The 576,716-nt window shown below is 37.0% G+C and overlaps 1 protein-coding gene across 3 annotated transcripts; it reads left to right on the forward strand.

Moving 5' to 3' along the window:
- The first annotated feature begins 281,712 nt into the window (after positions 1 to 281,712).
- Positions 281,713 to 292,956, forward strand: LOC113734923 (probable transcription factor PosF21). 3 transcript variants are annotated; one of them, XM_027261695.2, is made up of 5 exons: positions 281,713 to 281,963; positions 282,120 to 283,338; positions 289,474 to 289,606; positions 291,117 to 291,201; positions 292,334 to 292,956. In XM_027261695.2, the coding sequence occupies exons 2-5, from the start codon at positions 282,632 to 282,634 to the stop codon at positions 292,708 to 292,710; spliced, it is 1,302 nt and encodes a 433-aa protein (XP_027117496.1). In that variant the 5' UTR covers positions 281,713 to 281,963; positions 282,120 to 282,631; the 3' UTR covers positions 292,711 to 292,956. The 3 variants fall into 3 exon arrangements, with proteins under 3 accessions (XP_027117496.1, XP_027117495.1, XP_027117497.1); XM_027261694.2 differs by having other exon boundaries at positions 282,259 to 283,338; XM_027261696.2 differs by having other exon boundaries at positions 282,367 to 283,338.
- The last annotated feature ends 283,760 nt before the right edge of the window (positions 292,957 to 576,716 follow it).

Here is a 576,716-nt window from a genome sequence, read left to right on the forward strand (position 1 = left end):
CTCGAACAAAATTCCAAAGTTGATACTTTAAACCTGGAAATTGCCTAATTGTCTCAAATTTTTAGGAACTTTGAGCTACTATATCTTGGTGCTCAAAACTCCAATTCTTGTTCCACTTATTGTTTTTTAAACTTTGATTGTAACTCTAATTGAGTTTCAAATTTGAGAGACTATTTCACATTGAGTGAATTTTGCCGAATTTCCAAACTTTGCCGAAAAACAACCCAAATCTGTCTTAATATTCTAGAACATCAACTTTGAGCCAATTTTTGAATACCTTCCGTTAAAAATCATGGAAAAGTGTATTCTAGGAACTTTTAGTACTTTGGAAGTAATTTCCAACGGTACCAAGTTTTTCAATTTTGGACCTATAGAGAGTGAGTTATGATTTTTCAAAAAATGTCTCAAATTCGATAAATCTTGACCGTTTTGAAAAGAATTCGCACGGGAACATTTTCAAAGAATCCGGCCGCGTATCTGGCCAGTTCTTGGTAGGATAGTTGGCCAGATTGGTGGTGAAAATTGAAAAAAAAAATTTGGTTTGCTCTCTGCCTCATATCCGGCTGACAATCCGGCCAGATATCCGGCCTATTTCCAGCCGGATAGTGATGTGGCCAGTTTCATTTCGTCTTCGATCGATCGTTTGAAAATTTAATTGCATGATTTCATACCTATCGTTTCCGTCCAATGATTTTAAAGTTAAAAATCTGATTTTTACTTGAGTTTTGAACCCCACTTTTAAACTTCGATTTACAAGGAAAATCTAGACTCATCTTCACGCTATCTTTTAGGTTGTACAAGTGTATGATCTTCAATGATAATTGGGGGTTTATAAATAATAATTTATTATTAATTATTCAGGCACACAAGAGGACCTTCAAGAGGATCCTACAGTGGACGCTTAAACCCTCAAGAGGGCATTTTTTCTTGTTTACTTGGCGAGTGTCAAGTGTATGACTAGTTGAAATCCTGTGAACGTGATATATGCTTACCTGTTATCCATGACTTGAGATTTTGAAAATGGAGTCGAATGTGTACTTTATCGCACTCGTTCTCATTTGAAACGAATAACTCATACTTGAAATGCTGGAATGTATCAAATGGTTGAAAATGTGTTAAATGCCTGGATATATCAAATTCTTGAATATCATGAAATAGTATGCTATGACTGCATACGTCGCTGGAGTGAATCTCCTCGACACCCAAACATACATAGGGGACGCCCAAAATCATAAGCCGACCTTGGGACTCTAGCCGGCATGGACTTGGTCGGGGATCTCGGTGAGCCATGAGAATTACCTAATAAGTTTGATCTATTTGAGCGATCTCGCTTGGCATACTCGTAGAGTATAACCTTTTAAATGTCGTGCGGGCTCGGGTGTGGTGTACGGTGGACGGACATGAGAAGTAAGTGGAGATCTACGAATTGAAAATACCGATCCGGTTGACGGAGAGTCATCGCGGGAAGGTATACGAATAACATTAACAAAGCATGTGGAACTTAGCTCCTGAGAGCTACCATATTCTTGAATTGTTTCTGGTTACATTTCATTGAAATTGTTAACTACTCGCACTTTATCATTTGACCTGTTATTTGGACTCGCTATTTGGACTATGTGCTGCATGTGTGTTCTTGGCCTCACGAGTGTTCTGCTCACCCCGTAGATTTGTTTTCCTTAACAGGGATGGAGGATGTGGAACTTGATGGAACCCCCTTTTTATGTACTTTTGTATTAGGTTCCAAATGTATTTGACTAGACTTCTTGACTATTTTGTACTTTGGAGATTAAGGTATCTTTCGGGGACAAATGTAAGAATTGGATGATTGTTATATTGTGGAACTCGTGGTGTAAATTTTGATATTACTTATGGAAGCGACTTATCTTTCTTACTTTGCCTTGTTGCGATAGATAATATTGTATTAAGGTTGAACGGGAATTGTCTTGAGTCCTGGCGAGAATTGGGTAGGCGTCCCGCGGATACCCTTTGGTTCGCCTTAGGGAGAAGTGGGGGCGTCACAAATTCAAATATTGAAACTAATGTTCCATAAACATCCAATAAGTAATTTAGAAGTTATTGACATCAAGGTTTTCAAAATATAACTTCCCAAATCAGATTTGACCATTTGGCCAAGAGAAAAGGAAAATTTTCCAGATTCGAAGAGCAACTTTGGGACATCGTTTGTATATCAAAATGGTCTTAGATCGATACCAAAATTGGAACAATTCAACTTCCATATGAGGACTACTCCTCTATCAAATTTTATTTGAAAATTCACATGGGAAGGTAGCGAACTAAACTACCAAAGTTCAAGAAAATCCCAAGACCAATCTGTCTTTTGCTTCCTTCTTCATTTTCAAACATTTTGCCCAGTGAAAATGATTCAAATCTGGCCCATTTATGAAACAAAGGCCTAAGAAATGTTCACGATACATTTGGTAGGTGATTGACGCCAAGAATTTCAAGATCACAAGTCCCAATTCAAAAAGAGTCATTCAACTTGCCAAAAAGAGGGTTTTTCATCACTGAGTCAGTTTTGAAGTTCAGCAACAACTCGCTCAATTCGACTTGGAATTAAGCGTGGTTGGTGGCATTAAAAACTAGATTCATAAAGCTACAATTTCTTAGAAGAAATGATTTTCAAAATCTGTCCATAGCTAGCTCATATTTGAGTATCAATTTGCTGCTCAAAACAGAGCTCCCAGTGTAGACTCTAAACAAGATAGTCATGTTCAAATGATTGGTATGGACTATTCAGGTGGAATCAGAATATGCATTTTATACCGTTGGAAAGCTGAGAATGTTTAGTTTCCATTGCCACAAACATCACACAATTTTGACATCGGAGCAAATCGTTATAGCCGTTTGAAAAACACTGCCAGAGCAATTACGGGAAAATTTCCAGTTTTGCTAGACTTCCGAAATCACCACATTTGGCCAAGCAAATCAAGAAATTTTTTGATGAAACTTTGTACACAACCTATATTACACATATATATCAGAAACAAGTCATTAGAACCACACAAAATTGCTCTAAGGGCCACAGCATGTACAGGGGCAGAAATGGAAAGATTCCCCCTTCACTTCCTTTGAGCTTTCCTTCAACAATACAGCCTATTTCCACTAGATTAAACACTAATCCATTATTATTAACTCAAAACACAACAAATCAGTCCATCAAGCCATAGTGGGAGTTCATAGAGCCCACACACCAATTTTTCAATATAAATAAAGCTACCCATGAGAATCCAAGAGCTCGTGGGTGTAATATAACTTCTATAAACTAAGATTTTGGCAGTTGATCGTTGTTTACCTCTCTTGATGAACAAAGCAGAAATTTTTGGCCTCTTTAAACTCAACAAAACCATGGAAAGCAAGCTCTCTTCCTAGCTTGAGATGGTCTCCAAGTGATTTACAAGTTGTAGCTAAAATTTGGGGTGATTTGGGTGAGGATTTTGTGAAGAAATGGTGAAGAATTTTGGAGAGCTTTGAGTTGTTTTCCTTCCCTTGGTGGCCAGCTGGAATGAGAGCAAGAGAGAGAGTGTCTTGATCAAAATGAAGCTTCCAAGAGAAGCTTTAATGTGTGGCTCTAAGTTGGTTCAAAAATCAACTCTCTCTCCCGCGCGTACGCACGCGTTTCGTGCTCGATTCCTCTCGAATTTGTTTTATTAGTACACTAAACCTCTAATGTACTTCCAATCATATTATTATTGTTCACTCTTAATAGTCCAAAAATAAAAGTCTAAAGTCCCTCAATTAAATCGCGCGCGCAAAAACGCGTATTTCCGATTTGTGCGCGATAAAGTGGAATTTCTAAGAAATTCTTATAACGATAGTATAACTATCTAATACTTGAGCACTTAAACATAGAATACCTATTTCAAGACTAATGTACAAGTCTCCAATTTTCCAAACTTATTGTCCCCTCGAATCGATTATTGTCTCGAACGCACATTCACTATTCTCACTAAATGAGCTTCCAAAAATTAATTTTCATAACAAGTCATTTTAAAAATACATGTAAGGCATAGTTCCATTTAATTGGGTCTAAAAAGGTTGAAATAAAATATTTAGAGAAAACGAGTGAGTAAATAATTAATTAAGTCAGTAAAATAAAATAAAATAAGAAAAATTCGAGTCCTCACATTTCTTCCATTTACCCCCTGTTTGTGGGATGATAACATCTCTGACTTCATTAAAACTACTTCTATCTTTCTGCCTACTAATTTTGGCATCTAGTGAATTGATAAAATCTACACTTGGACACACATTAGAGCTAGATTAAAAGCATTTTCGTCCTCTTCCACTCTTGCAATTCATTTCCTCAACACAAGAATCTAATTATCTATTAGCCATAGGCCACCCTATTGAATTCTTTCCCTTTCTGCTCGTCGGGTATAACAAACTGAAAGAGGTTTTGGCTCCAATTTATCACCTTGAGCTCTTTTAGATAACCACCCCATGCTATAGTTACAAAACTCTTCACTCCACTGTATTTAGCATTTTTCTCTCCCCAGATTTTTTCTATAAGGCTAGATCTACATTCTAGAACTCCTGCATCCATATCCTTAAGATCTAATTGGGCATCCCCTCTTTCTTTGTCAGATAGTGCAAACTTCTGCATCACCTCTATTAGCTCCTTAGCCAAACTTCCTTAAATGATACACTTAAGGTATTCACAGGTTTTTATAACTTAAATGAATCACAATCTTACTAAACCTTAGAATATAATAAAATAAAATTTTAATTTTTCCAGGTAAATACTTGGTCGCAGAAAGCAATTGCTACATGTATATGCAATGTCCTAAAAATCTACTAGACAAAAGGGACACTTAAGGCTTTGCAAGGAATTTAGGTTTTTAGGCTATGAATTCACCTGTCTCTAGCTGCTGGTTACTTTATCTTGCTGGATCTATGGTTGTTCTGGTCTATCTGTTACTACCATGATCTGTCATTCTCCGTACACCATTCCATCTATCCCATTTGAGCCTCTTTGCAGATTTCTTTTGTGCAATTTGTTTTTTTTTAATTTAAAGTTTACTCATTTCATTGATGAAGTCTCAACAGCATTAAATAGGGCTATTCATTCCTATATCATGGATTCTAGTATATGAATCTTTATGGACTAATTGCCTGCTGAATTGCAGGTCGAGTGAAGGTTTTAAATTTTGAAAATGTTTGAACCCCCATCAAAGGGAAAATGGCTCTCTTCCCAAAAGAAAGAGAGAAAGGGCCTCTATAGGAGAGAGGAGGACATTACTATCCTTTGGATCCTCTTCACACAACAACTTTAACAGTAGACGGTAAGAAAATTTTTTGTTTAAGTATAATTCATCCAAGTCCACGTACTTAAGATTGTTGAGGGTAACTCTCTTTGTAGCAATATTAACTAAAAATTGAGAATAAAGTGGCAAATAATGTTGGTGGTGACTTTTCTTTTTATTGAGGCATGTTTCTTATAAGTGGGGAACCACTATTGATTCTCTTTAAAAACGGAAGAAAAATATGCATTTTTCTTGTAACTGTGATAAATTTTGCATTAATTGATTCCTATTATTCTAATTGCTAGTCTTGTTTGCTTTATTAAATTTTTGTGATAATTCATAGTCTAAATAATAAAAAAAAGTCAATAAATGTCGGTATTTGATCAATTTTCTTAGTAGAATCGACACTCGAATCCTTTCCATATTTGTGTATGACCTATGTACTTGTAGAAATAGAAGTAGAGGTTAATAAATTTCATACCAAATTCTTGGTGTCATTATCGAGGAACATTCTAATCAATATCAAATATTAAGAGCGTACTTTATTTGTTTAGGCAATTTTATTTTTATTTAAAGTGTTTAGTTTGGTGTGTTAATCGTGTCATTTGTTTTTCAATTTTGTTCTATCTGCATTAGTATGCGTTACTTTCTATTCTTTTGGACTAATTGAAATTTTAAAATCTATCCAAATGAACTTTTTGGGTTTCGAGAAGGATATAACTAAAATAAGAAGGAAGTTGGGCAATCATTCCATATCATTTTCAATGCACAATTAATAATGGAGATAATCAAACAAGGCCGCAGGTTTTTCTGAATTAGATGACATGCATATGTCAAATGCTAAATTTGACAAGTTGATGTGTGTGATTGAACAAAATAAGAATATTAGTATTTTTTATTCAATTTATGTAATTTGTGTTGTGTGAGATGAAATATGCAATTTGTGCTTTGTAGGATGGATATCATCTTACTCATGAATGTATGCATGTAGAATATGTGGATAGTTTTAATGTATCTCAACCATATAAATTCTATTTTGATTAATATAATTCTAGTTGGTCAAATTATTCTAATTTTAAGTGGGGGAATCAATCTAATCACTTGAATTTAACCCTTGCCTAGTTTCCTAACCAGAATTTGTCCAAAATGACCCTATGTTATCTTGTGAGTTAGCTATTGAAAGGCTAAATAATGCGATTTTTGACCCTTTTGAACAACATGATGCTAGATTTGATAGTGTGACGCCCCGAAAAGTGTGAGTGTGAGAACCCGAAAATTTTCTAATTTTCTAGGGTTTATTTTATTTAATCGCCCGCCTTTTCTGCATTTTCTTTATTAGAAAAATTCCCCAAATAAAGTTTATGTGTAAATATAGTTTTAAGATGATTTTTCTAGTATTGGGTAGTTTTTGAGAAATAAAGAGCGTATATCGGACGTGGGACCCGCTAGTGCGAAAAGTTCGGAAAAATTCGACCAATTAGGTTAAATTCCGGATACTGTGTGAAATTTACCGGGTGTTAAGAGATAATTAGAGGAAGCTATTTGGATTGATGTGAGAGGGAACAAAGTGATAGACTTGCATTAAATAAGTGACAAGTGTCACTTTGTGATTGGGTTGGACTTTGACATTTGGACTAACTTTACCAATAAATCAAAAATTGACCAAAATCATCTTCATTCTTCATGCTTCTTGGCTGAACACATTGAGAGAGAAAAGAGAGAAAACCTTTCATTTGGTCACTTCAATTCTTGTCCAAATCTTGAGTTCCAACCGATTAAATTGCAAACCACTCCATAAAACTTGCTAGCTAAGGAAGATTGAAGCTCTTGGTGGAGTTGTTTTGGAAGAAAAACCCCTAAGTCATCACCTTTCTTGATATTTGAAGGTATCATGTCTAGCCTTCCTTTCTTTGTTCTTGATTATGTTAAATTAATGACTTGTGATGGCTAAAGAGATGTTTTGTGGAAGATTGGCACATGAATGCATGAATTTCCAGATTAGGGTTCCATTTTTCCTCAATTCTGTCCGTTTCTGTTTGACCAGGTTAGAGGCCGAATTGGCCTTAGAACAAAACATGAAAGTTGTAGAGAATGATGTTTTATAGTTGCCTGTAAATTTTCAGCCTAATCTGAGCTCGGTAGCCTGTGAAAAGACCGAAATACCCCTGCTACCCTGTTTCTATCCGAGAATAGTAATCAGCTTTGGTAATTGGGTAGTTTGACTGGGAATACTACTGATTTAGTTGTTGATGTCTTCTTAATAATTCTAGCCCTGTATCTTAGCTTTCAAATGGCTTTGGAATTACCTGATTTGGAGTTGTGTGTGCTGAGATATGAGTGAATAAAGCAGGACTGCTAGTTGATTTCTGCAGTGAATTTCGAACTGGAAAACCTGGAGTTGTTTTGGAAACTTTGACCTAGTTAGGGTGAGAACTGGACGGAGTGGTCTTCATTAAAGTTATAGGTAATGATATTTTAGAGGTGCCTGCAAAATTTCAGGTCAATCGGAGTAGCGTAGCTTGAGAAAAGACGGAATTACCCTTGCTGCCCTGGTTTTACCCGAATTTGGGAATTGCTTCTGTAATTGGTTTTTTTGGTCAGGATTGCTTTCCAATTGGTTGTTGAGGCCTTCTGATGAAATTTATCCCTATTTCTTAGGTTTCATCTGGTTTTGGAATTTCTGGATTTGGACTTGTAGAGCCTGAGTTATGATGTTTCCGCTAGAATGCGTTCTGTGAAGCTGTTTTTGTGATTCTGGTATAGTATCTTGCATTTTTGACCTGGTTACACTCGAAACTGGGTTGAGTGACCTTCTGTAATATTGTAGCCCTATTTCTTAGCTTCGAAACGGTGGGTCTTGTACCTTCATCCGACAATCGTAGCGCCTTTGGTACCATTACCGCAAAATGACGTCAAAACTGTTTTTCTGGTTTTGAGTTTAACTTTCATTTCTGGACTTTTTCCTAGCTTGACTTGTCTTTGTACTACTTGGAGCTTGCTGAATGGCTATTGGATGAACTTGTTGTTGTGTGTGTACCTTTGGGACTGGCTGAGGAAATAATGAAGCCATGATGGCTGGAAAAGTTAGCAAATTCAGGGGAAATGCTGTCCGAACTTTTAAAGGACTTGTTTGCATTGAGTTTGTGATCTAAGACTTGGATTTGAGCAAGGCAATGATACATGATGGATGGTTTCTGAGCCGTGGAGGTGAGTGACCTCAAACTACTTCTAAAGTTATTTATGAACCGTTTCTTACATTATTTATTTTTGAACTGTTTCCAAAGTTACTTTTGAAATGTTTTCTTGCATATCATGCGTGCTAGCATGTGAGTGTGCCTTGTTTGCTATATTTCTTGACTTCATGACTTGTATTTTGGTTGATAACGTGTTAAGCGCTTATAATGATTTCCAAAACGAGTTTTCGAGGCGAGTGTGTACTTTATCGCACTCGACCTCGATAAATGTGAAATTTTCGATTGAAATGTTACTTGCGCATGAATGTAAGCCTTTTGGGCTGAACTGGCCATTGCCCCTTGTTACCGGTCGTCTTGAGCCAGAAGCGGACTCGGTCAGGCGATTAGGAACTTGGGTGAACGTTTGGTATACTCGAGTATTACCTATGTAGGTTGGTGGAGCCTGGCCAAAAGCCAGGGACGGGGTGAATGAAATAAAATGAATGACCAAATGAGCGAGGAAATGTCAGGAGAATGAATGTATCCTTTCATGAATGTTATTATCGCTTTCCATTGTAAATGTTTCTTGAATTATTGATAATCCATATTTACTGTTTTGCAAATGTTGTAGTTGTTTCCGGATTTATCATTGCTATATGACATCATTGAAATGAACTATTGTGAAACCGATTTGATTACTGATTTTAATGGTTACTCGCTGAGCTTCTAGCTCACCCCAAAAATGTTTTATTTCCCCCCCCAGGGCTCAAGGCGAAGGCAGGACTTGTTATGCTTATTCAACTTGTTGTGCTTATTCACGTGAATGGATGGCCTATATCTTGTACAGTTTTGGATTTGGAATCATTTGATGTATAGTTGGGAATTAGTTTTCGCTGCATTTGTGACATGTAATTATTGGAGACTTCGATGTATATTTGTGGACCATGTGATGTATATTTGAGGTTTATTCTTGTAATTCATTTGAGGACTTTAGTGAACGACTGAGTCCTGGCGAGAGCCGGGCAGGCGGCCCGCCGAACCCTCTGGTTCGCCTTAGGGGGAGGTGGGGTTGTCACAGTTGGTATCAGAGCTTAGGCTTCAGATCTTTGTAGTGTATCCTAGGCTTGAAGTTTGGGATACCGGACTGTGGGTTTGGTTTGAAATATCAGTGATTCTTGCGGGATGTTTTGACTTGATTAGTACAAGAGCGAATGTCGAGGACGACATTCTTTTAAGGAGGGGTGATTGTGACGCCCCGAAAAGTGTGAGTGTGAGAACCCGAAAATTTTCTAATTTTCTAGGGTTTATTTTATTTAATCGCCCGCCTTTTCTGCATTTTCTTTATTAGAAAAATTCCCCAAATAAAGTTTATGTGTAAATATAGTTTTAAGATGATTTTTCTAGTATTGGGTAGTTTTTGAGAAATAAAGAGCGTATATCGGACGTGGGACCCGCTAGTGCGAAAAGTTCGGAAAAATTCGACCAATTAGGTTAAATTCCGGATACTGTGTGAAATTTACCGGGTGTTAAGAGATAATTAGAGGAAGCTATTTGGATTGATGTGAGAGGGAACAAAGTGATAGACTTGCATTAAATAAGTGACAAGTGTCACTTTGTGATTGGGTTGGACTTTGACATTTGGACTAACTTTACCAATAAATCAAAAATTGACCAAAATCATCTTCATTCTTCATGCTTCTTGGCTGAACACATTGAGAGAGAAAAGAGAGAAAACCTTTCATTTGGTCACTTCAATTCTTGTCCAAATCTTGAGTTCCAACCGATTAAATTGCAAACCACTCCATAAAACTTGCTAGCTAAGGAAGATTGAAGCTCTTGGTGGAGTTGTTTTGGAAGAAAAACCCCTAAGTCATCACCTTTCTTGATATTTGAAGGTATCATGTCTAGCCTTCCTTTCTTTGTTCTTGATTATGTTAAATTAATGACTTGTGATGGCTAAAGAGATGTTTTGTGGAAGATTGGCACATGAATGCATGAATTTCCAGATTAGGGTTCCATTTTTCCTCAATTCTGTCCGTTTCTGTTTGACCAGGTTAGAGGCCGAATTGGCCTTAGCACAAAACATGAAAGTTGTAGAGAATGATGTTTTATAGTTGCCTGTAAATTTTCAGCCCAATCTGAGCTCGGTAGCCTGTGAAAAGACCGAAATACCCCTGCTACCCTGTTTCTATCCGAGAATAGTAATCAGCTTTGGTAATTGGGTAGTTTGACTGGGAATACTACTGATTTAGTTGTTGATGTCTTCTTAATAATTCTAGCCCTGTATCTTAGCTTTCAAATGGCTTTGGAATTACCTGATTTGGAGTTGTGTGTGCTGAGATATGAGTGAATAAAGCAGGACTGCTAGTTGATTTCTGCAGTGAATTTCGAACTGGAAAACCTGGAGTTGTTTTGGAAACTTTGACCTAGTTAGGGTGAGAACTGGACGGCGTGGTCTTCATTAAAGTTATAGGTAATGATATTTTAGAGGTGCCTGCAAAATTGCAGGTCAATCGGAGTAGCGTAGCTTGAGAAAAGACGGAATTACCCTTGCTGCCCTGGTTTTACCCGAATTTGGGAATTGCTTCTGTAATTGGTTTTTTTGGTCAGGATTGCTTTCCAATTGGTTGTTGAGGCCTTCTGATGAAATTTAGCCCTATTTCTTAGGTTTCATCTGGTTTTGGAATTTCTGGATTTGGACTTGTAGAGCCTGAGTTATGATGTTTCCGCTAGAATGCGTTCTGTGAAGCTGTTTTTGTGATTCTGGTATAGTATCTTGCATTTTTGACCTGGTTACACTCGAAACTGGGTTGAGTGACCTTCTGTAATATTGTAGCCCTATTTCTTAGCTTCGAAACGGTGGGTCTTGTACCTTCATCCGACAATCGTAGCGCCTTTGGTACCATTACCGCAAAATGACGTCAAAACTGTTTTTCTGGTTTTGAGTTTAACTTTCATTTCTGGACTTTTTCCTAGCTTGACTTGTCTTTGTACTACTTGGAGCTTGCTGAATGGCTATTGGATGAACTTGTTGTTGTGTGTGTACCTTTGGGACTGGCTGAGGAAATAATGAAGCCATGATGGCTGGAAAAGTTAGCAAATTCAGGGGAAATGCTGTCCGAACTTTTAAAGGACTTGTTTGCATTGAGTTTGTGATCTAAGACTTGGATTTGAGCAAGGCAATGATACATGATGGATGGTTTCTGAGCCGTGGAGGTGAGTGACCTCAAACTACTTCTAAAGTTATTTATGAACCGTTTCTTACATTATTTATTTTTGAACTGTTTCCAAAGTTACTTTTGAAATGTTTTCTTGCATATCATGCGTGCTAGCATGTGAGTGTGCCTTGTTTGCTATATTTCTTGACTTCATGACTTGTATTTTGGTTGATAACGTGTTAAGCGCTTATAATGATTTCCAAAACGAGTTTTCGAGGCGAGTGTGTACTTTATCGCACTCGACCTCGATAAATGTGAAATTTTCGATTGAAATGTTACTTGCGCATGAATGTAAGCCTTTTGGGCTGAACTGGCCATTGCCCCTTGTTACCGGTCGTCTTGAGCCAGAAGCGGACTCGGTCAGGCGATTAGGAACTTGGGTGAACGTTTGGTATACTCGAGTATTACCTATGTAGGTTGGTGGAGCCTGGCCAAAAGCCAGGGACGGGGTGAATGAAATAAAATGAATGACCAAATGAGCGAGGAAATGTCAGGAGAATGAATGTATCCTTTCATGAATGTTATTATCGCTTTCCATTGTAAATGTTTCTTGAATTATTGATAATCCATATTTACTGTTTTGCAAATGTTGTAGTTGTTTCCGGATTTATCATTGCTATATGACATCATTGAAATGAACTATTGTGAAACCGATTTGATTACTGATTTTAATGGTTACTCGCTGAGCTTCTAGCTCACCCCAAAAATGTTTTATTTCCCCCCCCAGGGCTCAAGGCGAAGGCAGGACTTGTTATGCTTATTCAACTTGTTGTGCTTATTCACGTGAATGGATGGCCTATATCTTGTACAGTTTTGGATTTGGAATCATTTGATGTATAGTTGGGAATTAGTTTTCGCTGCATTTGTGACATGTAATTATTGGAGACTTCGATGTATATTTGTGGACCATGTGATGTATATTTGAGGTTTATTCTTGTAATTCATTTGAGGACTTTAGTGAACGACTGAGTCCTGGCGAGAGCCGGGCAGGCGGCCCGCCGAACCCTCTGGTTCGCCTTAGGGGGAGGTGGGGTTGTCACAGTTGGTATCAGAGCTTAGGCTTCAGATCTTTGTAGTGTATCCTAGGCTTGAAGTTTGGGATACCGGACTGTGGGTTTGGTTTGAAATATCAGTGATTCTTGCGGGATGTTTTGACTTGATTAGTACAAGAGCGAATGTCGAGGACGACATTCTTTTAAGGAGGGGTGATTGTGACGCCCCGAAAAGTGTGAGTGTGAGAACCCGAAAATTTTCTAATTTTCTAGGGTTTATTTTATTTAATCGCCCGCCTTTTCTGCATTTTCTTTATTAGAAAAATTCCCCAAATAAAGTTTATGTGTAAATATAGTTTTAAGATGATTTTTCTAGTATTGGGTAGTTTTTGAGAAATAAAGAGCGTATATCGGACGTGGGACCCGCTAGTGCGAAAAGTTCGGAAAAATTCGACCAATTAGGTTAAATTCCGGATACTGTGTGAAATTTACCGGGTGTTAAGAGATAATTAGAGGAAGCTATTTGGATTGATGTGAGAGGGAACAAAGTGATAGACTTGCATTAAATAAGTGACAAGTGTCACTTTGTGATTGGGTTGGACTTTGACATTTGGACTAACTTTACCAATAAATCAAAAATTGACCAAAATCATCTTCATTCTTCATGCTTCTTGGCTGAACACATTGAGAGAGAAAAGAGAGAAAACCTTTCATTTGGTCACTTCAATTCTTGTCCAAATCTTGAGTTCCAACCGATTAAATTGCAAACCACTCCATAAAACTTGCTAGCTAAGGAAGATTGAAGCTCTTGGTGGAGTTGTTTTGGAAGAAAAACCCCTAAGTCATCACCTTTCTTGATATTTGAAGGTATCATGTCTAGCCTTCCTTTCTTTGTTCTTGATTATGTTAAATTAATGACTTGTGATGGCTAAAGAGATGTTTTGTGGAAGATTGGCACATGAATGCATGAATTTCCAGATTAGGGTTCCATTTTTCCTCAATTCTGTCCGTTTCTGTTTGACCAGGTTAGAGGCCGAATTGGCCTTAGCACAAAACATGAAAGTTGTAGAGAATGATGTTTTATAGTTGCCTGTAAATTTTCAGCCCAATCTGAGCTCGGTAGCCTGTGAAAAGACCGAAATACCCCTGCTACCCTGTTTCTATCCGAGAATAGTAATCAGCTTTGGTAATTGGGTAGTTTGACTGGGAATACTACTGATTTAGTTGTTGATGTCTTCTTAATAATTCTAGCCCTGTATCTTAGCTTTCAAATGGCTTTGGAATTACCTGATTTGGAGTTGTGTGTGCTGAGATATGAGTGAATAAAGCAGGACTGCTAGTTGATTTCTGCAGTGAATTTCGAACTGGAAAACCTGGAGTTGTTTTGGAAACTTTGACCTAGTTAGGGTGAGAACTGGACGGAGTGGTCTTCATTAAAGTTATAGGTAATGATATTTTAGAGGTGCCTGCAAAATTGCAGGTCAATCGGAGTAGCGTAGCTTGAGAAAAGACGGAATTACCCTTGCTGCCCTGGTTTTACCCGAATTTGGGAATTGCTTCTGTAATTGGTTTTTTTGGTCAGGATTGCTTTCCAATTGGTTGTTGAGGCCTTCTGATGAAATTTAGCCCTATTTCTTAGGTTTCATCTGGTTTTGGAATTTCTGGATTTGGACTTGTAGAGCCTGAGTTATGATGTTTCCGCTAGAATGCGTTCTGTGAAGCTGTTTTTGTGATTCTGGTATAGTATCTTGCATTTTTGACCTGGTTACACTCGAAACTGGGTTGAGTGACCTTCTGTAATATTGTAGCCCTATTTCTTAGCTTCGAAACGGTGGGTCTTGTACCTTCATCCGACAATCGTAGCGCCTTTGGTACCATTACCGCAAAATGACGTCAAAACTGTTTTTCTGGTTTTGAGTTTAACTTTCATTTCTGGACTTTTTCCTAGCTTGACTTGTCTTTGTACTACTTGGAGCTTGCTGAATGGCTATTGGATGAACTTGTTGTTGTGTGTGTACCTTTGGGACTGGCTGAGGAAATAATGAAGCCATGATGGCTGGAAAAGTTAGCAAATTCAGGGGAAATGCTGTCCGAACTTTTAAAGGACTTGTTTGCATTGAGTTTGTGATCTAAGACTTGGATTTGAGCAAGGCAATGATACATGATGGATGGTTTCTGAGCCGTGGAGGTGAGTGACCTCAAACTACTTCTAAAGTTATTTATGAACCGTTTCTTACATTATTTATTTTTGAACTGTTTCCAAAGTTACTTTTGAAATGTTTTCTTGCATATCATGCGTGCTAGCATGTGAGTGTGCCTTGTTTGCTATATTTCTTGACTTCATGACTTGTATTTTGGTTGATAACGTGTTAAGCGCTTATAATGATTTCCAAAACGAGTTTTCGAGGCGAGTGTGTACTTTATCGCACTCGACCTCGATAAATGTGAAATTTTCGATTGAAATGTTACTTGCGCATGAATGTAAGCCTTTTGGGCTGAACTGGCCATTGCCCCTTGTTACCGGTCGTCTTGAGCCAGAAGCGGACTCGGTCAGGCGATTAGGAACTTGGGTGAACGTTTGGTATACTCGAGTATTACCTATGTAGGTTGGTGGAGCCTGGCCAAAAGCCAGGGACGGGGTGAATGAAATAAAATGAATGACCAAATGAGCGAGGAAATGTCAGGAGAATGAATGTATCCTTTCATGAATGTTATTATCGCTTTCCATTGTAAATGTTTCTTGAATTATTGATAATCCATATTTACTGTTTTGCAAATGTTGTAGTTGTTTCCGGATTTATCATTGCTATATGACATCATTGAAATGAACTATTGTGAAACCGATTTGATTACTGATTTTAATGGTTACTCGCTGAGCTTCTAGCTCACCCCAAAAATGTTTTATTTCCCCCCCCAGGGCTCAAGGCGAAGGCAGGACTTGTTATGCTTATTCAACTTGTTGTGCTTATTCACGTGAATGGATGGCCTATATCTTGTACAGTTTTGGATTTGGAATCATTTGATGTATAGTTGGGAATTAGTTTTCGCTGCATTTGTGACATGTAATTATTGGAGACTTCGATGTATATTTGTGGACCATGTGATGTATATTTGAGGTTTATTCTTGTAATTCATTTGAGGACTTTAGTGAACGACTGAGTCCTGGCGAGAGCCGGGCAGGCGGCCCGCCGAACCCTCTGGTTCGCCTTAGGGGGAGGTGGGGTTGTCACAGATAGGGTTAGAGATTAGGATAGATTAATTGGCCTTGCATCTCAGCCAATTAGAATACTAATTGGTTAATATGTATGAAGTTACTTTATCTAGAAAATCGACCATACATAAAATGGAAGGGTTGTCATATATGGAAGTAACTTGTACTTTGTAGAAGATTATGAAACTATTTCCACTCTTTTCGATAATTTCTTGGGAACTAACCTTGAAATCCAAGAGGTAACCATGAATAATACATTTGTAAACATTTTTTAGGCATGGTCAGTACATACTGGTTCTAAAGATATTGTTGATAACGACATTAACGGGTCTATCTTTGGCAAATCAATCACTTCCAACTCTCATATCATGTGATTATATGGATCTTGCACCTAAACCATCTCCCAAGGTATTTGATTTTTTGGATGTTCTTTCTTGCAATATGTTGGCTAAATCATATAGAAGGAGATTTGAACCATTATTTGTTGATCCACCTCAAGTTAAAATAGTGGACTATTCTTTGACAAAACTCCTTCAATGAATGAGTATAGTCAAGTTAATGACTATAAAGAAGCACTTATTGAGAGGCAACCCAATGTTTTTTTAAAGTTTTCTTTTTTTTTTTGTTTTAGTGTTTTTACTTCACTTTCAAGTTTGTTTAAGTACTTGTTTTGTGACTTTTTTTTGCAGGTGAATGACAAGAAAATACCATTCTAGGATCTGATATATTGAAATTCTTAAGGGAATATGCTAGAATGAGGGAATAGAGCCATTTTCTTGTAGTTCACATAACCGGTTCAGAAGGGCTTAAAATGGTCAAAACTGGCTGAATAGGGGCCTTATGAACCAATTGCAGGTCTAGAGAATATTTGACTTTGTGCAACTAGCTAAACTACTCAGATAGGCCTCAATTGGTTCTAGAAACTGGCTGGACTCCGAGACGGGGCTTTAAGTCCAATTTTCTCCTTTTTTTTATTCATTTTTCTTCATTCTTTCTTTTCAAACTTTTAGTAACCCTCTCATCTACTCTATTTACATTCTAATCTTGAAAATTCATCATTAAATCAGTAAGATAAGCATGATTCTAGGGTTTTACTTTCTAGAACTCCATGTTACATTAGAACAATATTCCACAAGCTTTCTTGGGTGTAATTTGAGGTAAGTGAGGGTTCCTTGTTATTTGAAACTAAGTTTTTTGACTTAGCTTGATTGAGCATTTCATTTTTACTTAATTTAATGTAACGGTTTGCTTATATTTCAAATTTTTATTAAACCCTAATTTTTATGCTCTAGAATTTTCTTGTATTGTCTTCGAATTTGGCTTTACAAGATATATTTGTCCAGTAATGGTTGGTGAATTTCTGTATTTTTCACATTAGGGATAGAATAAAGGGTTTATGATTTATAACTTCCCTTTTCTTGTTGTTCTTCCTGCTTTATGTCTTAATTGTTTATTTGGTGATCTTACATTTTCTAGTTTATCTTATGCTAATGGGGGAATTAAGTTTTGTTCTCATTGTTACTATCTTTTAGAGCAAGCTAGTTGCAGCCAAAGCACTAACTTCAAACCAAACTATGCTGTGATTGTGTCCTATCTCAAGCACAAGAGCATTAATTTCTTTCTTCTTATCTCTTTTATATTGCGGACAATATTTATTTTAAGTGTGGAGGAGAAGACTTAATTTTGCTTTGATGTTGATGCTCTCTTTGTTGTGGTCTTTCTATTTAGGAGTTTACTATAAAGTTTTGATGTACATGTGTTGTGCTACTAAAAACTTGGTATGGTTGTTATACTTCATTTTTTAAGGTATTCTTTTTCTTTTTGCAGGGGAAAGTGGTACCTTATAAAGTAAGGGTAATATGCTCAAAATTTTTGCTAAATTTAGTGAAATTCATAATTTTGATGAGATTATGCAAGGTGATGTGATTAATATAGGTGAAATGTGTGATACTTATATGGTAATGTCTTATTAGTTCATGTTTTGAAAAGGGTAAATAGGATGAGATTACTTTATTGAAAAAGAAAAGAAGAAATAATAAAAATTTAAAAAATGAAAACAACAAGAAAAAATGAATAAGAGCTTTCAAATACTATTATTATTTTATACTAAAGAAATTGGGAATTTTGATTTGAAAATATCAACTTTTGTGCAAAAGCTATTTAAATTAGAAGAAGTAGAGCAATCAAAATTGAAGTTTATTGAACAACTAGGGAGATTTATTTTAAAATATTTGTCTTCGTACAAAAAAAAAAAGTGTCTTAAAGTTGAAAAAAATAATGAAAACGCAAGTGGTATGGAATTTCAACTCTTACATTCTCATTTTGATGAATATGGCTTTGAAAGAGTTAATTTTTATATAATTGTTCAGATTTGTCGGTTATATTGACTATATTACCAAGTATGATTGAATTGAGAAACATGTGTGGACTTAGAATTTCATAAGTTTAATTAGTCCTCTTTTATGTAGTACCATGATTACTTGTTTGGACTTAGTGAGGAAGTAAGGTTTGAGATGATTAATAGATCCTTTAGTGATGTTACTAGTGATAATTAGTTGATTAAATTAAGTTTTGACGAAAATTTTTTGAGTCAAATAAGCAACCATGACAAAGAGAAGGTAGTGAAAAGAACATTGGATAGGGGGCTAGGCACTAACTCTTGGTTCAAAATGTTTGAAAAAACTAAGTGCAAGAATATCGAAAATAAAGTTCATGATCATTCAATGCTATTGATGGACAGTATACTAGATAAGATTAAGAAGAAAAGTAGGTTCTACTTTGATAAAGGATGGTTAAAACATAAAAATGTAGGAAATGTATAAAGGAAGCCTGGTACACTGAAATTGAAGGCTCTAAACTCTATAAATTACAAGAAAAATAGGTGTTGCAGAGTTGCGTTACTTAACTTAAACAAACATCTCAGTATGAATGATAAGAGAAGGATTATAAAGATGAAAAAATTCAATCAAAGATTTAGAGCAATGTACATTGAATCCAAGTTGAACCAGTTGAATATTTTTAAAAAGCAACTTAATGAGACTTATAAAGATGAAAAGATACTTTGGAGTCAAAAGGCAAAGGAACAACTTGCTAAATTTGCCGTATGGCAAGGTGGGCTTTTTTGTTCAGGGTAGAGGCATGAAAGAACCTAGTGTTGGAGTCACCCTCCTTCAACCATCTCACTCAAGATTTTTGTTTCCAAAACATCTCTTCGTCAGCTAGCTTTTTTAATAGCCGCGCTTGTGCTTGACTCCACTGTACTCTAGCTTCATCACTGCTTTCCTTCTCAAGCTTGACCTCGCAAATTCTGAATTCCTCTTCAGCTACCGCTATGTTACCAAAGATGTTTCCAAAAGTGGTTTGATTCCAGTCTCGGAGTGCCAATTTTAGTCTTTTGAGCTTAGAGAAGAAAGCGTAATGCCATATCCGTGAACTTCCTACTCCCAGCTCGAGCGAACCACCTCATGAAAGGATGGATGGTTGACCCACATGTGCTGGAATTTAAACATCTTCGAAGCTGGACCAACATTTTGCTGCACATGGAGCAGCAAGGGTGAGTGGCTTGAGATGCCTCGGCTTAGATGCTCTAAGGAAGAGTTTGGGAAAGGCCGCTGCCATTCCTAGTTGACCAGTATTCTATCTAGTTTTTTCCAAATTTGTCTACCCTGGCAAACTCCGATCCAGGTGGAACGACTGCCAAAAGCTGGGATCTGATTTAACCCATAGGTCGAGAGGGTATCCGTAAAATCCGCCATAGTGCCTATATCTTGTTGGACTGGACCCAGACACTCATCCATCGAGGCGATGATATTAAAATCACTCCTACAAGCCATGGTCATGGTTCGCCGTCGCGGATCTCGGTCGCGTCGCGGTCTCGATTGTTTCACATCCATCGCAGCATATCGGATAAATATCGGGTGATACAAATATTATAGTATATAAAAATTTTCAAAAAATCTGAAAAAATTACTAAAAATAGTAAATACCATAAAAAGCACAATTATCAACTTAAATTTACTAAATACCTACATTATCTAAATATATTAAATTTTTTCTAATCAAGTTTAATTATGCAAGGTAATTTGCATTATTTCGATAATAATAAAATTTTTTTATTATCTAAATATATTAAATTTTTTCTAATCAAGTTTAATTATGCATGGTAATTTATACTTTGACAATTTGCCCAATTCAATTTTTTGTTTAATTAACTGCAAGAAACTCTTTTTTTTTTTACTTTTTCCAATTAATTTACCTAAAATCATTTTAACCAACATAATTGAGATACATGAAAATAAATAAATTACATTTATGATCATTAAAATGTATCCAAATAATCACTACATGTTTTTTAACTAAAATTTAGATAAGAGACTACTAATACAAATTAATCATATACTTAATAATATGTAAAAAATGTCAAAATGCATTACTTAAATTTACAAATATCTAAATATCATATCTGAATGCTAAATTAAAAAAATTAAAATTGATAAGTTATTTTGAAAGAAGATGCGGACCTTTTGACTGATGCTTGGGTTTAAGATTAGGAGCCTAATCTCTTAATTACTTCGGCCAAAGCTGGACTTTACGTGCTTCTAATTTTTCCTTCAATTTTTTTCCCTATGGCTGGCTTCGGTGCAAAAGCCCATCTTCTATTTAGTGCAGCCGCACCTCACTGGAGTCTTCCCTTCAATTTTAGCCGTATCTTCCTCTGACTCTTCCCTTCATTTTTTTCCCAATTTCTGTTTCTCAGTTTTTCACCTCCTTCACGGCCAGATAATGTGGAAATTGAAGAGCCGGCCATCACCTTTACTCTTTCTTTGCTTTCTCTTTCCCGCTATTGTTGTCTTCCTCTAACAACCTCCCGTCACCTCTGTTTTGAGCCGCAGCCGGACGATGAAGAAATTGAAGAACCAATCGACTTGTTTCTCCAGTCGGCCGTCACCTTTATTCTGGAGTGAAGCTCAAAAACTAGTGATGGATTACAGAGGAATTGCTGGTATGGTTCTCTTTATCCCCACTTTTCCCTAAAGCTTGCCTTTGTGGCTGAAAAATGAAACAATAAAGCATGGGAAAAGACTGCAACAACCGTGTGGACCACCTTTTGTAATTGTAGTTTTGTTTGGTTTTGTAAAAGGCTCTGCAACAGCCATAGCTAGTTGTGGTGTGATGCCTTTTGTGTCCTTTCGGTGCCGATTCCTTTTTTGTTTGGTTTTGGCTTCCCAGTTGCTGTTTAAACTTGTTTACCGGTACATATCTGAGTCAAATCCGAGAATTTGGCCGTTATCTTGCTACACGGTGCTAATTTGGAGGACATCGGCTGATTCGGAGTGACTTAAATCAGATATGGTGTAATCGGCGTTTCGGGTATCGGTATCGGAACGGCACCTGCCGTTCCAGTTATGACTCGGCCGAGTTGGCGAACCTTGGCCATGGTTTGGTATCCAACTCGTGTGATATTATACTCATCTCTGCCCAGAGAGAGAGCCGTTCAACCTGGGTACACTTTGCATAGACAAAAGTACAATAAAAAACTAGGTTCCAACATTCTTGTGTTACTACTAAGTGGAGACATTGGGTAGTGTCGCGCCCCATTTTTTGATAAATAAATAGAATGGTTTGAAAAATGCTTTTATTGGTTTAATTTGTGATTGGAAAATGAATTGTGATTTAAAAGAAAAATGGGTCTAAATGGGGGTTTGAAAATGCGACGATTTGACCCAAAATTATAGTTTAAAAAGGGTTTTTGAGAAAATGGGAGTCGCCACTTGGTAATGAGTTAAGGTGTACCAAGTCACCTAAAGAATTTTTAGGAAAAAGTTGTAAGAAACCCTTTTTAAACGACTCTTAGTCCACGTAAACCAATGAAAAAGGTTCGGGAGTCACATTTGACGAAGGGGAAGGCAAGGATAAAATCCAAGGCACCCCTTCGACCTAGCCAAGGCTAGTTGCGTGACTTAACCTTACCTTTCCTAATTTTTCTACCCAATGTATGTATCGCACGTTGGATATGACTATATGAATGCAAAACGGAAAAGAAAATGCAATCCTAAATTCTACGATGTCTCTTGTGAGGCTTTTGGTCCCAAACCACATGAATTGTGGTGGCCAACAAAGGAAAACCTCATAGAGGTCGATTAATGCAAATGAGAGTTCAAATTCAAGTGTGCAAGTGTGAAAGTGTATGAAAGATGCAAGAAATATAAGTGCAAGTGTGCGAATGTATAAAAAGGTGCATGTGTGAAATTGTATAAAATTCAAGTGCTTTTTGTGTGCAAGTGTATGAAAATAGAATAATAGATATATAAGGTAAAGTGGAATTTCATTTGTGAAGTGAGAATAAGCAAGTGATAGGTGAAATGTAGTAAAAAAGTATGGTTTGAGAAATGTGCAAAATTGTGGTTAAAAGTGTATGGATGTGATAAAATGAAAGTATGACCCTAGAGGAATGCAACAAATCGGGTACGGGAAGGACTCCTAACTTTTCGACTTCGATTTTCCCTTTGATTAGAAGGCGAAACTAGCGTGTTAAGGCTATCGAGTAGCCACACTCGCTCGTTTCCCTTATCGGAAGGGGACGCTCAAGCAAAATGAACCCTATAGCTAGTATGAAATGCAAAAATCCTAAAATGGAGGGAAAAAGGGTTCGAGGGGCATGATAAAACTAAAAAGAATGCATGACATGTAATGAACATGCAAACATGTACTAACGAGGGGAAATCCCTAAGGGTCTAGCGTTGGACTAGCCCATTCTATGAATTCCGACTAGCGTTGGACTAGTGGAAACGTACATTCATCCATCACATTTATTCAGGCTATGGAAAGCGAGTAGATATGTCAATCACATAGCACATAACACTTAGCATGCATATCTAAATGCCAAAACCTAAGAAAACGATTAAACATATAACACATAGACATGCAAGACACATAAGGTGATTAATGCCCTAACTATTACATTTGCTAGCTAGGCACAAGTCTTCAACAGCTCTTCATCGAATGCTCCTCCAAACCCTATCTATTACAAGCCAAGAGGTGTACACTGTAAGGCCCAAAAACAACCAATGCAAAGATCATAAATGAAACAATAAGTAAATAAAAAGGAAAGGATTGCAAACCAATTAACTACCCAACTTCTCTTGAGCTTGTAGATTAATTGAAACAAGCTACTTCAAGTTGATGAATTACAATCACTCTTGTGTACAAAGGAAGGTTCACCTCCTCCTTGCCCCAAGCAGCACTCGGTCAAGCCAGGACGTTTTACTATCCCTCAGGACAACCCTCACAGAGCTACACTCATGAAAGATTCACTCACAAATGAAAAGCTTACAATGAACCTCACACCACTAAGACTACAAATATTCTTTTTGGAGTATTTTCTCACTAAAATCTCTCTAGATCTTTTGTATCTTCAGTGTGCCAAAGTTGTTTGAAGTATCTGACCAACCACTATTTATATAGGACCAAGAAAGAGCCTCATTAAAGCTTCCAACGGATAGAAAGTAGCTGAACAGTCAACTAGCCGTTGGTAGTGTCGGACGTCCGATAGCACTGTTTTATGCGTCCGACAGCAGGCAGTGAGTTTGAGAAATTTTCTTCAATTCTTTCGGACGTCCGATAGGCTGGTTTTCTGCGTCCGAAGGTATGATGTAAAACTGAGAATTTTTCTTCAATTCCTTAGGACGTCCGATAGGCTGGTTTTCTGCGTCCGAAGATACTCAATGGTTGTCGGACGTCCGATGCAGTCTTTTTGAGCGTCCGACAGCTTCAGCATACTTTGTCTTCTTCCAATTGCACTTGTTCATGGAATCAAATAATTTCATAACTGAAAATATATCTTGAAGAAATATTAGTATCATCCATTTGTTTTGTAAACATCAAAAGATAGGGATCAAGATCAACAATCTCCCCCTTTTTGATGATGACAAAACAATGGATGGAAAGAAACAAAAATAAGTATAAGCTCCCCCTCAATCATTGCAACCAAAACTTTTAAGAGCCAAACTCATAATCTCAGAATAACTCCCCCTTACACATTACATCCATTTCTCCCCATTTTTGTCATCATAAGAGTAAAAATCAACTACTATAATCCAGCAACAATAACAGAGAATTCAATATTCCAAGAAAAAATAGAGAAATGACAGCAATCACAGCAAATCATCATGAGATCAGCATTATTCTTTTATCTCTCTTTTTGACATCATATAGATTCAGTAGTATTCAAAGATATCAGCGAAAACTCAGATCAAAGTATCAAAAGAAAAAATATTCTGAACAAGAATCACTGCAATGATTAGACAAAACCTCCTACTTGTTAAAATTAGCATCATGTCTAACTATCCACATGCATTTCATGCCTTTTTTTATATTCTTTCTCACATAGCAATCACTTTTCATGTGACCTTTTTGACAACAGAAATTACACATAATCAGGGAATTATTCATATGAACAGGTTTAATAAATCTTACTTGTCTTCTCCTATGGAAAGCAAACTCATTTGCAGCAGAATTTATCTTAAAATGAGGTTTTGATTTATTACTTTGAAAACAGTCCTGTTTTTTATGTTGAAGCAACTCATTTAAATCATCCATTCTTCTTTTCAAATCATCTTGTTCCCTTTTGAACATTTCACAAAAACTTGTTTTTCTATCAAGATCCAAGTGTAAAGCAGTCTCACTTTTTTTGAAGTAATCATTTTCAGCTTTCAACTTTTTGTTTTGTTGAAAAAGATTTGCATTATCTCGAAGCAAAAAACTAATTTTCTGTTTTAACTCCTTGTTTCTAACATGAGATTCTTTCAAACTATCATGCAATTTTATAATGAAAGATTCAAGATCATCATCATCTTCATCATCACTTTCAAATTGAGAGTTAGAAGATGTTACCTCATCATCTCCAATGGCCATGAAAGCCAATTGAGCAGATTGATCTTCCTCTTCAATTTCACCATCGGAATTGCATTCATTCCATGTGAATTGAAATTTGTTTATTCTTGGTTTTCTTCCTTCTTTCTTCTTCATCACTGGACAGTTACTTGCATAGTGTCCAGGTTGGCCACATTCAAAGCACTGATCAGTTTGCTTTTTGTTGAACTGATTTGGGAATGAATTGCTAGGTCCACCATTTCTGAATCTCCTCTTGTTGAGTATTCGTTTGAAACTTTTTGTGATGAGAGCGATATCATTGTCATCACCTTCCACATCTTCTTCATCTAGGGAGGCAGAATCATCTTCATCTTGTGAGGCTTTTAGAGCAATATTCTTTCGTACTTTTGCATCCTCTTCCTCTTGCACCTTAGTCTTAAGTTTCAGCTCATAAGAGGTAAGAGAATTAATAAGAGATTCAATAGGCATAGTATTCAAATCTCTAGCCTCCTCAATAGCAGTCACTTTATTTTCCCAATCATTGGACAAGGCATTCAGGATTTTTCTATTTTTCTCACCAAGAGAATATTCTTTTTCCAGCACCTCTAAATCTTTAATGAGATCATTGAATCTACAATACATTTGATCAACATTTTCATGAGGTTTCATCTTGAAAGATTCATACTTTGTAACTAGAATGGATTTCTTTTGTTCTCTAACATTCTCACTACCTTCATGAATTTCTTTCAGTTTGTCCCAAATTTCTTTAGCTGACTTGCAACCCTTGACTCTAATAGATTCATTTGAGTCTAATGCACAATATAACACATTCATGGCTTTTGCATTTAAGGTGAGATGAGCTCTATCCACAGCAGTCAGTTCACTTCTTGTTTTCGGTCTAGATGCATGAGTATTTTCATCTATAAGAGAGGCATCATATGGACCTTCACTAATAATAAACCACAATTCGATATCAATAGATTGCAAAAAGATAATCATTCTTTCTTTCCAACTCATATAATTTGACCCATTAAACACAGGTGGTCTAATAACAGAATGTCCTTCAAAAAACATAGCATTATTGGTTGTCATCTTTACTCCAAAGCCGATTGAGCTTAATCTCTAGGAGACCAAGCTCTGATACCAATTGTAAGGCCCAAAAACAACCAATGCAAAGATCATAAATGAAACAATAAGTAAATAAAAAGGAAAGGATTGCAAACCAATTAACTACCCAACTCCTCTTGAGCTTGTAGATTAATTGAAACAAGCTACTTCAAGTTGATGAATTACAATCACTCTTGTGTACAAAGGAAGATTCACCTCCTCCTTGCCCCAAGCAGCACTCGGTCAAGCCAGGACGTTTTACTATCCCTCAGGACAACCCTCACAGAGCTACACTCATGAAAGATTCACTCACAAATGAAAAGCTTACAATGAACCTCACACCACTAAGACTACAAATATTCTTTTTGGAGTATTTTCTCACTAAAATCTCTCTAGATCTTTTGTATCTTCAGTGTGCCAAAGTTGTTTGAAGTATCTGACCAACCACTATTTATATAGGACCAAGAAAGAGCCTCATTAAAGCTTCCAACGGATAGAAAGTAGCTGAACAGTCAACTAGCCGTTGGTAGTGTCGGACGTCCGATAGCACTGTTTTATGCGTCCGACAGCAGGCAGTGAGTTTGAGAAATTTTCTTCAATTCTTTCGGACGTCCGATAGGCTGGTTTTCTGCGTCCGAAGGTATGATGTAAAACTGAGAATTTTTCTTCAATTCCTTAGGACGTCCGATAGGCTGGTTTTCTGCATCCGAAGATACTCAATGGTTGTCGGACGTCCGATGCAGTCTTTTTGAGCGTCCGACAGCTTCAGCATACTTTGTCTTCTTCCAATTGCACTTGTTCATGGAATCAAATAATTTCATAACTGAAAATATATCTTGAAGAAATATTAGTATCATCCATTTGTTTTGTAAACATCAAAAGATAGGGATCAAGATCAACAATCTCCCCCTTTTTGATGATGACAAAACAATGGATGGAAAGAAACAAAAATAAGTATAAGCTCCCCCTCAATCATTGCAACCAAAACTTTTAAGAGCCAAACTCATAATCTCAGAATAACTCCCCCTTACACATTACATCCATTTCTCCCCATTTTTGTCATCATAAGAGTAAAAATCAACTACTATAATCCAGCAACAATAACAGAGAATTCAATATTCCAAGAAAAAATAGAGAAATGACAGCAATCACAGCAAATCATCATGAGATCAGCATTATTCTTTTATCTCTCTTTTTGACATCATATAGATTCAGTAGTATTCAAAGATATCAGCGAAAACTCAGATCAAAGTATCAAAAGAAAAAATATTCTGAACAAGAATCACTGCAATGATTAGACAAAACCTCCTACTTGTTAAAATTAGCATCATGTCTAACTATCCACATGCATTTCATGCCTTTTTTTATATTCTTTCTCACATAGCAATCACTTTTCATGTGACCTTTTTGACAACAGAAATTACACATAATCAGGGAATTATTCATATGAACAGGTTTAATAAATCTTACTTGTCTTCTCCTATGGAAAGCAAACTCATTTGCAGCAGAATTTATCTTAAAATGAGGTTTTGATTTATTACTTTGAAAACAGTCCTGTTTTTTATGTTGAAGCAACTCATTTAAATCATCCATTCTTCTTTTCAAATCATCTTGTTCCCTTTTGAACATTTCACAAAAACTTGTTTTTCTATCAAGATCCAAGTGTAAAGCAGTCTCACTTTTTTTGAAGTAATCATTTTCAGCTTTCAACTTTTTGTTTTGTTGAAAAAGATTTGCATTATCTCGAAGCAAAAAACTAATTTTCTGTTTTAACTCCTTGTTTCTAACATGAGATTCTTTCAAACTATCATGCAATTTTATAATGAAAGATTCAAGATCATCATCATCTTCATCATCACTTTCAAATTGAGAGTTAGAAGATGTTACCTCATCATCTCCAATGGCCATGAAAGCCAATTGAGCAGATTGATCTTCCTCTTCAATTTCACCATCGGAATTGCATTCATTCCATGTGAATTGAAATTTGTTTATTCTTGGTTTTCTTCCTTCTTTCTTCTTCATCACTGGACAGTTACTTGCATAGTGTCCAGGTTGGCCACATTCAAAGCACTGATCAGTTTGCTTTTTGTTGAACTGATTTGGGAATGAATTGCTAGGTCCACCATTTCTGAATCTCCTCTTGTTGAGTATTCGTTTGAAACTTTTTGTGATGAGAGCGATATCATTGTCATCACCTTCCACATCTTCTTCATCTAGGGAGGCAGAATCATCTTCATCTTGTGAGGCTTTTAGAGCAATATTCTTTCGTACTTTTGCATCCTCTTCCTCTTGCACCTTAGTCTTAAGTTTCAGCTCATAAGAGGTAAGAGAATTAATAAGAGATTCAATAGGCATAGTATTCAAATCTCTAGCCTCCTCAATAGCAGTCACTTTATTTTCCCAATCATTGGACAAGGCATTCAGGATTTTTCTATTTTTCTCACCAAGAGAATATTCTTTTTCCAGCACCTCTAAATCTTTAATGAGATCATTGAATCTACAATACATTTGATCAACATTTTCATGAGGTTTCATCTTGAAAGATTCATACTTTGTAACTAGAATGGATTTCTTTTGTTCTCTAACATTCTCACTACCTTCATGAATTTCTTTCAGTTTGTCCCAAATTTCTTTAGCTGACTTGCAACCCTTGACTCTAATAGATTCATTTGAGTCTAATGCACAATATAACACATTCATGGCTTTTGCATTTAAGGTGAGATGAGCTCTATCCACAGCAGTCAGTTCACTTCTTGTTTTCGGTCTAGATGCATGAGTATTTTCATCTATAAGAGAGGCATCATATGGACCTTCACTAATAATAAACCACAATTCGATATCAATAGATTGCAAAAAGATAATCATTCTTTCTTTCCAACTCATATAATTTGACCCATTAAACACAGGTGGTCTAATAACAGAATGTCCTTCAAAAAACATAGCATTATTGGTTGTCATCTTTACTCCAAAGCCGATTGAGCTTAATCTCTAGGAGACCAAGCTCTGATACCAATTGTAAGGCCCAAAAACAACCAATGCAAAGATCATAAATGAAACAATAAGTAAATAAAAAGGAAAGGATTGCAAACCAATTAACTACCCAACTCCTCTTGAGCTTGTAGATTAATTGAAACAAGCTACTTCAAGTTGATGAATTACAATCACTCTTGTGTACAAAGGAAGATTCACCTCCTCCTTGCCCCAAGCAGCACTCGGTCAAGCCAGGACGTTTTACTATCCCTCAGGACAACCCTCACAGAGCTACACTCATGAAAGATTCACTCACAAATGAAAAGCTTACAATGAACCTCACACCACTAAGACTACAAATATTCTTTTTGGAGTATTTTCTCACTAAAATCTCTCTAGATCTTTTGTATCTTCAGTGTGCCAAAGTTGTTTGAAGTATCTGACCAACCACTATTTATATAGGACCAAGAAAGAGCCTCATTAAAGCTTCCAACGGATAGAAAGTAGCTGAACAGTCAACTAGCCGTTGGTAGTGTCGGACGTCCGATAGCACTGTTTTATGCGTCCGACAGCAGGCAGTGAGTTTGAGAAATTTTCTTCAATTCTTTCGGACGTCCGATAGGCTGGTTTTCTGCGTCCGAAGGTATGATGTAAAACTGAGAATTTTTCTTCAATTCCTTAGGACGTCCGATAGGCTGGTTTTCTGCATCCGAAGATACTCAATGGTTGTCGGACGTCCGATGCAGTCTTTTTGAGCGTCCGACAGCTTCAGCATACTTTGTCTTCTTCCAATTGCACTTGTTCATGGAATCAAATAATTTCATAACTGAAAATATATCTTGAAGAAATATTAGTATCATCCATTTGTTTTGTAAACATCAAAAGATAGGGATCAAGATCAACATACACATACACATACCCCATAAAAAATAACTTAAATAAAAAGCAAAAGTAAATGACATAAATAAAAGAAATTAAAGAAAGGCTAGGAAAGCAAAGTAGACATGTATTTCTCACGTAGCACGTTGGTTCACATAGGAGAGACACAAAAGGGGATAAAAGAAAATATACCGCCCTTGAAATGAAGCTCTAATGGAGTGAAATCAACTTATTTATCCTCCAAAATAAAAGAAATGGTCAAGGTACCAATTTATTTGGCAAATAATCACAAAGGATAAAAAATAAACATGAATTTGAATCAATTAAATCATGTCAACAACCCACATTTAAGAAGTCAAAAGAAGAAAGGACTTGATTGCAAAAATTAATAAAGTCTTGGGGTCAAAATTAAAGAAAAATAAAGTTCAGGGACTCATTTGAAATTAAATTAAGGACCGAATTGAAAGAAGTTGAAAATATCCAGGGCCACAATGCAGTTAAGGAGAAATTCAGGGACTGATTTGCAAAAATGTTTTCTGGTTTCCTAATGGACCAAAACATTGGGCCATTGCCTTTATTTGTTTGGGCCAAAAGCTTCCCAGCCCAATGGAAATCCAGAACAAAAAAGAATGGGCCATTTTATTTGTTCGTTTGGGCCAAACCCTTCCTGGCCCAACCGATAACTCTAAGAGGTAAGCAGGCCAGCCTATTTTTAAACCCAGACAAAGTGCAACTAGAACAGATGGGCTTCACCTCTCAAGCCCAAACCAGAAACCCAAACAAAACAAATTAAATCCACTTTTACAAATCCAAACAAATATTATTGCCCACAACCTAAATCCAAACTAAACCCAACAAGATTAGCAAATCAACTAAAATTATTAAGCAACAATTATGATCTGAAATCAAGAATTAATCTATCCAAAAAGCCACATAAAATATGCAAACAGAGGATTAAACTTAAAAGGATAAAATTAGTTCAATTATTCCAAGTTTTGGGCCATAGCAGAGTAAGGGGAAGCTGAGGGGTTAAATTGCAATCAGAATCGGACTGAATTGAATGAATTATGAAAATTGGGGTGGTCGAAACATGAAGTTCTAAAAAACTTTGGGGCGAAATCAGAGAACAAAACAAAAATGGATGGGCTGAGAATGCAATTTTAGACAGGTAATTGTCTTCTCCAACGAGCTAACATCAGTTGGCATTTCGACCATTTTCCATTCATGTAACATCAGAAATTCAGTTTCAATTTCAACCATTCTCAATCAGACAAATGGAACCCGCAAAAAAATTCCCCCCTTTTCAAACTTCATTCGGATTCATACGGTGGAGGTAAAAGGAACGGCAAAATATAAGGCAGCAATGCATCCAAATTCTCAAACGTGAGAAAAGGAATTGGACGACTCAGTCGGTTTCCTCACACGGAAATGCAGGCAACCATCTTTGAACTAGAAAATTCAATCAGGCATCTTAACAAACAATGAATGGGCATGAAAAAACTTCAGCAAATTTCACTCAATTGACTCTAGAACCCTGCCCAGAATTTTATCAGCCACCCAAGAAATGTAGTTCAATTGATCCACAGAACATGTGTATATAAAAAAAAACATGCATCATTAACGTGAAATTGAAACAACATGCGCACGGCAGTCCACAGCATACAGGCTCTGAAAGGCTTTCAGAGCTTATGTTTAAAAGAAAACCGAATTGTAATGAAGAAAATTACCTTACTGTGGCCTTCCATAGTGAAAATCTGTGGATGATAGTGATGATTCCGGTGAAATGGTGGGGCTCGGGTCGCAACCTTTTCCTTCTTGCCTCTGGCCTGAAGCTCCTTTCTTCGACGCTAATTTCCTCTTCAATCTGGATTTGGCCGTGGGAACTTCGTTGACTGCTTGGCTAGCCAGACCCTGCCTCTGCTATTGCCGAAGACCCCCTCTGATTTCTTCCTTCTTTTTATTTCCTTTTTCCCTTCTGATTTTTCTACTGCCGAAGCCTCTTTCAATTTTCCAGCCTCTCGTTTCTTTTGCTCCGTTCTTTCCCTTTCCTTTTCTCTCAGACAAAACCTCCTCTGTTTTTCTTTCTCGCCCCCCAAGCTCCCGTAACCTTTTTTTGTTCTCCTTGAGCCGGAATCCTTCTCGGCCCTTTTCCTTTTTTTTCCGCCACCCAAAAACTCTCTCTCTCGGCTCTCCCTGTTTTTCCCCTTTTTTCCCAAGCTCTCAGACCCCTTGGTTTTTTAGTCGGCCCTCTGCCTCCCTTTCAATTTTCATTCGTCCCCTTTTGCTGTTTTTTGCTCCTAGCCCAGCCGAAGCCTCCCTCTGTTTTTCCCTTGCCCTTTTCTTTTTTGTTCTTGCTCTCTTGCGGCTTCCTTTTTTCCCGTCCAAAACCTAGCTACCTCCTCTAGATTCATCCCCCCTCCAGGTGTCCTAGACACCTGGCCATTCGTAGCTCAATTTTTCCCCCAGGACCTCCTGCAATCTTATTTGCAAGCTGCGTTTCCGCAGCTTGCTGTCGCGGGTTTGCTTCATCTTTTTTTTTTTTTTTATAACTTAACTAAACAAAATTAAAAATAATAAAAATAAATGACAAAAACAAATTAATTAACATTGGATAACATAAACAAGAAATAACAAAATGCCAATTCCACTTTTCCCTTTTTATTTTCCATTTTCATCATTTTTCATTTTCATTCATTTTTCCTTTTTTTCTTTTTTTTCAATATTGAATTTTGAGTCAAAAACAATTAAAGCATGTTCTTTTTGAATTTTCCTCCTTTTTCCCAAGAAATTTGATGCTAAAACTAAAAACTAAAAACTAAAAATTTAAAAATGAATAAAGCTAAAACAACAAATAAAAAACTAAAAATAAACAGTAAATGAAATTACATCAAAAATTTGGTGTCTACAGTTTGCCCCTCTTTGTCTGAGTTTTGGAAAAACTTGAGACAAAGAAGTAGACACCAAATACTTACCTGCGTTATTCGGCTGCGAATTACTCAAACGATGGGGACTGACCCCTGACAGGAAATTTTAAAAATCGGGACTGACCCGAACAGGAATTTAAACGGGACTGACCCGAACAGAATTTAAACGGGACTGACCCGAACAAAAATTTAAACGGGACTGACCCAACAAAAATTTAAACGGGACTGACCCGAACAGAATTTAAACGGGACTGACCCGAACAGAAATTTAAACGGGACTGACCCGAACAGAAATTTAAAACGGGACTGACCCGAACAGAATTTAAACGGGATTGACCCGAACACGAATTTAAACGGGACTGACCCGAACAGAATGTAAACGGGACTGACCCGAACACGAATTTAAACAGAATTTAAACGGGACTGACTCGAACAGAAATTTAAAACGGGACTGACCGAACAGAAATTTAAAACGGGACTGACCCGAACAGGATTTAAAAGGGACTGACCAGAACAGAATTTAAACGGGACTGACCCGAACAGAAATTTAAACGGGACTGACCCGAACAGAAATTTAAAACGGGACTGACCCGAACAGAATTTAAACGGGACTGACCCGAACACGAATTTAAACGGGACTGACCCGAACACGAATTTAAATGGGATAGACTCGAACAGAAATTTAAACGGGACTGTGCTTACTAGTGGGACTGACCCACGGCTAGTGGCTATGAAAATGAAATGCTTACTGGCGGGATAAACCCAGCTCCAGTAGCAATGAAAATGAAATGTCTTGACCATCGGACAGTGGGATCAAACCCGAGCCTGCCGTGATGAACTTGATTTGATTTTTGACTTTGATTTTTTGATGATTGATTTTGATTTTTCCTGACTGAGAGAGACTTTTCGAAATAATTTGCCCCAGTGTAATGAATTTGGTCAGTGGGATTAAACCCGAGCCTGCCCAATGAAATGTTGGCGGCACGAAATCCAGGCTCAACGGGATGTTGTGAAGTTGGCGGCACGAAATCCAGGCCCAACGTGATCTAAGCGGTCAGCGGGATAGAACCCGGTCCTGCCGAGGATAGAATAAAACACACGCGTTAGTGAGATAGACTCGATGCTAACGGTGGCAGGATGAAACACACACGTTAGTGAGATGGACTCGATGCTAACGGCGGTAGAATGAAAACACGCACGTTAGTGAGATAGACTCGATGCTAACGGCGGTAGGATGAAAACACGCACACGTTAGTGAGATAGACTCGATGCTAACGGTGGTAGAATGAAAACACGCACGTTAGTGAGATAGACTCGATGCTAACGGCGGTAGAATGAAAACACGCACGTTAGTGAGATAGACTCGATGCTAACGGCGGTAGGATGAAAACACGCACACGTTAGTGAGATAGACTCGATGCTAACGGTGGTAGAATGAAAACACGCACGTTAGTGAGATAGACTCGATGCTAACGGTGGTAGGAATGAAAACACGCACGTTAGTGAGATAGACTCGATGCTAACGGCGGTAGGAATGAAAACACGCACGTTAGTGAGATAGACTCGATGCTAACGGCGGTGGAATGTAAACACGCACGTTAGTGAGATAGACTCGATACTAACGGCGGTAGGAATGAAAACACGCACGTTAGTGAGATAGACTCGATGCTAACGGCAGTAGGATGAAAACACGCACGTTAGTGAGATAGACTCGATGCTAACGGCGGTGGAAGTAAAACACGCACATTAGTGAGATAGACTCGATGCTAACTGCGGTTGAAGTAAAACACGCACGTTAGTGAGATAGACTCGATGCTAACAGCGGTAGGATGAAAACACGCACGTTAGTGAGATAGACTCGATGCTAACGGCAGTAGGATGAAAACACGCACGTTAGTGAGATAGACTCGATGCTAACGGCGGTAGGATCAAATGTGGTTGTCAAGAGTGGGCAATGGAAGGGTGCGCGGCGGGCGCTGAAATTTCATTAACAAGAAATTGAAATTTGTCGAGGAATAAGAAATTAAATTCAAGTTTGATTTTTGAGAAAAAATAATTGGCCCCAATTTCCATCAATCAATTGATTTGCATTATGGCAGGGTTGATCCTCCTTAAAACTTTGATTCGCTTCTTCTTTGGTCCGATCCCCTCAGTCATATAAAAATTCTTGGGCGACATTTCTCGATTCAAAAAGTTGCTCCAGTTTCGTCCTTTGAAACGCGTATGAATCTGCAAAAGAAAGAACAAATAATGCCACCACCATTTGATCTATTCCTCCTTCAAGAAATGTGTAAACACGAGTACTTTGATGTTTTCCCCTTGATACTTTGAAAACTCAACTTTGCTCTGTGATCTGATCAAATTCCATTGATTTCCAATGCTAATAAGGCCCTTGGTATCCAGGGATTTTCGATAAATCAGGGGGATTGCCATTGGATAAATCCAAAAGATAGATGAGACCATGTAACAAATGAAAGAATTGTCTATTTATGGACAAAAATTTCTGTAACATGAAAACAATCATTTATTGAAAGAAAATTAATTTTGAAGAAATGAATCTATAAATTCGACAATGTACACTTGAAAAACCAAAAGTATTCCGACTTCAAACAAATGCCACGCTTGACCCTTTAGATATCATCTGCCCTGAGTTCAATGTCGGCAACAGAAAAACATAATGCGAGAAGGAATCCCAAATGAACCGAATCATCAGCTTTCTAATTCCAACCTCACTTTTCTCATGAAACTCTACCTTAGCGCCCTTCTAGGTTTTCACTAAGACCATTCCCACTTCTTTTTTCTTTTTTTTCTCTTTGCTTTTTTTTTTTTTTTTTTTTAACAAAAGGTCCCCTTTTCGGATTTTCGCCTGATGAACAAATCTTGCCAATAACCTTTATCAACTCAAAAAGATGTGTTTTAGGAGATAATGGCATCAGTGCGACAACCCCTTCCCTTACAACGTGAGTGAAGGCGTATTGACATCATTTGCCATGTGACTTAGAAAAATTTCCTTAAAAGAGCTAATACCAAGAACGGAAGCCAGGACTTTTTGGATTTTGTAATGGGGTCTGGTGGGGTGTTTAGAAAAGTTAAGGTTTGAAGGCAAATTTCAAGAGTGGTTTAAGTAATCTGAGATCGCATTGTTGTGCCAACCCATTTTAGGGCTAAATCAGAATTTGCCCCAATTTATGCTCAATTGAGGCCTTCTTTCATTTTCTTTCTCCTTTTGATTTTTCGTCCTTCTGCCATTTTTGAACTTTTCAAAAATTTGCCCCAGTTTATTTGTGAACTGAGGTTCTCTTTTCTTCTTTTGTCTTTTGATTTTGTGGCTTTTGATTTTTCCACTTTTTGAAATTTTCCTTTTCAACTCAAACTTGCCCCAGTGTGGGGTTTGCGATTCTCAGGGGTTGCCAAATGAAGTATTTTATTCTGAAAACTCAAAAGGGATAACTAGGGATATAATGTCTTAATGGGAAAAGAAGAGGACCTGACTTTCATTCCATTCTTTGCATTAATTCTAAAAGAAAACTTTCGTTTATCAGATGAAAATTTCTTACACATCTCCGAATTGATTGGCTGAGGGAACAAGTGCTCCACCCGGCGATACCTTTTTGATGATAAGAGCACCTTACCAATTTGCGGCAAACTCTCCTTTTGGCTTCATTCTGTACTGATAAAAATCACCTTAATGCTTTGCCTTCTTGTCTGAATGGTCATGATTTGACCCTTTAATGGTAATCACAGACCAATCCTCTTGATCATATTGACCACGATAGACTGTGTTTAACTGCTTCTTATTCCTAATCTTGATCACGATTTGGCTTGAACTTCTTTTATTCCATTCGGGCTTCTTTGAAACATTTTCGGATGCCTCTTCCCCACTCCTCTCATTTTTGAAATTCAAATTCACATTTATGAGATCGCTGCCATCAAATTTCTGAACAGTGATATCCAAAGGGTCAGGCGGTTTTATTCTGGGCCATCTGAAAAGAATGTGTAAGTCACAATATATATAAGACTGTACATTTTATTGACTTTCCAAACAAAAACCAAACTTAATATCATGAAACGTGTCTTTAGCAGTCACTTGATTGAAAACTATTTACAAAAAACATATTTAAACAAAAGACACATGTATGAACGATTTTCATTGGTTTCAAACCAAAACAACTCCCCAAATTTATCAAAACTTCCCTTCAAGAGGAACCTCACTAATTGAGCCATTTCCAGGATTTTCAAGTTTCCTTGCTGGAGGTAAATGCCTCAAAAGTGTCCTTGTGTTCAGAAAAAGGATTCGTACTTATGTTCGGTCCTCGTTCTTCCCTTTTCCTTAATCACTATATTTCTTGCTTCGATCATGTCCTGGATCTTATGTTTTAGTACCCAACAGTTACTGGTCGAATGACCGGGCGCTCCAGAATGGTAGGCACACGCGGCTTGAGGGTCGTACCCAGAAGAGAGACCTCGACGAGAGTAGTTTGGAGGAGGTATGTCATCTATTTTACCGGCAGCCTTGAGCTGTTCATACAGTTGGTCAATGGGTCGGCCTAAGTTGGCAAAAGTTCGAGATCGACCAGGTTTTTGTATTTTATTGGTTTGAGGAAAGTTGTAAGTCTGTTGGTTTGGTGGAGCAGGTCTGGGATTATAAGGTAGACGAGGTTGAATTTGAGGATTGTTTTGAGTCATTGGGAAGGATATTGTAGGTGGGCTTGCATGGTTTGGCTGAGGTCGAGGGTGATTAGTGGTAGTATGGTAAACAGGGCGTGAGTTTGGGTAGCGAAATGAATACGTCTGGTAACGTTGGGATCTGGGTCTTGAAAATGGTCCTTGGCCCCACACAAAAGTAGTTTCCTCTTCTTTCTTCTGGAGTTGAGGCTCCCTTCTGTTATTACTTTGACCTTGCAAGGCGTCCAACTGTGATTTTAAAGCTGATACATTGACAATTTTCCCTACTTTGACGTATTCGTCATATTCCTCCAACTTATTGATAATTGCTGCAAATGAACACCCGGTCATGCGAAAAATCTCCTCAAAGTAGGGCGGATCATGAGCTTTGATGAACGTACGAACAATCTCATCTTCAATCATAGGGGGTTCCACCTTGGCGGCCAATTTCCTCCATCTTTTCGCATATGTCTTGTGGTCCTCGGAGGGTTTCCTCTTTGTTCCTTCCAAAGTGGTTCGTGTTGGAGCCAGCTCGCAATTATACTCGTACTGCTTTACAAAAGCGCTGGACAAGTCAAGCCAGGTCTTCGCTTCTTCGGGTTTCAGCTTGGAATACCAGTCTAGTGCATCCCCCTCCAGACTTTCTGGGAATAGCCTCAAAGGCAGATTTGCATCATCTGTTGGCCTACCCAACTTGTTGGCGAACAATCGGAGGTGCGTCTTGGGATTACCCGTCCCATCATATTTGTTGAACTTCGGGGTCTTGAACCCTTCAGGCAATTGCACATTCGGGAAAAAGCAAAGTTCATCGTAATCCATGACTCCTTGCTTGTTCAACCCCTGACTCTTCCTTATAAACTCATCAAAACGGTCGAGGCGTTTGAGCAGTTTTATATCAACGGGAGCAGAGGATTCCCCCATTTCCGGCTTGTTTTGAATGGTATGGTCTGGCAAGAAAGGCTCAGCTGTATCGTGATAAAAGGTATGTGGCTTAGGAGGTATATCCGAAGTGATTTGGGGTTGTGGGCCCTGCATGTAAGCAGGGAAAAATGAAGGATCAGGAGGGTAAGTGTATGGCAAATGTATGGTGGGATATGTGAAAGTTCCTTCGGTTGGAATAGGGAAAGATGGAGCAACAGTGGCTTGAATCGAAGGTATGACAAATGGCTCTGGCCCAGGCTGCCTGCCGGGCACGGGCTCGGGTTGAACTCCACTGCTGATAAGCTCATCGATTAATTTCCTCTGGGCCGCCATCTCAGTGGTCATCTCACCGAACTTAGTGAGCATCTCAGTCAACTGAACCCCCAAGCTTGTGGTTTCTGGCTGGGTAGTTGCGGCGGTTTTATCAGACGATTCTGGCCGAGTACTCATGTCTACACGATTCCTTTGGGCTTTACTACGGGATCGCGTTATGATGGGGCTTCGACGAGAAGCTTTGTTTGAATATTACCTGAGAATTTTTGAAAGATTGCCTTTAGATTTAACCCTCACTTAGTTATTCCAAAGAAAAATAAAGAAAAGGAAAGGAAAAAGACAAGAGTTAGTAGATATCAAAAAAAATTCGGATGCATGTCTTATGGGGGGAACCCTTTTGTGCCAAGGGTAGGCCTAGCATGAAAATGCAATCCTCCAGAGCAGGCATTATACAATACCTGATGGACCCAATCAGCTTATGGAGTGAAAAATAATTTTGAAGAATTTGGTCAATTGGAGAGACGAAAGACATTTGTCAAAATGAGGTCAACATCCGAATGGATTGATCACTTTTGATCGATACAAAAATTTGCAAAAACGCACGAGTTTGACCTTAATGAACTTCCTATCGAAGAGATTGGAATTCGTTGATAAAATTTCTCAGTGAATCACGGGTCAAAACCCTAATTGATCAAATGATTGGATGCAATGGACGGTTTTTTTCAAAACTCGACTAGATTTCCCAATTTGGAATTCGATATCGAAACCCTAATTGGTCAAACGGGTTAAATGAAATTGACCATTTATTTAAAAACGATCGGATTACCCTAAAAGGGGAACGGGTCAAATGGATTGAGTGAAATTTAAAACTTACTCAAAATTGACCGGATCGTCCTAAAAAAGGAATTTGATCGAATAAAATTGAGAATTTTATGCAAAATGGACCGGATCACCCTAAAAAGGGTAAACTGGTCGAATGAATCGGACAAAATTGATGATTTATCGAAAATTGACGAAATAGCCCTAATTAATCAAATGAATTGAATGAAATTGGTGATTTATTCAAAAATCGGCCGAATGACCCTAAAAAGGGTAAATTGGTCAAATGACCCTAAAAAGGGAAAATTGGTCAAATGAATTGATGATTTATTCAAAATCGACTAGGTGACCCTGAAAAGGGTAAATTGGTTAAATGACCCTAAAAAGGGTAAATTGGTCAAATGACCCTAAAAAGGGTAAATTGGTCAAAGGAATGATTTATTCAAAATTGATTGACAAAAAGGATTGATTGAATCATCTGGCCATTGGTGGTTTCAAAAAATTAGTCTATGAGCCTTCTAAAATCACGATTTGTCCTTAATTTATTTATCGTCTCAATAGAAGGAATCATTTGTGAATTTCTTCAAATTAATGTCCTTCACGCAAGGGATTTTTACCAACTTTGATAAAATGGCCAAAAAGTGATTATTAGACGTTCATATTCCAAAAATCACTCTATGAAAATGATTGGATCCTACCTTACCTTGTGCACTACCCCTTTGGATGGTACAAAATGTAAACGTGCAAGTCTCGTTGGATTAAGTATCCGAAACACAAGGTGGCTTATCCCCTAACACGGGATCCCCTAAATGGCATTCCCTTCTAGGGTTTATGCATGATGCCAGTTATTAAAGCGATAAAACATGCAATTTGAAATGAAATCATGACCTAAAAGGACCTTTTATACGCCAAGGTAGGCTTAGAACGCTATGCAATTATTAATCTATGAATGCAATATACCAAAATCTTTAAACGTGCAATAACCTATCTACGAGGGTAGGTTCCTAAAAGAAGGTCATGCCAGACCTCTTATTTGCTAGGGTTTGTGAATGCAATGGGGACATAAAACCAAGAAAGGTTAGTTCAGCCAGATAAATACACATAACACATTGTAACAACGAAATCAATACAAAGAAATAAAGCAATAAAAGGGAGAAAAGGGTTGGACCCCTCCCCTCGTGAATAGTGTCCCTAGCTCAGGATAAGACCGATTCTACCCTAGGCAATTCTAATAAGGATGTATGAGGCTGGGGTTCGCTAATGCATCTAGACTCGATAAGCTCAGGTCCCCGAGCCTTCAGACTTAGAAACCAAGGGTCATCAATCCCAAGGTTCTTTGTCGGTGACTCGAGCGATTCCCCAAACACCGCTACGCACACATCGTGTCACGGCTACGTGTTTGAGTGAATCTATCAAAATCCTCAACCTTCGACTAAAAGCTAAAGGCTATCAACCCATAGCTTAAAGCGGAAGATTGAGTGACCCATTGGATCATGCTATACACACATCGTGTCGTGATCACATGTCCAATTGGGTCGCCTAATCCTAGTAGGGTGGAGTGGCGTGACAAGCCACTAAAAGAAAAATAAATGAAGGGATAAAAAATAAAGCGTATGCACGTATGCTAGTGCTCGTTTGGAGGGGAGGGATCGAGAACCAACGCGAGATTCTAAGGTGATGTCCCCCACCCAAATGCAATGCAAGCACGAGATAAGCAAGTAAACATACATCCAATTAACCAATCATACATTCGCGAGCGAGGGAGTAGTTGGACACGCGTGAAATGCAAAATCCTAAAAAAGGAAAAAATGCAACCCTAAAACACCCAAATGTGATATATGAAAAGATTAAAAGAAGAAAAAGATTGATTAAATCAAATTTGCTCGGACTCTAGAAAGTCCCCAGTGGAGTCGCCAACTGTCGCGCCCCATTTTTTGATAAATAAATAGAATGGTTTGAAAAATGCTTTTATTGGTTTAATTTGTGATTGGAAAATGAATTGTGATTTAAAAGAAAAATGGGTCTAAATGGGGGTTTGAAAATGCGACGATTTGACCCAAAATTATAGTTTAAAATGGGTTTTTGAGAAAATGGGAGTCGCCACTTGGTAATGAGTTAAGGTGTACCAAGTCACCTAAAGAATTTTTAGGAAAAAGTTGTAAGAAACCCTTTTTAAACGACTCCTAGTCCACGTAAACCAATGAAAAAGGTTCGGGAGTCACATTTGACGAAGGGGAAGGCAAGGATAAAATCCAAGGCACCCCTTCGACCTAGCCAAGGCTAGTTGCGTGACTTAACCTTACCTTTCCTAATTTTTCTACCCAATGTATGTATCGCACGTTGGATATGACTATATGAATGCAAAACGGAAAAGAAAATGCAATCCTAAATTCTACGATGTCTCTTGTGAGGCTTTTGGTCCCAAACCACATGAATTGTGGTGGCCAACAAAGGAAAACCTCATAGAGGTCGATTAATGCAAATGAGAGTTCAAATTCAAGTGTGCAAGTGTGAAAGTGTATGAAAGATGCAAGAAATATAAGTGCAAGTGTGCGAATGTATAAAAAGGTGCATGTGTGAAATTGTATAAAATTCAAGTGCTTTTTGTGTGCAAGTGTATGAAAATAGAATAATAGATATATAAGGTAAAGTGGAATTTCATTTGTGAAGTGAGAATAAGCAAGTGATAGGTGAAATGTAGTAAAAAAGTATGGTTTGAGAAATGTGCAAAATTGTGGTTAAAAGTGTATGGATGTGATAAAATGAAAGTATGACCCTAGAGGAATGCAACAAATCGGGTACGGGAAGGACTCCTAACTTTTCGACTTCGATTTTCCCTTTGATTAGAAGGCGAAACTAACGTGCTAAGGTTATCGAGTAGCCACACTCGCTCGTTTCCCTTATCGGAAGGGGACGCTCAAGCAAAATGAACCCTATAGCTAGTATGAAATGCAAAAATCCTAAAATGGAGGGAAAAAGGGTTCGAGGGGCATGATAAAACTAAAAAGAATGCATGACATGTAATGAACATGCAAACATGTACTAACGAGGGGAAATCCCTAAGGGTCTAGCGTTGGACTAGCCCATTCTATGAATTCCGACTAGCGTTGGACTAGTGGAAACGTACATTCATCCATCACATTTATTCAGGCTATGGAAAGCGAGTAGACATGTCAATCACATAGCACATAACACTTAGCATGCATATCTAAATGCCAAAACCTAAGAAAACGATTAAACATATAACACATAGACATGCAAGACACATAAGGTGATTAAGGCCCTAACTATTACATTTGCTAGCTAGGCACAAGTCTTCAACAGCTCTTCATCGAATGCTCCTCCAAACCCTATCTATTACAAGCCAAGAGGTGTACACATACCCCATAAAAAATAACTTAAATAAAAAGCAAAAGTAAATGACATAAATAAAAGAAATTAAAGAAAGGCTAGGAAAGCAAAGTAGACATGTATTTCTCACGTAGCACGTTGGTTCACATAGGAGAGACACAAAAGGGGATAAAAGAAAATATACCGCCCTTGAAATGAAGCTCTAATGGAGTGAAATCAACTTATTTATCCTCCAAAATAAAAGAAATGGTCAAGGTACCAATTTATTTGGCAAATAATCACAAAGGATAAAAAATAAACATGAATTTGAATCAATTAAATCATGTCAACAACCCACATTTAAGAAGTCAAAAGAAGAAAGGACTTGATTGCAAAAATTAATAAAGTCTTGGGGTCAAAATTAAAGAAAAATAAAGTTCAGGGACTCATTTGAAATTAAATTAAGGACCGAATTGAAAGAAGTTGAAAATATCCAGGGCCACAATGCAGTTAAGGAGAAATTCAGGGACTGATTTGCAAAAATGTTTTCTGGTTTCCTAATGGACCAAAACATTGGGCCATTGCCTTTATTTGTTTGGGCCAAAAGCTTCCCAGCCCAATGGAAATCCAGAACAAAAAAGAATGGGCCATTTTATTTGTTCGTTTGGGCCAAACCCTTCCTGGCCCAACCGATAACTCTAAGAGGTAAGCAGGCCAGCCTATTTTTAAACCCAGACAAAGTGCAACTAGAACAGATGGGCTTCACCTCTCAAGCCCAAACCAGAAACCCAAACAAAACAAATTAAATCCACTTTTACAAATCCAAACAAATATTATTGCCCACAACCTAAATCCAAACTAAACCCAACAAGATTAGCAAATCAACTAAAATTATTAAGCAACAATTATGATCTGAAATCAAGAATTAATCTATCCAAAAAGCCACATAAAATATGCAAACAAAGGATTAAACTTAAAAGGATAAAATTAGTTCAATTATTCCAAGTTTTGGGCCATAGCAGAGTAAGGGGAAGCTGAGGGGTTAAATTGCAATCAGAATCGGACTGAATTGAATGAATTATGAAAATTGGGGTGGTCGAAACATGAAGTTCTAAAAAACTTTGGGGCGAAATCAGAGAACAAAACAAAAATGGATGGGCTGAGAATGCAATTTTAGACAGGTAATTGTCTTCTCCAACGAGCTAACATCAGTTGGCATTTCGACCATTTTCCATTCATGTAACATCAGAAATTCAGTTTCAATTTCAACCATTCTCAATCAGACAAATGGAACCCGCAAAAAAATTCCCCCCTTTTCAAACTTCATTCGGATTCATACGGTGGAGGTAAAAGGAACGGCAAAATATAAGGCAGCAATGCATCCAAATTCTCAAACGTGAGAAAAGGAATTGGACGACTCAGTCGGTTTCCTCACACGGAAATGCAGGCAACCATCTTTGAACTAGAAAATTCAATCAGGCATCTTAACAAACAATGAATGGGCATGAAAAAACTTCAGCAAATTTCACTCAATTGACTCTAGAACCCTGCCCAGAATTTTATCAGCCACCCAAGAAATGTAGTTCAATTGATCCACAGAACATGTGTATATAAAAAAAAACATGCATCATTAACGTGAAATTGAAACAACATGCGCACGGCAGTCCACAGCATACAGGCTCTGAAAGGCTTTCAGAGCTTATGTTTAAAAGAAAACCGAATTGTAATGAAGAAAATTACCTTACTGTGGCCTTCCATAGTGAAAATCTGTGGATGATAGTGATGATTCCGGTGAAATGGTGGGGCTCGGGTCGCAACCTTTTCCTTCTTGCCTCTGGCCTGAAGCTCCTTTCTTCGACGCTAATTTCCTCTTCAATCTGGATTTGGCCGTGGGAACTTCGTTGACTGCTTGGCTAGCCAGACCCTGCCTCTGCTATTGCCGAAGACCCCCTCTTATTTCTTCCTTCTTTTTATTTCCTTTTTCCCTTCTGATTTTTCTACTGCCGAAGCCTCTTTCAATTTTCCAGCCTCTCGTTTCTTTTGCTCCGTTCTTTCCCTTTCCTTTTCTCTCAGACAAAACCTCCTCTGTTTTTCTTTCTCGCCCCCCAAGCTCCCGTAACCTTTTTTTGTTCTCCTTGAGCCGGAACCCCTCTCGGCCCTTTTCCTTTTTTTTCCGCCACCCAAAAACTCTCTCTCTCGGCTCTCCCTGTTTTTCCCCTTTTTTCCCAAGCTCTCAGACCCCTTGGTTTTTTAGTCGGCCCTCTGCCTCCCTTTCAATTTTCATTCGTCCCCTTTTGCTGTTTTTTGCTCCTAGCCCAGCCGAAGCCTCCCTCTGTTTTTCCCTTGCCCTTTTCTTTTTTGTTCTTGCTCTCTTGCGGCTTCCTTTTTTCCCGTCCAAAACCTAGCTACCTCCTCTAGATTCATCCCCCCTCCAGGTGTCCTAGACACCTGGCCATTCGTAGCTCAATTTTTCCCCCAGGACCTCCTGCAATCTTATTTGCAAGCTGCGTTTCCGCAGCTTGCTGTCGCGGGTTTGCTTCATCTTTTTTTTTTTTTTTATAACTTAACTAAACAAAATTAAAAATAATAAAAATAAATGACAAAAACAAATTAATTAACATTGGATAACATAAACAAGAAATAACAAAATGCCAATTCCACTTTTCCCTTTTTATTTTCCATTTTCATCATTTTTCATTTTCATTCATTTTTCCTTTTTTTCTTTTTTTTCAATATTGAATTTTGAGTCAAAAACAATTAAAGCATGTTCTTTTTGAATTTTCCTCCTTTTTCCCAAGAAATTTGATGCTAAAACTAAAAACTAAAAACTAAAAATTTAAAAATGAATAAAGCTAAAACAACAAATAAAAAACTAAAAATAAACAGTAAATGAAATTACATCAAAAATTTGGTGTCTACAGGTAGAGTTGGTTAGGACATTTAGTGCCAAACCGTCCTTCCATAGCACCCATATTTTTGGAGACACGTTAAAAAGCCCCATTTTAAATTGATATCAATTTGCAAATTCATCTATCCTCACAGCATCTACAATCGGTTCCAAGCTTACTAGTAGGGAAATATTGTAAATCTTAAGCCTACGAGAGGTAGTTGTCCCGCGATTCCGTGGATATTCCATACTAAAACATTAACCATCATAATTGTTCTCCATGGAGTGTAAGATAGCTTTCTTGGCCTATCGTGTAATGACCGTTTTGGGAGTGTAACATGCCTTTTCTTCCTTCTTCGCTTAGCTATAGACGGCCCTTCTAGCTTCGGGAGCAACGCGTCCATCTGTTGTTTAAATTGCTAGAAATCAGCTATCAATTGCTCCTTAGGCCCCTTTGTATTAGAGAGAGTATCTTGCTCGCGGTTCAATCTTTGGATGTCATTGAGTGTATGGTCGTCCATGACTATCAAGGCAAGTTGATTCTGTTCAGGGATGGCCACATTGTCTTGGTCAGCAGATTGGCGCTTTGGAGTCAACTGGTCAGGGTTGTGTAGTGGCAATCCCCTTTGGACAACAATGTTAATGGGGATCAGAATTTCATTTACCACAATTGGTGTCGATTCTTCCTGGGGCACCGTTCGAATAGCAGAAGGGTCTTCAACATTCTGTTGAGCAGTTTTGCTTGGTGAGGCTTGAAAAGTGTTCTGTTGGGGAGCTTTGGAAACCCAGATTGTTTGTTGTGCAACTATTTCTGGGTAAGCTGTCATGTTGGTTGTATGGCCTTACACTCAGACGATGGATGACCAAGCTTTCGGTAGCAAGTACAATAGTCTGACACATTCTCATATTCAACGTGCTGCCAAAAGCTAATTGATCCATTGTTGATCCAGATGCGGTTCGGAAGATCATGGAGCAAATCTACTTCGACACAAATGCAGGCAACATTTGGTCTGGCTAGCGTGGAGATAGAGGCATCTAATTTCAGGGGCTTGCCTATGAGTTTCACAATTGAGAACAATGGTCTTTTACCAAACAAGTGGATTGGCAGACTGGGTAGGCGAACCCAGATTGGCACTATAGAAGATTCTGGCTCAACGGAGAAAAAAGGAATCCACTTAAAAACTTGCATGCCCAAACCTTGGAAGGACCAGAATCCATGGAGCCAGCATCGGTGGTAGCCTTCTTCCAAATCAAATCGAATAAGGACATGGCGAGTGTCCAGCAAACCAAGTGAGAAAGGCCCTTTAAATCCTACCCCTACAAAATCTTTACTCAAGGCTTCCATCGATGGTTGGCCCTTCAAAAATTTTCCAGCCAGTGAGAACCTGAAAGGGGACGCCAGAAGCTGAACTTCCTCGTTTGTGAAGGAGACTGCTAGCTCTCCTTTATAGGACACGCGACGCTTCAGAATAGGTGCGACAGGCACGGTGGGCATAGAGGAGGCCAGGACATCTACAGAGGAGCGCTTGGAGGGGGTGGGGTGCCCTTCACCCAACGGATGAAGGTCAGCCATGGCGAGAAGTGGAAAATTCGAAGAAAGGAAACCCTAAGGAAAATATTAGTATTGAAAACATATCATCGAAAATTACCACCTCATGAACATCTATTTTTCAAGTAATTCAATATTACAAACATGTTATAAAATTAATAAAAAAACAACAATAAAGAGGTTCCTTGGGTTATGGAATCCTTAACTACTCCTGCAAGTAAAATTACTTGTTAAATTAGTGTATTTATCTTGATTTAAGTTATGGCATAATTTCTTAAGACTATGTGATACTCACTGTACATCAACGATATTTATAACTAATCTATACCTACATTAGTAATGATGAAACAAGTTATAAGTTATTATAATCTATTAAATAACTTGGTTTAAAAGCCACAAAGATGCTCTCTCTACATCTAGTGAGTGAAGTCCCTGGGTTTATCACTTCCATGAATTAGTACTGGATCCCAATTTTTATTGATGATTCAACATCTTTAAATAATCACAACTAATAGTTAATTAATCATTACAAACATGTTATAAAATTAATAAAAAAACAACAATAAAGAGGTTCCTTGGGTTATGGAATCCTTAACTACTCCTACAAGTAAAATTACTTGTTAAATTAGTGTATTTATCTTGATTTAAGTTATGGCATAATTTCTTAAGACTATGTGATACTCACTGTACATCAACAATATTTATAACTAATCTATACCTACATTAGTAATGATGAAACAAGTTATAAGTTATTATAATCTATTAAATAACTTGGTTTAAAAGCCACAAAAATGCTCTCTCTACATCTCGTGAGTGAAGTCCCTGGGTTTATCACTTCCATGAATTAGTACTGGATCCCAATTTTTATTGATGATTCAACATCTTTAAATAATCACAACTAATAGTTAATTAATCATTACAAACATGTTATAAAATTAATAAAAAAACAACAATAAAGAGGTTCCTTGGGTTATGGAATCCTTAACTACTCCTGCAAGTAAAATTACTTGTTAAATTAGTGTATTTATCTTGATTTAAGTTATGGCATAATTTCTTAAGACTATGTGATACTCACTGTACATCAACGATAATTATAACTAATCTATACCTACATTAGTAATGATGAAACAAGTTATAAGTTATTAGAATCTATTAAATAACTTGGTTTAAAAGCCACAAAGATGCTCTCTCTACATCTCGTGAGTGAAGTCCCTGGGTTTATCACTTCCATGAATTAGTACTGGATCCCAATTTTTATTGATGATTCAACATCTTTAAATAATCACAACTAATAGTTAATTAATCATGATTGTAATAGCAAAAATGCTAAATAACTTGCACAAGATTTTAGCTCAAATAACCAAAAAAAATCACATAAAATCATAGATAGTTCATCCACACCCTAGATGTAAAACTAGCAAATCATAAGAGCAATATAAATCAGAACTAATCATGCATTATCACTAAACAATAATATATATATATATATATATATATATATATATAAGAAATAAAAGGGTTAGGAGAAAAGTCACCTTTGTCACACGAGCATTTAACTTTCCATCTTCAATCCTTAATCTTCATTCTTACTTAGTTACATGCAAGATGGGATAAAACTACACTAATCTATATAAACTAATGAACTAGGAAGTTCTAGTTAAATACTATATTTTTGTGTTGTTTCTTGACTCTCAAAGTTACAAAACATGTTCATAAGCAATCCTATTTATAAGTGAAAAATGCTCCTAAAAACTCATTTCAAGTCGTGCAAATTGCTTCTCAAAATCTTCAAAAGTTGTTTCTTCAAATCTCTAAGATTTCGTGTGCAGATTCAACCAAAATGTGATAAAAACAAGGAGTCAAAAGCTAGGTGAGAATAAGCTACAAGTTGCACAATAAATTGCACAACCATCATGAAGATTTGTTAACCAAATCTGTGGACCTCGTTCGTGAGTCCTATCCACGAATTCGTTGATCTACTTCTTCTTTTCCTTGTTGCAAATGATCTTTGGACTATATCCAAGGACTCCTCTGTGGACCAAATCTTAGGACAGATCCATTGATCAACTTTTGAGTGTAAGAATTTGAATCCATGGGCTTGGTCATTTGACCAGTGGACTTGGCCCATGTATCCTCAATTTTCTCCATTTTTATCATATTCAAAATCATATCCTAATCCATTTCTAACATGTTGGTTTAACTTGATCCAAATCGATTATCCAAGTGCCAAAACTTAACAAAAATACACATTTTGCATATTAATCCATTCAAATGCAAGTTTTGGTTAAAAATATCAACTTGTAGAAATAGTTGCTAAATGGAGCAAATTTTCATCCTTAAACCCTAAAAACACATAACTTCGTTTGGAGTAATTGTTTTTGAAATATTTTACTATAGCAATGTATATGAAAAACTTTTATGATATATGTATTTTGAAATATTTGATATATTGTATGGATGATATATTTTTGAATTGTTTTTGTTTGTGTATTATTGTAGTATTGTACTTGACAAACTTGTTTTTGAAAAATAGGTCAATCCAAATGGAGGTAATTAAACATATTAAAAACATAAAAAATAAACAGTTGTCAACTTTTTTCATACCTGAATCATTACTTGTCCACAAACAATAGGAAATATCAACCAATAATGATCTAAAAGAGTAAAATAACATATGTGCACCCTTGAATTCAATCCCTCAAAACCTAGTAAATAACCATTATGTGAAAATTTCGCTGCTCTCTCATGGCCGCTAGGGTTTAACTTTTAGCCGCTACCCCCCATGGCTGCTACAGTGGCCTCACAACCACCATAAGGGCTAGCCAACCCCCCCCCCCAAAGAAAATCTTTGCTAATATAGTTGCACAGCACCCGCAGTGTGCTGCACCAGAAGTCTCTAAGGCCTTTATCTTCACGCCCCAACAGCCCTCAATTGTTCAGGAACCAGCCACATATAAAGGAAAACCTACAGTATTTTTCACCGAAGAAGATGTTCAAACCCTGTCCAGCCCATTACGTTACTCGTTGATTGGAAAATTCTCAATGGATGCTCTGCGGCAAGAATTTTAGGTAATTGGCTTCCATGGGAACTTCTCACTGGGATTAATTGACTACAGCCACATCCTCATCTGGTTTGAGCAGAAAGATGACTATTTGCATCTCTGGTTGAAAGGCATCCAGTCCTTGCATGGATTTGCGATGTGTGTCCTTAAATGGACACCTTCGTTCTCGATCGATGCTAAATCTCTATTAGCTCCTGTCTGGGTTTCTCTACTGAGACTCCCAATACATCTCTTCAATAAAGGGCCACTGTTCTCCATTGCAAAATTAATTGGGGAACCATTGAAGGTTGACACTTCTACGATTATGCTTAATCGCCCCAGCATCGCACGATTTTGCATGGAGGTGGACATGAGGCAGGCCCTTTCGAAAAAATTTTGAATTGGACAAGGAAGCTCAGGATTCTAGCAGAACGTGGAGTACAAAAATCTGCCAGCCTACTGCACATCGTGCCAAATACTTGGACACCAATTGGTTGTCATAGTTCAGGGAAACTTATGGGGAACCAGACCTATATTTCCTTCTTAAACCGACACCCCAGACCACGAGAAGAGAAGACATGGATTGCCAACCAAAAGTCACGGGTTGAACCTCTGACTTCTGACGCTGAGCATCCAAACCTTCTGACAGCAACAGGAAAGCAATGTTGTTACTATAGGCACTAATCAGCCTCTCAATCAGCTAAAACTAGATCGGGCTCTTCTAGGCTCTACGGGCTTAACCATGTAGCAAAAACAACAAGATAGTTACGCTCAAATTCTCGCAACCGTATCAGGTTCAACGCATCACCAAGAACTAACAAACGTCTCAATACAACATCGAGAGCACCTGGAAGTCCCTTCACATGTTGCACAACCCTCCCACGAGCTGCATAAGGAGTAGAATCTCACGAGTGTGGTGCATGCAATGGACAACGTGACCCAATACGATGACAATGATAACTAGAATGGGAATAATACAAACAGCCTGCTCCTCTCGAGCAAAAAATAACTTGGCTAAAGGATTTCTTGACGACTAGCTACTCATACCTAAACTTTGTGGTGAGCCTGATACGCACTCTGACACGAAGGCCCTATACCCTGATAGGTCACAGAGGATAGTCATGGAGGATTTTGCCAAATTCAAGAAGCAATTGGATCATCTCTTCCCTGGTCCAAGTACGGATGTCACTACTAAAAGAGGCAGGAAGAAAAGATTTTTGAATCTCCTTAAAACAATGGTAACTAGGCAGTCACTAAAGGCAGCCTCCTCTAGTTTCTCTCTCCAAAGGTTTGATGATTAATATGCTTGTATGGAACATTAAGGGAGTGGCTGGCAGAGCTTCTGTCCGATGTTTGAGGAAACTTTTACTTGTACACTCCATCTCATTTTTAGTAATCTTAAAACCAATGGTAAATCCAGATCAATTAGAAGCTACCCGAGCTAAGTTTGGTTTCCATCTGGCCATACGTAATGCAACCAATAAAATTTAGGTACTATAGAAGGCTGGTTTTGCAATTTACATTTTAGCTAATTCCGAGCAATTCATTCACTTAGCCATCACCTATGTGCCATGGAAAAGTGCGGTTTTTTGTACCTTTGTTTACGCTAAATACACTTCATTGGAAAGGCGAGGTCTCTGGTCTGATCTTGTCTCGCTGTCGGTGACTCTAGCTGCTAATCCGTGGATAATAGGAGGAGACTTTAATGTCATAGCAAATGCAAGCTGTGCACCGAAGAACTTCACTGCTATGGATAAGTTCGCCGGCTGTATTTCAAGCTGTGGAATGAAAGTTATGGAATCTATTGGGAGTCGGTTTACTTGGATAGGAGTTGGCCAAGGCCGACGCATATGGAAGTGGCTAGATAGAGTTCTCATGAATACTATGTGGCAGCAGCAATTTCCCAACTCGATAATTCAACCCCTAAATAGAATTGCCTTGGATCACAGCCCCTTGTTAATGCGGATTGAGGGTGAGAGAGCCGTAGGACCTAGAGCCTTTAAATTCCAACAAATGTGGGTAAAACACCCAAGTTTCTTGAAGATGGTGGAAGAAAGTTGGAGGCAGCCCCTCGAGGGCTATGGTATGTTCCTTTTCGCCCAGAAGATGAAACGGTGTCGCGCCCCATTTTTTTTATAAAAAGATAGAAATTTGTTTAGGAAAATGAATTTTTTGATTTAAAAAGAAAATGGAAAAACACGGGTCTAAATGGGACTTGAAAATGCGACGATTTGACCCAAAAATATGGTTTAAAAAGGGTTTTTTGAATGAAAATGGAGTCGCCACTTGGTATTGAGTTGAGGTGTACCAAGTCACCTAAAAATGAATTTTAAAGGAAAAATTAGAAAACCCTTTTTAAACGACTCCAAGTCTACGAAAATCAGAGAAAAAGGTTCGGGAGTCACATTTGAAGAAAGGGAAGGCAAGGATAAGAATCCAAGGCACCCTTTCAACCTAGCCAAGGCTAGTTGTGCGATTTAGTCAAAGATTTTCTTATTTTAACCTAAAGATTTATCACATTTGGATGTACTATATGAATGTAAACCCTAGACCTAAGAGGGTATCGGGGATCAAAAATTTCTCTTCAAAACTTACTTGGTACCAATCACATTAATTGTGACGCCCAATAAAGACTCTTCGAAGAAATCACGAATAATGCAAGTCATGAGACTCGAAAGAAAGAAAATAATAATAATATACAAATATGTATGACCTAAAGGAATGCATCATGTCGGGTGCGGGGGACTTATATTTGCGACTTTCAATGTTCCCTTTAACAGAGGGAATACGAGCGTGCTAAGGCTAGAAAGCCAAACTCGTCCATATCCCATATCCAAGGGGTTTTCCCTAATCTAGTCAAGCAAATGAACTAACCTAGTTCTAACGCCTATATGAAATGCAAGACTAATGTCATGTTTCATGCAAAAAGAAGAAGTAATATACAATTAAGGGAAAATATAGGAAAATGGGTGTACATATATAACGAAAATGCCACGCAATATGGTGAAAGAGGCCCTAAAAAGTAAAGATATGCATGAGATGAAATGATTTATCACACAATCATGATCTAACGCGCGAAGGGCTCCTAAGGGCTAGCGTTGGACTAGCCTACATCTACGCTCTCTCACAAGCGTTGGACTTGCAAGAGCTCGAGGGGACAACCATGACTAGCATTGGACTAGCCACGGTTACGTGCGTTGGCATCCATCGTACAAATATATAAGCAATGTGCATAATTAAAGCAAGTAGACATGTGAGCACGTAATTCACATATCACATAAACATGCATATCTAGATGCCAAAACCTAAGAAAGCGATTAAACACATAGCACCTAAGCATGCGAAATACATAAGGCAATTAAGGCCCTAACTATTACATTTTTAGGGGGGAGAGCCTACTACAATCTAAAAGGGGAAATAAGAAGAATAAATCCTAACTATTACATTGGTTAGCTAAGACATGTCTTCAAGAGAGGCGCCAAAACCTAGCTATTACAAATTGGGGTTCAAATGCCCTCAAATGATTTGCCAATTAAAAAAATGAAATAAAAAGAAAGCGAAACAGGCAATTAATCATAATATGAAAAGCGAATTAAAGCATGCATATCCACATATAACACGTAGGAGCACGTAGGAGAAATAAAATCAAGGAGATAGAGGTTACCTCCCTTGCAATGGTAATGAAATGAGGGAAATATTAGCTTCAAAACAGTAAAAGGGTCAAGGCACCAATTAAATAGTAAAGTATAAACAAAATCACCAAATTCCTCCCAATTGCAACTTAAATGAAATCACATAATGCATAATTTCCAAGAAAGTAAATTATTGATCAAATTTCTAAAATAGAAAAACTACTAAGGACCCAAGAGTAAACATTAGCCAATCAAGCCTAATTAACACATTTTTGGGAACTTCAAGAGTCCAAGAGCAAAGAAGGGGTCAAGTAATGATTCAAATTGCAAGAAAACTAAAATATAATTGGGCCTTTGTAGCATTGTTGCAAAAATCACAGGGACCAAATTGATTAGTTTTCCCAATTTTCTGGGTCATAGTGGCATAAGGGGAAACTTGAGGGGTAAAAATGTGATTTTGGGAACCTTTCCATGCATGCATACTAGGAAAAACTCCTCCGCAACTAAAGTTTTCAGGTCTCTGCAACCGAAAGCTTTTGCAATCTTATTCTGGATTTCATGATATAAATTTCTTTTCGCATAAAACCTCAACCAAACATCAAACTTTAATTCAAGCAACTAAACACAGAATTTTAACATCCGAACAAACAACAAAATTCAGTCACAGGGATGCAATCTTCTTAACAACTTATTGAACCAGTATAAAACAGCAGGTAAACAAAATGAAATCAAAACAGCAATGTTTTCTTCCTACACTTGGAGAGACGGAAGCTACTATGATGAAACAATCACAAATCAAATGATAAACATCAATGCCAACAAATGTAAATGAGTGTGGAGCTTATGATCTGCTATGTAACGGCTTTAGTAAATGCAAACTCCACAAACTTAAACGCACAACATTTTGATAGGAGAAAGGTTCCAACAAACATGGAAACAAGCGGGAAGACTTTTAAGGCACAAGGGACAGATTGGCTATCACGAGAAGATCACAAACAAAGAGGACAAAGACAGAAATGTGGATATGCAATTAACGAAGGAGCATCTGCAATTTCAGATGTTTCGAAATCCTAACAACTTCATGTGGCTAGTTTTAAACCCAATCCCAAACCAGAACCTCAGCCACCCCAGAACCCAGTTTTATCAATATCACAGCAATAAACCAAACTAAACATCTTGTTGCAGCAATTTTTTTTTTATGAATCTCAGTCAAACACCATCTTAGTCTAGGCAACCAAATCAAAGCAAAACATCAAGTTTTCATACCAAAACAACAAAATTATGGGATCCAAGCCTCAAGATTCAATCTTGGTACGTTTAATATCAGATTTGTGCCATAAAACTGAACTATCATTGCAATAAGATGAGCAGGAAAAGTACAGCGAAAGAAAAGAATAACGCAAGCTAGATTCGGACAAGTTTGGCCAAGATCTAAACTTAAATGGCAAGAGTAAAGTGAACTACATCACCTTAAACGCTTTAGGAAGTTGAGATGATGCTATAAGGGTGCCTTCTCGGTGAAGCTTTGCAGCAGATTCCGACGACGTGATGGCGGCTGCGATTCCTTTCCTCCTCTGTTTTTCGTTTCCGCCGAACCTTCCTACTCCTCTTGTTTAGCCTCCTTCTAGTTTTCTCCTTCAGCTTCGCAGTTCCCTCCTCCTCTCTTGCTCTATTTCTTCTTTTTTTTCCCTCAGAAATTGTCTAGATTCCCAGCTATCATAACTCTCCACCCCTTCTTAGCCGTCTTACCTCTCGCTGTTTTTTCTTTCTTTTCCTTTCCACCGTCCGTACCCTCCCCTTTTCCTTTTGTTGCTTTTCTAAAACCTAGCCGTCATCCCCCCAGATTCCTTCTTCGTTTCTTTCTTTTGCCGTCCAAAACCTCTCCTTCTCAAACCTTAGTTTTCTACCGCTTTTTATATCCAAACTTCCTCCTGAAACCTAGCATCTACGGCCCGAAAAAAAAACTCCCTCCCCTCTTGCATTTTTACAGCCTTAGATTTTCATGTTTTCTGATCACTTTTGGATCAAGCCAAGTGTCTTCTATTAAGATCATCAGACGGAGGAGAAAATTGAGCCAACAATGGAGCGGAAAAAACCATTTTTTGTATCTGCGTTCTTTTGTAGATGAAAATATATGGAAAGGAGTTTAGATCAAGTGCAGCATGGTGCATGAGCTCGGTTTTTTTTTTTTGAAAGTTAAATGAACAGTAAAGACTAAAAGTAAATAAACTAACATGACAAATAAAAATAAAAATAAATAGTAAATGAAATTACACTAAAAATTTGGTGTCTACAAACAGCTGAAGAAGGTCCTGCAAGAATGGAATAAGAAGGATTTTGGAAATCTTTTTGACAACATTGCAAAGGCGAAGAAATTGTATGACTAAAGGAAGCATAGCTGGAGGAGGAGGATAATGAGGAGACAAGACTGTAGATACCAAATTTTTGGTGTTTTATTATTTATTTACTATTCGTTTTTTATTTGTTCTATTTTTAGTTGTCATTTTAGTTTTATTCACCTTTTAGTTTTTAGTTTTTTAGTTAGTTTTTATTTTTCTTTTTATTTTTAAGTTTTAGCATAGAGTTTCTACAAAAAGGAAAAAAGGGAAAAACATTCAAAAAATAGGCTTTAGTTTTCTTTGAAAAAAAAAAAAAGGAATGATGCGCGACTTGCAAGCTGCATTTTTCGCAGCTTGCAAGGAAGGGCTTCGGGCAGCCCTTGGCTGCAAATATAGAAGAATTTGCTAAGGGTTTAGGGTGATGATGCCCCATATAAATAGAAAAGAAAGTAACCGCAGCCAAGGGGGGTGGAGTTTGGATGACGGCTGAAAAATCTGAAAAGCTACGGCAAGGAAGAGTCTTAGGATAGCTGGGGTTACGGGCTGAGGGTTTAGAAGAGAAAAATATTGAGAGCAAGGAAGAGACCATAGGGACTCTAGTGACGGCTGAGAAAGAATAGAGAGAAACTGAAGGAGAAAAGGAAGAGCTTTGGGAGGATGAAGATCTGAAAAAGGGGAGAGCTTGGGCAAGAAACAACGATAAAGGAGAGAGTTTTTGTGAGGGATAGGGAGAGATCGGCGGCTGTCTAGCAAAGGAAAACAAGGAAAACAAAACAGTAAAAAAAAAACAGAAAAGAGGAGGGTTGCGACTAAGCTCTGGAGTAAAGGCTAGGTCTTGAGAGGAAACTTGAAAAAGCTTCGAGCTTGGGGGGCACTGAAAAAGACGAGGAAAACACAGGAGAGAACTAGAAGGGTACGGCTGTAGAAAGAAACTAAGAGAGCGAGAGGGAGCTGGGGTGGCGACCAGAAACCAGAAAGAGTGAAGAGAGCCGAGAGAGGGCGGAACAAAAGAGGGCATCGAGTGACTGCGAAAAGAAAAAGGGAACGGCTGGGGTTTGAGAGAGGGCTTGGGGGTGAGTAAGGTGGAAGGAAGAAAGAAGTTCTCGGCTCACGGGCAACAGCAGAGAGATTGAAAGAGGGTGGTTGCGGAGAAGAAACCAGCAGCAAAAGGCTCGGAAAATCTGGAAAAAGGGAAGAGCCTGGAAAGGAGGAGCAGACCATTCCGAAGAGCTTCGGGTCAAACCAAAAGAAGGAGAGGAGCTGCTGGAATTTTCTTTCCATATTCACTGCCGACTTCCATCAAAACAACATTGTAAGATTGCTTTTAGCGTTTCCTATAGATAGTTTCTATGAGAATCATGGGTTGTTTGTTGTTTCTAATGGATATGTGTTTGAGTGGTTATGCTATTTTGTTGGTAATGAGTCTGCAAGTATCACAAAGAGATTTGCAATAGCCATTTTCCTTATCATTCTGGCTTAAAGCCGTGGCCTTTTTTTTACTGATTATTTTGTATGACAAGTTTGCTAGGGTTCCAAATCTGTTTTGGTGTTGTTAATTTCATTCTCAAGCTGTAGTCTAGTAGTAAAGATGTTAACTTTGAAAAGAGAATAACATTTCCATGGCTGGTTCATTCGAACCTGCGTCTGAAGCCACAGTAAAATTCTGTTGCAGCATAAGTTTCAACCGTGCTGAGTTTTTATTGTTGTCAGTTGTCTTGGCTGCATTTGTTTAAAACTAGAAAGCATCCAATTAAAGTCTCCTAGAAGAAGAAAGTTTCGTTGGAATCTGTCTTTGAATCTGTGGGCATGTTTGCCGTGAGCGTTCATACCTCTGCAGCAATCTTACATTCAGTTGCATTATGGCGCTAATGATGTTTGTAGTGTTTTCTTGATGCATGAAATCTCGGGTGCCTCCTGCTGCTCTGTGTTTTGGGTCATTTTTATTGTCTTAATCTAGCCCATGAAGTGTTTTATCATTGCATTCTGTTAAGATGAGCTTGGAGTTCTCGGTTGAATGAAAGAAAGCCGCATCTTTTTCTTATGTTTATGCTGCTTTTCCTTTGTCCCGTAACAGCCCATGAAGCTGGATTCCTCACTTTGTTTGCATGCACAATTTTATGTCAATAATGGTTATAGAGAAATTGATAAAGCTTGGGCTTTGTTCATAATGTTGGTCATTTTTCTGGGTTGTTATCAAGCTACGAGTGCGCAGCAGAAAATGGTAGAAAGAAAGCTGCGTTTGCTGTCCAGTTTTTTCTGTTTCCTTATGCTCATATGTTGCATGAAACTTGCATGAAATTCTTTTAAGAATTGCTTGGTTTAGTGATGTTTAGACATGCTGTATTAGAGTTAGTGCAAGTTTGTTTGCTAAAGGTTTCATGGATGAAGCTTTGTGGATAGATTACCTTAGCTGCCGAAGTCCATTTGGTTGTTGCAGAAAGCTTCATTAGCTGCTGGAATTTTCGGCAGAAAGTTTTGTTTGTTTTTCTGCATGGAGTTTTGCATGAAAATTTTCCTCATTCTGGTTTTGTCATTCCCCTGCATGCATGATAAGAACTTGAAACTGGTTTTCGATTTGAGAGCGAATCTGCCATGCGAAATGCTGAAGTTTAAAACCATTTTTGCATGAAAAGTTCCTTGGTGTTGGTTTAATTTCCTACTCCCTGCTTGTTTGAATGTTTAAATTATGTGTCTTAGTGCTTAGTTCAAGGTTTGGAGGTTTGGTTTAGAAGTTTTTGATCAAACTTGATGTCAAATCTGAAGTATCCGTTAGAAACAAGGTTGCAACAGATTTTCTTGTTGTAGAAAGCTTCTCGACTCCTTTTGCAGGAAGTTTTTGTTTCAATATGTGCATGATCTCTTTCTATGTTTTGCTTGTTTGGTTGTCAAGTTTGCAATGTGTTTGTTTAGTTTGAAGTTTAGATGATTAGATGTTGGATCTAAATTTGGTGTTTAAAGTTGGAACAATATTGCAGCAGAGATGATAGATGTTAGCTGCAGAAACAAATTTCCTTCGTGGGTTTGCATGGTTTGCATGCAACTCAACTTTCAAAAATTGCACTCGGCCCCCCAAGTTTTCCCTTATGCCACTATGACCCAACCAATTGAATAATCTCCTCAATTTGATCCTTGGTAGTTTTAATTTTTGCAATTTTTATTGCTTGTTTGCTTCAAATAATTACCATGCTTTGTTTAAATTGCACTTCATGCATGAATTTAAGAACTTTATGACCATGTGAGCCCATGTTTGCATGTTTTCTTTAATTTTCCCAAATAAATTGGTACCTTGACCATTTCTTTTATTTTGGAGGATAAATAAGTGACTTCACCCCATTAGAGCTCCATTTCAAGGGAGGTATAACTTCTTTTATCTTTTTTAGTCTCTCCCCTATGTGATCCAACGTGCTAAGTGAGAATTGCATGCTTACTTTACTTGCTTTCCTTGTTTTTCCTTAATTCATTTCATTTACTTTTGCTTTTATTAAGTCATTCTTTTATTTATAGAGTATGTGTACACCTCTTGGCTTGTAATAGATAGGGTTTGGAGAGCACTTGATGAAGACCTATTGAAGACGTGTGCCTAGCTAGCAAATGTAATAGGTTCATTAGCTTGATTGCTTATTTTTGTTGCTATGTGTTAATTTGCTTTATTAGGCTTTTGCATCTAGTCGAGCATGCTAAGTGTTATGTGCTATGTGTTTATGAGTGTTTGGCATGTCTACTTGCTTTCTATAGCCATGGATGAACGTGATGGATGAATGTACGTCACCACACTAGTCCAATGCTAGTTGTGGCTCATTCATAGAATAGGCTAGTCCAACGCTAGACCCAATAGGCCATCCCCCTTTCATTAGTGCATACTTGCATGTTCACTACATTTCATGCATTTTCCTTAGTTTTATCATTTGGCATGCTCCTCCAATCATTTTCCCCTCATTTTAGGCATTTTGCATCTCATGCTAGTTATAGGATACATTTGCTCGAAGATTCCCCTTTCGATAAGGGAAACGAGCGAGTTTGGCTACAAAATAGCCTTAGCACGCTAGTTCTTCCTTCTAATCCAAGGAAAAATTAAAGTCACAAACTTAGGAGTCCCCGTTCCCGTTTTGATGCATTTCTCTAGGGTTCATGCATTTTTTCACTATCACGTACACTTCTACTTTATATTCTATCCCTTTTTCCACATTCTCATTTCACACTACTTTTGGACGTTTTCACTTAACTACTCACACTTTATACCATATCACTCGCACACATGCACTTTATGTTATTTTCACATCATCATTCTTTACTCACCTTACCTTGTAAATACATTTGCACACCTCCACTTACATCCTATTATTTTTATTACTTTTCTCACTTCACACAAACTCACATTTTCACATGGCATGTGCGAGAACCCGTAAAACCCTAATATTTTTCCTAGGGTTTATTTCCCCTTAATTGCATGTTTTCTGCATTTTCTGGCTTAGAAATAATTTCCTGGTGAATTTTATGAGCAATTATAGTTTTAAGATGATTTTTCTAGCATTGGAGAAATTTTAGGAAGTTAAGAGTAAATAGTGGACGTGGGACCCACTAGTGCGAAAAGTTCGGAAAAATTCGGTCAATTAGGTTAAATTCCGGATACTGTGTAAAATTTATCGGGTGTTAAGAGATAAGTAGGGTGTGTGAAGTGATTGATGTGAGAGAGAAAAGAAAGATAAGAATGCATTTAATGAGGTGACAAGTGTCATCTTCTCATTGGTTGGACTTTAAGAAACACTATTCACTTTCTTGACTTTTTTGACCAAAGGATTAAATATCAAAAATTGCACAAAATTCATCATTTTTCTCTCCTTGTGGCCGGTTCTCCTTGAGCAAAGAAGAAAGGCATTCCACCAACTTTCAAGCTTCCATTTGCCTTAATCTCCTACAAACAAAAGCCTAGATTGGATTCTACTCCATAAAAACCTTTCTTCTAGTGCTAGTAAGGGTCTTAGTGAAGTTTGTTTGAAGCTCTAAGGTGGCCAACCTCTCTACATCTCTTGTTCTTAGGTAAGTGATGTTTTACTACTTCCTTACACCTAATGATGGTATTATTATGCTTGGAAGTGGCTTGAGTGTTGGAATAGGTGATTTATCTCTTGATTTGGCTTGTTTTGGTGAAGTTTTTATTTTATTGGGAATTTTTCTGGTTTAATATGAAATGAATGTTGTGGCCATCTTTGATGATTGGCAATGGACTATAATGACTCTAGTAGGTGTGAATTGTGGTTAAATGCAATCAATTTTGGATTTGGATGAAAAATGGAAAGTTAGGGTTCATAAAAATCCCAATTCTGTCCGGTTTTAGATCATAGGGTTAGAGGCTGAATTAGACTTTGCTCAAAACATGAAAGTTGTAGGTATTGATGTGTTTGAGGTGCCTGTAAAATTTCAGGTCATTTGGATTAGTGTAGAGTGAGATATGACGAAATTACTGTAGCTGTTCTGCTTTGATCAGAATGCGAAAACTGCGATAGTAATTGGCCATTTTGACTGGAATTGGTTTGGATTTTGGAGTTGGTGTCTTCTGATGAAATGTATCTGGATGTCTTAGCTAACTTATGCCTTTGGAATTTCGGCATTTGGACTTGTATGGACTGAGATATACCGATTACAGTTTTCTGTGTTTTGCAAACCTGTTTTGGTAATTCTGGTATAGTATTTGGCATTTTTTGACCTAGTTAAGCTAGGAACTGGACTGAGTGACCTTCTACATTGTTGTAGCCCTGATTCATAGCTTCGAAACGGTGGGTCTTACACCCCCATCCGATAACCGTAGTGAAATTGACACCATTGCCGCATAATGAGTGCAAAACAGTTTTTCAAGTCGGGGCCAAGACTAATGCTCTTTTAAATTTCTGATTTGCTATCATGTTCATTTATGCATATAAAACCCTATTGGGGTTGTGTTTAGCATTGTTTGGTGACTCGTTCTCGAGTCTTATTGTATGTGTTACATGTTTTAGGGCGTGACGGTAGCTCACGACGTTTTGGTGACCACGGTGTATGAAACACCACTTTCTTGCTTGGTGAGTATACTACTCACTTAATTGTTACAATGTGGCTTTGTTATATATGAATTTGAAGCCTTGAAGGCTTACTTGGCTATTGGAATTGATACAGGTGAGGGTGTACTTGATCGCCCTCACCCCCTTGTGATTTCATTCATGACTGTCTACTGTTATACTGAAATACTGCACTGGCTATATGAGTTATTGAATTGCAATCCTGGAAAACTGATTTGGTGTTGTTTGGACGATGTCCAACGACCTCACTGTATTACTGAGCTCAACCTCGTTTGGTGGTCATTTGGATCGAGCCGGCAAGGGCTTGGTCGTGATACGTGACATACCACGGGGACTGTACTGAGGAATCTTGTAGTAATGAGACTCTCGGTTCCGGTATACTCGAGTATTACCAAAATCTACTGAATTGGAGTGCGGGCCCGGTTGGGGTATGTTTGGTGGAAGGAATGGAGTGAAGTGAGGTCTACGGTCAGGTATTCTTAAACATTGACGGAGGGTCAATGAGATTGGATCAAGAATGTAAACGTGGAAATGGGCTCTTGAGAGCCGTCCGTATCCTTTCACTGGTTTGATTTACTTCTTATTTGCATACTTGAACTGAACAGGTTATGCTTATGTGATCTTAGCTGCTATGGTGGTTGTATTCTCACTGGGCATATAGCTCACCCCGTTTCTTTTGTTTTCCTTACAGGAATGTGCCCCTTTTGGAATGAATTTTGTTAAATGGTTGCCGAATGAACTAGATGAATGCTTCTTTTGTGTTTTATATAAAATGGGACCCTAAATGTATCATTAGGGCCGTTTTCACTTTTGTTTTGGCAACCCACATATGTAGTGAGTTTTGTATCACTTTTAAATGCCATTGTGGCTTGTAAATGGTTAATGTTATGTTGTATATGTATTTCAATGTTTGGTTGGGTTTCGGACGGGTCGATTACTATTCATGGCCGACTCTGGATTTCATTTCTTTTATTTTGGGTTATTTTGCCCTTTTGCCTTGTTTGCGCGCATTATAAGTTTCAAAACGTGATAGATCGCTTTATACTGCACCGTTAGTCCTGGCGAGAGCTGGGCAGGCAGTCCGCTAACCCCTTTGGTTCGCCTTAGGGGAAAGTGGGGCTGTCACAGCATGCATTCCACTCATTTTTACGTCATTTAGAATTATGTGTGACCTCTCCAAGGGATCATTATTGGGCATCACAATTAATGTGATTGGCACCACTCAACCTTTGAAGAGAAATTTCCCCCATGTCCCCCTAGGTCTAGGTTTTTGCATTCATATAGTCATATCTAACACGCGATACATACCTTGGGTAGAAAAATTAGGAATCGTGAGGCTAAGTCACGCAACTAGCTTTGGCTAGGGTAAGGGAGTGCCTTAGCCTTTGCCTTTGCCTTCTCTCTTATCAAATGTGACCCCCGATCCCTTTCTTTGGTTACGTAGACCTAAAAGTTTTAAAAGGGTTTGTTTACTTTTTCGTTCAAAAACAAAAACCATTTTTGGGTGACTTGGTACACCCTAACTCTATACCAAGTGGCGACTCCATTTTTCATACAAAAAACCCTTTTGAACTTTATTTGGCCAAACCATCGCATTTCACAATCCCACGGCCTTTATTTTCACTTTCACACGTTCACATACATATCTCACACACACTTCACACACTAATCAAAAAGTGGGGCGCGACAACTTGGCGACTCTACTGGGGACATCCTAAGTGGGTCCAAGCATTTGATTTAGCCATTCTTTTCCTTTTTCTACCCCTTTTATGCATTGCATTTTGGATATTAGGGTTGCGTTTTCCTTTTTAGCACCCTTTGCCTCCCTCGCTCACGAATGTATGATTGATTGATTGGATGTATGTTTACTTGTTTATCTCGCGCTTGCATTGCATTTAGGGGGGTGTGTCACCCTAGAGCCTCGCGTTGGTTCTTGATCCTTCCCCTCCAAACGAGCACTAGCATACGAGCATACGCTTTAATTTGTTCACCCCTCTTTTATTTTTCTTTAGTGGCTTGTCACGCCACTCCACCCTATTAGGATTAGGTGACCCACTTGGACATGTGATCACGACACGATGTGTGTGTAGCATGATCCAATGGGTCACTCAATCTTCCGCTTTAAGCTATGGGTTGATAGCCTTTAGCTTTTAGTCGAAGGTTGAGGATCTTGATAGATTCACTCAAACACGTAGCCGTGACACGATGTGTGTGTAGCGGTGTTTGGAGAATCGCTCGAGCCACTGACAAAGAACCTTGGGATTGATGACCCTTGGTTTCCAAGTCTGAAGGCTCGGGGACCTGAGCTTATCGAGTCTAGATGCATTAGCGAACCCCAGCCTCATGCATCCATATTAGAATTGCCTAGGGTAGAGTCGACCTTACCCTATTAGGGACACGATTCACGAGGGGAGGGATCCAACCCCTCTTTCCCTTTTATTGCTTTATTTCTTTGTATTGATTTCGTTGCTACAATGTGTTATGTGTATTTATCTGGCTGAACTAACTTTTCTTGGTTTTGTGTCCCTATTGCATTCACAAACCCTAGCAAATAAGAGGTTTGACATGACCTTCTTTTAGAACCTACCCTCATAGATAGGTTATTGCACATTTAAAGATTTTTGGTATATTGCATTCATAGATTAATAATTGCATAGCATTCTAAGCCTACCCTGGCGTATAAAGGGCTCCTTAGGGCACGTTTTCTTTAAATCGCATGTTTTATTGCTTTAATAAACTGACATCATGCATCCACCTTAGAAGGGAATGCCATTTAGGGGATCCCGTGTTAGGAATAAACCACCTTGTGTCTCGGATACTTAATCCAAAGAGACTTGCACGTTTATATTTTGTACCATCCAAAGGGGTAGTGCACAAGGTAAGGTAGGATCCGATCGTCTTCATAAGAGCGATTTTTGGAATATGAGCGTCTAATAATCACTTTTTGGCCATTTTATCAAAATTGGTAAAATTCCCTTGCGTAAAAGGACATTAATTTGAAGAAAATTCACAAATGATTCCTCCTATTGAGACGATAAATAAATTAGGGCCAAAATTTGATTTTTAGAAGGCTCATAGGCTAAATGCATTGTAATAAATTTTTGAAACCACCAGTGGATAGCTTGATTTTTTAATAAGCTCCCAATTCCATTCAAACCATTGAACCATTTCAGTCATTTAATTTTATCCAGTCCATTTTATCAATTTGTTCATTTTTTGGGCAATCTAGTCGATTTTTGAATAAATCACCAATTTCATTCAATTCATTTGATTAGTTAGGGCAATTTTGTCGATTTTCGATAAATCATCAATTTCGTCCAATTCATTTGACCAGTTTACCCTTTTAGGGCGATCCGGTCAATTTTGAATAAAATTCTCAGTTTCATTCAATTCATTTGATCAAGTTCCTTTTTTAGGAGGATCCGGTCAATTTTGAGTAAGTTTTTAAATTTCACTCAATTCATTTGGCCTGTTTCCCTTTTTAGGGTAATCCGGTCGATTTTAAATAAATGGTCAATTTCATTCAACCCATTTGACTAATTAGGATTTCAAGGTCGAATTTCAAATTTGGGAAACCTAGTCGATTTTGAGAAAACCATTCATTACATCCAGCCATTTGATCAAATGGGGTTTTGACCCGTGCTTCACTGAGAAAATTTTATCAACGAATTCTAATCTCTTCGATAGGAAGTTCGTTAAGGTCAAACCCGTGCGTTTTTGCAAATTCTTGTATCAATCAAAAGAGATCAATCCATTCGGACGTTGTCTTCTTTTTGACAAATGTCTCTCGTCACTCCAGTTGGCCAAATTTTTCAAATTATTTTTCACTCAATCAGTTGATCGGATTCATCAGGTATGGTATAGTGCCTACCTCAGAGGATTGCATTTTCATGCTAGGCCTACCCTTGGCACAAAAAGGGTTCCCCCATAGGACATGCATACCGATTTTATAGTATTGCTTACTAACTCATGGTTTTTTCTTTCTTTTGTTTTCCCCCTCCCCTGCATTCATAAAAATACTTCAATAAAGGGAAAATATTTTCCTATATCTGATGGCACCTCCGATCTAATAAAGTGTCAAAACTGCAAGTGTTATTTAATTCGTTGGCAGATCCTACAATGAAAACATAAATGATCTATCTGGAAGCTCTACGCTAAAGCCTCTGAGAGATTTTGTAATTGTTTTCCAAAGGGAAATTCTGTTTATTTGATTTGTTAATACATTTTGTTCCAAAAGAAAAGGAGACAAAAGTGTATATTTTGAGCTCTTTACGGGTTTCTCTCTTCTCATCTGTATCATAATTGAATGAAAAATTTTGTTTCAAACTTTTTCAGCAATAAAATTTTTGGACAATTATTGTTTTGTGTATATTTTTGTACATTTCATTCTTTATTCTTACTCATTGGAGAGTTCATAATGAATTTTGAGAAATAAAACTAAATTGAGTTTTTTTCAACCTCCAGCCTGAAAATTCACAAGTGTATGCTCGATTGGTGATCCGAGCTACACAATAAGAGTGCTCAAAATTAAAAGAGGTCACTCAGAAGACCCGTGAGATGCCTTTCTCCTTCACTTAACCCCAAAATAAAATCAGTCACATTGATTGATAAATTGCAAATTGGGGCAACTTTTGCTTGAAAATGTCCGCGGTGACTAATCCGATTCAATCACATCTAAGTGAAAGCAAAAATGGGCATTATTCTTGTTTGTTTTGAAAATTTGGAATGATACTTCGAGCATTCTTTTCTCTACCTATACACATTTTATCATTTGCTCTCCCATTTGAGCCTTTGAAAGAATAATTTCGTTTCAAATAAGAGCCCTAATGATCACTACCCTATATTGGAAAATTTTCAAATATCAAAAAGGGGAATGGATTTTCAATGACCATTTCGTTACTTTGGTTGTCATGAGGTGTAAGAATGATACTTTGGCCGTCATTTCTACAACCTAAACACTAATCATCCCTTGCATCCTCATTTGAGCTAAAAATTGGTGGTTCTTTTCGAGTGCACATATGATCGCACCCCACATTAGGGAAGGAGATTGGGGAATTCTGAAAAAGAAAAAGAAAAAGGGAAAAGCAAAAATGCTAGAATAAGGAGGGGACCGCAAATTGAGGAAATTTGATTTCACTTGGGGTCCAATTTTGAAAAAAAAAAGAGAAAGAAAAGGAAGAGTTTTGTCCGTATGGATCGCCTATGTTTCACAAATATGGATGAACAAGGGTCTTCCTCAGTCAATTAATTCAGATACATGCCAGAAATTTCGCATTAATGAAAGTTTCCTTTCAGAGTTATTGTAAGGAACGGAATACAAGTCAGGCCCTCTTCTTTTCCAATCAAATATTCTATCCCTAGTTATCCCTTTTAAGCCTTCAGAATAAATTATTTCGTTTGGTAACCCCTGAGAATCGCAAACCCCACATTGGAGGCAAGTTTGAGTTGAAAAGGAAAAATTTTAAGAAGTGAAAAAGTGATAATGCCGCAAAATCAAAAGAAAAAAGAAAAGAGAACCTCAATTCAAAAATAAACTGGGGCAAATTTTGTGAAAATTCAAAAATGGCAGAAAGCCGAAAAATCAAAAGAAGAAAGAAAATGAAAGAGAAAAAGCCTCAATTGAGAATAAACTGGGGCAAAATTCTGATTTAGCCCTAAAATAGGGTTGGCACAACAATGCGATCTCAGATTCTTCAAACCACTCTTGAAATCTGCCTTCAAGCCTTAACTTTTCTAAACACCCCACCAGACCCCATTACAAAAGCTAAAAGTCCTGACTTCTGTTCTTTGCAATGGCCCTGTCAAGAAAATTTCTGATGCCGGAAAATTTTAGCTGTATTTCTGAATTGTTTGGGTATAGGGTTGACGCTACTCACCATGTGAAAATCCACCAAGTTGAGGGAAAAGAAAAAGAGGCAAAAAGCAAAGTAAGAAAAGTAAATGCAAGGAAAATGCAAAAAAATTCGACGCTGAAGTCCTTGTGAATGATGAGAAAAATGCAAACAAAGTCTGGGATCTTTAAGTTCAAAATAGGGACAATTTTGGGAAAATGCGATCTTCGGTGCAATGTCCTTGAAAGTTTTATTTTTTAACTATCGTTTTCAAGCTACATTACAAGCTAACAAAGTCCACCGTTGACTTATTCTTTCATGACAATCCAAAGTGGGGATTATGCTCGTAAGAAATCCATCAATCATTTGTGATCATGGGAGTATAACCAGTTTTCACAGGTTTAGCTATCGCTTCTACCCATGTTGTTGCAAGCCTATAAAGCTTATACGTTGACTAAGTTTTCTTAAAAAATAAGGGTGACAAACTCTTTGCTTTCACTAAGATGTGATATTGAATAGAGTACATACAATTGGGGCACAAAATAAGACAAGTCTTGGCCTCCCATTTCCTTTAGTCACTTCCAAGTCAGAAATAACGCCCATTTGATTAGTCTTGAAAGATGGGCCAACCAGAAATGGTGACCTGTTATCCTAAGCACCGATGCTAAAAGTGAGGAAGAAATCTTCTTGCATTTGGTGTTATTCTAAGGGATTCACCATGAAATTTTTGCATGAGTTCAAATTCGACGTTAAGTGTCTTCACATTGTATATATGACTATTTTCTAAATTTTAGAAGTGCTGTTTCTCTTTGTTCAAATAAATGGGGAATCATCTGAACAAATTGTTGCAATCAAGGGAGCCCACACTGGGGCAAAATTTTATTTGTGAGATTTCATGAAATAAGCCAACACTGGGGCAAATTTTTTATAGTCCATTTGAGAATTTCGTCAAATCAATCACACTACTCTTTCTATGAATAGTAGTTGCAATATTTTGAAATTCAAGTGCATGTCATACTTTGGTAAGCCCCTGTGCAGGTATCCATGGTTGAAATCAACGAAGGAGCGTAAGTCAAAATCTCACGAATCAAGGCCTCAAGGAGGAGCAACCACGCCGTAAGGCAAATCAATTGATCAGTTTAATAATTGGTGGAAACTGGGGCAAATTATTTTGAAAAGATTCTCTCAAAAAATCAGAAAAATCAAAAATCAAATCCAATTTCTTATTTCTTGAAAATCCATTTTTCATTTCTTGTTGGCAAATCTTAGCGTCCGCCGCGCACCCTTCTACCTCTTTTCTTGACAACCACATTTAATTTACTGACTTCAACCACCGTTAGCATCGAGTCTATCTCACTAACGCGTGCGTTCTTCATTCAACCACCGTTAGCATCGAGTCTATCTCACTAACGTGTGCGTTTTCATTCTACCGCCGTTAGCATCGAGTCTATCTCACTAACGCGTGCGTTTTTTCATTCTATCACCGTTAGCATCGAGTCTATCTCACTAACGTGTGTGTTTTTCTTTCACCACCATTAGCATCGAGTCTATCTCACTAACGTGTGTGTTTTTCTTTCACCACCGTTAGCATCGAATCTATCTCACTAACGCGTGCGTTTTCATTCCACCACCGTTAGCATCGAGTCTATCTCACTAACGTGTGTGTTGTTTTTTTTTTAGTTTATCTCCGTTAGCATTGGGTTCATCCCACTAACATGCCTTTCTATTTCCGATTCTCAAGGCAGGTTCGGGTTTAATCCCACTGACCAATTCATCATACTGGGGAAAATTATTTCGACAAGTCTCTCTCAGTCAGGCAAAATAAAAAAATCAAAAAATCAAAAAAAAAAATCAATCAAAAATCAAATCAAGTTCATCACGGCAGGTTCGGGTTTGATCCCACTGTCCGATTGACAAGACATTTCATTTTTCACCGTTGCTGGAACGTGGGTCAGTCCCGCCAGTGAACATTTCATTTTTTATCGCTACTAGCCGTGGGTCAGTCCCACTAGTGAGCATTTCCTTTTTCACTGCCACTAGCCGTGGGTCAGTCCCACTGGTGAGCACTCCATGATTTTTATGTTATTCGGGCCAGTCCCATGATTAAAAGTTTATTCGGGTCAGTCCCATGATTTTATGTTATTCGGGCCAGTCCCATGATTAAAAGTTTATTCGGGTCAGTCCCATGATTTAAAGTTTATTCGGGTCAGTCCCATGATTTTCATTTTGTTCGGGTCAGTCCCATGATTTTCATTTTATTCGGGCCAGTCCCATGATTTTCGTTTTATTCGGGCCAGTCCCATGATTTAAAGATTATTCGGGTCAGTCCCATGATTAAAAGCTTGTTCGGGTCAGTCCCATGATTTTCGTTTTGTTCGGGTCAGTCCCATGATTTTCGTTTTATTCGGGTCAGTCCCATGATTTTCGTTTTATTCGGGTCAGTCCCACGATTTTCATTTTATTCGGGCCAGTCCCATGATTTTCATTTTGTTCGGGCCAGTCCCATGATTTAAAACTTATTCGGGTCAGTCCTATGATTAAAAGCTTGTTCGGGTTAGTCCCATGATTTTCGTTTTATTCGGGTCAGTCCCATGATTTTCATTTTATTCGGGCCAGTCCCATGATTTTCATTTTATTCGGGCCAGTCCCATGATTTTCATTTTGTTCGGGCCAATCCCATGATTTAAAGCTTATTCGGGTCAGTCCCATGATTAAAAGCTTGTTCGGGTCAGTCCCATGATTTTCGTTTTATTCGGGTCAGTCCCATGATTTTCATTTTATTCGGACCAGTCCCTTGATTTTCATTTTATTCGGGTCTATCCCGTTTTAAATTTCCTGTTCGGGTCAGTCCCGTTTAAATTCCTGTTCGGGTCAGTTCCGTTTTAAATTCCTGTTCGGGCCAGTCCCGTTTAAATTCCTGTCTCGGGTCAGTCCCGATTAAAATTTTCTGTTTAATTTTCTTGTCTGGGTTAGTCCCATTTCAAAAATTTTTGTCAAAAGGGGTAAATCCTCATTTCTAGAGTGTCAGTCGTTCAAGTTTAATGCAGCCAAATAACACAAGTAAGTATTTGGTCTACTTGTTTGTCTCAAGTTTTTTCAAAACTCAGACAAAGAGGGGCAAACTGTAGACACCAAATTTTTGGTGTTTTATTATTTATTTACTATTCGTTTTTTATTTGTTCTATTTTTAGTTGTCATTTTAGTTTTATTCACCTTTTAGTTTTTAGTTTTTTAGTTAGTTTTTATTTTTCTTTTTATTTTTAAGTTTTAGCATAGAGTTTCTACAAAAAGGAAAAAAGGGAAAAACATTCAAAAAATAGGCTTTAGTTTTCTTTGAAAAAAAAAAAAGGAATGATGCGCGACTTGCAAGCTGCGTTTTTCGCAGCTTGCAAGGAAGGGCTTCGGGCAGCCCTTGGCTGCAAATATAGAAGAATTTGCTAAGGGTTTAGGGTGATGATGCCCCATATAAATAGAAAAGAAAGTAACCGCAGCCAAGGGGGGTGGAGTTTGGATGACGGCTGAAAAATCTGAAAAGCTACGGCAAGGAAGAGTCTTAGGATAGCTGGGGTTACGGGCTGAGGGTTTAGAAGAGAAAAATATTGAGAGCAAGGAAGAGACCATAGGGACTCTAGTGACGGCTGAGAAAGAATAGAGAGAAACTGAAGGAGAAAAGGAAGAGCTTTGGGAGGATGAAGATCTGAAAAAGGGGAGAGCTTGGGCAAGAAACAACGATAAAGGAGAGAGTTTTTGTGAGGGATAGGGAGAGATCGGCGGCTGTCTAGCAAAGGAAAACAAGGAAAACAAAACAGTAAAAAAAAAAAAACAGAAAAGAGGAGGGTTGCGACTAAGCTCTGGAGTAAAGGCTAGGTCTTGAGAGGAAACTTGAAAAAGCTTCGAGCTTGGGGGGCACTGAAAAAGGCGAGGAAAACACAGGAGATAACTAGAAGGGTACGGCTGTAGAAAGAAATTAAGAGAGCGAGAGGGAGCTAGGGTGGCGACCAGAAACCAGAAAGAGTGAAGAGAGCCGAGAGAGGGCGGAATAAAAGAGGGCATCGAGTGACTGCGAAAAGAAAAAGGGAACGGCTGGGGTTTGAGAGAGGGCTTGGGGGTGAGTAAGGTGGAAGGAAGAAAGAAGTTCTCGGCTCACGGGCAACAGCAGAGAGATTGAAAGAGGGTGGTTGCGGAGAAGAAACCAGCAGCAAAAGGCTCGGAAAATCTGGAAAAAGGGAAGAGCCTGGAAAGGAGGAGCAGACCATTCCGAAGAGCTTCGGGTCAAACCAAAAGAAGGAGAGGAGCTGCTGGAATTTTCTTTCCATATTCACTGCCGACTTCCATCAAAACAGCATTGTAAGATTGCTTTTAGCGTTTCCTATAGATAGTTTCTATGAGAATCATGGGTTGTTTGTTGTTTCTAATGGATATGTGTTTGAGTGGTTATGCTATTTTGTTGGTAATGAGTCTGCAAGTATGACAAAGAGATTTGCAATAGCCATTTTCCTTATCATTCTAGCTTAAAGCCGTGGCCTTTTTTTTGCTGATTATTTTGTATGACAAGTTTGCTAGGGTTCCAAATCTGTTTTGGTGTTGTTAATTTCATTCTCAAGCTGTAGTCTAGTAGTAAAGATGTTAACTTTGAAAAGAGAATAACATTTCCATGGCTGGTTCATTCGAACCTGCGTCTGAAGCCACAGTAAAATTCTGTTGCAGCATAAGTTTCAACCGTGCTGAGTTTTTATTGTTGTCAGTTGTCTTGGCTGCATTTGTTTAAAACTAGAAAGCATCCAATTAAAGTCTCCTAGAAGAAGAAAGTTTCGTTGGAATCTGTCTTTGAATCTGTGGGCATGTTTGCCGTGAGCGTTCATACCTCTGCAGCAATCTTACATTCAGTTGCATTATGGCGCTAATGATGTTTGTAGTGTTTTCTTGATGCATGAAATCTCGGGTGCCTCCTGCTGCTCTGTGTTTTGGGTCATTTTTATTGTCTTAATCTAGCCCATGAAGTGTTTTATCATTGCATTCTGTTAAGATGAGCTTGGAGTTCTCGGTTGAATGAAAGAAAGCCGCATCTCTTTCTTATGTTTATGCTGCTTTTCCTTTGTCCCGTAACAGCCCATGAAGCTGGATTCCTCACTTTGTTTGCATGCACAATTTTATGTCAATAATGGTTATAGAGAAATTGATAAAGCTTGGGCTTTGTTCATAATGTTGGTCATTTTTCTGGGTTGTTATCAAGCTACGAGTGCGCAGCAGAAAATGGTAGAAAGAAAGCTGCGTTTGCTGTCCAGTTTTTTCTGTTTCCTTATGCTCATATGTTGCATGAAACTTGCATGAAATTCTTTTAAGAATTGCTTGGTTTAGTGATGTTTAGACATGCTGTATTAGAGTTAGTGCAAGTTTGTTTGCTAAAGGTTTCATGGATGAAGCTTTGTGGATAGATTACCTTAGCTGCCGAAGTCCATTTGGTTGTTGCAGAAAGCTTCATTAGCTGCTGGAATTTTCGGCAGAAAGTTTTGTTTGTTTTTCTGCATGGAGTTTTGCATGAAAATTTTCCTCATTCTGGTTTTGTCATTCCCCTGCATGCATGATAAGAACTTGAAACTGGTTTTCGATTTGAGAGCGAATCTGCCATGCGAAATGCTGAAGTTTAAAACCATTTTTGCATGAAAAGTTCCTTGGTGTTGGTTTAATTTCCTACTCCCTGCTTGTTTGAATGTTTAAATTATGTGTCTTAGTGCTTAGTTCAAGGTTTGGAGGTTTGGTTTAGAAGTTTTTGATCAAACTTGATGTCAAATCTGAAGTATCCGTTAGAAACAAGGTTGCAACAGATTTTCTTGTTGTAGAAAGCTTCTCGACTCCTTTTGCAGGAAGTTTTTGTTTCAATATGTGCATGATCTCTTTCTATGTTTTGCTTGTTTGGTTGTCAAGTTTGCATTGTGTTTGTTTAGTTTGAAGTTTAGATGATTAGATGTTGGATCTAAATTTGGTGTTTAAAGTTGGAACAATATTGCAGCAGAGATGATAGATGTTAGCTGCAGAAACAAATTTCCTTCGTGGGTTTGCATGGTTTGCATGCAACTCAACTTTCAAAAATTGCACTTCGGCCCCCCAAGTTTTCCCTTATGCCACTATGACCCAACCAATTGAATAATCTCCTCAATTTGATTCTTGGTAGTTTTAATTTTTGCAATTTTTATTGCTTGTTTGCTTCAAATAATTACCATGCTTTGTTTAAATTGCACTTCATGCATGAATTTAAGAGCTTTATGACCATGTGAGCCCATGTTTGCATGTTTTCTTTAATTTTCCCAAATAAATTGGTACATTGACCATTTCTTTTTTTTTTGGAGGATAAATAAGTGACTTCACCCCATTTCAAGGGAGGTATAACTTCTTTTATCTTTTTTAGTCTCTCCCCTATGTGATCCAACGTGCTAAGTGAGAATTGCATGCTTACTTTACTTGCTTTCCTTGTTTTTCCTTAATTCATTTCATTTACTTTTGCTTTTATTAAGTCATTCTTTTATTTATAGAGTATGTGTACACCTCTTGGCTTGTAATAGATAGGGTTTGGAGAGCACTTGATGAAGACCTATTGAAGACGTGTGCCTAGCTAGCAAATGTAATAGGTTCATTAGCTTGATTGCTTATTTTTGTTGCTATGTGTTAATTTGCTTTATTAGGCTTTTGCATCTAGTCGAGCATGCTAAGTGTTATGTGCTATGTGTTTATGAGTGTTTGGCATGTCTACTTGCTTTCTATAGCCATGGATGAACGTGATGGATGAATGTACGTCACCACACTAGTCCAATGCTAGTTGTGGCTCATTCATAGAATAGGCTAGTCCAACGCTAGATCCAATAGGCCATCCCCCTTTCATTAGTGCATACTTGCATGTTCACTACATTTCATGCATTTTCCTTAGTTTTTTCATTTGGCATGCTCCTCCAATCCTTTTCCCCTCATTTTAGGCTTTTTGCATCTCATGCTAGTTATAGGATACATTTGCTTGTAGATTCCCCTTTCGATAAGGGAAACGAGCGAGTTTGGCTACAAAATAGCCTCAGCACGCTAGTTCTTCCTTGTGAGAACCCTCATTTTTAAAATACAATTTCCCCAAACTACATGCCTTGCACCAAGATTTAAACCATCTCTTATATGCCCTAGCATTATATTTCACAATGTGTTACAACAAATCCCTTGTATTGACCCTCACTTTAAAACAAAATTTTCTTATATACATGCCTTATTATAAGATCTAGACCATTTAATATATGCCCTTACAAATTATTTTCTATGTGTTATAATAATTTCCATGCATTTCATTTCAATTCATTTTACTTGAAGTAAAATATTTCCTTGAGCTAGGTTGTAAATAATTCACCACTTGTAATTGTCCAAGTGTTCTTTTATTAGTGGTAGAGACTTTATGTGAGAGATTTGAGGTGTTGAATAATTATTGGTGCATTTGGAAAGGTAAGAATGGCATTAGTCAAAGATTAAGAAAGGTTAGGACAATAATGGAGCCATGTGGCAAAACCCTAGCCATGTATCTTGTTTGACCAAAGGATTAGAGGAATTTTAAACCAACTTTGCTTCATTTTCCTCCAAAATTTCGTCCACCTTAAGGGCTTCCAAGGGAAGGAAGAAAACTCCATCTTCTTGCTATGACAACCTTAATTTGATCTTGAACAAAAACCAAAAGAGAAAGATCTAGAGTTTGTGAGAAAATTTCCTTCAATCTTTGAGGTTGTTTCAAGCCTAAAGCTTCTATTGTGGTGGTTTGTTTGGTGACCAAAGCAACTTGTAAGTAAGGTATGTAATCTTTAAAATTTGGGTTTATGATGTTATATCATCTACTTGAGGTTGAAATGGTGAAAAACAACTTGTTATGGTTGAATTTGGAGTTAGTTTCTTGAGTTAATCAAGTAATGGTTAGGTTTACTAATATGCATACCAAGTGTTTGATGAAATGTCTAACCCTTATTCATGTGTGTTTATGAAGTATTGATATGTTTGAAACCCCTATTTAGTTGGATCTAATACTTGTTATGTGCAAGGAATGAAAATAACAAGAAGAGTAGAAGTTAGAAATTTTTAAAGTGTGCTGACCGAAACCTTTTAAGCTTGCTGCCTGATTTTTCCTTGATATTTTCATGCACATTTTGGCTACAAATGTGAGAGTTATATGTTGGGTTATGTGTGTGGAGGTTGTCTACAAAAAATTAGCCAATTTGGTTGAATAAAGTTTGAGTTATAAACAAAGGAGGAAAGCTGGACTAGGTCCAGAAATTTTCTGTCCAGCAATCTTGTTAAGGTCATAACGTGTTACTCACTGATTGGAATTGAGTGCTGTTTGTGGCAATTGAATGTAGACTCTTAGAGCTTTAAAACGGTACAAACCTCATTTTCTGGTTCATCCCGAGCGATCCGTGGCGAGTCTTGAAAGTTGGCTGTCCGGGCGGTACTGTTCATCCGAGACAGTCCAGAAAGTTCATTTGGTTTCTTAATTTTGAGCCACTTATGTTGGGATTTTGGAAATGGTTTCTTCTAGACAAATTTACCCTTATGAACTTAGTTTCCAATGCAACTGACGGAACCTAATTCTGACTTTCCCACAATGAGCAATGACCGTTTTCCCGAGGCTGGCCGGGCGAGACAGTTTAAACCGTAATGAAGCCTTTGAGTTTTAGTGAAACTTTTCTTTTGCCAAACTTTCATGTACATACTAGACTTGTTTTCGATGAACTTTCACCGTGGTTTAGACCCTATTTGCATGCCGGATTAAGTAGCTTAAGCTACTCACTTGGCCTCTTAATGAACCTATACTTTAGTAGGGAATGAATCCAATTATTAATGCTTGCACTCGTTGACCTAGGTTTGGGCAACGACGGTGATCGTAACTGAGACGTTTGACGTCGATTATTACTTTTGCTTGACAGGTGAGTGTTCCACTACCTGCTACTTGTTATGTGAAATATTTGTGTACTTGAAAGTATTGAATTGTTATTGGTTGAGCCAAACACTATTTTAATTAAAATTGAGGCGAGTGTGTACTTTATCGCACTCGACCTTCCTTGTTTTTTTTTTCTTTTCACTGAGGCTCTACTTACTGAATGAATTAACATGAAATGAGATATTGCTATACATGACTGTGCTTAAGTTGCGTGGATGACATTCCACCAACTACTGTTACTGTTTGGGTACCCAACCTCATAGGTGAGTCGGTTGTATCGAGCCAGCAAGGGCTTGGTCGAGAAGGCCGATAAACCTTGAGGACTTTTACTGTTCACTGGAAATTGAATCTTGCTTGGAGGTCCCTGGCGAAGCATAGCCATTGTGCTTGCTTGTTGTGTTGTCCAGCACCACCAGTGATAAAATCCTCGGCTTGATACTGTTTCATTGGAATCCTTGAGCATTGGAAACTCGGATTCCTGGTATACTCGAGTATTACCAAACTACTGTTTATGGAGTGCGGGCCCGGTGGGGGGGTTGTTTGGTGGACGGAGACGGGTGAAAGTGGTGTTCTATGGACCTATATACTGTTACAAGTGTCGACAGAGTGTCAACAGGAGGCAATTATGATCAAGCTCAAGTGGACCTTTAGCTTTTGAAAGCCACCCGTATCCTTGAATTGAACTGTGATTAAACTGTTATTTTACTGTACAGTGTTTAGTTGGCTATTTTGTGATTTTATGTGGCTATGTGTTTACTTGTTTACCTGGAACCTCACTGGGCTTTAGCTCACCCCATTCCCTTTATTTTCCTTAACAGATCGGGAAGGGATTTGATCGAGGGATTTCTTAGCTTTATTTTGCCGTTCTTGCGTTTTGAGGTTGTAACTTTCGTTTAAGCAAACTTGTAAGCTTAAATTCTTAAGGGTGATTTATATTATGTAATTTTGAGTGAAGCATGGTAAGTTGGCATGCAATGATATATGTACTAAGCTGAATTGTTGGATTAGTGATTATGTTTGAGTTAGTGTTTCAATCCCCTGCATTGTCAAATGTTATATTCGTTTCATTGATGATATTAGTACTTTGAACGACTGAGTCCTGGCGAGAGCTGGGCAGGCAGTCTGCTGATATCCTAGGGTTTGCCCTAGGGAGAGGTGGGGCTGTCACATTCCTACTAATCCAAGGGAAAATTAAAGTCACAAAGTTAGGAGTCCCCGTTCCCGTTTTGATGCATTCCTCTAGGGTTCATGCATTTTTTCACTATCACGTACACTTCTACTTTATATTCTATCCCTTTTTCCACATTCTCACTTCACACTACTTTTGGACGTTTTCACTTAACTACTCACACTTTATACCATATCACTCGCACACATGCACTTTATGTTATTTTCACATCATCATTCTTTACTCACCTTACCTTGTAAATACATTTGCACACCTCCACTTACATCCTATTATTTTTATTACTTTTCTCACTTCACACAAACTCACATTTTCACATGGCATGCATTCCACTCATTTTTACGTCATTTAGAATTATGTGTGACCTCTCCAAGGGATCATTATTGGGCTTCACAATTAATGTGATTGGCACCACTCAACCTTTGAAGAGAAATTTCCCCCATGTCCCCCTAGGTCTAGGTTTTTGCATTCATATAGTCATATCTAACACGCGATACATACCTTGGGTAAAAAAATTAGGAATCGTGAGGCTAAGTCACGCAACTAGCTTTGGCTAGGGTAAGGGAGTGCCTTAGGCTTTGCCTTTGCCTTCTCCCTTATCAAATGTGACCCCCGATCCCTTTCTTTAGTTACGTAGACCTAAAAGTTTTAAAAGGGTTTGTTTACTTTTTCGTTCAAAAACAAAAACCATTTTTTGGTAACTTGGTACACCCTAACTCTATACCAAGTGGCGACTCCATTTTTCATACAAAAAACCCTTTTGAACTTTATTTGGCCAAACCGTCGCATTTCACAATCGCACGGCCTTTATTTTCACTTTCACACGTTCACATACATATCTCACACACACTTCACACACTAATCAAAAAGTGGGGCGCGACAAAGACAGCAGTGGAGTCAAGCGCAAGCTACCCTGCTTAGGAGGCTTGCTGATGAGGAAATATTTTGGAAGCAGAAGGCTCGAGTTAGATGGCTAAAAGATGGGGACTCTTACACCAAGTTCTTCTATGCACAGCTTCTAGACAAGTGATCTAAGCTTTCAATTCAGCGAATAAGAAACTCCCAAGATGAATGGGTTGAACATGAGGCCGACATTGACGCTGAGGCTATAAATTATTTTTAGGAGCTGCTGGCCACTACCTTAACAGTACAAGAACACGTGATGGTGCGATTACTCAACAATATCCCATCTCTCATTTCCCAATAGCAAAAGGATAAGATTATGCAAGAGCTTACCCCAAAAGAGGTTAAAAATGCAGTTTTCAAACTAGATGAACAAAGTGCAATAGGTGCGGATGGATTTACAGGGTTCTTCTTCAAGCAATGCTGGGACATAATTAGGGAGAATGTTTTTCAAGCTGCTAGAGAATTTATGTGCAGAGTATCCATACCAAATAGCATTGCAAACACTCTAATTGTATTGATCCCGAAGAAAGATTCGCCATAGTTGTTCACGGACTTTTGGCCTAAAAGTCTATGAACCATTATCAATAAGGTTTTTACCAAGATACTTTGCAATAGGTTAAAGCCCCTACTGCCATTTGTCATTTGGTTGGAGCAATCTGCCCTTGTCCAAGGTAGAGAAATTGCAGACAATATTTTAATAGTGCAAGAATTGGTGAATGACATTGATAGGAAGGTGTGGGACCAAAACATAGTGTTCAAAATTGATATGATGAAAACCGTTGATAAGGTGTCATGGGAATTCTTATCCAGGCTGCTCCTCAAATTCAGGTTTCATCCTCAATTCGTGACTTTGGTCATGAACAATTTAACCTTGTCTTGGTTCTCAATGCTTGTCAATGGGAAGCCGAATGGTTTCTTCCAGGCTGCTTGCGGCTTAAAACAAGGAGATCTACTATCCCATTTCCTCTTTATCTTAGTGTTGGAGGCTCTTACCCGTGGCCTAAACAACCTATTCCCTTTAGGGGGAGTTCAACCTTACACTCAACTATGAGGTGCACTGCACGTATCTCATCTAGCCTTTGCCGATGACATTATCATTTTTACAAGGGGTGATCGAAGGTCATTGAGAAACCTAATGGATTTCTTGGATCGGTATCAAGACAGGTCGGGGCAAAAGGTCAATAGTGACAAAAGCTTTTCGTGGTCTCGTCTAGATGCTCCGGTGCTAAAGCCTATCTAATATCCAGATTAACTAGCTTTCGACATCAAAAGCTGCCTTTTACATACTTAGGAAGCCAGCTTTTTAAAGGGAGATATAAGCAAGAGCATTTCCAGCACCTAATCTTCAAAATGCAAAATAAACTTGCTGGTTGGAAGAGGAAGTTACTGTCGGTAGAAGGATGTTTAGTTTTGATCAAACATGTTTTGGCCACTATACCCCTATACATATTTGCTGCTTTAGAAACCCCCAAAAGTATATTGCGCCAAATCGAACGCATTATGTCCCATTTCTTCTGGGGGGAAGTAGAGGGCTATGAGAGATGGCATTGGAGGAGCTGGAATGGTTTGTGCTTCCCAATTGACCAAAACGGCTTAGGGCTCAATAAACTGGATGGTGTGTTAAGAACTTTTTGGTGTAAACTATGGTGGAAACTGTGGACCAGCAATGTATTTTGGGCACGCTATATGATAAGCAGATATGCAAAGGTAGCGGAGCATATGACAATAGTGCCAATACGAGCTTCGAGCTCAAGAACTTGGAAAAGAATGTTAAGCATCTGGGTGTTTATGGAAGAACATATGCAGGTGCTGGTGCGAGACGGTAGTTCATCCTTCTGGTTCGATAACTAGTTGGGGTCAGGGCCCGTAGCGAAAGACAAAGAGGTAATCCCATCGCCAAACATTACAATTGTAGACCTATTTGTCGAGGATGCTTGGCACCTAGATCGGATTGGGGGCTCGCTCACAAAGGAGAAAAAGCTACAAATCCTCAACTCCCTAATCCATATTTCTAATGACAAGGACATCTTAGTTTGGATGCCTTCTACAAATGGTCGATTTAAGCTCTCATCCACCCTAGAGTAGCAATAGGAAGCAGACCACCTCTCCATTTCTTAGATGATGATTTCGAATGGACGAATTCCTCTCAAGATTTCGATCTTCATGTGGCACTTGCTCAACGTCTTACTTCCTTTTCCAGATATACTCTAGCAATTTGGTTTCAATTTGCCGTCAAAGTGCTCGTTTTGAGCCAATTAAGAAACCCTAAACCATTGCTTTCGTGGAATGTCAGATGGCGCACCAAGTTTGGGGAAGATTCGAATAACTTTTTGACATTTACATGGCCCCTACAGATTTGCTCATGCAAAAGCTGCAAGGTTGGTGGATGCACTCAATAGGTAGGTCGCTAAAAGCCACTCTAGCGTGCTTGCTACCTTTATTAATTTGTTGGGATTTGTGGAAGGGGTGGAACATGGTAGTCTTTGAGAACCTAGTGGCATCATCCGACCAGGTCTACCGCCAAGTATTTTGGACTCTCAGTGCTATTGCAGCGGCCCACCCCTTTCAATCGACCTGTCCTAAAGACAAAAACCTGTTGCACTTAGGGTTTCTATCTACTCTCATGCCTCCAAAGCCAACAATGCTCTCTACTTTAGTTTGGTCATTACTGGTCTACCCATACGTTAAGCTGAACGTTGATGGCTCGTCTATTGGAAATTCGAGATATTCAGGAGGGTGAGGAATCATAAGGGATTATAATGGTCAGGTTAAGTGATACAATTCTCGATACGCCAAAATGAATCAAGAACATGAACCACAAGCCCAGATCTAGGTTAGGAATCAACGCTTGGGGATGGAGCTTGTAATCAATCTTGGACTGTACAAGAAAGATTAGAACGAGTAGAACAACGCCACAATCAAGGTGACTACTTGATTGATAAGTTGTCGAATCATGTTAGACCTACTCTAAGATGTTCAATGGTGGCTTTCACAAGTCAAGAAGGGCTCTTTCACTCATGAAAGAAATCTGGAATTTTCTCAAGTTATTATTCAGTGTCACTAAACGATCAAACTAAGGCTTTTTATGGCCTTTACAACACTCAATACTCCTAACTCTACTAAGACTCACTTAACTAAACCTATTAAGAATTAACTCAACCCAGGGCGAACTATGGTCAACATGACCTTAAGCCTTTTTATTAACTAATTGGCATAAACGACTAAACTCAAAGCTGTAATTAACCAAACGACATGAAACAATGAAAATAAATGACAAACAGCTAATAATCTAGGCTATTCGGTCAAGACATAACATGATGACTCTAGCTTGATGCAAACAAACTTGATAAGCTTCAAAACCAGCTAGATCCTATATCATTCCCCTCCTCTTAAAGGTTATTTGCCCACACATCAAAGCATGAAAGGTGACAAGCAGAGTAACATGTCGACGGGTTAGCCTTGTGATGATTACAAGCCAAGGTATCATCCAAAGAAAAAAACTGCACTTGCAAAGTTGGAAAAGACACCGTTTAGCTCCTTGAATCTCACGAACTAGCTTTAATGTTTGCTCATTTAATTCACTCATATTCATGAGGTAAGGGTCCTCGAAGTGGTGTGTGGCGTCTATCATGAAATCAAACTCCTCTAGCTCAACGAAGTTTGCAAAGTGCAAAATCTGATTTGGTGATGTTGAAGTTTCACTTGGACTATCTACAAGTTGAAGATAGGGATTGTATTGTTCATCATCAAACTCACTCCACAAACGAACTACTTGCACAAGATTAGCCCCTTTGTCTACATAAGAAAGTCAACAAAGATTAGGGGACAGCTCACAAAAATGAGTTAAAGACATATAAGAAACTTGAGCATGATATGAAGAGAAAAAAGATAGCAATAAGATAGAAAATTCTGGAATCGTTTCGTTTCCATCATCACGAAAAGGAACGGCAGCAAGGGAGATTGAATTCGGATAGCAATCCTACAATTCCATGTCCTCTCGCTTAACCTACAAAAAAAAAAAGGAAAGCTAGTAGTAAACAAGTTAGTACAGTTACAAGAAAGAATCCTATCACGCTCAACTCTTATTAACAAACTATGTTTCCTATCTTTATATATCCCTTTGGCCGAACTCACTAATGCTTTTCTCTCTTCACCACTCTCGGCCTCACTCTTTTCCTTTTTCTCAAATCACACTCCATCTCATATTCCTCATGTAGGGGTCACTTGATCCTTTTGAACTTGTTTAGGGGTAAGGGGAACAAGGATAACTCTTCTATTACAATGCATAAAGGAATGTTTATTTGAGTGTCCGTCAAAGTGGACAGTTTTGTCATATTGCCAAGGACAACCTAAGATCAAGTAACATGCTTGCATTGGTATCACATCACATACCACTTCATCTTCATACCTACTAATGCGAAATGATACCTTCATTTGCTGATAAACACGTTCACCACCATCGTTATTTAGCCATTGAAGTCGATATAGCTTAGGGTGCTTGGTGGTTGGAAGAGACCATTTTTCAACCATGAACAAACTTGCCATGTTTGTGCAACTACATCCATTAATTATTAGACTACATAACTTGTCCTTGATATAAACGAGTGTAGAACAAGTTATCCCTTTGCTTACCTTCATCCTTTAAAACTCGGGCAGCAAGCACTTTTCTTGCAACCAAGACTGTAGACACCAAAATTTTAATTTTAATTTTATTTGGTTTTATTTTTATTTTTATTTAATCAAAGTTTGCAAAGTGATAGTTAGTTATTTTTATTTGAATTAGGATCATTTTCTTTTAAAAATTGTTTTTTTGAAAAAAAAGAAAAGTCTCACAAAAATTTGTTTTTAATCTTTTCAAATTTAATTTCTTCAAAATAAATGAAGATTTGCAAGGCAATTTCAAATAGGAATTAACATTTTGTTTACCCTAAATTTGTTTTGAAAAACAAAAAAATAATAATAATAAAAAAGGAAAAATAAGATAGGTGGAAGGCATGTATAGTAGCTAAGTGGGATAGGTGAGCATTAGCCATGTGGTTTTGGCATTTTACACATAACACATTCAAAGGATAGGTGGCAAGACAAGTGGAAGATGGGAAAAAATCTGGAAACAACAGGAGAAAAATCTGAAAAAAGGGAAGGAAGGAAGCTGCCGGCAGGGGAGGAAGAAAGGAGGAAAAAAAGAAAAAAAAAAGGAGGAAGGCAAGGGAGAAAAGGGAGAAGGAGGAGCATTTGTGGAGATTAAGAAAGAGAGAGTCTGCAGATGGGTTTAAAAAATCTGGACTAGAAAGGGAAAAACTAGAGAGGCTTCGAGGAAAAAGAGGGTTTCAGGAACGAAGGAGAAAAGAAAAAGGAAGAGGAAAAAAGGAAAGGAGAAGAGAAAGAAAGGAGGAGGGGGAAATCTGGGGAAGATCAGAGGGGAAAACAGGAAGAAAAACAAGAGGAAAAAGAAAGAAAATAGAGAAACAAGGGAAGACAAAAAGAAGAAAAGGAAAAAGGGAGCTACGGAAAAAAAAAGGGGGGAAAAAGGAGAAACAAGAGCAGAGGAGGAGGAGAGAATCTGGGAGACTAAGAGAGGGAGTGAGGGGTGGTTACTGAAGAAAGAAAAAACAGCAAAAAGAGAGGAAAAGGAAAACCAATAAAGAGGAAAAATTTCTACAGAAGTTTTCATTAAAACAGGCTGGTTTCTGAGTCATATTTGGACCCAATTATCTCCTTCTCGGTTGCTTGATTCGAGCGCATTTTGGTTTCCACACAAATTAGGAAGTCAGGGGAGGAAGTCTTGTTTAGAAATTATTTGCAAAAAATACACGGAAAGCCTTTGAATCGAAGTCCCAAGTCACAGACTTGTCCCTGCTGCACCTCCACTGTGATGGAATTTGCTTGACTTCATCTCACGAACCAACCAGCATTCTAAGAATCTAAGGAGCATCTTGCGTTGTCAAACCTCACAAACATTTCGAGGTATTCATGGCCTTTATTTGTTCTGGTCTAACGCATTTTTTTTTAAAGATTAAAGCTCATCTTGTGTGCAAATTGGTGAAACTTTGGCTGGGGTTCAATTATTTTTGTTCCTTTGCTTTGCCATGTTTGATCTTTATGATTCTCTAGTTGTCATTCTCCTTTATGTTTGTGGATCTTGGGCGTTGAGTTTGAGAAATAAAAAGCATAAGTTGCATAATTTCGTTGGCTTGAAATTTATTTCATTGGTCTATACCTGAGGAACCCATGAAGTTGCCTAAGAAAGAAACCAGCGAGGAAGAAGAAAGCTTTTCCCCCAGCTCAGATTTTCCTTTCTTTTGTGTGCTCAATCTGCTATCTTGATGATAAGCTTATAGAATTTAACGAGAATTTGAAGCTGTTTTCTTGTTTAAGATTGCCATTAACGATTGCCGCATGAGGTTTGCTAAAATTTGAAAGCATCAAAAAGTTGCAGGAGCTCTTCTTTGAAGGAGATGCATGAAAAGTTTCATAAATTGCACTTTGACCTCTATATTGTTGTATAAATATACTGTGGCCCGCAAAACTCTACTTATTGTTCAATTAGGTCCTTATTTTAGTTGTCTTTTGAAGCTCTGCCTGAAATTTTCCAAAAATTGTGCAGTTTAATCCCCAACTTTTGTTAAGTAATGCTACTATGGCCCAAGAATATGGAAAATACAATCAAATTTACCCTTTTGAAATTCAATCAATTTTTTATGTTTTAACCATGTTTTAGACAAAGTTATTTTCTGTTTTTAGGAGATAATTAGAGCTTAATTAGTCTTGAGAGCTTTATTTTGCTTTAATTTCACCCCCTAATATTTGTAATAATAATTGGACCCCTAAAACTTTTATAATTGTTTCAATTAGGTCCTTGCTTGTTTTAAATTCTTGAATATAGGTTGTTTACTTTCATTTAAATACTTTAATTGTTCAATGTCATGATTATTTCCATTTCTCTACATATTATTACTTTTATTTATTAATTAAATTAGTACATTGACTATTTTGTTGATTTTTGGAGCTTTAAATAGGGTAAATCCAAACCCAATTAGCTACTACTTCAAAGGGAGGTTTTTCCTTTTATTATTTAAAAATCCTATGTGCTCCTATGTGATTTTATGTGTGTAATTGCATGTTTTTTGAATGTTTTTTATTTATTTATTTATTTATTCACTTTTATTTGTTTATCTATAGGTTGTTTTTAATTTTGTATATTTAATTTAATTTAATTTTTTATTATTTGAGAGGCAATTAAATGCCAAATTGTAATAGTTAGGTTATTATTTTATTTCATTTCATTATTTACCCCTTTAGATTGTAATTAGGGCCATTGAATGTAATAGTTAGGTCTCTATTCGCTTTTATTTGTTTATGTGTTTGCATGCTTGTGTGTTTACGTGTTTACTCGCTTTCTTAGGGTCTTTGCATCTAGATATCATGCTTATGTGCTATGTGTTTTATGTGTTTACTTGTTTTTATTATATTTTATATGATTTGTTTAGTTATAATAAATATATGACGTCACCACACTAGTCCAACGCTAGTTATGACCTTTTTTCTCGATTTTTCGCTAGTCCAACGTTAGTGAGAATGCATAGGTTAGTCCAATGCTAGACCCTTAGGGACCATCCACGCGCTAGATTATGTTTGTGTGACAAATCACTACATTTCATGCATATTTTCTACTTTTTAAGATATTTACCATTTTTGTATGATATTTCCTTCATATGTATATCTCTTATCCCTATATGCGAAACATGACATTTAGACTTGCATTTCATGCAAGAAAAATTAGGAGTAGGTTAGTGTATTTACTTGATTAGGTTTGGGAGTACCCTTTAAATATGGAATATGGACGAGTATGACTTCTTAGCTTTAGCGCGCTCGTATTTCCTCTATAAAAAGGAAAATTGAGTCACAAATTTTAGCTTCTGTACCTATTATGTTGCATCCCCCTCTTTTAGGTCACGTATATTTGTATATTTTAATTTTTCTATTTTTTTCAAGTCTCATTGTTGCATATTCGTGATCTTTTCAAAGAATCACTTTTGGGCGTCGCAATTAATGCGATTTGCACCAACTAAAATTCGAAGAGACATATTGACCCTTCCGATAGCCATTAGATTTAGGTTTACATTCATATAATAACGTCCAAATATGAAAAGTTCTATAAGTTAAACTAAAAAAAAATGTCGACTAAATCACGCAACTATCTCTGGCTAGGTTGAAGGGGTGCCTTGAATTTTATTCTTGCCTTCTCTTTCTTCAACCGTGACTCCCGAACTCTTTTCTCTTATTCTTCGAAAACTTAGGAGTCGTTTAAAAAGAGTTTTCTCTATTTTTTAAAATATTCAATTTTTAGGTGATTTGGTACATCTTAACTCAATATTAAGTGACAACTCATATATTTTCTTTAAAATCTTTTTAAACTATTATTTTGGGCCAAAATCGTGCAATTTTTAGGTCCCATTTTAGGCCCTTTTTCTTTATTTATTTTCTAAAAATCAAAAATTCATTTTCACTCAAAATTAATCAAAAATTCATTTTTATAAACCCATAATTTTATTTTTTTTTCAAAAAAATGGGTTGCGACAAAGACTCCAACATTCCCTTCACATGGCAATTCTTCCTCTGAGTTGTCGCTTTCCTCCGCTAAAGGTGGCATACCTTCACAATCATCCTCATTATCCGACACAACTTCTCCGTTAGGCAAGATAAGCATGGTTCTTTGGTTGGGACATTGAGATGCTATGTATCCAAAGCCTTGACACTTGAAGCATTTAGCATCCTTACTTCTCAATTTTGGAGTTCTTTGGCTAACTTCCATCTTGGTCTTAGGTGCTAGTTTAGCATCATTGGGTCTCGATTTTGGTGGTTGAGAATTTCCTACAGCCTTTTCCTCACCCCTTGAAGGCGAATTTCGCCAATTTCGAGTTTGATAGTTGGAATTTGAGGGAGTGTTACCCCTTCTCTTGAGGCACCTTTCCATCTTGACGGCCTTGTCCAGCAACTCATTTAAGTCAAGGTAATGATGTAGCTCCACAATATCAGCAATTTAATCCCTCAACCCCCTTAGAAATCGGGCCATGGTTGCTTCTAGATCTTCATGTACGTCGGCTCTCATCATGGCCATTTCCATTTCCTTAAAATAGTCTACAACCATCATACTATCTTGAGTAAGAGTTTGCAATTTGTTGTGCAAATATCTATGATAGTAAGCTGGAATGAAACATTTTCCCATCAATCTTTTGAGCTCATCCCATGATCTCACGGGATGTTCATCGTTTCTCCTTCGACTTGTGCGAAGTTGGTCCCACCAAATTGCTGTGTAGTCGGTGGATTCAATAGCTGCGAGCTTGACCTTTTGACTCTTCGAATAAGATTGGCATTCGAAGATCAGTTCCATCTTCCTCTCCCACTCTAGGTAAGCCTAGGGATCGGACTTGCCATGGAAACAAGGAATTTTGAGCATAATCCCTCAAATTTCATCATCTCCTCGCCTGGAATTTCGTTTTGCTCCTCTTATTTGGTCCTCATGGTCCTCAAAGTCATCCTCATAATTTGAATCACTTGATTCATCCAGATGAGGTTTCCTTTTTGTTGAACTTTTTGACAGACCAGATGGTTCCACCTTGCTTTCCAATGTGTGAAATCATTTTTTCAATTGGTGCAACGCTTTGAGGACAAGTCCTATGTCATAAGAGTTATTAACAGTTCCAATGCTTTAAGACATGTTTAATTTTAACCTGCAAAAGAACAAGGGTTAGTAGTAAAATTCCTCACTTCACTCCTTGAGTGTTTACTCTCATGCTTATGTTTGCACTCTAGTGTTTAATCCCTCTACTAAGCTCACACGAATAAGTTCTCAAGGTTGCTAATTGCCCTTATTGAATAACTTAGAGCTTTCCTCAAGATGAACTCCACTTATCAAGTAGTATTCACTTGCTTGCAGCACAGTCAGGATTTTCAAGAAAGACAAGAGTTGGAACACAGATAAAGGTATTGGAAATTTTGCAGATTTACTTGAGTAAGATGAACCTTTAACAAGACCAAGAACTCTAGAGGATTATAGTCTCAAATCTGGATAGATTTGACGTTGATTGTTTGCAGATTTTGGACCAGAAATTGAATATACCAGACATGAAATATATTTCTAGAAAAAGTACTCTACAAACATGTTTTAGATTTGGACAAGAGCTGGAAACTATTGGACTTGAACAAGGAAACTAGAATAAGGAAATTATGACTCTTTGTAATTCAAAACTAATTTGGACTTGTTTTAGACTATTAAAACTCGATTATAAACTGGAAAAACAACTCAAATACGAAACATATATGGGTGGTCAATCAAATTTGAAGCTGGAATAAGGACTCAACTCAGCAGAAATTTTGGATCCTAGATGATGACTCTACCTGAGATTATTTTGTGCTGGAAATTTGGAAACTAGTCCAAATGTCCTCTTTGGTTTCATTAGGAAGCAAGATGTTGTTTTGAGGACACTTTCCTAACTGTGTTTTTGGATGTGCTACTAGAAACAAATAACCAATCCCAACAATGAATCTATGTCCAGGTTTTGGAAATAAGAGTCCAAGTTGATTTTGGTTGTCAAATCCAATTTGGCTTCTTGTTTCTAAACTCAATGCTAATGATCCGATTGTGATTCTTCCTTTTTTACTCTTTTCTTTTGTGATCAAATTCTTTTTTTTTTCCTTTTCAATTCGGATAACTAACTTCAAGAAACACGATCAAACACAAACAGGCCCGAGTAATATTCAAGAAACAATTTAGGGTTTCCAAGAACTTCAAGATTTGGAAACTTTGGTTCAAGAATGTCAAGAAACTTGGTTATGCTACCCAAGGATTTCAAGATTTTCAAGATTTCATTCAACAAACTTCAAGAAATTCAAGAATTTTGGTCCAGAATTTCAAGAACTATGAATACTTCCAAGCAACAAGACAAATCAACCATGGATGCACCAAAAACACTAGAGAACTACCCACGGGTGTTTAACAAAAAACATGACCAGAAATTTTTTTTTTTTTGTTTTCTTGAGTCTAGTTGACACAAGACTTGAAGAAGCACAAAATCAAACACAAAACACGAGAAAGATCACAACTGCTCAAGACACAAGACTCACTACAGCTGCTCAACTCTATGACACAATCTTCATCTTCGCCTTGCAGACTGGACGTCATCTTTAGAAAGATCCAACATGTACTAACACAAGTGCAATTCATTTTGGAAAATTGCTATAGGGAGGTCAATTCAACAGCAGATGCACTTGCGAAACAAGCATCAACTACCCGATGCTCAAACCTTTATCATGCTAAAATGCTGCCCAGACGTGCGAAGGGCATCTCTTGCTTAGATATTTGTCAATTTCCTTATATTCGATCTAGGCCTAAGTAAAGGGGTCTGCTCTACCTCTGCTTTGTAACCTTATCAACCTCTACTTTGTAACCTTATCAACCTCTGTTATGTAACCTTATCCTTTCCAATCAATAAAGAAGGTTTTTATAAAAAAAAAAATAGCCATTATGCAATTATTCATTTTACCTTAAGTACTCATACTATCAAGCAAAGGAGAGACAATTATACATTAATTCCAACTAGTTCATTTTAATTTCTCCTCCTATCCCATTTTCACAAGCAACTTGTATAGTCAATATATAGTTTCCTAATCTTATGATCATCTTCTTTTCAAACTAGAAGAGGGATTTATTCTTAAAAATATCAAAGATCTACTAGAGTTGTGAAGGTGCCTTTTGATGCGAGAATCGGTATTTTTAGATAAGAACCTCAGGTTACTTAATACATAACATACTCGAGTTGCTTTGTATACTCTTACTTGAAGTCTTTTTACATGAAAGTCAACATTTTAGATGAAGAATCCTAATTATTAACTACAAGAATCATTGGAGTAGAACAACAATTCTCATTCTTTTGCTTTGTATTGTATTAAAAGAGGTAAACCTTCATTTTCAATACATTTATATCAAAATAATCATAGGAAAAAATCTAAAAATGTGGTTATCTTACTAAAAAAAATCATAGGAAAAATATTGCATTTATTGACCATATTCATCAGACAATTTTGTAAAATCAAGTAAAGAGAAGGAATTTCACTTAACATGCAAAATTACATGATTTCCTCCACTTTACAAGATATACTTTTCTAAAAATACAAAGATCCTAATTACATAATATCTATTTTGAAGTTAATTGAGGAATGAAACATTCAAGGTGCGTGTATTTATTTCAACAAGAGAATTTGAATGACTAGTAGTTCGAAATTTTTGCATTTTAAACCGAGTTTGAAAATTTTTATGGCAATTTTGAAATTTTGAATAAGTTTTTAAAAAATTTTGGCACAGTTTTCCTTTTGTAACTGGACAAAACTTCCCGCTGATGATAAGTGACTAATTTACGTAATAATTGTATGACATTTTATATTATTTTTAGTCACTTTGGTTATATTATTGGAAGAATATGAATCATTTTGGCTATAATTGGTGAAAAATGCTTTTAAGTGATTAAATGAGGTTTTTATCACTTTTTACTTGGATTTTGTGTATTTTGACAGTTTTGACACATTTTCGTATTTCGGCTATAACTTGAGCTACAATGATCGGATTGGGATGATTCTTGAACCCATTTGAAGATAAGAGATAGATATACAACTTTGGTGAAGACATCCGAATCCAGTTTGAAGGTTTTCAAAATCAAAAAGCCGAATTACATTAGCTAATTTCTGTTGGTCGAAACTGAAACAGGGCAATGAGCAGACAAGGGTATTTTAGTCATATCTCAGCCTACACAGATCCAAATGAGGTGATTCTTGATGCATTGGAAAGATAACTCAAAAGGCTACAACTTTCGTGTTTTACACATGAGCTGGTTCAGCCTCTAACATCAAGAAAAGATCGGTTGAAGTTGGGCCAAAAACAGAGCAAGTGATCCACACTCGGATCCACTATTCATCCGAACCCTCGGCTGTTTCTGGGTTAGTGGATCCGAGCCCGGATCCATACGGATCCAAGGCACTGTAGCAGCTCGGATCACTAGTCAGAAAAGGCTGCTTTATACGCGTAAAACTCAATTTCACCTCCACCAACTCACATGTGATGCTAGACATGTGAGAGACATTACCAGCTGTAAGGAGAAAGTGTAAAGCTTCATTTCTTGACCACCTTTCATCATTAAATAGCCAAATTCATTGCAAAATGAAAGAGGAAGGGGATGATAGAGTAAGAGATAGAGAGACATACGGGAGAAGCTTGGAGTCTGCAGAAATGTAGCTCTTTCATCTTCCTAGTATTAGTTTAGCTTAGTATAGAGTAGTATAGTTCAACCATTCTTGTTTATTATCTAGATTAGGATGAAGATGGAGGATGAAGAAGGCAAGGAAGAAAGCTCATGTGACAAGGGTTGTATTCCTTCCAAACTCTTTATCTTTTGTATTTGATTCCAAGTTTAGTTAATATACAAGTTCTGGATTTTGTGTGTAATATGTGTTTTTAAAGTTTATACCTTGGGTTTGGTTGAACTTTCTATAATTGTTAGTGTTTATTATTTGGTTATTTGATTGCTATGATTTGAGCAAGTTATTTAGCACTTTGGCTCTTTAAATCATGATTAATCTGGTACCATTAATTGTGATTATCTAAGGTGTTGTTTCTGCAATGAAAATTGAGATTTAACACTAGTTCAAGAAGTGCTAAACATAGGGAGTACACTCACGAAAGTAGAGGTGCACTTATGTGGTTTTTAGTGATTCATTTCATGTAATTTCATTGAAGAAATGAACTTGTAGCTAATTTCATAACCATGAAAATAGGTATGGATTAGTTATGAGTATAGTTGATTCACTACGAAAGTAGGTTTCACATGTTTAAGGAAATTACACCATAACTAGCCTAAATGTAGTATTCAATGATCCAAATGTAGCACTTGCATGAGTAGTTAGGAATACCACAACCTAAGGAGCTTTTATTTGTTATTTTGTATAATTTCAGTAGGTTAAATTTCTTATAATTCATTGATAGTCTAAATAATAGAGAAGCTTTAGTAATACCGGTAATTGTTCACTCTTCCCTGTGGGATCGACCCGATATATACCCTAAACTACTAGTTAACCTGTATACTTGCAGTGAACGGGTGTAATTCGGTTTTTTAACTTGTACGTATGTAAAATACCCGTCAAGTTTTTGGCGCCGTTGCCGGGGAAGATTTGGCAATATCGGTGTGAAGAGCAACTTTATTAATTTAGACAATTTTTCTTATTTTTGTTGTTTTTGCTGTATCTTATGTGTTTTATGTCATTTTTTTTTTGAGTCAACTTTTATTTTTTTTTATTTTTTTTTCTGTTTTAGTTTGTGTCTTGGAATCTATCCTTCTTAACTAATCTTACTTTTGAGATTGTTTAAAAGTAATTTTAGGTAATGAGGAAGGTAGGTCAATTTGGAGGACAATGCTTGAGAAGTGGAAGATTGGAAATAAATGGTTACCAAGTGCAAAACTCCTTCAACAGAGGTAACCAAGAATTTACTGAATGTATGTCTTTTGAAGATGGTTTAAGGTGCTTAAAGGCTAAATTTGATGTTATGATGTTACAAGTTCAAATGGACACAATTATGCATAAAATTGAGCAAGGGAGGAATGTTAATGCTTTTAATTCTTATCATGTGATTTGTGACTTGTGTGGAGGTTATCATGCTACTAATACATGTATGCAAGTACAAAATGTGGATTATTATGATGAATTAGAGCATTACAATCCCTGTTTTGATCGATATAGTGCTAATTGGAGCAATTCTCCTGCTTATGGTTGGAATAATCAATGTACTTATAGTGATAATTCATATTTTTATGATCACCAACCTGAAAGTGTCCAATATGAATCAAAACCATCTTGGGAGTTGGCAATAGAGAAGTTAACTAATGCACCTCTGCCTTGGGAGTTAGAAAGTGAACCATTAGCTAATGATTCTAATGCATCTTGGGAGCTAGCTGTAGAAAATTTTTCTAATCAATTTGATTTAGCATTAGAAAAGCTAGCAAATGCAACTTCCGATCGTTTTGATAGGATTGAGGAAAGAGTAGATGAATTAGCTTCTCACTTTGGTCGAATACATGAGCAATTGAGTGCATTGTGTGAAGTTATTTCCTCTAATAATGTGCAAAATGATCCTAGCATGAATGGTGGGAATGTTGTATGTGAAAATGGGTTGCATTTTGATGAAAATGATGAATCTCAAGAGTGTTTTAATGAGCAAATATCCATTTCACATGATAATATCTTTGGAACTAACTTTGAACCTCAAGAGGTGAGTTTTAATGGCTCAATTTTCACCCCTCTTGAGGAGTGTATAAAAAGTACAGGTTTTAAAGATATTCCTGCCCAAGATACTTTCATGGCATTTCCTTTGGTAAATTCTCAAGTGGTGCATATTCAAGGTGATATCTATGAAACACTTGGAATATGTAAGTCACTTCCATCTCTCAGATCATTAGATCATGTGGCTTTTTCTATTAAGTCACCTTACAATGATCCACCAAGACTTAAAATGGTGGATTATTCGTTAACTAAGCCTCCTTGAAAAATGAGGTGATATAGTCAAGCTATTGACTTTAAAGAAGCGCTTATTGGGAGGCAACCCAATGTTTGTTTAAGTTCGTGTTACTTTGGAGTGATTTTATGTTTAAAATATAAGTTTGAGTAATTTTGTTGTTTTTCATTTGTAGGTTTTGGAAAAAGATGCAAAAGTGACCAAATGAGGTGAAAAAGGCGAAGTTTGATCAAAGATCTCAATACCTCAAATTCAGTAATTATGGTTTTTGATGCATTAAAGAGGTTTAGAATGCATGTTTAGATCATTTTACATGTGCGTGAATGGTTTATTTTGACATAGAAATGATCTAGGGTGTATTTTGAAGAATTGAGGTCAAACTAAAAATTGCAAAAAAATTCTGCAATAAGTGCAGATTCAATGGATCCAAGGCCTCGGATCCACTTCTGCAATCAGAGAAAACTTCGAGCTTCTGGATCCAAGCTCGGATCCATATGGATCCAAGGCCTCGGATCCACTTCTGCAATCAGAAAAAATTCGAGCTTCTTGATCCGAGCTCACTTATCATGATCCGACCTCGGATCCTTTCAAAAACGACCTCGGATCCTTTCCAAACGAAGCCTTGGACCACTTTTCCTCATTCTTCCCTCTTTTTCCTCCTTCAACTCCACTTTTCTTCTTGTTGATTGCAAGCTTTTATTCTTAAGAATTGTATTTTTGTTTTTTTTCAAGGTGCATTAATTGAAGTCTCCATTCTTTCAAGTAAAGTTGGAAATTCATCACATTGCCATGGATTCGGATCGCGCAAGTTCATTAGGGGAGTATTACTTTCTCTTATTTTTGTTATTTTTCCTTTCTCACATTGAGGACAATGTGAAGTTTAAGTGTGGGGGAGGAAAATATTTGAACTTGCATTTACTTGCTATGCGATGATATTTTGTGAATTTAAATGCTTAGAAATGTTGGAATTGTGTTTGAATTATTTGCCATGTGGATAATTTGATTGAAATTGGGTTTGTTGGCAGGGAGTTTTCTTCCATTTATAAGGAGAAACTCTGTAAAAATTTTTCTAAAATCTTTTCCAATATTTCACTATGGCCCAAAAGTTCTTCAAATTTTTTGCATTTTCATTCAAAAGGGCTAATTGTTCCAACCTTATTCTTTCAATTGTTGAAATGTTATATGTATTTTGGAAGGTTTAGTCCTCATTTAACTTGGAAATAGTATTATGCAATTAGAATTTTTACATTTTAGAAAGTATATTTGGTAAAGTGAGGAAAATTATGCCTATAATTTTACATGTTTAATGAGATTTCTTCTCTTTACTTAATTTTGCAAGTAAGTGATTGATATAGTCAATAAAGGTTATATTCCTCCTTTGATTATTCTTATATATTTTCTAAGAGGGAACATCTATTTATTGTCCTTTATTTCTGAAAAAAAAAAGTAGAAAAAAAAGAAAGTAAATAAAAATTGTTCTACTCCAATGATTCATGTACTGAGTAACCAGGGGTTGGCATCTACAAATGTCGACATTCGCGTAAAAAGGTACTTGAATTAAGAGTTTGCATAGCAACTTGAATAAGTGAAATGTTGAGTAACCGGGGATCTTCACCTAAAAGTGTCGATTTTCGCGTAAAAAGGCATTCTCACTATTTAAGTAAAATTTGTGTGAATAAATCCCTCTTAGTTATAGAATTTTGAGAAAAAGATGATTATAGGAGGAAAGTATATTTGGTAAAGTGAGGAAAATTATGCCTATAATTTTACATGTTTAATGAGATTTCTTCTCTTTACTTAATTTTGCAAGTAAGTGATTGATATAGTCAATAAAGGTTATATTCCTCCTTTGATTATTCTTATATATTTTCTAAGAGGGAACATCTATTTATTGTCCTTTATTTCTGAAAAAAAAAAGTAGAAAAAAAAGAAAGTAAATAAAAATTGTTCTACTCCAATGATTCATGTACTGAGTAACCAGGGGTTGGCATCTACAAATGTCGACATTCGCGTAAAAAGGTACTTGAATTAAGAGTTTGCATAGCAACTTGAATAAGTGAAATGTTGAGTAACCGGGGATCTTCACCTAAAAGTGTCGATTTTCGCGTAAAAAGGCATTCTCACTATTTAAGTAAAATTTGTGTGAATAAATCCCTCTTAGTTATAGAATTTTGAGAAAAAGATGATTATAGGAGAAGGAAAGCTATAAATTGACTATGTGATTTGCTTATTTGTAAAATTAAGTTAGGGTAAGAGATTAAGTTTAACTTGTCTTAGTTATAGAATTTTGAGAAAAAGATGATTATAGGAGGAGGAAAGCTATAAATTGACTATGTGATTTGCTTATTTGTAAAATTAAGTTAGGGTAAGAGATTAAGTTTAACTTGTTGAATTTAGGGTATAATTATCTTTTCTTTACTTGATATTATGAGTATTTAGTGTAAATTGAATAATTGTATAATGATTATTTTCCAAGTCTTGAGGAATTAAATTGGACAAAGTGCATATATTATTTCACCTCTTGAATCATTGCATTTGATTATGTGTGAATTGCTTGAGGACAAGCAATGATTTAAGTGTGGGGGAGTTTGATAAGTGACTAATTTACGTAATAATTGTATGACATTTTATATTATTTTTAGTCACTTTGGTTATATTATTGGAAGAATATGAATCATTTTGGCTATAATTGGTGAAAAATGCTTTTAAGTGATTAAATGAGGTTTTTATCACTTTTTACTTGGATTTTGTGTATTTTGACAGTTTTGACACATTTTCGTATTTCGGCTATAACTTGAGCTACAATGATCGGATTGGGATGATTCTTGAACCCATTTGAAGATAAGAGATAGATATACAACTTTGGTGAAGACATCCGAATCCAGTTTGAAGGTTTTCAAAATCAAAAAGCCGAATTACATTAGCTAATTTCTGTTGGTCGAAGCTGAAACAGGGCAATGAGCAGACAAGGGTATTTTAGTCATATCTCAGCCTACACAGATCCAAATGAGGTGATTCTTGATGCATTGGAAAGATAACTCAAAAGGCTACAACTTTCATGTTTTACACATGAGCTGGTTCAGCCTCTAACATCAAGAAAAGATCAGTTGAAGTTGGGCCAAAAACAGAGAAAGTGATCCACACTCGGATCCACTATTCATCCGAACCCTCGGCTGTTTCTGGGTTAGTGGATCCGAGGCACTGTAGCAGCTCGGATCACTGGTCAGAAAAGGATGCTTTATACGCGTAAAACTCAATTTCACCTCCACCAACTCACATGTGATGCTAGACATGTGAGAGACATTACCAGCTGTAAGGAGAAAGTGTAAAGCTTCATTTCTTGACCACCTTTCATCATTAAATAGCCAAATTCATTGGAAAATGAAAGAGGAAGGGGATGATAGAGTAAGAGATAGAGAGACATACGGGAGAAGCTTGGAGTCTGCAGAAATGTAGCTCTTTCATCTTCCTAGTATTAGTTTAGCTTAGTATAGAGTAGTATAGTTCAACCATTCTTGTTTATTATCTAGATTAGGATGAAGATGGAGGATGAAGAAGGCAAGGAAGAAAGCTCATGTGACAAAGGTTGTATTCCTTCCAAACTCTTTATCTTTTGTATTTGATTCCAAGTTTAGTTAATATACAAGTTCTGGATTTTGTGTGTGATATGTGTTTTTAAAGTTTATACCTTGGGTTTGGTTGAACTTTCTATAATTGTTAGTGTTTATTATTTGGTTATTTGATTGCTATGATTTGAGCAAGTGATTTAGCACTTTGGCTCTTTAAATCATGATTAATCTGGTACCATTAATTGTGATTATCTAAGGTGTTGTTTCTGCAATGAAAATTGAGATTTAACACTAGTTCAAGAAGTGCTAAACATAGGGAGTACACTCACGAAAGTAGAGGTGCACTTATGTGGTTTTTAGTGATTCATTTCATGTAATTTCATTGAAGAAATGAACTTGTAGCTAATTTCATAACCATGAAAATAGGTATGGATTAGTTATGAGTATAGTTGATTCACTACGAAAGTAGGTTTCACATGTTTAAGGAAATTACACCATAACTAGCCTAAATGTAGTATTCAATGATCCAAATGTAGCACTTGCATGAGTAGTTAGGAATACCACAACCTAAGGAGCTTTTATTTGTTATTTTGTATAATTTCAGTAGGTTAAATTTCTTATAATTCATTGATAGTCTAAATAATAGAGAAGCTTTAGTAATACCGGTAATTGTTCACTCTTCCCTGTGGGATCGACCCGATATATACCCTAAACTACTAGTTGACCTGTATACTTGCAGTGAACGGGTGTAATTCGGTTTTTTAACTTGTACGTATGTAAAATACCCGTCAGCTAACAAACCCAATTTTTAAATATTTCAATGCACAATAAAATTTCCAAACTCAAGTCCAACATTTGCAACTAAAACTCAATTACTTACAATGCATATAATGTTAGTTATTCCCTCTCCCCCCCTTCCACCACACTAAAATACACATTACCATCAATGTGGACAAAGAGATATAGAAACAAATACTCCCCTATTATAGTAATTGAGTTCTATTGGCCATCACAATGTTCATGAACCATTCTTTACAAATCTACAAATGCTGTAGTTATATCAAGATAGTAAACTTTATGAGTTTCACAAGATAACCATTAGTAGTAAAAAAATTAAAAAAGGAAAAACGGAAAACAAACTACAAAGGTTTGAGAAAGTAAAGATTTCAAAGGCATCCATTGAGTAAAACAACTATATCAAGCTATGGCTCCATCTCTAATAGTAGCTTGTACCTATACATGATAGATAAGAAACATTATAAGATATATCTCATTACCATCAATTCCCAACTCTTATGCATTTAAACTTTTCACCCAAAATACCTTAGAGTATCAATGATAAGACATATATCCTCATCTATATATTTTAACAAGATCACCATATCTCAACAATACTAATTCAAAAGCAAAATCAAACCCTAAAACATACATGATTCAGCACGCTCAATTTTAATTTTAAAATTGCAACAAAATTGATCAATTCTCAAATATCTAATATTTATCATCTAATCATGCTCAACTTGAAGAATAAGCAACCATGTGATTCTTTACAATACCTAAATGTTAATAACAATTCCAATTCACCATTTTCCAAATTTAGTAAATAAAAGTCCTCTATATAATCAAATGTATATATCAAAACTACATAAACAAGTTATATTAAGGTCTCAATAAGTCCCACAAAGCACAATAACCATTTATTATACAATTGTTTCATTCGCCTAAATTTAGGAAATTGACAAATTTTCACAATTTTCAAGTTTAATCAATTAAACATGCTTTAGAGAGGCTAAATAAACTTAATAAAGCTTACAAACATCATCACATATTCACCATTTGAAATTTGTTGGAAACTCAAGAAGCATGCGAATGGCAAAATTAAAACTACCAAGCTATGTCGAAGAAACTTATCTCCAAGTGTAGATTGATGCTTTGTCATGCTAATGTAAAATACCCCAGATATTACACCTAAAAAGATCCCAAATTGATTAAATTTCAGATTTGAAGAACATAGGCTTATGAGCTAAATCCAAGATCTGTGATATTTTTGGATATTTTAGTTTGCTAGAAATGGCTCTAAATGATGTTTAGGGAGTTTGTATGTTGATATTTAGAGAGGCAAATAAACCAGCTGATAGGCTTGCAAATGTTGGGCCTCACTTACAAGTGGATTGTACTTTTGATGGTTTTGCGATGCTGCCTCTGATGGTTTGTGGTGATGTCATACTTGATAGATTAGGATTCCCTAGTTTTCGATCAAGAGCTAGTTGATTGCTAATGGTATTTAGGAACTATTATATTTTCATAAGATTCAATAAATTGGGGATGGCATCCCCCTCTCGTGTACGAGGTTTGCCTTACAAAAAAAATATTTAATAATATACGTGGATGAAAATGAAGATTTTGTGAAGTAAATGTATAAGGAGTGTGGGTTAGTGGATGACAGAAAAAGAAGAAATAAGGAAAGAAGGTTTGCATTTTGTGTTTTGAAGAAGTTGAGTAGGATCCGTGGACTAGATCCGTGAGGGCTATCTGTGGATTTGTTCGCGTTTCTCTTTCCCATGTTTTAGAAACTAATCCACAAACTCAAGGATCTATGGAACACATCCATGAATCCTTTTTTTTTTTTTGCAAAATTTCTGCAATTGCGCAATTTTCTTACAAAACTTCTCATTATCCCTAAAAAGCTTTAGATCACTTTTAAACATATAATACTTCATGCAAATTTTAAATGATCCAAACATGATTTCTAATCCTTCATCATAGATTAAATATAATTAAAAATCCCCCCCAAAAGGACGTTACAAACTTAACTTTGATGGTTCATTTACGAATCTCCGTAGGGCCGAGGGAGGGGGAGTACTGAGAGATTCCACTGGCCGGTTGATTTTTGCTTTCTCTGAATGCTACGCGACTGTGTCTTCTCTGCAAGCTGAGACTAGGGCATTGCGCATGGGAGTGGAGTTGTGCACGTGGTTTGGTATAACTTCAGTGCTGGTTGAAGGTGATTCTAAGATCGTGATTGAAGCCATATAGGGGAGGGGTGGTGTTCCGTCATCCGTTGCTCGGATATTCTGTCGCATTGATCAATACTCTACCGCAGGTTTCTCATACAAACACATTTATCGGGAAGGCAATGCTGTTGTGGATGCTTTGGCTGTGAGGACTTGTAAAATTCCTTATATATTTTTTTAAATTTCCTTTAATTTGGAATTTATTACTTTACAATAACTTTACTACTCATTCACTTCCCCAATAGTTACAATTAACCATAGAACCAAGGATTTCCCCTTTACTTTCATTGTTAAGGTAAACTAGGGTTATTACGTCTTTTCGTAGTGTGTACTAAATTTGGTGATTAAGAGTGAGTTTTAGATAAGAAAAAGTGTGTGATTAGAAGTAATTTATTACTTTACAATAGCTTTACTACTCATTCACTTCCCCTATAGTTACAATTAATCATAGAATCAAGGGTTTTCCCTTTATTTTCATTGTTAAAGTAAACTAGGATTTTTACGTCTTTTCGTAGTGTGAGTAATCGGTACGAAGTGTGTACTAAATTTGGAGATTAAGAGTGAGTTTTAGATAAGAAAAAGCATGTGATTAGAAGTAATTTATTACTTTACAATAGCTTTACTACTCATTCACTTCTCCAATAGTTACAATTAATCATAGAACCAAGTGTTTTCCCTTTACTTGCATTGTTAAGGTAAACTAGGGTTTTTACGTCTTTTCGTAGTGTGAGTAATCGGTATGGAGTGTGTACTAAATTTGGTGATTAAGAGTGAGTTTTAGATAAGAAAAAGTGTGTGATTAGAAGTAATAATAATAAGTTAGCGAATTATAAGTGAAAAACCCTAGTACGTGCGAGTTAAGGAAAATGGTGAGAACCTAGCATTTTTCTTATTTTCTAGCCCTTATTTTAATTTTGTGCATACATTTTCTATACTTTCCTTTATTATATATTAATTTTCTAGTTATTTTTATAAGAGAATTAAGTTTTCAAGACATTTTTCCAGTATAAGTTAGTTCATGTGACATGAGTATCGTATATTGGACGTAGGACCTGCTAGTGCAGTAAGTGCTATAATTTTTGACAACTAGTTGGAATTTGTGTTAAGGGATATTATTTTACAAGGTGCTAGGAGACAATTAGAGGTTAGCTAGATAGATTAACCATTGGAAAACTAGAGGATGAGAATAAACATTAAAGGCGCCAAGTGTCGCGAAACTAGTTGAAGATGGACTTTGACCAATTTCTCACCTTTGCTAAATATCCAATTTTGACTAGAATCATCTTCATTCTTCATCAAGGCTGGCCGAACCATAGAGGAAAGAAAGAAAAGAGAAACTTCATCTTCACCAATCAATTTTCTTGCTCAATCTTGAGTTCCAACCAATAAGCTTACAAATTTCTCCATAAAAGTTGTTTACTAAGAGGGTTTTGAGACTTAGGTGGAGTGACTTTGGAAGGAGAAACCCTAAGCTACCATCTTTCTTGAGGTTCCAAGGTATCTTGCCTAGAAATCCCTCTTTGCTCTTAATAATTGCAAATTAGTTGGTTATAGTTGTTAAATAGGTAGTTTTGTGAGAAATTTCATGGTTTGAGGTAGAGTTATGGTAAATTTCAGATTTATTGTTGATTTTTCTGCCCTCATATGATGATTAATGATGGCCATGGAATGATAGCCTTGTTATGTGTAAAATTGAAGCTTTTATATGTTGGTTTTGGTTGCTTACAAAAATTCCAGCTTGTGTGGTTGATTTCCAGCTTTAGAGAGCAAGCTGTCCTGTTTCTGACCTGTGTAATTCGTCCATGTTAGAGGCCGAATCTGTGAGGACTCATAAAAATTATTATTTTTTGACTCCTATTTTTGCTCATTTAATTATTTATCTGAATATTTGCTCCGATTATTATTTTCTAACCTTATTAGACTTAAATACATGGAATTATGACTTCATTATATTTTTAAAGTCACTCGTTTCAAAAATTAATTTTTGGAAACTCGATTAATGAAAATAGTGAAAACGTGTTTAAAAATCTTAGCCAATTGGGAGTACAATAAGCTCGGAAAAATTGGAGACATATACAAGGTCCTAAAATAGGTAATTTTAGGTTTAACTACTCAAGTGATAGTTAGGGGTACGATCGTTATAAGAATTTCTCGAAAGTTTCACTCTATCGCGCCTAAATTGGAAATAAGCGTTTTCACGCGCGCGATTAAGTTTAGACTATTATTTTGGGATAATTAAGAGTGAATAATATTTATATGAATATAAGTGCATTAGAGGTTTAGTGCACTAGTAAAACAAATGCAAGAGGAATTGAGCACGAAACGTGCGCGTACACACGCGAGAGAGAGTTGACTTTTGGGTGAATTGTGGCCACACATTGTATCTTCTCTTGGAAGCTTCAATTGAACTAAAACTCCCTCTCTTTTCTCTCTCATTTGGCCAGCTACAAGGAGGAGCAAAACCATCCAAAGTTCTTCAACTTTTTACTCCAAATTCTTGCACAAATCATCTCCAATTTCTTCCAAATTTCACACACACATAGCTTGATACTTGGAGATCATTTTAAGCTACAAAAAGGAGGAGCTTTGAACGGTTTTCTTGAGCTGAGAGACGGCCAAAAATTCTGTTTTGTTCAACAATACGAGTAAGTAATGATCAACTCTTAAATTCTTAGCCTATGGAAGTTGATTTACACTTATGACCTTAGTTATTCATGTGGATGGCTGTTATTATTGGAAAATTTTGAAGGTGGGCTCCATGAACTCTCACTCTTGGATTGATGGCTGATGTGATGCTTGATGATGGATTTAATGTTGGTTTAGTGCTCAAATTAGTAGATTAATGGTGCATAACTAGTATAAACCTCAAGGATTGCATGGCTGTAAAAGTTGTCAATTCTGCCCCTGTTTTGATCGAACCCCTTTTTGCGAAATTCTGAGGTTTTGGTGGTTTGTATATGATGTTTATATGTTGTATAGATGGTGTGTAAAGTTTCATAAAAAAATATTGAGGTTTGGTTGGTCAAATGGATTAATCTCGCAAAGCTAGTAAACCTGGAAAACTTTCCCGTAATGCTCAGATAGCCTTCTTGCTTCATCCATAACTCTGTACTCCAACATCAAAATCAAGTGCCGTTAGTGGCATTTGAAACTAGACATTCCCAGATTTCCAATGGTATAAAATGCAACCCCTAATTCCACCCGAGTATTCCGTACGAGCCGTTTAAAGATGACTGTCCTGTTTCTCCGTTTTCCTGGAACGAAGTTCAGAAGCTGCAAATTGAGGCTCGAATTTGAGCTAGTTGTGTGCTGAATTTCAGAAAGATTTCTTCTGTGAAATTATATTTTTATGAATTTATTTTCCAACGCCATCAACCATTCTTAATTCTGAGTTGAATTGAGTGATTTGTGATCAAAATACGAAACCTGCCCTGTTCTTGAAAACCCTAAATTTTGGGCAAAATTGATGCTAGACTTGGTGTGGACTTGCCAATTGAATTTCTTGGAGTTAAAACACTTACCAAATGTACCATGAATGTTCCTCAGGCTTTTCCTACACAAATGAACCATGTTTGAAGGATTTTCCTTGGCCAAATGTTTGGAATGGAAAATGAAAAGCTCAAGGCAGTTCTGCCTTAGGATTTTCCGAAACTTTGGTTGTTTGGTTGACTACCTTCCCGAAGGTATTTTTCCATGAAATTTGATATAGGAATACCCTTTATATAGGAGTATTATACTGCCAAATTTGGTATCAATCTGAGTCCATTTTACTGCTTGACTAAATTACCAAAGTTCAAGATTTGATTTTGGAAAAAACTTGTTTAACAAGGAAATTTGGGCAACTTTGAACTACCATATCTTGATACTCAAAACTCCGTTTCTCGTTCTGCTTATTTTGTTGTAAACTTAGATTACAACACTAATGGATTTGCAAATTTCAAAGGCTAGTTCCAATCAAGTGAATTTTGCCAAATTTTCAAAGTTGGCCAAAAACCAACTTAAATCTGCCTTATGAACCAAAACAGCAACTTTGAGCTCATTTTTGAATGTTTTCCATTTGGAATCTTAAAGAAGTGTATTCTAGGAACTTTTAGTACTTTGGAAGAGGTTTCCAACGGTACCAAATTTTCCAATTTTAGACTTGTAAACAATGAGAGCTCCAGTATCCTTGAATTGTTTATGGTTACTTTCCTTGTGAATTGTTAATAATGGATACATTATTGCTCGACTTGTCAATTTGGAATTGTTACTTGAACAATGTGTTTGCATGTGTGATCTTGGCCTCACGAGCGTTTTGCTCACCCTGTAGATTTGTTTTCCTTAACAGGTTTGAGCATGGAATGAGACTCGGAGGAAATTTTTATTTTCGAGTACTTTTGTGGACTTTTGTAATAGGGTTCCAATTCTATTGATTAGACATTTTGGTTATTGTATATTTTGGGATGTATTTGGAAACCCGTTATATGGATTTGGTAATTGTTAAATATTGTTAAGCTTGAACGCTTCGGCACTAATTGCATTTATATTATCTGGGTGTGATGTCTAGTACCGTTATAAGATTGAACGTAAATTGCTTGAGTCCTGACGAGAGTTGGGCAGGCGTTCCGCGGATACCCTTTGGTTCACCTTAGGGAGAAGTGGGGGCGTCACAGTTGGTATTAGAGCGCTAGGTTAGCGCTAGGTTAGAGATCTATATGGGAGACATATTAGATATTCTACCCTTAAGACTTGGGATTTGAAAGACTTAATTATATTTTGAGTGATATTGAGGATGAACTGGTGGCTGAATTAGGCATGTTTTAGGTGACACCTGAGCTAGCTAGTGTTTAAGTTCTAACCTGAAAAGTGTGATTGTTTTGCAGGGATGAAAAACTGAAATGGAGCCCCGGCAGCTAACGGGAATGGCCATGCGAATGGTCATATAGTGCCTCCTAGGCCTATCTTCTACCGAGCACTTAGTGGGGGAGCTCGAGTACGCTATTCCCCATCTGACAGATATCCCCGATGTTCGTGTAGGGTTACCTTTGCCTACCCGAACCATCTCGTGCTTGCTCTGGACGACGAGCGTCGTCAGCTAGTGGATCTTAACAAGGATCTTCAGGCAGAGGTGGACGAGGTTAGACAGATGGTTAGCGCTCAGGGTGAGAGGATCGCCAAGATCGAGGAGGTGATAGAGGGTGATGTAGCTACATCTGCTGTTATTAATGAGGAGCTCCTGAGTACTAGGACTCAACTTACTAGTTTGAGAGAGGAGATTCGTGATAGGGCTTCCGGGATCCTAACTGATGCCATTAGGCTAGTGGATGAGGCGATGGGTATAGCTCAGAGCTCTGAGGAGGAGGAGGAGAAGGAGGTTCCTCCTGATAGTCCTACTACGGACTAGATCTAGGCAGATTGACCTCTCTTTTGACCCTTTTGATTAGTATAGTTAGAATTAGCTGGGGTGACGCTAAGTGCTGAGGCCATTGTATTTTGCATGACTGTGTGGCCTATTTTTGAGACACTTGTTTTACTTTAGTTTTCTGTGACTAAAAGTACTTTGTGGCACCTGTGTGCTATATTTTTTGTGATTTCCCCCATGACTTGCTAATTGTATGAACTTGATACATTAATGAATGTAAATTATTGTTATTTTCAATGTTTTCTTAATTTGTTCCTGCTTTCTACTTTGCACCGCATAATTGACTTATTTCTTGCACTAGGCACACCTAGATTATGGAAGGACTAAGAAGGGGTCGAGGCCGTGGGTGAAGGACTAGACAGGTCCAACCTCAGGGGAATGACTAGGGATCGGCAACTGGACCGATCCAGGGATAGGAAAATATTGAGGGTAATCAAGTGGCTACTGCCATTAACAGGATGACTGATATCCTAGAACGCTTAGCTGATAGACAAGGTCCTAGACCGCTTAACCAAATTGGGGGACAGGATAGGGTTGAGGATAGAACCTTAGAGAGGTTCTTGAAATTTAATCCGCCTAAGTTCCTTGGCGAACCTGATCCTGAGGTAGCAGAGAATTTGTTAGAAAGGATGACCAACATATTCGCTGCTTTAGACTACACTGAGGATAGGCGAGTGAATTTTGCAGCCTTCCAGTTTGAAGGAGTAGCTCGTGCTTGGTGGGACATGGTGAAAGGAAAATGGGAAAGAGTTCAAACCCCTTGGACTGGGAGAATTTTACGAGGGAGTTTAATGAAAAGTTTCTTCCACCCTTAATCCAAGAGAAGAGGGAGGATGAATTTATCAAATTGAAACAAGGAACTCTTAGTGTAGCGGAGTACGAAGGGAAATTCACTAAACTTTCTAAGTATGCCCCTGAATTGGTAACTAATGAACGGAAGTGGATAAGGCGATTTGTACAAGGGTTCAATGTGAAAATTCAGGAGGGTTTGGCCGCAGCCCAAATCTCTACATTTACTAAAACTTTAGAGAAGGTACAAAGGGTTGAGAGTGCAAGATTGCAAGTGAGAGACTTTCACAATAGAAAGAGACATTTTTCTGGCTCTGCATCAGGGCAGGCTGGTAAGAGTGCACAACTTTCCAAAATGGGAAAAGGAGCGGGAGGAACAAGGATTGCTGAAACTTCTAGTGGAACTCTATCTAGAGGAGGTCGTGGTGGTCCAACTCAAGTTAGGGGAGCGCCTTCTACTGGTTCGGTAGTGATCCCTCAGGTTACTTGTGGATACTGTGGGAAACCCAATCACTCCGAGAATGACTGCTGGAGAAAGTCGGGGAGGTGCTTGTTTTGTGGTAGTGCCGAACATCAAGTTGTGAAATTGTCCGAAAGCACCAAAAATGGGAAGTAACACTCAGAAGTCAGAAAAGTCAATCTCTAAACAGACCAATGTCGGAGGACGTTGACCGAAAGTGCCGGCTAGAGTTTATGCACTGGACTATCAGCAGGTTCCTGAGGTGACTGAAGTGGTTGAAGGTACAATTCCAATTTTTCATAGTTTAGCTAGGGTTTTAATTGATCCGGGTACAGCACATTCTTTTGTAAACCTTAACTTTATGAGTGGGATAGACTTGAAACCAATTAAATTACCATATGACTTGGAAGTTAAAACACCTACTGAAGATCAAAATTTAATTGCTAACCTGGTATATAGAGATTGTGAAGTTTGTGTCGGGAAACAAAAACTATTGGCCGACCTAGTAGGTTGAGCAATTAAGGGATATGATGTGATTTTAGGAATGGATTGGCTAGCCCGTTATAATACCCAGTTGAATTGTAGGACGAATATTGTAGCATTGTGTATTCCAGGGGAGGCAACCCTGAAGCTGGATGTAAGGGGTAAATTGGTTTCATCTGCACTTATTTCAGGAATTCGGGTTAGAAAATTATTAAGTAAAGGAGCTTAAGGGTATTTAGCTTTTCTTATTAACACCCCTAGTGATAAGGTAAATTTGGAGGGCATGCCTGTAGTGAAAGACTTTCCAGATGTTTTTTCCGAAGAGTTAGAATTTCTACCTCCAGAACGGGAAATAACTTTTAAAATTGATGTAACTCCGGGAGTGACACCTATCTCTAAGACGCCATATCGGATGGCTCCAGTGGAATTGAAGGAGTTGAAATTGCAACTACAAGACTTGCTGGAAAGGGGTTTTATAAAAGAGAGTGATTCTCCGTGGGGAGCCCCAGTTTTGTTCGTTAAGAAAAAAAGACGAGAGTTTGAGGCTATGTATAGACTATAGAGGCTTGAATGAGGTCACTATTAAAAATAAGTACCCATTGCCCCCACATTGATGAATTATTTGACCAATTGCAAGGGGCTGTAGTATTCTCGAAGTTGGATTTGAGACAGGAATATTATCAGTTGAGGATTTTGGAGAAGGACATACCCAAGATTGCTTTTTGTGACTACGGATCCAGAACAGACGTAAACCCTACCAAACGCTTCAAAGAACTTCGAGAAATAAACATTGAGAACCCAATTGAGTCAAACTAAAAGATACAATAACTCTTTGGTACAACGTTCCCATGAAAATTCAAACCGAAATGGAAGTGCCGCTGCCACGTCACCATCCAACCAAGTACAAGTAAATTTTGTTTGCTATGAAAGAATGTACATTCCCGAATCCATATGTCACCTAAACAGGAGGAACACTTTAAAATATACATATTTGCAAATTTACAAATCCAAAAGGAAACATTGTATTAAGATACATTTAGGGTTTCCAAATTGTCGAGGAGCTATACCAAAAGAACAAGAGAATTTCTAACTAGCTCAACACATTCTTCAAAACATTGAAGTTCCAAAAGATGGTTCCCTGTAAGGAAAACAAGGATAACGGAACGGGGTGAGCTAAAAGTTCAATGAGGTACCTACAGTATAAACGGTAGGATCAGTAGAATTCATGATAAAACACTTTGGAGGTACATATTCACATCAAATACGAGAAATGAATAAACATCATAATGTAAAGGATACAGGTGGCTCTCAGGAGCCAAATCCCCGTTGCTATACTTGATCCAGTCTCGTTGACTTTCCGTCAACGTTCAAATACAGGAACCAGTCCAATAGAACACCACTTTAACGCCAAAATCCCGTTCACCAAACATACCCCTTACCGGGCCCAAACGCCAAACAGGAACAGGAATGGTAATACTCGAGTATACCGGAATCAAGGGTCTCAATACCTAAAGATTCCTAGAATAGACTACTGTGGTTCATTATCTAATCGACTTGGCCCTTGCCGGCTCGACTCGAGTAACTAGCCACAGGTATTGAGTTCAGAGGTCACAGACTTAAACAGAGAATAGGTACATATGATAGATTCAAAGAGCAAATACAAACTTATACAGTATGCAGGAAACAAAGTAAACAAACGAGAGAAACGAGAGTGATAAAGTACACCCTCATTTCATACAGAGCATATAGAAATCATGGATAGCCAGATAAGCAACAAGCTAGGGAAGTGATACACTCACCGGTTCAAGTACAGATACTTCAGAAGTTTTCATGCCAAAGTGGCTTTAATCGTCAAGAAACCCTAAAAGAACCAAAGTAAAACAATTGAAGGTTCCACATCCAAAATCGAGTAAACAGAATGCACGAGTGATGCTCGACTACTAGTTGTACGCCTCGCCAAATAATTACTAATGCAAGGGTGCAAAACATGATTTTTGGAAACAAAAAGTAACATGAAGACCTAGGGCTCAAACAACCCAAAAGCCCTTCATTCCTACCAAAAGGCAACTCAACTTAAAGGAACCAAACGACCTAGAAAATTGGACAGCATTCTCCCTAAATTTACTTACTTTTCCAGCCATCATGGCTTCATCTTTCCTCAATCAATCCCAAAGTCACACACAAAATAATTTCATTTCAATAACCGTTCAATAAGCTCAAAGTGGTACAAGTACGAATTCAAGCTAGGAAAATGTCCGGAAAGGAAGACAGATTTGACATTATTTTGCGTAACGGACACAACTGAGGCTATACTTATCGGATTGGGATACAATTTATACCGTTTCGAAGCTAAGACAAAGGTCTAAAACTTAGATGAAGACCACTCAGTCCAGTTCGTAGTGTAGCTAGGTCGAAATTGCAATATACAAAACCAGAATCTCACAAACAGGTTGGCTAACCGCAGTATGGTTAGATAACAATAACTCAGACTACCGAAGTCCGATTGAGGTGTATCTTATGGCGTTTCGAAACTAAGACATAATTCTACATTTCTTATGAAGATATCCAAAGCCAAATCATGCATTTTTAGGGTTAAAAATGGAAAACTCCACGAAAACAGAAATCTGGGCGTGAAATAGGACTCATGGGCAGTCAAGGGTATTTCGGTTATTTCACATGATACAGTGCTTAGATCGAGCTGAAATTTTGTAGGTGGCTAGTTAACACCATTTGCTACAACTTTCATGTTTTAACCTAAGCCTGATTCGATCCCTAACATGCTCAAATAAATCTAGTCAGAACAGGGCAGATTTGAAACCCTAACCTGAAATTTTTCACACAAGCTGAAATTTTCCGTAAATAACCACAATTGATACACAAGAGAGCTATTTAACACCATTTAGAACCATCAATTCAAGGCTAACCATATCCATCATAGGAAAACAGCAAATTTCTCAAAAAAATCAGAAATGTACCTAACTCCACTTTAATCCATGAAATCTTTCACAAAGTATCATCTATAACAACTATAAGCCACTACTTATCAATTAATTGAAGTAAAGAGGAAGTTTGTAAGCAAAGTACCTTGAAACCTCAAGAAAGATGGCAACTTAGGGTTTTTCCTTCACAAATCCCTCTACTAGAAGCTTTAATCCTCCTTAGTAAACAACTTTTATGGAGTAATTTACAATTCTATCGGTTAGAACTCAAGATTGGAGTAAGAAATTGGAGTGAAAGATGAAGGTTTTTCTCTCTCTCTTGCTCTCCAAGTTTCGGCCATAAGAAGGAGAAAATGGCTTGATTTTTAGTCAAATTTTGATTTTAGTAAAGTTGATGTAAGATGGTCAAAAGTCCAACTTGAATCACAAGGTGACACTTGTCACCTCTTTATGCATAGCTATCCTTTTGTCTCTCTAACACTAATCCATTTGAGTAACCTCTAATTATCTCTTAATACCTGATAAATTAAACCTGATATACAAAACTTAACCTAATTGGTCGAATTTATCGCACTTAACGCAACTAGCGGGCCCCACGTCCAACATACACTCTTTATTTCTCATGAACTAACTTATACTAGAAAAATAATTTAAAAACTATATTTGCTCATAAAAAAATATCTGAAAAATTTTTCTAATAAAGAAAATGTAGAAAAGGTGTGCAATTAAATAAAATAAAGCCTAAAAAATGAGAAAATTTCGGGTTCTCACACTTTTAACTCGAGATATGGGAATTTTGAATTTGCCGTGATTCCATTTGGGTTAACGAATGCACCTGCTGCTTTCATGGATTTAATGCATAGGGTCTTTAAACCTTATCTAGATCAATTTGTGGTGGTCTTTATTGATGACATATTGGTGTATTCTAAAAATGTGAAGAATCATGAGAAGCATTTGAGAATTGTTTTGCAAACTTTGAAGGAACATCAATTATATGCTAAGTTTAGCAAGTGTGAATTTTGGTTAAAAGAAGTGACTTTCTTGGGACACATAATTTCTAAGAATGGGATTAAAGTGGATCCAGCTAAAGTTGAAGCTGTTTCAAAATGGAAACGACCGAAAAACCCTACCGAGGTTCGGAGTTTTATTGGATTAATAAGATATTACCGGAGATTTATCAAAAATTTTTCTAGAATTGCTGGACCAATGACCGAGCTGACTAAGAAAAGTGGAAAGTTTATTTGGAATCCTAAGTGCGAAGAGAGTTTCCAGGAATTGAAAAGACGCTTAACCAAAGCCCCAATATTAGCTCTACCCAATGGAAAGGATAGTTTTGTGGTTTACACAGATGCATCTAAGGAAGGTTTGGGGTGTGTTTTGATGCAAAATGACAAAGTGATAGCATATGCCTCTAGGAAATTGAAACCGCATGAAGGGAATTACCCGACTCATGACTTGAAGTTAGCAACTGTGGTCTTTACTTTGAAGAAATGGAAACATTACTTGTATTGAGTAATGTTTGAAGTCTTTACTGATCACAAAAGTCTTAAGTACTTATTTTCACAGAAGGAACTGAATTTGAAGCAATGTAGATGGATGAAATTTTTGGAAGATTATGACTGTACGATTAAGTACCATCCAGGAAAAGCTAATGTAGTGGCTGAAGCTTTGATTCGTCAAGTACAGATGGCTGGATTGATGATCAAGGAATTCCAATTATTGGAAGAAGTTAGTTATTGGAATCCTGGACTGAAACCAAAGAAAGTAATTTTGAAAAATATTATATTGAATTTCACTTTGATGGAACGTATCAAGGAATCTCAAGGAAATGACACTAAAGTGCAGAAGTGGTTGGAAAAGGTTAAAAAGAGGGACAAGTCGGACTTTAACTTGGGATTGAATGGTGTATTGAGATTTTGGAATCGAATAGTTGTGCCAAAAGATGAAGGGCTTAAAAAGGAAATTTTAGAAGAAACACACTGATCAAAGTTTACGGTACATCCAGGAGGGAATAAAATGTACCAAAACTTAAAGAGTCTGTATTGGTGGGAGAACATGAAGAAGGAAATTGCTCAATTTGTCCAAACATGCTTAATTTGTCAACAAGTTAAATCCGAACATCAGAAACCATCGGGACTTTTGCAACCTCTAGAAATACCTGAGTGGAAATGGGAGAATATCACCATGAATTTTGTATCGGGATTACCAAGAACACAGAGAGACTATGATGCGATTTGAGTGATAGTGAATAGATTGACCAAATCGGCTCATTTTTTGCCGATTAACATGAAGTACCCATTGGAGAAGTTGGCCAAGTTGTATTTGAATGAGATCATTAGGTTACATGGAATCCCTGTCAGTATCGTATCAGATAGAGATCCAAGATTCGTTTCGAGGTTCTGGCAAAAGATACAAGAAGTGTTAGGGACTAAATTGAACTTTAGTACTACTTATTATCCCCAAACCAATGGACAGTCTGAAAGGACAATTCAGACCCTTGAAGATATGTTGAAAACTTATGTTTTGGATTTTGGGGAGAGTTGGAGTTTATCTCGAATCCATAATGTATTCCATGTGTCTATACTTAAAAAGTACCATCCAGACCCTTCACATGTCCTACAACCCGAGAGTATTGAAATTAATGAGACCTTAACCTATGAGGAGAAACCGGTTAAGTTTCTGGATAGAAAGGTGAAGGAATTGAAAAATAAACAAATCCATTAGTAAAAGCCCTCTAGAAGAACCATGGGTTGGAGGAAGCAACTTGGGAGGTCGAAGAAGCAATTTGAGAAAAGTATTCAAACCTTTTCACCAATCAAGGTAAATTGCGAGGACGAAATTTTTCTTAAGGGGGAGAGAATGTGAAGACTCGTAAAAATTATTATTTTTTGACTCCTATTTTTGCTCATTTAATTATTTATCTGAATATTTGCTCCGATTATTATTTCTAACCTTATTAGACTTAAATACAAGGAATTATGACTTCATTATATTTTTAAAGTGACTCGTTTCAAAAATTAATTTTTGGAAGCTCAATTAATGAAAATAGTGAAAACGTGTTTAAAAATCTTAGCCAATTGGGAGTACAATAAGCTCGAAAAAATTGGAGACATATACAAGGTCCTAAAATAGGTAATTTTAGGTTTAAGTACTCAAGTGATAGTTAGGGGTACGATCATTATAAGAATTTCTCGAACGTTTCACTCTATCGCGTCTAAATTAAAAATACGCGTTTTCACGCGCGTGATTAATTAAGGGACTTTAGACCATTATTTTGGGACAATTAAGAGTGAATAATATTTATATAAATATAAGTGCATTAGAGGTTTAGTGCACCAGTGAAACAAATACAAGAGGAATTGAGCACGAAACGCGCGCGTACATATGCGAGAGAGAGTTGATTTTTGGGTGAATTGTGGCCACACATTGTATCTTCTCTTGGAAGCTTCAATTGAACTAAAACTCCCTCTCTTTTCTCTCTCATTTAGCCGGCTACAAGGAGGAGCAAAACCATCCAAAGTTCTTCAACTTTCTACTCCAAATTCTTGCACAAATCATCTCCAATTTCTTCCAAATTTCACACACACATAGCCTGATACTTGGAGATCATTTTAAGCTACAAAAAGGAGGAGCTTTGCACGGTTTTCTTAAGCTGAGAGACGGCCAAAAATTCTGTTTTGTTCAACAATACGAGTAAGTAATGATCAACTCTTAAATTCTTAGCCTATGGAAGTCGATTTACACTTATGAGCTTAGTTATTCATGTGGGTGGCTGTTATTATTGGAAAATTTTGAAGGTGGGCTCTATGAACTCCCACTCTTGGATTGATGGCTGATGTAATGCTTGATGATGGATTTAATGTTGGTTTAGTGCTCAAATTGGTAGATTAATGGTGCATAGCTAGTATAAATCTCAAGGATTGCATGGCTATAAAAGTTGTCAATTCTGCCCCTGTTTTGATCGAGCCCCTTTTTGTGAAATTCTGAGATTTTGGTGGCTTGTATATGATGTTTATATGTTGTATATATGGTGTGTAAAGTTTCATCGAAAAATATTGAGGTTTGGTTGGTAAAATTGATTAATCTCGCAAACCTAGTAAATCTGGAAAATTTTCCCGTAATGCTCAGACAGCCTTCTTGTTTCATCCATAACTCTGTGGTCCAACTTCGAAATCAAGTACCGTAGGTGGCATTTTAAACTAGACATTCCCAGCTTTGCAATGGTATAAAATGCAACCCCTAATTCCACCCAAGTATTCCGTACCAACCATTTAAATATGACTGTCCTGTTTCTCCGTTTTCCTGGAACGAAGTTCAGAAGCTGTAACTTGAGGCTCAAATTTGAGCTAGTTGTGTGCTGAATTTCATAACAATTGCTTCTGTGAAATTATAGTTTTATGAATTTATTTTCCAACACCACCAACCATGCTTAATTCCGAGTTGAATTGAGTAATTTGTGATCAAAATACGAAACCTGCCCTGTTCTTGAAAACCCTAAATTTTGGGCAAAATTGATGCTAGACTTTGTGTGGACTTGCCAATTGAATTTCTTGGAGTTAAAACACTTACCAAATGTATCATGAATTCTCCTCAGGCTTTTCCTACACAAATGAACCATGTTTGAAGGATTTTCCTTGGCCAAATGTTTGGAATGGAAAATGAAAAGCTCAAGGCAGTTCTGCCTTAGGATTTTCCAAAACTTTGGTTGTTTGGTTGACTACCTTCCCGAATGTATTTTTTCATGAAATTTGATAGAGGGATACCCTTTATATAGGAGTATTATACTGCCAAATTTGGTACCAATCTGAGTCCATTTCACTGCTCGACTAAATTACCAAAGTTCAAGACTTGATTTTGGAAAACCCTTGTTTAACAATGAAATTTGGGTAATTTTGAGCTACCATATCTTGATACTCAAAACTCCGTTTCTCGTTCCACTTATTTTGTTGTAAACTTGGATTACAAAACTAATGGATTTACAAATTTTAAAGGCTAGTTCCAATCAAGTGAATTTTGCCAAATTTTCAAAGTTGGCCAAAAACCAACTTAAATCTGCCTTATGAACCAAAACAGCGACTTTGAGCTCATTTTTGAATGTTTTCCATTTGCAATCTTAGAGAAGTGTATTCTAGGAACTTTTAGTACTTTGGAAGAGGTTTCCAACGATACCAAGTTTTCCAATTTTGGACTTGTAAAGAATGAGATACGATTTTTCAAAAATCTCATACCAAAACTAAAATTTCCGAATCTTACGGAAATGGAGATTTTTGAATTCTCCTTATTCCTTTGATGTTACTTGAACGTATTAGACTTGATTTCCAAGATGAAATCTCAATTGCTTTTGTGCTTTAAAATCCTATCTTTGAACCCCGATTTATGAGTGATTGGGATTCATTTTCATGGGATTTTCTTGGATTGTGCACTAAGTACAATCTTTGTGATAATTGGGGGTTTTGAGTGATAAATCCTTATTAATTGCTCAGGCACACAAGAGAAACTTCAAAAGGATCCTACGATGGACGCTTGAACTTCGAGTGTCATTTCTTCTTATTTACGTGGTGAATGTCAAGTGTGTGTTAGTTGAACTACTGTGAACCAGATCCATGTTTACTTGTTGTTGATACTTGAGATTTTAAAATTCGAGACGGGGGTGTACTTTATCGCACCCGTTCTCGCTTGAAATAAATGACTCGCACTTGAAATACTCGAATGTCTCAATTGCTTGCACATGTTACTTGCTTGTTTGATTTGAAATAGTATGTTATGGTTGCATATGTCGTTGGAGTGAATCTCCTCGACACTCAAACATGCTTGGGGGACACCCACATCTCATTGGCGAACCTTGGATTCGAGCCGGCATGGGCTTGGTCGGGCTCCTTGGTAAACCATGGGAAAAATTGAAAAGCTTGATCTAGTGAGAGATCCTGCTTGGCATACTCAAGTAGTATTACCTTAAACAAATGACAGGCGGGCCCGAAACAGGGGTATGTAAGGTGAAAGGGGACATGTTAAGTGGAGTTCTACGGATTAAACCTACCCGATTGACAGAGTGTCAACTCGTGGAGGTTGTTGATCGTGCAAGTAGAATATAACTGTGAGAACCCTGAAAATGCATATATAAATAACATTTCATATGTCATTTGCACTTCTTTTATTCCTTAATAATTCCTAGCATTACTTTTACTTGTTTGCAATTAAGTACGTAAAAACAGGTTTATGTGAAAAATAATATAATTTTCCTAAGTTATGAAATTTATTGGTTTTGCTAGACTAAGTTAATATATCTAGAGCTAGATTAAATTTTTCGTATTAACATAAAATGTTAGATTTATATATTAAGGTCAAACTTGATTTTTATAGTTTAATTAATCAAGCAAGTATGTTAAGCGTTAATAGGAACCTTAATACTAACTTGCAATCGATAAATATTCGATAAAAAGGGTTTAAGTACACCAGTGTATAATTAGGCTTTCAAACCACACTTGGGGATAATTTTTGGAATTTAATTTAGAATTGAGAATTTAAATAGAGGTTATGAAGCAAAGTGAAAAGACCAAAATACCCTTCACAACTCCACAAAATCACTACACAACCATAACATTACCATGCACGGCCAAACACTCCCTCTTACAGCCTGTCCATTACCGCCCCAACTGACCAATCACAACCTCACCAATTCTATACGTAAACCAACTTCCACACTCAATCTCCTTTCAAAACCGCGGCACCCCTCTTCATTTCCTCTTCATCTCATATTCCAAACCATCACTGCAATTCTACTCTGCCTTGCTATTGTCGACAAACGGAGAGAGAGAGAGAGAGGCCGAGCTGCACTCTGCAGCCGAGAGGAAGAAAAGAAACCGCAGGTTGAATGTTTCTGGTTCTGTCCGTGAGCTGGAGTAAAGGCAGGGAGAAACTGTGAGCCAACTCCCTTCTGCATTCTCCAAAACAACCAGTTGCCATCCAGCTTCCACCTCCACCAGTTGAAACCACCGACAACCACAACCACAGCCACACCAATCGCAACCCGAACCAGGCCTGTGAGCAAGGCCGAGAGAGGGAAAAACTTCAGCTTCCTTGACGTACGAGTGAACCTTGAGTGAGGTAAATTTTCTGGAATGAAAATAGTTTATCAGAGGTAGATTAAGCTAGTCGTGGTCTTGCATGTGTTAATTTGTGCCATCGGATGTTGAAATCAAAGCTGTGGAAAATTCTGTTTCGGCTAGATGGTTCTGCCGAGGAGCTGACTGGGAAATGTAGTTTTATTTCTGACTTCCTGCGATAATCTGAGCTCAATTAAATGTTTAACCAACCAAAAACAAAAAGGTTATGTCATCTGGGAACATGCATGTGAGTTTAGGCGGCCAGATTTGTAATTAAGAAAAGAAGAAAATTTCTGTGTGCTAGTTATGTTTCTGCCGAGAAGCTGAGCTGATAGTGCAGCTTTATTTCTGTTTTCTGGGACAATCTGAGCACCTAAGTGTACTTAGCTGAATGAAAACTGGATGATTAAGACCATGCATGTTGATTGTGCTTTCGGATGATAATGGTAAAGCTTAAGAAAATTCTATTTTAAGAGGAAAATGTCTTAGCCGAGAAGATGATTGGAAGTGCAGCTTTAATGTGTTTTCCTGAAATGATTTGAGCATGCAATGGTGATTAATTAACTGAATCTTGGATGATTGTTATGATTAGGGCCATGCATGATAATTTTGTGTGATTGGATGATGAAATCAGGAACCTGGGAAAAAAATTCTGATGTAGTGAACTGGAATTGATGTGAACCAGAAATCTGAAATGCAGTTGTAATCTATTTAAATCTAATAATCTGAGCATAAATGCAATTAGCTACATGAAAATATGATGTTTAAGCTAATTACTGGTAGATGAAGATATACCAGTGCTTGCATGCACTGATTGTGTATTCGGATGATGAATTAAAGAGCTTAGGAAAATTCTGCTTTGCTGAAAAGTTGCTGCCGAGAGATTGTCTTGTTAATGTAGCTTCATTTGGTATAGTTTTCTGTTTTGGAGCCTCTAACTTTGATTAACTAGTGAGTAACGAGAAATTTTAGCTTGGCATGCACATAATTAGTTGAGTTAGAACTGAAAATAAAAATAAGATGCAACCAGATTTTGTGCAGCTCAAACCGAGGCTATCTGGAGACTTTCTTGGAAATTTGATGATTTGGGTTATGGTTCAAACCTAATTTTTGAAATGGAAATGTTAACCAGTAAATTGAGTATCTATATGCCGAATCTGAGCATTTAAATCCCTGAATAAGCCAAGGAAGAATTTTATACAAGATAAATGGTTGCTGGAAAATTTAGCTAACCAAACTGTTGAGCAGAAAATATTGAATTGTTTCCGGATTTCACTAGTTGATGTTTGAATATTTTCCTTGGCATAAAATGGTTTCGAAACACTGGAAATTTTGGGTGATAGCCGAAGGGGTATGAACCAGAATTTCAATATCGTTGGAAAATTTTAATTTGATTCTGGAAATTTATTTTATTTCCTTGGAGTATGGTGGCTCAGAATTTCATAAGAGATGCAAATTTTAAGGTATACAATTTGTTTAGCAATGAACCAAATGGTACATATAAAGTTGGAGTTAAGAACATACAATTGCTGGAAATTTCTTTGTAAACTGCCGTGAATCTGAACCGGGAAATTTTGAAGATTATAACAGTTGTTTAAATTCAACTCTTGAACTGGAAATGTTCATTGTTTAGCTAAGAAAGTGTATGATGAAGCTGAGAGCTTAATAGCATGTCTTAGCCACGAAAATTGTGAATTTATAAACAACGAAGTGCTGGAAATTTTAATGACCGAAAGGTTGAACTGAATTTTTTTAAGTGGTTCCTGGAATTTTTCCTTGGGGTATTATGAGCTCGAGACGCATGACAAAATGTACACGTTAATCTGTGAAAGCTGTTTAGCAATGAAACGTTTTGATATCTAGAAAGATTCAACCAAAAAAATGTGGGTGTACCAATGCTGGAAATTTTCCTTGTGGTTGCCAAAGTTTGAGTAAGAATTTCCAGCTCGATTGTGAAGTTATTCCTTGAACCTTAATGATTGGAAACACATGGAAAATGTTGATGTTAATGATTGTGGTTTGACCCTAGGGTGTTCCTGAAATTTTCAAAGAATTAGAGGGTAAGAAGGTACTTGCTAAACGTATGCTTAAGCCTGGCTAGTGAAACAATTTCTACTCGTATTCCAATGTCCGCAAAGCTAATGGTCGACATTATTTTTCATTGGAGCATAATGTGTCGAAATTGTTGACGGTGGGCTCTACGAATTCCCACTTTTGAATTGATGGTTGATTTATTGGAAATTGGTTGGTGGTGGGCTCTATGAATTCCCACCCTGCATGGATAACTGAATTGCTGAAATTGTTTAGAAATCTGTGCTACTATTTTGTGAAACTGTGAGTTGATATAAGTACTGATTACCAAGTGCTAAGTATTGACGAAGCCTTGGTAAATTTTCCTGCTTATGCTTAGATATAAATTTGTTGGAACACAGGGCTAAGAATTGACGAGCCCTAGTGTTATTACTGTTTAAATTCTAATTGTGCAATATTGAGGAAATGTGATTTTGGATTGGAATCGAAAATGTGAGAAGTTGTACCGACCTTGTGACTCCAAGTAAACGCTTGACTAAGTAAATGAAAAATATTTTGCTTTAAGTCTCGAACGGTACAGATTTAGCATCGTATTGCTAAACATAGTGTCTACTATTTTTGCCTTAGAAACTTGGGCAACATGACTTTTATCCCTTAAGTTAGACTAGCCTTATCAATTTGGGAAAATGATTCTCCCAGACTCAAAACCTTAGTTTTGTTCCAAATTCCTTCCTTCTTTATAAATCGTTTAAGGCTAGTCGGAACTAAGGAAAATTTAAAAGGTGAAACTCGATCACTTTAGTTTTAAACGTAGAAACCTGCTCGGCAAGAAAAACCTTATTTTAGCAACATTTTTCAATAGACCTTACCCCAAAGCCTTAGCAAAGATTTTGTAGGCACAACCACTCCAATGAACTTTTTCCAAGGTATACTTTTAGCCTTGATATTAAATATCTTGCCGACTTATTTTAAGAAAATAATAATAGTATTTTCTTCGAGGAAAAGTATTCCAGGAATATTATAAGAAATATTGAACGGTTCTCACAAGCTCGATTCCAAGTAAAATATTTTGAGAAAAAGTAAACTAGCAACATGCTAGAAAACTCTACATAAAAACTTTGAAAGAACTTGGCGTCCCTATTGATGAACTCTCCAATAGCCGACTAATGATTCAAGACTTTAATCAAGGAGGGCAAGGAGCTCTTGGATCACTAAATTTGAAGATAATCATTGATGATATATCATCCAAAGCGCTATTGTACATGATAGATGCTAAAACAATATGCAATGTACTATTGGAAAGGCCCTGGATTCATGAAAATGGAGTTGTATTTTCAACTCTTCATCAATGTTTCAAGTATTGCCGAAATAGGGTGACAAAGAGTGTGAAAACCGATGATAATCCTTTCACTTAAGCGGAAGCGTATATCGCTGATTCCAAATTTTACATCCAAAAGCACAATGTAAAGAATGACTCTGAACAACCTCTATTTGTAGTTAAAATTCAGAACCCCGAATCTTAAGGTGCAATAGGGGAGAAAGTGATGATTCCAAAATTAAAAGAGAAAGTTTATGAAGAAACTGATGATTTATTGTCAAAGAATGAATCAGTTGTCTTTCGTTACCCTCCCAAGTCAAGATTGGAACAAGGATAGTCATCTTCAATTCAACACGAAGTTCTGAAAGATATAACTCTTCCTGTGGCTAATCTGTCGCACCCCTTTTTTTGAAATAAAAATCATGAGTTATAAAAAATAAATGTTGATCAATTTTGAGCCAATGAAAAATAAAAGAAAAATGGCATAAAATAGGACTTAAACAGTGCAACGGTTGTGGCCTAAAATCATAGTTTAAAAAAGATTTTTAGGAAAAATAAGTTTCTTCACTTGGTATTTAGTTAAGGTGTACCAAGTCATCCAAAATATGTTTTTTTAATACAAATAAACAAAACTCTTTTGAGATGACTCCCGGTCTTTGAAAAACAAGAGAAAAGAGTCCGGAAGTCACGGTTGAAGAAAGGGAAGGTAAAAATTTGATCTAAGATACCCTTTCAATCTAACCAAGGCTAATTGCATGATTTAGTCGAAAATTTTCTTAATTTAACTTATAAAACTTATCAAATTTGGATGTTAATATATGGATGCAAATCTATACCTAATGAATATCGGGAGGATTGAAATATCTCTTCAAAATTTAATTGGTGCAATCACATTAATTGCGATTCCCAAAAATGATTCTAAGAAGAGGTCACAAATATGCAAAATGGAACTCAAAGAAAAGAAAAATTATAATATATAAATATGCATGACCTAAAGGAGAGGAATGCAACATAATAGGTATTAGGGGACTAAGGTTCGTGACTCAATTTTCTTTCTTATAGAGGGGGACGAGAGAGTGTTAAGTTTAAGAAGCCACACCTGTTCATTTTCCATATTTGAAGAGTGATTCGTCTAATCTAATCAAGTAAATGAACTAACTTACTTATAATTTTCTAAATGGAATGTAAGTTTAAATGTCATGTTTCGTACATAGGGGTAAAAGAGAAAAATGAAAAACATGTATGAAATGCGATGAATGTCACGCAAAGAATGTGAATCTAACGCGAAAACGGTCTAAATGATCTAGCATTGGACTAACCTATTTTTACAACTCTTTACTAGTGTTGAACTAGTGAGAAATCGGGAGAATGGCCACAACTAGCATTGAACTAGTGTGGTGACGTCATACATTTATTATAACTAAATAAATCATATAAAACATAATTAAAACAAGTAAACACATATATCACATAGTACGTAGGCATAATATTTAGATGCAAAGACCTTACAAAAAGCGAATAAACATGTAAGTATATAAACATGCAAGCACACAAACAAATCAACGCAAACAAAAGTCTAACTATTATATTCGGGACCCTAACTACAATCTAAGGGAAGAATTCTAAAAAAAATAACCTAACTATTAGATTTATCTAACTAAATACATTTTTAGCAAAAATTAAAACCTATTTATTACATAAACTAGGTAAATACATGCCTTTAACACCTATCTATTACAACTTGGCATTTTAATGCTTCTCAAATAATTATCAAAATTAAATAAAACAAATGAAACTTAAAATGAATAAGAATGACTAATTAAAAGAAAAAACATTCAAATCATGCAATTACACATAAAAATACATTTGAGCACAGAAAAGAGTTTAAAATAATAAAAGAGATTACCTCTCTTGAATTGGTGATTAAATGGGGTGAAATTTGCCCTACTTATGCTCCAAAATCAACAAAATGATCAAGGCACCAATTTAATTATAAATAAATGAAAATAATCTTGAAATCCACCAACTAAATCACTTAAATAAAGTACAATTAACAATTTAAAAAAAGTAACTTATATTTAGGAAATCAAAACTGTTAGGGACCTAATTGCAAAAATAAGAAAGTTTTAGGAACAAATTATAATTATCACAAAGTTTAGGGGTCAAAATTAAAAAAATTTAGGGACCAAATTATAATTAAATTAAGGACCTAATTGAAAGAAATTTATAGTTTTTAAAGCTATACTATAAATACTCAAAAGCATAGGGACTGATATGCAAAAATATTTTCTGGTTTCTTGACAAATCAGGCCACTGGGCCATTTTTCTTATTTCTTTGGGTCAGGATTCCCAAAACCCATTCAAAAGTCCAAGAAAACAAGCAGGCCAACCCATATTTTTCATCACTCAACCCTAACCGAAAATGCATGGGCTTTGGCTCCCCAAACCCAAGCCATAACTTAAAAACAAAACCCCAAAGCCTGCAACAAAACCCAACCAAACTAACATTTACCCAAATCAGAACTATTTTACCAAACCCAACAAATTAATAACCCAACTAAAAATTGTTAAGGTCTAATTTCATCCCAAAATCCATAATTAATTTGTCCAAAAATCTATTTAAAATATAAAAAAGAGAATTAGAATTTAAAAAGGGCAAAATTTAATTTATTGCAGAAATTTTTGGACCATAGTAAAATTAGGTAAAAGTTAGAGGGTCAAATGAAATTTTCCAGAACGTATCCATGCAAGCCACGAAGAAGGATTCTGCAACATCCTTCTCTTCTGCAACTTTGCAGCTTATTCAACGCAAATATTTGCAGACCAAACTCAAACGAAAGTCATCAATTTATCAACCAAATCAACACAAAGCTTCAATCCATTTTCTTAACAAATTCCAACAACGAAACACTCCATCTAAAAGATTCAAACAAAAGAGACAATGAAAGGCCAGCTACAAAAATGGGTTTCCATCAAATGCAGGGAAGATTACTCATCACTTGCTGAGATTTCAGACCCAAACACACACAACATCTAAACATCTAAGTGCATGAAGTCAACTCATGTAAAGGGTATCCGAACTACAGTCTTGTAAAAACAAGAGAAAGAAACGGAGGAAAGAGGAAGAGCAAGGAAATAGACACAGCAGCAAGATTTCAACATTTCTAATTCTAATCTGATAATACATGAATGAAAAGGATGAAAAGATTACCTTTGTCACATTTAAAGGTGAAACACAGCATGAGATGGCCAAAGAAATGGGTCCAGATGTGAGCAACCACAAGTGAAAGCGGATCTGACGAAACTCTAAGCAAAATTGCAGGTGGAGCTAGGTTTGTTGAAGCAGCGATTTTGGGGCCAAATTCGAGGGACTCCCAGTCGTTTTTTGCACAGGATTTCTGAACAAAAATTGTTCTATCGACATCAGGGAGTGCGCAGAAATTGAAAGCGTCTCAAAATAAGCTATATTGAGAGAGAAATTGTGGTCGCGAAATGGCTGAAAAGTCAGCCTTGGTCGAAAAAAAAATATTGCAGAAAAATTATTCTTTCCCTCGTTTGCTGTTTTTCTTTCGCTTTCTTTCTTGCTCCGCCACCCCTCTTTTTCCTCCTTGTTTTTTCTTTCTGCGTTTATGAGCCTTTTATAGGCACAAACACCTCTCCCCCAACCCTAGCAACAATGGTGCAGATTTACTGCACTTTTCTTGATGGTTTTTGAGCCATTAGATGGCTTTTGATTTGAATTTTTCTGGTAGAAATCAAGAGGGTGAGGTGGCAAAAGGATTAGGAAAAAAAAAAGAAAATAACAAAAAAGAGTGGAATGGGTTCAAATTGCCAGCTGCAAATTTGGTACCATGGCTCGTTGCGCCTGAAGAAGGTTTTTTTTTTTTTAAATGCAATTCATTTCTTTTTTTTTTCTTTTTAGCTTCTTCTTTTCTTCCTTTTTTTTTTCTAAAAAATGATTTTTCTCAAGAAATAGAAATGAAACCAAATAAATAAAAATTTAACTAAAATGAACAAAAATAGGAATAAGATGAAGAAAAATAAAATAGTAAAATTTTGGTGTCTACATAATCTTGATGCTAAGAGGGTGCTATCTCCTTTACTAAAAGATCTAACCTTTCAAGCAAAGAGTTTGAGATCAAACAAGACACCAAATCAAAGTTAAGAACCAAAGAAAATTTTGATCCTACTGCATATAAGCTTATCAATAAAGTTGGATATGATCTTAAAGAATATGTGGTGTTAAATATCCCACCCTCTCAAGCTACTAGTGATATAATTCATGGGTTAAATCCTACTCAAAAGATGCTGAAAGAAAAAGGATATGCTATTGAAAATCTCAAATCTGGTCTTGACTATTCTTCTCTTACACCAATTCGCATCAATATTAATAGAGTTAGTGGTCAATATATTGCTGTGGGGTACGAGTCTTCTTAAATAGTCAAAAATTCCAAATTTTTGATGAAAATGAAAATACAGTTCCTCGGGCATCAGTTTTTAAGAGGTTAGGACCACAAATAAAGCACAAGTTTCAAAACTCTCATAAAAGTAAAAGGAGAATGGTAAAGTCATTGAAAAATTTTGAAGAGCCTTCTGATTATTTTCACAAATTTGGTGGCATTATTCTCTCAAGAAAGTAAAGATGTACAAATCTTATAATAAAGTGTGGGACTAAACTAAAGATCAGAGAGCATACTGTGGTATACACAAGACCAAAAAAAATGATAAAAAGAGTGTTGTTTCATGCAATCATATAACTATATTTAATGGCGACTCTCCTGGAGAAGAATGAAGATGCTGTGGATGCTCCGCCTGAATTTGAAGGTGTTAAGACCATTATAGATATCTGAAAGAGATAAATCTTGGTAATTCAGAGGACCCACATCCGATATATGTAAGTGTCTTATTAAATCCTGATGAAGAGAAAACATATGTTGAGATCTTGCAAGAATATCGAGATATTTTTGTGACAGCCCCACCTTCCCCTAAGGCGAACCAAAGGGGTTAGCGGACTGCCTGCCCAACTCTCGCCAGAACTAACGGATCAGTTTACGTCGATCTAATACGTTCCGAAAAATACCAACGCGCGCAAACAAGCCAAAATCACAAAATAAAAAAAACGAAAATCGAAGCCGATGATGAACAGTACCGGCCACGTCAGAATCCGGCCGGATACTAGGCCGAGAGCAACCAAGTTTTTTTTTTTCCAATTCTCCACGCAATCCGGCCAGTTTCTGGCCGGATTCCTGGCCGGATTTGGCCCTGTTCATTCCCGCCAAAATTTTTCCTTTTCCGTTTGAAATTCGTATTGATCCGAAATCCAACCAAACATTAACCAAACATATATGTACATTGAAATTCAACATTTACAACCAAATGGCCATGCCAAAACTATTCATCATGAATATACATGTTCGGTTTGCCAATCAAAAGAAGATGAACCCAATACACATTAGGGTTTCATTCAAAGAGCTATTTAAAATATACATGTACATGAGCTCAATTTGGCAACCAACAAGTATGATCTTTCCAAAAGTGATCATTTTCCTGTAAGAAAAACAAATGGAACGGAGTGAGTTAAAGCTCAATGAGTTACTACCACATAAGCAACGAAGAGCATATAACATAACCTTTCATTTCAAGTACACAATTAAGGAATAAAACAAATTGGTAAAAGGATACGGACAGCTCTCAAGAGCCCATTTCCACGCTTGCGTTCTTGATCCAACCTCATTGACCCTCCGTCAATGTTTAAGAGTACCAACCGTAGACCTCACTTCACTTCCATTCCTTCCACCCAACATACCCCAACCGGGCCCGCACTCCAATCAGTAGCTTTTGATAATACTCGAGTTTACCGGAATCAAGAGTCTCATTACTACAAGATTCCCCAGTACAGTCCCCGTGGCATGTCAATTTTCACGACCAATCCCTCGCCGGCTCGATTCAATTGACTACCAACGGGGTTGAGCTCAGTAATACAGTAAGGCCGTTGGATATTCGTCCAAACGACACCAAATCAGGTTTCCATGAAATGGAATTCAATAACTCATATATCAAGTTCAGTATTACAGTGAAATGGTAAACAGTCATTAACAGTATCAAAAGGGGTGAGGGCGGTCAAGTACACCATCACCTTCACCAATTCCAATGGCCAAGTAAGCCTTCACGGCATCACAATCACATATATCAAAGCCACATTGTAAACATTCATGTGAGTAGTACACTCACCAATCAAGTAGGTGATGTTTCATGCACCGTCGTCAAAAGTACGTCGTGAACCACCGTCACGCCCTAAAACACGCAAACAAGTACAATGAGACTCGATAACGAGTCATAAAGCAATGCCAATCACAACCCCAATAGGGTTTCATAAGCATATACAAGCATTAAAGGAAACCAGAAATTTCGGAAATGTAACTACCTTTGGCCCTGAAAAAACAGTTTTTGTCCTCATTTTGCGGTAATGGTACCAATTTCACTACGATTATCGGATGAGGGTGCAAGACCCACCATCTCGAAGCTAAAGGACAGGGCTACAACATCACAGAAGGTCACTCAACCCAATTTTGAGTGCAAACAAGTAAAAAATGCAATATACTACATCAAAAACGTAAAACAGATTCACCAAAACGCATTCTAGCGGAAACATCATAACTCAGGCTCTACAAGTCCAAATCCAGAAATTCCAAAACCAGCTGAAAACTAAGAAACAGGGCTACAATAATGTAGAAGATCACTCAGTCCAATTCCTAGCACAACCAGGTCAAATATGCGAGATACTAAACTAGAACCACAATAACAGGTTCACAAACTACATTCTGCTGTAATCAGTACAACTCAGCCTATACAGGTCCAAATTCATAAATTCCAAAGGCATATGGTAGCTAGGAGATCAAGCTACATTTCATCAGAAAACCTGAACAACCAAATCCAAAGTAATTCCAGCCAAAACAACCAATTTCAGACGCAGTTCTTACATTTGGATGAATCCAGAATAGCAATAGTAATTTCGACTTATCTCATTCTACACTACTCCGATTGACCTGAAATTTTGTAGGTACCTCTAAAATGTCATTCCCTACAACTTTCATGTTTTAATCTAAGGCCAATTCAGCCTCTATCTAGGACCTAAAATTTCGGACAGAATGCCCCCCTCAAGAACCCTAGTTTTCTGAAATTTCTTCCAAACCAGAAATTGGTTGCAATTATCTATCATATACACCTACTAGAGTCATTAAACATCAGTTCCCATCATCAAGGATAGCCACAACATCACATTCATATTAAACCAGAAAATTCATCAATAAATTGAAAACTTCATCAATTCATCCAAAACCAAGAAGTAAACCACAAAATTCATCACTTTAACTACCACTAGGCACTAATTAAGCTTCATTAAGTGAAGGAGAAAGTTCAATCATCACTCACCTAGTAAACAAGAGAGGAAGGGTTGCTTGTCCTCTTAGCTTTCCAAAACACTTCACCAAACCACTTACTAACACCTAAAGAAGAGATTTTATGAAGTAGAAACAAGTCTAAGTGATTGCTTTGGATGATTTGCACTAGATGGATGCCAAACTTTGAAGAGTTTTTCTTTCTTCCTTGCTCAAGGTGGCCGGCCACAATGGAGGTAAGAAATGGTGATTTTTGTGGTAATTTTTGAGATATTTAATCAATTGGTCAAATAAGTCAAAAAAGTGAATAGTTGTCATAAGTTACAACCACTCTTAAGGTGACACTTGTCACTTCATTTAAAGCATCTCTATCCTTTAAGTCCCTCTCACATCAATCACATCTCAACCTCTACTTATCTCTTATCACCCGATAAATTTCAACCAGTATCCGAAACTTAACCTAATTGGCCGAATTTTTTCGAACTTTTCGCACTAGTGGGTCCCACGTCCGTTATATATCCGTAATTTTTCAAAAACTATCCAATACTAGAAAAATCATCTAAAAATTATATTTACTCCTAAAATTAACCAGGAAAATTTTCCTAAGCCAGAAAATGCAGAAAACATGCCATTAAAGGGAGAAAACCCTAGGAAAATTATTAGGGAATTTACGGGTTCTCACACTCTCTCTCCCTTAAAAGAATTTCGTTCTCGAAATTTCTCACCTTAACTCCCAAAAAGGTTTGGGTATTTCTTTCGCATTTCTTCTTCCACTTCCCAAGTAACTTCCTCTATCCCATGGTTTCTCCATAGCACTTTTACTAACGGAATTTGCTTATTTCTGAACTCTTTGACTTTCCGGTCAAGCACTTGAACAGGTTTCTCTTCGTAAGCAAACGATTCATCTACTTCAATCTCCTCCGGTTGTAATACATGGGATGGGTCGGCATGATACTTCTTTAGCATCGAGACGTGGAACACATCGTGAATTCGAGAGAGACTAGATGGCAGTTCTAATCGATACGTGACCGCTCCTACCCTCTGGAGGATCTTGTAGGGTCCGACGTACCGCGGTTGGAGCTTCTTTCCTTTGCCCGCTGTAACACTTCGTAAGGGTGTGATCTTGAGGAACACATGATCTCCAACTTCAAACTCCAAGTCCTTTCTTCGGTTATCCGCGTAGCTCTTTTGTCGGCTTTGAGCTGTTTGGAGTCGTTGCCGTATTAACTTGACCTTCTCTTGAGCCTCTTCCATCCATGGTATAGTTGCCGGGTCTAGTGCTTTCTTTTCGCCAATTCCGTCCCAGTAAATCGGTGACCGGCACTTGCGTCCGTAGAGGGCTTCGTATGGAGCCATCTGGATCGACGAATGGAAGCTGTTGTTGTACGCAAACTCCACTAAGGTCATGTGTTGACCCCAGTTGCCTCCAAAATCCAGAATGCAAGTTCGTAGCATGTCCTCGAGAGTTTGAATCGTCCGCTCTGACTGTCCATCCGTCTGAGGGTGATAGGTCGTGCTCAAATTGAGTTTAGTCCCCAGGGTTTCTTGAAACTTCTGCCAAAACCGAGATACGAACCGTGGATCCCGGTCGGAAACAATGCTCACAGGAACGCCATGTAGCCTTACTATCTCGTCCATGTACAGTCGGGCCAACTTGTCCATAGAATACCTCATGTTCACCGGCAAGAAATGGGCCGACTTGGTTAATCGATCAACGATCACCCAAACGGCATCGTGTCCACTTTGCGTCCTTGGTAAACCGGAAACAAAGTCCATTGTGATGTTTTCCCACTTCCACTCGGGTATCTCCAAGGGTTGTAACAGACCCGATGGTTTTTGATGCTCTGCTTTCACCTGTTGGCAAATGAGACATTTTTGCACGTACTGAGCGATTTCCCTCTTCATATTGTCCCACCAATAGGTTCTTTTCAGGTCCTGATACATCTTGCTGCTGCCCGGATGGATTGTATACTTGGACCGATGGGCTTCCTCCAGAATCTCTATTTTCAACGACTCCTCGTTCGGTACCACTATTCGGTTTCGATATTTCAAAATGCCCTCAGGACTAAAATTGAAGTCCGTTGTTTTTCCTTTCTCCACGTTCTCTCCCCACTTCCGTACCATCAAATCTTCGTTTTGCGCCTCCTTAATGCGTTCCAGTAGAGTGGAGGTCACCCTAACATTGCTAAATAGCATCTTATGGCTCCCAAGACAGGGTCTCCATTCACATACGGATTCTAATAAATCCCACTCTTTAATCATCAACCCTGCTACTTGCACCTTACGACTCAAGGCATCGGCTACCACATTTGCTTTTCCCGGATGGTAGTTGATTGTGCAGTCGTAATCTTCCAAAAATTCCATCCACCGTCGTTGCCTCATGTTTAATTCCTTCTGGGAGAAGAGGTACCTAAGACTTTTATGATCCGAGTACACTTCGAAGGTCACCCCATATAGATAATGTCTCCACTTTTTCAGTGCAAAAATCACTGCGGCTAGTTCCAGATCGTGGGTCGGGTAATTCTGCTCGTGATGCTTCAACTTCCTAGAGGCGAAAGAGATCACATTACGGTTCTGCATCAAAACGCACCCCAGGCCTTCTCGCGACGCATCTGCATACACCGCGAACCCGTCCACTCTATTTGGCAAGACCAGTACTGGAGCCGTGGTCAATCTTCTCTTTAATTCCTGAAAACTTGTTTCGCATCGGGCGTTCCAGATAAATCGACCATGCTTCTTTGTCAGGTCGGTTAAAGGTCCTGCTAGTTTGGAGAAATCTTTAATGAAACGTCGGTAGTACCCAGCTAGCCCTAGAAAGCTGCGAATTTCTGTGAGATTTTCTGGCCTCTTCCAATTTGTCACGGCCTGTACCTTTGCCGGGTCCATCGAAATACCTTCGTGGGAGATTACATGCCCTAGGAATGTTACTTTCTCCAACCAGAACTCGCATTTACTAAACTTGGCGTACAACTGATGTTCCCTTAACGTTTGCAACACCACTCTCAAATGCTCCTCATGCTCCTCGCGTGTCTTAGAGTAGACCAAAATGTCATCAATGAACATAACGACAAATTGGTCTAGATAGGGTTTGAAAACCCTATGCATTAGGTCCATAAAGGCGGCGGGAGCATTGGTCAGTCCAAAGGGCATAACGGCGAACTCGTAATGCCCATATCTCGAGTTGAAAGCAGTTTTCGGAATATCCTCCTTCCTAATTAACAACTGATAATATCCTTGTCGGAGGTCCAACTTTGAGAAGACCACTGCTCCTTGCAGCTGGTCGAACAACTCGTCGATGTGGGGCAGTGAATATTTATTCTTTATCGTAACATTGTTCAGACCCCGGTAGTCAATACACATCCTCAAGGTTCCGTCCTTTTTCTTCACAAATAGGACAGGAGCTCCCCAAGGAGACCCACTCTCATGAATGAATCCCCGCTCCAAAAGGTCTTGTAATTGCAACTTAAGCTCCTTAAGTTCTGCAGGCGCCTATCTGGAACCTCACCATTCGGCTAGTTCCAGATAGGTGAGGTTCCAGGTAACAGGTCTATTTGGAATTCTATCTCCCGTTCTGGAGGTAAAGCTACTAACTCATCAGGGAATACATCCGAAAATTCCCTCACTACGGCCACGTCTTCCACTTTTAACTTATCCGTAGGGGTGTTAATTAAAAAGGCCAAAAATCCTTGCGCCCCTCTACTTATCAGTTTCCTTGCTCGAATGCCCGAAATTAAAGCAGATGAGACTAACCTACCCCTTATATCCAACCTTAAGGTTGCCTCACCAGGAATGCGAAATTCCACCACTTTCATTTTACAATCCAGTTGGGCATTATATTTGGCTAGCCAGTCCATCCCCAAAATCACATCATACCCCTTAATGGACAAGCTTATCAGGTCTTCTAAAAATCTCTTTTCACCTACCCACACATCACAATCCCTATAAACCATACTAGTCACCAAACGTTGATTCCCCGTAGGTGTACTAACTTCTAGGTCATATGGTAAACTAGCAGGTTTTATGTCGATGCCACACATGAAATCAGGGTTAACAAACGAATGAGTGGCACCAGGATCAATTAAAACTTTGGCAAAGCGGTGGAAAATAGGGATCGTACCTTCTACAACCTCTGAAGACTCTGGGACCTGATGGGGCTCTAAGGAATACACCCTAGCCGGCACTTTAGGTTTGGACCCATCTCCCTTTGCTGGTCCAGTATTGGTCCTCGGCGGTGGTTGGCTTCCCTTTCCATCTTGTTTCAGGACCGGGCAAGTAGCCAATTGGTGGTCTGCGCTTCCACATCGCAGACATTTGCCCTGTTTCCTCTAGCAGTTATCTTCGGTGTGGTTTGGCTTCCCGCAATGCCTGCAGGGACCGCGAGGTGCTGAAGCCGAGCCACTCTGAGCATTTCCCCTTTGTCCTCGCCCAGCTTGGCCACCCCTGAATGGAGTCCCTCTACCTGAACCAGATTGTCGACCGCCTCCCGTTCCTCGTCCAAATTTAGAGGGAGTGCTCTTCTCACCCTGTCCAGAACTACTCCCAGGAAAGCCACGCTTCTTCGCCTGGAAGTTCCGGACCTGCAACCGCGCACTTTCAACTCGTTGGGCCTTTTCCACAACCTCGCTAAACGCATTGATTTGAGCCACTGCGAGGTCTTTCTGAATCTCAACATTCAAACCCTGAATAAAGCGCCTAATCCGTCGTTACTCAGTCATGATTAACTCAGGCGCAAACTTGGACAAGCGGGTGAATTGACTCTCATATTCCGCCACCGTCTGAGCCCCTTGACGGAGTCTAATGAACTCGTCCTCCTTCCTCTCCTGGACTAGAGGAGGGAAAAACTTCGCATTAAACTCTCGGATGAAGTTCACCCAAGTCTTGGGCGTCTGCTCCCTTTCCCATTTCTGTCGGATTACGTTCCACCAGGAGTCAAGCTGGAACACGACAAAAGTCACCTGCCGTTCGTCAGGGTAGTGTAGGGCTGCAAATATATCAACCATTTTTTCAAGCCATCTTTCGCCAACGTCCGGGTCGGGTCCCCCAACAAACTTTGGCGGGGCAAACTTTTGAAAGCGTTCGAGAGCTCTATCTTCGCTCTCGATATGGTTACCAGGGTTTCCGGGGTTAGGGTTTGGGTTTTGCCCTGTTGCTGCACCACTTGTGCTAGCAAGTTTGTCATTTGCTGCATAGCAGCAGCTATTTGCACATTAGGGTCTGCTTGTGGTTCAAGATTAGGTCCAGTAGAGGTTTCCCCCGTACCCCTAACCGGTGTGGGTTGTCTAGTTCCGCGCCCACGTCCCCGACCACTTCGTGTACCTTCCATAAGTTTTACTTGGTTTAGGCAAGAGTACTAAACCAAAGTAGTAACAAGGCATGTAAGTAACACTCAAAACTTTCACAATATCACATATTTATACATTCCAAACATGATTACAAACGTATATATACAAGCCAAACAAGATCAAGCCACACACATATATACAATCAGTCGAGTCAAGTACAGGCAAGTCAGAAAAAAACATAGACGATCCCCCTAGGATTGGCCTTATCAAAAGAAATTTACACGTAACTAATCCAACAACCAAAATGATTAGCTAAGGCTCTATCCCTATCCCTATGTACATACAACAACCACCAAACTATCCCAAAAGAAGCCTAAAAGTCAAGGCCTAGTCAGTTGCCGGGCCCTGGGACCTAGGCGACGGGGTAGATTCCTCCCCAGCCTCGGCCCCCGCACACGAAGCCTCATCACTATCCTCCTCAAGCCCGTCATCACAAAGATTAAGGATCGACTCAGCGTGACCCCTGACTTTGCGAGCTCGCTTAATCTCGCGCTCTCGTGCCTCCCTCAGTTGAGCGCAGAGGTCGTCAACCCTATCCTCGACCTCAAGCACGTCGTATTCTAGCTCTGTGATACGTGCAACTTGCTTCTCGTTGGTCGCCCTAACCTGGGTCACCTCAGCTTCCAACTTAGCATTATCCTCAGCTAGTTCCTTACGCTCCTCCGCCACCGCCAATACTAGAGCGTTCGGATAGGCATAAGTGTGACGGCACTCACACTGTCGGAGGCGATTGGCCGGGCTCCAACGAACTACGGCCCCCTTTTGCCTGATCTGGTACTTAATCGGCGGTAGCCTGCCACGAGGAAGATCTCCAGCCGGACGATCACTCGGGTCACCACTTTCGTCCATCCTATATCAAAGGAAGAAATAACATGAATACACTTAAAGGGGCATAAACAAAGGACCTTCAAGTCGAGCATGTCTATACACCCAGGCTAATTCAAACCTAGGCTCTGATACCACCTGTGACAGCCCCACCTTCCCCTAAGGCGAACCAAAGGGGTTAGCGGACTGCCTGCCCAGCTCTCGCCAGGACTAACGGATCAGTTTACGTCGATCTAATACGTTCCGGAACATACCAACGCGCGCAAACAAGTCAAAATCACAAAATAAAAAAAATGAAAATCGAAACCGATGATGAACAGTACCGGCCACGTTAGAATCCGGCCAGAATCTGCCCGGATACTAGGCCGAGAGCAACCAAGTTTTTTTTTTCCAATTCTCCACGCAATCCCGCCGGCAATCCGGCCAGTTTCTTACACAATTAAGGAATAAAACAAATCGGTAAAAGGATACGGACGGCGCTCAAGAGCCCATTTCCACGCTTGCGTTCTTGATCCAACCTCATTAACCCTCCGTCAATGTTTAAGAGTACCAACCGTAAACCTCACTTGACTTCCATTCCATCCACCCAACATACCCCAACCGGGCCCGCACTCCAATCAGTAGCTTTTGGTAATACTCGAGTTTACCGGAATCAAGAGTCTCATTACTACAAGATTCCCCAGTATAGTCCCCGTGGCATGTCAATTTTCACGACCAAACCCTCACCGGCTCGATTCAATTGACTACCAACAGGGTTGAGCTCAGTAATACAGTAAGGCCGTTGGATATTCGTCCAAACGACACCAAATCAGGTTTCCATGAAATGGAATTCAATAACTCATATATCAAATTCAGTATTACAGTAAAATGGTAAACAGTCATTAACAGTATCAAAAGGGGTGAGGGCGGTCAAGTACACCCTCACCTTAACCAATTCCAATGGCCAAGTAAGCCTTCACGGCATCACAATCACATATATCAAAACCACATTGTAAACATTCATGTGAGTAGTACACTCACCAATCAAGTAGGTGATGTTTCATGCACCGTCGTCAAAAGTACGTCGTGAACCACCGTCACGCCCTAGAACACGCAAACAAGTACAATGAGACTCGATAACGAGTCATAAAGCAATGCCAATCACAACCCCAATAGGGTTTCATAAGCATATACAAGCATTAAAGGAAACCAGAAATTTCGGAAATGTAACTAGCTTTGGCCCTGAAAAAACAGTTTTTGTCCTCATTTTGCGGTAATGGTACCAATTTCACTACGATTATCGGATGAGAGTGCATGACCCACCATCTCGAAGCTAAAAGACAGGGCTACAACATCACAGAAGGTCACTCAACCCAGTTTTGAGTGCAAACAGGTAAAAAATGCAATATACTACATCAAAAACATAAAACAGATTCACCAAAACGCATTCTAGCGGAAACATCATAACTCAGGATCTACAAGTCCAAATCCAGAAATTCCAAAACTAGCTGAAAGCTAAGAAACAGAGCTACAATAATGTAGAAGATCACTCAGTCCAATTCCTAGGACAACCAGGTCAAATATGTGAGATACTAAACCAGAACCACAATAACAGGTTCACAAACTACATTCTGCTGTAATCAGTACAACTCAGTCTATACAGGTCCAAATTCAGAAATTTCAAAGGCATATGGTAGCTAGGAGATCAAGCTACATTTCATCAGAAGACCTCAACAACCAAATCCAAAGTAATTCCAGCCAAAACAACCAATTTCAGACGCATTGCTTACATTCGGATGAATCCAAAACAACAATAGTAATTTCGACTTATCTCATTCTACACTACTTCGATTGACCTGAAAATTTGTAAGCCCCTCTAAAATATCATTCCCTACAATTTTCATGTTTTAAGTTAAGGCCAATTCGGCCTCTATATAGGACCTAAAATTTCGGACAGAATGCCCCCCTCAAGAACCTTAGTTTTCTGAAATTTCTTCCAAACCAGAAATTGGTTGCAATTATCTATCATATACACCTACTAGAGTCATTAAACATCAGTTCCCATCATCAAGGACAGCCACAACATCACATTCATATTAAACCAGAAAATTCATCAATAAATTGAAAACTTCATCAATTCATCCAAAACCAAGAAGTAAACCACAAAATTCATCACTTTAACTACCACTAGGCACTAATTAAGCTTCATTAAGTGAAGGAGAATGTTCAATCATCACTCACCTAGTAAACAAGAGAGGAAGAGTTGCTTGTCCTCTTAGCTTCCCAAAACACTTCACCAAACCACTTACTAACACCTAAAGAAGAGATTTTATGGAGTAGAAACAAGTCTAAGTGATTGCTTTGGATGATTTGCACTAGATGGATGCCAAACTTTGAAGAGTTTTTCTTTCTTCCTTGCTCAAGGTGGCCGGCCACAATGGAGGTAAGAAATGGTGATTTTTGTGGTAATTTTTGAGATATTTAATCAATTGGTCAAATAAGTCAAAAAGGTGAATAGTTGTCATAAGTTACAACCACTCTTAAGGTGACACTTGTCACTTCATTTAAAGCATCTCTATCCTTTAAGTCTCTCTCACATCAATCACATCTCAACCTCTACTTATCTCTTATCACCCGATAAATTTCAACCAGTATCCGAAACTTAACCTAATTGGCCGAATTTTTGCGAACTTTTCGGACTAGTGGGTCCCACGTCCGTTATATATCCGTAATTTTTCAAAAACTATCCAATACTAGAAAAATCATCTAAAAATTATATTTACTCCTAAAATTAACCAGGAAAATTTTCCTAAGCCAGAAAATGCAGAAAACATGCCATTAAAGGGAGAAAACCCTAGGAAAATTATTAGGGAATTTACGGGTTCTCACAATTTTTATTTGAATTTATAAAGAAATATCGGGTCTAGACCCAAAAGTGGCCATCCATCATTTGGCTGTTAAAAAGTGAGCTCGACCTATAAAGTAAGCAGAACGGCGATTTAGACCCGATTTGATTCTCTTGATCGAAATTGAAATCAATAAACTCATTAAAGTTGAGTTTGTTCATAAAGTTAAATATCCCACATATATTTCAAATATTGTGTCTGTACGAAAGAAAAATGGGTAAATTCGCATCTACATTGATTTCAAGAATCTTAACAATGCTTGTCCTAAAGATGATTTTCCTTTACCTATCACTGAATTCATAATTGATGCAACTGTTGGGTATGAAACTCTGTCATTTATGGATGGCTCTTCTAGATACAATCAAATTCGACTGGCACTTGAGGATGAAGAGTTCACTGCATTTCGTACTACTAAGGGTATTTATTGCTATAAAATAATGCTCTTTGGTTTTAAAAATATTGGAGCCACATATCAAAGAGCAATGCAAAATATCTTTGATGACATATTTCATAAAAATATCGAATGTTATGTGGATAATTTAGTTATTAAATTAAAGGAAAAAAATCACTTGGAAGATTTGAGACAAGTTTTTATCGATTGAGAATGTATCAACTCAAAATGAATCTCCTCAAATGTGTATTTGGAGTCACATCAAAAAATATTCTTGATTCTATGGTTCACCATTGAAGTATTGAAATTAACAGAGCCAAAATTGATGATATATTAAGGATGCTTGAATCTCGTGATATTTATGAATTAAAAAGCCTTCAAGGGCAGTTAGCCTATCTGTGGAGGTTTATCTCAAATTTGACGGGAAGGTGTCAACCATTTAGTCGCCTTATGAAAAAAGGTGTACCGTTTTAATGGGATAAGCCATGTAATAATGCATTTAATAGCATTAAATCTTATCTTACGAAAGCACCTGTCTTGACTGCCCCTATTCATGAAAAGCGATTACTCCTCCATATTACTACCCAACAACGCTCAGTGAGGGCGTTACTGGCACAAGAAAATAATGAAGGAAAAAAGGTTGCCCTTTATTATTTAAGCAGAATGATGACCCCTAATGAATTAAACTATTCATCGATTGAAAAGTTGTATTTAAGTCTTATTTTTACAATACAGAAGTTAAAACACTACTTTCAAATATATAGTGTGAGACTCATTTTCAGAGCGAATCATATAAAATATATGATGAGTAGACCAGTACTATCCGACCATCTAATTAGACGGTATCTTTAGTTACAATAATTTGAAATTATTTATATACCTCAAAAGGTTGTAAAAGATCAAGTACTGGCAGATTTTCTTGTTGATCACCCAACACATATTAAATGGGAGTTGAGTGATGATCTACCAAATGAGAATGTACTCCTTGTTGAAATTCGCCCACCATGAAAAATGTATTTTAATAGTGCTACTCAACGTCATGGTGTTGGAACTGGTATTATATTCATAACTCTTGATGCAGAGGTTTTACTATACTTTTTTACTTAAACCAATGTTGTTCAAACAATGTCGTTGAGTACCAAGCTCTAATACTCAGATTTGAAATACTTGTTGACATGAAACAATTGGAGTTTCAAATCTATGTGACTCGCAATTAGTAATTTACCAACTTTTGGAAAGTTATAAAATCAAAAAGTCTGAGTTAATTCCATATTACAAGTATGCAACGCGACTTATAAGATAGTTTAGAGGTGCCATTATTAAACATGTTCTTAGAAGAGAAAATAAGCAAATTGATGCATTGGATGTGCTTGTTTCTTCACTTACCTCGCAAAATCATGAGATACAAGTTCGTGTATGTTAAAAGTGGGTAGTTCCATCACTATTTGATGATGAAGGTATTGAAGAAAATGACACTCATGTGGTCTCAACTTACGAAATTGATAAATAAGATTGGAGACAACCCCTCGTTGATTATCTCAAGTATCAAAAGTTACTTGAGGAGCAACGTAGAAGAGCTGACATCCGCCGTCGTGCTCTTCGTTTTATCTTGTACAAGGATACACTATACCAAAAATCAATTGAAAGTGTATTCTTGCACTGCCTAAGTGAAGACGAGGCATATCAGACAATGTATGAGACACATTTTGGAATATGTGAAACTCATCAATTCGGTCCCAAGTTACATTTTTTGGATTAAAAGGATGGGCTATTATTGGCCTACTATGGTCAAAAATTGCATAAAATATACTCAAATGTATCAAACTTGCCAATTTTATGCAAATTGCATTCATTAACCACCCGAACCATTACACCTGACTATTGTTTTTTTGGCCTTTTGATACTTGAAGTCTTGATGTTGTGGGGCCGTTATCAAAGTCGTCCGATCAATATTTATATATATTAGTTGCGACCAACTACTTCTGTAAATGGGTTGAAACTGTACCATTCAAGCAAGTTAGAAAAGAAGATGTGATGACTTTCATTCGTGTAAATATTATTTACTGTTATGGAGTTCTCCGGTATATTATTAGTGATAATGAAAAATCCTTCTCCAATAACTTAATAGATAAGTTGTGTGAGAAATTCAAATTCAAGCAACGCAAGTCCTCGATATATAATACCTCCGCCAACGGTCTCGCGGAGGCATTAAACAAAATTTTGAATAACTTGTTGAAAAAAGTGGTGGTTAAATCAAAGAAAGATAGGCGAACCTCTTTAGACCTATCGCATCACATATCGAATTCCAATGCAAACCACGCCATATGTCTTAGTTTATGGCGTAGAAGCTGTCATGTCTCTTGAGCAACAAATTCCTTTTTATGAGAATTGCTATCCAAGAAGGGCTTACAGAGGAAGAAAATAGTCGCTTGCGCATTGAAGAATTACAAACTTTAAATGAAAAGAGTTTGGAAACCCAGCAAAATCTTGAATGCTATCAAACTCACATTTCTAAAGTTTTCAATAAGAAAGTTCAACATCGTTCCTTTCAAATTGGTGATATGGTGCTCGTAGTTCGAAAGCCAATAGTTATGACTCATCGTATCAAAAATAAATTTGTTTCCAAATGAGATAGACCATATATTGTTTGAGAAGTCTATACAAATGGTGCATATAAACTAGTGGACAAGATAACGTAAAAGTTGGCCTTATAAATGAAAATTTCATGAAGTTATACATGCCATAAAAAATAAAGTACCCCATGACGCATGAGTCTAAATTGCATGTTACTCCTAACCCGCAATAGTTTAAATTGTGAACTGTAGGAACTAGATGTGATTTGATTCCCTTTTGGAATATATAGGCAATTTAGAGGGTAACTTCTAAATTCAGTTACAACTCTATAAAATTAAATTCTTTGCCCTGATGACTCTTTTATTGCAAAAAAAAGTGCTTGCAAAAAAAAGTGCTCCTCTTTAGGATAATTTAAATTATTTTGCGGCATAAACTTGAAAGTGTGTTGTCCAAATTATCAAATTATTTGGACAATTATCTTCTCAAATGTGATCAAAATTATGCAAATATTGAATCGTTTATATTGCAGTTGATAGCCTAAAATGGTGGTTATTGAAAGAATAAGGGAAAATAAGGGACATTTAAAAGAATGTCATGAAAAAACAAATCAAATTTCATTATGGAATAATAAAAAAAAGAGATAGTTATGCCTGTGGTTACATGCCTTGAGCGATTAACAGTAGATGAAACTTGAAACAAAGTAAAAGATTGCTATTGATCTTATAATGACAACAGCTCTTTGCGATTGCTTTCAAGTAATGCTTGCATCTTATCCAAAATTTGGCTCTCCTCAGAAAATAGAGGTAGGGAATCCTCAATCTTTCAAATTTCATTTCATAAGTCGGCCATCCTATTTTGAATTCAGATAAACTCGTATTGCTCCTTTCATAACAGTGAAAGTGTCTCCTTCCTGTAGATATCCAAGAACTCAAGCCGTTTCTTTAACTCTACTTCCTTGCGGTCAATTTTCTTAAGTTTCAACATGTGCGTTGAGATCTTTTCTGCTTATTGTTTCTCCTTACTCTGAGCATCCCTAAGATGTTGAGTGGGTACAAAAGCAACTCATTATATGAATCAACTGAAATTTTCTTTAAGAGAGAAGACTTCACTGCGACATAACGAGTTACATTTGCAAAGAAAACCTTTAAAAGACCTTCTAAGTTTGAGATATCCATAACATTGAAACTTTGCATTTCCTCCATGATTCCATTTGCTTTCGTCTCAAGAGCAGACATGCGTTCCAAGACTATTTAGGATATCATAACCTTCAAATTATTCTACAGCATTTGAATGTAGTATCAACGATATATTGAGATCACAGTTTGGGGACAAAATTCAGACACTTGAGGTGCCCTTGACCAAGATGGTGGATCGAAATTTTGAGTTTCTTTTTCTCCAATAGGTTCATATGTTCTTCCCTCTGTGGCATGATTTGCTGAATCACGTTTTCATCATCTACCGCCTTTTTGGAATTCTCACTAGTATTCTTTTGTTTGGTAGAATTGACTACTTGTATTGCCAAAAGTTCAAATACAGTGAATCTTTCAATAGATGCTTGGCTTGATTCCTCATCATCAACAAAAATCAAGTCTTGATCATTCAACTGCAAGAAAGACGTTATGAAACAAGTCATTAATATAAAATTAGTAAGTAAACTTCAAATGCCAAACTAAAGAAGGCGAGAAGAGTTCTTACAATATTGGCATGACTTATACTAGATACACATAAGTTCGGGATGTTCTTAAAGAATTCTTTAGGGACTAATGCAATATCGTCCAAAGAGAGAGTCATTACCTTGGATTTCTTGCGCTTCCAATACTGGTCCGTGCTGATAGAATGCTCGTCCTCCACGACAATGGGATTGCTCCTCTTTTTTCATTGGAATTGCGAGACTCATGATCAGTGACTTATACCAGACACACATATGTTCGGGATGTTCTTAAAGAATTCTTTAGGGTCTAATGCAATATCGTCCGAAGAGAGAGTCATTACCTTGGATTTCTTGCGCTTCCAATACTGGTCCATGCTGATAGAATGCTCGTCCTCCACGACAATGGGATTGCTCCTCTTTTTTCATTGGAATTGCAAGACTCATGATCAGTGGCCTTTACAATTATTCAAGAAAGACGAAATGAAGTACTCTACGGAGATTCTTTATTAGAAGTTAGGATTTCAGGAGTAGCAACCTTGTTGCTTGAGTTTTTCAAAATTTTCTCCTCATTTCTCACATCCTTGGTGATTTTCTGCTTCGTCTCAAAATTATTACCAACCTTAGAAGGATTATTCAGGTTTGCAAGTTTCTTTCCCTTAGATTTCTTTTGCGCCAAATTTGATTGGACGCTCTTAATCAAAGTATTGTGACGCCCCACCTTCCCCTAGGACGTACCCAAGGGTTTGACGGACCGCTTGCCTAATTCTCATCAAGATTCACTCACTCACTTCAATCAACTCTCAGGATGAACCATTCAAACCTCTAAAATAACATTTAAGTTCTACAATTCAACCAAAATTCAAACTTATTTACAATCCAAAACCCAAATATATGATACAACATCAAATATCGAAATACATTCTATCTACCAAAAGAATAAGTACAAGAGAATTATACACTTTAGTTCACACTCAATTGCTCCGGGTCTCCACTCCTGTAAGGAAAACAAAAACTAAAGAAATGAGTTAAAAATCCAGTGAGATTCCAAAACAAGCAGTCAAGTAAGTAAAACACAGGAATATTACATTTAACACTTTTCACAGTAATAAACAATCATTCAAGAAACAATTACTCAATCATTGGAAGGATACGTGCTCATTTGGAGCCATTCATTTAGTCATTTAGTCGCCGACCATTTCCCTTATTTCTCCGACATTTGAAAACATTTAACAGTGAAAACTCCTTCAGTGTTCATTTCATTTATTCATTCATTTCAATGATTGCATTATATTCACTGGCAAGTTCTCCACTAGATTTTGTGGTTATAATCGAGTATACTAAACACTATCCCAAGGTCACCAGCTGCCTAATCGAATCCGCTTCTGGCTCAAGTCGACTGGCAAAGAAGAGCATGGGCCCAATTCAGTCAAAAGTTTACATTCATACACAAGTAACATTCAATCACTTGATCATTGAAAATTCACATTCACTTAGGTTGAATGCGATAAAGTACACACTTGCCCATTAAAAATCCATTTAACAATCATTGAAATGCATTTAACACTCAAACAAACATTTACAACATTTCACATAGTCATTGGAAGCACAACATGCAAGGAAAACTCACCAATAGTCAAGTAAGCAAGACAAGAGAAAATTTTCACAAGTTCTTCTCGGGGTTTCCGTCAAATTCCTCTTGAATACTTGAGACATGCACAATCAATAATTACCTATAATCGTTCAACCAAGGCCAAACAATTTCCCCTTAACCCTTCATTCAAGCGTGCTCAATTTCTTGTCAAATTAAGATAGAAACTCTCTTCACTTGACCACTAAGATAACACTCAAGGGAAGATTCAAAAGTGTTTCATTTGTTAGTCAAAACATGGCAAGAGTTTTCGATTCAAAAGTTAGCCAAACTGTTCAAGAGTTTAACAAAACATACATGGAGGGAAAACCACTTTCACTTCCTTAACCCTAATCTTTTGCCCAAGTTTTGATATATATAAATGAGCGTTCAAGTTTACTAAAAATTATGAAATCAAAACCTCACCAAACCACCATTTATTTCTTAGTAAAGACGCCAACAAATCCTCCAAATTTTAAACATCAAGCAAGTGAAATTTTTCCACAAAACTCTTGGCATAACGCTCCATTTTTCACCCCTTTTAATTCAAACTTGTTGCTCCTTTTAAAAGCACATTTGAGGGCAATTGATTAGCAAGCTATGTTGCGCAAAATTTTACTTTAAAACTAGAGGAAACGAGACATATTCCAATCCAAGATTCGGCCAAAACCTTCTAAAATTTTCAGCAAACAAGGTTCAAGAAAAACTCCTCATTTCACTTTTAAAATGAATTTTGAAATAAAATTTGGTACTTGAGTGAACCATGAGAGTTCACCACTAAAAACACATTTAAAAGAAAAAACTAATAACTTTCAAGATTGCAACCTCTATTTCTTGATCCAAAATGTCAAGTTTTCTTGTTCAAATCAAAAGAAAACTCATATACATAATAAATCCATGATCCAAGTATAAAATGAAGTGCAAGTAATTGAGAAAGTTATGTTTAAAAATCAGAAAATATTTCCAAGACCCTTCCAAGTTTTGTTTGTCATTTCATAAGAAAAATCCTAGTTTTTGAAATGCTTTTTGAAAAGTCATAACTTGGGTTTCGTAAGTCCAAAAATCATAAATCTTATACCATTAGAAAATGGATTCAAAAGTCTACAACTCTCTAGAAGACACTTTCATAAAATTCAACCCATAACTTATTCAAATCTCAGCTTCAATTCACTGTTCAACTGAGTGCAAAAACAAGAGAACAGTCTTGAATTTTCAGCCCACTTGGAAATTTTGCTGGCATTTATAGAAAATGAACCGAATCATGAATTTTCCATGGTTAAAAGAGTTATGAGTCTAGTTTCAAATACAACAAATGGGACTCAATTCGAATTTTTCTACACTAAAATATAATAGATTTCCCAAGACTGTTTAGAGTCTTCTGTGAGAAAAAGTTTCAGCAACACTTGACTCAATCTTCCCACTTAAGCTCATGATTTTTTTGGTTCAAATCCAACTCACAATCAAAATTTAATGTCTAACAAAGTTTGTGGAACAAGATTTCCTCCAAAAGTTTTGAAAAATAAGGGCTAACATCATTCAAAAGTTTCGGCCAACAAGAAGCTTTCAAAACAGAAATTTTTCTCAAGTCATCTACCGAAATCAAGGTTTTAAAGAAATCCATCAACAACCCATCAAAGGTCCAATCTTTCAAGTTACAAATGTATTAAAAACTTGAACAAAATAGAGGGTTTCAAGCCAATACCTCTCCTAGCAATTTCAACCAAGCAACAAGTCCAAATTTTCTCCAAGAGTTGCCTCCAAATAAGACTTCTTTCCAAGCTCAAGTAAGGTTCCAAGAATCAACCAAAATTTAGGGGAGATTTGAAGCAAGAAATGGAGGAAGAAAGTTGAGTTTTTTTCTTTCTTGTTTTTGGGAGTGAGAAGCTCGGTCAAATGGAGAAGAAGATGAAATAAGTTTTGTCCAAAATTTTCAAGATACAGACCAAGAAAGTCTTGGTAAAAGGATGAATAATGTCTGACAAGTGTCGGCTTAGGGTTTAAACCTATCTTCTTGTCTTTCCTCTGTCTCCCATGGCTAGTCTATATTGTTTTCCTCTAACCCACTTTTAACACTTCTAATCACATAACTCCTCTAGTAAAATACCTGTTTTTGTCCATTAAATTTATTAAGCAACTCACTAATGGGTCCCATTTTTATAATGCGCTATGAATTTAGCATACACTAACTTATAGGAGGAAAAAAATTAAAATATTAACTCACTTAAAAAAATGTATTCAATGAAATAAAATAAAGTGAAAATAATTTTTGGGTCCTTACAAGCATCACGTCCTTTGAGGAGATAGCCGTCATGCACCATGGACCACCATGTTTGAAAATCTGGAGATGTATGCTTGTTAGCATTCAAGAAATAACTAGAAAAAAACACCTTTGACTCTGTCTTATTGCAAATAGCAGTGCGCTAAAGTATTCGATTTAAATTATAATTTGTAGAATGGACATCTGCTCCGAGTTCCTATGGGGTGTCTTGATAAAATCCAAATTGTTGTGCAAACCTGTCTGGACTATATAGTTCAACAAGAAAATCCCCTTCAACATGCAAGACTAAGTAATTCGAACAGGTACTTGCGAAATAACTCAGTTCTGGGTTCGTTGACTTGTCGTTATCAACAAAAATTTCATTTTGATTCTTCACAAGAGAAGTTGATCCCCAAGTTACTTTGTCTCCCTGATGAATGAGGTCACAAACATTATTTTCATCAAAATATCGTGCGCCGCCCTCTGTAGAATAATTGATCATTATTAGTCCAGATATGTTATTCGGAGTCGAATAATGGGTGGAAAAATAACTCACTAGCCAAGCATACACGTAGTGCAATGGAAAAGATACACGAGCATATCTTGGGGTAGACGATGAGATCTTATTGAGTCCGCAGTAGATTCTCAACAAGACAAGAACCGCAAGGCAAATCTTACGTTCAGCGGCCATCATACTAGCCATTTTGAAAGTAGATGGCCTAATATAATGGAGGTCCTCATATGGTAAAGCAAAAGTGCAGAGTCAATAAGATATAAATACTGTGAGATAAGTCTTTTCTCGCAAGTGAGATTTGACTTCGATGGCATTAAATACGCCGTTGTCTTGACTTAAAAATTCGTGTGGTTGTCCAATCTCTCTATCCAGGTTTTGGGTCGTTTGAGTACGAGATGCCCTCTTTATTCGTCTCTACTTTGGTTTTGAATACCTTGTTTTGCCTTTAAACCAAAAGTTAATCTATTGGGTAGCTGAAATTCCATGTATGTTGGTTTCTTCATGTTGAAGATGATGGAAGCCGCGAACAAATACTTACAACTTTGTGGAATATGCCTTAATTTCTTTTCGATAGCTCCAGTTAGCTCTTCTAGACATGGAATCACCTCTTCATAAATGCCTCTGATAATTGGAAGTCCTCCTAATTTGCATAGATCGCAAAGGAAAAGAAAATTCTCCAACAGATATATACAAGATATTAGTGTTTAGACACCATGCCTCACAAAATGCCCTAAGTACATGAGGATTCCCGTCGTATGTAAAAAGTGAAACATATAAGGCATCAAACAAGTGATTTTCACGAAACACTTGTTTGCTCCTTCTAAGAATATCTTCCAACCACTTTCAATAATTTTTGATATAACCAAATTTACCACTAAGTCTCAAGGAAGCACCCCAGTGTGTGTCTCCATCTATAATTCACCTGCCAAAAGTTTGAAAGGGAGTTGTCATTGACTCCTTGTTATGAATAAGAGACTTCAAAGAGTGAACTCTCATGCCATTATCTTAAGAAAATTCCAGTGACCAATCCTTTAAGTTAGGATACTTGTGAGATGGCCACTCACTAAAGTAAGTTCCTTGTATAAGAGGATGCATCAATAATTTCGTTCCTTTGTCAGTAGGGTCATCATGACTGTTGGTGATAAGGAGGTACTTTTCGTTTGAAGTTGTAACTTCCTTGAATATTGCCATTTCGTTAGGACCAACCTGCAATAAAAGGAAGAAAAACCAAAGCAGATTTGGTTACAATGGCATGATCGAAAACAGTGAGAGGAGTATTAAATCGTCAACATAAGTTAAATAAAAGGATTTCTCGAGCTTTGGTAAGCTCTCATTGAAATGGGCAGTTGCGTCTCCTTCATGTACTCCTCAAACTATAATATGGCTCTCGTGGAAGTTTGCAGTTGCACCTTTTTCAATTTTTGGTGGCACCTCCTTTATGTACTCCTCAAGCCATAACATGGCTCTTGTGGGAGTTTGCGGTTGCACTTTCTTCAAATTTTGATCGCATCTCCTTCATGTTCTCCTCAAACCATAATATGACTCTCATGGGAGTTTACGGTTGCACCTTCTTCAAATTTTGGTCGCACCTTCTTCATTGTACTTCTCAAGCCATAATATGGCTCTCATGGAAATTGGCAGTTGCACCTTTTTCAAATTTTGGTCATATCTTTTTCATTGTACTCCTTAAGCCACGATATGACTTTCATAGGAGTTTGTAGTTGCACCTTCTTCAAATTAATGTCCATCATAAATGATGTGGCGATGGATCTTCCTTCCACATTACGCAAAAAAAAAAAAAAAAAAAAATAGAGGAGGGAGAAATCAGCATCAACAAGAAGTAAAAGCCATGCAGTAGGTAAATTACCTAAGTACTCCAAGTGATGAAATTCTCAATTGTAGAATCACGGCCACGATTGAAGCGAAGATGTAGTTTTGTTTGCAAACTAAAATATATATATAAGAGAGGAGAGGGTATCAATTTGCCTTGAATAATAGATGCCAACACAAGGTGTAACTTAAAAAAATCCATCAACAACAAAATTTTGCCTTGCTTCGCAAGAAAGGACATTCAAGAAAAAGACATCGCATGTGGCATGCAAATAACTTCAATTGCAATTAAATAAATAGTATGGAATTTGCGTGAATCGAGAATGCTATGGTATGCAACAATGGAAAGAAAACGTGTACACTTTGCATGCAAGAGAGCAATCAAAGCTTAAAGTGTCTTGGCACCGAATTCAATTATTAATCTATGCTCATTAAGTTTCAAAAGAGCATGCAGATTTCAACAATTTGGGGACACCAATAAAACCCAAATTTGAAAATTTCAATCCCACAAGCATAACAATCACTGTTTATTTCATGAAAGTTTGTTCGTTCAATTTGAGACAACAAATTTTTCAACTAGTTTCACTGGGAAGGCAAATTTTCAGCTTGGTTCATGGCTCAATTCGGTGAATTTTGATTCGGCAAAGTGAGTTATAAAGACTCAATGTTTAAGCTAGAATGAAGGTGGGTGATACCTAAGTAATGCGAGGCTTGCTCGTGGTGAAGGCTAACGCCTTGATGCTTGCAATTCAAGTTATTTGGAGCTATGTGGAAGTCAAGAATATTTATAGCTTGGTGATTTGATCTTGAAGGCTCCTATATTTTGTGATCACTGTGGGCTTGATTTAAAGCAAGTTGATAATTTTGAAAACCAAGGTTCTATGCAGATTTTTGATCGGGCAAGTTTTGGCTATTTTAGAAGTCAAACGACTTGGAAATATGGGTCCAGTAGCTAATTTAGAAGTTACATATTGACTTCAAAGGATTTATATTGGAGTTGGAAAGCTATTGAAACTTGTGAACTTATGTTGCCTAATTGGTTTTGGCAATTCCCATATTAATGAACATTGATTGTGTGGCAAAGGTAATTTCCTAGGCATTGATTTTAGCAATTACTTTTTTTTTCCTCGCAAGACTCGGTTTGGACAACTACTGGTTTGCCACATCATGGAAAATGGAAATGATTGAAAGTGGTGTTTTTCTGATTCTCTTAGAATCAATTGCCAATCAAGAGGAAAATGGTCTCACGACTTCTTAAAGAATTAATTGAACAAATGAAGCCATGGGCAACATGATTCTGTACATGAATCAATTTGGTTCGAGTGTTCAACTGCATTACAAGCCTAGACTACAAAGTTTGGTTTTTTTTTTTTCTAATGGACCAAGTATTCTACAAAATCATGATCAAGGTTAATACTTCAAGCCTTGTCTTTGGTAATTGTCAAGCAATGTCTCACCAAGTCTTCAAGTGGGGGCATTTTTAGACAAATAAATTTTATTTAGTCAAGATTTATTTAAATTGAATTTATTTAAATTAAATTAAATTAAATTATAGAAGTCCATTATGTTTTTGACTGACAAATTGGGCCAATATAATATGTGCTGTTAAATCAAATTAAATTTGTAATGTCCAGTTAAATTGAAGTGAATTAATTATTAATTCACAATGAACTATTTGGATTGCCCCAGTATTTAAACTCAAATTAAATGGGTTTCTTGAGTTACAAGTTACCTAAACTACAAGAAGGTTCTGAGGGTTTTTTTGAAAACATAGCTTATATATTTTGGCTATAAATAGAGGTCTTCCCTCAAGATAAAGGGAGATTTAAATAAAGAAATTTTGGAGAAACGCTATCAAATTCTCTCAAGAACTTTCTCTTTCAAATCCAAGTCCAAATCAAGCCAAACAAATCCTCCTGCTATCAGTGTTGAAGACTTAAAGTTTGAAGTATTTGACGCCATCATCAAATCATTCGTTTTCTACACCGAAATTGTAGAAAACACTCTTTGATCGAAGAATAAGACTTTTTGGCCCTTCGATTGAAGTCATTTAAAGAGAAGAATCAGGGGATTAATTTCTTTGGTTCAAGAATTTTCAGAGATTGTAACCCACTTATTATTTGATTTAATAAATTTGATATTTGTGCAAGTTTTCTTGTCTTTTATTTTAAGCAACGAAATTTGTACTTACAAGAGTATTTGAATTTCTCTCTCCTATCTTTAATTCGATTTTGCCTAGCTAAAAAGATACAATTTTTCATCTTTCACCAAAGAACAATTTGTCTGTAATAGTTTTAATTATAAGTTAACTCTTTTCTAGCTAGGCAATTTTTACCTTGGACATTGAAGTTAAGGAATTTTGTCTGAATCATTGTTAGAGGCTGTATGCTTTTGCAACTTCAAGTGGATTGCTAAGAACTTTACATGCAACCAATCTCCATCATTTAAGAAGATTTTCTCGACAAAATTTGAGTTAGTCTTCTTAAACTAGGTTGAGATTATATGGAAATTAATTAAAGATGATCTACATTAAGGAATAAAAAATTTTAAATTCTATTGTACTTAACTGTACGATTTCTTATACACAATTCATTTGACATCACCAACTAGACTTTGAAGGGATATCTCATCTCGATCTGATATCTCTTAGGTCCCTAGGTCTTGCATTCACATAGTAACGTTCAAAATTCAATTTGTAATAAGAGTAATTTTCGCAAAAATTTAAACTAAAACCTCATAATTAACTTCAGTTTGGTGTGAAAAGGTATCTACATTTTAAAATTCTAGCCTTTAAGAGCGGATATATGTGTAGGTTAGTAGAGGCGCGTGCCTCACTACAAAAGATAGGTATACAATTGTTAAAATAGAAAATTAATCTTAAATACATTATCAGTGTATACACTATCACCATTAGATATATGACATGTGTCATCCATCCAACCATAATAGTGTATATACTAACAGTATATATAAAATTTACTCTTAATTTTATCCTACTAATTTATTAAGAAGCCTCTAGTGACCAAAGTAAATTATTTCATTTAAGGCATCAAATTTACCTCACCAATTGGTAGAAATAGAAGATAATTATATACCAACAAAGAATTGATTAACAATTTTCAATAACAAACTAATGACTATAAATGCAAACCCAATACTTTAGGGAGTTTATTTTACTTAACATTTTTATATATCGAGAGCAAAAATAGTGCTTAAATGGGTTATAGAGCATTAACGATTTTTTTTTATCCACTTGTTTTATCTACTTATTATTTATGCAGATAAGTGCTTTATCACTTACTATGTGAATATTGCTATCCTTCAATATAACATCACTATAATAACTTTTATGTGTTTATGCCCTCAATGAAATGTTTTCTTGGCTCTGTCATTTCTTTTTCCACAAATGTGACTCCCAAACTTATTTTTCTCATTTTCAAAGACCTATAGTCATCTAAAAAGATTTTTTCTTTAAATTCAAAACTTGTTTTATTTTTAAATTGTTTTAATGACTTAGTACATTTAAAACCAAATATCAAATGACAACCTCTAAACTTTTTAAAACCTTTTTAAACTATTAATGCAACCAAATTGTCACATTTTTCAAAAGTCTCATTTTTTACTCTTTTTTGTTTCTCAAATCAAGACCATTTTTCAAAATCTTTCATTTATTTTTTACTTATTTTAGTTTATTAAAAGTACCAATGCAACAAACTAGATTAGTTTAAAATAAAATGTTGTACTTTGAATGACCTTTTTAATCACTTTTGGTAGGTATGTACTCCAAAAATTTAGGCAACAATTTGAACTTTTCTTTGTTATAAATTCTACAAACATTTGTATCCTAGAACATAAATGTCATCCGTTAGTTTTTTTCTCAAGGGAATATTTCAAATCTTACAAGAAGAGAAGGATAGAGAAGGGTTTGAGAGTGAATCCATGAATCTTAAAGATTATCTAACTATTGTCCTTACAAGCTATACGAGCTAACCTTGGTCTTTTTAGAAATTGTTTATGTGCACACCTAAATTGCTATTGTAAGTCTATCCATTAGTTTCATTGCATAGTCCTTTTAGAGGATTTCATCTTTTTCATCCCTAAACTTTTATACTAAAATCAATTTCGTCCTTTATGGTTTTTTAACCAATTTAGTCCTCCAACAGTTTTAGAGTCTCAAATGCAGGACTTTTGTGGTGGTAACACCACATTTTATATGTTCTACACGATTGATGAGGGGTATATTTGTCCATTTGGATCAAATTCTTCAATTTAGATAGAACTTTGGCTATAGTTTTTCTTCTCCTATAGAAATCGCATCCCCTTCATGGAAAATTCGAACCAACTCTCTCTCCCTCTCACACTCAAATCATGAAATAAAATTCACAAGAAAAAATAGAAAATCAAGAACCAAAAGGAAAGTGAAGCAAAATTTAGAGGATAAATGTCTCTCAAACATACTCTCAAGTCTACTCACAAACTCATTTTGTCTGGGCATTTTGTCAAATAGATTAAGATCACCACAAAATTTGAATATTTGACTTTGGCTAAGCCAAAGATATCTCATCAAGCCTCATTCAGGTAGAAAAAGGTGAAAAGAAACAACGAAATTGCAACAAGTGTTATTGCCCAATTTCATTCATCTACAAAACAAAGCATACGAGAAGAAGATAGCCATTTCAGTAGCCAAAAAAATGCATCTCAACCTAGAGATTAAAACAAAAAAGGATTATGGAAACCACACAGTGCTTTCTTCATAATGATTTGCAACCGGTGGTGGTTCCACCAAGAAGATAGCAACTCCGGCAATGATGATGGCGGGAACGAGCTCTCCCTGCTTCTCGAATTCCCCTTTTTTATGTTTTTTTTTATTTTTCTGCTCCTCGGATTCCCTTATTGTTTTTGTTGGTTTTCTATTTTTTGGTCTTTTCTTCTTTTCTTGGAAAGAAAGTGGAGTACAAACTCTACAATTAAGATTCTGCAAGGATATTAGAGAGGTTCTTATGAGTTCATATGAAACTGTAATGGAGTAAATGGTAGCAGGCATATAATCAAGGGATAGCAGAAGAAAAGGCGTGAAGGAGAATTAAAGGCGGGGAAGTTGCTGGACAAGGCAGAGAGAGGGCATGACCCGAAAAGCATGTCTTTGCTGAGTTCACATTATATCAGTTGCAGAAGCGGACCATTTCAGCTGAAGATTCCCAGGGGACACGTGTTAGAGGCTCATTAGTCTACTTGAAATTTAGTTAGGATGGCAGTGGTATAAGCCATGATGGTCATGTAATAGTTAGGATATCTTTTAGCATATTTGATCTTATACCAAAGAAGGAATATCCTCTCTGCAATTTCCCCTTCCCCAAGCTTCCTTCACATTTCTTTCCCTCTCTTTTCTAAATTCGTATTCTCTATTCTATGTTTGTTATTAAAGTTCATTAATGGAAATGAAGCTATTCCTCTAACTCTCTAGATTTTACTGTTCTATACATTCATCATTATAATCAAGTTTCATCGTTTCTGCAATACTTCTTCACTTTCTACTGCATCTCTGGTTTTGAACCACAACAGTGGTATCAGAGCTAGCCACAAGCCATAGGGATGACAAAATCTCAAGTTGAAATGTTGAAGCGAGATATAGTTGAGCTGGACAGTGTGGTGAGTACTTTTACTAACAAGAGTGAAAGAATGGAACAGGCTATTAGGACCATGGAGATAAGGCTCCTTCCACCGAGAAGTTGTCAAAGAGATTAGATCAAAAGTATGAAGGGATGATGATCATGATGACATAGCTAATGGAAGGGAGCAGTAACTCAGGACAAGAAGCATAGCAGAATGAATCTAAGTTGGAATTGTAGAAAGAAGTAACTAGAAAAAGAGAATTCATCTGGTAAATTACTAACTACATTTTAGAGATAGGGCAGACATCTAGTTTCATGGGGTTTTCAATGGAAGAGATGATTCCAAGGTCAAAGCTAGCAACTGCTCTGTGCATCAAATTTCGAGAGGGTACTCTTGAAGAGACCATTGAGGAATTCAATAAGTTGGTGCAAACAGGATCCATGGCAGACTATTTGGAGAAATTTGAGATACTCAAAGCACTGGTAATGCCATCTTTACCTCACTTATCTAATTCTTATTATAAGGCCAGTTTCATGAGTGGCTTAAAAAAAGAAATAGCCAATATGGTGAAAATGTCCAAACTTGAGACCTTAGCTGATGCCATTGAGGTAGCCAAGTTGTAGGAAAAGAACCTAAAAGCTATTTAGAAGATGCACAATACTCATTCTACTAATTTCAATAACCAGAAGAACAACAATAAAGCCCCATGAACCTAAAAGCTATTCAGAAGATAAACAAAACTCATTCAGAAGATGCTAATTTCAATAACTAGAAGAACAACAATAAAGCCCCATTCCACTCTAAATGGAATCATGGTAGTCCCAAGAACACAGATACACCCTCATTGTGATAGCCTCACCTTCCCCTAGGGCCTCAGGGTTAGCGAACTGCCTACCCAACTCTTGTTAGGACTACTAAGCCGAACCCACGATGATGGGAATCAAGTCATGCCAATATACAAGATTCAAGTCCCAAGTTTTGTCGTTTAATTGGTATTGATGGCTAGGCTATAAATTGTCAAGTTCCTTGCTGTTTGTTGGTTGTTTGTTAGTGTCTTTATTTTGGTCAGCTTACTTTCTAATTGGACTGAAAGTATAGTTGATTAATTTAGTGGTTTAAGTCATTTATTTCAGTCCAAAGGTCGGCTGAGAGTTGTCTTGTAATGGCCGAATTATTGCTACTTAATTAGGGAAGTTAGTTTAGTCCAAGTTAGATTAGGTTTTGGAGTCATTGTAAGGCTATAAATAAGCCTACACCTTATACGTTTGGGGGGGGGGGTCAGATTTTACACCAATAAACTTGAGCGTTTATTCACTTTCTCTTTCCAAGAGAGCTTTTCTTGAATACTTGAGAGTTTTCTTAAGTTATTCAATTGAACTTATCAATCAAGTACCCACCTTGATTGTGGCGTTTCTCTACCTTATAAATTTGGTTCATTAATTCGGTTGGTTATGGATTGAAATAGTATCAATATTGTTTGTGACTTCTAGAGTTAATTAGGGTCAAGTTTTCTGCTGCCAAACCGTTGGTATTAGTCGTCTAGATCTAGGGCATGTGACAACGGGTTTCATCTTCGACGGGGTTCGTATTATCTGGTAATCAGAGCTAGTTAACAAATACCAGGTTATATCCATTTTTCCTTTCGTGTTATCCATTTTTCCTTTCGTGTTTGAGTCAGATTTTTCTTGTTTTCAATTCAGATCCATGCGTCAACAAAAAAAAAAAAATTGAATCCTATGGTTTTTATTTGTTCCTTGCTGTCGAATCTTGTCTCTTGTTGGTGTCGTGTTTTTAGTTGTGTTTCATTGTCATGTCTTGTTTCCATTGCTATCCAATTATTGATCTTGTTTTGTGTCTATGAATTCGTGTCTTGGCATTGAGTCAAAAAAATCAGGTCATGTTTCCTTCTTGAAAATCCGAAGCTTGAAATTGTGTGTTCTTGAAGTTAGACTGTGGCAGAATATTCTTGTTCTTGGGAGTATTGAATTTCTTGAATTGTGGCTGTTTCTTGTGCAAAACTTTAAGCCGATTCTTGTTCCTTGAGTTTGATTTGAATTGCAAAAAAAAGAAAAAAAAGGAAAGAAAGAAAAGAACTGACTCGTGAAAAAAAAAGGAAGAAGAAACACAAGAAAAGAAAGAAGCAAGAGTTCGTATCAATCTTGAAGTGGAAACAAGAAAGTAATTTGATTTGGGAATCCAAGGTTGACTGGGATTAATAATAAATTCTAGTCACAAGAAAACTGTCCATATTAGATTTACCTCAAGTGCACACGTGACAAATCTCCAAATCAGCAGCCTTATTCTCCAAACTATACCCAACAACCAAATTCTATCAAGTTTCCAAAATTCCAGCCATAGTACAAGTTGGGTAGAAGGTTCTCAAGGTTCCAACAAATTCTGCCATTGAGTCTTGAGTTCCGGAAATTTTCTTAATTTGTTGTCCAGCCACAAGTCACGTATTTGGAGTCTTATTTGGGTCTTGTTCGCAGATTCTTGTCAGTTTTTATTAGCTCCAAGTAGTCCAAATCGGCTTTGGACTGTGAAGGCTAATAGATTTCTAAATTGCGTCTTGAGTCAAGTTGAAAACTTCCAAATTCTGGTGTAAAGTTTCGGCCATAAATCTGGAAATTTTTCAGTTACTTCATCGTGTCTTTTTAGTGTTTAAGACCGTCCACTCCGCTTAAATTTTCGAGCATTCATCCGCCACCTTCTTGTGTGAAAATTGGCGAAAAGTTTGATTGAATCTCATTGAGAAAATTCTGATTTCTTCAAGAGAGGTAATCAAATGACTTGAGAAGTGATTGGTGAGATCATTAGAGTGTTTAAACACTTGAGCGATACACGAGTGCGAGTGATACACGTGAGGAAGTGGTGAGATAAAATTTTCTATTTTATACTAACCCTTTCTTGCAGGTTTAAAATCAAAGGCCATGTCTAACGAAGGAGAAAGCACACCAGCTTTCGATTTTTCCTGTTTGGCAGAAAGTTTGAAGGAGGAGATAGGACGTCTTTTGGATCAAAAGCTTGAACTCATGAATATACGCCTTGATAGGTTGGAAGAGTCCCAAAATGGCTCCAAAGGTAGTCAACAAAGCGGAAGAATTCGCGAAAGGCCTATGCTCGAGTTCAGTGACTCTAACTCAGATGACAACTTTGACTGTGGACAAAGGCGATCGAGGAGGAACACCAAACAAGTTGGTGATGCAATCAAAGGAATTAATATGAAAATTCCACCATTCCAAGGTAAATCAGACCCAGATGCATACCTTGAATGGGAGAGACGAGTGGAGTTAGTTTTTGAATGCAATGATTACACGAATGTGCAAAAGTTGAAATTGGCTTTGGTTGAATTCACCGACTACGCTATCGTTTGGTGGGATCAAGTGGTTACAAGCCGGAGGAGGTGTGGTGAACCTTCTATAACCACTTGGACTGAGCTTAAACACCTCATGAAGAAGTGATTTGTACCAAGTCACTACCATAGAGACTTGTACCAAAAGCTTCAAATCTTATCCCAAGGAAATCGCTCGGTTGAGGACTACTACAAGGACATGGAAATTTCCATGCTTAGAGCCGATATATATGAAGATAGGGAGGCAACAATGGCGCATTTTCTCAGTGATTTGAGATCGGAAATTGCTGACCACCTAGAGCTGCAACACTATGTCGAGCTATAGGACATGGTGGAAAAGGCTATCAAGATTGAGCAAAGGCTCAAGAGGAGGGGTCAAGGAGGGTATTCACTGAGCCACACTTCACCTATGAACCGATCTACACCACCGGGAATGGAAGAAAAGCTCCCAGCAAATTCTACCTCTTCAAGGCCGAAACAAGAATTCACAAAAACAGATTTGAAGTTTGCCCCTAAATTCGGCCATGAAGTACCCACACCTTGCCTTCATGACAATAAATGTTTTAAATGCCAAGGACGTGGGCACATAACTAGTCAATGCCCTAACTTGCGAGCTATGATCGTCCTACCTAGTGGTGAGACTATCTCGGATAATGAAAAGGAGTATGAAGGAATACCACCATTGAGGGAGGATGAAGATGATGAATCAAGTGAAGAGGTTTCTATTGATCAACCCATCGGGTTAGGTTTGGTTACAAGGAAGGCATTGAATACACAACGCATTGATGAGGATGTGCAAAGAGAGAACATCTTCTATACGCGATGTCTTGTCAATGGCAAGGTGTGTAGCTTGATTGTTGATGATGGGAGTTGTACTAACATAATAAGTGCTCTAATGGTGAAGAAGTTGCAGCTGCCTACTCATAATCATCCTTGGCCCTACAAGCTGCAATAGTTTAGTGATTGTGGTGAACTCCGTGTCTCCAAACAAACACTTGTGCAATTTAGCATTAGTAGATACGAAGACGAGTTATTGTGCGATGTAGTGCCGATGCAAGCTGTAGACACCAAATTTTTAGTGCATTTTTGTTTACTATTATTGTTTTTCTTATGTTAGTTTTTATTTACTTTTAGTTTTTATTTTTATTTTTATTTTTGTTTAAATCATTTTAGCGTAGAATTTATCGGAAAAAAAGAAAATCATTCACAAAAATATGTCTTAGTTATTTTAGATTCAAGTGCATGGTTATTTAATTAAAAAAAAAAGAAGGAAAAGCCATGCAACGCAGCGGATGTATGAAAGATACCATTTTCCACGGATGATTTAGCTTTCCTCTCTTCCAAACATTCGGCCACGTCATCCCCTTGGATTTTTATCAAAAGCCTTCCGGACACAATAGCCATCGGATGGCTAGGGAGAGGCGTTGAGCTGGAATGGTTTAGAAACCATTGAGATGAAGGTTTAAGTTGGTCGTGGGGTATAAAAAGAAACTGGGGGTTAGGTGTAAGGGAGGGCACCGGAATGACGGCTAAAAATCTGAAAAAGAGAGGATCTAGGTTGGCGGCTGAGGGGGAGGAGCGACTAGGGTTTTGGGAAAAAAGAACGCAGCTTTGAGGGACGGCTGAGAGCAAGAGTTTTGGACGGCAAAAAGAAAAAACAAGGAGAGGACCGTAGGACGGCTAGGTTTTCAGAAAAGGCAACGAAAGGAAAAGGGCTGAGGAGATAAGGAGATTGGGACGGCAGGGGAGGACGGCTAGGTCTTGAAAGAGAGGTTGACAGCTAGAAATCTGGGGACCGAGAGAGGAGGAGACCGAGGGAGTTTCGTAGGAGAGCCAAAGATCACGGGAAGACAGCTAAATCAAGAGCCAATGTGACGGCTTCATCAGCGCGAAATTCTGCGGCGGCGACGTCCGCGATTTCATTTTTGGAATCAGCAGCACTTCCTGGCATTTTCCACTCTCAACTAACCGCGTAATCATCCTCAGGTAACTTTGGCCTTTTCTTTTGTTCATTTTACACGGCTTTCATGAAGATTCCAGCTAGCTAGACATGGGTTTTGGGTTGTTCTCGCCGTTTGATGTCATTCAATGACAACGTTCATCTTTCTGTCGCATTTGGTGGTTGTGATTGGTTATCTGCTTGATGTTTTCTCTTCGGTCATCCGATACAAGTCTCGGTGATCCTTTGATGTGGCCGAAATAAGTAATAAAAATCAGGAGAATTTGCTGACATGTTCCCATTCTGAATCGTTTTTGCTTGTTCGACGTTTTCTGCTTTCGATTGCTGAAGCATTTAAGTTTGATTGAGGTCTGTGATTCGTGGTTCAGTTGATATATCATACGCGCGTTTGTCCCGAGTTTGTTTTCATCTTTGCTGCATTTTGTTATTCTTGGGCCTGGATCATCTTGTTTGTGATAGTTAGGGGAAGGCATCCATGTTAATCTATGTCAGGATTTATGTTTACAGATGTGTGTGAATTTGATTGATAAATGATGAAGTCTAGCACAATGTTTTCGGCGTTTCATCCATGCTAGTATGAAGCTGCTATATTTGCAGCAGAGCAATACATCTGTTTTGCTGTGTTCCTTTTCTGTGACCATTCACCAGGATTTAGCCTCTTCTAGTTTGTTAGTTAGCCTGGTTGTGGAAAGGGGGCAGGGGAAGATTATTTTGAGTTTGCATGTCCAAGTCCTTAAAACACTTGAAGCATGTCCAAATGTTTGCTGGAAAATGTATTTCAGTTTGCCAGATAAAACATTTTATGGTCTTGCTCTTTTGATTGTCATTCCTTTTCGGTCCCAAGCTATGATGTTTTGTTTAGATAATAATTCCAGCATGTTTCTTCTTGGTTTGCTTGCATGAATGCATTTAAATTGAATAAGGAAATGGCATGAGCATGGTTGCAGGAAAAGAAATTTGCTGAAGTTACAGAAAGGTTGCAGCAGTTCATTTGTTTGTTTTTTATTGCAGAAGTTTTCTCACGTCACTTTGCATGAATTTGCATGAGAATGTTTCAAAAAAAAATTGGACTTTGGCCTTCCAAGTTTCCTTTCATTTCACTATGACCCAACCAATTGAATAATGTCTTCAATTTGGTCCTTGGCAGTTTTAATTTTACAACTTTATTGCTTGTTTGCTTCAATTAACTACCGTGCTTTGTTTCCATTGCACTTAATTCATGATTTTAGGGGCTTTATGATCAAGTGAGCTTTGTATTTGCACATTTCTTTTAATTTTTCTCAATTAAAGTGGTACCTTGATCATTTTATTGTTTTGAAGCTAATATTTCCTTCATTTCATTACCATTGCAAGGGAGGTAACCTCTATCTCTTTGAGTTTATTCTTCCTACGTGCTCCTACGTGTTATGTGTGAATATGCATGCTTTAATTCGCTTTTCATTTTATGTTTAATTGCCTATTTCGCTTTCTTTTCATCTTTTAATTAGCAAGTCATTTGAAGGCACTTGAATGCCAAATTTGTAATAGTTAGGTATTTATTTTATTTATTATATTCCGTTTCCCCTTTAGATTGTAGTAGGCATTCCCCTTTGTAATAGATAGGGCTTATGTGCTATGTGTTTGTGTGTGCCTATATGTTTATCGCTTTCCTAGGTCTTTGCATCTAGATATGCATGCTTATGTGTTATGTGAATTACGTGCTCACATGTCTACTTGCTTTAGTTATGCACATTGCTTATATATTTGTACGATGGATGCCAACGCACGTAACCGTGGCTAGTCCAATGCTAGTCATGGTTGTCCCCTCGAGCTCTTGCAAGTCCAACACTTGTGAGAGAGCGTTAGAAAAGAGCTAGTCCAATGCTAGACCCAATAGGTTGTCCCCTCTCGTTAGTACATACTTGCATGTCTCACTACATTTCATGCATTTTTCTTAGTTTTCTAGCATTTGGCATGCCCCTCCAATCCTTTCCCTTTCATTTTAAGCTTTTTGCATCTCCATGCTAGTTATAGGGTACATTTGCTTGAGAGTTACCCCTTAAATATGGGATATAGACGAGTGTGGCTTTTCTAAGCCTTAGCACGCTTGTATTCCCTCTATCAAAGGAAAAATTAAAATCACAAAGTTAGGAGTCATTCCCGTACTCGATTTGATGCATTCCTCTAGGTTCATACACTCTCATTTTTATCATATCACTTCCTCACCTTCTTTATCCACATTCTTTTACTACTTATATTTTTTCTCAATCCACATGCCATGTTTGCACATTTTTCCTTCTCTATCACTTATTTATTTTCTACCTCACAAATTGCACCCAATTGCACTTATATGCATTTATTACTATTATACCATATTTTCATCCACTTGCACACAAACACCTTTATTTGCCCAATTGGCACACATGCACTTTTCTTACATTTGCACACTTGCACTTACATTTGTATTTTTATTTTTATTTTATTTTGCATTCTTCTTACATTTTCACACTTGCACTCATATTTGGGTCTTCATTTGCATTACCCGTGACCTCTATGAGAGTTTTCCTTATTGGCCATCACAACTCATGTGGTTGGGACCACAAAGCCTCATAAGAGACATTTTAGATTTAGGATTGCATTTTTCTTTTTTTCGCATCCATTAGTCATATCCAACATGCAACACATACTTTGGGTAGAAGAATTTAGGAAAAGAATGGCTAAGTCACGCAACTAGCTTTGGCTAGGGTAAGGGAGTGCCTTAGGCTTTGCCTTTGCCTTCTCCCTTATCAAATGTGACCCCCGATCCCTTTCTTTGGTTACGTAGACCTAAAAAAATTATTTAAAAAGGGTTTGTTTACTTTTCTTTCCAAAAACAAAATCACTTTTTGGGTGACTTGGTACACCCTAACTCTATACCAAGTGGCGACTCCTTTTCTATCTAAAACCCTTTGTTTGGCCAAACCGTCGCATTTCACAATCCCACGGCCTTTTATTTTCACTTTCACACACGTTCACATACATATCCTACACACTACTTTCACACCTCAAAAAATGGGGCGCAACACAAGCCACTCACATTATTTTGGGACAGCCATGGCAATACGATAAGAAGGTCATTTATGATGGTCGTACTAACAAATATTCTTTTCTTCATAGGGATAGGAAGGTTACTCTTGCTCCGCTTACCCCTAAGCAAGTGCAAGAAGATCAAGCAATGCTTCAATGGGAGTGGGAGTTAGATAAAGCTGAAAGTAAACAAAGGAGCATGCGAAGTGAACAAAGTGTCGAGCAAGATGTAAAGGAAAGGGGCAAAAACTAGTTGGCCATAGTAGGAAGCAATGGGAGGAAATTAAGCATGTTTGCACAAACCATTGGTGAGGGAGATTGTTCCCTCCCTAGCACACTAACCTTTGTTTTGTTTAACACCATATCTTTTCTGCAGCTGGAGTATGGTGCAACTATGCTTACCTTACTTTGTTCAATTCCTAAATCCTTTGGAGAGCTCATGTGTTTCCAAGGATTTCGTAGTTTGCTTATCAAATCTGCTCTGCAATACACTATACCCACTTATTCTCCTAGAGCTGTCTTGCTTGCCAAAGAGCTTACTCACGACTCAAAGGGAGTGGTTCCACTTGAATCTTACTCTACATTTCCCTATCCACTCCTACATGAAATCCTTCCCATCCTTGAGCAAAATTCTGGTCCTTTAAGAACTGAATTTTGTCCTTTGCATGCAGGTAATGAAGCTATCCCGATTTTTCTAGATTTGCCTAGCAAGATCCAATCAGATTTCGTGCACTTTGTAGTGCTGGTTGCTGCCGGTTTTGAAGGCTACTTACTAGTAGTTGACCCTGAATTTTCACGTTTGTTTCAGCCTCTAGAATCTGGTTCCACATTGTTCCTTTTGTCTACTTCACATCTTCCTAGTTTGTATGCATCATATGAAGTGGATTTCAAGCATTTGCATTCTCATATGTTGAGCAACATCAATGCCTGTGTCACGCACAACCCAAGAGATGTTCCTTACATGCTAAATCATACCGCATTGTGTGTCAAGCTCACATGCATCTTACAGTTGCATAAACGACATGTAGGACGGCTAGTCATCATAAAGTGGCGTCCAATGTTGATGCTATCCAAGCAAGCCATTGATTTGGGGACAAATCGCTTCCAAGAGGAGGGGAATGATGTGAATCAAGGCATGCCAATATACAAGATTCAAGTCCCAAGTTTTTCGTTTAATTGGTATTGATGGCTAGGCTATGAATTGTCAAGTTCCTTGCTATTTGTTGGTCGTTTGTTAGTGTCTTTATTTTGGTTAGCTTATTTTCTAATTGGACTGAAAGTATAGTTGATTAATTTAGTGGTTTAAGTCATTTATTTCAGTCCAAAGGTCGGCCGAGAATTGTCTTGTAATGGCCGAATTATTGCTATTTAATTAGGGAAGTTAGTTTAGTCCAAGTTAGATTAGGTTTTGGAGTCATTGTAAGGCTATAAATAAGCCTACACCTTATACGTTTGGGGGGGGTCAGATTTTACACCAATAAACTTGAGCGTTTATTCACTTTCTCTTTCCAAGAGAGCCTTTCTTGAATACTTGAAAGTTTTCTTAAGTTATTCAATTGAACTTATCAATCAAGTACCCACCTTGATTGTGGCATTCCTCCATCTTACAAATTTGGTTCATTAATTCGATTGGTTACGGGTTGAGATAGTATCAATATTGTTCGTGACTTCTAGGGTTAATTAGGGTCAAGTTTTCCGCTGCCAAACCGTTGGTATTAGTCGTCTAGATCCAGGGCATGTGACTACGGGTTTCGCCTTCGATGGGGTTCGTATTACACAAAGTCCAAACCATTCCAAAGGATAGTACCGGGATCAAACACTTCAACGAAACAAAGAACGAAGAATGAAAGTGAAAATTAAAATGAAAAGTTGTGGCCACGTCACAATCCGGCCAAGACTTGACCGGATATCGGGCCGGATTGTCGGTAGGATTCAAGGCAGTGAGCACTTTCAAATTTTTTCAAATTCCCCTGCCAATCCGGCCAGATATCTAGCCAAGAACTAGCCAGATATACGGCCGGATTCTGTGAATAGTTTTCCCGCCAAAAATTTTCTTTTCTCGTTCAAACTTCACACTCGTTCGAATTCCCCAACTGATACCAGAAGTGTTCACCAAAGCAAAATGAAAGTACCATCTCAAACGAGTACACTTAATTTACATGGTTAAACATTTTGAGATATATATGCATTGAAAGGTTCAAAGGTTTAACTAGCAATGCAAGTCGGAATATTCACAAGTGATCAAAGTACAATTAGTGTTTTTCTTATACAGAGGAGCATAATCAAAAGGGATGTCTATCACTAGCTCTATTCTTTTTTTCAAAATCATGATTTCCAACATGGTGAACCCTGTAAGGAAAACAAAGGTAACGGGAAGGGGTGAGTTTACGCTCAATGAGGTACCAAAATCCAAGCAATCAAGAATCATAGAGATTTGCTTTTAATCAATTAAATATACACACAAAATAGGAAAATGAATAAACATCTCAAATAAAAAGGATACAGGTGGCTCTCAAGAGCCAAAATTCCTGTTGCAGTACTTGATCCAAACTCGTTGACCCTCCGTCAACATTTAATGAAACAAACATATCCGTAGACCCTTCTTACGCCAAATCCCGCTTACCAAACATACCTCTTGCCGGGCCTGAACGCTAAACAAGAACAAGAATGATAATACTCGAGTATACCGAGAATCCAGAGTCTCTAATACCCAAGGATTCTCCAAGAACAGTTCCTATGGTTTGTCAATCTTCCTCGACCAAGCCCTTGCTGGTTCGATTCCATTAACTCCCCATGGTGTTGAGCTTAGGTTTAACAAGAAGGTCGTCGGATACACCTCCAAATGACATCAGGTCATGCACATTAACAAATTCAGTTCATACAGTAAGCAGTCACATAGGCAAGAGAGACGAGTGCGATAAAGTGCACCCTAATCTCGTCCAAAATAAACAGATATTACAGTTATTCAAGTCATGAATTGCAGGTACAAGTAATCAAGTAAGCAACAAGTCATGCAAGTGATACACTCACCAATTCAAGCAAAGATAACTTCAAAAGTTTTAGCCCAAAGTATGGCTTTGATCACCAAGAAACCCTAAAATAACCAAGACAAAATAATTATGGTTCCCACATCCACAAATCCAGTAAATGGAATACATAAATGAGGCTCGATTACAAGTCGTATGCCTCTCCGAGTTAACTACTAGTACAAAGAGATAAAATGTAACTTTTGAGTAAAAAGGGTAACAGTTAGTCCTAGGGACACGAACAACCCCCAAAACTCTTCATTTCTACCAAAATGCAACTCAAACTTAAAGGAACCAAACGGCCTAAACAATTGGATGGCACCTCCCCTTAATTCTCTACTTTTCCACCATACAATTAATCACCAATTTCATCTCAATTCAACCACAATTTCACATATAAATCACAAGCTATTAAACACACCTAATTGGGGTCACAATACCCTTCACATATAGCCAATTGGTAGCTCCAAAGCTAACCCTAATCATGCTCTAATTAGAAACCCTAGAGCTGAAATTTACGCATCCAAGCTGGAAATTTCTTTAGGCAAAGTAAAATAACACATAAACACTAGATATTTCACAAGCTAAAGTTAGGAAATCATGGACAACCTTTAAGCTTCATCTATGGGCAGAAAATTCATGATAAAAATTGAAAATCTCCATAATATCACTTCAACTCATGAAATCTCTCACAAAACTACACACTTAACAACCTTAAACCACCATTATGCGATTATTATAAGTAAAGAGGGATTTTCTTGGCGAGTTACCTTATAACCACAAGAAAGATGATAGTTTAGGCTTCCTCCTCCCAAATTTACTCCACAACCACCTTGGAAACTACTTCGGCTAACACTTTTATGGAGTGATTTGCAAAAATTATGGTTGAAATTCAAGATTGAGCTTGGAAATTGAAGTGCAAGATGAAATTTCTCTCTCTTTTTCTCCCTCAAAGTTTTGGCCAAGCTAGCTAAGAAAGTGAAGAGATTTTGGTCAAATTTTGAGTTTTAGTAAAGGTGAAAAAAGTTGGGTCAAAGTCTAGCATCCATTGATTTCATGACACTTGTCTTTTCCTATGGTTATTCTCATCCTTTTGTCTACCAATGGTTAATCTATCTAGCTAACCTCTAATTATTTCCTAACACTTTGTATAATAATATCCCTTTATGGAAAACTTCACCTAATCGTCAAAATTTACTAAAATTTACGCACTAGCATGTCCCACATCCCATATGTACTACTAACATCACATAAACTAACTTATATTAAAAAATGATTTAAAACTATTTTCACTTGTAAAAATCCCTAGAAAAATTTATATAATAGAGTAAAGTAAAGAAAATGCATACGAAGAATTAAAATAAAATAATATAAAATGAGGAAATTTTTCAGGCCCTCGCACTCTCTCTCCCTTAAAAGAATTTTGTCCTCGAAATTTCTTATCATCGCCTTCCCCGGGTATATGAAACTTTACCACTTCCTTCTTAAGGTCAAGTTGAGCATCATACTTAGCTAACCAATTCGTATCCCTTTACTGGCCAGGCTTATTAGCTCTAGTATAGTTTCCTCGTCCTACCCAAATCGCAATTTCTTATACTCTATACTAGTGGTCAAACGGTGAAATACAAGAATCTTACCTTTCACATTCTCAGACGAGTTAGGGACTTGATGTTGCTCTAGGGAATACACCTGAGCCGACACTTTCGGTCCAGTCCCTTCCCCCTTCGATTGGTCAGGGTTGGTCTTGGTTGACTGTCGGTTCCCACTCCCTTCTCGAGATAAGCCTGGACAATTAGCGATTTGATGATCTGCATTCCCACAATGTAGACACTTTCATCCTTTCTTCTAGCAAACATTCTCTATGTGATTCGTTTGAGGACCCGAATTTTTTCTTACTTTTAATTCTATTTTATTGGATTATTTAATTATTTATTCACCCGTTTCTCCGAATAATTTATTTAAACTATTTTAAATCCATTTATATGGAATACTATCTCACTTATATTTTTAAAATGCCTTGTGAATAAATTTAATTTTCGGAATCTCATTTAATGAGATTTAGCGAATACGCGTTTGGAGACAATGTTTGATTTGACCTTGGAGATTTGAGGACTCATGCATTAGTTTTAAAATAGTTATTTTTATGATTAATTACCCAAGTATTAGTTACTTATATTATCATTACAAGAATTCATTTTAGGTTTCGCGTTATCGCGCGCGAACTGGAAGTTCGGGTATATCGAGTCGGAGCGATTAATGGGAGATTTAAGAAGTTTATTCTAGACTACTAAGAGTAAAGGATTATAATGTTGAAGGAAGTACATTAGAGATTTAGTGCACACGTGAAACAAACCCGAGAGAAACGGGCACGAAACGCGCGTGCGCGAAACTATCGGTAGTTGACTTTTGAGACAAACTTTGGCCCCAAGTATCCAAGCTTCCAAGAGAAGCTTTAGTTATCAGCTGCACACTCTCTCTCCTCTTATCTTGCTGGCTGAAATTCTCCAAGAAAGAAGAAGGAGAGCTCCACTTCATTTTACCTCACTTTGTGCTACCATTTCTCACTCAAATTCACTACACAACTTCCACTTCACTTGGAGATTCACTTGAACTAGGAAGGAAGCATCATCTCACAGTTTGTCTTGAGGTCTTAGAGGTGCAAAATTTCTGATTTCACTCAAGGAAAAGGAGGTAATCATCCAACCATCTAATCTTGGATTTAGTGGGTTGATCTTTGCTAGGTAGCTTGTAGCTTCATTGTTATTGTTGTTGTTGGGTTTAAATGGTTGGAGTGAGCTCTATGAAATCTAAACTTGATGATATAGAACTGATATGATGATGATAAGTGTTGTTTGGGTTAATTATGTGATAAACAAGACGAGATTTGTTGGAAAAATGAAAGGAAAACCAAAGGAATTGCATAGGAAGCTTAGCCGAAAATCTGCCCTGTTTTTCTTGAAGCTTTGGTTCAAATTTTTGATACTCAAATGACCTTGATTCTGATATAGATATGTTGTATAGGATGTGTGGAAAGTTTTCACCAAAAATCACTTGATTTGGCTGAATAAAAGTTAGAATTTCGAAATGGTAAAAATCTGGAAAAATGCTGTCCAGGTGTTCTGGACAAAGCAACTTTAAGCAATCATAACTCTCTGTTCAGATGTCGAAATCAAGTGCCGTTTGTGGCATTTGAAACTAGACATACGTAGTTATCTAACGGTGTATCATACACCTTCTAATTCGAACCGAGTCATCTGTAATGATTGAGCAAATTCTGCTGTCCTGTTTCACTATCAAACCGTGGGAAAGCTAGAAGCTGCAATTTGTGGCTCTGTTTTCTCTCACTTGCCAACTGAATTTCAAATTAAGTTGTTCTGATGAATTGTAACCTTTTGAATCTAGTTTTCAACACCACCAACCATTCCCAATTCTAACATGTATTGAGTGAGTTATGATCCAAGTCCCAAACTGTAGCAAATCTGGAAAACCCTCTTTTCATGCTGGCCGACTGGTTTGGTTGCTTATGAGAGGTTTTATTTTAAGATTTTGATGTCAACCAACTAACAATTGCTTATGAAATGTTTCTTGGACCTTGATTTCATAAATGACTCAAAATTGGACTGATTTCATGATACAGAATGTTTGAAAAAGAAAAAGAATGCGAGAAGGCAGATTTGCCTTGAAACTTTCTTGAACTTTGGTAGTTTTGTTAACTACCTTCCCGTAAGAGTTTTTAAGTGAAATTTGATAGAGGATTAGCCCTCATATGGAAGTGGAAATGTACCAATTTTGGTGTCATTCTAAGACTGTTTTGATATACAAATGATAGGCCAAATTTGTTCTTCAAAATCAGGAAAATTTACCAACAGTCTTTATTTTTGGGCCAACCTTGAGCTGCTATATTTTGGCACTCAAAACTCCAAATTTAGTTCTGTTTGTTGTGTTTGAAACCCTATTTAGAACTCTTATTGTAGTATGAATTTCAGAGGCTAGTTCATTTTCTGTGAATTTTTCCGAATTTCCAAAATTTGTTGAAAAACAAGACAAACTGTCTTGTAGTGCAAATCAGCCACTTTAAGCTGAGATTTGAGTGTCTTGTATTTAAAATCTTGGAAAAGTGTCTTCTACGAACTTTTAGTACTTTGAAACTATTTTCCAACGGTATCAAGTTTTCCAATTTTGGACCTACGAAGTGTAAGATATGATTTTTCAAAGATTATCCTCAAAACTGAAATTTTGAACTTGAAGGGAATTGAGTTTTTTAGAAATTTTTCACTACCTTTCAATATTGGATGACTGTTTTAGACTTGATTTCTTGAAGAAAAATAATTTTTCTTTTACATTATTAAACCCCACTTTTGAATCTCGATTTACGAGTAATTAAGGCTCTCTTGCATGAAATTTTCTTAGATTGTATAAGTGTACAATCTCCCTTGTTAACTAGGGATTCATAAGTGATAGTGTGTGATAGTTAATTATTATTTGCTCAGGAACTCAAGGAGACCTTCAAGAGGATCTCACAGTGGACACCTAAACCTTCATTGGGGCACTACTTCCTTGTTTTTGATTGGTGAGTGTCAAGTGCATGTTTTGTTGCAATTATGTAAATTGCTCCTTCTGGACTGAAAAATTGATAACTGTTGAGTCGGGTGTGTACTTTATCGCACTCGTTCTCATTTAAATGAATTGAAATTTAATTGCCTGAATTGAATTGAATTACCTGAAGTGAATTGAACTGAATTATATGCTATAGCTGTATATGTCATTGGAGTGAATCTCCTCGATACACAACTGAACTGGGAACGCCCAAACTCATCAGCCGACCTTGGAGTCGAACCCGTATTGGCTTGGTCGGAAACCTTGGTGAGTCATCAGATAACTGAAAAATTGATCTATTGAGAGATCTTACTTGGTCTACTCGTGTAGTAGTGCCTTTATAGCAGTTCGGGCTCGGTGGGGGTGCATGGTGGACGGAACTGTAAAGTAAGTGGAGTTCTACGAACATAAAATACCGACCCGGTTGACGGAGTGTCATCGCGGGAAGGTATTCGATCGAGATTTGGTGAAGCAAGTGGAACTTAGCTCCTAAGAGCTCCTATGTTCTTGAATTGTTTTTATTTACTTTTCTCACTCAAATTGTTATTTACTTGAATATTACTGTTATACTTGTTAAATGGGATTGTTACTTGGATTACATACTTGCATGTATGTTTCTTGGCCTCACGAGCAATCGCTCACCCCGTAAATTTGTTTTTCTTAACAGGTTGGATTGGAAGATTTTGGAAAAAGCCGACTAGGTTATACTTTTGATTGTTAATGTTTAGTCAACTTTTAATGGTTGTATTTTGGGACTTGATGTATCTTTTGAGAACATGATGTAAGATTTGGATATTCGGTTAAAGAAGCGACTTCTCTTCATTTTAGACTTGTATTATTTGGTATGTGTCATTAAATTTGAATCGAATTATCTTGAATCATGGCGAAAGTTGGGTAGACATCCTGCGGATATCCTTGGGTTCGCCCTTGGGAGAAGTGGGGGCGTCACAATTGGTATCAGAGTTTAGGTTTCAAATCTCTGTAGTGTATCCTAAACTTGAAGTTTAGGATGCCGGACTGTGGGAATGGTTCAAAATTTAAGTAACCGTTTATAGGGATGAAAATTTGAACCTAGATTTGAATTAGTGGATAATTAGGAGTCTCGATCTTGTAAGAGATATGTGGGATAGTACAAAATGATCGGATGTAGTTTATTTAGTATACTTGGATCCATCTAAACTGTTAACTTTAATTGTAATTTATGGAAGGTAACAATGGTATTGAACCGTCTCAGGGACGCCTTCCGGTGACCCGTTATCGAGAAAGGCCTAGGGGAAATTCATTGAAGATATTGTCCAACTCGCTGAATTAGGACCCCATGTGATTGCCAGAGGACTTACTGGTACCTAAATAATGGAGTGTTAACGGTGGTCGATGACTGAAAATGACTATCCAAGGAAACTAAGGTAGTTCAAAAGGATAATCCAGGATCGAGAGAATGATGACCAAGCGTGTTACCTTGGTCGAACAAATGATGATGACAAGATACTTAATGAGGGAAAATGAAGGAGAAAACTCCTAGTGTTGAAAATAAAAATGATCCTACGGAAGTAGCAGAGACTTTTGGCTCCGCCAATCACTAAATTAATGATTTAAACTATTTTAATAGTTTTTTATCAAGGATAGGCGGGGTGGAGCTTGTTCAAAGGCTATTGTACTTGTTTAACCGTACTATCTAACTTTTGAAGCAATTGAACATTACTTATGAGATACTTGACTTTATTGTTTTATGACTTTAAATTTATGATTGGGTTATACACATTTGCGATTATTTCGGTACCTTCCCTTATTATTATTTTCATTTTGCATGATCAAAGTGTTATTTTCAAACTTCGTTTATGTGCACTCATTTTACGTCATGCCTTTATAAATGTTAAATTTATGAGCAGCCAAAAAAGTGAAAAGGGACAGAGGGCGAGGGGTTAAGCAACCCAAAGCTCAAGGAGGTGATTAGGGAACGACTGCTGGACCAAACCAAAATCTTAGGAATGAAGGGGACAACCAAGTAGATCCTGCTATTAACTATAGATTGATATTTTAGCATGGTTGGTTGAGCACCAAAGCGCTAAACCAATCAACCAGCCTAAGAGCCAAGAGTGGTGTGACGTTAAAACAATTCTTGAAGTTCGCTCATCTAAGTTTCATTGAGAATCTAACTTCGAAATAATAGAATTGATTTGAGGGGATGAAATAAGACACTAGTGAAAGCAAGAGATTAGGGTTTCTTCTCAAGCAACTTTGTAAGTAAGTATTGAAAAGTGAATTAGGGTGTGGAACTTTTAAGAAATAGGATCTTCATATTTCGTTATGTTTACAAGTAATGATAGTAATTTTGTAGAGACTCAAGAGCCCGTCCATATCAAGCAGAGAACAGGTAAGGTTTATAAGCTGGAGTAACCTATAAGTCAAATAATGAAAGAGTGACATCGCTAGAGATTCCATTGTGAGTAGCTACATATTTTGATACCTTAATTTGCCTGGCAGGCTAGCAGTTGACTTAAGCCAACCAGTAGGATGACAAATGTGGAAGAGATGCGTAAGGAATGAACATTCTTCGGAAAAAGGTAGAATTTCAAAGGAAATTGGCTGACTACTGGGAAGGATGATGGAAACAAGAATATACAGAGAAAACTGAGTTGCTATGCCAGAACGTAGAACTGGAGAAGAAATACAAAGGAAATCCTCAAACTGGTCAAGCCTCTCACGTAACTTGTGGATACTGTGGCAAGATTAACCACACTGAGGCCAAGTGCTGGAGAAAGTAAGAAAAATGTTTGAAGTGCAGTAATGTCGAACATCAGATTGCAAGTTGCCCTAGTACCCCTAACAAAAAGAAAAAATACTCAACAGCCAACTAAATCCACTGTAAAGCAATCGAGTGCTAGATGGGAGTAATTAATACTAATGGCTGTAAAGGGGCCTAAGTAGTGGAAGTTTACAAGTAGGGATGATTTTGATTTCACTGGAGGGATAGAGGTTGTACTTTTACCCTAATTTAAACTGGCACTTTTGAAAATTTAATCTTTTGTATAAGGGAAAGTCTTTTGTTGCTTTGTATCTTGGCAACCTGGCACATTTTGTTATAATCTTGTTGATTCCCTTTTCCTCTTGAAATGATACGATAAACCTATTCCAACTTGATGTAACTATTATGATCTTTTATGAAATATAAAAATTTACTTTGCTTTTAATTAATTTCATGGCTTGTATGTATATTTACATTTTACCCCACACCTTTAGATTGGTAATAAGATATGGACGGTAGTAGATGTGACAGCCCCACCTCCCCCTAAAGCGAACCAGAGGGTTCGGCGGACCGCCTGCCCAGCTCTCGCCGGGACTCAGTCGTTCACTACAGTCCTCAAATAAATATAAGATAAATCTCAAATATAACTCAAATGTTCCAACATTTACATATCAAAAGCGAAGTGTCCACGCTTCCACTGCGCCACTCTGATCCATGATCCCAATTCTTATACAAGAGGAATTCCACAACAATAAAATCACAACAAGCCTTCCTTCGCCACGAGCCCTGTGGAGGGGAATACAATAGTTTTGGGGTGAGCTAGAAGCTCAGCGAGTAACCATTAAAATCAGTAATCAAATCGGTTTCACAATAGTTCATTTCAATGATGTCATAAATCAAATGATAAGTCCAGAAACAATTACAACATTTACAATACATTAAAATGGAGTATCAATAATTCAAGGAACATTTACAATGGAAAGCGATAGTAACATTCATTAAAAGGATACGGGCTCACATGGAGCTATTCGTTTGTTCGTTCGTTCCCCTGACATTTCCCCTTATTCCTCCAATCGTTTGAAAATACATTTTTTTGTAAGTAGAATCCCTCGTTCATCCTTTTGTTCGTTCATCCCCTTTTCCGGACGTTGACCGGACTCCACCCATCCGACCATTGGCCGGACTCCACCCATCCGGACGTAGCCGGACTACAAGGTAATACTCGAGTATACCAAATTCACCCAGGGTCACCATATCGCCCGACCGAGTCCGCTTCTGGCTCGAGTCGATCGGTAACAAAGGGCAGTGGCCAATTCAGCCAAACGGCTTACATTCATGCGCAACTAGCATTTCAATAATTAAATCCTTCAAAATTGCACATTTATTTAGGTCGAGTGCAATAAAGTACACACTCGCCTAGAAAACTCGTTTTGGAAATCATTTAAAGCACTTAACACGTTATCAATCAATAATACAAGTCATGAAGTCAAGAAAATATAGCAAATAAGGAACACTCACATGCAAGCACGCATGATATGCAAGAAAACAGTTCAAAAGTAACTTTGGAAACAGTTTAAAGGTAAATAATGCAAGAAAACGGTACAAAAGTAACTTTGGAAACAGCTCAAAAGTAAATAATGCAGGAAACGGTTCATAAATAACTTCAGAAATAGTTTGAGGTCACTCACCTCCATGGCTCAGAAACCATCCATCATATATCATTGCCTTGCTCAAATCCAAGTCTTAGATCACAAACTCAATGCAAACAAGTCCTTTAAAACTTCGGACAGCACTTCCCCTAAATTTGCTTACTTTTCCAGCCATCATGGCTTCATTATTTCTTCAGCCAGTCCCAAAGGTACACACACAGCAACAAGTTCATCCAATAGCCATTCAGCAAGCTCCAAGTAGTACAAAGACAAGTCAAGCTAGGAAAAAGTTCGGAAATGAAAGTTAAGCTCAAAACCAGAAAAACAGTTTTGACGTCATTTTGCGGTAATGGTACCAAAGGCGCTACGATTGTCGGATGAAGGTACAAGATACACCGTTTCGAAAATAAGAGATAGGGGTACAATATTACAGAAGGTCACTCAACCCAGTTTTGAGTGCAAACAGGTCAAAAATGCAAGATACCACATCAAAAACGTAAAACAGATTCACCAAAATGCATTCTAGCGGAAACATCATAACTCAGGCTCTACAAGCCCAAATTCAGAAATTCCAAAACCAGATGAAAGCTAAGAAACAGGGCTAAATTTCATCAGAAGGCCTCAACAACCAATTCGGAAGCAATTCCTACCAAAACAACCAATTACAGGCGCACTTCTCAATTTCGAGTAAAACCAGAACAGCAGTAGTAATTTCGACTTTTCTCATTCCACACTACTCCGATTGACCTGAAATTATGTAGACACCTTTAAAATGTCATTCCCTACAACTTTCATGTTTTAAGCCAAGGCCAATTCGGCCTCTATCTATGAGCTATAAATTCGGACAGAATGAAGAACATTGAAACCTAGTTTTCCACTTTTCCTTCCAAAACAGAAATTGATTGCAATTAATCACTTTTTCCACCTCCTAGAGTCATTAAACATCATTTCCAATCATCATACATGACCCCATAATCATATCCATATGAAAACAGAAAAATCCCCAAAAATAATAAAACTTCATCATTTTCAACCAAAATCAGGAAATCAACCATAAAATCACTTATTCAACCACCACCAATCACTAATTGAACATTATCAAGATCAAAGGAAAGGTTCCTTAGTCACTTACCTTACAAACCCAAGAAAAGACCCAACTTAGCACCTTTGCTTCTCAAACCACTTCACTACACACCTTAATACTACCAAGAGAAAGGTTTTTATGGAGCAAATTCAAGTTTAATCGGTTAAATTGTTTGATTGGAGCAAGAAATGAAGAAGTAAGATGAAAGCTTTCCTTTCTTTTCTCCTTGTGAAGCTCAGCCAAGATGATGAAGAATGAAGGTAATTTTGGATCAATTTGGTACTTATTTGGTAAAGGTAGTAAGATGGTCAAATGTCAAAGTCCAACCTTCAATAACAAGGTGACACTTGTCACCCTTTAAGCTTGAGATTATCTTCTTGTCTCTCCAAGACAAATATCTTAACACCTTGTACAATAATATCACTTAATACAAAATTCTAACAAGTTGTCAAAAATATAATGCATTTACCGCACTTGTGGGTCCCACGTTCAAAACGCACTTCAAAATTAACGTGGACTAACTTGGATCAAGAAAATGATTTGGAAACTATATTTTCTTATAGAAATGTATAAAAAATTAATATATTGAAGAAAACAGACTTAGAGACAAGAAAACAAAATAATGTCGAGAAAATATATAAAAATTTTCGGTTTCTCATACTCCTAGTTTTCGGGGCGTCACAGTAGACGTGGTCGGGATTGTATCTGAGAGCGTAGGCAACCCCAAGGTTTTGGAGGTGACCAGGGATCGGGATCAAGTCGAAAACTTAAAATTGAAACTGGGACTCAATGCTTGATTGCCAACTTACTATATTAATTGTGAGATTTGAGTTGGTGAAAGGGAATATTTGATAGATTTAATGAGCCTAACGATTAAGGAACCGGATATCATATTTGGAATGGAAGTTTAAGGTTATACATAGACTGTCAAGATTTGAACAACATGACCATTAAGAGCAAATACCCTTTTGCCTTACACGGATAAGGATTCGATCAACTATAAGGAGCCGTGGTACTATCCAAGTTCGATTTAAAGTAAAACTGTTATCAGTTGAGGATCCTAGAAACTGATATACTTAAGACCGTTTTCAGTTTAAGATATGGTACTTCGAATTCACAGTTACGCCCTTTGGGTTGACTAAGGTACTAGCAGCAATTATGGACTTAATGCATTGGAATTTTAATCCGTATTTGGATCAATTGGTGGTGATAATTAATTGATGGCATATCGGTATACTCTAAGGTTTAAGGAAGTCATGAAAGACACCTGATGATAGTTTTACAAATCCGAGAGAGTGCCTGCTTTCGTTAAATTCAATAAATGTGAGTTCGGTTGGAAGAAGTAGCCTTTCTAGGTTGTACAATATCTAAGAAAAGAATTGTTATAGACTCAGATAAAGTGGAAGTTGTTTAAGAGGAAACGACCAGAAAATCCTACCGAAATCCGGAGTTCTTAGAGTTAGCCGAATATTACCTTTGGTTTATCAAGAACTTTTCTAAAATTGCAAGATTTGATAAGTTATTTGGGATTCTAAATGTGAGGAACAATTTAAAAGTGAAAAAGAAGTTAACCGATGTGCCTGTGTTAGCCTTACCCAGCGGAGGAGGTAGTTTTATGATTTATATAGATACTTCAGAGGATGGTTTAGAGTGTATATTAATGCTACATGCTAAGGTAATTGTATATGCCTCTAGAAAGTTAAAACCTCACGAGAGAAATTAACCAACTCATGATTTGGATTTAGCGGCTGCGATATTTGCATTAAAAAAGTGGAGACATTACCCATTTGGGGTAGACATGAGGCCGATTAAGTCGCCCTATAACTTGAAAGTTAAAAACACCTATTTGGGAAAATGAAGATTTGATTGCTAGTTGGATGAATAGAAATTGCAAAGTATAAGTTGGAAAACATAAGTTAGTGATTGATCTGATAGGCTTAACCATTAAGGAAATGATGTTGTCCTAAGCGTGAATTTCAAGGATGAAATTCCTTTTAAGGAGGCAAGGATGTGAGGACCCGAATTTTTTCTTACTTTTAATTCTATTTTATTGGCTTATTTAATTATTTATTCACCTGTTTTCTCTGAATAATTTATTTCAACCATTTTAAATCCATTTACATGGAATACTATCTCACTTATATTTTAAAAACATCCCGTTAATAAATTTAATTTTCGAAAACTCGTTTAGTGAGATTTAGAGAATATGCGTTTGGAGGCAATGTTCGATCTGAAAGTACAGTGACCTTGGAGATATGAGAACTCATGCGTTAGTCTTAAAATAGTTATTTTTATGATTAATTACTCAAGCATTAGTTACTTATATTATCGTTACAAAAATTCATTTTAGATTTCGCTTTATCGTACGCGAATTGGAAGTTCGCGTATATCGAGTCGGAGCGGTTAATGGGAGATTTAAGAAGTTTATTCTAAACTACTAAGAGTAAATGATTATAATGTTAAAGGAAGTACATTAGAGGTTTAGTGCACACGTGAAACAAATCCGAGAGAAAATGGGTACGAAACGTGCGCGCGCGAAACTATTAGTAGTTGACTTTTGAGACAAACTTTGGCCCCAACTATCCAAGCTTCTAAAAGAAGCTTTAGTTATCAGCTGCACACTCTCTCTCCTCTTATCTTGCTGGCCGAAATTCTCCAAGCAAGAAGAAGGAGAGCTCCACTTCATTTTACCTCACTTTGTGCTACCATTTCTCACTCAAATTCACCACACAACTTCCACTTCACTTGGAGATTCACTTGGACTAGGAAGGAAGCATCATCTCACGGTTTGTCTTGAGATCTTAGAAGTGTAAAATTTCTGATTTCACTCAAAGGAAGAGGAAATAATCATCCAACCATCTAATCTTGGATTTAGTGGGTTGATCTTTGCTACAAAGCTTGTAACTTCATTGTTATTGTTGTTGTTGGGTATAAATGGTTGGAGTGGCTTCTATGAAATTCCACCTTGTGTTAATTATGTGATAAACAAGATGAGATTTGTTTAAAAAGTGAAAGGAAAATCAAAGGAATTGCATAGGAAGCTTAGCCAAAAATCTACCTTGTTTTTCTTGAAGCTTTGGTTCGAATTTTTGATGCTCAAATGACCTTGAATCTGACTTAGATATGTTGTATAGGATGTGTGAAAAGTTTCCACCAAAAATCACTTGATTTGGTTGAGTAAAAATTAGAATTTCGAAATGGTAAAAATCTGGAAAAACGCTGTCCAGGTGTTCTGGATAGAGCAACTTTGAGCGATCATAATTCTCTGCTCAAATGTCAAAATCAAGTGCTGTTTACGGCATTTGAAACTAAACATCCGTAGTTTTCTAATGGTGTATCATGCACCTTCCAATTCGAACCGAGTCATCTGTAGTGATTGAGCAAAATCTGCTGTCCTGTTTCACTATCGAACTGAGAGAAAGCTAGAAGCTGCAACTTGTGGCTCTGTTTTGTCTCACTTGCCAACTGAATTTCAAATTGAGTTGTTCTAATGAATTGTATCCTTTTGAATCTAGTTTTCAACGCCACCAACCATTCCCAATTCCAACCTGTATTGAGTGAGTTATGATCCAAGTCCCAAACTGCAGCAAATCTAGAAAACCCTCTTTTCATGCTGGCTGACTGGTTTGGTTGCTTATGAGAGGTTTTATTTTGAGATTTTGATGTCAACCAACTAACAATTGCTTATGAAATGTTTCTTGAATGTTGGTTTCAAGAATGACTTAAAATTGGACTGATTTCATGATACAAAATATTTGGAAAAGGAAAAGAAAGCGAGAAGGCCGATTTGCCTTGAAACTTTCTTGAACTTTGGTAGTTTTGTTAACTACATTCCCGTACGAGTTTTTAAGTGAAATTTGATAGAGGATTAGCCCTCATATGGAAGTGGAAATGTACCAATTTTGGTATCATTCTAAGACTATTTTGATATACAAATGATAGGCCAAATTTGTTTTTTAAAATCAAGAAAATTTACCAACAATCTTTATTTTTGGGCCAACCTTGAGCTGCTATATTTTGGCACTCAAAACTCCAAATTTAGTTCTACTTATTGTGTTTTAAACCTTGTCTAGAACTTTTATCATAGTAGGAATTTCAGAGGCCAGTTCACCTTTCTGTGAATTTTACCGAATTTCCAAAGTTTTCCGAAAAATAAGATTAAAACTGTCTTGTAGTGCGAAATAGCCACTTTAACCTGAATTTGAGTATTTTTCATTTAGAATCTTGGAAAAGTTCTTCTTGAAATTTTTATCACTTTAAAACTAGTTTTCAACGGTACCAAGTTTTTCAATTTTGGACCTACGGAGTGTAAGATATGATTTTTCAAAGATTACTCCTCAAAATTGAAATTTTGAACTTGAAGGGAATTGAGTTTTTTAGAAATTTTTCACTACCCTTCAATATTGGATGGCTGTTTTAAACTTGATTTCTTGAAGGAAAACAGTTTTTCCCTTGCATTATTAAATCTCACTTTTGAGTCTCGATTTACGAGTAATTAAGGCTCTCTTTCATGAAATTTTCTTAGATTGTACAAGTGTACAATCTCCCTTATTTACTAAGGATTCATAAGTGATAGTGTGTGATAGTTAATTATTATTTGCTCAAGTACTCAAGGAGACTTTCAAGAGGATCTCACAGTGGACACCTAAACCCTCATTGGGGCACTACTTCCTTGTTTTTGATTGGTGAGTGTCAAGTGCATGTTTTGTTGCAATTATGTGAATTGCTTCTTATGGACTGAAAAATTGATAACTGCTGAATCGAGTGTATACTTTATCGCACTCGTTTTCATTTAAATGAATTGAAATTTAATTGCCTGAATTGAATTGAATTACCTGAATTGAATTGAACTGGATTATATGCTGTGGCTGCATATATCGTTGGAGTGAATCTCCTCGATACACAACTAAACTGGGGTATTCCCAAACTCATCCGCCGACCTTGGATTTGAACCAGCATGGACTTGGTCGGGAACCTTGGTGAGCCATGAGATAACTGAAAGATTGATCTATTGAGAGATCTTGCTTGGCCTACTCATGTAGTAGTGCCTTTATAGCAGTTCGGGCTCGGTGGGGGTGCATGGTGGACGGAACTGTGAAGTAAGTGGAATTTTACGGACTTAAAATACCAACCTGGTTGACGGAGTGTTATCACGGGAAGGTATTCAATCGAGATTTGGTGAAGCAAGTGGAACTTAACTCCTGAGAGCTCTTATATTCTTGAATTGTTTTTGTTTACTTTTCTCACTCGAACTGTTATTTACTTGAATACTACCATTATACTTGTTAAATGGGATTGTTACTTGGATTACGTGCTTGCATGTGTGTTTCTTGGCGTCACGAGCAATCGCTCATCTCGTAGATTTGTTTTCCTTAACAGGTTGGATTGGAAGATTTTGGAAAAAGCGGACCAGGTCATACTTTTAATTGGAATCTTGGTTGTAAATGTTTAATCAACTTTTAATGGTTATATTTTGGGACTTGATGTATCTTTTTAGAACATGATGTAAGATTTGGATATTCAGTTAAAGAAGCGACTTCTCTTCATTTTAGACTTGTATTATTTGGTATATGTCATTAAATTTGAATTGAATTGCCTTGAATCCTGGCGAGAGTTGGGCAGGCGTCCTGCTGATACCTTTGGGTTCGCCCTTGGGAGAAGTGAGGGCGTCACAATTCGGCTTACCACAGTACCCGCAGGGACCAAGGGAAGCAGAGGCCAAGCCTCCCTATGAGACAATCCTCGGAAATCTTACTTCTCCAATTCGCTTTCCAAACTTGGGAGGTGTGCTCGTATCCTCTTGTCCTACGCCACTTTCAAGAATAGTCCTTTTCTTCGCCTAAAAGATTCCAACTTGTAACCTCGCGCTTTCAGCTCGTTGAGCTTTCTCTATCTCATCACGAAAGGCACTAAGTTGGCTACCGCCAGATCCTTCTGAATTTCAATATTTAGTCCCTGGACAAAACGTTTTATCCTTCTTTGCTCAGTCACAATTAGTTCGGAAGTAAATTTAGACAACCTAATGAACTGGCTCTCATATTCGGCGACAGTCTGAGCTCCCTGGCGAAGCCTAATGAACTTATCTTCTTTCTTTTCCTGAATGAGAGGTGGGAATTACTTCGCGTTGAACTCTTTCATGAAGTTTGCCCACATCCTCGGTGTTTGTGCTCTTTCCCTTTTCACTCTGATTACATTCCACCAAGAACGGGTTGTTCCTTCCAGTTGGAAGACAGCAAATGTCACCTGTCTCTCCTCAGTATAATGCAACGCGGCAAAAATATCGATCATCTTCTCCAACCACCTCTCGGCCATGTCAGGGTCCGGTCCTCCAAGGAATTTCGATGGGGAGAACTTCTAAAATTGTTCGAGGGCTCTATCCTCACCCTCCACATGATTACCAGGGTTTTCCAGCTGACTAACAGGATTTTGGCCCTGATGTTCTACTACATGAGTCAAAAGGTCAGTCATGCATTGGATAGCGGCAGCTACCTGTGTGACGACCCCACTTCCCCCTAAAGCGAACCAGAGGGTTGGCAGGCCGTCTGCCTAGCTCTCACCAGGACTCACGCAAGCAAGCTAGTAAAATCTTTCCGAAGTATAACCTAATCTATTACATCACGGTTTCCTTCTAAATAGGCTGATAACTAAAACCACATTAACTTCAGAGATAACAGCACTACACGTCAGCTAATCGTCGATTCTTAGGATACCTTTCCAACTACAACCCATGAAACAAAACATACAATTCAAATGCATTCGTACAAGCCAAGTAACAAATTCATACAAGCCACGTAACCAATCTAGGGTTTGCACTTTCCAGCTTCAAGTGGCAACCCTAAACAAAAGCGACATTGTTTAATACGAATTACAACCATACAAAGTAAAAGTAGAGTTCAAATCTTTCTCAAGTGCCAGGACCTGTCAAGGAAAACAAATAACGTGGGGTGAGCTAAAGCTCAGTGGTGCCCCAAAACATGCAATCAAATAAACAAATAGCAAGTATTGATTTCGACTAAAGTAAACAAATAGGAAAGCGAATAACAGCACAAGGTAGGATACAGGGGCTCTTAGGAGCCATTTTCCTCGCTTGATCAGAAATCACCGTAGTTGACCCTCCGTCAACTCTCACTACTTAAGGTCCATGTAGATACTCTTACTTTTACTCCTAACCCGTCACCATTCTTACCCCTGTCCCGGGCCCGAACGCCAACTAAGGAAGCAGTATACTCGAGATATACCCTTAGAGAATTGGGAGCAGTATACTTGAGTATACCCTCAGGAATTGGGAGTAGTTGGATTCATGAGTCGAGAGATTCACCTAACGACGCAACTGCAGTTGGATTCACGAGTCGAGGGATTCACCTAACGATGCAACTGCAGTTGGATTCAAGAGTCGAGGGATTCACCTAACGACGCAACTACATTTAGATTCGAGGATTCAAGAGTCGAGGAAAAATGTTTCACGCAAGTCACCACTCGAACGGCTAGTGCGATAAAGTACACACTGCTCACTTCGATGGATCAAAAACTAGTTTTGCAAGTATCACATTTCAAGTCAAGAAAGCACTTTAATCAAGTAGGAATAGAACAAGCAAGGACACTCACCAAGAATGAAGTCACAACTCACGCTGGGAATCGAAATCCTCGTCCTCGCTAAATCCTAGAAAACCAAGTTTTTAAAACTATAAGTTTTCTATTCAAGCTCTAAATATAAAAGGTTATCTAGTATATTACTAGTTTATTTTCTCGAAATAATTCGACCATCCACTTAGGATTAAAATTTAGTAAAAGTAGGAAATGTTTTATATGGCTTTCCTTAAAATACTTTTCTTTATAAGAGTGCAGCTAGCACTATTTTATTTAAAGTAAGTTTTCTTGCCGAGTAAGTTTTCTGCTATTTTTAGTTAAAGTCACTAAAATCTTGTATTTTGGAAATTTTCCTCTAGACAACTAGCCAGGGACAATTTTAAGGAAAGAAAAGGATATAGATCAAGACTTAGGGTATTAGAAACTAGTGAAATCATTTTCTAAAAATAATAAGGCTAGTTTAAGCTTAAAGGAAGAAATATCGAGTCGACAAGGTTTAGAAAATCCCTACACAAAATTTCTAACTTTAACATACCATACTAAGTTTTATCGTATCATGCTAAAGCGAAGATATATTTAAATAGCTTGCTTAAAACTTTCTCAAGTTCACAAGATCAAAACGGATTCCTTACGATTCCGACTCACTAGCACGTAATATTTCAGATTCGTCAATATAGCAACTCACATTTCAAATAGAAATCTCACTAGGGCTTCGTCAATCATTAGCTCTTGGTATCCAACATACACATATCAGATCACAATTGAATCAAAATAAATGCAAGGCCTCCAAACAATTCCATCAACTAAATCACAAGGGTTTTATCAAACAAGTAGAAATAATAACAAGTAACTCCAGCAGTTAAATTCCATCAAAACTGAAATGCTCATAAAAGTTATTCAAATAGCCAAGGGCTTCATCAATCATTAGCCCTTAGCATCCAACAATCATTTCTTATAGTAATATAGCCAATAATTCAACTGTTTAGAATCACTAACAGGTACATGAACACAGGGACAAAATTTGCAACACTATATTATCCACGATTTGAACCAAAATCTCATTGTTGTAACCAAATACAGATTAAACATTTTCCAGCAATTTTTATTCCAAAATATCCATTCCAATGCCAAGAATTTCCTCTCAACATTTTAGTCGTAATAAAAATCAAATTATCAATCGTATCAGAGGTTTCACATCTACGTAGCTTACTAGGCTTAAAACACACATTTTTCATGCATTTCAAAACCATTATACTCCAAGGAAAACTCCCGAAACCCATTAAAATTTCCAGCTCACCCTTCTCGGATTTCACCACATTTTCCAGCACCTTATTAATCTTAGATCAAAATTTTCATCGACTAAATCAGTGTTTTAAGTACTCAAATTAGTCATGCAAAAACTTATCTAGCTAATTAACATTTCCAATTCAAAATTAACTTTAAACAACAGCTGCAAACCCCAAAATTTTCCAGGTTCAAACTAGCATTTTCTAGTTCAAGCCTCACGGCTTTCACAAAATGTTTCCAGCAACTAAAGTGGTCCTAAATCCGAATTTCCCTGGTTAAATCAGTGTGTTATGAACTCAAAACCAACATGCAATCACTTAACTAGTTAATTAACATATCTAGTTCAAAATCAGATTCGGTTAACGACTACAATCATTCCAAAAATCCAGAAATTCATCCAGCTGGTCTCAGATGAAGTTGCATGCATAAATTTTCGGTTTCATTTTATTTTGCTTGTTTAGCCGAGCTAATAGCCTCATGCAGGACTTAATTATCTTGTTTTCAGTTAGCTAATCACATTTCTAAGCTCAGATTATCGCAATCGAACAAATTTCAGCTGCATTATCCAATTAAACCTCTCGGCCCACCCATTTTCTTCACATCAGATTTTTTTCTCATGATTCAGTTTCATCATCCAAACGCACAGCTCTACATGCATGTCCATAGATGGTTCAATCTATTACTAATCAACTTATTCTAGCTCAGGAATTACCTCACAGTAAAGCTTACCCACGCGACAGAGCTGAACTTTTCTCCCTCTCTCGGTTCTCACGCGACTGGAGGTGGTGTTCCTGGTTGCAGTGGTTGCGGCTGTGATGGTGTTGAGGTTTGAGGATGTTCACGGCTGGTGGAGGTTGAAGAAAAGGGTGAAGAATGAAACAGTCAGAGGGTGAAGCAGACTCGGCTCTCACAGACAGAACAGCAAAGCTACAACTCGCGGTTTCCTTTCTTGCTCCAGCTTCTGATCAGAAAGGAAATGGAAGCTCTCTCTCTCTCTCTCTCTCTCACTTGGTCGATGATCACGAGGGGTGGGAGGTTCTTGTAGTTGGGGTGAGATGGTGGAGAGCAAATGGTGCAGGTTGGGAGGAGGTTGAGTGTTTGTGAGGTTTGAGTGTTGGATTGGAGAAAATTTGCATTGGCCGAATGAAGAGGTTGGCTATGATGTTGTCCGAAAATGGTTTTGGGTTGCATGGTAGTTTTGTGAGGTAGTGGAGGGTAGCTTAGTCTTTTCACATCTACTCCTAATATCCACTTAAGTCCTTAGTTCTATTCTAATTGTAAAATTTTACCTCAAATGAAAATTAAACACTTAATGCTATACTAAGCTCACAAAACTTAATTATCAAAATTTTTACGTCCCAAGCTTCCCACTTAATCTATAGCCTATTGGTCGTATAATGTATTGGTTAATATGAAGGATTAGTTTAGCCTTTCGACATTAATACATCCGAGTTACCAATCTGAAATTCTCCTTAACCTCACAAATTCTTACACCTTCGAATTTTTAGGAAATTGATTGAACGATTAACGTAGCACTAAAATATGTTTAGTTAATCTATGAATTGGTATGTAATAATTTCCAATGGCGGGAATGGAGATAATACGAGCATGGTTAATTTTGAAATGGAGGAGGGCTGATTTAGTCTTTTAGCATCTTATTCGACCTTCCACTTAGGTCCTCATTCGTAAGCTAATTCCAAAATTTTTTTACTTCAAATGAAATTTGTTAGCCTACTAGTATTTTATTCTTGCAAAAGTTCAATTATCGAGATTTTGATGTTCTAAATGTAATTGTAAGGGATTTCCGCTGACATTTAATATTATTAACGCTTAGACTTGGCTATCGGAACTCAAAGAATTATCCTCAAGGCATTAAAATAATTTACGCCAAGAAGTATTAATTTATACTGGCAAGAATCAAATAATTTTAATATTTTGCACAATTAAGTTGTTTGTAACAGAAAAACTACTTTTACGTACTTATTTAAAAACAAGTAGGAATAGAGATAGGATTTATTTAAGAATCAATATGCGATTGGAATATACCTAGATGAATATATATATATATATATATGTAAGCATTTTTTTTTCGAGGTTCTCACAACCTGAACGTTAGGATCCACTCTAGGTTCAGAATTGGGTTCAGGCATTGGTTCCCGATTTTCCCCTTCATTCGAGAGTTGCCTACGTCCGCGCCCACGACCTTGTCCACTACGTCTACCCTCCATTTGGTTTAACCAGTTTAGGGTCGAAGCGCGAATACAATATTAAAACAAATGTATGAAGGTACAAGTAACAAAAGTAGACACAACTCAAAAGCAAATATACATAAAACATAATTTTATCAGGCAAATCACACAGTAGCAGTTAGTCAAATACAAGCAAAAGAAATCCCATGAAACTATCGGGGTCTTCCATAATACAATATACAAACTAGGTCCAAGAGTATGAAACAACCAACTAAGAGCTTTTCCCCCTAACTATCCTCACACGGAATCAAACATGGCTCACCTCCACCCTCTCCACGAGCTCCGCCCATAGCCTACAAGAATAACACAGTTTATATTTTAGACAGACTAACTGCACTTAATGAAACCCTAATATATCACACAAAGTTCCATAGAATCACATTTCTTGTTTGCCTAAGTCATTTCTAACCTAGGCTCTCATCTCTTTTGTATTCGGGTACAAGAATCTAAAATAAGATAATTCACAACTCGAAATTGGCCAATTCCAAGAGTAAATCATCTACATTTGTAATTCCTACCAGACATACATCTATTGTCTCCAAGTACCGCTATAAAGGTTTGAAACTTATAACATTTCATAAATCATAACTTATGTTCAAAAGCACTTAGTCCTTTACACTCATTCGCACGATCGAGATCATAACACCACTTGGTCCTAAGCTCATTTCCCGCAGAGATCACGTGAAGCGGTTCTGATACCAACTGTGACAGCCCCACCTTCCCCTAAGACGTACCCTAAGGGTTAGGGAATTGCCTGCCACGAAGTCCAAACCATTCCAAAGAATAGTACCGCGATCAAACACTTCAACAAAACAAGAACGAAGAATGAAAACGAAAATTAAAATGAAAAGTTGTGGCCACGTCACAATCCGGCCAAGACTTGGCTGAATATCCAGCCGGATTCAAGGTAGTGAGCACTTCAATTTTTTTTGAAATTGCCCTACTAATCCGGCCAGATATCCTACCAAGAACTGGCCAAATTCTGTGAACAGTTTTCCTGCCAATAATTTCTTTTCTCGTTCAAACTTCACACTCGTCCGAATTCCCCAACGAATACTAGAAGTATTCACCAAAGCTAAATGAAAGTACCATCTCAAACAAATACACTTAATTTACGTGGTTAAACACTTTGAGATTTATATAAATTGAAAGGTTCAAAAGTTTAACTAGCAATACAAGTCAGAATATTCACAAGTGATCAAAGTACAATTAGGGTTTTTCTTATACAGAGAAGCATAATCAAAAGGGATGTCTATCACTAGCTCTACTCTTTTCTTCAAAATCATGATTTTCAACATGTTGAACCCTATAAGGAAAACAAAGGTAACGGGAAGGGGTGAGCTTACGCTCAATGAAATACCAAAATCCAAGCGATCAAGAATCATAGAGATTTGCTTTTAATCAATTAAATATACACGCCAAATAGGGAAATGAATAAATATCTCAAATGGAAAGGATACAGGTGGCTCTCAAGAGCCAAAATTTCCGTTGCAGTACTTGATCCAAACTCGTTGACCCTCCGTCAACATTTAATAAAACAAACAAATCTGTAGACCCCTCTTACACCAAATCCCTTTCACCAAACATACCCCTTGCCGGGCCCTAACGCCAAACAAGAACAAGAATGGTAATACTCGAGTATACCAGGAATCCAGAGTCTCCAATACCCAAGTATTCCCCAGGAACAGTCCACATGGTTTGTCAATTTTCCTCGACCAAGCCCTTGCTGGCTCAATTCCATTAACTCTCCATGGGGTTGAGCTCAGATTTAACAAGAAGGTCGTCGGATACACCTCCAAACGATATTAGGTTATGCACTGTAACAGATTCTAGTTCATACAGTAAACAGTCACACAGGCCAGAGAGACGCGTGTGATAAAGTACACCCTCGTCTCATCTAGAATAAATAGATGTTACAGTCATTTAAGTCACGAATTGCAGGTACAAGTAATCAAGTAAGCAACAAATCATGCAAGTGGTACACTCACCAGTTTAAGCAAAGATAATTTCGAAAGTTTTCCCCCAAAGTATGGCTTTGATCACCGAGAAACCCTAAAATAATCAAGACAAAATAATTATGGTTCCCACATCCACAAATCCAGTAAACGGAATACATAAATGAGACTCGACTACAAGTCGTATGCCTCTCCGAGTTAACTACTAATACAAAGAGATAAAATGTAACTTTTGAGTAAAAAGGGGAACAGTTGGTCCTAGGGACACGAACAACCCCCAAAATCCTTTATTTCTACTAAAATGCAACTCAAACTTAAAGGAACCAAACGGCCTAAACAATTGGACAGCACCTCCTCTTAATTCTCTACTTTTCTACCCTACAATTAATCACCAATTTCATCTCAATTCAACCACAATTGCACATATAAATCACAAGGTATTAAACACACTTAATTGGGGTCACAATACCCTTCACATATAGGCAATTGGCAGCTCCAAAACTAACCCTAATCATGCTCAAATTAGAAACCCTAAAACTGAAATTTACGCATCCAAGCTGAAAATTTCTTTAGGAAAAGTAAAATAACACATAAACACTAGATATTTCACATGCTAAAGCTAGGAAATCATGGCCAACCTTTAAGCTTCATCTATGGGCAGAAAATTCATGATAAAAATTGAAAATCTCCATAATATCACTTCAACTCATGAAATCTCTCACAAAACTACGCACTTAACAACCTTAAACCACCATTATGCGATTATTAGAAGTAAAGAGGGATTTTCTTGGCAAGTTACCTTATAACCACAAGAAAGATGATAGCTTAGGCTTCTTCCTCCCAAATTTACTCCACAACCACCTTGGAAACTAATTTGGCTAGCACTTTGATGGAGTGATTTGCAAAAATTATGGTTGAAATTCAAGATTGAGCTTGGAAATTGAAGTGCAAGATGAAATTTCTCTCTCTTTTTCTCCCTCAAAGTTTTGGCCACGCTAGCTAAGAAAGTGAAAAGATTTTGGTCAAATTTTGAGTTTTAGTAAAGGTGAAAAAAGTTGGGTCAAAGTCTAACATCCATTGATTTCATGACACTTGTCCTTTCCTATGCTTATTCTCATCCTTTTGTCTACCAATGGTTAATCTATCTAACTAACCTCTAATTATCTCCTAGCACTTTGTATAATTATATTCCTTTATGCAAAACTTCACTTAATCGTCAAAATTTACCGCACTTTACGCACGAGCGGGTCCCACGTCCCATATGTACTACTAACATCACAGAAACTAAATTATACTAGAATATGATTTAAAACTATTTTCACTTGTAAAAATCCCTGGAAATTTTATATAATAGAGTAAAGTAAAGAAAATGCACGCGAAGAATTAAAATAAAATAATATAAAATGAGAAAAATTTTTCGGGTGCTCACACTCATCATAGAATAAAAAAAACCAGAATCAATTTAAGAAGATCACTCCTACTGAATTTAACCTAAGAAGAGAGAAAGGGTTGTGCTTTAAGTGTGCTGAGCCATATACTTTAGGACATGTTTGAAAGCAATTGCATGTTCATTTTTTACTAGAAGATGAGACCGAAATACAAGAAGGAAGGGAAGGTAGTGAAGAATAGGAAGGTAAGGTTTTCTATGACTACATTAATGGGGACCTGGTGAATGAACACATAGAGATATCTATACATGCATTGGCTGGGGGTGATAAACATAAAATGATCAAAATGAGAGAGGTAATCAAAGGGAAAAGAGTAACTACATTAATTGACAGTGGTAGTACCAACTACTTCATGGATGAGCAATTAGCCAAGGAATTAAAAATGAGCAACAAAAGGCCTATACTAACTGTGAATATAGGTAATAGGGAGAAACTGACATCTAAAAGGTTGGCTAATCCACTTAACTGGGAGATGCAAGGCTGTACTTTCCAGCAATCCTTCAATACTCTAGGACTGGAAGGCTGTGACATGATATTAGGGATAGACTAGCTAGCTAGATACAGCCCTATGGTGTTTGACTTCAAGAAATTGAGTGTGAAATTCTAGAAGGGAGATCAGGCAGTAGAGTTACTTGGGCTAGGCCATGGGGTGAAACTCAAGCTACTTAAGGGGAATAAGATGAAGTTGCCGAGGACTTATGGAGTAGTAGCATAGATAACAACGACAGAAGATAGTAAAGAATCTGCACCAATTCCTTCTGAAATTAGTAGAGTTATAGACCAGTTCAAGATATCTTTAAAGAGCCAATAGGCATGCCACCATCCAGGAGTCATGACCATCAGATTATTTTAAAAGAAGGGGCTAAACCATTCCAGGTGAGGCCTTACAGATGCCTTGATATATAGAAAACTGAGATTGAAAAGTTGGTGAAAGAAATGTTGGAAACTGGGATAATATAGCCTAGCAAAATTTCATTTGCTTCACCAGTATTGTTGGTCAAAAAGAAGGATGGGATTTGGAGGTTTTGTGTTGATTACAGGCAACTAAATGAACTGACAGTGAAGAACAAATTTTCTATGCCCCTTATGTATTGATTGATGAATTGTTTGGAGCCAAGTACTTCACTAAAATTGATCTAAGGGCAGGATACTTTCAGATCAGGATGAGAGTGGAGGACATACACAAGACAGCATCAGAACTCACCAAGGACTCTATGAATTCAAGGTTATGCCATTTGGGCTGGCCAATGCTCGTGCAACTTTTCAGAGTTTAATGAATCAAGTTTTTCAGAACCACCTAAGGAAATTTGTGTTGGTATTCTTTGATGACATTTTGGTATATAGTCCCACATTAGAGGAGCACGTGAAGCATGTAACTGAATGTGACGACCCCACCTCCCCTTAGGCGAACCAAAGGGTTCGGCGGGCCGCCTGCCCAGCTCTCGGCGGGACTCACTCATCCTTAAAAGAAATCGGGATAATTCACAAGAATAAATAGGGCAACGATTCAAAACTTAAAGCGGAACTTATATACATTACCAACCCAAAAGAGAGTATAAACATCGAATATACAAAGGTTCCAAATCCACCATACAACCAGCCCGTGCCAATCACTAGGGCGAGAACCATTACAAAAATCAAAAGCTAGACCAGCTAGTCTATACAGAGCTCTCGTCCTTGCTCGCCTTCCCCTGCTAAGGAAAACAAAACTAATGGGATGAGCTAAAAGCCCAGTGAGGTTCCGAACACATAATCAGATAATCCATTCAATACATTAAACATGGAGTATCAATAATTCAAGAAACATTTACAATGGAAAGCGATAGTAACAAATTCATTAAAAGGATACGGCTCACATGGAGCTATTCGTTTGTTTATTCGTTCGTTCTCCTGACATTTCCCCTTATTCCTCCAATCGTCTGAAATTGCATTTTTGTAAGTAAAGTCCCCCATTTGTCCTTTCGTTCGTTCATTCACCCCGTTCCCGGCCGTTGGCCAGGCTCCACCAACCTACAAGGTAATACTCGAGTATACCAAACGTTCACCCAGGGTCACCATATCGCCCGACCGAGTCCGCTTCTGGCTCAAGTCGATTGGTAACGAAGGGCAGGGCCCAATTCAGCCAAAAAGGCTTACATCATGCGCAACTAATGTATCAATCATTAAATCATCGAAAAGTTCATATGCACTTAGGTCGAGTCCGATAAAGTACACACTCGCCTAGAAAGCTCGTTTTGGAAATCATTGAAAGTACTTAACACATTATCAAACAATAATGCAAGTCATGAAGTCAAGAAAATATAGCAAACCAGGAACACTCACCTATTTACGCAAAATAACGTCCACAGTTTCCTTTCGAATACACCCTCAATCACCAAGGTAATACGTACTAGTACAAGGTATAATTATGGTTTTGGTAGTGAAAAGAGTACGTTGAAACCAAAGGGCATAGGTAAAATATTTGTAAACTTAGACTCACTAGTAAAACTTTAAGAATCGCTATTTGAATCGAAGTGGCAAAGAAAACATAAACAACCTAGATGGCTCACGTGGTAATCACTCTTAACCCTTACTCAGGTTGCAAGTATAATTTTCTAGTCCTCGAGCATAAATTTGGGCAGCATGCCCTTTGTGTTTACCTAATTTTCCAGCCATTTAGGCTTCATTATTTTTCCTCAACCAAATCCCAAAGTCACACATATCAGCAATTCAAGTCAAAAGCCGTTCCATAGGCTCATAATATCATAAGAATAAGAATCACAATAATAACAAGTGCAGAAATACGATTTAGCAAAAGACAGATTTGACATGTGGATGGGGAAATAACATATCCGAGGGTACGCTTGTCGGATTGAGTCGTAACTTATGCCGTTTCGAAGCTAAGACACAGGGCTACAATGTTCATGAAGATCACTTAGTCAAATTTTCAATGTAACCTGATCAAATTCCCAACTCACATAACCTGGTTTCAACTATTCGGCTAATCAACCGCACTGCATTCAAGTGACCATATCTCAGTCTACCGAGGTCCGTTTAAGGTTTTCTTGGCGGCGTTACAAAGCTAAGACAGGGCACTAAAACTTTAATGTTTTAACAAAAGACTAAATCTGAACGGATTATAGTGAATAAACACAACCAACAAGACTAAACTGTCCACGCGGAATTCTGGAAGGTGACCTAGATCAGCGAGGGTATTTTCATCTTTTCACAGTCTACATAGCTCCGATTAGGCTGAAATTTTATAGGCACCTACAAAATACCATTCTCTACAACTTTCATGTTTTGACCCTAGGCCAAATCGGCCTCTAACATGAAGCTACAAAACCGGACAGAAAAGGGGAAAAATTTCCAGAAATCTGGAATTCTTATAATCAATTGCTAACTTCTTTGTTTTTGGCTTGCTTCACCATCTTAACTTCCCATATTAAACTTTAAACATCAAAGCCCCAAATTTTAAGCACTAGAAAAATCATAGGAAAGCTGAAAAATATTCCAATAAAATGGAAAATCATGACCCAAGCCTCTATTTCACCACATACCTCAATAATTCAACCATATGTGACATATTTAGCAACTAATCGTGAATTTAATCGGAGAGTCAAGGTTCCAGCATGTATACCTTTCCAAGGAGACTAGAAACAAGTGTTCAAGGCCTTTGTTCCTCAAGAAAATTACACCGGTAGGTAGCCTTTGTGCTAGATAACAACTTAATCGGAGTAGATTTGCGCGAATAGAAGAAACTTTTCAAGATTTGGAGAAGAAATGAAGGAGAATGAGATGAACTCTCTTTGTCTCTCTCTCTCTCTCTTATTTCGGCCAAGATGCAGAATTAATGAAGGAAATTAAGCTAAGCTTGTGTTATAAGAAGGTTGGAAAGCTAAGGATTAATTCTAGCCACAAGTTTGGCTAACACTTGGACTAATCTTGACCACAAATTTTTCTCTCTCTTGTTGCATTTCTAACCTCTAATTTTCGGCCAATAGGAGGGCTAAGAGGGGGAAGATATTTTGCTCCATTAATGATAAACTTGTATGGCAAGAAAGTGGTGATCAAGTGGTGGTTCAATCGGTAGTACGCGGTACACGTCGGTTCGCGCCGTTTTTCTTAAAAACACACGTACTAGGGTTTTTACTTCCTATTCACTAACCTCATATCATTGCTCCTAATCACATATTATTTCTCACTTAAAAGTCACTTTTAATCACCAAATTTGATCCTTTTTCCGTACCGAAAATTCATCCGGCGAAAATCGCAAAAACCCTAATTTTGCTCCAATCTTGAAATCAAAAGTGAAACCCTACTTTCTAGGCTCATTTACACTTATTGTGGAACGATTGGGTAGTAGGGCTTTAATAAATAAATAATTCCAAATAAAAGGCATTTGAGAAAAATATAAGAAATTTGCAAGTCCTCACAATCTCTCCCCCTTAAGAAATTTCGTCCTCGAAATTTTTACCTTCGTTTGCCTCAGACGAGTCTGGAACTTGTCGGTTGTCTAAAGCGTAAACCTTTGCCAGTGCACTGGTTCGTTTCCCTCTTTCATTTGCTTGTGATTTAACTCCATCCAGTTGCTGAGTATTGCTTTCACGTGACTGTCTCCTCGGACAGTTGCTAACTTGATGATCGCCACTTCCGCAGATTAAACATTTCCGCCCTTTTTTCCAACAATCGCTTTCGGCATGATTTGCCTTTCCACAGTATCCACAGACCACGTGAGAAGCCATCTTTTGGCTTTCTTGAAAACTTTTTCCAGGTCTGATATGGCTTCCTTTTGTAGATCCTTCACCTACCGCCCCTAATGTCCATGGTGGGTGGGACAAAAAGTTCACTTTCCGCACTTTGGAAGGGACTATCGCTTCACTTAATTCCTCCACTACACTACCCGATGCACTCCTTTTCCGGGTCTGAGAGGCTTTGATCTGTGCCTTTGCAGTCTCGATTCTTTGAGCTTTCTCAAGGGCCTCCGTAAACGTATTCACTTGTGCCGCCGCTAATGCTTCTTGGATTTCTAAATTTAAGCCCTGTATGAACCGTCTTACTCTTCGCCGCTCTGTGGCCACCAATTCAGAAGCAAACTTGGATAGTTTCGTAAATTTCGTTTCATATTCGGCCACACTTAGCGTTCCCTGGCGTAGCCCAATAAACTCCTCCTCTCTCCTCTCTTGGACTAAAGGAGGGAGGTATTTCTCGTCAAATTCCCTTATGAAATTTGCCCATGTCCATACGGTCTGTTCTCTTTCCCATTTTGCTTTAATAACGTTCCACCACGCTCGGGCCGGTCCTTCAAATTGGAACACCGCAAAGTTGACTTGTCTTTGCTCGGTGTAGTTCAAGACTGTGAAAATATTAACCATGGCCTCTAACCATTGTTCGGCTATATCCGGATCAGATTCTCCAAGGAATTTCGGAGGAGTGAACTTTTGAAACCTCTCAAGAGCCTTATCTTCTCCGATTTCAGGGTTCTGGGGTTGGTTCACGGCCATTTGGCCTTGTTGATCCACCAACCTTGCCAAAATGTTTGTCATTTGTTGCATCGCCGTCGCCATTTGATCTCCGGCCTCTACCCTCGGTCCATGTTCTTGCTCGGCCACTGTTTCTCTTTCTCCTCTTAGTTCTTGAGCTTGCCTAGCTCCATGGCCACGACTAGTTCCACGTCCACGACTACGTCTCCCGTCCATATATATTTTCCCTCTCTCTTTTCTTTTCTTTTCCCCCAAAAAGGTAATTTAGTAAATAAACACAGTAAATTGACTAAAGTAACAAATTCTAGCATTCCAAATACACAAATAAACATATACGCACATAACACGCCATATCAAGGAGGCAGATGATCAAATACACAAATATATATCAAATTGAACAGATAACCATATACACACACGTATACTAACGTCATGTAGTAACAATATATATAAGAAAATCAAAAGGAAAAGGTGAAGTCGTCCCAGTCTCAGTTAAATAACCCCGTCCGGTCTCTCATGTCACTTACTATCCAAACTAGATGTCCATTGACCTCTTATACTCATTCTAGCCAGACGAAACCTGTTCATGTTCCCAAAATGCAAGTTTCAAGTACTTAGCAGCACCTCCACTCTAGAGTACTCAGGCACAAGAATCCGAAATAAGATAATTCACATCTCGAGCTGCAGTCCCAAGAGTAAACTATCTACAATCGAAATTCCTACCTGACGTACTTATCTATGGTTCTCAGATACCATGAGAAGGATTTAAGGCCTATAATATTCGCAATTCATAGCTTCACTTAGTCCCTCATACTTATTCACCACTTAGTCCAGGGTCACTCCGCGCAGAGACCACGCGAAGCAGCTATAGGTTTTATCCCTCAATCGCTTAATTTCCAAATTAAATCGAATCCCACAATCCGGCATCCTAAACTTTAGCCTAGGATACACTACAGAGATCTGAAGCCTAAGCTCTGATACCACCTGTGACGACCCCACCTCCCCTTAGGCGAACCAAAGGGTTCGGCGGGCCGCCTGCCCAGCTCTCGCCGGGACTCACTCATCCTTAAAAGAAATCGGGATAATTCACAAGAATAAATAGGGCAACGATTCAAAACTTAAAGCGGAACTTATATACATTACCAACCCAAAAGAGAGTATAAACATCGAATATACAAAGGTTCCAAATCCACCATACAACCAGCCCGTGCCAAGCACTAGGGCGAGAACCATTACAAAAATCAAAAGCTAGACCAGCTAGTCTATACAGAGCTCTCGTCCTTGCTCGCCTTCCCCTGCTAAGGAAAACAAAACTAACGGGATGAGCTAAAAGCCCAGTGAGGTTCCGAACACATAATCAGATAATCCATTCAATACATTAAACATGGAGTATCAATAATTCAAGAAACATTTACAATGGAAAGCGATAGTAACAAATTCATTAAAAGGATACGGCTCACATGGAGCTATTCGTTTGTTTGTTCGTTCGTTCTCCTGACATTTCCCCTTATTCCTCCAATCGTCTGAAATTGCATTTTTGTAAGTAAAGTCCCCCATTTGTCCTTTCGTTCGTTCATTCACCCCGTTCCCGGCCGTTGGCCAGGCTCCACCAACCTACAAGGTAATACTCGAGTATACCAAACGTTCACCCAGGGTCACCATATCGCCCGACCGAGTCCGCTTCTGGCTCGAGTCGATTGGTAACGAAGGGCAGGGCCCAATTCAGCCAAAAAGGCTTACATCATGCGCAACTAATGTATCAATCATTAAATCATCGAAAAGTTCATATGCACTTAGGTCGAGTGCGATAAAGTACACACTCGCCTAGAAAGCTCGTTTTGGAAATCATTGAAAGTACTTAACACATTATCAAACAATAATGCAAGTCATGAAGTCAAGAAAATATAGCAAACCAGGAACACTCACCTATTTACGCAAAATAACGTCCACAGTTTCCTTTCGAATACACCCTCAATCACCAAGGTATCCTAATATAATCAAATAAACATATTATGCTTCAACCATCAAAGATGTAAGTGAGTCAAGTACAAGTCGAATACGTACTAGTACAAGGTATAATTATGGTTTTGGTAGTGAAAAGAGTACGTTGAAACCAAAGGGCATAGGTAAAATATTTGTAAACTTAGACTCACTAGTAAAACTTTAAGAATCGCTATTTGAATCGAAGTGGCAAAGAAAACATAAACAACCTAGATGGCTCACGTGGTAATCACTCTTAACCCTTACTCAGGTTGCAAGTATAATTTTCTAGTCCTCGAGCATAAATTTGGGCAGCATGCCCTTTGTGTTTACCTAATTTTCCAGCCATTTAGGCTTCATTATTTTTCCTCAACCAAATCCCAAAGTCACACATATCAGCAATTCAAGTCAAAAGCCGTTCCATAGGCTCATAATATCATAAGAATAAGAATCACAATAATAACAAGTGCAGAAATACGATTTAGCAAAAGACAGATTTGACATGTGGATGGGGAAATAACATATCCGAGGCTACGCTTGTCGGATTGAGTCACAACTTATGCCGTTTCGAAGCTAAGACACAGGGCTACAATGTTCATGAAGATCACTTAGTCAAATTTTCAATGTAACCTGATCAAATTCCCAACTCACATAACCTGGTTTCAACTATTCGGCTAATCAACCGCACTGCATTCAAGTGACCATATCTCAGTCTACCGAGGTCCGTTTAAGGTTTTCTTGGCGGCGTTACAAAGCTAAGACAGGGTACTAAAACTTTAATGTTTTAACAAAAGACTAAATCTGAACGGATTATAGTGAATAAACACAACCAACAAGACTAAACTGTCCACGCGGAATTCTGGAAGGTGACCTAGATCAGCGAGGGTATTTTCGTCTTTTCACAGTCTACATAGCTCCGATTAGGCTGAAATTTTATAGGCACCTACAAAATACCATTCTCTACAACTTTCATGTTTTGACCCTAGGCCAAATCGGCCTCTAACATGAAGCTACAAAACCGGACAGAAAAGGGGAAAAATTTCCAGAAATCTGGAATTCTTATAATCAATTGCTAACTTCTTTGTTTTTGGCTTGCTTCACCATCTTAACTTCCCATATTAAACTTTAAACATCAAAGCCCCAAATTTTAAGCACTAGAAAAATCATAGGAAAGCTGAAAAATATTCCAATAAAATGGAAAATCATGACCCAAGCCTCTATTTCACCACATACCTCAATAATTCAACCATATGTGACATATTTAGCAACTAATCGTGAATTTAATCGGAGAGTCAAGGTTCCAGCATGTATACCTTTCCAAGGAGACTAGAAACAAGTGTTCAAGGCCTTTGTTCCTCAAGAAAATTACACCGGTAGGTAGCCTTTGTGCTAGATAACAACTTAATCGGAGTAGATTTGCGCGAATAGAAGAAACTTTTCAAGATTTGGAGAAGAAATGAAGGAGAATGAGATGAACTCTCTTTGTCTCTCTCTCTCTCTCTTATTTCGGCCAAGATGCAGAATTAATGAAGGAAATTAAGCTAAGCTTGTGTTATAAGAAGGTTGGAAAGCTAAGGATTAATTCTAGCCACAAGTTTGGCTAACACTTGGACTAATCTTGACCACAAATTTTTCTCTCTCTTGTTGCATTTCTAACCTCTAATTTTCGGCCAATAGGAGGGCTAAGAGGGGGAAGATATTTTGCTCCATTAATGATAAACTTGTATGGCAAGAAAGTGGTGATCAAGTGGTGGTTCAATCGGTAGTACGCGGTACACGTCGGTTCGCGCCGTTTTTCTTAAAAACACACGTACTAGGGTTTTTACTTCCTATTCACTAACCTCATATCATTGCTCCTAATCACATATTATTTCTCACTTAAAAGTCACTTTTAATCACCAAATTTGATCCTTTTTCCGTACCGAAAATTCATCCGGCGAAAATCGCAAAAACCCTAATTTTGCTCCAATCTTGAAATCAAAAGTGAAACCCTACTTTCTAGGCTCATTTACACTTATTGTGGAACGATTGGGTAGTAGGGCTTTAATAAATAAATAATTCCAAATAAAAGGCATTTGAGAAAAATATAAGAAATTTGCAAGTCCTCACAATCTCTCCCCCTTAAGAAATTTCGTCCTCGAAATTTTTACCTTCGTTTGCCTCAGACGAGTCTGGAACTTGTCGGTTGTCTAAAGCGTAAACCTTTGCCAGTGCACTGGTTCGTTTCCCTCTTTCATTTGCTTGTGATTTAACTCCATCCAGTTGCTGAGTATTGCTTTCACGTGACTGTCTCCTCGGACAGTTGCTAACTTGATGATCGCCACTTCCGCAGATTAAACATTTCCGCCTTTTTTTCCAACAATCGCTTTCGGCATGATTTGCCTTTCCACAGTATCCACAGACCACGTGAGAAGCCATCTTTTGGCTTTCTTGAAAACTTTTTCCAGGTCTGATATGGCTTCCTTTTGTAGATCCTTCACCTACCGCCCCTAATGTCCATGGTGGGTGGGACAAAAAGTTCACTTTCCGCACTTTTGGAAGGGACTATCGCTTCACTTAATTCCTCCACTACACTACCCGATGCACTCCTTTTCCGGGTCTGAGAGGCTTTGATCTGTGCCTTTGCAGTCTCGATTCTTTGAGCTTTCTCAAGGGCCTCCGTAAACGTATTCACTTGTGCCGCCGCTAATGCTTCTTGGATTTCTAAATTTAAGCCCTGTATGAACCGTCTTACTCTTCGCCGCTCTGTGGCCACCAATTCAGAAGCAAACTTGGATAGTTTCGTAAATTTCGTTTCATATTCGGCCACACTTAGCGTTCCCTGGCGTAGCCCAATAAACTCCTCCTCTCTCCTCTCTTGGACTAAAGGAGGGAGGTATTTCTCGTCAAATTCCCTTATGAAATTTGCCCATGTCCATACGGTCTGTTCTCTTTCCCATTTTGCTTTAATAACGTTCCACCACGCTCGGGCCGGTCCTTCAAATTGGAACACCGCAAAGTTGACTTGTCTTTGCTCGGTGTAGTTCAAGACTGTGAAAATATTAACCATGGCCTCTAACCATTGTTCGGCTATATCCGGATCAGATTCTCCAAGGAATTTCGGAGGAGTGAACTTTTGAAACCTCTCAAGAGCCTTATCTTCTCCGATTTTAGGGTTCTGGGGTTGGTTCACGGCCATTTGGCCTTGTTGATCCACCAACCTTGCCAAAATGTTTGTCATTTGTTGCATCGCCGTCGCCATTTGATCTCCGGCCTCTACCCTCGGTCCATGTTCTTGCTCGGCCACTGTTTCTCTTTCTCCTCTTAGTTCTTGAGCTTGCCTAGCTCCATGGCCACGACTAGTTCCACGTCCACGACTACGTCTCCCGTCCATATATATTTTCCCTCTCTCTTTTCTTTTCTTTTCCCCCAAAAAGGTAATTTAGTAAATAAACACAGTAAATTGACTAAAGTAACAAATTCTAGCATTCCAAATACACAAATAAACATATACGCACATAACACGCCATATCAAGGAGGCAGATGATCAAATACACAAATATATATCAAATTGAACAGATAACCATATACACACACGTATACTAACGTCATGTAGTAACAATATATATAAGAAAATCAAAAGGAAAAGGTGAAGTCGTCCCAGTCTCAGTTAAATAACCCCGTCCGGTCTCTCATGTCACTTACTATCCAAACTAGATGTCCATTGACCTCTTATACTCATTCTAGCCAGACGAAACCTGTTCATGTTCCCAAAATGCAAGTTTCAAGTACTTAGCAGCACCTCCACTCTAAAGTACTCAGGCACAAGAATCCGAAATAAGATAATTCACATCTCGAGCTGCAGTCCCAAGAGTAAACTATCTACAATCGAAATTCCTACCTGACGTACTTATCTATGGTTCTCAGATACCATGAGAAGGATTTAAGGCCTATAATATTCGCAATTCATAGCTTCACTTAGTCCCTCATACTTATTCACCACTTAGTCCAGGGTCACTCCGCGCAGAGACCACGCGAAGCAGCTATAGGTTTTATCCCTCAATCGCTTAATTTCCAAATTAAATCGAATCCCACAATCCGGCATCCTAAACTTTAGCCTAGGATACACTACAGAGATCTGAAGCCTAAGCTCTGATACCACCTGTGACGACCCCACCTCCCCTTAGGCGAACCAAAGGGTTCGGCGGGCCGCCTGCCCAGCTCTCGCCGGGACTCACTCATCCTTAAAAGAAATCGGGATAATTCACAAGAATAAATAGGGCAACGATTCAAAACTTAAAGCGGAACTTATATACATTACCAACCCAAAAGAGAGTATAAACATCGAATATACAAAGGTTCCAAATCCACCATACAACCAGCCCGTGCCAAGCACTAGGGCGAGAACCATTACAAAAATCAAAAGCTAGACCAGCTAGTCTATACAGAGCTCTCGTCCTTGCTCGCCTTCCCCTGCTAAGGAAAACAAAACTAACGGGATGAGCTAAAAGCCCAGTGAGGTTCCGAACACATAATCAGATAATCCATTCAATACATTAAACATGGAGTATCAATAATTCAAGAAACATTTACAATGGAAAGCGATAGTAACAAATTCATTAAAAGGATACGGCTCACATGGAGCTATTCGTTTGTTTGTTCGTTCGTTCTCCTGACATTTCCCCTTATTCCTCCAATCGTCTGAAATTGCATTTTTGTAAGTAAAGTCCCCCATTTGTCCTTTCGTTCGTTCATTCACCCCGTTCCCGGCCGTTGGCCAGGCTCCACCAACCTACAAGGTAATACTCGAGTATACCAAACGTTCACCCAGGGTCACCATATCGCCCGACCGAGTCCGCTTCTGGCTCGAGTCGATTGGTAACGAAGGGCAGGGCCCAATTCAGCCAAAAAGGCTTACATCATGCGCAACTAATGTATCAATCATTAAATCATCGAAAAGTTCATATGCACTTAGGTCGAGTGCGATAAAGTACACACTCGCCTAGAAAGCTCGTTTTGGAAATCATTGAAAGTACTTAACACATTATCAAACAATAATGCAAGTCATGAAGTCAAGAAAATATAGCAAACCAGGAACACTCACCTATTTACGCAAAATAACGTCCACAGTTTCCTTTCGAATACACCCTCAATCACCAAGGTATCCTAATATAATCAAATAAACATATTATGCTTCAACCATCAAAGATGTAAGTGAGTCAAGTACAAGTCGAATACGTACTAGTACAAGGTATAATTATGGTTTTGGTAGTGAAAAGAGTACGTTGAAACCAAAGGGCATAGGTAAAATATTTGTAAACTTAGACTCACTAGTAAAACTTTAAGAATCGCTATTTGAATCGAAGTGGCAAAGAAAACATAAACAACCTAGATGGCTCACGTGGTAATCACTCTTAACCCTTACTCAGGTTGCAAGTATAATTTTCTAGTCCTCGAGCATAAATTTGGGCAGCATGCCCTTTGTGTTTACCTAATTTTCCAGCCATTTAGGCTTCATTATTTTTCCTCAACCAAATCCCAAAGTCACACATATCAGCAATTCAAGTCAAAAGCCGTTCCATAGGCTCATAATATCATAAGAATAAGAATCACAATAATAACAAGTGCAGAAATACGATTTAGCAAAAGACAGATTTGACATGTGGATGGGGAAATAACATATCCGAGGCTACGCTTGTCGGATTGAGTCACAACTTATGCCGTTTCGAAGCTAAGACACAGGGCTACAATGTTCATGAAGATCACTTAGTCAAATTTTCAATGTAACCTGATCAAATTCCCAACTCACATAACCTGGTTTCAACTATTCGGCTAATCAACCGCACTGCATTCAAGTGACCATATCTCAGTCTACCGAGGTCCGTTTAAGGTTTTCTTGGCGGCGTTACAAAGCTAAGACAGGGTACTAAAACTTTAATGTTTTAACAAAAGACTAAATCTGAACGGATTATAGTGAATAAACACAACCAACAAGACTAAACTGTCCACGCGGAATTCTGGAAGGTGACCTAGATCAGCGAGGGTATTTTCGTCTTTTCACAGTCTACATAGCTCCGATTAGGCTGAAATTTTATAGGCACCTACAAAATACCATTCTATACAACTTTCATGTTTTGACCCTAGGCCAAATCGGCCTCTAACATGAAGCTACAAAACCGGACAGAAAAGGGGAAAAATTTCCAGAAATCTGGAATTCTTATAATCAATTGCTAACTTCTTTGTTTTTGGCTTGCTTCACCATCTTAACTTCCCATATTAAACTTTAAACATCAAAGCCCCAAATTTTAAGCACTAGAAAAATCATAGGAAAGCTGAAAAATATTCCAATAAAATGGAAAATCATGACCCAAGCCTCTATTTCACCACATACCTCAATAATTCAACCATATGTGACATATTTAGCAACTAATCGTGAATTTAATCGGAGAGTCAAGGTTCCAGCATGTATACCTTTCCAAGGAGACTAGAAACAAGTGTTCAAGGCCTTTGTTCCTCAAGAAAATTACACCGGTAGGTAGCCTTTGTGCTAGATAACAACTTAATCGGAGTAGATTTGCGCGAATAGAAGAAACTTTTCAAGATTTGGAGAAGAAATGAAGGAGAATGAGATGAACTCTCTTTGTCTCTCTCTCTCTCTCTTATTTCGGCCAAGATGCAGAATTAATGAAGGAAATTAAGCTAAGCTTGTGTTATAAGAAGGTTGGAAAGCTAAGGATTAATTCTAGCCACAAGTTTGGCTAACACTTGGACTAATCTTGACCACAAATTTTTCTCTCTCTTGTTGCATTTCTAACCTCTAATTTTCGGCCAATAGGAGGGCTAAGAGGGGGAAGATATTTTGCTCCATTAATGATAAACTTGTATGGCAAGAAAGTGGTGATCAAGTGGTGGTTCAATCGGTAGTACGCGGTACACGTCGGTTCGCGCCGTTTTTCTTAAAAACACACGTACTAGGGTTTTTACTTCCTATTCACTAACCTCATATCATTGCTCCTAATCACATATTATTTCTCACTTAAAAGTCACTTTTAATCACCAAATTTGATCCTTTTTCCGTACCGAAAATTCATCCGGCGAAAATCGCAAAAACCCTAATTTTGCTCCAATCTTGAAATCAAAAGTGAAACCCTACTTTCTAGGCTCATTTACACTTATTGTGGAACGATTGGGTAGTAGGGCTTTAATAAATAAATAATTCCAAATAAAAGGCATTTGAGAAAAATATAAGAAATTTGCAAGTCCTCACAATCTCTCCCCCTTAAGAAATTTCGTCCTCGAAATTTTTACCTTCGTTTGCCTCAGACGAGTCTGGAACTTGTCGGTTGTCTAAAGCGTAAACCTTTGCCAGTGCACTGGTTCGTTTCCCTCTTTCATTTGCTTGTGATTTAACTCCATCCAGTTGCTGAGTATTGCTTTCACGTGACTGTCTCCTCGGACAGTTGCTAACTTGATGATCGCCACTTCCGCAGATTAAACATTTCCGCCTTTTTTTCCAACAATCGCTTTCGGCATGATTTGCCTTTCCACAGTATCCACAGACCACGTGAGAAGCCATCTTTTGGCTTTCTTGAAAACTTTTTCCAGGTCTGATATGGCTTCCTTTTGTAGATCCTTCACCTACCGCCCCTAATGTCCATGGTGGGTGGGACAAAAAGTTCACTTTCCGCACTTTTGGAAGGGACTATCGCTTCACTTAATTCCTCCACTACACTACCCGATGCACTCCTTTTCCGGGTCTGAGAGGCTTTGATCTGTGCCTTTGCAGTCTCGATTCTTTGAGCTTTCTCAAGGGCCTCCGTAAACGTATTCACTTGTGCCGCCGCTAATGCTTCTTGGATTTCTAAATTTAAGCCCTGTATGAACCGTCTTACTCTTCGCCGCTCTGTGGCCACCAATTCAGAAGCAAACTTGGATAGTTTCGTAAATTTCGTTTCATATTCGGCCACACTTAGCGTTCCCTGGCGTAGCCCAATAAACTCCTCCTCTCTCCTCTCTTGGACTAAAGGAGGGAGGTATTTCTCGTCAAATTCCCTTATGAAATTTGCCCATGTCCATACGGTCTGTTCTCTTTCCCATTTTGCTTTAATAACGTTCCACCACGCTCGGGCCGGTCCTTCAAATTGGAACACCGCAAAGTTGACTTGTCTTTGCTCGGTGTAGTTCAAGACTGTGAAAATATTAACCATGGCCTCTAACCATTGTTCGGCTATATCCGGATCAGATTCTCCAAGGAATTTCGGAGGAGTGAACTTTTGAAACCTCTCAAGAGCCTTATCTTCTCCGATTTTAGGGTTCTGGGGTTGGTTCACGGCCATTTGGCCTTGTTGATCCACCAACCTTGCCAAAATGTTTGTCATTTGTTGCATCGCCGTCGCCATTTGATCTCCGGCCTCTACCCTCGGTCCATGTTCTTGCTCGGCCACTGTTTCTCTTTCTCCTCTTAGTTCTTGAGCTTGCCTAGCTCCATGGCCACGACTAGTTCCACGTCCACGACTACGTCTCCCGTCCATATATATTTTCCCTCTCTCTTTTCTTTTCTTTTCCCCCAAAAAGGTAATTTAGTAAATAAACACAGTAAATTGACTAAAGTAACAAATTCTAGCATTCCAAATACACAAATAAACATATACGCACATAACACGCCATATCAAGGAGGCAGATGATCAAATACACAAATATATATCAAATTGAACAGATAACCATATACACACACGTATACTAACGTCATGTAGTAACAATATATATAAGAAAATCAAAAGGAAAAGGTGAAGTCGTCCCAGTCTCAGTTAAATAACCCCGTCCGGTCTCTCATGTCACTTACTATCCAAACTAGATGTCCATTGACCTCTTATACTCATTCTAGCCAGACGAAACCTGTTCATGTTCCCAAAATGCAAGTTTCAAGTACTTAGCAGCACCTCCACTCTAAAGTACTCAGGCACAAGAATCCGAAATAAGATAATTCACATCTCGAGCTGCAGTCCCAAGAGTAAACTATCTACAATCGAAATTCCTACCTGACGTACTTATCTATGGTTCTCAGATACCATGAGAAGGATTTAAGGCCTATAATATTCGCAATTCATAGCTTCACTTAGTCCCTCATACTTATTCACCACTTAGTCCAGGGTCACTCCGCGCAGAGACCACGCGAAGCAGCTATAGGTTTTATCCCTCAATCGCTTAATTTCCAAATTAAATCGAATCCCACAATCCGGCATCCTAAACTTTAGCCTAGGATACACTACAGAGATCTGAAGCCTAAGCTCTGATACCACCTGTGACGACCCCACCTCCCCTTAGGCGAACCAAAGGGTTCGGCGGGCCGCCTGCCCAGCTCTCGCCGGGACTCACTCATCCTTAAAAGAAATCGGGATAATTCACAAGAATAAATAGGGCAACGATTCAAAACTTAAAGCGGAACTTATATACATTACCAACCCAAAAGAGAGTATAAACATCGAATATACAAAGGTTCCAAATCCACCATACAACCAGCCCGTGCCAAGCACTAGGGCGAGAACCATTACAAAAATCAAAAGCTAGACCAGCTAGTCTATACAGAGCTCTCGTCCTTGCTCGCCTTCCCCTGCTAAGGAAAACAAAACTAACGGGATGAGCTAAAAGCCCAGTGAGGTTCCGAACACATAATCAGATAATCCATTCAATACATTAAACATGGAGTATCAATAATTCAAGAAACATTTACAATGGAAAGCGATAGTAACAAATTCATTAAAAGGATACGGCTCACATGGAGCTATTCGTTTGTTTGTTCGTTCGTTCTCCTGACATTTCCCCTTATTCCTCCAATCGTCTGAAATTGCATTTTTGTAAGTAAAGTCCCCCATTTGTCCTTTCGTTCGTTCATTCACCCCGTTCCCGGCCGTTGGCCAGGCTCCACCAACCTACAAGGTAATACTCGAGTATACCAAACGTTCACCCAGGGTCACCATATCGCCCGACCGAGTCCGCTTCTGGCTCGAGTCGATTGGTAACGAAGGGCAGGGCCCAATTCAGCCAAAAAGGCTTACATCATGCGCAACTAATGTATCAATCATTAAATCATCGAAAAGTTCATATGCACTTAGGTCGAGTGCGATAAAGTACACACTCGCCTAGAAAGCTCGTTTTGGAAATCATTGAAAGTACTTAACACATTATCAAACAATAATGCAAGTCATGAAGTCAAGAAAATATAGCAAACCAGGAACACTCACCTATTTACGCAAAATAACGTCCACAGTTTCCTTTCGAATACACCCTCAATCACCAAGGTATCCTAATATAATCAAATAAACATATTATGCTTCAACCATCAAAGATGTAAGTGAGTCAAGTACAAGTCGAATACGTACTAGTACAAGGTATAATTATGGTTTTGGTAGTGAAAAGAGTACGTTGAAACCAAAGGGCATAGGTAAAATATTTGTAAACTTAGACTCACTAGTAAAACTTTAAGAATCGCTATTTGAATCGAAGTGGCAAAGAAAACATAAACAACCTAGATGGCTCACGTGGTAATCACTCTTAACCCTTACTCAGGTTGCAAGTATAATTTTCTAGTCCTCGAGCATAAATTTGGGCAGCATGCCCTTTGTGTTTACCTAATTTTCCAGCCATTTAGGCTTCATTATTTTTCCTCAACCAAATCCCAAAGTCACACATATCAGCAATTCAAGTCAAAAGCCGTTCCATAGGCTCATAATATCATAAGAATAAGAATCACAATAATAACAAGTGCAGAAATACGATTTAGCAAAAGACAGATTTGACATGTGGATGGGGAAATAACATATCCGAGGCTACGCTTGTCGGATTGAGTCACAACTTATGCCGTTTCGAAGCTAAGACACAGGGCTACAATGTTCATGAAGATCACTTAGTCAAATTTTCAATGTAACCTGATCAAATTCCCAACTCACATAACCTGGTTTCAACTATTCGGCTAATCAACCGCACTGCATTCAAGTGACCATATCTCAGTCTACCGAGGTCCGTTTAAGGTTTTCTTGGCGGCGTTACAAAGCTAAGACAGGGTACTAAAACTTTAATGTTTTAACAAAAGACTAAATCTGAACGGATTATAGTGAATAAACACAACCAACAAGACTAAACTGTCCACGCGGAATTCTGGAAGGTGACCTAGATCAGCGAGGGTATTTTCGTCTTTTCACAGTCTACATAGCTCCGATTAGGCTGAAATTTTATAGGCACCTACAAAATACCATTCTCTACAACTTTCATGTTTTGACCCTAGGCCAAATCGGCCTCTAACATGAAGCTACAAAACCGGACAGAAAAGGGGAAAAATTTCCAGAAATCTGGAATTCTTATAATCAATTGCTAACTTCTTTGTTTTTGGCTTGCTTCACCATCTTAACTTCCCATATTAAACTTTAAACATCAAAGCCCCAAATTTTAAGCACTAGAAAAATCATAGGAAAGCTGAAAAATATTCCAATAAAATGGAAAATCATGACCCAAGCCTCTATTTCACCACATACCTCAATAATTCAACCATATGTGACATATTTAGCAACTAATCGTGAATTTAATCGGAGAGTCAAGGTTCCAGCATGTATACCTTTCCAAGGAGACTAGAAACAAGTGTTCAAGGCCTTTGTTCCTCAAGAAAATTACACCGGTAGGTAGCCTTTGTGCTAGATAACAACTTAATCGGAGTAGATTTGCGCGAATAGAAGAAACTTTTCAAGATTTGGAGAAGAAATGAAGGAGAATGAGATGAACTCTCTTTGTCTCTCTCTCTCTCTCTTATTTCGGCCAAGATGCAGAATTAATGAAGGAAATTAAGCTAAGCTTGTGTTATAAGAAGGTTGGAAAGCTAAGGATTAATTCTAGCCACAAGTTTGGCTAACACTTGGACTAATCTTGACCACAAATTTTTCTCTCTCTTGTTGCATTTCTAACCTCTAATTTTCGGCCAATAGGAGGGCTAAGAGGGGGAAGATATTTTGCTCCATTAATGATAAACTTGTATGGCAAGAAAGTGGTGATCAAGTGGTGGTTCAATCGGTAGTACGCGGTACACGTCGGTTCGCGCCGTTTTTCTTAAAAACACACGTACTAGGGTTTTTACTTCCTATTCACTAACCTCATATCATTGCTCCTAATCACATATTATTTCTCACTTAAAAGTCACTTTTAATCACCAAATTTGATCCTTTTTCCGTACCGAAAATTCATCCGGCGAAAATCGCAAAAACCCTAATTTTGCTCCAATCTTGAAATCAAAAGTGAAACCCTACTTTCTAGGCTCATTTACACTTATTGTGGAACGATTGGGTAGTAGGGCTTTAATAAATAAATAATTCCAAATAAAAGGCATTTGAGAAAAATATAAGAAATTTGCAAGTCCTCACAATCTCTCCCCCTTAAGAAATTTCGTCCTCGAAATTTTTACCTTCGTTTGCCTCAGACGAGTCTGGAACTTGTCGGTTGTCTAAAGCGTAAACCTTTGCCAGTGCACTGGTTCGTTTCCCTCTTTCATTTGCTTGTGATTTAACTCCATCCAGTTGCTGAGTATTGCTTTCACGTGACTGTCTCCTCGGACAGTTGCTAACTTGATGATCGCCACTTCCGCAGATTAAACATTTCCGCCCTTTTTTCCAACAATCGCTTTCGGCATGATTTGCCTTTCCACAGTATCCACAGACCACGTGAGAAGCCATCTTTTGGCTTTCTTGAAAACTTTTTCCAGGTCTGATATGGCTTCCTTTTGTAGATCCTTCACCTACCGCCCCTAATGTCCATGGTGGGTGGGACAAAAAGTTCACTTTCCGCACTTTGGAAGGGACTATCGCTTCACTTAATTCCTCCACTACACTACCCGATGCACTCCTTTTCCGGGTCTGAGAGGCTTTGATCTGTGCCTTTGCAGTCTCGATTCTTTGAGCTTTCTCAAGGGCCTCCGTAAACGTATTCACTTGTGCCGCCGCTAATGCTTCTTGGATTTCTAAATTTAAGCCCTGTATGAACCGTCTTACTCTTCGCCGCTCTGTGGCCACCAATTCAGAAGCAAACTTGGATAGTTTCGTAAATTTCGTTTCATATTCGGCCACACTTAGCGTTCCCTGGCGTAGCCCAATAAACTCCTCCTCTCTCCTCTCTTGGACTAAAGGAGGGAGGTATTTCTCGTCAAATTCCCTTATGAAATTTGCCCATGTCCATACGGTCTGTTCTCTTTCCCATTTTGCTTTAATAACGTTCCACCACGCTCGGGCCGGTCCTTCAAATTGGAACACCGCAAAGTTGACTTGTCTTTGCTCGGTGTAGTTCAAGACTGTGAAAATATTAACCATGGCCTCTAACCATTGTTCGGCTATATCCGGATCAGATTCTCCAAGGAATTTCGGAGGAGTGAACTTTTGAAACCTCTCAAGAGCCTTATCTTCTCCGATTTCAGGGTTCTGGGGTTGGTTCACGGCCATTTGGCCTTGTTGATCCACCAACCTTGCCAAAATGTTTGTCATTTGTTGCATCGCCGTCGCCATTTGATCTCCGGCCTCTACCCTCGGTCCATGTTCTTGCTCGGCCACTGTTTCTCTTTCTCCTCTTAGTTCTTGAGCTTGCCTAGCTCCATGGCCACGACTAGTTCCACGTCCACGACTACGTCTCCCGTCCATATATATTTTCCCTCTCTCTTTTCTTTTCTTTTCCCCCAAAAAGGTAATTTAGTAAATAAACACAGTAAATTGACTAAAGTAACAAATTCTAGCATTCCAAATACACAAATAAACATATACGCACATAACACGCCATATCAAGGAGGCAGATGATCAAATACACAAATATATATCAAATTGAACAGATAACCATATACACACACGTATACTAACGTCATGTAGTAACAATATATATAAGAAAATCAAAAGGAAAAGGTGAAGTCGTCCCAGTCTCAGTTAAATAACCCCGTCCGGTCTCTCATGTCACTTACTATCCAAACTAGATGTCCATTGACCTCTTATACTCATTCTAGCCAGACGAAGCCTGTTCATGTTCCCAAAATGCAAGTTTCAAGTACTTAGCAGCACCTCCACTCTAGAGTACTCAGGCACAAGAATCCGAAATAAGATAATTCACATCTCGAGCTGCAGTCCCAAGAGTAAACTATCTACAATCGAAATTCCTACCTGACGTACTTATCTATGGTTCTCAGATACCATGAGAAGGATTTAAGGCCTATAATATTCGCAATTCATAGCTTCACTTAGTCCCTCATACTTATTCACCACTTAGTCCAGGGTCACTCCGCGCAGAGACCACGCGAAGCAGCTATAGGTTTTATCCCTCAATCGCTTAATTTCCAAATTAAATCGAATCCCACAATCCGGCATCCTAAACTTTAGCCTAGGATACACTACAGAGATCTGAAGCCTAAGCTCTGATACCACCTGTGACGACCCCACCTCCCCTTAGGCGAACCAAAGGGTTCGGCGGGCCGCCTGCCCAGCTCTCGCCGGGACTCACTCATCCTTAAAAGAAATCGGGATAATTCACAAGAATAAATAGGGCAACGATTCAAAACTTAAAGCGGAACTTATATACATTACCAACCCAAAAGAGAGTATAAACATCGAATATACAAAGGTTCCAAATCCACCATACAACCAGCCCGTGCCAAGCACTAGGGCGAGAACCATTACAAAAATCAAAAGCTAGACCAGCTAGTCTATACAGAGCTCTCGTCCTTGCTCGCCTTCCCCTGCTAAGGAAAACAAAACTAACGGGATGAGCTAAAAGCCCAGTGAGGTTCCGAACACATAATCAGATAATCCATTCAATACATTAAACATGGAGTATCAATAATTCAAGAAACATTTACAATGGAAAGCGATAGTAACAAATTCATTAAAAGGATACGGCTCACATGGAGCTATTCGTTTGTTTATTCGTTCGTTCTCCTGACATTTCCCCTTATTCCTCCAATCGTCTGAAATTGCATTTTTGTAAGTAAAGTCCCCCATTTGTCCTTTCGTTCGTTCATTCACCCCGTTCCCGGCCGTTGGCCAGGCTCCACCAACCTACAAGGTAATACTCGAGTATACCAAACGTTCACCCAGGGTCACCATATCGCCCGACCGAGTCCGCTTCTGGCTCAAGTCGATTGGTAACGAAGGGCAGGGCCCAATTCAGCCAAAAAGGCTTACATCATGCGCAACTAATGTATCAATCATTAAATCATCGAAAAGTTCATATGCACTTAGGTCGAGTCCGATAAAGTACACACTCGCCTAGAAAGCTCGTTTTGGAAATCATTGAAAGTACTTAACACATTATCAAACAATAATGCAAGTCATGAAGTCAAGAAAATATAGCAAACCAGGAACACTCACCTATTTACGCAAAATAACGTCCACAGTTTCCTTTCGAATACACCCTCAATCACCAAGGTATCCTAATATAATCAAATAAACATATTATGCTTCAACCATCAAAGATGTAAGTGAGTCAAGTACAAGTCGAATACGTACTAGTACAAGGTATAATTATGGTTTTGGTAGTGAAAAGAGTACGTTGAAACCAAAGGGCATAGGTAAAATATTTGTAAACTTAGACTCACTAGTAAAACTTTAAGAATCGCTATTTGAATCGAAGTGGCAAAGAAAACATAAACAACCTAGATGGCTCACGTGGTAATCACTCTTAACCCTTACTCAGGTTGCAAGTATAATTTTCTAGTCCTCGAGCATAAATTTGGGCAGCATGCCCTTTGTGTTTACCTAATTTTCCAGCCATTTAGGCTTCATTATTTTTCCTCAACCAAATCCCAAAGTCACACATATCAGCAATTCAAGTCAAAAGCCGTTCCATAGGCTCATAATATCATAAGAATAAGAATCACAATAATAACAAGTGCAGAAATACGATTTAGCAAAAGACAGATTTGACATGTGGATGGGGAAATAACATATCCGAGGGTACGCTTGTCGGATTGAGTCGTAACTTATGCCGTTTCGAAGCTAAGACACAGGGCTACAATGTTCATGAAGATCACTTAGTCAAATTTTCAATGTAACCTGATCAAATTCCCAACTCACATAACCTGGTTTCAACTATTCGGCTAATCAACCGCACTGCATTCAAGTGACCATATCTCAGTCTACCGAGGTCCGTTTAAGGTTTTCTTGGCGGCGTTACAAAGCTAAGACAGGGCACTAAAACTTTAATGTTTTAACAAAAGACTAAATCTGAACGGATTATAGTGAATAAACACAACCAACAAGACTAAACTGTCCACGCGGAATTCTGGAAGGTGACCTAGATCAGCGAGGGTATTTTCGTCTTTTCACAGTCTACATAGCTCCGATTAGGCTGAAATTTTATAGGCACCTACAAAATACCATTCTCTACAACTTTCATGTTTTGACCCTAGGCCAAATCGGCCTCTAACATGAAGCTACAAAACCGGACAGAAAAGGGGAAAAATTTCCAGAAATCTGGAATTCTTATAATCAATTGCTAACTTCTTTGTTTTTGGCTTGCTTCACCATCTTAACTTCCCATATTAAACTTTAAACATCAAAGCCCCAAATTTTAAGCACTAGAAAAATCATAGGAAAGCTGAAAAATATTCCAATAAAATGGAAAATCATGACCCAAGCCTCTATTTCACCACATACCTCAATAATTCAACCATATGTGACATATTTAGCAACTAATCGTGAATTTAATCGGAGAGTCAAGGTTCCAGCATGTATACCTTTCCAAGGAGACTAGAAACAAGTGTTCAAGGCCTTTGCTCCTCAAGAAAATTACACCGGTAGGTAGCCTTTGTGCTAGATAACAACTTAATCGGAGTAGATTTGCGCGAATAGAAGAAACTTTTCAAGATTTGGAGAAGAAATGAAGGAGAATGAGATGAACTCTCTTTGTCTCTCTCTCTCTCTCTTATTTCGGCCAAGATGCAGAATTAATGAAGGAAATTAAGCTAAGCTTGTGTTATAAGAAGGTTGGAAAGCTAAGGATTAATTCTAGCCACAAGTTTGGCTAACACTTGGACTAATCTTGACCACAAATTTTTCTCTCTCTTGTTGCATTTCTAACCTCTAATTTTCGGCCAATAGGAGGGCTAAGAGGGGGAAGATATTTTGCTCCATTAATGATAAACTTGTATGGCAAGAAAGTGGTGATCAAGTGGTGGTTCAATCGGTAGTACGCGGTACACGTCGGTTCGCGCCGTTTTTCTTAAAAACACACGTACTAGGGTTTTTACTTCCTATTCACTAACCTCATATCATTGCTCCTAATCACATATTATTTCTCACTTAAAAGTCACTTTTAATCACCAAATTTGATCCTTTTTCCGTACCGAAAATTCATCCGGCGAAAATCGCAAAAACCCTAATTTTGCTCCAATCTTGAAATCAAAAGTGAAACCCTACTTTCTAGGCTCATTTACACTTATTGTGGAACGATTGGGTAGTAGGGCTTTAATAAATAAATAATTCCAAATAAAAGGCATTTGAGAAAAATATAAGAAATTTGCAAGTCCTCACACTTCTTCCTTGGTCGACGCTATAACCGTTAGGTTTCTCTCCTGTTTGCCCAGGTTTTCCTCCGTGAGCTTTTCCCTTCTCAAAAACTGCTCCTTTCTATCCTCTCCGAAACACCCTTCTAGCTCTCTCCCTGTTTTTCAGCTTATGCAGCCGCCCTTTGTTTCTCCCGTAACCTCCCTACTAGTTTTCTTGCTTCGTTGTTTTTCCCGCCGTCACAGAACACCCCCCTCTCGGTCTCACTCAGCCGTCCTCCAATCCTTGGTTTCTTTCTTTTGCTCTCTCTCTTGTTTTCTTTCTACAGCCGTTAACTGCCCAAAACTCCCCCCTTGCGGCTGCGGTTTCTCTTTCCTTTTATATCCAGCTAGCATTCCCCAAAACCCTCCATTCAATGGCTGCAAATCATCTCCACCTAAGCCTTCTCCCTTGGCCCTTCGATTGGCATCCGCGACTCTGTCCTTGCAAGCTGCGAAAATACGCAGCTTGCCTGCTGCGGAAATTTTTTTTTTTTTTTAGATTAATTAAAACAAAATTGATAATAAAAATAAATAACAAAAATAATTTAATTAACATTGGATAAATAAACTAGAAACAACAAAGTGCAATTTCCATTTTCCCCCTTTTTTATTTTCCATTTTTCATCGTTTTTCCTTTTTTTCTCCTTTTTTTCTCTTTTTTTTATCAATAAATAATAAAAGGAAACAAAACAAAAATAATAAAAAAAACTAAAAATAAAATAATAGATAATAATAATCTAAACTGCTATAAAATGCTAAAAGTGCCTCAAAACAAGAAATAGATAATAGCTATACTAAAACAAAAATGAAATAAATAAGTTGAAAAATTTGGTGTCTACAGTTTGCCCCTCTTTGTCTGAGTTTTGAAAAAACTTGAGACAAAGAAGTAGACACCAAATACTCACCTGCTTTATTTGGTTGCGAACATCTCAACGATGGATGCTTTAGAAATGGGGGCTGACCCCTTTGACAAACTTTTGAAAATGGGACTGCCCTAGACAAGAAAATTTTAAAATCGGGACTGACCCGAGACAGGAAATTTAAACGGGACTGACCCGAAGGGACTGACCCCAACAGAAAATTAAAATCGAGACTGACCCGAGTAAAACTTAAAATCATGGAGTACTCACTAGTGGGACTGACCCACGGCTAGTGGCGGTGCAAAAAGGAAATGCTCACTAGCGGGACTGACCCACGGCTAGTGGCAGAATAAAAGGAAATGCTCACTGGCGGGACTAACCCACGCTCCAGTGGCTGTGAAAATGAAATGCTTACTGGCGGGACTAACCCACGCTCCAGTAGCGGTGTAAATGGAATGCTTACTGGCGGGACAAACCCACGCTCCAGTAGCGATGTAAATAGAATGCTTACTGGCGGGACAAACCCACGCTCCAGTAGCGATGTAAATGGAATGCTGACTGGCGGGACAAACCCACGCGCCAGTAGCGATGTAAATGGAATGCTTACTGGCGGGACAAACCCACGCTCCAGTAGCGATGAAAAATGAAATGTTCACTGGCGGGACTGACCCACGTTCCAGCAACGGTGAAAAATGAAATGCTTACTGGCGGGACTAACCCACGCTCCAGTAGCGATGAAAAATGAAATGCTTACTGGCGGGACTGACCCACGTTCCAGCAACGGTGAAAAATGAAATGCTTACTGGCGGGACTAACCCACGCTCCAGTAGCGATGAAAAATGAAATGTCTTGACAATCGGACAGTGGGATCAAACCCGAGCCTGCCGTGATGAACTTGATTTTATTTTTGATTTTTTGATTTTTTTTATTGAGAGAGACTTGTCGAAATAATTTGCCCCAGTGTGGGTTGAGTTTTTGCAACTTGAGTCCATAGTTGATTCTGCATTGCCGTGTTGTTGTACCTTTTGATCAAATTTGCTTGCAACATTTTCGATCTGCCTTTATTCCCTGGAGAACTCTTTCCGGCACTGGTTCCAGTGCGAGGTGTGATTGCTTTCATTTGTGCATGCAATTTTTCTGCAAGAGAAAAAAAACAAAGAAATTGTCACCATCATTTGATCCGTTTTCCTTTGAGAATCGTGTAAACATAAGTTTTTCTCCTTTTCCTTCCTTTTTCGCCAACTTCCGCTACGGCATCCGATTGAGTTGGATTTCTCGCTCCAAAACTTTTCCAATTTCTCACACTGACCAGGTATGTGTTTTGCCATACTGTGAAGGCTGCGTGGCTGGCTTTGCTGAATCTCAACCGTTTCCAAAAGACGACAAAATCCAAGCATCCTTTTGAAATAAACCCCGGGGATTGTTATTTGCCAAAATTCAAGACGTTAAAATAAAATGAGGTATGCAATAAAAATTCACATGCTATGAAGGAATGAATATGCAGAAGAATGCAAAACATAACCATCTGTGCCTACAAAATGCCATAAATGCAGGCACTTTGGGAAAAATGAACTTCCTAAAAATGTACTTGCGAAAGAATATTTATTTTACAAAATGACACAATTTTCGGCCAACAGATGTCATGTTTGACACCCTGGATATCGTTGTTCTGGAATTCAACACTGGCAGAAGTATTCCAAATGAAGGGAGATCCGAATGAACCAAGTCACCAGCTATTCCTCCTCGTGCTTACAAAACTCACCTTGGCGCCCTTCTGGGTTTTCACCAAGGTTGCCCCCACCCTTGTTTTTGTTTTGTTTTTCTTTTTGTTTTTTTTTTTTTGAGATGCCCTTCCAGGTTTTCACCCAAGGAACAATGGAGAAGCTCGTCCATGATCGACTCAGGAGTGTGAGTTGAAGATTTCTGGCATCAGTAAAACGCGCTTCCCTTATAAGCTTAAGTGAAGGCATTACGGACATCACCTGTCAGTTGATTAGCAAAATCCCTAATAGAAATACAGCAAATGACGAAAGTCAGGACTTTTGAGCATTTGTAATAAAGGTCAGGTGGGGTGCTTTGAAAAAGGTTGAGGCTTAAAAGCAAATTTGATGAAAGGTGTGAAATTGCCTGAGATTGCATTATTTTGAAATTATCTCCAATTTTTGAACAAAACTGAGGGAATTTGCCCCAGTTTGATTGGATTTTTCTTTCTTTGCATTTTCTTATTGCATTTTTCTCACTTTTGCATTTTTCTTCAAATACTAAATTTGCCCCAGTGTGGGGTTCTCTTTTCCTTTTCATCTCTCTTTCAAAATAAATTTGCCCCAGTGTAGGATTTTCCTTTTCTTTCTGATCATTTTTTTTCAAAATGAATTTGCCCCAGTGTGGGGTTTGCAATTCTCAGGGTTGCCAAACGAAAATGATTGTTCTGATAGCTCAAAGGGGATGACTAGGGATGAAATGCTTTGATTGGAAAGAAAGATGACCTGACTTTTATCTTGTCACTTGCGTGACTTCTAAAAGAAATTTGCATAGTCAAAAGAACTTCTTACCCATGCCTGAATTGATAAGTTGAGGGCATGTTTGTCCATCCATCTCTGCCAAAATGAATGCTCCGCCAGGTAATACCTTTTGAACAATGAATGGCCTTAGCCAATTTGGAACAAATTCGCCTTTGACTGCATCTTGCATTGGCAAATTCACTTTAGCAGCTTTGCCCCCTTCTTGAAAAAATCACCGGTGAACTTTTTGAGTCATGTGTTTTTGGTAGTTTTGGCCGTGATATAGCATTCAACCAATGAGGTTGCCTTGATCAATCAACTTCCTCCAACTTGGCCTCCATTTGAATACGCAATGAAGGGACTTCCATCTCGGCAGGCAACACAGCTTCCCTTTTCTTGCTTTTCATTCCAATATCTACTGATCTTTATTTCTTTGACCCTAATCTCAGTGCCAAATTTTAACAATCTCTGTCTTCAAGGTTCGATTTGGATTTTTCTTCATATTGTTCGAGACCTTTTTTAAGAATCAGATACTTCTTCACTATCACTCTCGTTTTGAAACTTGGATTCCATAAAGACATGAGTGATATCGAGATCGCCATCATTGGTTTCCAGAACAGTGATATCCAAAGGTCAAATACTTTTATCTTTTGGCCATATGAAACAGCTTAGAGCGAAATTAGAACCAATAAACAATCAATATAAACAAAATGGCATTAACAAAATAATGAAAAGATGTGACTATGCATGCTATCAAAAGATTCAAAAAACAACATAGGAACTTGATAATGCAAAAAAAATGTTTTAGCCAAAACTTGATTGAACATGATAAAACTATTTACTCAAAAGCCAACAGTGACGATTTCATGAAGTTTAACAAATAACAATCCCCAGATTTATCCCAACTTCCCTTCGAGAGGGAAGATACTTGGCAATCCAATTGTGCAAAGTTTCTTCAAGATTTTCAAATTTCTTCTTTGGAAGTGGATGCCTCAAAGGCGTCCTTGTGTTCAGGAAAAGGATTTGCATTTATGTTCGGTCCTTGTCCACCCTTCTTTTTTAGCACTATTTCCCCTGCCTCGATCATGTCTTGGACTTTATGCTTAAGGGCTTTACAATCGGTGGTTGAATGGCCAAGTGCTCCCGAATGATAGGCACAAGTGGACTGTGGATTGTATCCGGCAGAGACGCCATGAGGGTAAGCTGGAGGGGGAATTATGCCGATTTTACCGGCGACTTTTAATTGTTCATATAATTGGTCCAGAGGCCTGCCAAGATTAGTAAAAGTGCGATAACGATTTTGATTTTGGGGTTCAATGGGTTGGGGTAATTATAGGTGGGTCTATTTGGTGGAGAAAATCGTTGATTGTAGGGAGGTCGGGGTCGAACTTGTTGGAAATTGGGTTGAGATATTTGGAAAGGGGCTCTAGGCGAGTTGGTGTGATTAGGGCGAGGTCGAGGATGAGTGATATTGGTGTGATAAACAGGATGAGGGTTTGAATAGTAAGGTTAAGGGTTGGAGTAGGTAGGGTATTGTCGAAATTTGGGTTTTGGGATAGGGTTTCGATTCCAGGCAAAAGAGATTTCCCCCTCTTTCTTTTGGAATTGTTGCTTCTTCCCACCACTATTACTTTGGCTTTGCAAAACTTCCAATTGGGATTTGAGGGCAGAGACATTAACAATCTTCCCAGCTTTCACGAAGTCATCGAACTCTTCAAGCTTATTGACAATAGCGGCAAACGAGCATCCAGTCATGCGGAAAATTTCTTCAAAGTACGGCGGATCATGTGCTTTAATGAAAGTGCGTATGATTTCGTCCTTGGTCATTGGTGGCTCGACTTTTGCAGCTATTTTTCTCCACCTTTTGGCATAAGTCTTGTGATCCTCCGAGGGTTTTCTTTTTGTTCCTTCCAACGTGGTTCGTGTCGGAGCCAACTCGCAGTTATACTCGTATTGCCTTACAAAAGCATTTGACAAGTCAATCCAGGTTTTCACTTTTTCGTGCTTCAGGTTGGAATACCAGTCGAGTGCATCCCCCTCCAGACTTTCAGGGAATAACCTTAAAGGTAAATTTTCATCATCCACCGGCCTACCCAACTTATTGGCGAACAATCGGAGGTGTGTCTTGGGATTGCCCGTGCCATCGTACTTGTTAAATTTAGGGGTTTTGAACCCCTCAGGCAACTGCACATTCGGGAAAAGGCAAAACTCATCGTAATCCAGGACCCCTTGTTTGTTCAACCCCTGACTTTTTCTCATAAACTCATCAAAACGGTCAAGGCGTTTGAGCAACTTTATATCAACGGGAGCGGAAGATTCCCCAATTTCTGGCTTGGTTTGAACAGTATGGTCTGGTAGGAATGGCTCAGCAGTAGTGTGATAAAAGGTATGTGGCTCAGGTGGTATGTTTGAAGTAGCTTGGGGTTGTGGGCCTTGCATGTGAGTAGGAAAAAATGAAGGATTAGGAGGGTAAGTGTATGGCAAATTTATGGTGGGATAGGTGAAAGTTCCTTCGGGTGGAATAGGGAAAGATGGAGTAACGGTGGCTTGAGTTGAAGGGATGACAAATGGCTCTGGCTCAGGCTGCCTGACGGGTACGGGCTCGGGTTGAACTCTGTTGCTAATTAGCTAGTCAATCAATTCCCTTTGGGCTGCCATTTCGGTGGCCATCTCACCAAACTTAGTAAGCATTTCGGTTAGCTGAACCCCCAAACTTGTAGTCTCAGGCTAGGCGGTAGTAGCGGACCTGTCTGATGGTTCTGGTTGTGGACTCATGTTTACACGACTCCTCTGGGCTCGACTACGGGATCGCGTTATGATGGGGTTTCGACGAGAAGTTATGTTTAAATATAACCTGAGAATTTTGAAAGGAATTGCCTTTAGATTTAGCCCTTGCTTAGCTATTCCAATAAAAATAAAGAAAAGGAAAAGAAAAAGACACGAGTTAGTAAATATCCAAAAAATTCGGATGCATGTCCTATGGGGGAGCCCTTTTTGTGCCAAGGGTAGGCCTAGAATGAAAATGCAATCCTCTAGGATAGGTACTATACCATACCTGACGAATCCGATCAATTGATTGAGTGAAAAATGATTTGAAAAATTTGGCCAATTGGAGTGACGAGAGACATTTGTCAAAATGAGGACAACGTGCGAATGGATTGATCACTTTTGATCGATACAAGAATTTGCAAAAACGCACGGGTTTGACCTTGACGAAACTCCTATCGGAGAGATTGGAATTCATTGACAAATTTTCTCAGTGAAACACGGGTCAAAACCCCAACTGATCAAATGGCTGGATGCAATGGATGGTTTTCTCAAAAATCGACTAAGTTTCCCAATTTGAAATTGACATTGAAACCCTGATTGGTCAAATGGGTTGAATGAAATTGACCATTTATTTAAAATCGACCGAATTACCCTAAAAAGGAAAACGGGTCAAATGAATTGAGTGAAATTTAAAAACTTACTCAAAATTGACCGAATCATCCTAAAAAAGGAACTTGATCGAATGAAATTGAGAATTTTATTCAAAATGGACCGGATCATCCTAAAAAATGAAATTGGTTAAATGAATTGAATGAAATCGAGAATTTATTCAAAATTGACCAGATCGCCCTAAAAGGGTAAACTGGTCAAATGAATCGGACGAAATTGATGATTTATCGAAAATCGACAAAATTGCCCTAACTAATCAAATGAATTAAATGACATTGGTGATTTATTCAAAAATCGACTAAATTGCCCTAAAAATGAACAAATTGATAAAATGGATTGGATGAAATTGATGAAGGAAATGGTCCAATGGATTAAATGGAATTGGGAGCTTATTAAAAAATCAAGCTATCCACTGGTAGTTTCAAAAAATTATTACGATGCATTAGCCTATGAGCCTTCTAAAATCAAATTTTGGCCTCAATTTATTTATCGTCTCAATAGGAGGAATCATTTGTGAATTTCTTCAAATTAATGTCCTTTGCACAAGGGATTTTTACCAACTTTGATAAAATGGCCAAAAAGTGATTATTAGACGCTCATATTCCAAAAATCGCTCTTATGAAGACGATCGGATCCTACCTTACCTTGTGCACTACCCCTTTGGATGGTACAAAATGTAAAAGTGCAAGTTTCCTTGGATTAAATATCCGAGACACAAGGTGGCTTATTTCTAACACGGGATCCCCTAAATGGCATTCCCTTCTAGGGTTTATGCATGATGCCAGTTTATTAAAGCAGTAAAAGTGTGACAAATATGGCCTAAAGGACATAAATAATGCATCGAGAGGAAAAGGTCTAAAAATGAAATGTACTTATTAAAAATTAAGTGTAATGACTGAAATTTCACAACGGATCTTCTGTCCCACACCCTGTGCCACTCTCTGTCCCATTTTTTATTATATTGCTATTTCTCATTCATAAACATCATGTTTTAATTCTTTTTTACTTTCTTATGATCCAATAACTATTAATTAAATAAAAAATAAATACAACACCTTCAAAAAAATAATATATAATAGAAAATTAAAAAATACAGCAGAAAATTCATAAAAAATCTCATTTTTTATGTATTTTGATTTTTTGAGTTTGTTGAATTTTGTGTATTACTCAATTAATAGTTATTGGATCATAAGGAAGCAAAAAAGAACTAAAACATGATGTTTATGAATGAGAAATAGTAATATAATAAAAAGTGGGACAGAGAGTGGCACAGGGTATGGGACAGAAGATCCGTTGCGCTGAAATTTAAACATGTGAGTTATCTAGTGGGTAGGTCACTAAAAGAGGATCGTGCCAGACCTCTTATTTCCTAACGTTTGTGAATGCAAAAGACAAGAGACAAGGAAAGTTAGTTCAACACATAACCACATAACACGTTGGACAATTTAGATAATATAAAAAGCAACAAAGATATATAAGAAAAGGGGGTGGGATCCCTCCCCTCGTGAATGGTGTCCCTAATAGGGTAAGGTCGACTCTACCCTAGGCAATTCTAATATGGATGCATGAGGCTGGGGTTCGCTAATGCATCTAGACTCGATAAGCTCAGGTCCCCGAGTCTTCAGACTTGGAAACCAAATGTCATCACTCCCAAGGTTCCTTGTCGGTGGCTCGAGCGATTCCCCAGACATTGCTACGCACACGTCATGTTACGGCCACATGTCTGAGTGAATCTATCAAAAATCCTCAATTTTCGACTAAAAGCTAAAGGCTATTAACCTAAAGCTTAAAGCGGAAGATTAAGTGACCCCTCGGATCGTGCTACGCACACGTCGTGTCACGATCACACGTCCAAGTGGATCGCCTAAAATCCTAACAGGGTGGAGTGGCGTGACAAGCCACTAAAGAAAAAATAAATGGGGGGGTGAAAAAAATTAAAGCGTATGCACGTATGCTAGTGCTCGTTTGGAGGGGAGGGATCAAGGACCAACGCGAGGCTCTAGGGTAATGTCCCCCCACCCAAATGCAATGCAAAGCGCGAGATAAAACAAGTACAACATACATCCAATCAACCAATCATACATACGTGAGTGAGGGAATAGTTTGATACGCGCGCGCGTGGGAAAAAGTCCTAAAATGGAAAATGCAACCCTAATATCCAAATGCTATGCATAAAAAGGGTAGACAAAGGAAAAGAATAGCTAAATCAAATGCTTGGACCCACTTAGGAGGTCCCCAGTGGAGTCGCCAAGTTGTCGCGCCCCACTTTTTGAATGTGTGAGTAGTGTGTGTGAACGTGTGAAAGTGAAAATAAAGGCCGTGGGATTGTAAAATGCGACGGTTTGGCCAAATAAAATTCAAAAAGGGTTTTTATATGAAAAATGGAGTCGCCACTTGGTATAGAGTTAGGTGTACCAAGTCACCCAAAAATGATTTTTATTTTTTGAAAGAAAAAAAAGTAAACAAACCCTTTTAAAGAACATTTTAGGTCTACGTAACCAAAGAAAGGGATCGGGGGTCACATTTGATAAGGGAGAAGGCAAAAGCAAAGCCTAAGGCACTCCCTTACCCTAGCCAAAGCTAATTGCGTGACTTAACCCCACTTTTTCTAATTATTCTACCCAAGGTATGTATTGCATGTTGGATATGACTAATGGATGCGAAAAGGAAAGAAAAATGCAATCCTAAACCTAAAATGTTTCTCATGAGGCTTTTAGGTCCCAACCACATGAATTGTGGTGGCCAATAAGGAAAGCTCTCATGGAAGACGTGATTAATGCAAGTGAGGACTCAAGTGTAAGTGTGCAAGTGTGAGAAAATAAAGGTGTTTGTGTGTGCAAATGAATGAAAATAGGATATTAGATACGTATAAGTGCAATTTGAGTGCCATTTGTGAGGTAGAAAAATAAATGAGGGATAGGAAAAAGGTGGTGAGAAAATGGATTGAGAAAAATCTAAATAGTGAGAAAATGTGGCTAAAAGAGTGAGGAGGTGATATAAAAGAATGCAAGTGTATGACCCTAAGGGAATGCATCAAGTCGGGCACGGGAAGGAATCCTAACTTTACGACTTTGATTTTTCCTTGGATTAGAAGGAAGAACTAGCGTGCTAAGGCTATTTTGTAGCCAAACTCGCTCGTTTCCCTTATCGAAAGGGGACTCTCAAGCAAATGTACCCTATAACTAGCATGAGAATGCAAAACCTAAAATGTGGGGAAAAAGGATTGGAGGAGCATGTCAAATGATAAAAAAACTAAGAAAAATGTATGAAATGTAGTGAACATGCAGGTATGCACTAACGAAAAGGAAATCCCTAAGGGTTTAGCATTGGACTAGGCCTTTCTATGAATTCCTGACGGAATAATGAGCCACAACTAGCATTGGACTAGTGTGGTGACGTACATTCATCCATCACATTCATCTACGACTATAGAAAGCAAATAGACATGCCAAACACTCATAAACACATAGCACATAACACTTAGCATGCTCGACTAGATGCAACAACCTAATAAAGCAAGTAACACATAACTTATAGACATGCAACCAAACTAATGAACCTATTACATTTGCTAGCTAGGCACACGTCTTCAGTAGGTCTTCATCAAATGCTCTCCAAGCCCTATCTATTACAAGCCAAGAGGTGTACACATACCCCATTAAAAGAACAACTTAATAAAAAGCAAGAGTAAATGAAATAAAGGAATTAAAGAAAGGTAAGGAAAGCAAATTAGACATGCAATTCTCACTTAGCACGTTGGATCACATAGGAGAGAGAAAAAAGGATAAAAGAAATTATACCTCCCCCTTTTGTGGTGCTAATAAAGAAAAATGGCTTCAAAACAATAAAAAGGTCAAGGTACCACTTTAATTGAGAAAAACCAAAAGAAATGCGCAAATACAAAGCTCACTTGATCGTAAAGCTCCTAAAGTCCTGACTTAAGTGCAATTGAAACAAAGCATAGTAGTCAATTGAAGTAAACAAGCAATGAAGTTGTAAAATTAAAAGCTACCAAGGACCAAATTGAGAAAATTAACCAAGCACTCAAGCCTAATTAAACATTTTTAGGAACTTCAAGGGTCCAAGGGCAAAGAAAAAGTCAAGTAATGACTCAAAATTCAATTATTCTAAGACCTATTTGCAAGAAATCAGAACTCAATTCAGTCTTTATGGCATTGCTGCAAAATTACAGGGACCCAATTGATTAATTTTTTCAATTTTCTGGGTCATAACAAAATTAAGCAAGATTTAAAGGGTTAAAATGCAATTTGTCTTTGAAACATGCATGCAAACTATGTAGAAAAACTCTGCTCTTATCTCTGCAACAAGAACTGCACGGCTTTCTCTTTCCCCATTTTTGTATTTGTGAACTTTCTTAAGCTTTTGGACCAACTCGAATGCAGTTCACACAATAATAAGTCATCACCTGATCTACTTATTTCACAATGCAAACAAAAGGAATCAACCGAACAAAACGAATCCTGCGAAGTAAATTTTCTGCTGCAGCATTCATCCAGATTTTTCTGCCACTTTAAGCTTACAAATGCAAGTTTCATAGAAGACTTCAAACAAAAAACCAGCAAAGACCCTCACTCAAAATCCTTGGGTAACTGAACACCTTACTCAACACAAACCAATCAGGAACACAAATCATTAAAATCAAATGAATGACCAAATGAGAAGCACATGTTGCGGCAGAAAAAAGAACAACCAAAGAAAGGAAAGAGCTGCTACATCAAGCCATGGGCTCGGGCTTATTGCAGCAGATTCTTATGCCCACAAATCAGCCATTTGCAATCTAGAAACTAAGCAAGAGTACCATCTAGCATTCGAATGGCCATCAAATGAAAATTCAAACAGACACATTCGGTAGGACTACTGTAATAAAATCTGATGCAACTCAATGCTATGTGCAAGGAAAACTAGACGCAACTTTCTGTAATTCTGATTTCCAGGGATTTGCGCAACATTACATGACAAATGGCCAGCAACAAAGATCTAATTTTCAAGCCCTCATTCAGTGTTACAAACTCATCCTCAAGATATCATGCAAGGGGAAGGAAAATCTGGGTAAAGAAGGGTCATAAGATCAGATTTCTGCTGCAAACTTTGTAGCTCACCTCGTACGATTATATTCATACAGAAACTCTAACCAAAGTTGTTATTTCATTCAGTCCCAAACTCACATAATCAGCTTTAACATAACCTCAAAGCCATAAAAATCCAATCTTTGGGCCCATCAGGAAGTCACAGAAGCAGAAACCGCAGATGGCATCCATTTTATTTTTTTGTATGAAAGAGAGGAAGCACGAAAGCTAACAAGTTTCATAAAATACACAAATTCTAAACATAGCCCAGCATACAATCATTAAGATCTGGGGTTTCTAACTCACAAACAAAGGACAAGATTCGGTAGTTTAAAGGAAAGAAAGCGCAACTTACAGTGATAGTGCTTCTTCTCGGTGAAAGTGATGACGATCAGGAGGATTAGCAACTTCAATGGCTCTTTTGCTGACTCTTCTTCCTTGGTCGACGCTGTAACCATTAGGTTTCTCTCCTGTTTGCCCAGGTTTTCCTCCGTGAGCTTTTCCCTTCTCAAAAAACTGCTCCTTTCTATCCTCTCCGAAACACCCTTCTAGCTCTCTCCCTGTTTTTCAGCTTATGCAGCCGCCCTTTGTTTCTCCCGTAACCTCCCTACTAGCTTTCTTGCTTCGTTGTTTTTCCCGCCGTCACAGAACACCCCCCTCTCGGTCTCAATCAGCCGTCCTCCAATCCTCGGTTTCTTTCTTTTGCTCTCTCTCTTGTTTTCTTTCTACAGCCGTTAACTGCCCAAAACTCCCCCCTTGCGGCTGCGGTTTCTCTTTCCTTTTATATCCAGTTAGCAAACCCCAAAACCCTCCATTCAATGGCTGCAAATCATCTCCACCTAAGCCTTCTCCCTTGGCCCTTCGATTGGCATCCGCGACTCTGTCCTTGCAAGCTGCGAAAATACGCAGCTTGCCTGCTGCGGAAATTTTTTTTTTTTTTTTTAGATTAATTAAAACAAAATTGATAATAAAAATAAATAAAAAAAATAATTTAATTAACATTGGATAAATAAACTAGAAACAACAAAGTGCAATTTCCATTTTCCCCCTTTTTTATTTTCCATTTTTCATCGTTTTTCCTTTTTTTTTCCTTTTTTTTATCAATAAATAATAAAAGGAAACAAAACAAAAATAATAAAAAAAAACTAAAAATAAAATAATAGATAATAATAATCTAAACTGCTATAAAATGCTAAAAGTGCCTCAAAACAATAAATAGATAATAGCTATACTAAAACAAAAATAAAATAAATAAGTTGAAAAATTTGGTGTCTACAGCTACAAGTGGAGTATTTGGGGCACATAATCTCAGTAGAGGGGGTCAAGGCTGATTCCAAGAAGGTGGAGTGTATGAAGAACTGGCCTAGGCCAAAAAATGTTAAACAGCTAAAGGGATTCTTGGGATTAACAGGATATTACAGAAGATTTGTTAAGGGATATAGGACAATTGCCAAGCCTCTAACCATGTTATTAAAGAAGGACAAATTCCAGTGGGGAGAGGACTTAGAAAAAGCTTTTCAAGAGCTAAAGAGGGCCATGTGCAGCACTCCTATTCTAACAATTCCAGATTTTTCTCAGCCATTTATCATTGAAACAGATGCATGTCAAACTGGTATAGGGTCTGTACTGATGCAAGGTAAAAGATCAATAGTTTACCTTAGCCAAAGTTTGGGACAGAAGAACTTGGGATTATCCATCCATACATATATGAGAATGAATTGTTGGCATTGGTGATTGCTATAACTAAATGAAGACACTATCTGTAGGGACACCATTTAATTATCCACACTGACTATCAGAGCTTGAAATATCTATTAGAGCAAAGAATCACTACCCCTCTCCAACAAAAGTGGCTCACTAAACTATTGGGGTTGAGTTATGAGATTCATTATAAGAAGGGAAGGGACAATGTAGCTACCAATGCCCTCTCCAAGCAGGGGAGAGAGGAAAGGGAAGAGTGCACATCAATCTCCTGTGTAGTACCAACTTGGATTAGAAAGGTAGTTGATGGTTACAAGGATGATAAGTGGGCACAAGAAGCTATAAACAGGGTGTTGTTGACCCCTACTTAGGTACCAAATTTCACTTACCATGATGGGGTGCTGATATATAAGAAGAGGTTGGTGTTGGAGAACATGGAGAAATAAGACAAAAACTTATCACTGCATTCCATGATTCTCAGGTAAGAGGTTATTCTAGCATCCAAACCAGCTTCATGAGGGCCAAGCAATTCTTTTATTGGCCAGGTATGTGCAAAGAAATTACGAAAAAAGTATTAGAATGTGATGTTTGCAAAAAATGTAAGGATGAGCTTTTGGCTTACCCAAGGTTGCTACAACCCTTTCCTATTCCACAGTACTTATGGAGCCATGTTACCATGGACTTCATTGAGGGCTTGCCAATTTCAGAGGCCAGAGATACTATAATGGTAATTGTGGATAGGTTTGCCAAGTATGCCCATTTTATCAGCTTGTCACACCCTTTTGATGCCCCAAAAATAGCCAGGATTTTCATTGATCATGTTAGTAAACTCCATGAAAAACACCAAAGTATGCTGTCAGACAGGGACAAAATCTTTATCAATCAATTCTGGGGGGAATTAGTTACAATGTTGGGGGCCAAATTGGATTATAATACAACTTATCACTCTCAGACAGATGGGCAGACTGAGAGGGTTAACCAAGTGCTGGAGATGCATCTCAGATGCCTAACACATTTAGGACCCAAAAGGTGGAATCAGGGTCTATCTTTGGATAAATGGAGGTATAACACCACGTACCACATTACCATTCAGATAACTCCATTTGAGGCTTTGTATGGCATATGACGCGAACTGATTCGCCAAGGACCGCTCGAGAAGAAATCGAATCGATCAGGTAGCGAAAGGATCTATCTTGACTAAGTTATGGAATAATAATTACCTTACTAGAGCTAAAGAGAATCCATCTCTAGAAACCTAATGGATTGGGGCTTGAAAGAACAAGATGATATAATCATCTTGTCTTGAACACCACAAGTATCCAATTTAAATACTTGATACAGTTTAAGAAGAAACTCAAGTTCCATCAAGGAACTCTGTAAAAGGAGAACTCACTTTTATTAATTCATTTTTCAAAAAGTTTTCTTACAATGGAATAAAAGAGACTTATTTATAACTAAAACCTAAACTACTAAAACTAATCCAATTTGGACAAGGATTTAGTCATTTATTTCCCTAACTACTTTTAAATGGCTTAAGTAGCTCACTCACATAGCTGGCCATATTTATTCATAATAATGACTAACTAACCAGCTAAATAAGAACAAATTAAAAAAAACAAAAGAAATTAAAAATCCGAATATCACATAGTTGGCGCTGCATCCCCTCTACGATTTCATGTATTCCAATGGAGTTTTGAACATCATGGATTGAGTTGAAAAGGCTCTCAAGTATCTTGGCACGGATTAGTGATGGTCCTGCTGCTTGTATCATTCCCCTTTTCTTGAAAACGATTTGTCCTCAAATTGAGATTTGGCCAAAAGAAACACACGTGTAGCAATAATGGAGGACTTTTCGTGTGCTGAAGGGGGATGAAATTGGTAATGAAAATAAACTAAAAATTGGACTCAAAGATACTCAAATTATTGCTGGACATATTTGAAATTAAAGACTAAGACTCAAGACATGAATGCTGAAATTTAAAAGAGCATAGAAATTCACTCTACCCGACACTATGTGGTTGAAAATTTTGAGAAAAATCTGATGGGGGCCGGGAATTTCTGTTTAGGAAGTAAAAGTAGTTACAAATCCCTTGTTTCCAAGTGGCATTTGGACTTGAAGTAGTTTCATAATTGTTGGAAAATAAATTTCTAGATTTGACAGATTTAGGAAACAAATCCAAGTAGGTTTTGGATTAGGAAACAAGCTAGCAGCCTTTTCACGCTCTTCCTTATCTGAATGTAACTTGGATGATTGATGGACAAATATATCAAGAAAGAGTTGTAGACACCAAATTTTTTATTTTTTTATTTTTATTCTATTTATTATTTTTGTTTTAATTTATTTTTGTTTTTAATTATCAGCTATTTTTAATTATTAATCTTATGATTCTATGTTAACCAAAAAAAAGGGGCATAGCAAAGGCGCGCGCGCGTGAGGTTCACGCGTGCCAAACATTTCCCACGGTTTCATGAAGAATGAAGTACAGAGGACAGCTCGGTTCATCCCATTTTTCCTCCATTTTTCTTCCCGTCATTTTTCTTTGCCATTGGATCATGCTAAATCCATTCCACTTGGCTCTCATCTACAACCCATGAAGAATCTGGAACTTGGAACCAATCTGATGGCTGAGGGAGAGACAGTGAGTTGAGGTTGTTTGTGAACCATTGAGATAAGGTTTAAGGGTTTCAATCTGATATAAAAAGAAAATTAAGGGTTTAGAGAGGGGGGAGATAGGGTGTGACAGCTGAAAATTTTAGGAGGATCGGGTGACGGCCGATGGTGAGAGAGGGTGACAGCTAAAGGAGAGTGGGGTAGAGAGAAAAACCAAGAAGGCTAAGAGAGTAATGGAGAAGGCGGCGGAGGTTGGACAAAATCGAGAGAAACCTGAGAGAAACTAGGAAAAAGGGACGGCTGAGGAGTTTAGGAAGAAAAGGGTTTTGGTTAGGAAGAAATTGAGAGCTTGGGTAAGAAAAAGCTAGTTACGAAAAGAATCTAGGCAAGTGAAGAAAGCTTTTGGGGAGAGTGAAGGAGAAACGGAAAAACAGAGGGACGGAAATTGGAGAGAGGACAAACAGAGGAGGCTTTTGGGCTGAGGAAAAACAAAGCAAAGGGAAAGGTATCGAGAGAGGTAGAGTGAACTAGAGAGCAAGAAGGAAAAGGAAACAAGCGACGGGGAGAGATCTGGTGCTGCTCTTCCAAGATCAGGAGGAACTAGAGTTGGAATCACTTCAATCAACCATCACCTGCGAATCCTTATTGAAAGAAAGTGTTGTGAGCTCTCCTTTCCCTTTAAATTTCAGTTTCCTCTCGAAGTTCAGATTTTTGAAGCCTTCGAAGCGTGTATTCCTTGAGTTTGTTTAGGATAACTATTTTCGTTGATTATTGTTCCTTCACTCCTGTTTCATGTTTATCAAGAATTTGGCTCTTCGTTTGTGAAAAAATTATGAACCAAAAGCTGTGTTTTGCATTTTATTTGACTGGAAACTCATGAACCCCAAAAGCTATCAATTTTCATGCTTTCTTTCCTCTGTGAAGCTGAATGGGTATGATCCGTGGGTTGCAAGAGCTGTTTTTTTTTAGTATCTAGCTTGTGATGGTTCAGGCTTAGGTGATGTAGTTGGGAAGTTTTGACTTCTGATGGTTCCCCCGTTGGTTCCATCAGGGACTGGTTTGCACATTTTTGTTCTTTTGCTAGTTTCCGCATGAAGATTTTTTTTTGTGTTATTCAATGACTATGCATTCACAGTAGAAATGTGATTGTGGGTTTTGATTGATGAGTTTTGCTAATTTCGTTGTTGGATATCTGAGTTGGATAAGCTGCAAAGTTGCGGTAGAAAATTGCAGAAACCTGAAACCAGTTACGAGGAAGAAAATGTTGTATAAACTTTGCATGCAAAAATTTCTGAAAATTTGCAATCCAGCCCCCAACCTTTGAATATTGTCACTAAGGCCCAAAAATTAGGAAAATCAATCAAATTGGCCCCTTTAACTTCTTTAATTGTTTCAATTGGGTCCTTTTTTGTTTCAATTTGATGAATATGAGTTGTTTAGTTTATTTGAATGTTTTGAGTGATTCAATTTCATGTTTATTCCATTTCATGTGATTATTTTGTTAATTAAAGTGATGTCTTGACCTTTTCTTTGTTTTTGGAGGGTAAATAAGTAATTTCATTTCATTAGGGCCCCAACTCATGGGAGGTACACTTTATCCCTTATTTCTAATTTATTTGACTCTATGTGCACTTATGTGACTTTAGGTGTTTAATTGCATGCCTTTTGAATATTCTCATTTTTATTTTATTCATTTAGTTACTTTATTTGTTTAATTTTGTATATTCATTTTAATTTAATTTGTAATTATTTAGGAAGGCAATTAAATGCCACAGTTGTAATAGTTAGGTTATTATATCATTTTATTTAATTCTTTTCCCCTTTTAGATTGTAGTTAGGGCCCCTAAATATAATAGTTAGGGCTTTATTTGCTTTATGTGTTTTTGCATGCTTGTGTGTTACGTGTTACTTGCTTTCTTAGGGACTTGCATCTAGATACCATACTTATGTGTTATGTGCTATACGTGATTTATTTATTTATTTGATTTATTATGCGTTACATGATTTATTTGATTGTAATGAATGTGTGACGCCATCATACCAGTCCAATGCTAGTTATGGTCTCTTTCACGTCACTACACTAATCCAACGCCAGTTGTGGCCTTTTGTCCCGATTTCCCACTAATCTAATGCTAGTGAGAACTTATAGATATGGGTTAGTTCAGTGCTAGACCCTTAGGGACCATTCACACGATAGATCATGTTTGTGTGATTACATTTTCATGCATATTTTTCACTTTCTAGGGTCTTTTATCATTTTCGCATGACATTCCCTCTTGTATATCCATTGCTTATCCCATATTTCCCCTATAAATATCCCTTACCCCCTATTTCCCTCTATATAACCCCTTTGTATGAAAACATGACATTAGACTTGTATTTCATTTAAAGTATTAGAATTATGTTAGATCATCTACTTGTTTAGATAAAAATCCCTCGAATATGGGATATGGACGAGTTTGATTTTTTAATCTTAGCATGCTCGTACTCTCTCTATTAAAGGGGAAATTGAGTCACGAACATTAGTTCTCCATACCCGACATGATGCATTCATATGGGTCATGTATATTCGTATTTATATTCGTTTATTTCTTTTCTTTTCTTAGAATCTCATATTTTTGCATTATTCGTGACCTCTTCAAAGAGTCACTATTGGGCATCACAATTAATGCGATTGGCACCAATTAAGTTTTGAAGAGATATTTTGACCCCCCGACATCCTCCTAGGTCTAGGGTATGCATTCATATAGTACATCCAAATGTGATAAATTCTTAGATTAAAATAAGAAAATCTTTGACTAAATCATGCAACTAGCCTTGGTTAGGTTGAGAGGGTGCCTTGGATTTCATCCTTGCCTTCCCTCTCATCAAATGTGACTTCCGAACCTTTTCTTTGATTAACGTAGACTTGGAGTCGTTTAAAAATGGTTTTCTTATTTTTCCTTTTTTTTCTTTGAAAAATTCATTTTTAGGTGACTTGGTACACCTTAATTCAATACCAAGTGGCGACTCCGATTCTTTTTTTTTTAAAAAAAAACCCATTTTTAAACTATTGTTTTGGGTCAAATCGTCGCAATTTCAAGTCCCATTTAGACCCATTTTCTTTATTTTCTAAATAATCAAAAACACATTTTTCACTCAAAAATAATCCAAAAACTCATTTTTCGTAACAAATTTATTTTTTATTTTTATTTTTAAAAAAAATGGGGCGCGACAGCGAGCGGCTCCACTGGGGACTTATAGAGTCCGAGCAAATTTGATTTAGTTAATTTTTTTCTTCTTTTAACCTTTTCATATATCGCATTTGGATGTTTAGTATTGTATTTTTTCTTTTTAGGATTTTTGCATTTCGCACGTATCAACTCACTCCCTCACCCATTTGCGTACAATTGATTTGATGGATAGATGGTTTATTTATGTGATCCCACGCTTTGCATTGCATTTGGGTGGGAGGATATTACCCTAGAGCCTCACGTCGGTTCTCGATCTCTCCCCTCCAAACGGAGCACTAGCATATGTGCATACGCTTTATTTTTTATCCCTCATTTATTTTTCTTTTAGTGGCTTGTCACGCCACTCTTCCCTATTAGGATTACGCGACCCACTTGGACATGTGATCGCGACACGATGTGTGCGTAGCATGATCCGAAGGGTCACTCAATCTTCCATTTTAAGCTTTGGGTTGATAGTCTTTAGTTTTTAGTCGAAGGTTGAAGATTTTTGATAGATTCACTCAAACATGTAGCCGTGACACAATATGTGCGTAGCAGTGTCTGGAGAATCATTTGAACCACCGACAAAGAGCCTTGGAATTGATGACCCTTGGCCACGAGTCAGAAGGCTTAGGGATCTGAGCTTATCGAATCTAGATGCATTACTGAGCCAATACCTCATGCATCCATGATCGTTTACCTAAGGTAGAATTTGCCTTACCCTATTAGGGACACTAGGCACGAGGGGAGGGATCCCACCCCTCTTTCCTTATTTATCTTTGTTGCCTTTTATATTATTTAATTGTCAAATATGTTATGTGATTATGTGTTGAACTAACAGTTTTTTGTTGTTTTGTCTTTTGCATTTACCAACGCTAGAAAATAAGAGATCTGGCATGATCTTCTTTTAGAACTTACCCTCTTAGATAGGTTATTGCACGTTTAAATTTCAATGTATTGCATTTGTAGGTGCACATCATTCTAGGCCTACCCTACCATACAAAGGGTCTTTTTTGGTCATGATATAATTGCATGTTTTATTGGTTTAATAAACTAGCATCATGCATCCACCTTAGAAGGGAATGCCATTTAGGGAATCCTATATTAGGAATAAATCGCCCTGTGTCTCGGATATATAATCCAATGAGACTTGCACGTTTATATTTCCTGTAACATCCGAAGGGGTAGTGCACGAGATAAGATAGAATCCGATCTTTTCGAAAATGGCAAAGCAATTATTGCATATTAGAATATGAGCATCTAACAATCATCTTTTGGCCATTTTATATGAAATTGGTAAAAATCCCTTGTTTAAAGGACATTAACTTGAAGAAATTCACAAACAATTCCTCATTGTTAAGACGATAAATATATTGAGGCCAAATCTTGATTTTAGGAGGCTCATAGACTAATGCATCGCAATGATTTTTTGAAACTACCAATGGGTAGACGATTCAATCAATTTTTAAATAAACCATCAATTTCATTGGACCATTTTATTTATCAATTTTATCCAATCCATTTTATCAATTCATTCAATTTTAGGACAATCTAATCATTTTTTAATAAATCATTAATTCTATTTCATTCATTGGACCAATCCACCTATTTTTAGGGTGATCTAGTCAATTTTGAATAAATTATCAAGTTTCATTCAATTCAATTTGACCAGTTTACCCTTTTAAAGGTAATCTAGTCAATTTTGAATAAATCATCAATTTTATCCGATCCATTTGACCCGTTTATTCTCTTTTAGGGTTTTGATCTAAGATTCACTGAAAACCTAGTTGAGACATGGCTTTTTCACACATCACTTTATGTGTTAGTCAAAGTAACCAATCCATTCGAACTTGGTTCTCATTTTGTTGGAAAAATGTCTCTTTTCACTCCAATTGGTCAAATTTTTCAAATTATTTTTCACTCAATCAGTCGATCGGATTCATCAGGTATTGTATAGTGCCTACCCTAGAGGATTGCATTTTCATTCTAGGCAAATTCTTGGCATAAAAGGGCTCCCCCATAGGACATGCATATCGATTTTACAATGTTGCTTACTAATTTTGGGTATTTTTTCTTTTATTTTCCCTCTCCCCTGCATTTATAAAAGATGTCTCAATAAGGTAAAAAAAATATTTTTCTATATCTGATAACAATTTTGATCTAATAAAACTTGAAAATTACAAGTATTACTTGATTCTTGGGCAGACCCTACAATGAAAATATGAAGGATCTATCTGGAAGCGCTAGTCTAAAGCCTCTAAGAGACTTCATAATTATTTTTCAAAGCAAAGAAAAATTTTTGTTTGTCTGATTTGTTAATACATTTTTGTTTCAAAAGAAAAGGAAACAAAAAAGTGTATATATGTGGAGCTCTTTAGAAGTTTTTCTCTTCTCATTGGTATTATAATTGAACAAGAAATTTTATTTTAAACTTTTTAACAAGTATTGTTTTGTATATATTCATGTACATTTCCTTCTTTATTTTGCTCATTGGAGATTTCATGATAAATTTTAAAAAATAAGACTAAATTGCGATATTTCAACCTCTTGCCTAAAAATTCACAAGTGTATGTTTTCTAAAATCTTTGCATACACTAGATTGGTGATCCAAATTGTATAATAAGAATACTCGAAATTAAAAGAAGTCACTCAAACTGATTGGTCTATCTCGAAAGACCCAATGCAATACCCTTTTCTCCTTCACTGTACAATTTATCAAAAAAAAAATCAGTCACATTGATTGATAAATTACAAATTTGGGCAACTTTGCTTGAAAAATGTCCACTATGTCTAATCAGATTCAATCTACATCTAAGTGAAAGCAAAAATGTACATTATTCTTATTTGTTTTGAAAGTTTGAATGATACTTCAAGCGTTCGTTTCTCTATCTATACAGATTTTATCATTTGCTCTCCCATTTGAGCCTTTGAAAAAATAATTTCGTTTCAAATAAGAGCCTGAATGATCACTACCCTATATTGAAAAATTTTTCAAATATCAAAAGGGAATGGATTCTCAATGAGCTATTCTTTATTTTGGTTGTCATGAGGTGTAAGAATGATATTTTGGCCATCGTTTTCACAATCTAAACACTATTTATCCCTTGCATCCTCATTTGAGCTAAAATGGGTGATTTTTTTCAAAACACTTATGATCGCACCCCACATTGGGGAAGGAGATTGGAAAAGAAAAAAAACAAGAAGAGAGAAAGCAGAAATGCTAAAATTAAAAAGAAGAAAGGGAATCACAAATTGGGAAATTTGATTCTACCATTAATATCTGAGTTTCAATTTTGAAAAAAAAAAAGAGAAGAGAAAAGAAAAAGGAAGAGTATTGTCTGGCAAATCATTTATGTTTCACAGATATGGATGAACAGGGGTTTTCCTCAGTCAATTAATTCAGATACATGCAAGAAATTTCGCATTAATGAAAGTTTTCTTTCAGAGTTAATGTAAGGAACAGAATAAATAGTCAGGCTCTCTTCTTTCCAGTCAAATATTTTATCCCTAGTTATTCCTTTTGAGTTTTCAAAATAAATTATTTCGTTTGACAACCCCTGAGAATCCCAAACCCTACATTGGGACAAGTTTGAGTTGAAAAGAAAAGAAAAGTCTCAAGAGGTGAAAAGTGATAAAGAAACAAAAGCAAAAAAAGAAAAAGAAAAGAGAACCTCAGTTAAACATAAACTGGGGCAAATTTTTTGAAATTTCAAAGGAATAGCAGAAGGCCGAAAAGGAAAAGAGAGAGAGAAAACAAAAAGACCTCAGTTGAAAATAAATTGGGGCAGGTTTTGATTTAACACTAAAAAATAGGGTTGGCGCAACAATATAATTTCAGATCATTTAAACCACTTTTAAAAATTCGCTTTCAAGTCTTAGCTTTTCTAAGTATCCCACCAGACCCCATTACAAAAGCCAAAAGTCCTGACTTCTATTTTTCGCAATATCTCTGTCAAGAAATTTTTTAATTAATTGGCAAATGATGCTCTTATACTGATACCAGGAAATTTTTTAGATGTATTTCTGAATTGATTAGGTGTGAGGTTAACACTATTCATCAAATGAAAACCGGGAAGGACACATTTGAAAAGAAAAAGAAAGAAAAAGCAAACAAAATAAATGCAAAGGAAATACAAAAAGATTCGATGCTGAAAGTCCCTGTTGAGTGATGATAAAAATCACGCAAAGTCCAAGATCTTCGAGTCCAAAATTGGAGCAATTTTTTTGGAAAAAATGTGATCTTTAGTGCAATGTCCTTGAAAATCTTATTTTTTTCACTATCGTCTTCAAGCCACATTACGAGCTCATAAAGTCCATCACTGATTTATCCTTCATGACAAATCGAAATAAGGATCATACTTCTAAGGAATCCATCAATCACTCATGATCATAAGGCCATAACCTGTTTTCACATGTTTAGCTATCGTTTCTACCCATATGTTACAAGTTTATAATATTTATATGTTGACTAAGTTTTCTTAAGAAATAAAGGTGACAAACTATTTGCTTTTACTAAGATGTGATATTGAATGGGTTACATACAATTTGGGCACAAGAATAAGATAGATTCTAACCTCTCATTTCCATTAACCACCTTAAAATCAGAAACAACATCACTTGATTAGTCCTGAAAAATGAGCTAATAAGAAGTAGTGACCTGCAGAGGCCCCGTACTGGGCCTAGACACGTGGCAGCCCAGGTAAAGCCGAGCTGGGCTCCGGCCCCAGGTTCCTGGCGACCGCCCTGGGCCGCACCCCCGCTAGGGCTCCAGGGGGATCAGGAGACCGTCCCGCAGAGGTCGGAGGAGATCCCGCTCGGCGCGGGATTGAGATTATATCAGGAAGGTCCCGGAACGTACGGAGGTCGGACTCTGGCTCAGGTATAAATAGTGCTACACACCCATTGCCCAAGGTACGTTCACTATTGACAATTTACTCCGGACAGTTACTACTTCCCGTGAAACTCACTCACCGGAAAACTAACTTGACCGTCGGAGTGCTCTCGGGGACCACCCTCGGGCCCCCTCAGTTAGCTCATCCTTTCTGTCTTACAGGCTTGGAGTCAGCTCTCCCATCAGCAACCCGAGCTGATCAGGTCAGCTCTCCTCGGGGAAGCTCAGCGCTTCTTCAGTTGGCGCCGTCTGTGGGAACCGTAAGGTAAGTAAGATTGTGCTGATGGCCAGGACGCGATCCAAGCGCACGGTAGAAAGCACCGGCCCGGGGGGCGGTGAAGGATCCCAGCGAAAGGAAATTGAGGCTTCTCGGGGCGCCGGGGGCTCAGCCCTTTCAGGAGAAAGGAGGCAGCAGATTCTCCAGTTCGTGACGGAGAACCTCCCCATGCTGGAAGATATCATCCGGCAGGCAAAGGAGGGGGAGGAGGCTGGAGGCGCGCAGACCTCCAAGGCGAAGGGGAAGGAGAAGGAGCCACTCCCCGAACCCTCGGAGGATGAGTCGCGCGACCAACCCCCCAGGAGGTCGGCACGAACACGCTTAACGAGGTGTGAAGTGTTCGACCCAGGAGGTCGGCACGAACGCGCTTAATGAAGTGTGAAGTGTTCGGCCCAGGAGGTCGGCACGAACACGCTTAACGAGGTGTGAAGTGTTCGGCCCAGGAGGTCGGCACGAACACGCTTAACGAGGTGTGAAGTGTTCGACCCAGGAGGTCGGCACGAACGCGCTTAATGAAGTGTGAAGTGTTCGGCCCAGGAGGTCGGCACGAACACGTTTAACGAGGTGTGAAGTGTTCGACCCAGGAGGTCGGCACAAACACGCTTAACGAGGTGTGAAGTGTTCGGCCCAGGAGGTCGGCACGAACACGCTTAATGAAGTGTGAAGTGTTCGAAGTGTGAAGTGTTCGGCCCAGGAGGTCGGCACGAACACGCTTAACGAGGTGTGAAGTGTTCGACCCAGGAGGTCGGCACGAACACGCTTAATGAAGTGTGAAGTGTTCGGCCCAGAGGGTCGGCAAAAACGCACATAACGCTTACACTCGGAAGTGTGAAAGGTTCGACCCAGGAGGTCGGCACGAACACGCTTAATGGGGTACGGACTGCTCGACCCCAAGAGGTCGGCACGCCTGTTAAAGACGGGAGGCTTGACGCTCAACCCAAGAGATCGGCATGACCGTCTTGAAGGTGTGATGCTCGACCCCAAGAGGTCGGCACGCCGTGACTTACTTTGAGGCAGCTTGTCAAAACTAGGGAGCACGCTGGCTCGGCCCAGGAGGTCGGCACGATTGCCCTGAGAATATAATGCTCGACCCAGGAGGTCGGCATGACTGCCTGGAAAATGTGATGTTTGACCCAAGAGGTCGGCACGAACACGCTTAATGGGGTACGGACTGCTCGACCCCAAGAGGTCGGCACGCCTGTTAAAGACGGGAGGCTTGACGCTCAACCCAAGAGATCGGCATGACCGTCTTGAAGGTGTGATGCTCGACCCCAAGAGGTCGGCACGCCGTGACTTACTTTGAGGCAGCTTGTCAAAACCAGGGAGCACGCTGGCTCGGCCCAGGAGGTCGGCACGATTGCCCTGAGAATGTAATGCTCGACCCAGGAGGTCGGCATGACTGCCTGGAAAATGTGATGTTTGACCCAAGAGGTCGGCACGTCTGCTAAAATCAGGGAGTTCAACGCTCGACCCAGGAGGTCGGCATAACTGCCTTGGAAATGTGATGCTCGACCCCAAGAGATTGGCATATCCGTTAAAATCAGAGTTCGACGCTCGACCCGGGAGGTTGGCGTGACTGCCTTCAAAGTATGATGCTCGGCCACAAGAGGTCGGCACGGCTTGAAATTTTGAAGTCGGAAAGTGCGATGTTCGGCCCCAAGAGGTCGGCACGTTGTGCCTTAACTTGAATGGGTTTGTTTGACCCAAGAGGTCGGCAAGGCTCAAAACTTTAAAAGTCGGGAGCTTAAACCATGTCAGTGGCAATTTGATGCTCGGTCCCATGAGGTCGGCACGCATTGATCAAGTTTGTCGAAACTTGGGAGTTTGACGCTCGACCCAGGAGATCGGCGCTGTTTTCTCAGTGACAGCACTGTACCAGAGGTGACCAGGGCAGAGCAGTGCGCGACGCTGGTCTCCCACGTGGCAGAGTATAGATTAGGTCTGCCTGAAAGCCTTACCTAATCTAGGGGGCTAGTGCAGAGGCCCCGTACTGGGCCTAGACACGTGGCAGCCCAGGTAAAGCCGAGCTGGGCTCCGGCCCCAGGCTCCTGGCGACCGCCCTGGGCCGCACCCCCGCTAGGGCTCCAGGGGGATCAGGAGACCGTCCCGCAGAGGTCGGAGGAGATCCCGCTCGGCGCGGGATTGAGATTATATCAGGAAGGTCCCGGAACGTACGGAGGTCGGACTCTGGCTCAGGTATAAATAGTGCTACACACCCATTGCCCAAGGTACGCTCACTATTGACAATTTACTCCGGACAGTTACTACTTCCCGTGAAACTCACTCACCGGAAAACTAACTTGACCGTCGGAGTGCCCTCGGGGACCACCCTCGGGCCCCCTCAGTTAGCTCATCCTTTCTGTCTTGCAGGCTTGGAGTCAGCTCTCCCATCAGCAACCCGAGCTGATCTTGTTATTCTTGGTTTTGATGATCACAAAAGTTTGTTTATACAGACCAAGAAAGTGAACACTTTGATCAGGCCTGATGAAACAAAGAAAGCATATGTTTAATTGACTTCAGTCTACGATGCTTTGGATGTGGCAAACAAGATTGAAATAATATGAATGAATTTAGTCATTGTTTTGTTCCAATAAAAGATACTGTCTTGTTAGTACGTCAAGTGTGTTATTCTTGGTACTTTGAAATGTTTATCTAACTTTCTTCAAATATGAGTGTTTGTGTTTAGAATCAGGTTCGAATGTGTCATGAAATGCAAAACAATCAAAAGGAGAAGCAAAAACAGGACAAACAGGTCGGACGGCCGAAAGGAAACTGTCGGACGTCCGAAAGAAGTAAGAACATCAAAAAGGAAGCTATGTCGGACGCTCATAAAGAGCCATCGGACGTCCGGAAGGTTCGGACGCACACCTCGGACGCACATCAACCGCATCGGACGTCCGAGAAATTCCAAATTAACTTGCCAACTCTCGGCCTAAGCTTGGACGCTGTACTGTCGGACGATAAACACTCATCGGACGTCCGAACGTCAAACTTGCTGTTTTCGGACGATTGGTTCGGACGATGATTTGTTTGTCGGACGTCCGACAGCTCCAACGGCTAGTTGACTTTTCAGCTGCCTTCTATCCGTTGGAAGCATTGATGAAACCCATTTCTGGTTCCCTTTAAAACAAAACTGGTTAGAACCAAGGAGTGACTTTTGCTCACTTTGTTTACAAGTTCTCAAGAGATATTTTAGCTAGAAAATAGTCTCCAAAGCAGATTTGTATTAAAGTGGTGTGAATTTCTGTTGAGCATTTCTTTTGTGGTTGAAAGGATCCTTAGTGTAGCTTTGTTGAGGGTTTTCTGAGTGATTGTAAAACTTCTTAGCTTGACTAAGCAAGGCTTAGGGCAAGGAGGAAGTGCTCCCTCCATTGTACATCTAGTCGATCTTCTTTCATCAAAGAGAAGTTGCTTTTCCTAGTGTTTGGTCTTCAAGTTTAAGGATAGCTTGGTAGACACCTGGTTTGATTCCCTATTTTACTTTTCTGTTTAATAAAATTCTCATTGCTTTTCTATACTTGTTTTTCTGATCAATATTGCTCCTGTCTTCTAATCTACTTGGCAAATCATTACTAGAAAAGAAGGTAAATTTCAATTAAAGGAAAAGTGCATAAATTTGGTTAGGATTTTAATCAACCCAATTCACCCCCCCTCTTGGTTGTATTTGGGACTTACAATTGGTATCAGAGCTTGGTCTCCTTGAGATTAAGCTCTAACGGCTTGGAGTAAAGATGACAACCAGTCATGCTATGTTTGTTGAGGGGCAATCTGTTACTAGGCCTCCCATGTTCAGTGGCTCTAACTATGTTAGCTGGAAAGAACGGATGATTATCTTTTTGCAATCTATTGATATTAAACTATGGTTTATTGTGAGTGAAGAACCGCATGAAGCTAACTTTCTTGATGCAGATACAGGGTTGCTTCGGCCAAAAACGAAAGCTGAAATGAATGCTCAAGATAGGACTAACCTCACATTGAATGCCAAGGCCATGAATGTTCTTTATAGTGCCCTAGATTCAAATGAATCAATTAGAGTAAAAGGCTGCAAATCGGCCAAAGAAATGTGGGATAAACTAAGGGAAATCCATGAGGGTGGTGACAACGTGAAAGAACAGAAAAAGGCTATCTTGGTTACAAAATATGAATCATTTAAAATTGAACCTCTTGAGGATATTGACAAAATGTATTGCAGGTTCACTGACTTGATCAAAGATCTTGAAGCATTGGGCAAAGAGTACACTTTGGGAGAGAAGAACAGGAAAATTCTCAATGCATTGGGCAAAGAATGGGAAAATAAAGTGACTGCAATAGAGGAGGCTAAGGATTTAAGTTCTGTGCCTATTGAATCTATCATAAACTCACTAACCTCTTATGAGTTGAAACTGAAATCTAAAGTGCAGGAGGAAGAGGATGCTAGAGCAAAGAGAAACATTGCTCTAAAGACTACTCAAGGTGAAGATGATACAGCTCACTTAGATGATGAAGACTCAGAGGGTGATGATAATGATCTTGCTCTCATAACCAGAGGCTTCAAGAGAATCTTGAATAAAAGAAAGTTTAGAAGGGGAGGTCCTAGCAATCAATTCCAGAATCAGCCATCTATTGCAAAGTACAAAGGAAAACAAGATTTCAACAAGAAACAGTTGGACAAATGCTTCGAATGTGGACAACCTGGACACTATGCAAACGAATGCCCCATGAAGAAGATGAAAGATGGAAAAACTGATAGGAAGCCAAGATTCAACAACTTTCAGATTACTTGGAATGAATGCAACTCCGAAGGGGAAGTTGAAGAAGAAGAAGAATCAGCTCAAATGGCCTTCATGGCTATTGGAAATAATGAGGTAACTTCCACACACTCTCTATCTGAAAGTGATGATGATGAAGATGATGATCTTGAATCCTTTGTTGAGAAACTGCATGATGCCTTGAAGGAATCGTATGATAAAAACAAGCAGTTAAAACAGAAAATGGCTTTTCTCATTCAAGAAAATACAAATCTTTTTCAACAAAATAAACAACTAAAGACTGACAATGAAAGTCTTGTAAGAGCCGGATGCAATGTTCAAAATGAGCTTGATAGAAAGACAAATATTTGTGAAATGCTGAAGGAAAGACATGGTAATTTGAAGAAAAGAATGGATAAATTGGATGAAACCTTGAATGCAAGAAAGCAGGATTTCTTCAAAAAGAACATGTCATCTACTCATCTTACTGCTTGTCAAAAAACATTTCCACACAACAAAGTTGCACATGGCTTCACAACATATAGAAGAGGTGGATTAAGATATATTAAACCAGTACATGTTAAAAACTCTTCCATTATGTGTAGTTTTTGTTGTCAAAAAGGGCATTTGAGTAGAGATTGCTATGTGAAAAGGAATTTGAACAAAGGGATGAGATGCATGTGGTTAGTTAGATACAATGCTAACTCTTATGGACCCAAAAATTAAAAAGGGTACCAAACACTTTATCTTTTCAGGAAAAAGGATCAAACAAGTCCAAATGGTTCATTGATAGCGGCTGCTCAAGGCATATGACCGGTGATCCTTCTTTGTTTATAAAGCTGAAATCAAAATCAAGTGGAAAGGTGACATTTGGTGATGATGTGAAAGCTAAGACAATTGGAATAGGTGATGTTGGTAAGGATGGTGAAACCTTTGTTCATAATGTGCTCTTAGTTGATAACTTAGGATATAATTTGCTTAGTGTTAGTCAATTGTGTGATAAAGACTTGTATGTGTTGTTTAAAAAGCATGAATGCATTGTACTTGATTCCAAATATAATATTGTGTTCAAAGGGAAGAGGTTTAACGACATATATATTGTGATTCTTGATAAAGTTGATTCTTCTAGCTTAAAATGTCTTAAAGCTTCAAATGAAGATCCTTGGTTGTGGCATAGGAGACTTTGTCATTTTAACATGGATTTACTAAAGGAAATTTCGAAAAAGGAGCTTGTTAGAGGCTTGCCAAAAATCAGTTTTGAAAAGGATAAAATTTGTGATGCATGTCAATTTGGAAAGCAAACAAAAGTTTCTTTTAAACCAAAGAAGTGTGTATCTACTTCCAAACCTTTAGAACTCTTGCATCTGGACTTATTTGGTCCTACTCAAATCACTAGCTTGGGAGGTAAAAAATATTGTTTTGTAATTGTTGATGATTATTCTAGATACACTTGGGTGATATTTCTTGCTCATAAAGATGATGCCTTCAAGAATTTTACTTCAATGTTTGCTAAAGTGCAAAATCTGCTTGGGTTAAAAATTGTTAGGATTAGAAGTGATAATGGGACGGAATTCAAGTATTGTGGTTTTCCAGAATTTTGTGATCATAATGGTATAACACATGAGTTTTCTATTGCAAGGACTCCACAGCAAAATGGTGTTGTAGAAAGGAAAAACAGGACTCTCCAAGAGGCTGCTAGAACTATGTTGAATGAATGTAGGTTGCCTAAATATCTTTGGGCTGAAGCGGTAAACACTGCATGTTATGTGATGAATAGAATACTCTTGAGACCTATTTTAAAGAAAACTCCGTATGAGCTGATTTTTGATAAGAAACCTACGGTTGGTTATTTCAAAGTATTTGGTTGTAAATGTTTTATTTTGAATCTAAAGGAACATCTTGGTAAGTTTGACAAAAAATCTGATGAAGGAATATTTTTGGGGTATTGTGAGAATAAAAGAGGATATAGAGTTTTTAATAGAAGGACACTTGTGATTGAAGAAGCTATACATATAACATTTGATGAAGCCAATGATGATAATTCCAAAAGTTTGTGTGAGGATGATGATGTAGGTGTTCGAGAAGGAATGGAAAAGCTATCAATTGGAAATGAAGGAAGTTCTAAACCAGCAGCAACTGAAATGGAAAATGAAGTTCATAATGATCAAGAAGTGGAAGATGAAAACAAAAATGATGATCCACTCAAAGATCTTCCCAAGGCTTGGAAATTCAGCCAAAATCATCCAAAAGAACTTATAATTGGTGATCCATCCGAGAAGGTAAACACTCGTTCCTCATCTAGAAAATTGATTGATAATTTTGCTTTAGTTTCTCTTTTTGAACCTAAAAATATCAATGATGCTTTAAAGGATGAAAACTGGATTTTGGCTATGCAAGAGGAACTTAATCAATTTGAGAGAAATGAAGTTTGGACACTTGTTGATAGACCTCAAAATCAGCCTATCATTGGCACAAAGTGGATTTTTAGAAATAAGTTGGATGATAAAGGTGTTGTTGTAAGAAATAAAGCCAGATTAGTTGCTAAAGGATATGCACAAGAAGAAGGAATTGATTTTGATGAAACATTTGCTCCCGTAGCAAGATTAGAATCTATTAGAATGCTTCTTGCTTTTGCTTGCTTCAAAGGTTTCAAATTGTTTCAAATGGATGTTAAAAGTGCCTTTTTAAATGGTTTTATTGATCAAGAAGTGTATGTGGATCAACCCCCTGGTTTTGAAAATACAAAATTTCCAAGTCATGTGTTTAAACTTTCTAAAGCTTTATATGGTTTAAAACAGGCTCCAAGAGCTTGGTATGAAAGATTAAGTGGGTTCTTGATTGAAAAAGGTTTCAAAAGAGGTATTGTGGACACCACACTTTTTACTAAGCATGTGTTGAATGACCTTCTCATTGTGCAAATATATGTTGATGATATTATCTTTGGTGCTACTAATGAGTATCTATGTAAGGAGTTTTCCACCACTATGCAAAATGAATTTGAAATGAGTATGATGGGAGAATTAAATTTCTTCCTTGGACTTCAAATACATCAAACTCTTGAGGGAATTTTTATAAATCAAGCAAAATATACCAAGGAATTGCTGAAAAGGTTTGGCATGGAGGACTCAAAACAAGTTGGAACTCCAATGTGCACTTCTACAAAGCTTGACAAAGATGAAGAAGGTAATCATGTGGATGAAAAGCATTATAGAGGTATGATCGGAAGCCTACTTTATTTAACCGCAAGTAGACCTGATATTATGTTTGCTGTTTGCTTGTGTGCTAGATTTCAATCTTGTCCAAAAGAATCACATTTGAATGCTGTAAAAAGAATTTTTAGGTATTTGAAAGGTACATTAGACTATGGTCTTTGGTATGCTAGATCTAATGAGTTTGCTCTATATGGTTATTCGGATGCTGATTTTGGAGGTTGTCATGTGGATAGAAAGAGTACGAGTGGAACTTGTCATTTTCTTGGAAATTGTTTAGTCTCTTGGTTTAGCAAGAAACAATGTGCAATCTCTTTGTCTACCACCGAGGCGGAATATATTGCCGCTAGTGCATGTTGTGCTCAACTTCTATGGATGAAGCACACTTTGAATGATTTTGGATTGTTGTATGACTGCATGCCTGTATTCTGTGATAATACTAGTGCTATCAATTTGACCAAAAATCCTATTCATCATTCTAGGACAAAACACATAGATATAAAGCATCACTTTATTCGTGATCTTGTTCAAAAAGGTGAAATTTGTGTAAATTATGTTTGTTCTAAAGATCAATTTGCTGATATTTTTACGAAAGCTTTGCCATTAGAACAGTTCATTCATCTAAGATCAAAATTAGGAATAATCGAAAAATCATCTTAATTTTCTTTGGGTCTTCGGACGTCCGAAAGAAGATGAACGGACGTCCGATGATGTTCTTCAGTCATTTTCCAGATTGCGCCTGTTCGGACGCAGCTGTCGGACGCACAACTTCGGTCGGCCGTCCGACAGTGCAACGGCTCATTTTTTAAATCAACTTTCTTCCTTATTTGCTTCAGTCTCTTCATATCCTATTTCCTCTCGGACGAAAACTCTCTCTTCCCTCACTCTCAAATTCGTACCATTCTGTAGCTACCATTCCCAAATTGACTCAACCAAAACATTTCCCCATCGTTTGCGTTTTATTTCTCCTGATCATTTCACCAAACTGAGTAACATTTCGCAAATCCCCAAATTTTCCTCACAACCCTACTCTTGCATAACCGCTCTGTCAAATCTCGTTCAAGGTGTTTTTGTCCCAAAATTTCTGTGCGATTCACTTCCCTACTGCTGTGTGCATCATTTGCATCCTCCATTCCACACATTTAGAACAATGGTGAATCTAAGGGGAGGAAAAGTTACTGCCGGACGCAAGCATCCACTCAGGGATGTGGATGAGGATCTTCCTACTGTCAAACGGACATCCAAACGCTTCAAAAGGGGAGCTATCAAGGGTCAAATGTCACGGCCTACTCCACAACCCACATCTCAGCCTGAATCTGGACAGGGGACCTCCTCTCAACCGCCTCCAAAATCAGTCCCTCTCCCTCCATTCTTTGATGATGCTGCAAAAGACAAATACGCCTGGATATCACAGAAGGGTGTCATCCCTCAAAGAACCGTAAACCCCTCTGAATTTCGTTCCATAGGTTTAGAATCCATTCTAAGTCTATTTGATTTCCAGAAATGGTCGCATCTCATTTCCATGCCCAATGTCTACTATCCTGATATGCTGCATCAATTTTTTGCTAACCTTAGGAAAGGAACTGACCAAACTGAGATCATGTCTAGGGTAAATGGGGTAGACCTAATCTTTGATTCTGATACTGTGAATTCCATTTTAAAGACTACCATTGAACGTTTGTGCAAAGATAAGGTTGCTAATTTCTTTTCTTATGAAGAGCTTCCTACTGCTGCAAATCATTTTGATGGGACAAAAATGTTAACTTATTTCAAAAGAAGTTTTTCTTCACCTGCTGATGCTAAGTTGAATGATCTGGCTCCTGTGAATTTGATTGCCTTTTCTATCATTTCAAACTTGCTTGTGCCCACTGATGGCCATAGAACTGATGCAAACAAAATGGAGCTGTATCTTTTTTATTGTTTTCGAGAAAAAATTCGGATTGATTTTGGCTTTGTCATGTGCAAGTTTTTACTTCGCTATGCTACTGACTCTCGAAGAAAACTATCCTATGGGAAGTTTCTTCAAAAGATTTTTGAATTTTACAAAGTTCCAATTCTAGGTGTTTGTCCCAAAGAAGCATCTTCTTATGCTTTTACCAGAGCATATTTTGAAAGGAAAAATCTTATTTTTAAAGATAATCTGTGGGCATATAAGGGGGCATCATCTAGTGAACAAAGATCTAAGACTGTACATGATTCTTCACCCATTTCACTCACTCCCATTCACCCTAGGAAGTCTACCACTAAAGCATCTTCCTCTTCCAGTAATGAGGTAATTGAGCTTCTTCATGAACTCAAACAGCATGTTCTTCTTCTAGAACATGGCCTAATGCTCACCATGTCTTCTGAGCAACAAGCTGCCTTTCTTGATAAAAAGAACCTTCTTTTTTCTCCACCTGTGGTTGAGGAAGTCTCACATGACAAAGAACCTCGAACCACTGATCCAGGTTCATCAGTTCCAGATCCGAATCCATCAACTCCTGTGACTCCTCATGGCCCTTCCACATCAGACAAAGGCAAGGCACCAATTGAAGAAGCTGCTGAAGATGATGAAGAAACTGATGAGGAAGACCTCTCTCAATATCAGCTCTCTCGGAGGACTTCTGGATCCACTTAGTTCATCATTTAGGACATTTGCATTCTGTTTGTCTCTTTTATGTGTTTGTGGTATTCAACAATGAATATGTATTGTAATGGATATTTTAAGTTTCTTTTGGTATGATCTGGTGGATATTTTAAGTACTGTTTTGATGGATGTCTAAATATTTTGATTCTGCTTGTGTGAATGTAATGAATTTGTGGATTGTATGATTGTCTATTGAATATGATTGTCTATTTTAAGTACTGTTTTGATGGATGTGTTGGATGGTGTCACCAGGATGTTGATTTGTGAACTTGTGTAAATTTGTGACTGTGTGGATGACAAAAAGGGATGTTGATGTTGATGTGATTGGTTGCCCTTTTGTGATGACAAAAAGGGGGAGATGGTATAATGATAATGGTATAATGATTGGATTGAGTGATGATTGGTGATTGATGATTAGTGATGTTAGGATATGTTGGATTGATTGTTTAAATTTGGATTGGCTGATATGCTTAATTGTTTAACTCGGATGGGCAGCCAAGTGAGGGGGAGTTTTTCAAAATTTTTAAATTTTAGGATTCACTAAGACAGGGGGAGTTTTCATTACAATCATCAATTTCATTTCAAACTTTTGTTTTGTCATCATCAAAAAGGGGGAGAATGTTATTTTTGATTTTGATGATCACAAAAGTTTGTTTATACAGACCAAGAAAGTGAACACTTTGATCAGGCCTGATGAAACAAAGAAAGCATATGTTTAATTGACTTCAGTCTACGATGCTTTGGATGTGGCAAACAAGATTGAAATAATATGAATGAATTTAGTCATTGTTTTGTTCCAATAAAAGATACTGTCTTGTTAGTACGTCAAGTGTGTTATTCTTGGTACTTTGAAATGTTTATCTAACTTTCTTCAAATATGAGTGTTTGTGTTTAGAATCAGGTTCGAATGTGTCATGAAATGCAAAACAATCAAAAGGAGAAACAAAAACAGGACAAACAGGTCGGACGGCCGAAAGGAAACTGTCGGACGTCCGAAAGAAGTAAGAACATCAAAAAGGAAGCTATGTCGGACGCTCATAAAGAGCCATCGGACGTCCGGAAGGTTCGGACGCACACCTCGGACGCACATCAACCGCATCGGACGTCCGAGAAATTCCAAATTAACTTGCCAACTCTCGGCCTAAGCTCGGACGCTGTACTGTCGGACGATAAACACTCATCGGACGTCCGAACGTCAAACTTGCTGTTTTCGGACGATTGGTTCGGACGATGATTTGTTCGTCGGACGTCCGACAGCTCCAACGGCTAGTTGACTCTTCAGCTGCCTTCTATCCGTTGGAAGCATTGATGAAGCCCATTTCTGGTTCCCTTTAAAACAAAACTGGTTAGAACCAAGGAGTGACTTTTGCTCACTTTGTTTACAAGTTCTCAAGAGATATTTTAGCTAGAAAATAGTCTCCAAAGCAGATTTGTATTAAAGTGGTGTGAATTTCTGTTGAGCATTTCTTTTGTGGTTGAAAGGATCCTTAGTGTAGCTTTGTTGAGGGTTTTCTGAGTGATTGTAAAACTTCTTAGCTTGACTAAGCAAGGCTTAGGGCAAGGAGGAAGTGCTCCCTCCATTGTACATCTAGTCGATCTTCTTTCATCAAAGAGAAGTTGCTCTTCCTAGTGTTTGGTCTTCAAGTTTGAGGATAGCTTGGTAGACACCTGGTTTGATTCCCTATTTTACTTTTCTGTTTAATAAAATTCTCATTGCTTTTCTATACTTGTTTTTCTGATCAATATTGCTCCTGTCTTCTAATCTACTTGGCAAATCATTACTAGAAAAGAAGGTAAATTTCAATTAAAGGAAAAGTGCATAAATTTGGTTAGGATTTTAATCAACCCAATTCACCCCCCCTCTTGGTTGTATTTGGGACTTACATTGGCTTACCCAAGATTGCTACAACCCTTTCCTATTCCACAATACTTATGGAGCCATGTTACCATGGACTTCATTGAGGGCTTGCCAATTTCAGAGGGCAGAGATACTATAATGGTAATTGTGGATAGGTTTGGCAAGTATGCCATTTTATCAGCTTGTCACACCCTTTTGATGCCCCAAAAATAGCCAGGATTTTCATTGATCATGTTAGTAAACTCCATGACAAACATCAAAGTATGCTGTCAGACAAGGACAAAATCTTTATCAATCAATTCTGGGGGGAATTAGTTACAATGTTGGGGGCCAAATTGGATTATAATACAACTTATCACTCTCATACAGATGGACAGACTAAGAGGGTTAACCAAGTGCTGGAGATGCATCTCAGATGCCTAACACATTTAGGACCCAAAAGGTGGAATCAGTGTTTGTCTTTGGATAAATGGTGGTATAACACCACGTACCACATAACTATTCAGATGACTCCATTTGAGGCTTTGTATGGCATATGATGCAAACCGATTCTCCAAGGACAGCCCGAGAAGAAATCGAATCGATCAGGTAGCAAAAGGATCTATCTTGACTAAGTTATGGAATAATAATTACCTTACTAGAGGTAAAGAGAATCCATCTCTAGAAACCTAATGGATTGGGGCTTGAAAGAACAAGATGATATAATCATCTTGTCTTGAACACCACAAGTATCCAACTTAAATACTTGATACAATTTAAGAAGAAACTCAAGTTCCATCAAGGAACTCCGTAAAAGGAGAACTCACTTTTATTATTTCATTTTTCAAAAAGTTTTCTTACAATGGAATAAAAGAGACTTATTCATAACTAAAACCTAAACTACTAAAACTAATCCAATTTGGACAAGGATTTAGTCATTTATTTCCCTAACTACTTTTAAATGGCTTAAGTAGCTCACTCCAATAGCTGGCCATATTTATTCATAATAATGATTAACTAACCAGCTAAATAAGAACAAATTAAACAAAACAAAAGAAATTAAAAATCCGAAGATCATATAGCTGGCGCTCCATCCCCTCAACGATTTCATGTATTCCAATGAAGTTTTGAACATCATGGATTGAGTTGAAAAGACTCTCAAGTATCTTGGCACGGGTTAGTGATGGTCCTGTTGCTCGTATCATTCCCCTCCTCTTGAAAGCGATTTATCCTCAAATTGAGATTTAGCCAAAAGAAACACGTGTAGCAATAATGGAGGACTTTTCGTGTGCTGAAGGGGGATGAAATTGGTAAAGAAAATAAACTGAAAATTGGACTCAAAGATACTTAAATTATTGCTGGACATATTTGAAATTAAAGACTAAGACTCAAGGCACGAATGCTGAAATTTAAAAGAGCATAGAAATTCACTCTACCCGACACTATGTGGTTAGAAATTTTGAGAAAAATATGATGGGGGCTGGGAATTTCTGTTTAGGAAGTAAAAGTAGTTATAAATCCCTTGTTTCCAAGTGGTGTTTGGACTTGAAGTAGTTTCATAATTGTTGGAAAATAAATTTCTAGATTTGACAGATTTAGGAAACAAATCCAAGTAGGTTTTGGATTAGGAAACAAGCTAGCAGCCTTTTCACGCTCTTCCTTATCTGAATGTAACTTGGATGATTGATGGACAAATATATCAAGAAAGAGTTGTAGACACCAAAATTTTTATTTTTTATTTTTATTCTATTTATTATTTTTTTTAATTTATTTTTGTTTTTAATTATCAGCTATTTTTAATTATTAATCTTATGATTCTATTTTAAAAAAAAAAGTGGGCATAGCAACGGCACGCGCGCGTTCACGCGTGCCAAACATTTCCCACGGTTTCATGAGGAATGAAGTACAGAGGACAGCTCAGCTCATCCCATTTTGCAATCCGGCCCCCAACCTTTGAATATTGTCACTAAGGCCCAAAAATTTGGAAAATCAATCAAATTGGCCCATTTAACTTCTTTAATTGTTTCAATTGGGTCCTTGTTTGTTTCAATTTGATGAATATGAGTTGTTTAGTTTATTTGAATGCTTTGAGTGATTCAATTTCACGTTTATTTCCATTTCATGTGATTATTTTGTTAATTAAAGTGATGCCTTGACCTTTTCTTTGTTTTTGGAGGGTAAATAAGTAATTTCATTTCATTAGAGCTCCAACTCAAGGGAGGTACATTTTATCCCTTATTTCTAATTTATTTGACCCTATGTGCAATTGTGTGACTTTAGGTGTTTAATTGCATGCCTTTTGAATATTCTCATTTTTATTTTATTCATTTAGTTACTTTATTTGTTTAATTTTGTATATTTATTTTAATTTAATTTGTAATTATTTAGGAAGGCAATTAAATGCCACAATTGTAATAGTTAGGTTATTATGTCATTTTATTTAATTCTTTTCCCCTTTTAGATTGTAGTTAGGGCCTCTAAATATAATAGTTAGGGTTTTATTTGCTTTATGTGTTTTTGCATGCTTGTGTGTTACGTGTTACTTGCTTTTTTAGGGACTTGCATCTAGATACCATACTTATGTGCTATGTGTTATACGTGATTTATGTGTTTATTTGCTTTATTATGCTTTACATGATTTATTTAATTGTAATGAATGTGTGACGTCATCATACTAGTCCAATGCTAGTTATGGTCTCTTTCACGTCACCACACTAGTTCAACACCAATTGTGACCTTTTGTCCCGATTTCCCACTAATCCAATGCTAGTGAGAACTTATTGATATGGGTTAGTTCAGCGCTAGACCCTTAGGGACCATTCACACAATAGATCATGTTTGTGTGATTACATTTTCATGCATATTTTTCACTTTCTAGGGTCTTTTATCATTTTCGCATGACATTTCCTCTTGTATATCCATCCCTTATCCCATATTTCCCCTATAAATATCCCTTACCCCCTATTTCCCTCTATATAACCCCTTTGTATGAAAACATGACATTAGACTTGCATTTCATTTAAAGTATTATAATTACGTTAGATCATTTGCTTGTTTAGATAAAAATCCCTCGAATATGGGATATGGATGAGTTTGGATTTTTAAGTTTTAGCACGCTCGTATTTCCTCTATTAAAGGGGAAATTGAGTCACGAACATTAGTCCCCCGTACCTGACATGATGCATTCCTGTAGGTCATGTATATTTGTATTTATATTATTTTATTTCTTTTCTTTTCTTAGAGTCTCATATTTTTGCATTATTCGTGACCTCTCCAAAGAGTCACTATTGGACATCACAATTAATGTTATTGGCATCAATTAAGTTTTGAAGAGATATTTTGACCTCCCGACACCCTCTTAGGTCTAGAGTATGCATTTATATAGTACATCCAAATATAATAAATTTTTAGGTTAAAATAAGAAAATCTTTGACTAAATCGCGTAACTAGCCTTGGCTAGATTGAGAGGGGACCTTGGATTTCATCCTTATCTTCCTCTCATCAAATGTGACTCCCGAACTTTTTCTTTGATTTACGTAGACTTGGAGTCGTTTAAAAAGGGTTCCTATTTTTCCTTTCTTTTCTTCGAAAAATTCATTTTCAGGTGAATTGGTACACCTTAACTCAATACCAAGTGGCGACTCCGATTTTTTTTTTAAAAAAAACCTTTTTAAATTATTATTTTGGGTCAAATCGTCGCATTTTCAAGTCCCATTTAGACCCATTTTCTTTATTTTCTAAAAAATCAAAAACACATTTTTCACTCAAAAATAATCCAAAAACTCATTTTGAATAACAAATTATTTTTTATTTTTATTTTTTAAAAAAATGGGACGCGACAAGAGTTGTTTCAAGATGATAGATGCGTTTTTTCTTCTCTCCTTTTTTTTTTTTTCATTTCACAGTTTCAAGAATCGTCACAACAGCCATGGTTTTTTTTTTTTAAGAACTTGAAGTAGTTGTTTCAAGAACTCAAGGTGTAATCAGAATTCAGCTCAAGATTTACTAAAATCCGAGATTATAATTCAAGAACTTCAAGATTTCAAGAATGGAATCAAGAAAGTTCAAGAATTTTCAAGATTTTCACCAAGAATCCCAAGAATCTCAAGCAAAGTTCAAGAATCAATAATTTCCAACAACTTGACACAAGAACAAACACGAGGTATGACTGATTTTTTTTTAACAACTCAAGACTCAAGACAACAAGACAATGATTAAAGAATAAGAATAAGACACAAACTAAATTTCGGGTAATAGCAAGAAAAATTGGAGACGAACAGCAACCAAGAACACAGCTAGTGAAAGGAAACAAAATCCTAAGACCCAAACAGAAATTTTTTTTATTTGGATGAATAGTAACATGGGATGAACAGTGCATGAGTAGTAACGTGAACAATGACAGTGAATAATTGATGAATAGTGACAGTGAACGGTAATTATTTTTTTTTTACGACTCAATATAAGATTGCCACTTCACTTGGCAGAAATTTAATGGGAGTTAAATCATTGAAAAACATGTTTCCTAGAACTTAATCACAACAAAAAATTCAAATCTCAATAAATCAAATGGGTAGGTTAGACTCAAGAGATAAAAAAAAAATTTGTTTCTTTTTAAATAAAAAAAAAGGTGGTTAGGGTTTTGGTAGAAAAACAAATAGACAAACAAGAAAAGCAAAAAATGGATATTAACCTTAATTAAGAGTCGAAACTCTAATACCAGATGATGTGAACCGATTCTTGAAGGACCGCTCAAGAAGAAATCGAATCGATCAGGCAGCGAAAGGATCTATCTTGACGTGATTATAAACAATAATTACCTTATTAGACCTAAAAAGAACTCGTCTCTAGGAACTCCATAAAAGGAGACAACTCATTTTTGTTAATTCTTTTCTCAAAAAGGTTTCTTACAATGGAATAGAAGAACCTTATTTATAACTAAAACCTAAACTACTAAGACTAATCTAATTTAGACAAGGATTTAGTCACTTATTTCCCTTACTATTTTTAAATGGCTCAAATAGCTTACATAGCTGGTCATATTTATTCATAATAATGACTAACCAACCAACAAAAAAGAAAAAATCAAGCAAAACAAAAGAAATTAAAAACCCTAAGATCACATAGCTGGCGCTCCATCCCCTTTACGACTTCATGTATTTCAAAGGAGTTTTGAACATTATGGATTGGGTTGAAAAGGCTCTCAAGCATCTTGGCACGAACTAGTAATAGTCCTACTGCTTGTTTCAGCATACCTCCACCTCAACTAGCCTTGAGGCCTTACCTACAGACAAGGGTTGCTGCTGTTGGGGACTACATTAGAGACAGACAACAGATGGACAACATGCTAAAGTAGAATTTGAAGTTAGCTCAGGAAAGGATGAAGAAATATGCATATGTAAGGAGAAGTGAGAGAATATTCAATGAAGGAAACTGGGTATATCTAAGACTACAACTATATAGGCAAAGTTTAGTGGCTTTGAAAGGGAACACCAAACTTTCAGCTAAGTACTTTGTGTGAGGACTCGCAAAAATTTACTTATTTTAAATTCCTATTACTAGTTTATTTAAATATTTAATTACCCATTTACTCTGAATATTTTATTTCAACCTTTTTAGACCCAATAATATGGAATTATGACTTGTATATATTTTTAAAATGATTTGTTTCCAAATTTAATTTTTGAAAGCTCGTTAAGTGAGAATAGTGAATACGCGATTGGAGTTAATAATCGATTTGAAAATATAATAAACTTGAAAAATTGGAGACTTGTACGTTAGTCTTAAAATAGGTATTTTTATGTTTAAGTGCTCAAGTGTTAGTTAGTTATACCATCGTTATAAGAAATTCTTAAAGATCCCACTTTATTGCGCACAACTCGGGAGTACGCATTTTTACGCGCGCGATTAATTAAGGGACTTTAGACCTTTATTATTAGACCATTAAGAGTGAATAATAATAGTATAAATACAAGTGCATTAGAGGTTTAGTGCACAAGTGAAACAAACTCGAGAGGAATCAAGCACGAAACGCGCGCGTACGCGCACTATCCGTAGTTGACTTTTGGAGCATTTTGGGCCACACATTCTTAAGCTTCTCATGGAAGCATCACACCAGATCAAAACCCTTCTCTTCATCACTTCAAGTGGGCGGCAACTCTTCCTTTCTTCCTCTTAGCAGCCGTGCACTCCATAGAAAAACAAAGACCAACAATTCTCTTCATTTCACCTCACAATTCTTGCTCAAATCACCTCAAATTTTACGTACAACTTGCTAAACAATTGGTGAACAACCTAAGCTAGAAAAAGCACTTCAAATCCACGATTTTTCTTGAGCAAGGAGGACCGAAAATTCTGCCTTAAATCATCTAGGAAAGTAAGTGACGATCAACCTTGAAAATCTTGACTTATGGAAGTTGTTTAGCACTTATGAGTTCATAATTTCTTATGGGTAGCTTAAATTGTTGGAAAATTGGTGAGTGGACTCTATGAACTCCCACTATGGGTTGATGGACTGATTTTGTGAGTTTCGATGTTAATAATGTTGGATTAGTGCTTAAATTAGTAGAAATGAGTGATATTATGGATGAAAACTCAAAGGAAGTGAAGGGGAGAATTTTTTCGATTATGCCCCTGTGAATTTCGTGCACTTTATTGTAAATTTTTGAGGTTCTAATAACTTTTTTCTAATGTATATGTGTAATATAGGTTGTGTACAAAGTTTCATCAAAAAATTTCATGATTTGGCTGGCCAAATGATGTGTTTTCGGAAACCAGTAAAAACTGGAAATTTCCCGTAACTGCTCTGGCAGTGTTTTTGTTTTGGCTATAACATTTTGTTCTAATGTCGAAATTGAGTGCCATTTGCAGCACTAGAAACTAAACATTCCCAGCTTTCCAACGGTATAAAATGCACATTCTGGTTCCACCTGAGTAGTCTATACCAAACGTTTGAACTTGACTATCCTGTTTCGTATCTACACTGGGAGCTCTGTTTTGAGCAGCGAATTGGTGCCCAAATATGAGCTAGCAGTGGACAGATTTTGAAAATGATTTCTTCCAAGAAATTGTAGCTTTATGAATCTAGTTTTTAATGCCACCAACCACGCTGAATTTTGAGTTGAATTGAGTGATTTATGACCGGATTTCGAAACTGACTCAGTGATGAAAAACCCTCATTTTGGCTAGTTGAATGACTCTTTTTGAATTGGGACTTGTGATCTTGAAAATCTTGGTGTTAATCACCTACCAAATGTATCTTAGATATTTCTTAGACCTTTGTTTCATAAAAGGGGCAGATTTGAATCGTTTTCACTGGGTAAAATGTTTGAAAATGAAGAAGGAAGCAAAAGACAGATTGGTCTTGGGATTTTCTTGAACTTTGGTAGTTTAGTTCACTACCTTCCCGTGTGAATTTTCAAATGAAATTTGGTAGAAGAGTAATTCTCATATGGAAGTTGAATTGTACCAATTTTGGTGTCAATCTAAGACCATTTCGATATACAAATGATGTCCCAAAGTTACTCTTCGAATCTGGAAAATTTTCATTTTCTCTTAGCCTAATGGTCAAATCTGATTTGGAAAGTTATATTTCGAAAACCTTGATGTCAATTACTTCTAAATTACTTAATGGATGTTTATGGAACATTAGTTTCAATATTTGAATTAATTAAAGTTGATTGTGGGGAACAAAGCTTCTAAAAAGCAAAAATTGAAGTACAATGCAGAATTGCCTTGAAAATTCTTGGAATTTTAGTGGCTTTGTTAACCGACTTCCCGAATGAATTTTTATATGAAATTTTACAGAGGAATAGCCCTTATATGGTAGAGTAATGCTACTGAATTTTGTGACATTCCAAGTCTATTTCAATGTCCAACTGAAGTCCCAAAGTTCATGTTTCAAATCTGAAAATTCTTGATCAATGAGGAATTTTTGGTCAACTTTCAGCTGCTATATCTTGGCACTTAAAACTTCGATTCTTATTCCATTTGTTTTGTTTTAAACTTTGATTGCAACTCTAAATGAGTTCCAATTTCGGAGGCTAGTTCACATTGTGTGAATTTTGCCCAATTTCCAAAATTTGCCAAAAACCAACCCGAATTTGTCTTAGGAGTCCAAGTCAGCCACTTTAAGCCAAAATTTGAGTGTCCTCCATTTTGAATCTTAGAAAAATGTCTTCTAGGAATTTTTAGTACTTTGGAAGTAGTTTCCAACGGTACCAAGTTTTCCAATTTCGGACCTATAGACAGAGAGATACAAATTTTCAAAGATTGCCTATAAAATCTGAAATTTTCCAAACTTAGGGAAATTGAGTTTTTGGAACTCTTCATTTTCCTTCAATACATTTGTTTTCAAAGATGAAAATCAGATTTCTTTTGTATTTTAAAACCTCACTTTTGAGTCTCGATTTACGAGTAATTAAAGCTCATTTTTGTGATATCTTCTTAAATTGTACACTAGTACCATGTCCTTGATAGTTAGGGGTTTTAAGTGACCACGTGTAATAGTTCATTATTAATTGTTCAGGCACTCAAGTAGACCTTCAAGAGGATCTCACGGGAGACGCCTAAACAATCGTTTGCACTTGCTCCTTGAATTACTTGGTGAGTGTCAAGTGTATGTAAACCTGATACGTGCTTAATTGTTATTCGTGATTGGAGATTTTGAAAATGCTGAGTCGAGTATGTACTTTACCGCACTCGGTCTCATTTAAATAAATCATGAATGACTTGATTGAAATGAAATAAATGAATCATGAATGACTTGATTGAATTGAAATGACTGAATCATGAATGACTTGATTGAAATGAAATGAATGATTGAATGTATTGAATGATTGAATGAAATGATAAATTATGCTATGGCTGCATAAGTCGATTGGAGCGATGCCTAATCGACCATTGAACAATTGTAAGTACCACACCGATTCGGGTGGGAGGTACCTCTCGAGTAGAGGTGTCAAAATGGGTGACTTGGGCAGGTTTGGGTTGGGTAAAATAGGTAATGGGTATAAGTGAGTCAACTCATTTATACCCATTTAATTAGATGGGTATAAATGAGTAAGTCAAAAAATGAATTGGGTAACCCAATTACCCATTTATTTTAACTTTTTGCAAACTCATTTAAATTCATTTTTGCAAACTAAGTTATCAATTTATACCACTCTTTGTACCCATCATTAGTTTTAAATATTTACTTATAATGTTCAGTAAACTTAATTACCAATTTTTTTCATTTATACTCTATGTCACAAAATTACCTATTATTTAATAATTGAATAATATGAATATAAAAATTTGAATTAAGTACTATAAAGATTAATATAAAACTTAATCCAAAAATTTTGAACCCCTAACATATTTTCATATATAAATTTAAAATTTCATTTTATAAAGATAAGAAAATAGGCTAAAATTTATCATAAATTGGTAATGCTAAAAAATGAGCAAGTTAACAAACTAAGAAAAAATAAAATAATAAGATAAAACCAACAAATAATAATAATAATAATGTTAACATCATGACAAAATGAAAAATTTGAAAAAAAAAAGGTAGGGGAAAAGAAGAGACTTGGGGGGAAGAGAATTTTAAATGGGTTAATTGGGTTTGATGGGTTACCCAATAACACCCATTTATTAAATGGGTGTTATTGGGTAACCCATTTATACCCATATACAAAAATTTAAGATACCCATACCCATCTATTCATGGGCGGGTATGGGTAAATCTAGTTAATTGGGTTGATTTGCCACCTCTACTCTCGAGTCGTCTCAATACCCTAAACCTCTTAACGATAGTAAGTACCACACCGATTTGGGTGGGAGGTACCTCTCGAGAGTATTCTAAGTCGATTGGAGCGGAGTCTCATCGACCTCTGAACGATAGTAAGTATCACACCGATTTGGGTGGGAGGTACCTCCTGAGTCGTCTTAGAACCATAAAATATTCTAAGTAAATTGGAGCGGAGTCTCATCGACCTCTGAACGATAGTAAGTACCATACCAATTTGGTGGGAGGTACTTCTCGAGTCGTCTCAGAACTATAAATTGAGCGATAGCAAGTACCACACTGATTTGGGTTGGGGTACCTCTCGAGTCGTTTCAGAAACATAAATAGAATAAGTGAAGTGCTACGAATTTGATTACTTATCCGGGTGACGGGGTGCCGTCACGAGAAGGTATTAAATTGAACTTGGGCAAAGCCATTGAAAATTAGCTCCTGAGAGCTCTTGCATCCTATTCAAGTGTGTTTATTATAAATTATGAATTACTTGAATGTTATACCTTTCATTATTGTGTAAGTGCTATTGTTATTGAACTACGTGTCTTGCATGTTTTCTTGGCCTCACGAACATTCGTTCACCCCGTTAGATTTGTTTTTCTTAACAAGAGCAGATATGGGAGGTATTATGAAGAAGTTTACTTGGTGGCCCATTTGATTAGAATTTTGAATGTATTTGTTTAGACAACTTTTGGAAGTTGTATATTTTGAAAAAAGTAATTGTAAGTTTGAAGTTGTGATGTAAGATTGAATATTTACGTATGGAAATGACTTCGTACTTTTATTCCGATTTTCATTGTTAGTATTAGACTTTAAGTTTGAATTGGAATTGTCTCGAGTCTTGGTGAGAGCTGGACAGGCGTCCCGCAGATACCCTTGGGTTCGCTCTTGGGAGAAGTGGGGGCGTCACACTTTGGACCTTATTGAATAGAGGAGAAGATTGGTAATGTAGCTTATAGGCTGCAGTTACCAACCTCATCTATGGTACATTCTATTTTCCATGTGTCACTACTTAAAAGAAAGATTGGATAAGATCACTCTTATACTCCAGCTACCTGAGATAGATGATAGAGGGCATTGGAAGACAAAACCAGTAGCTATATTTGGTAGGAGGATTGTGAAGAAGAGAAATGCTGTTGCAGTTCAGTTGTTAATCCATTGGTAGGGTACGGATGATACGCTCCTCGATCAACACGTTCGAGACACATAGCACGTTTGCCCAAGGATCTGGTGAGATTGTCCAACGTTTGGTTTGCGGAACTCAAAACCAAGACTGACGACACGACTTGATTGAAGGAGGTAGAACGACGACTCCAATCGAGGTGAATATTCAAGTGGATAGGCCGGATGAACAATCAAGAACAATCACGAGATTGCTCAAGAACCCTTGCCAATGCAAGTTAAGGAATCGAATCTCTCAATAATTGAAGAGAAACACAAACAGAATTTTATTATCAAAAGTGTCTAACCTTCAACCGTACAAAGGGAGCCTTTTTATAGGCTAGAAACCTAGGAGCCTAATGCGGCCCATCTACTTAAACTAGAAAAGAGATTTGGTCCACTCTTGAACATGGGTGGGCCGATTATTTGACTCCAATGACTAATAAACTATTAATTAAAACACGACTAACAAACCAACCAACACCTAAGTACTCAATAACAATCAAACCAACTAACAAACTAACAACTAACAATCGGTCAACTCATTACAGACACGTGTGACCATCATTCGATGCCTCCTTGGCTTGGATCAACGTGTAGGCAAGTCGGCTTGAATTAAAGTGTAGACAACTTGATTAACATCCTTCAAACCTTCAATGTCTCTATGAAAGCCTTGAGTCAAGGCCGCCATCCGTGCACACATCAATGGATTTTGGAGAGACTACATGGGGAAGATGCTGAGGAGATTGAGAGATAGTTTCCCCAATTTCAATATTGAGGACAAGGTTATTTGAAAGAGGGAAGTACTGTAATGGAGTAAATGGTAGCTGGCATATAATCAAGGGATAATTGAAGAAAAGTGCGAAGGAGAATTAAAGACATGGAAGTTGCTGGAAGGTACCGAGAAGCACTCCTTTGCTGAATTCATGTTATATCAGTTGCAGAAGGGGACCATTCCAGCTGAAGATTCCTAGGGGACACATGTTAGAGGCTCATTAGTCTACTTGAAAGTTAGTTAGGATGGTAGTGGTATAAACCATGATGGTCATGTAATAGTTCGGATAACTTTTAGCAGATTTGATCTTGCACCAAAGGAGGATTGTCCTCTCTACAATTTCCCCTTCCCCAAGCTTCCTTCATGTTTCTTTCCCTCTCTTTTCTAAATCCGTAATCTCTATTCTATGTTTGTTATTAAAGTTCATTAATGGAAATGAAGCTATTCCTCTAGCTCTCCAGATATTACTGTTCTATTCATTCTTCATTATAATCAAGTTTCAATGTTTCTACAATATTTCTTCACTTTCTGCTGCAACTCTAGTTCTGAACCACAACAGAAACTCAAGGTGGAAAACAAATGATGACTAGTCATGATTTTTTTTTTATAGTTTTAATTGTCGAAGGACGAAAGTGGGTTGGTAGTGACAATCGGTGGTGTCTTTGCTAGTGACCATGAATGGAGGATTGAAGAATCAGTTTTTGGAAGAATCTTGAACCAAACAAAAAGAGCTTGTAGGTGAGTAGATTTGAAAGTGTGTATGAGAGAGATTTCTCCTTCAAAATTTGCTTCACTTTTCCTTTTGGTTCTTGGTTTTCTATTTTTTCTTGTGGATTTTGTTTCATGATTTGAGTGTGTGAGAAAGAGTTTGTGCAAGTTTCTGATAAATCAAGATGAAATTTGTGGTGAAATTCATTAGAGAAGAAGAACTATAGTTAAAGGTCTGTTCAAATTAAAGAATCTGATTTAAAAGAACAAATATACTCCTATCGGTTGTATGGAACATATAAAATATGGTGTCGTTGTCACAAAAGTCCTACATTGAAGACTATAAAATAGTTGGAGGACTAAATTGGTTAAAAAAAAGATTAATCTTTCCTACACTGACAGTGTATACACTATTAGCATTGAATGAATAACACCTATACAAAATTTGAATTTGAAATTCAACTTTTATACACATGTCATGAATCAAATAATGATAGTGTATACACTATTAGTATATATAAGATTTACTCTAAAAACATTGCAAAGAATGAAATTGATTTTAGTGTAAAAGTTTAGGGAGGAAAAATGCGAAATTCCCATCCTTTTACAGTATTCCTTTTAGGGGAAAAAACTCGGTTAACAAGTAATCATTAGACACTAGTTAAAAGGCGATTTAAACATGAGTTATTATCATATTAACTCTTAATGTTCGGTGCCACTATCCTCCTTAATATTATCATTTAGTCATTTTATCCCCAGAACCAATGGTAAAATTTAACGGAGTTTGTTTAAAGTGAAAAGACATGTTTAGTTTTTAAAATTATTATCACTTTACCCCCATAAACTGTAGTCTCATTATCAATTTATCCCCTAAAGTTATTTTTTAGATAATTTATCCCACCATTAAACCAACTTAACAAGTTAAAAAATTTTAAAAGAAAGAATCCTCTTCTTTGTATAATAAAATTAATAAAAAATTTAGAGTGATTTTTTTCCTTTTTAGTATTAAGAAAAAAGTCAAAGTATTAATCTATATTTTCTTGACAATCTTATCTATATTAAAAAAATAGAAAGATGGGGAGGGGGGACGGGGAAAGAGTTCAATTCTTTTTTTTTAAATACAAATAAGAAAGAATTACGTACTTTTATTATTTTAATATTATTTCACTTTTCTATTTACCATCAAATTTCAATCCTAATCCTAGCAACTTTAAAATAATATGATAATGTTAGACTTTTGTTTATTTTTTCTTTGCAAAATCTAATTTTTTGTCTCCTTCTTTCCTATCTCTTTTCTTTTCCTAGTATTAATAAATGTGAAAAAAAGAAATTTAAGAAACCCTATTATTTTTATGTTTTTCCATCTTTTAAAGTGAAAAAAAAGAATAATCATTCCAATTTTTTTATTTTTAATTATATATAAAAAAGGGTAAATATATTTAAAAATTTTCGACCATACTAGTTAAATTAATGATAAGAAAAATATCTAGAAAATAATGTTAGGAATTAAAGTCATTGTATCACTATAATCTAAAGGGATGGAGTGATAATAATAATGTAGTAATGCTCTAAAATAAAAGAATATTTTTATCTAAAATTTCTTAACATGTTCAATTGAATTACTTGTAGACACCAAATTTTTGGTGTAATTTCATTTACTGTTTATTTTTAGTTTTTTATTTGTCGTGTTAGTTTTATTCGATTTTAGTTTTTAGCTTATAGTTTTAGTTTTATTTTTATTTTTAAGTCTTTAGCATAGAATTTCTTGGAAAAAAAAAAAGAAAAAATGATGAAAAAAGAAAAGTGTAGAAAAAATTGAAAATGGCCACTTTGTTTAGTTATTTTAAATTGTGTTCATTACTATTATTATTATTACCTGGTTTTTGTCAATTTTGTTATTTTTGTTATTATTATTTATATTTTATTAATTTTTTGTATTAATAGTCAAACAAAAAAAAAAAAGTCCTGCGGCATGCAAGCTGCGTTGTGCCGCAGCTTGCAAAAGAAGCATTGGGGCAGCCCTTATCTGAAAATATAGAAGAGTGCTAAGGGTTTTAGGAGGGGGGTTCCTGGTATAAATAGTGAAAAAAAGGGAGCCGCAAAGGGGGGAGTTTTGGAGAAAGGGGAGATAGAGAGAGAGAGAGGAGACGGCAGGAAAATTGAGAGCAAGGGAGAGAGCTAAAGTTCTGTGAGGAAAAGAAACCGAGAGGGGCGGCTGCAAAATCTGGAAAACGGCAAAAGAGAGAAACAAAAAGCTCATGAGCGGCTGAAGGCTGAAAATCTTGAGGAAGTAGAGAGTGTGTGTGGGCGACGGAAGAGAAAGGCAGCAAAAGAAGGGCAGCCAAAAGAGAAGGGGGGGCTTGGTTTAAGAGAAAAAACAACCGCGAGAGAAGGAAAGGCAGAGTGTTTCATCTGGGGGGAGCAACCAAGGATCATCGAGGATCTTATCTTCAAATATTGACTGAGGTGATAGCGTTGCCATAGCTGGTGCTGCTATCTTTCTACCGCCGTTGCGTCGTTGCTGAGGGTACGGGTTTAAAGCAATGGAATAGGTAACTGTCTACCCTTTTTCTTGTTCATTTCCTATCGCTAAATGGAGCCCAATTCGCTAAGATGGAACTGGGTTTTGGTTCATTTGCTGCGTCTCTGTTAGTTTAATATGCATATTGCATCTGATTTGGCTAAAAACTGGAGAGTCGACTTGATTGAAGTCCTAGTTTAGCCTGTTTTTTTGGTTTTTGTTTGGGGTTCGTTTGTATATTGATTGATGAGCTTGCTAGTTTTTGGTTTTAAAAGTGTAAAATCTGTCTTGGCCTGTTCAGATGTTGGAGTTACTTGTTCTGGGTTGTTGCTGAACTTATAATTTGATCGATACCTGGGATTTGTTTGTTCATTTGATATACCACATGCATGTCCAAGTCAAGTTTCATCTGCGGGTATTTTGGCAGCACCAGAAACCCGCAAGTAATCAAATAAGTTCTTTGAAAACTACATATTTTGTTGCGAAGCTCCTTGTGCAAAAAGCTGTCAAAATTTTCTGGTCATACGCCTTGTTCTTTCTTACTTTCTTTGCCTAGATCAGTTTAGCTGATCGATGAATGAAGATTATGTGAGTTTGAGGGTGGTGATATTGCAAGTCTGATTAGATTTCCTGCACGGACACAGTTGCATGATATGAGCTGCAGAATTGCAGCAACAAATTTGAAATTGTGGCTTTTCTCTGTTTTGACTCTTTTTGTTTAGCATGATTAACTGCTGTATGTGATGTCGGTCTTATGGAAGCTAATCAATATTGAGCTGGGAGTTTGTTCGAGTTGTTTGGGTAATTGATGAGAAGCTTTGGCAGAAATTTAGCAACCAGAAATGGAGAAGGTTTCATTCGATTCATTGGCTGATTGGAACATATGTTTTTGCAACTTTCTTTGCTGCATTCTTGCAGCTTGATTTTTTGATTTCTTGGTTTAATTTCTATCCAAGGGGTTCATGAAAACTGAACAAAAATGATTGAGTTGAAAATTTATGGATGAACAATGAAATGTAGGTAATGTTTTGATGGATTTCGTTTAGAGTTTCTTGCCAAAAGCTTCACAAGTTTGTGAAAGTGATTGCAGAAGTTTTCTCACGTAGTTGCATGAAGCTTGCATGCAAATGGCTTTCAAAAATTGCCCTTTGACCCCTCTAATTCCCCTTTGTTTCACTAGGACCCAGCCAATTGAATAATTTCATCAATTTGGTCCTTGATAGTTTTAATTTTTACAACTTCATTACTTGTTTGCTTTAATTAGCTACCATGCTTTGCTTAAATTGCACTTAAGTCACAATTTTAAGGGTTGTATGATCAATTGAGCTTGTGTTTGTACATTTTCTTTAATTTTTCCAAATAAATTGGTACCTTGACCATTTCTTTTATTTTGGAGGATGAATAAGTGATTTCACTCCATTTAAGGCATCAACTCAAGGGCGGTATAATTCCTTTTATCTTTTTTGTCTCCCCTATGTGATCCAACGTGCTACATGAAAATTGCATGTCTACTTGCTTCCCTTGTTTTTCTTTAATTCCTTTCATTTACTTCATTTACTTTTGCTTTTTATTTAAGTTATTCTTTATGGGGTATGTGTACACCTCTTGGCTTGTAATAGTTAGGGATTTAATTGTTTTATTCCATCTTATTCCCCCTTTTTAGATTGTAGTAGGCCTTCTCCCCCAATAATGTAATAGTTAGGGCCTTAATTACCTTATGTGTTGTGCATGCTTACGTGCGACGTGTTACTCGCTTTGTTAGGGCCTTGCATTTAGTCGAGCATGCTAAGTGTTATGTGCTATATGTTTATGAGTGTTTTGGCATGTCTACTCGCTTTTCATAGCCTGAATGAATGTGATGGATGAATGTACGTTCCCACTAGTCCAACACTAGTCGGAATTCATAGAATGGGCTAGTCCAACGCTAGACCCTTAGGAATTTCCCTTCGTTAGTACATGATTTGCATGTTCATTACATGTCATGCATTCTTTTTAGTTTTATCATTTTTGCATGCCCTTCGAACCCCTTTTCCCTCCATTTTAGGATTTTTTGCATTTCATGCTAGTTATAGGGTTCATTTGCTTGAGGGTCCCCTTAAATATGGGATATAGACGAGTGTGGCTTTTTCTAAGCCTTAGCACGCTTGTATTCCCTCTATAAAAGGGCAAATTGAGTCACGATTTAGGTCTCCCCGTACCCAATATGCATAAATTCCCTAGACTCATGCATTTTTAAATCCACTCTACCATTCATCACACTTTCATTTTTCCTCCCATTTTGCACACGTGCACCTTTATGTTTCTTCACTTGCACACGAACACTTTTATCATCACTTGCACACATGCATTTCATATTATCATTTCACATACCGTACCTTGCCCACTCACGTGCACATTTTCATTTACATATTTATTGTCTTTTATTACTTTTTCAAACTCATGTCCTCACATTGCATACATGCATTCCATTCACTTGCATCCCACTTGCATTATTCGTGACTTCTTCGAAAGATCGTTATTGGGCTTCACAATTAATGTGATTGGCACCACCTAACCTTTGAAGAGAAATGTCCCCCAATACCCCTAGGTCTAGGGTTTGCATTCATGTAGTGCATCCAAATGTAATAAATTCTTTGGTTAAAATAAGAAAATCTTTGATTAAATCATGCAACTAGCCTTGGCTAGGTCAAAGGGGTGCCTTGGATTTTATCCTTGCCTTCCCCTTTGTCAAATGTGACTCCCGAACCTTTTTCTTTGGTTTACGTGGGCTAGGAGTCGTTTAAAAAGGGTTTCTCACTACTTTCTCTTATTTTTCTTTAAAAATTCATTTTTTGGTGACTTGGTACACCTTAACTCATTACCAAGTGGCGACTCCGTATTTTGTTTTCAAAAAAACCCTTTTTAAACTATAATTTTGGGTCAAATCGTCGCATTCTCAAACCCCCATTCAGACCCAATTTTCTTAAATCACAATTCATTTTCCAATCACAAGTTGAATAAAAAACACACTTTTAAACCATTTATTTATTTATCAAAAAATGGGACGCGACAATTGGCGACTCCACTGGGGACTTTCGAGAGTCCGAGCAAATTTGATTTAATCAATCTTTTTCTTCTTTTAATCTTTTCATATATCACATTTGGGTGTTTAGGATTGCATTTTTCCTTTTATTAGGATTTTTGCATTTCACGCGTGTCCAACTACTCCCTCGCTCGCGAATGTATGATTGGTTGATTGAATGTATGTTTACTTGCTTATCTCGCGCTTGCATTGCATTTAGGGGGGTGTGTGTCACCTTTAGAGCCTCGCGTGGTTCTCAACCCCTTCCCTCAAAATAGGGAACACTTCATACGTGCACGTTTACTTATTGTTATCCCATTTTATTTTATTTTCGTGGGCGTTTCCCACACCGCCTTGTAGGATTAGGATCGATCGCCTTGGGTAGGCGGATGGTGTGCGCTGCGCCCATAGCGCTACCTAAGGGATCACTCGAGCCACCGACCGAAGGCCTTGGGAGTGATGACCCTTTGCCTTTAGGTCTGAAGGCTTGGGAGCCGAAGCCTTATCGAGTCTAGTCGTATTAGTGAACCCCAACCTCATGCATCCATATTAGAATTTTCCTAGGTTAGAGTCAGCCTCACCCTTTTTAAGCACATTAGGCACGAGGGAAAGGGTTCCACCCCTTTTACTTGCTTTTATTGTATTTCTTTTCTTAATTGCTCCCAATGTGTTATGTGTACTATCAATTGCACTAACCATTCTTTTGTTTTCTTGGCTTGCATTCATGTGCCTTAGCAAATAAGAGGCCTCTTTGGCACTCTTTTAGTGATCTACCCATTAGATAACTCACATGTTTAAATTTCAGTCATTACACTTAATTTTCAATAAATACATTTCATTTTAGACCTTTTCCCCCCGATGCATTATTCATGTCCCTTAGGCCATATTTGTCACATATTTACATCGCTTTAATAAATGGCATCATGCATCCACCCTAGAAAGGGAATGCCACATAGGGAATCCCGTGTTAGGGATAAGCCACCTTGTGTCTCGGATACTTAATCCAACAAGACTTGCACGTTTACATTTTGTACCATCCAAAGGGGTAGTGCACAAGGTAAGGTAGGATCCGATCATTTTCATAGAGCGATTTTTGGAATATGAGCGTCTAACAATCATTTTTTGGCCATTTTATCAAAGTTGGTAAAAATCCCTTGCGTAAAAGGACATTAATTTGAAGAAATTCATAAATGATTCCTCCTATTGACACGATAAATAAATTGAGGCCAAAATTTGATTTTTAGAAGGTCATAGACTAATGCACTTCAATAATTTTGAAATAACCAATGGCCAGACGATTCAACCAATCCATTTTGCCGATTCATTCGATAAATCGTCAATTCATTTGACCAATTTACCTTTTTTAGGGTCATTTGACCAATTTACCCTTTTTAGGGTCATCCGGTCAATTTTTGAATAAATCGTCAATTCATTTGACCAATTTACCATTTTTAGGGTCATTCGGCCGATTTTTGAATAAATCACTAATTCAATTTCACTCATTTGGCCAATTTACCCATTTTTAGGGCAACCGAGCCGATTTTGAATAAATCAAGTTTCGTTTAATCTATTTGATCAATTTACCCCTTTTAGGGTGATCTGATTAATTTTGGATAAATTAAATTTCATTCAATTCATTTGACCTGTTTCCCTTTTTAGGGTAATCCGGTTGATTTTTAATAAATCGTCAATCCCGTTTGACCAATTAGGGTTTCAATGTCAATTTCAAATTGGGAAACTTAGTCGATTTTTGAGAAAATCATCCATTGCATCCAGCCATTTGATCAGTTGGGGTTTTGACTCGTGCTTCACTGAAAATTTTTTTGGTCAAACGAATTCCAATCTCTTCGATAGGAAGTTCGTCAAGGTCAAACCCGCGCGTTTTTGCCAATTCTTGTATCGATCAAAAGTGATCAATCCCTTCGGACGAGATCCTCATTTTGACCATCGTCTCTTCTCATTCCAATGGGCCAAATTTTTTAAATTATTTTTCACTCAACAAGTTGATCGGATCCATCAGGTATCGTATAGTGCCTATTCTAGCGGATTGCATTTTCATGCTAGGCCTACCCTTGGCACAAAAAGGGTTCCCCCATAGGACATGCATACCGATTTTGCAGTTTTGCCTACTAACTCTGGGTATTTTTCTTTTGTTTTCCCCCTCCCCTGCATTCATAAAAATGTTTCAATAAGACGAAAATATTCTTCTATATCTGATGATAATTTTGATTCAATAAAGTTTGATTCTTGGGCAGACCTTGCCACGAAAACATGTAAGATCTATCTGGAAGCTCTATGCTAAAGCCTCTGAGAGATTTTGTAATTATTTTTCGAAGGAAAATTCTGTTTATTTGATTTGTTAATACATTTTTGTTCCAAAAGAAAAGGAGATGAAAAGTGTATATGAGGAACTCTTTACAAGTTTCTCTCTTCTCATTTGTATCGTAATTGAATGAGAAATTTTGTTTCAAACTTTTTCAGCAATAAAATTTTTGGACAATCATTGTTTTGTGTATATTTATGTACATTTCATTCTTTATTCTTATTCATTGGAGATTTCATGATGAATTTTGAGAAATAAGACCAAATTGGGATTTTCTCAACCTATAGCCTGAATTTCGCAAGTGTATACTCTCTAAAAATCCTCATGTATACTAGGTTGGTGATCCTCCAATAAGAGTGCTCAAAATTAAAAGAGGTCACTCAAAAGGCCCAATGAGATACATTTTTCTCCTTCACTGTACAATTCATATTTTTGCCCACTTCTATTAGCCCAGAATAAAATCAGTCACATTGATTGATGAATTGCAAGTTGGGGCAATCTTTGCTTGAGAAATGTCCATTGTGTCTAATTATATTCAATTCACATTTAAGTAAAAGCAAAAATGTGCATTACTCTTGTTCATTTTGAAAATTTGGAATGATACTTCGAGCATTCGTTTCTCTACCTATACACATTTTATCATTTGCTCTCCCATTTGAGCCTTTGAAAGAATAATTTCGTTTCAAATAAGAGCCCTAATGATCACTACCCTTCATTGGAAAATTTTCAATTATCAAAAAGGGAATGGATTTTCAATGACCATTTAGTTACTTTGATTGTCATGAGGTGTAAGAATGATACTTTGGGCATCGTTTCTACAACCTAAACACCATTTATCCCTTGCATCCTCATTTGAGCCAAAAATTGGTGGTTCTTTTCGAATGCACATATGATCGCACCCCACATTGGGGAAGAAGATTGGGGAATTTTGAAAAAAAAAGGGGGAAAGGGAACCGCAAATTGAGAAAATTTGATCCCACTTGGGTTCCAATTTTGAAAAAAAAGAAGAAAAGGAAGGGTTTTGTCCGACGAACCACTTATGGAGAGTCTTCCTCAGTCAATTAATTCAGATACATGCAAAAAATTTTCGCATTGGCGAAAGTTTCCTTTCAGAGTTATTGTAAGGGACGGAATACAAGTCAGGTCATCTTCTTTTTCCAGTCAAACATTCTATCCCTAATTATCCCTTTTGAGCCTTCAGAATAAAAATACTTCATTTGGCAACCCCTGAGAATCGCAAACCCCATACTGGGGCAAGTTTGAATTGAAAAAGGGAAAATTTCAAGAAGTGAAAAAGTGATAATGCCGCAAAATCAAAAGACAAAAAGAAGAAAAGAGAACCTCAGTACAAAAGTAAACTGGGGCAAATTTTGTGAATATTCAAAAATGGCAGAAGGCCAAAAAATCAAAAGAAGAAAGAAAATGAAAGAGAAAAAGCCTCAATTGAGCATAAACTGGGGCAAAGTTCTGATTTAGCCCTAAAATAAGGTTGGCGTAACAATGCGATCTCAGATTCTTTAAACCACTCTTGAAATTTGCCTTCAAGCCTTAACTTTTCTAAACACCCCACCTGACCCCATTACAAAAGCCGAAAGTCCTGACTTCTGTTCTTTGCAATGGCCCTGTCAAGAAAATTTCTGATGTCGGAAAATTTTAGCTGTATTTCTGAATTGCCTGGGTATGGGGTTGACGCTACTCACCATGTGAAAACCCACCAAATTGAAGGAAAGGAAAAAGAGGCGAAAGAAAAAACAAAAAAAGAAAATGCAGAAAAATTCGACGCTGAAGTCCCTGATGAATGATTAGGAAAAATGCAAACAAAGTCTGAGATTTTTGAGTTCAAAATAGGGGCAATTTTGAAAAATGCGATCTTCGGTGCAATGTCCTTGAAAGTTTTATTCTTTAACTATCGTTTTCAAGCTACATTACAAGCTAACAAAGTCCATCGTTGACTTATTCCTTCATGACAATCCAAAGTGGGGTTATGCTCGTAAGAAATCCATCAATCATTTGTGATCATAGGGGTATAATCAGTTTTCACAGGTTTAGCTATTGCTTCTACCCATGTTGTTGCAAGCCTATAAAGCTTATACGTTGACTAAGTTTTCTTAAGAAATAAGAGTAACAAACTCTTTGCTTTCACTAAGATGTGGTATTGAAGGAATTACAATTTTGGGCACAAGAACCAAACAAATCTTGACTTTTCATTTCCCTTAACCCCCCTCAAAAATCAGAAATAAGATCACTTGATTGATCCTGAAAGATGAACCAACCAAGAAATGGTGACCCATCACCCAAAGCATTGATGCTAAAGTGGGGAAGAAATCTTTCGTAATTTGGCATTATTTTGAGAAATTCATCATGAAATTTGCTATATGAGTTTAAGCAAGACATTTCAATGTTAGGAAAAGCAATTGCTTACTTTGTTCAAATAAATGGAGAGTCATTCAAAACAAATTTTTGCAATCAAGGGAGCCCACACTGGGGCAAAATTTTATTTGTGAGATTTCATGAAATAAGCCCATACTGGGGCAAATTTTTTGTAATACATTTGAGATTTTCGTCCAAAGAATCAAATAATTCAATTTTCAAATCAATCACGCTGTTCTTTTCATGGAAATTTGAGTGCATGCCATATTTTGGTAAGCCCCTTGTGCAGGTATTCATAGTTAAAATCAACGAAAGAGCATCTGGTGATGTGGAAGGCCAATGCCGAAGAAAGAGAAGAAAGAAGGGAAAAGGGCCCTACACTGGGGGCAAATTATTTTTGAAAAAGATTCTCTCGAAAAATCAGAAAAATTCAAAAATCAAAAATTAAGTTCAAATTCTTGTTTCTTGTAAAATCAAATTCAATTTCTTGACCGCTTTTATTTTCGTTGGGCACGGGTTTTATCCCTCCGACCTCGGCAGGCTCGGATTTTATCCCACTGACCACTTTTTATCTACGTTGGGACCGGGTTTTATCCCGCCAATCTCGGCAGGACCGGGTATAATTCCGCTGACCGCTTATATAAATTGGGACCGGGTTTCATCCCGCCAATTCTCTCGGCAGGACCGGGTATAATCCCGCTGACCGCTTATCGCATTGGGACCGGGTTTCATCCCGCCAATTCTCTCGGCAGGACCGGGTATAATCCCGCTGACCGCTTATATAAATTGGGACCGGGTTTCATCCCGCCAATTCTCTCGGCAGGACCGGGTATAATCCCGCTGACCGCTTATCGCATTGGGACCGGGTTTCATCCCGCCAATTCTCTTGGCAGGACCGGGTATAATCCCGCTGACCGCTTATATAAATTGGGACGGGTTTCATCCCGCCAATCTCGGCAGGACCGGGTTTTATCCCGCTGACCGTTCATACCCCGTTGGGCTTGGGTTTAATCCCACTAACCAATTCATCACACTGGGGCAAATTTTGGATAATTCTCCAAGTAAACTCTATACAGTTTCTACATGCATACCAGCTTTTCATTTTTATAGCCACTGGAGCGTGTGGTTTGTCCCGCCAGTGAGCATTTCATGTTCATAGCCACTGGAGCTGAGGTTTGTCCCGCCAGTGAGCTTTTTATTTTCATAACCACTGGAGCTGAGGTTAGCCCCGCCAGTGAGCATTTCATTTTCATAGCCACTGGAGCGTGTGGTTTGTCCCGCCAGTGAGCACTTCATTTTCACAGCCACTGGAGCTGAGGTTTGTCCCGCCAGTGAGCATTTCATGATCATAGCCACTAGAGCGTGTGGTTTGTCCCGCCAGTGAGCATTTCATGATCATAGCCACTGGAGCTGAGGTTAGTCCCGCTAGTGAGCACTTCATTTTCACAGCCGCTGGAGCGTGTGGTTTGTTCCGCCAGTGAGTATTTCATTTTCAGCCACTAGCCGTGGGTCTATCCCAATTTTAATTTTACATTTTTATCCGGGTCTATCCCATGATTTTCCTTTTATTCGGGCCAGTCCCATGATTTAAAGTTTATTCGGGCCAGTCCCATGATTTAAAGCTTATTCGGGCCAGTCCCATGATTAGATGTTTGTTCGGGTCAGTCCCATGATTTTATGTTTGTTCGGGTCAGTTCCATGATTTTAGTTTTTATTCGGGCCAGTCCCATGATTTTAGTTTTTATTCGGGCCAGTCCCATGATTTTCTTTTTATTCGGGTCAGTCCCGCGATTTTCATTTTATTCGGGCCAGTCCCGTGATTTTCTTTTTATTCGGGTCAGTCCCATGATTTTAAATTTTCTGTCTGGGTCTATCCCGTTTACATATCCGTCCGGGTCTATCCCGTGGGTCTATCCCATTTACATTTCTGTCTGGGTCTATCCCATTTAAATTTCTGTCCGGGTCTATCCCGTGGGTCTATCCCATTTGCATTTCTGTTTGGGTCTATCCCGTTTACATTTCCGTCCGGGTCTATCCCGTGGGTCTATCTCATTTACATTTCTGTCTGGGTCTATCCCATTTAAATTCACATTCGGGTCAGTCCCGTTCTAGAATTCTTGTTCGTGGGAATTATTTTGCAGCCGAATAATGCAGGTAAGTATTTGGTGTCTACTTCTTTGTCTCAAGTTTTTTCAAAACTCAGACAAAGAGGGGCAAACTGTAGACACTAAATTTTTGGTGTAATTTCATTTACTGTTTATTTTTAGTTTTTTATTTGTCGTGTTAGTTTTATTCGATTTTAGTTTTTAGCTTATAGTTTTAGTTTTATTTTTATTTTTAAGTCTTTAGCATAGAATTTCTTGGAAAAAAAAGAAAAAATGATGAAAAAAGAAAAGTGTAGAAAAAATTGAAAATGGCCACTTTGTTTAGTTATTTTAAATTGTGTTCATTACTATTATTATTATTACCTGATTTTTGTCAATTTTGTTATTATTATTTATATTTTATTAATTTTTTGTATTAATAGTCAAAAAAAAAAAAAAGTCCTGCGGCATGCAAGCTGCGTTTTGCCGCAGCTTGCAAAAGAAGCATTGGGGCAGCCCTTATCTGAAAATATAGAAGAGTGCTAAGGGTTTTAGGAGGGGGGTTCCTGGTATAAATAGTGAGAAAAAAGGCAGCCGCAAAGGGGGGAGTTTTGGAGAAAGGGGAGATAGAGAGAGAGAGAGGAGACGGCAGGAAAATTGAGAGCAAGGGAGAGAGCTAAAGTTCTGTGAGGAAAAGAAACCGAGAGGGGCGGCTGCAAAATCTGGAAAACGGCAAAAGAGAGAAACAAAAAGCTCATGAGCGGCTGAAGGCTGAAAATCTTGAGGAAGTAGAGAGTGTGTGTGGGCGACGGAAGAGAAAGGCAGCAAAAGAAGGGCAGCCAAAAGAGAAGGGGGGGCTTGGTTTAAGAGAAAAAACAACCGCGAGAGAAGGAAAGGCAGAGTGTTTCATCTGGGGGGAGCAACCAAGGATCATCGAGGATCTTATCTTCAAATATTGACTGAGGTGATAGCGTTGCCATAGCTGGTGCTGCTATCTTTCTACCGCCGTTGCGTCGTTGCTGAGGGTACGGGTTTAAAGCAATGGAATAGGTAACTGTCTACCCTTTTTCTTGTTCATTTCCTATCGCTAAATGGAGCCCAATTCGCTAAGATGGAACTGGGTTTTGGTTCATTTGCTGCGTCTCTGTTAGTTTAATATGCATATTGCATCTGATTTGGCTAAAAACTGGAGAGTCGACTTGATTGAAGTCCTAGTTTAGCCTGTTTTTTTGGTTTTTGTTTGGGGTTCGTTTGTATATTGATTGATGAGCTTGCTAGTTTTTGGTTTTAAAAGTGTAAAATCTGTCTTGGCCTGTTCAGATGTTGGAGTTACTTGTTCTGGGTTGTTGCTGAACTTATAATTTGATCGATACCTGGGATTTGTTTGTTCATTTGATATACCACATGCATGTCCAAGTCAAGTTTCATCTGCGGGTATTTTGGCAGCACCAGAAACCCGCAAGTAATCAAATAAGTTCTTTGAAAACTACATATTTTGTTGCGAAGCTCCTTGTGCAAAAAGCTGTCAAAATTTTCTGGTCATACGCCTTGTTCTTTCTTACTTTCTTTGCCTAGATCAGTTTAGCTGATCGATGAATGAAGATTATGTGAGTTTGAGGGTGGTGATATTGCAAGTCTGATTAGATTTCCTGCACGGACACAGTTGCATGATATGAGCTGCAGAATTGCAGCAACAAATTTGAGATTGTGGCTTTTCTCTGTTTTGACTCTTTTTGTTTAGCATGATTAACTGCTGTATGTGATGTCGGTCTTATGGAAGCTAATCAATATTGAGCTGGGAGTTTGTTCGAGTTGTTTGGGTAATTGATGAGAAGCTTTGGCAGAAATTTAGCAACCAGAAATGGAGAAGGTTTCATTCGATTCATTGGCTGATTGGAACATATGTTTTTGCAACTTTCTTTGCTGCATTCTTGCAGCTTGATTTTTTGATTTCTTGGTTTAATTTCTATCCAAGGGGTTCATGAAAACTGAACAAAAATGATTGAGTTGAAAATTTATGGATGAACAATGAAATGTAGGTAATGTTTTGATGGATTTCGTTTAGAGTTTCTTGCCAAAAGCTTCACAAGTTTGTGAAAGTGATTGCAGAAGTTTTCTCACGTAGTTGCATGAAGCTTGCATGCAAATGGCTTTCAAAAATTGCCCTTTGACCCCTCTAATTCCCCTTTGTTTCACTAGGACCCAACCAATTGAATAATTTCATCAATTTGGTCCTTGATAGTTTTAATTTTTACAACTTCATTACTTGTTTGCTTTAATTAGCTACCATGCTTTGCTTAAATTGCACTTAAGTCACAATTTTAAGGGTTGTATGATCAATTGAGCTTGTGTTTGTACATTTTCTTTAATTTTTCCAAATAAATTGGTACCTTGACCATTTCTTTTATTTTGGAGGATGAATAAGTGATTTCACTCCATTTAAGGCATCAACTCAAGGGCGGTATAATTCCTTTTATCTTTTTTGTCTCCCCTATGTGATCCAACGTGCTACATGAAAATTGCATGTCTACTTGCTTCCCTTGTTTTTCTTTAATTCCTTTCATTTACTTCATTTACTTTTGCTTTTTATTTAAGTTATTCTTTATGGGGTATGTGTACACCTCTTGGCTTGTAATAGTTAGGGATTTAATTGTTTTATTCCATCTTATTCCCCCTTTTTAGATTGTAGTAGGCCTTCTCCCCCAATAATGTAATAGTTAGGGCCTTAATTACCTTATGTGTTGTGCATGCTTACGTGCGACGTGTTACTCGCTTTGTTAGGGCCTTGCATCTAGTCGAGCATGCTAAGTGTTATGTGCTATATGTTTATGAGTGTTTTGGCATGTCTACTCGCTTTTCATAGCCTGAATGAATGTGATGGATGAATGTACGTTCCCACTAGTCCAACGCTAGTCGGAATTCATAGAATGGGCTAGTCCAACGCTAGACCCTTAGGAATTTCCCTTCGTTAGTACATGATTTGCATGTTCATTACATGTCATGCATTCTTTTTAGTTTTATCATTTTTGCATGCCCTTCGAACCCCTTTTCCCTCCATTTTAGGATTTTTTGCATTTCATGCTAGTTATAGGGTTCATTTGCTTGAGGGTCCCCTTAAATATGGGATATAGACGAGTGTGGCTTTTTCTAAGCCTTAGCACGCTTGTATTCCCTCTATAAAAGGGCAAATTGAGTCACGATTTAGGTCTCCCCGTACCCAATATGCATAAATTCCCTAGGCTCATGCATTTTTAAATCCACTCTACCATTCATCACACTTTCATTTTTCCTCCCATTTTGCACACGTGCACCTTTATGTTTCTTCACTTGCACACGAACACTTTTATCATCACTTGCACATATGCATTTCATATTATCATTTCACATACCGTACCTTGCCCACTCACGTGCATATTTTCATTTACATATTTATTGTCTTTTATTACTTTTTCAAACTCATGTCCTCACATTGCATACATGCATTCCATTCACTTGCATCCCACTTGCATTATTCGTGACTTCTTCGAAGGATCGTTATTGGGTTTCACAATTAATGTGATTGGCACCACCTACCCTTTGAAGAGAAATGTCCCTCAATACCCCTAGGTCTAGGGTTTGCATTCATGTAGTGCATCCAAATGTAATAAATTCTTTGGTTAAAACAAGAAAATCTTTGATTAAATCATGCAACTAGCCTTGGTTAGGTCAAAGGGGTGCCTTGGATTTTATTCTTGCCTTCCCCTTTGTCAAATGTGACTCCCGAACCTTTTTCTTTGGTTTACGTGGGGTAGGAGTCGTTTAAAAAGGGTTTCTCACTACTTTCTCCTATTTTTCTTTAAAAATTCATTTTTTGGTGACTTGATACACCTTAACTCATTACCAAGTGGCGACTCCGTATTTTGTTTTCAAAAAAACCCTTTTTAAACTATAATTTTGGGTCAAATCGTCGCATTCTCAAACCCCCATTTAGACCCAATTTTCTTAAATCACAATTCATTTTCCAATCACAAGTTGAATCAAAAACACACTTTTAAACCATTTATTTATTTATCAAAAAATGGGGCGCGACATTACTTATGGGGGTAAAGTGATTAAAAGATAACGTTAGAGAGTAAACTGATAGTAATGGTATAGTTTAAGAAGATAAAGTGATAATAATCCTTTAAACACCACTATTTTGAAAGTTAATTAAATTAAATTCATACAGTGTCCAAATGCCGGAATCAACATATATGAGTTTGCATTTGAATAATAATTTGTATGCAGACCGACCACTGATCCATTATAGAAAATCCTTAAAAACATTTTACTATAACAACTTTTTTTTTGTGTTGCATCCGATTTGAAATAATTTTACTATATCAGTTATCACTCATTTTGTTGTGTTAGGGATTAAAAAAAAAGTTGGTTTTAATTTGGAAAACGTTTTAGGTATTCTTTTACAAATCCATTCCAAAAAGAAAAAAAAATTTCTGTTAGAGAATTTCCTTTCGTTGCTCTTAGGTTTCTTTCTCTCTCCGACAGACGCACTCCTACAAACACCCCCAAAAAAAAAAAGTCACCAACAAATGTCATGCACCGTTTCCTTCATCCCACTATTCCAGTTCTATTCAATTCTCGTAACTCTTTTTCTTTTCCACCGGAGATCTAATCTCAACTACTCCGCTAATTAAAAAAATACCAGTAAGAACTGTCTTTTTTTTTTCCCTTCTCTTTAATTATATCTATATTGTTATCTATTTTCTCTCATTTTTGTTCTTTTGGCTTTCTCTTCACCGGGGAAAAGTGTGGGTTGTTTTTTTTTGAAGCATTATATTTTGCGTTTTCTATTTGCTGCAGGAACTAGATTTACAGCTAAATGATTTTCTTCAACGGATCTTAGTTTCTGTGAATTCTCAGAGTTTAGGGTTCTATTCATTCGTTTGCTGATTCTGTTTTTCCTTTTTTTTTTTGGGGTGATTATTCATTTTCTTTCAAGGGTTTAATTTTAAGAGGCAGCTGAATCGGGAAGAAGTCACGAAAAGAGTTTCATGAAGAATTTGTTTAATTTGTTGTAATTTAGGGTTTTCGAACCATCAATTTGTAGGTGAAATCATTGGTTTGAGGGCGTGATTGGAAGAGTTTCTCTTTGGTTTGGTTTGACCTGAAGAAAAATGATCTATTAGTTGTTGAATTGAATTTCAGCTGAAAGGTGTGTGATTCTGGAATTTTTGTCACCTGGTGCTGGATTTCTGATCTTTTGTATCGTAGAAAAGGAAAAAGGAATCTGAATCTGTGTAAAATTGCTAAGGGAGGAAAAGCTTTTCTTCATTTTTTGGGGGTTTTAAGTGAGCATTGGGGATTTTGGGTCAATGGATAGGGATAAGAGTGTCAACCATGGTGGGGGACTGCCTCCATCGGGGAGGTATTCAAGTTTTTCACCACCGGGTAGCAGTTATGGTGTGAAACCAGAGCAATCAGGGTCATCGACTCTTCCTCCAATTGGGCCTGGGGGCATTTCAGAATCAACTCATTTTGGTCATGGGATGTCATCTGATTCTAGTCGGTTTAGCCATGATATTAGCAGAATGCCTGATAACCCGCCTAAGAATTTGGGCCATCGACGAGCCCACTCAGAGATTCTTACCCTCCCTGATGATATTAGCTTTGATAGTGATCTTGGAGTTGTTGGTGGATTAGATGGGCCTTCATTCTCTGATGATACTGAAGAAGACCTGTTATCTATGTATCTAGACATGGATAAGTTCAATTCCTCATCTGCTACTTCTGCTTTCCAAGTTGGCGAATCATCTTCTTTGGCAGCTGGAGTTCTTGGTTCATCATCAACTGCAGCATCAGCATCCACATCATTGGCACCACCAAGTGAGATAGTCTCTGGTATTAGTGACAAGCCACGAGTTAGACATCAGCATAGCCAGTCCATGGATGGGTCAACAACAATCAAGCCTGAGATGCTCACATCAGGTGCAGAAGAGCCATCTCAGGCTGATGCTAAAAAAGCAATGTCTGCTACTAAGCTTGCTGAGCTGGCTTTAATTGATCCAAAGCGTGCGAAAAGGTGATGCCCCTATTTAAGAGTTACTATTTACCATTTTTTATGTTGTAAGTATTGAAGTTCCCTTGCAGCAACTGACTTTGGTTCCCATTTTGACATTAGATTTTGCTGATTATAACATGCATTAGTTTTTTTCTCCTTTGCGGTTTGCATGAAATAGACTGCGTGTCAGTTGGAAATATTATATCCTGCCACCAAAACCTCCTGCTCAGGGGGATAGGTCTGTCAAATTTCTCATGCTGATGATTCCTTTATTTTTACATGCTCCTATAAAAAGGTTCCATCCGGTTAACATTTATATCCTGTGAAGTTAACATTTATATCCTGTGAAGTTAACATTTATATCCTGTGAAGTTAACATTTATATCCTGTGTTCCTTTCAGATTACATTTTTTGTATGTGTGGAAATGATTACTGTGACTACATCCATAATTAGGTTAAAGACTATTATGTTATGATTGATTTGGTGATTCCTTTGGAACAATATCTTAGTTATTTAGATCACTCCTTAATGGAGTTTAATGTGACAGAAAAGATGCAAAAGTTAAGCTATGTCTTACCAGTATATCATTTTCGGTGACAGCTTATAGTATTGGAATCCACTAAATAACTATAGTTTAGGTAATGTCCAAATCTCACATGGAAAGGAAACTTTTTATGTTAGATTTGTCTTGATGAGAATTAGTTGTTTGTTGTTGATGAAAACTGTGAAATGCCTTTTACATATATTTTTTTTTATGCTTTCGTCATATTTACTGCTATCCAGATGCACCTCTCTCATCAGGTCAGAGTAGTACATTTTATTTTTTTTTAAAATTTTGGTGTGTGGCAGAATGATTCTACTTGGTGTGGAATCTATAAAATGAAGATGATAGGAGAGGGAATGAGTGAGAAATTAAGGAGAAGCAAGAAACAAAGAAGAGGATAAGAAAGATAAGAAAGTAAGGAAAGGAACTGAAATTCTAGGAATTCTGCCTAGATTTCTGAGATTTACCTTTGCAGTTAAGCATCCTCTGCAGCTAATGAAGCTTATATCTATTTAGGATAGACCAGTTGGAGGCTGAGCATGCTTACGCACTGCTTAAACTTCACAGCTGAGTAAACCTAACTAGTAAGATTAGCTAGAAGCAGTGAAATTGGGCTTAAATACCTAAAGTTCGCCAAAGTTGATTTGTGCACTTTAGTTTAGCTCAACCCAAAATCATAATTTCTACCTGGATTGACCTAATAGACTACTTTCCCTGCACTGCTGTCTCCATCTTAACAAATGCTGAACTAACAAACTGTTCTTCAAACATTTGGATATCCATCATTTTTGGATTCTCGAGGCCCATTATTCTTGATTATCACTTCAAAATTGCTTAGAAGTCTCTTTTCTCTCTTTTAGATGAAGCCTTTCTTGTGAAACAATCTAAGTACTCACTAGTTTGCTGAATTCATTTCCAAGATTTTTGGTCCTGGATTGTTTTGGTTTGATATTTTCACTTGTTGATAATGTAATAGGTACTCCTTAGATTAGCTTGAAAGCACATGATGCATATTTCTTGTGAATTCAGGTAAACTGTAAGATTGGGATTTTGGGAAGTAAAATCATGAATCACTCTCTTAAAAGGGAATTTATGTACACCAAATCTGCCAGCTCAGTATCATTCCTGCAAATTTTTTGCCAACAATGATTTTCATGTCATGTCAGAGTGTTGTTATATATTGCATGAGCCATTAGTTGATATTGTTTCACTAGGAAGCAATTTTGGATGACACAGTAATATGTCAGTTTTGGACACTCAATTTGAAGGAGTCCATTATTAGTGTTTGATTAACAGAGTCCAAGCCATGCAAGTAATCATTTAAGCTGTCTTAAATTGAAGCAGCAAAACTGAATTACTAACTCATATGTGCTTGAGACTTATTAGTGGCTTGGATCTCACAGTTTTAGAGCTTAGGTCCAATAGATACTTTTACAAGTCTTCAGTATTCTGCACCAATGTGTTGTAAATTGCGTGTTACTGTCAATCGAATAATATCTTGTGGAAGAGGTTAATGTGCGTATTCTGAAGAACATGTGTCCAAAGTTTAAGGACAAGGATCCGAAGTAAATAGGAGAAAATCAAGAAAAGATATATTCTTGTTCAATGGTTTGTGCAGTTTGGGACTCCTGATGGAAGTTTTTCTTAGAAACTGCAATGTCTAGCAACCATTACTGAGAATAGTCTTTTAATTCATCAGTTGAAATTGATTTTATTTGTGAGCGCATTACTCGAGATCTAGATTTATGAGTGAATGGAGAAAAGGGAATCATGTAGGGTGTTAATTTTATTGCATTATCTAGCATAATGTTCAAGAAGATTCTACGCCTTCAGACAGTTGCATCTTTGGTGGTAGTGTGTTTGGGATGCCTTATTGTATATCACTTCTTGGTGAAAACTATTGTGTTCGTAATTCTTTCAAATTGTCATTCTGATTGCTTTGCTTCTTGATTTTACTAAAGTAGTCTTGAGTGTGATTTAAAAGAGGATGATTTAGTCTACAGAAATTCTTAACCCAAACAGATGCAAATATAATATATATTTATATGTTTATAGATTTTGATTTTTTACATCATTTGCTATTTACACAAGGTTTTACTGTATAGCTATATTCCATTTTGGCACCTAATTGTAGGACAAGTATAGGTGAAGCTCTCTACAGTTAGCAGGAGAAATAAAAGTATTTTGCGGCTGTTTCAGCACCCTTGATATTGAGTCTACTGACCTTAAGTGTTGATTCGAGTGAAAGAGGTGAAGAACAAGAAATGCTGAAGAGCCTTAGAGGAGGTAAAGAAAGATTTGATGAAATTGAAGTTGTGATACCGAATACTGGAGCCTCAGTAACAATACCTAATGGGCCTAAGCTCTTTAACCTTTAGATCCAATTGAGACTACTAAGACTTAGTCTGAAAGTAGATGCTTGCTTAAGTTTCCTTTGTGTAACCAAGTTAAGTTAGATAATCTTTTGTCCGTAGAAGTCTTCGAGGCAAAACTGAAATGTGAAGCTCTTTCAGCTAAGAGGCCAAAAATGTGTGACCTATGAAATTAGTTCATAGTGCACTAAAAGCAACCAACGGCCCATGTTGAAGATATGGAGCCCATTGTAGAAGGGGGATTTTCCCAGAACTAACATTTGGTTTTCAATTGTCATATCTAGTCTGACCAATCTTCCAAGGAGTGACTAGATGTAGTTCCTGGTAAACCGGATCAGTTATTTCTAGCTCCTCTTTAAGCTGTTTCTTTACTCCTGTCATTCCAATTGCCATATCAAGATTTCACCCCTTCATCTTAAACTATTAACTCAAGAAGAACTGCTGCATCAAGTCTTACTCACACTTCTGTAAGTTAAAAAGCTATGTATAAGGGTATTTAGAAAGTCAAAAATGCTCCTATATGCCACCATGCATGGTTGTGATTTCTATTCAAAAGCCTTAGCTAGTAAAGTCTTGGGACTTTTCTAACACTTGCTGCTACTCCAAATAGGAGTATGGTATGGATAACTAACATGGAGGTAGATAGAAGGATGGATATTCTGTAGCTAACTGAAGTCAATATGCCTGTTGAACCCTATAACTACTCGAAGAAGTCACTTTTAAGATGGCTACAGATATTACCATGGACTGCATCATTTAGCTTCTCATTTGCAAGTGATCCTGTTGCTTGTCTTAGGCTTCTAAGGCCTAAAATCTGCATCTAATGAGCTTATAGTTGTTGCATCATACATTTAGTACAATGGCATTTTTTTTCCAATTGCGTTGAAAAAAGGCACATAAAACGAAAGATGGCATAAGAGTTCAGGAAACCAAAGAAGCCGAAAGAGGAATGCTTAACATGTATCTCGAATACATCCACAGGTTAAGTGAAAGGAAATTTAGGTGCAGATTTGTTGGTGTGCTGCATGGTTGTCGAACAAGGATAACTTGTTGGAGAATGCAAATACACACATGCATCCACATGCTTTAAATTACTCTTGTTTGGAATGTATTTGTGCTTTGTGTTTTACACTAATTTGGTACTAGATCTGTTTACATTATCTATGGAGGAAGCCATAATGTTAGATACAGATCTAGTTTCTTTTGCTTGCTTACGTTTTATAAAGCTCTGGGCAGATCTATGGACTGCATCATTTAGCTTCTCATTTGCAAGTGATCCTGTTGCTTGTCTTAGGCTTCTAAGGCCTAAAATCTGCATCTAATGAGCTTATAGTTGTTGCATCATACATTTAGTACAATGGCATTTTTTTTCCAATTGCGTTGAAAAAAGGCACATAAAACGAAAGATGGCATAAGAGTTCAGGAAACCAAAGAAGCCGAAAGAGGAATGCTTAACATGTATCTCGAATACATCCACAGGTTAAGTGAAAGGAAATTTAGGTGCAGATTTGTTGGTGTGCTGCATGGTTGTCGAACAAGGATAACTTGTTGGAGAATGCAAATACACACATGCATCCACATGCTTTAAATTACTCTTGTTTGGAATGTATTTGTGCTTTGTGTTTTACACTAATTTGGTACTAGATCTGTTTACATTATCTATGGAGGAAGCCATAATGTTAGATACAGATCTAGTTTCTTTTGCTTGCTTACGTTTTATAAAGCTCTGGGCAGATCTGATGGAGCTTTTGTGCTCAACTTAAAAGGGAAAAAATGTTTCAAGTAAATATATGTTTGTTTATAAGATGATCATGTAGGAGCTCGTTCATAAAGAAGAAATAAAACTAAAGTTAAAAACAATAAAAAAAGATAGAAAAGAGAAGTAGTTCACAAAAGAACTTCGAAATTTCAGTTATAAAACTAAAGAGAAAGAGGATATGTTCCTAAATGAATAATTTGTATAGCAGCAACAAGAGAGAGGGAAACAAGAGATTATGGGGGTTTCAGACCCCTGTAAATTTGGAAGGGAGCATCAGAACATGAAACAACATGGTGCCTAGGTGCAACTATTTTGTTTTTTAACTGCTAGGATCTCAGGGACAGTGTGCTTTTATTGTAAACCATAGGGTCCATATGAATTAGGTGTTTTGGGGAAAGTTTTTCAAAAACAACACTGTAGCATCTTATTTCAAAAACTTTTCACTGTAGATATATTTTGGGGTGGTTTTAAAATTTAATATTTTATTGGGGTATTTTGTTAATTTTCCGTTACCACCCATGACAAACCACCACCGACCATTGCCCCTCTTCTCCCTCATCCACTGCCACCATCGCCCTCCCCCTCCCGTCTTCTCCCTCTCCCTCTTCCACCCCTCCCCTCCCCTCCCCTCCCTTCCTTCCCCATTCCTTGGCAGCCCTGTGATTGGTCGTGACTCATCGCAACCAGAGGGGGAGGGAGGGGGGCCAGCAACCCTGTCTGAGGGGGACTGCCATGGAAGGGGGAGGGAGGGGAGGGGAGAAAGAGGAAGAGGAAGGAACAGGAAGAGAGAGAAGGAGGTAAGGGGGGAAGGGCGGTGGAGGAGGGAGGAGGTAAAGGGTGGTTGCAGTTGTGGATGGAAGAAGAAAGAGGTGGTAGGATTTGCTATGTTTTTTATTTTTATTGTTTTTGTGTTTTTGTTAGGTGTACTTGAGATTGTTTTTGGAGTGTGTTATTGTAGCATTGTATCTGAAAAGCATGCCAATCCAAATAGAGCCATAATTTCTTGCAATATATATGACCTGATAATACAGTTTATGCAGAAAATTGTAGTTTTGTTGAAGTAACTTCTGATGTGTGCAATTAGTTCTTTAGTGGCAAAGTAGGTTATCAGGATGTTTGTTACAAGTCATTGCTGAAAGTGTAAATCTCAAGTGTTATAATATCAAGGATGTTTGTTATAATACCAAGGATGTTATCAAGCATAAGTGTAAATGAGTTTACTTCCCTTAAAAGTTGTGCCACAGGTAAAGATGTGAGCTTTTTGCATTTTACTCGTGTTTTTGGAATAATGAATAAACCTGAATCTTGCTTTGCTGAAAGGTTGAAGATTTTTCCTTTTTTGGTTTTTGTTGTCACCTTATTGCAGAAGTAGATGACAAGTCTTGAATTTTTTGGCCCAAATTTTCATTGAGCACTTAGTTGTTACGGTGGATTATCCATCTATGCTACTCATTTGAGCTTTTGTGCTATCATATTACAGGATATGGGCTAATAGACAGTCAGCTGCAAGATCAAAGGAAAGGAAGATGAGATATATTGCAGAACTTGAAAGGAAAGTCCAGACCCTGCAAACAGAAGCAACTTCCTTGTCTGCGCAGCTTACTCTGTTGCAGGTAATGTCATCTTTCTGTTCATCAGAATACTGGTATAGAGTGTTTGAAGTTGCATGCTGGCCTTTTTGTTTTTGTTTCTTCTTTTCTTTGCTGCAGTGGGGGCTGATGGGGGATTAGTCCAGTTTCGCCTCTTTGTTGGTTTACAATCACATAACACTGATGCTCATTATTGCTTGATTAGGTTGTGTATTCACTTACTCTCATGTTTTAAATAAGTGAATGTTTTTTGTTTGTTCCTGTTTGGATGTGTCTGTCTAAATCTTTGTCTGCGTGTATGTTTGAAAAGAGAGGGGGGGGGGGAGAGAAAACGTCTTTGTCAATCTGCCGTATGCCAGGTAGCTCATGATGTTGGGTGTTTTATTGTTTGACTAAGTGGAGAAATTCATAGAAAGGAAGAAAGGGAATGCTACTGTTCTTGGTACCATGCATGGGTTTTGAAGCATAGTGATGCTGTTACTTTAGGTTTCACTTTTTATTTTTATTTTAAAATACCAGGCAATTAACTTTTGAGGGTTTTCAAAGTCAATTTATAGGTCTTGAAGCTTGTTTTACATTGAAAATTTTGTTGTTGGTTGATTGTTATGCTTCTAAGTCTAACGGATTGATTTGTCACTTGTTCAGAGTTCTTGATTTGAATCGATCTTGGCATTTTTGTAATTCATGGCTTTAATTCTGGCTCCCCATTTTTAATCTTCAAAGAACCATGAACCCTACTTTAATTCGGATACCTAGTAGTGTTACCTTTAATCCCCAATTAAAGAATCTTCTACTTCTTGTAGAATGCAATCAATTGTTATCCTTGTTCTGTTATCTGCACTAGCCTCTGAACAACCCTATGCTCAAGTTTTTGAACCTCTTTGTACAAGTTGTTCAATCAGCCTTCGTTTCCATTTTCTTGTAACTACTCATTCTGTAAATGCAGAATATTAATTTCTTTGGTACAGTCTGTCTTAGGGAAGTGTCTTTAAGTTTTGTCATTGCCTGGCCTGTCTTGACCACAGTAGCACCTATGTGGTCAGCATTTTGCAGTTCTGGTGAACAGTATCACTAGGAAGTAAAGGTCCAAATTAAGGCATGCTTCATGCAGTGAGAAAAAAACGTATCCCTTATGCTTTTGTGAAAGATATCGTGAGATGGTAGTGGGTAACTTTTGTGAAAGAAATTGGATATCGAATTTGAAATCTAAGGTGGGATCAGAAAATTCTAAAATTTCAGAACATGGATTTAGATTGACAGTTGGAATATAATTTGGGATCATAATATTGCAAAACTGGACAAATATGGCCCATTCTTTACTGGGTAACTCCATGCAAAGTCTGGTGCCATACTGGATGTGCACAAGGCATACTCTTAGGTGATGATGTACTCAATTTAGTTATTGTGATACTGGTTCTAGTTTCGCAACTAATTAGTGAGCATCTTCCTTTGCTTTCTTCTGGTACCTTTTCTACATTGATAAGCTTATATTACTCCAATAGCATAATTGACTTGCTTCTTTGCTTTTCAACAGAGAGACACAAATGGTTTGACTGCTGAAAACAGTGAACTTAAATTGCGGTTGCAGACAATGGAACAACAGGTTCACCTGCAGGATGGTAATGGTTTTTCCTTTTACTGTTTTGACCCATGTCCTCCATTCTGGCCCTCTTTGTTCTTTTGTTGATTTATCCTCATTCATATTCTAGAGGGCCCTTGGAAGCTATTGAGCTGGTTCTACTGGCGGAAAATTCCCCTTCTACCTTCACCATAGATTTTTGTTATTATGATCAGTCTCCAAATTTTGTCAAAGCTTGCTGTGCAATATGTATATGATACTCCCCCTCGTCTTGGATCCTTAGTCTCTTTTTTTTCTTCCCCTACACCTCCCCTTTTTCTTCTGATGCTAAGGATGTGGCATTTTGGGGGACCTTAGCCACAATATTCTCTTGGCTTCGATTGGAAAGAGTGTTGCATTGATATTGATTTTCTTACTCAATGATGCACATTTACCATGATGAATTGGCAAAAACTTTCTGCTACCTAACCATATTTTCTTTTTCTCTTGTTTGCTCATTGATAACTGCCCTAAGAGGAAAACAATTAGTACATTCATTTTAGATTACAGTTGCAGGCAAATGGATCCAAGGTCATCCTGGGTTGTTTCTACATAAAAAAATGTTTTTGGCGATAAAATGTGGAGAAATTTTTTGTGGTAAACATTGTAAAGCTGCACGTGGGAATTTCTGGTTAGACTTTTATGCCCTTGCATCTAAAAATGTTAGCAAGGAATGTGATCCAAACTCTTGAGCTTTTTCTGTCAGAAATGTCATCTTGGTTATAGATGCAATAGATAGATATCTTTCGAACATATGGAAAAAAAATGCTCAAATGCTTTTATCATTTGTATGAGCCATACAGCATTTTTGTCAAGCTGAATTAGCAAATAGGTGTCGGCCAAATGTGTTACATATATAGGGAATGAAGTTAAGCTCCATAGGCATTATAATGTTTATGAAGTGATTTGGATAAAGGAACAATCTTGACATGCTGAATTACTGATGATCAGGGGGCAAATGATTTACCTGATGCCTCCTACTTCACTAGGTGATATTGTGGAGGGCAGTTACCCACGCTGAATGCATTTTGACATCTCTGCACATAGTTTCCTTGCTGACATACTTTTGTTCTGGAACTCTTTCAAAAGAAGCTGCTCACTGATAGTGTGCCATCTCTTGCCCTTTTGCACAGCTCTGAATGATGCACTGAAGGAGGAAATTCAACACTTGAAGGTGCTAACTGGACAAATTCCCAATGGGGGACCTATGATGAACTATCCTCCCTCCTTTGGAGCCAACCAGCAATATTATTCCAGTAACCATGCGATGCACACATTGCTAACTGCCCAACAGTTCCAACAGCTCCAAATTAATTCTCAAAAGCAGCAGCACCAGTTTCAGCCGCATCAAATGCACCAGTTTCAGCAGCACCAGCTGCCACAATCTCTAATCCAGCAACAGGATCATCCGATGCAACAAACAGGTGACTTGAAACTGAGAGGTTCTCTGCCGACTCCTGCACAAACTGATAATGCTTCGGATACGAGTGCCTCATTATCGAAGGATTGATTGAAACTCTTATCGGACATGTTGGCATTCATTCAGAATCTTTATGAGGGACCTAGTTCAGCTTCCCCAAACTCGTTGGGGGTGGTTATAGATACATCTACATGTCATTTATATCTAGGTAGTGCATTGAATTTTAGTTGAAAATTAACTTTTGGAGGGTATATTCGTTTAAAATGTCAGCTTCATGTAGACAATCAGTTCCTTTGTTCTATATATTTACCCGAAATGGTAGGCCTGTTGTATGTAGATGACACTGAAATTTTAGATTTCCATCCTGTCTATCATCAGCATGGAGACAATTAGTTTCTCACGCATGCGAGTCAGTCCGCAGTTATCAAATGCAGACTGGTGTCCGCAGACATCACATGCCTGTGTTTCTACCCTAAAACTGGGAACTCTAGCTCAGTTGAGAATATCATTTTACTATGCGTGCATTATGGCTTCTGTTGACATAGGGTGAATAGCTGTTACTTGTTGCGTAATGGAGTGAAGCAACATATTTGTAGGTGGTGCATGGGGATAAATAATAGCATGGTAATTTGAGGGATAGAGCAGAAGTATATCTGTGATCTAACGATCTGATGATTACGACGGTTTGCAAATGTCTTTTAACTTAGCAATAGGAAGTGACTGAGCTGGTCAATTGAAGTTTCGGAAAACTTGGAAAGGGAATAGGAAGATTCAAAGTTCACAAGGGTGTAAGTTTTGGAAAATTGGTGAATAGAATACTGGGTTGTTCAAAAAAATCGTAAATGAAATAATCTTGGGAGGCAAAATCCGGAAATTACTTCTTTGTGCACGTCAGAGCGCTGGGATGTGCGTATAAATGCATGCACGTTCAAACTGAGCAGGTGTTCATATTTTGCCATACACAAAACTTGAAAAGGCTTATGTGTAACAATACACAAAACTTGAAAACGCTTATGGTGTAACAATTTTTGTCGTCTTTTGAAGTTACTACTTTTGCACTTACGGCAAGGACAAAATGGTCCAGCCAAATTCTGAAAAATTTATTTTCTACTTTTATTAGAAATATCAAATTATGCTAGTAACCACCAATAATTATGGATAACTACCCAAAAATTTATACATATTTATTTTCATAAACTTTTTAACAGATTAATTTTCAAAGTATGAAACCATTTTGATATAAAATTTACATTTGCAAATAACTATTGTTTCCATTATTCACATACATAAAGTGTTCCTTGATCACTAGAATTCATTTAAATGTGGTCACTTGAATGTACACGTATATTCCTAAAGTCCACAATTATATTTATTACACTTGTATTTTTCCACATTTGGTTTACATATGTGCAAATAACAATTGACATTTTTGCACAAAACAATTGAAGTCTGCATATTCCAATATAAAGTTGCATTGTTCACCAAATGAACACTTTCATTCTTTAAGCTACATATTGTTTGTAACAAGGTGCCAAATTGCTAAGAGGGTGATTTAGTCATTTAGCTATAAATTTATTAGTTATTTTAATTTGAAAACAGTAACTTATACCCTATTTGCAAATTTCTCAAAATCTACACCCTTATTATGAATTTTAAATCTTCGTATTTTTAAATTTTCCCTAAAGTTTGTCTTGACTTGTATATGAAACCCAACGTTTGCAAAAATGCAAGTTTCATCAATTTGTGGAGTTTGGTTAGAGTTTTCGTAGTTCGAAATTTGGTGAAAATGGATTTGTTGCTCTCCACACTAGGCAATCTATCCTAGTGGTTCTTGAAGCAACTGCTGGCCAACTTGAATAGGGGATGGAGAGATGTGGTGATTTTTACGTCAGCAGAATTTATGTTTATATGCAGGGATTTAATTCACACTCAAAAGAAATAAATAATATCAATTCCAAGACAAAAAAATTTTGGTAGCGGAAGACATTAAAAACAAAGTACCACGAAACAAACTACGGGATTTAAGTGTGATAGTAATTCCTTTGTGTGTGGCTAAACTATTGAAATTGAGTGAGGTTCAATGAACCAACATCTCTTTACAATTAGCTAATAGGTCACTTAAATATCCTATAGGAGTGGTTGAAAATGTGCTTATTAATGTAAAGAACTTCATCATTCCAGTTGACTTTGTTGTTCTTGATGTGGAAGAGGATATAGATATGTCAATTATATTTGGTAGACCTTTTCTAGCTACTGCAGGTGCTACCATTGATATCAAGCAAGGAAAGCTTAACTCCAAATATGTGAAGATGAAATTAAGTTTAATTTGAGTGAACTTGAAAATTTTTCTTCATTTACTGACCACATTTATGCTAGTGAAGAGATTGATAATCTGATACAAGAGTTAAGTCGAATGAAAGAATATTTCAGTCCTCTTGAAGTTTGTTTGTTTGATGTAGTAAGGCAAGAAGACGAAGATATGGAAGTTTCTGAATATGTTCATCTTTTGAATTCCAATGCATCATATCAAAGAGAGATTTAAGAGGAATTGGAAAGTGGAAAAGGATTACCACCACCTTCAAGTGAAAAAGTTACTAAGAGTATTGCTGGAGCATTTAAGGTATATTTTTCTTGGTCATGATAATACATAGCCAATAATTGTTAGTGCTGTTTTTGAAGATATGAAAATGGAAAAGTTACTAAGAGTAATGAGAGGGTATCAACAAGAAATAGGGTGGATAATTCAAACTGTAAGGGAATAAGTTCTGTAGTTTGCCTGCATCGGATTCTTATGGAGGAAAAATGCCAAACCAGTTGTAGAAGTGCAAAGGCATTTAAACCTTAACATGAAAGAGGTAGTATGCTTGGAAATTTTGAAATGGTTGGATGCAAGTATACTCTTTTTTATTTTTGATAGTATTGGATTTGTTCAATTCATGTGGTGCCAAAGAAAGGTGTGATGACAATAATATTAAATGAAAAAGATGAGATTATTGCCACTACAATTATTGCTGGTTGGAGTGTATGCATTGTTTATCATAAACTTAATGCGCCCACTCATAAAGATCATTTTCCATTACCTTTTCTTGATCAAATTTCGGAAAGATTAGTTGGATATGAATTTTATTGTTTTCTTGATGAATTTTCAGATTATAATTAGATTGTGATTGTATTAGAAGATCAAGAAAATACGACATTTATTAGCCGTTATTGTGACAGCCCCACCTCCCCCTAAGGCGAACCAAAGGGTTCGGCGGACCACCTGCCCAACTCTTGCTGGACTACAGATCCGGAACATACATAAACCCTACAAAACGCACAAAAAGACTTTGAGAAAACGAACTCTCAGAAACCAAATTAACTAAACTAAGCGATGCAATAGAACTTTGATACGATGCTCCAATGAAAATCGAAAACAAAATGAAATTGCCGCTGCCACGTCACAATCCGGCCAAGATTTGGCCGGACTACTGGCTGGAATCGAGGCAGTGGCGAAACCAAAATTTTTCAATTTCTCCTGCCAATCCGGCCAACTATCCGGCCAAGAACTGGCCGGATATATGGCCGGATTCGGTGAACAGTTTCTCGCCAAAATACATATCTTCCTCGTTCAAGTTCCTCGCTCGATTTCCTCAATGGATACAAGAAACGTTTACCAGAGCCATTATAAGGTATCATCTCAACAAATACACTTAATATACATGATTAAGAACTTAAATACATATATACATCGGAGTTTCAACAAAATAACCTAAAATACAAGCCATAGTATTCACTCTTCATACATATACAAAATACGACTAGGGTTTTGTTACAAAGGAGCTTAACAAAAACATATACATCTACTAGCTCAACTTTCCTTTCCAAAAATCATGATTTCCATAGTGGTATTCCTGTTAGGAAAACAAAGTAACGGGAACGGGGTGAGTTTACGCTCAATGAGGTACCAGAAGTACACGTAGTCAAATATACCAGCCAGATAAGGTAGTAAACGAAGACTTCAAATAGAAAGGATACAGGTGGCCCTCAAGAGCCAAATTCCCCTTTTTGCTTTACCAGATATTGATCAAACAGTAGTTGACACTCCGTCAAATTTTAAATAAAGGAACCAGTCCAATAGAGCACCACTTTACACCAAATTCCGTCCACCAAACATACCCCTTTTCGGGCCCACAAAATATTCAGAAACAGAAGTGGTAATACTCGAGTATACCGGAAATCCAGAGTCTCCAATACCCAAAGATTTCCCAGAAACAGACTACTGAGGTTTGTTATCTAATCGACCAGGCCCTTGTCGGCTCGACTCGAGTAACTAGCCATAGATTTTGAGCTCAAAAGTCGCAGAAGGGTCGTTGGATACAAACCTCCAAACGACATCGAAACAGATACAGATAATAGATTCAAACGTATACAGGAACCAGAATAGATAGACGAAAGAGACGCGTGTGATAAAGTACACCCTCGTTTCATACTGAGTATACAGAAGTCACAGATAATCAGGTTGCAAATTGCAAGTACAGATAAATCAGATAAGCACCAATTTAAGGGAGTGGTACACTCATCAGTTCAAGCAAAAATACTTCAAAAGTTTTCACCCAAAGTATGGCTTTAATCACCGAGAAGCCCTAGAATAACCAACATAAAACAATTATAGTTCCCACATTCGCCAAAATACATTTCTTCCTCGTTCAAGTTCCGCGCTCGCTCGATTTCCTCAATGGATACAAGAAACGTTTACCAGAGCCATAATAACGTATCATCTCAACAAATACACTTAATATACATGATTAAGCACTTAAATACATATATACATCGAAGCTTCAACAAAATAACTTGAAATACAAGCCATAGTATTCATTCTTCATACATACACAAAATACGACTAGGGTTTTGTTACAAAGGAGTTTAACAAAATCATATACATCTACAAGTTCAACTTTCCTTTCCAAAAATCATGATTTCCACAGTAGTATTCCTATAAGGAAAACAAAGTAACGGGAACGAGGTGAGCTTACGCTCAATAAGGTACCAGAAGTACATGTAGTCAAATATACCCGCCAGATAAGGTAGTAAACAAAGACTTCAAATAGAAAGGATACAGGTGGCTCTCAAGAGTCAAATTCCTTTTTTTACATTACCAGAGTTTGATCAAACAGTAGTTGACACTCCGTCAACTTTCAAATAAATGAACCAGTCCAATAGAGCACCACATTACACCAAATTCCGTCCACCAAACATACCCCTTTTCGGGCCCGCAAAACATTCAAAAACAGAAGTGGTAATACTCGAGTATACTGGAAATCCAGAGTCTCCAATACCCAAAGATTTCCCAGAAACAGGCTACCGGAGTTCGTTATCTAATCGTCTAGGCCTTTGTCGGTTCGACTCGAGTAACTAGCCACAGGTTTTGAGCTCCAAAATTGCAGAAGGGACGTTGGATACAAACCTCCAATCGACATCGAAACAGATACAGATAACAGATTCAAACGTAAACAGGAACCACAACAGATAGACGAAAGAGATGAGTGTGATCAAGTATACCCTCGTTTCATATAGAGTATATAGAAGTCACAGATAATCAGGTTGTAAATTGCAAGTACAGATAAACCAGATAGGCACCAATTTAAGGGAGTGGTACACTCATCAGTTAAAGCAAAAAGACTTCAAAAGTTTTCACCCAAAGTATGGCTTTAATCACTGCCAGGACAGTCAACAGTACGCTCGCTTAATTGATACTAGTTGAGACGAGGGTGTACTTTACCACTGTCGTACTTATCTGGCTTAATTGACTGTTTACTGTATCACTTGAATTGTCTTGATTATACTTGAATGGGTGTCGTTTGGACGTGCATCCAACGACTTATACTGTTGATTCTGAGCTCAACCCTATTGGTGGTCAATTGAATCGAGCTAGCAAGGGTTTGGTCGAGAAAATTGACAAGCCATGGGGACTGTTTATGTGGAATCCTTGAGTATGAGACTCTTGATTCTGGTATACTCGAGTATTACCAATTATTGAACTGTTTGGAGTTCGGGCCCGGTAAAGTTATGTGAGGTGGAAGGAATCGGTGAAAGTGGAGTCTACAGTATTGGTTACTCCTTAAGCATTGACGGAGGGTCAACGGGGCGAGATCAAGTACGGCAAGCAGGGATAAGAGCTCTTGAGAGCCGACCGTATCCTTTTAAATATCTTTATTGAAACCTGATGTGAATTGACTCACTTATTGGATGTGTTTGGATTGAATAGCTTTGTGCTTATGTGAACTTTGTTACTTGGGTGATGGTACCACATTGGGCGAAAGTTCACTCCATTAAATTTTGTTTTCCTTACAGGGAACCACTTTTGGGGACTATGATGTTTTGAAGCACGAGTTGAGCTAATTTTAATATATTTTTGTAAAGCTCCTTGATAGTTGGAAAAACCCTAATGTATTTTGATCTAATTATCTTCCTTTTGTTTTGTAAATTATAAACGAATGTGTATAACACTGTTTACCCTGTTCATGTATCCTTTTGGTTTGGAAATGTTTTCCCGAGTTATATGACATGGCACCTACTATTCATTGGCGGTTTTAATTTTCGTTTTGCTATTTTGCAATTTTGAATAATTTGAGTGCGCTATTATCTTCCGGAACGTTTTAGATCATATTTAACTGTCTCGTTAGTCCTGGCGAGAGTTGGACAGGCAGTCCGCTAACCCCTTTGGTACGCCTTAGGGGAAAGTGGGGCTGTCACAACCTGTGACAGCCCTATCTCTCCTAAGACGAACCAAAGGTTTCGGCGGACCGCCTGCTCAGCTCTCATTGGGACTACGGATCCGGAACATACATAAACCCTGCAAAATGCACAAAAAGACTTCGAGAAAACAAACTCTCAGAAACCAAATTAACTAAACTAAGCGACGCAATAGAATTTTGATACGATGCTTGAATGAAAATCGAAAACAAAATGAAAGTGCCGCTACCACATAACAATCCGGCCGGATTACTGGCCGGATTCGAGGCAGTGGCGTAACCAAACTTTTTCAATCTTCCTTGCCAATCCGGCCAACTATTCGGCCAAAAATTGGTCGGATATACGGCCGGATTCAGTGAGTAGTTTCCCAGCAAAATACTTTTCTTCCTCGTTCAAGTTCCGCGCTCGCTCGATTTCCCCAATGGATACAAGAAACGTTCACTAGAGACATAATAACATATCATCTCAACAAATACACTTAATATACATGGTTAAGCACTTAAATACATATATACGTCGGAGCTTCAACAAAATAACCTGAAATTCAAGCCATAGTATTCATTCTTCATACATATACAAAGTATGACTAGGATTTTGTTACAAAGGAGGTTAACAAAATCCTATACATCTACTAGCTCTACTTTCCTTTCCAAAAATCATGATTTCCATAGTAGTATTCCTGTAAGGAAAACAAAGTAATGGGAACGGGGTGAGCTTACGCTCAATAAGGTACCATAAGTACACGTAGTCAAATATACCCGCCAGATAAGGTAGTAAACAAAGACTTCAAATAAAAAAGATACAGATGGTTCTCAAGAGCCAAATTCCCCTTTTTGCTTTACCAGAGCTTGATCAAACAAAAGTTGACACTCCGTCAACTTTCAAAGAAAGGAACTAGTCTAGTAGAGCATCACTTTACACCAAATTCCGTCCACCAAACATACCCCTTTTCGGGCCCACAAAACATTCAGAAACAGAAGCGGTAATACTCAAGTATACCGAAAATCATGAGTCTCCAATACCCAAAGATTTTCTAGAAACAAACTACCGGGGTTCGTTATCTAATCAACCAGCCCCTTGCCGGCTCGACTCGAGTAACTAGCAACAGGTTTTGAGCTCAAAAGTCACAGAAGGGTCTGTTGGATGCAAACCTTCAAACGACATCGAAGCAGATACAGATAACAGATTCAAACACATACAGGAACTAGAACAGACAGACGAAAGAGAAGAGTGTGATAAAGTACACTCTTGTTTCATACAGAGCATACAAAAGTCACAGATAATCAGGTTGCAAATTTTAAGTTCAGATAAATCAGATAAGCACCAATTAAAGGGAGTGGTACACTCACCAGTTCAAGCAAAAAGACTTCAAAAGTTTTAACCCAAAGTATGGCTTTAGTCACTGAGAAACTCTAGAATAACCAAGGTAAAACAATTATAGTTCCCACATTCATGAATCTAGTAAACGGAATGCATAAATGAGGCTCGACTACAAGTCGTATGCCTCTCTGAGTTAACTACTAGTACAAGGAGATAAAAGGCGGCTTTGGAGTAAAAAGGTAACAGTTGTCCTAAGAACATAAATGACCCCAAACCCTTCACTTCTACCAAAAACCTTACCTACAATGATTTACTAACTCCAAACTTAAGGTGGAAAATAAGAGTATGGACAATTTTAGGAAAATAGGATTTTCCAGTTTTGCACACCACCATTTGAAAAATCATATCTCAAGATTCTTAAATTCAAAATTGATAAAATTTATACCGTCAGAAAATAGACTCAAAGAGGTACAATTTCTCAGAAGACACATTTATAAGATTCAGAACACAAGTCAGTCAAATTCGAGCCTCAAATTGCTGTTTTATCTAGTAAAAGACAGAACAGGTATGCAATTTCAGTCAATGTTGAAAAATCACCATAAATCGTACAGACAGAACCAGGGTCTGAAATTTTCACGGTTTATAGCTCTTTGAATCTAGTTTAAAACGCAATAAATGGAACTTAATTATGATATTTCTACAATAAGATATAGCAAATTTCCCAAAAACTGCTCAAGGGTTACTGCGAAAAATTTCAGCAGCACTTCCCTTGTTTTTCTTTACTTTTCCAACCTAACATCAACACCCAATCTCATCGCATTTCAGTCATAATTTCCCATATAAATCACAAGCTATTGAACACACCTAAATAGGATCACAATACCCTTCAAATACAGCCAATTGGTAGCTCAAATTAGAAACCCTAAAACTGGAATTTTTTGCACCCAAGATGGAAATTTCTTTAGGCAAGTCCATCTAGCACATAATATCTCAATAATTCATATAGCAAAGCTATCAAAACATGAACAACCCTCAAGCATCACATGTGACTAGAATTTTCACCATAAAACTGAAATTTACCATAAAACTATTTCAAACCATGAAATATTCTCATAAAGCTACATATTTTGCAACCTTGAACCACAAATAAGCTAGTATTAGAAGTAAAAAGAGATTACTTGGCAAGATACCTTAGAACCACAAGAAAGATAGTAGCTTAGTGCCTTTCTCTTGAAAATCACTCCACCAATACCTTTAATATCGCTTCGAGAGCAACTTCTATGGAGTAGTTTGAAATTTTAACGGTTGAAACTCAAGATTGAGCAAGAAAATGAAATTGAGGTTGAAAGTTTTCTCTTGTTTTTCTCCTCTAAGAGGTTCAGCCAAAGCATGAAGAAAATGAGATGAATTTGGTCAATTTTTTTGATTTAGTAATGTTAAGAAACCTTTGGTCAAAGTCGAACTACCAATCGGGTCGCGACACTTGGTGCCTTGAATGTTTAATCTTATCTTCTTTTCTCTCAATGGTACACCATATAACTACCCTCTAATTATCCTCTAGCACCTTATAACATAATATTCCTTTATGTAAACTTCACCTAATCATCAAAAATTTATCGCACTTAACGAACTAGCGGGTCTCACGTCCATAATACACTTTGCACTTAACATGAACTATCTTATACTAGGAAAATGATTTAAAAACTATACTCCCTTATAAAAATCTCTGGAAAATAAATATAATAAAGTAATGTAAAGAAAATACACCCGAAGAAATAAAATAAAATAATATAAAATAAAAAAATTTTATGAGTCCTCACACTCTCTCCCCCTTAAAGAAATTTCATTCTCAAAATTTTCTTATCAACGGGATCTATTAACATCTAAGTTAAACGGCGGATCGTACTTTCTAAATTCTCAGACGAGTCAGGGACCTGATGTTGCTCTATGGAATACACCTGAGCAGGCACCTTCATTCCAGTTCCTTCTCCCTTTGACTGTCCAGTTTTGGTCTTAATTGGTTGCGAGGTTCCTCTCCCTTCGCGTAGTAGAACTGGGCAGTGAGTAATCCGATGATCGGCGCTCCCACAACGCCGGCATTTTCTCTCTTTCTTTTAACAATTCTCCTCTGTGTGAGTTGGCCCTCCACAATATCCACAGGGACCACGAGAAGAGGCCGAACCTCCCTGTGAGACTGCTTTTGACACCCCCGGTAATCATACTCCTCTAGTTCCCTTTCCAAATTTAGGAGATATACTCTTATTCTCTTGACCTAAGGTACTTTCAGGAAGAGCCTTTTTATTTGCTTGGAAGTTTCTAACTTGTAACCTCACATTATTAACTCGTAGAGCTTTCTCCACAGCATCACTAAATGTATTGATCTGGGCTACAGCTAGATCTTATTGAATCTCTACATTTAGCCCCTGAACAAACCATTTTATTCGCCTTTGCCAAGCTATAATTAATTCAGGAGCGAACTTAGACAACCTAGTGGCTCTCATATTAAGCCACAGTTTGAGCTCCCTGGCGAAACCTAATGAACTCGTTTTCTTTCTTTTCCTGAACTAGGGGCAGAAAATACTTAGTGTTAAACTCCCTCATAAAGTTTATCCAAATTCTTGGGGTTTGTTCTCTCTCCCACTTCATTCTAATCACATTCCACCAAGAACGAGCTGCTCTCTCCAATTGGAAGACAGCAAATGTCACATGTCTCGTCTCAATATAATGCAACGCTGTAAAAATATCGACCATCTTAGCCACATCTGGGTCTGATCCTCCAATGAATTTTGGTGGGGTGAATTTTTGAAATCTTTCGAGAGCTCTATCCTCGCCCTCTACCTGGCTACCAAGATTTTTAGGTTGAGGAATAGCGTTTTGGCCCTGTTGTTCCACTACATGAGCCAATAAATCCGTAATATGCTGGATAGCAGCAACTACTTGAGCATTAGGTTCGACCCTAGGTTCAGGATTGGGTTCAGGTATGGGTTCCTGATTTTCCCCTTCCTTCGAGAGTTGCCTACATCCGCGCCCACGACCTCGTCCACTATGGATACCCTCCATGTGATTTAATCAATCTAGGGTCGAAGCGTGAATATAAGATTAAAGAGAGATAATGGCATAAACAAGTTACAAAGGTATATACAAGTCAAAACCAAACAGTCAACACAACTTTAACATATTTATGACACAGTAACAGTCAGATACAAGCGAAAATAACCACAGGGAAGTAGCAGGGTCATATCCAAAATACAATATACAAACTAGGCCCAAAAGTACAAAACATCTAACTAAGAGCCTTCCATTCGCTCCGTCCATAGCCTAGAAGAAGACATAGTCTACAAGAAGACTGCCTGCCTAATTCTCGTCGGGACTACGGATCCGAAACATACATAAACCCTACAAAACGCACAAAAAGACTTCGAGAAAACGAACTCTCAGAAACCAAATTAACTAAACTTAGCGATGCAATAGAACTTTGATACGATGCTACAATGAAAATCGAAAACAAAATGAAAGTGCCACTGCCAAGTCACAATTCGGCCGGATTACAGGCCGGATTCGAGGCGGTGGCGAAACCAAAATTTTTCAATCTCTCCTACCAATTCGGCCAAATATTCGGCCAAAAACTGGCCGAATATACGGCTGGATTCGGTGAATAGTTTCCCACAAAAATACTTTTCTTCCTCGTTCAAGTTCCACGCTCGCTCGATTTCCCCGATGGATACAAGAAACGTTCACCAGAGCCATAATAACGTATCATCTCAACAAATACACTTAATATACATGATTAAGCACTTAAATACATATATACATCGGAGTTTCAACAAAATAACCTGAAATACAAGCCATAGTATTCATTCTTCATACATATACAAAATATGACTAGGGTTTTGTTACAAAGGAGCTTAACAAAATCATATACATCTATTAGCTCAATTTTTCTTTCCAAAAATCATGATTTCCATAGTAGTATTCCTGTGAGGAAAACAAAGTAATAGGAACGGGGTGAGTTTACGTTCAATGAGGTACCAGAAGTACACGTAGTCAAATATGCCCGCCAGATAAGGTAGTAAACAAATACTTTAAATAGAAACGATACAGGTGGCTCTCAAGAGCCAAATTCCCCTTTTTGCTTTGCCAGAGATTGATCAAATAGTAGTTGACACTCCGTCAACTTTCAAATAAAGGAACCAGTCCAGTAGAGCACCATTTTACACCAAATTTTGCAACCAAACATACCCCTTTTCGGGCCTGCAAAACATTCAAAAATAGAAGTGGTAATATTCGAGTATACCGGAAATCTAGAGTCTCCAATACCTAAAGATTTCCCAAAAACAGACTAATGGGGTTCGTTATCTAATCGACCAGACCCTTGTTGGCTCGACTCAAGTAACTAGCCATAGGTTTTGAGCTCAAAAGCAATAGAATGGTCGTTGGATACAAACCTCCCAACGACATCGAAACAGATATAGATAACAGATACAAATAATAGATTCAAATGTATACAAGAACCATAATAGATAGACGAAAGAGATGAGTGTGATAAAGTACACCCTCGTTTCATACAGAGTATACAGAAGTCACAGATAATCAGGTTGCAATTTAAGCACCAATTTAAGGGAGTGGTACACTCATCAGTTCAAGCAAAAAAACTTCAAAAGTTTTCACCCATAGTATGGCTTTAATCAAAGAGAAACCCTTGAATAACCAACGTAAAACAATTATAGTTCCCACATTCACGAATCCAGTAAACGGAATGCATAAATGATGTTCGACAACAAGTCATATGCCACTCCAAGTTAACTACTAGCACAAGGAGATAAAAGGCGGTTTTGGAGTAAAAAGGTAACGGTTGATCCTAAGAACATAAATGACCACAAACCCTTCGCTTCTACCAAAAACCATACCTACAATGATTTACTAACTCCAAACTTAAGATGGGAAATGAGTGTATGGACAATTTTAGGAAAATAGGATTTTCCAGTTTTGCGCACCACTATTTGAAAAATCATATCTCAAGATTCTTAAGTCCAAAATTGATAAAATTTATACTGTCGGAAAATAGACTTAAAGGGATACAATTTCACAGAAGACACATTTATAAGATTCAGATCACAAGTCAGTCAAATTCGAGTCTCAAATTGCTGTTTTATCTAGTAAAAGACGGAACAGGTATGCAATTTCAGTCAATGTTGAATAATCACCATAAATCGTACAGGCAGAACCAGGGTCTAAACTTTTCATGGTCTATAGATGAATCTAGTTTAAAACGCAACAAATGGAACTCAATTCCGATATTTCTACAATTAGATATAGCAAATTTCCCAAAACTGCTCAAGGGTTGCTGCGAAAAATTTCAGTAGCACTTCCCTTGTTTTTCTTTACTTTTCCAACCTAACATCAGCACCCAATCTCATCTCATTTCAGTCACAATTTCCCATATAAATCACAAGCTATTGAACACACCTAATTAGGGTCACAATACCCTTCAAATACAACCAAATGGTAGCTCAAATTAGAAACCCTAAAGCTGGAATTTTTTGCACCCAAGATGGAAATTTCTTTAGGCAAGTCCATCTAGCACATAATACCTCAATAATTCATATAGCAAAGCTATCAAAACATGAACAATCCTCAAGCATCACATGTGACCAGAATTTTCACCATAAAACTGAAATTTACCATAAAACTATTTCAAACCATGAAATATTCTCATAAAGCTACATATTTTGCAACCTTGAACCACAAATAAGCTAGTATTAGAAGTAAAAAGAGATTATGGCAAGATACCTTAGAACCGCAAGAAAGATAGCAGCTTCGTGCCTTTCCCTCCAAAATCCCTCCACCAATACCTTTAATATCCCTTGGAGAGCAACTTCTACAGAGTAGTTTAAAATTTTAACGGTTGAAACTCAAGATTGAGCAAGAAAATGAAGTTGAGGTTGAAAGTTTTCTCTTGTTTTTTTTCCTTTAAGAGGTTCGGCCAAAGCATGAAGAAAATGAGATGAATTTGGTCAATTTTTTTGATTTAGTAAAGTTAAGAAACCTTTGGTCAAAGTCCAACTACCAATCGGGTCGCGACATTTGGCGCCTTGAATGTTTAATCTTATCTTCGTTTCTCCCAATGGTACACCATATAACTACCCTCTAATTATCCTCTAGCACCTTATAGCATAATATTCCTTTATGTAAACTTCATCTAATTATAAAAAATTTAACGCACTTAACGCACTAGCGGGTCCCACGCCCATAATACACTTCATACTTAACATGAACTATCTTATACCAGGAAAAAGATTTAAAAACTATACTCCCCTATAAAAATCTATGGAAAATAAATATAATAAAGTAACGTAAAGAAAATACACCCGAAGAAATAAAATAAAATAATATAAAATAAAGAAATTTTATGGGTCCTCACACTCTCTCCCCCTTAAAGAAATTTCGTCCTCGAGATTTTCTTAGCAACGGGATCTATTAACATCTAAGTTAAATGGTGGATCGTACCTTCTAAATCATCAGACAAGTCAGGGACCTGATGTTGCTCTAAGGAATGCACTCGAGCCGGCACCTTCATTCCAGTTCCTTCTCCCTTTGACTGTCCAGGGTTGGTCTTAGTTGGTTGTTGGGTCCCTCTCCTTTCACGTAGTAGAACTGGGTATTGAGCAATCCGATGATCGGCGCTCCCACAACGCAGGCATTTTCCCTCTTTCTTCCAACAGTTCTCCTCTGTGTGTGTTGGCCCTCTACAATATCCACAGGGACCACGACAAGAGGCCGAGCCTTCCTGCGAGACAGCTCTTGACACCCCCGGTAATCATACTCCGCCTGTTCCCCTTCCAAATTTAGGGGATGTACTCTTATTCTCTTGACCAAAGCTACTTTCAGGTGTAGACACCAAATTTTTTTAATTTATTCTTATTTTTTATTTTTATTTTAGTGATAATTATTATTTACTTTTTATTTACTAATCTCATGATTTTTGTTTCAGGCATTTTTTTTAGCATTTTATAGTATTTTAGATTATTATTATTTATTATTTTATTCTAGTTTTATTTATGTTTCTATATTTATTGTTGCTCATTTAATCGTTTAATTTTTATTTTTTAAGACTTTCTAGTATTGAGGTTTATCGAAAAAAAAAGAAGAGAGAAAAAAAAATGTTCACAAAATTTTGTTTATTTTCTTTTGAATTCAATTTTGTAGCGTTTTATTTATTTTGTTAAAATTATTTCATTATGTGTTAAAAAAAAAAGAGGGAAACAAGCTCACGAACCATGAGAAGCACAGGATCCTAGCCCCTTTTTCATGTTACAAGTTAAGCAGAAAAATGCACGGAAAAATTACAGAAGTAAACATGCAGCTTAGCCCATTTCGTTTTTCTGCCATTTTCCCATTGTTTTTCCTTTACCCTTGGATTACCTTGATTTATCCTACCTGGCTCTCATCTGGAATGAAGAGTGATCGGATAGTCATAGAAAAGTGGGGAAATGAGATTTATCAAGGGCCGTGAAGATCAGGGTTTGAGGGATATAAAGAGCGAGAGCTACAACCGAGAGAAAAAGGGGGACGGAAAGAAAGACAGAGGGAAAGGCTGCGGGCCAAGACAGCAAAGAGAGAGCAAGAAACAAGGGAGCTGGGCAAGGTTGAGAGTGAAAACGAAAACGAGAGAAGAAAAAGTCAGGAGGTCGGGAGGTTAGCTGAATGTAAGGGACGGCAAAAGATAGAACAGAGAAGAGACAGGAGAGAACTAGAGAGAGCGGAGTGAGGAGAAAAAGGGAGTGACGGCTGGGGTTCGAGAGAATAGAGGGGGAGACTGGCGGCTAGAGTATTAGGAAAGGAACCGAGGGAGAGAACGACGGATGAAAGGAATCTGGGGCGGCTGAGGTCGAGGACAACGGAAGAGAGTTTCTGAGCAAGGAAGAAAGGAGACCCGGTGCTACTTCCCAAGGAGCAAAGCGACTGTTGGAATCAGTAACCTTCACTACCGCCATCATTCCAGCCCCGCAGCAGATCTTCACCAAGGTATTTCAGTCACAAACTCATGCCAAGTTTGGATTTTTCTGTTGTTAATGTTTGATTTATGGTTGGTGAACGCATGGAGGTTCTAACCTGGGGTTTTAGGGACAATAGTTTGAGGCTCCTCAGTGGTGGTTTTATGATGAATTTGAGATGCTTCTGTTTGGGATTTATGGCTGATATTTGTGATAAGTAAGCCCAGCAAATTATAGGTTTTCTCTCTGTTATCAGATTTGCATGACCCTTTAATCTGTTTTAGTTTATCTTAAGATTTTTTTATTCTGCTTGGTTTCTGTAAGCAATAAAGGGTTAAGGAATATGTGGGTTTTTGGCTAAAAAATGATGGTTTGGTTCTGGTCATATGAACATAAATGCATGGGATAAGTTGTGAAGTTCGTAGCGGCACTTTGTTGCGGCAGTGGCAAATGACGCATTGTTTAGTTACAAGAAATCTCCTTTTTGCTTGAACTCTAGGATGGATAGCCATTGGAATGTTTTATGACTCCCTTGCTTGGGTTTAGATTTCCTTGGGATGAGCATTGCGTATAGAGTCTGCTGCAATAAGCTTGAAAACAATCGACTTGTTGCAGCAGCTTTTCCTTTCTTTGGAACACTAAAGTTAGTAGTTGTTTGATATCCTTGTCGTTGTTTGCTGTTTATTTGTGATAACATGAGCAATGTTTGTTTCAAGCTGTCCCTTGCGTGTTAATACTATATCTTCATGATGAGTTCAGGTTTTGGTTCAAGATTGGATTGTTTTCTTGAATGTTGTAGCTTAACGTTTTCAAACAAAGTAATAAGGTTTTTTTTGCTGCATTTTGGTTGTTGTTCTTGCTTTCTTGGACCTGTAACATTTTCATTTGGGATAGTTAAGGGAAGATAACCATGCTTGAACATTGATCAATGGGTGAGTGAATATGTGTGTGAGTTTGGTGGATAAATGGGGAGTTTAATGCAATGTTTTTCAGCATTTAACATACGCGAGTTGAAGTTGCGAAATTCACAGCAAAGGAAAACTGCTACATTTTTGTGTGTGTTGTTTTCTTCCCCGTGGCTGCTCTTTGAACCTTTACACTTGAGTTGCATGCTTAATCTGGTTTGAAGGGAAAGGAATGGAAGGTTTTGGTGATGAGTTTGTATGTTTGGAGTCTGTAATACTTGAACTATGATCAAACACCTTGCTGGAAAATGAACAAATAAGGTTGCCGAATGTTCAATTTTGATCATGTTAGGCCCGAAAACAACCAATGAGACAAACATAAACAATGGAAAGATCACAAATGTAACAGTAAGTAAATAAAAGAAAAGGATTGCAAATCAATTAACTACCCAACTCCTCTTGAGCTTGTAGATTAATTGAAACAAGCTACTTCAAGTTGATGAATTACAATCACTCTTGTGTACAAAGGAAGGTTCACCTCCTCCTTGGCCCAAGCAGCACTCGGTCAAGCCAGGACGTTTTACTATCCCTCAGGACAACCCTCACAGAGCTACACTCATGAAAGATTCACTCACAAATGAAACGCTTACAATGAATCTCACACCACTAAGACTACAAATATTCTTTTTGGAGTATTTTCTCACTAAAATCTCTTTAGATCTTTTGTATCTTCAGTGTGCCAAAGTTGTTTGAAGTGTCTGACCAACCACTATTTATATAGGACCAAGAAAGTGCCTCATTAATGCTTCCAACGGATAGAAAGTAGCTGAACAGTCAACTAGCCGTTGGCAGTGTCGGACGTCCGATAGCTCTGTTTTATGCGTCCGACAGCAGGCAGAGAATTTAAGACTTTTTCTTCAATTCTTTCGGACGTCCGATAGGCTGGTTTTCTGCGTCCGAAGGTATGATGTAGAACTGGAAATTTTTCTTCAATTCCTTAGGACGTCCGATAGGCTGGTTTTTTGCGTCCGAAGATACTCAATGGTTGTCGGACGTCCGATGCAGTCTTTTTGAGCGTCCGACAGCTTCAGCATACTTTGTCTTCTTTCAATTGCACTTGTTCATGGAATCAAATAATTTCATAACTGAAAATATATCTTGAAGAAATATTAGTATCATCCATTTGTTTTGTAAACATCAAAAGATAGGGATCAAGATCAACAATCTTCCCCTTTTTGATGATGACAAAACAATGGATGGAAAGAAACAAAAATAAGTATAAGCTCCCCCTCAATCATAGCAATCAAAACTTTTAAGAGCCAAACTCATAATCTCATAATAACTCCCCCTTACACATTGCATCCATCTCTCCCCCTTTTTGTCATCATAAGATGAGAGTAATAACCAGCAACCATAATCCAACAACAATAACAGAAAATTCAATATTTCAAACAAAAATAGAGAAATGATAGCAGAATTCAGCAATACCAACATACCAACTTATCACAGAGAAATTAGTAAATCATCGTTAGATCAGAATAGTTCTTTTCTCTCCCTTTTTGACATCATATAGATTCAGTAGTATTCAAAAATATCAGCGAAAACTCAAATCAAAATATCAGAAATATCAAAAGAAGAATATTGTGAACAAGAATCACTGCAATGATTAACAAAATCTCCTACTTGTTAAAATTGGCATCATGTCTAACTATCCACATGTATTTCATGCCTTTTTTTTTTATATTATTTCTCACATAGCAATCACTTTTCATGTGACCTTTTTGACAACAAAAATTACACATAATTAGGGAATTATTTATATGAACAGGTTTAATAAATCTTACATGTCTTCTCCTATGGATAACACACTCATTTGCAGCAGAATTTATCTTAAAATGAGGTTTTGATTTATTACTTTGAAAACAGTCCTGTTTTTTATGTTGAAGCAATTCATTTAAATCATCCATTCTTCTTTTCAAATCATCTTGTTCCCTTTTGAACATTTCACAAAAACTTGTTTTTCTATCAAGATCCAAGTGTAAAGCAGTCTCATTTTTTCTGAAGTAATCATTTTCAGTTTTCAACTTTTTGTTTTGTTGAAAAAGATTTGCATTATCTCGAAGCAAAAAACTAATTTTCTGTTTTAACTCCTTGTTTCTAACATAAGATTCTTTCAAACTATCATGCAATTTTATAATGAAAGATTCAAGATCATCATCATTTTCATCATCACTTTCAAATTGAGAGCTAGAAGATGTTACCTCATCATCTCCAATGGCCATAAAAGCCAATTGAGCAGACTCTTCTTTCTCTTCAATTTCACCATCGGAGTTGCATTCATTCCAAGTGAATTGAAATTTGTTTAATCTTGGTTTTCTTCCTTCTTTCTTCTTCATCACTGGACAGTCACTTGCATAGTGTCCAGGCTGTCTACATTCGTAGCATTTGTCCAATTGTTTCTTGTTGAATTCTTGTTTTCCTTTGTGCCTTGCGTTTGAAGACTGATTCTGGAATTGATTGCTAGGTCCTCCCCTTCTAAACTTCCTTTTATTCAAGATTCTCTTGAACCTTTTTGTGATGAGAGTAAGATCGTTGTCATCACAATCCGAGTCTTCATCATCCAACAGAGCTGGATCATCTTCACTTTGAGCTGCCTTTAGAGCTATGTTTCTCTTTGCTCTAGCGTCCTCTTCCTCCTGCACTTTAGTTTTCAACTTCAACTCATAAGAAGTTAGTGAGTTAATGAGAGATTCAATAGGCACAGAATTTAAATCCTTAGCCTCCTCTATTGCAGTCACTTTATTTTCCCATTATTTGCCCAATGCATTGAGAATTTTCCTGTTCTTCTCTCCCAAGGTGTACTCTTTGCCCAACACCTCGAGATCTTTGATCAAGTCATTGAACCTGCAATACATTTTGTCAATATTCTCAAGAGGTTCAATTTTAAATAATTCATACTTTGTGACCAAGATAGCCTTTTTCTGTTCTCTCACGTTGTCACCACCCTCATGGATTTCTCTTAACTTATCCCACATTTCTTTGGCCGATTTACAGCCTTTTACTCTAATTGATTCATTTGAATCTAAGGCACTATAAAGAACATTCATGGATTTGGCATTCAATGTGAGATTAGTCCTATCTTGAGCATTCATTTCAGCTCTTGTTTTTTGCCGAAGCAAACCTGTATCTGCATCAAGAAAGTTAGCTTCATGCGGTCCTTCACTCACAATAAACCATAACTCAATATCAATAGATTGCAAAAAAATAATCATCATTTCTTTCCAACTAACATAATTGGAGCCACTAAACATGGGAGGCCTAATAACAGATTGCCCCTCAACAAACATAGCATGACTGGTTGTCATCTTTACTCCAAGCCGCTTGAGTTTAATCTCTAGGAGACCAAGTTCTGATACCAATTGTTAGGCCCGAAAACAACCAATGAGAAAAAACATAAACAATGGAAAGATCACAAATGTAACAGTAAGTAAATAAAAGGAAAGGATTGCAAATCAATTAACTACCCAACTCCTCTTGAGCTTGTAGATTAATTGAAACAAGCTACTTCAAGTTGATGAATTACAATCACTCTTGTGTACAAAGGAAGGTTCACCTCCTCCTTGGCCCAAGCAGCACTCGGTCAAGCCAGGACGTTTTACTATCCCTCAGGACAACCCTCACAGAGCTACACTCATGAAAGATTCACTCACAAATGAAACGCTTACAATGAACCTCACACCACTAAGACTACAAATATTCTTTTTGGAGTATTTTCTCACTAAAATCTCTCTAGATCTTTTGTATCTTCAGTGTGCCAAAGTTGTTTGAAGTGTCTGACCAATCACTATTTATATAGGACCAAGAAAGTGCCTCATTAATGCTTCCAACGGATAGAAAGTAGCTGAACAGTCAACTAGCCGTTGGCAGTGTCGGACGTCCGATAGCTCTGTTTTATGCGTCCGACAGCAGGCAGAGAGTTTAAGACTTTTTCTTCAATTCTTTCAGACGTCCGATAGGCTGGTTTTCTGCGTCCGAAGTGTGAGAACCCGTAAATACCCTAAAAATTTTCCTAGGGTTTTAGTTCCCTTAATTGCATAATTTTTGTATTTCTGGCTTAGAAATATTTTCTGGGTGAATTTTATGAGCAATTAAAGTTTTTAGATGATTTTTCTAGCATTGGTGAGTTTTTAAAAAATTAAGAATATATATTGGACGTGGGACCCACTAGTGCGAAAAGTTCGGGAAAATTCGGCCAATAAGGTTAAGTTTCGGATACTGTTATAAATTTATCGGGTGTTAGGAGATAAGTAGTGTGTGTGAAGTGATTGATGTGAGAGAGAAAAGAAAGATAAGAAGGCATTAATGAAGGTGACAAGTGTCACCTTCTTATTGGATACTTTTAAAGAAATACTATTCATCATTTTGACTTTCTTGACCAAGGGTTAAATATCTCAAAAAAATCATAAAAATTTACCATTTCTTACCTTGTGTTGGCCGGCCATCCCAAGCTCAAGAAGGAGAAGAACTTCTTCATTTTGCAAGCTTCCACTTGGTCCAATCTACCACAAACCAAAGCCTAGAGTTGTTTCTACTCCATAAAAACTTTGCTTCTAGTGTTAGTAAGTGTGTTGGTGAACTTTGTTTGAAGATCAAAGGTGTCCAATATCCCTCTTTCTCTTGATTTCTTGGTAAGTGAAGCTTGAAACACCCTACTACCTTTAATGATAGTTATATGATGCTTAGAAGTGGCATGAGTGTGTGAAAATGTGATTTATTTCTTGATTTGAAGAGTTTTGGTGAAGTTTTTATTTTATTGGGAATTTTTCTGGTTTAATATGATCTTGATGTTGGGGGCTTGTATGATGAATTGTAATGGTTGGAAATGGCTCTAGTGGGTGTGAATTGTGGTTAAATGCAACTAATTTTGGATTTGGATGGAAAATGGAAAGTTAGGGTTCTTAAAATCCCCAATTCTGTCCGGTTTTAGATCACTGGGTTAGAGGCCGAATTTGACTTTGCTCAAAACATGAAAGTTGTAGGTATTGATGTGTTTGAGGTGCCTGTAAAATTTCAGGGCATTTGGATTAGTGTAGAGTGAGTTATGACGAAATTACTGTAGCTGTTCTGCTTTGGAGAGAATGCGAAAACTGTACTGGTTATTGGCCATTTTGACTGGAATTGGTTTGGATTTAGCTGTTGGTGTCTTCTGATGAAATGTAGCTGGATGTCTTAGCTAACATATGCCTTTGGAATTTCGGCATTTGGACTTGTATAGACTAAGTTATAGTAATTACAGTTTTGTGTGATTTGCAAACCTGTTTTGGTAATTCTGGTATAGTATTTGGCATTTTCGACCTAGTTAAGCTAGGAACTGGATTGAGTGACCTTCTACATTGTTGTAGCCCTGTTTCATAGCTTCGAAACGGTGGGTCTTACACCCCCATCCGATAACCGTAGTGAAATTAACGCCATTACCGCATAATAAGTGTAAAACAGTTTTCTATTTGGGGCCAAGACTAAGGCCATTTTCTAAATTTCTGATTTGCTATCATGTTCATTTATGCATATAAAACCCTATTGTTGTTGTGTTTAGCATTGTTTGGTGACTCGTTCTCGAGTCTTATTGTATGTGTTACATGTTTTAGGGCGTGACGGTAGCTCACGACGTCTTGGTGACTACGGTGTATGAAACACCACTTTCTCGCTTGGTGAGTATACTACTCACTTAAATGTTACAATGTGGCTTTGTTATATGTGTAATTGATGCCTTGAAGGCTTATTTGCTTATTGGAAGTGATTAAGGTGAGGGTGTACTTGACCGCCCTCACCCCTTGTGATTTTATTCATGGTTAATGACTGTTCACTGAAATACTGTACTGGTTATATGAAATACTGAATTCCACTCATGGAAACTGATTTGGTGTCGTTTGGATGAATGTCCAACGGCTTTACTGTATCACTGAGCTCAACCCCGTTTGGTAGTCAATTGGATCGATGCCGGCGAGGGCTTGGTCGTGAAAATTGTCTTGCCACGGGGACTGTACTGAGGAACCTTGTAGTAATGAGACTCTTGGTTCCGGTATACTCGAGTATTACCAAAAGTGACTGAATGGAGTGCGGGCCCGGTTGGGGTATGATTGGTGGAAGGAAAGGAAGTAAAGTGAGGTCTACGGTTTTGGTACTTTTAACATTGACGGAGGGTCAATGAGGTTGGATCAAGATTGCAAGTGGGGAAATGGGCTCTTGAGAGCCAACCGTATCCTTTCACTGGTTTGATTTATCTCTTAATTGCATATTTGAACTGAACGGTTATGATTATGTGATCTTGACTGCTTTTGTGTGATAGTTGCTCACTGGGCTTTAGCTCATACCGTGCCATTTGTTTTCCTTACAGGAAAATGACCACTTTTGGAAAGAATGTGCTAGTTGGTTCAAGTTGAGCTCATGTGAATGTATATTTTGAATAGCTCCTTGAGGGTGAAAACCCTAAGTGTTTTGTTGCAACCAATGATTGGCTTGTAAATGGTTATTTGTACATGTATGAACTAGTTGAATATTTGATATGCCGTCTTGGCTTGCAAATGTTGGTTTCCAATGTATATATATGTTTGGTCGATGCTTGGTTGAATTTCGAACTGATACGCGTTTCAAACGGAAAAGAAAAAAAAAATTTGGAGAAAGGAAAGGGCCAAATCCGGCCGGATTCTGACGTGTCCTCTACTGTTCATCGCGGCTTCGATTTTCATTTTTTTTTATTTTGTGATTTTGACCTATTTGCGCGCGTTGGTAAGCTCCGGAGCGCATTAGATCGACGTTAACTGATCCGTAGTCCTGGCGAGAGCTGGGCAGGCAGTCCGCTAACCCCTTTGGTTCGCCTTAGGGGAAAGTGGGGCTGTTACAAGTGGTATCAGAGCCACGTCGCGTGGTCTCTGCGCGGAGTGAGACTGGGCCAAGGGGTGTTGTGGTCCTAATTTCATGAATATGTCTAAGTGCTCGTTTGAGCGTAAGTTATGAACCGGGCATGTGATAAGTGTATGAATCATTATTATGGGACTCGAGGAAGCTAGGTATGTATGTCGGGTAGGAACCTTTAATAAGGATGGTTTACTCTTGGGACCGGCCGGCTCGAGATGTGAACTATCTTAGACAAGATTCTTGCGCCCGGATACGAAGGATATGAGGGCCTAGGTTAGAAAGGATTTGGTGAACTAGAAAGGCGATTCTATGGAACTTCGTGTGGTTTGTTCGGGTATGGTTAAGCGTGATCGACCTTGATTAAGATATAAATATTTGGACGAAACCCTAGAAGGGGAAAAGCTTTTCGTGAGTTCTTTTGCACTTGTGACCTAGTTGTTCAAAGTACTTTTGAGGACCCTATTGTTTCATGCAATGACTTCGTATGTAATTGACTGACTGTTCTGTATGATTGCTTAACCTGGTTATGTGGGCTATGTGTACGTGTAATGTGTTTAAATGCATTTTCCGCCCACATACCTTCTAAAGAAATTCTGTTTTGGGATTTTGAAGAAAAACTAGGATGTACTAGTTTTATTTGTAAGTGATGAGTGGAAATAAGATATATATGCTTTAAATATGTATATTTTCCTGATTTTGGTAAAAAGGTGAATTTTACTTGAATTTCAAATTTGAAAATTAGTGAATAACTGATGAGTTGTTGAATTTTGTATATGATGGGTTAATACCAGGATAACAATTTCTAAACTAAGTTTTCCCCTTGATTGTATATTAGTGTAGTCTCACACTTGAAATTGTCCATGCTTTACACGAAGAAAATATATATATATATCCTGAATTTTTGAAAGAATGGCAAGCTTATGGTTAGCATTGTGAATCTTGAACTTGATAAGATTTCTGATTACTTTAAATACTTTTCTTATGTTTTAAAATTCTTGACTTTCAAGAAGAGTGAGCCAATTTTAAATGTACGGACTGAGGCAACTTTGAGATATAGAGTGACTGTATTCAAGAGTACGAAGTTAGTGTGAATTGACTTGGGTTCCATTTGGCACGTTAGTTAGCGAGTTGTATTCATTTCTTGGGTTTGAACATGGAACTTGCGACTTTACTATAGAACCTAAGATTGGTTATTCTTGGAGATGATGGTGCTTTTGCTGGTCGCTTGTATATTTCAGATTTTTAACTTCGAATGGATAATCTTGGTTTCAGCTGGCGTTATGGCTTTATTGGATCTAATTGCGTAAGGGTATGTGATTTGATTGAAATTAGCAATAATTGGACCCTTTGGTTTAACTATAGACTTAGGAAGGGTGGTGCACGTCCTGAGACTTTGGTATCCTGCTTACATAAGCTTTTATCTGTTGTGACACTTAATTGCCTATAGACAATATCTGACATATTGGCCTTATTTTGTGACTTTTGGCTCGTGCTATAATTTTGATACCTGTAAAGAATCATGTCCTGATTCAAAAAATTGTTATACCTAGTATATGTATTAAGCTTTTTGATGCTTAATTATGCCTTGTCCTGTGATTATAGACTTCTATTAAGTAGGGTAGCAGGACTGGGAGTAAAGCATTATGACCGAGGGTTTAGCCAACTCCGTATTCATGGGAGAAATTGATGGATAGTTTCATGTAATTTATTAGGTCCCTAGTACTGAATATGAACCGAAAATAAATCCGAAGATCAGATCTACTGGTGTATAATGGATTAACCTAGTCGGAAACTTGGTGAGATTTTCTTGTGCGCAACATATATTATGATTGGTTTTGTGACCATATTCCAACTTTTATGGAAATTTGAACTCCGAAAGTATTGCATTGGGTTGGTAAGAGAACTCGAACTGTCTGGAACCAATTAGACTGAGCTTACTTGAGACTCGAACCTGTTTAGGCTAGTGTGGCCTTACATACCTAATGTGGATTTGAATTTGTGACTGCTTAAGAATGTGAATTGGCTGGACAGAGACTAGACCATTGTGTTCTTACTCGTACTCATGATCCTTGAGGTTGAACTTGAACTTGAACTTATACTTTTATTCGTGCTCATGCACCATGAACCTGAAGTATTTGGCTCTGCTTTGACCCTACTCTTGAACTTATTCGTACTGGTGTGACTGTAGACCGGCTACTACTCTTTTGTAGCGGTTGAACTGAACCTCTCTGGTGGGGCATTGCCTGTTGTGTTGTCCAGCACCACCAGGGATGACATTTTGCACTGAGGCTTTTGGTGAAGTTTAGCCGTTGAGCTAGCTTGTTGTGTTGTCCAGCACCACCAGGGCCAACTTACTGAACTGAAATTCTTTGGTGAAGCATAGCCGTTGTGCTAGCTTGTTATGTTGTCCAGCACCACCAGAGATGAATTTTGATCTAAAGCATCACTATACCCTGAATTTCTTCCAAATATCTGGGACCTTGCGTCCGATTTCAAGCCTTTTGCCTGTTTTATTTGGGTACGTGATTAACTCCCTATTGAACCATGACCATTTGATAGGTTGGATTGGCGTGATATGTAGTACTTGGATTATATAGGCCATGCTTTCCTGGATCATGAATTACGATAAGTGAGATTCGAATGATTTTTAGTATTTGGCCGACTTTGGGGAAAAACAAATTGGACCTGGTGAATACAAGTTGGAATAGAGTGAATCCCAATGCTTGATTGGTTTCTGAGCGATATCTTGACCGGATCTATATTAGTTAGAAGGCTCGAGTGACTCTTGAGGGATATTTGATCTGATTAGTACGGGTGGAATGTCGAGGACGACATTCTTTTAAGGAGGGGAGAGTGTGAGAACCCGTAAATACCCTAAAAATTTTCCTAGGGTTTTAGTTCCCTTAATTGCATAATTTTTGTATTTCTGGCTTAGAAATATTTTCTGGGTGAATTTTATGAGCAATTAAAGTTTTTAGATGCTTTTTCTAGCATTGGTGAGTTTTTTAAAAATTAAGAATATATATTGGACGTGGGACCCACTAGTGCGAAAAGTTCGGGAAAATTCGGCCAATAAGGTTAAGTTTCGGATACTGTTATAAATTTATCGGGTGTTAGGAGATAAGTAGTGTGTGTGAAGTGATTGATGTGAGAGAGAAAAGAAAGATAAGAAGGCATTAATGAAGGTGACAAGTGTCACCTTCTTATTGGATACTTTTAAAGAAATACTATTCATCATTTTGACTTTCTTGACCAAGGGTTAAATATCTCAAAAAAATCATAAAAATTTACCATTTCTTACCTTGTGTTGGCCGGCCATCCCAAGCTCAAGAAGGAGAAGAACTTCTTCATTTTGCAAGCTTCCACTTGGTCCAATCTACCACAAACCAAAGCCTAGAGTTGTTTCTACTCCATAAAAACTTTGCTTCTAGTGTTAGTAAGTGTGTTGGTGAACTTTGTTTGAAGATCAAAGGTGTCCAATATCCCTCTTTCTCTTGATTTCTTGGTAAGTGAAGCTTGAAACACCCTACTACCTTTAATGATAGTTATATGATGCTTAGAAGTGGCATGAGTGTGTGAAAATGTGATTTATTTCTTGATTTGAAGAGTTTTGGTGAAGTTTTTATTTTATTGGGAATTTTTCTGGTTTAATATGATCTTGATGTTGGGGGCTTGTATGATGAATTGTAATGGTTGGAAATGGCTCTAGTGGGTGTGAATTGTGGTTAAATGCAACTAATTTTGGATTTGGATGGAAAATGGAAAGTTAGGGTTCTTAAAATCCCCAATTCTGTCCGGTTTTAGATCACTGGGTTAGAGGCCGAATTTGACTTTGCTCAAAACATGAAAGTTGTAGGTATTGATGTGTTTGAGGTGCCTGTAAAATTTCAGGGCATTTGGATTAGTGTAGAGTGAGTTATGACGAAATTACTGTAGCTGTTCTGCTTTGGACAGAATGCGAAAACTGTACTGGTTATTGGCCATTTTGACTGGAATTGGTTTGGATTTAGCTGTTGGTGTCTTCTGATGAAATGTAGCTGGATGTCTTAGCTAACATATGCCTTTGGAATTTCGGCATTTGGACTTGTATAGACTAAGTTATAGTAATTACAGTTTTGTGTGATTTGCAAACCTGTTTTGGTAATTCTGGTATAGTATTTGGCATTTTCGACCTAGTTAAGCTAGGAACTGGATTGAGTGACCTTCTACATTGTTGTAGCCCTGTTTCATAGCTTCGAAACGGTGGGTCTTACACCCCCATCCGATAACCGTAGTGAAATTGACGCCATTACCGCATAATAAGTGTAAAACAGTTTTCTATTTGGGGCCAAGACTAAGGCCATTTTCTAAATTTCTGATTTGCTATCATGTTCATTTATGCATATAAAACCCTATTGTTGTTGTGTTTAGCATTGTTTGGTGACTCGTTCTCGAGTCTTATTGTATGTGTTACATGTTTTAGGGCGTGACGGTAGCTCACGACGTCTTGGTGACTACGGTGTATGAAACACCACTTTCTCGCTTGGTGAGTATACTACTCACTTAAATGTTACAATGTGGCTTTGTTATATGTGTAATTGATGCCTTGAAGGCTTATTTGCTTATTGGAAGTGATTAAGGTGAGGGTGTACTTGACCGCCCTCACCCCTTGTGATTTTATTCATGGTTAATGACTGTTCACTGAAATACTGTACTGGTTATATGAAATACTGAATTCCACTCATGGAAACTGATTTAGTGTCGTTTGGATGAATGTCCAACGGCTTTACTGTATCACTGAGCTCAACCCCGTTTGGTAGTCAATTGGATCGATGCCGGCGAGGGCTTGGTCGTGAAAATTGTCTTGCCACGGGGACTGTACTGAGGAATCTTGTAGTAATGAGACTCTTGGTTCCGGTATACTCGAGTATTACCAAAAGTGACTGAATGGAGTGCGGGCCCGGTTGGGGTATGATTGGTGGAAGGAAAGGAAGTAAAGTGAGGTCTACGGTTTTGGTACTTTTAACATTGACGGAGGGTCAATGAGGTTGGATCAAGATTGCAAGTGGGGAAATGGGGTGTAAAGCAGTCTCATTTTTTCTGAAGTAATCATTTTCAGTTTTCAACTTTTTGTTTTGTTGAAAAAGATTTGCATTATCTCGAAGCAAAAAACTAATTTTCTGTTTTAACTCCTTGTTTCTAACATAAGATTCTTTCAAACTATCATGCAATTTTATAATGAAAGATTCAAGATCATCATCATTTTCATCATCACTTTCAAATTGAGAGCTAGAAGATGTTACCTCATCATCTCCAATGGCCATAAAAGCCAATTGAGCAGACTCTTCTTTCTCTTCAATTTCACCATCGGAGTTGCATTCATTCCAAGTGAATTGAAATTTGTTTAATCTTGGTTTTCTTCCTTCTTTCTTCTTCATCACTGGACAGTCACTTGCATAGTGTCCAGGCTGTCCACATTCGTAGCATTTGTCCAATTGTTTCTTGTTGAATTCTTGTTTTCCTTTGTGCCTTGCGTTTGAAGACTGATTCTGGAATTGATTGCTAGGTCCTCCCCTTCTAAACTTCCTTTTATTCAAGATTCTCTTGAACCTTTTTGTGATGAGAGCAAGATCGTTGTCATCACAATCCGAGTCTTCATCATCCAACAGAGCTGGATCATCTTCACTTTGAGCTGCCTTTAGAGCTATGTTTCTCTTTGCTCTAGCGTCCTCTTCCTCCTGCACTTTAGTTTTCAACTTCAACTCATAAGAAGTTAGTGAGTTAATGAGAGATTCAATAGGCACAGAATTTAAATCCTTAGCCTCCTCTATTGCAGTCACTTTATTTTCCCATTCTTTGCCCAATGCATTGAGAATTTTCCTGTTCTTCTCTCCCAAGGTGTACTCTTTGCCCAACACCTCGAGATCTTTGATCAAGTCATTGAACCTGCAATACATTTTGTCAATATTCTCAAGAGGTTCAATTTTAAATAATTCATACTTTGTGACCAAGATAGCCTTTTTCTGTTCTCTCACGTTGTCACCACCCTCATGGATTTCTCTTAACTTATCCCACATTTCTTTGGCCGATTTACAGCCTTTTACTCTAATTGATTCATTTGAATCTAAGGCACTATAAAGAACATTCATGGCTTTGGCATTCAATGTGAGATTAGTCCTATCTTGAGCATTCATTTCAGCTCTCGTTTTTTGCCGAAGCAAACCTGTATCTGCATCAAGAAAGTTAGCTTCATGCGGTCCTTCACTCACAATAAACAACCAATGAGACAAACATAAACAATGGAAAGATCACAAATGTAACAGTAAGTAAATAAAAGGAAAGGATTGCAAATCAATTAACTACCCAACTCCTCTTGAGCTTGTAGATTAATTGAAACAAGCTACTTCAAGTTGATGAATTACAATCACTCTTGTGTACAAAGGAAGGTTCACCTCCTCCTTGGCCCAAGCAGCACTCGGTCAAGCCAGGACGTTTTACTATCCCTCAGGACAACCCTCACAGAGCTACACTCATGAAAGATTCACTCACAAATGAAACGCTTACAATGAACCTCACACCACTAAGACTACAAATATTCTTTTTGGAGTATTTTCTCACTAAAATCTCTCTAGATCTTTTGTATCTTCAGTGTGCCAAAGTTGTTTGAAGTGTCTGACCAACCACTATTTATATAGGACCAAGAAAGTGCCTCATTAATGCTTCAAACGGATAGAAAGTAGCTGAACAGTCAACTAGCCGTTGGCAGTGTCGGACGTCCGATAGCTCTGTTTTATGCGTCCGACAGCAGGCAGAGAGTTTAAGACTTTTTCTTCAATTCTTTCGGACGTCCGATAGGCTGGTTTTCTGCGTCCGAAGGTATGATGTAGAACTGGAAATTTTTCTTCAATTCCTTAGGACGTCCGATAGGATGGTTTTCTGCGTCCGAAGATACTCAATGGTTGTCGGACGTCCGATGCAGTCTTTTTGAGCGTCCGACAGCTTCAGCATACTTTGTCTTCTTCCAATTGCACTTGTTCATGGAATCAAATAATTTCATAACTGAAAATATATCTTGAAGAAATATTAGTATCATCCATTTGTTTTGTAAACATCAAAAGATAGGGATCAAGATCAACAATCTTCCCCTTTTTGATGATGACAAAACAATGGATGGAAAGAAACAAAAATAAGTATAAGCTCCCCCTCAATCATTGCAACCAAAACTTTTAAGAGCCAAACTCATAATCTCATAATAACTCCCCCTTACACATTGCATCCATCTCTCCCCCTTTTTGTCATCATAAGATGAGAGTAATAACCAGCAACCATAATCCAACAACAATAACAGAAAATCCAATATTTCAAACAAAAACAGAGAAATGATAGCAGAATTCAGCAATACCAACATACCAACTTATCACAGAGAAATTAGCAAATCATCGTTAGATCAGAATAGTTCTTTTCTCTCCCTTTTTGACATCATATAGATTCAGTAGTATTCAAAAATATCAGCGAAAACTCAAATCAAAATATCAGAAATATCAAAAGAAGAATATTGTGAACAAGAATCACTGCAATGATTAACAAAATCTCCTACTTGTTAAAGTTAGCATCATGTCTAACTATCCACATGTATTTCATGCCTTTTTTTATATTATTTCTCACATAGCAATCACTTTTCATGTGACCTTTTTGACAACAAAAATTACACATAATTAGGGAATTATTTATATGAACAGGTTTAATAAATCTTACTTGTCTTCTCCTATGGATAACAAACTCATTTGCAGCAGAATTTATCTTAAAATGAGGTTTTGATTTATTACTTTGAAAACAGTCCTGTTTTTTATGTTGAAGCAATTCATTTAAATCATCCATTCTTCTTTTCAAATCATCTTGTTCCCTTTTGAACATTTCACAAAAACTTGTTTTTCTATCAAGATCCAAGTGTAAAGCAGTCTCATTTTTTCTGAAGTAATCATTTTCAGTTTTCAACTTTTTGTTTTGTTGAAAAAGATTTGCATTATCTCGAAGCAAAAAACTAATTTTCTGTTTTAACTCCTTGTTTCTAACATAAGATTCTTTCAAACTATCATGCAATTTTATAATGAAAGATTCAAGATCATCATCATTTTCATCATCACTTTCAAATTGAGAGCTAGAAGATGTTACCTCATCATCTCCAATGGCCATAAAAGCCAATTGAGCAGACTCTTCTTTCTCTTCAATTTCACCATCGGAGTTGCATTCATTCCAAGTGAATTGAAATTTGTTTAATCTTGGTTTTCTTCCTTCTTTCTTCTTCATCACTGGACAGTCACTTGCATAGTGTCCAGGCTGTCCACATTCGTAGCATTTGTCCAATTGTTTCTTGTTGAATTCTTGTTTTCCTTTGTGCCTTGCGTTTGAAGACTGATTCTGGAATTGATTGCTAGGTCCTCCCCTTCTAAACTTCCTTTTATTCAAGATTCTCTTGAACCTTTTTGTGATGAGAGCAAGATCGTTGTCATCACAATCCGAGTCTTCATCATCCAACAGAGCTGGATCATCTTCACTTTGAGCTGCCTTTAGAGCTATGTTTCTCTTTGCTCTAGCGTCCTCTTCCTCCTGCACTTTAGTTTTCAACTTCAACTCATAAGAAGTTAGTGAGTTAATGAGAGATTCAATAGGCACAGAATTTAAATCCTTAGCCTCCTCTATTGCAGTCACTTTATTTTCCCATTCTTTGCCCAATGCATTGAGAATTTTCCTGTTCTTCTCTCCCAAGGTGTACTCTTTGCCCAACACCTCGAGATCTTTGATCAAGTCATTGAACCTGCAATACATTTTGTCAATATTCTCAAGAGGTTCAATTTTAAATAATTCATACTTTGTGACCAAGATAGCCTTTTTCTGTTCTCTCACGTTGTCACCACCCTCATGGATTTCTCTTAACTTATCCCACATTTCTTTGGCCGATTTACAGCCTTTTACTCTAATTGATTCATTTGAATCTAAGGCACTATAAAGAACATTCATGGCTTTGGCATTCAATGTGAGATTAGTCCTATCTTGAGCATTCATTTCAGCTCTCGTTTTTGGCCGAAGCAAACCTGTATCTGCATCAAGAAAGTTAGCTTCATGCGGTCCTTCACTCACAATAAACCATAACTCAATATCAATAGATTGCAAAAAAATAATCATCCTTTCTTTCCAACTAACATAATTGGAGCCACTAAACATGGGAGGCCTAATAACAGATTGCCCCTCAACAAACATAGCATGACTGGTTGTCATCTTTACTCCAAGCCGCTTGAGTTTAATCTCTAGGAGACCAAGCTCTGATACCAATTGTTAGGCCCGAAAACAACCAATGAGACAAACATAAACAATGGAAAGATCACAAATGTAACAGTAAGTAAATAAAAGGAAAGGATTGCAAATCAATTAACTACCCAACTCCTCTTGAGCTTGTAGATTAATTGAAACAAGCTACTTCAAGTTGATGAATTACAATCACTCTTGTGTACAAAGGAAGGTTCACCTCCTCCTTGGCCCAAGCAGCACTCGGTCAAGCCAGGACGTTTTACTATCCCTCAGGACAACCCTCACAGAGCTACACTCATGAAAGATTCACTCACAAATGAAACGCTTACAATGAACCTCACACCACTAAGACTACAAATATTCTTTTTGGAGTATTTTCTCACTAAAATCTCTCTAGATCTTTTGTATCTTCAGTGTGCCAAAGTTGTTTGAAGTGTCTGACCAACCACTATTTATATAGGACCAAGAAAGTGCCTCATTAATGCTTCCAACGGATAGAAAGTAGCTGAACAGTCAACTAGCCGTTGGCAGTGTCGGACGTCCGATAGCTCTGTTTTATGCGTCCGACAGCAGGCAGAGAGTTTAAGACTTTTTCTTCAATTCTTTCGGACGTCCGATAGGCTGGTTTTCTGCGTCCGAAGGTATGATGTAGAACTGGAAATTTTTCTTCAATTCCTTAGGACGTCCGATAGGATGGTTTTCTGCGTCCGAAGATACTCAATGGTTGTCGGACGTCCGATGCAGTCTTTTTGAGCGTCCGACAGCTTCAGCATACTTTGTCTTCTTCCAATTGCACTTGTTCATGGAATCAAATAATTTCATAACTGAAAATATATCTTGAAGAAATATTAGTATCATCCATTTGTTTTGTAAACATCAAAAGATAGGGATCAAGATCAACAATCTTCCCCTTTTTGATGATGACAAAACAATGGATGGAAAGAAACAAAAATAAGTATAAGCTCCCCCTCAATCATTGCAACCAAAACTTTTAAGAGCCAAACTCATAATCTCATAATAACTCCCCCTTACACATTGCATCCATCTCTCCCCCTTTTTGTCATCATAAGATGAGAGTAATAACCAGCAACCATAATCCAACAACAATAACAGAAAATCCAATATTTCAAACAAAAACAGAGAAATGATAGCAGAATTCAGCAATACCAACATACCAACTTATCACAGAGAAATTAGCAAATCATCGTTAGATCAGAATAGTTCTTTTCTCTCCCTTTTTGACATCATATAGATTCAGTAGTATTCAAAAATATCAGCGAAAACTCAAATCAAAATATCAGAAATATCAAAAGAAGAATATTGTGAACAAGAATCACTGCAATGATTAACAAAATCTCCTACTTGTTAAAGTTAGCATCATGTCTAACTATCCACATGTATTTCATGCCTTTTTTTATATTATTTCTCACATAGCAATCACTTTTCATGTGACCTTTTTGACAACAAAAATTACACATAATTAGGGAATTATTTATATGAACAGGTTTAATAAATCTTACTTGTCTTCTCCTATGGATAACAAACTCATTTGCAGCAGAATTTATCTTAAAATGAGGTTTTGATTTATTACTTTGAAAACAGTCCTGTTTTTTATGTTGAAGCAATTCATTTAAATCATCCATTCTTCTTTTCAAATCATCTTGTTCCCTTTTGAACATTTCACAAAAACTTGTTTTTCTATCAAGATCCAAGTGTAAAGCAGTCTCATTTTTTCTGAAGTAATCATTTTCAGTTTTCAACTTTTTGTTTTGTTGAAAAAGATTTGCATTATCTCGAAGCAAAAAACTAATTTTCTGTTTTAACTCCTTGTTTCTAACATAAGATTCTTTCAAACTATCATGCAATTTTATAATGAAAGATTCAAGATCATCATCATTTTCATCATCACTTTCAAATTGAGAGCTAGAAGATGTTACCTCATCATCTCCAATGGCCATAAAAGCCAATTGAGCAGACTCTTCTTTCTCTTCAATTTCACCATCGGAGTTGCATTCATTCCAAGTGAATTGAAATTTGTTTAATCTTGGTTTTCTTCCTTCTTTCTTCTTCATCACTGGACAGTCACTTGCATAGTGTCCAGGCTGTCCACATTCGTAGCATTTGTCCAATTGTTTCTTGTTGAATTCTTGTTTTCCTTTGTGCCTTGCGTTTGAAGACTGATTCTGGAATTGATTGCTAGGTCCTCCCCTTCTAAACTTCCTTTTATTCAAGATTCTCTTGAACCTTTTTGTGATGAGAGCAAGATCGTTGTCATCACAATCCGAGTCTTCATCATCCAACAGAGCTGGATCATCTTCACTTTGAGCTGCCTTTAGAGCTATGTTTCTCTTTGCTCTAGCGTCCTCTTCCTCCTGCACTTTAGTTTTCAACTTCAACTCATAAGAAGTTAGTGAGTTAATGAGAGATTCAATAGGCACAGAATTTAAATCCTTAGCCTCCTCTATTGCAGTCACTTTATTTTCCCATTCTTTGCCCAATGCATTGAGAATTTTCCTGTTCTTCTCTCCCAAGGTGTACTCTTTGCCCAACACCTCGAGATCTTTGATCAAGTCATTGAACCTGCAATACATTTTGTCAATATTCTCAAGAGGTTCAATTTTAAATAATTCATACTTTGTGACCAAGATAGCCTTTTTCTGTTCTCTCACGTTGTCACCACCCTCATGGATTTCTCTTAACTTATCCCACATTTCTTTGGCCGATTTACAGCCTTTTACTCTAATTGATTCATTTGAATCTAAGGCACTATAAAGAACATTCATGGCTTTGGCATTCAATGTGAGATTAGTCCTATCTTGAGCATTCATTTCAGCTCTCGTTTTTTGCCGAAGCAAACCTGTATCTGCATCAAGAAAGTTAGCTTCATGCGGTCCTTCACTCACAATAAACCATAACTCAATATCAATAGATTGCAAAAAAATAATCATCCTTTCTTTCCAACTAACATAATTGGAGCCACTAAACATGGGAGGCCTAATAACAGATTGCCCCTCAACAAACATAGCATGACTGGTTGTCATCTTTACTCCAAGCCGCTTGAGTTTAATCTCTAGGAGACCAAGCTCTGATACCAATTGTTAGGCCCGAAAACAACCAATGAGACAAACATAAACAATGGAAAGATCACAAATGTAACAGTAAGTAAATAAAAGGAAAGGATTGCAAATCAATTAACTACCCAACTCCTCTTGAGCTTGTAGATTAATTGAAACAAGCTACTTCAAGTTGATGAATTACAATCACTCTTGTGTACAAAGGAAGGTTCACCTCCTCCTTGGCCCAAGCAGCACTCGGTCAAGCCAGGACGTTTTACTATCCCTCAGGACAACCCTCACAGAGCTACACTCATGAAAGATTCACTCACAAATGAAACGCTTACAATGAACCTCACACCACTAAGACTACAAATATTCTTTTTGGAGTATTTTCTCACTAAAATCTCTCTAGATCTTTTGTATCTTCAGTGTGCCAAAGTTGTTTGAAGTGTCTGACCAACCACTATTTATATAGGACCAAGAAAGTGCCTCATTAATGCTTCAAACGGATAGAAAGTAGCTGAACAGTCAACTAGCCGTTGGCAGTGTCGGACGTCCGATAGCTCTGTTTTATGCGTCCGACAGCAGGCAGAGAGTTTAAGACTTTTTCTTCAATTCTTTCGGACGTCCGATAGGCTGGTTTTCTGCGTCCGAAGGTATGATGTAGAACTGGAAATTTTTCTTCAATTCCTTAGGACGTCCGATAGGATGGTTTTCTGCGTCCGAAGATACTCAATGGTTGTCGGACGTCCGATGCAGTCTTTTTGAGCGTCCGACAGCTTCAGCATACTTTGTCTTCTTCCAATTGCACTTGTTCATGGAATCAAATAATTTCATAACTGAAAATATATCTTGAAGAAATATTAGTATCATCCATTTGTTTTGTAAACATCAAAAGATAGGGATCAAGATCAACAATCTTCCCCTTTTTGATGATGACAAAACAATGGATGGAAAGAAACAAAAATAAGTATAAGCTCCCCCTCAATCATTGCAACCAAAACTTTTAAGAGCCAAACTCATAATCTCATAATAACTCCCCCTTACACATTGCATCCATCTCTCCCCCTTTTTGTCATCATAAGATGAGAGTAATAACCAGCAACCATAATCCAACAACAATAACAGAAAATCCAATATTTCAAACAAAAACAGAGAAATGATAGCAGAATTCAGCAATACCAACATACCAACTTATCACAGAGAAATTAGCAAATCATCGTTAGATCAGAATAGTTCTTTTCTCTCCCTTTTTGACATCATATAGATTCAGTAGTATTCAAAAATATCAGCGAAAACTCAAATCAAAATATCAGAAATATCAAAAGAAGAATATTGTGAACAAGAATCACTGCAATGATTAACAAAATCTCCTACTTGTTAAAGTTAGCATCATGTCTAACTATCCACATGTATTTCATGCCTTTTTTTATATTATTTCTCACATAGCAATCACTTTTCATGTGACCTTTTTGACAACAAAAATTACACATAATTAGGGAATTATTTATATGAACAGGTTTAATAAATCTTACTTGTCTTCTCCTATGGATAACAAACTCATTTGCAGCAGAATTTATCTTAAAATGAGGTTTTGATTTATTACTTTGAAAACAGTCCTGTTTTTTATGTTGAAGCAATTCATTTAAATCATCCATTCTTCTTTTCAAATCATCTTGTTCCCTTTTGAACATTTCACAAAAACTTGTTTTTCTATCAAGATCCAAGTGTAAAGCAGTCTCATTTTTTCTGAAGTAATCATTTTCAGTTTTCAACTTTTTGTTTTGTTGAAAAAGATTTGCATTATCTCGAAGCAAAAAACTAATTTTCTGTTTTAACTCCTTGTTTCTAACATAAGATTCTTTCAAACTATCATGCAATTTTATAATGAAAGATTCAAGATCATCATCATTTTCATCATCACTTTCAAATTGAGAGCTAGAAGATGTTACCTCATCATCTCCAATGGCCATAAAAGCCAATTGAGCAGACTCTTCTTTCTCTTCAATTTCACCATCGGAGTTGCATTCATTCCAAGTGAATTGAAATTTGTTTAATCTTGGTTTTCTTCCTTCTTTCTTCTTCATCACTGGACAGTCACTTGCATAGTGTCCAGGCTGTCCACATTCGTAGCATTTGTCCAATTGTTTCTTGTTGAATTCTTGTTTTCCTTTGTGCCTTGCGTTTGAAGACTGATTCTGGAATTGATTGCTAGGTCCTCCCCTTCTAAACTTCCTTTTATTCAAGATTCTCTTGAACCTTTTTGTGATGAGAGCAAGATCGTTGTCATCACAATCCGAGTCTTCATCATCCAACAGAGCTGGATCATCTTCACTTTGAGCTGCCTTTAGAGCTATGTTTCTCTTTGCTCTAGCGTCCTCTTCCTCCTGCACTTTAGTTTTCAACTTCAACTCATAAGAAGTTAGTGAGTTAATGAGAGATTCAATAGGCACAGAATTTAAATCCTTAGCCTCCTCTATTGCAGTCACTTTATTTTCCCATTCTTTGCCCAATGCATTGAGAATTTTCCTGTTCTTCTCTCCCAAGGTGTACTCTTTGCCCAACACCTCGAGATCTTTGATCAAGTCATTGAACCTGCAATACATTTTGTCAATATTCTCAAGAGGTTCAATTTTAAATAATTCATACTTTGTGACCAAGATAGCCTTTTTCTGTTCTCTCACGTTGTCACCACCCTCATGGATTTCTCTTAACTTATCCCACATTTCTTTGGCCGATTTACAGCCTTTTACTCTAATTGATTCATTTGAATCTAAGGCACTATAAAGAACATTCATGGCTTTGGCATTCAATGTGAGATTAGTCCTATCTTGAGCATTCATTTCAGCTCTCGTTTTTTGCCGAAGCAAACCTGTATCTGCATCAAGAAAGTTAGCTTCATGCGGTCCTTCACTCACAATAAACCATAACTCAATATCAATAGATTGCAAAAAAATAATCATCCTTTCTTTCCAACTAACATAATTGGAGCCACTAAACATGGGAGGCCTAATAACAGATTGCCCCTCAACAAACATAGCATGACTGGTTGTCATCTTTACTCCAAGCCGCTTGAGTTTAATCTCTAGGAGACCAAGCTCTGATACCAATTGTTAGGCCCGAAAACAACCAATGAGACAAACATAAACAATGGAAAGATCACAAATGTAACAGTAAGTAAATAAAAGGAAAGGATTGCAAATCAATTAACTACCCAACTCCTCTTGAGCTTGTAGATTAATTGAAACAAGCTACTTCAAGTTGATGAATTACAATCACTCTTGTGTACAAAGGAAGGTTCACCTCCTCCTTGGCCCAAGCAGCACTCGGTCAAGCCAGGACGTTTTACTATCCCTCAGGACAACCCTCACAGAGCTACACTCATGAAAGATTCACTCACAAATGAAACGCTTACAATGAACCTCACACCACTAAGACTACAAATATTCTTTTTGGAGTATTTTCTCACTAAAATCTCTCTAGATCTTTTGTATCTTCAGTGTGCCAAAGTTGTTTGAAGTGTCTGACCAACCACTATTTATATAGGACCAAGAAAGTGCCTCATTAATGCTTCAAACGGATAGAAAGTAGCTGAACAGTCAACTAGCCGTTGGCAGTGTCGGACGTCCGATAGCTCTGTTTTATGCGTCCGACAGCAGGCAGAGAGTTTAAGACTTTTTCTTCAATTCTTTCGGACGTCCGATAGGCTGGTTTTCTGCGTCCGAAGGTATGATGTAGAACTGGAAATTTTTCTTCAATTCCTTAGGACGTCCGATAGGATGGTTTTCTGCGTCCGAAGATACTCAATGGTTGTCGGACGTCCGATGCAGTCTTTTTGAGCGTCCGACAGCTTCAGCATACTTTGTCTTCTTCCAATTGCACTTGTTCATGGAATCAAATAATTTCATAACTGAAAATATATCTTGAAGAAATATTAGTATCATCCATTTGTTTTGTAAACATCAAAAGATAGGGATCAAGATCAACAATCTTCCCCTTTTTGATGATGACAAAACAATGGATGGAAAGAAACAAAAATAAGTATAAGCTCCCCCTCAATCATTGCAACCAAAACTTTTAAGAGCCAAACTCATAATCTCATAATAACTCCCCCTTACACATTGCATCCATCTCTCCCCCTTTTTGTCATCATAAGATGAGAGTAATAACCAGCAACCATAATCCAACAACAATAACAGAAAATCCAATATTTCAAACAAAAACAGAGAAATGATAGCAGAATTCAGCAATACCAACATACCAACTTATCACAGAGAAATTAGCAAATCATCGTTAGATCAGAATAGTTCTTTTCTCTCCCTTTTTGACATCATATAGATTCAGTAGTATTCAAAAATATCAGCGAAAACTCAAATCAAAATATCAGAAATATCAAAAGAAGAATATTGTGAACAAGAATCACTGCAATGATTAACAAAATCTCCTACTTGTTAAAGTTAGCATCATGTCTAACTATCCACATGTATTTCATGCCTTTTTTTATATTATTTCTCACATAGCAATCACTTTTCATGTGACCTTTTTGACAACAAAAATTACACATAATTAGGGAATTATTTATATGAACAGGTTTAATAAATCTTACTTGTCTTCTCCTATGGATAACAAACTCATTTGCAGCAGAATTTATCTTAAAATGAGGTTTTGATTTATTACTTTGAAAACAGTCCTGTTTTTTATGTTGAAGCAATTCATTTAAATCATCCATTCTTCTTTTCAAATCATCTTGTTCCCTTTTGAACATTTCACAAAAACTTGTTTTTCTATCAAGATCCAAGTGTAAAGCAGTCTCATTTTTTCTGAAGTAATCATTTTCAGTTTTCAACTTTTTGTTTTGTTGAAAAAGATTTGCATTATCTCGAAGCAAAAAACTAATTTTCTGTTTTAACTCCTTGTTTCTAACATAAGATTCTTTCAAACTATCATGCAATTTTATAATGAAAGATTCAAGATCATCATCATTTTCATCATCACTTTCAAATTGAGAGCTAGAAGATGTTACCTCATCATCTCCAATGGCCATAAAAGCCAATTGAGCAGACTCTTCTTTCTCTTCAATTTCACCATCGGAGTTGCATTCATTCCAAGTGAATTGAAATTTGTTTAATCTTGGTTTTCTTCCTTCTTTCTTCTTCATCACTGGACAGTCACTTGCATAGTGTCCAGGCTGTCCACATTCGTAGCATTTGTCCAATTGTTTCTTGTTGAATTCTTGTTTTCCTTTGTGCCTTGCGTTTGAAGACTGATTCTGGAATTGATTGCTAGGTCCTCCCCTTCTAAACTTCCTTTTATTCAAGATTCTCTTGAACCTTTTTGTGATGAGAGCAAGATCGTTGTCATCACAATCCGAGTCTTCATCATCCAACAGAGCTGGATCATCTTCACTTTGAGCTGCCTTTAGAGCTATGTTTCTCTTTGCTCTAGCGTCCTCTTCCTCCTGCACTTTAGTTTTCAACTTCAACTCATAAGAAGTTAGTGAGTTAATGAGAGATTCAATAGGCACAGAATTTAAATCCTTAGCCTCCTCTATTGCAGTCACTTTATTTTCCCATTCTTTGCCCAATGCATTGAGAATTTTCCTGTTCTTCTCTCCCAAGGTGTACTCTTTGCCCAACACCTCGAGATCTTTGATCAAGTCATTGAACCTGCAATACATTTTGTCAATATTCTCAAGAGGTTCAATTTTAAATAATTCATACTTTGTGACCAAGATAGCCTTTTTCTGTTCTCTCACGTTGTCACCACCCTCATGGATTTCTCTTAACTTATCCCACATTTCTTTGGCCGATTTACAGCCTTTTACTCTAATTGATTCATTTGAATCTAAGGCACTATAAAGAACATTCATGGCTTTGGCATTCAATGTGAGATTAGTCCTATCTTGAGCATTCATTTCAGCTCTCGTTTTTTGCCGAAGCAAACCTGTATCTGCATCAAGAAAGTTAGCTTCATGCGGTCCTTCACTCACAATAAACCATAACTCAATATCAATAGATTGCAAAAAAATAATCATCCTTTCTTTCCAACTAACATAATTGGAGCCACTAAACATGGGAGGCCTAATAACAGATTGCCCCTCAACAAACATAGCATGACTGGTTGTCATCTTTACTCCAAGCCGCTTGAGTTTAATCTCTAGGAGACCAAGCTCTGATACCAATTGTTAGGCCCGAAAACAACCAATGAGACAAACATAAACAATGGAAAGATCACAAATGTAACAGTAAGTAAATAAAAGGAAAGGATTGCAAATCAATTAACTACCCAACTCCTCTTGAGCTTGTAGATTAATTGAAACAAGCTACTTCAAGTTGATGAATTACAATCACTCTTGTGTACAAAGGAAGGTTCACCTCCTCCTTGGCCCAAGCAGCACTCGGTCAAGCCAGGACGTTTTACTATCCCTCAGGACAACCCTCACAGAGCTACACTCATGAAAGATTCACTCACAAATGAAACGCTTACAATGAACCTCACACCACTAAGACTACAAATATTCTTTTTGGAGTATTTTCTCACTAAAATCTCTCTAGATCTTTTGTATCTTCAGTGTGCCAAAGTTGTTTGAAGTGTCTGACCAACCACTATTTATATAGGACCAAGAAAGTGCCTCATTAATGCTTCCAACGGATAGAAAGTAGCTGAACAGTCAACTAGCCGTTGGCAGTGTCGGACGTCCGATAGCTCTGTTTTATGCGTCCGACAGCAGGCAGAGAGTTTAAGACTTTTTCTTCAATTCTTTCGGACGTCCGATAGGCTGGTTTTCTGCGTCCGAAGGTATGATGTAGAACTGGAAATTTTTCTTCAATTCCTTAGGACGTCCGATAGGATGGTTTTCTGCGTCCGAAGATACTCAATGGTTGTCGGACGTCCGATGCAGTCTTTTTGAGCGTCCGACAGCTTCAGCATACTTTGTCTTCTTCCAATTGCACTTGTTCATGGAATCAAATAATTTCATAACTGAAAATATATCTTGAAGAAATATTAGTATCATCCATTTGTTTTGTAAACATCAAAAGATAGGGATCAAGATCAACAATCTTCCCCTTTTTGATGATGACAAAACAATGGATGGAAAGAAACAAAAATAAGTATAAGCTCCCCCTCAATCATTGCAACCAAAACTTTTAAGAGCCAAACTCATAATCTCATAATAACTCCCCCTTACACATTGCATCCATCTCTCCCCCTTTTTGTCATCATAAGATGAGAGTAATAACCAGCAACCATAATCCAACAACAATAACAGAAAATCTAATATTTCAAACAAAAACAGAGAAATGATAGCAGAATTCAGCAATACCAACATACCAACTTATCACAGAGAAATTAGCAAATCATCGTTAGATCAGAATAGTTCTTTTCTCTCCCTTTTTGACATCATATAGATTCAGTAGTATTCAAAAATATCAGCGAAAACTCAAATCAAAATATCAGAAATATCAAAAGAAGAATATTGTGAACAAGAATCACTGCAATGATTAACAAAATCTCCTACTTGTTAAAGTTAGCATCATGTCTAACTATCCATATGTATTTCATGCCTTTTTTTATATTATTTCTCACATAGCAATCACTTTTCATGTGACCTTTTTGACAACAAAAATTACACATAATTAGGGAATTATTTATATGAACAGGTTTAATAAATCTTTCTTGTCTTCTCCTATGGATAACAAACTCATTTGCAGCAGAATTTATCTTAAAATGAGGTTTTGATTTATTACTTTGAAAACAGTCCTGTTTTTTATGTTGAAGCAATTCATTTAAATCATCCATTCTTCTTTTCAAATCATCTTGTTCCCTTTTGAACATTTCACAAAAACTTGTTTTTCTATCAAGATCCAAGTGTAAAGCAGTCTCATTTTTTCTGAAGTAATCATTTTCAGTTTTCAACTTTTTGTTTTGTTGAAAAAGATTTGCATTATCTCGAAGCAAAAAACTAATTTTCTGTTTTAACTCCTTGTTTCTAACATAAGATTCTTTCAAACTATCATGCAATTTTATAATGAAAGATTCAAGATCATCATCATTTTCATCATCACTTTCAAATTGAGAGCTAGAAGATGTTACCTCATCATCTCCAATGGCCATAAAAGCCAATTGAGCAGACTCTTCTTTCTCTTCAATTTCACCATCGGAGTTGCATTCATTCCAAGTGAATTGAAATTTGTTTAATCTTGGTTTTCTTCCTTCTTTCTTCTTCATCACTGGACAGTCACTTGCATAGTGTCCAGGCTGTCCACATTCGTAGCATTTGTCCAATTGTTTCTTGTTGAATTCTTGTTTTCCTTTGTGCCTTGCGTTTGAAGACTGATTCTGGAATTGATTGCTAGGTCCTCCCCTTCTAAACTTCCTTTTATTCAAGATTCTCTTGAACCTTTTTGTGATGAGAGCAAGATCGTTGTCATCACAATCCGAGTCTTCATCATCCAACAGAGCTGGATCATCTTCACTTTGAGCTGCCTTTAGAGCTATGTTTCTCTTTGCTCTAGCGTCCTCTTCCTCCTGCACTTTAGTTTTCAACTTCAACTCATAAGAAGTTAGTGAGTTAATGAGAGATTCAATAGGCACAGAATTTAAATCCTTAGCCTCCTCTATTGCAGTCACTTTATTTTCCCATTCTTTGCCCAATGCATTGAGAATTTTCCTGTTCTTCTCTCCCAAGGTGTACTCTTTGCCCAACACCTCGAGATCTTTGATCAAGTCATTGAACCTGCAATACATTTTGTCAATATTCTCAAGAGGTTCAATTTTAAATAATTCATACTTTGTGACCAAGATAGCCTTTTTCTGTTCTCTCACGTTGTCACCACCCTCATGGATTTCTCTTAACTTATCCCACATTTCTTTGGCCGATTTACAGCCTTTTACTCTAATTGATTCATTTGAATCTAAGGCACTATAAAGAACATTCATGGCTTTGGCATTCAATGTGAGATTAGTCCTATCTTGAGCATTCATTTCAGCTCTCGTTTTTTGCCGAAGCAAACCTGTATCTGCATCAAGAAAGTTAGCTTCATGCGGTCCTTCACTCACAATAAACCATAACTCAATATCAATAGATTGCAAAAAAATAATCATCCTTTCTTTCCAACTAACATAATTGGAGCCACTAAACATGGGAGGCCTAATAACAGATTGCCCCTCAACAAACATAGCATGACTGGTTGTCATCTTTACTCCAAGCCGCTTGAGTTTAATCTCTAGGAGACCAAGCTCTGATACCAATTGTTAGGCCCGAAAACAACCAATGAGACAAACATAAACAATGGAAAGATCACAAATGTAACAGTAAGTAAATAAAAGGAAAGGATTGCAAATCAATTAACTACCCAACTCCTCTTGAGCTTGTAGATTAATTGAAACAAGCTACTTCAAGTTGATGAATTACAATCACTCTTGTGTACAAAGGAAGGTTCACCTCCTCCTTGGCCCAAGCAGCACTCGGTCAAGCCAGGACGTTTTACTATCCCTCAGGACAACCCTCACAGAGCTACACTCATGAAAGATTCACTCACAAATGAAACGCTTACAATGAACCTCACACCACTAAGACTACAAATATTCTTTTTGGAGTATTTTCTCACTAAAATCTCTCTAGATCTTTTGTATCTTCAGTGTGCCAAAGTTGTTTGAAGTGTCTGACCAACCACTATTTATATAGGACCAAGAAAGTGCCTCATTAATGCTTCCAACGGATAGAAAGTAGCTGAACAGTCAACTAGCCGTTGGCAGTGTCGGACGTCCGATAGCTCTGTTTTATGCGTCCGACAGCAGGCAGAGAGTTTAAGACTTTTTCTTCAATTCTTTCGGACGTCCGATAGGCTGGTTTTCTGCGTCCGAAGGTATGATGTAGAACTGGAAATTTTTCTTCAATTCCTTAGGACGTCCGATAGGATGGTTTTCTGCGTCCGAAGATACTCAATGGTTGTCGGACGTCCGATGCAGTCTTTTTGAGCGTCCGACAGCTTCAGCATACTTTGTCTTCTTCCAATTGCACTTGTTCATGGAATCAAATAATTTCATAACTGAAAATATATCTTGAAGAAATATTAGTATCATCCATTTGTTTTGTAAACATCAAAAGATAGGGATCAAGATCAACAATCTTCCCCTTTTTGATGATGACAAAACAATGGATGGAAAGAAACAAAAATAAGTATAAGCTCCCCCTCAATCATTGCAACCAAAACTTTTAAGAGCCAAACTCATAATCTCATAATAACTCCCCCTTACACATTGCATCCATCTCTCCCCCTTTTTGTCATCATAAGATGAGAGTAATAACCAGCAACCATAATCCAACAACAATAACAGAAAATCTAATATTTCAAACAAAAACAGAGAAATGATAGCAGAATTCAGCAATACCAACATACCAACTTATCACAGAGAAATTAGCAAATCATCGTTAGATCAGAATAGTTCTTTTCTCTCCCTTTTTGACATCATATAGATTCAGTAGTATTCAAAAATATCAGCGAAAACTCAAATCAAAATATCAGAAATATCAAAAGAAGAATATTGTGAACAAGAATCACTGCAATGATTAACAAAATCTCCTACTTGTTAAAGTTAGCATCATGTCTAACTATCCATATGTATTTCATGCCTTTTTTTATATTATTTCTCACATAGCAATCACTTTTCATGTGACCTTTTTGACAACAAAAATTACACATAATTAGGGAATTATTTATATGAACAGGTTTAATAAATCTTTCTTGTCTTCTCCTATGGATAACAAACTCATTTGCAGCAGAATTTATCTTAAAATGAGGTTTTGATTTATTACTTTGAAAACAGTCCTGTTTTTTATGTTGAAGCAATTCATTTAAATCATCCATTCTTCTTTTCAAATCATCTTGTTCCCTTTTGAACATTTCACAAAAACTTGTTTTTCTATCAAGATCCAAGTGTAAAGCAGTCTCATTTTTTCTGAAGTAATCATTTTCAGTTTTCAACTTTTTGTTTTGTTGAAAAAGATTTGCATTATCTCGAAGCAAACAACTAATTTTCTGTTTTAACTCCTTGTTTCTAACATAAGATTCTTTCAAACTATCATGCAATTTTATAATGAAAGATTCAAGATCATCATCATTTTCATCATCACTTTCAAATTGAGAGCTAGAAGATGTTACCTCATCATCTCCAATGGCCATAAAAGCCAATTGAGCAGACTCTTCTTTCTCTTCAATTTCACCATCGGAGTTGCATTCATTCCAAGTGAATTGAAATTTGTTTAATCTTGGTTTTCTTCCTTCTTTCTTCTTCATCACTGGACAGTCACTTGCATAGTGTCCAGGCTGTCCACATTCGTAGCATTTGTCCAATTGTTTCTTGTTGAATTCTTGTTTTCCTTTGTGCCTTGCGTTTGAAGACTGATTCTGGAATTGATTGCTAGGTCCTCCCCTTCTAAACTTCCTTTTATTCAAGATTCTCTTGAACCTTTTTGTGATGAGAGCAAGATCGTTGTCATCACAATCCGAGTCTTCATCATCCAACAGAGCTGGATCATCTTCACTTTGAGCTGCCTTTAGAGCTATGTTTCTCTTTGCTCTAGCGTCCTCTTCCTCCTGCACTTTAGTTTTCAACTTCAACTCATAAGAAGTTAGTGAGTTAATGAGAGATTCAATAGGCACAGAATTTAAATCCTTAGCCTCCTCTATTGCAGTCACTTTATTTTCCCATTCTTTGCCCAATGCATTGAGAATTTTCCTGTTCTTCTCTCCCAAGGTGTACTCTTTGCCCAACACCTCGAGATCTTTGATCAAGTCATTGAACCTGCAATACATTTTGTCAATATTCTCAAGAGGTTCAGTTTTAAATAATTCATACTTTGTGACCAAGATAGCCTTTTTCTGTTCTCTCACGTTGTCACCACCCTCATGGATTTCTCTTAACTTATCCCACATTTCTTTGGCCGATTTACAGCCTTTTACTCTAATTGATTCATTTGAATCTAAGGCACTATAAAGAACATTCATGGCTTTGGCATTCAATGTGAGATTAGTCCTATCTTGAGCATTCATTTCAGCTCTCGTTTTTTGCCGAAGCAAACCTGTATCTGCATCAAGAAAGTTAGCTTCATGCGGTCCTTCACTCACAATAAACCATAACTCAATATCAATAGATTGCAAAAAAATAATCATCCTTTCTTTCCAACTAACATAATTGGAGCCACTAAACATGGGAGGCCTAATAACAGATTGCCCCTCAACAAACATAGCATGACTGGTTGTCATCTTTACTCCAAGCCGCTTGAGTTTAATCTCTAGGAGACCAAGCTCTGATACCAATTGTTAGGCCCGAAAACAACCAATGAGACAAACATAAACAATGGAAAGATCACAAATGTAACAGTAAGTAAATAAAAGGAAAGGATTGCAAATCAATTAACTACCCAACTCCTCTTGAGCTTGTAGATTAATTGAAACAAGCTACTTCAAGTTGATGAATTACAATCACTCTTGTGTACAAAGGAAGGTTCACCTCCTCCTTGGCCCAAGCAGCACTCGGTCAAGCCAGGACGTTTTACTATCCCTCAGGACAACCCTCACAGAGCTACACTCATGAAAGATTCACTCACAAATGAAACGCTTACAATGAACCTCACACCACTAAGACTACAAATATTCTTTTTGGAGTATTTTCTCACTAAAATCTCTCTAGATCTTTTGTATCTTCAGTGTGCCAAAGTTGTTTGAAGTGTCTGACCAACCACTATTTATATAGGACCAAGAAAGTGCCTCATTAATGCTTCCAACGGATAGAAAGTAGCTGAACAGTCAACTAGCCGTTGGCAGTGTCGGACGTCCGATAGCTCTGTTTTATGCGTCCGACAGCAGGCAGAGAGTTTAAGACTTTTTCTTCAATTCTTTCGGACGTCCGATAGGCTGGTTTTCTGCGTCCGAAGGTATGATGTAGAACTGGAAATTTTTCTTCAATTCCTTAGGACGTCCGATAGGATGGTTTTCTGCGTCCGAAGATACTCAATGGTTGTCGGACGTCCGATGCAGTCTTTTTGAGCGTCCGACAGCTTCAGCATACTTTGTCTTCTTCCAATTGCACTTGTTCATGGAATCAAATAATTTCATAACTGAAAATATATCTTGAAGAAATATTAGTATCATCCATTTGTTTTGTAAACATCAAAAGATAGGGATCAAGATCAACAATCTTCCCCTTTTTGATGATGACAAAACAATGGATGGAAAGAAACAAAAATAAGTATAAGCTCCCCCTCAATCATTGCAACCAAAACTTTTAAGAGCCAAACTCATAATCTCATAATAACTCCCCCTTACACATTGCATCCATCTCTCCCCCTTTTTGTCATCATAAGATGAGAGTAATAACCAGCAACCATAATCCAACAACAATAACAGAAAATCTAATATTTCAAACAAAAACAGAGAAATGATAGCAGAATTCAGCAATACCAACATACCAACTTATCACAGAGAAATTAGCAAATCATCGTTAGATCAGAATAGTTCTTTTCTCTCCCTTTTTGACATCATATAGATTCAGTAGTATTCAAAAATATCAGCGAAAACTCAAATCAAAATATCAGAAATATCAAAAGAAGAATATTGTGAACAAGAATCACTGCAATGATTAACAAAATCTCCTACTTGTTAAAGTTAGCATCATGTCTAACTATCCATATGTATTTCATGCCTTTTTTTATATTATTTCTCACATAGCAATCACTTTTCATGTGACCTTTTTGACAACAAAAATTACACATAATTAGGGAATTATTTATATGAACAGGTTTAATAAATCTTTCTTGTCTTCTCCTATGGATAACAAACTCATTTGCAGCAGAATTTATCTTAAAATGAGGTTTTGATTTATTACTTTGAAAACAGTCCTGTTTTTTATGTTGAAGCAATTCATTTAAATCATCCATTCTTCTTTTCAAATCATCTTGTTCCCTTTTGAACATTTCACAAAAACTTGTTTTTCTATCAAGATCCAAGTGTAAAGCAGTCTCATTTTTTCTGAAGTAATCATTTTCAGTTTTCAACTTTTTGTTTTGTTGAAAAAGATTTGCATTATCTCGAAGCAAACAACTAATTTTCTGTTTTAACTCCTTGTTTCTAACATAAGATTCTTTCAAACTATCATGCAATTTTATAATGAAAGATTCAAGATCATCATCATTTTCATCATCACTTTCAAATTGAGAGCTAGAAGATGTTACCTCATCATCTCCAATGGCCATAAAAGCCAATTGAGCAGACTCTTCTTTCTCTTCAATTTCACCATCGGAGTTGCATTCATTCCAAGTGAATTGAAATTTGTTTAATCTTGGTTTTCTTCCTTCTTTCTTCTTCATCACTGGACAGTCACTTGCATAGTGTCCAGGCTGTCCACATTCGTAGCATTTGTCCAATTGTTTCTTGTTGAATTCTTGTTTTCCTTTGTGCCTTGCGTTTGAAGACTGATTCTGGAATTGATTGCTAGGTCCTCCCCTTCTAAACTTCCTTTTATTCAAGATTCTCTTGAACCTTTTTGTGATGAGAGCAAGATCGTTGTCATCACAATCCGAGTCTTCATCATCCAACAGAGCTGGATCATCTTCACTTTGAGCTGCCTTTAGAGCTATGTTTCTCTTTGCTCTAGCGTCCTCTTCCTCCTGCACTTTAGTTTTCAACTTCAACTCATAAGAAGTTAGTGAGTTAATGAGAGATTCAATAGGCACAGAATTTAAATCCTTAGCCTCCTCTATTGCAGTCACTTTATTTTCCCATTCTTTGCCCAATGCATTGAGAATTTTCCTGTTCTTCTCTCCCAAGGTGTACTCTTTGCCCAACACCTCGAGATCTTTGATCAAGTCATTGAACCTGCAATACATTTTGTCAATATTCTCAAGAGGTTCAGTTTTAAATAATTCATACTTTGTGACCAAGATAGCCTTTTTCTGTTCTCTCACGTTGTCACCACCCTCATGGATTTCTCTTAACTTATCCCACATTTCTTTGGCCGATTTACAGCCTTTTACTCTAATTGATTCATTTGAATCTAAGGCACTATAAAGAACATTCATGGCTTTGGCATTCAATGTGAGATTAGTCCTATCTTGAGCATTCATTTCAGCTCTCGTTTTTTGCCGAAGCAAACCTGTATCTGCATCAAGAAAGTTAGCTTCATGCGGTCCTTCACTCACAATAAACCATAACTCAATATCAATAGATTGCAAAAAAATAATCATCCTTTCTTTCCAACTAACATAATTGGAGCCACTAAACATGGGAGGCCTAATAACAGATTGCCCCTCAACAAACATAGCATGACTGGTTGTCATCTTTACTCCAAGCCGCTTGAGTTTAATCTCTAGGAGACCAAGCTCTGATACCAATTGTTAGGCCCGAAAACAACCAATGAGACAAACATAAACAATGGAAAGATCACAAATGTAACAGTAAGTAAATAAAAGGAAAGGATTGCAAATCAATTAACTACCCAACTCCTCTTGAGCTTGTAGATTAATTGAAACAAGCTACTTCAAGTTGATGAATTACAATCACTCTTGTGTACAAAGGAAGGTTCACCTCCTCCTTGGCCCAAGCAGCACTCGGTCAAGCCAGGACGTTTTACTATCCCTCAGGACAACCCTCACAGAGCTACACTCATGAAAGATTCACTCACAAATGAAACGCTTACAATGAACCTCACACCACTAAGACTACAAATATTCTTTTTGGAGTATTTTCTCACTAAAATCTCTCTAGATCTTTTGTATCTTCAGTGTGCCAAAGTTGTTTGAAGTGTCTGACCAACCACTATTTATATAGGACCAAGAAAGTGCCTCATTAATGCTTCCAACGGATAGAAAGTAGCTGAACAGTCAACTAGCCGTTGGCAGTGTCGGACGTCCGATAGCTCTGTTTTATGCGTCCGACAGCAGGCAGAGAGTTTAAGACTTTTTCTTCAATTCTTTCGGACGTCCGATAGGCTGGTTTTCTGCGTCCGAAGGTATGATGTAGAACTGGAAATTTTTCTTCAATTCCTTAGGACGTCCGATAGGATGGTTTTCTGCGTCCGAAGATACTCAATGGTTGTCGGACGTCCGATGCAGTCTTTTTGAGCGTCCGACAGCTTCAGCATACTTTGTCTTCTTCCAATTGCACTTGTTCATGGAATCAAATAATTTCATAACTGAAAATATATCTTGAAGAAATATTAGTATCATCCATTTGTTTTGTAAACATCAAAAGATAGGGATCAAGATCAACAATCTTCCCCTTTTTGATGATGACAAAACAATGGATGGAAAGAAACAAAAATAAGTATAAGCTCCCCCTCAATCATTGCAACCAAAACTTTTAAGAGCCAAACTCATAATCTCATAATAACTCCCCCTTACACATTGCATCCATCTCTCCCCCTTTTTGTCATCATAAGATGAGAGTAATAACCAGCAACCATAATCCAACAACAATAACAGAAAATCTAATATTTCAAACAAAAACAGAGAAATGATAGCAGAATTCAGCAATACCAACATACCAACTTATCACAGAGAAATTAGCAAATCATCGTTAGATCAGAATAGTTCTTTTCTCTCCCTTTTTGACATCATATAGATTCAGTAGTATTCAAAAATATCAGCGAAAACTCAAATCAAAATATCAGAAATATCAAAAGAAGAATATTGTGAACAAGAATCACTGCAATGATTAACAAAATCTCCTACTTGTTAAAGTTAGCATCATGTCTAACTATCCATATGTATTTCATGCCTTTTTTTATATTATTTCTCACATAGCAATCACTTTTCATGTGACCTTTTTGACAACAAAAATTACACATAATTAGGGAATTATTTATATGAACAGGTTTAATAAATCTTTCTTGTCTTCTCCTATGGATAACAAACTCATTTGCAGCAGAATTTATCTTAAAATGAGGTTTTGATTTATTACTTTGAAAACAGTCCTGTTTTTTATGTTGAAGCAATTCATTTAAATCATCCATTCTTCTTTTCAAATCATCTTGTTCCCTTTTGAACATTTCACAAAAACTTGTTTTTCTATCAAGATCCAAGTGTAAAGCAGTCTCATTTTTTCTGAAGTAATCATTTTCAGTTTTCAACTTTTTGTTTTGTTGAAAAAGATTTGCATTATCTCGAAGCAAACAACTAATTTTCTGTTTTAACTCCTTGTTTCTAACATAAGATTCTTTCAAACTATCATGCAATTTTATAATGAAAGATTCAAGATCATCATCATTTTCATCATCACTTTCAAATTGAGAGCTAGAAGATGTTACCTCATCATCTCCAATGGCCATAAAAGCCAATTGAGCAGACTCTTCTTTCTCTTAAATTTCACCATCGGAGTTGCATTCATTCCAAGTGAATTGAAATTTGTTTAATCTTGGTTTTCTTCCTTCTTTCTTCTTCATCACTGGACAGTCACTTGCATAGTGTCCAGGCTGTCCACATTCGTAGCATTTGTCCAATTGTTTCTTGTTGAATTCTTGTTTTCCTTTGTGCCTTGCGTTTGAAGACTGATTCTGGAATTGATTGCTAGGTCCTCCCCTTCTAAACTTCCTTTTATTCAAGATTCTCTTGAACCTTTTTGTGATGAGAGCAAGATCGTTGTCATCACAATCCGAGTCTTCATCATCCAACAGAGCTGGATCATCTTCACTTTGAGCTGCCTTTAGAGCTATGTTTCTCTTTGCTCTAGCGTCCTCTTCCTCCTGCACTTTAGTTTTCAACTTCAACTCATAAGAAGTTAGTGAGTTAATGAGAGATTCAATAGGCACAGAATTTAAATCCTTAGCCTCCTCTATTGCAGTCACTTTATTTTCCCATTCTTTGCCCAATGCATTGAGAATTTTCCTGTTCTTCTCTCCCAAGGTGTACTCTTTGCCCAACACCTCGAGATCTTTGATCAAGTCATTGAACCTGCAATACATTTTGTCAATATTCTCAAGAGGTTCAGTTTTAAATAATTCATACTTTGTGACCAAGATAGCCTTTTTCTGTTCTCTCACGTTGTCACCACCCTCATGGATTTCTCTTAACTTATCCCACATTTCTTTGGCCGATTTACAGCCTTTTACTCTAATTGATTCATTTGAATCTAAGGCACTATAAAGAACATTCATGGCTTTGGCATTCAATGTGAGATTAGTCCTATCTTGAGCATTCATTTCAGCTCTCGTTTTTTGCCGAAGCAAACCTGTATCTGCATCAAGAAAGTTAGCTTCATGCGGTCCTTCACTCACAATAAACCATAACTCAATATCAATAGATTGCAAAAAAATAATCATCCTTTCTTTCCAACTAACATAATTGGAGCCACTAAACATGGGAGGCCTAATAACAGATTGCCCCTCAACAAACATAGCATGACTGGTTGTCATCTTTACTCCAAGCCGCTTGAGTTTAATCTCTAGGAGACCAAGCTCTGATACCAATTGTTAGGCCCGAAAACAACCAATGAGACAAACATAAACAATGGAAAGATCACAAATGTAACAGTAAGTAAATAAAAGGAAAGGATTGCAAATCAATTAACTACCCAACTCCTCTTGAGCTTGTAGATTAATTGAAACAAGCTACTTCAAGTTGATGAATTACAATCACTCTTGTGTACAAAGGAAGGTTCACCTCCTCCTTGGCCCAAGCAGCACTCGGTCAAGCCAGGACGTTTTACTATCCCTCAGGACAACCCTCACAGAGCTACACTCATGAAAGATTCACTCACAAATGAAACGCTTACAATGAACCTCACACCACTAAGACTACAAATATTCTTTTTGGAGTATTTTCTCACTAAAATCTCTCTAGATCTTTTGTATCTTCAGTGTGCCAAAGTTGTTTGAAGTGTCTGACCAACCACTATTTATATAGGACCAAGAAAGTGCCTCATTAATGCTTCAAACGGATAGAAAGTAGCTGAACAGTCAACTAGCCGTTGGCAGTGTCGGACGTCCGATAGCTCTGTTTTATGCGTCCGACAGCAGGCAGAGAGTTTAAGACTTTTTCTTCAATTCTTTCGGACGTCCGATAGGCTGGTTTTCTGCGTCCGAAGGTATGATGTAGAACTGGAAATTTTTCTTCAATTCCTTAGGACGTCCGATAGGATGGTTTTCTGCGTCCGAAGATACTCAATGGTTGTCGGACGTCCGATGCAGTCTTTTTGAGCGTCCGACAGCTTCAGCATACTTTGTCTTCTTCCAATTGCACTTGTTCATGGAATCAAATAATTTCATAACTGAAAATATATCTTGAAGAAATATTAGTATCATCCATTTGTTTTGTAAACATCAAAAGATAGGGATCAAGATCAACAATCTTCCCCTTTTTGATGATGACAAAACAATGGATGGAAAGAAACAAAAATAAGTATAAGCTCCCCCTCAATCATTGCAACCAAAACTTTTAAGAGCCAAACTCATAATCTCATAATAACTCCCCCTTACACATTGCATCCATCTCTCCCCCTTTTTGTCATCATAAGATGAGAGTAATAACCAGCAACCATAATCCAACAACAATAACAGAAAATCTAATATTTCAAACAAAAACAGAGAAATGATAGCAGAATTCAGCAATACCAACATACCAACTTATCACAGAGAAATTAGCAAATCATCGTTAGATCAGAATAGTTCTTTTCTCTCCCTTTTTGACATCATATAGATTCAGTAGTATTCAAAAATATCAGCGAAAACTCAAATCAAAATATCAGAAATATCAAAAGAAGAATATTGTGAACAAGAATCACTGCAATGATTAACAAAATCTCCTACTTGTTAAAGTTAGCATCATGTCTAACTATCCATATGTATTTCATGCCTTTTTTTATATTATTTCTCACATAGCAATCACTTTTCATGTGACCTTTTTGACAACAAAAATTACACATAATTAGGGAATTATTTATATGAACAGGTTTAATAAATCTTTCTTGTCTTCTCCTATGGATAACAAACTCATTTGCAGCAGAATTTATCTTAAAATGAGGTTTTGATTTATTACTTTGAAAACAGTCCTGTTTTTTATGTTGAAGCAATTCATTTAAATCATCCATTCTTCTTTTCAAATCATCTTGTTCCCTTTTGAACATTTCACAAAAACTTGTTTTTCTATCAAGATCCAAGTGTAAAGCAGTCTCATTTTTTCTGAAGTAATCATTTTCAGTTTTCAACTTTTTGTTTTGTTGAAAAAGATTTGCATTATCTCGAAGCAAACAACTAATTTTCTGTTTTAACTCCTTGTTTCTAACATAAGATTCTTTCAAACTATCATGCAATTTTATAATGAAAGATTCAAGATCATCATCATTTTCATCATCACTTTCAAATTGAGAGCTAGAAGATGTTACCTCATCATCTCCAATGGCCATAAAAGCCAATTGAGCAGACTCTTCTTTCTCTTCAATTTCACCATCGGAGTTGCATTCATTCCAAGTGAATTGAAATTTGTTTAATCTTGGTTTTCTTCCTTCTTTCTTCTTCATCACTGGACAGTCACTTGCATAGTGTCCAGGCTGTCCACATTCGTAGCATTTGTCCAATTGTTTCTTGTTGAATTCTTGTTTTCCTTTGTGCCTTGCGTTTGAAGACTGATTCTGGAATTGATTGCTAGGTCCTCCCCTTCTAAACTTCCTTTTATTCAAGATTCTCTTGAACCTTTTTGTGATGAGAGCAAGATCGTTGTCATCACAATCCGAGTCTTCATCATCCAACAGAGCTGGATCATCTTCACTTTGAGCTGCCTTTAGAGCTATGTTTCTCTTTGCTCTAGCGTCCTCTTCCTCCTGCACTTTAGTTTTCAACTTCAACTCATAAGAAGTTAGTGAGTTAATGAGAGATTCAATAGGCACAGAATTTAAATCCTTAGCCTCCTCTATTGCAGTCACTTTATTTTCCCATTCTTTGCCCAATGCATTGAGAATTTTCCTGTTCTTCTCTCCCAAGGTGTACTCTTTGCCCAACACCTCGAGATCTTTGATCAAGTCATTGAACCTGCAATACATTTTGTCAATATTCTCAAGAGGTTCAGTTTTAAATAATTCATACTTTGTGACCAAGATAGCCTTTTTCTGTTCTCTCACGTTGTCACCACCCTCATGGATTTCTCTTAACTTATCCCACATTTCTTTGGCCGATTTACAGCCTTTTACTCTAATTGATTCATTTGAATCTAAGGCACTATAAAGAACATTCATGGCTTTGGCATTCAATGTGAGATTAGTCCTATCTTGAGCATTCATTTCAGCTCTCGTTTTTTGCCGAAGCAAACCTGTATCTGCATCAAGAAAGTTAGCTTCATGCGGTCCTTCACTCACAATAAACCATAACTCAATATCAATAGATTGCAAAAAAATAATCATCCTTTCTTTCCAACTAACATAATTGGAGCCACTAAACATGGGAGGCCTAATAACAGATTGCCCCTCAACAAACATAGCATGACTGGTTGTCATCTTTACTCCAAGCCGCTTGAGTTTAATCTCTAGGAGACCAAGCTCTGATACCAATTGTTAGGCCCGAAAACAACCAATGAGACAAACATAAACAATGGAAAGATCACAAATGTAACAGTAAGTAAATAAAAGGAAAGGATTGCAAATCAATTAACTACCCAACTCCTCTTGAGCTTGTAGATTAATTGAAACAAGCTACTTCAAGTTGATGAATTACAATCACTCTTGTGTACAAAGGAAGGTTCACCTCCTCCTTGGCCCAAGCAGCACTCGGTCAAGCCAGGACGTTTTACTATCCCTCAGGACAACCCTCACAGAGCTACACTCATGAAAGATTCACTCACAAATGAAACGCTTACAATGAACCTCACACCACTAAGACTACAAATATTCTTTTTGGAGTATTTTCTCACTAAAATCTCTCTAGATCTTTTGTATCTTCAGTGTGCCAAAGTTGTTTGAAGTGTCTGACCAACCACTATTTATATAGGACCAAGAAAGTGCCTCATTAATGCTTCCAACGGATAGAAAGTAGCTGAACAGTCAACTAGCCGTTGGCAGTGTCGGACGTCCGATAGCTCTGTTTTATGCGTCCGACAGCAGGCAGAGAGTTTAAGACTTTTTCTTCAATTCTTTCGGACGTCCGATAGGCTGGTTTTCTGCGTCCGAAGGTATGATGTAGAACTGGAAATTTTTCTTCAATTCCTTAGGACGTCCGATAGGATGGTTTTCTGCGTCCGAAGATACTCAATGGTTGTCGGACGTCCGATGCAGTCTTTTTGAGCGTCCGACAGCTTCAGCATACTTTGTCTTCTTCCAATTGCACTTGTTCATGGAATCAAATAATTTCATAACTGAAAATATATCTTGAAGAAATATTAGTATCATCCATTTGTTTTGTAAACATCAAAAGATAGGGATCAAGATCAACAATCTTCCCCTTTTTGATGATGACAAAACAATGGATGGAAAGAAACAAAAATAAGTATAAGCTCCCCCTCAATCATTGCAACCAAAACTTTTAAGAGCCAAACTCATAATCTCATAATAACTCCCCCTTACACATTGCATCCATCTCTCCCCCTTTTTGTCATCATAAGATGAGAGTAATAACCAGCAACCATAATCCAACAACAATAACAGAAAATCTAATATTTCAAACAAAAACAGAGAAATGATAGCAGAATTCAGCAATACCAACATACCAACTTATCACAGAGAAATTAGCAAATCATCGTTAGATCAGAATAGTTCTTTTCTCTCCCTTTTTGACATCATATAGATTCAGTAGTATTCAAAAATATCAGCGAAAACTCAAATCAAAATATCAGAAATATCAAAAGAAGAATATTGTGAACAAGAATCACTGCAATGATTAACAAAATCTCCTACTTGTTAAAGTTAGCATCATGTCTAACTATCCATATGTATTTCATGCCTTTTTTTATATTATTTCTCACATAGCAATCACTTTTCATGTGACCTTTTTGACAACAAAAATTACACATAATTAGGGAATTATTTATATGAACAGGTTTAATAAATCTTTCTTGTCTTCTCCTATGGATAACAAACTCATTTGCAGCAGAATTTATCTTAAAATGAGGTTTTGATTTATTACTTTGAAAACAGTCCTGTTTTTTATGTTGAAGCAATTCATTTAAATCATCCATTCTTCTTTTCAAATCATCTTGTTCCCTTTTGAACATTTCACAAAAACTTGTTTTTCTATCAAGATCCAAGTGTAAAGCAGTCTCATTTTTTCTGAAGTAATCATTTTCAGTTTTCAACTTTTTGTTTTGTTGAAAAAGATTTGCATTATCTCGAAGCAAACAACTAATTTTCTGTTTTAACTCCTTGTTTCTAACATAAGATTCTTTCAAACTATCATGCAATTTTATAATGAAAGATTCAAGATCATCATCATTTTCATCATCACTTTCAAATTGAGAGCTAGAAGATGTTACCTCATCATCTCCAATGGCCATAAAAGCCAATTGAGCAGACTCTTCTTTCTCTTCAATTTCACCATCGGAGTTGCATTCATTCCAAGTGAATTGAAATTTGTTTAATCTTGGTTTTCTTCCTTCTTTCTTCTTCATCACTGGACAGTCACTTGCATAGTGTCCAGGCTGTCCACATTCGTAGCATTTGTCCAATTGTTTCTTGTTGAATTCTTGTTTTCCTTTGTGCCTTGCGTTTGAAGACTGATTCTGGAATTGATTGCTAGGTCCTCCCCTTCTAAACTTCCTTTTATTCAAGATTCTCTTGAACCTTTTTGTGATGAGAGCAAGATCGTTGTCATCACAATCCGAGTCTTCATCATCCAACAGAGCTGGATCATCTTCACTTTGAGCTGCCTTTAGAGCTATGTTTCTCTTTGCTCTAGCGTCCTCTTCCTCCTGCACTTTAGTTTTCAACTTCAACTCATAAGAAGTTAGTGAGTTAATGAGAGATTCAATAGGCACAGAATTTAAATCCTTAGCCTCCTCTATTGCAGTCACTTTATTTTCCCATTCTTTGCCCAATGCATTGAGAATTTTCCTGTTCTTCTCTCCCAAGGTGTACTCTTTGCCCAACACCTCGAGATCTTTGATCAAGTCATTGAACCTGCAATACATTTTGTCAATATTCTCAAGAGGTTCAGTTTTAAATAATTCATACTTTGTGACCAAGATAGCCTTTTTCTGTTCTCTCACGTTGTCACCACCCTCATGGATTTCTCTTAACTTATCCCACATTTCTTTGGCCGATTTACAGCCTTTTACTCTAATTGATTCATTTGAATCTAAGGCACTATAAAGAACATTCATGGCTTTGGCATTCAATGTGAGATTAGTCCTATCTTGAGCATTCATTTCAGCTCTCGTTTTTTGCCGAAGCAAACCTGTATCTGCATCAAGAAAGTTAGCTTCATGCGGTCCTTCACTCACAATAAACCATAACTCAATATCAATAGATTGCAAAAAAATAATCATCCTTTCTTTCCAACTAACATAATTGGAGCCACTAAACATGGGAGGCCTAATAACAGATTGCCCCTCAACAAACATAGCATGACTGGTTGTCATCTTTACTCCAAGCCGCTTGAGTTTAATCTCTAGGAGACCAAGCTCTGATACCAATTGTTAGGCCCGAAAACAACCAATGAGACAAACATAAACAATGGAAAGATCACAAATGTAACAGTAAGTAAATAAAAGGAAAGGATTGCAAATCAATTAACTACCCAACTCCTCTTGAGCTTGTAGATTAATTGAAACAAGCTACTTCAAGTTGATGAATTACAATCACTCTTGTGTACAAAGGAAGGTTCACCTCCTCCTTGGCCCAAGCAGCACTCGGTCAAGCCAGGACGTTTTACTATCCCTCAGGACAACCCTCACAGAGCTACACTCATGAAAGATTCACTCACAAATGAAACGCTTACAATGAACCTCACACCACTAAGACTACAAATATTCTTTTTGGAGTATTTTCTCACTAAAATCTCTCTAGATCTTTTGTATCTTCAGTGTGCCAAAGTTGTTTGAAGTGTCTGACCAACCACTATTTATATAGGACCAAGAAAGTGCCTCATTAATGCTTCAAACGGATAGAAAGTAGCTGAACAGTCAACTAGCCGTTGGCAGTGTCGGACGTCCGATAGCTCTGTTTTATGCGTCCGACAGCAGGCAGAGAGTTTAAGACTTTTTCTTCAATTCTTTCGGACGTCCGATAGGCTGGTTTTCTGCGTCCGAAGGTATGATGTAGAACTGGAAATTTTTCTTCAATTCCTTAGGACGTCCGATAGGATGGTTTTCTGCGTCCGAAGATACTCAATGGTTGTCGGACGTCCGATGCAGTCTTTTTGAGCGTCCGACAGCTTCAGCATACTTTGTCTTCTTCCAATTGCACTTGTTCATGGAATCAAATAATTTCATAACTGAAAATATATCTTGAAGAAATATTAGTATCATCCATTTGTTTTGTAAACATCAAAAGATAGGGATCAAGATCAACAATCTTCCCCTTTTTGATGATGACAAAACAATGGATGGAAAGAAACAAAAATAAGTATAAGCTCCCCCTCAATCATTGCAACCAAAACTTTTAAGAGCCAAACTCATAATCTCATAATAACTCCCCCTTACACATTGCATCCATCTCTCCCCCTTTTTGTCATCATAAGATGAGAGTAATAACCAGCAACCATAATCCAACAACAATAACAGAAAATCTAATATTTCAAACAAAAACAGAGAAATGATAGCAGAATTCAGCAATACCAACATACCAACTTATCACAGAGAAATTAGCAAATCATCGTTAGATCAGAATAGTTCTTTTCTCTCCCTTTTTGACATCATATAGATTCAGTAGTATTCAAAAATATCAGCGAAAACTCAAATCAAAATATCAGAAATATCAAAAGAAGAATATTGTGAACAAGAATCACTGCAATGATTAACAAAATCTCCTACTTGTTAAAGTTAGCATCATGTCTAACTATCCATATGTATTTCATGCCTTTTTTTATATTATTTCTCACATAGCAATCACTTTTCATGTGACCTTTTTGACAACAAAAATTACACATAATTAGGGAATTATTTATATGAACAGGTTTAATAAATCTTTCTTGTCTTCTCCTATGGATAACAAACTCATTTGCAGCAGAATTTATCTTAAAATGAGGTTTTGATTTATTACTTTGAAAACAGTCCTGTTTTTTATGTTGAAGCAATTCATTTAAATCATCCATTCTTCTTTTCAAATCATCTTGTTCCCTTTTGAACATTTCACAAAAACTTGTTTTTCTATCAAGATCCAAGTGTAAAGCAGTCTCATTTTTTCTGAAGTAATCATTTTCAGTTTTCAACTTTTTGTTTTGTTGAAAAAGATTTGCATTATCTCGAAGCAAACAACTAATTTTCTGTTTTAACTCCTTGTTTCTAACATAAGATTCTTTCAAACTATCATGCAATTTTATAATGAAAGATTCAAGATCATCATCATTTTCATCATCACTTTCAAATTGAGAGCTAGAAGATGTTACCTCATCATCTCCAATGGCCATAAAAGCCAATTGAGCAGACTCTTCTTTCTCTTCAATTTCACCATCGGAGTTGCATTCATTCCAAGTGAATTGAAATTTGTTTAATCTTGGTTTTCTTCCTTCTTTCTTCTTCATCACTGGACAGTCACTTGCATAGTGTCCAGGCTGTCCACATTCGTAGCATTTGTCCAATTGTTTCTTGTTGAATTCTTGTTTTCCTTTGTGCCTTGCGTTTGAAGACTGATTCTGGAATTGATTGCTAGGTCCTCCCCTTCTAAACTTCCTTTTATTCAAGATTCTCTTGAACCTTTTTGTGATGAGAGCAAGATCGTTGTCATCACAATCCGAGTCTTCATCATCCAACAGAGCTGGATCATCTTCACTTTGAGCTGCCTTTAGAGCTATGTTTCTCTTTGCTCTAGCGTCCTCTTCCTCCTGCACTTTAGTTTTCAACTTCAACTCATAAGAAGTTAGTGAGTTAATGAGAGATTCAATAGGCACAGAATTTAAATCCTTAGCCTCCTCTATTGCAGTCACTTTATTTTCCCATTCTTTGCCCAATGCATTGAGAATTTTCCTGTTCTTCTCTCCCAAGGTGTACTCTTTGCCCAACACCTCGAGATCTTTGATCAAGTCATTGAACCTGCAATACATTTTGTCAATATTCTCAAGAGGTTCAGTTTTAAATAATTCATACTTTGTGACCAAGATAGCCTTTTTCTGTTCTCTCACGTTGTCACCACCCTCATGGATTTCTCTTAACTTATCCCACATTTCTTTGGCCGATTTACAGCCTTTTACTCTAATTGATTCATTTGAATCTAAGGCACTATAAAGAACATTCATGGCTTTGGCATTCAATGTGAGATTAGTCCTATCTTGAGCATTCATTTCAGCTCTCGTTTTTTGCCGAAGCAAACCTGTATCTGCATCAAGAAAGTTAGCTTCATGCGGTCCTTCACTCACAATAAACCATAACTCAATATCAATAGATTGCAAAAAAATAATCATCCTTTCTTTCCAACTAACATAATTGGAGCCACTAAACATGGGAGGCCTAATAACAGATTGCCCCTCAACAAACATAGCATGACTGGTTGTCATCTTTACTCCAAGCCGCTTGAGTTTAATCTCTAGGAGACCAAGCTCTGATACCAATTGTTAGGCCCGAAAACAACCAATGAGACAAACATAAACAATGGAAAGATCACAAATGTAACAGTAAGTAAATAAAAGGAAAGGATTGCAAATCAATTAACTACCCAACTCCTCTTGAGCTTGTAGATTAATTGAAACAAGCTACTTCAAGTTGATGAATTACAATCACTCTTGTGTACAAAGGAAGGTTCACCTCCTCCTTGGCCCAAGCAGCACTCGGTCAAGCCAGGACGTTTTACTATCCCTCAGGACAACCCTCACAGAGCTACACTCATGAAAGATTCACTCACAAATGAAACGCTTACAATGAACCTCACACCACTAAGACTACAAATATTCTTTTTGGAGTATTTTCTCACTAAAATCTCTCTAGATCTTTTGTATCTTCAGTGTGCCAAAGTTGTTTGAAGTGTCTGACCAACCACTATTTATATAGGACCAAGAAAGTGCCTCATTAATGCTTCAAACGGATAGAAAGTAGCTGAACAGTCAACTAGCCGTTGGCAGTGTCGGACGTCCGATAGCTCTGTTTTATGCGTCCGACAGCAGGCAGAGAGTTTAAGACTTTTTCTTCAATTCTTTCGGACGTCCGATAGGCTGGTTTTCTGCGTCCGAAGGTATGATGTAGAACTGGAAATTTTTCTTCAATTCCTTAGGACGTCCGATAGGATGGTTTTCTGCGTCCGAAGATACTCAATGGTTGTCGGACGTCCGATGCAGTCTTTTTGAGCGTCCGACAGCTTCAGCATACTTTGTCTTCTTCCAATTGCACTTGTTCATGGAATCAAATAATTTCATAACTGAAAATATATCTTGAAGAAATATTAGTATCATCCATTTGTTTTGTAAACATCAAAAGATAGGGATCAAGATCAACAATCTTCCCCTTTTTGATGATGACAAAACAATGGATGGAAAGAAACAAAAATAAGTATAAGCTCCCCCTCAATCATTGCAACCAAAACTTTTAAGAGCCAAACTCATAATCTCATAATAACTCCCCCTTACACATTGCATCCATCTCTCCCCCTTTTTGTCATCATAAGATGAGAGTAATAACCAGCAACCATAATCCAACAACAATAACAGAAAATCTAATATTTCAAACAAAAACAGAGAAATGATAGCAGAATTCAGCAATACCAACATACCAACTTATCACAGAGAAATTAGCAAATCATCGTTAGATCAGAATAGTTCTTTTCTCTCCCTTTTTGACATCATATAGATTCAGTAGTATTCAAAAATATCAGCGAAAACTCAAATCAAAATATCAGAAATATCAAAAGAAGAATATTGTGAACAAGAATCACTGCAATGATTAACAAAATCTCCTACTTGTTAAAGTTAGCATCATGTCTAACTATCCATATGTATTTCATGCCTTTTTTTATATTATTTCTCACATAGCAATCACTTTTCATGTGACCTTTTTGACAACAAAAATTACACATAATTAGGGAATTATTTATATGAACAGGTTTAATAAATCTTTCTTGTCTTCTCCTATGGATAACAAACTCATTTGCAGCAGAATTTATCTTAAAATGAGGTTTTGATTTATTACTTTGAAAACAGTCCTGTTTTTTATGTTGAAGCAATTCATTTAAATCATCCATTCTTCTTTTCAAATCATCTTGTTCCCTTTTGAACATTTCACAAAAACTTGTTTTTCTATCAAGATCCAAGTGTAAAGCAGTCTCATTTTTTCTGAAGTAATCATTTTCAGTTTTCAACTTTTTGTTTTGTTGAAAAAGATTTGCATTATCTCGAAGCAAACAACTAATTTTCTGTTTTAACTCCTTGTTTCTAACATAAGATTCTTTCAAACTATCATGCAATTTTATAATGAAAGATTCAAGATCATCATCATTTTCATCATCACTTTCAAATTGAGAGCTAGAAGATGTTACCTCATCATCTCCAATGGCCATAAAAGCCAATTGAGCAGACTCTTCTTTCTCTTCAATTTCACCATCGGAGTTGCATTCATTCCAAGTGAATTGAAATTTGTTTAATCTTGGTTTTCTTCCTTCTTTCTTCTTCATCACTGGACAGTCACTTGCATAGTGTCCAGGCTGTCCACATTCGTAGCATTTGTCCAATTGTTTCTTGTTGAATTCTTGTTTTCCTTTGTGCCTTGCGTTTGAAGACTGATTCTGGAATTGATTGCTAGGTCCTCCCCTTCTAAACTTCCTTTTATTCAAGATTCTCTTGAACCTTTTTGTGATGAGAGCAAGATCGTTGTCATCACAATCCGAGTCTTCATCATCCAACAGAGCTGGATCATCTTCACTTTGAGCTGCCTTTAGAGCTATGTTTCTCTTTGCTCTAGCGTCCTCTTCCTCCTGCACTTTAGTTTTCAACTTCAACTCATAAGAAGTTAGTGAGTTAATGAGAGATTCAATAGGCACAGAATTTAAATCCTTAGCCTCCTCTATTGCAGTCACTTTATTTTCCCATTCTTTGCCCAATGCATTGAGAATTTTCCTGTTCTTCTCTCCCAAGGTGTACTCTTTGCCCAACACCTCGAGATCTTTGATCAAGTCATTGAACCTGCAATACATTTTGTCAATATTCTCAAGAGGTTCAGTTTTAAATAATTCATACTTTGTGACCAAGATAGCCTTTTTCTGTTCTCTCACGTTGTCACCACCCTCATGGATTTCTCTTAACTTATCCCACATTTCTTTGGCCGATTTACAGCCTTTTACTCTAATTGATTCATTTGAATCTAAGGCACTATAAAGAACATTCATGGCTTTGGCATTCAATGTGAGATTAGTCCTATCTTGAGCATTCATTTCAGCTCTCGTTTTTTGCCGAAGCAAACCTGTATCTGCATCAAGAAAGTTAGCTTCATGCGGTCCTTCACTCACAATAAACCATAACTCAATATCAATAGATTGCAAAAAAATAATCATCCTTTCTTTCCAACTAACATAATTGGAGCCACTAAACATGGGAGGCCTAATAACAGATTGCCCCTCAACAAACATAGCATGACTGGTTGTCATCTTTACTCCAAGCCGCTTGAGTTTAATCTCTAGGAGACCAAGCTCTGATACCAATTGTTAGGCCCGAAAACAACCAATGAGACAAACATAAACAATGGAAAGATCACAAATGTAACAGTAAGTAAATAAAAGGAAAGGATTGCAAATCAATTAACTACCCAACTCCTCTTGAGCTTGTAGATTAATTGAAACAAGCTACTTCAAGTTGATGAATTACAATCACTCTTGTGTACAAAGGAAGGTTCACCTCCTCCTTGGCCCAAGCAGCACTCGGTCAAGCCAGGACGTTTTACTATCCCTCAGGACAACCCTCACAGAGCTACACTCATGAAAGATTCACTCACAAATGAAACGCTTACAATGAACCTCACACCACTAAGACTACAAATATTCTTTTTGGAGTATTTTCTCACTAAAATCTCTCTAGATCTTTTGTATCTTCAGTGTGCCAAAGTTGTTTGAAGTGTCTGACCAACCACTATTTATATAGGACCAAGAAAGTGCCTCATTAATGCTTCAAACGGATAGAAAGTAGCTGAACAGTCAACTAGCCGTTGGCAGTGTCGGACGTCCGATAGCTCTGTTTTATGCGTCCGACAGCAGGCAGAGAGTTTAAGACTTTTTCTTCAATTCTTTCGGACGTCCGATAGGCTGGTTTTCTGCGTCCGAAGGTATGATGTAGAACTGGAAATTTTTCTTCAATTCCTTAGGACGTCCGATAGGATGGTTTTCTGCGTCCGAAGATACTCAATGGTTGTCGGACGTCCGATGCAGTCTTTTTGAGCGTCCGACAGCTTCAGCATACTTTGTCTTCTTCCAATTGCACTTGTTCATGGAATCAAATAATTTCATAACTGAAAATATATCTTGAAGAAATATTAGTATCATCCATTTGTTTTGTAAACATCAAAAGATAGGGATCAAGATCAACAATCTTCCCCTTTTTGATGATGACAAAACAATGGATGGAAAGAAACAAAAATAAGTATAAGCTCCCCCTCAATCATTGCAACCAAAACTTTTAAGAGCCAAACTCATAATCTCATAATAACTCCCCCTTACACATTGCATCCATCTCTCCCCCTTTTTGTCATCATAAGATGAGAGTAATAACCAGCAACCATAATCCAACAACAATAACAGAAAATCTAATATTTCAAACAAAAACAGAGAAATGATAGCAGAATTCAGCAATACCAACATACCAACTTATCACAGAGAAATTAGCAAATCATCGTTAGATCAGAATAGTTCTTTTCTCTCCCTTTTTGACATCATATAGATTCAGTAGTATTCAAAAATATCAGCGAAAACTCAAATCAAAATATCAGAAATATCAAAAGAAGAATATTGTGAACAAGAATCACTGCAATGATTAACAAAATCTCCTACTTGTTAAAGTTAGCATCATGTCTAACTATCCATATGTATTTCATGCCTTTTTTTATATTATTTCTCACATAGCAATCACTTTTCATGTGACCTTTTTGACAACAAAAATTACACATAATTAGGGAATTATTTATATGAACAGGTTTAATAAATCTTTCTTGTCTTCTCCTATGGATAACAAACTCATTTGCAGCAGAATTTATCTTAAAATGAGGTTTTGATTTATTACTTTGAAAACAGTCCTGTTTTTTATGTTGAAGCAATTCATTTAAATCATCCATTCTTCTTTTCAAATCATCTTGTTCCCTTTTGAACATTTCACAAAAACTTGTTTTTCTATCAAGATCCAAGTGTAAAGCAGTCTCATTTTTTCTGAAGTAATCATTTTCAGTTTTCAACTTTTTGTTTTGTTGAAAAAGATTTGCATTATCTCGAAGCAAACAACTAATTTTCTGTTTTAACTCCTTGTTTCTAACATAAGATTCTTTCAAACTATCATGCAATTTTATAATGAAAGATTCAAGATCATCATCATTTTCATCATCACTTTCAAATTGAGAGCTAGAAGATGTTACCTCATCATCTCCAATGGCCATAAAAGCCAATTGAGCAGACTCTTCTTTCTCTTCAATTTCACCATCGGAGTTGCATTCATTCCAAGTGAATTGAAATTTGTTTAATCTTGGTTTTCTTCCTTCTTTCTTCTTCATCACTGGACAGTCACTTGCATAGTGTCCAGGCTGTCCACATTCGTAGCATTTGTCCAATTGTTTCTTGTTGAATTCTTGTTTTCCTTTGTGCCTTGCGTTTGAAGACTGATTCTGGAATTGATTGCTAGGTCCTCCCCTTCTAAACTTCCTTTTATTCAAGATTCTCTTGAACCTTTTTGTGATGAGAGCAAGATCGTTGTCATCACAATCCGAGTCTTCATCATCCAACAGAGCTGGATCATCTTCACTTTGAGCTGCCTTTAGAGCTATGTTTCTCTTTGCTCTAGCGTCCTCTTCCTCCTGCACTTTAGTTTTCAACTTCAACTCATAAGAAGTTAGTGAGTTAATGAGAGATTCAATAGGCACAGAATTTAAATCCTTAGCCTCCTCTATTGCAGTCACTTTATTTTCCCATTCTTTGCCCAATGCATTGAGAATTTTCCTGTTCTTCTCTCCCAAGGTGTACTCTTTGCCCAACACCTCGAGATCTTTGATCAAGTCATTGAACCTGCAATACATTTTGTCAATATTCTCAAGAGGTTCAGTTTTAAATAATTCATACTTTGTGACCAAGATAGCCTTTTTCTGTTCTCTCACGTTGTCACCACCCTCATGGATTTCTCTTAACTTATCCCACATTTCTTTGGCCGATTTACAGCCTTTTACTCTAATTGATTCATTTGAATCTAAGGCACTATAAAGAACATTCATGGCTTTGGCATTCAATGTGAGATTAGTCCTATCTTGAGCATTCATTTCAGCTCTCGTTTTTTGCCGAAGCAAACCTGTATCTGCATCAAGAAAGTTAGCTTCATGCGGTCCTTCACTCACAATAAACCATAACTCAATATCAATAGATTGCAAAAAAATAATCATCCTTTCTTTCCAACTAACATAATTGGAGCCACTAAACATGGGAGGCCTAATAACAGATTGCCCCTCAACAAACATAGCATGACTGGTTGTCATCTTTACTCCAAGCCGCTTGAGTTTAATCTCTAGGAGACCAAGCTCTGATACCAATTGTTAGGCCCGAAAACAACCAATGAGACAAACATAAACAATGGAAAGATCACAAATGTAACAGTAAGTAAATAAAAGGAAAGGATTGCAAATCAATTAACTACCCAACTCCTCTTGAGCTTGTAGATTAATTGAAACAAGCTACTTCAAGTTGATGAATTACAATCACTCTTGTGTACAAAGGAAGGTTCACCTCCTCCTTGGCCCAAGCAGCACTCGGTCAAGCCAGGACGTTTTACTATCCCTCAGGACAACCCTCACAGAGCTACACTCATGAAAGATTCACTCACAAATGAAACGCTTACAATGAACCTCACACCACTAAGACTACAAATATTCTTTTTGGAGTATTTTCTCACTAAAATCTCTCTAGATCTTTTGTATCTTCAGTGTGCCAAAGTTGTTTGAAGTGTCTGACCAACCACTATTTATATAGGACCAAGAAAGTGCCTCATTAATGCTTCAAACGGATAGAAAGTAGCTGAACAGTCAACTAGCCGTTGGCAGTGTCGGACGTCCGATAGCTCTGTTTTATGCGTCCGACAGCAGGCAGAGAGTTTAAGACTTTTTCTTCAATTCTTTCGGACGTCCGATAGGCTGGTTTTCTGCGTCCGAAGGTATGATGTAGAACTGGAAATTTTTCTTCAATTCCTTAGGACGTCCGATAGGATGGTTTTCTGCGTCCGAAGATACTCAATGGTTGTCGGACGTCCGATGCAGTCTTTTTGAGCGTCCGACAGCTTCAGCATACTTTGTCTTCTTCCAATTGCACTTGTTCATGGAATCAAATAATTTCATAACTGAAAATATATCTTGAAGAAATATTAGTATCATCCATTTGTTTTGTAAACATCAAAAGATAGGGATCAAGATCAACAATCTTCCCCTTTTTGATGATGACAAAACAATGGATGGAAAGAAACAAAAATAAGTATAAGCTCCCCCTCAATCATTGCAACCAAAACTTTTAAGAGCCAAACTCATAATCTCATAATAACTCCCCCTTACACATTGCATCCATCTCTCCCCCTTTTTGTCATCATAAGATGAGAGTAATAACCAGCAACCATAATCCAACAACAATAACAGAAAATCTAATATTTCAAACAAAAACAGAGAAATGATAGCAGAATTCAGCAATACCAACATACCAACTTATCACAGAGAAATTAGCAAATCATCGTTAGATCAGAATAGTTCTTTTCTCTCCCTTTTTGACATCATATAGATTCAGTAGTATTCAAAAATATCAGCGAAAACTCAAATCAAAATATCAGAAATATCAAAAGAAGAATATTGTGAACAAGAATCACTGCAATGATTAACAAAATCTCCTACTTGTTAAAGTTAGCATCATGTCTAACTATCCATATGTATTTCATGCCTTTTTTTATATTATTTCTCACATAGCAATCACTTTTCATGTGACCTTTTTGACAACAAAAATTACACATAATTAGGGAATTATTTATATGAACAGGTTTAATAAATCTTTCTTGTCTTCTCCTATGGATAACAAACTCATTTGCAGCAGAATTTATCTTAAAATGAGGTTTTGATTTATTACTTTGAAAACAGTCCTGTTTTTTATGTTGAAGCAATTCATTTAAATCATCCATTCTTCTTTTCAAATCATCTTGTTCCCTTTTGAACATTTCACAAAAACTTGTTTTTCTATCAAGATCCAAGTGTAAAGCAGTCTCATTTTTTCTGAAGTAATCATTTTCAGTTTTCAACTTTTTGTTTTGTTGAAAAAGATTTGCATTATCTCGAAGCAAACAACTAATTTTCTGTTTTAACTCCTTGTTTCTAACATAAGATTCTTTCAAACTATCATGCAATTTTATAATGAAAGATTCAAGATCATCATCATTTTCATCATCACTTTCAAATTGAGAGCTAGAAGATGTTACCTCATCATCTCCAATGGCCATAAAAGCCAATTGAGCAGACTCTTCTTTCTCTTCAATTTCACCATCGGAGTTGCATTCATTCCAAGTGAATTGAAATTTGTTTAATCTTGGTTTTCTTCCTTCTTTCTTCTTCATCACTGGACAGTCACTTGCATAGTGTCCAGGCTGTCCACATTCGTAGCATTTGTCCAATTGTTTCTTGTTGAATTCTTGTTTTCCTTTGTGCCTTGCGTTTGAAGACTGATTCTGGAATTGATTGCTAGGTCCTCCCCTTCTAAACTTCCTTTTATTCAAGATTCTCTTGAACCTTTTTGTGATGAGAGCAAGATCGTTGTCATCACAATCCGAGTCTTCATCATCCAACAGAGCTGGATCATCTTCACTTTGAGCTGCCTTTAGAGCTATGTTTCTCTTTGCTCTAGCGTCCTCTTCCTCCTGCACTTTAGTTTTCAACTTCAACTCATAAGAAGTTAGTGAGTTAATGAGAGATTCAATAGGCACAGAATTTAAATCCTTAGCCTCCTCTATTGCAGTCACTTTATTTTCCCATTCTTTGCCCAATGCATTGAGAATTTTCCTGTTCTTCTCTCCCAAGGTGTACTCTTTGCCCAACACCTCGAGATCTTTGATCAAGTCATTGAACCTGCAATACATTTTGTCAATATTCTCAAGAGGTTCAGTTTTAAATAATTCATACTTTGTGACCAAGATAGCCTTTTTCTGTTCTCTCACGTTGTCACCACCCTCATGGATTTCTCTTAACTTATCCCACATTTCTTTGGCCGATTTACAGCCTTTTACTCTAATTGATTCATTTGAATCTAAGGCACTATAAAGAACATTCATGGCTTTGGCATTCAATGTGAGATTAGTCCTATCTTGAGCATTCATTTCAGCTCTCGTTTTTTGCCGAAGCAAACCTGTATCTGCATCAAGAAAGTTAGCTTCATGCGGTCCTTCACTCACAATAAACCATAACTCAATATCAATAGATTGCAAAAAAATAATCATCCTTTCTTTCCAACTAACATAATTGGAGCCACTAAACATGGGAGGCCTAATAACAGATTGCCCCTCAACAAACATAGCATGACTGGTTGTCATCTTTACTCCAAGCCGCTTGAGTTTAATCTCTAGGAGACCAAGCTCTGATACCAATTGTTAGGCCCGAAAACAACCAATGAGACAAACATAAACAATGGAAAGATCACAAATGTAACAGTAAGTAAATAAAAGGAAAGGATTGCAAATCAATTAACTACCCAACTCCTCTTGAGCTTGTAGATTAATTGAAACAAGCTACTTCAAGTTGATGAATTACAATCACTCTTGTGTACAAAGGAAGGTTCACCTCCTCCTTGGCCCAAGCAGCACTCGGTCAAGCCAGGACGTTTTACTATCCCTCAGGACAACCCTCACAGAGCTACACTCATGAAAGATTCACTCACAAATGAAACGCTTACAATGAACCTCACACCACTAAGACTACAAATATTCTTTTTGGAGTATTTTCTCACTAAAATCTCTCTAGATCTTTTGTATCTTCAGTGTGCCAAAGTTGTTTGAAGTGTCTGACCAACCACTATTTATATAGGACCAAGAAAGTGCCTCATTAATGCTTCCAACGGATAGAAAGTAGCTGAACAGTCAACTAGCCGTTGGCAGTGTCGGACGTCCGATAGCTCTGTTTTATGCGTCCGACAGCAGGCAGAGAGTTTAAGACTTTTTCTTCAATTCTTTCGGACGTCCGATAGGCTGGTTTTCTGCGTCCGAAGGTATGATGTAGAACTGGAAATTTTTCTTCAATTCCTTAGGACGTCCGATAGGATGGTTTTCTGCGTCCGAAGATACTCAATGGTTGTCGGACGTCCGATGCAGTCTTTTTGAGCGTCCGACAGCTTCAGCATACTTTGTCTTCTTCCAATTGCACTTGTTCATGGAATCAAATAATTTCATAACTGAAAATATATCTTGAAGAAATATTAGTATCATCCATTTGTTTTGTAAACATCAAAAGATAGGGATCAAGATCAACAATCTTCCCCTTTTTGATGATGACAAAACAATGGATGGAAAGAAACAAAAATAAGTATAAGCTCCCCCTCAATCATTGCAACCAAAACTTTTAAGAGCCAAACTCATAATCTCATAATAACTCCCCCTTACACATTGCATCCATCTCTCCCCCTTTTTGTCATCATAAGATGAGAGTAATAACCAGCAACCATAATCCAACAACAATAACAGAAAATCTAATATTTCAAACAAAAACACAGAAATGATAGCAGAATTCAGCAATACCAACATACCAACTTATCACAGAGAAATTAGCAAATCATCGTTAGATCAGAATAGTTCTTTTCTCTCCCTTTTTGACATCATATAGATTCAGTAGTATTCAAAAATATCAGCGAAAACTCAAATCAAAATATCAGAAATATCAAAAGAAGAATATTGTGAACAAGAATCACTGCAATGATTAACAAAATCTCCTACTTGTTAAAGTTAGCATCATGTCTAACTATCCATATGTATTTCATGCCTTTTTTTATATTATTTCTCACATAGCAATCACTTTTCATGTGACCTTTTTGACAACAAAAATTACACATAATTAGGGAATTATTTATATGAACAGGTTTAATAAATCTTTCTTGTCTTCTCCTATGGATAACAAACTCATTTGCAGCAGAATTTATCTTAAAATGAGGTTTTGATTTATTACTTTGAAAACAGTCCTGTTTTTTATGTTGAAGCAATTCATTTAAATCATCCATTCTTCTTTTCAAATCATCTTGTTCCCTTTTGAACATTTCACAAAAACTTGTTTTTCTATCAAGATCCAAGTGTAAAGCAGTCTCATTTTTTCTGAAGTAATCATTTTCAGTTTTCAACTTTTTGTTTTGTTGAAAAAGATTTGCATTATCTCGAAGCAAACAACTAATTTTCTGTTTTAACTCCTTGTTTCTAACATAAGATTCTTTCAAACTATCATGCAATTTTATAATGAAAGATTCAAGATCATCATCATTTTCATCATCACTTTCAAATTGAGAGCTAGAAGATGTTACCTCATCATCTCCAATGGCCATAAAAGCCAATTGAGCAGACTCTTCTTTCTCTTCAATTTCACCATCGGAGTTGCATTCATTCCAAGTGAATTGAAATTTGTTTAATCTTGGTTTTCTTCCTTCTTTCTTCTTCATCACTGGACAGTCACTTGCATAGTGTCCAGGCTGTCCACATTCGTAGCATTTGTCCAATTGTTTCTTGTTGAATTCTTGTTTTCCTTTGTGCCTTGCGTTTGAAGACTGATTCTGGAATTGATTGCTAGGTCCTCCCCTTCTAAACTTCCTTTTATTCAAGATTCTCTTGAACCTTTTTGTGATGAGAGCAAGATCGTTGTCATCACAATCCGAGTCTTCATCATCCAACAGAGCTGGATCATCTTCACTTTGAGCTGCCTTTAGAGCTATGTTTCTCTTTGCTCTAGCGTCCTCTTCCTCCTGCACTTTAGTTTTCAACTTCAACTCATAAGAAGTTAGTGAGTTAATGAGAGATTCAATAGGCACAGAATTTAAATCCTTAGCCTCCTCTATTGCAGTCACTTTATTTTCCCATTCTTTGCCCAATGCATTGAGAATTTTCCTGTTCTTCTCTCCCAAGGTGTACTCTTTGCCCAACACCTCGAGATCTTTGATCAAGTCATTGAACCTGCAATACATTTTGTCAATATTCTCAAGAGGTTCAATTTTAAATAATTCATACTTTGTGACCAAGATAGCCTTTTTCTGTTCTCTCACGTTGTCACCACCCTCATGGATTTCTCTTAACTTATCCCACATTTCTTTGGCCGATTTACAGCCTTTTACTCTAATTGATTCATTTGAATCTAAGGCACTATAAAGAACATTCATGGCTTTGGCATTCAATGTGAGATTAGTCCTATCTTGAGCATTCATTTCAGCTCTCGTTTTTTGCCGAAGCAAACCTGTATCTGCATCAAGAAAGTTAGCTTCATGCGGTCCTTCACTCACAATAAACCATAACTCAATATCAATAGATTGCAAAAAAATAATCATCCTTTCTTTCCAACTAACATAATTGGAGCCACTAAACATGGGAGGCCTAATAACAGATTGCCCCTCAACAAACATAGCATGACTGGTTGTCATCTTTACTCCAAGCCGCTTGAGTTTAATCTCTAGGAGACCAAGCTCTGATACCAATTGTTAGGCCCGAAAACAACCAATGAGACAAACATAAACAATGGAAAGATCACAAATGTAACAGTAAGTAAATAAAAGGAAAGGATTGCAAATCAATTAACTACCCAACTCCTCTTGAGCTTGTAGATTAATTGAAACAAGCTACTTCAAGTTGATGAATTACAATCACTCTTGTGTACAAAGGAAGGTTCACCTCCTCCTTGGCCCAAGCAGCACTCGGTCAAGCCAGGACGTTTTACTATCCCTCAGGACAACCCTCACAGAGCTACACTCATGAAAGATTCACTCACAAATGAAACGCTTACAATGAACCTCACACCACTAAGACTACAAATATTCTTTTTGGAGTATTTTCTCACTAAAATCTCTCTAGATCTTTTGTATCTTCAGTGTGCCAAAGTTGTTTGAAGTGTCTGACCAACCACTATTTATATAGGACCAAGAAAGTGCCTCATTAATGCTTCCAACGGATAGAAAGTAGCTGAACAGTCAACTAGCCGTTGGCAGTGTCGGACGTCCGATAGCTCTGTTTTATGCGTCCGACAGCAGGCAGAGAGTTTAAGACTTTTTCTTCAATTCTTTCGGACGTCCGATAGGCTGGTTTTCTGCGTCCGAAGGTATGATGTAGAACTGGAAATTTTTCTTCAATTCCTTAGGACGTCCGATAGGATGGTTTTCTGCGTCCGAAGATACTCAATGGTTGTCGGACGTCCGATGCAGTCTTTTTGAGCGTCCGACAGCTTCAGCATACTTTGTCTTCTTCCAATTGCACTTGTTCATGGAATCAAATAATTTCATAACTGAAAATATATCTTGAAGAAATATTAGTATCATCCATTTGTTTTGTAAACATCAAAAGATAGGGATCAAGATCAACAATCTTCCCCTTTTTGATGATGACAAAACAATGGATGGAAAGAAACAAAAATAAGTATAAGCTCCCCCTCAATCATTGCAACCAAAACTTTTAAGAGCCAAACTCATAATCTCATAATAACTCCCCCTTACACATTGCATCCATCTCTCCCCCTTTTTGTCATCATAAGATGAGAGTAATAACCAGCAACCATAATCCAACAACAATAACAGAAAATCTAATATTTCAAACAAAAACACAGAAATGATAGCAGAATTCAGCAATACCAACATACCAACTTATCACAGAGAAATTAGCAAATCATCGTTAGATCAGAATAGTTCTTTTCTCTCCCTTTTTGACATCATATAGATTCAGTAGTATTCAAAAATATCAGCGAAAACTCAAATCAAAATATCAGAAATATCAAAAGAAGAATATTGTGAACAAGAATCACTGCAATGATTAACAAAATCTCCTACTTGTTAAAGTTAGCATCATGTCTAACTATCCATATGTATTTCATGCCTTTTTTTATATTATTTCTCACATAGCAATCACTTTTAATGTGACCTTTTTGACAACAAAAATTACACATAATTAGGGAATTATTTATATGAACAGGTTTAATAAATCTTTCTTGTCTTCTCCTATGGATAACAAACTCATTTGCAGCAGAATTTATCTTAAAATGAGGTTTTGATTTATTACTTTGAAAACAGTCCTGTTTTTTATGTTGAAGCAATTCATTTAAATCATCCATTCTTCTTTTCAAATCATCTTGTTCCCTTTTGAACATTTCACAAAAACTTGTTTTTCTATCAAGATCCAAGTGTAAAGCAGTCTCATTTTTTCTGAAGTAATCATTTTCAGTTTTCAACTTTTTGTTTTGTTGAAAAAGATTTGCATTATCTCGAAGCAAACAACTAATTTTCTGTTTTAACTCCTTGTTTCTAACATAAGATTCTTTCAAACTATCATGCAATTTTATAATGAAAGATTCAAGATCATCATCATTTTCATCATCACTTTCAAATTGAGAGCTAGAAGATGTTACCTCATCATCTCCAATGGCCATAAAAGCCAATTGAGCAGACTCTTCTTTCTCTTCAATTTCACCATCGGAGTTGCATTCATTCCAAGTGAATTGAAATTTGTTTAATCTTGGTTTTCTTCCTTCTTTCTTCTTCATCACTGGACAGTCACTTGCATAGTGTCCAGGCTGTCCACATTCGTAGCATTTGTCCAATTGTTTCTTGTTGAATTCTTGTTTTCCTTTGTGCCTTGCGTTTGAAGACTGATTCTGGAATTGATTGCTAGGTCCTCCCCTTCTAAACTTCCTTTTATTCAAGATTCTCTTGAACCTTTTTGTGATGAGAGCAAGATCGTTGTCATCACAATCCGAGTCTTCATCATCCAACAGAGCTGGATCATCTTCACTTTGAGCTGCCTTTAGAGCTATGTTTCTCTTTGCTCTAGCGTCCTCTTCCTCCTGCACTTTAGTTTTCAACTTCAACTCATAAGAAGTTAGTGAGTTAATGAGAGATTCAATAGGCACAGAATTTAAATCCTTAGCCTCCTCTATTGCAGTCACTTTATTTTCCCATTCTTTGCCCAATGCATTGAGAATTTTCCTGTTCTTCTCTCCCAAGGTGTACTCTTTGCCCAACACCTCGAGATCTTTGATCAAGTCATTGAACCTGCAATACATTTTGTCAATATTCTCAAGAGGTTCAATTTTAAATAATTCATACTTTGTGACCAAGATAGCCTTTTTCTGTTCTCTCACGTTGTCACCACCCTCATGGATTTCTCTTAACTTATCCCACATTTCTTTGGCCGATTTACAGCCTTTTACTCTAATTGATTCATTTGAATCTAAGGCACTATAAAGAACATTCATGGCTTTGGCATTCAATGTGAGATTAGTCCTATCTTGAGCATTCATTTCAGCTCTCGTTTTTTGCCGAAGCAAACCTGTATCTGCATCAAGAAAGTTAGCTTCATGCGGTCCTTCACTCACAATAAACCATAACTCAATATCAATAGATTGCAAAAAAATAATCATCCTTTCTTTCCAACTAACATAATTGGAGCCACTAAACATGGGAGGCCTAATAACAGATTGCCCCTCAACAAACATAGCATGACTGGTTGTCATCTTTACTCCAAGCCGCTTGAGTTTAATCTCTAGGAGACCAAGCTCTGATACCAATTGTTAGGCCCGAAAACAACCAATGAGACAAACATAAACAATGAAAAGATCACAAATGTAACAGTAAGTAAATAAAAGGAAAGGATTGCAAATCAATTAACTACCCAACTCCTCTTGAGCTTGTAGATTAATTGAAACAAGCTACTTCAAGTTGATGAATTACAATCACTCTTGTGTACAAAGGAAGGTTCACCTCCTCCTTGGCCCAAGCAGCACTCGGTCAAGCCAGGACGTTTTACTATCCCTCAGGACAACCCTCACAGAGCTACACTCATGAAAGATTCACTCACAAATGAAACGCTTACAATGAACCTCACACCACTAAGACTACAAATATTCTTTTTGGAGTATTTTCTCACTAAAATCTCTCTAGATCTTTTGTATCTTCAGTGTGCCAAAGTTGTTTGAAGTGTCTGACCAACCACTATTTATATAGGACCAAGAAAGTGCCTCATTAATGCTTCCAACGGATAGAAAGTAGCTGAACAGTCAACTAGCCGTTGGCAGTGTCGGACGTCCGATAGCTCTGTTTTATGCGTCCGACAGCAGGCAGAGAGTTTAAGACTTTTTCTTCAATTCTTTCGGACGTCCGATAGGCTGGTTTTCTGCGTCCGAAGGTATGATGTAGAACTGGAAATTTTTCTTCAATTCCTTAGGACGTCCGATAGGATGGTTTTCTGCGTCCGAAGATACTCAATGGTTGTCGGACGTCCGATGCAGTCTTTTTGAGCGTCCGACAGCTTCAGCATACTTTGTCTTCTTCCAATTGCACTTGTTCATGGAATCAAATAATTTCATAACTGAAAATATATCTTGAAGAAATATTAGTATCATCCATTTGTTTTGTAAACATCAAAAGATAGGGATCAAGATCAACAATCTTCCCCTTTTTGATGATGACAAAACAATGGATGGAAAGAAACAAAAATAAGTATAAGCTCCCCCTCAATCATTGCAACCAAAACTTTTAAGAGCCAAACTCATAATCTCATAATAACTCCCCCTTACACATTGCATCCATCTCTCCCCCTTTTTGTCATCATAAGATGAGAGTAATAACCAGCAACCATAATCCAACAACAATAACAGAAAATCTAATATTTCAAACAAAAACACAGAAATGATAGCAGAATTCAGCAATACCAACATACCAACTTATCACAGAGAAATTAGCAAATCATCGTTAGATCAGAATAGTTCTTTTCTCTCCCTTTTTGACATCATATAGATTCAGTAGTATTCAAAAATATCAGCGAAAACTCAAATCAAAATATCAGAAATATCAAAAGAAGAATATTGTGAACAAGAATCACTGCAATGATTAACAAAATCTCCTACTTGTTAAAGTTAGCATCATGTCTAACTATCCATATGTATTTCATGCCTTTTTTTATATTATTTCTCACATAGCAATCACTTTTCATGTGACCTTTTTGACAACAAAAATTACACATAATTAGGGAATTATTTATATGAACAGGTTTAATAAATCTTTCTTGTCTTCTCCTATGGATAACAAACTCATTTGCAGCAGAATTTATCTTAAAATGAGGTTTTGATTTATTACTTTGAAAACAGTCCTGTTTTTTATGTTGAAGCAATTCATTTAAATCATCCATTCTTCTTTTCAAATCATCTTGTTCCCTTTTGAACATTTCACAAAAACTTGTTTTTCTATCAAGATCCAAGTGTAAAGCAGTCTCATTTTTTCTGAAGTAATCATTTTCAGTTTTCAACTTTTTGTTTTGTTGAAAAAGATTTGCATTATCTCGAAGCAAACAACTAATTTTCTGTTTTAACTCCTTGTTTCTAACATAAGATTCTTTCAAACTATCATGCAATTTTATAATGAAAGATTCAAGATCATCATCATTTTCATCATCACTTTCAAATTGAGAGCTAGAAGATGTTACCTCATCATCTCCAATGGCCATAAAAGCCAATTGAGCAGACTCTTCTTTCTCTTCAATTTCACCATCGGAGTTGCATTCATTCCAAGTGAATTGAAATTTGTTTAATCTTGGTTTTCTTCCTTCTTTCTTCTTCATCACTGGACAGTCACTTGCATAGTGTCCAGGCTGTCCACATTCGTAGCATTTGTCCAATTGTTTCTTGTTGAATTCTTGTTTTCCTTTGTGCCTTGCGTTTGAAGACTGATTCTGGAATTGATTGCTAGGTCCTCCCCTTCTAAACTTCCTTTTATTCAAGATTCTCTTGAACCTTTTTGTGATGAGAGCAAGATCGTTGTCATCACAATCCGAGTCTTCATCATCCAACAGAGCTGGATCATCTTCACTTTGAGCTGCCTTTAGAGCTATGTTTCTCTTTGCTCTAGCGTCCTCTTCCTCCTGCACTTTAGTTTTCAACTTCAACTCATAAGAAGTTAGTGAGTTAATGAGAGATTCAATAGGCACAGAATTTAAATCCTTAGCCTCCTCTATTGCAGTCACTTTATTTTCCCATTCTTTGCCCAATGCATTGAGAATTTTCCTGTTCTTCTCTCCCAAGGTGTACTCTTTGCCCAACACCTCGAGATCTTTGATCAAGTCATTGAACCTGCAATACATTTTGTCAATATTCTCAAGAGGTTCAGTTTTAAATAATTCATACTTTGTGACCAAGATAGCCTTTTTCTGTTCTCTCACGTTGTCACCACCCTCATGGATTTCTCTTAACTTATCCCACATTTCTTTGGCCGATTTACAGCCTTTTACTCTAATTGATTCATTTGAATCTAAGGCAGTATAAAGAACATTCATGGCTTTGGCATTCAATGTGAGATTAGTCCTATCTTGAGCATTCATTTCAGCTCTCGTTTTTTGCCGAAGCAAACCTGTATCTGCATCAAGAAAGTTAGCTTCATGCGGTCCTTCACTCACAATAAACCATAACTCAATATCAATAGATTGCAAAAAAATAATCATCCTTTCTTTCCAACTAACATAATTGGAGCCACTAAACATGGGAGGCCTAATAACAGATTGCCCCTCAACAAACATAGCATGACTGGTTGTCATCTTTACTCCAAGCCGCTTGAGTTTAATCTCTAGGAGACCAAGGTCTGATACCAATTGTTAGGCCCGAAAACAACCAATGAGACAAACATAAACAATGGAAAGATCACAAATGTAACAGTAAGTAAATAAAAGGAAAGGATTGCAAATCAATTAACTACCCAACTCCTCTTGAGCTTGTAGATTAATTGAAACAAGCTACTTCAAGTTGATGAATTACAATCACTCTTGTGTACAAAGGAAGGTTCACCTCCTCCTTGGCCCAAGCAGCACTCGGTCAAGCCAGGACGTTTTACTATCCCTCAGGACAACCCTCACAGAGCTACACTCATGAAAGATTCACTCACAAATGAAACGCTTACAATGAAGCTCACACCACTAAGACTACAAATATTCTTTTTGGAGTATTTTCTCACTAAAATCTCTCTAGATCTTTTGTATCTTCAGTGTGCCAAAGTTGTTTGAAGTGTCTGACCAACCACTATTTATATAGGACCAAGAAAGTGCCTCATTAATGCTTCCAACGGATAGAAAGTAGCTGAACAGTCAACTAGCCGTTGGCAGTGTCGGACGTCCGATAGCTCTGTTTTATGCGTCCGACAGCAGGCAGAGAGTTTAAGACTTTTTCTTCAATTCTTTCGGACGTCCGATAGGCTGGTTTTCTGCGTCCGAAGGTATGATGTAGAACTGGAAATTTTTCTTCAATTCCTTAGGACGTCCGATAGGATGGTTTTCTGCGTCCGAAGATACTCAATGGTTGTCGGACGTCCGATGCAGTCTTTTTGAGCGTCCGACAGCTTCAGCATAATTTGTCTTCTTCCAATTGCACTTGTTCATGGAATCAAATAATTTCATAACTGAAAATATATCTTGAAGAAATATTAGTATCATCCATTTGTTTTGTAAACATCAAAAGATAGGGATCAAGATCAACAATCTTCCCCTTTTTGATGATGACAAAACAATGGATGGAAAGAAACAAAAATAAGTATAAGCTCCCCCTCAATCATTGCAACCAAAACTTTTAAGAGCCAAACTCATAATCTCATAATAACTCCCCCTTACACATTGCATCCATCTCTCCCCCTTTTTGTCATCATAAGATGAGAGTAATAACCAGCAACCATAATCCAACAACAATAACAGAAAATCTAATATTTCAAACAAAAACACAGAAATGATAGCAGAATTCAGCAATACCAACATACCAACTTATCACAGAGAAATTAGCAAATCATCGTTAGATCAGAATAGTTCTTTTCTCTCCCTTTTTGACATCATATAGATTCAGTAGTATTCAAAAATATCAGCGAAAACTCAAATCAAAATATCAGAAATATCAAAAGAAGAATATTGTGAACAAGAATCACTGCAATGATTAACAAAATCTCCTACTTGTTAAAGTTAGCATCATGTCTAACTATCCATATGTATTTCATGCCTTTTTTTATATTATTTCTCACATAGCAATCACTTTTCATGTGACCTTTTTGACAACAAAAATTACACATAATTAGGGAATTATTTATATGAACAGGTTTAATAAATCTTTCTTGTCTTCTCCTATGGATAACAAACTCATTTGCAGCAGAATTTATCTTAAAATGAGGTTTTGATTTATTACTTTGAAAACAGTCCTGTTTTTTATGTTGAAGCAATTCATTTAAATCATCCATTCTTCTTTTCAAATCATCTTGTTCCCTTTTGAACATTTCACAAAAACTTGTTTTTCTATCAAGATCCAAGTGTAAAGCAGTCTCATTTTTTCTGAAGTAATCATTTTCAGTTTTCAACTTTTTGTTTTGTTGAAAAAGATTTGCATTATCTCGAAGCAAACAACTAATTTTCTGTTTTAACTCCTTGTTTCTAACATAAGATTCTTTCAAACTATCATGCAATTTTATAATGAAAGATTCAAGATCATCATCATTTTCATCATCACTTTCAAATTGAGAGCTAGAAGATGTTACCTCATCATCTCCAATGGCCATAAAAGCCAATTGAGCAGACTCTTCTTTCTCTTCAATTTCACCATCGGAGTTGCATTCATTCCAAGTGAATTGAAATTTGTTTAATCTTGGTTTTCTTCCTTCTTTCTTCTTCATCACTGGACAGTCACTTGCATAGTGTCCAGGCTGTCCACATTCGTAGCATTTGTCCAATTGTTTCTTGTTGAATTCTTGTTTTCCTTTGTGCCTTGCGTTTGAAGACTGATTCTGGAATTGATTGCTAGGTCCTCCCCTTCTAAACTTCCTTTTATTCAAGATTCTCTTGAACCTTTTTGTGATGAGAGCAAGATCGTTGTCATCACAATCCGAGTCTTCATCATCCAACAGAGCTGGATCATCTTCACTTTGAGCTGCCTTTAGAGCTATGTTTCTCTTTGCTCTAGCGTCCTCTTCCTCCTGCACTTTAGTTTTCAACTTCAACTCATAAGAAGTTAGTGAGTTAATGAGAGATTCAATAGGCACAGAATTTAAATCCTTAGCCTCCTCTATTGCAGTCACTTTATTTTCCCATTCTTTGCCCAATGCATTGAGAATTTTCCTGTTCTTCTCTCCCAAGGTGTACTCTTTGCCCAACACCTCGAGATCTTTGATCAAGTCATTGAACCTGCAATACATTTTGTCAATATTCTCAAGAGGTTCAATTTTAAATAATTCATACTTTGTGACCAAGATAGCCTTTTTCTGTTCTCTCACGTTGTCACCACCCTCATGGATTTCTCTTAACTTATCCCACATTTCTTTGGCCGATTTACAGCCTTTTACTCTAATTGATTCATTTGAATCTAAGGCACTATAAAGAACATTCATGGCTTTGGCATTCAATGTGAGATTAGTCCTATCTTGAGCATTCATTTCAGCTCTCGTTTTTTGCCGAAGCAAACCTGTATCTGCATCAAGAAAGTTAGCTTCATGCGGTCCTTCACTCACAATAAACCATAACTCAATATCAATAGATTGCAAAAAAATAATCATCCTTTCTTTCCAACTAACATAATTGGAGCCACTAAACATGGGAGGCCTAATAACAGATTGCCCCTCAACAAACATAGCATGACTGGTTGTCATCTTTACTCCAAGCCGCTTGAGTTTAATCTCTAGGAGACCAAGCTCTGATACCAATTGTTAGGCCCGAAAACAACCAATGAGACAAACATAAACAATGGAAAGATCACAAATGTAACAGTAAGTAAATAAAAGGAAAGGATTGCAAATCAATTAACTACCCAACTCCTCTTGATCTTGTAGATTAATTGAAACAAACTACTTCAAGTTGATGAATTACAATCACTCTTGTGTACAAAGGAAGGTTCACCTCCTCCTTGGCCCAAGCAGCACTCGGTCAAGCCAGGACGTTTTACTATCCCTCAGGACAACCCTCACAGAGCTACACTCATGAAAGATTCACTCACAAATGAAACGCTTACAATGAACCTCACACCACTAAGACTACAAATATTCTTTTTGGAGTATTTTCTCACTAAAATCTCTCTAGATCTTTTGTATCTTCAGTGTGCCAAAGTTGTTTGAAGTGTCTGACCAACCACTATTTATATAGGACCAAGAAAGTGCCTCATTAATGCTTCCAACGGATAGAAAGTAGCTGAACAGTCAACTAGCCGTTGGCAGTGTCGGACGTCCGATAGCTCTGTTTTATGCGTCCGACAGCAGGCAGAGAGTTTAAGACTTTTTCTTCAATTCTTTCGGACGTCCGATAGGCTGGTTTTCTGCGTCCGAAGGTATGATGTAGAACTGGAAATTTTTCTTCAATTCCTTAGGACGTCCGATAGGATGGTTTTCTGCGTCCGAAGATACTCAATGGTTGTCGGACGTCCGATGCAGTCTTTTTGAGCGTCCGACAGCTTCAGCATACTTTGTCTTCTTCCAATTGCACTTGTTCATGGAATCAAATAATTTCATAACTGAAAATATATCTTGAAGAAATATTAGTATCATCCATTTGTTTTGTAAACATCAAAAGATAGGGATCAAGATCAACAATCTTCCCCTTTTTGATGATGACAAAACAATGGATGGAAAGAAACAAAAATAAGTATAAGCTCCCCCTCAATCATTGCAACCAAAACTTTTAAGAGCCAAACTCATAATCTCATAATAACTCCCCCTTACACATTGCATCCATCTCTCCCCCTTTTTGTCATCATAAGATGAGAGTAATAACCAGCAACCATAATCCAACAACAATAACAGAAAATCTAATATTTCAAACAAAAACACAGAAATCATAGCAGAATTCAGCAATACCAACATACCAACTTATCACAGAGAAATTAGCAAATCATCGTTAGATCAGAATAGTTCTTTTCTCTCCCTTTTTGACATCATATAGATTCAGTAGTATTCAAAAATATCAGCGAAAACTCAAATCAAAATATCTGAAATATCAAAAGAAGAATATTGTGAACAAGAATCACTGCAATGATTAACAAAATCTCCTACTTGTTAAAGTTAGCATCATGTCTAACTATCCATATGTATTTCATGCCTTTTTTTATATTATTTCTCACATAGCAATCACTTTTCATGTGACCTTTTTGACAACAAAAATTACACATAATTAGGGAATTATTTATATGAACAGGTTTAATAAATCTTTCTTGTCTTCTCCTATGGATAACAAACTCATTTGCAGCAGAATTTATCTTAAAATGAGGTTTTGATTTATTACTTTGAAAACAGTCCTGTTTTTTATGTTGAAGCAATTCATTTAAATCATCCATTCTTCTTTTCAAGTCATCTTGTTCCCTTTTGAACATTTCACAAAAACTTGTTTTTCTATCAAGATCCAAGTGTAAAGCAGTCTCATTTTTTCTGAAGTAATCATTTTCAGTTTTCAACTTTTTGTTTTGTTGAAAAAGATTTGCATTATCTCGAAGCAAACAACTAATTTTCTGTTTTAACTCCTTGTTTCTAACATAAGATTCTTTCAAACTATCATGCAATTTTATAATGAAAGATTCAAGATCATCATCATTTTCATCATCACTTTCAAATTGAGAGCTAGAAGATGTTACCTCATCATCTCCAATGGCCATAAAAGCCAATTGAGCAGACTCTTCTTTCTCTTCAATTTCACCATCGGAGTTGCATTCATTCCAAGTGAATTGAAATTTGTTTAATCTTGATTTTCTTCCTTCTTTCTTCTTCATCACTGGACAGTCACTTGCATAGTGTCCAGGCTGTCCACATTCGTAGTATTTGTCCAATTGTTTCTTGTTGAATTCTTGTTTTCCTTTGTGCCTTGCGTTTGAAGACTGATTCTGGAATTGATTGCTAGGTCCTCCCCTTCTAAACTTCCTTTTATTCAAGATTCTCTTGAACCTTTTTGTGATGAGAGCAAGATCGTTGTCATCACAATCCGAGTCTTCATCATCCAACAGAGCTGGATCATCTTCACTTTGAGCTGCCTTTAGAGCTATGTTTCTCTTTGCTCTAGCGTCCTCTTCCTCCTGCACTTTAGTTTTCAACTTCAACTCATAAGAAGTTAGTGAGTTAATGAGAGATTCAATAGGCACAGAATTTAAATCCTTAGCCTCCTCTATTGCAGTCACTTTATTTTCCCATTCTTTGCCCAATGCATTGAGAATTTTCCTGTTCTTCTCTCCCAAGGTGTACTCTTTGCCCAACACCTCGAGATCTTTGATCAAGTCATTGAACCTGCAATACATTTTGTCAATATTCTCAAGAGGTTCAATTTTAAATAATTCATACTTTGTGACCAAGATAGCCTTTTTCTGTTCTCTCACGTTGTCACCACCCTCATGGATTTCTCTTAACTTATCCCACATTTCTTTGGCCGATTTACAGCCTTTTACTCTAATTGATTCATTTGAATCTAAGGCACTATAAAGAACATTCATGGCTTTGGCATTCAATGTGAGATTAGTCCTATCTTGAGCATTCATTTCAGCTCTCGTTTTTTGCCGAAGCAAACCTGTATCTGCATCAAGAAAGTTAGCTTCATGCGGTCCTTCACTCACAATAAACCATAACTCAATATCAATAGATTGCAAAAAAATAATCATCCTTTCTTTCCAACTAACATAATTGGAGCCACTAAACATGGGAGGCCTAATAACAGATTGCCCCTCAACAAACATAGCATGACTGGTTGTCATCTTTACTCCAAGCCGCTTGAGTTTAATCTCTAGGAGACCAAGCTCTGATACCAATTGTTAGGCCCGAAAACAACCAATGAGACAAACATAAACAATGAAAAGATCACAAATGTAACAGTAAGTAAATAAAAGGAAAGGATTGCAAATCAATTAACTACCCAACTCCTCTTGAGCTTGTAGATTAATTGAAACAAGCTACTTCAAGTTGATGAATTACAATCACTCTTGTGTACAAAGGAAGGTTCACCTCCTCCTTGGCCCAAGCAGCACTCGGTCAAGCCAGGACGTTTTACTATCCCTCAGGACAACCCTCACAGAGCTACACTCATGAAAGATTCACTCACAAATGAAACGCTTACAATGAACCTCACACCACTAAGACTACAAATATTCTTTTTGGAGTATTTTCTCACTAAAATCTCTCTAGATCTTTTGTATCTTCAGTGTGCCAAAGTTGTTTGAAGTGTCTGACCAACCACTATTTATATAGGACCAAGAAAGTGCCTCATTAATGCTTCCAACGGATAGAAAGTAGCTGAACAGTCAACTAGCCGTTGGCAGTGTCGGACGTCCGATAGCTCTGTTTTATGCGTCCGACAGCAGGCAGAGAGTTTAAGACTTTTTCTTCAATTCTTTCGGACGTCCGATAGGCTGGTTTTCTGCGTCCGAAGGTATGATGTAGAACTGGAAATTTTTCTTCAATTCCTTAGGACGTCCGATAGGATGGTTTTCTGCGTCCGAAGATACTCAATGGTTGTCGGACGTCCGATGCAGTCTTTTTGAGCGTCCGACAGCTTCAGCATACTTTGTCTTCTTCCAATTGCACTTGTTCATGGAATCAAATAATTTCATAACTGAAAATATATCTTGAAGAAATATTAGTATCATCCATTTGTTTTGTAAACATCAAAAGATAGGGATCAAGATCAACAATCTTCCCCTTTTTGATGATGACAAAACAATGGATGGAAAGAAACAAAAATAAGTATAAGCTCCCCCTCAATCATTGCAACCAAAACTTTTAAGAGCCAAACTCATAATCTCATAATAACTCCCCCTTACACATTGCATCCATCTCTCCCCCTTTTTGTCATCATAAGATGAGAGTAATAACCAGCAACCATAATCCAACAACAATAACAGAAAATCTAATATTTCAAACAAAAACACAGAAATGATAGCAGAATTCAGCAATACCAACATACCAACTTATCACAGAGAAATTAGCAAATCATCGTTAGATCAGAATAGTTCTTTTCTCTCCCTTTTTGACATCATATAGATTCAGTAGTATTCAAAAATATCAGCGAAAACTCAAATCAAAATATCAGAAATATCAAAAGAAGAATATTGTGAACAAGAATCACTGCAATGATTAACAAAATCTCCTACTTGTTAAAGTTAGCATCATGTCTAACTATCCATATGTATTTCATGCCTTTTTTTATATTATTTCTCACATAGCAATCACTTTTAATGTGACCTTTTTGACAACAAAAATTACACATAATTAGGGAATTATTTATATGAACAGGTTTAATAAATCTTTCTTGTCTTCTCCTATGGATAACAAACTCATTTGCAGCAGAATTTATCTTAAAATGAGGTTTTGATTTATTACTTTGAAAACAGTCCTGTTTTTTATGTTGAAGCAATTCATTTAAATCATCCATTCTTCTTTTCAAATCATCTTGTTCCCTTTTGAACATTTCACAAAAACTTGTTTTTCTATCAAGATCCAAGTGTAAAGCAGTCTCATTTTTTCTGAAGTAATCATTTTCAGTTTTCAACTTTTTGTTTTGTTGAAAAAGATTTGCATTATCTCGAAGCAAACAACTAATTTTCTGTTTTAACTCCTTGTTTCTAACATAAGATTCTTTCAAACTATCATGCAATTTTATAATGAAAGATTCAAGATCATCATCATTTTCATCATCACTTTCAAATTGAGAGCTAGAAGATGTTACCTCATCATCTCCAATGGCCATAAAAGCCAATTGAGCAGACTCTTCTTTCTCTTCAATTTCACCATCGGAGTTGCATTCATTCCAAGTGAATTGAAATTTGTTTAATCTTGGTTTTCTTCCTTCTTTCTTCTTCATCACTGGACAGTCACTTGCATAGTGTCCAGGCTGTCCACATTCGTAGCATTTGTCCAATTGTTTCTTGTTGAATTCTTGTTTTCCTTTGTGCCTTGCGTTTGAAGACTGATTCTGGAATTGATTGCTAGGTCCTCCCCTTCTAAACTTCCTTTTATTCAAGATTCTCTTGAACCTTTTTGTGATGAGAGCAAGATCGTTGTCATCACAATCCGAGTCTTCATCATCCAACAGAGCTGGATCATCTTCACTTTGAGCTGCCTTTAGAGCTATGTTTCTCTTTGCTCTAGCGTCCTCTTCCTCCTGCACTTTAGTTTTCAACTTCAACTCATAAGAAGTTAGTGAGTTAATGAGAGATTCAATAGGCACAGAATTTAAATCCTTAGCCTCCTCTATTGCAGTCACTTTATTTTCCCATTCTTTGCCCAATGCATTGAGAATTTTCCTGTTCTTCTCTCCCAAGGTGTACTCTTTGCCCAACACCTCGAGATCTTTGATCAAGTCATTGAACCTGCAATACATTTTGTCAATATTCTCAAGAGGTTCAATTTTAAATAATTCATACTTTGTGACCAAGATAGCCTTTTTCTGTTCTCTCACGTTGTCACCACCCTCATGGATTTCTCTTAACTTATCCCACATTTCTTTGGCCGATTTACAGCCTTTTACTCTAATTGATTCATTTGAATCTAAGGCACTATAAAGAACATTCATGGCTTTGGCATTCAATGTGAGATTAGTCCTATCTTGAGCATTCATTTCAGCTCTCGTTTTTTGCCGAAGCAAACCTGTATCTGCATCAAGAAAGTTAGCTTCATGCGGTCCTTCACTCACAATAAACCATAACTCAATATCAATAGATTGCAAAAAAATAATCATCCTTTCTTTCCAACTAACATAATTGGAGCCACTAAACATGGGAGGCCTAATAACAGATTGCCCCTCAACAAACATAGCATGACTGGTTGTCATCTTTACTCCAAGCCGCTTGAGTTTAATCTCTAGGAGACCAAGCTCTGATACCAATTGTTAGGCCCGAAAACAACCAATGAGACAAACATAAACAATGAAAAGATCACAAATGTAACAGTAAGTAAATAAAAGGAAAGGATTGCAAATCAATTAACTACCCAACTCCTCTTGAGCTTGTAGATTAATTGAAACAAGCTACTTCAAGTTGATGAATTACAATCACTCTTGTGTACAAAGGAAGGTTCACCTCCTCCTTGGCCCAAGCAGCACTCGGTCAAGCCAGGACGTTTTACTATCCCTCAGGACAACCCTCACAGAGCTACACTCATGAAAGATTCACTCACAAATGAAACGCTTACAATGAACCTCACACCACTAAGACTACAAATATTCTTTTTGGAGTATTTTCTCACTAAAATCTCTCTAGATCTTTTGTATCTTCAGTGTGCCAAAGTTGTTTGAAGTGTCTGACCAACCACTATTTATATAGGACCAAGAAAGTGCCTCATTAATGCTTCCAACGGATAGAAAGTAGCTGAACAGTCAACTAGCCGTTGGCAGTGTCGGACGTCCGATAGCTCTGTTTTATGCGTCCGACAGCAGGCAGAGAGTTTAAGACTTTTTCTTCAATTCTTTCGGACGTCCGATAGGCTGGTTTTCTGCGTCCGAAGGTATGATGTAGAACTGGAAATTTTTCTTCAATTCCTTAGGACGTCCGATAGGATGGTTTTCTGCGTCCGAAGATACTCAATGGTTGTCGGACGTCCGATGCAGTCTTTTTGAGCGTCCGACAGCTTCAGCATACTTTGTCTTCTTCCAATTGCACTTGTTCATGGAATCAAATAATTTCATAACTGAAAATATATCTTGAAGAAATATTAGTATCATCCATTTGTTTTGTAAACATCAAAAGATAGGGATCAAGATCAACAATCTTCCCCTTTTTGATGATGACAAAACAATGGATGGAAAGAAACAAAAATAAGTATAAGCTCCCCCTCAATCATTGCAACCAAAACTTTTAAGAGCCAAACTCATAATCTCATAATAACTCCCCCTTACACATTGCATCCATCTCTCCCCCTTTTTGTCATCATAAGATGAGAGTAATAACCAGCAACCATAATCCAACAACAATAACAGAAAATCTAATATTTCAAACAAAAACACAGAAATGATAGCAGAATTCAGCAATACCAACATACCAACTTATCACAGAGAAATTAGCAAATCATCGTTAGATCAGAATAGTTCTTTTCTCTCCCTTTTTGACATCATATAGATTCAGTAGTATTCAAAAATATCAGCGAAAACTCAAATCAAAATATCAGAAATATCAAAAGAAGAATATTGTGAACAAGAATCACTGCAATGATTAACAAAATCTCCTACTTGTTAAAGTTAGCATCATGTCTAACTATCCATATGTATTTCATGCCTTTTTTTATATTATTTCTCACATAGCAATCACTTTTAATGTGACCTTTTTGACAACAAAAATTACACATAATTAGGGAATTATTTATATGAACAGGTTTAATAAATCTTTCTTGTCTTCTCCTATGGATAACAAACTCATTTGCAGCAGAATTTATCTTAAAATGAGGTTTTGATTTATTACTTTGAAAACAGTCCTGTTTTTTATGTTGAAGCAATTCATTTAAATCATCCATTCTTCTTTTCAAATCATCTTGTTCCCTTTTGAACATTTCACAAAAACTTGTTTTTCTATCAAGATCCAAGTGTAAAGCAGTCTCATTTTTTCTGAAGTAATCATTTTCAGTTTTCAACTTTTTGTTTTGTTGAAAAAGATTTGCATTATCTCGAAGCAAACAACTAATTTTCTGTTTTAACTCCTTGTTTCTAACATAAGATTCTTTCAAACTATCATGCAATTTTATAATGAAAGATTCAAGATCATCATCATTTTCATCATCACTTTCAAATTGAGAGCTAGAAGATGTTACCTCATCATCTCCAATGGCCATAAAAGCCAATTGAGCAGACTCTTCTTTCTCTTCAATTTCACCATCGGAGTTGCATTCATTCCAAGTGAATTGAAATTTGTTTAATCTTGGTTTTCTTCCTTCTTTCTTCTTCATCACTGGACAGTCACTTGCATAGTGTCCAGGCTGTCCACATTCGTAGCATTTGTCCAATTGTTTCTTGTTGAATTCTTGTTTTCCTTTGTGCCTTGCGTTTGAAGACTGATTCTGGAATTGATTGCTAGGTCCTCCCCTTCTAAACTTCCTTTTATTCAAGATTCTCTTGAACCTTTTTGTGATGAGAGCAAGATCGTTGTCATCACAATCCGAGTCTTCATCATCCAACAGAGCTGGATCATCTTCACTTTGAGCTGCCTTTAGAGCTATGTTTCTCTTTGCTCTAGCGTCCTCTTCCTCCTGCACTTTAGTTTTCAACTTCAACTCATAAGAAGTTAGTGAGTTAATGAGAGATTCAATAGGCACAGAATTTAAATCCTTAGCCTCCTCTATTGCAGTCACTTTATTTTCCCATTCTTTGCCCAATGCATTGAGAATTTTCCTGTTCTTCTCTCCCAAGGTGTACTCTTTGCCCAACACCTCGAGATCTTTGATCAAGTCATTGAACCTGCAATACATTTTGTCAATATTCTCAAGAGGTTCAATTTTAAATAATTCATACTTTGTGACCAAGATAGCCTTTTTCTGTTCTCTCACGTTGTCACCACCCTCATGGATTTCTCTTAACTTATCCCACATTTCTTTGGCCGATTTACAGCCTTTTACTCTAATTGATTCATTTGAATCTAAGGCACTATAAAGAACATTCATGGCTTTGGCATTCAATGTGAGATTAGTCCTATCTTGAGCATTCATTTCAGCTCTCGTTTTTTGCCGAAGCAAACCTGTATCTGCATCAAGAAAGTTAGCTTCATGCGGTCCTTCACTCACAATAAACCATAACTCAATATCAATAGATTGCAAAAAAATAATCATCCTTTCTTTCCAACTAACATAATTGGAGCCACTAAACATGGGAGGCCTAATAACAGATTGCCCCTCAACAAACATAGCATGACTGGTTGTCATCTTTACTCCAAGCCGCTTGAGTTTAATCTCTAGGAGACCAAGCTCTGATACCAATTGTTAGGCCCGAAAACAACCAATGAGACAAACATAAACAATGAAAAGATCACAAATGTAACAGTAAGTAAATAAAAGGAAAGGATTGCAAATCAATTAACTACCCAACTCCTCTTGAGCTTGTAGATTAATTGAAACAAGCTACTTCAAGTTGATGAATTACAATCACTCTTGTGTACAAAGGAAGGTTCACCTCCTCCTTGGCCCAAGCAGCACTCGGTCAAGCCAGGACGTTTTACTATCCCTCAGGACAACCCTCACAGAGCTACACTCATGAAAGATTCACTCACAAATGAAACGCTTACAATGAACCTCACACCACTAAGACTACAAATATTCTTTTTGGAGTATTTTCTCACTAAAATCTCTCTAGATCTTTTGTATCTTCAGTGTGCCAAAGTTGTTTGAAGTGTCTGACCAACCACTATTTATATAGGACCAAGAAAGTGCCTCATTAATGCTTCCAACGGATAGAAAGTAGCTGAACAGTCAACTAGCCGTTGGCAGTGTCGGACGTCCGATAGCTCTGTTTTATGCGTCCGACAGCAGGCAGAGAGTTTAAGACTTTTTCTTCAATTCTTTCGGACGTCCGATAGGCTGGTTTTCTGCGTCCGAAGGTATGATGTAGAACTGGAAATTTTTCTTCAATTCCTTAGGACGTCCGATAGGCTGGTTTTCTGCGTCCGAAGATACTCAATGGTTGTCGGACGTCCGATGCAGTCTTTTTGAGCGTCCGACAGCTTCAGCATACTTTGTCTTCTTCCAATTGCACTTGTTCATGGAATCAAATAATTTCATAACTGAAAATATATCTTGAAGAAATATTAGTATCATCCATTTGTTTTGTAAACATCAAAAGATAGGGATCAAGATCAACAATCTTCCCCTTTTTGATGATGACAAAACAATGGATGGAAAGAAACAAAAATAAGTATAAGCTCCCCCTCAATCATTGCAACCAAAACTTTTAAGAGCCAAACTCATAATCTCATAATAACTCCCCCTTACACATTGCATCCATCTCTCCCCCTTTTTGTCATCATAAGATGAGAGTAATAACCAGCAACCATAATCCAACAACAATAACAGAAAATCTAATATTTCAAACAAAAACACAGAAATGATAGCAGAATTCAGCAATACCAACATACCAACTTATCACAGAGAAATTAGCAAATCATCGTTAGATCAGAATAGTTCTTTTCTCTCCCTTTTTGACATCATATAGATTCAGTAGTATTCAAAAATATCAGCGAAAACTCAAATCAAAATATCAGAAATATCAAAAGAAGAATATTGTGAACAAGAATCACTGCAATGATTAACAAAATCTCCTACTTGTTAAAGTTAGCATCATGTCTAACTATCCATATGTATTTCATGCCTTTTTTTATATTATTTCTCACATAGCAATCACTTTTCATGTGACCTTTTTGACAACAAAAATTACACATAATTAGGGAATTATTTATATGAACAGGTTTAATAAATCTTTCTTGTCTTCTCCTATGGATAACAAACTCATTTGCAGCAGAATTTATCTTAAAATGAGGTTTTGATTTATTACTTTGAAAACAGTCCTGTTTTTTATGTTGAAGCAATTCATTTAAATCATCCATTCTTCTTTTCAAATCATCTTGTTCCCTTTTGAACATTTCACAAAAACTTGTTTTTCTATCAAGATCCAAGTGTAAAGCAGTCTCATTTTTTCTGAAGTAATCATTTTCAGTTTTCAACTTTTTGTTTTGTTGAAAAAGATTTGCATTATCTCGAAGCAAACAACTAATTTTCTGTTTTAACTCCTTGTTTCTAACATAAGATTCTTTCAAACTATCATGCAATTTTATAATGAAAGATTCAAGATCATCATCATTTTCATCATCACTTTCAAATTGAGAGCTAGAAGATGTTACCTCATCATCTCCAATGGCCATAAAAGCCAATTGAGCAGACTCTTCTTTCTCTTCAATTTCACCATCGGAGTTGCATTCATTCCAAGTGAATTGAAATTTGTTTAATCTTGGTTTTCTTCCTTCTTTCTTCTTCATCACTGGACAGTCACTTGCATAGTGTCCAGGCTGTCCACATTCGTAGCATTTGTCCAATTGTTTCTTGTTGAATTCTTGTTTTCCTTTGTGCCTTGCGTTTGAAGACTGATTCTGGAATTGATTGCTAGGTCCTCCCCTTCTAAACTTCCTTTTATTCAAGATTCTCTTGAACCTTTTTGTGATGAGAGCAAGATCGTTGTCATCACAATCCGAGTCTTCATCATCCAACAGAGCTGGATCATCTTCACTTTGAGCTGCCTTTAGAGCTATGTTTCTCTTTGCTCTAGCGTCCTCTTCCTCCTGCACTTTAGTTTTCAACTTCAACTCATAAGAAGTTAGTGAGTTAATGAGAGATTCAATAGGCACAGAATTTAAATCCTTAGCCTCCTCTATTGCAGTCACTTTATTTTCCCATTCTTTGCCCAATGCATTGAGAATTTTCCTGTTCTTCTCTCCCAAGGTGTACTCTTTGCCCAACACCTCGAGATCTTTGATCAAGTCATTGAACCTGCAATACATTTTGTCAATATTCTCAAGAGGTTCAATTTTAAATAATTCATACTTTGTGACCAAGATAGCCTTTTTCTGTTCTCTCACGTTGTCACCACCCTCATGGATTTCTCTTAACTTATCCCACATTTCTTTGGCCGATTTACAGCCTTTTACTCTAATTGATTCATTTGAATCTAAGGCACTATAAAGAACATTCATGGCTTTGGCATTCAATGTGAGATTAGTCCTATCTTGAGCATTCATTTCAGCTCTCGTTTTTTGCCGAAGCAAACCTGTATCTGCATCAAGAAAGTTAGCTTCATGCGGTCCTTCACTCACAATAAACCATAACTCAATATCAATAGATTGCAAAAAAATAATCATCCTTTCTTTCCAACTAACATAATTGGAGCCACTAAACATGGGAGGCCTAATAACAGATTGCCCCTCAACAAACATAGCATGACTGGTTGTCATCTTTACTCCAAGCCGCTTGAGTTTAATCTCTAGGAGACCAAACTCTGATACCAATTGTTAGGCCCGAAAACAACCAATGAGACAAACATAAACAATGAAAAGATCACAAATGTAACAGTAAGTAAATAAAAGGAAAGGATTGCAAATCAATTAACTACCCAACTCCTCTTGAGCTTGTAGATTAATTGAAACAAGCTACTTCAAGTTGATGAATTACAATCACTCTTGTGTACAAAGGAAGGTTCACCTCCTCCTTGGCCCAAGCAGCACTCGGTCAAGCCAGGACGTTTTACTATCCCTCAGGACAACCCTCACAGAGCTACACTCATGAAAGATTCACTCACAAATGAAACGCTTACAATGAACCTCACACCACTAAGACTACAAATATTCTTTTTGGAGTATTTTCTCACTAAAATCTCTCTAGATCTTTTGTATCTTCAGTGTGCCAAAGTTGTTTGAAGTGTCTGACCAACCACTATTTATATAGGACCAAGAAAGTGCCTCATTAATGCTTCCAACGGATAGAAAGTAGCTGAACAGTCAACTAGCCGTTGGCAGTGTCGGACGTCCGATAGCTCTGTTTTATGCGTCCGACAGCAGGCAGAGAGTTTAAGACTTTTTCTTCAATTCTTTCGGACGTCCGATAGGCTGGTTTTCTGCGTCCGAAGGTATGATGTAGAACTGGAAATTTTTCTTCAATTCCTTAGGACGTCCGATAGGCTGGTTTTCTGCGTCCGAAGATACTCAATGGTTGTCGGACGTCCGATGCAGTCTTTTTGAGCGTCCGACAGCTTCAGCATACTTTGTCTTCTTCCAATTGCACTTGTTCATGGAATCAAATAATTTCATAACTGAAAATATATCTTGAAGAAATATTAGTATCATCCATTTGTTTTGTAAACATCAAAAGATAGGGATCAAGATCAACAATCTTCCCCTTTTTGATGATGACAAAACAATGGATGGAAAGAAACAAAAATAAGTATAAGCTCCCCCTCAATCATTGCAACCAAAACTTTTAAGAGCCAAACTCATAATCTCATAATAACTCCCCCTTACACATTGCATCCATCTCTCCCCCTTTTTGTCATCATAAGATGAGAGTAATAACCAGCAACCATAATCCAACAACAATAACAGAAAATCTAATATTTCAAACAAAAACAGAGAAATGATAGCAGAATTCAGCAATACCAACATACCAACTTATCACAGAGAAATTAGCAAATCATCGTTAGATCAGAATAGTTCTTTTCTCTCCCTTTTTGACATCATATAAATTCAGTAGTATTCAAAAATATCAGCGAAAACTCAAATCAAAATATCAGAAATATCAAAAGAAGAATATTGTGAACAAGAATCACTGCAATGATTAACAAAATCTCCTACTTGTTAAAGTTAGCATCATGTCTAACTATCCATATGTATTTCATGCCTTTTTTTATATTATTTCTCACATAGCAATCACTTTTCATGTGACCTTTTTGACAACAAAAATTACACATAATTAGGGAATTATTTATATGAACAGGTTTAATAAATCTTTCTTGTCTTCTCCTATGGATAACAAACTCATTTGCAGCAGAATTTATCTTAAAATGAGGTTTTGATTTATTACTTTGAAAACAGTCCTGTTTTTTATGTTGAAACAATTCATTTAAATCATCCATTCTTCTTTTCAAATAATCTTGTTCCCTTTTGAACATTTCACAAAAACTTGTTTTTCTATCAAGATCCAAGTGTAAAGCAGTCTCATTTTTTCTGAAGTAATCATTTTCAGTTTTCAACTTTTTGTTTTGTTGAAAAAGATTTGCATTATCTCGAAGCAAACAACTAATTTTCTGTTTTAACTCCTTGTTTCTAACATAAGATTCTTTCAAACTATCATGCAATTTTATAATGAAAGATTCAAGATCATCATCATTTTCATCATCACTTTCAAATTGAGAGCTAGAAGATGTTACCTCATCATCTCCAATGGCCATAAAAGCCAATTGAGCAGACTCTTCTTTCTCTTCAATTTCACCATCGGAGTTGCATTCATTCCAAGTGAATTGAAATTTGTTTAATCTTGGTTTTCTTCCTTCTTTCTTCTTCATCACTGGACAGTCACTTGCATAGTGTCCAGGCTGTCCACATTCGTAGCATTTGTCTAATTGTTTCTTGTTGAATTCTTGTTTTCCTTTGTGCCTTGCGTTTGAAGACTGATTCTGGAATTGATTGCTAGGTCCTCCCCTTCTAAACTTCCTTTTATTCAAGATTCTCTTGAACCTTTTTGTGATGAGAGCAAGATCGTTGTCATCACAATCCGAGTCTTCATCATCCAACAGAGCTGGATCATCTTCACTTTGAGCTGCCTTTAGAGCTATGTTTCTCTTTGCTCTAGCGTCCTCTTCCTCCTGCACTTTAGTTTTCAACTTCAACTCATAAGAAGTTAGTGAGTTAATGAGAGATTCAATAGGCACAGAATTTAAATCCTTAGCCTCCTCTATTGCAGTCACTTTATTTTCCCATTCTTTGCCCAATGCATTGAGAATTTTCCTGTTCTTCTCTCCCAAGGTGTACTCTTTGCCCAACACCTCGAGATCTTTGATCAAGTCATTGAACCTGCAATACATTTTGTCAATATTCTCAAGAGGTTCAATTTTAAATAATTCATACTTTGTGACCAAGATAGCCTTTTTCTGTTCTCTCACGTTGTCACCACCCTCATGGATTTCTCTTAACTTATCCCACATTTCTTTGGCCGATTTACAGCCTTTTACTCTAATTGATTCATTTGAATCTAAGGCACTATAAAGAACATTCATGGCTTTGGCATTCAATGTGAGATTAGTCCTATCTTGAGCATTCATTTCAGCTCTCGTTTTTTGCCGAAGCAAACCTGTATCTGCATCAAGAAAGTTAGCTTCATGCGGTCCTTCACTCACAATAAACCATAACTCAATATCAATAGATTGCAAAAAAATAATCATCCTTTCTTTCCAACTAACATAATTGGAGCCACTAAACATGGGAGGCCTAATAACAGATTGCCCCTCAACAAACATAGCATGACTGGTTGTCATCTTTACTCCAAGCCGCTTGAGTTTAATCTCTAGGAGACCAAGCTCTGATACCAATTGTTAGGCCCGAAAACAACCAATGAGACAAACATAAACAATGGAAAGATCACAAATGTAACAGTAAGTAAATAAAAGGAAAGGATTGCAAATCAATTAACTACCCAACTCCTCTTGAGCTTGTAGATTAATTGAAACAAGCTACTTCAAGTTGATGAGTTACAATCACTCTTGTGTACAAAGGAAGGTTCACCTCCTCCTTGGCCCAAGCAGCACTCGGTCAAGCCAGGACGTTTTACTATCCCTCAGGACAACCCTCACAGAGCTACACTCATGAAAGATTCACTCACAAATGAAACGCTTACAATGAACCTCACACCACTAAGACTACAAATATTCTTTTTGGAGTATTTTCTCACTAAAATCTCTCTAGATCTTTTGTATTTTCAGTGTGCCAAAGTTGTTTGAAGTGTCTGACCAACCACTATTTATATAGGACCAAGAAAGTGCCTCATTAATGCTTCAAACGGATAGAAAGTAGCTGAACAGTCAACTAGCCGTTGGCAGTGTCGGACGTCCGATAGCTCTGTTTTATGCGTCCGACAGCAGGCAGAGAGTTTAAGACTTTTTCTTCAATTCTTTCGGACGTCCGATAGGCTGGTTTTCTGCGTCCGAAGGTATGATGTAGAACTGAAAATTTTTCTTCAATTCCTTAGGACGTCCGATAGGCTGGTTTTCTGCGTCCGAAGATACTCAATGGTTGTCGGACGTCCGATGCAGTCTTTTTGAGCGTCCGACAGCTTCAGCATACTTTGTCTTCTTCCAATTGCACTTGTTCATGGAATCAAATAATTTCATAACTGAAAATATATCTTGAAGAAATATTAGTATCATCCATTTGTTTTGTAAACATCAAAAGATAGGGATCAAGATCAACAATCTTCCCCTTTTTGATGATGACAAAACAATGGATGGAAAGAAACAAAAATAAGTATAAGCTCCCCCTCAATCATTGCAACCAAAACTTTTAAGAGCCAAACTCATAATCTCATAATAACTCCCCCTTACACATTGCATCCATCTCTCCCCCTTTTTGTCATCATAAGATGAGAGTAATAACCAGCAACCATAATCCAACAACAATAACAGAAAATCTAATATTTCAAACAAAAACACAGAAATGATAGCAGAATTCAGCAATACCAACATACCAACTTATCACAGAGAAATTAGCAAATCCTACTTGTTAAAGTTAGCATCATGTCTAACTATCCATATGTATTTCATGCCTTTTTTTATATTATTTCTCACATAGCAATCACTTTTCATGTGACCTTTTTGACAACAAAAATTACACATAATTAGGGAATTATTTATATGAACAGGTTTAATAAATCTTTCTTGTCTTCTCCTATGGATAACAAACTCATTTGCAGCAGAATTTATCTTAAAATGAGGTTTTGATTTATTACTTTGAAAACAGTCCTGTTTTTTATGTTGAAGCAATTCATTTAAATCATCCATTCTTCTTTTCAAATCATCTTGTTCCCTTTTGAACATTTCACAAAAACTTGTTTTTCTATCAAGATCCAAGTGTAAAGCAGTCTCATTTTTTCTGAAGTAATCATTTTCAGTTTTCAACTTTTTGTTTTGTTGAAAAAGATTTGCATTATCTCGAAGCAAACAACTAATTTTCTGTTTTAACTCCTTGTTTCTAACATAAGATTCTTTCAAACTATCATGCAATTTTATAATGAAAGATTCAAGATCATCATCATTTTCATCATCACTTTCAAATTGAGAGCTAGAAGATGTTACCTCATCATCTCCAATGGCCATAAAAGCCAATTGAGCAGACTCTTCTTTCTCTTCAATTTCACCATCGGAGTTGCATTCATTCCAAGTGAATTGAAATTTGTTTAATCTTGGTTTTTTTCCTTCTTTCTTCTTCATCACTGGACAGTCACTTGCATAGTGTCCAGGCTGTCCACATTCGTAGCATTTGTCCAATTGTTTCTTGTTGAATTCTTGTTTTCCTTTGTGCCATGTGTTTGAAGACTGATTCTGGAATTGATTGCTAGGTCCTCCCCTTCTAAACTTCCTTTTATTCAAGATTCTCTTGAACCTTTTTGTGATGAGAGCAAGATCGTTGTCATCACAATCCGAGTCTTCATCATCCAACAGAGCTGGATCATCTTCACTTTGAGCTGCCTTTAGAGCTATGTTTCTCTTTGCTCTAGCGTCCTCTTCCTCCTGCACTTTAGTTTTCAACTTCAACTCATAAGAAGTTAGTGAGTTAATGAGAGATTCAATAGGCACAGAATTTAAATCCTTAGCCTCCTCTATTGCAGTCACTTTATTTTCTCATTCTTTGCCCAATGCATTGAGAATTTTCCTGTTCTTCTCTCCCAAGGTGTACTCTTTGCCCAACACCTCGAGATCTTTGATCAAGTCATTGAACCTGCAATACATTTTGTCAATATTCTCAAGAGGTTCAATTTTAAATAATTCATACTTTGTGACCAAGATAGCCTTTTTCTGTTCTCTCACGTTGTCACCACCCTCATGGATTTCTCTTAACTTATCCCACATTTCTTTGGCCGATTTACAGCCTTTTACTCTAATTGATTCATTTGAATCTAAGGCACTATAAAGAACATTCATGGCTTTGGCATTCAATGTGAGATTAGTCCTATCTTGAGCATTCATTTCAGCTCTCGTTTTTTGCCGAAGCAAACCTGTATCTGCATCAAGAAAGTTAGCTTCATGCGGTCCTTCACTCACAATAAACCATAACTCAATATCAATAGATTGCAAAAAAATAATCATCCTTTCTTTCCAACTAACATAATTGGAGCTACTAAACATGGGAGGCCTAATAACAGATTGCCCCTCAACAAACATAGCATGACTGGTTGTCATCTTTACTCCAAGCCGCTTGAGTTTAATCTCTAGGAGACCAAGCTCTGATACCAATTGTTAGGCCCGAAAACAACCAATGAGACAAACATAAACAATGGAAAGATCACAAATGTAACAGTAAGTAAATAAAAGGAAAGGATTGCAAATCAATTAACTACCCAACTCCTCTTGAGCTTGTAGATTAATTGAAACAAACTACTTCAAGTTGATGAATTACAATCACTCTTGTGTACAAAGGAAGGTTCACCTCCTCCTTGGCCCAAGCAGCACTCGGTCAAGCCAGGACGTTTTACTATCCCTCAGGACAACCCTCACAGAGCTACACTCATGAAAGATTCACTCACAAATGAAACGCTTACAATGAACCTCACACCACTAAGACTACAAATATTCTTTTTGGAGTATTTTCTCACTAAAATCTCTCTAGATCTTTTGTATCTTCAGTGTGCCAAAGTTGTTTGAAGTGTCTGACCAACCACTATTTATATAGGACCAAGAAAGTGCCTCATTAATGCTTCCAACGGATAGAAAGTAGCTGAACAGTCAACTAGCCGTTGGCAGTGTCGGACGTCCGATAGCTCTGTTTTATGCGTCCGACAGCAGGCAGAGAGTTTAAGACTTTTTCGTCAATTCTTTCGGACGTCCGATAGGCTGGTTTTCTGCGTCCGAAGGTATGATGTAGAACTGGAAATTTTTCTTCAATTCCTTAGGACGTCCGATAGGATGGTTTTCTGCGTCCGAAGATACTCAATGGTTGTCGGACGTCCGATGCAGTCTTTTTGAGCGTCCGACAGCTTCAGCATACTTTGTCTTCTTCCAATTGCACTTGTTCATGGAATCAAATAATTTCATAACTGAAAATATATCTTGAAGAAATATTAGTATCATCCATTTGTTTTGTAAACATCAAAAGATAGGGATCAAGATCAACAATCTTCCCCTTTTTGATGATGACAAAACAATGGATGGAAAGAAACAAAAATAAGTATAAGCTCCCCCTCAATCATTGCAACCAAAACTTTTAAGAGCCAAACTCATAATCTCATAATAACTCCCCCTTACACATTGCATCCATCTCTCCCCCTTTTTGTCATCATAAGATGAGAGTAATAACCAGCAACCATAATCCAACAACAATAACAGAAAATCTAATATTTCAAACAAAAACACAGAAATGATAGCAGAATTCAGCAATACCAACATACCAACTTATCACAGAGAAATTAGCAAATCATCGTTAGATCAGAATAGTTCTTTTCTCTCCCTTTTTGACATCATATAGATTCAGTAGTATTCAAAAATATCAGCGAAAACTCAAATCAAAATATCAGAAATATCAAAAGAAGAATATTGTGAACAAGAATCACTGCAATGATTAACAAAATCTCCTACTTGTTAAAGTTAGCATCATGTCTAACTATCCATATGTATTTCATGCCTTTTTTTATATTATTTCTCACATAGCAATCACTTTTCATGTGACCTTTTTGACAACAAAAATTACACATAATTAGGGAATTATTTATATGAACAGGTTTAATAAATCTTTCTTGTCTTCTCCTATGGATAACAAACTCATTTGCAGCAGAATTTATCTTAAAATGAGGTTTTGATTTATTACTTTGAAAACAGTCCTGTTTTTTATGTTGAAGCAATTCATTTAAATCATCCATTCTTCTTTTCAAATCATCTTGTTCCCTTTTGAACATTTCACAAAAACTTGTTTTTCTATCAAGATCCAAGTGTAAAGCAGTCTCATTTTTTCTGAAGTAATCATTTTCAGTTTTCAACTTTTTGTTTTGTTGAAAAAGATTTGCATTATCTCGAAGCAAACAACTAATTTTCTGTTTTAACTCCTTGTTTCTAACATAAGATTCTTTCAAACTATCATGCAATTTTATAATGAAAGATTCAAGATCATCATCATTTTCATCATCACTTTCAAATTGAGAGCTAGAAGATGTTACCTCATCATCTCCAATGGCCATAAAAGCCAATTGAGCAGACTCTTCTTTCTCTTCAATTTCACCATCGGAGTTGCATTCATTCCAAGTGAATTGAAATTTGTTTAATCTTGGTTTTCTTCCTTCTTTCTTCTTCATCACTGGACAGTCACTTGCATAGTGTCCAGGCTGTCCACATTCGTAGCATTTGTCCAATTGTTTCTTGTTGAATTCTTGTTTTCCTTTGTGCCTTGCGTTTGAAGACTGATTCTGGAATTGATTGCTAGGTCCTCCCCTTCTAAACTTCCTTTTATTCAAGATTCTCTTGAACCTTTTTGTGATGAGAGCAAGATCGTTGTCATCACAATCCGAGTCTTCATCATCCAACAGAGCTGGATCATCTTCACTTTGAGCTGCCTTTAGAGCTATGTTTCTCTTTGCTCTAGCGTCCTCTTCCTCCTGCACTTTAGTTTTCAACTTCAACTCATAAGAAGTTAGTGAGTTAATGAGAGATTCAATAGGCACAGAATTTAAATCCTTAGCCTCCTCTATTGCAGTCACTTTATTTTCCCATTCTTTGCCCAATGCATTGAGAATTTTCCTGTTCTTCTCTCCCAAGGTGTACTCTTTGCCCAACACCTCGAGATCTTTGATCAAGTCATTGAACCTGCAATACATTTTGTCAATATTCTCAAGAGGTTCAATTTTAAATAATTCATACTTTGTGACCAAGATAGCCTTTTTCTGTTCTCTCACGTTGTCACCACCCTCATGGATTTCTCTTAACTTATCCCACATTTCTTTGGCCGATTTACAGCCTTTTACTCTAATTGATTCATTTGAATCTAAGGCACTATAAAGAACATTCATGGCTTTGGCATTCAATGTGAGATTAGTCCTATCTTGAGCATTCATTTCAGCTCTCGTTTTTTGCCGAAGCAAACCTGTATCTGCATCAAGAAAGTTAGCTTCATGCGGTCCTTCACTCACAATAAACCATAACTCAATATCAATAGATTGCAAAAAAATAATCATCCTTTCTTTCCAACTAACATAATTGGAGCCACTAAACATGGGAGGCCTAATAACAGATTGCCCCTCAACAAACATAGCATGACTGGTTGTCATCTTTACTCCAAGCCGCTTGAGTTTAATCTCTAGGAGACCAAGCTCTGATACCAATTGTTAGGCCCGAAAACAACCAATGAGACAAACATAAACAATGGAAAGATCACAAATGTAACAGTAAGTAAATAAAAGGAAAGGATTGCAAATCAATTAACTACCCAACTCCTCTTGAGCTTGTAGATTAATTGAAACAAGCTACTTCAAGTTGATGAATTACAATCACTCTTGTGTACAAAGGAAGGTTCACCTCCTCCTTGGCCCAAGCAGCACTCGGTCAAGCCAGGACGTTTTACTATCCCTCAGGACAACCCTCACAGAGCTACACTCATGAAAGATTCACTCACAAATGAAACGCTTACAATGAACCTCACACCACTAAGACTACAAATATTCTTTTTGGAGTATTTTCTCACTAAAATCTCTCTAGATCTTTTGTATCTTCAGTGTGCCAAAGTTGTTTGAAGTGTCTGACCAACCACTATTTATATAGGACCAAGAAAGTGCCTCATTAATGCTTCCAACGGATAGAAAGTAGCTGAACAGTCAACTAGCCGTTGGCAGTGTCGGACGTCCGATAGCTCTGTTTTATGCGTCCGACAGCAGGCAGAGAGTTTAAGACTTTTTCTTCAATTCTTTCGGACGTCCGATAGGCTGGTTTTCTGCGTCCGAAGGTATGATGTAGAACTGGAAATTTTTCTTCAATTCCTTAGGACGTCCGATAGGCTGGTTTTCTGCGTCCGAAGATACTCAATGGTTGTCGGACGTCCGATGCAGTCTTTTTGAGCGTCCGACAGCTTCAGCATACTTTGTCTTCTTCCAATTGCACTTGTTCATGGAATCAAATAATTTCATAACTGAAAATATATCTTGAAGAAATATTAGTATCATCCATTTGTTTTGTAAACATCAAAAGATAGGGATCAAGATCAACAATCTTCCCCTTTTTGATGATGACAAAACAATGGATGGAAAGAAACAAAAATAAGTATAAGCTCCCCCTCAATCATTGCAACCAAAACTTTTAAGAGCCAAACTCATAATCTCATAATAACTCCCCCTTACACATTGCATCCATCTCTCCCCCTTTTTGTCATCATAAGATGAGAGTAATAACCAGCAACCATAATCCAACAACAATAACAGAAAATCTAATATTTCAAACAAAAACACAGAAATGATAGCAGAATTCAGCAATACCAACATACCAACTTATCACAGAGAAATTAGCAAATCATCGTTAGATCAGAATAGTTCTTTTCTCTCCCTTTTTGACATCATATAGATTCAGTAGTATTCAAAAATATCAGCGAAAACTCAAATCAAAATATCAGAAATATCAAAAGAAGAATATTGTGAACAAGAATCACTGCAATGATTAACAAAATCTCCTACTTGTTAAAGTTAGCATCATGTCTAACTATCCATATGTATTTCATGCCTTTTTTTATATTATTTCTCACATAGCAATCACTTTTCATGTGACCTTTTTGACAACAAAAATTACACATAATTAGGGAATTATTTATATGAACAGGTTTAATAAATCTTTCTTGTCTTCTCCTATGGATAACAAACTCATTTGCAGCAGAATTTATCTTAAAATGAGGTTTTGATTTATTACTTTGAAAACAGTCCTGTTTTTTATGTTGAAGCAATTCATTTAAATCATCCATTCTTCTTTTCAAATCATCTTGTTCCCTTTTGAACATTTCACAAAAACTTGTTTTTCTATCAAGATCCAAGTGTAAAGCAGTCTCATTTTTTCTGAAGTAATCATTTTCAGTTTTCAACTTTTTGTTTTGTTGAAAAAGATTTGCATTATCTCGAAGCAAACAACTAATTTTCTGTTTTAACTCCTTGTTTCTAACATAAGATTCTTTCAAACTATCATGCAATTTTATAATGAAAGATTCAAGATCATCATCATTTTCATCATCACTTTCAAATTGAGAGCTAGAAGATGTTACCTCATCATCTCCAATGGCCATAAAAGCCAATTGAGCAGACTCTTCTTTCTCTTCAATTTCACCATCGGAGTTGCATTCATTCCAAGTGAATTGAAATTTGTTTAATCTTGGTTTTCTTCCTTCTTTCTTCTTCATCACTGGACAGTCACTTGCATAGTGTCCAGGCTGTCCACATTCGTAGCATTTGTCCAATTGTTTCTTGTTGAATTCTTGTTTTCCTTTGTGCCTTGCGTTTGAAGACTGATTCTGGAATTGATTGCTAGGTCCTCCCCTTCTAAACTTCCTTTTATTCAAGATTCTCTTGAACCTTTTTGTGATGAGAGCAAGATCGTTGTCATCACAATCCGAGTCTTCATCATCCAACAGAGCTGGATCATCTTCACTTTGAGCTGCCTTTAGAGCTATGTTTCTCTTTGCTCTAGCGTCCTCTTCCTCCTGCACTTTAGTTTTCAACTTCAACTCATAAGAAGTTAGTGAGTTAATGAGAGATTCAATAGGCACAGAATTTAAATCCTTAGCCTCCTCTATTGCAGTCACTTTATTTTCCCATTCTTTGCCCAATGCATTGAGAATTTTCCTGTTCTTCTCTCCCAAGGTGTACTCTTTGCCCAACACCTCGAGATCTTTGATCAAGTCATTGAACCTGCAATACATTTTGTCAATATTCTCAAGAGGTTCAATTTTAAATAATTCATACTTTGTGACCAAGATAGCCTTTTTCTGTTCTCTCACGTTGTCACCACCCTCATGGATTTCTCTTAACTTATCCCACATTTCTTTGGCCGATTTACAGCCTTTTACTCTAATTGATTCATTTGAATCTAAGGCACTATAAAGAACATTCATGGCTTTGGCATTCAATGTGAGATTAGTCCTATCTTGAGCATTCATTTCAGCTCTCGTTTTTTGCCGAAGCAAACCTGTATCTGCATCAAGAAAGTTAGCTTCATGCGGTCCTTCACTCACAATAAACCATAACTCAATATCAATAGATTGCAAAAAAATAATCATCCTTTCTTTCCAACTAACATAATTGGAGCCACTAAACATGGGAGGCCTAATAACAGATTGCCCCTCAACAAACATAGCATGACTGGTTGTCATCTTTACTCCAAGCCGCTTGAGTTTAATCTCTAGGAGACCAAGCTCTGATACCAATTGTTAGGCCCGAAAACAACCAATGAGACAAACATAAACAATGGAAAGATCACAAATGTAACAGTAAGTAAATAAAAGGAAAGGATTGCAAATCAATTAACTACCCAACTCCTCTTGAGCTTGTAGATTAATTGAAACAAGCTACTTCAAGTTGATGAATTACAATCACTCTTGTGTACAAAGGAAGGTTCACCTCCTCCTTGGCCCAAGCAGCACTCGGTCAAGCCAGGACGTTTTACTATCCCTCAGGACAACCCTCACAGAGCTACACTCATGAAAGATTCACTCACAAATGAAACGCTTACAATGAACCTCACACCACTAAGACTACAAATATTCTTTTTGGAGTATTTTCTCACTAAAATCTCTCTAGATCTTTTGTATCTTCAGTGTGCCAAAGTTGTTTGAAGTGTCTGACCAACCACTATTTATATAGGACCAAAAAAGTGCCTTATTAATGCTTCAAACGGATAGAAAGTAGCTGAACAGTCAACTAGCCGTTGGCAGTGTCGGACGTCCGATAGCTCTGTTTTATGCGTCCGACAGCAGGCAGAGAGTTTAAGACTTTTTCTTCAATTCTTTCGGACGTCCGATAGGCTGGTTTTCTGCGTCCGAAGGTATGATGTAGAACTGGAAATTTTTCTTCAATTCCTTAGGACGTCCGATAGGCTGGTTTTCTGCGTCCGAAGATACTCAATGGTTGTCGGACGTCCGATGCAGTCTTTTTGAGCGTCCGACAGCTTCAGCATACTTTGTCTTCTTCCAATTGCACTTGTTCATGGAATCAAATAATTTCATAACTGAAAATATATCTTGAAGAAATATTAGTATCATCCATTTGTTTTGTAAACATCAAAAGATAGGGATCAAGATCAACAATCTTCCCCTTTTTGATGATGACAAAACAATGGATGGAAAGAAACAAAAATAAGTATAAGCTCCCCCTCAATCATTGCAACCAAAACTTTTAAGAGCCAAACTCATAATCTCATAATAACTCCCCCTTACACATTGCATCCATCTCTCCCCCTTTTTGTCATCATAAGATGAGAGTAATAACCAGCAACCATAATCCAACAACAATAACAGAAAATCTAATATTTCAAACAAAAACAGAGAAATGATAGCAGAATTCAGCAATACCAACATACCAACTTATCACAGAGAAATTAGCAAATCATCGTTAGATCAGAATAGTTCTTTTCTCTCCCTTTTTGACATCATATAGATTCAGTAGTATTCAAAAATATCAGCGAAAACTCAAATCAAAATATCAGAAATATCAAAAGAAGAATATTGTGAACAAGAATCACTGCAATGATTAACAAAATCTCCTACTTGTTAAAGTTAGCATCATGTCTAACTATCCATATGTATTTCATGCCTTTTTTTATATTATTTCTCACATAGCAATCACTTTTCATGTGACCTTTTTGACAACAAAAATTACACATAATTAGGGAATTATTTATATGAACAGGTTTAATAAATCTTTCTTGTCTTCTCCTATGGATAACAAACTCATTTGCAGCAGAATTTATCTTAAAATGAGGTTTTGATTTATTACTTTGAAAACAGTCCTGTTTTTTATGTTGAAGCAATTCATTTAAATCATCCATTCTTCTTTTCAAATCATCTTGTTCCCTTTTGAACATTTCACAAAAACTTGTTTTTCTATCAAGATCCAAGTGTAAAGCAGTCTCATTTTTTCTGAAGTAATCATTTTCAGTTTTCAACTTTTTGTTTTGTTGAAAAAGATTTGCATTATCTCGAAGCAAACAACTAATTTTCTGTTTTAACTCCTTGTTTCTAACATAAGATTCTTTCAAACTATCATGCAATTTTATAATGAAAGATTCAAGATCATCATCATTTTCATCATCACTTTCAAATTGAGAGCTAGAAGATGTTACCTCATCATCTCCAATGGCCATAAAAGCCAATTGAGCAGACTCTTCTTTCTCTTCAATTTCACCATCGGAGTTGCATTCATTCCAAGTGAATTGAAATTTGTTTAATCTTGGTTTTCTTCCTTCTTTCTTCTTCATCACTGGACAGTCACTTGCATAGTGTCCAGGCTGTCCACATTCGTAGCATTTGTCCAATTGTTTCTTGTTGAATTCTTGTTTTCCTTTGTGCCTTGCGTTTGAAGACTGATTCTGGAATTGATTGCTAGGTCCTCCCCTTCTAAACTTCCTTTTATTCAAGATTCTCTTGAACCTTTTTGTGATGAGAGCAAGATCGTTGTCATCACAATCCGAGTCTTCATCATCCAACAGAGCTGGATCATCTTCACTTTGAGCTGCCTTTAGAGCTATGTTTCTCTTTGCTCTAGCGTCCTCTTCCTCCTGCACTTTAGTTTTCAACTTCAACTCATAAGAAGTTAGTGAGTTAATGAGAGATTCAATAGGCACAGAATTTAAATCCTTAGCCTCCTCTATTGCAGTCACTTTATTTTCCCATTCTTTGCCCAATGCATTGAGAATTTTCCTGTTCTTCTCTCCCAAGGTGTACTCTTTGCCCAACACCTCGAGATCTTTGATCAAGTCATTGAACCTGCAATACATTTTGTCAATATTCTCAAGAGGTTCAATTTTAAATAATTCATACTTTGTGACCAAGATAGCCTTTTTCTGTTCTCTCACGTTGTCACCACCCTCATGGATTTCTCTTAACTTATCCCACATTTCTTTGGCCGATTTACAGCCTTTTACTCTAATTGATTCATTTGAATCTAAGGCACTATAAAGAACATTCATGGCTTTGGCATTCAATGTGAGATTAGTCCTATCTTGAGCATTCATTTCAGCTCTCGTTTTTTGCCGAAGCAAACCTGTATCTGCATCAAGAAAGTTAGCTTCATGCGGTCCTTCACTCACAATAAACCATAACTCAATATCAATAGATTGCAAAAAAATAATCATCCTTTCTTTCCAACTAACATAATTGGAGCCACTAAACATGGGAGGCCTAATAACAGATTGCCCCTCAACAAACATAGCATGACTGGTTGTCATCTTTACTCCAAGCCGCTTGAGTTTAATCTCTAGGAGACCAAGCTCTGATACCAATTGTTAGGCCCGAAAACAACCAATGAGACAAACATAAACAATGGAAAGATCACAAATGTAACAGTAAGTAAATAAAAGGAAAGGATTGCAAATCAATTAACTACCCAACTCCTCTTGAGCTTGTAGATTAATTGAAACAAGCTACTTCAAGTTGATGAATTACAATCACTCTTGTGTACAAAGGAAGGTTCACCTCCTCCTTGGCCCAAGCAGCACTCGGTCAAGCCAGGACGTTTTACTATCCCTCAGGACAACCCTCACAGAGCTACACTCATGAAAGATTCACTCACAAATGAAACGCTTACAATGAACCTCACACCACTAAGACTACAAATATTCTTTTTGGAGTATTTTCTCACTAAAATCTCTCTAGATCTTTTGTATCTTCAGTGTGCCAAAGTTGTTTGAAGTGTCTGACCAACCACTATTTATATAGGACCAAGAAAGTGCCTCATTAATGCTTCAAACGGATAGAAAGTAGCTGAACAGTCAACTAGCCGTTGGCAGTGTCGGACGTCCGATAGCTCTGTTTTATGCGTCCGACAGCAGGCAGAGAGTTTAAGACTTTTTCTTCAATTCTTTCGGACGTCCGATAGGCTGGTTTTCTGCGTCCGAAGGTATGATGTAGAACTGGAAATTTTTCTTCAATTCCTTAGGACGTCCGATAGGCTGGTTTTCTGCGTCCGAAGATACTCAATGGTTGTCGGACGTCCGATGCAGTCTTTTTGAGCGTCCGACAGCTTCAGCATACTTTGTCTTCTTCCAATTGCACTTGTTCATGGAATCAAATAATTTCATAACTGAAAATATATCTTGAAGAAATATTAGTATCATCCATTTGTTTTGTAAACATCAAAAGATAGGGATCAAGATCAACAATCTTCCCCTTTTTGATGATGACAAAACAATGGATGGAAAGAAACAAAAATAAGTATAAGCTCCCCCTCAATCATTGCAACCAAAACTTTTAAGAGCCAAACTCATAATCTCATAATAACTCCCCCTTACACATTGCATCCATCTCTCCCCCTTTTTGTCATCATAAGATGAGAGTAATAACCAGCAACCATAATCCAACAACAATAACAGAAAATCTAATATTTCAAACAAAAACAGAGAAATGATAGCAGAATTCAGCAATACCAACATACCAACTTATCACAGAGAAATTAGCAAATCATCGTTAGATCAGAATAGTTCTTTTCTCTCCCTTTTTGACATCATATAGATTCAGTAGTATTCAAAAATATCAGCGAAAACTCAAATCAAAATATCAGAAATATCAAAAGAAGAATATTGTGAACAAGAATCACTGCAATGATTAACAAAATCTCCTACTTGTTAAAGTTAGCATCATGTCTAACTATCCATATGTATTTCATGCCTTTTTTTATATTATTTCTCACATAGCAATCACTTTTCATGTGACCTTTTTGACAACAAAAATTACACATAATTAGGGAATTATTTATATGAACAGGTTTAATAAATCTTTCTTGTCTTCTCCTATGGATAACAAACTCATTTGCAGCAGAATTTATCTTAAAATGAGGTTTTGATTTATTACTTTGAAAACAGTCCTGTTTTTTATGTTGAAGCAATTCATTTAAATCATCCATTCTTCTTTTCAAATCATCTTGTTCCCTTTTGAACATTTCACAAAAACTTGTTTTTCTATCAAGATCCAAGTGTAAAGCAGTCTCATTTTTTCTGAAGTAATCATTTTCAGTTTTCAACTTTTTGTTTTGTTGAAAAAGATTTGCATTATCTCGAAGCAAACAACTAATTTTCTGTTTTAACTCCTTGTTTCTAACATAAGATTCTTTCAAACTATCATGCAATTTTATAATGAAAGATTCAAGATCATCATCATTTTCATCATCACTTTCAAATTGAGAGCTAGAAGATGTTACCTCATCATCTCCAATGGCCATAAAAGCCAATTGAGCAGACTCTTCTTTCTCTTCAATTTCACCATCGGAGTTGCATTCATTCCAAGTGAATTGAAATTTGTTTAATCTTGGTTTTCTTCCTTCTTTCTTCTTCATCACTGGACAGTCACTTGCATAGTGTCCAGGCTGTCCACATTCGTAGCATTTGTCCAATTGTTTCTTGTTGAATTCTTGTTTTCCTTTGTGCCTTGCGTTTGAAGACTGATTCTGGAATTGATTGCTAGGTCCTCCCCTTCTAAACTTCCTTTTATTCAAGATTCTCTTGAACCTTTTTGTGATGAGAGCAAGATCGTTGTCATCACAATCCGAGTCTTCATCATCCAACAGAGCTGGATCATCTTCACTTTGAGCTGCCTTTAGAGCTATGTTTCTCTTTGCTCTAGCGTCCTCTTCCTCCTGCACTTTAGTTTTCAACTTCAACTCATAAGAAGTTAGTGAGTTAATGAGAGATTCAATAGGCACAGAATTTAAATCCTTAGCCTCCTCTATTGCAGTCACTTTATTTTCCCATTCTTTGCCCAATGCATTGAGAATTTTCCTGTTCTTCTCTCCCAAGGTGTACTCTTTGCCCAACACCTCGAGATCTTTGATCAAGTCATTGAACCTGCAATACATTTTGTCAATATTCTCAAGAGGTTCAATTTTAAATAATTCATACTTTGTGACCAAGATAGCCTTTTTCTGTTCTCTCACGTTGTCACCACCCTCATGGATTTCTCTTAACTTATCCCACATTTCTTTGGCCGATTTACAGCCTTTTACTCTAATTGATTCATTTGAATCTAAGGCACTATAAAGAACATTCATGGCTTTGGCATTCAATGTGAGATTAGTCCTATCTTGAGCATTCATTTCAGCTCTCGTTTTTTGCCGAAGCAAACCTGTATCTGCATCAAGAAAGTTAGCTTCATGCGGTCCTTCACTCACAATAAACCATAACTCAATATCAATAGATTGCAAAAAAATAATCATCCTTTCTTTCCAACTAACATAATTGGAGCCACTAAACATGGGAGGCCTAATAACAGATTGCCCCTCAACAAACATAGCATGACTGGTTGTCATCTTTACTCCAAGCCGCTTGAGTTTAATCTCTAGGAGACCAAGCTCTGATACCAATTGTTAGGCCCGAAAACAACCAATGAGACAAACATAAACAATGGAAAGATCACAAATGTAACAGTAAGTAAATAAAAGGAAAGGATTGCAAATCAATTAACTACCCAACTCCTCTTGAGCTTGTAGATTAATTGAAACAAGCTACTTCAAGTTGATGAATTACAATCACTCTTGTGTACAAAGGAAGGTTCACCTCCTCCTTGGCCCAAGCAGCACTCGGTCAAGCCAGGACGTTTTACTATCCCTCAGGACAACCCTCACAGAGCTACACTCATGAAAGATTCACTCACAAATGAAACGCTTACAATGAACCTCACACCACTAAGACTACAAATATTCTTTTTGGAGTATTTTCTCACTAAAATCTCTCTAGATCTTTTGTATCTTCAGTGTGCCAAAGTTGTTTGAAGTGTCTGACCAACCACTATTTATATAGGACCAAGAAAGTGCCTCATTAATGCTTCAAACGGATAGAAAGTAGCTGAACAGTCAACTAGCCGTTGGCAGTGTCGGACGTCCGATAGCTCTGTTTTATGCGTCCGACAGCAGGCAGAGAGTTTAAGACTTTTTCTTCAATTCTTTCGGACGTCCGATAGGCTGGTTTTCTGCGTCCGAAGGTATGATGTAGAACTGGAAATTTTTCTTCAATTCCTTAGGACGTCCGATAGGCTGGTTTTCTGCGTCCGAAGATACTCAATGGTTGTCGGACGTCCGATGCAGTCTTTTTGAGCGTCCGACAGCTTCAGCATACTTTGTCTTCTTCCAATTGCACTTGTTCATGGAATCAAATAATTTCATAACTGAAAATATATCTTGAAGAAATATTAGTATCATCCATTTGTTTTGTAAACATCAAAAGATAGGGATCAAGATCAACAATCTTCCCCTTTTTGATGATGACAAAACAATGGATGGAAAGAAACAAAAATAAGTATAAGCTCCCCCTCAATCATTGCAACCAAAACTTTTAAGAGCCAAACTCATAATCTCATAATAACTCCCCCTTACACATTGCATCCATCTCTCCCCCTTTTTGTCATCATAAGATGAGAGTAATAACCAGCAACCATAATCCAACAACAATAACAGAAAATCTAATATTTCAAACAAAAACAGAGAAATGATAGCAGAATTCAGCAATACCAACATACCAACTTATCACAGAGAAATTAGCAAATCATCGTTAGATCAGAATAGTTCTTTTCTCTCCCTTTTTGACATCATATAGATTCAGTAGTATTCAAAAATATCAGCGAAAACTCAAATCAAAATATCAGAAATATCAAAAGAAGAATATTGTGAACAAGAATCACTGCAATGATTAACAAAATCTCCTACTTGTTAAAGTTAGCATCATGTCTAACTATCCATATGTATTTCATGCCTTTTTTTATATTATTTCTCACATAGCAATCACTTTTCATGTGACCTTTTTGACAACAAAAATTACACATAATTAGGGAATTATTTATATGAACAGGTTTAATAAATCTTTCTTGTCTTCTCCTATGGATAACAAACTCATTTGCAGCAGAATTTATCTTAAAATGAGGTTTTGATTTATTACTTTGAAAACAGTCCTGTTTTTTATGTTGAAGCAATTCATTTAAATCATCCATTCTTCTTTTCAAATCATCTTGTTCCCTTTTGAACATTTCACAAAAACTTGTTTTTCTATCAAGATCCAAGTGTAAAGCAGTCTCATTTTTTCTGAAGTAATCATTTTCAGTTTTCAACTTTTTGTTTTGTTGAAAAAGATTTGCATTATCTCGAAGCAAACAACTAATTTTCTGTTTTAACTCCTTGTTTCTAACATAAGATTCTTTCAAACTATCATGCAATTTTATAATGAAAGATTCAAGATCATCATCATTTTCATCATCACTTTCAAATTGAGAGCTAGAAGATGTTACCTCATCATCTCCAATGGCCATAAAAGCCAATTGAGCAGACTCTTCTTTCTCTTCAATTTCACCATCGGAGTTGCATTCATTCCAAGTGAATTGAAATTTGTTTAATCTTGGTTTTCTTCCTTCTTTCTTCTTCATCACTGGACAGTCACTTGCATAGTGTCCAGGCTGTCCACATTCGTAGCATTTGTCCAATTGTTTCTTGTTGAATTCTTGTTTTCCTTTGTGCCTTGCGTTTGAAGACTGATTCTGGAATTGATTGCTAGGTCCTCCCCTTCTAAACTTCCTTTTATTCAAGATTCTCTTGAACCTTTTTGTGATGAGAGCAAGATCGTTGTCATCACAATCCGAGTCTTCATCATCCAACAGAGCTGGATCATCTTCACTTTGAGCTGCCTTTAGAGCTATGTTTCTCTTTGCTCTAGCGTCCTCTTCCTCCTGCACTTTAGTTTTCAACTTCAACTCATAAGAAGTTAGTGAGTTAATGAGAGATTCAATAGGCACAGAATTTAAATCCTTAGCCTCCTCTATTGCAGTCACTTTATTTTCCCATTCTTTGCCCAATGCATTGAGAATTTTCCTGTTCTTCTCTCCCAAGGTGTACTCTTTGCCCAACACCTCGAGATCTTTGATCAAGTCATTGAACCTGCAATACATTTTGTCAATATTCTCAAGAGGTTCAATTTTAAATAATTCATACTTTGTGACCAAGATAGCCTTTTTCTGTTCTCTCACGTTGTCACCACCCTCATGGATTTCTCTTAACTTATCCCACATTTCTTTGGCCGATTTACAGCCTTTTACTCTAATTGATTCATTTGAATCTAAGGCACTATAAAGAACATTCATGGCTTTGGCATTCAATGTGAGATTAGTCCTATCTTGAGCATTCATTTCAGCTCTCGTTTTTTGCCGAAGCAAACCTGTATCTGCATCAAGAAAGTTAGCTTCATGCGGTCCTTCACTCACAATAAACCATAACTCAATATCAATAGATTGCAAAAAAATAATCATCCTTTCTTTCCAACTAACATAATTGGAGCCACTAAACATGGGAGGCCTAATAACAGATTGCCCCTCAACAAACATAGCATGACTGGTTGTCATCTTTACTCCAAGCCGCTTGAGTTTAATCTCTAGGAGACCAAGCTCTGATACCAATTGTTAGGCCCGAAAACAACCAATGAGACAAACATAAACAATGGAAAGATCACAAATGTAACAGTAAGTAAATAAAAGGAAAGGATTGCAAATCAATTAACTACCCAACTCCTCTTGAGCTTGTAGATTAATTGAAACAAGCTACTTCAAGTTGATGAATTACAATCACTCTTGTGTACAAAGGAAGGTTCACCTCCTCCTTGGCCCAAGCAGCACTCGGTCAAGCCAGGACGTTTTACTATCCCTCAGGACAACCCTCACAGAGCTACACTCATGAAAGATTCACTCACAAATGAAACGCTTACAATGAACCTCACACCACTAAGACTACAAATATTCTTTTTGGAGTATTTTCTCACTAAAATCTCTCTAGATCTTTTGTATCTTCAGTGTGCCAAAGTTGTTTGAAGTGTCTGACCAACCACTATTTATATAGGACCAAGAAAGTGCCTCATTAATGCTTCAAACGGATAGAAAGTAGCTGAACAGTCAACTAGCCGTTGGCAGTGTCGGACGTCCGATAGCTCTGTTTTATGCGTCCGACAGCAGGCAGAGAGTTTAAGACTTTTTCTTCAATTCTTTCGGACGTCCGATAGGCTGGTTTTCTGCGTCCGAAGGTATGATGTAGAACTGGAAATTTTTCTTCAATTCCTTAGGACGTCCGATAGGCTGGTTTTCTGCGTCCGAAGATACTCAATGGTTGTCGGACGTCCGATGCAGTCTTTTTGAGCGTCCGACAGCTTCAGCATACTTTGTCTTCTTCCAATTGCACTTGTTCATGGAATCAAATAATTTCATAACTGAAAATATATCTTGAAGAAATATTAGTATCATCCATTTGTTTTGTAAACATCAAAAGATAGGGATCAAGATCAACAATCTTCCCCTTTTTGATGATGACAAAACAATGGATGGAAAGAAACAAAAATAAGTATAAGCTCCCCCTCAATCATTGCAACCAAAACTTTTAAGAGCCAAACTCATAATCTCATAATAACTCCCCCTTACACATTGCATCCATCTCTCCCCCTTTTTGTCATCATAAGATGAGAGTAATAACCAGCAACCATAATCCAACAACAATAACAGAAAATCTAATATTTCAAACAAAAACAGAGAAATGATAGCAGAATTCAGCAATACCAACATACCAACTTATCACAGAGAAATTAGCAAATCATCGTTAGATCAGAATAGTTCTTTTCTCTCCCTTTTTGACATCATATAGATTCAGTAGTATTCAAAAATATCAGCGAAAACTCAAATCAAAATATCAGAAATATCAAAAGAAGAATATTGTGAACAAGAATCACTGCAATGATTAACAAAATCTCCTACTTGTTAAAGTTAGCATCATGTCTAACTATCCATATGTATTTCATGCCTTTTTTTATATTATTTCTCACATAGCAATCACTTTTCATGTGACCTTTTTGACAACAAAAATTACACATAATTAGGGAATTATTTATATGAACAGGTTTAATAAATCTTTCTTGTCTTCTCCTATGGATAACAAACTCATTTGCAGCAGAATTTATCTTAAAATGAGGTTTTGATTTATTACTTTGAAAACAGTCCTGTTTTTTATGTTGAAGCAATTCATTTAAATCATCCATTCTTCTTTTCAAATCATCTTGTTCCCTTTTGAACATTTCACAAAAACTTGTTTTTCTATCAAGATCCAAGTGTAAAGCAGTCTCATTTTTTCTGAAGTAATCATTTTCAGTTTTCAACTTTTTGTTTTGTTGAAAAAGATTTGCATTATCTCGAAGCAAACAACTAATTTTCTGTTTTAACTCCTTGTTTCTAACATAAGATTCTTTCAAACTATCATGCAATTTTATAATGAAAGATTCAAGATCATCATCATTTTCATCATCACTTTCAAATTGAGAGCTAGAAGATGTTACCTCATCATCTCCAATGGCCATAAAAGCCAATTGAGCAGACTCTTCTTTCTCTTCAATTTCACCATCGGAGTTGCATTCATTCCAAGTGAATTGAAATTTGTTTAATCTTGGTTTTCTTCCTTCTTTCTTCTTCATCACTGGACAGTCACTTGCATAGTGTCCAGGCTGTCCACATTCGTAGCATTTGTCCAATTGTTTCTTGTTGAATTCTTGTTTTCCTTTGTGCCTTGCGTTTGAAGACTGATTCTGGAATTGATTGCTAGGTCCTCCCCTTCTAAACTTCCTTTTATTCAAGATTCTCTTGAACCTTTTTGTGATGAGAGCAAGATCGTTGTCATCACAATCCGAGTCTTCATCATCCAACAGAGCTGGATCATCTTCACTTTGAGCTGCCTTTAGAGCTATGTTTCTCTTTGCTCTAGCGTCCTCTTCCTCCTGCACTTTAGTTTTCAACTTCAACTCATAAGAAGTTAGTGAGTTAATGAGAGATTCAATAGGCACAGAATTTAAATCCTTAGCCTCCTCTATTGCAGTCACTTTATTTTCCCATTCTTTGCCCAATGCATTGAGAATTTTCCTGTTCTTCTCTCCCAAGGTGTACTCTTTGCCCAACACCTCGAGATCTTTGATCAAGTCATTGAACCTGCAATACATTTTGTCAATATTCTCAAGAGGTTCAATTTTAAATAATTCATACTTTGTGACCAAGATAGCCTTTTTCTGTTCTCTCACGTTGTCACCACCCTCATGGATTTCTCTTAACTTATCCCACATTTCTTTGGCCGATTTACAGCCTTTTACTCTAATTGATTCATTTGAATCTAAGGCACTATAAAGAACATTCATGGCTTTGGCATTCAATGTGAGATTAGTCCTATCTTGAGCATTCATTTCAGCTCTCGTTTTTTGCCGAAGCAAACCTGTATCTGCATCAAGAAAGTTAGCTTCATGCGGTCCTTCACTCACAATAAACCATAACTCAATATCAATAGATTGCAAAAAAATAATCATCCTTTCTTTCCAACTAACATAATTGGAGCCACTAAACATGGGAGGCCTAATAACAGATTGCCCCTCAACAAACATAGCATGACTGGTTGTCATCTTTACTCCAAGCCGCTTGAGTTTAATCTCTAGGAGACCAAGCTCTGATACCAATTGTTAGGCCCGAAAACAACCAATGAGACAAACATAAACAATGGAAAGATCACAAATGTAACAGTAAGTAAATAAAAGGAAAGGATTGCAAATCAATTAACTACCCAACTCCTCTTGAGCTTGTAGATTAATTGAAACAAGCTACTTCAAGTTGATGAATTACAATCACTCTTGTGTACAAAGGAAGGTTCACCTCCTCCTTGGCCCAAGCAGCACTCGGTCAAGCCAGGACGTTTTACTATCCCTCAGGACAACCCTCACAGAGCTACACTCATGAAAGATTCACTCACAAATGAAACGCTTACAATGAACCTCACACCACTAAGACTACAAATATTCTTTTTGGAGTATTTTCTCACTAAAATCTCTCTAGATCTTTTGTATCTTCAGTGTGCCAAAGTTGTTTGAAGTGTCTGACCAACCACTATTTATATAGGACCAAGAAAGTGCCTCATTAATGCTTCAAACGGATAGAAAGTAGCTGAACAGTCAACTAGCCGTTGGCAGTGTCGGACGTCCGATAGCTCTGTTTTATGCGTCCGACAGCAGGCAGAGAGTTTAAGACTTTTTCTTCAATTCTTTCGGACGTCCGATAGGCTGGTTTTCTGCGTCCGAAGGTATGATGTAGAACTGGAAATTTTTCTTCAATTCCTTAGGACGTCCGATAGGATGGTTTTCTGCGTCCGAAGATACTCAATGGTTGTCGGACGTCCGATGCAGTCTTTTTGAGCGTCCGACAGCTTCAGCATACTTTGTCTTCTTCCAATTGCACTTGTTCATGGAATCAAATAATTTCATAACTGAAAATATATCTTGAAGAAATATTAGTATCATCCATTTGTTTTGTAAACATCAAAAGATAGGGATCAAGATCAACAATCTTCCCCTTTTTGATGATGACAAAACAATGGATGGAAAGAAACAAAAATAAGTATAAGCTCCCCCTCAATCATTGCAACCAAAACTTTTAAGAGCCAAACTCATAATCTCATAATAACTCCCCCTTACACATTGCATCCATCTCTCCCCCTTTTTGTCATCATAAGATGAGAGTAATAACCAGCAACCATAATCCAACAACAATAACAGAAAATCTAATATTTCAAACAAAAACAGAGAAATGATAGCAGAATTCAGCAATACCAACATACCAACTTATCACAGAGAAATTAGCAAATCATCGTTAGATCAGAATAGTTCTTTTCTCTCCCTTTTTGACATCATATAGATTCAGTAGTATTCAAAAATATCAGCGAAAACTCAAATCAAAATATCAGAAATATCAAAAGAAGAATATTGTGAACAAGAATCACTGCAATGATTAACAAAATCTCCTACTTGTTAAAGTTAGCATCATGTCTAACTATCCATATGTATTTCATGCCTTTTTTTATATTATTTCTCACATAGCAATCACTTTTCATGTGACCTTTTTGACAACAAAAATTACACATAATTAGGGAATTATTTATATGAACAGGTTTAATAAATCTTTCTTGTCTTCTCCTATGGATAACAAACTCATTTGCAGCAGAATTTATCTTAAAATGAGGTTTTGATTTATTACTTTGAAAACAGTCCTGTTTTTTATGTTGAAGCAATTCATTTAAATCATCCATTCTTCTTTTCAAATCATCTTGTTCCCTTTTGAACATTTCACAAAAACTTGTTTTTCTATCAAGATCCAAGTGTAAAGCAGTCTCATTTTTTCTGAAGTAATCATTTTCAGTTTTCAACTTTTTGTTTTGTTGAAAAAGATTTGCATTATCTCGAAGCAAACAACTAATTTTCTGTTTTAACTCCTTGTTTCTAACATAAGATTCTTTCAAACTATCATGCAATTTTATAATGAAAGATTCAAGATCATCATCATTTTCATCATCACTTTCAAATTGAGAGCTAGAAGATGTTACCTCATCATCTCCAATGGCCATAAAAGCCAATTGAGCAGACTCTTCTTTCTCTTCAATTTCACCATCGGAGTTGCATTCATTCCAAGTGAATTGAAATTTGTTTAATCTTGGTTTTCTTCCTTCTTTCTTCTTCATCACTGGACAGTCACTTGCATAGTGTCCAGGCTGTCCACATTCGTAGCATTTGTCCAATTGTTTCTTGTTGAATTCTTGTTTTCCTTTGTGCCTTGCGTTTGAAGACTGATTCTGGAATTGATTGCTAGGTCCTCCCCTTCTAAACTTCCTTTTATTCAAGATTCTCTTGAACCTTTTTGTGATGAGAGCAAGATCGTTGTCATCACAATCCGAGTCTTCATCATCCAACAGAGCTGGATCATCTTCACTTTGAGCTGCCTTTAGAGCTATGTTTCTCTTTGCTCTAGCGTCCTCTTCCTCCTGCACTTTAGTTTTCAACTTCAACTCATAAGAAGTTAGTGAGTTAATGAGAGATTCAATAGGCACAGAATTTAAATCCTTAGCCTCCTCTATTGCAGTCACTTTATTTTCCCATTCTTTGCCCAATGCATTGAGAATTTTCCTGTTCTTCTCTCCCAAGGTGTACTCTTTGCCCAACACCTCGAGATCTTTGATCAAGTCATTGAACCTGCAATACATTTTGTCAATATTCTCAAGAGGTTCAATTTTAAATAATTCATACTTTGTGACCAAGATAGCCTTTTTCTGTTCTCTCACGTTGTCACCACCCTCATGGATTTCTCTTAACTTATCCCACATTTCTTTGGCCGATTTACAGCCTTTTACTCTAATTGATTCATTTGAATCTAAGGCACTATAAAGAACATTCATGGCTTTGGCATTCAATGTGAGATTAGTCCTATCTTGAGCATTCATTTCAGCTCTCGTTTTTTGCCGAAGCAAACCTGTATCTGCATCAAGAAAGTTAGCTTCATGCGGTCCTTCACTCACAATAAACCATAACTCAATATCAATAGATTGCAAAAAAATAATCATCCTTTCTTTCCAACTAACATAATTGGAGCCACTAAACATGGGAGGCCTAATAACAGATTGCCCCTCAACAAACATAGCATGACTGGTTGTCATCTTTACTCCAAGCCGCTTGAGTTTAATCTCTAGGAGACCAAGCTCTGATACCAATTGTTAGGCCCGAAAACAACCAATGAGACAAACATAAACAATGGAAAGATCACAAATGTAACAGTAAGTAAATAAAAGGAAAGGATTGCAAATCAATTAACTACCCAACTCCTCTTGAGCTTGTAGATTAATTGAAACAAGCTACTTCAAGTTGATGAATTACAATCACTCTTGTGTACAAAGGAAGGTTCACCTCCTCCTTGGCCCAAGCAGCACTCGGTCAAGCCAGGACGTTTTACTATCCCTCAGGACAACCCTCACAGAGCTACACTCATGAAAGATTCACTCACAAATGAAACGCTTACAATGAACCTCACACCACTAAGACTACAAATATTCTTTTTGGAGTATTTTCTCACTAAAATCTCTCTAGATCTTTTGTATCTTCAGTGTGCCAAAGTTGTTTGAAGTGTCTGACCAACCACTATTTATATAGGACCAAGAAAGTGCCTCATTAATGCTTCAAACGGATAGAAAGTAGCTGAACAGTCAACTAGCCGTTGGCAGTGTCGGACGTCCGATAGCTCTGTTTTATGCGTCCGACAGCAGGCAGAGAGTTTAAGACTTTTTCTTCAATTCTTTCGGACGTCCGATAGGCTGGTTTTCTGCGTCCGAAGGTATGATGTAGAACTGGAAATTTTTCTTCAATTCCTTAGGACGTCCGATAGGCTGGTTTTCTGCGTCCGAAGATACTCAATGGTTGTCGGACGTCCGATGCAGTCTTTTTGAGCGTCCGACAGCTTCAGCATACTTTGTCTTCTTCCAATTGCACTTGTTCATGGAATCAAATAATTTCATAACTGAAAATATATCTTGAAGAAATATTAGTATCATCCATTTGTTTTGTAAACATCAAAAGATAGGGATCAAGATCAACAATCTTCCCCTTTTTGATGATGACAAAACAATGGATGGAAAGAAACAAAAATAAGTATAAGCTCCCCCTCAATCATTGCAACCAAAACTTTTAAGAGCCAAACTCATAATCTCATAATAACTCCCCCTTACACATTGCATCCATCTCTCCCCCTTTTTGTCATCATAAGATGAGAGTAATAACCAGCAACCATAATCCAACAACAATAACAGAAAATCTAATATTTCAAACAAAAACAGAGAAATGATAGCAGAATTCAGCAATACCAACATACCAACTTATCACAGAGAAATTAGCAAATCATCGTTAGATCAGAATAGTTCTTTTCTCTCCCTTTTTGACATCATATAGATTCAGTAGTATTCAAAAATATCAGCGAAAACTCAAATCAAAATATCAGAAATATCAAAAGAAGAATATTGTGAACAAGAATCACTGCAATGATTAACAAAATCTCCTACTTGTTAAAGTTAGCATCATGTCTAACTATCCATATGTATTTCATGCCTTTTTTTATATTATTTCTCACATAGCAATCACTTTTCATGTGACCTTTTTGACAACAAAAATTACACATAATTAGGGAATTATTTATATGAACAGGTTTAATAAATCTTTCTTGTCTTCTCCTATGGATAACAAACTCATTTGCAGCAGAATTTATCTTAAAATGAGGTTTTGATTTATTACTTTGAAAACAGTCCTGTTTTTTATGTTGAAGCAATTCATTTAAATCATCCATTCTTCTTTTCAAATCATCTTGTTCCCTTTTGAACATTTCACAAAAACTTGTTTTTCTATCAAGATCCAAGTGTAAAGCAGTCTCATTTTTTCTGAAGTAATCATTTTCAGTTTTCAACTTTTTGTTTTGTTGAAAAAGATTTGCATTATCTCGAAGCAAACAACTAATTTTCTGTTTTAACTCCTTGTTTCTAACATAAGATTCTTTCAAACTATCATGCAATTTTATAATGAAAGATTCAAGATCATCATCATTTTCATCATCACTTTCAAATTGAGAGCTAGAAGATGTTACCTCATCATCTCCAATGGCCATAAAAGCCAATTGAGCAGACTCTTCTTTCTCTTCAATTTCACCATCGGAGTTGCATTCATTCCAAGTGAATTGAAATTTGTTTAATCTTGGTTTTCTTCCTTCTTTCTTCTTCATCACTGGACAGTCACTTGCATAGTGTCCAGGCTGTCCACATTCGTAGCATTTGTCCAATTGTTTCTTGTTGAATTCTTGTTTTCCTTTGTGCCTTGCGTTTGAAGACTGATTCTGGAATTGATTGCTAGGTCCTCCCCTTCTAAACTTCCTTTTATTCAAGATTCTCTTGAACCTTTTTGTGATGAGAGCAAGATCGTTGTCATCACAATCCGAGTCTTCATCATCCAACAGAGCTGGATCATCTTCACTTTGAGCTGCCTTTAGAGCTATGTTTCTCTTTGCTCTAGCGTCCTCTTCCTCCTGCACTTTAGTTTTCAACTTCAACTCATAAGAAGTTAGTGAGTTAATGAGAGATTCAATAGGCACAGAATTTAAATCCTTAGCCTCCTCTATTGCAGTCACTTTATTTTCCCATTCTTTGCCCAATGCATTGAGAATTTTCCTGTTCTTCTCTCCCAAGGTGTACTCTTTGCCCAACACCTCGAGATCTTTGATCAAGTCATTGAACCTGCAATACATTTTGTCAATATTCTCAAGAGGTTCAATTTTAAATAATTCATACTTTGTGACCAAGATAGCCTTTTTCTGTTCTCTCACGTTGTCACCACCCTCATGGATTTCTCTTAACTTATCCCACATTTCTTTGGCCGATTTACAGCCTTTTACTCTAATTGATTCATTTGAATCTAAGGCACTATAAAGAACATTCATGGCTTTGGCATTCAATGTGAGATTAGTCCTATCTTGAGCATTCATTTCAGCTCTCGTTTTTTGCCGAAGCAAACCTGTATCTGCATCAAGAAAGTTAGCTTCATGCGGTCCTTCACTCACAATAAACCATAACTCAATATCAATAGATTGCAAAAAAATAATCATCCTTTCTTTCCAACTAACATAATTGGAGCCACTAAACATGGGAGGCCTAATAACAGATTGCCCCTCAACAAACATAGCATGACTGGTTGTCATCTTTACTCCAAGCCGCTTGAGTTTAATCTCTAGGAGACCAAGCTCTGATACCAATTGTTAGGCCCGAAAACAACCAATGAGACAAACATAAACAATGGAAAGATCACAAATGTAACAGTAAGTAAATAAAAGGAAAGGATTGCAAATCAATTAACTACCCAACTCCTCTTGAGCTTGTAGATTAATTGAAACAAGCTACTTCAAGTTGATGAATTACAATCACTCTTGTGTACAAAGGAAGGTTCACCTCCTCCTTGGCCCAAGCAGCACTCGGTCAAGCCAGGACGTTTTACTATCCCTCAGGACAACCCTCACAGAGCTACACTCATGAAAGATTCACTCACAAATGAAACGCTTACAATGAACCTCACACCACTAAGACTACAAATATTCTTTTTGGAGTATTTTCTCACTAAAATCTCTCTAGATCTTTTGTATCTTCAGTGTGCCAAAGTTGTTTGAAGTGTCTGACCAACCACTATTTATATAGGACCAAGAAAGTGCCTCATTAATGCTTCAAACGGATAGAAAGTAGCTGAACAGTCAACTAGCCGTTGGCAGTGTCGGACGTCCGATAGCTCTGTTTTATGCGTCCGACAGCAGGCAGAGAGTTTAAGACTTTTTCTTCAATTCTTTCGGACGTCCGATAGGCTGGTTTTCTGCGTCCGAAGGTATGATGTAGAACTGGAAATTTTTCTTCAATTCCTTAGGACGTCCGATAGGATGGTTTTCTGCGTCCGAAGATACTCAATGGTTGTCGGACGTCCGATGCAGTCTTTTTGAGCGTCCGACAGCTTCAGCATACTTTGTCTTCTTCCAATTGCACTTGTTCATGGAATCAAATAATTTCATAACTGAAAATATATCTTGAAGAAATATTAGTATCATCCATTTGTTTTGTAAACATCAAAAGATAGGGATCAAGATCAACAATCTTCCCCTTTTTGATGATGACAAAACAATGGATGGAAAGAAACAAAAATAAGTATAAGCTCCCCCTCAATCATTGCAACCAAAACTTTTAAGAGCCAAACTCATAATCTCATAATAACTCCCCCTTACACATTGCATCCATCTCTCCCCCTTTTTGTCATCATAAGATGAGAGTAATAACCAGCAACCATAATCCAACAACAATAACAGAAAATCTAATATTTCAAACAAAAACAGAGAAATGATAGCAGAATTCAGCAATACCAACATACCAACTTATCACAGAGAAATTAGCAAATCATCGTTAGATCAGAATAGTTCTTTTCTCTCCCTTTTTGACATCATATAGATTCAGTAGTATTCAAAAATATCAGCGAAAACTCAAATCAAAATATCAGAAATATCAAAAGAAGAATATTGTGAACAAGAATCACTGCAATGATTAACAAAATCTCCTACTTGTTAAAGTTAGCATCATGTCTAACTATCCATATGTATTTCATGCCTTTTTTTATATTATTTCTCACATAGCAATCACTTTTCATGTGACCTTTTTGACAACAAAAATTACACATAATTAGGGAATTATTTATATGAACAGGTTTAATAAATCTTTCTTGTCTTCTCCTATGGATAACAAACTCATTTGCAGCAGAATTTATCTTAAAATGAGGTTTTGATTTATTACTTTGAAAACAGTCCTGTTTTTTATGTTGAAGCAATTCATTTAAATCATCCATTCTTCTTTTCAAATCATCTTGTTCCCTTTTGAACATTTCACAAAAACTTGTTTTTCTATCAAGATCCAAGTGTAAAGCAGTCTCATTTTTTCTGAAGTAATCATTTTCAGTTTTCAACTTTTTGTTTTGTTGAAAAAGATTTGCATTATCTCGAAGCAAACAACTAATTTTCTGTTTTAACTCCTTGTTTCTAACATAAGATTCTTTCAAACTATCATGCAATTTTATAATGAAAGATTCAAGATCATCATCATTTTCATCATCACTTTCAAATTGAGAGCTAGAAGATGTTACCTCATCATCTCCAATGGCCATAAAAGCCAATTGAGCAGACTCTTCTTTCTCTTCAATTTCACCATCGGAGTTGCATTCATTCCAAGTGAATTGAAATTTGTTTAATCTTGGTTTTCTTCCTTCTTTCTTCTTCATCACTGGACAGTCACTTGCATAGTGTCCAGGCTGTCCACATTCGTAGCATTTGTCCAATTGTTTCTTGTTGAATTCTTGTTTTCCTTTGTGCCTTGCGTTTGAAGACTGATTCTGGAATTGATTGCTAGGTCCTCCCCTTCTAAACTTCCTTTTATTCAAGATTCTCTTGAACCTTTTTGTGATGAGAGCAAGATCGTTGTCATCACAATCCGAGTCTTCATCATCCAACAGAGCTGGATCATCTTCACTTTGAGCTGCCTTTAGAGCTATGTTTCTCTTTGCTCTAGCGTCCTCTTCCTCCTGCACTTTAGTTTTCAACTTCAACTCATAAGAAGTTAGTGAGTTAATGAGAGATTCAATAGGCACAGAATTTAAATCCTTAGCCTCCTCTATTGCAGTCACTTTATTTTCCCATTCTTTGCCCAATGCATTGAGAATTTTCCTGTTCTTCTCTCCCAAGGTGTACTCTTTGCCCAACACCTCGAGATCTTTGATCAAGTCATTGAACCTGCAATACATTTTGTCAATATTCTCAAGAGGTTCAATTTTAAATAATTCATACTTTGTGACCAAGATAGCCTTTTTCTGTTCTCTCACGTTGTCACCACCCTCATGGATTTCTCTTAACTTATCCCACATTTCTTTGGCCGATTTACAGCCTTTTACTCTAATTGATTCATTTGAATCTAAGGCACTATAAAGAACATTCATGGCTTTGGCATTCAATGTGAGATTAGTCCTATCTTGAGCATTCATTTCAGCTCTCGTTTTTTGCCGAAGCAAACCTGTATCTGCATCAAGAAAGTTAGCTTCATGCGGTCCTTCACTCACAATAAACCATAACTCAATATCAATAGATTGCAAAAAAATAATCATCCTTTCTTTCCAACTAACATAATTGGAGCCACTAAACATGGGAGGCCTAATAACAGATTGCCCCTCAACAAACATAGCATGACTGGTTGTCATCTTTACTCCAAGCCGCTTGAGTTTAATCTCTAGGAGACCAAGCTCTGATACCAATTGTTAGGCCCGAAAACAACCAATGAGACAAACATAAACAATGGAAAGATCACAAATGTAACAGTAAGTAAATAAAAGGAAAGGATTGCAAATCAATTAACTACCCAACTCCTCTTGAGCTTGTAGATTAATTGAAACAAGCTACTTCAAGTTGATGAATTACAATCACTCTTGTGTACAAAGGAAGGTTCACCTCCTCCTTGGCCCAAGCAGCACTCGGTCAAGCCAGGACGTTTTACTATCCCTCAGGACAACCCTCACAGAGCTACACTCATGAAAGATTCACTCACAAATGAAACGCTTACAATGAACCTCACACCACTAAGACTACAAATATTCTTTTTGGAGTATTTTCTCACTAAAATCTCTCTAGATCTTTTGTATCTTCAGTGTGCCAAAGTTGTTTGAAGTGTCTGACCAACCACTATTTATATAGGACCAAGAAAGTGCCTCATTAATGCTTCAAACGGATAGAAAGTAGCTGAACAGTCAACTAGCCGTTGGCAGTGTCGGACGTCCGATAGCTCTGTTTTATGCGTCCGACAGCAGGCAGAGAGTTTAAGACTTTTTCTTCAATTCTTTCGGACGTCCGATAGGCTGGTTTTCTGCGTCCGAAGGTATGATGTAGAACTGGAAATTTTTCTTCAATTCCTTAGGACGTCCGATAGGATGGTTTTCTGCGTCCGAAGATACTCAATGGTTGTCGGACGTCCGATGCAGTCTTTTTGAGCGTCCGACAGCTTCAGCATACTTTGTCTTCTTCCAATTGCACTTGTTCATGGAATCAAATAATTTCATAACTGAAAATATATCTTGAAGAAATATTAGTATCATCCATTTGTTTTGTAAACATCAAAAGATAGGGATCAAGATCAACAATCTTCCCCTTTTTGATGATGACAAAACAATGGATGGAAAGAAACAAAAATAAGTATAAGCTCCCCCTCAATCATTGCAACCAAAACTTTTAAGAGCCAAACTCATAATCTCATAATAACTCCCCCTTACACATTGCATCCATCTCTCCCCCTTTTTGTCATCATAAGATGAGAGTAATAACCAGCAACCATAATCCAACAACAATAACAGAAAATCTAATATTTCAAACAAAAACAGAGAAATGATAGCAGAATTCAGCAATACCAACATACCAACTTATCACAGAGAAATTAGCAAATCATCGTTAGATCAGAATAGTTCTTTTCTCTCCCTTTTTGACATCATATAGATTCAGTAGTATTCAAAAATATCAGCGAAAACTCAAATCAAAATATCAGAAATATCAAAAGAAGAATATTGTGAACAAGAATCACTGCAATGATTAACAAAATCTCCTACTTGTTAAAGTTAGCATCATGTCTAACTATCCATATGTATTTCATGCCTTTTTTTATATTATTTCTCACATAGCAATCACTTTTCATGTGACCTTTTTGACAACAAAAATTACACATAATTAGGGAATTATTTATATGAACAGGTTTAATAAATCTTTCTTGTCTTCTCCTATGGATAACAAACTCATTTGCAGCAGAATTTATCTTAAAATGAGGTTTTGATTTATTACTTTGAAAACAGTCCTGTTTTTTATGTTGAAGCAATTCATTTAAATCATCCATTCTTCTTTTCAAATCATCTTGTTCCCTTTTGAACATTTCACAAAAACTTGTTTTTCTATCAAGATCCAAGTGTAAAGCAGTCTCATTTTTTCTGAAGTAATCATTTTCAGTTTTCAACTTTTTGTTTTGTTGAAAAAGATTTGCATTATCTCGAAGCAAACAACTAATTTTCTGTTTTAACTCCTTGTTTCTAACATAAGATTCTTTCAAACTATCATGCAATTTTATAATGAAAGATTCAAGATCATCATCATTTTCATCATCACTTTCAAATTGAGAGCTAGAAGATGTTACCTCATCATCTCCAATGGCCATAAAAGCCAATTGAGCAGACTCTTCTTTCTCTTCAATTTCACCATCGGAGTTGCATTCATTCCAAGTGAATTGAAATTTGTTTAATCTTGGTTTTCTTCCTTCTTTCTTCTTCATCACTGGACAGTCACTTGCATAGTGTCCAGGCTGTCCACATTCGTAGCATTTGTCCAATTGTTTCTTGTTGAATTCTTGTTTTCCTTTGTGCCTTGCGTTTGAAGACTGATTCTGGAATTGATTGCTAGGTCCTCCCCTTCTAAACTTCCTTTTATTCAAGATTCTCTTGAACCTTTTTGTGATGAGAGCAAGATCGTTGTCATCACAATCCGAGTCTTCATCATCCAACAGAGCTGGATCATCTTCACTTTGAGCTGCCTTTAGAGCTATGTTTCTCTTTGCTCTAGCGTCCTCTTCCTCCTGCACTTTAGTTTTCAACTTCAACTCATAAGAAGTTAGTGAGTTAATGAGAGATTCAATAGGCACAGAATTTAAATCCTTAGCCTCCTCTATTGCAGTCACTTTATTTTCCCATTCTTTGCCCAATGCATTGAGAATTTTCCTGTTCTTCTCTCCCAAGGTGTACTCTTTGCCCAACACCTCGAGATCTTTGATCAAGTCATTGAACCTGCAATACATTTTGTCAATATTCTCAAGAGGTTCAATTTTAAATAATTCATACTTTGTGACCAAGATAGCCTTTTTCTGTTCTCTCACGTTGTCACCACCCTCATGGATTTCTCTTAACTTATCCCACATTTCTTTGGCCGATTTACAGCCTTTTACTCTAATTGATTCATTTGAATCTAAGGCACTATAAAGAACATTCATGGCTTTGGCATTCAATGTGAGATTAGTCCTATCTTGAGCATTCATTTCAGCTCTCGTTTTTTGCCGAAGCAAACCTGTATCTGCATCAAGAAAGTTAGCTTCATGCGGTCCTTCACTCACAATAAACCATAACTCAATATCAATAGATTGCAAAAAAATAATCATCCTTTCTTTCCAACTAACATAATTGGAGCCACTAAACATGGGAGGCCTAATAACAGATTGCCCCTCAACAAACATAGCATGACTGGTTGTCATCTTTACTCCAAGCCGCTTGAGTTTAATCTCTAGGAGACCAAGCTCTGATACCAATTGTTAGGCCCGAAAACAACCAATGAGACAAACATAAACAATGGAAAGATCACAAATGTAACAGTAAGTAAATAAAAGGAAAGGATTGCAAATCAATTAACTACCCAACTCCTCTTGAGCTTGTAGATTAATTGAAACAAGCTACTTCAAGTTGATGAATTACAATCACTCTTGTGTACAAAGGAAGGTTCACCTCCTCCTTGGCCCAAGCAGCACTCGGTCAAGCCAGGACGTTTTACTATCCCTCAGGACAACCCTCACAGAGCTACACTCATGAAAGATTCACTCACAAATGAAACGCTTACAATGAACCTCACACCACTAAGACTACAAATATTCTTTTTGGAGTATTTTCTCACTAAAATCTCTCTAGATCTTTTGTATCTTCAGTGTGCCAAAGTTGTTTGAAGTGTCTGACCAACCACTATTTATATAGGACCAAGAAAGTGCCTCATTAATGCTTCAAACGGATAGAAAGTAGCTGAACAGTCAACTAGCCGTTGGCAGTGTCGGACGTCCGATAGCTCTGTTTTATGCGTCCGACAGCAGGCAGAGAGTTTAAGACTTTTTCTTCAATTCTTTCGGACGTCCGATAGGCTGGTTTTCTGCGTCCGAAGGTATGATGTAGAACTGGAAATTTTTCTTCAATTCCTTAGGACGTCCGATAGGATGGTTTTCTGCGTCCGAAGATACTCAATGGTTGTCGGACGTCCGATGCAGTCTTTTTGAGCGTCCGACAGCTTCAGCATACTTTGTCTTCTTCCAATTGCACTTGTTCATGGAATCAAATAATTTCATAACTGAAAATATATCTTGAAGAAATATTAGTATCATCCATTTGTTTTGTAAACATCAAAAGATAGGGATCAAGATCAACAATCTTCCCCTTTTTGATGATGACAAAACAATGGATGGAAAGAAACAAAAATAAGTATAAGCTCCCCCTCAATCATTGCAACCAAAACTTTTAAGAGCCAAACTCATAATCTCATAATAACTCCCCCTTACACATTGCATCCATCTCTCCCCCTTTTTGTCATCATAAGATGAGAGTAATAACCAGCAACCATAATCCAACAACAATAACAGAAAATCTAATATTTCAAACAAAAACAGAGAAATGATAGCAGAATTCAGCAATACCAACATACCAACTTATCACAGAGAAATTAGCAAATCATCGTTAGATCAGAATAGTTCTTTTCTCTCCCTTTTTGACATCATATAGATTCAGTAGTATTCAAAAATATCAGCGAAAACTCAAATCAAAATATCAGAAATATCAAAAGAAGAATATTGTGAACAAGAATCACTGCAATGATTAACAAAATCTCCTACTTGTTAAAGTTAGCATCATGTCTAACTATCCATATGTATTTCATGCCTTTTTTTATATTATTTCTCACATAGCAATCACTTTTCATGTGACCTTTTTGACAACAAAAATTACACATAATTAGGGAATTATTTATATGAACAGGTTTAATAAATCTTTCTTGTCTTCTCCTATGGATAACAAACTCATTTGCAGCAGAATTTATCTTAAAATGAGGTTTTGATTTATTACTTTGAAAACAGTCCTGTTTTTTATGTTGAAGCAATTCATTTAAATCATCCATTCTTCTTTTCAAATCATCTTGTTCCCTTTTGAACATTTCACAAAAACTTGTTTTTCTATCAAGATCCAAGTGTAAAGCAGTCTCATTTTTTCTGAAGTAATCATTTTCAGTTTTCAACTTTTTGTTTTGTTGAAAAAGATTTGCATTATCTCGAAGCAAACAACTAATTTTCTGTTTTAACTCCTTGTTTCTAACATAAGATTCTTTCAAACTATCATGCAATTTTATAATGAAAGATTCAAGATCATCATCATTTTCATCATCACTTTCAAATTGAGAGCTAGAAGATGTTACCTCATCATCTCCAATGGCCATAAAAGCCAATTGAGCAGACTCTTCTTTCTCTTCAATTTCACCATCGGAGTTGCATTCATTCCAAGTGAATTGAAATTTGTTTAATCTTGGTTTTCTTCCTTCTTTCTTCTTCATCACTGGACAGTCACTTGCATAGTGTCCAGGCTGTCCACATTCGTAGCATTTGTCCAATTGTTTCTTGTTGAATTCTTGTTTTCCTTTGTGCCTTGCGTTTGAAGACTGATTCTGGAATTGATTGCTAGGTCCTCCCCTTCTAAACTTCCTTTTATTCAAGATTCTCTTGAACCTTTTTGTGATGAGAGCAAGATCGTTGTCATCACAATCCGAGTCTTCATCATCCAACAGAGCTGGATCATCTTCACTTTGAGCTGCCTTTAGAGCTATGTTTCTCTTTGCTCTAGCGTCCTCTTCCTCCTGCACTTTAGTTTTCAACTTCAACTCATAAGAAGTTAGTGAGTTAATGAGAGATTCAATAGGCACAGAATTTAAATCCTTAGCCTCCTCTATTGCAGTCACTTTATTTTCCCATTCTTTGCCCAATGCATTGAGAATTTTCCTGTTCTTCTCTCCCAAGGTGTACTCTTTGCCCAACACCTCGAGATCTTTGATCAAGTCATTGAACCTGCAATACATTTTGTCAATATTCTCAAGAGGTTCAATTTTAAATAATTCATACTTTGTGACCAAGATAGCCTTTTTCTGTTCTCTCACGTTGTCACCACCCTCATGGATTTCTCTTAACTTATCCCACATTTCTTTGGCCGATTTACAGCCTTTTACTCTAATTGATTCATTTGAATCTAAGGCACTATAAAGAACATTCATGGCTTTGGCATTCAATGTGAGATTAGTCCTATCTTGAGCATTCATTTCAGCTCTCGTTTTTTGCCGAAGCAAACCTGTATCTGCATCAAGAAAGTTAGCTTCATGCGGTCCTTCACTCACAATAAACCATAACTCAATATCAATAGATTGCAAAAAAATAATCATCCTTTCTTTCCAACTAACATAATTGGAGCCACTAAACATGGGAGGCCTAATAACAGATTGCCCCTCAACAAACATAGCATGACTGGTTGTCATCTTTACTCCAAGCCGCTTGAGTTTAATCTCTAGGAGACCAAGCTCTGATACCAATTGTTAGGCCCGAAAACAACCAATGAGACAAACATAAACAATGGAAAGATCACAAATGTAACAGTAAGTAAATAAAAGGAAAGGATTGCAAATCAATTAACTACCCAACTCCTCTTGAGCTTGTAGATTAATTGAAACAAGCTACTTCAAGTTGATGAATTACAATCACTCTTGTGTACAAAGGAAGGTTCACCTCCTCCTTGGCCCAAGCAGCACTCGGTCAAGCCAGGACGTTTTACTATCCCTCAGGACAACCCTCACAGAGCTACACTCATGAAAGATTCACTCACAAATGAAACGCTTACAATGAACCTCACACCACTAAGACTACAAATATTCTTTTTGGAGTATTTTCTCACTAAAATCTCTCTAGATCTTTTGTATCTTCAGTGTGCCAAAGTTGTTTGAAGTGTCTGACCAACCACTATTTATATAGGACCAAGAAAGTGCCTCATTAATGCTTCAAACGGATAGAAAGTAGCTGAACAGTCAACTAGCCGTTGGCAGTGTCGGACGTCCGATAGCTCTGTTTTATGCGTCCGACAGCAGGCAGAGAGTTTAAGACTTTTTCTTCAATTCTTTCGGACGTCCGATAGGCTGGTTTTCTGCGTCCGAAGGTATGATGTAGAACTGGAAATTTTTCTTCAATTCCTTAGGACGTCCGATAGGATGGTTTTCTGCGTCCGAAGATACTCAATGGTTGTCGGACGTCCGATGCAGTCTTTTTGAGCGTCCGACAGCTTCAGCATACTTTGTCTTCTTCCAATTGCACTTGTTCATGGAATCAAATAATTTCATAACTGAAAATATATCTTGAAGAAATATTAGTATCATCCATTTGTTTTGTAAACATCAAAAGATAGGGATCAAGATCAACAATCTTCCCCTTTTTGATGATGACAAAACAATGGATGGAAAGAAACAAAAATAAGTATAAGCTCCCCCTCAATCATTGCAACCAAAACTTTTAAGAGCCAAACTCATAATCTCATAATAACTCCCCCTTACACATTGCATCCATCTCTCCCCCTTTTTGTCATCATAAGATGAGAGTAATAACCAGCAACCATAATCCAACAACAATAACAGAAAATCTAATATTTCAAACAAAAACAGAGAAATGATAGCAGAATTCAGCAATACCAACATACCAACTTATCACAGAGAAATTAGCAAATCATCGTTAGATCAGAATAGTTCTTTTCTCTCCCTTTTTGACATCATATAGATTCAGTAGTATTCAAAAATATCAGCGAAAACTCAAATCAAAATATCAGAAATATCAAAAGAAGAATATTGTGAACAAGAATCACTGCAATGATTAACAAAATCTCCTACTTGTTAAAGTTAGCATCATGTCTAACTATCCATATGTATTTCATGCCTTTTTTTATATTATTTCTCACATAGCAATCACTTTTCATGTGACCTTTTTGACAACAAAAATTACACATAATTAGGGAATTATTTATATGAACAGGTTTAATAAATCTTTCTTGTCTTCTCCTATGGATAACAAACTCATTTGCAGCAGAATTTATCTTAAAATGAGGTTTTGATTTATTACTTTGAAAACAGTCCTGTTTTTTATGTTGAAGCAATTCATTTAAATCATCCATTCTTCTTTTCAAATCATCTTGTTCCCTTTTGAACATTTCACAAAAACTTGTTTTTCTATCAAGATCCAAGTGTAAAGCAGTCTCATTTTTTCTGAAGTAATCATTTTCAGTTTTCAACTTTTTGTTTTGTTGAAAAAGATTTGCATTATCTCGAAGCAAACAACTAATTTTCTGTTTTAACTCCTTGTTTCTAACATAAGATTCTTTCAAACTATCATGCAATTTTATAATGAAAGATTCAAGATCATCATCATTTTCATCATCACTTTCAAATTGAGAGCTAGAAGATGTTACCTCATCATCTCCAATGGCCATAAAAGCCAATTGAGCAGACTCTTCTTTCTCTTCAATTTCACCATCGGAGTTGCATTCATTCCAAGTGAATTGAAATTTGTTTAATCTTGGTTTTCTTCCTTCTTTCTTCTTCATCACTGGACAGTCACTTGCATAGTGTCCAGGCTGTCCACATTCGTAGCATTTGTCCAATTGTTTCTTGTTGAATTCTTGTTTTCCTTTGTGCCTTGCGTTTGAAGACTGATTCTGGAATTGATTGCTAGGTCCTCCCCTTCTAAACTTCCTTTTATTCAAGATTCTCTTGAACCTTTTTGTGATGAGAGCAAGATCGTTGTCATCACAATCCGAGTCTTCATCATCCAACAGAGCTGGATCATCTTCACTTTGAGCTGCCTTTAGAGCTATGTTTCTCTTTGCTCTAGCGTCCTCTTCCTCCTGCACTTTAGTTTTCAACTTCAACTCATAAGAAGTTAGTGAGTTAATGAGAGATTCAATAGGCACAGAATTTAAATCCTTAGCCTCCTCTATTGCAGTCACTTTATTTTCCCATTCTTTGCCCAATGCATTGAGAATTTTCCTGTTCTTCTCTCCCAAGGTGTACTCTTTGCCCAACACCTCGAGATCTTTGATCAAGTCATTGAACCTGCAATACATTTTGTCAATATTCTCAAGAGGTTCAATTTTAAATAATTCATACTTTGTGACCAAGATAGCCTTTTTCTGTTCTCTCACGTTGTCACCACCCTCATGGATTTCTCTTAACTTATCCCACATTTCTTTGGCCGATTTACAGCCTTTTACTCTAATTGATTCATTTGAATCTAAGGCACTATAAAGAACATTCATGGCTTTGGCATTCAATGTGAGATTAGTCCTATCTTGAGCATTCATTTCAGCTCTCGTTTTTTGCCGAAGCAAACCTGTATCTGCATCAAGAAAGTTAGCTTCATGCGGTCCTTCACTCACAATAAACCATAACTCAATATCAATAGATTGCAAAAAAATAATCATCCTTTCTTTCCAACTAACATAATTGGAGCCACTAAACATGGGAGGCCTAATAACAGATTGCCCCTCAACAAACATAGCATGACTGGTTGTCATCTTTACTCCAAGCCGCTTGAGTTTAATCTCTAGGAGACCAAGCTCTGATACCAATTGTTAGGCCCGAAAACAACCAATGAGACAAACATAAACAATGGAAAGATCACAAATGTAACAGTAAGTAAATAAAAGGAAAGGATTGCAAATCAATTAACTACCCAACTCCTCTTGAGCTTGTAGATTAATTGAAACAAGCTACTTCAAGTTGATGAATTACAATCACTCTTGTGTACAAAGGAAGGTTCACCTCCTCCTTGGCCCAAGCAGCACTCGGTCAAGCCAGGACGTTTTACTATCCCTCAGGACAACCCTCACAGAGCTACACTCATGAAAGATTCACTCACAAATGAAACGCTTACAATGAACCTCACACCACTAAGACTACAAATATTCTTTTTGGAGTATTTTCTCACTAAAATCTCTCTAGATCTTTTGTATCTTCAGTGTGCCAAAGTTGTTTGAAGTGTCTGACCAACCACTATTTATATAGGACCAAGAAAGTGCCTCATTAATGCTTCAAACGGATAGAAAGTAGCTGAACAGTCAACTAGCCGTTGGCAGTGTCGGACGTCCGATAGCTCTGTTTTATGCGTCCGACAGCAGGCAGAGAGTTTAAGACTTTTTCTTCAATTCTTTCGGACGTCCGATAGGCTGGTTTTCTGCGTCCGAAGGTATGATGTAGAACTGGAAATTTTTCTTCAATTCCTTAGGACGTCCGATAGGATGGTTTTCTGCGTCCGAAGATACTCAATGGTTGTCGGACGTCCGATGCAGTCTTTTTGAGCGTCCGACAGCTTCAGCATACTTTGTCTTCTTCCAATTGCACTTGTTCATGGAATCAAATAATTTCATAACTGAAAATATATCTTGAAGAAATATTAGTATCATCCATTTGTTTTGTAAACATCAAAAGATAGGGATCAAGATCAACAATCTTCCCCTTTTTGATGATGACAAAACAATGGATGGAAAGAAACAAAAATAAGTATAAGCTCCCCCTCAATCATTGCAACCAAAACTTTTAAGAGCCAAACTCATAATCTCATAATAACTCCCCCTTACACATTGCATCCATCTCTCCCCCTTTTTGTCATCATAAGATGAGAGTAATAACCAGCAACCATAATCCAACAACAATAACAGAAAATCTAATATTTCAAACAAAAACAGAGAAATGATAGCAGAATTCAGCAATACCAACATACCAACTTATCACAGAGAAATTAGCAAATCATCGTTAGATCAGAATAGTTCTTTTCTCTCCCTTTTTGACATCATATAGATTCAGTAGTATTCAAAAATATCAGCGAAAACTCAAATCAAAATATCAGAAATATCAAAAGAAGAATATTGTGAACAAGAATCACTGCAATGATTAACAAAATCTCCTACTTGTTAAAGTTAGCATCATGTCTAACTATCCATATGTATTTCATGCCTTTTTTTATATTATTTCTCACATAGCAATCACTTTTCATGTGACCTTTTTGACAACAAAAATTACACATAATTAGGGAATTATTTATATGAACAGGTTTAATAAATCTTTCTTGTCTTCTCCTATGGATAACAAACTCATTTGCAGCAGAATTTATCTTAAAATGAGGTTTTGATTTATTACTTTGAAAACAGTCCTGTTTTTTATGTTGAAGCAATTCATTTAAATCATCCATTCTTCTTTTCAAATCATCTTGTTCCCTTTTGAACATTTCACAAAAACTTGTTTTTCTATCAAGATCCAAGTGTAAAGCAGTCTCATTTTTTCTGAAGTAATCATTTTCAGTTTTCAACTTTTTGTTTTGTTGAAAAAGATTTGCATTATCTCGAAGCAAACAACTAATTTTCTGTTTTAACTCCTTGTTTCTAACATAAGATTCTTTCAAACTATCATGCAATTTTATAATGAAAGATTCAAGATCATCATCATTTTCATCATCACTTTCAAATTGAGAGCTAGAAGATGTTACCTCATCATCTCCAATGGCCATAAAAGCCAATTGAGCAGACTCTTCTTTCTCTTCAATTTCACCATCGGAGTTGCATTCATTCCAAGTGAATTGAAATTTGTTTAATCTTGGTTTTCTTCCTTCTTTCTTCTTCATCACTGGACAGTCACTTGCATAGTGTCCAGGCTGTCCACATTCGTAGCATTTGTCCAATTGTTTCTTGTTGAATTCTTGTTTTCCTTTGTGCCTTGCGTTTGAAGACTGATTCTGGAATTGATTGCTAGGTCCTCCCCTTCTAAACTTCCTTTTATTCAAGATTCTCTTGAACCTTTTTGTGATGAGAGCAAGATCGTTGTCATCACAATCCGAGTCTTCATCATCCAACAGAGCTGGATCATCTTCACTTTGAGCTGCCTTTAGAGCTATGTTTCTCTTTGCTCTAGCGTCCTCTTCCTCCTGCACTTTAGTTTTCAACTTCAACTCATAAGAAGTTAGTGAGTTAATGAGAGATTCAATAGGCACAGAATTTAAATCCTTAGCCTCCTCTATTGCAGTCACTTTATTTTCCCATTCTTTGCCCAATGCATTGAGAATTTTCCTGTTCTTCTCTCCCAAGGTGTACTCTTTGCCCAACACCTCGAGATCTTTGATCAAGTCATTGAACCTGCAATACATTTTGTCAATATTCTCAAGAGGTTCAATTTTAAATAATTCATACTTTGTGACCAAGATAGCCTTTTTCTGTTCTCTCACGTTGTCACCACCCTCATGGATTTCTCTTAACTTATCCCACATTTCTTTGGCCGATTTACAGCCTTTTACTCTAATTGATTCATTTGAATCTAAGGCACTATAAAGAACATTCATGGCTTTGGCATTCAATGTGAGATTAGTCCTATCTTGAGCATTCATTTCAGCTCTCGTTTTTTGCCGAAGCAAACCTGTATCTGCATCAAGAAAGTTAGCTTCATGCGGTCCTTCACTCACAATAAACCATAACTCAATATCAATAGATTGCAAAAAAATAATCATCCTTTCTTTCCAACTAACATAATTGGAGCCACTAAACATGGGAGGCCTAATAACAGATTGCCCCTCAACAAACATAGCATGACTGGTTGTCATCTTTACTCCAAGCCGCTTGAGTTTAATCTCTAGGAGACCAAGCTCTGATACCAATTGTTAGGCCCGAAAACAACCAATGAGACAAACATAAACAATGGAAAGATCACAAATGTAACAGTAAGTAAATAAAAGGAAAGGATTGCAAATCAATTAACTACCCAACTCCTCTTGAGCTTGTAGATTAATTGAAACAAGCTACTTCAAGTTGATGAATTACAATCACTCTTGTGTACAAAGGAAGGTTCACCTCCTCCTTGGCCCAAGCAGCACTCGGTCAAGCCAGGACGTTTTACTATCCCTCAGGACAACCCTCACAGAGCTACACTCATGAAAGATTCACTCACAAATGAAACGCTTACAATGAACCTCACACCACTAAGACTACAAATATTCTTTTTGGAGTATTTTCTCACTAAAATCTCTCTAGATCTTTTGTATCTTCAGTGTGCCAAAGTTGTTTGAAGTGTCTGACCAACCACTATTTATATAGGACCAAGAAAGTGCCTCATTAATGCTTCAAACGGATAGAAAGTAGCTGAACAGTCAACTAGCCGTTGGCAGTGTCGGACGTCCGATAGCTCTGTTTTATGCGTCCGACAGCAGGCAGAGAGTTTAAGACTTTTTCTTCAATTCTTTCGGACGTCCGATAGGCTGGTTTTCTGCGTCCGAAGGTATGATGTAGAACTGGAAATTTTTCTTCAATTCCTTAGGACGTCCGATAGGATGGTTTTCTGCGTCCGAAGATACTCAATGGTTGTCGGACGTCCGATGCAGTCTTTTTGAGCGTCCGACAGCTTCAGCATACTTTGTCTTCTTCCAATTGCACTTGTTCATGGAATCAAATAATTTCATAACTGAAAATATATCTTGAAGAAATATTAGTATCATCCATTTGTTTTGTAAACATCAAAAGATAGGGATCAAGATCAACAATCTTCCCCTTTTTGATGATGACAAAACAATGGATGGAAAGAAACAAAAATAAGTATAAGCTCCCCCTCAATCATTGCAACCAAAACTTTTAAGAGCCAAACTCATAATCTCATAATAACTCCCCCTTACACATTGCATCCATCTCTCCCCCTTTTTGTCATCATAAGATGAGAGTAATAACCAGCAACCATAATCCAACAACAATAACAGAAAATCTAATATTTCAAACAAAAACAGAGAAATGATAGCAGAATTCAGCAATACCAACATACCAACTTATCACAGAGAAATTAGCAAATCATCGTTAGATCAGAATAGTTCTTTTCTCTCCCTTTTTGACATCATATAGATTCAGTAGTATTCAAAAATATCAGCGAAAACTCAAATCAAAATATCAGAAATATCAAAAGAAGAATATTGTGAACAAGAATCACTGCAATGATTAACAAAATCTCCTACTTGTTAAAGTTAGCATCATGTCTAACTATCCATATGTATTTCATGCCTTTTTTTATATTATTTCTCACATAGCAATCACTTTTCATGTGACCTTTTTGACAACAAAAATTACACATAATTAGGGAATTATTTATATGAACAGGTTTAATAAATCTTTCTTGTCTTCTCCTATGGATAACAAACTCATTTGCAGCAGAATTTATCTTAAAATGAGGTTTTGATTTATTACTTTGAAAACAGTCCTGTTTTTTATGTTGAAGCAATTCATTTAAATCATCCATTCTTCTTTTCAAATCATCTTGTTCCCTTTTGAACATTTCACAAAAACTTGTTTTTCTATCAAGATCCAAGTGTAAAGCAGTCTCATTTTTTCTGAAGTAATCATTTTCAGTTTTCAACTTTTTGTTTTGTTGAAAAAGATTTGCATTATCTCGAAGCAAACAACTAATTTTCTGTTTTAACTCCTTGTTTCTAACATAAGATTCTTTCAAACTATCATGCAATTTTATAATGAAAGATTCAAGATCATCATCATTTTCATCATCACTTTCAAATTGAGAGCTAGAAGATGTTACCTCATCATCTCCAATGGCCATAAAAGCCAATTGAGCAGACTCTTCTTTCTCTTCAATTTCACCATCGGAGTTGCATTCATTCCAAGTGAATTGAAATTTGTTTAATCTTGGTTTTCTTCCTTCTTTCTTCTTCATCACTGGACAGTCACTTGCATAGTGTCCAGGCTGTCCACATTCGTAGCATTTGTCCAATTGTTTCTTGTTGAATTCTTGTTTTCCTTTGTGCCTTGCGTTTGAAGACTGATTCTGGAATTGATTGCTAGGTCCTCCCCTTCTAAACTTCCTTTTATTCAAGATTCTCTTGAACCTTTTTGTGATGAGAGCAAGATCGTTGTCATCACAATCCGAGTCTTCATCATCCAACAGAGCTGGATCATCTTCACTTTGAGCTGCCTTTAGAGCTATGTTTCTCTTTGCTCTAGCGTCCTCTTCCTCCTGCACTTTAGTTTTCAACTTCAACTCATAAGAAGTTAGTGAGTTAATGAGAGATTCAATAGGCACAGAATTTAAATCCTTAGCCTCCTCTATTGCAGTCACTTTATTTTCCCATTCTTTGCCCAATGCATTGAGAATTTTCCTGTTCTTCTCTCCCAAGGTGTACTCTTTGCCCAACACCTCGAGATCTTTGATCAAGTCATTGAACCTGCAATACATTTTGTCAATATTCTCAAGAGGTTCAATTTTAAATAATTCATACTTTGTGACCAAGATAGCCTTTTTCTGTTCTCTCACGTTGTCACCACCCTCATGGATTTCTCTTAACTTATCCCACATTTCTTTGGCCGATTTACAGCCTTTTACTCTAATTGATTCATTTGAATCTAAGGCACTATAAAGAACATTCATGGCTTTGGCATTCAATGTGAGATTAGTCCTATCTTGAGCATTCATTTCAGCTCTCGTTTTTTGCCGAAGCAAACCTGTATCTGCATCAAGAAAGTTAGCTTCATGCGGTCCTTCACTCACAATAAACCATAACTCAATATCAATAGATTGCAAAAAAATAATCATCCTTTCTTTCCAACTAACATAATTGGAGCCACTAAACATGGGAGGCCTAATAACAGATTGCCCCTCAACAAACATAGCATGACTGGTTGTCATCTTTACTCCAAGCCGCTTGAGTTTAATCTCTAGGAGACCAAGCTCTGATACCAATTGTTAGGCCCGAAAACAACCAATGAGACAAACATAAACAATGGAAAGATCACAAATGTAACAGTAAGTAAATAAAAGGAAAGGATTGCAAATCAATTAACTACCCAACTCCTCTTGAGCTTGTAGATTAATTGAAACAAGCTACTTCAAGTTGATGAATTACAATCACTCTTGTGTACAAAGGAAGGTTCACCTCCTCCTTGGCCCAAGCAGCACTCGGTCAAGCCAGGACGTTTTACTATCCCTCAGGACAACCCTCACAGAGCTACACTCATGAAAGATTCACTCACAAATGAAACGCTTACAATGAACCTCACACCACTAAGACTACAAATATTCTTTTTGGAGTATTTTCTCACTAAAATCTCTCTAGATCTTTTGTATCTTCAGTGTGCCAAAGTTGTTTGAAGTGTCTGACCAACCACTATTTATATAGGACCAAGAAAGTGCCTCATTAATGCTTCAAACGGATAGAAAGTAGCTGAACAGTCAACTAGCCGTTGGCAGTGTCGGACGTCCGATAGCTCTGTTTTATGCGTCCGACAGCAGGCAGAGAGTTTAAGACTTTTTCTTCAATTCTTTCGGACGTCCGATAGGCTGGTTTTCTGCGTCCGAAGGTATGATGTAGAACTGGAAATTTTTCTTCAATTCCTTAGGACGTCCGATAGGATGGTTTTCTGCGTCCGAAGATACTCAATGGTTGTCGGACGTCCGATGCAGTCTTTTTGAGCGTCCGACAGCTTCAGCATACTTTGTCTTCTTCCAATTGCACTTGTTCATGGAATCAAATAATTTCATAACTGAAAATATATCTTGAAGAAATATTAGTATCATCCATTTGTTTTGTAAACATCAAAAGATAGGGATCAAGATCAACAATCTTCCCCTTTTTGATGATGACAAAACAATGGATGGAAAGAAACAAAAATAAGTATAAGCTCCCCCTCAATCATTGCAACCAAAACTTTTAAGAGCCAAACTCATAATCTCATAATAACTCCCCCTTACACATTGCATCCATCTCTCCCCCTTTTTGTCATCATAAGATGAGAGTAATAACCAGCAACCATAATCCAACAACAATAACAGAAAATCTAATATTTCAAACAAAAACAGAGAAATGATAGCAGAATTCAGCAATACCAACATACCAACTTATCACAGAGAAATTAGCAAATCATCGTTAGATCAGAATAGTTCTTTTCTCTCCCTTTTTGACATCATATAGATTCAGTAGTATTCAAAAATATCAGCGAAAACTCAAATCAAAATATCAGAAATATCAAAAGAAGAATATTGTGAACAAGAATCACTGCAATGATTAACAAAATCTCCTACTTGTTAAAGTTAGCATCATGTCTAACTATCCATATGTATTTCATGCCTTTTTTTATATTATTTCTCACATAGCAATCACTTTTCATGTGACCTTTTTGACAACAAAAATTACACATAATTAGGGAATTATTTATATGAACAGGTTTAATAAATCTTTCTTGTCTTCTCCTATGGATAACAAACTCATTTGCAGCAGAATTTATCTTAAAATGAGGTTTTGATTTATTACTTTGAAAACAGTCCTGTTTTTTATGTTGAAGCAATTCATTTAAATCATCCATTCTTCTTTTCAAATCATCTTGTTCCCTTTTGAACATTTCACAAAAACTTGTTTTTCTATCAAGATCCAAGTGTAAAGCAGTCTCATTTTTTCTGAAGTAATCATTTTCAGTTTTCAACTTTTTGTTTTGTTGAAAAAGATTTGCATTATCTCGAAGCAAACAACTAATTTTCTGTTTTAACTCCTTGTTTCTAACATAAGATTCTTTCAAACTATCATGCAATTTTATAATGAAAGATTCAAGATCATCATCATTTTCATCATCACTTTCAAATTGAGAGCTAGAAGATGTTACCTCATCATCTCCAATGGCCATAAAAGCCAATTGAGCAGACTCTTCTTTCTCTTCAATTTCACCATCGGAGTTGCATTCATTCCAAGTGAATTGAAATTTGTTTAATCTTGGTTTTCTTCCTTCTTTCTTCTTCATCACTGGACAGTCACTTGCATAGTGTCCAGGCTGTCCACATTCGTAGCATTTGTCCAATTGTTTCTTGTTGAATTCTTGTTTTCCTTTGTGCCTTGCGTTTGAAGACTGATTCTGGAATTGATTGCTAGGTCCTCCCCTTCTAAACTTCCTTTTATTCAAGATTCTCTTGAACCTTTTTGTGATGAGAGCAAGATCGTTGTCATCACAATCCGAGTCTTCATCATCCAACAGAGCTGGATCATCTTCACTTTGAGCTGCCTTTAGAGCTATGTTTCTCTTTGCTCTAGCGTCCTCTTCCTCCTGCACTTTAGTTTTCAACTTCAACTCATAAGAAGTTAGTGAGTTAATGAGAGATTCAATAGGCACAGAATTTAAATCCTTAGCCTCCTCTATTGCAGTCACTTTATTTTCCCATTCTTTGCCCAATGCATTGAGAATTTTCCTGTTCTTCTCTCCCAAGGTGTACTCTTTGCCCAACACCTCGAGATCTTTGATCAAGTCATTGAACCTGCAATACATTTTGTCAATATTCTCAAGAGGTTCAATTTTAAATAATTCATACTTTGTGACCAAGATAGCCTTTTTCTGTTCTCTCACGTTGTCACCACCCTCATGGATTTCTCTTAACTTATCCCACATTTCTTTGGCCGATTTACAGCCTTTTACTCTAATTGATTCATTTGAATCTAAGGCACTATAAAGAACATTCATGGCTTTGGCATTCAATGTGAGATTAGTCCTATCTTGAGCATTAAAGATCACAAATGTAACAGTAAGTAAATAAAAGGAAAGGATTGCAAATCAATTAACTACCCAACTCCTCTTGAGCTTGTAGATTAATTGAAACAAGCTACTTCAAGTTGATGAATTACAATCACTCTTGTGTACAAAGGAAGGTTCACCTCCTCCTTGGCCCAAGCAGCACTCGGTCAAGCCAGGACGTTTTACTATCCCTCAGGACAACCCTCACAGAGCTACACTCATGAAAGATTCACTCACAAATGAAACGCTTACAATGAACCTCACACCACTAAGACTACAAATATTCTTTTTGGAGTATTTTCTCACTAAAATCTCTCTAGATCTTTTGTATCTTCAGTGTGCCAAAGTTGTTTGAAGTGTCTGACCAACCACTATTTATATAGGACCAAGAAAGTGCCTCATTAATGCTTCAAACGGATAGAAAGTAGCTGAACAGTCAACTAGCCGTTGGCAGTGTCGGACGTCCGATAGCTCTGTTTTATGCGTCCGACAGCAGGCAGAGAGTTTAAGACTTTTTCTTCAATTCTTTCGGACGTCCGATAGGCTGGTTTTCTGCGTCCGAAGGTATGATGTAGAACTGGAAATTTTTCTTCAATTCCTTAGGACGTCCGATAGGATGGTTTTCTGCGTCCGAAGATACTCAATGGTTGTCGGACGTCCGATGCAGTCTTTTTGAGCGTCCGACAGCTTCAGCATACTTTGTCTTCTTCCAATTGCACTTGTTCATGGAATCAAATAATTTCATAACTGAAAATATATCTTGAAGAAATATTAGTATCATCCATTTGTTTTGTAAACATCAAAAGATAGGGATCAAGATCAACAATCTTCCCCTTTTTGATGATGACAAAACAATGGATGGAAAGAAACAAAAATAAGTATAAGCTCCCCCTCAATCATTGCAACCAAAACTTTTAAGAGCCAAACTCATAATCTCATAATAACTCCCCCTTACACATTGCATCCATCTCTCCCCCTTTTTGTCATCATAAGATGAGAGTAATAACCAGCAACCATAATCCAACAACAATAACAGAAAATCTAATATTTCAAACAAAAACAGAGAAATGATAGCAGAATTCAGCAATACCAACATACCAACTTATCACAGAGAAATTAGCAAATCATCGTTAGATCAGAATAGTTCTTTTCTCTCCCTTTTTGACATCATATAGATTCAGTAGTATTCAAAAATATCAGCGAAAACTCAAATCAAAATATCAGAAATATCAAAAGAAGAATATTGTGAACAAGAATCACTGCAATGATTAACAAAATCTCCTACTTGTTAAAGTTAGCATCATGTCTAACTATCCATATGTATTTCATGCCTTTTTTTATATTATTTCTCACATAGCAATCACTTTTCATGTGACCTTTTTGACAACAAAAATTACACATAATTAGGGAATTATTTATATGAACAGGTTTAATAAATCTTTCTTGTCTTCTCCTATGGATAACAAACTCATTTGCAGCAGAATTTATCTTAAAATGAGGTTTTGATTTATTACTTTGAAAACAGTCCTGTTTTTTATGTTGAAGCAATTCATTTAAATCATCCATTCTTCTTTTCAAATCATCTTGTTCCCTTTTGAACATTTCACAAAAACTTGTTTTTCTATCAAGATCCAAGTGTAAAGCAGTCTCATTTTTTCTGAAGTAATCATTTTCAGTTTTCAACTTTTTGTTTTGTTGAAAAAGATTTGCATTATCTCGAAGCAAACAACTAATTTTCTGTTTTAACTCCTTGTTTCTAACATAAGATTCTTTCAAACTATCATGCAATTTTATAATGAAAGATTCAAGATCATCATCATTTTCATCATCACTTTCAAATTGAGAGCTAGAAGATGTTACCTCATCATCTCCAATGGCCATAAAAGCCAATTGAGCAGACTCTTCTTTCTCTTCAATTTCACCATCGGAGTTGCATTCATTCCAAGTGAATTGAAATTTGTTTAATCTTGGTTTTCTTCCTTCTTTCTTCTTCATCACTGGACAGTCACTTGCATAGTGTCCAGGCTGTCCACATTCGTAGCATTTGTCCAATTGTTTCTTGTTGAATTCTTGTTTTCCTTTGTGCCTTGCGTTTGAAGACTGATTCTGGAATTGATTGCTAGGTCCTCCCCTTCTAAACTTCCTTTTATTCAAGATTCTCTTGAACCTTTTTGTGATGAGAGCAAGATCGTTGTCATCACAATCCGAGTCTTCATCATCCAACAGAGCTGGATCATCTTCACTTTGAGCTGCCTTTAGAGCTATGTTTCTCTTTGCTCTAGCGTCCTCTTCCTCCTGCACTTTAGTTTTCAACTTCAACTCATAAGAAGTTAGTCTCTAGGAGACCAAATTCTGATACCAATTGTTAGGCCCGAAAACAACCAATGAGACAAACATAAACAATGGAAAGATCACAAGTGTAACAGTAAGTAAATAAAAGGAAAGGATTGCAAATCAATTAACTACCCAACTCCTCTTGAGCTTGTAGATTAATTGAAACAAGCTACTTCAAGTTGATGAATTACAATCACTCTTGTGTACAAAGGAAGGTTCACCTCCTCCTTGCCCCAAGCAGCACTCGGTCAAGTCAGGACGTTTTAATATCCCTCAGGACAACCCTCACAGAGCTACACTCATGAAAGATTCACTCACAAATGAAACGCTTACAATGAATCTCACACCACTAAGACTACAAATATTCTTTTTGGAGTATTTTCTCACCAAAATCTCTCTAGATCTTTTGTATCTTCAGTGTGCCAAAGTTGTTTGAAGTGTCTGACCAACCACTATTTATATAGGACCAAGAAAGTGCCTCATTAATGCTTCAAACGGATAGAAAGTAGCTGAACAGTCAACTAGCCGTTGGCAGTGCCGGACGTCCGATAGCTCTGTTTTATGCGTCCGACAGCAGGCAGAGAGTTTAAGACTTTTTCTTCAATTCTTTCGGACGTCCGATAGGCTGGTTTTCTGCGTCCGAAGGTATGATGTAGAACTGGAAATTTTTCTTCAATTCCTTAGGACGTCCGATAGGCTGGTTTTCTGCGTCCGAAGATACTCAATGGTTGTCGGACGTCCGATGCAGTCTTTTTGAGCGTCCGACAGCTTCAGCATACTTTGTCTTCTTCCAATTGCACTTGTTCATGGAATCAAATAATTTCATAACTGAAAATATATCTTGAAGAAATATTAGTATCATCCATTTGTTTTGTAAACATCAAAAGATAGGGATCAAGATCAACAATCTTCCCCTTTTTGATGATGACAAAACAATGGATGGAAAGAAACAAAAATAAGTATAAGCTCCCCCTCAATCATTGCAACCAAAACTTTTAAGAGCCAAACTCATAATCTCATAATAACTCCCCCTTACACATTGCATCCATCTCTCCCCCTTTTTGTCATCATAAGATGAGAGTAATAACCAGCAACCATAATCCAACAACAATAACAGAAAATCCAATATTTCAAACAAAAACAGAGAAATGATAGCAGAATTCAGCAATACCAACATACCAACTTATCACAGAGAAATTAGCAAATCATCGTTAGATCAGAATAGTTCTTTTCTCTCCCTTTTTGACATCATATAGATTCAGTAGTATTCAAAAATATCAGCGAAAACTCAAATCAAAATATCAGAAATATCAAAAGAAGAATATTGTGAACAAGAATCACTGCAATGATTAACAAAATCTCCTACTTGTTAAAGTTAGCATCATGTCTAACTATCCATATGTATTTCATGCCTTTTTTTATATTATTTCTCACATAGCAATCACTTTTCATGTGACCTTTTTGACAACAAAAATTACACATAATTAGGGAATTATTTATATGAACAGGTTTAATAAATCTTTCTTGTCTTCTCCTATGGATAACAAACTCATTTGCAGCAGAATTTATCTTAAAATGAGGTTTTGATTTATTACTTTGAAAACAGTCCTGTTTTTTATGTTGAAGCAATTCATTTAAATCATCCATTCTTCTTTTCAAATCATCTTGTTCCCTTTTGAACATTTCACAAAAACTTGTTTTTCTATCAAGATCCAAGTGTAAAGCAGTCTCATTTTTTCTGAAGTAATCATTTTCAGTTTTCAACTTTTTGTTTTGTTGAAAAAGATTTGCATTATCTCGAAGCAAACAACTAATTTTCTGTTTTAACTCCTTGTTTCTAACATAAGATTCTTTCAAACTATCATGCAATTTTATAATGAAAGATTCAAGATCATCATCATTTTCATCATCACTTTCAAATTGAGAGCTAGAAGATGTTACCTCATCATCTCCAATGGCCATAAAAGCCAATTGAGCAGACTCTTCTTTCTCTTCAATTTCACCATCGGAGTTGCATTCATTCCAAGTGAATTGAAATTTGTTTAATCTTGGTTTTCTTCCTTCTTTCTTCTTCATCACTGGACAGTCACTTGCATAGTGTCCAGGCTGTCCACATTCGTAGCATTTGTCCAATTGTTTCTTGTTGAATTCTTGTTTTCCTTTGTGCCTTGCGTTTGAAGACTGATTCTGGAATTGATTGCTAGGTCCTCCCCTTCTAAACTTCCTTTTATTCAAGATTCTCTTGAACCTTTTTGTGATGAGAGCAAGATCGTTGTCATCACAATCCGAGTCTTCATCATCCAACAGAGCTGGATCATCTTCACTTTGAGCTGCCTTTAGAGCTATGTTTCTCTTTGCTCTAGCGTCCTCTTCCTCCTGCACTTTAGTTTTCAACTTCAACTCATAAGAAGTTAGTGAGTTAATGAGAGATTCAATAGGCACAGAATTTAAATCCTTAGCCTCCTCTATTGCAGTCACTTTATTTTCCCATTCTTTGCCCAATGCATTGAGAATTTTCCTGTTCTTCTCTCCCAAGGTGTACTCTTTGCCCAACACCTCGAGATCTTTGATCAAGTCATTGAACCTGCAATACATTTTGTCAATATTCTCAAGAGGTTCAATTTTAAATAATTCATACTTTGTGACCAAGATAGCCTTTTTCTGTTCTCTCACGTTGTCACCACCCTCATGGATTTCTCTTAACTTATCCCACATTTCTTTGGCCGATTTACAGCCTTTTACTCTAATTGATTCATTTGAATCTAAGGCACTATAAAGAACATTCATGGCTTTGGCATTCAATGTGAGATTAGTCCTATCTTGAGCATTCATTTCAGCTCTCGTTTTTTGCCGAAGCAAACCTGTATCTGCATCAAGAAAGTTAGCTTCATGCGGTCCTTCACTCACAATAAACCATAACTCAATATCAATAGATTGCAAAAAAATAATCATCCTTTCTTTCCAACTAACATAATTGGAGCCACTAAACATGGGAGGCCTAATAACAGATTGCCCCTCAACAAACATAGCATGACTGGTTGTCATCTTTACTCCAAGCCGCTTGAGTTTAATCTCTAGGAGACCAAGCTCTGATACCAATTGTTAGGCCCGAAAACAACCAATGAGACAAACATAAACAATGGAAAGATCACAAATGTAACAGTAAGTAAATAAAAGGAAAGGATTGCAAATCAATTAACTACCCAACTCCTCTTGAGCTTGTAGATTAATTGAAACAAGCTACTTCAAGTTGATGAATTACAATCACTCTTGTGTACAAAGGAAGGTTCACCTCCTCCTTGGCCCAAGCAGCACTCGGTCAAGCCAGGACGTTTTACTATCCCTCAGGACAACCCTCACAGAGCTACACTCATGAAAGATTCACTCACAAATGAAACGCTTACAATGAACCTCACACCACTAAGACTACAAATATTCTTTTTGGAGTATTTTCTCACTAAAATCTCTCTAGATCTTTTGTATCTTCAGTGTGCCAAAGTTGTTTGAAGTGTCTGACCAACCACTATTTATATAGGACCAAGAAAGTGCCTCATTAATGCTTCAAACGGATAGAAAGTAGCTGAACAGTCAACTAGCCGTTGGCAGTGTCGGACGTCCGATAGCTCTGCTTTATGCGTCCGACAGCAGGCAGAGAGTTTAAGACTTTTTCTTCAATTCTTTCGGACGTCCGATAGGCTGGTTTTCTGCGTCCGAAGGTATGATGTAGAACTGGAAATTTTTCTTCAATTCCTTAGGACGTCCGATAGGATGGTTTTCTGCGTCCGAAGATACTCAATGGTTGTCGGACGTCCGATGCAGTCTTTTTGAGCGTCCGACAGCTTCAGCATACTTTGTCTTCTTCCAATTGCACTTGTTCATGGAATCAAATAATTTCATAACTGAAAATATATCTTGAAGAAATATTAGTATCATCCATTTGTTTTGTAAACATCAAAAGATAGGGATCAAGATCAACAATCTTCCCCTTTTTGATGATGACAAAACAATGGATGGAAAGAAACAAAAATAAGTATAAGCTCCCCCTCAATCATTGCAACCAAAACTTTTAAGAGCCAAACTCATAATCTCATAATAACTCCCCCTTACACATTGCATCCATCTCTCCCCCTTTTTGTCATCATAAGATGAGAGTAATAACCAGCAACCATAATCCAACAACAATAACAGAAAATCTAATATTTCAAACAAAAACAGAGAAATGATAGCAGAATTCAGCAATACCAACATACCAACTTATCACAGAGAAATTAGCAAATCATCGTTAGATCAGAATAGTTCTTTTCTCTCCCTTTTTGACATCATATAGATTCAGTAGTATTCAAAAATATCAGCGAAAACTCAAATCAAAATATCAGAAATATCAAAAGAAGAATATTGTGAACAAGAATCACTGCAATGATTAACAAAATCTCCTACTTGTTAAAGTTAGCATCATGTCTAACTATCCATATGTATTTCATGCCTTTTTTTATATTATTTCTCACATAGCAATCACTTTTCATGTGACCTTTTTGACAACAAAAATTACACATAATTAGGGAATTATTTATATGAACAGGTTTAATAAATCTTTCTTGTCTTCTCCTATGGATAACAAACTCATTTGCAGCAGAATTTATCTTAAAATGAGGTTTTGATTTATTACTTTGAAAACAGTCCTGTTTTTTATGTTGAAGCAATTCATTTAAATCATCCATTCTTCTTTTCAAATCATCTTGTTCCCTTTTGAACATTTCACAAAAACTTGTTTTTCTATCAAGATCCAAGTGTAAAGCAGTCTCATTTTTTCTGAAGTAATCATTTTCAGTTTTCAACTTTTTGTTTTGTTGAAAAAGATTTGCATTATCTCGAAGCAAACAACTAATTTTCTGTTTTAACTCCTTGTTTCTAACATAAGATTCTTTCAAACTATCATGCAATTTTATAATGAAAGATTCAAGATCATCATCATTTTCATCATCACTTTCAAATTGAGAGCTAGAAGATGTTACCTCATCATCTCCAATGGCCATAAAAGCCAATTGAGCAGACTCTTCTTTCTCTTCAATTTCACCATCGGAGTTGCATTCATTCCAAGTGAATTGAAATTTGTTTAATCTTGGTTTTCTTCCTTCTTTCTTCTTCATCACTGGACAGTCACTTGCATAGTGTCCAGGCTGTCCACATTCGTAGCATTTGTCCAATTGTTTCTTGTTGAATTCTTGTTTTCCTTTGTGCCTTGCGTTTGAAGATTGATTCTGGAATTGATTGCTAGGTCCTCCCCTTCTAAACTTCCTTTTATTCAAGATTCTCTTGAACCTTTTTGTGATGAGAGCAAGATCGTTGTCATCACAATCCGAGTCTTCATCATCCAACAGAGCTGGATCATCTTCACTTTGAGCTGCCTTTAGAGCTATGTTTCTCTTTGCTCTAGCGTCCTCTTCCTCCTGCACTTTAGTTTTCAACTTCAACTCATAAGAAGTTAGTGAGTTAATGAGAGATTCAATAGGCACAGAATTTAAATCCTTAGCCTCCTCTATTGCAGTCACTTTATTTTCCCATTCTTTGCCCAATGCATTGAGAATTTTCCTGTTCTTCTCTCCCAAGGTGTACTCTTTGCCCAACACCTCGAGATCTTTGATCAAGTCATTGAACCTGCAATACATTTTGTCAATATTCTCAAGAGGTTCAATTTTAAATAATTCATACTTTGTGACCAAGATAGCCTTTTTCTGTTCTCTCACGTTGTCACCACCCTCATGGATTTCTCTTAACTTATCCCACATTTCTTTGGCCGATTTACAGCCTTTTACTCTAATTGATTCATTTGAATCTAAGGCACTATAAAGAACATTCATGGCTTTGGCATTCAATGTGAGATTAGTCCTATCTTGAGCATTCATTTCAGCTCTCGTTTTTTGCCGAAGCAAACCTGTATCTGCATCAAGAAAGTTAGCTTCATGCGGTCCTTCACTCACAATAAACCATAACTCAATATCAATAGATTGCAAAAAAATAATCATCCTTTCTTTCCAACTAACATAATTGGAGCCACTAAACATGGGAGGCCTAATAACAGATTGCCCCTCAACAAACATAGCATGACTGGTTGTCATCTTTACTCCAAGCCGCTTGAGTTTAATCTCTAGGAGACCAAGCTCTGATACCAATTGTTAGGCCCGAAAACAACCAATGAGACAAACATAAACAATGGAAAGATCACAAATGTAACAGTAAGTAAATAAAAGGAAAGGATTGCAAATCAATTAACTACCCAACTCCTCTTGAGCTTGTAGATTAATTGAAACAAGCTACTTCAAGTTGATGAATTACAATCACTCTTGTGTACAAAGGAAGGTTCACCTCCTCCTTGGCCCAAGCAGCACTCGGTCAAGCCAGGACGTTTTACTATCCCTCAGGACAACCCTCACAGAGCTACACTCATGAAAGATTCACTCACAAATGAAACGCTTACAATGAACCTCACACCACTAAGACTACAAATATTCTTTTTGGAGTATTTTCTCACTAAAATCTCTCTAGATCTTTTGTATCTTCAGTGTGCCAAAGTTGTTTGAAGTGTCTGACCAACCACTATTTATATAGGACCAAGAAAGTGCCTCATTAATGCTTCAAACGGATAGAAAGTAGCTGAACAGTCAACTAGCCGTTGGCAGTGTCGGACGTCCGATAGCTCTGTTTTATGCGTCCGACAGCAGGCAGAGAGTTTAAGACTTTTTCTTCAATTCTTTCGGACGTCCGATAGGCTGGTTTTCTGCGTCCGAAGGTATGATGTAGAACTGGAAATTTTTCTTCAATTCCTTAGGACGTCCGATAGGATGGTTTTCTGCGTCCGAAGATACTCAATGGTTGTCGGACGTCCGATGCAGTCTTTTTGAGCGTCCGACAGCTTCAGCATACTTTGTCTTCTTCCAATTGCACTTGTTCATGGAATCAAATAATTTCATAACTGAAAATATATCTTGAAGAAATATTAGTATCATCCATTTGTTTTGTAAACATCAAAAGATAGGGATCAAGATCAACAATCTTCCCCTTTTTGATGATGACAAAACAATGGATGGAAAGAAACAAAAATAAGTATAAGCTCCCCCTCAATCATTGCAACCAAAACTTTTAAGAGCCAAACTCATAATCTCATAATAACTCCCCCTTACACATTGCATCCATCTCTCCCCCTTTTTGTCATCATAAGATGAGAGTAATAACCAGCAACCATAATCCAACAACAATAACAGAAAATCTAATATTTCAAACAAAAACAGAGAAATGATAGCAGAATTCAGCAATACCAACATACCAACTTATCACAGAGAAATTAGCAAATCATCGTTAGATCAGAATAGTTCTTTTCTCTCCCTTTTTGACATCATATAGATTCAGTAGTATTCAAAAATATCAGCGAAAACTCAAATCAAAATATCAGAAATATCAAAAGAAGAATATTGTGAACAAGAATCACTGCAATGATTAACAAAATCTCCTACTTGTTAAAGTTAGCATCATGTCTAACTATCCATATGTATTTCATGCCTTTTTTTATATTATTTCTCACATAGCAATCACTTTTCATGTGACCTTTTTGACAACAAAAATTACACATAATTAGGGAATTATTTATATGAACAGGTTTAATAAATCTTTCTTGTCTTCTCCTATGGATAACAAACTCATTTGCAGCAGAATTTATCTTAAAATGAGGTTTTGATTTATTACTTTGAAAACAGTCCTGTTTTTTATGTTGAAGCAATTCATTTAAATCATCCATTCTTCTTTTCAAATCATCTTGTTCCCTTTTGAACATTTCACAAAAACTTGTTTTTCTATCAAGATCCAAGTGTAAAGCAGTCTCATTTTTTCTGAAGTAATCATTTTCAGTTTTCAACTTTTTGTTTTGTTGAAAAAGATTTGCATTATCTCGAAGCAAACAACTAATTTTCTGTTTTAACTCCTTGTTTCTAACATAAGATTCTTTCAAACTATCATGCAATTTTATAATGAAAGATTCAAGATCATCATCATTTTCATCATCACTTTCAAATTGAGAGCTAGAAGATGTTACCTCATCATCTCCAATGGCCATAAAAGCCAATTGAGCAGACTCTTCTTTCTCTTCAATTTCACCATCGGAGTTGCATTCATTCCAAGTGAATTGAAATTTGTTTAATCTTGGTTTTCTTCCTTCTTTCTTCTTCATCACTGGACAGTCACTTGCATAGTGTCCAGGCTGTCCACATTCGTAGCATTTGTCCAATTGTTTCTTGTTGAATTCTTGTTTTCCTTTGTGCCTTGCGTTTGAAGACTGATTCTGGAATTGATTGCTAGGTCCTCCCCTTCTAAACTTCCTTTTATTCAAGATTCTCTTGAACCTTTTTGTGATGAGAGCAAGATCGTTGTCATCACAATCCGAGTCTTCATCATCCAACAGAGCTGGATCATCTTCACTTTGAGCTGCCTTTAGAGCTATGTTTCTCTTTGCTCTAGCGTCCTCTTCCTCCTGCACTTTAGTTTTCAACTTCAACTCATAAGAAGTTAGTGAGTTAATGAGAGATTCAATAGGCACAGAATTTAAATCCTTAGCCTCCTCTATTGCAGTCACTTTATTTTCCCATTCTTTGCCCAATGCATTGAGAATTTTCCTGTTCTTCTCTCCCAAGGTGTACTCTTTGCCCAACACCTCGAGATCTTTGATCAAGTCATTGAACCTGCAATACATTTTGTCAATATTCTCAAGAGGTTCAATTTTAAATAATTCATACTTTGTGACCAAGATAGCCTTTTTCTGTTCTCTCACGTTGTCACCACCCTCATGGATTTCTCTTAACTTATCCCACATTTCTTTGGCCGATTTACAGCCTTTTACTCTAATTGATTCATTTGAATCTAAGGCACTATAAAGAACATTCATGGCTTTGGCATTCAATGTGAGATTAGTCCTATCTTGAGCATTCATTTCAGCTCTCGTTTTTTGCCGAAGCAAACCTGTATCTGCATCAAGAAAGTTAGCTTCATGCGGTCCTTCACTCACAATAAACCATAACTCAATATCAATAGATTGCAAAAAAATAATCATCCTTTCTTTCCAACTAACATAATTGGAGCCACTAAACATGGGAGGCCTAATAACAGATTGCCCCTCAACAAACATAGCATGACTGGTTGTCATCTTTACTCCAAGCCGCTTGAGTTTAATCTCTAGGAGACCAAGCTCTGATACCAATTGTTAGGCCCGAAAACAACCAATGAGACAAACATAAACAATGGAAAGATCACAAATGTAACAGTAAGTAAATAAAAGGAAAGGATTGCAAATCAATTAACTACCCAACTCCTCTTGAGCTTGTAGATTAATTGAAACAAGCTACTTCAAGTTGATGAATTACAATCACTCTTGTGTACAAAGGAAGGTTCACCTCCTCCTTGGCCCAAGCAGCACTCGGTCAAGCCAGGACGTTTTACTATCCCTCAGGACAACCCTCACAGAGCTACACTCATGAAAGATTCACTCACAAATGAAACGCTTACAATGAACCTCACACCACTAAGACTACAAATATTCTTTTTGGAGTATTTTCTCACTAAAATCTCTCTAGATCTTTTGTATCTTCAGTGTGCCAAAGTTGTTTGAAGTGTCTGACCAACCACTATTTATATAGGACCAAGAAAGTGCCTCATTAATGCTTCAAACGGATAGAAAGTAGCTGAACAGTCAACTAGCCGTTGGCAGTGTCGGACGTCCGATAGCTCTGTTTTATGCGTCCGACAGCAGGCAGAGAGTTTAAGACTTTTTCTTCAATTCTTTCGGACGTCCGATAGGCTGGTTTTCTGCGTCCGAAGGTATGATGTAGAACTGGAAATTTTTCTTCAATTCCTTAGGACGTCCGATAGGATGGTTTTCTGCGTCCGAAGATACTCAATGGTTGTCGGACGTCCGATGCAGTCTTTTTGAGCGTCCGACAGCTTCAGCATACTTTGTCTTCTTCCAATTGCACTTGTTCATGGAATCAAATAATTTCATAACTGAAAATATATCTTGAAGAAATATTAGTATCATCCATTTGTTTTGTAAACATCAAAAGATAGGGATCAAGATCAACAATCTTCCCCTTTTTGATGATGACAAAACAATGGATGGAAAGAAACAAAAATAAGTATAAGCTCCCCCTCAATCATTGCAACCAAAACTTTTAAGAGCCAAACTCATAATCTCATAATAACTCCCCCTTACACATTGCATCCATCTCTCCCCCTTTTTGTCATCATAAGATGAGAGTAATAACCAGCAACCATAATCCAACAACAATAACAGAAAATCTAATATTTCAAACAAAAACAGAGAAATGATAGCAGAATTCAGCAATACCAACATACCAACTTATCACAGAGAAATTAGCAAATCATCGTTAGATCAGAATAGTTCTTTTCTCTCCCTTTTTGACATCATATAGATTCAGTAGTATTCAAAAATATCAGCGAAAACTCAAATCAAAATATCAGAAATATCAAAAGAAGAATATTGTGAACAAGAATCACTGCAATGATTAACAAAATCTCCTACTTGTTAAAGTTAGCATCATGTCTAACTATCCATATGTATTTCATGCCTTTTTTTATATTATTTCTCACATAGCAATCACTTTTCATGTGACCTTTTTGACAACAAAAATTACACATAATTAGGGAATTATTTATATGAACAGGTTTAATAAATCTTTCTTGTCTTCTCCTATGGATAACAAACTCATTTGCAGCAGAATTTATCTTAAAATGAGGTTTTGATTTATTACTTTGAAAACAGTCCTGTTTTTTATGTTGAAGCAATTCATTTAAATCATCCATTCTTCTTTTCAAATCATCTTGTTCCCTTTTGAACATTTCACAAAAACTTGTTTTTCTATCAAGATCCAAGTGTAAAGCAGTCTCATTTTTTCTGAAGTAATCATTTTCAGTTTTCAACTTTTTGTTTTGTTGAAAAAGATTTGCATTATCTCGAAGCAAACAACTAATTTTCTGTTTTAACTCCTTGTTTCTAACATAAGATTCTTTCAAACTATCATGCAATTTTATAATGAAAGATTCAAGATCATCATCATTTTCATCATCACTTTCAAATTGAGAGCTAGAAGATGTTACCTCATCATCTCCAATGGCCATAAAAGCCAATTGAGCAGACTCTTCTTTCTCTTCAATTTCACCATCGGAGTTGCATTCATTCCAAGTGAATTGAAATTTGTTTAATCTTGGTTTTCTTCCTTCTTTCTTCTTCATCACTGGACAGTCACTTGCATAGTGTCCAGGCTGTCCACATTCGTAGCATTTGTCCAATTGTTTCTTGTTGAATTCTTGTTTTCCTTTGTGCCTTGCGTTTGAAGACTGATTCTGGAATTGATTGCTAGGTCCTCCCCTTCTAAACTTCCTTTTATTCAAGATTCTCTTGAACCTTTTTGTGATGAGAGCAAGATCGTTGTCATCACAATCCGAGTCTTCATCATCCAACAGAGCTGGATCATCTTCACTTTGAGCTGCCTTTAGAGCTATGTTTCTCTTTGCTCTAGCGTCCTCTTCCTCCTGCACTTTAGTTTTCAACTTCAACTCATAAGAAGTTAGTGAGTTAATGAGAGATTCAATAGGCACAGAATTTAAATCCTTAGCCTCCTCTATCGCAGTCACTTTATTTTCCCATTCTTTGCCCAATGCATTGAGAATTTTCCTGTTCTTCTCTCCCAAGGTGTACTCTTTGCCCAACACCTCGAGATCTTTGATCAAGTCATTGAACCTGCAATACATTTTGTCAATATTCTCAAGAGGTTCAATTTTAAATAATTCATACTTTGTGACCAAGATAGCCTTTTTCTGTTCTCTCACGTTGTCACCACCCTCATGGATTTCTCTTAACTTATCCCACATTTCTTTGGCCGATTTACAGCCTTTTACTCTAATTGATTCATTTGAATCTAAGGCACTATAAAGAACATTCATGGCTTTGGCATTCAATGTGAGATTAGTCCTATCTTGAGCATTCATTTCAGCTCTCGTTTTTTGCCGAAGCAAACCTGTATCTGCATCAAGAAAGTTAGCTTCATGCGGTCCTTCACTCACAATAAACCATAACTCAATATCAATAGATTGCAAAAAAATAATCATCCTTTCTTTCCAACTAACATAATTGGAGCCACTAAACATGGGAGGCCTAATAACAGATTGCCCCTCAACAAACATAGCATGACTGGTTGTCATCTTTACTCCAAGCCGCTTGAGTTTAATCTCTAGGAGACCAAGCTCTGATACCAATTGTTAGGCCCGAAAACAACCAATGAGACAAACATAAACAATGGAAAGATCACAAATGTAACAGTAAGTAAATAAAAGGAAAGGATTGCAAATCAATTAACTACCCAACTCCTCTTGAGCTTGTAGATTAATTGAAACAAGCTACTTCAAGTTGATGAATTACAATCACTCTTGTGTACAAAGGAAGGTTCACCTCCTCCTTGCCCCAAGCAGCACTCGGTCAAGTCAGGACGTTTTAATATCCCTCAGGACAACCCTCACAGAGCTACACTCATGAAAGATTCACTCACAAATGAAACGCTTACAATGAACCTCACACCACTAAGACTACAAATATTCTTTTTGGAGTATTTTCTCACCAAAATCTCTCTAGATCTTTTGTATCTTCAGTGTGCCAAAGTTGTTTGAAGTGTCTGACCAACCACTATTTATATAGGACCAAGAAAGTGCCTCATTAATGCTTCAAACGGATAGAAAGTAGCTGAACAGTCAACTAGCCGTTGGCAGTGCCGGACGTCCGATAGCTCTGTTTTATGCGTCCGACAGCAGGCAGAGAGTTTAAGACTTTTTCTTCAATTCTTTCGGACGTCCGATAGGCTGGTTTTCTGCGTCCGAAGGTATGATGTAGAACTGGAAATTTTTCTTCAATTCCTTAGGACGTCCGATAGGATGGTTTTCTGCGTCCGAAGATACTCAATGGTTGTCGGACGTCCGATGCAGTCTTTTTGAGCGTCCGACAGCTTCAGCATACTTTGTCTTCTTCCAATTGCACTTGTTCATGGAATCAAATAATTTCATAACTGAAAATATATCTTGAAGAAATATTAGTATCATCCATTTGTTTTGTAAACATCAAAAGATAGGGATCAAGATCAACAATCTTCCCCTTTTTGATGATGACAAAACAATGGATGGAAAGAAACAAAAATAAGTATAAGCTCCCCCTCAATCATTGCAACCAAAACTTTTAAGAGCCAAACTCATAATCTCATAATAACTCCCCCTTACACATTGCATCCATCTCTCCCCCTTTTTGTCATCATAAGATGAGAGTAATAACCAGCAACCATAATCCAACAACAATAACAGAAAATCCAATATTTCAAACAAAAACAGAGAAATGATAGCAGAATTCAGCAATACCAACATACCAACTTATCACAGAGAAATTAGCAAATCATCGTTAGATCAGAATAGTTCTTTTCTCTCCCTTTTTGACATCATATAGATTCAGTAGTATTCAAAAATATCAGCGAAAACTCAAATCAAAATATCAGAAATATCAAAAGAAGAATATTGTGAACAAGAATCACTGCAATGATTAACAAAATCTCCTACTTGTTAAAGTTAGCATCATGTCTAACTATCCATATGTATTTCATGCCTTTTTTTATATTATTTCTCACATAGCAATCACTTTTCATGTGACCTTTTTGACAACAAAAATTACACATAATTAGGGAATTATTTATATGAACAGGTTTAATAAATCTTTCTTGTCTTCTCCTATGGATAACAAACTCATTTGCAGCAGAATTTATCTTAAAATGAGGTTTTGATTTATTACTTTGAAAACAGTCCTGTTTTTTATGTTGAAGCAATTCATTTAAATCATCCATTCTTCTTTTCAAATCATCTTGTTCCCTTTTGAACATTTCACAAAAACTTGTTTTTCTATCAAGATCCAAGTGTAAAGCAGTCTCATTTTTTCTGAAGTAATCATTTTCAGTTTTCAACTTTTTGTTTTGTTGAAAAAGATTTGCATTATCTCGAAGCAAAAAACTAATTTTCTGTTTTAACTCCTTGTTTCTAACATAAGATTCTTTCAAACTATCATGCAATTTTATAATGAAAGATTCAAGATCATCATCATTTTCATCATCACTTTCAAATTGAGAGCTAGAAGATGTTACCTCATCATCTCCAATGGCCATAAAAGCCAATTGAGCAGACTCTTCTTTCTCTTCAATTTCACCATCGGAGTTGCATTCATTCCAAGTGAATTGAAATTTGTTTAATCTTGGTTTTCTTCCTTCTTTCTTCTTCATCACTGGACAGTCACTTGCATAGTGTCCAGGCTGTCCACATTCGTAGCATTTGTCCAATTGTTTCTTGTTGAATTCTTGTTTTCCTTTGTGCCTTGCGTTTGAAGACTGATTCTGAAATTGATTGCTAGGTCCTCCCCTTCTAAACTTCCTTTTATTCAAGATTCTCTTGAACCTTTTTGTGATGAGAGCAAGATCGTTGTCATCACAATCCGAGTCTTCATCATCCAACAGAGCTGGATCATCTTCACTTTGAGCTGCCTTTAGAGCTATGTTTCTCTTTGCTCTAGCGTCCTCTTCCTCCTGCACTTTAGTTTTCAACTTCAACTCATAAGAAGTTAGTGAGTTAATGAGAGATTCAATAGGCACAGAATTTAAATCCTTAGCCTCCTCTATCGCAGTCACTTTATTTTCCCATTCTTTGCCCAATGCATTGAGAATTTTCCTGTTCTTCTCTCCCAAGGTGTACTCTTTGCCCAACACCTCGAGATCTTTGATCAAGTCATTGAACCTGCAATACATTTTGTCAATATTCTCAAGAGGTTCAATTTTAAATAATTCATACTTTGTGACCAAGATAGCCTTTTTCTGTTCTCTCACGTTGTCACCACCCTCATGGATTTCTCTTAACTTATCCCACATTTCTTTGGCCGATTTACAGCCTTTTACTCTAATTGATTCATTTGAATCTAAGGCACTATAAAGAACATTCATGGCTTTGGCATTCAATGTGAGATTAGTCCTATCTTGAGCATTCATTTCAGCTCTCGTTTTTTGCCGAAGCAAACCTGTATCTGCATCAAGAAAGTTAGCTTCATGCGGTCCTTCACTCACAATAAACCATAACTCAATATCAATAGATTGCAAAAAAATAATCATCCTTTCTTTCCAACTAACATAATTGGAGCCACTAAACATGGGAGGCCTAATAACAGATTGCCCCTCAACAAACATAGCATGACTGGTTGTCATCTTTACTCCAAGCCGCTTGAGTTTAATCTCTAGGAGACCAAGATCTGATACCAATTGTTAGGCCCGAAAACAACCAATGAGACAAACATAAACAATGGAAAGATCACAAATGTAACAGTAAGTAAATAAAAGGAAAGGATTGCAAATCAATTAACTACCCAACTCCTCTTGAGCTTGTAGATTAATTGAAACAAGCTACTTCAAGTTGATGAATTACAATCACTCTTGTGTACAAAGGAAGGTTCACCTCCTCCTTGCCCCAAGCAGCACTCGGTCAAGTCAGGACGTTTTAATATCCCTCAGGACAACCCTCACAGAGCTACACTCATGAAAGATTCACTCACAAATGAAACGCTTACAATGAACCTCACACCACTAAGACTACAAATATTCTTTTTGGAGTATTTTCTCACCAAAATCTCTCTAGATCTTTTGTATCTTCAGTGTGCCAAAGTTGTTTGAAGTGTCTGACCATCCACGATTTATATAGGACCAAGAAAGTGCCTCATTAATGCTTCAAACGGATAGAAAGTAGCTGAACAGTCAACTAGCCGTTGGCAGTGCCGGACGTCCGATAGCTCTGTTTTATGCGTCCGACAGCAGGCAGAGAGTTTAAGACTTTTTCTTCAATTCTTTCGGACGTCCGATAGGCTGGTTTTCTGCGTCCGAAGGTATGATGTAGAACTGGAAATTTTTCTTCAATTCCTTAGGACGTCCGATAGGATGGTTTTCTGCGTCCGAAGATACTCAATGGTTGTCGGACGTCCGATGCAGTCTTTTTGAGCGTCCGACAGCTTCAGCATACTTTGTCTTCTTCCAATTGCACTTGTTCATGGAATCAAATAATTTCATAACTGAAAATATATCTTGAAGAAATATTAGTATCATCCATTTGTTTTGTAAACATCAAAAGATAGGGATCAAGATCAACAATCTTCCCCTTTTTGATGATGACAAAACAATGGATGGAAAGAAACAAAAATAAGTATAAGCTCCCCCTCAATCATTGCAACCAAAACTTTTAAGAGCCAAACTCATAATCTCATAATAACTCCCCCTTACACATTGCATCCATCTCTCCCCCTTTTTGTCATCATAAGATGAGAGTAATAACCAGCAACCATAATCCAACAACAATAACAGAAAATCCAATATTTCAAACAAAAACAGAGAAATGATAGCAGAATTCAGCAATACCAACATACCAACTTATCACAGAGAAATTAGCAAATCATCGTTAGATCAGAATAGTTCTTTTCTCTCCCTTTTTGACATCATATAGATTCAGTAGTATTCAAAAATATCAGCGAAAACTCAAATCAAAATATCAGAAATATCAAAAGAAGAATATTGTGAACAAGAATCACTGCAATGATTAACAAAATCTCCTACTTGTTAAAGTTAGCATCATGTCTAACTATCCATATGTATTTCATGCCTTTTTTTATATTATTTCTCACATAGCAATCACTTTTCATGTGACCTTTTTGACAACAAAAATTACACATAATTAGGGAATTATTTATATGAACAGGTTTAATAAATCTTTCTTGTCTTCTCCTATGGATAACAAACTCATTTGCAGCAGAATTTATCTTAAAATGAGGTTTTGATTTATTACTTTGAAAACAGTCCTGTTTTTTATGTTGAAGCAATTCATTTAAATCATCCATTCTTCTTTTCAAATCATCTTGTTCCCTTTTGAACATTTCACAAAAACTTGTTTTTCTATCAAGATCCAAGTGTAAAGCAGTCTCATTTTTTCTGAAGTAATCATTTTCAGTTTTCAACTTTTTGTTTTGTTGAAAAAGATTTGCATTATCTCGAAGCAAAAAACTAATTTTCTGTTTTAACTCCTTGTTTCTAACATAAGATTCTTTCAAACTATCATGCAATTTTATAATGAAAGATTCAAGATCATCATCATTTTCATCATCACTTTCAAATTGAGAGCTAGAAGATGTTACCTCATCATCTCCAATGGCCATAAAAGCCAATTGAGCAGACTCTTCTTTCTCTTCAATTTCACCATCGGAGTTGCATTCATTCCAAGTGAATTGAAATTTGTTTAATCTTGGTTTTCTTCCTTCTTTCTTCTTCATCACTGGACAGTCACTTGCATAGTGTCCAGGCTGTCCACATTCGTAGCATTTGTCCAATTGTTTCTTGTTGAATTCTTGTTTTCCTTTGTGCCTTGCGTTTGAAGACTGATTCTGAAATTGATTGCTAGGTCCTCCCCTTCTAAACTTCCTTTTATTCAAGATTCTCTTGAACCTTTTTGTGATGAGAGCAAGATCGTTGTCATCACAATCCGAGTCTTCATCATCCAACAGAGCTGGATCATCTTCACTTTGAGCTGCCTTTAGAGCTATGTTTCTCTTTGCTCTAGCGTCCTCTTCCTCCTGCACTTTAGTTTTCAACTTCAACTCATAAGAAGTTAGTGAGTTAATGAGAGATTCAATAGGCACAGAATTTAAATCCTTAGCCTCCTCTATCGCAGTCACTTTATTTTCCCATTCTTTGCCCAATGCATTGAGAATTTTCCTGTTCTTCTCTCCCAAGGTGTACTCTTTGCCCAACACCTCGAGATCTTTGATCAAGTCATTGAACCTGCAATACATTTTGTCAATATTCTCAAGAGGTTCAATTTTAAATAATTCATACTTTGTGACCAAGATAGCCTTTTTCTGTTCTCTCACGTTGTCACCACCCTCATGGATTTCTCTTAACTTATCCCACATTTCTTTGGCCGATTTACAGCCTTTTACTCTAATTGATTCATTTGAATCTAAGGCACTATAAAGAACATTCATGGCTTTGGCATTCAATGTGAGATTAGTCCTATCTTGAGCATTCATTTCAGCTCTCGTTTTTTGCCGAAGCAAACCTGTATCTGCATCAAGAAAGTTAGCTTCATGCGGTCCTTCACTCACAATAAACCATAACTCAATATCAATAGATTGCAAAAAAATAATCATCCTTTCTTTCCAACTAACATAATTGGAGCCACTAAACATGGGAGGCCTAATAACAGATTGCCCCTCAACAAACATAGCATGACTGGTTGTCATCTTTACTCCAAGCCGCTTGAGTTTAATCTCTAGGAGACCAAGATCTGATACCAATTGTTAGGCCCGAAAACAACCAATGAGACAAACATAAACAATGGAAAGATCACAAATGTAACAGTAAGTAAATAAAAGGAAAGGATTGCAAATCAATTAACTACCCAACTCCTCTTGAGCTTGTAGATTAATTGAAACAAGCTACTTCAAGTTGATGAATTACAATCACTCTTGTGTACAAAGGAAGGTTCACCTCCTCCTTGCCCCAAGCAGCACTCGGTCAAGTCAGGACGTTTTAATATCCCTCAGGACAACCCTCACAGAGCTACACTCATGAAAGATTCACTCACAAATGAAACGCTTACAATGAATCTCACACCACTAAGACTACAAATATTCTTTTTGGAGTATTTTCTCACCAAAATCTCTCTAGATCTTTTGTATCTTCAGTGTGCCAAAGTTGTTTGAAGTGTCTGACCAACCACTATTTATATAGGACCAAGAAAGTGCCTCATTAATGCTTCAAACGGATAGAAAGTAGCTGAACAGTCAACTAGCCGTTGGCAGTGCCGGACGTCCGATAGCTCTGTTTTATGCGTCCGACAGCAGGCAGAGAGTTTAAGACTTTTTCTTCAATTCTTTCGGACGTCCGATAGGCTGGTTTTCTGCGTCCGAAGGTATGATGTAGAACTGGAAATTTTTCTTCAATTCCTTAGGACGTCCGATAGGCTGGTTTTCTGCGTCCGAAGATACTCAATGGTTGTCGGACGTCCGATGCAGTCTTTTTGAGCGTCCGACAGCTTCAGCATACTTTGTCTTCTTCCAATTGCACTTGTTCATGGAATCAAATAATTTCATAACTGAAAATATATCTTGAAGAAATATTAGTATCATCCATTTGTTTTGTAAACATCAAAAGATAGGGATCAAGATCAACAATCTTCCCCTTTTTGATGATGACAAAACAATGGATGGAAAGAAACAAAAATAAGTATAAGCTCCCCCTCAATCATTGCAACCAAAACTTTTAAGAGCCAAACTCATAATCTCATAATAACTCCCCCTTACACATTGCATCCATCTCTCCCCCTTTTTGTCATCATAAGATGAGAGTAATAACCAGCAACCATAATCCAACAACAATAACAGAAAATCCAATATTTCAAACAAAAACAGAGAAATGATAGCAGAATTCAGCAATACCAACATACCAACTTATCACAGAGAAATTAGCAAATCATCGTTAGATCAGAATAGTTCTTTTCTCTCCCTTTTTGACATCATATAGATTCAGTAGTATTCAAAAATATCAGCGAAAACTCAAATCAAAATATCAGAAATATCAAAAGAAGAATATTGTGAACAAGAATCACTGCAATGATTAACAAAATCTCCTACTTGTTAAAGTTAGCATCATGTCTAACTATCCATATGTATTTCATGCCTTTTTTTATATTATTTCTCACATAGCAATCACTTTTCATGTGACCTTTTTGACAACAAAAATTACACATAATTAGGGAATTATTTATATGAACAGGTTTAATAAATCTTACATGTCTTCTCCTATGGATAACAAACTCATTTGCAGCAGAATTTATCTTAAAATGAGGTTTTGATTTATTACTTTGAAAACAGTCCTGTTTTTTATGTTGAAGCAATTCATTTAAATCATCCATTCTTCTTTTCAAATCATCTTGTTCCCTTTTGAACATTTCACAAAAACTTGTTTTTCTATCAAGATCCAAGTGTAAAGCAGTCTCATTTTTTCTGAAGTAATCATTTTCAGTTTTCAACTTTTTGTTTTGTTGAAAAAGATTTGCATTATCTCGAAGCAAAAAACTAATTTTCTGTTTTAACTCCTTGTTTCTAACATAAGATTCTTTCAAACTATCATGCAATTTTATAATGAAAGATTCAAGATCATCATCATTTTCATCATCACTTTCAAATTGAGAGCTAGAAGATGTTACCTCATCATCTCCAATGGCCATAAAAGCCAATTGAGCAGACTCTTCTTTCTCTTCAATTTCACCATCGGAGTTGCATTCATTCCAAGTGAATTGAAATTTGTTTAATCTTGGTTTTCTTCCTTCTTTCTTCTTCATCACTGGACAGTCACTTGCATAGTGTCCAGGCTGTCCACATTCGTAGCATTTGTCCAATTGTTTCTTGTTGAATTCTTGTTTTCCTTTGTGCCTTGCGTTTGAAGACTGATTCTGAAATTGATTGCTAGGTCCTCCCCTTCTAAACTTCCTTTTATTCAAGATTCTCTTGAACCTTTTTGTGATGAGAGCAAGATCGTTGTCATCACAATCCGAGTCTTCATCATCCAACAGAGCTGGATCATCTTCACTTTGAGCTGCCTTTAGAGCTATGTTTCTCTTTGCTCTAGCGTCCTCTTCCTCCTGCACTTTAGTTTTCAACTTCAACTCATAAGAAGTTAGTGAGTTAATGAGAGATTTAATAGGCACAGAATTTAAATCCTTAGCCTCCTCTATTGCAGTCACTTTATTTTCCCATTCTTTGCCCAATGCATTGAGAATTTTCTTGTTCTTCTCTCCCAAGGTGTACTCTTTGCCCAACACCTCGAGATCTTTGATCAAGTCATTGAACCTGCAATACATTTTGTCAATATTCTCAAGAGGTTCAATTTTAAATAATTCATACTTTGTGACCAAGATAGCCTTTTTCTGTTCTCTCACGTTGTCACCACCCTCATGGATTTCTCTTAACTTATCCCACATTTCTTTGGCCGATTTACAGCCTTTTACTCTAATTGATTCATTTGAATCTAAGGCACTATAAAGAATATTCATGGCTTTGGCATTCAATGTGAGATTAGTCCTATCTTGAGCATTCATTTCAACTCTCGTTTTTGGCCGAAGCAAACCTGTATCTGCATCAAGAAAGTTAGCTTCATGCGGTCCTTCACTCACAATAAACCATAACTCAATATCAATAGATTGCAAAAAAATAATCATCCTTTCTTTCCAGCTAACATAATTGGAGCCACTAAACATGGGAGGCCTAATAACAGATTGCCCCTCAACAAACATAGCATGACTGGTTGTCATCTTTACTCCAAGCCGCTTGAGTTTAATCTCTAGGAGACCAAGCTCTGATACCAATTGTTAGGCCCGAAAACAACCAATGAGACAAACATAAACAATGGAAAGATCACAAGTGTAACAGTAAGTAAATAAAAGGAAAGGATTGCAAATCAATTAACTACCCAACTCCTCTTGAGCTTGTAGATTAATTGAAACAAGCTACTTCAAGTTGATGAATTACAATCACTCTTGTGTACAAAGGAAGGTTCACCTCCTCCTTGCCCCAAGCAGCACTCGGTCAAGTCAGGACGTTTTAATATCCCTCAGGACAACCCTCACAGAGCTACACTCATGAAAGATTCACTCACAAATGAAACGCTTACAATGAATCTCACACCACTAAGACTACAAATATTCTTTTTGGAGTATTTTCTCACCAAAATCTCTCTAGATCTTTTGTATCTTCAGTGTGCCAAAGTTGTTTGAAGTGTCTGACCAACCACTATTTATATAGGACCAAGAAAGTGCCTCATTAATGCTTCAAACGGATAGAAAGTAGCTGAACAGTCAACTAGCCGTTGGCAGTGCCGGACGTCCGATAGCTCTGTTTTATGCGTCCGACAGCAGGCAGAGAGTTTAAGACTTTTTCTTCAATTCTTTCGGACGTCCGATAGGCTGGTTTTCTGCGTCCGAAGGTATGATGTAGAACTGGAAATTTTTCTTCAATTCCTTAGGACGTCCGATAGGCTGGTTTTCTGCGTCCGAAGATACTCAATGGTTGTCGGACGTCCGATGCAGTCTTTTTGAGCGTCCGACAGCTTCAGCATACTTTGTCTTCTTCCAATTGCACTTGTTCATGGAATCAAATAATTTCATAACTGAAAATATATCTTGAAGAAATATTAGTATCATCCATTTGTTTTGTAAACATCAAAAGATAGGGATCAAGATCAACAATCTTCCCCTTTTTGATGATGACAAAACAATGGATGGAAAGAAACAAAAATAAGTATAAGCTCCCCCTCAATCATTGCAACCAAAACTTTTAAGAGCCAAACTCATAATCTCATAATAACTCCCCCTTACACATTGCATCCATCTCTCCCCCTTTTTGTCATCATAAGATGAGAGTAATAACCAGCAACCATAATCCAACAACAATAACAGAAAATCCAATATTTCAAACAAAAACAGAGAAATGATAGCAGAATTCAGCAATACCAACATACCAACTTATCACAGAGAAATTAGCAAATCATCGTTAGATCAGAATAGTTCTTTTCTCTCCCTTTTTGACATCATATAGATTCAGTAGTATTCAAAAATATCAGCGAAAACTCAAATCAAAATATCAGAAATATCAAAAGAAGAATATTGTGAACAAGAATCACTGCAATGATTAACAAAATCTCCTACTTGTTAAAGTTAGCATCATGTCTAACTATCTACATGTATTTCATGCCTTTTTTTATATTATTTCTCACATAACAATCACTTTTCATGTGACCTTTTTGACAACAAAAATTACACATAATTAGGAAATTATTTATATGAACAGGTTTAATAAATCTTACATGTCTTCTCCTATGGATAACAAACTCATTTGCAGCAGAATTTATCTTAAAATGAGGTTTTGATTTATTACTTTGAAAACAGTCCTGTTTTTTATGTTGAAACAATTCATTTAAATCATCCATTCTTCTTTTCAAATCATCTTGTTCCCTTTTGAACATTTCACAAAAACTTGTTTTTCTATCAAGATCCAAGTGTAAAGCAGTCTCATTTTTTCTGAAGTAATCATTTTCAGTTTTCAACTTTTTGTTTTGTTGAAAAAGATTTGCATTATCTCGAAGCAAAAAACTAATTTTCTGTTTTAACTCCTTGTTTCTAACATAAGATTCTTTCAAACTATCATGCAATTTTATAATGAAAGATTCAAGATCATCATCATTTTCATCATCACTTTCAAATTGAGAGCTAGAAGATGTTACCTCATCATCTCCAATGGCCATAAAAGCCAATTGAGCAGACTCTTCTTTCTCTTCAATTTCACCATCGGAGTTGCATTCATTCCAAGTGAATTGAAATTTGTTTAATCTTGGTTTTCTTCCTTCTTTCTTCTTCATCACTGGACAGTCACTTGCATAGTGTCCAGGCTGTCCACATTCGTAGCATTTGTCCAATTGTTTCTTGTTGAATTCTTGTTTTCCTTTGTGCCTTGCGTTTGAAGACTGATTCTGGAATTGATTGCTAGGTCCTCCCCTTCTAAACTTCCTTTTATTCAAGATTCTCTTGAACCTTTTTGTGATGAGAGCAAGATCGTTGTCATCACAATCCGAGTCTTCATCATCCAACAGAGCTGGATCATCTTCACTTTGAGCTGCCTTTAGAGCTATGTTTCTCTTTGCTCTAGCGTCCTCTTCCTCCTGCACTTTAGTTTTCAACTTCAACTCATAAGAAGTTAGTGAGTTAATGAGAGATTCAATAGGCACAGAATTTAAATCCTTAGCCTCCTCTATTGCAGTCACTTTATTTTCCCATTCTTTGCCCAATGCATTGAGAATTTTCCTGTTCTTCTCTCCCAAGGTGTACTCTTTGCCCAACACCTCGAGATCTTTGATCAAGTCATTGAACCTGCAATACATTTTGTCAATATTCTCAAGAGGTTCAATTTTAAATAATTCATACTTTGTGACCAAGATAGCCTTTTTCTGTTCTCTCACGTTGTCACCACCCTCATGGATTTCTCTTAACTTATCCCACATTTCTTTGGCCGATTTACAGCCTTTTACTCTAATTGATTCATTTGAATCTAAGGCACTATAAAGAACATTCATGGCTTTGGCATTCAATGTGAGATTAGTCCTATCTTGAGCATTCATTTCAACTCTCGTTTTTGGCCGAAGCAAACCTGTATCTGCATCAAGAAAGTTAGCTTCATGCGGTCCTTCACTCACAATAAACCATAACTCAATATCAATAGATTGCAAAAAAATAATCATCCTTTCTTTCCAGCTAACATAATTGGAGCCACTAAACATGGGAGGCCTAATAACAGATTGCCCCTCAACAAACATAGCATGTTTGGTTGTCATCTTTACTCCAAGCCGCTTGAGTTTAATCTCTAGGAGACCAAGCTCTGATACCAATTGTTAGGCCCGAAAACAACCAATGAGACAAACATAAACAATGGAAAGATCACAAGTGTAACAGTAAGTAAATAAAAGGAAAGGATTGCAAATCAATTAACTACCCAACTCCTCTTGAGCTTGTAGATTAATTGAAACAAGCTACTTCAAGTTGATGAATTACAATCACTCTTGTGTACAAAGGAAGGTTCACCTCCTCCTTGCCCCAAGCAGCACTCGGTCAAGTCAGGACGTTTTAATATCCCTCAGGACAACCCTCACAGAGCTACACTCATGAAAGATTCACTCACAAATGAAACGCTTACAATGAATCTCACACCACTAAGACTACAAATATTCTTTTTGGAGTATTTTCTCACTAAAATCTCTCTAGATCTTTTGTATCTTCAGTGTGCCAAAGTTGCTTGAAGTGTCTGACCAACCACTATTTATATAGGACCAAGAAAGTGCCTCATTAATGCTTCAAACGGATAGAAAGTAGCTGAACAGTCAACTAGCCGTTGGCAGTGCCGGACGTCCGATAGCTCTGTTTTATGCGTCCGACAGCAGGCAGAGAGTTTAAGACTTTTTCTTCAATTCTTTCGGACGTCCGATAGGCTGGTTTTCTGCGTCCGAAGGTATGATGTAGAACTGGAAATTTTTCTTCAATTCCTTAGGACGTCCGATAGGATGGTTTTCTGCGTCCGAAGGTACTCAATGGTTGTCGGACGTCCGATGCAGTCTTTTTGAGCGTCCGACAGCTTCAGCATACTTTGTCTTCTTCCAATTGCACTTGTTCATGGAATCAAATAATTTCATAACTGAAAATATATCTTGAAGAAATATTAGTATCATCCATTTGTTTTGTAAACATCAAAAGATAGGGATCAAGATCAACAATCTTCCCCTTTTTGATGATGACAAAACAATGGATGGAAAGAAACAAAAATAAGTATAAGCTCCCCCTCAATCATTGCAACCAAAACTTTTAAGAGCCAAACTCATAATCTCATAATAACTCCCCCTTACACATTGCATCCATCTCTCCCCCTTTTTGTCATCATAAGATGAGAGTAATAACCAGCAATCATAATCCAACAACAATAACAGAAAATCCAATATTTCAAACAAAAACAGAGAAATGATAGCAGAATTCAGCAATACCAACATACCAACTTATCACAGAGAAATTAGCAAATCATCGTTAGATCAGAATAGTTCTTTTCTCTCCCTTTTTGACATCATATAGATTCAGTAGTATTCAAAAATATCAGCGAAAACTCAAATCAAAATATCAGAAATATCAAAAGAAGAATATTATGAACAAGAATCACTGCAATGATTAACAAAATCTCCTACTTGTTAAAGTTAGCATCATGTCTAACTATCTACATGTATTTCATGCCTTTTTTTATATTATTTCTCACATAACAATCACTTTTCATGTGACCTTTTTGACAACAAAAATTACACATAATTAGGAAATTATTTATATGAACAGGTTTAATAAATCTTACATGTCTTCTCCTATGGATAACAAACTCATTTGCAGCAGAATTTATCTTAAAATGAGGTTTTGATTTATTACTTTGAAAACAGTCCTGTTTTTTATGTTGAAACAATTCATTTAAATCATCCATTCTTCTTTTCAAATCATCTTGTTCCCTTTTGAACATTTCACAAAAACTTGTTTTTCTATCAAGATCCAAGTGTAAAGCAGTCTCATTTTTTCTGAAGTAATCATTTTCAGTTTTCAACTTTTTGTTTTGTTGAAAAAGATTTGCATTATCTCGAAGCAAAAAACTAATTTTCTGTTTTAACTCCTTGTTTCTAACATAAGATTCTTTCAAACTATCATGCAATTTTATAATAAAAGATTCAAGATCATCATCATTTTCATCATCACTTTCAAATTGAGAGCTAGAAGATGTTACCTCATCATCTCCAATGGCCACAAAAGCCAATTGAGCAGACTCTTCTTTCTCTTCAATTTCACCATCGGAGTTGCATTCATTCCAAGTGAATTGAAATTTGTTTAATCTTGGTTTTCTTCCTTCTTTCTTCTTCATCACTGGACAGTCACTTGCATAGTGTCCAGACTGTCCACATTCGTAGCATTTGTCCAATTGTTTCTTGTTGAATTCTTGTTTTCCTTTGTGCCTTGCGTTTGAAGACTGATTCTGGAATTGATTGCTAGGTCCTCCCCTTCTAAACTTTCTTTTATTCAAGATTCTCTTGAACCTTTTTGTGATGAGAGCAAGATCGTTGTCATCACAATCCGAGTCTTCATCATCCAACAGAGCTGGATCATCTTCACTTTGAGCTGCCTTTAGAGCTATGTTTCTCTTTGCTCTAGCGTCCTCTTCCTCCTGCACTTTAGTTTTCAACTTCAACTCATAAGAAGTTAGTGAGTTAATGAGAGATTCAATAGGCACAGAATTTAAATCCTTAGCCTCCTCTATTGCAGTCATTTTATTTTCCCATTCTTTGCCCAATGCATTGAGAATTTTCCTGTTCTTCTCTCCCAAGGTGTACTCTTTGCCCAACACCTCGAGATTTTTGATCAAGTCATTGAACCTGCAATACATTTTGTCAATATTCTCAAGAGGTTCAATTTTAAATAATTCATACTTTGTGACCAAGATAGCCTTTTTCTGTTCTCTCACGTTGTCACCACCCTCATGGATTTCTCTTAACTTATCCCACATTTCTTTGGCCGATTTACAGCCTTTTACTCTAATTGATTCATTTGAATCTAAGGCACTATAAAGAACATTCATGGCTTTGGCATTCAATGTGAGATTAGTCCTATCTTGAGCATTCATTTCAACTCTCGTTTTTGGCCGAAGCAAACCTGTATCTGCATCAAGAAAGTTAGCTTCATGCGGTCCTTCACTCACAATAAACCATAACTCAATATCAATAGATTGCAAAAAAATAATCATCATTTCTTTCCAGCTAACATAATTGGAGCCACTAAACATGGGAGGCCTAATAACAGATTGCCCCTCAACAAACATAGCATGTTTGGTTGTCATCTTTACTCCAAGCCGCTTGAGTTTAATCTCTAGGAGACCAAGCTCTGATACCAATTGTTAGGCCCGAAAACAACCAATGAGACAAACATAAACAATGGAAAGATCACAAGTGTAACAGTAAGTAAATAAAAGGAAAGGATTGCAAATCAATTAACTACCCAACTCCTCTTGAGCTTGTAGATTAATTGAAACAAGCTACTTCAAGTTGATGAATTACAATCACTCTTGTGTACAAAGGAAGGTTCACCTCCTCCTTGCCCCAAGCAGCACTCGGTCAAGTCAGGACGTTTTAATATCCCTCAGGACAACCCTCACAGAGCTACACTCATGAAAGATTCACTCACAAATGAAACGCTTACAATGAATCTCACACCACTAAGACTACAAATATTCTTTTTGGAGTATTTTCTCACTAAAATCTCTCTAGATCTTTTGTATCTTCAGTGTGCCAAAGTTGCTTGAAGTGTCTGACCAACCACTATTTATATAGGACCAAGAAAGTGCCTCATTAATGCTTCAAACGGATAGAAAGTAGCTGAACAGTCAACTAGCCGTTGGCAGTGCCGGACGTCCGATAGCTCTGTTTTATGCGTCCGACAGCAGGCAGAGAGTTTAAGACTTTTTCTTCAATTCTTTCGGACGTCCGATAGGCTGGTTTTCTGCGTCCGAAGGTATGATGTAGAACTGGAAATTTTTCTTCAATTCCTTAGGACGTCCGATAGGATGGTTTTCTGCGTCCGAAGGTACTCAATGGTTGTCGGACGTCCGATGCAGTCTTTTTGAGCGTCCGACAGCTTCAGCATACTTTGTCTTCTTCCAATTGCACTTGTTCATGGAATCAAATAATTTCATAACTGAAAATATATCTTGAAGAAATATTAGTATCATCCATTTGTTTTGTAAACATCAAAAGATAGGGATCAAGATCAACAATCTTCCCCTTTTTGATGATGACAAAACAATGGATGGAAAGAAACAAAAATAAGTATAAGCTCCCCCTCAATCATTGCAACCAAAACTTTTAAGAGCCAAACTCATAATCTCATAATAACTCCCCCTTACACATTGCATCCATCTCTCCCCCTTTTTGTCATCATAAGATGAGAGTAATAACCAGCAATCATAATCCAACAACAATAACAGAAAATCCAATATTTCAAACAAAAACAGAGAAATGATAGCAGAATTCAGCAATACCAACATACCAACTTATCACAGAGAAATTAGCAAATCATCGTTAGATCAGAATAGTTCTTTTCTCTCCCTTTTTGACATCATATAGATTCAGTAGTATTCAAAAATATCAGCGAAAACTCAAATCAAAATATCAGAAATATCAAAAGAAGAATATTGTGAACAAGAATCACTGCAATGATTAACAAAATCTCCTACTTGTTAAAGTTAGCATCATGTCTAACTATCCATATGTATTTCATGCCTTTTTTTATATTATTTCTCACATAGCAATCACTTTTCATGTGACCTTTTTGACAACAAAAATTACACATAATTAGGGAATTATTTATATGAACAGGTTTAATAAATCTTTCTTGTCTTCTCCTATGGATAACAAACTCATTTGCAGCAGAATTTATCTTAAAATGAGGTTTTGATTTATTACTTTGAAAACAGTCCTGTTTTTTATGTTGAAGCAATTCATTTAAATCATCCATTCTTCTTTTCAAATCATCTTGTTCCCTTTTGAACATTTCACAAAAACTTGTTTTTCTATCAAGATCCAAGTGTAAAGCAGTCTCATTTTTTCTGAAGTAATCATTTTCAGTTTTCAACTTTTTGTTTTGTTGAAAAAGATTTGCATTATCTCGAAGCAAACAACTAATTTTCTGTTTTAACTCCTTGTTTCTAACATAAGATTCTTTCAAACTATCATGCAATTTTATAATGAAAGATTCAAGATCATCATCATTTTCATCATCACTTTCAAATTGAGAGCTAGAAGATGTTACCTCATCATCTCCAATGGCCATAAAAGCCAATTGAGCAGACTCTTCTTTCTCTTCAATTTCACCATCGGAGTTGCATTCATTCCAAGTGAATTGAAATTTGTTTAATCTTGGTTTTCTTCCTTCTTTCTTCTTCATCACTGGACAGTCACTTGCATAGTGTCCAGGCTGTCCACATTCGTAGCATTTGTCCAATTGTTTCTTGTTGAATTCTTGTTTTCCTTTGTGCCTTGCGTTTGAAGACTGATTCTGGAATTGATTGCTAGGTCCTCCCCTTCTAAACTTCCTTTTATTCAAGATTCTCTTGAACCTTTTTGTGATGAGAGCAAGATCGTTGTCATCACAATCCGAGTCTTCATCATCCAACAGAGCTGGATCATCTTCACTTTGAGCTGCCTTTAGAGCTATGTTTCTCTTTGCTCTAGCGTCCTCTTCCTCCTGCACTTTAGTTTTCAACTTCAACTCATAAGAAGTTAGTGAGTTAATGAGAGATTCAATAGGCACAGAATTTAAATCCTTAGCCTCCTCTATTGCAGTCACTTTATTTTCCCATTCTTTGCCCAATGCATTGAGAATTTTCCTGTTCTTCTCTCCCAAGGTGTACTCTTTGCCCAACACCTCGAGATCTTTGATCAAGTCATTGAACCTGCAATACATTTTGTCAATATTCTCAAGAGGTTCAATTTTAAATAATTCATACTTTGTGACCAAGATAGCCTTTTTCTGTTCTCTCACGTTGTCACCACCCTCATGGATTTCTCTTAACTTATCCCACATTTCTTTGGCCGATTTACAGCCTTTTACTCTAATTGATTCATTTGAATCTAAGGCACTATAAAGAACATTCATGGCTTTGGCATTCAATGTGAGATTAGTCCTATCTTGAGCATTCATTTCAGCTCTCGTTTTTTGCCGAAGCAAACCTGTATCTGCATCAAGAAAGTTAGCTTCATGCGGTCCTTCACTCACAATAAACCATAACTCAATATCAATAGATTGCAAAAAAATAATCATCCTTTCTTTCCAACTAACATAATTGGAGCCACTAAACATGGGAGGCCTAATAACAGATTGCCCCTCAACAAACATAGCATGACTGGTTGTCATCTTTACTCCAAGCCGCTTGAGTTTAATCTCTAGGAGACCAAGCTCTGATACCAATTGTTAGGCCTGAAAACAACCAATGAGACAAACATAAACAATGGAAAGATCACAAATGTAACAGTAAGTAAATAAAAGGAAAGGATTGCAAATCAATTAACTACCCAACTCCTCTTGAGCTTGTAGATTAATTGAAACAAGCTACTTCAAGTTGATGAATTACAATCACTCTTGTGTACAAAGGAAGGTTCACCTCCTCCTTGGCCCAAGCAGCACTCGGTCAAGCCAGGACGTTTTACTATCCCTCAGGACAACCCTCACAGAGCTACACTCATGAAAGATTCACTCACAAATGAAACGCTTACAATGAACCTCACACCACTAAGACTACAAATATTCTTTTTGGAGTATTTTCTCACTAAAATCTCTCTAGATCTTTTGTATCTTCAGTGTGCCAAAGTTGTTTGAAGTGTCTGACCAACCACTATTTATATAGGACCAAGAAAGTGCCTCATTAATGCTTCAAACGGATAGAAAGTAGCTGAACAGTCAACTAGCCGTTGGCAGTGTCGGACGTCCGATAGCTCTGCTTTATGCGTCCGACAGCAGGCAGAGAGTTTAAGACTTTTTCTTCAATTCTTTCGGACGTCCGATAGGCTGGTTTTCTGCGTCCGAAGGTATGATGTAGAACTGGAAATTTTTCTTCAATTCCTTAGGACGTCCGATAGGATGGTTTTCTGCGTCCGAAGATACTCAATGGTTGTCGGACGTCCGATGCAGTCTTTTTGAGCGTCCGACAGCTTCAGCATACTTTGTCTTCTTCCAATTGCACTTGTTCATGGAATCAAATAATTTCATAACTGAAAATATATCTTGAAGAAATATTAGTATCATCCATTTGTTTTGTAAACATCAAAAGATAGGGATCAAGATCAACAATCTTCCCCTTTTTGATGATGACAAAACAATGGATGGAAAGAAACAAAAATAAGTATAAGCTCCCCCTCAATCATTGCAACCAAAACTTTTAAGAGCCAAACTCATAATCTCATAATAACTCCCCCTTACACATTGCATCCATCTCTCCCCCTTTTTGTCATCATAAGATGAGAGTAATAACCAGCAACCATAATCCAACAACAATAACAGAAAATCTAATATTTCAAACAAAAACAGAGAAATGATAGCAGAATTCAGCAATACCAACATACCAACTTATCACAGAGAAATTAGCAAATCATCGTTAGATCAGAATAGTTCTTTTCTCTCCCTTTTTGACATCATATAGATTCAGTAGTATTCAAAAATATCAGCGAAAACTCAAATCAAAATATCAGAAATATCAAAAGAAGAATATTGTGAACAAGAATCACTGCAATGATTAACAAAATCTCCTACTTGTTAAAGTTAGCATCATGTCTAACTATCCATATGTATTTCATGCCTTTTTTTATATTATTTCTCACATAGCAATCACTTTTCATGTGACCTTTTTGACAACAAAAATTACACATAATTAGGGAATTATTTATATGAACAGGTTTAATAAATCTTTCTTGTCTTCTCCTATGGATAACAAACTCATTTGCAGCAGAATTTATCTTAAAATGAGGTTTTGATTTATTACTTTGAAAACAGTCCTGTTTTTTATGTTGAAGCAATTCATTTAAATCATCCATTCTTCTTTTCAAATCATCTTGTTCCCTTTTGAACATTTCACAAAAACTTGTTTTTCTATCAAGATCCAAGTGTAAAGCAGTCTCATTTTTTCTGAAGTAATCATTTTCAGTTTTCAACTTTTTGTTTTGTTGAAAAAGATTTGCATTATCTCGAAGCAAACAACTAATTTTCTGTTTTAACTCCTTGTTTCTAACATAAGATTCTTTCAAACTATCATGCAATTTTATAATGAAAGATTCAAGATCATCATCATTTTCATCATCACTTTCAAATTGAGAGCTAGAAGATGTTACCTCATCATCTCCAATGGCCATAAAAGCCAATTGAGCAGACTCTTCTTTCTCTTCAATTTCACCATCGGAGTTGCATTCATTCCAAGTGAATTGAAATTTGTTTAATCTTGGTTTTCTTCCTTCTTTCTTCTTCATCACTGGACAGTCACTTGCATAGTGTCCAGGCTGTCCACATTCGTAGCATTTGTCCAATTGTTTCTTGTTGAATTCTTGTTTTCCTTTGTGCCTTGCGTTTGAAGATTGATTCTGGAATTGATTGCTAGGTCCTCCCCTTCTAAACTTCCTTTTATTCAAGATTCTCTTGAACCTTTTTGTGATGAGAGCAAGATCGTTGTCATCACAATCCGAGTCTTCATCATCCAACAGAGCTGGATCATCTTCACTTTGAGCTGCCTTTAGAGCTATGTTTCTCTTTGCTCTAGCGTCCTCTTCCTCCTGCACTTTAGTTTTCAACTTCAACTCATAAGAAGTTAGTGAGTTAATGAGAGATTCAATAGGCACAGAATTTAAATCCTTAGCCTCCTCTATTGCAGTCACTTTATTTTCCCATTCTTTGCCCAATGCATTGAGAATTTTCCTGTTCTTCTCTCCCAAGGTGTACTCTTTGCCCAACACCTCGAGATCTTTGATCAAGTCATTGAACCTGCAATACATTTTGTCAATATTCTCAAGAGGTTCAATTTTAAATAATTCATACTTTGTGACCAAGATAGCCTTTTTCTGTTCTCTCACGTTGTCACCACCCTCATGGATTTCTCTTAACTTATCCCACATTTCTTTGGCCGATTTACAGCCTTTTACTCTAATTGATTCATTTGAATCTAAGGCACTATAAAGAACATTCATGGCTTTGGCATTCAATGTGAGATTAGTCCTATCTTGAGCATTCATTTCAGCTCTCGTTTTTTGCCGAAGCAAACCTGTATCTGCATCAAGAAAGTTAGCTTCATGCGGTCCTTCACTCACAATAAACCATAACTCAATATCAATAGATTGCAAAAAAATAATCATCCTTTCTTTCCAACTAACATAATTGGAGCCACTAAACATGGGAGGCCTAATAACAGATTGCCCCTCAACAAACATAGCATGACTGGTTGTCATCTTTACTCCAAGCCGCTTGAGTTTAATCTCTAGGAGACCAAGCTCTGATACCAATTGTTAGGCCCGAAAACAACCAATGAGACAAACATAAACAATGGAAAGATCACAAATGTAACAGTAAGTAAATAAAAGGAAAGGATTGCAAATCAATTAACTACCCAACTCCTCTTGAGCTTGTAGATTAATTGAAACAAGCTACTTCAAGTTGATGAATTACAATCACTCTTGTGTACAAAGGAAGGTTCACCTCCTCCTTGCCCCAAGCAGCACTCGGTCAAGTCAGGACGTTTTAATATCCCTCAGGACAACCCTCACAGAGCTACACTCATGAAAGATTCACTCACAAATGAAACGCTTACAATGAATCTCACACCACTAAGACTACAAATATTCTTTTTGGAGTATTTTCTCACCAAAATCTCTCTAGATCTTTTGTATCTTCAGTGTGCCAAAGTTGTTTGAAGTGTCTGACCAACCACTATTTATATAGGACCAAGAAAGTGCCTCATTAATGCTTCAAACGGATAGAAAGTAGCTGAACAGTCAACTAGCCGTTGGCAGTGCCGGACGTCCGATAGCTCTGTTTTATGCGTCCGACAGCAGGCAGAGAGTTTAAGACTTTTTCTTCAATTCTTTCGGACGTCCGATAGGCTGGTTTTCTGCGTCCGAAGGTATGATGTAGAACTGGAAATTTTTCTTCAATTCCTTAGGACGTCCGATAGGCTGGTTTTCTGCGTCCGAAGATACTCAATGGTTGTCGGACGTCCGATGCAGTCTTTTTGAGCGTCCGACAGCTTCAGCATACTTTGTCTTCTTCCAATTGCACTTGTTCATGGAATCAAATAATTTCATAACTGAAAATATATCTTGAAGAAATATTAGTATCATCCATTTGTTTTGTAAACATCAAAAGATAGGGATCAAGATCAACAATCTTCCCCTTTTTGATGATGACAAAACAATGGATGGAAAGAAACAAAAATAAGTATAAGCTCCCCCTCAATCATTGCAACCAAAACTTTTAAGAGCCAAACTTATAATCTCATAATAACTCCCCCTTACACATTGCATCCATCTCTCCCCCTTTTTGTCATCATAAGATGAGAGTAATAACCAGCAACCATAATCCAACAACAATAACAGAAAATCCAATATTTCAAACAAAAACAGAGAAATGATAGCAGAATTCAGCAATACCAACATACCAACTTATCACAGAGAAATTAGCAAATCATCGTTAGATCAGAATAGTTCTTTTCTCTCCCTTTTTGACATCATATAGATTCAGTAGTATTCAAAAATATCAGCGAAAACTCAAATCAAAATATCAGAAATATCAAAAGAAGAATATTGTGAACAAGAATCACTGCAATGATTAACAAAATCTCCTACTTGTTAAAGTTAGCATCATGTCTAACTATCTACATGTATTTCATGCCTTTTTTTATATTATTTCTCACATAGCAATCACTTTTCATGTGACCTTTTTGACAACAAAAATTACACATAATTAGGGAATTATTTATATGAACAGGTTTAATAAATCTTACATGTCTTCTCCTATGGATAACAAACTCATTTGCAGCAGAATTTATCTTAAAATGAGGTTTTGATTTATTACTTTGAAAACAGTCCTGTTTTTTATGTTGAAGCAATTCATTTAAATCATCCATTCTTCTTTTCAAATCATCTTGTTCCCTTTTGAACATTTCACAAAAACTTGTTTTTCTATCAAGATCCAAGTGTAAAGCAGTCTCATTTTTTCTGAAGTAATCATTTTCAGTTTTCAACTTTTTGTTTTGTTGAAAAAGATTTGCATTATCTCGAAGCAAAAAACTAATTTTCTGTTTTAACTCCTTGTTTCTAACATAAGATTCTTTCAAACTATCATGCAATTTTATAATGAAAGATTCAAGATCATCATCATTTTCATCATCACTTTCAAATTGAGAGCTAGAAGATGTTACCTCATCATCTCCAATGGCCATAAAAGCCAATTGAGCAGACTCTTCTTTCTCTTCAATTTCACCATCGGAGTTGCATTCATTCCAAGTGAATTGAAATTTGTTTAATCTTGGTTTTCTTCCTTCTTTCTTCTTCATCACTGGACAGTCACTTGCATAGTGTCCAGGCTGTCCACATTCGTAGCATTTGTCCAATTGTTTCTTGTTGAATTCTTGTTTTCCTTTGTGCCTTGCGTTTGAAGACTGATTCTGGAATTGATTGCTAGGTCCTCCCCTTCTAAACTTCCTTTTATTCAAGATTCTCTTGAACCTTTTTGTGATGAGAGCAAGATCGTTGTCATCACAATCCGAGTCTTCATCATCCAACAGAGCTGGATCATCTTCACTTTGAGCTGCCTTTAGAGCTATGTTTCTCTTTGCTCTAGCGTCCTCTTCCTCCTGCACTTTAGTTTTCAACTTCAACTCATAAGAAGTTAGTGAGTTAATGAGAGATTCAATAGGCACAGAATTTAAATCCTTAGCCTCCTCTATTGCAGTCACTTTATTTTCCCATTCTTTGCCCAATGCATTGAGAATTTTCCTGTTCTTCTCTCCCAAGGTGTACTCTTTGCCCAACACCTCGAGATCTTTGATCAAGTCATTGAACCTGCAATACATTTTGTCAATATTCTCAAGAGGTTCAATTTTAAATAATTCATACTTTGTGACCAAGATAGCCTTTTTCTGTTCTCTCACGTTGTCACCACCCTCATGGATTTCTCTTAACTTATCCCACATTTCTTTGGCCGATTTACAGCCTTTTACTCTAATTGATTCATTTGAATCTAAGGCACTATAAAGAACATTCATGGCTTTGGCATTCAATGTGAGATTAGTCCTATCTTGAGCATTCATTTCAACTCTCGTTTTTGGCCGAAGCAAACCTGTATCTGCATCAAGAAAGTTAGCTTCATGCGGTCCTTCACTCACAATAAACCATAACTCAATATCAATAGATTGCAAAAAAATAATCATCCTTTCTTTCCAGCTAACATAATTGGAGCCACTAAACATGGGAGGCCTAATAACAGATTGCCCCTCAACAAACATAGCATGACTGGTTGTCATCTTTACTCCAAGCCGCTTGAGTTTAATCTCTAGGAGACCAAGCTCTGATACCAATTGTTAGGCCCGAAAACAACCAATGAGACAAACATAAACAATGGAAAGATCACAAGTGTAACAGTAAGTAAATAAAAGGAAAGGATTGCAAATCAATTAACTACCCAACTCCTCTTGAGCTTGTAGATTAATTGAAACAAGCTACTTCAAGTTGATGAATTACAATCACTCTTGTGTACAAAGGAAGGTTCACCTCCTCCTTGCCCCAAGCAGCACTCGGTCAAGTCAGGACGTTTTAATATCCCTCAGGACAACCCTCACAGAGCTACACTCATGAAAGATTCACTCACAAATGAAACGCTTACAATGAATCTCACACCACTAAGACTACAAATATTCTTTTTGGAGTATTTTCTCACTAAAATCTCTCTAGATCTTTTGTATCTTCAGTGTGCCAAAGTTGCTTGAAGTGTCTGACCAACCACTATTTATATAGGACCAAGAAAGTGCCTCATTAATGCTTCAAACGGATAGAAAGTAGCTGAACAGTCAACTAGCCGTTGGCAGTGCCGGACGTCCGATAGCTCTGTTTTATGCGTCCGACAGCAGGCAGAGAGTTTAAGACTTTTTCTTCAATTCTTTCGGACGTCCGATAGGCTGGTTTTCTGCGTCCGAAGGTATGATGTAGAACTGGAAATTTTTCTTCAATTCCTTAGGACGTCCGATAGGATGGTTTTCTGCGTCCGAAGATACTCAATGGTTGTCGGACGTCCGATGCAGTCTTTTTGAGCGTCCGACAGCTTCAGCATACTTTGTCTTCTTCCAATTGCACTTGTTCATGGAATCAAATAATTTCATAACTGAAAATATATCTTGAAGAAATATTAGTATCATCCATTTGTTTTGTAAACATCAAAAGATAGGGATCAAGATCAACAATCTTCCCCTTTTTGATGATGACAAAACAATGGATGGAAAGAAACAAAAATAAGTATAAGCTCCCCCTCAATCATTGCAACCAAAACTTTTAAGAGCCAAACTCATAATCTCATAATAACTCCCCCTTACACATTGCATCCATCTCTCCCCCTTTTTGTCATCATAAGATGAGAGTAATAACCAGCAATCATAATCCAACAACAATAACAGAAAATCCAATATTTCAAACAAAAACAGAGAAATGATAGCAGAATTCAGCAATACCAACATACCAACTTATCACAGAGAAATTAGCAAATCATCGTTAGATCAGAATAGTTCTTTTCTCTCCCTTTTTGACATCATATAGATTCAGTAGTATTCAAAAATATCAGCGAAAACTCAAATCAAAATATCAGAAATATCAAAAGAAGAATATTGTGAACAAGAATCACTGCAATGATTAACAAAATCTCCTACTTGTTAAAGTTAGCATCATGTCTAACTATCTACATGTATTTCATGCCTTTTTTTATATTATTTCTCACATAACAATCACTTTTCATGTGACCTTTTTGACAACAAAAATTACACATAATTAGGAAATTATTTATATGAACAGGTTTAATAAATCTTACATGTCTTCTCCTATGGATAACAAACTCATTTGCAGCAGAATTTATCTTAAAATGAGGTTTTGATTTATTACTTTGAAAACAGTCCTGTTTTTTATGTTGAAACAATTCATTTAAATCATCCATTCTTCTTTTCAAATCATCTTGTTCCCTTTTGAACATTTCACAAAAACTTGTTTTTCTATCAAGATCCAAGTGTAAAGCAGTCTCATTTTTTCTGAAGTAATCATTTTCAGTTTTCAACTTTTTGTTTTGTTGAAAAAGATTTGCATTATCTCGAAGCAAAAAACTAATTTTCTGTTTTAACTCCTTGTTTCTAACATAAGATTCTTTCAAACTATCATGCAATTTTATAATGAAAGATTCAAGATCATCATCATTTTCATCATCACTTTCAAATTGAGAGCTAGAAGATGTTACCTCATCATCTCCAATGGCCATAAAAGCCAATTGAGCAGACTCTTCTTTCTCTTCAATTTCACCATCGGAGTTGCATTCATTCCAAGTGAATTGAAATTTGTTTAATCTTGGTTTTCTTCCTTCTTTCTTCTTCATCACTGGACAGTCACTTGCATAGTGTCCAGGCTGTCCACATTCGTAGCATTTGTCCAATTGTTTCTTGTTGAATTCTTGTTTTCCTTTGTGCCTTGCGTTTGAAGACTGATTCTGGAATTGATTGCTAGGTCCTCCCCTTCTAAACTTCCTTTTATTCAAGATTCTCTTGAACCTTTTTGTGATGAGAGCAAGATCGTTGTCATCACAATCCGAGTCTTCATCATCCAACAGAGCTGGATCATCTTCACTTTGAGCTGCCTTTAGAGCTATGTTTCTCTTTGCTCTAGCGTCCTCTTCCTCCTGCACTTTAGTTTTCAACTTCAACTCATAAGAAGTTAGTGAGTTAATGAGAGATTCAATAGGCACAGAATTTAAATCCTTAGCCTCCTCTATTGCAGTCACTTTATTTTCCCATTCTTTGCCCAATGCATTGAGAATTTTCCTGTTCTTCTCTCCCAAGGTGTACTCTTTGCCCAACACCTCGAGATTTTTGATCAAGTCATTGAACCTGCAATACATTTTGTCAATATTCTCAAGAGGTTCAATTTTAAATAATTCATACTTTGTGACCAAGATAGCCTTTTTCTGTTCTCTCACGTTGTCACCACCCTCATGGATTTCTCTTAACTTATCCCACATTTCTTTGGCCGATTTACAGCCTTTTACTCTAATTGATTCATTTGAATCTAAGGCACTATAAAGAACATTCATGGCTTTGGCATTCAATGTGAGATTAGTCCTATCTTGAGCATTCATTTCAACTCTCGTTTTTGGCCGAAGCAAACCTGTATCTGCATCAAGAAAGTTAGCTTCATGCGGTCCTTCACTCACAATAAACCATAACTCAATATCAATAGATTGCAAAAAAATAATCATCCTTTCTTTCCAGCTAACATAATTGGAGCCACTAAACATGGGAGGCCTAATAACAGATTGCCCCTCAACAAACATAGCATGTTTGGTTGTCATCTTTACTCCAAGCCGCTTGAGTTTAATCTCTAGGAGACCAAGCTCTGATACCAATTGTTAGGCCCGAAAACAACCAATGAGACAAACATAAACAATGGAAAGATCACAAGTGTAACAGTAAGTAAATAAAAGGAAAGGATTGCAAATCAATTAACTACCCAACTCCTCTTGAGCTTGTAGATTAATTGAAACAAGCTACTTCAAGTTGATGAATTACAATCACTCTTGTGTACAAAGGAAGGTTCACCTCCTCCTTGCCCCAAGCAGCACTCGGTCAAGTCAGGACGTTTTAATATCCCTCAGGACAACCCTCACAGAGCTACACTCATGAAAGATTCACTCACAAATGAAACGCTTACAATGAATCTCACACCACTAAGACTACAAATATTCTTTTTGGAGTATTTTCTCACTAAAATCTCTCTAGATCTTTTGTATCTTCAGTGTGCCAAAGTTGCTTGAAGTGTCTGACCAACCACTATTTATATAGGACCAAGAAAGTGCCTCATTAATGCTTCAAACGGATAGAAAGTAGCTGAACAGTCAACTAGCCGTTGGCAGTGCCGGACGTCCGATAGCTCTGTTTTATGCGTCCGACAGCAGGCAGAGAGTTTAAGACTTTTTCTTCAATTCTTTCGGACGTCCGATAGGCTGGTTTTCTGCGTCCGAAGGTATGATGTAGAACTGGAAATTTTTCTTCAATTCCTTAGGACGTCCGATAGGATGGTTTTCTGCGTCCGAAGGTACTCAATGGTTGTCGGACGTCCGATGCAGTCTTTTTGAGCGTCCGACAGCTTCAGCATACTTTGTCTTCTTCCAATTGCACTTGTTCATGGAATCAAATAATTTCATAACTGAAAATATATCTTGAAGAAATATTAGTATCATCCATTTGTTTTGTAAACATCAAAAGATAGGGATCAAGATCAACAATCTTCCCCTTTTTGATGATGACAAAACAATGGATGGAAAGAAACAAAAATAAGTATAAGCTCCCCCTCAATCATTGCAACCAAAACTTTTAAGAGCCAAACTCATAATCTCATAATAACTCCCCCTTACACATTGCATCCATCTCTCCCCCTTTTTGTCATCATAAGATGAGAGTAATAACCAGCAATCATAATCCAACAACAATAACAGAAAATCCAATATTTCAAACAAAAACAGAGAAATGATAGCAGAATTCAGCAATACCAACATACCAACTTATCACAGAGAAATTAGCAAATCATCGTTAGATCAGAATAGTTCTTTTCTCTCCCTTTTTGACATCATATAGATTCAGTAGTATTCAAAAATATCAGCGAAAACTCAAATCAAAATATCAGAAATATCAAAAGAAGAATATTGTGAACAAGAATCACTGCAATGATTAACAAAATCTCCTACTTGTTAAAGTTAGCATCATGTCTAACTATCTACATGTATTTCATGCCTTTTTTTATATTATTTCTCACATAGCAATCACTTTTCATGTGACCTTTTTGACAACAAAAATTACACATAATTAGGGAATTATTTATATGAACAGGTTTAATAAATCTTACATGTCTTCTCCTATGGATAACAAACTCATTTGCAGCAGAATTTATCTTAAAATGAGGTTTTGATTTATTACTTTGAAAACAGTCCTGTTTTTTATGTTGAAGCAATTCATTTAAATCATCCATTCTTCTTTTCAAATCATCTTGTTCCCTTTTGAACATTTCACAAAAACTTGTTTTTCTATCAAGATCCAAGTGTAAAGCAGTCTCATTTTTTCTGAAGTAATCATTTTCAGTTTTCAACTTTTTGTTTTGTTGAAAAAGATTTGCATTATCTCGAAGCAAAAAACTAATTTTCTGTTTTAACTCCTTGTTTCTAACATAAGATTCTTTCAAACTATCATGCAATTTTATAATGAAAGATTCAAGATCATCATCATTTTCATCATCACTTTCAAATTGAGAGCTAGAAGATGTTACCTCATCATCTCCAATGGCCATAAAAGCCAATTGAGCAGACTCTTCTTTCTCTTCAATTTCACCATCGGAGTTGCATTCATTCCAAGTGAATTGAAATTTGTTTAATCTTGGTTTTCTTCCTTCTTTCTTCTTCATCACTGGACAGTCACTTGCATAGTGTCCAGGCTGTCCACATTCGTAGCATTTGTCCAATTGTTTCTTGTTGAATTCTTGTTTTCCTTTGTGCCTTGCGTTTGAAGACTGATTCTGGAATTGATTGCTAGGTCCTCCCCTTCTAAACTTCCTTTTATTCAAGATTCTCTTGAACCTTTTTGTGATGAGAGCAAGATCGTTGTCATCACAATCCGAGTCTTCATCATCCAACAGAGCTGGATCATCTTCACTTTGAGCTGCCTTTAGAGCTATGTTTCTCTTTGCTCTAGCGTCCTCTTCCTCCTGCACTTTAGTTTTCAACTTCAACTCATAAGAAGTTAGTGAGTTAATGAGAGATTCAATAGGCACAGAATTTAAATCCTTAGCCTCCTCTATTGCAGTCACTTTATTTTCCCATTCTTTGCCCAATGCATTGAGAATTTTCCTGTTCTTCTCTCCCAAGGTGTACTCTTTGCCCAACACCTCGAGATCTTTGATCAAGTCATTGAACCTGCAATACATTTTGTCAATATTCTCAAGAGGTTCAATTTTAAATAATTCATACTTTGTGACCAAGATAGCCTTTTTCTGTTCTCTCACGTTGTCACCACCCTCATGGATTTCTCTTAACTTATCCCACATTTCTTTGGCCGATTTACAGCCTTTTACTCTAATTGATTCATTTGAATCTAAGGCACTATAAAGAACATTCATGGCTTTGGCATTCAATGTGAGATTAGTCCTATCTTGAGCATTCATTTCAACTCTCGTTTTTGGCCGAAGCAAACCTGTATCTGCATCAAGAAAGTTAGCTTCATGCGGTCCTTCACTCACAATAAACCATAACTCAATATCAATAGATTGCAAAAAAATAATCATCCTTTCTTTCCAGCTAACATAATTGGAGCCACTAAACATGGGAGGCCTAATAACAGATTGCCCCTCAACAAACATAGCATGACTGGTTGTCATCTTTACTCCAAGCCGCTTGAGTTTAATCTCTAGGAGACCAAGCTCTGATACCAATTGTTAGGCCCGAAAACAACCAATGAGACAAACATAAACAATGGAAAGATCACAAGTGTAACAGTAAGTAAATAAAAGGAAAGGATTGCAAATCAATTAACTACCCAACTCCTCTTGAGCTTGTAGATTAATTGAAACAAGCTACTTCAAGTTGATGAATTACAATCACTCTTGTGTACAAAGGAAGGTTCACCTCCTCCTTGCCCCAAGCAGCACTCGGTCAAGTCAGGACGTTTTAATATCCCTCAGGACAACCCTCACAGAGCTACACTCATGAAAGATTCACTCACAAATGAAACGCTTACAATGAATCTCACACCACTAAGACTACAAATATTCTTTTTGGAGTATTTTCTCACTAAAATCTCTCTAGATCTTTTGTATCTTCAGTGTGCCAAAGTTGCTTGAAGTGTCTGACCAACCACTATTTATATAGGACCAAGAAAGTGCCTCATTAATGCTTCAAACGGATAGAAAGTAGCTGAACAGTCAACTAGCCGTTGGCAGTGTCGGACGTCCGATAGCTCTGTTTTATGCGTCCGACAGCAGGCAGAGAGTTTAAGACTTTTTCTTCAATTCTTTCGGACGTCCGATAGGCTGGTTTTCTGCGTCCGAAGGTATGATGTAGAACTGGAAATTTTTCTTCAATTCCTTAGGACGTCCGATAGGCTGGTTTTCTGCGTCCGAAGATACTCAATGGTTGTCGGACGTCCGATGCAGTCTTTTTGAGCGTCCGACAGCTTCAGCATACTTTGTCTTCTTCCAATTGCACTTGTTCATGGAATCAAATAATTTCATAACTGAAAATATATCTTGAAGAAATATTAGTATCATCCATTTGTTTTGTAAACATCAAAAGATAGGGATCAAGATCAACAATCTTCCCCTTTTTGATGATGACAAAACAATGGATGGAAAGAAACAAAAATAAGTATAAGCTCCCCCTCAATCATTGCAACCAAAACTTTTAAGAGCCAAACTCATAATCTCATAATAACTCCCCCTTACACATTGCATCCATCTCTCCCCCTTTTTGTCATCATAAGATGAGAGTAATAACCAGCAATCATAATCCAACAACAATAACAAAAAATCCAATATTTCAAACAAAAACAGAGAAATGATAGCAGAATTCAGCAATACCAACATACCAACTTATCACAGAGAAATTAGCAAATCATCGTTAGATCAGAATAGTTCTTTTCTCTCCCTTTTTGACATCATATAGATTCAGTAGTATTCAAAAATATCAGCGAAAACTCAAATCAAAATATCAGAAATATCAAAAGAAGAATATTGTGAACAAGAATCACTGCAATGATTAACAAAATCTCCTACTTGTTAAAGTTAGCATCATGTCTAGCTATCTACATGTATTTCATGCCTTTTTTTATATTATTTCTCACATAGCAATCACTTTTCATGTGACCTTTTTGACAACAAAAATTACACATAATTAGGGAATTATTTATATGAACAGGTTTAATAAATCTTACATGTCTTCTCCTATGGATAACAAACTCATTTGCAGCAGAATTTATCTTAAAATGAGGTTTTGATTTATTACTTTGAAAACAGTCCTGTTTTTTATGTTGAAGCAATTCATTTAAATCATTCATTTTTCTTTTCAAATCATCTTGTTCCCTTTTGAACATTTCACAAAAACTTGTTTTTCTATCAAGATCCAAGTGTAAAGCAGTCTCATTTTTTCTGAAGTAATCATTTTCAGTTTTCAACTTTTTGTTTTGTTGAAAAAGATTTGCATTATCTCGAAGCAAAAAACTAATTTTCTGTTTTAACTCCTTGTTTCTAACATAAGATTCTTTCAAACTATCATGCAATTTTATAATGAAAGATTCAAGATCATCATCATTTTCATCATCACTTTCAAATTGAGAGCTAGAAGATGTTACCTCATCATCTCCAATGGCCATAAAAGCCAATTGAGCAGACTCTTCTTTCTCTTCAATTTCACCATCGGAGTTGCATTCATTCCAAGTGAATTGAAATTTGTTTAATCTTGGTTTTCTTCCTTCTTTCTTCTTCATCACTGGACAGTCACTTGCATAGTGTCCAGGCTGTCCACATTCGTAGCATTTGTCCAATTGTTTCTTGTTGAATTCTTGTTTTCCTTTGTGCCTTGCGTTTGAAGACTGATTCTGGAATTGATTGCTAGGTCCTCCCCTTCTAAACTTCCTTTTATTCAAGATTCTCTTGAACCTTTTTGTGATGAGAGCAAGATCGTTGTCATCACAATCCGAGTCTTCATCATCCAACAGAGCTGGATCATCTTCACTTTGAGCTGCCTTTAGAGCTATGTTTCTCTTTGCTCTAGCGTCCTCTTCCTCCTGCACTTTAGTTTTCAACTTCAACTCATAAGAAGTTAGTGAGTTAATGAGAGATTCAATAGGCACAGAATTTAAATCCTTAGCCTCCTCTATTGCAGTCACTTTATTTTCCCATTCTTTGCCCAATGCATTGAGAATTTTCCTGTTCTTCTCTCCCAAGGTGTACTCTTTGCCCAACACCTCGAGATCTTTGATCAAGTCATTGAACCTGCAATACATTTTGCCAATATTCTCAAGAGGTTCAATTTTAAATAATTCATACTTTGTGACCAAGATAGCCTTTTTCTGTTCTCTCACGTTGTCACCACCCTCATGGATTTCTCTTAACTTATCCCACATTTCTTTGGCCGATTTACAGCCTTTTACTCTAATTGATTCATTTGAATCTAAGGCACTATAAAGAACATTCATGGCTTTGGCATTCAATGTGAGATTAGACCTATCTTGAGCATTCATTTCAACTCTCGTTTTTGGCCGAAGCAAACCTGTATCTGCATCAAGAAAGTTAGCTTCATGCGGTCCTTCACTCACAATAAACCATAACTCAATATCAATAGATTGCAAAAAAATAATCATCCTTTCTTTCCAGCTAACATAATTGGAGCCACTAAACATGGGAGGCCTAATAACAGATTGCCCCTCAACAAACATAGCATGACTGGTTGTCATCTTTACTCCAAGCCGCTTGAGTTTAATCTCTAGGAGACCAAGCTCTGATACCAATTGTTAGGCCCGAAAACAACCAATGAGACAAACATAAACAATGGAAAGATCACAAGTGTAACAGTAAGTAAATAAAAGGAAAGGATTGCAAATCAATTAACTACCCAACTCCTCTTGAGCTTGTAGATTAATTGAAACAAGCTACTTCAAGTTGATGAATTACAATCACTCTTGTGTACAAAGGAAGGTTCACCTCCTCCTTGCCCCAAGCAGCACTCGGTCAAGTCAGGACGTTTTAATATCCCTCAGGACAACCCTCACAGAGCTACACTCATGAAAGATTCACTCACAAATGAAACGCTTACAATGAACCTCACACCACTAAGACTACAAATATTCTTTTTGGAGTATTTTCTCACTAAAATTTCTCTAGATCTTTTGTATCTTCAGTGTGCCAAAGTTGTTTGAAGTGTCTGACCAACCACTATTTATATAGGACCAAGAAAGTGCCTCATTAATGCTTCAAACGGATAGAAAGTAGCTGAACAGTCAACTAGCCGTTGGCAGTGTCGGACGTCCGATAGCTCTGTTTTATGCGTCCGACAGCAGGCAGACAGTTTAAGACTTTTTCTTCAATTCTTTCGGACGTCCGATAGGCTGGTTTTCTGCGTCCGAAGGTATGATGTAGAACTGGAAATTTTTCTTCAATTCCTTAGGACGTCCGATAGGCTGGTTTTCTGCGTCCGAAGATACTCAATGGTTGTCGGACGTCCGATGCAGTCTTTTTGAGCGTCCGACAGCTTCAGCATACTTTGTCTTCTTCCAATTGCACTTGTTCATGGAATCAAATAATTTCATAACTGAAAATATATCTTGAAGAAATATTAGTATCATCCATTTGTTTTGTAAACATCAAAAGATAGGGATCAAGATCAACAATCTTCCCCTTTTTGATGATGACAAAACAATGGATGGAAAGAAACAAAAATAAGTATAAGCTCCCCCTCAATCATTGCAACCAAAACTTTTAAGAGCCAAACTCATAATCTCATAATAACTCCCCCTTACACATTGCATCCATCTCTCCCCCTTTTTGTCATCATAAGATGAGAGTAATAACCAGCAACCATAATCCAACAACAATAACAAAAAATCCAATATTTCAAACAAAAACAGAGAAATGATAGCAGAATTCAGCAATACCAACATACCAACTTATCACAGAGAAATTAGCAAATCATCGTTAGATCAGAATAGTTCTTTTCTCTCCCTTTTTGACATCATATAGATTCAGTAGTATTCAAAAATATCAGCGAAAACTCAAATCAAAATATCAGAAATATCAAAAGAAGAATATTGTGAACAAGAATCACTGCAATGATTAACAAAATCTCCTACTTGTTAAAGTTAGCATCATGTCTAGCTATCTACATGTATTTCATGCCTTTTTTTATATTATTTCTCACATAGCAATCACTTTTCATGTGACCTTTTTGACAACAAAAATTACACATAATTAGGGAATTATTTATATGAACAAGTTTAATAAATCTTACAGGTCTTCTCCTATGGATAACAAACTCATTTGCAGCAGAATTTATCTTAAAATGAGGTTTTGATTTATTACTTTGAAAACAGTCCTGTTTTTTATGTTGAAGCAATTCATTTAAATCATCCATTCTTCTTTTCAAATCATCTTGTTCCCTTTTGAACATTTCACAAAAACTTGTTTTTCTATCAAGATCCAAGTGTAAAGCAGTCTCATTTTTTCTGACGTAATCATTTTCAGTTTTCAACTTTTTGTTTTGTTGAAAAAGATTTGCATTATCTCGAAGCAAAAAACTAATTTTCTGTTTCAACTCCTTGTTTCTAACATAAGATTCTTTCAAACTATCATGCAATTTTATAATGAAAGATTCAAGATCATCATCATTTTCATCATCACTTTCAAATTGAGAGCTAGAAGATGTTATCTCATCATCTCCAATGGCCATAAAAGCCAATTGAGCAGACTCTTCTTTCTCTTCAATTTCACCATCGGAGTTGCATTCATTCCAAGTGAATTGAAATTTGTTTAATCTTGGTTTTCTTCCTTCTTTCTTCTTCATCACTGGACAGTCACTTGCATAGTGTCCAGGCTGTCCACATTCGTAACATTTGTCCAATTGTTTCTTGTTGAATTCTTGTTTTCCTTTGTGCCTTGCGTTTGAAGACTGATTCTGGAATTGATTGCTAGGTCCTCCCCTTCTAAACTTCCTTTTATTCAAGATTCTCTTGAACCTTTTTGTGATGAGAGCAAGATCGTTGTCATCACAATCCGAGTCTTCATCATCCAACAGAGCTGGATCATCTTCACTTTGAGCTGCCTTTAGAGCTATGTTTCTCTTTGCTCTAGCGTCCTCTTCCTCCTGCACTTTAGTTTTCAACTTCAACTCATAAGAAGTTAGTGAGTTAATGAGAGATTCAATAGGCACAGAATTTAAATCCTTAGCCTCCTCTATTGCAGTCACTTTATTTTCCCATTCTTTGCCCAATGCATTGAGAATTTTCCTGTTCTTCTCTCCCAAGGTGTACTCTTTGCCCAACACCTCGAGATCTTTGATCAAGTCATTGAACCTGCAATACATTTTGCCAATATTCTCAAGAGGTTCAATTTTAAATAATTCATACTTTGTGACCAAGATAGCCTTTTTCTGTTCTCTCACGTTGTCACCACCCTCATGGATTTCTCTTAACTTATCCCACATTTCTTTGGCCGATTTACAGCCTTTTACTCTAATTGATTCATTTGAATCTAAGGCACTATAAAGAACATTCATGGCTTTGGCATTCAATGTGAGATTAGACCTATCTTGAGCATTCATTTCAACTCTCGTTTTTGGCCGAAGCAAACCTGTATCTGCATCAAGAAAGTTAGCTTCATGCGGTCCTTCACTCACAATAAACCATAACTCAATATCAATAGATTGCAAAAAAATAATCATCCTTTCTTTCCAGCTAACATAATTGGAGCCACTAAACATGGGAGGCCTAATAACAGATTGCCCCTCAACAAACATAGCATGACTGGTTGTCATCTTTACTCCAAGCCGCTTGAGTTTAATCTCTAGGAGACCAAGCTCTGATACCAATTGTTAGGCCCGAAAACAACCAATGAGACAAACATAAACAATGGAAAGATCACAAATGTAACAGTAAGTAAATAAAAGGAAAGGATTGCAAATCAATTAACTACCCAACTCCTCTTGAGCTTGTAGATTAATTGAAACAAGCTACTTCAAGTTGATGAATTACAATCACTCTTGTGTACAAAGGAAGGTTCACCTCCTCCTTGCCCCAAGCAGCACTCGGTCAAGTCAGGACGTTTTAATATCCCTCAGGACAACCCTCACAGAGCTACACTCATGAAAGATTCACTCACAAATGAAACGCTTACAATGAACCTCACACCACTAAGACTACAAATATTCTTTTTGGAGTATTTTCTCACTAAAATCTCTCTAGATCTTTTGTATCTTCAGTGTGCCAAAGTTGTTTGAAGTGTCTGACCAACCACTATTTATATAGGACCAAGAAAGTGCCTCATTAATGCTTCAAACGGATAGAAAGTAGCTGAACAGTCAACTAGCCGTTGGCAGTGCCGGACGTCCGATAGCTCTGTTTTATGCGTCCGACAGCAGGCAGAGAGTTTAAGACTTTTTCTTCAATTCTTTCGGACGTCCGATAGGCTGGTTTTCTGCGTCCGAAGGTATGATGTAGAACTGGAAATTTTTCTTCAATTCCTTAGGACGTCCGATAGGCTGGTTTTCTGCGTCCGAAGATACTCAATGGTTGTCGGACGTCCGATGCAGTCTTTTTGAGCGTCCGACAGCTTCAGCATACTTTGTCTTCTTCCAATTGCACTTGTTCATGGAATCAAATAATTTCATAACTGAAAATATATCTTGAAGAAATATTAGTATCATCCATTTGTTTTGTAAACATCAAAAGATAGGGATCAAGATCAACAATCTTCCCCTTTTTGATGATGACAAAACAATGGATGGAAAGAAACAAAAATAAGTATAAGCTCCCCCTCAATCATTGCAACCAAAACTTTTAAGAGCCAAACTCATAATCTCATAATAACTCCCCCTTACACATTGCATCCATCTCTCCCCCTTTTTGTCATCATAAGATGAGAGTAATAACCAGCAACCATAATCCAACAACAATAACAAAAAATCCAATATTTCAAACAAAAACAGAGAAATGATAGCAGAATTCAGCAATACCAACATACCAACTTATCACAGAGAAATTAGCAAATCATCGTTAGATCAGAATAGTTCTTTTCTCTCCCTTTTTGACATCATATAGATTCAGTAGTATTCAAAAATATCAGCGAAAACTCAAATCAAAATATCAGAAATATCAAAAGAAGAATATTGTGAACAAGAATCACTGCAATGATTAACAAAATCTCCTACTTGTTAAAGTTAGCATCATGTCTAGCTATCTACATGTATTTCATGCCTTTTTTTATATTATTTCTCACATAGCAATCACTTTTCATGTGACCTTTTTGACAACAAAAATTACACATAATTAGGGAATTATTTATATGAACAAGTTTAATAAATCTTACAGGTCTTCTCCTATGGATAACAAACTCATTTGCAGCAGAATTTATCTTAAAATGAGGTTTTGATTTATTACTTTGAAAACAGTCCTGTTTTTTATGTTGAAGCAATTCATTTAAATCATCCATTCTTCTTTTCAAATCATCTTGTTCCCTTTTGAACATTTCACAAAAACTTGTTTTTCTATCAAGATCCAAGTGTAAAGCAGTCTCATTTTTTCTGACGTAATCATTTTCAGTTTTCAACTTTTTGTTTTGTTGAAAAAGATTTGCATTATCTCGAAGCAAAAAACTAATTTTCTGTTTCAACTCCTTGTTTCTAACATAAGATTCTTTCAAACTATCATGCAATTTTATAATGAAAGATTCAAGATCATCATCATTTTCATCATCACTTTCAAATTGAGAGCTAGAAGATGTTATCTCATCATCTCCAATGGCCATAAAAGCCAATTGAGCAGACTCTTCTTTCTCTTCAATTTCACCATCGGAGTTGCATTCATTCCAAGTGAATTGAAATTTGTTTAATCTTGGTTTTCTTCCTTCTTTCTTCTTCATCACTGGACAGTCACTTGCATAGTGTCCAGGCTGTCCACATTCGTAACATTTGTCCAATTGTTTCTTGTTGAATTCTTGTTTTCCTTTGTGCCTTGCGTTTGAAGACTGATTCTGGAATTGATTGCTAGGTCCTCCCCTTCTAAACTTCCTTTTATTCAAGATTCTCTTGAACCTTTTTGTGATGAGAGCAAGATCGTTGTCATCACAATCCGAGTCTTCATCATCCAACAGAGCTGGATCATCTTCACTTTGAGCTGCCTTTAGAGCTATGTTTCTCTTTGCTCTAGCGTCCTCTTCCTCCTGCACTTTAGTTTTCAACTTCAACTCATAAGAAGTTAGTGAGTTAATGAGAGATTCAATAGGCACAGAATTTAAATCCTTAGCCTCCTCTATTGCAGTCACTTTATTTTCCCATTCTTTGCCCAATGCATTGAGAATTTTCCTGTTCTTCTCTCCCAAGGTGTACTCTTTGCCCAACACCTCGAGATCTTTGATCAAGTCATTGAACCTGCAATACATTTTGCCAATATTCTCAAGAGGTTCAATTTTAAATAATTCATACTTTGTGACCAAGATAGCCTTTTTCTGTTCTCTCACGTTGTCACCACCCTCATGGATTTCTCTTAACTTATCCCACATTTCTTTGGCCGATTTACAGCCTTTTACTCTAATTGATTCATTTGAATCTAAGGCACTATAAAGAACATTCATGGCTTTGGCATTCAATGTGAGATTAGACCTATCTTGAGCATTCATTTCAACTCTCGTTTTTGGCCGAAGCAAACCTGTATCTGCATCAAGAAAGTTAGCTTCATGCGGTCCTTCACTCACAATAAACCATAACTCAATATCAATAGATTGCAAAAAAATAATCATCCTTTCTTTCCAGCTAACATAATTGGAGCCACTAAACATGGGAGGCCTAATAACAGATTGCCCCTCAACAAACATAGCATGACTGGTTGTCATCTTTACTCCAAGCCGCTTGAGTTTAATCTCTAGGAGACCAAGCTCTGATACCAATTGTTAGGCCCGAAAACAACCAATGAGACAAACATAAACAATGGAAAGATCACAAGTGTAACAGTAAGTAAATAAAAGGAAAGGATTGCAAATCAATTAACTACCCAACTCCTCTTGAGCTTGTAGATTAATTGAAACAAGCTACTTCAAGTTGATGAATTACAATCACTCTTGTGTACAAAGGAAGGTTCACCTCCTCCTTGCCCCAAGCAGCACTCGGTCAAGTCAGGACGTTTTAATATCCCTCAGGACAACCCTCACAGAGCTACACTCATGAAAGATTCACTCACAAATGAAACGCTTACAATGAATCTCACACCACTAAGACTACAAATATTCTTTTTGGAGTATTTTCTCACTAAAATCTCTCTAGATCTTTTGTATCTTCAGTGTGCCAAAGTTGCTTGAAGTGTCTGACCAACCACTATTTATATAGGACCAAGAAAGTGCCTCATTAATGCTTCAAACGGATAGAAAGTAGCTGAACAGTCAACTAGCCGTTGGCAGTGTCGGACGTCCGATAGCTCTGTTTTATGCGTCCGACAGCAGGCAGAGAGTTTAAGACTTTTTCTTCAATTCTTTCGGACGTCCGATAGGCTGGTTTTCTGCGTCCGAAGGTATGATGTAGAACTGGAAATTTTTCTTCAATTCCTTAGGACGTCCGATAGGCTGGTTTTCTGCGTCCGAAGATACTCAATGGTTGTCGGACGTCCGATGCAGTCTTTTTGAGCGTCCGACAGCTTCAGCATACTTTGTCTTCTTCCAATTGCACTTGTTCATGGAATCAAATAATTTCATAACTGAAAATATATCTTGAAGAAATATTAGTATCATCCATTTGTTTTGTAAACATCAAAAGATAGGGATCAAGATCAACAATCTTCCCCTTTTTGATGATGACAAAACAATGGATGGAAAGAAACAAAAATAAGTATAAGCTCCCCCTCAATCATTGCAACCAAAACTTTTAAGAGCCAAACTCATAATCTCATAATAACTCCCCCTTACACATTGCATCCATCTCTCCCCCTTTTTGTCATCATAAGATGAGAGTAATAACCAGCAATCATAATCCAACAACAATAACAAAAAATCCAATATTTCAAACAAAAACAGAGAAATGATAGCAGAATTCAGCAATACCAACATACCAACTTATCACAGAGAAATTAGCAAATCATCGTTAGATCAGAATAGTTCTTTTCTCTCCCTTTTTGACATCATATAGATTCAGTAGTATTCAAAAATATCAGCGAAAACTCAAATCAAAATATCAGAAATATCAAAAGAAGAATATTGTGAACAAGAATCACTGCAATGATTAACAAAATCTCCTACTTGTTAAAGTTAGCATCATGTCTAGCTATCTACATGTATTTCATGCCTTTTTTTATATTATTTCTCACATAGCAATCACTTTTCATGTGACCTTTTTGACAACAAAAATTACACATAATTAGGGAATTATTTATATGAACAGGTTTAATAAATCTTACATGTCTTCTCCTATGGATAACAAACTCATTTGCAGCAGAATTTATCTTAAAATGAGGTTTTGATTTATTACTTTGAAAACAGTCCTGTTTTTTATGTTGAAGCAATTCATTTAAATCATTCATTTTTCTTTTCAAATCATCTTGTTCCCTTTTGAACATTTCACAAAAACTTGTTTTTCTATCAAGATCCAAGTGTAAAGCAGTCTCATTTTTTCTGAAGTAATCATTTTCAGTTTTCAACTTTTTGTTTTGTTGAAAAAGATTTGCATTATCTCGAAGCAAAAAACTAATTTTCTGTTTTAACTCCTTGTTTCTAACATAAGATTCTTTCAAACTATCATGCAATTTTATAATGAAAGATTCAAGATCATCATCATTTTCATCATCACTTTCAAATTGAGAGCTAGAAGATGTTACCTCATCATCTCCAATGGCCATAAAAGCCAATTGAGCAGACTCTTCTTTCTCTTCAATTTCACCATCGGAGTTGCATTCATTCCAAGTGAATTGAAATTTGTTTAATCTTGGTTTTCTTCCTTCTTTCTTCTTCATCACTGGACAGTCACTTGCATAGTGTCCAGGCTGTCCACATTCGTAGCATTTGTCCAATTGTTTCTTGTTGAATTCTTGTTTTCCTTTGTGCCTTGCGTTTGAAGACTGATTCTGGAATTGATTGCTAGGTCCTCCCCTTCTAAACTTCCTTTTATTCAAGATTCTCTTGAACCTTTTTGTGATGAGAGCAAGATCGTTGTCATCACAATCCGAGTCTTCATCATCCAACAGAGCTGGATCATCTTCACTTTGAGCTGCCTTTAGAGCTATGTTTCTCTTTGCTCTAGCGTCCTCTTCCTCCTGCACTTTAGTTTTCAACTTCAACTCATAAGAAGTTAGTGAGTTAATGAGAGATTCAATAGGCACAGAATTTAAATCCTTAGCCTCCTCTATTGCAGTCACTTTATTTTCCCATTCTTTGCCCAATGCATTGAGAATTTTCCTGTTCTTCTCTCCCAAGGTGTACTCTTTGCCCAACACCTCGAGATCTTTGATCAAGTCATTGAACCTGCAATACATTTTGCCAATATTCTCAAGAGGTTCAATTTTAAATAATTCATACTTTGTGACCAAGATAGCCTTTTTCTGTTCTCTCACGTTGTCACCACCCTCATGGATTTCTCTTAACTTATCCCACATTTCTTTGGCCGATTTACAGCCTTTTACTCTAATTGATTCATTTGAATCTAAGGCACTATAAAGAACATTCATGGCTTTGGCATTCAATGTGAGATTAGACCTATCTTGAGCATTCATTTCAACTCTCGTTTTTGGCCGAAGCAAACCTGTATCTGCATCAAGAAAGTTAGCTTCATGCGGTCCTTCACTCACAATAAACCATAACTCAATATCAATAGATTGCAAAAAAATAATCATCCTTTCTTTCCAGCTAACATAATTGGAGCCACTAAACATGGGAGGCCTAATAACAGATTGCCCCTCAACAAACATAGCATGACTGGTTGTCATCTTTACTCCAAGCCGCTTGAGTTTAATCTCTAGGAGACCAAGCTCTGATACCAATTGTTAGGCCCGAAAACAACCAATGAGACAAACATAAACAATGGAAAGATCACAAGTGTAACAGTAAGTAAATAAAAGGAAAGGATTGCAAATCAATTAACTACCCAACTCCTCTTGAGCTTGTAGATTAATTGAAACAAGCTACTTCAAGTTGATGAATTACAATCACTCTTGTGTACAAAGGAAGGTTCACCTCCTCCTTGCCCCAAGCAGCACTCGGTCAAGTCAGGACGTTTTAATATCCCTCAGGACAACCCTCACAGAGCTACACTCATGAAAGATTCACTCACAAATGAAACGCTTACAATGAACCTCACACCACTAAGACTACAAATATTCTTTTTGGAGTATTTTCTCACTAAAATCTCTCTAGATCTTTTGTATCTTCAGTGTGCCAAAGTTGTTTGAAGTGTCTGACCAACCACTATTTATATAGGACCAAGAAAGTGCCTCATTAATGCTTCAAACGGATAGAAAGTAGCTGAACAGTCAACTAGCCGTTGGCAGTGCCGGACGTCCGATAGCTCTGTTTTATGCGTCCGACAGCAGGCAGAGAGTTTAAGACTTTTTCTTCAATTCTTTCGGACGTCCGATAGGCTGGTTTTCTGCGTCCGAAGGTATGATGTAGAACTGGAAATTTTTCTTCAATTCCTTAGGACGTCCGATAGGATGGTTTTCTGCGTCCGAAGGTACTCAATGGTTGTCGGACGTCCGATGCAGTCTTTTTGAGCGTCCGACAGCTTCAGCATACTTTGTCTTCTTCCAATTGCACTTGTTCATGGAATCAAATAATTTCATAACTGAAAATATATCTTGAAGAAATATTAGTATCATCCATTTGTTTTGTAAACATCAAAAGATAGGGATCAAGATCAACAATCTTCCCCTTTTTGATGATGACAAAACAATGGATGGAAAGAAACAAAAATAAGTATAAGCTCCCCCTCAATCATTGCAACCAAAACTTTTAAGAGCCAAACTCATAATCTCATAATAACTCCCCCTTACACATTGCATCCATCTCTCCCCCTTTTTGTCATCATAAGATGAGAGTAATAACCAGCAACCATAATCCAACAACAATAACAAAAAATCCAATATTTCAAACAAAAACAGAGAAATGATAGCAGAATTCAGCAATACCAACATACCAACTTATCACAGAGAAATTAGCAAATCATCGTTAGATCAGAATAGTTCTTTTCTCTCCCTTTTTGACATCATATAGATTCAGTAGTATTCAAAAATATCAGCGAAAACTCAAATCAAAATATCAGAAATATCAAAAGAAGAATATTGTGAACAAGAATCACTGCAATGATTAACAAAATCTCCTACTTGTTAAAGTTAGCATCATGTCTAGCTATCTACATGTATTTCATGCCTTTTTTTATATTATTTCTCACATAGCAATCACTTTTCATGTGACCTTTTTGACAACAAAAATTACACATAATTAGGGAATTATTTATATGAACAAGTTTAATAAATCTTACAGGTCTTCTCCTATGGATAACAAACTCATTTGCAGCAGAATTTATCTTAAAATGAGGTTTTGATTTATTACTTTGAAAACAGTCCTGTTTTTTATGTTGAAGCAATTCATTTAAATCATCCATTCTTCTTTTCAAATCATCTTGTTCCCTTTTGAACATTTCACAAAAACTTGTTTTTCTATCAAGATCCAAGTGTAAAGCAGTCTCATTTTTTCTGACGTAATCATTTTCAGTTTTCAACTTTTTGTTTTGTTGAAAAAGATTTGCATTATCTCGAAGCAAAAAACTAATTTTCTGTTTCAACTCCTTGTTTCTAACATAAGATTCTTTCAAACTATCATGCAATTTTATAATGAAAGATTCAAGATCATCATCATTTTCATCATCACTTTCAAATTGAGAGCTAGAAGATGTTATCTCATCATCTCCAATGGCCATAAAAGCCAATTGAGCAGACTCTTCTTTCTCTTCAATTTCACCATCGGAGTTGCATTCATTCCAAGTGAATTGAAATTTGTTTAATCTTGGTTTTCTTCCTTCTTTCTTCTTCATCACTGGACAGTCACTTGCATAGTGTCCAGGCTGTCCACATTCGTAACATTTGTCCAATTGTTTCTTGTTGAATTCTTGTTTTCCTTTGTGCCTTGCGTTTGAAGACTGATTCTGGAATTGATTGCTAGGTCCTCCCCTTCTAAACTTCCTTTTATTCAAGATTCTCTTGAACCTTTTTGTGATGAGAGCAAGATCGTTGTCATCACAATCCGAGTCTTCATCATCCAACAGAGCTGGATCATCTTCACTTTGAGCTGCCTTTAGAGCTATGTTTCTCTTTGCTCTAGCGTCCTCTTCCTCCTGCACTTTAGTTTTCAACTTCAACTCATAAGAAGTTAGTGAGTTAATGAGAGATTCAATAGGCACAGAATTTAAATCCTTAGCCTCCTCTATTGCAGTCACTTTATTTTCCCATTCTTTGCCCAATGCATTGAGAATTTTCCTGTTCTTCTCTCCCAAGGTGTACTCTTTGCCCAACACCTCGAGATCTTTGATCAAGTCATTGAACCTGCAATACATTTTGCCAATATTCTCAAGAGGTTCAATTTTAAATAATTCATACTTTGTGACCAAGATAGCCTTTTTCTGTTCTCTCACGTTGTCACCACCCTCATGGATTTCTCTTAACTTATCCCACATTTCTTTGGCCGATTTACAGCCTTTTACTCTAATTGATTCATTTGAATCTAAGGCACTATAAAGAACATTCATGGCTTTGGCATTCAATGTGAGATTAGACCTATCTTGAGCATTCATTTCAACTCTCGTTTTTGGCCGAAGCAAACCTGTATCTGCATCAAGAAAGTTAGCTTCATGCGGTCCTTCACTCACAATAAACCATAACTCAATATCAATAGATTGCAAAAAAATAATCATCCTTTCTTTCCAGCTAACATAATTGGAGCCACTAAACATGGGAGGCCTAATAACAGATTGCCCCTCAACAAACATAGCATGACTGGTTGTCATCTTTACTCCAAGCCGCTTGAGTTTAATCTCTAGGAGACCAAGCTCTGATACCAATTGTTAGGCCCGAAAACAACCAATGAGACAAACATAAACAATGGAAAGATCACAAGTGTAACAGTAAGTAAATAAAAGGAAAGGATTGCAAATCAATTAACTACCCAACTCCTCTTGAGCTTGTAGATTAATTGAAACAAGCTACTTCAAGTTGATGAATTACAATCACTCTTGTGTACAAAGGAAGGTTCACCTCCTCCTTGCCCCAAGCAGCACTCGGTCAAGTCAGGACGTTTTAATATCCCTCAGGACAACCCTCACAGAGCTACACTCATGAAAGATTCACTCACAAATGAAACGCTTACAATGAACCTCACACCACTAAGACTACAAATATTCTTTTTGGAGTATTTTCTCACTAAAATCTCTCTAGATCTTTTGTATCTTCAGTGTGCCAAAGTTGCTTGAAGTGTCTGACCAACCACTATTTATATAGGACCAAGAAAGTGCCTCATTAATGCTTCAAACGGATAGAAAGTAGCTGAACAGTCAACTAGCCGTTGGCAGTGTCGGACGTCCGATAGCTCTGTTTTATGCGTCCGACAGCAGGCAGAGAGTTTAAGACTTTTTCTTCAATTCTTTCGGACGTCCGATAGGCTGGTTTTCTGCGTCCGAAGGTATGATGTAGAACTGGAAATTTTTCTTCAATTCCTTAGGACGTCCGATAGGCTGGTTTTCTGCGTCCGAAGATACTCAATGGTTGTCGGACGTCCGATGCAGTCTTTTTGAGCGTCCGACAGCTTCAGCATACTTTGTCTTCTTCCAATTGCACTTGTTCATGGAATCAAATAATTTCATAACTGAAAATATATCTTGAAGAAATATTAGTATCATCCATTTGTTTTGTAAACATCAAAAGATAGGGATCAAGATCAACAATCTTCCCCTTTTTGATGATGACAAAACAATGGATGGAAAGAAACAAAAATAAGTATAAGCTCCCCCTCAATCATTGCAACCAAAACTTTTAAGAGCCAAACTCATAATCTCATAATAACTCCCCCTTACACATTGCATCCATCTCTCCCCCTTTTTGTCATCATAAGATGAGAGTAATAACCAGCAATCATAATCCAACAACAATAACAAAAAATCCAATATTTCAAACAAAAACAGAGAAATGATAGCAGAATTCAGCAATACCAACATACCAACTTATCACAGAGAAATTAGCAAATCATCGTTAGATCAGAATAGTTCTTTTCTCTCCCTTTTTGACATCATATAGATTCAGTAGTATTCAAAAATATCAGCGAAAACTCAAATCAAAATATCAGAAATATCAAAAGAAGAATATTGTGAACAAGAATCACTGCAATGATTAACAAAATCTCCTACTTGTTAAAGTTAGCATCATGTCTAACTATCTACATGTATTTCATGCCTTTTTTTATATTATTTCTCACATAGCAATCACTTTTCATGTGACCTTTTTGACAACAAAAATTACACATAATTAGGGAATTATTTATATGAACAGGTTTAATAAATCTTACATGTCTTCTCCTATGGATAACAAACTCATTTGCAGCAGAATTTATCTTAAAATGAGGTTTTGATTTATTACTTTGAAAACAGTCCTGTTTTTTATGTTGAAGCAATTCATTTAAATCATTCATTTTTCTTTTCAAATCATCTTGTTCCCTTTTGAACATTTCACAAAAACTTGTTTTTCTATCAAGATCCAAGTGTAAAGCAGTCTCATTTTTTCTGAAGTAATCATTTTCAGTTTTCAACTTTTTGTTTTGTTGAAAAAGATTTGCATTATCTCGAAGCAAAAAACTAATTTTCTGTTTTAACTCCTTGTTTCTAACATAAGATTCTTTCAAACTATCATGCAATTTTATAATGAAAGATTCAAGATCATCATCATTTTCATCATCACTTTCAAATTGAGAGCTAGAAGATGTTACCTCATCATCTCCAATGGCCATAAAAGCCAATTGAGCAGACTCTTCTTTCTCTTCAATTTCACCATCGGAGTTGCATTCATTCCAAGTGAATTGAAATTTGTTTAATCTTGGTTTTCTTCCTTCTTTCTTCTTCATCACTGGACAGTCACTTGCATAGTGTCCAGGCTGTCCACATTCGTAGCATTTGTCCAATTGTTTCTTGTTGAATTCTTGTTTTCCTTTGTGCCTTGCGTTTGAAGACTGATTCTGGAATTGATTGCTAGGTCCTCCCCTTCTAAACTTCCTTTTATTCAAGATTCTCTTGAACCTTTTTGTGATGAGAGCAAGATCGTTGTCATCACAATCCGAGTCTTCATCATCCAACAGAGCTGGATCATCTTCACTTTGAGCTGCCTTTAGAGCTATGTTTCTCTTTGCTCTAGCGTCCTCTTCCTCCTGCACTTTAGTTTTCAACTTCAACTCATAAGAAGTTAGTGAGTTAATGAGAGATTCAATAGGCACAGAATTTAAATCCTTAGCCTCCTCTATTGCAGTCACTTTATTTTCCCATTCTTTGCCCAATGCATTGAGAATTTTCCTGTTCTTCTCTCCCAAGGTGTACTCTTTGCCCAACACCTCGAGATTTTTGATCAAGTCATTGAACCTGCAATACATTTTGTCAATATTCTCAAGAGGTTCAATTTTAAATAATTCATACTTTGTGACCAAGATAGCCTTTTTCTGTTCTCTCACGTTGTCACCACCCTCATGGATTTCTCTTAACTTATCCCACATTTCTTTGGCCGATTTACAGCCTTTTACTCTAATTGATTCATTTGAATCTAAGGCACTATAAAGAACATTCATGGCTTTGGCATTCAATGTGAGATTAGACCTATCTTGAGCATTCATTTCAACTCTCGTTTTTGGCCGAAGCAAACCTGTATCTGCATCAAGAAAGTTAGCTTCATGCGGTCCTTCACTCACAATAAACCATAACTCAATATCAATAGATTGCAAAAAAATAATCATCCTTTCTTTCCAGCTAACATAATTGGAGCCACTAAACATGGGAGGCCTAATAACAGATTGCCCCTCAACAAACATAGCATGACTGGTTGTCATCTTTACTCCAAGCCGCTTGAGTTTAATCTCTAGGAGACCAAGCTCTGATACCAATTGTTAGGCCCGAAAACAACCAATGAGACAAACATAAACAATGGAAAGATCACAAGTGTAACAGTAAGTAAATAAAAGGAAAGGATTGCAAATCAATTAACTACCCAACTCCTCTTGAGCTTGTAGATTAATTGAAACAAGCTACTTCAAGTTGATGAATTGCAATCACTCTTGTGTACAAAGGAAGGTTCACCTCCTCCTTGCCCCAAGCAGCACTCGGTCAAGTCAGGACGTTTTAATATCCCTCAGGACAACCCTCACAGAGCTACACTCATGAAAGATTCACTCACAAATGAAACGCTTACAATGAACCTCACACCACTAAGACTACAAATATTCTTTTTGGAGTATTTTCTCACTAAAATTTCTCTAGATCTTTTGTATCTTCAGTGTGCCAAAGTTGTTTGAAGTGTCTGACCAACCACTATTTATATAGGACCAAGAAAGTGCCTCATTAATGCTTCAAACGGATAGAAAGTAGCTGAACAGTCAACTAGCCGTTGGCAGTGTCGGACGTCCGATAGCTCTGTTTTATGCGTCCGACAGCAGGCAGACAGTTTAAGACTTTTTCTTCAATTCTTTCGGACGTCCGATAGGCTGGTTTTCTGCGTCCGAAGGTATGATGTAGAACTGGAAATTTTTCTTCAATTCCTTAGGACGTCCGATAGGCTGGTTTTCTGCGTCCGAAGATACTCAATGGTTGTCGGACGTCCGATGCAGTCTTTTTGAGCGTCCGACAGCTTCAGCATACTTTGTCTTCTTCCAATTGCACTTGTTCATGGAATCAAATAATTTCATAACTGAAAATATATCTTGAAGAAATATTAGTATCATCCATTTGTTTTGTAAACATCAAAAGATAGGGATCAAGATCAACAATCTTCCCCTTTTTGATGATGACAAAACAATGGATGGAAAGAAACAAAAATAAGTATAAGCTCCCCCTCAATCATTGCAACCAAAACTTTTAAGAGCCAAACTCATAATCTCATAATAACTCCCCCTTACACATTGCATCCATCTCTCCCCCTTTTTGTCATCATAAGATGAGAGTAATAACCAGCAACCATAATCCAACAACAATAACAAAAAATCCAATATTTCAAACAAAAACAGAGAAATGATAGCAGAATTCAGCAATACCAACATACCAACTTATCACAGAGAAATTAGCAAATCATCGTTAGATCAGAATAGTTCTTTTCTCTCCCTTTTTGACATCATATAGATTCAGTAGTATTCAAAAATATCAGCGAAAACTCAAATCAAAATATCAGAAATATCAAAAGAAGAATATTGTGAACAAGAATCACTGCAATGATTAACAAAATCTCCTACTTGTTAAAGTTAGCATCATGTCTAGCTATCTACATGTATTTCATGCCTTTTTTTATATTATTTCTCACATAGCAATCACTTTTCATGTGACCTTTTTGACAACAAAAATTACACATAATTAGGGAATTATTTATATGAACAAGTTTAATAAATCTTACAGGTCTTCTCCTATGGATAACAAACTCATTTGCAGCAGAATTTATCTTAAAATGAGGTTTTGATTTATTACTTTGAAAACAGTCCTGTTTTTTATGTTGAAGCAATTCATTTAAATCATCCATTCTTCTTTTCAAATCATCTTGTTCCCTTTTGAACATTTCACAAAAACTTGTTTTTCTATCAAGATCCAAGTGTAAAGCAGTCTCATTTTTTCTGACGTAATCATTTTCAGTTTTCAACTTTTTGTTTTGTTGAAAAAGATTTGCATTATCTCGAAGCAAAAAACTAATTTTCTGTTTCAACTCCTTGTTTCTAACATAAGATTCTTTCAAACTATCATGCAATTTTATAATGAAAGATTCAAGATCATCATCATTTTCATCATCACTTTCAAATTGAGAGCTAGAAGATGTTATCTCATCATCTCCAATGGCCATAAAAGCCAATTGAGCAGACTCTTCTTTCTCTTCAATTTCACCATCGGAGTTGCATTCATTCCAAGTGAATTGAAATTTGTTTAATCTTGGTTTTCTTCCTTCTTTCTTCTTCATCACTGGACAGTCACTTGCATAGTGTCCAGGCTGTCCACATTCGTAACATTTGTCCAATTGTTTCTTGTTGAATTCTTGTTTTCCTTTGTGCCTTGCGTTTGAAGACTGATTCTGGAATTGATTGCTAGGTCCTCCCCTTCTAAACTTCCTTTTATTCAAGATTCTCTTGAACCTTTTTGTGATGAGAGCAAGATCGTTGTCATCACAATCCGAGTCTTCATCATCCAACAGAGCTGGATCATCTTCACTTTGAGCTGCCTTTAGAGCTATGTTTCTCTTTGCTCTAGCGTCCTCTTCCTCCTGCACTTTAGTTTTCAACTTCAACTCATAAGAAGTTAGTGAGTTAATGAGAGATTCAATAGGCACAGAATTTAAATCCTTAGCCTCCTCTATTGCAGTCACTTTATTTTCCCATTCTTTGCCCAATGCATTGAGAATTTTCCTGTTCTTCTCTCCCAAGGTGTACTCTTTGCCCAACACCTCGAGATCTTTGATCAAGTCATTGAACCTGCAATACATTTTGCCAATATTCTCAAGAGGTTCAATTTTAAATAATTCATACTTTGTGACCAAGATAGCCTTTTTCTGTTCTCTCACGTTGTCACCACCCTCATGGATTTCTCTTAACTTATCCCACATTTCTTTGGCCGATTTACAGCCTTTTACTCTAATTGATTCATTTGAATCTAAGGCACTATAAAGAACATTCATGGCTTTGGCATTCAATGTGAGATTAGACCTATCTTGAGCATTCATTTCAACTCTCGTTTTTGGCCGAAGCAAACCTGTATCTGCATCAAGAAAGTTAGCTTCATGCGGTCCTTCACTCACAATAAACCATAACTCAATATCAATAGATTGCAAAAAAATAATCATCCTTTCTTTCCAGCTAACATAATTGGAGCCACTAAACATGGGAGGCCTAATAACAGATTGCCCCTCAACAAACATAGCATGACTGGTTGTCATCTTTACTCCAAGCCGCTTGAGTTTAATCTCTAGGAGACCAAGCTCTGATACCAATTGTTAGGCCCGAAAACAACCAATGAGACAAACATAAACAATGGAAAGATCACAAATGTAACAGTAAGTAAATAAAAGGAAAGGATTGCAAATCAATTAACTACCCAACTCCTCTTGAGCTTGTAGATTAATTGAAACAAGCTACTTCAAGTTGATGAATTACAATCACTCTTGTGTACAAAGGAAGGTTCACCTCCTCCTTGCCCCAAGCAGCACTCGGTCAAGTCAGGACGTTTTAATATCCCTCACGACAACCCTCACAGAGCTACACTCATGAAAGATTCACTCACAAATGAAACGTTTACAATGAACCTCACACCACTAAGACTACAAATATTCTTTTTGGAGTATTTTCTCACTAAAATTTCTCTAGATCTTTTGTATCTTCAGTGTGCCAAAGTTGTTTGAAGTGTCTGACCAACCACTATTTATATAGGACCAAGAAAGTGCCTCATTAATGCTTCAAACGGATAGAAAGTAGCTGAACAGTCAACTAGCCGTTGGCAGTGTCGGACGTCCGATAGCTCTGTTTTATGCGTCCGACAGCAGGCAGAGAGTTTAAGACTTTTTCTTCAATTCTTTCGGACGTCCGATAGGCTGGTTTTCTGCGTCCGAAGGTATGATGTAGAACTGGAAATTTTTCTTCAATTCCTTAGGACGTCCGATAGGCTGGTTTTCTGCGTCCGAAGATACTCAATGGTTGTCGGACGTCCGATGCAGTCTTTTTGAGCGTCCGACAGCTTCAGCATACTTTGTCTTCTTCCAATTGCACTTGTTCATGGAATCAAATAATTTCATAATTGAAAATATATCTTGAAGAAATATTAGTATCATCCATTTGTTTTGTAAACATCAAAAGATAGGGATCAAGATCAACAATCTTCCCCTTTTTGATGATGACAAAACAATGGATGGAAAGAAACAAAAATAAGTATAAGCTCCCCCTCAATCATTGCAACCAAAACTTTTAAGAGCCAAACTTATAATCTCATAATAACTCCCCCTTACACATTGCATCCATCTCTCCCCATTTTTGTTATCATAAGATGAGAGTAATAACCAGCAACCATAATCCAACAACAATAACAGAAAATCCAATATTTCAAACAAAAACAGAGAAATGATAGCAGAATTCAGCAATACCAACATACCAACTTATCACAGAGAAATTAGCAAATCATCGTTAGATCAGAATAGTTCTTTTCTCTCCCTTTTTGACATCATATAGATTCAGTAGTATTCAAAAATATCAGCGAAAACTCAAATCAAAATATCAGAAATATGAAAAGAAGAATATTGTGAACACGAATCACTGCAATGATTAACAAAATCTCCTACTTGTTAAAGTTAGCATCATGTCTAACTATCTACATGTATTTCATGCCTTTTTTTATATTATTTCTCACATAGCAATCACTTTTCATGTGACCTTTTTGACAACAAAAATTACACATAATTAGGGAATTATTTATATGAACAGGTTTAATAAATCTTACATGTCTTCTCCTATGGATAACACACTCATTTGCTGCAGAATTTATCTTAAAATGAGGTTTTGATTTATTACTTTGAAAACAGTCCTGTTTTTTATGTTGAAGCAATTCATTTAAATCATCCATTCTTCTTTTCAAATCATCTTGTTCCCTTTTGAACATTTCACAAAAACTTGTTTTTCTATCAAGATCCAAGTGTAAAGCAGTCTCATTTTTTCTGAAGTAATCATTTTCAGTTTTCAACTTTTTGTTTTGTTGAAAAAGATTTGCATTATCTCGAAGCAAAAAATTAATTTTCTGTTTTAACTCCTTGTTTCTAACATAAGATTCTTTCAAACTATCATGCAATTTTATAATGAAAGATTCAAGATCATCATCATTTTCATCATCACTTTCAAATTGAGAGCTAGAAGATGTTATCTCATCATCTCCAATGGCCATAAAAGCCAATTGAGCAGACTCTTCTTTCTCTTCAATTTCACCATCGGAGTTGCATTCATTCCAAGTGAATTGAAATTTGTTTAATCTTGGTTTTCTTCCTTCTTTCTTCTTCATCACTGGACAGTCACTTGCATAGTGTCCAGGCTGTCCACATTCGTAGCATTTGTCCAATTGTTTCTTGTTGAATTCTTGTTTTCCTTTGTGCCTTGCGTTTGAAGACTGATTCTGGAATTGATTGCTAGGTCCTCCCCTTCTAAACTTCCTTTTATTCAAGATTCTCTTGAACCTTTTTGTGATGAGAGCAAGATCGTTGTCATCACAATCCGAGTCTTCATCATCCAACAGAGCTGGATCATCTTCACTTTGAGCTGCCTTTAGAGCTATGTTTCTCTTTGCTCTAGCGTCCTCTTCCTCCTGCACTTTAGTTTTCAACTTCAACTCATAAGAAGTTAGTGAGTTAATGAGAGATTCAATAGGCACAGAATTTAAATCCTTAGCCTCCTCTATTGCAGTCACTTTATTTTCCCATTGTTTGCCCAATGCATTGAGAATTTTCCTGTTCTTCTCTCCCAAGGTGTACTCTTTGCCCAACACCTCGAGATATTTGATCAAGTCATTGAACCTGCAATACATTTTGTCAATATTCTCAAGAGATTCAATTTTAAATAATTCATACTTTGTGACCAAGATAGCCTTTTTCTGTTCTCTCACGTTGTCACCACCCTCATGGATTTCTCTTAACTTATCCCACATTTCTTTGGCCGATTTACAGCCTTTTACTCTAATTGATTCATTTGAATCTAAGGCACTATAAAGAACATTCATGGCTTTGGCATTCAATGTGAGATTAGACCTATCTTGAGCATTCATTTCAACTCTCGTTTTTGGCCGAAGCAAACCTGTATCTGCATCAAGAAAGTTAGCTTCATGCGGTCCTTCACTCACAATAAACCATAACTCAATATCAATAGATTGCAAAAAAATAATCATCCTTTCTTTCCAGCTAACATAATTGGAGCCACTAAACATGGGAGGCCTAATAACAGATTGCCCCTCAACAAACATAGCATGACTGGTTGTCATCTTTACTCCAAGCCGCTTGAGTTTAATCTCTAGGAGACCAAGCTCTGATACCAATTGTTAGGCCCGAAAACAACCAATGAGACAAACATAAACAATGGAAAGATCACAAATGTAACAGTAAGTAAATAAAAGGAAAGGATTGCAAATCAATTAACTACCCAATTCCTCTTGAGCTTGTAGATTAATTGAAACAAGCTACTTCAAGTTGATGAATTACAATCACTCTTGTGTACAAAGGAAGGTTCACCTCCTCCTTGCCCCAAGCAGCACTCGGTCAAGTCAGGACGTTTTAATATCCCTCACGACAACCCTCACAGAGCTACACTCATGAAAGATTCACTCACAAATGAAACGCTTACAATGAACCTCACACCACTAAGACTACAAATATTCTTTTTGGAGTATTTTCTCACTAAAATCTCTCTAGATCTTTTGTATCTTCAGTGTGCCAAAGTTGTTTGAAGTGTCTGACCAACCACTATTTATATAGGACCAAGAAAGTGCCTCATTAATGCTTCAAACGGATAGAAAATAGCTGAACAGTCAACTAGCCGTTGGCAGTGTCGGACGTCCGATAGCTCTGTTTTATGCGTCCGACAGCAGGCAGAGAGTTTAAGACTTTTTCTTCAATTCTTTCGGACGTCCGATAGGCTGGTTTTCTGCGTCCGAAGGTATGATGTAGAACTGGAAATTTTTCTTCAATTCCTTAGGACGTCCGATAGGCTGGTTTTCTGCGTCCGAAGATACTCAATGGTTGTCGGACGTCCGATGCAGTCTTTTTGAGCGTCCGACAGCTTCAGCATACTTTGTCTTCTTCCAATTGCACTTGTTCATGGAATCAAATAATTTCATAATTGAAAATATATCTTGAAGAAATATTAGTATCATCCATTTGTTTTGTAAACATCAAAAGATAGGGATCAAGATCAACAATCTTCCCCTTTTTGATGATGACAAAACAATGGATGGAAAGAAACAAAAATAAGTATAAGCTCCCCCTCAATCATTGCAACCAAAACTTTTAAGAGCCAAACTTATAATCTCATAATAACTCCCCCTTACACATTGCATCCATCTCTCCCCATTTTTGTTATCATAAGATGAGAGTAATAACCAGCAACCATAATCCAACAACAATAACAGAAAATCCAATATTTCAAACAAAAACAGAGAAATGATAGCAGAATTCAGCAATACCAACATACCAACTTATCACAGAGAAATTAGCAAATCATCGTTAGATCAGAATAGTTCTTTTCTCTCCCTTTTTGACATCATATAGATTCAGTAGTATTCAAAAATATCAGCGAAAACTCAAATCAAAATATCAGAAATATCAAAAGAAGAATATTGTGAACAAGAATCACTGCAATGATTAACAAAATCTCCTACTTGTTAAAGTTAGCATCATGTCTAACTATCTACATGTATTTCATGCCTTTTTTTATATTATTTCTCACATAGCAATCACTTTTCATGTGACCTTTTTGACAACAAAAATTACACATAATTAGGGAATTATTTATATGAACAGGTTTAGTAAATCTTACATGTCTTCTCCTATGGATAACACACTCATTTGCTGCAGAATTTATCTTAAAATGAGGTTTTGATTTATTACTTTGAAAACAGTCCTGTTTTTTATGTTGAAGCAATTCATTTAAATCATCCATTCTTCTTTTCAAATCATCTTGTTCCCTTTTGAACATTTCACAAAAACTTGTTTTTCTATCAAGATCCAAGTGTAAAGCAGTCTCATTTTTTCTGAAGTAATCATTTTCAGTTTTCAACCTTTTGTTTTGTTGAAAAAGATTTGCATTATCTCGAAGCAAAAAATTAATTTTCTGTTTTAACTCCTTGTTTCTAACATAAGATTCTTTCAAACTATCATGCAATTTTATAATGAAAGATTCAAGATCATCATCATTTTCATCATCACTTTCAAATTGAGAGCTAGAAGATGTTATCTCATCATCTCCAATGGCCATAAAAGCCAATTGAGCAGACTCTTCTTTCTCTTCAATTTCACCATCGGAGTTGCATTCATTCCAAGTGAATTGAAATTTGTTTAATCTTGGTTTTCTTCCTTCTTTCTTCTTCATCACTGGACAGTCACTTGCATAGTGTCCAGGCTGTCCACATTCGTAGCATTTGTCCAATTGTTTCTTGTTGAATTCTTGTTTTCCTTTGTGCCTTGCGTTTGAAGACTGATTCTGGAATTGATTTCTAGGTCCTCCCCTTCTAAACTTCCTTTTATTCAAGATTCTCTTGAACCTTTTTGTGATGAGAGCAAGATCGTTGTCATCACAATCCGAGTCTTCATCATCCAACAGAGCTGGATCATCTTCACTTTGAGCTGCCTTTAGAGCTATGTTTCTCTTTGCTCTAGCGTCCTCTTCCTCCTGCACTTTAGTTTTCAACTTCAACTCATAAGAAGTTAGTGAGTTAATGAGAGATTCAATAGGCACAGAATTTAAATCCTTAGCCTCCTCTATTGCAGTCACTTTATTTTCCCATTCTTTACCCAATGCATTGAGAATTTTCCTGTTCTTCTCTCCCAAGGTGTACTCTTTGCCCAACACCTCGAGATCTTTGATCAAGTCATTGAACCTGCAATACATTTTGCCAATATTCTCAAGAGGTTCAATTTTAAATAATTCATACTTTGTGACCAAGATAGCCTTTTTCTGTTCTCTCACGTTGTCACCACCCTCATGGATTTCTCTTAACTTATCCCACATTTCTTTGGCCGATTTACAGCCTTTTACTCTAATTGATTCATTTGAATCTAAGGCACTATAAAGAACATTCATGGCTTTGGCATTCAATGTGAGATTAGACCTATCTTGAGCATTCATTTCAACTCTCGTTTTTGGCCGAAGCAAACCTGTATCTGCATCAAGAAAGTTAGCTTCATGCGGTCCTTCACTCACAATAAACCATAACTCAATATCAATAGATTGCAAAAAAATAATCATCCTTTCTTTCCAGCTAACATAATTGGAGCCACTAAACATGGGAGGCCTAATAACAGATTGCCCCTCAACAAACATAGCATGACTGGTTGTCATCTTTACTCCAAGCCGCTTGAGTTTAATCTCTAGAAGACCAAGCTCTGATACCAATTGTTAGGCCCGAAAACAACCAATGAGACAAACATAAACAATGGAAAGATCACAAATGTAACAGTAAGTAAATAAAAGGAAAGGATTGCAAATCAATTAACTACCCAACTCCTCTTGAGCTTGTAGATTAATTGAAACAAGCTACTTCAAGTTGATGAATTACAATCACTCTTGTGTACAAAGGAAGGTTCACCTCCTCCTTGCCCCAAGCAGCACTCGGTCAAGTCAGGACGTTTTAATATCCCTCACGACAACCCTCACAGAGCTACACTCATGAAAGATTCACTCACAAATGAAACGCTTACAATGAACCTCACACCACTAAGACTACAAATATTTTTTTGGAGTATTTTCTCACTAAAATTTCTCTAGATCTTTTGTATCTTCAGTGTGCCAAAGTTGTTTGAAGTGTCTGACCAACCACTATTTATATAGGACCAAGAAAGTGCCTCATTAATGCTTCAAACGGATAGAAAGTAGCTGAACAGTCAACTAGCCGTTGGCAGTGTCGGACGTCCGATAGCTCTGTTTTATGCGTCCGACAGCAGGCAGAGAGTTTAAGACTTTTTCTTCAATTCTTTCGGACGTCCGATAGGCTGGTTTTCTGCGTCCGAAGGTATGATGTAGAACTGGAAATTTTTCTTCAATTCCTTAGGACGTCCGATAGGCTGGTTTTCTGCGTCCGAAGATACTCAATGGTTGTCGGACGTCCGATGCAGTCTTTTTGAGCGTCCGACAGCTTCAGCATACTTTGTCTTCTTCCAATTGCACTTGTTCATGGAATCAAATAATTTCATAATTGAAAATATATCTTGAAGAAATATTAGTATCATCCATTTGTTTTGTAAACATCAAAAGATAGGGATCAAGATCAACAATCTTCCCCTTTTTGATGATGACAAAACAATGGATGGAAAGAAACAAAAATAAGTATAAGCTCCCCCTCAATCATTGCAACCAAAACTTTTAAGAGCCAAACTTATAATCTCATAATAACTCCCCCTTACACATTGCATCCATCTCTCCCCATTTTTGTTATCATAAGATGAGAGTAATAACCAGCAACCATAATCCAACAACAATAACAGAAAATCCAATATTTCAAACAAAAACAGAGAAATGATAGCAGAATTCAGCAATACCAACATACCAACTTATCACAGAGAAATTAGCAAATCATCGTTAGATCAGAATAGTTCTTTTCTCTCCCTTTTTGACATCATATAGATTCAGTAGTATTCAAAAATATCAGCGAAAACTCAAATCAAAATATCAGAAATATGAAAAGAAGAATATTGTGAACAAGAATCACTGCAATGATTAACAAAATCTCCTACTTGTTAAAGTTAGCATCATGTCTAACTATCTACATGTATTTCATGCCTTTTTTTATATTATTTCTCACATAGCAATCACTTTTCATGTGACCTTTTTGACAACAAAAATTACACATAATTAGGGAATTATTTATATGAACAGGTTTAATAAATCTTACATGTCTTCTCCTATGGATAACACACTCATTTGCTGCAGAATTTATCTTAAAATGAGGTTTTGATTTATTACTTTGAAAACAGTCCTGTTTTTTATGTTGAAGCAATTCATTTAAATCATCCATTCTTCTTTTCAAATCATCTTGTTCCCTTTTGAACATTTCACAAAAACTTGTTTTTCTATCAAGATCCAAGTGTAAAGCAGTCTCATTTTTTCTGAAGTAATCATTTTCAGTTTTCAACTTTTTGTTTTGTTGAAAAAGATTTGCATTATCTCGAAGCAAAAAATTAATTTTCTGTTTTAACTCCTTGTTTCTAACATAAGATTCTTTCAAACTATCATGCAATTTTATAATGAAAGATTCAAGATCATCATCATTTTCATCATCACTTTCAAATTGAGAGCTAGAAGATGTTATCTCATCATCTCCAATGGCCATAAAAGCCAATTGAGCAGACTCTTCTTTCTCTTCAATTTCACCATCGGAGTTGCATTCATTCCAAGTGAATTGAAATTTGTTTAATCTTGGTTTTCTTCCTTCTTTCTTCTTCATCACTGGACAGTCACTTGCATAGTGTCCAGGCTGTCCACATTCGTAGCATTTGTCCAATTGTTTCTTGTTGAATTCTTGTTTTCCTTTGTGCCTTGCGTTTGAAGACTGATTCTGGAATTGATTGCTAGGTCCTCCCCTTCTAAACTTCCTTTTATTCAAGATTCTCTTGAACCTTTTTGTGATGAGAGCAAGATCGTTGTCATCACAATCCGAGTCTTCATCATCCAACAGAGCTGGATCATCTTCACTTTGAGCTGCCTTTAGAGCTATGTTTCTCTTTGCTCTAGCGTCCTCTTCCTCCTGCACTTTAGTTTTCAACTTCAACTCATAAGAAGTTAGTGAGTTAATGAGAGATTCAATAGGCACAGAATTTAAATCCTTAGCCTCCTCTATTGCAGTCACTTTATTTTCCCATTCTTTGCCCAATGCATTGAGAATTTTCCTGTTCTTCTCTCCCAAGGTGTACTCTTTGCCCAACACCTCGAGATATTTGATCAAGTCATTGAACCTGCAATACATTTTGTCAATATTCTCAAGAGATTCAATTTTAAATAATTCATACTTTGTGACCAAGATAGCCTTTTTCTGTTCTCTCACGTTGTCACCACCCTCATGGATTTCTCTTAACTTATCCCACATTTCTTTGGCCGATTTACAGCCTTTTACTCTAATTGATTCATTTGAATCTAAGGCACTATAAAGAACATTCATGGCTTTGGCATTCAATGTGAGATTAGACCTATCTTGAGCATTCATTTCAACTCTCGTTTTTGGCCGAAGCAAACCTGTATCTGCATCAAGAAAGTTAGCTTCATGCGGTCCTTCACTCACAATAAACCATAACTCAATATCAATAGATTGCAAAAAAATAATCATCCTTTCTTTCCAGCTAACATAATTGGAGCCACTAAACATGGGAGGCCTAATAACAGATTGCCCCTCAACAAACATAGCATGACTGGTTGTCATCTTTACTCCAAGCCGCTTGAGTTTAATCTCTAGGAGACCAAGCTCTGATACCAATTGTTAGGCCCGAAAACAACCAATGAGACAAACATAAACAATGGAAAGATCACAAATGTAACAGTAAGTAAATAAAAGGAAAGGATTGCAAATCAATTAACTACCCAATTCCTCTTGAGCTTGTAGATTAATTGAAACAAGCTACTTCAAGTTGATGAATTACAATCACTCTTGTGTACAAAGGAAGGTTCACCTCCTCCTTGCCCCAAGCAGCACTCGGTCAAGTCAGGACGTTTTAATATCCCTCACGACAACCCTCACAGAGCTACACTCATGAAAGATTCACTCACAAATGAAACGCTTACAATGAACCTCACACCACTAAGACTACAAATATTCTTTTTGGAGTATTTTCTCACTAAAATCTCTCTAGATCTTTTGTATCTTCAGTGTGCCAAAGTTGTTTGAAGTGTCTGACCAACCACTATTTATATAGGACCAAGAAAGTGCCTCATTAATGCTTCAAACGGATAGAAAGTAGCTGAACAGTCAACTAGCCGTTGGCAGTGTCGGACGTCCGATAGCTCTGTTTTATGCGTCCGACAGCAGGCAGAGAGTTTAAGACTTTTTCTTCAATTCTTTCGGACGTCCGATAGGCTGGTTTTCTGCGTCCGAAGGTATGATGTAGAACTGGAAATTTTTCTTCAATTCCTTAGGACGTCCGATAGGCTGGTTTTCTGCGTCCGAAGATACTCAATGGTTGTCGGACGTCCGATGCAGTCTTTTTGAGCGTCCGACAGCTTCAGCATACTTTGTCTTCTTCCAATTGCACTTGTTCATGGAATCAAATAATTTCATAATTGAAAATATATCTTGAAGAAATATTAGTATCATCCATTTGTTTTGTAAACATCAAAAGATAGGGATCAAGATCAACAATCTTCCCCTTTTTGATGATGACAAAACAATGGATGGAAAGAAACAAAAATAAGTATAAGCTCCCCCTCAATCATTGCAACCAAAACTTTTAAGAGCCAAACTTATAATCTCATAATAACTCCCCCTTACACATTGCATCCATCTCTCCCCATTTTTGTTATCATAAGATGAGAGTAATAACCAGCAACCATAATCCAACAACAATAACAGAAAATCCAATATTTCAAACAAAAACAGAGAAATGATAGCAGAATTCAGCAATACCAACATACCAACTTATCACAGAGAAATTAGCAAATCATCGTTAGATCAGAATAGTTCTTTTCTCTCCCTTTTTGACATCATATAGATTCAGTAGTATTCAAAAATATCAGCGAAAACTCAAATCAAAATATCAGAAATATCAAAAGAAGAATATTGTGAACAAGAATCACTGCAATGATTAACAAAATCTCCTACTTGTTAAAGTTAGCATCATGTCTAACTATCTACATGTATTTCATGCCTTTTTTTATATTATTTCTCACATAGCAATCACTTTTCATGTGACCTTTTTGACAACAAAAATTACACATAATTAGGGAATTATTTATATGAACAGGTTTAGTAAATCTTACATGTCTTCTCCTATGGATAACACACTCATTTGCTGCAGAATTTATCTTAAAATGAGGTTTTGATTTATTACTTTGAAAACAGTCCTGTTTTTTATGTTGAAGCAATTCATTTAAATCATCCATTCTTCTTTTCAAATCATCTTGTTCCCTTTTGAACATTTCACAAAAACTTGTTTTTCTATCAAGATCCAAGTGTAAAGCAGTCTCATTTTTTCTGAAGTAATCATTTTCAGTTTTCAACCTTTTGTTTTGTTGAAAAAGATTTGCATTATCTCGAAGCAAAAAATTAATTTTCTGTTTTAACTCCTTGTTTCTAACATAAGATTCTTTCAAACTATCATGCAATTTTATAATGAAAGATTCAAGATCATCATCATTTTCATCATCACTTTCAAATTGAGAGCTAGAAGATGTTATCTCATCATCTCCAATGGCCATAAAAGCCAATTGAGCAGACTCTTCTTTCTCTTCAATTTCACCATCGGAGTTGCATTCATTCCAAGTGAATTGAAATTTGTTTAATCTTGGTTTTCTTCCTTCTTTCTTCTTCATCACTGGACAGTCACTTGCATAGTGTCCAGGCTGTCCACATTCGTAGCATTTGTCCAATTGTTTCTTGTTGAATTCTTGTTTTCCTTTGTGCCTTGCGTTTGAAGACTGATTCTGGAATTGATTTCTAGGTCCTCCCCTTCTAAACTTCCTTTTATTCAAGATTCTCTTGAACCTTTTTGTGATGAGAGCAAGATCGTTGTCATCACAATCCGAGTCTTCATCATCCAACAGAGCTGGATCATCTTCACTTTGAGCTGCCTTTAGAGCTATGTTTCTCTTTGCTCTAGCGTCCTCTTCCTCCTGCACTTTAGTTTTCAACTTCAACTCATAAGAAGTTAGTGAGTTAATGAGAGATTCAATAGGCACAGAATTTAAATCCTTAGCCTCCTCTATTGCAGTCACTTTATTTTCCCATTCTTTACCCAATGCATTGAGAATTTTCCTGTTCTTCTCTCCCAAGGTGTACTCTTTGCCCAACACCTCGAGATCTTTGATCAAGTCATTGAACCTGCAATACATTTTGCCAATATTCTCAAGAGGTTCAATTTTAAATAATTCATACTTTGTGACCAAGATAGCCTTTTTCTGTTCTCTCACGTTGTCACCACCCTCATGGATTTCTCTTAACTTATCCCACATTTCTTTGGCCGATTTACAGCCTTTTACTCTAATTGATTCATTTGAATCTAAGGCACTATAAAGAACATTCATGGCTTTGGCATTCAATGTGAGATTAGACCTATCTTGAGCATTCATTTCAACTCTCGTTTTTGGCCGAAGCAAACCTGTATCTGCATCAAGAAAGTTAGCTTCATGCGGTCCTTCACTCACAATAAACCATAACTCAATATCAATAGATTGCAAAAAAATAATCATCCTTTCTTTCCAGCTAACATAATTGGAGCCACTAAACATGGGAGGCCTAATAACAGATTGCCCCTCAACAAACATAGCATGACTGGTTGTCATCTTTACTCCAAGCCGCTTGAGTTTAATCTCTAGAAGACCAAGCTCTGATACCAATTGTTAGGCCCGAAAACAACCAATGAGACAAACATAAACAATGGAAAGATCACAAATGTAACAGTAAGTAAATAAAAGGAAAGGATTGCAAATCAATTAACTACCCAACTCCTCTTGAGCTTGTAGATTAATTGAAACAAGCTACTTCAAGTTGATGAATTACAATCACTCTTGTGTACAAAGGAAGGTTCACCTCCTCCTTGCCCCAAGCAGCACTCGGTCAAGTCAGGACGTTTTAATATCCCTCACGACAACCCTCACAGAGCTACACTCATGAAAGATTCACTCACAAATGAAACGCTTACAATGAACCTCACACCACTAAGACTACAAATATTTTTTTGGAGTATTTTCTCACTAAAATTTCTCTAGATCTTTTGTATCTTCAGTGTGCCAAAGTTGTTTGAAGTGTCTGACCAACCACTATTTATATAGGACCAAGAAAGTGCCTCATTAATGCTTCAAACGGATAGAAAGTAGCTGAACAGTCAACTAGCCGTTGGCAGTGTCGGACGTCCGATAGCTCTGTTTTATGCGTCCGACAGCAGGCAGAGAGTTTAAGACTTTTTCTTCAATTCTTTCGGACGTCCGATAGGCTGGTTTTCTGCGTCCGAAGGTATGATGTAGAACTGGAAATTTTTCTTCAATTCCTTAGGACGTCCGATAGGCTGGTTTTCTGCGTCCGAAGATACTCAATGGTTGTCGGACGTCCGATGCAGTCTTTTTGAGCGTCCGACAGCTTCAGCATACTTTGTCTTCTTCCAATTGCACTTGTTCATGGAATCAAATAATTTCATAATTGAAAATATATCTTGAAGAAATATTAGTATCATCCATTTGTTTTGTAAACATCAAAAGATAGGGATCAAGATCAACAATCTTCCCCTTTTTGATGATGACAAAACAATGGATGGAAAGAAACAAAAATAAGTATAAGCTCCCCCTCAATCATTGCAACCAAAACTTTTAAGAGCCAAACTTATAATCTCATAATAACTCCCCCTTACACATTGCATCCATCTCTCCCCATTTTTGTTATCATAAGATGAGAGTAATAACCAGCAACCATAATCCAACAACAATAACAGAAAATCCAATATTTCAAACAAAAACAGAGAAATGATAGCAGAATTCAGCAATACCAACATACCAACTTATCACAGAGAAATTAGCAAATCATCGTTAGATCAGAATAGTTCTTTTCTCTCCCTTTTTGACATCATATAGATTCAGTAGTATTCAAAAATATCAGCGAAAACTCAAATCAAAATATCAGAAATATGAAAAGAAGAATATTGTGAACAAGAATCACTGCAATGATTAACAAAATCTCCTACTTGTTAAAGTTAGCATCATGTCTAACTATCTACATGTATTTCATGCCTTTTTTTATATTATTTCTCACATAGCAATCACTTTTCATGTGACCTTTTTGACAACAAAAATTACACATAATTAGGGAATTATTTATATGAACAGGTTTAATAAATCTTACATGTCTTCTCCTATGGATAACACACTCATTTGCTGCAGAATTTATCTTAAAATGAGGTTTTGATTTATTACTTTGAAAACAGTCCTGTTTTTTATGTTGAAGCAATTCATTTAAATCATCCATTCTTCTTTTCAAATCATCTTGTTCCCTTTTGAACATTTCACAAAAACTTGTTTTTCTATCAAGATCCAAGTGTAAAGCAGTCTCATTTTTTCTGAAGTAATCATTTTCAGTTTTCAACTTTTTGTTTTGTTGAAAAAGATTTGCATTATCTCGAAGCAAAAAACTAATTTTCTGTTTTAACTCCTTGTTTCTAACATAAGATTCTTTCAAACTATCATGCAATTTTATAATGAAAGATTCAAGATCATCATCATTTTCATCATCACTTTCAAATTGAGAGCTAGAAGATGTTACCTCATCATCTCCAATGGCCATAAAAGCCAATTGAGCAGACTCTTCTTTCTCTTCAATTTCACCATCGGAGTTGCATTCATTCCAAGTGAATTGAAATTTGTTTAATCTTGGTTTTCTTCCTTCTTTCTTCTTCATCACTGGACAGTCACTTGCATAGTGTCCAGGCTGTCCACATTCGTAGCATTTGTCCAATTGTTTCTTGTTGAATTCTTGTTTTCCTTTGTGCCTTGCGTTTGAAGACTGATTCTGGAATTGATTGCTAGGTCCTCCCCTTCTAAACTTCCTTTTATTCAAGATTCTCTTGAACCTTTTTGTGATGAGAGCAAGATCGTTGTCATCACAATCCGAGTCTTCATCATCCAACAGAGCTGGATCATCTTCACTTTGAGCTGCCTTTAGAGCTATGTTTCTCTTTGCTCTAGCGTCCTCTTCCTCCTGCACTTTAGTTTTCAACTTCAACTCATAAGAAGTTAGTGAGTTAATGAGAGATTCAATAGGCACAGAATTTAAATCCTTAGCCTCCTCTATTGCAGTCACTTTATTTTCCCATTCTTTGCCCAATGCATTGAGAATTTTCCTGTTCTTCTCTCCCAAGGTGTACTCTTTGCCCAACACCTCGAGATCTTTGATCAAGTCATTGAACCTGCAATACATTTTGCCAATATTCTCAAGAGGTTCAATTTTAAATAATTCATACTTTGTGACCAAGATAGCCTTTTTCTGTTCTCTCACGTTGTCACCACCCTCATGGATTTCTCTTAACTTATCCCACATTTCTTTGGCCGATTTACAGCCTTTTACTCTAATTGATTCATTTGAATCTAAGGCACTATAAAGAACATTCATGGCTTTGGCATTCAATGTGAGATTAGACCTATCTTGAGCATTCATTTCAACTCTCGTTTTTGGCCGAAGCAAACCTGTATCTGCATCAAGAAAGTTAGCTTCATGCGGTCCTTCACTCACAATAAACCATAACTCAATATCAATAGATTGCAAAAAAATAATCATCCTTTCTTTCCAGCTAACATAATTGGAGCCACTAAACATGGGAGGCCTAATAACAGATTGCCCCTCAACAAACATAGCATGACTGGTTGTCATCTTTACTCCAAGCCGCTTGAGTTTAATCTCTAGGAGACCAAGCTCTGATACCAATTGTTAGGCCCGAAAACAACCAATGAGACAAACATAAACAATGGAAAGATCACAAATGTAACAGTAAGTAAATAAAAGGAAAGGATTGCAAATCAATTAACTACCCAACTCCTCTTGAGCTTGTAGATTAATTGAAACAAGCTACTTCAAGTTGATGAATTACAATCACTCTTGTGTACAAAGGAAGGTTCACCTCCTCCTTGCCCCAAGCAGCACTCGGTCAAGTCAGGACGTTTTAATATCCCTCAGGACAACCCTCACAGAGCTACACTCATGAAAGATTCACTCACAAATGAAACGCTTACAATGAATCTCACACCACTAAGACTACAAATATTCTTTTTGGAGTATTTTCTCACTAAAATCTCTCTAGATCTTTTGTATCTTCAGTGTGCCAAAGTTGCTTGAAGTGTCTGACCAACCACTATTTATATAGGACCAAGAAAGTGCCTCATTAATGCTTCAAACGGATAGAAAGTAGCTGAACAGTCAACTAGCCGTTGGCAGTGCCGGACGTCCGATAGCTCTGTTTTATGCGTCCGACAGCAGGCAGAGAGTTTAAGACTTTTTCTTCAATTCTTTCGGACGTCCGATAGGCTGGTTTTCTGCGTCCGAAGGTATGATGTAGAACTGGAAATTTTTCTTCAATTCCTTAGGACGTCCGATAGGATGGTTTTCTGCGTCCGAAGGTACTCAATGGTTGTCGGACGTCCGATGCAGTCTTTTTGAGCGTCCGACAGCTTCAGCATACTTTGTCTTCTTCCAATTGCACTTGTTCATGGAATCAAATAATTTCATAACTGAAAATATATCTTGAAGAAATATTAGTATCATCCATTTGTTTTGTAAACATCAAAAGATAGGGATCAAGATCAACAATCTTCCCCTTTTTGATGATGACAAAACAATGGATGGAAAGAAACAAAAATAAGTATAAGCTCCCCCTCAATCATTGCAACCAAAACTTTTAAGAGCCAAACTCATAATCTCATAATAACTCCCCCTTACACATTGCATCCATCTCTCCCCCTTTTTGTCATCATAAGATGAGAGTAATAACCAGCAACCATAATCCAACAACAATAACAAAAAATCCAATATTTCAAACAAAAACAGAGAAATGATAGCAGAATTCAGCAATACCAACATACCAACTTATCACAGAGAAATTAGCAAATCATCGTTAGATCAGAATAGTTCTTTTCTCTCCCTTTTTGACATCATATAGATTCAGTAGTATTCAAAAATATCAGCGAAAACTCAAATCAAAATATCAGAAATATCAAAAGAAGAATATTGTGAACAAGAATCACTGCAATGATTAACAAAATCTCCTACTTGTTAAAGTTAGCATCATGTCTAGCTATCTACATGTATTTCATGCCTTTTTTTATATTATTTCTCACATAGCAATCACTTTTCATGTGACCTTTTTGACAACAAAAATTACACATAATTAGGGAATTATTTATATGAACAAGTTTAATAAATCTTACAGGTCTTCTCCTATGGATAACAAACTCATTTGCAGCAGAATTTATCTTAAAATGAGGTTTTGATTTATTACTTTGAAAACAGTCCTGTTTTTTATGTTGAAGCAATTCATTTAAATCATCCATTCTTCTTTTCAAATCATCTTGTTCCCTTTTGAACATTTCACAAAAACTTGTTTTTCTATCAAGATCCAAGTGTAAAGCAGTCTCATTTTTTCTGACGTAATCATTTTCAGTTTTCAACTTTTTGTTTTGTTGAAAAAGATTTGCATTATCTCGAAGCAAAAAACTAATTTTCTGTTTCAACTCCTTGTTTCTAACATAAGATTCTTTCAAACTATCATGCAATTTTATAATGAAAGATTCAAGATCATCATCATTTTCATCATCACTTTCAAATTGAGAGCTAGAAGATGTTATCTCATCATCTCCAATGGCCATAAAAGCCAATTGAGCAGACTCTTCTTTCTCTTCAATTTCACCATCGGAGTTGCATTCATTCCAAGTGAATTGAAATTTGTTTAATCTTGGTTTTCTTCCTTCTTTCTTCTTCATCACTGGACAGTCACTTGCATAGTGTCCAGGCTGTCCACATTCGTAACATTTGTCCAATTGTTTCTTGTTGAATTCTTGTTTTCCTTTGTGCCTTGCGTTTGAAGACTGATTCTGGAATTGATTGCTAGGTCCTCCCCTTCTAAACTTCCTTTTATTCAAGATTCTCTTGAACCTTTTTGTGATGAGAGCAAGATCGTTGTCATCACAATCCGAGTCTTCATCATCCAACAGAGCTGGATCATCTTCACTTTGAGCTGCCTTTAGAGCTATGTTTCTCTTTGCTCTAGCGTCCTCTTCCTCCTGCACTTTAGTTTTCAACTTCAACTCATAAGAAGTTAGTGAGTTAATGAGAGATTCAATAGGCACAGAATTTAAATCCTTAGCCTCCTCTATTGCAGTCACTTTATTTTCCCATTCTTTGCCCAATGCATTGAGAATTTTCCTGTTCTTCTCTCCCAAGGTGTACTCTTTGCCCAACACCTCGAGATCTTTGATCAAGTCATTGAACCTGCAATACATTTTGCCAATATTCTCAAGAGGTTCAATTTTAAATAATTCATACTTTGTGACCAAGATAGCCTTTTTCTGTTCTCTCACGTTGTCACCACCCTCATGGATTTCTCTTAACTTATCCCACATTTCTTTGGCCGATTTACAGCCTTTTACTCTAATTGATTCATTTGAATCTAAGGCACTATAAAGAACATTCATGGCTTTGGCATTCAATGTGAGATTAGACCTATCTTGAGCATTCATTTCAACTCTCGTTTTTGGCCGAAGCAAACCTGTATCTGCATCAAGAAAGTTAGCTTCATGCGGTCCTTCACTCACAATAAACCATAACTCAATATCAATAGATTGCAAAAAAATAATCATCCTTTCTTTCCAGCTAACATAATTGGAGCCACTAAACATGGGAGGCCTAATAACAGATTGCCCCTCAACAAACATAGCATGACTGGTTGTCATCTTTACTCCAAGCCGCTTGAGTTTAATCTCTAGGAGACCAAGCTCTGATACCAATTGTTAGGCCCGAAAACAACCAATGAGACAAACATAAACAATGGAAAGATCACAAGTGTAACAGTAAGTAAATAAAAGGAAAGGATTGCAAATCAATTAACTACCCAACTTCCTCTTGAGCTTGTAGATTAATTGAAACAAGCTACTTCAAGTTGATGAATTACAATCACTCTTGTGTACAAAGGAAGGTTCACCTCCTCCTTGCCCCAAGCAGCACTCGGTCAAGTCAGGACGTTTTAATATCCCTCAGGACAACCCTCACAGAGCTACACTCATGAAAGATTCACTCACAAATGAAACGCTTACAATGAATCTCACACCACTAAGACTACAAATATTCTTTTTGGAGTATTTTCTCACTAAAATCTCTCTAGATCTTTTGTATCTTCAGTGTGCCAAAGTTGCTTGAAGTGTCTGACCAACCACTATTTATATAGGACCAAGAAAGTGCCTCATTAATGCTTCAAACGGATAGAAAGTAGCTGAACAGTCAACTAGCCGTTGGCAGTGTCGGACGTCCGATAGCTCTGTTTTATGCGTCCGACAGCAGGCAGAGAGTTTAAGACTTTTTCTTCAATTCTTTCGGACGTCCGATAGACTGGTTTTCTGCGTCCGAAGGTATGATGTAGAACTGGAAATTTTTCTTCAATTCCTTAGGACGTCCGATAGGCTGGTTTTCTGCGTCCGAAGATACTCAATGGTTGTCGGACGTCCGATGCAGTCTTTTTGAGCGTCCGACAGCTTCAGCATACTTTGTCTTCTTCCAATTGCACTTGTTCATGGAATCAAATAATTTCATAACTGAAAATATATCTTGAAGAAATATTAGTATCATCCATTTGTTTTGTAAACATCAAAAGATAGGGATCAAGATCAACAATCTTCCCCTTTTTGATGATGACAAAACAATGGATGGAAAGAAACAAAAATAAGTATAAGCTTCCCCTCAATCATTGCAACCAAAACTTTTAAGAGCCAAACTCATAATCTCATAATAACTCCCCCTTACACATTGCATCCATCTCTCCCCCTTTTTGTCATCATAAGATGAGAGTAATAACCAGCAATCATAATCCAACAACAATAACAAAAAATCCAATATTTCAAACAAAAACAGAGAAATGATAGCAGAATTCAGCAATACCAACATACCAACTTATCACAGAGAAATTAGCAAATCATCGTTAGATCAGAATAGTTCTTTTCTCTCCCTTTTTGACATCATATAGATTCAGTAGTATTCAAAAATATCAGCGAAAACTCAAATCAAAATATCAGAAATATCAAAAGAAGAATATTGTGAACAAGAATCACTGCAATGATTAACAAAATCTCCTACTTGTTAAAGTTAGCATCATGTCTAGCTATCTACATGTATTTCATGCCTTTTTTTATATTATTTCTCACATAGCAATCACTTTTCATGTGACCTTTTTGACAACAAAAATTACACATAATTAGGGAATTATTTATATGAACAGGTTTAATAAATCTTACATGTCTTCTCCTATGGATAACAAACTCATTTGCAGCAGAATTTATCTTAAAATGAGGTTTTGATTTATTACTTTGAAAACAGTCCTGTTTTTTATGTTGAAGCAATTCATTTAAATCATTCATTTTTCTTTTCAAATCATCTTGTTCCCTTTTGAACATTTCACAAAAACTTGTTTTTCTATCAAGATCCAAGTGTAAAGCAGTCTCATTTTTTCTGAAGTAATCATTTTCAGTTTTCAACTTTTTGTTTTGTTGAAAAAGATTTGCATTATCTCGAAGCAAAAAACTAATTTTCTGTTTTAACTCCTTGTTTCTAACATAAGATTCTTTCAAACTATCATGCAATTTTATAATGAAAGATTCAAGATCATCATCATTTTCATCATCACTTTCAAATTGAGAGCTAGAAGATGTTACCTCATCATCTCCAATGGCCATAAAAGCCAATTGAGCAGACTCTTCTTTCTCTTCAATTTCACCATCGGAGTTGCATTCATTCCAAGTGAATTGAAATTTGTTTAATCTTGGTTTTCTTCCTTCTTTCTTCTTCATCACTGGACAGTCACTTGCATAGTGTCCAGGCTGTCCACATTCGTAGCATTTGTCCAATTGTTTCTTGTTGAATTCTTGTTTTCCTTTGTGCCTTGCGTTTGAAGACTGATTCTGGAATTGATTGCTAGGTCCTCCCCTTCTAAACTTCCTTTTATTCAAGATTCTCTTGAACCTTTTTGTGATGAGAGCAAGATCGTTGTCATCACAATCCGAGTCTTCATCATCCAACAGAGCTGGATCATCTTCACTTTGAGCTGCCTTTAGAGCTATGTTTCTCTTTGCTCTAGCGTCCTCTTCCTCCTGCACTTTAGTTTTCAACTTCAACTCATAAGAAGTTAGTGAGTTAATGAGAGATTCAATAGGCACAGAATTTAAATCCTTAGCCTCCTCTATTGCAGTCACTTTATTTTCCCATTCTTTGCCCAATGCATTGAGAATTTTCCTGTTCTTCTCTCCCAAGGTGTACTCTTTGCCCAACACCTCGAGATTTTTGATCAAGTCATTGAACCTGCAATACATTTTGTCAATATTCTCAAGAGGTTCAATTTTAAATAATTCATACTTTGTGACCAAGATAGCCTTTTTCTGTTCTCTCACGTTGTCACCACCCTCATGGATTTCTCTTAACTTATCCCACATTTCTTTGGCCGATTTACAGCCTTTTACTCTAATTGATTCATTTGAATCTAAGGCACTATAAAGAACATTCATGGCTTTGGCATTCAATGTGAGATTAGACCTATCTTGAGCATTCATTTCAACTCTCGTTTTTGGCCGAAGCAAACCTGTATCTGCATCAAGAAAGTTAGCTTCATGCGGTCCTTCACTCACAATAAACCATAACTCAATATCAATAGATTGCAAAAAAATAATCATCCTTTCTTTCCAGCTAACATAATTGGAGCCACTAAACATGGGAGGCCTAATAACAGATTGCCCCTCAACAAACATAGCATGACTGGTTGTCATCTTTACTCCAAGCCGCTTGAGTTTAATCTCTAGGAGACCAAGCTCTGATACCAATTGTTAGGCCCGAAAACAACCAATGAGACAAACATAAACAATGGAAAGATCACAAGTGTAACAGTAAGTAAATAAAAGGAAAGGATTGCAAATCAATTAACTACCCAACTCCTCTTGAGCTTGTAGATTAATTGAAACAAGCTACTTCAAGTTGATGAATTGCAATCACTCTTGTGTACAAAGGAAGGTTCACCTCCTCCTTGCCCCAAGCAGCACTCGGTCAAGTCAGGACGTTTTAATATCCCTCAGGACAACCCTCACAGAGCTACACTCATGAAAGATTCACTCACAAATGAAACGCTTACAATGAACCTCACACCACTAAGACTACAAATATTCTTTTTGGAGTATTTTCTCACTAAAATTTCTCTAGATCTTTTGTATCTTCAGTGTGCCAAAGTTGTTTGAAGTGTCTGACCAACCACTATTTATATAGGACCAAGAAAGTGCCTCATTAATGCTTCAAACGGATAGAAAGTAGCTGAACAGTCAACTAGCCGTTGGCAGTGTCGGACGTCCGATAGCTCTGTTTTATGCGTCCGACAGCAGGCAGACAGTTTAAGACTTTTTCTTCAATTCTTTCGGACGTCCGATAGGCTGGTTTTCTGCGTCCGAAGGTATGATGTAGAACTGGAAATTTTTCTTCAATTCCTTAGGACGTCCGATAGGCTGGTTTTCTGCGTCCGAAGATACTCAATGGTTGTCGGACGTCCGATGCAGTCTTTTTGAGCGTCCGACAGCTTCAGCATACTTTGTCTTCTTCCAATTGCACTTGTTCATGGAATCAAATAATTTCATAACTGAAAATATATCTTGAAGAAATATTAGTATCATCCATTTGTTTTGTAAACATCAAAAGATAGGGATCAAGATCAACAATCTTCCCCTTTTTGATGATGACAAAACAATGGATGGAAAGAAACAAAAATAAGTATAAGCTCCCCCTCAATCATTGCAACCAAAACTTTTAAGAGCCAAACTCATAATCTCATAATAACTCCCCCTTACACATTGCATCCATCTCTCCCCCTTTTTGTCATCATAAGATGAGAGTAATAACCAGCAACCATAATCCAACAACAATAACAAAAAATCCAATATTTCAAACAAAAACAGAGAAATGATAGCAGAATTCAGCAATACCAACATACCAACTTATCACAGAGAAATTAGCAAATCATCGTTAGATCAGAATAGTTCTTTTCTCTCCCTTTTTGACATCATATAGATTCAGTAGTATTCAAAAATATCAGCGAAAACTCAAATCAAAATATCAGAAATATCAAAAGAAGAATATTGTGAACAAGAATCACTGCAATGATTAACAAAATCTCCTACTTGTTAAAGTTAGCATCATGTCTAGCTATCTACATGTATTTCATGCCTTTTTTTATATTATTTCTCACATAGCAATCACTTTTCATGTGACCTTTTTGACAACAAAAATTACACATAATTAGGGAATTATTTATATGAACAAGTTTAATAAATCTTACAGGTCTTCTCCTATGGATAACAAACTCATTTGCAGCAGAATTTATCTTAAAATGAGGTTTTGATTTATTACTTTGAAAACAGTCCTGTTTTTTATGTTGAAGCAATTCATTTAAATCATCCATTCTTCTTTTCAAATCATCTTGTTCCCTTTTGAACATTTCACAAAAACTTGTTTTTCTATCAAGATCCAAGTGTAAAGCAGTCTCATTTTTTCTGACGTAATCATTTTCAGTTTTCAACTTTTTGTTTTGTTGAAAAAGATTTGCATTATCTCGAAGCAAAAAACTAATTTTCTGTTTCAACTCCTTGTTTCTAACATAAGATTCTTTCAAACTATCATGCAATTTTATAATGAAAGATTCAAGATCATCATCATTTTCATCATCACTTTCAAATTGAGAGCTAGAAGATGTTATCTCATCATCTCCAATGGCCATAAAAGCCAATTGAGCAGACTCTTCTTTCTCTTCAATTTCACCATCGGAGTTGCATTCATTCCAAGTGAATTGAAATTTGTTTAATCTTGGTTTTCTTCCTTCTTTCTTCTTCATCACTGGACAGTCACTTGCATAGTGTCCAGGCTGTCCACATTCGTAACATTTGTCCAATTGTTTCTTGTTGAATTCTTGTTTTCCTTTGTGCCTTGCGTTTGAAGACTGATTCTGGAATTGATTGCTAGGTCCTCCCCTTCTAAACTTCCTTTTATTCAAGATTCTCTTGAACCTTTTTGTGATGAGAGCAAGATCGTTGTCATCACAATCCGAGTCTTCATCATCCAACAGAGCTGGATCATCTTCACTTTGAGCTGCCTTTAGAGCTATGTTTCTCTTTGCTCTAGCGTCCTCTTCCTCCTGCACTTTAGTTTTCAACTTCAACTCATAAGAAGTTAGTGAGTTAATGAGAGATTCAATAGGCACAGAATTTAAATCCTTAGCCTCCTCTATTGCAGTCACTTTATTTTCCCATTCTTTGCCCAATGCATTGAGAATTTTCCTGTTCTTCTCTCCCAAGGTGTACTCTTTGCCCAACACCTCGAGATCTTTGATCAAGTCATTGAACCTGCAATACATTTTGCCAATATTCTCAAGAGGTTCAATTTTAAATAATTCATACTTTGTGACCAAGATAGCCTTTTTCTGTTCTCTCACGTTGTCACCACCCTCATGGATTTCTCTTAACTTATCCCACATTTCTTTGGCCGATTTACAGCCTTTTACTCTAATTGATTCATTTGAATCTAAGGCACTATAAAGAACATTCATGGCTTTGGCATTCAATGTGAGATTAGACCTATCTTGAGCATTCATTTCAACTCTCGTTTTTGGCCGAAGCAAACCTGTATCTGCATCAAGAAAGTTAGCTTCATGCGGTCCTTCACTCACAATAAACCATAACTCAATATCAATAGATTGCAAAAAAATAATCATCCTTTCTTTCCAGCTAACATAATTGGAGCCACTAAACATGGGAGGCCTAATAACAGATTGCCCCTCAACAAACATAGCATGACTGGTTGTCATCTTTACTCCAAGCCGCTTGAGTTTAATCTCTAGGAGACCAAGCTCTGATACCAATTGTTAGGCCCGAAAACAACCAATGAGACAAACATAAACAATGGAAAGATCACAAATGTAACAGTAAGTAAATAAAAGGAAAGGATTGCAAATCAATTAACTACCCAACTCCTCTTGAGCTTGTAGATTAATTGAAACAAGCTACTTCAAGTTGATGAATTACAATCACTCTTGTGTACAAAGGAAGGTTCACCTCCTCCTTGCCCCAAGCAGCACTCGGTCAAGTCAGGACGTTTTAATATCCCTCACGACAACCCTCACAGAGCTACACTCATGAAAGATTCACTCACAAATGAAACGTTTACAATGAACCTCACACCACTAAGACTACAAATATTCTTTTTGGAGTATTTTCTCACTAAAATTTCTCTAGATCTTTTGTATCTTCAGTGTGCCAAAGTTGTTTGAAGTGTCTGACCAACCACTATTTATATAGGACCAAGAAAGTGCCTCATTAATGCTTCAAACGGATAGAAAGTAGCTGAACAGTCAACTAGCCGTTGGCAGTGTCGGACGTCCGATAGCTCTGTTTTATGCGTCCGACAGCAGGCAGAGAGTTTAAGACTTTTTCTTCAATTCTTTCGGACGTCCGATAGGCTGGTTTTCTGCGTCCGAAGGTATGATGTAGAACTGGAAATTTTTCTTCAATTCCTTAGGACGTCCGATAGGCTGGTTTTCTGCGTCCGAAGATACTCAATGGTTGTCGGACGTCCGATGCAGTCTTTTTGAGCGTCCGACAGCTTCAGCATACTTTGTCTTCTTCCAATTGCACTTGTTCATGGAATCAAATAATTTCATAATTGAAAATATATCTTGAAGAAATATTAGTATCATCCATTTGTTTTGTAAACATCAAAAGATAGGGATCAAGATCAACAATCTTCCCCTTTTTGATGATGACAAAACAATGGATGGAAAGAAACAAAAATAAGTATAAGCTCCCCCTCAATCATTGCAACCAAAACTTTTAAGAGCCAAACTTATAATCTCATAATAACTCCCCCTTACACATTGCATCCATCTCTCCCCATTTTTGTTATCATAAGATGAGAGTAATAACCAGCAACCATAATCCAACAACAATAACAGAAAATCCAATATTTCAAACAAAAACAGAGAAATGATAGCAGAATTCAGCAATACCAACATACCAACTTATCACAGAGAAATTAGCAAATCATCGTTAGATCAGAATAGTTCTTTTCTCTCCCTTTTTGACATCATATAGATTCAGTAGTATTCAAAAATATCAGCGAAAACTCAAATCAAAATATCAGAAATATGAAAAGAAGAATATTGTGAACACGAATCACTGCAATGATTAACAAAATCTCCTACTTGTTAAAGTTAGCATCATGTCTAACTATCTACATGTATTTCATGCCTTTTTTTATATTATTTCTCACATAGCAATCACTTTTCATGTGACCTTTTTGACAACAAAAATTACACATAATTAGGGAATTATTTATATGAACAGGTTTAATAAATCTTACATGTCTTCTCCTATGGATAACACACTCATTTGCTGCAGAATTTATCTTAAAATGAGGTTTTGATTTATTACTTTGAAAACAGTCCTGTTTTTTATGTTGAAGCAATTCATTTAAATCATCCATTCTTCTTTTCAAATCATCTTGTTCCCTTTTGAACATTTCACAAAAACTTGTTTTTCTATCAAGATCCAAGTGTAAAGCAGTCTCATTTTTTCTGAAGTAATCATTTTCAGTTTTCAACTTTTTGTTTTGTTGAAAAAGATTTGCATTATCTCGAAGCAAAAAATTAATTTTCTGTTTTAACTCCTTGTTTCTAACATAAGATTCTTTCAAACTATCATGCAATTTTATAATGAAAGATTCAAGATCATCATCATTTTCATCATCACTTTCAAATTGAGAGCTAGAAGATGTTATCTCATCATCTCCAATGGCCATAAAAGCCAATTGAGCAGACTCTTCTTTCTCTTCAATTTCACCATCGGAGTTGCATTCATTCCAAGTGAATTGAAATTTGTTTAATCTTGGTTTTCTTCCTTCTTTCTTCTTCATCACTGGACAGTCACTTGCATAGTGTCCAGGCTGTCCACATTCGTAGCATTTGTCCAATTGTTTCTTGTTGAATTCTTGTTTTCCTTTGTGCCTTGCGTTTGAAGACTGATTCTGGAATTGATTGCTAGGTCCTCCCCTTCTAAACTTCCTTTTATTCAAGATTCTCTTGAACCTTTTTGTGATGAGAGCAAGATCGTTGTCATCACAATCCGAGTCTTCATCATCCAACAGAGCTGGATCATCTTCACTTTGAGCTGCCTTTAGAGCTATGTTTCTCTTTGCTCTAGCGTCCTCTTCCTCCTGCACTTTAGTTTTCAACTTCAACTCATAAGAAGTTAGTGAGTTAATGAGAGATTCAATAGGCACAGAATTTAAATCCTTAGCCTCCTCTATTGCAGTCACTTTATTTTCCCATTCTTTGCCCAATGCATTGAGAATTTTCCTGTTCTTCTCTCCCAAGGTGTACTCTTTGCCCAACACCTCGAGATATTTGATCAAGTCATTGAACCTGCAATACATTTTGTCAATATTCTCAAGAGATTCAATTTTAAATAATTCATACTTTGTGACCAAGATAGCCTTTTTCTGTTCTCTCACGTTGTCACCACCCTCATGGATTTCTCTTAACTTATCCCACATTTCTTTGGCCGATTTACAGCCTTTTACTCTAATTGATTCATTTGAATCTAAGGCACTATAAAGAACATTCATGGCTTTGGCATTCAATGTGAGATTAGACCTATCTTGAGCATTCATTTCAACTCTCGTTTTTGGCCGAAGCAAACCTGTATCTGCATCAAGAAAGTTAGCTTCATGCGGTCCTTCACTCACAATAAACCATAACTCAATATCAATAGATTGCAAAAAAATAATCATCCTTTCTTTCCAGCTAACATAATTGGAGCCACTAAACATGGGAGGCCTAATAACAGATTGCCCCTCAACAAACATAGCATGACTGGTTGTCATCTTTACTCCAAGCCGCTTGAGTTTAATCTCTAGGAGACCAAGCTCTGATACCAATTGTTAGGCCCGAAAACAACCAATGAGACAAACATAAACAATGGAAAGATCACAAATGTAACAGTAAGTAAATAAAAGGAAAGGATTGCAAATCAATTAACTACCCAACTCCTCTTGAGCTTGTAGATTAATTGAAACAAGCTACTTCAAGTTGATGAATTACAATCACTCTTGTGTACAAAGGAAGGTTCACCTCCTCCTTGCCCCAAGCAGCACTCGGTCAAGTCAGGACGTTTTAATATCCCTCACGACAACCCTCACAGAGCTACACTCATGAAAGATTCACTCACAAATGAAACGCTTACAATGAACCTCACACCACTAAGACTACAAATATTCTTTTTGGAGTATTTTCTCACTAAAATCTCTCTAGATCTTTTGTATCTTCAGTGTGCCAAAGTTGTTTGAAGTGTCTGACCAACCACTATTTATATAGGACCAAGAAAGTGCCTCATTAATGCTTCAAACGGATAGAAAGTAGCTGAACAGTCAACTAGCCGTTGGCAGTGTCGGACGTCCGATAGCTCTGTTTTATGCGTCCGACAGCAGGCAGAGAGTTTAAGACTTTTTCTTCAATTCTTTCGGACGTCCGATAGGCTGGTTTTCTGCGTCCGAAGGTATGATGTAGAACTGGAAATTTTTCTTCAATTCCTTAGGACGTCCGATAGGCTGGTTTTCTGCGTCCGAAGATACTCAATGGTTGTCGGACGTCCGATGCAGTCTTTTTGAGCGTCCGACAGCTTCAGCATACTTTGTCTTCTTCCAATTGCACTTGTTCATGGAATCAAATAATTTCATAATTGAAAATATATCTTGAAGAAATATTAGTATCATCCATTTGTTTTGTAAACATCAAAAGATAGGGATCAAGATCAACAATCTTCCCCTTTTTGATGATGACAAAACAATGGATGGAAAGAAACAAAAATAAGTATAAGCTCCCCCTCAATCATTGCAACCAAAACTTTTAAGAGCCAAACTTATAATCTCATAATAACTCCCCCTTACACATTGCATCCATCTCTCCCCATTTTTGTTATCATAAGATGAGAGTAATAACCAGCAACCATAATCCAACAACAATAACAGAAAATCCAATATTTCAAACAAAAACAGAGAAATGATAGCAGAATTCAGCAATACCAACATACCAACTTATCACAGAGAAATTAGCAAATCATCGTTAGATCAGAATAGTTCTTTTCTCTCCCTTTTTGACATCATATAGATTCAGTAGTATTCAAAAATATCAGCGAAAACTCAAATCAAAATATCAGAAATATCAAAAGAAGAATATTGTGAACAAGAATCACTGCAATGATTAACAAAATCTCCTACTTGTTAAAGTTAGCATCATGTCTAACTATCTACATGTATTTCATGCCTTTTTTTATATTATTTCTCACATAGCAATCACTTTTCATGTGACCTTTTTGACAACAAAAATTACACATAATTAGGGAATTATTTATATGAACAGGTTTAGTAAATCTTACATGTCTTCTCCTATGGATAACACACTCATTTGCTGCAGAATTTATCTTAAAATGAGGTTTTGATTTATTACTTTGAAAACAGTCCTGTTTTTTATGTTGAAGCAATTCATTTAAATCATCCATTCTTCTTTTCAAATCATCTTGTTCCCTTTTGAACATTTCACAAAAACTTGTTTTTCTATCAAGATCCAAGTGTAAAGCAGTCTCATTTTTTCTGAAGTAATCATTTTCAGTTTTCAACCTTTTGTTTTGTTGAAAAAGATTTGCATTATCTCGAAGCAAAAAATTAATTTTCTGTTTTAACTCCTTGTTTCTAACATAAGATTCTTTCAAACTATCATGCAATTTTATAATGAAAGATTCAAGATCATCATCATTTTCATCATCACTTTCAAATTGAGAGCTAGAAGATGTTATCTCATCATCTCCAATGGCCATAAAAGCCAATTGAGCAGACTCTTCTTTCTCTTCAATTTCACCATCGGAGTTGCATTCATTCCAAGTGAATTGAAATTTGTTTAATCTTGGTTTTCTTCCTTCTTTCTTCTTCATCACTGGACAGTCACTTGCATAGTGTCCAGGCTGTCCACATTCGTAGCATTTGTCCAATTGTTTCTTGTTGAATTCTTGTTTTCCTTTGTGCCTTGCGTTTGAAGACTGATTCTGGAATTGATTTCTAGGTCCTCCCCTTCTAAACTTCCTTTTATTCAAGATTCTCTTGAACCTTTTTGTGATGAGAGCAAGATCGTTGTCATCACAATCCGAGTCTTCATCATCCAACAGAGCTGGATCATCTTCACTTTGAGCTGCCTTTAGAGCTATGTTTCTCTTTGCTCTAGCGTCCTCTTCCTCCTGCACTTTAGTTTTCAACTTCAACTCATAAGAAGTTAGTGAGTTAATGAGAGATTCAATAGGCACAGAATTTAAATCCTTAGCCTCCTCTATTGCAGTCACTTTATTTTCCCATTCTTTACCCAATGCATTGAGAATTTTCCTGTTCTTCTCTCCCAAGGTGTACTCTTTGCCCAACACCTCGAGATCTTTGATCAAGTCATTGAACCTGCAATACATTTTGCCAATATTCTCAAGAGGTTCAATTTTAAATAATTCATACTTTGTGACCAAGATAGCCTTTTTCTGTTCTCTCACGTTGTCACCACCCTCATGGATTTCTCTTAACTTATCCCACATTTCTTTGGCCGATTTACAGCCTTTTACTCTAATTGATTCATTTGAATCTAAGGCACTATAAAGAACATTCATGGCTTTGGCATTCAATGTGAGATTAGACCTATCTTGAGCATTCATTTCAACTCTCGTTTTTGGCCGAAGCAAACCTGTATCTGCATCAAGAAAGTTAGCTTCATGCGGTCCTTCACTCACAATAAACCATAACTCAATATCAATAGATTGCAAAAAAATAATCATCCTTTCTTTCCAGCTAACATAATTGGAGCCACTAAACATGGGAGGCCTAATAACAGATTGCCCCTCAACAAACATAGCATGACTGGTTGTCATCTTTACTCCAAGCCGCTTGAGTTTAATCTCTAGAAGACCAAGCTCTGATACCAATTGTTAGGCCCGAAAACAACCAATGAGACAAACATAAACAATGGAAAGATCACAAATGTAACAGTAAGTAAATAAAAGGAAAGGATTGCAAATCAATTAACTACCCAACTCCTCTTGAGCTTGTAGATTAATTGAAACAAGCTACTTCAAGTTGATGAATTACAATCACTCTTGTGTACAAAGGAAGGTTCACCTCCTCCTTGCCCCAAGCAGCACTCGGTCAAGTCAGGACGTTTTAATATCCCTCACGACAACCCTCACAGAGCTACACTCATGAAAGATTCACTCACAAATGAAACGCTTACAATGAACCTCACACCACTAAGACTACAAATATTTTTTTGGAGTATTTTCTCACTAAAATTTCTCTAGATCTTTTGTATCTTCAGTGTGCCAAAGTTGTTTGAAGTGTCTGACCAACCACTATTTATATAGGACCAAGAAAGTGCCTCATTAATGCTTCAAACGGATAGAAAGTAGCTGAACAGTCAACTAGCCGTTGGCAGTGTCGGACGTCCGATAGCTCTGTTTTATGCGTCCGACAGCAGGCAGAGAGTTTAAGACTTTTTCTTCAATTCTTTCGGACGTCCGATAGGCTGGTTTTCTGCGTCCGAAGGTATGATGTAGAACTGGAAATTTTTCTTCAATTCCTTAGGACGTCCGATAGGCTGGTTTTCTGCGTCCGAAGATACTCAATGGTTGTCGGACGTCCGATGCAGTCTTTTTGAGCGTCCGACAGCTTCAGCATACTTTGTCTTCTTCCAATTGCACTTGTTCATGGAATCAAATAATTTCATAATTGAAAATATATCTTGAAGAAATATTAGTATCATCCATTTGTTTTGTAAACATCAAAAGATAGGGATCAAGATCAACAATCTTCCCCTTTTTGATGATGACAAAACAATGGATGGAAAGAAACAAAAATAAGTATAAGCTCCCCCTCAATCATTGCAACCAAAACTTTTAAGAGCCAAACTTATAATCTCATAATAACTCCCCCTTACACATTGCATCCATCTCTCCCCATTTTTGTTATCATAAGATGAGAGTAATAACCAGCAACCATAATCCAACAACAATAACAGAAAATCCAATATTTCAAACAAAAACAGAGAAATGATAGCAGAATTCAGCAATACCAACATACCAACTTATCACAGAGAAATTAGCAAATCATCGTTAGATCAGAATAGTTCTTTTCTCTCCCTTTTTGACATCATATAGATTCAGTAGTATTCAAAAATATCAGCGAAAACTCAAATCAAAATATCAGAAATATGAAAAGAAGAATATTGTGAACACGAATCACTGCAATGATTAACAAAATCTCCTACTTGTTAAAGTTAGCATCATGTCTAACTATCTACATGTATTTCATGCCTTTTTTTATATTATTTCTCACATAGCAATCACTTTTCATGTGACCTTTTTGACAACAAAAATTACACATAATTAGGGAATTATTTATATGAACAGGTTTAATAAATCTTACATGTCTTCTCCTATGGATAACACACTCATTTGCTGCAGAATTTATCTTAAAATGAGGTTTTGATTTATTACTTTGAAAACAGTCCTGTTTTTTATGTTGAAGCAATTCATTTAAATCATCCATTCTTCTTTTCAAATCATCTTGTTCCCTTTTGAACATTTCACAAAAACTTGTTTTTCTATCAAGATCCAAGTGTAAAGCAGTCTCATTTTTTCTGAAGTAATCATTTTCAGTTTTCAACTTTTTGTTTTGTTGAAAAAGATTTGCATTATCTCGAAGCAAAAAATTAATTTTCTGTTTTAACTCCTTGTTTCTAACATAAGATTCTTTCAAACTATCATGCAATTTTATAATGAAAGATTCAAGATCATCATCATTTTCATCATCACTTTCAAATTGAGAGCTAGAAGATGTTATCTCATCATCTCCAATGGCCATAAAAGCCAATTGAGCAGACTCTTCTTTCTCTTCAATTTCACCATCGGAGTTGCATTCATTCCAAGTGAATTGAAATTTGTTTAATCTTGGTTTTCTTCCTTCTTTCTTCTTCATCACTGGACAGTCACTTGCATAGTGTCCAGGCTGTCCACATTCGTAGCATTTGTCCAATTGTTTCTTGTTGAATTCTTGTTTTCCTTTGTGCCTTGCGTTTGAAGACTGATTCTGGAATTGATTGCTAGGTCCTCCCCTTCTAAACTTCCTTTTATTCAAGATTCTCTTGAACCTTTTTGTGATGAGAGCAAGATCGTTGTCATCACAATCCGAGTCTTCATCATCCAACAGAGCTGGATCATCTTCACTTTGAGCTGCCTTTAGAGCTATGTTTCTCTTTGCTCTAGCGTCCTCTTCCTCCTGCACTTTAGTTTTCAACTTCAACTCATAAGAAGTTAGTGAGTTAATGAGAGATTCAATAGGCACAGAATTTAAATCCTTAGCCTCCTCTATTGCAGTCACTTTATTTTCCCATTGTTTGCCCAATGCATTGAGAATTTTCCTGTTCTTCTCTCCCAAGGTGTACTCTTTGCCCAACACCTCGAGATATTTGATCAAGTCATTGAACCTGCAATACATTTTGTCAATATTCTCAAGAGATTCAATTTTAAATAATTCATACTTTGTGACCAAGATAGCCTTTTTCTGTTCTCTCACGTTGTCACCACCCTCATGGATTTCTCTTAACTTATCCCACATTTCTTTGGCCGATTTACAGCCTTTTACTCTAATTGATTCATTTGAATCTAAGGCACTATAAAGAACATTCATGGCTTTGGCATTCAATGTGAGATTAGACCTATCTTGAGCATTCATTTCAACTCTCGTTTTTGGCCGAAGCAAACCTGTATCTGCATCAAGAAAGTTAGCTTCATGCGGTCCTTCACTCACAATAAACCATAACTCAATATCAATAGATTGCAAAAAAATAATCATCCTTTCTTTCCAGCTAACATAATTGGAGCCACTAAACATGGGAGGCCTAATAACAGATTGCCCCTCAACAAACATAGCATGACTGGTTGTCATCTTTACTCCAAGCCGCTTGAGTTTAATCTCTAGGAGACCAAGCTCTGATACCAATTGTTAGGCCCGAAAACAACCAATGAGACAAACATAAACAATGGAAAGATCACAAATGTAACAGTAAGTAAATAAAAGGAAAGGATTGCAAATCAATTAACTACCCAATTCCTCTTGAGCTTGTAGATTAATTGAAACAAGCTACTTCAAGTTGATGAATTACAATCACTCTTGTGTACAAAGGAAGGTTCACCTCCTCCTTGCCCCAAGCAGCACTCGGTCAAGTCAGGACGTTTTAATATCCCTCACGACAACCCTCACAGAGCTACACTCATGAAAGATTCACTCACAAATGAAACGCTTACAATGAACCTCACACCACTAAGACTACAAATATTCTTTTTGGAGTATTTTCTCACTAAAATCTCTCTAGATCTTTTGTATCTTCAGTGTGCCAAAGTTGTTTGAAGTGTCTGACCAACCACTATTTATATAGGACCAAGAAAGTGCCTCATTAATGCTTCAAACGGATAGAAAGTAGCTGAACAGTCAACTAGCCGTTGGCAGTGTCGGACGTCCGATAGCTCTGTTTTATGCGTCCGACAGCAGGCAGAGAGTTTAAGACTTTTTCTTCAATTCTTTCGGACGTCCGATAGGCTGGTTTTCTGCGTCCGAAGGTATGATGTAGAACTGGAAATTTTTCTTCAATTCCTTAGGACGTCCGATAGGCTGGTTTTCTGCGTCCGAAGATACTCAATGGTTGTCGGACGTCCGATGCAGTCTTTTTGAGCGTCCGACAGCTTCAGCATACTTTGTCTTCTTCCAATTGCACTTGTTCATGGAATCAAATAATTTCATAATTGAAAATATATCTTGAAGAAATATTAGTATCATCCATTTGTTTTGTAAACATCAAAAGATAGGGATCAAGATCAACAATCTTCCCCTTTTTGATGATGACAAAACAATGGATGGAAAGAAACAAAAATAAGTATAAGCTCCCCCTCAATCATTGCAACCAAAACTTTTAAGAGCCAAACTTATAATCTCATAATAACTCCCCCTTACACATTGCATCCATCTCTCCCCATTTTTGTTATCATAAGATGAGAGTAATAACCAGCAACCATAATCCAACAACAATAACAGAAAATCCAATATTTCAAACAAAAACAGAGAAATGATAGCAGAATTCAGCAATACCAACATACCAACTTATCACAGAGAAATTAGCAAATCATCGTTAGATCAGAATAGTTCTTTTCTCTCCCTTTTTGACATCATATAGATTCAGTAGTATTCAAAAATATCAGCGAAAACTCAAATCAAAATATCAGAAATATCAAAAGAAGAATATTGTGAACAAGAATCACTGCAATGATTAACAAAATCTCCTACTTGTTAAAGTTAGCATCATGTCTAACTATCTACATGTATTTCATGCCTTTTTTTATATTATTTCTCACATAGCAATCACTTTTCATGTGACCTTTTTGACAACAAAAATTACACATAATTAGGGAATTATTTATATGAACAGGTTTAGTAAATCTTACATGTCTTCTCCTATGGATAACACACTCATTTGCTGCAGAATTTATCTTAAAATGAGGTTTTGATTTATTACTTTGAAAACAGTCCTGTTTTTTATGTTGAAGCAATTCATTTAAATCATCCATTCTTCTTTTCAAATCATCTTGTTCCCTTTTGAACATTTCACAAAAACTTGTTTTTCTATCAAGATCCAAGTGTAAAGCAGTCTCATTTTTTCTGAAGTAATCATTTTCAGTTTTCAACCTTTTGTTTTGTTGAAAAAGATTTGCATTATCTCGAAGCAAAAAATTAATTTTCTGTTTTAACTCCTTGTTTCTAACATAAGATTCTTTCAAACTATCATGCAATTTTATAATGAAAGATTCAAGATCATCATCATTTTCATCATCACTTTCAAATTGAGAGCTAGAAGATGTTATCTCATCATCTCCAATGGCCATAAAAGCCAATTGAGCAGACTCTTCTTTCTCTTCAATTTCACCATCGGAGTTGCATTCATTCCAAGTGAATTGAAATTTGTTTAATCTTGGTTTTCTTCCTTCTTTCTTCTTCATCACTGGACAGTCACTTGCATAGTGTCCAGGCTGTCCACATTCGTAGCATTTGTCCAATTGTTTCTTGTTGAATTCTTGTTTTCCTTTGTGCCTTGCGTTTGAAGACTGATTCTGGAATTGATTTCTAGGTCCTCCCCTTCTAAACTTCCTTTTATTCAAGATTCTCTTGAACCTTTTTGTGATGAGAGCAAGATCGTTGTCATCACAATCCGAGTCTTCATCATCCAACAGAGCTGGATCATCTTCACTTTGAGCTGCCTTTAGAGCTATGTTTCTCTTTGCTCTAGCGTCCTCTTCCTCCTGCACTTTAGTTTTCAACTTCAACTCATAAGAAGTTAGTGAGTTAATGAGAGATTCAATAGGCACAGAATTTAAATCCTTAGCCTCCTCTATTGCAGTCACTTTATTTTCCCATTCTTTACCCAATGCATTGAGAATTTTCCTGTTCTTCTCTCCCAAGGTGTACTCTTTGCCCAACACCTCGAGATCTTTGATCAAGTCATTGAACCTGCAATACATTTTGCCAATATTCTCAAGAGGTTCAATTTTAAATAATTCATACTTTGTGACCAAGATAGCCTTTTTCTGTTCTCTCACGTTGTCACCACCCTCATGGATTTCTCTTAACTTATCCCACATTTCTTTGGCCGATTTACAGCCTTTTACTCTAATTGATTCATTTGAATCTAAGGCACTATAAAGAACATTCATGGCTTTGGCATTCAATGTGAGATTAGACCTATCTTGAGCATTCATTTCAACTCTCGTTTTTGGCCGAAGCAAACCTGTATCTGCATCAAGAAAGTTAGCTTCATGCGGTCCTTCACTCACAATAAACCATAACTCAATATCAATAGATTGCAAAAAAATAATCATCCTTTCTTTCCAGCTAACATAATTGGAGCCACTAAACATGGGAGGCCTAATAACAGATTGCCCCTCAACAAACATAGCATGACTGGTTGTCATCTTTACTCCAAGCCGCTTGAGTTTAATCTCTAGAAGACCAAGCTCTGATACCAATTGTTAGGCCCGAAAACAACCAATGAGACAAACATAAACAATGGAAAGATCACAAATGTAACAGTAAGTAAATAAAAGGAAAGGATTGCAAATCAATTAACTACCCAACTCCTCTTGAGCTTGTAGATTAATTGAAACAAGCTACTTCAAGTTGATGAATTACAATCACTCTTGTGTACAAAGGAAGGTTCACCTCCTCCTTGCCCCAAGCAGCACTCGGTCAAGTCAGGACGTTTTAATATCCCTCACGACAACCCTCACAGAGCTACACTCATGAAAGATTCACTCACAAATGAAACGTTTACAATGAACCTCACACCACTAAGACTACAAATATTTTTTTGGAGTATTTTCTCACTAAAATTTCTCTAGATCTTTTGTATCTTCAGTGTGCCAAAGTTGTTTGAAGTGTCTGACCAACCACTATTTATATAGGACCAAGAAAGTGCCTCATTAATGCTTCAAACGGATAGAAAGTAGCTGAACAGTCAACTAGCCGTTGGCAGTGTCGGACGTCCGATAGCTCTGTTTTATGCGTCCGACAGCAGGCAGAGAGTTTAAGACTTTTTCTTCAATTCTTTCGGACGTCCGATAGGCTGGTTTTCTGCGTCCGAAGGTATGATGTAGAACTGGAAATTTTTCTTCAATTCCTTAGGACGTCCGATAGGCTGGTTTTCTGCGTCCGAAGATACTCAATGGTTGTCGGACGTCCGATGCAGTCTTTTTGAGCGTCCGACAGCTTCAGCATACTTTGTCTTCTTCCAATTGCACTTGTTCATGGAATCAAATAATTTCATAATTGAAAATATATCTTGAAGAAATATTAGTATCATCCATTTGTTTTGTAAACATCAAAAGATAGGGATCAAGATCAACAATCTTCCCCTTTTTGATGATGACAAAACAATGGATGGAAAGAAACAAAAATAAGTATAAGCTCCCCCTCAATCATTGCAACCAAAACTTTTAAGAGCCAAACTTATAATCTCATAATAACTCCCCCTTACACATTGCATCCATCTCTCCCCATTTTTGTTATCATAAGATGAGAGTAATAACCAGCAACCATAATCCAACAACAATAACAGAAAATCCAATATTTCAAACAAAAACAGAGAAATGATAGCAGAATTCAGCAATACCAACATACCAACTTATCACAGAGAAATTAGCAAATCATCGTTAGATCAGAATAGTTCTTTTCTCTCCCTTTTTGACATCATATAGATTCAGTAGTATTCAAAAATATCAGCGAAAACTCAAATCAAAATATCAGAAATATGAAAAGAAGAATATTGTGAACAAGAATCACTGCAATGATTAACAAAATCTCCTACTTGTTAAAGTTAGCATCATGTCTAACTATCTACATGTATTTCATGCCTTTTTTTATATTATTTCTCACATAGCAATCACTTTTCATGTGACCTTTTTGACAACAAAAATTACACATAATTAGGGAATTATTTATATGAACAGGTTTAATAAATCTTACATGTCTTCTCCTATGGATAACACACTCATTTGCTGCAGAATTTATCTTAAAATGAGGTTTTGATTTATTACTTTGAAAACAGTCCTGTTTTTTATGTTGAAGCAATTCATTTAAATCATCCATTCTTCTTTTCAAATCATCTTGTTCCCTTTTGAACATTTCACAAAAACTTGTTTTTCTATCAAGATCCAAGTGTAAAGCAGTCTCATTTTTTCTGAAGTAATCATTTTCAGTTTTCAACTTTTTGTTTTGTTGAAAAAGATTTGCATTATCTCGAAGCAAAAAATTAATTTTCTGTTTTAACTCCTTGTTTCTAACATAAGATTCTTTCAAACTATCATGCAATTTTATAATGAAAGATTCAAGATCATCATCATTTTCATCATCACTTTCAAATTGAGAGCTAGAAGATGTTATCTCATCATCTCCAATGGCCATAAAAGCCAATTGAGCAGACTCTTCTTTCTCTTCAATTTCACCATCGGAGTTGCATTCATTCCAAGTGAATTGAAATTTGTTTAATCTTGGTTTTCTTCCTTCTTTCTTCTTCATCACTGGACAGTCACTTGCATAGTGTCCAGGCTGTCCACATTCGTAGCATTTGTCCAATTGTTTCTTGTTGAATTCTTGTTTTCCTTTGTGCCTTGCGTTTGAAGACTGATTCTGGAATTGATTGCTAGGTCCTCCCCTTCTAAACTTCCTTTTATTCAAGATTCTCTTGAACCTTTTTGTGATGAGAGCAAGATCGTTGTCATCACAATCCGAGTCTTCATCATCCAACAGAGCTGGATCATCTTCACTTTGAGCTGCCTTTAGAGCTATGTTTCTCTTTGCTCTAGCGTCCTCTTCCTCCTGCACTTTAGTTTTCAACTTCAACTCATAAGAAGTTAGTGAGTTAATGAGAGATTCAATAGGCACAGAATTTAAATCCTTAGCCTCCTCTATTGCAGTCACTTTATTTTCCCATTCTTTGCCCAATGCATTGAGAATTTTCCTGTTCTTCTCTCCCAAGGTGTACTCTTTGCCCAACACCTCGAGATATTTGATCAAGTCATTGAACCTGCAATACATTTTGTCAATATTCTCAAGAGATTCAATTTTAAATAATTCATACTTTGTGACCAAGATAGCCTTTTTCTGTTCTCTCACGTTGTCACCACCCTCATGGATTTCTCTTAACTTATCCCACATTTCTTTGGCCGATTTACAGCCTTTTACTCTAATTGATTCATTTGAATCTAAGGCACTATAAAGAACATTCATGGCTTTGGCATTCAATGTGAGATTAGACCTATCTTGAGCATTCATTTCAACTCTCGTTTTTGGCCGAAGCAAACCTGTATCTGCATCAAGAAAGTTAGCTTCATGCGGTCCTTCACTCACAATAAACCATAACTCAATATCAATAGATTGCAAAAAAATAATCATCCTTTCTTTCCAGCTAACATAATTGGAGCCACTAAACATGGGAGGCCTAATAACAGATTGCCCCTCAACAAACATAGCATGACTGGTTGTCATCTTTACTCCAAGCCGCTTGAGTTTAATCTCTAGGAGACCAAGCTCTGATACCAATTGTTAGGCCCGAAAACAACCAATGAGACAAACATAAACAATGGAAAGATCACAAATGTAACAGTAAGTAAATAAAAGGAAAGGATTGCAAATCAATTAACTACCCAATTCCTCTTGAGCTTGTAGATTAATTGAAACAAGCTACTTCAAGTTGATGAATTACAATCACTCTTGTGTACAAAGGAAGGTTCACCTCCTCCTTGCCCCAAGCAGCACTCGGTCAAGTCAGGACGTTTTAATATCCCTCACGACAACCCTCACAGAGCTACACTCATGAAAGATTCACTCACAAATGAAACGCTTACAATGAACCTCACACCACTAAGACTACAAATATTCTTTTTGGAGTATTTTCTCACTAAAATCTCTCTAGATCTTTTGTATCTTCAGTGTGCCAAAGTTGTTTGAAGTGTCTGACCAACCACTATTTATATAGGACCAAGAAAGTGCCTCATTAATGCTTCAAACGGATAGAAAGTAGCTGAACAGTCAACTAGCCGTTGGCAGTGTCGGACGTCCGATAGCTCTGTTTTATGCGTCCGACAGCAGGCAGAGAGTTTAAGACTTTTTCTTCAATTCTTTCGGACGTCCGATAGGCTGGTTTTCTGCGTCCGAAGGTATGATGTAGAACTGGAAATTTTTCTTCAATTCCTTAGGACGTCCGATAGGCTGGTTTTCTGCGTCCGAAGATACTCAATGGTTGTCGGACGTCCGATGCAGTCTTTTTGAGCGTCCGACAGCTTCAGCATACTTTGTCTTCTTCCAATTGCACTTGTTCATGGAATCAAATAATTTCATAATTGAAAATATATCTTGAAGAAATATTAGTATCATCCATTTGTTTTGTAAACATCAAAAGATAGGGATCAAGATCAACAATCTTCCCCTTTTTGATGATGACAAAACAATGGATGGAAAGAAACAAAAATAAGTATAAGCTCCCCCTCAATCATTGCAACCAAAACTTTTAAGAGCCAAACTTATAATCTCATAATAACTCCCCCTTACACATTGCATCCATCTCTCCCCATTTTTGTTATCATAAGATGAGAGTAATAACCAGCAACCATAATCCAACAACAATAACAGAAAATCCAATATTTCAAACAAAAACAGAGAAATGATAGCAGAATTCAGCAATACCAACATACCAACTTATCACAGAGAAATTAGCAAATCATCGTTAGATCAGAATAGTTCTTTTCTCTCCCTTTTTGACATCATATAGATTCAGTAGTATTCAAAAATATCAGCGAAAACTCAAATCAAAATATCAGAAATATCAAAAGAAGAATATTGTGAACAAGAATCACTGCAATGATTAACAAAATCTCCTACTTGTTAAAGTTAGCATCATGTCTAACTATCTACATGTATTTCATGCCTTTTTTTATATTATTTCTCACATAGCAATCACTTTTCATGTGACCTTTTTGACAACAAAAATTACACATAATTAGGGAATTATTTATATGAACAGGTTTAATAAATCTTACATGTCTTCTCCTATGGATAACACACTCATTTGCTGCAGAATTTATCTTAAAATGAGGTTTTGATTTATTACTTTGAAAACAGTCCTGTTTTTTATGTTGAAGCAATTCATTTAAATCATCCATTCTTCTTTTCAAATCATCTTGTTCCCTTTTGAACATTTCACAAAAACTTGTTTTTCTATCAAGATCCAAGTGTAAAGCAGTCTCATTTTTTCTGAAGTAATCATTTTCAGTTTTCAACTTTTTGTTTTGTTGAAAAAGATTTGCATTATCTCGAAGCAAAAAATTAATTTTCTGTTTTAACTCCTTGTTTCTAACATAAGATTCTTTCAAACTATCATGCAATTTTATAATGAAAGATTCAAGATCATCATCATTTTCATCATCACTTTCAAATTGAGAGCTAGAAGATGTTATCTCATCATCTCCAATGGCCATAAAAGCCAATTGAGCAGACTCTTCTTTCTCTTCAATTTCACCATCGGAGTTGCATTCATTCCAAGTGAATTGAAATTTGTTTAATCTTGGTTTTCTTCCTTCTTTCTTCTTCATCACTGGACAGTCACTTGCATAGTGTCCAGGCTGTCCACATTCGTAGCATTTGTCCAATTGTTTCTTGTTGAATTCTTGTTTTCCTTTGTGCCTTGCGTTTGAAGACTGATTCTGGAATTGATTGCTAGGTCCTCCCCTTCTAAACTTCCTTTTATTCAAGATTCTCTTGAACCTTTTTGTGATGAGAGCAAGATCGTTGTCATCACAATCCGAGTCTTCATCATCCAACAGAGCTGGATCATCTTCACTTTGAGCTGCCTTTAGAGCTATGTTTCTCTTTGCTCTAGCGTCCTCTTCCTCCTGCACTTTAGTTTTCAACTTCAACTCATAAGAAGTTAGTGAGTTAATGAGAGATTCAATAGGCACAGAATTTAAATCCTTAGCCTCCTCTATTGCAGTCACTTTATTTTCCCATTCTTTGCCCAATGCATTGAGAATTTTCCTGTTCTTCTCTCCCAAGGTGTACTCTTTGCCCAACACCTCGAGATCTTTGATCAAGTCATTGAACCTGCAATACATTTTGTCAATATTCTCAAGAGGTTCAATTTTAAATAATTCATACTTTGTGACCAAGATAGCCTTTTTCTGTTCTCTCACGTTGTCACCACCCTCATGGATTTCTCTTAACTTATCCCACATTTCTTTGGCCGATTTACAGCCTTTTACTCTAATTGATTCATTTGAATCTAAGGCACTATAAAGAACATTCATGGCTTTGGCATTCAATGTGAGATTAGACCTATCTTGAGCATTCATTTCAACTCTCGTTTTTGGCCGAAGCAAACCTGTATCTGCATCAAGAAAGTTAGCTTCATGCGGTCCTTCACTCACAATAAACCATAACTCAATATCAATAGATTGCAAAAAAATAATCATCCTTTCTTTCCAGCTAACATAATTGGAGCCACTAAACATGGGAGGCCTAATAACAGATTGCCCCTCAACAAACATAGCATGACTGGTTGTCATCTTTACTCCAAGCCGCTTGAGTTTAATCTCTAGGAGACCAAGCTCTGATACCAATTGTTAGGCCCGAAAACAACCAATGAGACAAACATAAACAATGGAAAGATCACAAATGTAACAGTAAGTAAATAAAAGGAAAGGATTGCAAATCAATTAACTACCCAATTCCTCTTGAGCTTGTAGATTAATTGAAACAAGCTACTTCAAGTTGATGAATTACAATCACTCTTGTGTACAAAGGAAGGTTCACCTCCTCCTTGCCCCAAGCAGCACTCGGTCAAGTCAGGACGTTTTAATATCCCTCACGACAACCCTCACAGAGCTACACTCATGAAAGATTCACTCACAAATGAAACGCTTACAATGAACCTCACACCACTAAGACTACAAATATTCTTTTTGGAGTATTTTCTCACTAAAATCTCTCTAGATCTTTTGTATCTTCAGTGTGCCAAAGTTGTTTGAAGTGTCTGACCAACCACTATTTATATAGGACCAAGAAAGTGCCTCATTAATGCTTCAAACGGATAGAAAGTAGCTGAACAGTCAACTAGCCGTTGGCAGTGTCGGACGTCCGATAGCTCTGTTTTATGCGTCCGACAGCAGGCAGAGAGTTTAAGACTTTTTCTTCAATTCTTTCGGACGTCCGATAGGCTGGTTTTCTGCGTCCGAAGGTATGATGTAGAACTGGAAATTTTTCTTCAATTCCTTAGGACGTCCGATAGGCTGGTTTTCTGCGTCCGAAGATACTCAATGGTTGTCGGACGTCCGATGCAGTCTTTTTGAGCGTCCGACAGCTTCAGCATACTTTGTCTTCTTCCAATTGCACTTGTTCATGGAATCAAATAATTTCATAATTGAAAATATATCTTGAAGAAATATTAGTATCATCCATTTGTTTTGTAAACATCAAAAGATAGGGATCAAGATCAACAATCTTCCCCTTTTTGATGATGACAAAACAATGGATGGAAAGAAACAAAAATAAGTATAAGCTCCCCCTCAATCATTGCAACCAAAACTTTTAAGAGCCAAACTTATAATCTCATAATAACTCCCCCTTACACATTGCATCCATCTCTCCCCATTTTTGTTATCATAAGATGAGAGTAATAACCAGCAACCATAATCCAACAACAATAACAGAAAATCCAATATTTCAAACAAAAACAGAGAAATGATAGCAGAATTCAGCAATACCAACATACCAACTTATCACAGAGAAATTAGCAAATCATCGTTAGATCAGAATAGTTCTTTTCTCTCCCTTTTTGACATCATATAGATTCAGTAGTATTCAAAAATATCAGCGAAAACTCAAATCAAAATATCAGAAATATGAAAAGAAGAATATTGTGAACAAGAATCACTGCAATGATTAACAAAATCTCCTACTTGTTAAAGTTAGCATCATGTCTAACTATCTACATGTATTTCATGCCTTTTTTTATATTATTTCTCACATAGCAATCACTTTTCATGTGACCTTTTTGACAACAAAAATTACACATAATTAGGGAATTATTTATATGAACAGGTTTAATAAATCTTACATGTCTTCTCCTATGGATAACACACTCATTTGCTGCAGAATTTATCTTAAAATGAGGTTTTGATTTATTACTTTGAAAACAGTCCTGTTTTTTATGTTGAAGCAATTCATTTAAATCATCCATTCTTCTTTTCAAATCATCTTGTTCCCTTTTGAACATTTCACAAAAACTTGTTTTTCTATCAAGATCCAAGTGTAAAGCAGTCTCATTTTTTCTGAAGTAATCATTTTCAGTTTTCAACTTTTTGTTTTGTTGAAAAAGATTTGCATTATCTCGAAGCAAAAAATTAATTTTCTGTTTTAACTCCTTGTTTCTAACATAAGATTCTTTCAAACTATCATGCAATTTTATAATGAAAGATTCAAGATCATCATCATTTTCATCATCACTTTCAAATTGAGAGCTAGAAGATGTTATCTCATCATCTCCAATGGCCATAAAAGCCAATTGAGCAGACTCTTCTTTCTCTTCAATTTCACCATCGGAGTTGCATTCATTCCAAGTGAATTGAAATTTGTTTAATCTTGGTTTTCTTCCTTCTTTCTTCTTCATCACTGGACAGTCACTTGCATAGTGTCCAGGCTGTCCACATTCGTAGCATTTGTCCAATTGTTTCTTGTTGAATTCTTGTTTTCCTTTGTGCCTTGCGTTTGAAGACTGATTCTGGAATTGATTGCTAGGTCCTCCCCTTCTAAACTTCCTTTTATTCAAGATTCTCTTGAACCTTTTTGTGATGAGAGCAAGATCGTTGTCATCACAATCCGAGTCTTCATCATCCAACAGAGCTGGATCATCTTCACTTTGAGCTGCCTTTAGAGCTATGTTTCTCTTTGCTCTAGCGTCCTCTTCCTCCTGCACTTTAGTTTTCAACTTCAACTCATAAGAAGTTAGTGAGTTAATGAGAGATTCAATAGGCACAGAATTTAAATCCTTAGCCTCCTCTATTGCAGTCACTTTATTTTCCCATTCTTTGCCCAATGCATTGAGAATTTTCCTGTTCTTCTCTCCCAAGGTGTACTCTTTGCCCAACACCTCGAGATATTTGATCAAGTCATTGAACCTGCAATACATTTTGTCAATATTCTCAAGAGATTCAATTTTAAATAATTCATACTTTGTGACCAAGATAGCCTTTTTCTGTTCTCTCACGTTGTCACCACCCTCATGGATTTCTCTTAACTTATCCCACATTTCTTTGGCCGATTTACAGCCTTTTACTCTAATTGATTCATTTGAATCTAAGGCACTATAAAGAACATTCATGGCTTTGGCATTCAATGTGAGATTAGACCTATCTTGAGCATTCATTTCAACTCTCGTTTTTGGCCGAAGCAAACCTGTATCTGCATCAAGAAAGTTAGCTTCATGCGGTCCTTCACTCACAATAAACCATAACTCAATATCAATAGATTGCAAAAAAATAATCATCCTTTCTTTCCAGCTAACATAATTGGAGCCACTAAACATGGGAGGCCTAATAACAGATTGCCCCTCAACAAACATAGCATGACTGGTTGTCATCTTTACTCCAAGCCGCTTGAGTTTAATCTCTAGGAGACCAAGCTCTGATACCAATTGTTAGGCCCGAAAACAACCAATGAGACAAGCCTCATTAATGCTTCAAACGGATAGAAAGTAGCTGAACAGTCAACTAGCCGTTGGCAGTGTCGGACGTCCGATAGCTCTGTTTTATGCGTCCGACAGCAGGCAGAGAGTTTAAGACTTTTTCTTCAATTCTTTCGGACGTCCGATAGGCTGGTTTTCTGCGTCCGAAGGTATGATGTAGAACTGGAAATTTTTCTTCAATTCCTTAGGACGTCCGATAGGCTGGTTTTCTGCGTCCGAAGATACTCAATGGTTGTCGGACGTCCGATGCAGTCTTTTTGAGCGTCCGACAGCTTCAGCATAATTTGTCTTCTTCCAATTGCACTTGTTCATGGAATCAAATATTTTCATAACTGAAAATATATCTTGAAGAAATATTAGTATCATCCATTTGTTTTGTAAACATCAAAAGATAGGGATCAAGATCAATAATCTTCCCCTTTTTGATGATGACAAAACAATGGATGAAAAGAAACAAAAATAAGTATAAGCTCCCCCTCAATTATTGCAACCAAAACTTTTAAGAGCCAAACTCATAATCTCATAATAACCCTCCCTTACACATTGCATCCATCTCTCCCCCTTTTTGTCATCATAAGATGAGAGTAATAACCAGCAACCATAATCCAACAGCAATAACATAAAATCCAATATTTCAAACAAAAACAGAGAAATGATAGCAGAATTCAGCAATACCAACATACCAACTTATCACAGAGAAATTAGCAAATCATCGTTAGATCAGAATAGTTCTTTTCTCTCCCTTTTTGACATCATTTAGATTCAGTAGTATTCAAAAATATCAGCGAAAACTCAAATCAAAATATCAGAAATATCAAAAGAAGAATATTGTGAACAAGAATCACTGCAATGATTAACAAAATCTCCTACTTGTTAAAGTTAGCATCATGTCTAACTATCTACATGTATTTCATGCCTTTTTTTATATTATTTCTCACATAGCAATCACTTTTCATGTGACCTTTTTGACAACAAAAATTACACATAATTAGGGAATTATTTATATGAACAGGTTTAGTAAATCTTACATGTCTTCTCCTATGGATAACACACTCATTTGCTGCAGAATTTATCTTAAAATGAGGTTTTGATTTATTACTTTGAAAACAGTCCTGTTTTTTATGTTGAAGCAATTCATTTAAATCATCCATTCTTCTTTTCAAATCATCTTGTTCCCTTTTGAACATTTCACAAAAACTTGTTTTTCTATCAAGATCCAAGTGTAAAGCAGTCTCATTTTTTCTGAAGTAATCATTTTCAGTTTTCAACTTTTTGTTTTGTTGAAAAAGATTTGCATTATCTCGAAGCAAAAAATTAATTTTCTGTTTTAACTCCTTGTTTCTAACATAAGATTCTTTCAAACTATCATGCAATTTTATAATGAAAGATTCAAGATCATCATCATTTTCATCATCACTTTCAAATTGAGAGCTAGAAGATGTTATCTCATCATCTCCAATGGCCATAAAAGCCAATTGAGCAGACTCTTCTTTCTCTTCAATTTCACCATCGGAGTTGCATTCATTCCAAGTGAATTGAAATTTGTTTAATCTTGGTTTTCTTCCTTCTTTCTTCTTCATCACTGGACAGTCACTTGCATAGTGTCCAGGCTGTCCACATTCGTAGCATTTGTCCAATTGTTTCTTGTTGAATTCTTATTTTCCTTTGTGCCTTGCGTTTGAAGACTGATTCTGGAATTGATTGCTAGGTCCTCCCCTTCTAAACTTCCTTTTATTCAAGATTCTCTTGAACCTTTTTGTGATGAGAGCAAGATCGTTGTCATCACAATCCAAGTCTTCATCATCCAACAGAGCTGGATCATCTTCACTTTGAGCTGCCTTTAGAGCTATGTTTCTCTTTGCTCTAGCGTCCTCTTCCTCCTGCACTTTAGTTTTCAACTTCAACTCATAAGAAGTTAGTGAGTTAATGAGAGATTCAATAGGCACAGAATTTAAATTCTTAGCCTCCTCTATTGCAGTCACTTTATTTTCCCATTCTTTGGCCAATGCATTGAGAATTTTCCTGTTCTTCTCTCCCAAGGTGTACTCTTTGCCCAACACCTCGAGATCCTTGATCAAGTCATTGAACCTGCAATACATTTTGTCAATATTCTCAAGAGGTTCAATTTTAAATAATTCATACTTTGTGACCAAGATAGCCTTTTTCTGTTCTCTCACGTTGTCACCACCCTCATGGATTTCTCTTAATTTATCCCACATTTCTTTGGCCGATTTACAGCCTTTTATTCTAATTGATTCATTTGAATCTAAGGCACTATAAAGAACATTCATGGCTTTGGCATTCAATGTGAGATTAGTCCTATCTTGAGCATTCATTTCAGCTCTCGTTTTTGGCCGAAGCAAACCTGTATCTGCATCAAGAAAGTTAGCTTCATGCGGTCCTTCACTCACAATAAACCATAACTCAATATCAATAGATTGCAAAAAAATAATCATCCTTTCTTTCCAGCTAACATAATTGGAGCCACTAAACATGGGAGGCCTAATAACAGATTGTCCCTCAACAAACATAGCATGACTGGTTGTCATCTTTACTCCAAGCCGCTTGAGCTTAATCTCTAGGAGACCAAGCTCTGATACCAATTGTTAGGACCGAAAACAACCAATGAGACAAACATAAACAATGGAAAGATCACAAATGTAACAGTAAGTAAATAAAAGGAAAGGATTGCAAATCAATTAACTACCCAACTCCTCTTGAGCTTGTAGATTAATTGTAACAAGCTACTTCAAGTTGATGAATTACAATCACTCTTGTGTACAAAAGGAAGGTTCACCTCCTCCTTGCCCCAAGCAGCACTCGGTCAAGTCAGGACGTTTTACTATCCCTCAGGACAACCCTCACAGAGCTACACTCATTTTTGTATCTTCAGTGTGCCAAAATTGTTTGAAGTGTCTGACCAACCACTATTTATATAGGACCAAGAAAGTGCCTCATTAATGCTTCCAACGGATAGAAAGTAGCTGAACAGTCAACTAGCCGTTGGCAGTGTCGGACGTCCGATAGCTCTGTTTTATGCGTCCGACAGCAGGCAGAGAGTTTAAGACTTTTTCTTCAATTCTTTCGGACGTCCGATAGGCTGGTTTTCTGCGTCCGAAGGTATGATGTAGAACTGGAAATTTTTCTTCAATTCCTTAGGACGTCCGATAGGCTGATTTTCTGCGTCCGAAGATACTCAATGGTTGTCGGACGTCTGATGCAGTCTTTTTGAGCGTCCGACAGCTTCAGCATACTTTGTCTTCTTCCAATTGCACTTATTCATGGAATCAAATAATTTCATAACTGAAAATATATCTTGAAGAAATATTGGTATCATCCATTTGTTTTGTAAACATCAAAAGATAGGGATCAAGATCAACAGATCATTTGAAAGGCACTTGAATGCCAAAGTTGTAATAGCTAGGTTATTATTTTATTTATTTTATTCCGTTTCCCCTTTAGATTGTAGTAGGGCTCCCCGAATGTAATAGTTAGGGCTTTATTTACTTTATTTGCCTTGTGTGTTTTTGCATGCCTATGTGTTACGTGTTATCCGCTTTCTTAGGGTCTTGCATCTAGATACCATGCTTATGTGTTATGTGCTATACATGATTTATGTGTTTACATGTTTTTTAGGTCTTACATGATTTATTTGATTATAACAAATGCATGCCGTCACCACACTAGTCCAACGCTAGTTGTGGCCCCCTTTTCCGAATCCACACTAGTCCAACGCTAGTTGTGGCCCTTTATTCCGATTTTCCTCTAGTCCAACGCTAGTGAGAACTCATAGACATGGGCTAGTCCAATGCTAGACCCTTAGGGACCTCCTACGCTAGATCATGTTTGTATGGCTACATTACATTCTCATGCATATTTTTTCACTTTTTAGGGTCTTTTATCATGACATCCCTTCTTATACGTATATCCCTTCCCCCATAGTTTCCCTTATATGTATATTCCTTACCCCTTTGTATGGAAACATAACATTAGACTTGCATTTCATTTAAGAAATAGAATTATGGTAGTGCATTTGCTTGATTAGTATGGGATATGGACGAGTTTGGCTTTCTAGCCTTAGCACGCTCGTATTCCCTCTATAAAAGGAAAAATTGAGTCACGAACATTAGCCCCCGTACCCGTTATGATGCATAACCTTTAGGTCATAATTATAATTATCTTTATTTTATTTTATTTTCCTTTTTAGAGTCTCATATTTTGTCTTATTCGTGACCCCTCCAAAGAGTCCACATTAGGCATCACAATTAATGTGATTGGCACCAATTGAGTTTTGAAAAGAAATTTTGACCCCCCGATACCCTCTTAGTTCTAGGGTTTTCATTCATATAGTACATCCAAATGTGATAAATCTTTAGGTTAAAATAAGAAAATCTTTAACTAAATCGCACAACTAGCTTTGACTATGTTGAAAAGGTGTTTTGGATTCTTATCCTTGCCTTCTCTTTCTTCAAATGTGACTTCCGGATCTTTTTCTCTGATTTTCGTAGACTTGGAGTCGTTTAAAAAGGGTTTTCTACTTTTTTCTTCTTTAAAAATTCATTTTTAGGTGACTTGGTACACCTTAACTCTATACCAAGTGGCGATTTCATTTTTCATTCAAAAAACCCTTTTAAAACTATATTTTGGGTCAAATTGTCGCATTTCAAGTCCCATTTAGACCCATGTTTTTTCATTTTCTTTTTAAATAAAAAATTCATTTTCCAATCAAAAATTGAATCAAAAGCCATTTTTTCTAAACTCGTCACTTTATTTTTTCTTATATAAAAAATGGGGCGCGACAGTTTGCGACTCCACTGGGGAAACTTAGAGGGTCCGAGCATCCGATTTAGTCGACATTTTCTTCTTTTAACCATCTTATATATCACATTTGGAGTATTAGGTTGCATTTTTTTCCTTTTCTTTTCTTTTTTCCTTTTAGGGCTTTTTGCATCGACCACACGCATAATCGCTCTTTGCACACTATGTATGTGATGAATGGATGGTTCTTTTATTTGTTTACTGTTTCGCGAATGCATTTTGGGATGGGAGGATATTACCCTATAGCCTCGCGTTGGTTCTCGATCCCTCCCCTCCAAATAAAGCACTAGCATACGTGCATACACTTTATTTTTATCCCTCATTTATTTTCCTTTAGTGGCTTGTCACGCCACTCCACCCTATTAGGATTAGGCAACCCACTTGGACGTGTGATCGCGACACGACGTGTGCGTAGCATGATCCGAGGGGTCACTCAATCTTCTGCTTTAAGCTTTGGGTTAATAGCCTTTAGTTTTTAGTCGAAGGTTGAGGATTTGTTTTGATAGATTCACCCGGACATGTAACCGTGACACGATGTGTGCGTAGCAATGTCTGGGGAATCGCTCGAGCCACCGACAAGAAACTTTGGGATTGATGACCTTTGGTTTCCAAGTCTGAAGGTTCGGAGACCTGAGTTTATCAAGTCTAGATGCATTAGTGAATCCAAACCTCATGCATCCATAATAGTTCACCTAGGACAGAGTCTGTCTTACCCTATTTGGGACATTATTCACAAGGGGAGGGATCCCACTCTCTATTACTTTTATTGTTTTATCTTTTTGTATGGCTTTGCTACAAATGTGTTATATGTATTTATCTGATTGAACTAACTTTCCTTGATTTTTTGTCCCCATTACATTCATAAGCCCTAGAAAATAAGAGTCCTGGCATGGTACTCTCTAGGAGCCTACCTTATTTGATGTGACACATTTAAATTCAATACTTCGCATTTTCAGCATAAATACATGTCATTTTAAGCTCACCCCGGCATATAAAAGGGGTCCCTTTAGGTCACATTTTCATTTGTATACTACATGTTTACGCGCTTTGATAAAATGGCATCATGCATCAACCCTAGAAAGGGAATGCCATTTAGGGAATCCCGTTGTTAGCATTAAACCCATCTTGATTTTTCCCGTGGGTACGTAACCCTTTAAGGGATTGCATGTTTAAATTCTTGCCAACCGGAAAAGTGGGACCTGTAGGTAAGATATTTGACAACAGCTTTTTGTTTCTAGATAGAAAGTCCTCGCCGAGTCCAACAGATGTTAATAGTACCATTTGAGGTACAAAGATGGCCCACGTTGCTTTCACCCAGCGAGATTAACCAAGTAGCCGCTCGATTAGGATACATCGGGGATTTCAAGGACATTAAGTCCGATGGCTATTTGGTAGAAGCCTTGGTGCATCTATGGGACCCCACTTGTTCTGCTTTTAGGTTAGGAAAAAGGGAAATGACCATAACAATTGAGGAGGTCGCTGGATTTCTCAATTTGCCGATTGAGGGAACTGTCGTGATATTCCCATTAGTATCTAACAAAGCCGAGTTTTGTCATTTCACTGGGTTAAGGGAATCAGTAATACAAGGGTCGGACCAAAAAATAAAGGTAAAGTTCTTATTTGATCGATTCGCATTAAGGGATGGTTTTGAGAAGCATCGAGGGGATTTCTCGTTTACTTCCAAGGAAATGTGGGATCGAAAGAGAGTTTGGGTGTATGGATTAGTCATGGCGGGAACCTATCTTTTCCCTAGGAAAGACAAAAATATAGCCTTTAAGCTCACTAAAATCTTGTATGACCTATTTCTAGGAATCAAAGATAAGCCGTGTTCTATTATTCCGACTATTTTGGCCGATATTTTCGTAGCCTGCACTACCTGTCAAAAAGGGAAAAAGTTCTTTTGTGGTTCAAATTTGATCTTACATGTATGGGGGATGGAGCACTTCATGAGACGATCGTCTATTCCCGCGAGTCTACCAATGTCTGCATACAACTGGATAATCACACATCACAAGAGGGTTAATAGAGATAGTCTACCGTGTAATGCATTTGAGTTTGTGGATTTCTTGAAGAATGTGACCGATCAAAATATTAGATGGGTATTGGATTGGACCAATTGTATTAAACCTATTCTTCGCACCCAGGCATCCGAATTCGTTCTCTTACTGGGTACCCAAGGAATCACCGCATACATCCCAAAAAGGTTTCTCAGACAGTTAGGACGTACCCAAGAAGTGCCACCTGCACTTGATATGAGTGAACTCACCATCATTTTTAATGAAGGAACATGCCCAAACCAATTCCCTATGAAAGACCGGATCATTGAAGTATGGGTGACATTATCTGACGACGAGTGTTTTAGATACGTCCCGGAACTCTAGCAAAAGGGTTTGACGACTCCCCAATACGAAAACTGGGTAAGAAGACCCACTGCACAAGGGCAACAAGATGAACCAGTTGAGGAGATCAAAAGGTTAAAGGCCATCATTGAGTCAAAGGACAGGGAAATTCTACAATTAAGTAAGTTTATCGAGACACACAGGGGAATAGCGGAGCAAAACAAGCAATTGTACGAGAATGAGCGAGAGAAGCGTCAAGAGTTGAAAAGGAAATGCGGAGAATTGTATGATCAAGCTGAACGTATTAGAATTCCATATGCTAGAGAAATTAGGGATTCTGTATTAGATAGACTCAAAAATTTTGGCGACCTTGTACGGAACCGCCTTCGTGATATGATGTAAATATTGGCAAATTTATCAATGAAATTGATCTCTCTTTGCACTCGTACAAAAATTGTTGTCAAAACAGGTTTGTATAACGGGTCCCACTTCGAAGGTGTTGCATCATGCTAGACCTACCCTTGGCATGAAAAGGGCTCCCCAATAGGACATGCTTCCGAATTTTTTGGATATTTACTAACTCTTGTCTTTTTCTTTTTCTTTATTTTATTTTGCTGGAAAAGCTAAGCCAGGGTTAAGATGTAAAGGCAAGTCATTTCATATTTTCAGGTAATATTTAAACATAGTTTCTCGTCGAAACCCCATCATAACACGATCCTGTAGTCAAGCCCAGAGGAATCGTGTAAACATGAGTTCACAGCCGGAATCATCGGACAGGTCCGCTACTACAGCTCAGCCCGAAACCACAAATTTGGGGGTCCAGTTAACCGAAATGTTGGCTAAGTTTAGCGAGATGACGACCGAGATGGCGGCCCAAAGGAAATTGATTGATCAGGTTATCAGTAGTGGTGTTCAACCCAAATCCGCACCTGTCAATCAACCAGAGCCAGAACCATTTGTCATACCCCCGACTCAAACTACTGTTATTTCATCTTTCCCTATTCCACCCGAAGAAACTTTCACTTATACCACTACAAATTTGCCATACACCTACCCCCTTAATCCTTCATTTCTTCCTACTCACACGCAAATTCCACCACCCCAAGTCACTTCGAATGTACTTTCTGAGCAGTATACTTTTTATCCCACCGCTGCAGAGCCCTTACTACCAGACCCTGCTGTCCAAGCCAAACCAGAAATAGGAGAATCTTCTGCTCCTGTTGATATGAAGTTGCTCAAGCGCCTGGACCGTTTTGATGAATTTATGAGGAAAAGTCAGGGGTTAAACAAGCAGGGAGTGCTGGATTATAACAAGCTTTGTCTGTTTCCAAACGTACGATTGCCTGAGGGGTTCAAAACCCCAAAATTTAACAAGTATGATGGGACAAGTAATCCTAAGACACACCTCCGACTGTTTGCTAATAAGTTGGGAAGACCCGTGGATGATGAGAATCTACCTCTAAGGCTATTCCCGGAGAGTCTGGAGGGGGATGCACTCGATTGGTATTCCAACTTAAAACTGAAAGAAGTGAAGACCTGGCTTAACTTATCCAATACTTTTGTAAGGCAGTACGAATATAACTGTGACCTAGCTCCGACACGAACCACGTTGGAAGGAACAAAGAGAAAACCCTCTGAGGATCATAAAACTTATGCTAAAAGATGGAGGAAAATAGCTACCAAAGTCGAGCCACCAATGACTGAGGACGAAATTATCCGCACTTTCATTAAGGCACATGATCCGCCATACTTTGAGGAAATTTTTCGTATGACTGGATGCTCGTTTGCTGCTATTGTCAACAAGCTTGAAGAGTACGATGACTTCGTAAGAGTTGGGAAGATCGTTAATGTCTCTGCCCTCAAATCGCAATTGGATGCTTTGCAAGGACAAGGGAGTAGTGGGAAAAGGTCGCAATTTAAAAAGAAAGAGGGGGAAGCTGCCTTTATCTGGGACCAAAACCCTACACCAAGACCCAAATTTCAACACAAACCAACATATTCACCACCTTATCCCTACTATCCAAGTCCTCACCCTGTCTACAATACTAATATTATCCATCCTCGATCTCGCCCAACGCCAACCCGCCTACAGTTCCTTACCAAATATCGCAACCAAATTTTCAATAAACTCGTCCTCGACCTCCTTATCACCAAAGATTTCCCCCACCAAATAGACCCACCTATAACTATCCCCAACCCACTGAAACCTACAATCAAAATTGTACCCGAATGTTCACCAACCTAGGTAGGCCTTTGGACCAGTTGTATGAACAATTGAAGACTACCGGTAAAATAGGCGTGATTCCCCCTCCAACATATCCTTATGGCATGCCTGTTGGGTACAATCCATAGTTTTTCTGTGCTTATCATTTAGGGGCACCTGGTCACTCCACTGCCAATTGTCGACTCCTCAAACATAAGATTCAAGACATGGTCGAAGCAGGGGAAATCATAATTAGGAAAAGAGAAGAGCAAGGACCGAACGTGAGCAAGAATCCTTTGCCGGAACACACTGATACTGTCGGAGTTATTATGGATGATAAGAAATTTAAGGAGCTTGTCCGAAGCATGTCAAATGAAACCGAAGTGTTCGGGATAATGGATCAACCTTTTGTGATAGAGGAAGCATCGTATGAGGAAGATAAAAAGCCCTTCATTTTAGACCTAACCCCATTCGAAAGTGCGGCTTTAGAACCTGTGATAATTGAGTTCCCAGAACAAGTGCCAATTTTCAGCTTACAGCAAGTACCATGAAATTATAGTGAGCCCGTTTTGCAAATCGGGGGTAAACAAGTTTTGAAGGAAGAAGTGTCTGCTGTTACGAGATCAGGAAAGATTGCAAGTTCATCCACTGCTAGTGTCCCAGTCCAGGTAAGCAATCGCGAGCCGATTACCAAACCCGCAGTGACTGAAAAAGAGGCAGGGGATTTTCTCAAGAGGCTTAAAAGAAGCGAATACAATGTCGTTGAACAGCTGAACAAAATGCCTGCCCAAATTTCAATCTTAGACTTGCTTTTCTCCTCCGACTTGTACAGGGATGCGTTACTTGAAGTTTTGACTAAGGCCCAGATTCTTATGGATATTTCGGTTGATAATTTCTCGCACATAGTCGGAAATGCATTGACTGCTAAACAAATCATTTTTTCTGATGAAGAGCTGCCTGCTGAAGGAACTGGTCATAACAAAGCCTTATATGTAGCTGTGAGGTGCAATGGAAAAATGTTGCCTAAAGTACTGATCGACAATGGGTCTGCCCTCAATATTTGTCCCTGGAGCACTTTGGTGAAGTTAGGGTTGCAAGATGTTAAATTAAAACGCTCAGAGACCGTAGTCTGAGGATTCGATGGAGCCCAAAGGGAGTCCATGGGAGAAGTGAATTTGATGGTTGAAATAGGGCCTGCTCAATTTCAGATAGCCTGCCAAGTTATGCACTTTCCTAATGTCTATAATGTTTTACTAGGGCGGCCATGGATTCATAGTTCTGGTGCTGTGCCCTCTTCCTTACATCAAGTATTGAAATTTGTAGTGAATGACCAGCTGATAACCATTTTTGTTGAAGAAGATTGCATTGTAATTGCCGATTACGAGCCTGAGGAGGATGGTAACCGAAATGCTTCAGTGTCTTCTTACCGTACAGCTGACATTGTCTCCGTGAGTTGGATAACAAGTGAGACTTCAAAAGACAAAACGGCTTTGCCAGTGGCCAGTGTTATGATGGCCAAGGAGATGATTCGCGGAGGATATGAATTTGATAAGGGATTGGGATGACTCACGGAGTGTGCCTGGGGTTCGTTGGATTAGCGAAGGGGTTTAGGTTATGTATGCCTAGTCTTTACATTGGGGAGGCTTCTCCCTTCTTTGTTTAAGTTGTCGTTTTCAATAATATTTAGGGGCTGGCATCCCCTCCCCGTGTACGGGGTTTTGCCAAAAAAAAAAAAAAAAAAAATAAGGGATTGGGATGCAATCTACAGGGCATTCTGAAACCTGTGGAACTCATCGAAAAGAAGGACCTATTTGGTTTGGGATTCCATCCGACTGTCAGAGATATAAAAGAGATGAAAGCACGCAAGAGGGCAAAAAAGGAAGGCAAGTTAGGTGTTTTAAACATTCCACCACTACGCTATACCTTCCCAAAGCCAGCTGAAGCCATTACATCTGAGTTTAGTCTAATTGATGAAGTGGAAACAAGGCTGACTCATTTGTTTGTGGGAGCAATATTCGAAGATGGTCCGTCAGATGATGCCGAATTCCCAGATATTCCCAAAGGAGCCATCCATAACTGGACCACCGAGTACTTTCCCGTGCGAAAGGAGTTTCGGTAAATCTACAGGGGGTTGTCATTTACCAAAAGTTCATGAAAACTGTTTCTTACATATGTAAATAGTTTAATGAAAGCATCTTTAGCAGTTAGACTTTTGTCTTGTTTCACTTTGATTTGAAGCTTTCTGAAAATGCACAAGTAGTTTTTGTCACGATTATTTGTTCACTTGTTTATTTGTGTGTTTTATTTGCTTATTGCCTTGGATTTCTTAATTCTTTCAAATGGCCAAAAATAAAGTTATTTGACCCTATGGATATCACTGTTCTGGAATCCAATGATGACAATCTCTATATCACTCACGACTTGGAAGTTATGCAATCTGAGTTGCAAGACGAGAGTGATAATGAGGAGGTATATGATTTTTTCTCAAAAGATCTCGAACAATATGAAGAGAAATCTAAACCGAATCTAGAAGAAACAGAAATTGTCAACATTGGCACTGAGACTGAGCTTAAAGAGATCCAAATCAGTATTCACTTGAACGAAAAGTAGAAAAAGGAGATGATTGAATTTTTGTCCATGTTTCGAGATGTATTTGCGTGGTCTTATGACGATATGACTGGTATTTCGACCGATATAATGGTGCACAGATTGCCTACAGACGCAACTTTCCCACCAGTGAAGCAAATGCCCCGTAAATTCAAACCAGACATGAGCTTCAAAATAAAAGAGCAAATTGAAAAACAGCTTAAGACTAATATTATCATTGTATCTCATTACCCTGTTTGGCTCTCAAATCCAGTCCCTGTTCCAAAGAAGAATAGAGAAGTACGAGTCTGTGTTGATTATAGGGATCTTAACAAAGCCAGTCCGAAAGATGACTTTCCTTTGCCAAATATCCACATCATTCTGGACAACACTGCCGGACATGAAATTGAGTCTTTTTGTGATTGTTTTGCTGGATATCATCAGATCTTAATGGCCGAAGAAAATAGGGAAAAAACTACTTTTATCACCCCTTGGGGAACTTTTTGCTATCGAGTCATTCCGTTTGGTTTAAAGAATGCCGGAGCTACTTATCAAAGGACTATGACTACCTTGTTTCATGATATGATCCACCAGGAGATGGAGGTTTACGTGGATGACATTATAATCAAATCCAGGAAAACAGAAAACCATTTGGTTGATCTAAGAAAGTTATTCGAAAGGTTACGAAAGTACAATTTGAAGTTAAACCCTGCGAAATGCGCCTTTGGAGCACCAGCTGGTAAACTGTTGGGATTCATTGTCAGCAAAAAGGGCATAGAGATAGACCCGACAAAGATCAAGGCAAATCGAGACATGCCAGAGCCAAAAACGCAGAAAGATGTAAAAAGTTTCTTGGGGAAGATTAATTTAATTGGAAAATTCATTGCCCAATTAACCGCTACGTGCGAGCCACTATTCAAAGTTGTTAAAAAAGAATGTGCCATTGCATTGGAATGAAGAGTGCCAACAAGCTTTTGACAAAATTAAGGATTATTTGCTGCACCCTCCGGTCCTAGTGCCACCTAAGCCGGGATGACCTTTGATCATGTACTTATCCGTGCTCGACGGAGCAGTAGGTTGTGTTCTGGGGCAACACTGTAACGACCCCACTTCTCCCAAGGGCGAACCCAAGGGTATCGGCGGGCCGCCTGCCTAGCTCGCGCCAGGACTCAAAACTTAAAACAATCAAAGCCAGAAAATTCAAAAGAGTACTATATACAACCCCAAAAGAGTTATAATTACATTCTCCAAAAGTATCGAGTCAAACCACCAAAACAAAAACAAACATCCTAACTGTTCAACTATTACAAGCCAATCTTACTATACTAGTATACGAGCCAAAAGTCCCCGCATCGGCCCCTACTAAGGAAAACAAAAGGAATGGGGTAAGCTATATGCTTAGTAAGTAAACAGGGACGAAAGCGTAAATTCATATAGCAACAATTACACAATAAGAGTAAAGCAAAAGCAGAAAAGAACAACATCATATAATAAGGATACGGGTGGCTCCAAAGCCAATTCATGTGCCATGCATGATCTCCTGCCGACACTCCGTCGACCACAAATAATAGTCCGTAGAACTTCACTTGTACACCCACCGACACCTTATCACCCTCACTGGCCAGTCACCTCACAAACTTGCCCGGGCGAACGAAATCACAAACTTGAGCTTGAGTCACAAGCTCGGGTCACAAACTTGGTCACCTTCTCGGTGAACCGGATTCACAAAATTGGTTCATAACATGAACCTACAAACTTGGTGACCTCAGACTAAGTTGGACTGCCTTCGACCAAGCCCTAACCGGCTCGAATAGTCCAACCAGGTCAAGAGTTCGCCCCAAACTCACAAACTTCACAAAATTATTTAAAATCACAAACTTTGCAAACTTCACAAACTTTATTCGAAAGTCGCCCCGAGCCACAAGCTCAAGGGTTTTGGTTCCAAAAGGTTCATATACATACGCCAAGTACAATAATACATTCAAATTAGGGTTTAGGTCGAGTGCGATAAAGTACACCCTCGCCTAAGTGCCCTTTTCACATATCTCAAACACATAGCAAAGAAAACACACCAAACTGGCTTGAATACTTACCCAAAATACCGAAAGTAGTACTAAAGCAAAATCGCTTCGCGCGTTCGCTAGTAGTGGGCCCCACCGGCTCCGCCTAGCTCACCGCTGTCTGAAATGGAAGATTTTATCACATTATATCACAAACGGCTACTAACAGATCCAAAACAAGCAAAACGTCAAAATTGGCACGCGCAAGTGCGGAAACGGCAAAAAGGGGCACACGCGCACGCGCGGAACGGCAAACGGGACGGCCAAATCCGCCATCTCAAACCGTTTTGGTCAAAAATTAGGCTAGGAATATTGGATCAATGTGAACGAGACACCGTTTCGAAGCTATGAGGAAGGCCTACAATTCTCATGAAGACACCTTAAACTGGATCCGAATCAAAACAAGTTGAAATCATGGAAAACGGTACCAGAGGTTTGCACTTTGAATGACAGACAAGGTCTGTTTACTAGACCATAACTTCTAGCTCACAAGTCCAAATCAGGAAATTCCAAAGGCATTAGAAAGCTGAGACATAAGGCTAAAACTTTGATGTTTTAGCCAAGATCTGAATCCACTCAGAATAGAACGAAAATCGAGTGACAAAATACCCGTCAGAACTGTCCAAATACAAGGCAGTTCTGACGATCGATATTGTTTTGATCATAACAGGAGCTACGGAACTCGGATTTCGACGAACTTTATACCGTTTCGAAGCTGAGACCAAGATCTAAATTTATTATGAAGAAGTCGACACCCAGATCGAATGGGATCAATACGGAAAAACCCACGGTCAGAAACTGAAATTCAAAACGTACACAAACGAACGTCTAAAACAGGCCTGATGGTTTTGTCCATAACTCAGGATACACTAATCCGTTTGACCTGAAATTTTACAAGTAGATTCAGGACCTAAGAGGCTACAATGTTGAAGAAGGCCACTCAGTCCAGTTCCTAGCTTAACTAGGTCAAAAATGCCAAATACTATACCAGAATTACCAAAACAGGTTTGCAAATCGCACAAAACTGTAATTACTATAACGCGGTCTATACAAGTCCAAATGCCGAAATTCCAAAGGCATATGATAGCTAAGACATCCAGCTACATTTCATCAGAAGACACCAACAACTAAATCCAAACCAATTCCAGTCAAAATGGCCAATTACCAGTACAGTTTTCGCATTCTGTCCAAAGCAGAACAGCTACAGTAATTTCGTCATAACTCATTCTACATTAATCCAAATGACCTGAAATTTTACAGGCACCTCAAACACATCAATACCTACAATTTTCATGTTTTGAGCAAAGTCAAATTCGGCCTCTAACCCTATGATCCAAAACCAGACAGAATTAGGGATTTTCAAACCCTAACTTGCTAATTTATCTTCCAAACCAGAAATTTGCTGCAATTAACTACCATTCACACCAACTAGCTTCATTCCCAATCATTTCCAATCATCATACATAGCCACATCATAGTAATCATATGCAACCAGCAAAAATCCCAAATAAATAGAAAACTTCATCAATCTTAACCAAAATCAAGAAATAGTCCACAAAATCACACTTATAACAACCACAAGTCATTTATTAAGCATCTTTAGATAGAAGAGAGGGGTTCCATAGTCACTTACCTTAGAACCAAAGAAGAGAGACCACTTAGCACCTTAAGCTTCCAACCAACTTCACCACACAACTCACTATCACTCACTTCATGGATTTTATGGAGGAACTTGAAGATTAATCGGTTTAGTTGAGAGATTGGGCAAGATTGAAGACAAGATTGTGGAGAGTTTCTTTTCTCTTTTTGCTTGGAGAAGGTCGGCCAAAGAGAGGGAAGAAATGGTGATTTTTTTGTGAAATTTTTAGATATTTAACCAATTTTGGTCAAAAGTCAAAAAATGAAATAGTAATTCATAAGTCTTCTCCAATGAAATGGTGACACTTGTCACCACCTTTAATGCATTCCTATCATTTCTTTTCTCTCTCACATCAATCAATTCACACTCTCTACTTATCTCTTAACACCCGATAAATTTTACACAGTATCCGGAATTTAACCTAATTGGCCGAATTTTCCCGAACTTTTCGCACTAGCGGGTCCCACTTCCGATATACGTTCTTAATTTCTCAAAAACAAACTAATCCTAGAAAAATCATCTAAAAACTCTATTTACTCAATAAAAATTATCTAGGGAATTTTCTAATAAAGAAAATGTAGAAAAGGACGGGCGATAAATATAACTCCACTTAAGCTTTCTAACATTGTGACACTAGAGGTTTACTAATCCAGAGTTTACTAATCATTTTCAAACTTGTTAAACCTCTGTAAACTATAACGAATCCTATTTTTTTTCTTGTGCCAAAACACACACTAGAATACCGCATAAACTAGGGTTTTATCGTAAGCAAAGTTAGGGTTTTCAATCTTGGCCGAGATTAGGGTTTCTCCTTAGCCCTATAACCTTAATTTAACCGTACAAAATAATGAATAACCCTAATCTCAACGTATGAACGGACTAGGTCCTCACAATCTCCCCCACTTAAAAGAATTTCGTCCTCGAAATTCCAACTTGCACTAATCAGATCAAATAATCCTCAAAAGCAGTCAAGTACACAACAGGCAATGCCTCAAAAGTTCAACCACACGAGTAGTAGCCGGTCTACAACCACACAAGTACTCAAATAAGTTCAACAGCCGGGTTCAAACAAATAAGCTCAAAAGATTATACTCAAATATACATATTTTTACAAAGTCACACTAAAAATATACAAGTTATCCGACATCCGGTTGGTGCAAAATCCATTATTTACGTGAGCACTACGGCTCCAAAAATGTAGTCAATCACCGGGTAACAAAAGAAACCAGGCATGCTGGTTATAACAAAATAAACATGGCAGATATAACAAAATAAACATATCAGATAGTCAAAAGGAAATCCCATCAACGGCCCTACGCGCCTCCCCTACGGAACCTACCTAATCCACTAGCACCGCCTCGGCGGCCCTAGGGTGCAAACCTAAAGAATAGGTCCAAATAGCTAACTTCAATATTAAGTAAGAACCAAATCGATTCACACTGGGACTGGCCATCTCCAAGTGCAATCAACTCAATCCCCACTTTGCCTTATGGAAAAATTACAAAAGTCAATATCAAAATTTTAGCATTCAATATTTACCTTAATAGCCAAGTATCCCACAGTCCGGCATCCTAAACTTCAAGCCTAGGATACACTACAGAAATCTGAAGCCTAAGCTCTGATACCAACTGTAACGACCCCACTTCTCCCAAGGGCGAACCCAAGGGTATCGGCGGGCCGCCTGCCTAGCTCGCGCCAGGACTCAAAACTTAAAATAATCAAAGCCAGAAAATTCAAAAGAGTACTATATACAACCCCAAAAGAGTTATAATTACATTCTCCAAAAGTATCGAGTCAAACCACCAAAACAAAAACAAACATCCTAACTGTTCAACTATTACAAGCCAATCTTACTATACTAGTATACGAGCCAAAAGTCCCCGCGTCGGCCCCTGCTAAGGAAAACAAAAGGAATGGGGTAAGCTATATGCTTAGTAAGTAAACAGGGGCGAAAGCGTAAATTCATGTAGCAACAATTACACAATAAGAGTAAAGCAAAAGCAGAAAAGAACAACATCATATAATAAGGATACGGGTGGCTCCAAAGCCAATTCATGTGCCATGCATGATCTCCTGCCGACACTCCGTCGACCACAAATAATAGTCCGTAGAACTTCACTTGTACACCCACCGACACCTTATCACCCTCACTGGCCAGTCACCTCACAAACTTGCCCGGGCGAACGAAATCACAAACTTGAGCTTGAGTCACAAGCTCGGGTCACAAACTTGGTCACCTTCTCGGTGAACCGGATTCACAAAATTGGTTCATAACATGAACCTACAAACTTGGTGACCTCAGACTAAGTTGGACTGCCTTCGACCAAGCCCTAACCGGCTCGAATAGTCCAACCAGGTCAAGAGTTCGCCCCAAACTCACAAAATTCACAAAATTATTTAAAATCACAAACTTTGCAAACTTCACAAACTTTATTCGAAAGTCGCCCCGAGCCACAAGCTCAAGGGTTTTGGTTCCAAAAGGTTCATATACATACGCCAAGTACAATAATACATTCAAATTAGGGTTTAGGTCGAGTGCGATAAAGTACACCCTCGCCTAAGTGCCCTTTTCACATATCTCAAACACATAGCAAAGAAAACACACCAAACTGGCCTGAATACTTACCCAAAATACCGAAAGTAGTACTAAAGCAAAATCGCTTCGCGCGTTCGCTAGTAGTGGGCCCCACCGGCTCCGCCTAGCTCACCGCTGTCTGAAATGGAAGATTTTATCACATTATATCACAAACGGCTACTAACAGATCCAAAACAAGCAAAACGTCAAAATTGGCACGCGCAAGTGCGGAAACGGCAAAAAGGGGCACACGCGCACGCGCGGAACGGCAAACGGGACGGCCAAATCCGCCATCTCAAACCGTTTTGGTCAAAAATTAGGCTAGGAATATTGGATCAATGTGAACGAGACACCGTTTCGAAGCTATGAGGAAGGCCTACAATTCTCATGAAGACACCTTAAACTGGATCCGAATCAAAACAAGTTGAAATCATGGAAAACGGTACCAGAGGTTTGCACTTTGAATGACAGACAAGGTCTGTTTACTAGACCATAACTTCTAGCTCACAAGTCCAAATCAGGAAATTCCAAAGGCATTAGAAAGCTGAGACATAAGGCTAAAACTTTGATGTTTTAGCCAAGATCTGAATCCACTCAGAATAGAACGAAAATCGAGTGACAAAATACCCGTCAGAACTGTCCAAATACAAGGCAGTTCTGACGATCGATATTGTTTTGATCATAACAGGAGCTACGGAACTCGGATTTCGACGCACTTTATACCGTTTCGAAGCTGAGACCTAGATCTAAATTTCTTATGAAGAAGTCGACACCCAGATCGAATGGGATCAATACGGAAAAACCCACGGTCAGAAACTGAAATTCAAAACGTACACAAACGAACGTCTAAAACAGGCCTGATGGTTTTGTCCATAACTCAGGATACACTAATCCGTTTGACCTGAAATTTTACAAGTAGATTCAGGACCTAAGAGGCTACAATGTTGAAGAAGGCCACTCAGTCCAGTTCCTAGCTTAACTAGGTCAAAAATGCCAAATACTATACCAGAATTACCAAAACAGGTTTGCAAATCGCACAAAACTGTAATTACTATAACGCGGTCTATACAAGTCCAAATGCCGAAATTCCAAAGGCATATGATAGCTAAGACATCCAGCTACATTTCATCAGAAGACACCAACAACTAAATCCAAACCAATTCCAGTCAAAATGGCCAATTACCAGTACAGTTTTCGCATTCTGTCCAAAGCAGAACAGCTACAGTAATTTCGTCATAACTCATTCTACATTAATCCAAATGACCTGAAATTTTACAGGCACCTCAAACACATCAATACCTACAATTTTCATGTTTTGAGCAAAGTCAAATTCGGCCTCTAACCCTATGATCCAAAACCAGACAGAATTAGGGATTTTCAAACCCTAACTTGCTAATTTATCTTCCAAACCAGAAATTTGCTGCAATTAACTACCATTCACACCAACTAGCTTCATTCCCAATCATTTCCAATCATCATACATAGCCACATCATAGTAATCATATGCAACCAGCAAAAATCCCAAATAAATAGAAAACTTCATCAATCTTAACCAAAATCAAGAAATAGTCCACAAAATCACACTTATAACAACCACAAGTCATTTATTAAGCATCTTTAGATAGAAGAGAGGGGTTCCATAGTCACTTACCTTAGAACCAAAGAAGAGAGACCACTTAGCACCTTAAGCTTCCAACCAACTTCACCACACAACTCACTATCACTCACTTCATGGATTTTATGGAGGAACTTGAAGATTAATCGGTTTAGTTGAGAGATTGGGCAAGATTGAAGACAAGATTGTGGAGAGTTTCTTTTCTCTTTTTGCTTGGAGAAGGTCGGCCAAAGAGAGGGAAGAAATGGTGATTTTTTTGTGAAATTTTTAGATATTTAACCAATTTTGGTCAAAAGTCAAAAAATGAAATAGTAATTCATAAGTCTTCTCCAATGAAATGGTGACACTTGTCACCACCTTTAATGCATTCCTATCATTTCTTTTCTCTCTCACATCAATCAATTCACACTCTCTACTTATCTCTTAACACCCGATAAATTTTACACAGTATCCGGAATTTAACCTAATTGGCCGAATTTTCCCGAACTTTTCGCACTAGCGGGTCCCACTTCCGATATACGTTCTTAATTTCTCAAAAACAAACTAATCCTAGAAAAATCATCTAAAAACTCTATTTACTCAATAAAAATTATCTAGGGAATTTTCTAATAAAGAAAATGTAGAAAAGGACGGGCGATAAATATAACTCCACTTAAGCTTTCTAACATTGTGACACTAGAGGTTTACTAATCCAGAGTTTACTAACCATTTTCAAACTTGTTAAACCTTTGTAAACTATAACGAATCCTATTTTTTTTCTTGTGCCAAAACACACACTAGAATACCGCATAAACTAGGGTTTTATCGTAAGCAAAGTTAGGGTTTTCAATCTTGGCCGAGATTAGGGTTTCTCCTTAGCCCTATAACCTTAATTTAACCGTACAAAATAATGAATAACCCTAATCTCAACGTATGAACGGACTAGGTCCTCACAATCTCCCCCACTTAAAAGAATTTCGTCCTCGAAATTCCAACTTGCACTAATCAGATCAAATAATCCTCAAAAGCAGTCAAGTACACAACAGGCAATGCCTCAAAAGTTCAACCACACGAGTAGTAGCCGGTCTACAACCACACAAGTACTCAAATAAGTTCAAAAGCCGGGTTCAAACAAATAAGCTCAAAAGATTATACTCAAATATACATATTTTTACAAAGTCACACTAAAAATATACAAGTTATCCGACATCCGGTTGGTGCAAAATCCATTATTTACGTGAGCACTACGGCTCCAAAAATGTAGTCAATCACCGGGTAACAAAAGAAACCAGGCATGCTGGTTATAACAAAATAAACATGGCAGATATAACAAAATAAACATATCAGATAGTCAAAAGGAAATCCCATCAACGGCCCTACGCGCCTCCCCTACGGAACCTACCTAATCCACTAGCACCGCCTCGGCGGCCCTAGGGTGCAAACCTAAAGAATAGGTCCAAATAGCTAACTTCAATATTAAGTAAGAACCAAATCGATTCACACTGGGACTGGCCATCTCCAAGTGCAATCAACTCAATCCCCACTTTGCCTTATGGAAAAATTACAAAAGTCAATATCAAAATTTTAGCATTCAATATTTACCTTAATAGCCAAGTATCCCACAGTCCGGCATCCTAAACTTCAAGCCTAGGATACACTACAGAAATCTGAAGCCTAAGCTCTGATACCAACTGTAACGACCCCACTTCTCCCAAGGGCGAACCCAAGGGTATCGGCGGGCCGCCTGCCTAGCTCACGCCAGGACTCAAAACTTAAAACAATCAAAGCCAGAAAATTCAAAAGAGTACTATATACAACCCCAAAAGAGTTATAATTACATTCTCCAAAAGTATCGA

The sequence above is a fragment of the Coffea arabica genome, chromosome 3c, assembly GCF_036785885.1.
Source record: "Coffea arabica cultivar ET-39 chromosome 3c, Coffea Arabica ET-39 HiFi, whole genome shotgun sequence".
Classification (NCBI taxonomy): Eukaryota; Viridiplantae; Streptophyta; class Magnoliopsida; order Gentianales; family Rubiaceae; genus Coffea; species Coffea arabica.

What these genes read in the sequence shown, in the direction of transcription:
- LOC113734923 (XM_027261695.2), top strand. Translation starts at nt 282,632, where the DNA reads ATGGATAGGGATAAGAGTGTCAACCATGGTGGGGGACTGCCTCCATCG. An exon ending in GATCCAAAGCGTGCGAAAAG is followed by an intron (nt 283,339 to 289,473) that starts GTGATGCCCCTA and finishes ATCATATTACAG; the next exon opens with GATATGGGCTAATAGACAGT. An exon ending in ACAGGTTCACCTGCAGGATG is followed by an intron (nt 291,202 to 292,333) that starts GTAATGGTTTTT and finishes CCTTTTGCACAG; the next exon opens with CTCTGAATGATGCACTGAAG.